At 40.1% G+C, this 419,108-nt stretch overlaps 2 protein-coding genes across 7 annotated transcripts; one reads left to right on the top strand and one right to left on the bottom strand.

Annotated features, from left to right (window-relative positions):
- Positions 1–8,026: 8,026 nt before the first annotated feature.
- Positions 8,027–308,983, bottom strand: LOC124594839 (probable ubiquitin carboxyl-terminal hydrolase FAF-X). The gene is made up of 45 exons (XM_047133291.1): positions 308,654–308,983; positions 307,687–307,852; positions 278,516–278,843; positions 276,823–277,048; positions 259,451–259,585; positions 257,260–257,416; positions 249,286–249,470; positions 242,152–242,290; positions 221,245–221,502; positions 221,025–221,123; positions 219,456–219,730; positions 208,895–208,995; positions 208,692–208,792; positions 202,046–202,260; positions 201,837–201,951; positions 201,300–201,706; positions 198,428–198,668; positions 191,113–191,250; positions 190,640–190,891; positions 158,963–159,117; positions 153,876–154,164; positions 152,221–152,434; positions 150,588–150,714; positions 144,728–144,983; positions 138,784–138,933; positions 131,480–131,687; positions 122,893–123,116; positions 122,623–122,792; positions 119,690–119,863; positions 102,101–102,242; positions 100,814–100,967; positions 96,701–96,839; positions 94,460–94,577; positions 94,258–94,390; positions 82,036–82,214; positions 81,729–81,925; positions 81,411–81,538; positions 78,508–78,674; positions 59,181–59,342; positions 44,756–44,856; positions 40,235–40,464; positions 37,774–37,976; positions 33,552–33,698; positions 20,194–20,351; positions 8,027–13,098 (listed from the first exon to the last, which is right to left on the bottom strand). Exons 2-45 carry the CDS (start codon positions 307,756–307,758, stop codon positions 12,912–12,914), a joined length of 7,956 nt encoding a protein of 2,651 aa, XP_046989247.1. The 5' UTR covers positions 307,759–307,852; positions 308,654–308,983; the 3' UTR covers positions 8,027–12,911.
- Positions 308,984–309,326: 343 nt separating this feature from the next.
- LOC124594331 lies at positions 309,327–395,609 on the top strand. Of its 6 annotated transcripts, none has more exons than XM_047132698.1 (9): positions 309,327–309,748; positions 346,223–346,371; positions 349,377–349,572; positions 378,835–379,009; positions 381,182–381,418; positions 381,506–381,723; positions 383,852–384,140; positions 390,328–390,522; positions 394,696–395,609. In XM_047132698.1, exons 3-9 carry the CDS (start codon positions 349,391–349,393, stop codon positions 395,035–395,037), a joined length of 1,638 nt encoding a protein of 545 aa, XP_046988654.1. In that variant the 5' UTR covers positions 309,327–309,748; positions 346,223–346,371; positions 349,377–349,390; the 3' UTR covers positions 395,038–395,609. The 6 variants fall into 6 exon arrangements, with proteins under 6 accessions (XP_046988654.1, XP_046988653.1, XP_046988649.1 ...); XM_047132697.1 differs by having other exon boundaries at positions 346,223–346,367; positions 349,368–349,572; XM_047132693.1 differs by having other exon boundaries at positions 309,330–309,748; positions 349,368–349,572.
- Positions 395,610–419,108: the final 23,499 nt, after the last annotated feature.

Below are 419,108 nucleotides of genomic sequence, written 5' to 3' on the forward strand. Positions count from 1 at the left end.
CGATTAGCTATTCTTGAAATCGTTGAGCCTTTCATATATTAGCTGGTTGTCTCCCATGTGCAGTTAGTCATACATACATACATGTCTTTTGCGTGACCAGTCGGGCTTCCATATGTGAGACTTAGAAAGTTTATAACAAGACCAAAGACATTGTTCAGTATGTTAAAACAGATGATTTAATTGTGATGGGGGCTGGAATTTGTAGCAGGAAAAGGAAGAGGAAGAAGAATAGTGAAACATGGACTGGAGGAAAGGAATTAAAGGAGAAGCTGTCTGCTGGAATTTGCACAAAACATAATCTGATCATTGCTAACACTTGAATTACAAATAATAAAAGGTTTTACACGTAGGACATACCTGAAGACAGGGTAATGTTTCAAACTGATTATATAACACAAAATTATAGATTTAGAAATTTGGGTTTACAATACAAAAGACTTCCACGACCAGATGTAGTCACTGACCACAATTTATTAGTTATTGAATGCTGACAAACAGAAGAAATTGGAAAAAATAGGATATGTGAAAACAACAAGAGGTGGTTGAGAATTTCAAAGGGAGCACTAGGCACTGATTATCTGAAATATGAAAACGGAATACAGTAGAAGATGAATGGATTGCTTTGAGAGAGGAAATAATCAAAGCAGCAGATGATGAAACAGGCAATAAGATAAGGCCCAATAGAAGTCCTAGGGGAAAGATAGATGCCATCTATAGGTAAATTAAAGAGACCTTTAGGAGAAAAGAGAAGCAGCTGTATGACTATAATATCAGATGGTAAGCCAATACTAAAGATGTCAGTGCTGAAAGGTAGAATGAATATGTAAGACAGAAATGATATGTAATCAGTTTGAAATATTCTAGTGTCTTCAGATCTCTTCTATGTGTACAACCTGATGCTTAAATCCTTTATTAGCAATGAAACAATGTTACAGAAAAAGAGGAGGAAGCAGATGAAGGTGAGATGAGAGACATGCTACTGTGAGAAGAATTTGGTAAAACACTGAAAGACCTAATTTCAAACAAAATACCTGAAGTAGACACTGTTCCCTCAGAATAGATGAAAACCTTGGGAGAGCCAGGCATGACAAAATTTCAGCTGGCATGCAATATGTGAGAGAGGTGAAATACCCTCAGACTTCAAGGACAACGTAATAATTCCAGTTTCAATGAATCTGTGATGACACGTGTGAATATTAGAGAACTGTCAGTTTGGTAAGTCAAGGTTGCAAATTAATAAACTATGTTATCTACAGAAGAAATGAATGACTAACAGAAGCTGACAAAAGGGGAGATCCATTTGAGTTCTGTAGAAATTTAGGAAGATGAAGCAATACTGAACCTGCAACTTATACCATAGATCGAATAAGAGCAAACATACATTTATAGTGATTACATATTTAGAGATGCGCTTTGACAACTGAAATCATGATGTTCCTAGGAATAAAATACACGGAGTAAAAATATATCTACAAATTGTACATTTACAAGACTGCAAGTATAAAACTCAAATGACACAAAATGAAGGCAGTAATTGAGGAGGACAGAGTTGTAGCCTATATCCCATCAATCAATAAAGAAATCTGAAGAGAAATTTGCAAGAAGCAATAAAAGTTCAGAGAGAAAAACACGAACTTAAAGATGCCGACACTTCAATATGCAGAGCACAGTTTTCTACTGTAGATAAATGTATACATTAATATAATAGAGGGAAACATTCCACGTGGGAAAAATTTATCAAAAAACAAAGATGATGTGACTTGCCAAACAAAAGCGCTGGCAGGTCCAAAGACACACAAACAAACACAAACATACACACAAAATTCAAGCTTTCGCAACAAACTGTTGCCTCATCAGGAAAGAGGAATGTCTGCTTGTGTGTGTGTGTGTGTCACTCCTTACCCTCTCCCTTAAAACCCACATCCTTTCGCCTTTCCCTCTCCTTCCCTCTTTTCTGATGAGGCAACAGTTTGTTGCGAAAGCTTGAATTTTGTGTGTATGTTTCTACATCTACATTTATACTCCGCAAGCCACCCAACGGTGTGTGACGGAGGGCACTTTACGTGCCACTGTCATTACCTCCCTTTCCTGTTCCAGTCGCGTATGGTTCGCGGGAAGAACGACTGTCTGAAAGCCTCCGTGCGCGCTCTAATCTCTCTAATTTTACATTCGTGATCTCCTCGGGAGGTATAAGTAGGGGGAAGCAATATATTCGATACCTCATCCAGAAACGCACCCTCTCGAAACCTGGTGAGCAAGCTACACCGCGATGCAGAGCGCCTCTCTTGCAGAGTCTGCCACTTGAGTTTATTAAACATCTCCGTAACGCTATCACGGTTACCAAATAACCCTGTGACAAAACGCGCCGCTCTTCTTTGGATCTTCTCTATCTCCTCCGTCAAACCGATCTGGTACGGATCCCACACTGATGAGCAATACTCAAGTATAGGTCGAACGAGTGTTTTGTGAGCCACCTCCTTTGTTGATGGACTACATTTTCTAAGCACTCTCCCAATGAATCTCAACCTGGTACCCGCCTTACCAACAATTAATTTTATATGATCATTCCACTTCAAATCGTTCCGCACGCATACTCCCAGATATTTTACAGAAGTAACTGCTACCAGTGTTTGTTCCGCTATCATATAATCATACAATAAAGGATCCTTCTTTCTATGTATTCGCAATACATTAAATTTGTCTATGTTAAGGGTCAGTTGCCACTCCCTGCACCAAGTGCCTATCCGCTGCAGATCTTCCTGCATTTCGCTACAATTTTCTAATGCTGCAACTTCTCTGTATACTACAGCATCATCCGCGAAAAGCCGCATGGAACTTACGACACTATCAACTAGGTCATTTATATATATTGTGAAAAGCAATGGTCCCATAACACTCCCCTGTGGCACGCCAGAGGTTACTTTAACGTCTGTAGACGTCTCTCCATAGATAACAACATGCTGTGTTCTGTTTGCTAAAAACTCTTCAATCCAGCCACACAGCTGGTCTGATATTCCGTAGGCTCTTACTTTGTTTATCAGGCGACAGTGCGGAACTGTATCGAACGCCTTCCGGAAGTCAAGAAAAATAGCATCTACCTGGGAGCCTGTATCTAATATTTTCTGGGTCTCATGAACAAATAAAGCGTGTCTCTTTCGACCTGCCAGCGCTTTCGTTTGGTAAGTCACATCATCTTTGTTTTTTGATAAATATATACATTTCTATTCATGGAGGTGATATATTTTATTTTGTACAGAACCACAGAATCATACGAGAATTTCTTAGAAGGCTGAAACTAGTTGCGAACAAACAAAATTCATACACCAAAAGTGGAAAATAAAAACTCTGAGGAGTGATGATGAGACTGTAATTCTCACAGAGATGAGAAAGATCTTGGAATTTCACCTGAAGAGAATAGATAGAGTTTTGAAAAAGAGGTAAAAGACATCAAATGCATACTGTCAATTTCAAGAAAAAAAGGGAAGTATGTTAACATTAAACAACTCATGTTCAGAAAAAACCGATCACCTTGAACAACTACAGACAGGATGTTCATACTCACAGGACATGTACATTAACAAGTCCCACAGAAATGATTAGCATTTGAACCACGTTGGCCAGCGAATTCAGGGTCAACATTGATATCGCAGTGCACCACCACCTACCGGTAAAATGTGCCTGTGGCTCTTGTCGCTATAAGCTATGCCCCACAGACGTATGAGCGAACTGTACCATCAAATCAGTCAGTTTGAAAGAGAGCACATTGTCGGCATGAGAGGATGTGATGCATCCATCCGGGAAATTGCTGCTCATGTGGGATGAAGTGTTTTAGGAATGCAACAGGTGTGTGCAGAATGGTTAATGGAAGGCTAGAGAACACGATGAGATGGGTAGGAATTATCAGTAATCACCTCAAGGGACCGGTCACCATTCCACAACACCTAACAGATGAGGCATGTCTGCACTTCCTGCAGGTGGCCCTGCCTCCCTGCTGGAAGACGTGCCTTTGATGGTATAAAGTGTTGTTACTACATTGAAAAATCCAGGATGGAATAATAATAATACGAAAATGACGAGACACAGACAAGGTGCTGTGTGCCAGATTGGCACAATGCAAAAGAACTGCTAAATATTATTCAGCTACTGCACTAAGTCCTTTATCACACACACAGAAGTCAAAATTCTCACACAAGCAAAACCCATTCACACATGGCCACTGTTGTTTCCGGACACTGAGGCCTGGAGACAACAGTGGTCATAGCTGAAAGATGTCTGGCAGTCTTTTTCACTGGCTTGTCTGCCACTCAAACCCTCCTCTAAGACGTCTGTTCTGTTAGGCATTGTGGAGGGGTAACCAGTCCCATGAGGTGATTGCGAATAATTCCCACCCATCTCATCATTATTTAAGGTGAAGTCACATACTACATTTCTACAGGACATATTACACCAACATGAAAATTAATGTTAACCTCTCCTAATAACATATCTCCTTATGCTGCAGATATGACAAATTACTGTTACTTGGAAATAACCTACATTTTAATACAGAGGAGGATACGATTAAGTAATTCTCAAAGTCAACCCACAACAATTTATGTATTTACACATGTTTGTGAGCCCACAAAACATGAAACCTCTGTTTAATTATTTTCAAGCTATATGTTTATAGGATATTATTTGCATTTACAGAACTGCAAAATGTTTTTCCAGCATTTCTGCACTTAATGTGGGACACCATGCATAAAGCTGCATCCATTCTCAAATGTCAAAGTTCTGGGTTCCTACATTTGTGAAGATTATACTTCAAAAAGGAGAGCAATATAAACCAACAAATTTAAAACAAAAGTTTAATTGAGATGTCTATTTTACATGCTCTGTATCACATAATTAGCACAAGTGTTTATATACATGCTGTTTCATTCAAAGTTCAGTAATTTTTTAAATCCTTACGAAGGATAAACATATACGATCAATATTTCCCTTTTACATATTCTCTCTCTGTTTTAGGAAACATCGTAAATACATGTAGCCACGTTTCTGCAGGTATAATAAAAAGTAGAAACATCTGAAGAAAACCAATATCAACAAATTCTTCACAAAATCTTGTAGTTTTGAAAATATGGCTCAAGGTGATCACGAAAGAGATTGTCTATATACAGCAAGATTTTCATTACAAACACTATACAATACGATCATATACCAAAGCTCTCTATAAGCACGAGGAAAAAAAAATGGAACTTCTCATATTTGCCAATATGACAATGAGAACTATTTTCTGCTCCTCACAGGTGATAATCATTGATTATTTAATATAAATACATTATTCAGAAATCACTTAGTAATTTCTCACTGTTAAAAACTTTTAAAAATTCTATAAAATACAATAAACTTACTGCATTTAGTAAAGCTACTGTGTTTCATAGCAATGGTAAAATTGATCAGCATCAATGTATCCATTTGATAAACACTTTTTTTTAATTCCAGCAGTAAAATATTCTTGCAAAAGAATGACTGCAACTAAAACGTTTTAAACTTTACTGCACTTTGCAACTTTGTCTTATGCACAGAAATAAATATGCAGGACAAGACAAAGCTGAATCACATAAAATTTAAGTAGAAAAATAATGAGGCATGCAAAATTGAAACACAGAAGTTGTTTCAGGTTCAGCAAGATCATTTGTCAAAAATCAAGGTTCTATAGCAAATTTCCATACATTCATGTTTTCAATCAACATAAAATTACCATACTCAAGAAATGGGTGCACTACATTTGCTGCTAGAAACTATTATTTTCTTAAACAAAAGGAATAAATTTGTGAGTTGATGAGACCCATGATGATGTGTAAATATTAATTAATTGATTACCATTAATTTGCCAAATACAGTAGCTATTTCTCTCGTCAAAAATCTGTAATGAAGACACAATTAGTAGGATTGTTATTTTTCTGCAAGAAGATTTAGTATCTACGTAAGGGACAAGTCAAAAAAGGAACTAATCAACACATACAGAGTGTGGATGGGACAACATGAAATGAATCTATTGTCAAGGAACCTCTACCAACATTACCAAGGAACCTCTACCAGCAATGCTGAGGACTCAGATAAAGGACTCAGCATTCTCATTCCTTTTTTTGGTATTATTCTCATTAGTATATAGCCTCCACCATAAGACCACAACTTCTTGTGACTGTAAAGGGAAGAATATGTTTGTGGGCTTTTAGAGGAACGTAAGTTATGAAAGAAAATTCAATTCTTGATAGAATATAAAACATGTCTTTCTCTTTCAGAAAGGCATTCCAATTCAGAAGATTCATCACATTGCAAAATAGTGCACTGTTTGTACATATTGTCAAACAGATGCTGCCAAAAAATGAGAGGAGCTGTACACACAGTAAACTAAAAAATAAACATATTTAAATAAGTGGAATTTACATTGAATTTGTTACAGATATTTGAAACACACATTGTTTTAGAAGTTCAGATGTCAGTAATATCACTTCGTAAAAGTATTACATTACAACTGAATCTTCATGTAGGGCTACGCTGGACATAAATTACATTTATTCTGGCATCATTTTCACCCAAATAACTTAAATTTTGTTCCAGTAATGGAAAATAGGCTGCCTTCATGTTCACAAACGACACTACAGGTCTCTGTCTAGTCACTGGTAAACTAAGCAGACAAAAAAGAGCATTTGTGTAGATGTAGTTTTGTAACATAATATTTACTATTCTTGATAGCCAATAAAGATAAAGAAACACACTTTTCACAGCTACCGGAGCTAGAATTTGAACCAAAAGGTGCAAAATTTTTGTGCAGGAAACAACTGATGCCCAAATGAAAATGTCAACAAAATTGATCATACAGCAAGAAGAAATAGAAAATAAATGAAATAATGCATCAATTTATGAGCAGGAATAATATTCACTTATTTATTTCAGTTGATCCAAACACCCAACTGAACAAGGTAAGGAGAGGCTTACTAAGATCTTGGATCTCAATTTTGTCTTACAAGGTTGCAAAATATATGCCATACATAATTAAGGAAAACAAACTGAAGAAAGATATATAGGTTGAAGACCAAGCAGGATTGTGGTCATTTCAGACAAAACTAGCTTCATTTGCAATTAGAGAGAGGGAGGGAAGGAGGGGGGTGCAAGGGGTGAGGTGGAGAGGGGTGGGGTTGGGGGAGGGGGGGGGGGAGAGGGGGAGAGAGAGAGAGAGAGAGAGAGAGAGAGAGAGAGAGAGAGAGAAGGGGTGTCCGGATATCTTTCACTGGCAACCACACCCAACATGCAGAAGACGGAAATTTGGTACATAAATGCAGCTAACTGTTTGGAAAAATCTTAGGCCTGTTCTCAATGAAATAGGAAACTTGGAAATTCAAATAAATAGCACATTTTTGGCTGTGTTACACAAAGTTTTACCAACTGTGGGACTCACAAAGCTGAACCAACAAGAGCTGGAGATAACCTGATGATACTTTATGCTAGCACCTCATTTTTCATTTTCATTACAACATTAAGCCAGTCTCATCACCTTCTTCCTCAGCAGTTTCACATCTTTGCAATGCAGCCTTTCCTCAAGTTATGCCTTGCTTCTTTATACCTAATCTATCCCTCTTATTTTTCACAAACAATTGTTTGTTATGGTGTTATGGCTGCAGACAACTACTTCTCTTGCTCATCTGTACATAGATGTTAAATGAACTGCTATTTCCAGAACATTTCTCGTACTTTTGGTTACCATTTTACAAGCTGCACATATTGGCTGGTTGCCAGCAGAGTATTCCAATTTTTAAGCCCTTTAGTTTATATAGCTAAATTGTGCCTCACACAACTTGCTTCCTGTCTATTCTAATACATGGCAAATGAATGAGGAGTTTATTGAGAATCCAAAATTACTCCAGGGCATTAAGAGTGCAATTTACTTTTCAAAACTTAATTTTTCTTTTTTGGTCTGGCATATGTCTGTGCTACTCTGCCTCACTTGGTCAGTCATCTAGTTTACAATATGATATTAATGAACTATTTGCGAATGCATTTTTGGGGAGAGGGGAGGGTGGGGTGTCAAGTGAAATACTTTTTTTTTTTTTTGAACTCAAACCATAACCAGCAGTAAGTCCAAGGCCGTAACACAGTCTCTTTACGACTGAAGTGGCATTGCAGCACAATTGCTTCTGAGAATAACAGATGATTATAGCTTTAATATTTTCATCCCTTATCACTGACAAAAATTTTTCGTTACTCTATTCTACTTGGTAAAGTTTCTTGAGTAATAGATTACAGCTTAAAAGCTTTATACTCTCTCAGAACTTAGGGTTACATTACCATGGATGCTACAATCAAACAAAATATTTGGAATTAATATACAAGAGCTGAGGAAGGCTTACACTATGTTTAAAGTATCAGAAACTGACCAATGAGGCAAAAATGAAAATAAATAAATAAATAAATATTAAATAAATATATAACAGAGTAAATAATCTTCATACTCTAGCATAGAAATATCATTCATACATCTGGTTCACATCACAGAATAAATTCTTTGTGGCTAAAGTTATGTGGAAAACATAATCATCATTCATCACTAGGAGCACAATAATTTAATGTGGAATTACTTTCAATAAACAAGTGCAATGCTCCCATTTCATTTTTGCCATTTTTATGACTACTTTTCATGCCTGTTACACTTATCTATACAAGGTACCTTATTACTTCTGAGTGTGTAACATCATGATACAGGTTTTCTGAATATCATTTTAGGGTACACAAACACATTGTTAAACCCCTACTATTTGGTACAGCTGTAGATAAACAATGAAGTAACAGTTTTAGTTTGACAGATCTTTTCCGATAAAAAGGTGCATCCATAACAACTGGCAGAAACAATGCTCCCAACTAAACAGATTACTACCTCCCTCCCAACCCAAAAAAATACGAAAAGCACAGTGGCATAAGGTGCAGGGTGGAGGATTGACAGGGGAAAGCCACATTTATCCATCCTACTGGTTGTTTCTTATAGCTGCTGAGGCTGGAGCAATGCCTCGGAATGTTCAGTATTTTCAGCTTGTTAACTAAATCGTAGTTTCAATTATTCAGTAAAAGATTACTTCCACAAGTTGTTGATGTTTTAGATGAAGAACTGAGAAAGATATACCCTCAGGCCAAAGGGTAACATTTACTGCTTTCCCTTCTTATATACTTTTGAGATCTATCATTATGGCAGGAAATCACAGAGTACACTACGTCAATGACTGTGGTGCTCACGCACATTATCTTTCAATGTCACAGCCTAACTGGGTTAGGTAAAACACTGCACAAGTTTACATAAAATCTTATTTGAGGAGGATTATTCAAAGGCTTTATCACCCAGTGATCAAAAATTTTCCAATTAATAAGGCCATTCTGTTTTAAATGTGAAACTGGTGTATATATATATATGTATATAAAAAGTACATGAACATATTAAGAAAAAACTTTGTACACAACCAATATACACATATACACAATTTTCTTTTTACAAACAAACAGTATAGAGGATATGCATATTTACTATCTTTGATGGATAATTGCTCTGCAGCGTGTACAAACATTATACATAATTTACATATGTACATGGAAGGTACAGCATAAATAACAAAGCTTTTATATATTCAAGTGCTTATTGTCACTTGCTTTCTTGACAGATACCCATAGTTGCCGAATTTGACTAAAACATTTACAGAAATAAAATAAATTCCTGCTGGGATTATCTACAGAGGGAAAAAAGTCCAAGATTATATGCAACTACAAAACATGTCACACAAGACAGACTTGTAAAGGTAAAACATTACGAATGATGCTGGCAAACAGTCTCCGTAATGAAGGGGCTTTCAGTGATATATTTGTTTCCACTCAAATGCCAAGTGTCAATAATTCAGCAATTTCCTTTGCATAAGAAATATTAGTTCACTAGTAATGAAACAAACTTTATACGATTATGAACACAAGCATTTTAATTCATAACTCAGTAAACAAACACACAGCGTATGTTTCTAGTAGAACTGCACTATACGACACTGTTCTCACAACAAATACATCACAGTCGACACTGTTATCAGAATTAGTGCTTTGTAAACTGTGGTTTCTGTATCTGCTAGACTTCATTGGAGGGCCAAAACTGAATTAAATTAGAAATCTTATACTGTGTGCAGCAAGATGCAGTGTCATGAGTAAAACTTTTCTTCAAGCAACTGTGATGCAGGAAATGAACCCCGACAGTCTCATTTCATCAGCCTTCAATAAATACAATATCACTAACTGCAGCAAAACACCAAGTTAGATATTAATATTATGTGTATTATCTTTTCATCCAAAGTCATGTATGTAGGCTGCAAAACTATTCTCCAATCACAATAATTTGCTTTCCGAGGTAACCGCAATGGCAGAGGATCAAAAAGTGAACTGAAGATAAACGTAAAAGAAAAATGTGGAAGATGCAAATGAGTGAGCCAGTTTTCCAATGCTGTAGTAATAACACAAATGAACCACTTGAATAACACAAATGGACAAAACTTTCAAATTTTAACAATTGTTGCAAATAATTCCAATATATATCATTAGACTGAGCAAGTACCAAGAATTTTTGTTTTTTGAAATATCACTATCAGATTTTTCTTATAGTTCTCAGGACAATAAAAATTAAAATAAAGCTAGTTTTAGGCAATTTCTATTTAATGTAAACAGAAATTGAGGATCAGTAACATCTCCAAAAAGAATGTTACACAAGCACACTTTCATGTAAAGAATGTTTGATGGGAGGCAAGGAAGGGACAGGGCACCAGAAATAGCCTACACAAGTACCACATGACCTACAATTTGCGTTTTCTTGTTACCAAGATAAAACACTATGCACACTGCAAACAACATATTACTTTCAAACACCCTAACAGTTCTCAAATAGATACAAAAATGTGCTTGTTACATGAACTAATGCGAACATACTTTCATGCGTATGTGATGTTACAGCATCTTTGTTTCAATAAAGCATGATAGCTGTAAGAGCATACCAGAGGAGGAATTAAAACAGGTTAACAGCAAAAAATTACTAAAAGCATAAAATGAAAATTTCTCTCTTAATCACACAAAGGGTTTGATAAAAAATAATTACTAACTTTAACAAAGTCATAACAAAAAATCATCTTTGGTTTCACAAGAATACAAACTACTGTACTTAAAAATGAGGAGGATTCAGGTACTTCTCTAACGTACAATATGGCAGCTAAAAAATGCTGATGCTGGACAGATGGAATCCCACAATACAAGTCATTTTCAATATGAGCAAAACTGAAATGGCTCCTCACACACTAGAGCTCCTTGAGTTAAAGGCACAAAAGTTATTATTTAACGATCACCAAGTGTGGCTATTAACTGTTCAACCCCATACATGCAAACGATTGGGCTACCAACTGAACACCAAGAATTAAATGTTAGTCAGATTCCATGACACATTCAATGTGGGTGTATATTGCATGATTAACAAACAAGTGTCCTTTTCTATCTAACCACTCCATAAAGAGAACTTCTGTTCTAAAAATTTTCTCGAAAAAGAACTCATTAACTGCTCAATGGAAATGATGTACCACTTTCCTAATTTCATCAGAAGGTCACTTTTCAATTATAAAAGTATTGCAACTTTGACAACATGAGACCAGATGTGCACTTCTCAATTGCTTAAGCACCAGTTACAAGTTGTACCATAACTTTTCCACTGTAGAGCAAATGATGGCTTCCACCAGGTAAAAAAAAATATTTTCCAGTCAGTCTACTAATCACACAAATTTGAAATACATTATATTAACATCACAACAGCAAAGCAAAACAAAGAAGGTATGCTGTGTTTAACAATATCGAATGGTTCAAAATAAGCAACACTGTGAGGAAAATTTCAAATAACCTAAAACATATTACAGATACTTATCAGATGTTTTGAACATGATTACTATGGGCTTTACCTGCATTCACATTACTTGAAGCATGAGTTTTTAAATGGCAGTCAAGCAGAGCACACATTCTTACAGTAAAACAGAACAAAAATTTGATCCAAACACATTGACTTCTAATCTGTGTGTACATAACTACAATTCACATTTTAGCCTTAGTCCTGCTCAAAGCTCAACAATTTTGACAGACTTCCAGAGCTAATAAACAAGGTAACAAATTTCCCATGAATCTATTTGCTTCTTTACACTTCTATTACAAATTGTTAATACCTGCAGTTTACTGGTGGAGTTTACAGCACTTTCTAAATCGCACACCATTTCAGAAGAAACCAACTAGCAACTGAAAATGATTCAACTCCCAAATATACACCAGTAAAACAAACAAATAAAAAATGTGCAATGTGTCTTTCATATAACAATCTCTTTACAAAATATGGCTTCTAGATCACATTTAGCTCTTACATCTGTCAACAATACCAGATTAGTCAAATGCAGTCAATAAAAATTAGTATGTAACAAGAAAACTTGTTTCATATATATTTAAACACTAGTCACAGCCTGTTCATAACTGTCCATAAGAACTGTATGAGCAGCTTAATTTCCACTAAAAATGTCTACACATTTCATTTGCCGTCTTCCAGCGACAGAAATGAGGGAGCTAAAAAAATTGTCTATTTAATCCCTCTTCACGATCAGTGCACATGATTAGGATAATTTAATTATCAAAGAATTACCGGTCCGTAATGCAAAACTTAACAAAACTGGTAAAACTTAAAAACTTACTTATATACATTTGCCAGTGATCCAAAATGACATTTAATGGCTAAAGCACAATTAATATTGGGTGCTGCAATTCCACTTGCTCTAACGTTTTTTTCTTTCTTTTTACAGACAGTCTTATATCCTAATATCCGTAGCGGGACTTCATTACGCGTCGGTTAAGGATGATGACTGATTATCTAAAACTGGTGGCTGTGTATATTCATCTGATACAGTAGTTGAATTTTCTGGTCCATCGTCATGTTCTGGCAAGAGGTTTGCGACAGTCTCCTCATTTGTCACTTGTTCCACTGGTGGCTGCATACTGCTGCTGCTAGGGTTTGTTGTTATCATTCTACAAAAGAAGAGAGAGCAAAGGGGTAACATAATGGAATTATTTACATATCATTAAAAATACAGAATTAGTGATATCTTCAGATGAAGTGCAAGGAAACTGAACACCTCGTTACTCCATTTTCATTTGAATATAAGAATTATTTATTTATTTGCTTGCTTGCAGTCCTGGAACACACTGAAATCCTTAGGCAATAAGACAGGCACAATGAAATAACTGTTATACATTAAGCTTTTGGCCAAAGCCTTCATGGGAGAAGGTCTGAGCAGCCAGAGATAGCCGTTGTGTGTGTGAGGTGTGTGCAGTTGTGTGAAAGAGTGAGTGGTATTCTTTTCTGATGAAGGCTTTGGCCAAAAGCTTAACATGTAACAGTCTTTTTGTTGTGCCTGTTTGCAACTCAATGTGTCCTCTTTACGACTTTTTTCGCAATTGTAGCTCAGGAGCTGCAGAATATATTAACAAAAAAAAGTCCGTCATCAGCTGCACATGACAAGCTTTACTTGGTTCACTTTACCGGTTTCAACAGTGTAAACTGTCATCTTCAGAAGTGAAATAGTCTCAAATAACTGTAAGCCAATGTCAAAATAAGAATCAAATGGTAGTGTGCTACAAAGGATTGGCAAAAAATACATAAGTAAAGCAAATCTGTTAGAACAAATGTACAAAGATTGAACAACAGAAGTAAAACAAGTGTTGTAAAGCAGCTGGAATACAGTTACGCTTAACAGTCACAACATACCTTTGCTACAGAGTGACATCTCTGAAAGTATACGATGTGCGCAATGACTGGCAAACAATTAAATATAAAATTTCATGTCATACACAGTATGTGCAAGGAAAGTCAGCCACCAAACTCATGACGTGTAGTGCATTGGACAGTGTACATACAATCTGTAATAAAGTCTAAGACAGTTTAAACGTATGTATGCATTAAACCTTATAAAACAATATAAAACTATTAACAAAAGACAACAAACCTTGCACTAAGTTTTAAGCAAATAGATATTTAAAATAATATCATTACTATGTAAAGCGGTACATGAAGGATGGTAATCTGTTTAAATTTTATCATCATTTTATGGTGGCATCATGGGCCACTGGTACAGCAGTGGTACATTTAATTGTTCAGTATCTTGGAGACAAAGCCGGTTGCTGGACACGCGTTCACAGCAAACACAAGTGAATGAGCTACACCTTGGTACGCATTTAAAAGTCAACAGTTACAGTTACACATCAAAAATAAATAGTAGTTTGTAGTTATATCAAGAAAACATCGTCAGAATGTAAAAAATCCATGCTACATAAACACAATTAGTACATATTGGATAAAAAAGATACAACAAAATTACTTTAAAATCTGTGAGCAAGCCAACTTTGACTGCATAATCAGATACAACCCCCCAGGCCATCTTGACGCAATACAGATATTTTGCATGTAGTTGACAAATGGTGCAAAATAATCTTTTGGAAGAATTTGAAATTTATAAATATTCTCGCCTTAACTCTATGAATATGCTGAATTATCAACTGACATGGAAAAAACGGATTGTTTTCTGAATTTACAGCTTCTTTGTTACATGATTTACAGGACCTACTTCATGCCCAACTCTTGTTGTATCTGATTACATAGTCGAAGCTGGCTTGCTCACAGATTTTAATCTAATTTTATTATATCTTTTGTATCCAATATGTACTAACGGTGTTTATGTAAAAGATTTTTTTTAATGTTCTGATGTCGTTTTCTCGGTATAACCAAGAACTACTACTAATTTTTAATGTGTAACTGTCACATGTCGCTTTTTGAATCCTAACAAGGTTTATTAGTTCTCACACACCAAAATTTACTTAGAATCTAGATATGTTACAGGCACATGTCCACACAGCAAGCCAACTTCTAAACACCCATCGGGGCCTGTCACATGATTCTGACTCTGTGGCGTCTACTTCTTGCTGTCGAAATCGGATTGCAGCTCACTCACTTCTGTTTCCTGCCAACATGCGTCCAGCAGCTGGCCTCATCTCCTGGATACTGAACAGTTTAATGTATCATCACTGTTCCAGTGACCCATGGCACCACTATAAAATGATGATAAACTCTTAACGGTTTACCTTCCTTTGTTAACCCCTTTACATAGTACTGGTGTTATTTTTATATGTCTATTTGTTTAATGCTTGGTACATCGTTTATTGTCTTTAGATAATCATTTTATATTGTTTTATAAGATTTCATGCATGCTTACACTTCACTTCAACTGTCACAGAATGTATTACAGTTAGTATGTATACTAGCACTCCCACTTTGTGTATAGGCATGTCCAATGCTCTACATGTCATAAGTTTGGTGGCCGACTTTCCTCGCACATATTATATATGATGTGAAATTTGGCATTTAATTGTTTGCCACTCATTGCACGTGACATATACTTTAGAGATTTAACACTACTTTATTGACTCCGTAGCAAAGGTATGTTGTGGCTCTTAAGCGTAACTGTTTTCCGTCTGTTTTACAAAACTTGTTTTACTTCTGTGGTTCAATCTTTGTACATTTGTTTTAACAGACTTGCTTTACATATGTACTTTTTGCCAATCCTTTGTAGGACACTACCACCTGATTTTTATTTTGACACTGGCTTACCATGATTTGAGCCTATGTCACTTCTCACGATGACGTTTATAAACTTTTGAAACCGATGAACCTATAGGTTTTCATGTGCAGCTGATGACTGACCTTTTATCTTTGTTGTGTCCTCTTTATGGTGAGTAGCAATCTATCCTTTCCATAGTTGGTGATTACAACCTGGACTTTCTCCCCCCCCCCCTTTCCCCCCCCCCTCAAACAAAAAATTAATTTGTGATCTGAGGCTTTCCAGGCGTATATGCTGTTTGGAGGGTTTCTCAGGTGTCTAGCCAACTATGATGATCAAATTCCCATGATATTTCGGCGAATAACCATTCTGCCATCATCAGGTGGTGCTGATGCAATAGTCTGTTCAAACTCTGCTGCTAATATGTATCCCCCTTGGATCCAGGTGCGATTCCATGCGTCGACGACGTCCGGTGTGTCCAGTGGTGGGGATAGTGGAGGCTGCAGTAGGTGGTGGGAGGGCTGCAGTATCTTTTCAGTGGCCATAGCAGAATGATTTTATGTCTGATTGCACCACAGCTCCTTGATAGAGCTTAGTATTGGTTCCCAGGCCTTTGATGAGGTTGTCTGTTATGCGAATTTCTGTGGCCTCTTTGAAGATGCAGCTCCAGTAGTTATTTGTGGAGACCAGTACTTTTGTGTGGTCTGTTGTCTGTCCAGTATTCATGCAATATTCCGCTAGGCAGATTTGCTTGGTTGGTCTGGGCGGGTGAAGCTTTGGTGAACTTTTCATCAGTCTTCCACCGTATGAATGTTTGGCTGATATAGGATTTGCCACAGCCACGCAGAATTTTGGATACATCCTCTTCCTCGAGTCCAACATCGCTTTTCACTGTTCCTATTAAGGTGGGAATCGTAAATGGTGGTCAGAAGGCCGTGTCAAGCTCATGTTGCCTCACTAGTCTCCACGTTTTGGACAACATGTTGCCTGAAAAAGGTAGAAACACCAGCCTTTTTTCTTTTTTTCTGTTTGTTCTTCATCTTGGTCCCTAATGTGCTTCTGTTGTTGGAAGGTCCTTTGGATTTGGCAACTGCCGTATCCATTCTTGCAGAACACAGCCTCCTCAGCTAAATGGCATGCTTACGACCTTGGTACACAGAGCAGTTATGATCTCTGACTAACAGAACCTATCAACGGAGTTCAAATGCCTGGAGACTGTGTTCCGTAAGAAAGAATACAGCAACCACCAAATCCAAAGGGCCTTCCAACAACAGAAGCGCAGTAGGAACCAAGATGGAGAACAGCTGGAATAAGACAAAAAAATTGAGGCAACACAAGAATGACAGTGTCTTCTGACCACCGGACTACACCTCCAAAGCAGCCATAGACATTCGCATAACAAACAATCTTGTTAACAGGAACACTGGTTACCAACTCAGTAAGGCCTGGGAACCAATACTAAGTTCTACCAAGGAGCAACGGTGCAAGCGGACACGAGATCATTCTGCCACGTCTACCAAAGAGATACTGCGGCCTCTCCCACCACCTAACACACCCTCCACATTCCCCACCACCAGACACGCTGTGCGCTGTCGATGCACAGAATTGCACCTGGACCTGAGAGGGATACATACTAGCAGCAGAGAGCAGGCAGATTATTGTATCAGCACCACCTGACGATCATGGAACATTTATCCACTGAAATATCGAGGGTATTTGACGACTGTATCTGGCTGGACACATGGAAACACTTCAAACAACAATAAATTAATTATGCTAATTTATTTTCAGGGGCAATAATTAAAATTTTGTACCATGATGTACCACATCCAGGTTTCCAAGACAGCAGGCAAAATACGGTATTGATAAGCATTTGCAGGACAGGAATGAGTATGTATATGTGTATGTACGTACGTATTTATGTACGTAACACAGCAAATTTATTAAGTAGCAACATCAATGTGATACGTAGAGCTTTGCAAGTCGCAAAATAACAGCAAATAGTACAACCTGTGCTTTCTCGGAGTGGGAGAACAGCATCACCGTTTGCAAGTTTCAGGTCTTGGTTAACGCAAAAATTATTCACAAAAGTGCCGTTTCACCTAATGCAGGCAGTCCGTTAAAAACTATTTGATACAGCAACTGTAAAGAGTTATCTTTAGAGTTAGTGAGCAACATGATCTGTGTAATGTTTTGACTCTAATGCATCATCCCATAGTTGTACCTCCAGTTTATGATCACTTGTATAACATCTTATAACAGTTTACAGGGAAACAAGGAGAAATTTAAGACAGTTTGTCACCTCTGCCATTAGAATATTTATCAGAAAGGGACCTACTGACAACTTTTGCTTATTGATAAGATTTTGGAGTAGCTGTTCTCTCTCAAACATTTAAAAAGATAGATCAAAAAATAGAAGTTGCCAGGGTCACTTCAAGAGAGACACCATGTGCCACTCTACTCAATATATAGGCATTTAAAGGGGTATTATGAAAGTAACGGTGATGGCTTCATTAAATACAAAAATTTCCTAACAAATAAGCAAGAATATACCTCAGCATGAACATATCAAATTAGGCCAATGTTGGTCAGATAGTGAAAAAGGGACTGGTAGAAGTGTGAGAGTGAATATGCAGATGGAGACATGCAACTTGACACAGACAGAAAGCAATGAAATGTGAGACAGTTACAGATGGTAGGCATATACAGTCACTAAGAATGAAGTGTGTGATGAGCAGTATGAGAGCTTGAAACATAGCATTTTCTTGAATTTTTGCTTGACTGGAGGGACATCAGCATGTACAGAATTAATACAAAACGAAATACAAGACCGCAAAAATAATTGTCGCATAAAACCTTTCTTTAAACCAGCAAAAAAGTGTCTTAGTGATGTGACGTGCCATTGGCAGCACATTCTTTTACAAACAAACATTATTTTATACTGTTAATGTCAGTTTCTGAGCTACTGTTATTTGAATGAAACATGGTACAGTGTTTCTGGAGATTTTTCCGATATCTGATTTATAGGTGCAATAAATTAACATGAAATGATAAGTGATAAGTGGCAAATATGTGAACTTTTCAGTCAACCTCAGGAAGAGGTTACAAATGGTACTTCCAATACAAAAGTGATTATTCATCAACTGAAGGTGGCCAGAAAGCTCTCTGACCTCAAGTGATGGTACCCACATTCAGAAAATCATGGATTTGCTGCATGTCTGCTATCATTTAAATGCAGGAAATTTTGAAGAGGCTAGTATCTTCACTGCTTCATATTGTGCACACTTGAAGCTGAAGTATGCCTTGTCTGATGGTAAGGAACATAAGTAGCAATGATTAAACACTTGCAAGCAACTCCTCTAACACACTAAAGCTGATAAAACATTTGCACAACATTTGGACTATACTACATACGTTGAGAGAAGAGCTCTTGACAGCTGGCAATGCAGTTGCCAGTATTCGACACGGACGGGCAGCGAGCCAGCAGCGGTCACGCAGCACTACAGCAACACTGGGGTGTTGCCACGATAATGTAAACAAAAGTTCACGATCCGATCGGCTGTCATAGATACACAAAGCACGTGCGCCAAGGCCGCGTCAACTGTCAGAGCTCTTCTCTTGCCGTACGCACTGTAGTGTTAAATTTATGGCCAGAGACACTAACACAAAATTTCAATCATCACAGCAGTTGGGAAAAAAAGACCTCCAAATGAGAACGTGCAACAGTTTCAGTCAAGTTTCAATGTCAACAGATTTGTACCTTCTTTTTAATTTGGATTTGGCATTGTTAGTGGGAGTGAGTGGCTGATCGCCCTCCTGATACGAAAGTTCACAAGTTGGTTGGTTGGTTGGTTGGTTTTTTGGGGGAAGGAGACCAGACAGTGAGGTCATCGGTCTCATCGGATTAGGGAAGGATGGGGAAGGAAGTCGGCCGTGCCCTTTGAAAGGAACCATCCTGGCATTTGCCTAGAGCGACGGAGGGAAATCACGGAAAACCTAAATCAGGATGGCCGGACGCGAGATTGAACCGTCGTCCTCCCGAATGCGAGTCCAATGTCTAACCACTGCGCCACCTCGCTCGGTAGTTCACAAGTCATTACGAAAACAACACATCTGCATATTCTCCAGCATCTTTCAAAAGATCTGTGCCAAAAAATCAGATGACTGTCCTCCCCCTAGAACCCTCCGCTCATCACACATTACTCCACATGACTTTCCTCATTTACGAATGAAAACTCTTAAGCCGAAAGAAGTTTCGAGACAACCAATGACATTCTTCATAATTCTGCAGAGCACTGAAGGGCACTCTAGAATGAGCTTAAACACTGAAGGGGCAGAGGTGAGGTCAAAGGTGTGTATACTATAAGGGAGGCAAGAAATATACATCTTTGAGTTAATAAAAAATCATTAAAAATTTTAACAACTTTTTTTCAACGGATTTCACAGTCAAGCATCATAGAAAATAAGCATTCTGAGAAATGCCGTTACCTATTACAGTTCAAACACATACCTTGTTCCCAGTGCCCTTCTATTTATGAATCGCTGACTTGTCAAAGGGCTACTTATGGAATATGCAGGTGCAAATGGTGCATTCTGAGGTGGTTGCTGATGCTGTTCTTCAGGCTGAGGGCTATCACCTTCTTCAGACATTTCCTCCATCTCCTGTTCCTGAAACACGGCACCCATTGAAGTCGTAAACTAATTACAAATTACCTTCAAATTATATATAATGCATGCAAACACCATCAACATAAATAATTAATATTCAGTTCTTTAAATTAAGCTTTACACAATCACTTGACAAGAGTAGCAAACTCCGACTACATTTTGGACTGTATGTATTTGGTACTGAACAGCCAATCACCATTGACAAATCACTTGTTATTTTCATTATTGATGGTCACTGAATACAATGTTTTTTTTTTTTTTGGGGGGGGGGGGGGGGGGGTTTAAGGGCGCTCAACTACTGAGGTCATTAGCACCCAGTCACAATTGTTAGAGCACATAGAATCTAGTAAAACTCAAGGGGGGGGGGGGGGGACACCAGAAAGTTCTTACAAAGATGCAGACAAAATAAGTGAAAGAGTTAGATGTCTTTGGATAAGCCAGTCAAAGTAATAAAACGAAGAACACGAGCAGCTGCTCGAGCGTCATCAGCTAAAATATCCTGCAAAGTAGATGGCAGAGACAGGACAACACGAGATTGACTAAAACGGGGACACGACAATAAAACATGGCGCACTGTTAATACATGACCACAAGGGCACTGCGGGGCCGGGTCACCAGAGAGCAGGTAGCGGTGGCTAAACCGGCAATGCCCAATCCGCAACCTGGCCAGAAGGACCTCTTCTCGCCGAGATGGTCGGGAGGAGGTTGTCCAAGCAGTTGGGAACGGTTTTACTTCCCGGAGCTTGTTTCCTTGAAGTGAGGACCAAGCAGCCCACCACAACAACACAAGCCTCTTACAAACAACCCCACTACCATCAGATGACGGGACACAACGGGAGGCGGGCCGAGGCAGGAGGACTGCAGCCTTGGCTGCAGCATCAGCAGCCTCATTCCCAGGCACTCCTACATGACCGAGAACCCACAGAAAGCTGACAGGAGAGCCACCATCAGCAAAAGAATGGAGGGAATGCTGGATCCGTTGTACCAAGGGATGGACCGGATAAGGAGCTCCAAGGCTCTGAAGAGCACTGAGTGAATCAGAGCAGAGTACATACGATGAATGGCGGTGGCGGCGGACATACTGAACGGCCCGATGGAGAGCAAAAAGCTCGGCCATAAAGCTGGAACATTGGTCGAGGAGCCGGTATTTAAAGGTGACGGCCCTGACGACAAAGGCACAGCCGACACCATTGACAGTTTTGGAGCCATCAGTGTAAATAAAGTTGTGACTGGCAAGTCGCGCACGAAGTTCGACAAACCGTGAGCAATACACTGCAGCCGGAGTATCCTCCTTCGGGAGCGAGCTGAGGTCGAGATAAATATGAACCGGAGCCTGGAGCCAAGGTGGAGTCGGGCTCTCACCCTCTCTGAAGGTGGTAGGGAGGGCAAAATCCAATTGTCGAAGCAGGCGACAGAAGCGGACTCCGGGGGGCAGCAGGGCGGACACATACAACCCATACTGACGGTCGAGAGAATCGGCGAAGAAGGACTGATAAGAGGGGTGGTCGGGCATGGACAACAGCCGGCAGGCATACCGACAAAGCAGTACGTCGCACCGGAATGTCAAGGTAATTCGGCAGCTTCAGCATAAAGACTCTCGACGGGACTAGTGTAGAAGGCTCCGGCCGCAAGACGTAACCCCCTATGGTGGATGGAGTTGAGACGGCGTAAGAGGGATGGCTGAGCAGACGAATAGACGAGGCTCCCATAATCCAACTTCGATCGGACTATGGATCGATACAAGTGAAGCAGGACAGTGTGATCCACTCCCCAAGATGAACCACTAAGAACTCTGAGGACATTAAGGGAACGTGTACAACGGGCAGCCAAATAAGAGACGTGCGGAGACCAACAAAGTTTCTTGTCCAGTGTGAGCCCTAGAAACTTAGTTGTTTCCACGAATGGGAGAACAACGGGATCGAGATGTAAGGATGGCGGAAGGAACTCTTTATATAGCCAAAAGTTGATGCAAACCGTCTTCTCTTCAGACAACCGGAAGCCATTTGCCACACTCCATGAGTATAGGCTGTCTAGACAACGCTGAAGGCAGCGCTCCAGGAGGCATGTTCTCTGGGCACTGCAGTAGATCGCGAAGTCATCGACAAAAAGAGAGCCTGAGACATTAGGTGGAATACAATCCATAATAGGATTGATCGCTATGGCAAAAAGGGCTACGCTCAAGACGGAGCCCTGAGGCACTCCGTTCACCTGGAGGAAGACGTCGGACAAGGCGGAACCCACACGTACCCTAAACTTTCGGTCTGTTAAAAAGGAATCAATAAAAAGGGGCAGGTGACCGCGTAGACTCCACCTGTCCATAGTGCGGAGGATACCTCCTCTCCAACAGGAATCATAAGCCTTCTCCAAATCGAAGAACACGGATACTGTTTGGCGCTTTCGCAAAAAGTTGTTCATGATGAATGTCAACAAGGTCACAAGGTGGTCAACAGCGGAGCGGCGGCAATGAAAGCTGCATCGAACATTGGTAAGTAGCTGTCGAGATTGAAGAATCCAAACTAACCGAGCGTTAACCATGCGCTCCATCACCTTACAGACACAGCTTGTAAGAGAAATGGGGCGGTAACTAGAAGGAAGGTGTCTATCCTTCCCGGGTTTGGGTATAGGAACAACGATGGCGTCACGCCAATGCATGGGGACTCGACCTTCGGTCCAGACGCGATTGTAGATACGAAGAAGGAAGCTTTTGCCTGCCGGAGAAAGGTGTGCCAGCATCTGAACGTGAATGGCATCTGGCCCGGGAGCAGAGGACCGGGACAGTGCAAGTGCACGTTCGAGTTCCCGCATAGTAAAGGGGGCATTATAATGTTCCAGATTCAGCGAGTGGAAGGAATGTCGCCGAGCCTCTTCTGCCTCTTTCCTGGGAAGGAAGGCAGGGTGGTAATGGGCGGAGCTTGAAACCTCCGCGAAAAAGCGGCCGAAGGCGTTGGAGACGTCCACAGGATCAACAAGGACCTCATTACCTGAGGTCAGGCCAGGTACCGAGGAGTGGGCCTTAATGCCCGACAGCCGGCGCAGGCCACCCCAGACGACAGAAGAGGGAGTAAAACTGTTAAAGGAGCTGGTGAAAGAGGCCCAACAAGCTTTTTTGCTGTCTTTGATGACTCTACGGCATTGCGCTCGGAGTCGTTTGTATCCAATACAATTCGCCAACGTAGGATGGCGGCGAAAGGTGCGTAAAGCACGTCGTCGAGCACGGATAGTGTCTCTACAAGCCTCATTCCACCAGGGGACGGAAACGCGACGTGAAGAAGAGGTAGTACGAGGAATGGAACGTTCGGCAGCATTGATGATAACAGCCGTGAGGTATTCGACCTGACTGTCACAACTGAGAAAATCGTGATCCGGACAGGTCGCCAGGGAGGAGTAAAGTCCCCAGTCAGCTTTCGGTATGTTCCAGCTCGAAGGACGTGGGGATGGGGTGTGGTGTAGGAGACGAACGACACAGGGGAAGTGGTCACTCGAATAGGTGTCAGAAAGGACATACCACTCGAACCGACGGGCAAGAGTGGTAGAACAGATCGAGAGGTCCAAGTGGGAGTAGGTATGAGTGGAGTCTGAGAGGAAAGTCGGGGCGCCAGTATTGAGGCAGACAAGATTGAGATGGTTGAAGACATCCGCCAAGAGAGAGGCTCTCTGACAGGATGCAGGAGAGCCCCAAAGGGGATGATGGGCATTGAAGTCGCCAAACAATAAAAACGGCGGAGGAAGCTAAACAATCAGGTGCATCATGTCAGCACGACTAACTGCGGATGACGATGGAGTGTAGACGGTACGAACAGAAAAAGTAAAGGCAGAAAGAGTAATACGGACAGCTATTGCTTGGAGTGGGGTGGTCAATGGTATGGGATGGTAATAGACATCGTCCCGAACGAGCAACATGACCCCACCATGAGCCGGAATACAGTCCGCAGGGGTGAGGTCAGACCGCTCCGAGATATAATGGGTAAAAGCAATACAGTCAGTTGGGCGCAACTTGGTTTCCTGGAGACCAAGGACGAGCGGACAGTGCAGGCGGAGGAGTAGTTGTAATTCCTCCCAATTAGATCGAATACCTCTGATGTCCCAATGTAACAAAGCCATCGCTAGTCAGAAAACAGGGGGGAATGAAACGGGTGAAGAGCTGGTCACCTCGACGGCTGGGGAGGGCCAGGTTTCGAGGGAACAACGCTACAACCGGCGGGAGGCGGATCCTGTTCCATCGAGTCGTTGCCAGCTGCGGCCGCTTTCCCGGGTTGCGTAGGAAGGGCAGCATCATTCGCCGACGAGAGGCCAGCTGAGTGCCTGGCAGCAGAGCGTCCCGGCGAAACTGAGGACGGCCGGGAGCAGCAACTCGCGGATGGAGAAGGGGATAAAGATTTCTTCTTGGAGGCCTTCTTGGAAGCCCGATGAGGCACGGGGATGGTAGGCTGGACCCGAAGAAGGTCCTCACGTGCGGGGTCCGTTTTGGAACGCCGGACCTGGGAAGCCGGGCTCCGGAAGCCGGGGTCCGGAACGTTTCCCTGATGTACGCCTGAGAAGAGGATCGCTTCTCAGGCGGCGGAGGGGGAGGAGGAGGAGGAAGGGTGGCCCCTGGGGCAGAGGGGGCAGGGGCCACGAGGGAGGAGGATTTGGAAGGGAGGGATTTGGGAGGCGGAGGCATAGACCCCGGATGGGGTGAGGGTGGAGGGGGACAGGATAGGGGTGAGGATACTGTGGAAGGAGTGGACACGACTGAGGCAAACAAAGTTGTCAACGTCACGGGATGGAGGCGGTCATACTTCTTCCTGGCCTCAGAATAAGAGAGACGATCCAAAGTTTTTAATTCTTGGATCTTCTTCTCCTTCTGATACGCGGAGCAGTCTAAAGATCTAGGCGAGGGGATGCCAGGACAATTGACGCACCGAGGTGGTGGGGTGCAGGCATGTTCCTCACGAAGAGGACGTCCACAACTGCCACAAAGGGGCTCAGCCTCACACTGTGACGACATGTGTCCAAAGCGCAAACACCGAAAGCAGCGCATAGGAGGCGGGACGTAAGGTCGCACGTCGCACCGGTAGCACATCACCTTTACCTTCTCCGGGAGAACGTCCCCCTCGAAGATGAAGATAAAGGCTCCGGTGTCGATGCGACGATCTTTGGGGCCGCGCTGAACTCGCCGGACGAAATGCACGCCTCGGCGCTCCAGGTTGGCCCTGAGCTCCTCATCAGATTGCAGCAGGAGGTCCCGACGAAAAATAACCCCCTGCGTCCTATTCAGTGCCAGATGCAGGACAATGGACACTGGGATGTCCCCTAGTCGGTCGCACGCCTGGAGCGCCGCCGACTATGTGGCGGAGGCGGTCTTTATAAGAACGGACCCCGAACGCATTTTACTGAGAGCCTCAATTTCCCCGAAGATGTCCTCGATGTGCTGGACAAAGAACATGGGCTTGGAGGTGGCGAACGTCGCCCCCATCGGTCCGAGAACAGACTAAATAGCGGGGGAAGTACTTCGCCCCAAGCCGGCGGGCCTGTCCTTCCTCCCAGGGAGTGGCCAAGGGGGAAAGGGCAGGAGAACCAGAACCAGAGACAGTACCTTTCTTTTTAAAAGACTCGGCTGCAGAACGACCTGATACATGTTGACGTTTCATCTGCGAAACGTCCGCCCCGATACCACCCACTCCGACCAGGGGCTCTCCCCACGGGCGCCACCCAGCCTCAGCAAGGGCCACCTGGCAGGATGACCGTTGCCGGGAGTCCTGATGCCCCAAGGAGACGGGCATCTACTCCTTGGCCGACGTGGGGAGGGTGCAGCTCAGGTATCGGCAGTACGATCCCTGTGTTGTCAGGGGGCTACAACCTAGAGGGTACATGACGACCCCACCACAACAGGCTGGCTACCGTGCTGGATTTCGGGTGCCATGGAAAGTCCATCATGATCGCAGGTGCAGATGGGGATGCACTATGGGCGGAACGTGTGCAACCCATCAGGCGTTTAGGCCCAATTGGAGGAATAGTGGGTGCGGTTACAACGCCGTTACAATGCTGAGTGCCAAGGTCTTAGTGCACTGAGGACCAGTGATACACCACGTAAGGCGTCCTTCCCCAAGTGGCTTGTACTTCTGTAGAATTTTGAAAAAATGAGGTCAAACCCCAAGAGGGACCATCACATGGAATGCCGAAACGGTTGAAACTCCTTTTAGTCGCCTCTTACGACAGGCAGGAATACCTCGGGCCTATTCTTACCCCGGACCCGCAGGGGGACTGAATACAATGTGTCTGTTATGTCCTTAGTAAAGAACAGTGACTATGCGAATACTGCAGGGAACACTTTATACCATAAACATTTGTACCAGGACAGCCATCACCATAGAAATCATACTGTTATGTCCATTATAATTATCCGGGCAGTTATGCTGTGGTCGGTTGATGAATTCTGAGGTGATTCCCAACGTTTCATCTCCGACTGCGGGAGACATCTTCAAGGGGGTCCGTAGCTTGATGGAAGGTCCAGTAGCGAGCCAGTGTGTGTGTTGGACCTTCCATCAAGCTACGGACCCCCTTGAAGATGTCTCCCGCAGTCGGAGACGAAACGTTGGGAATCACCTCAGAATTCATCAACCGACCACGGCATAACAGCCCGGATAATTATAATGGACATGATATTTCCGGCCGTGAAAGTTTACATTTTAGAATCATACTGTTGTTAGTCACTGTTACCAAAGTATTATTTACCAATAATCCTTCTAACTGAATGCTACGCAATTCTTCAAATGTGCAGTAAATAGACAACCTGCATTTATTTGCTTCCACTTTTGACAGTCGCAGCTGCTGCCATGAATGAATGTTGGAAGAGGCATCCTAAATCTCTACAGATGTTTACACAGGGTGTTTCACAATTCATGCTACATACTTCTAGAGGTTGCAGAGGGAAACAACAAAAAACGTCTAGTAAACATGGGCTCTAAAATGCATACCTTAACAGCTATGGGCACTTTTTCAATAGAAAAGATGCGTTTCACATTAGAGTAGATTAACAAGTGTTCAAAGCTGTGGAACACGAATAGTGAGAGGCCCTGTGTATGCCAAGTATATTATTTAATACAAACAGTTAAGTTAAAGCCTATGAGTGAATATACAATAACTATGAAGTCAATGAACTTATTAAAGAGAAGGGACTCGGTACTCATTCTCACCGAGTATCTGAAAGTAACAAATATTTTTCACTTGCAGGTGTCCTGTATGTCACTACATTACACTACTTGCATGATACAAAAAATAAATTACCTTCTCAAGTATTTATCAACAATTTCTGGATTCTGTCTTGTGCAAAGGTTACATGAATATTAACAGCATTTGTAGATTTTGAGAAAATTTTTGAAAATGTTGACTACAATATACTCTCTGGAACTCTGAAGGAAAGAGGAATAAAACACAGGTAGTGAAAGGTCAACTCAATATAGTGGGTGGTTATAATTAAAGTGCAGCTGCTCATAGAGGTCCAGTGTGTGGACTGTAATTATTGTACAGCAGTGAAACTTGGCAGATATTCTAATGCATTAACAATTTACTCTGGGGGAACAAAAAAGTTATAATTTTGACTAACAGGTGCAAATATGGTGCTGTGAATGCTAGGATGACACATAGAAATGTTTCTATATGTAATGGATTAGAAACTGGACATGAGCACAAAAAGTCAAATTGAGAAAGGCAATGTTGATTTCATTACTAACTGCAGCTTACACAGTTCGAGACATTGACGAGATGATGCGTTCCTAAAACAACACGCTCAACAGATGCTTGCAGCAGTTCCAGTGTAATCTGAGCAATATGTTTCTTTATACTGGCCTTCATGTCAGGTAGTGACCGAACATGGCCCTGGTAAATGTGTTCTTTTAGACATCGTCAGAGCCAAAAGTCACCTGGAATCGGATCAAGTGACCTTGCAAGCCATGCATCTGGAAAACTTGGGGAGATAACATGTTTGTTGAAGGTTGCATTTAGCAATCTTACACTGGGCGAGTGACGAAGTGCTGCCCTATCTCACATGAAAACCGTGGTTTCCGAACAGTTGTGCTCTTCCAAAGCAGGAATCACGTGATGTACAACGAGATCTCAATAACTTGCAGACATCACAGTAGGCCTGATAGGCCCTCTGGGTGAGTTCTCTTCAAAGAAGAACACAACACGACTAAAGGTGCTTGTGAATCCACACCACACAGTCACATACGGCGAGTGCAATGGCTCTTCGTGCACAATACACAGCTTAACAGTACTTGAAATTCAGCAGTTCTTAACAGTACTTGAAATTCAGCAGTTCTTAGTATTCACTGTACCCTGTAGTGTAAAATGTGTCTCATCACTTTACTGAATGTTGTCTGAACATATGTTATCAACTTCAATCCATGCCAGAAACCAAAGGACAAATTCAGAATGTTGTTGCAGATAATGAGGTATTATTTGCTGCACTGACTGGATCTTTTACACGTACCAGTGTAAAATAGACCGAAAAATTTCCGTACTCTTGACCACGGGATGGACAGTTCTCACGAGATTGCATAAGCACTAACACTACCGGGCCAAGTGCTGCATGGTCAATTACAGGAACAGCAACCTCATCAATGATATCCACTGGGATAGGACATCTTCCTCTTCCACGTGCCACATCACACTCAGCTATGTATTTGAATTTCGTCATGGGCGTAAGGACGCCCATCCCAGAACCTCTCCCCAGAGTCCATCTCTCTACTTACCCCTACCAGTCCCTGCACTCCTACCTTCTACATGCTTCCTAAAGTCCATAAACCCAACCACCTAGGGCGCCCCGTTGTGGCAGTTACTATTCCCCCACTGAGAGAATCTGCTCTCGTAGACCAACACCTTCAACCTATTACCTGGAACCTACTCTCCTATATGAAGTATACCAACCATTTTCTCCACCTATTCTCCACAGGTCCTGTCCCCTTACCATACAGTGTCCTGCTTATCACCATTGATCCAGCTCCCTATACACTAACATTCCTAATGCCCATGGCCTTACTGCTATTGAACACTACCTATCCAAATGCCCTATGGATTCCAAACCAACAACCTCCTTCCAATTCACCATGACCAACTATATCCTCACCCAGAATTACTTCTCCTTTGAATGCATTAACTATAAACAAATCCAGGGTATGGCTATAGCACCTGCATGGCACCATCCTATGCCAACCTATTCATGGGCCATTTAGAGGCATCCTTCCTAAAAACTCAGAATCCTAAACCCCTCACCTAGTTCAGATTCACTGATGACATCTTTGCTATCTGGATCAAAGGTGAGGACACACTATCCACATTCCTCCGGAACCTCAATAACTTACCCCCTTTTGCGTCACCTGGTCTTACTCAACCCAACAAGCCACATTCCTAGATGTTGACCTCCACCTCAGAGATGACTACATCAGTACCTCTGTTCATATCAAACCTACTAACCATCAGCAATACCTCCACTTCGACAGCTGCCACCCATTCCATACCAAGAAGTCCCTTCCTTACAGCCTAGCTACCCATGGTTGTTGCAACTTCAGTGACAAGCAGTCCCTCTTGGAATATACTGAGGGTCTCACTGAAGCCTTCACTGACTTATTATCCTCCCAACCTCATACAAAAACAAATCTCCCGTGCCTTATCATTCCAGTCTCCCACCACCTCCCGAAGTCCCACAGTCCGGTCACAGAAGAGCATTCCCCTTATACCTCCGTACCATCCAGGACTGGAGCAACTGAATTACATTCTCCGCCAGGGTTTCAATTACCTCTCGTCGTGCCCTGAAATGAGAAATGTCCTGGTCACTATCCTTCCCACACCTACAGTGGTATTCCACTGTCCACCAAACCTACACAATATACTCGTCCATCCTTACACAACCCCTGCTCCCAATCCCTCACCTCATGGCTCATACCCCCGTAACAGACCTATCCCATACATCCTCCTACCACCACCTACTCCAGTCCGGTCACTAACATCACCTATCGCATCAAAGGCAGGGCTATCTGTGAAACAAGTCATGATTTACAAGCTAAGCTGCAACCACTATGCTGCATTCTATGTAGGAATGACAATCAACAAGCTGTCTGTCCACATCAATGGCCACCGACAAACACTGGCCAAGTAACAAGTGGACCACCTTGTTGCTGAACACACTGCCAAACATGATACCCCACATTTCAATGACTGCTTCACAGTCTGTGCCTTATGGATCCTTCCCACCAACACCAGCTTTTCTGAATTGCGTAGGTGGGAACTTTCCCTGCTATACACCCTACATTCCCATAACCCTCCTGGCCTCAACCTTCGTTAGTCACTGTCCTCTCCCATCCAGCCCCCTCCCTGTTCCCATTCCAGCAATACACAGCCATCATTTCATCACTACAGCCAATTTTTTAATTTCCCCTACTCCTCCCTCCGCCTCCCCACCTTTTCTCCTGCACTCCACCTAAACTGCAACATTTCACTGTCTGGCACCCCCGCCATACTATCCCTCCCCCTCCCCGCCCCAGCCTCCTCCTTAACCCCACCACTCATCACTCCAATCACGCACTGGTGCTGCTGCTCGCAGTGTGGTTTCAGTTGCCCGAGACTGCAGACGTGTGTGTGAACTGCGTTTACTTGAGTGTGTGCACGTGCTTGTGTGACTGTTGTTGACAAAGACCTTAATGGCCAAAAGGTATAATTGTGTGAATCTTTTTGTTGTTCCTATCGTGACTCAGCATCTCTGCTATATGGTGAGTAGCAACTTTCCTTCTCTAATATTGTTACATTCCATCCTGGATTTTCCATTGTTCAATAGAATTTGATTTCAATGCTAGGTTAACGATACAGAATTTTGAGATTCCCGGAGATTTCCTCGATTTTTCCAGGTAAAAATTAATTTCCTGAGAATTCCAGGTTTCCCAAAAGAGTCGCCACTCTGTTCTTCTCAATGGCCGTACTGTTCACTCATGTTATGGCTTATCAAATGATGGTGTGGATGTCATACCTTCAGTCATGCATCAAAGTATTAGCGTATCTGCCAAGTTTCACTGCCATACGATAATTACAGCCCGCAACGTACCCCTGTGATCAGCTGCATTTTAATTAAAACTACCCATAGTAACTAGAATGCAGTTATAAAGGTTGAAGGACATGTAAGAGAAGCATTAGTTGAAAAGGGAATGAGAGAGGCTAAAGCCCATCTTCAATGTTACTCAGTCTATACATTGAATCAGCTAATGCTGAGGGATTTAGATGAATTTTGCTATTTGAGTAGCAAAATAACTGTTGATGGTCAAAGCTGAGAGGATGCAAAATACTAACTGGCAATAGAAAAGAATTTCTGAAAGACAGATATTTTAAAATCAAATATGAAATTTAAGTTTTGGGCTGGGCTGGAGTCTTGAGAGGTACGGTAATGAAATGGGGGTTTTTAACATCTCAGACAAGAAGAGAATAGAAGGTTTAGCTATGTGATGGTAAAGGAGAATACAGAAGATTCCACAGCAGATAGCATAACTAATGTGGAGGTACTGAATCAGAGTGGGGAGAAAAATTTATAGCACTACTCAACTAAAAGAAGGGATCAGTTGATAGAACACATCCCCAGACATCAAGGAATACTTAATTTGGTGTTGGAGGGATATGTGGAGGGTAAAAATTTAAGACAGAAACTAAGCACATTTAAGCAGATAGGCATGGGGCCCCGAAAGAAACACACACACTTTTTGCATCCTGCAACTAGAATACTGTCTTTTCCCCCCTTTTTCTGGTGTGACATCTTGAAAAGTAGCTGAAGGCTACCTTGAGCAAAGAAAGTTCATTCTGACGTGCTACTGGGAGAACGAGAACATGTATGAAGTGCAAGGACAGTTTAGAATGAAGTTCCAACAAGAGGCAACAATGCGTCTCCAACTTACTCATCTGCGAGATACGTTTGAGGAGGAAGGAGCTGTCCAAAATTCCCAGAAGAACCATTCCTGAAGACCATGGTCATCCGCACAAGAGATAGAGAAGTCACCAAACGGTTTCAGTAATCACCTAGAAAGTCTGTGCGGAATGTGACTCGTGAGACAGGAGTTCCAAAAATAAGTATGCACCCCATTTCGAAGCATGTCCAAAGTTCCTAGATTACTCCGTGCTCTGAATGAGGACGATCTGGAGTGGAGAACTGAATTTTGTGAGGGATATCGAGCAAGACGCGGACAGGAAAAATAATTCCCATACGAAGTTGTTTGGGGTGATGAGACCACTTAAGTTAAATGGTTCAATTAATCAACAGGATTGTACCCACTGTGCACCTGAGAATCCCCATGTGACACTGGAACACCATGTGAAGTTACCAGGAGTTACAGTGCGGTGTTGTTTACCAGCATTTGGTGTGACTGGACCTTTCTTTTTTGAGCATACAGAGAATGCTGAAAATTACATGGACTCGCTACAGGCTTATGCCATTGCACATGTGAAAGACATGTTTGGTGATGGAGAATGCTAATCCAGTAAGCTGGAGCATCTCCCCACTACCATCATGACATAAGGGCCTGCTTTGATGAAAACTTACCAGACTGACAAACAGGACAAATAGGTAGCACCAAGTACCCTCTGCACTCACCAGATATGATGCCTATGTAGTTTTGCAAGGGGGGCACATAAAAACAATTTTTATAGCATACGACCAGCTACAATCAATGAGCTGAAAGCAGCCACTGAAAATTGATGTGCCAAAATACCAATTGCGACGATTGGGAACATAAAGGATACTTTCAGTAAGTGTTATCAGCTGTGTCTGAACCACAATGGTGTTCACATTATTTCAAAATTTTTATGTACTTCAATAAATATTAGAGTTACAATCATAAAAAGAGTGTGTACATTTTTCTGGGACATCCTGTAGGTTGCAATAGTTTTGCAGAGAACAGGAGGACAGGAGGTTTGTGCAGGGTAGACTAGCAGGAAGAGCTGCATCAAACTAATGTTTGGTGCAGTAGCAGCAACCACCTCTCCTCCTACACACACACACACACACACACACACACACACACACACACAGTAGAACAATACTGAGATTACACTGTGGTGGTCTCGGCATGGAACTCTACCTACTCAACAACAATTATTACATCTACTATTATGTAGTTATTGTGATACATGACATTTCCATGGTCAAATTAATTGTGTCTACAAATGACTGAGCAAATGTCAAATTACCTCTTCAGGACAAAGCTCACAAGCTCTCTCCAACGTTTTCCTGGCACTGTTTGACCTCTCCAAATAGTAGCCATTGGTGGATTCATTTGACTGGGCAGGGGGTGACCAATTATTGTAACTATATTGTGCATTTGGTGGATAAGGCCGCTGAAACAAAGGATTACAAAGAGATTACCAACACTTTAATTAGTCTTACACTGATGAACTTTTACTTAAAAGAAATTAAATTTTGTCCTAACATTATGGTAACTGATTCAGTTAGTACTTTTACTTAGGGGGCACAGATGTCTATATGAAAGATTCACTTATGAATTATACATAAGACCACTATACTCAGATTTAAATTCAGTTAACAGCACAAGCTATGTAGTTTAGTTTCCCCAGAGCTCGTGATGTCACATGTGAACTGCTTGCTGTTTCCGATGTGACACAACAAAACATCAGTCTATCTGCAGAGTTTGAATAGAGCAGTGTCCACACACAGTCAGTTGTCAGACACTGCCATTTGCAGCAGGAAAGACGTGCTCTGCTCATGGTGGCAGCCTGCTCCCTTTTCTTGAAGCTTAACCAGATGACAGCAGATGTGGCAACCACGTAGTGCCACATCACAAATATCAATTAAAGAGTAGTTTTAATCAGAATATAGTATAATCGTGAAATATGAATTTCATAACAAACATTTATTTACATTCACTTTTAATATGGTGGTATCCAAGATATCCTTCAAGAGTGATACAGTGTAGGGTAGCAATACAGATATAGTCAATGTATGGGTTGGTAGCAAAAGACTCAATAAAGACCACTTACAAAACATTATGTAATTGAGCATCGAGTATTGCTCACTGTTCCTGGAGATTATGTGGAAAATATATGCATAATGAGCCACGGAGCTGTAAGTTGTTAAGAGTGTCAAAGAAATATTCAGATTAGATTCGGTTTTCATTTCATGGACCCAAGAAATGAGATGACTCTCATGAGTGAGGAAAATGTCAGAAAGTATACCATAAAAAACATAAAACATTTAAATATAATATTTACTACCCTGATCATTTGTCAGGAGATTGTCGAAATAGGTGAATACAATGCGGTAAACTGGAACAGCTAATATTTACAGAATTAATACTGACAGAATGAAACACTGTTGTGCACTATTAATAAATTTATCACACACAAAATACCTAATCTTGACTGTTGTGGCCAAGTGCTGTCAAAACTGAAATCTAACAGATATTTTTACTTAAGCTGGCTTAACAGTCTCTGTTAAGATATTCATCTATGGAGTAGAAGGAGTTGCCTATCAAGAAGTCTTTCAAACTCTGTTTAAAATGTGCTTTATCTGAAACTAAGTTTTTAATGGTTGCTGCCAATTTATTGAAAATGTGTGTTCCTGAATATTGGAACCCTTTTCGGACCAAGGTAAGTGATTTTAGGTCTTTATGTATGTTGTTCTTATTACTAGTACTGATACTATGTATTGAGCTATTGGTTGGAAATAGAGATGTATTACTTACAAAAAATTTTCATTAAGGAATAAATATACTGAGAAGGAGTGGTTAGAACAAAGTTCCTCAAATAGGTTTCTACATGATGTTCTTTAATTTACACCACAAATGATTCTTATAAGATGCTTTTGCGCCCTAAAAACTTTTGCTCGGTTTGTTGAGTTACCCCAGAATATGATGCCATATGACATAATAGAATGGAAGCAAGCAAAGTATGCAAGGTTTTTTATATTTATATCTCCTACATCTGACATCATTTTCACTGCAAAAACAGACTTGGGTGCTTAAGCAATTCTGTGGTATGTCCTACCCAACTGAATTTATTATCGAGTTGTAATCCCAGAAATTTAACACTTCAACCTCTTCAATCTGCTTGTCTTCATATGTTATACATATGCTGGAAGGAATTCTCTTACAGGTTCTGAACTGCATATAGTGGGTCTTCTCGAAGTTTAATGACAGTAAATTAGCTTTAAACCACTTATTAATGTCAGTGAAACTTTCATTAACAGCTATTTCTAAATCTGTACTTAGCTTGGCACTTATTGAAATGTTTGTATCATCTGCAAACAAAACCAACTTAGGATCTGGCAATGTAACAGATGAGAAATTGTTAATGTACACAAGAAAAAGCAATGGATCCAAGATGGAACCTTGAGGAACACCACATGTAATTAATTCCCAGTCAGATGAAGACTGACTGCTTACTGCACAGGTATTTTGCAATGATACCCTTTGTTTCCTGTTGGATAGATAAGACTCAAACCATCTCGCAGCATTGCTGGTGACATCATAATATTCTAATTTACTTAAGAGAATGCTGTAGTTCACAGAGTCATAATATTCTAATTTACTTAAGAGAATGCTGTAGTTCACAGAGTCAAAGGCTTTTGACAGGTCACAGAAAATGCCAGTAGCCTCTAATTTATTATCTAATGAATTAAGTACATTCTCACTGTAAGTATAAATAGCTTTCTCTAGATCAGAACCTTTAAGAAATCCAAACAGTGACTTAGACAATTTATTATTTGCAATCAGGTGCTTAAGGACACACTTGAACACAACATTTTCAAATATTTTTGAGAAAGCCAGCAAAAGTGAAACTGGTCGACAGTTTGATGGTATCTCTTTATCCCCCTTCTTGTAATGAGGATTAACTTCAGCATATTTTAGTTCCACTGATAAGAGACTGATTGCACAAATAACTTATGAGAGAACTCAACTCGGGTGAGCACTCTTTGATTAACTTCATTGATATGTTATTATACCCACTGGAATACTTAGATTTTAAGGATTTTATGATGGATGCTACTTCTTCGGGAGACACGAATGTCATTTCCATTTTACTGAAGTTATTTTTAAAGACTTGTCTCAGATACTCCATTGCACTGTTCACTGAACCAGATAACCCCAAGCTGTCAGTAACAGAAATGAAGTAATTGTTTAAGAGGTTTGCAACACTACATGTATGTGTTACCAAAGTCTCATTTATTTTTAGAGTATCTCCTCTTCCATTTTGGCCCCACCTGCCTCTGTCTTCACTATATCCCATACAGTTTTTATTTTGTTGCCTGATGTAATAATCATAATAAAGCTGCTTCAATATATGGAGTACTTGCTTCAACATTTTACTGTATTCTTTGTAATGCATTACAATTCTAACATCAGAGCTGTTCCTAGATAGTAGATACAGTCTCCTCTTTGTCCCACGTGATTTCTTTAATCCTTGTGTAATCCATGGTTTATTTTTTGACTTCTGAGTTACCTTTAGAGGAAAAAAGGAAAACAATGTTCAAAAGAGGAGGTAACTTTATTAATGAATGCTTTGTATTTTCCATTTGAGTCAGAAGTATTGTAAACGTCTGTCCACTTTACGTCTTTGAGGAATTTCCTGAATTTCTCAATTTCTGACTTATTTATTGTTCTCCTGCACTCAGATTTAATAGATTTTTTATCCTGACAAGTTTCAACATTTAACACAAGATGCTGCATGTCATGATCAGTCAGTCCATTTACCATTGGTTTTGTGATATGACTTTTTTCCCTAGATTTGTCTACAAAGATATTATCAATAGAAGTCTCAGAGCATTTACATATTCTAGTAGCCAAGTTCACAGAAGGAACTAAACTGAATGATAGTTTTACTTACTGCAATAATTGTTCAACACACACTATTGGAAAATGCACTAAAAGGCTTATCCCAAAATTCTAAAAGTATGCATTTCAAACTAAGTCAAGATGAGTATGTCCCCGCATGTGCAGCTAGTGTAATATCTACAATAGCAATGTTTGACAAATTCAAGTTTGTGTGGATGTTTACAAATCACTTGTCTTTCTTCTCAAGATCTGTGACTGAAATAGGAAAGGGTAGAAGTGATACCATACACAATGTACCCTCTACAAAGTACACCACAGGTGTATGTGTTTAATGGAAAGCCTCTTTTTAAACTTTTGGAGTGTTCATATCAAAGACTTGACAGTGTGCTATTTCCCTCCGCAGACACATCTGCGCCATTTTCACTCCCAACATATCAATGAAATGTCAGTTAAGCCCTAAAAATTCTTGTCCCTTTCAATCATTGAAGTCCTGCCATGAAGGAATCTGCAGTTCTGAAACATGGAGTTCATTTAGTCTCCTGTTCGTTCCCAGGTCCATTACTGCTGCCTGGAATGTAGAGTTTTTCCTACTCTTATTTCATACAGTTTCTAAAACATCTTACCCTTTCAAGTTCGTCCTGCAACCATTCAACAGCTAGTGCCCATTTCCTCTTCAATTCTCCATTTGTATGTAACATTTGCAAAGCTGCACGGCATTTGGAAAAGAGGGCAACCATGCACTTTATGCACTGGTATGCTCGTTTCTGATAATGGTTTTTACTACGTTGTATTGTATCAAATAAACCTTCCCGTTCTTCTGGAACACCTGTAAAATTTTTTAAAAAAGAAGTGTTTCTTCAAAATATATACAGGATTTCAAGTAACAATATCACTCAATGAAGGCGCTGGAATCCTTGAAAATATATTGCCATTCATAACTCTGAAGCATATAAAATTTTTCTGCTAAGAAAAATTAAAATTGAAAGCATATGAATGAAACTGAACATTAAAAATCATAGCAGACAATTAGCTCTCTTCCAATTCACTGTCTCTCTCAACTTCTGCAATAGTCACAAACATGTTCAATGGCTATGATCATTATAAAAATTAAAAAGAGGCTGATGATATTTCCATATTCCTTTTTTGTAGCAATTCATGGGTGTGCTAAGAAACCTAATTGGTTTAAATGATCAAAATAAAAAAAGATCAAAAAAATAGTTTGTACCTCTATTACTCAGGTTATGAAAAAGTAGTGGAATTAAGTTGGAATGGTAAACAGAAGAACTTTGGATCAATGGAAATACGTTTCCTGACATACATACACATTTTTCAGCCATTTTTAACATTTAGTTTACTGTTGACAGTCAAAAAGGTTACATGCTCGGCGAATGTTTACTTCCGAAAAAGATGGATTGAAGAATTTGCATTAAATTTTGCTTGAAATATGGAATAAAGTGCAGCATCACAGTTGAAATGTTGGCAACTCTACAATGATTAAGACAAGAGTTCAAAAGTGGTACAAACGTTTCTAAGAGTGTTGAAGATGACAACAACACTGGACGCAAAGCACATCTTTTACTGACAACAATGTAGAATGTGGAAAAACGAAAGGTAATGGCTCTGGGAAAGTGCTGAATCATCATCAAAGAGGTTGCTGGTGATGTGAGTGTACCCTTCGGCTCAAGCCCGGAGTGTACCCTTTGGCTCAAGCCAAGCTTTTTTTTTTATTTTTATTTTTATTTTTTTTTTTTTTTTGCGTGAAACATGTAGCAGCCAAGTTTGTTCCAAGACTTTTGAATTTTGAACAAAACTAATGTCATGTAGACACTGCTAAGGACTTTATGATGAATTTGACAATGACCTAGAACATCTCAAGAAGGTTATAACAGCTGACAAAATGTCGGTATGTACGTATGACGTCGAAACCAACGTCCCATTGTCCTAGCGGAAACTCTGGGAACCGCATGAAGAGCCCAGAATGGAAAAAAAAAAGTTCAATAACATGTGAAGGTGGTTCTCACTGTTTTTCTTTGATTATAATGAAACAGTGAATCATGAGTTCCTGCCTTATGGTTGTACAGTCAATAAGGAATACTACCTGGGTGTTTTGCATTGTTTATGTGAAGCAATCCGAAGAAAAGACCAGAATTGTGGTGAAACCACTGATGAGATTGCATCACAATAATGCTCCCACTCACACTTCAATGCTTGTTTGTGATTTTTCTGGCAAAAAACAAAACCGTTATGCTACCTTACCCACTGTACCTGCTGGACATGGTCCCCTGCTATTTCTTTTTATTCCCAAGGCTGATGAGAATCATGAAAAGATGTCGTTCTGCCACTATTGACGAGATGAAAACAGAGTCAGTGAAGAAGCTGAACACCATAACAAAACCTGAGTTCAAGGAGTGCTTCCAAGACTGGAAAAACTGGTGGCACAAGCATATTATGTTTGAAGGAGGTAAAATTGATGCTTACGAGTAAAAAAAGATTCTTTAAGAAAAACAAAAATTCCCATTACTCTTTGATCACTCTTCACGTGTCCCATACATATATGGAGGAGAGGGGGAGGAGAGCATAAGGAGGAATAGAGCAATGGGCCCTAGTACTTTGCTGAAACAACCAAGCACAATTTACGTCAACCGTACATTTAACATCTAATACTGACCAGATTTCATAAAGAAGATGAAAATTGTTTCTGTTTGCTACAAATGGACTGGAATAAAGTCATCAACATTGCATGCTTAAATGTTGTTGATATTTGGTTTGTGGGGTGCTCAACTGTGAAGTTATCAGCGCCCATACAAATTCCCAAACTTTGCTCAGCCTTGTCTCGCCACTTTTATGAATGATGATGAAATGACGAGGACAACACAAACACCTAGTCATCTTGAGGCAGGTGAAAACCCCTGACCCTGCTGCCGGGAACCGAACCCAGGGCCCCGTGTTCGGGAAACAAGAACACAACCGCGAGACCATGAGCTGTGGACGTGTTTAAATGTGTCAAGCACTTACTACACTTTTGCAATTGATGTTCTTCACATAAACAAAGAAGAAGAACTAACCAATATATTAAATGCATACCTTTCAGTGCATTATGAATCCGGTGTGTTTGCCAAGAATCTTCCATAAGCAGCATGCTCAATAGTAGGTCCATGTGATGCCTCAGTTCGTGGCAGTAGGCGTAGGCTATCTGCCACAGCAGCTCGCTCAGAACAATGCGTGAGAAGTGAGGATTCTCCCAGCAGCAAAACTGCAGTAGTTTTACTGTCTCTTCCGAGAGATTTGCATCTTCAATTACTTTCTTTATATAGCTGTGAAAATTATCAACGAGTAAATAAAAAAAATTTATCTCCATGAAACAAGGGAACATTTAACACTTAATACGATATTTGTAGCATGTTCGCAAACACCAACAACTGTGGACTTAATACGAAGCTTGCCAGCAAGTAAGAATTCAATTAAATTTGACTTCTGTGTAGTGGTTTATCCAGATACAGTGGCTGAAAGACCACCACTCCAAATTCAGATTTTGTGTGAATATAGGTGAATAATGTAAGTAATTAATGTAATTTGGAAAATGTCATATCACCTTGTTGATTTTAGAGCTGAGAACTGACCGTGAATGTATATCAATAGCATGGTAATACTCAACGGAAAGGGAGACCACAGTGTTACACATCCTTAATTGACCTTCAGCTATGCAGTTGTGCATGGACAAACAAAATTAATAAATTTAATCTACTTTTATATTCCACTTACAGATGTCAGTTCATCACTGTCTCTTCAAACAATGGAGTGTCCAAGTTGGAACAACAATTATGAAAGTACAGATTGTTACTCATTGTAAGGATGACATGCTGAGTTGCAGAGAGAGAGTACGAAAAGACTGTTTATACACTAAGCCTTCAGTCAAAGCCTTGCACCCGCGCCCGCCACACACACACACACACACACACACACACACACACACACACACACACACACAGAGAGAGAGAGAGAGAGAGAGAGAGAGAGAGAGAGAGAGAGAGAGAGAGGCAGGCCACACACACCTCATACACACAAGGCTGCTATCTCCGGCTGATCTGCGCCGACTGCCTGCTTGTAGGAATGTGTGTATGTTTCCCTTTCTTTTCTGGAGATGGCTTTGGCCAAAAGTTCAGTGGGTAATAGTATTTTTGTTGTGCCTGTCTGCAAGCCAACACATCATCCTTACAAGTAGCAATCTATCCTTTTCATAATAATTAATTGCTTCAGTTTAGAAACTAGCCGAAGTCACTTCTTGTACAATATGGATGTCCCAAAATGTTTCAAGTAAAAAGAGCCTTTGTGCCAAGTGCAGAAGGCAAATGACTATTGTCAAGTAGTAGACAAATTCCTCATGATGGCATTCCACATGTTTTGTCATGAATATCTCAAGTCATCAAAACGTCGTACAATATTGGAGACATATTGGAGAAGGCGATATTCAATAACAGAAAATTTAGATTCACAAATGAAACAGAATTTGGATTTTAATGACAGTTGATGTACTCTTATCATGCTAAGAATATTAAAGGATGTAGGCCTTTGATTGAAGGGTTGATTTGGGGGGGGAGGGGGGGGGGGAAGGGATCAAACAGTGAGGTCATCGGTTCCATTGGACTAGGGAAGGATAGGGAAGGAAGTTGGCCGTGCTCTTTCACAGGAACTATACCGGCATTTGCCTGAAGCGATTTTGGGAAATCACGAAAAATCTAAATCAGGATGACCTGATGCAAATTTGAACCATCGTCCTCCCGGATGCAAGGCATCATAATATCTCCTTACAGAGAGAAGCAATATTGTGGCTGCCAACTGTACTTTCAAGAAGACTGCAGTAGATTTGAGACGAAACATATGCGAACCAGAACCAATCCAACACAATGTGTTGGATAATAGGTGATGGACTTGGGGGTTTCAAGTTCCGGTAGGTACAGGTGGTTGCCTATTCTTGTACCTGCAGGGTCAGAGGACACAGCATTTATTCATCAGAGTAAGCTAATATTTAAAACTTAAAAACCCAAAGAGTCCTGAGGATTACCACAGTGAGATGATATAAATGTGTTGAAATAATGGTTTACAAAATATTGTTGCCATCCCTCCACCTAAGTTATTATTGTGATAGGCAATGTCAGTTTCTACTCACTCAATGCAACTAAAAAGTCCCTAATCCCATGTTACAAAAGCTGATTATATTGCTGAGTTATCAAGCAATAGCATCCTATGTAAAATACCACAAACAAGAGCAGAATTGCTGCTGCTTTCCAATGCCAATAAAGCTGCATACCTTACCAATAAAAAACATGAGATTGCTAAACAACATGGGTTACAAGTTAACAGATTGTCACTGTACAATTGCCATTGCAATCCCATTGTGGCAATATGGGTAAAGTTGAAATCTTACACCTCAGAGAAGAATAATATTTTTAAACTGCTGATGTTGAGTCGTGTGCACATAGTGATTTGCAGCATCACAATTTCTGCATGGGAAGATTGCCTACGGCAGGCAGAAAAATTACAGGCCCAGAATTGTCAACAGGAAATTAGTAGGGACTGCATTATGGAGTCCCTTCGTAACACTGGGGACCGTAAGATAGTTTGTAGATGTTGGGGGGTTAGACTTGGGGGTGTGGAACATTCTCAATATTTTGGAAGATTAATGGCACCTACTAAGTAGGTATACAAAACATGCCATTATGACTATGTTAAAAACCTGCATAACAACGACTTTTAAATCATTTTCTTGAAAGAGAAACACCTCACTACACTACACTTTTCTTTACCTTAGAGCTACAGGAGGGCCTCGTCCTCCTTGCCCCCAGGAATGGGCATGCATACTTCATAATAAACCTTCATGTGTCAGTTTCATCACAGTTGGACAGTGTAGATGATTGTACCAATTTACAGTCATGAACTTGGTTATTAGTAAACTAATTACTGCCTTCATGGGTGCACTGCACATTATTAGTACCAAGAATCAATTGTTGAAGTTGTGTATTTTATAATTTATTTGTGATTGAAAATAACTCATGTGAGTGTACAGGAAAATAGCTTTTCAAATTTCACAAAATCAGTTGTTTTTGTTCTTGTTATGATGAAACTGAGCAAGTACAAGACTAATCAAACAATGGAAATTCCAGGTAGGAATATCGGCAATATAGGAAAAGACAGATCACTACTTACAGTAAAGAAGACACGTTAAGTTGCTGCGTGTGAATTGCGCGTGTACGTGTCTCTCTCTTACTGACTAAGGCTGTGGCCGGAAGCTATTGCAAGTGTCTTAGTTGTGCCTGTCTGCAACTTGATGTTTACAGTTAAGTAGCAATATTTCTTTTTCTACACTGTTGATACAAATACATTATTTACATGAGTAGTTCATAAGGTTCAGTTGAATGTATAAAGCAGTAGTATACAATCAACATAGCAGATATTTAAAAATAATTGAAGTTAATGTCACTGTGCAGAGCAACACACCGTAAACTTTTTATGAATAAAATCTTCTCAGCTTTCACGCTGGGTCAGTTTGAATAAAATTCTCAAGCTTTCTTTGGTTAGCTCCACCATTGTCATCAGAAGTAAAACTAGCCCTCGATAGGTTGAGAATTTTATTCTGACACAGGTTGAAAACCAATAAGATTTTATTCAGTCCTGCCACAACAAAAGACTCCAAGGACACAGTAATTTTTTTATATTTTTATTTGGACATATTTCAATATTATTACACAATGATCAATCATGTTTTCTTGTTTAGTTCCACATTTATTCTTACTGTGAGTACCTGACATGGTTGGTACAGGTATACTTTGCTAGATTTTGTCACTTGTAATTTTTGTAGAGCCAAACTGCAACTAAAATTCATTCTCATTGCTGTCTTCTTCACTTGTGGAAAATATTTTGCTCATGCTCTCTAAATCATTCCGGATTACGCCCCCTTCACCGCCATCAGTGATGGCGCTAAAGTGGTGGTTGACAACTGTACTGTCCACAAAACCACTATTAAATCAGAAGTAAATTATTCACTTTTGTGGCCATTATATCATAGTTGCTTTATGTGTACTTTAATTCATGCAGCAATATGTTCATGGTCATACGAATGAAAAATTTTATGGTGATTTGTCAAATAGTTCAGACCCACGACCAATTCAAGAAAGCACTTCTTAACTCAGAAGCACTACCACTGGTGCAGTTTTGTCTCAATAAAATGGATTGTGGATAACAATGAAAAATGCTTTATTTCTGTATAGTTGCATAAACAGTATCAAGATCAGTTTGTAACCCACAAAAACAGTGGGACGCATTGCTCACAAAGTCTGGTAGAAATGTAAAATTAAAGTGTAAAATAGAATGTTCTATGCTAGGTGCACTGTCTACCCACTGGAATGGTGAAACTCTTAAAAACAACAATATTGCTAGGTGCATATGAGTGCCTGCACACCATTCAGGTGCCAGCGGAGAGCTGGACCGACAGTATGGATTGGCACACTGGTGACACTGCATAGTATTCTCTGTCTCTGCCTGCACAGCACATGCAGCATCAGTGTAATGTAGGGGGCTAGATAATGTACAATATAACTAGAAACCAACCTTGTCCTACCAAAAAGAATCTCTGCTGCTTGTGGCTGAATAGGCATGATGTAATCAGGACAAGCTGGATCACCATAAGGATTTGGCAATGGCAGCACACCCTGGAATAAAAAATTGTTGTTTTTATTATACAGATTAAATTTGTGTTTCTCCGATTATTCTGGGGCATACTGGTTGAATGCCTCCATAACAAAAGCAACATTAGACATCTGTGACCATATCAGAAAGGCAAAAGCTATAACCACATTAAATTCAAATTGATTTCTCTGTAGCCCACTTGTAATGTCACCAGCAAGTGATTTGTATGGAATGTTTTGGGGAAGTTTTGAGAGTTTGCTTAGTTCCTTGAAAACATTAAAAAATACAAAAGACAGTTTTCTTCTTTTCTGGCTAATAATTGGAAAACTATGTACGTTTCAAATCCCAATCAGATTAAGTTAAACAAGGCTAAGTTCTCTACAATTTTGATCCTCATGATATCCTTTGATCCCAGGATGACGGGGGGCCACCTGTTGAGAGGACAAATGAAGACTAATGACAGTATTATGAACAGGATAAGCTGCCACGCACAGTCTTTTCGTCGGCCTGTGTGCAATTCAACATCTCCTCTACATGGTAAGGGGCACTCTACCCTTTTCATAATATTATCATCATTCCATTCTGGATTTTTCACGTGAAGATTAAGATCTTTGTCTCCCCTTTTCCTCACAACATGAGTGTCCTTATTCTCTTGGGATCTTAGTGTCCTACTCTTCCTTTTTAATCGTGTTGATTCCATCCCTCTCTCATCCATGAGTTAGGAATTATTAGCTCCCAATGTTAGGCTGAGAGTGTACATACTTTTCAGTGCATTTATTAGTGATTTTAGAGATACTCAATTGAATTGACAAAAGAAGAAACTGTAAAAACACACAACACAAGGCAGGGGCGGAGGAGGAGAGGAGCACACGACAGTGTCTCGTGCAATTGTACAGTGCCTGCTGAAGGCTAACATCTAAAATTGTGTGACTCTTTTTGACAAACACTAAAAGGTCCGTCAGTAGTAAGTATGCAAGACAGAAGGAAAACAAATAGTATTTTAAACTTTACTTTTATTAAATCTGCACTATGTTGTACGTGCTTTGATCATAAACGTTCTGTGTCATGGAATAATTATTATAAGAATTAAATTACTTTGTAGCTTACACCATATTAAGAGACATATGGTATCATATGAAGTATTATGTACTTTATATCATATGATTTGAGCTGCTTCTCAAAAACACTACGGAAGCTGCTATAAAAATCCTTTTTTTACAAATAATAAGTAGAAGTTAATTTATCACAGATGTGAAAAAGTGTTTCAGTTGTAATGTACTACTGTGCACGTATATCAAGAATACTATCGCAAAAGAAAAAAATTAAGTTTGGTCCTTTTCATTAAGCAACCTAGAGAAGAAAAGTTCATTATTTCAAAATCTAGGTGACGTGGCCAAAAAAGAAGAGATACCACAGTGAAGCTATGAAAAAAGTCAAAAGAATTTTCCTCCTGCATGAAATAAAATCACTGCACATAAGCTTGATGAGAAAATAGAAGAAACTTTACAGACATTTAATGAAATATGTACATTCCAAAAACCACTCAAGAATCAATTTTAATGAATTTTGTATCTTGCATCTAACTTTCTAAGGTTAGTTACACCATTGTATAATCACCGTTCTCACCATATTTCATAAATTACAGTATAGTTCAAATGCACTACCATCTAATTTGCAGGAAATGTAGCATTGAATGATGTTGCTCAAACAATTAAATAATGAGGAAAAAAGAAAGAATCTGAATTTTTTAAACTGAACTTGTATTTCTGTGGAATATTCAAGATGGCGAAGTTTGAATTTGTTATCAGCTTATCAAAGAACACAATTATGCAAATTTTCAAAACTTTCCAGGTAAAAATCGCTGTATGCCTGGAGTACTAATTTTCCCAGTGTTTCAGAAAAATGTTTTCTATCAACCCCTTCTATTTTTTCTTTGGTACATTTTCTTTAGTGCCTTTGTCACCAGAAAAAGAAAGAATGAGAACTGAGGGAATTTCTAAATTTTCAAACAGAAAACAAATGTATTTTAAAATTCATTACTTACAAGTGTATTCTTTAATAATGGATCAACATTGTTGCTTCAATCGGAGACCAGAGGCCTGGTACCACTGACAGAGGCTTCTACTGATGCTGGTAGAAAGCAAAAAGGCCCATGAAGAACAGAAAATAGCCATAGATGTGGCAGTTTTGGCAAATTATGATAAAAGCTTCATACTGGACATCAGTACAGAAAGATGGCTAGAAGTTAGAAGTCCGATTTAAGAGTTTATTAACAACCTCAATAACAGTTCCTCACAACACTGCACAGCATATCATTTTACATTCTCAGTGCAGTGATTATGTTTAAAGCACATGTGATGAAAGATCTTTTTCTACTTACAAAGAATGTCTTATATGTTTTTCTAAACACAGGAGAAGATGATTCAATAATGTTAACTCATAGCAGTTTTATTAAACTTACAAAATTGCGATATTCTAAGAAAGATTCTCAAATAAATGAAACATAATGCTACTGTATAAGAAGTGAAACTCAGTTCAGAAGTTGTTACATTCACAAAAGACAAACCAGAAAGCTACAAGAGGTGACATTCCCAGTACAGCCACCTTTTCAGTGCTCTTAACCCTGTGAACAACAGATTCCTTCTCTCATAATGAAGGAAAAATTGGATGGAATGTGTTGGACCGGGTGAATGCAGGTCACAAAAATACAATAATTCAGAATGTCACTTGACTGAGTTGGTTGGTTGCTGGTTAAAGGACTAAACAGCAATCTCATCAGTTCCTCAATCAGAGAGCTCATCTAGAGTTAGTGTTCATCATCATCATCATCATCATCATCATCATCATTTAAGACTGATTATGCCTTTCAGTGTTCAGTCTGGAGCATAGTCCCCCTTATAAAATTCCTCCATGATCCCCTATTCAATGCTAACATTGGTGCCTCTTCTGATGTTAAGCCTGTTACTTCAAAATCATTCCTAACCGAATCCAGGTACCTTCTCCTTGGTCTGCCCGACTCCTCCTACCCTCTACTGCTGAACCCATGAGTCTCTTGGGTAACCTTGCTTCTCCCATGCATGTAACATGACCCCACCATCTAAGCCTGTTCGCCCTGTCTGCTACATCTATAGAGTTCATTCCCAGTTTTTCTTTGATTTCCTCATTGTGGACACCCTCCTGCCATTGTTCCCATCTACTAGTACCTGCAATCATCCTAGCTACTTTCATATCCGTAACCTCAACCTTATTGATAAGGTAACATGAATCCACCCAGCTTTCGCTCCCATACAACAAAGTTGGTCGAAAGATTGAACAGTGCACAGGTAACTTAGTCTTGGTACTGACTTCCTTCTTGCAGAAGAGAGTAGATTGCAGCTGAGCACTCACTGCATTAGCTTTGCTACACCTCGCTTCCAGTTCTTTCACTATGTTGCCATCCTGTGAGAATATGCATCCTAAGTACTTGAAACCTCCACCTGTTCTAACTTTGTTCCTCCTATTTGGCACTCAATCCGTTTATATCTCTTTCCCACTGACATTAATTTCGCTTTGGAGATGCTAATCTTCATACCATAGTCCTTACATTTCTGATCTAGCTCTGAAATATTACTTTGCAAACTTTCAATCGAATCTGCCATCGCAACTAAGACATCCGCATATGCAAGACTGCTTATTTTGTGTTCACATATCTTAATCTCACCCAGCCAGTCTATTGTTTTCAACATATGATCCATAAATAATATGAACAACCGTGGAGACAGGTTGCAGCCTTGTCTTACCCCTGAAACTACTCTGAACCATGAACTCAATTTATCGTCAACTCTAACTGCTGCCTGACTATCCAAGAAAAGACCTTTAATTGCTTGCAAAAGTTTGCCTCCTATTCCATAATCTCGTAGAACAGACAATAACTTCCTCCTAGGAACCCAGTCATATGCCTTTTCTAGATCTATAAAGCATAGATACAATTCCCTGTTCCACTCATAACACTTCTCCTTTATTTGCCGTAAGCTAAAGATCTGGTCCTGACAACCTCTAAGAGGCCTAAACCCACACTGATTTTCATCCAATTGGTCCTCAACTAATACTCGCACTTTCCTTTCAACAATACCTGAGAAGATTTTACCCACAACGCTGATTAAAGAGATACCTCTGTAGTTGTTACAATCTTTTCTGTTTCCATGTTTGAAGATTGGTGCGATTACTGCTTTTGTCCAGTCTGAAGGAACCTGTCCCGACTCCCAGGCCATTTCAATTATCCTGTGCAGCCATTTAAGACCTGACATTCCACTGTATTTGATGAGTTCCGACTTAATTTCATCCACCCCAGCTGCTTTATTGCACTGCAATCTACTGACCATTTTCTCCACTTCCTCAAATGTGATCCTATTTCCATCATCATTCCTATCCCATTGCACATCGAAATCTGACACATCACTGATTGTATTTTCACCTACATTGAGCAACTCTTCAAAATATTCCCTCCATCTGCCCAAGGAATCCACAGGATTCACCAGCAGTTTTCCTGACCTGTCCAAAATACTTGTCATTTCCTTATTACCTCCCTTTCGAAGACCGCTAATTACACTCCAGAATGGTTATCCAGCAGCTTGACCCAAAGTCTCCAACCTGTTTCCAAAGTCTTCCCAAGATTTCTTCTTGAATGCTGCAATTATCTGTTTGGCTTTTGTTTCTTTCTTCAACATAACTTTCTCTGTCTACCTGAGTTCTAGTATGTAGCCATTTTTGATACGCCTTCTTCTTCCTTTTACAGGCTGCCTTGACTGTGTCATTCCGCCAAGCTGTTTGCTACATCCTACCTTTACACACTACTGTTCCAAGACATTCTTTAGCCACTTCTACCACTGTGTCCCTGTACCTTGTCCATTCCTTTTCCAATGACTGTAATTGACTACATTCGACTACCTGGTACCTTTCTGAGATCACTGTTATGTACTTGTGCCTGATTTCCTTATCCTGAAGTTTCTCCACTCTTATCCTCCTACATATGGACCTGACCTGCACTTTCGGCCTCACAATACCAATTTCACAGCAGATTAAATAATGATCAGTGTCATCAAAGAAACCCCTGAATACACGTGTGTCCCTCACAGCCTTCCTGAATTCCTGATCTGTTATTATATAGTCGATGACAGATCTGGTTCCCCTGCCTTCCCAAGTATACCTGTGAATGTTCTGATGTTTAAAAAAGGAGTTTGCAATTACTAAGCCCATACTGGCACAGAAATCCAAGAGTTGTTTCCCGTTCCTGTTAGCCTCCATATCCTCTCCAAATTTACCCATAACCTTTTCATACCCTTCTGTTCGATTTCCAATCCTGGCATTAAAATCGCCCATGAGCAGAGCACTGTCCTTGTCCTTTACTCTAACAACTACATCACTGAGTGCATCATAAAAATTATCCATCTTGTCTTGATCTGTCCCTTCACAATGCGAATATACTGACACAATCCTAATTTTCTTGCTAGACACTGTCAAATCTATCCACATCAGTCGTTCATTTACATACCTCATTGCAACTACGCTGGGTTCCATTTCTTTCCTGATGTAAAGCCCTACACCCCATTGTGCTATTCCTGCTTTGACTCCTGACAGGTAGACCTTGTATTCTCCATTCCCTCTTCTTTCTCACCCCTTACTTGCAGCCTCTGCCAGCTCTACCTTCTTCCCAGAGTAGCCCCCATTGATATTAATAGCTCCCCATCTCATTTCCATTTGTTTGCCAAGTCGTATCTTAGGAGTCCCTGGTTTGTCAGTTAGAGGGGGGACTCCGTCACCTCCAAAGGTCCGAGGCATTTTGCTCCAATTGTTGCCAGCATCATATTTAAAGTACCAGGGAAGCAGGTTGCTAACCTTACTTGCCCCAAGTCCCATTGAGATTTACCCCTAACGGTTGAGGGACTAACCAGTGGATTTGGTAGTCTTTGCCGTATGAGCACAAAGGTGACCACGACTCAGAATATGTCTGAGATGCCCAGCCTTATTCCAAAGTAACTGGTATCCCGACTGTCGGGACCATTTACTTGGCCACTCATACGTTGCCTGTGGTTCATGAACTAGGACATGACTACAGGAACCCACACCATGAAAAGAGTTAGTGTTGTCTGCCAGAAATGTAATGGATGATAAAAGTATGGAGGAATGGGAAAATTGAGGTACTGAATGCAATACTGATGTTAGAGCCAAGAAATAATTTATAGAGAAGTATATGGATTGGGCTGGACATAGGTCACAGCAGAGAAGGTGTCTTCCTGGGATCTGTGGGGAGAGAAACCTCACCCACATCAGAAATCCCACCCCCTTCCCTTTCCAACCTGTGTAAGGATGAAGACAACTACAGAGTACAGAATGCCTTCAAGTTGAGAGATTCATAACATGAAAAGTGAGAATACTAAAAATGTGATATCAGATGGACTGTCAATAATAATAATACGATGTGAAAGAAATGATTAAGGCCGTGGTTGGGTGTCCCAAACCCAATCAATTGTAGTCAAAGTGTAAAAGAGGGAACAGCACTCACTAGTCACTAGAAATAGGTGCACAGGAAAAGAAACAAACCTCAACTAAAAGCATTTAAAACAGAGCAAAAGGTGGATAACAGAGGCCGATGCTGAAGGAGGCAGGGTTGAGGGACCTCAGCAAGTGACAGGAGATGCTCCAATCCCATCCAACTCCACCCTGAAGGTAGAGTAAAATGTTATATCTGAGAATAAACACCACTTTCATGGAGAAAACGGAGAACCAATTCAACTGTCTGCAATTGTCCACCACCATTAGAGGCAAAGTATTTGGGAGACCACTCTTCCCATGGAGAGCCAGAAGGAGAGGGCATTCCACCAGGATACGAGTTACTGTCTTCAATGCTCCACAACCACAACAAGTGGATGGCTCATTACATAAAATGAAATTATGGGTTAGGCACACAGTCTCCACACTGAGACTGCGTTGCATAATTTGGAAGCATTACAGCCCGCCACTCATCCCTAGTGAGGGCAGATCCTTGTGCCAGGTATGCTGTTAGGTGTATCAATAGCAGTACCCATGGCAAAAACAAGAAAAACCTGAAGAATCCCACGTGACATACCAGATTCTCCACTGCTTCTGCTGCTGTTAAACCCTGAGGTAGTAACCAGCAGATGGCTGATCTCAGCCAACACTGTCTTCAGCTATTCGAGAACTGTGGCCAGCTGCTCCTGTATCTGCATGCACCATGTACACAACCTATCCATTCCTACAACTAACATAAGAATTAAACTGTAAAAGCTAACTATAACATAATTTGATAGATAAAAAAATCTACTCACTGAGTGGCGGCAGTAGAAAACATACACAAAAGTTATGAAAATGTGCAAGCGTTCTGAGCCAGTGGCTTCTCGTTCAGGCAGAAGAGTTGAAGGGGAAGGAAGAGGGACGAAGGAAAAGGACTGGTGAGGTTTAGGAAATCAGCAGAGTTACGGAAAAGTGCTCAGAACTGCTTCAACCTTTCCACCAGAAGAAGGGTGCCACTGGCTCTGAAAGCTTTCACATTTCCTTAACTTTTGCATGCATTTTCTACTGCAACCACTTGTTGAGTAGGTTTTTTATCTACCCTATTATATTATAACTAGTGATGACAGTGTACGAGTAGGTTAAAAGCCACACAAGACAAGTATCTTGGATTCAAAGGAGGGGCTGCTCAAGGAAGTATGTGACATTCTTGTCTGGGAGATATTTACAAGGGATAAAATATTATCTTAGACGTATCAGCCTGTGGCAACTCCTTCCCTCTCCTCCATCTGTAGCAGCAAACAAACGGGCTGTGTAGACCGGCAACCAGCTCCACAACACCCTTGTTGGTCGCTTCCACCGGAGGGAGAACTTAAGACAGCAACGCTTTCCGTGCGCTAGGCACACCGAACCTTCACTTGACCAGTCTCTTGTTCCACTCAGATGAGGTAACATCCACAGCTGTGCTCTTGGCAGCTCGTCCGTGCAACACCACGTGGCCTGCGTCGTCACCCACTGCATTTCACCGGGGTATGCGTGAACATCAGAATTATTATCCAACTCTTGTCTTTATCATACTGTTGCAGTCCTTTTAATAAGAGGAGTGCTACCACACTTTTTCTATGCCACCTTCCCGAGCTGCGTCTCCTTGAGGCAATTCTACGAACTACAGGAGTACATAGCTTGATGCCCGATGCCCGGTTTGTCATCCCAGTATCAGCAACTGGAATACTGCGTGCAGTGTAGTACAAATTGTGCAGTGAAATGCATTGTGCACTAGGACTACCAGGCTGATTTATTACTATTCTATCACCGGCCATTTTGGCTCCCCTTTGTCGCCAAGCATGCCATTGAAGTGGCTTTCTCACATTGCCAGGTGACGTCAAACAAAGGTTGTAAGCCACCCATCGTCCACCCAATATAGACCCTCCTCGAGTAAGAGGTATCAGCTCATTTTGAATGTTACTGTAGTAGTCAGCTTTTGGGTTAATATTTTAGAACCAGCTTATGTAACACTTCCAGCACACGTATTGCCATTTTCTTAACTAGCACACCGCTTAGGCATGTGCGCCCCTTAGGTGCTGACTCTCATTACAGAAACAAGCTTGTTTTCCTTTCTATTACTCCGATTAGCACAACCCATGTGGTTGTGAAATCAGTTCCTGTTAGGTGAGCCAGATGTGTCCTGCTTGTACCCTCACCTGCCCCTTGCCCTCTCTACCCCCCCATGGACGCCACCCCTCTGCACGCATCACCAACCCCGTCCCGAACCCCTTCACGCATGCCCGCCCTTCGCGTGCACCACCATTCCCCTTCCACATCCCTCCCCGTGTGTCTTTGCCAACGGCTCTTACACCATGTGCACCACCATGCCACTTCCGCAGCTGACAGATGTGCATCCAGCCAAGCCACAGGGCAATGGTGTGGTGTACTGAACAACCCTTCCAATAACAAGGCACGGCGGAGATTGTATTGCACAGTCCACAGCGTGTGTGCCCCGCCTGCCGCCTTCTCCGCAACATTGCTAGCTAGCACCCTCCCGCATACCATGAAATGCAGCCTGCATGGTTAAGTCGCTATGTCTCAGCCATATGTCCCCACCCTTACGGCGGTCACATCCGACAGGCTCTCTAACCAGCACCTACAAGCACTTTGGAGGTGACAGAACTCCACCACACACAACTGTCAGCAGTACAAATCACTTGACTTACCTGACCAATGGGGCAGTGCGTCCAGCACAAGCTGACACTGCAGACCCCCCCCCCCCCCCCCCCCCCCTTTAGTTTGCTTCCATCGAGGTTGTGTTCAGAGGTTGCTCTATCATGAGTGATGCAACAAAATTTGGATTGTTGTCAGCCACTTCTATCCAACCACTGCTGTCCCCCTCAGGCAGCTGCAGTCAACTAAAAGAATGCATCATCTCCAGCTTCACGCCCTCAGTGCTGGATGGGCACATAATATGTTATCATCCAAACAGAGTAACGACATGTGCCCGTCCATATTACTGGATCACATCTGAGCACTCGCTGAACTGCACATCCTCCCCGAATGCCTGCTCCTAAACTCCCATTCACGGTGCCCTGGCCTCGCATGCCCACTTATTGTTAGGTGACGCTACATTCTTGACCGATAAACTGTTCAGAAGCCTCGACTCCTTCCCCACTGCAGCTGCAGCTTGGAATGCCAGCTACCACCTCATGGCTCCAGCCAATTATTCACCTACCCCTACCGTTCAACTCCAAGCCACGACATCACTCTTGCCACCTGCCACTATCGACCCTCCATTTGGCAAGCAAGCCCCCAGCCTCTACCAGATTCTGGTGCATCTAAGCTCCGAGATGGCAGCACTTACCACCAGTGTTGCCTGCCCTCACCTCAGGCACCTGCAGCCAGGTGATGACTGCCCTCACACAAGCGAGGCTGGCCCAGGTGAAAACATACGCCTCCGCAGGCACATTTCTAACTGTGCCCCCTGTAATGGATCTGGGAGATGTTATTTTTTTACCGTATTTGTCGATACTGAATTGAAAATGTTTTCTTATATTTTTGTCAGAATTTATTATAATTTGTCTTATTATATGTTAATTTACTTCTGTTTTTGAGAGTAAAAGCATATTGATTACTATTAGAAAATGTATCGAAGAATAGCAAAGAAACTGATTGTGTAAAATATCTTTGACGTTGGAGTAGTCTTTGACTATAGTCAGTCCGAGTCGGAAGCTAACTCTTGGTGTGTGTGTGTTGACGGAAAAACAATGTGAAGGTCGCAGTCATAAATAATTTTGAATTATGTTAACTATTATTTTTGTATTATCTGAAAAGAAGAAACTACATTGGAAGAAACTGTATTTGAAACACCAAAATGAGAGAAACACGTTGAACCACGTCATTTTCTGCAGCCGACAACGATGCATTGTGGAATCATACTTAGACAACTGAAGCCAAGACTTATATTTGCTTGCAAACGTCTAATGGAAAAGGTATTGTCGCGAAATATGGCAAATTTAACTTTATAAAAAATAGTGACCATACTTTCAACTTGTGTAATAGCCGGGAAGCCATATTCCCCCCCCCCCCCCCTTGACAACTAAAACAACCGCAAACGAGGCACAGCTTGCTGGTACCACCAGACGTTTGGTGAGAATGACCACCTTGTTCCTGATCCCCAAACCCCCCCTCCCCCCTCTCCTCTATACCACCGCCACCAACATCTCTGCTATCCCTGCTTAAGGGGTGCATGCATAACCACTCACTCGACATAGGCTTCCAGCGCAAACTCCTGGGGACCTTCACAGTCGCCAACATTACCGACCCCATTCTGGACACCGACTTCCTCTGTCACTACAGCCAACAGGCCGATATAGTGAAGCACTGTTTAGTTAATGGTACCTCTGGCAGGACCGTCCACTGCCTAGTCCTTCACCATGAAACAACTGGCAGTTCCAGGCCCATATGCTCAGCTGCTTGCAGAATTCCCCCCTACTCATCCAGCAACCCCCATAATGTTCAGCATGACACTGTGCACTACATCATCACTATCCCTGCTCTCTCAGTTTTCTGACATGCCTGCCCCCTACCCACTGGGTCTTCCGCCTATCTAGACGATATACTCATCTACTCCAGAGACCCTATTGAGCATCATGAACAACTATGCAAAATTTTTTCCTGCCAACAGAACGGTGGAGTGATCCTCAACTTGTCAAAATGTGTTTTCGGGGTCAGCAAGGTCAAATTCTTTGGACACTTAACTCTCTGCTAATGACCCCCGTCCCCTCCCTGAGACAGTATAGGCAGTAGTGGACTTCCAATGCCCTACTAGCTTCAAAGGCCTCCAGCTTTTCATTGGCATGGTCAACTTTTTTTCGTCATCATCTTAAGGAGGCTACTGCCACCCAAGAGCCCCTTACTACAGCACTCTGTGGCGATAAAAACAAAGGGAACAAGCTAGGCCCTTGGACCCCAGCCATGATTGAGAGCTTTGAAATAACAAAACAAGACCTACCCAATGCGGCCCTTCTGGCTCACCCCTAACCCATGCACCCCTTGCAATAGTAGCAGATGTGAGTCACATGGCTATCTGAGCCACCCGACAACAATATGTGGACAACATCTGGCAACCGCTCGCCTTCTTTTCATCCAAGCTCTCTGATAAACAACGGTGCTGTGGTGCATATGGCCATGAGCTGTTTGCAGTCCATGAAGTTGCCTGCTACTTCCAAACTTCAGTCAGGGGATGCATCTTTACAATCTTCACAGACCACTGCACCCTCACCTCTTGTTTTTGCAGGAAAGACATAGACCAGGTGTCACCTTGACAATTTGGTCTACATGAGTATATCGCACAATTCATCACTGATGTCCCTCATGTTGCTGGCATCGACAACACAGTGGCAGATTGCCTTAGCTGCTCTTGTGCCATCACCCAACCCTTAGATTACAATGCCCTGGCTGCATCTCAAGAGGGTGACCCAGACCTGGCCCACACACTTCGGAATGCCGACTCTGGCCTCAGATGCCAGCTAAGATACACACCTGGCTTCAACCATAAGATCTGTTGTGATGTCCTCGTGGATCCTTCAGAACCCGACAGCTCCAATAGACGTCCCCACACCTTCCTCCATCCACCTTCTGAAAACTGGCATTTGACCACATCCACGGCCTCGCACCCACAGACACCTGTGCTTCTATCACTCTCATGAAATAACACTTTGTCTGGCCTTGCACCCAACATTACAGCAACTGGGCCCAGTCCTGTGTTCCATCCCAACATGCCAGGATTGGACAATAGGTTCACTCCCTGCGGCCACCTTTAACCCCACACAACACCAGTTCAGGCATGTTCACCTCGACATTGTCAGCCCACTATCCTCCTCCAACGAGGCCACACACTTAAAGCCATCCTCACAAGTTATTCTTCTGAATGGCCTGGTGCCCTACAACTGGTACTTCTAGGCCTGCGGATCGCTCAAAAAATTGACTTGGGAACTTTGACTGCTGAGCTGGTATATGGACGGCCACTTGTGTTCCTGGCGATTTTTTGGAAGTGACCCCACTGCCACCTGACAGCACCATTCCAGGTTTTGAACAGCACCTCCAGGGCTACTTGGCCCAACTGTGACCCAACACCTCCACAATGGCACTGTGTTGATCCACTGCAACCTCACAGCATGCATGCACGTCATGCTTTGAGTGGATACATACTACCCGCCACTCCTCAGTATTCGGGTCCCGATGTGCCACTGGCCGACGCCATCCCCGACACACCACCAGCCAACGCTGCCTCTGGTCCACCACAACTAACTCCATGAGTGACACACCTCCCAGTACACGGGACCCTGATGCTGACACCGCACTAACCTTTTCACAGCCTCCAGATGACATAGACAGTGCTCTACCCCTAAAGGTGCCTGCCACACTCAACAGAATATTGTCATCACCACCGTTGGTAGCACCTGCACGCTTTCCGGATACTAGGTAGGCTGAACCATCATTAGTCTCTTGTTCCACTCTGACGAGGCAACATCCTCGGCTGTCCTCTCAGCAGCTCGCTGGTGCTTGGTCCGCATCATCGGCAGCTGCATTTCGCCGGGGTATGTGCGAACTGCAGAATTCTTACCCCACACTCATCATTGTCATCATCCTGTCACAGTCCGTTTAATAAGAGGAGTGCTACTCCATTTTTCCCGTGCTGCCTCCTCGAGCTGTGTCTGTTGAGGCCATTCAACTGACTACAGGGTACAAACCCTGATGCCAGACACCGGGTTCATCATCCCAGTATCAGCAATTGGAATACTGCGTGGCATGTAGTGCAAATAGTGCAGTGCAAGCCAAGACTACCAGGGTGATTTATTACTATCTCCAGCCATTTTGCCTTTCCTGCCAAGCATGCCACAGAAGCAGTTTTTTCACGCCACCATATGATGCCAGACAAAGGATGTAAGCCGCCTGTAGTCCACCTAGTCCAGACTCTCCTTGATTAAGAGGTATTAGCTCATTTAGAATGTTACTGAAGTCATCAGCTTTTGGGTTAATATGTTAGAACCAGACCGTGTGGCTCTTCCAGCACAGCCCGTCATGTATTGCCATTTTCTTAACTTGCACACCGCTTAGGGATGTGTGCCCCTCTAGTGTATAGAAGGGAGCACAAATCATTCCTTCGAGCTATTCTCTCTCTCCCTCCAGTGGACAATACGAGAACCTACTGTCTGATCTTGGTGCATCCATATGTTTGCCAACAGCACCATTCAATGTCTCTCTAGTAGGATCCAAGAGGAGCACTCCATGATCGAAAAGGATTGTTGCATGGCAACCACAGTGAAGATTAAATTGGGGATTGATGTGGAAGGAAATCTACTCTCTTCATTAATCTACTGTTTTCATCCTGACACTTCCCATGGGCAATTTTGGGAAACTGCAGAAAATCTAAATCTAGATGAACTGACCAGGAACTCAACGTCTGGTCCTCATGTCTCTTATCATAGCACTGTCTCGTTCGGTGTTCTGTGAAGGAGTTCCTCTGAAGAAACCAACTGAAGTGAATTTGATTTCAGTAACATCAAACCAATCTTTTCTCCATCAGAACAAGACAGTGACTAACAAATATAACGAAATAGTAATACTGTAGGAACATAATTGTAGCTGGATCCACAGATTCATTTCTGCACTGCAAGTACCACAACTTTACTCTGCAAATTATTTTCTTTCAAAAAATTAGCATTCTTTTTTGCTCCAATAAACAAATATCCTACACCAGGCATTTAAATTAAATTAAATTCACTCAGTCAACATGACACCTATGAGATGGCTACAGAGAAAAATAAAACGAGATATCCATTCATACCTGTTGTGACTGTGATGACTGGCACTTCTTACTAACATCACAGCAGCGAATAAGTTGGGATACAACCTGATGCAACTTTGTCAGCTCGGGATATTGGTATTTTATTGGTGGTCCAGGGCCTTCATCAAGTGCTACCAACATGAATGTTGCTGGTACATTCAACTGTAAATGGAACAGTAATTAAGAAATTGGGTCTCCTTACATATATTACAGATTTGAACAAAACAAAGTTTTACAAATGAAGACATTTATGTTATTTTGTCACATGATGATGATATTGGAGAGCCGGAGCTCTTACATATACTATTTAAATGGAAATATGTTTAAGATTTACTGACTTATTCCACATCCAAGAGGGCCATTTCACTTGGATGTGAGGAAGCAACACTAACATATCTCTCTTGCTTTGTAAATCTTTATTGTGTACTCTTGTTTTATGACTTGTTCTACACCCTTTAACATCTATCCACTATGGGTCCATAGAACAGAAAGTACAACTAATCTATAATGGGATGTTTATAACATGCAGCAGCAACGAGACACAATTTGCTTATGGTTAAACAAAGTATACCAAAACTAAATTGTGGCTCGTTGTTGCTGAATGTTATAAACATTCTGTGAAACAGTGATGTGTTTTGCACGAAACACAACATGTCTGAGAATTTTCAATTCAATTCTTTTATTCTGTAGGATCAACTTACATATTGGATCACTTATAATTCTAATTACAAAAAAACAAAGATGTGGGATCAAAATAAATTTTTCTTGCCTGTTGTATGTTCTTGGCAAACAATGAAATGTGCAATGGAATTCATTAGCAGCACAGGGACATCATGAAGTAGATTTTTCATAAATGAATGCATTAAGTAATCGCAGATGGTGAAATAGAGGACCACAGAATGTTCTACCAAATTTATTAACATTAGAGAACAAGACAGAGGAGAGCAGGCAGGATGAAACAGTGTAGATATCTACTTAATTCTTGGATGTATAGGATTGGTCTCATTTTAAAATAAAGTTCTTGTAATGACTGTATCACACTGATCAAAAGCTTATCAGTCACTGGTCTCACAACAGTAAGACAACGTACAGTAGCCAATTCCTAGTCAATCAGCATCTATTTCGATAAACAGCGTTAACATTATTCATTCACATATCTAATTTTAAGTGTGCTGCTCAGTCACACCCAAATAATAGCAATATAGTTGGTCAATATATAAAGTGCATACCAAGCATGTGGATACAATGCAAGACCAGTCACTAATGTACTTATAGGGAGCCATTTATGCATAAATGGCGTATTGTTAAAATACGATAAATCACCAAACTGTGACATGACTGCATGTTTGAAATGTGGCAGCGTCATACAAAAAGTGTGCACACACATAACCTCATTGCAAATCTCCTCATGGACTATCACCTTACTGCGCTGTGGTGGTCTGTGTGTCTCAATTATCCACAGAGCTATGCTCTATGCTGGTGGGAGTTGTGATCCTGTTAAGAGCTGCCTGTGCCAGATTGGTCAGTGACAGGCCAGACAAAGGAGTTGTTCCCATAGAAGGCTCCCTTGTTGGGACTATGTGAATACCTAAGTCTGACCTAACTTGTCTAAAACTACTCCCCCCCCCCCCCCCCAATCAGCCACTCAGGGCTTTTCAACTCTGATGGTATGGTTGCAAGGTCTGAGGGTGTCTCATTTTCAATCTTTAGTTTTATAGATAAAAGTGGGGTATCTTTGCATGTAGTTAAGCCATTTCTTCTAGGGGAGTAAATCCTAATATCAAATCCTGGTCCTTCAGGTTTGCATTGTGTCAATGGGTCAGCACCTCAATACCCATAAAAAAAACTTTCGAAAGCTTAAGAATCTAAAGTAAAGCCTCAGAACTGCTGATGGAAAAACATTATGACAGTTATTGGTAAGGAAAAGGGCACAGAATTGGCACATGGAACATTCTGAGCATGACAAATAAATGCACTGAAATAGGAAGTGAAACGAATTGACTGAATGTGGACATAACTGTTTTGTCTGGTGGTGGTGGTGGTGGTGGTGGTGGCGGCGGCGGTAAGGGGGGGGGGGGGGGGTTGTTGGGGGGGGCGATATAACAATAAGGATATGAGAAATTTGGAAATGTTATCTCTACTTTTTGTCTGGAGTTGATAGTCATAAGTGGGCAAAAGCATTCTGATACGGAGACTCTGAACATTTACATCATCAACAATACGCTTCCTTTCTATGAAAGAATTGTCACTGTCACCATCAAGTTAGGTGAAATTTAAATGGTTATAACAGGAGTTTAGGCACTAAATGATATGGCACAGCAAACCAAAGATTACTTCTACCAAAAATTGGTCACTATTTAAACAAGTTAAAAACCACCAAGAAGTAATAATAGAAAGAGGCTTTAACACAGGAGTGAGTTCACAACTAAATGGCGCAGTTGTATGAAGATATGGAGAAAATGCCATTAATAGTTCTGGCAAAAATCTTGTATAATACTCTAACTATTGTAACTTGAGAATTCTGAAAACACATTCTCACAAATATATTCACATGTGTGCATGAAAGACCATCATTACAGCAGAAATCTTTAACGGATTACATCATTACCAAGCAAAGACAATAAGCGGTAATTCAGACTGCAGATCTATCTGGGTATCCAAATGTGGATCTGATCACTATCGAGTTTTATCAAAAGTGATACATCTGTTCACGGGAAAACCATGAACAACTGGATGACTGGCTTGTCAAGAGCAATGAAGAGAAACTGGAGCAGTCACAGTAAAAGCTCTTTATCCTGAAGCAATTCAGCATAAAGGATTTATTTCAATGCAGATTAGAGTGTGGACTAAAAACGATGCCAGAAGGTAACAATGTTCAAAGGGAATTTGAGAATGTTGAACAACCAATTAGGAAAACTGCTCTACAGTTACTGGTGACACTAAGAGTGTAGACAAACAGGATCCCACACAGGTGATGGATGACCTTCAGAAGTTTGAAGCAATTCACTATTGTGGTGTTAAGTGAATGAGTTTGCTAAGATATGTATATTTTATATTTTTGTTATTTTATGCCTGATATGCTGACATTCCTTTGCTAACTTTTATTGTGAAATGACACATCATCACTATGTGACCTCCAAGTTTGTAAAGTCCACGAACTTCTGTTAATATGTTACAAGATCCAATTATGATAGCACAGATCTGTTGAAACTAGTAATCTATCAAAAGATTTACAAGCAATCTCGACGTATTTGATATTTCAGAATATAACAATACGACAGAAGGGAAGTTGCTCCTCACCCTATAGCGGAGATGCTGAGTCGCGATAGGCACAATAAAAAGATTCACACAATCATAGCTTTCGGCCATTAACACCTTTGTCAGCAGTACACACACACACACACACACACACACACACAAGTGCAACTTGCACACACACACACACACACACACACACACACACACACACACACATTATGGTCAGTATATTTTGCTGCTTCTGTGACACACACACACACACACACACACACACACACACACAGGATGATGTATTTACATTGGCTACAGAGATCTAGTAGCAGTTGCACTTTTGTACGTGACACATCTGTTGACTATTGTACCTGAGGTTATTGAAAAAATTGTCCCTGTAAAGTGCTCAGATATTGGTGTTTCTAGCAAGAAAAATTTGAATGGCATTTTACACTTCTCACGAACCACTTGATTGCTTAACAAATTATCAAGATCACAGATTTCCAGAGGCATCTTTTGTTATTACAGTTAAACATTTTCAAAAGCTGATAACCTAAGGTACACATTTATTTTCATGAGCAATAGTTTCCACACTATGCAGCACCCACTGGACATTGGCTGCTCTATGCTGATGTTATAATTTTTTTCCCAGCACTTCTCCTCTACCAATCTATTTCATCAAATATTAACACTGCTGCCATCTGTATCTCTTTTTACTTGACAACTTCGTATAACAACACCTTTAAAAAGATACAAAATAAATAAATAAAGGAAATTGCTTCTGTCTCATCATCATTCTTCTTAATGACAACAGATTAGCAATGTTTAAACTGTTTATATAGTCCCACATTATTTAAATTAGTCATTTCTTCAAATATACTGAATTTGTTTTCCTGAAAGTTAAAACAAGCCTACAACAACTGCCACTACTAATGAGGTGGTGTAGTAGAAGTCTCTTGTCTGCAAAAACTTTGTATTATGTTGCCACTATCTGTTATTACTGTGAACCAAGCCTTATTAATGAAATTCTGGCTACTAAGTCCTTGATCTTGTTTGGTGTTTGTTTATCAACACAGTAACTGAATGACTTGGGTGGAGCATAAGGGCAACCACTGAATATACGTAGGAACTTTGCTTTCAAAACTCGGAGAGCAAGAAGAAAGTAAGGCTGGTAGCGACAGCAAATGAAAATGAGAAGGTAAGAATATTATGGGGCTGTGCGAAATGTAGTATGATTTTAGTATCATTCCTATTTACAACATGTGTTAAATTCTCTCTCACTGTCCTTTTTTAATATCATTATTTAGAACACCTATTTGCAAAAATAATATATGTACATTTATGGAACATTCAAGAGGGAATACACACATCAAAAAAAGTTTTGCGTCACCTCGGTTCCGAAAATTGGAATAGAGATAAACATAAACATCATTTCCGTCCTTTTATTGCTCACGAAAACAGCACATTCCATGTTGTACCACCAAACAGCGAGACCTTCAGAAGTGGTGGTCCAGATTGCTGTACTAATACCCAGTAGCACGTCCTCTTGCATGGATGCATGCCTGTATTCATTGTGGCATACTATCCACAAGTTCATCAACGCACTGTTAGTCCAGATTGTTCCACTCCTCAAAGGTGATCCCTCAGAGTGGTTGGCGGGTCACATCGTCCATACACAGCCCTTTTCAATCTATCCCAGGCATGTTTGATAGGGTTTGTGTCTGGAGAACATGCTGGCCACCTTACTCAAGTGATGTTATTATCCTGAAGGAAGTCATTCACAAGATGTGTATGATGGGGGTGCGAATTGTCACCCATGAAGATGAATGCCTCGCCAATATGCTGCCGATATGGTTGCACTATTGGTTGGAGGATGGCATTCACGTATTGTACAGCTGTTACAGCGCCTTCCATGACCACCAGCGGTGTACGTTGGCCCCACATAATGCCACCCTAAGACAGCAGGGAACCTCCACCTTGCTGCACTTGCTGGACTGTGTGTCTAAGGTGTTCAGCCTGACTGGGTTGCCTCCAAACACTTCTCCGACGATTGCCTGGTTGAAGGCACATGCACACTGATCAGTGAAGAGAACGTGATGCCAATCATGAGCTGTGCATTCAGCATGTTATTGGGCCCATCTGTACTGCACTGCATGGTGTCATGGTTGCAAAGATGGACCTCAACATGGACGTCGGGAATGAAATTGCACATCATGCGGCCTATTTCACACAGTTTGAGTCGCAAAATGACGTCCTGTGGCTGCATGAAAAGCATTATTCAACATGGTGGCGTTGCAGTCAGGGTTCCTCTGAGCCATAATCTGTAGGCAGCAGTCATCCACTGCAGTAGTAGCAAGGCATGTAATTGACAGTTCCTGTCCCTCTGCATCTCCCCCATGTCCAAACAATATCGCTTTGGTTCACTCCGAGACCCTGGACACTTCCCTTGTTGAGAGCCCTTCCTGGCACAAAGTAACAATGGGGATGCGATCGAACTGTGGTACTGGCCATCTAGGCATGGTTTAACTACAGACAACACAAGCCGTGTACCTCCTTCCCGGTGGAATGACTGGAACTGATCGGCTGTTGGACCCCCTTCCATCTAATAGGCGTTGCACATGCATGGTTGTTAACATCTTTGGGCGGGTTTAGTGACATCTCTGAACAGTCAAAGGGACTGTGTCTGTGATACAATATCCACAGTCAACGTCTATCTTCAGGAGTTCTGGGAACTGGGGTGATGCAAAACTTTTGATGTATGTACTGTCCAACATAATTTTCCACCAGCTGCAGACACCAGTAGACACAGGCAGCACTTCATATAAAACATAGCACCGGGGTCCGCTATATTAAAATCCTTTGGATTCTGTTCCTTTAAGATACGATATACTGTGGAGAGATTTCTTAATTGCAGTTTATTTTGTCACTTTATAGACTGAAATGGTTAGGTGAATACTCAGTTAAAAAGTCTATTTATCAAACAATGTCAATTTTGAAAAAGAACTCACTGAGAGAATTTAGCTCATTACCAAAAGAGACAAACAAAAGAAAACTATATTATTTATTATTTAAAATATCTTAAAACACTATTTTCTGTGACTTTTACATTAACATTTATTGAGATATTTACAGAACGGCTCTCATAGAAGAAAACTTAACTTTATAAGCAATTATGCAGGCAATTTCAAGCCTATCGACCAAAATGAACAAAATAAACTGCACGATCTTGGTTCTCAACTCAATTCAACGTGTTGGGCATATTTTCAGCCTCTTCTGTTATTACACAACATCCTTTCCAACTTAATATTTTGTAGGAACGTATAGTAAAGTTGTATGTGCTTTTTAAATTTCCTTTTTTTTTGTTTCATGGCTTTATGTATGTGAACATGAAAACTGAAATACTGCATAAATTGGTAACATTATTCTTTCAATGTAATTGTATGAAACTTTATGTATCTGTGGACTCTCTGCCCAAGTAGAAAACAATTTATTTACATTAAATAAAAAATTGTTAGTGTGGAAGTAACAGCTGATGAACAGTTAGTCTATGGTGGGATTCAAGTGTGAAGGCAATTGTGGAAAAGGAATTACACGAGTGGCACAACTACGAACTGTAATAGCTGTGACGAGGTGGGTGCAGACAAAATGACCGAGGGAGGTCTCAACCAGGAGGGAACAATTGAAGAGCAGGAGAAGGAGAAGAGAAATATCAAAACCTGAATCAACAGGACAACTAAGAATCATGTATGTGATGGTCTCCACACATGTGAAATTGCCATCAGGGCCAACTATTTGGTGTAGGTGACATGAACAACCCACAACTCCTATGATTCTACAGGCAGAGGTGGATATGAAGACTGGATAGTGATGCAAAAAAATTATTTACAAACATTTGCAGCAACAGAACAATGGGTGGAGTAAGGAGAGTGATGACAGTGTATACAGACACAATGAAGTCAACTGTGGTGAGAAGGGGAGAGGACTGGCAGACAGAGAAGATGCCCCTTCCAATGAGACCAATGTCATGTGCCAGACACATGAAACTAGTAGTGGGGAAATGAAAGTTAATGCCAGCCAGTGTGTGTTACTTATGACAACTGAAGCAAAATATAGAGTGGGTGGAGGTGGACAGATACTGAAATAAACACTACACCATGTGGGAGGCAGAGCATTACAAATCAAAGCTTTAGAAGGCGAGAGAATATCATTGAAGTGAGATGTAAGGGATATTAAATGAAAGGAAGCAAGTTCTATACCCGAAATTCTGAAGACGAAAGGAATTAAGAAGGAGCAAACTGAATCATTAATTAAATATTAAGAAAGTATAGGCGCAGACGTTACTGTTGAAGAAAAAGAAAAAGGAATGAAGGAATGTGTCAGATGTCAGTTGGCACAAGAACCATGGGGGGAACATGAAAAGAGTTGGAAGTAAGAGGAAGAGAATCAGGAGGGGGGAGGGAGGGAAGGAGAGGGAGGGGGGGGGGGAGAGGGGGAGGGAGGGGGAGAGAGAGAGAGAGAGAGAGAGAGAGAGAGAGAGAGAGAGAGAGAGAGAGAGCAGGGGGCAATTCAGGAATTTCAATGAAGTGCACACATGAGGAAGGGTGTGTGTTAAAAGAACACAAGAAGAATGAGGAGGAGGAGGAGGAAGAGGAGGAGGAGGCAGGTGATACGTTTTCAGCCACTGACAGAAATTACAATAGATGGAATGTTGAAGACAGCTCTTACTGATTGTAGTAGTATAATCACAAGTATCTCCAATATACTGTTCCAACATATTATTAAGATGACAATACCTGAAGTCTGACTAGGAAGTGCCACTGGAACATCGACCAAACCGGTTGCTAAACCAATATATGTGACTGTCAATGTTGGACACTGAAATGGAGCAATATTTTTTAGTTATATCTTGATATGCAGGGAATGGACATGTTGAGCAGGTACAAAATGAAAATAGATTGTAGGCAGAGATATGTGGAATTTATAAGAAACGGTCAGAGTGAAAGTATATCTTTTCACAGGATTATTGCAAGAGAAGAGTCATGGATGTGTTGATTAAAACTCAAAGACTGCAAGCAAAATGATCTTGCAGAGACAGAAGTGGAATGCAACAATGAGACAGCTGCAAGCAACAAAGAACTGGAGAATCAGATGACAGAGGAAATAAACTGCCTTAATAATATCAGCACCAATCAATGCAAAGCATTGGAGAAACTGCTAATGAATTACTAGGTGTTCGTGAATTAGTTATACAAAAGGAACCTTTAATTGTGGAAAAGGTAAAGAGCTTACAGAAATGTTTGATACAGCACTGAATGCTGTATATCTCCAAGTTTTACTTACAAATGTTCAATGAGGCTACCTTTCATAATAAGATGAATGTCCCGTTTGTAATGAGGTTCCTACCAAATCCTATGAAGCAAGTCTTGATGTATGACGACGACTCCTTGTATTATCCACTACCACCGCTCGTCAACGTTACCCAGAAGTGGAGGAACAAACGCTATCTTTAATGTAGCCCCAATACACAGAAGTCCATTCAATGCTGTATCGAACAATTCTGTACATTATTTGACCCTTATAGGTGACGGTGGTGGCCAGAAAATTGTTCTGCCATGTCCAGTCCATAGAGTGTACAAAGGTGCATGAAAACATCACAATGATAACACTGTGGCATGCCTTCTTGCTGGAAAATAAATTCAGGGATCATATTCCGTTTTATCTGAGGCATTCGACAGTGGTCAAGCATGGCCAGTTATGGTATGCCAGTCTCAGTTGACTCAGCAAACAAGAAAGGACCATAAATCTTGTTACATCTTTGAGCTCTTTTAGCTGCTGCTTCAGAGACTGCAGGTAGTTCTCTATGGTACACTGACAGTTTCGGTGGAATGATTACACCAATAAGGGCTTGTCTTTGAGGTGGTGGCTTGTGATATTTAGTCCTGAACTGTCCCTAAACTGTAGTAGCGGATTTCGATTCACGAAAGCATAAACATCGTGCAAGTTCTGCAACGTTACACAACTCAATGATGACTGACTGACTAATTCATTCGTGCATGCTAATAATTAATTAGCGCATGCTACCTATTAGAAACATCAGGAACTAACCGTGTTAGGTAGGAATTAACTTAAGTTATTGGCCTTCAGCCATCTCAACAGTGGAATGTCATTTGTAACAATACAAACATAAAGGGAAGTGAAACTGAGATATACTACATTCAGCGCTGAATCAAACGTTTCTGTAAGTTATTTGTCATTTTCACAATTAAAGGTTACCTTTTTGTAACTAATTTATAAAGACCCTGTACAAACAAGACACTTCCAATCAACATAGAACAACACATAACTATGAATAGAAGCTTGAGACAAACTTGTCCGCTGTCTGTAGTAAAACCTTATCACATACCTTAGGCCAAAGCAAAAATTTAAAAAAAAAATGGTGTGGTGGAGAGTAATTGAAAGAACTAATTCAGCATTGAATAATTCATTAGTTGTGGTAAACAGCAGCATGGATCAGTGCAAGTAGTTTTAGATGCCGGAAGTATCAACAAAATTATTGAAATGGAAAGCATTAGGCCAGTAAACAGGTTCAAAATAATACAACAAAAATGTGAAGGAGTTCAATATATCACCAGCAGCAATTTGATACCCAAGTACTGGGAAGAACCACTGGTGAAAGAGTGTATGCAGGTGCAGCCGCAGTTAAAAACCTAGTGTTCTGCAAATAAAACACATATTTATTATTACTTATACTTTAAATATGTTAGACACGAGTTGAATACACAGTTACATGGTTTATATTTTGATACAAAGTAGTATATTCTGTGAAATAAGCAACTAATGACTAAGATTACATTTAGTATTACGAAGAAACTGTTGAGTATAGTATATATGCGAAAATGAGGGTAATTACTACAGTTATGCATAATATTTTTTTATTTAATATCAGAGGGACTTTGGAACTTCGTGGTTGTGGACACGACCAATTTGATCCACTGCATTGTGACTGGGAGAATGGCACGCATTCCCAATGACATGCATCTGTTTGCTGTACACACAGATAGTGACAAGAATCATTATACAGTGTGTATATGCGGAAAAATCCCCAATTTCTCACAGCTTTCCCAGTTAAAAATACACTTTTTCTGAAGTGAAAGTACACTTTTTCCACATTAAGTGGTGGTATATTTTTCCCTTGGAGCTTTAAAACTTATCAATCCTTTGAACAGTAAAGGTTTTATACACCAGTGTAGAACTTCCTGGCACTTTGGGAAATGGAACACAGAAAAAAAAAATTGTTTCCGAAAGACCTTTGATATGCACCAACATGTACACTGCTTATGTTGCTATTATGAAAGTATAAATACTAATCCCACATTAGTTTCCCAACCACTAAAACCGAGATTGTGATGACCTTTCGTCAGCTAATCATAGCTCGTGTAACATTATCTCGCCAGCCAATGACAACAGATATTCAGAGCATAGGACATGTGATGTAGTCAGCCAATAGCTACATCATTGTTAGGTAGTGCGACCACACAAACAGGAAACGTTAACGATTTAAAATAATATACGTATAGTATAGCTACAAGCTTTCACAAAGAATATTGTGTCTTTTTTGCATGTGTTAAGCTTGAAGATACATCAAACACAAATGTGCCAGTAAAATTTTAAATATAGACATAAATGCCTGGGGTTCTGGGCCCAAAATTTTTCTAAGTGTCTGGTCCTCTAAACGTTAAGTTTTAAATGAGAGTCAAACGCTCCATGGTGGTATATTTTGAGTAGATTTCCCCACCATGTTATAGTTCTGGGTGGAGATTTTAATTTGCCGGATACAGACTGGGAGACTCAAACGTTCACAACGGGTGGCAGGGACAAAGAATCCAGTGAAATTTTTTTAAGTGCTTTATCTGATAACTACCTTGAGCAGTTAAACAGAGAACCGACTCGTGGCGACAACATATTAGACCTTCTGGTGACAAACAGACCCGAACTATTTGAAACAGTTAACACAGAACAGGGAATCAGCGATCATAAAGTGGTTACTGCATCGATTTCAGCCGTAAATAGAAATATTAGAAAGGGTAGGAAGATTTTTCTGTTTAGCAAAAGTGACAAAAAGCAGATTTCAGAGTACCTGACGGCTCAAAACAAAAGTTTTGTCTCAAGTACAGATAGCGTTGAGGATCAGTAGACAAAGTTCAAAACCATCGTACAACAACCGAGTTAGAAAACTGCTGCGGAAGCAAAGGGAACTTCACAGCAAACATAAACATAGCCAAAGCCTTGCAGACAAACAAAAATTACGCGAAGCAAAATTTAGTGTGAGGAGGGCTATGCGAGAGGCGTTCAATGAATTCGAAAGTAAAGTTCTATATACTGACTTGGCAGAAAATCCTAAGAAATTTTGGTCTTAAGTCAAAGCGGTAGGTGGATCAAAACAAAATGTCCAGACACACTGTGACCAAAATGGTACTGAAACAGAGGATGACAGACTAAAGGCCGAAATACTAAATGTCTTTTTCCAAAGTTGTTTCACAGAGGAAGACTGCACTGTAGTTCCTTCTCTAGATTGTCGCACAGATGACAAAATGGTAGATATCGAAATAGACGACAGAGGGATAGAGAAACAATTAAAATCGCTCAAAAGAGGAAAGGCTGCTGGACCTGATGGGATACCAGTTCGATTTTACACAGAGTACGCGAAGGAACTTGCCCCCCTTCTTGCAGCGGTGTACCGTAGGTCTCTAGAAGAGCGTAGCGTTCCAAAGGATTGGAAAAGGGCACAGGTCATCCCCGTTTTCAAGAAGGGACGTCGAACAGATGTGCAGAACTATAGACCTATATCTCTAACGCCGATCAGTTGTAGAATTTTGGAACACGTATTATGTTCGAGTATAATGACTTTTCTGGAGACTAGAAATCTACTCTGTAGGAATCAGCATGGGTTTAGAAAAAGACGGTCATATGAAACCGCAAGGCGTTCAATACTGTTCCCCCCAGTCGTTTGATGAACAAAGTAAGAGCATATGGACTATCAGACCAATTGTGTGATTGGATTGAGGAGTTCCTAGATAACAAAATGCAGCATGTCATTCTCAATGGAGAGAAGTCTTCCGAAGTAAGAGTGATTTCAGGTGTGCCGCAGGGGAGTGTAATAGGACCATTGCTATTCACAATATACATAAATGACTTGGTGGATGACATCGGAAGTTCACTGAGCCTTTTTGCAGATGATGCTGTGGTGTATCGAGAGGTTGTAACAATGGAAAATTGTACTGAAATGCAGGAGGATCTGCAGCGAATTGACGCATGGTGCAGGGAATGACAATTGAATCTCAATGTAGACAAGTGTAATGTGCTGCGAATACACAGAAAGATAGATCCCTTATCATTTAGCTACAAAATAGCAGGTCAGCAACTGGAAGCAGTTAATTCCATAAATTATCTGGGAGTATGCATTAGGAGTGATTTAAAATGGAATGATCATATAAAGTTGATCGTTGGTAAAGCAGATGCCAGACTGAGATTCATTGGAAGAATCCTAAGGAAATGCAATCCGAAAACAAAGGAAGTAGGTTACAGTACGCTTGTTCGCCCACTGCTTGAATACTGCTCAGCAGTGTGAGATCCGTACCAGATAGGGTTGATAGAAGAGATAGAGAAGATCCAACGGAGAGTAGCGCGCTTCGTTACAGTATCATTTAGTAATCGCGAAAGCGTTACGGAGATGATAGATAAACTCCAATGGAAGACTCTGCAGGAGAGACGCTCAGTAGCTCGGTACGGGCTTTTGTTAAAGTTTCGAGAACATACCTTCACCGAAGAGTCAAGCAGTATATTGCTCCCTCCTACGTATATCTCGCGAAGAGACCATGAGGATAAAATCAGAGAGATTAGAGCCCACACAGAGGCATACCAACAATCCTCCTTTCCACAAACAATACTAGACTGGAATAGAAGGGAGAACCGATACAGGTACTCAGGGTACCCTCCGCCACACACCGTCAGGTGGCTTGCAGAGTATGGATGTAGATGTAGATTTAAGAAATCGTCACACGTTCTCACACCTAACATAATTCATCTTGCATGGAAGGAAATTTACTTTGAAAGTAACGCTTCTCAAACCATCCTTCACAATCCAGAATGAGATTTTCACTCTGCAGCAGAGTGTGCACTGATATGAAACTTCCTGGCAAATTAAAACTGTGTGCCGGACCGAGACTCGAACTCGGGACCTTCGCCTTTCATGGGCAAGTGGTAGAGCACTTGCCCGCAAAAGGCAAAGGTCCCAAGTTCAAGTCTCGGTCCGGCACACAGTTTTAATCTGCCAGGAAGTTTCATTCTTCACAATATTTCCCTGCGGCCTGTTAGAAATAGGTTAATTTGAGCAGTTGCAAGTGTGTATCAGAAAACAGGTGTTACTGTGCATGCACAGCTACAATGACTTACAAAGCCTGTGCTTGGTGTTTGCTTTGCTCATATGCCTCTCACTGCATTTCTGTTTGGAATTTCGTGGGTACTGGGGCATCACTTGACCATGTGCACCACGGCATTCACAGAGCACATATGGAGTTACTGTCCTTTGGGGAACCACTTTTCATATCCTATCCAGATACAAAAGTAGTTCTTGGAATAATATTCATTTCAAAACATGACTCTACACTTCAAAGTACCCTAATATTTTGGTGCTGGTGACTTTAGCACAGTTTTTTATTTTTATTCGTACTCTGCAATACTGTTATCTAGCATTTCCAATCAGGCTTACATCCATACAGCACTGCACGAAGCTAGTAAAAAGGAATAGAAATTTCTTGAAAAATAAAAAAAAAAACACAGTTGTTTGTGTATGCCAGAACAAATGACTAAGTTTTTCACAACTCTTTCACCAAACTCTCTTGTCATAATAAGTACCAGACTGTGATTTTAGATGTATATAGAAATATTATCGCATTAATCCTGTCAGGGCTACAGGCATACATGTATGCCGAGCACAGGTAGAACACCCCGACAGCTCAGGACGCACATGTACACATGGCCAGTAGAATGTCCAAGTGGCATGAAAGCAGGTAAACAAACACAAGAGAACAGTGGCTCCGGATATCAACATTCCTGCCAGTGCTATCATTATCCACTTTTCTTGGTAATGTTGGAAAGCGTTACAACTTTTACCAGCTCCTGGGTCCTTCCTGTTTACAATTCATGTACTAGGCCAGGCCTTTATCTGCGTTTGGTGAGACGATGTTTGCCTGTATCGCCTTTGAAATATTGGGACATATCTATCAGATAAGGAAATCATGGAAATCCCCATGAGTAGTAGTGACGAAGATGGTAGTGATACTTGGGACCTTTTTTCGGACAAAGATCCTGATGAGTCTGTATGTACTGCTGATTCAACATCACAAGGAACAAGGAATCAGATGAAGTAGCTAGTACAACTTCCTCATGAAAATGAACATATGACTGGTTGGATAATCACCCTGTGGCAAAATGCTATCATTTCGCAAACACATTTGGTGGTATAAGAATAATCTTCGATGATTCAGCAAGTCATTTAGACTGTCTTCATACTTGTGTCACGGGAATTTGTACATCCCATTTGTAAAGGGATAAATAATTATTACACATTTCTTACAGAAAAAATTATGACAGTAATCTGCAGGTTACCATCATGGAAGCATACAGAGTCTGGAGAATTTTATTGCTTCTTGGTATATTCCCTGCTTATGCCAAGAACTAAGAAATTATAAGTGAATGAATATTGGTCAAACAGATTCGCTGCTACAAATGCCAATATTTTCACACTTTATGTCCAGGGACCAATATAAATTGAATCTGTGTTTATTGCACTTTAGTGACAATTTGGCAGTATCTCAAGACATTCTTGTGAAAATACAGCTCAATGTACAGCAACAAAAGGGAAAAATTCCACGAAGCCATAACCCCTTTTGAAAATTTAGTAACTGATAGAAGTCTACAACTTTTCAAAGGAAGGCTGCAATTCAAGCAGTATAATCAAAGTAATGTAGACGTTTTGATATTAAAATCTTCATTCTTTGTGATGTACAAAGTAAATACATTCTAAATTATATTGTCTACACTTGTGCCCCCATGACGGAAATAAAATCCGGAAATGCTGACTGGGGGTGGTGAATCACATGATATTTTTGTAAGTTTGTTATTTCCATGCCTCAACAAAGGTAATTCAATTTATTTAGACAAATGGTATTCAAACCATGAATAATTCCTATGGCTCCATGAGAAATGTACCAAAGCCACTGCAACAGTAAGCAAAAACAGGAAATATTTGCCATTGTTGCCTGAAAAAAGGAGAAAGACCAAGTCCTGTGGAACACTGTTGGCTCTAAAATGGATGAACAATAAAGAAGTCTGGATGCTTTAAATCATAAATGGACCATATTTTGTTGAAAATGAGAAGAAACGAGCCACAATACACAAACTGACTAGTGTTGTAAGCTAAAATAAGCCAGTGGGTGCGGTTGGTACGACAAAACACGATGTTAAGGTCTGTATAGTGCATTTGGAAGACAATGAAGAGATACAACAAGGTATTTTTTCCATTTGACTGACTTGTATGTAGTGAATGTAATTTTTCAAATAAAAAGAAACAGAAAACACCATTGGTGAAATTCCATTAAGGACTAATCTGCCAGTTGCTAGATAAATTCCATGGACAAACTTGTAAAATTGATATCACCTGGACTACAAAGCAAGAAACTCCATTTTAACAGAAAAACAGAGGAGGACATTATCCAGGATACCTTGGAGCAACAGAGAAAAAGGAGATTCCCCCAGAGAGACTGTGTAGTATGTGCTGCTAATTCATAGTGAAAAATGACATGGATAAGATGCAAAAAGTGTGATGTTGAATGGCGCCATGTTTTGAAAAATATTACATACTAAGGAAATATTATGTGGTTTCAGTAAGTAAGTATGTTTCAAAGAAGAAAAGTAAAAAGGATAAAAATAAACAAGGGAAAATTTTTTAAGTTTTTAAACTCAGCCGGTGGCAGTCCAAAGCCTGCATCAAAACTAAGGATGGGAAACCAGAAACTAAACCACACTGAACATGACAAACGGAAAGAGAAAACTTATTGCAAATTGAATTATACCAAAATTTTCCTTGTTTAATTCTGCATCAAGTTATGAGACAATTTATTTTTAAAGTTCAATAATCAATAATTATTTATTTATCATTATTACAGTAAGAACTTTGAGTTTTGGGCATCTTCACTAGGAACTACTCACTTATAAAACTATATATCTTGAAATGTATTTGCCTGATGTTAATAAAATTACAATGGGTTACAGGCAAATATATTGGTAGTGTGAATTTCAAGTTACAGAATTTTTCAAGGACAAATACAAAAGTTTTTATCATTTTTCCAATGTACTCTATTCTCAGCTCAGGATAAATGTATAATAAAGCTTGTGATAGTTTTGGTGTTCTCTTTCGTGGTTATCAGAAACTGCTATGACATTGACCTTACAGTGTAATACTGATTTTATATAGCATATTAATGAAGAGTGGTTCTAAGCATGCTGGAGCCTATGATTAGCCGACAGTGCATTTTCCCTGCTGTACCCTGCAGCAGTTGTCAGCTGCGTCAGCTGGTGAGGTGCACAACATGTTTGCCCTGACAGCTGGCCAGGCAGGTAGGATGGTTGGCTCATGCAGCTGCACAAATGTTAACAGTACTGATTTGATTAACAGACCTGTTTTCATGGAAGCCTACATGGTTACTTGACTATGAAAAGAAGAAGAAGAAGAAGAAGGAGTAGTAGTAGTAATAATAGTAAATGGACAATTAATTAATGAAAAAGAAAGACAAATATGAATTATGTTCTATGTATATAACAAATCCACGAAAAAAAAAAAAAAAAAAAAAAAAAAAAAACTGAGTGTTATACTGGTTAATGTTTGAATTAGATCACTTAAGAAATACAAGGTGTACAACTTTGCTTCCACCATTTGCCGATAGGTGGCGAAAATGATAAGTAGCAGTCTAAAGAAACAGATAGCAGACGTCAGGCAGTTAGCTTGGACCTTGGTCAACATAACCTCATTCAAACAATAGGTGATTTGTGCCTGCGTCATAAAGTTGTTCTTGATTGAAAATGTCAGTTTTCAAGCCTAATTCTCGTCATTGGTGGGAGGTGTTACTGTTTTGTTTCAATATGCGGAAAACAGCGGCTGAGTCCCATCGAATGCTCTCAAGTACGTATGGTAAGGACGCTATTAGTCAAAGAATGTGTCGCGAGTGGTTTCAACACTTCAAGAACAGTAATTTTAACTTCATAGTGGTGGAAGAGAGAATGTTTTCGAACATTCAGAATGGGAGACATTGCTGAGTGAAGACTCATGTCAAACTGTGGGAGTGACACAACAAGCCATTTCAAAATGTCTCAAGGCTGTGGGCATGATTCAGAAAGAAGGAACTTGGGTCCCATGTGAGCCAAAACCAAAAGACGTTCAACGGCATTTGTGTGTTTCCAAATAGCTGATTCGGAGGCAAAAACAGAAGGGATTTCTGCATCGCATTGTGACCAGGGATGAAAAAATGTTCATTATGATAACCCTAAATGCAAAAAATCATGGGGATATCCCAGCCATGCTTCTACGTCGACAGCTGAGCCGAATATTCACGGCTCCAAGATCATGCTCTGCATTTGGTGGGACCAGCTCGGCGTTGTGTACTATGAGGTGTTAAAACCAAGTGAAACAATCAAAGGTGCTTGTTATTTAACACAATTAATGCATTTGAGCAGAGCATTAAAAGACAAACGGCCGCAACACAGCGAGAGGCACGATAAAGTGATTTTGCAGCAAGACAACGCTCGACACCATGTTGCAAAAGAGGTCAAATCGTACTTGGAAACGTTAAAATGGGAAGTCCTAGCCCGCCCGCCATATTCTCCAGACATTGCACACCTTCTGACTATCACCTGTTTACCTCAATGGCGCATGGCTGGCTGACCAACACTTCCGATCTAATGAAGAAGTAACAAATTGGGTTGATTCAAGGATCGCTTCAAAATGGCTCTGAGCACCATGGGACTTAACATCTGTGGTCATCAGTCCACCTAGAACTACTTAAACCTAACTAACCTAAGGACATCACACACATCCATGCCCGAGGCAGGATTCGAACCTGCGACCGTAGCGGTCACGCGGTTCCAGACTGAAGCGCCTAGAACTACACAGCCACACCGGCCGGCTCATCGCTTCAAAAGATGGGATTCGTACACTGCCCAAAAGATGCGGGAAAGTAGTGAAGTAGTGGCCAGCAATTTGTTTCATTAAAGCCTCAAATGTTGAAGGGGGGGGGGACAAAAAACAAAAACGGCGGAAGCAAAGTTGTACACCTTGTAGTAACATGCTTACTCATTTGTATGGGGTGGCATATGTGACTGTACAGAATTTTTGCTGAATTATATTTGGGATTTTTCCTTAAAAAGTCAGAGGTGTGACCTTTCTGTATTCTTGTCATCTGTAAATGAGGAAACATGTAGTTAATTTATATTACATTAGATGGTACGCATAATATGCACTTGGGTCTCATATTTTTGCATATATGATGTCAGTGGAAATATATATTAGTACTGTATTATTATTTGTTTGAGGTACTCTTTGGATGGTGTGCGGTCGTTCAAGTTCACCAGCAAATGTCTTTACATCGCAAATGTGTCATGGAGCTCCCAACAACGCAAGGATTACTGAGGGGCAGCCTCAAGAGTAGACAATGATAAGCTTCATCAATAAGACATTATACAACAACACAACTGTGTAGACTTTTGAAAAACATTGGCCAATTATTTTAGTGTTCGGTAAAGTTTCCAAATTGAATACAGATAAATGAACATGTTCATGTAATAAATCTTCATGGTTACACAATCCTGTGGAAACTTATTTAAAAAGTACAGACAAATAGTAAATTACTGACATATTTAACCTAAATCTACATCGACATTATTTTATGATTCTGCCACCCAGAACCCTCTCAACCTGAAAAATTAGTTATTTCAGTTACATAGATCTCTGTAAATCAATACCCACCTTCAAAAGTTGAGTCCTTTCTGGAATCCCTAAGGATGCATACATGTGGAATAACGAGAAGTAATGTGGTAGGTGGCGTCCATGATCAGACACCTCCTTATGCAGAAGTAAGAGAACAGCGTGCAAGAGATGGTCACTGAGTGTGGCATGTGGATCCAGAAGTATACCTGGCAGTGGAACACAAGCATTAGTGCAACAGTCAAAATACATAACAGCTGACTACCTTGCCACCTTGAAAAAATTATGCAAACAACAATTTCAGATGTTTGTGTTTCAGGGTTTCAGGGTTTCTCACTTCTGAGGGTGGTGTTGACATGGCCTTACATGTGACTGCAGTCAGGAATGCAATGGCACTGAGGAATTATGGATTATTTAATGACATGAACCTAGTTTCATTGCTGGTGCCCAAACTTATCTCTGGCACATATTTGCTTTTCTGCACTCATGTTGCTACTCTGTGAAATGTAAAACTTCCCATGTTCTTTAGCTCTGATGGATAAGACAGTTAAAAACCTCTCAGCAAATTGAGTACCAAATCTATAGTCTTGAGAAACTGAAACCTACAACCCCAACCAAAAGTATGACTTTCTGTCATTTTAGTTTGATAAATTCCTTAATTACAATGGCCCAAATACTTTGAGCCTGCACCAAGACACAGATCATCTTGTGCCTTATTTCATGATTATACATCTGGCATTGCACAGCAACAGTCTATTTTCTTGACTGCTTCAGTCAGATGTGTGTTTCTGTTCTAGGATTGATCTAATAGCCTGTTCGACAAATGAAATGTCATTTTGATACAGAATGTGGGTACTCATGCTGTCCTCAGTTTCAGAGACTACAAGGCATCTCTTGTAGGTTTGTTGGTGAGAATGAAATCCACTGGATGTCAATGTTCAATCTTCAGAATAATGTGCTCAAAATTGCAAACCCAAACCAACATCACCAATCAACCATGCTTTGGGGTGTGGGGGGAGGGGGGGTGTTCAAAGTTTGCAAGTAAGAAAATGAAAATGAGAATGCTAGGTATTAAGAACAAAGAAGGATAAGGAATTTTACTCTAAAGAATAACAGAAGCAGTAAATTCATTTGGTTTGTTAGACTGCTATTTTGATTTATGCAAATTATATCCATTATTTTCTTCTTGTGCATGCTCACATGTAGAGCAACACTGCTTGCAACATGTAAAGGAATGGTTGAAATCTTAGACCAACATACACAGCCACATTCTGGTACAGAGGGATTCTTTCATTCTGAATATTGTACTGGATTCTGCTTTCTGAATCTTGACTATTAGGGCTTAGGAAATTGGAAATATGCTGTGGAGTATGATCCAGGGAAAGGTCATAGGCTGTACCCTGACAGATTTGAGTGACTCCTCTTTCCCATATTTATTATTTACTTCTTCGTTTTTCTTCCTTTTCCTGCTGCAGGAGAGTAGGAACTCTGAATTCAACTTCTAGTGCTTTCAAATTACTCAAGAGTCCCGATTCTGATTAATGTAGTTGCCTTTATAATTTTATTTTTGTTTGATGTTATCTTAAGTTATTAAGCAGGATGGCTCAGTTGTTAACACTGGACTCCAATTGGGGAGCAGAAAGTCTAAACTTTCCATATGATTATCCTGAAACAACTTTTGTGTTCTCCCACCATATTTTACATATAACATTATCATCACTGGTAAGTTGTTGAAAATAGCTGTAGAAGAGCCCACAAGTATATCCTAAATCCCAGAGGTAAAGAGCAGATTCCACCACAACACAAAAATGGAAAGAAAGGCAATTTAGTTTCCTGTTAGCACACAGGTCATTACTGCGACAAGAAACTACCTCAGAATGAAGAAGGAATTTGCTATGGTTTTATTGGAGCAATTATCTGAACATTTACATTGAGTAATTTAGGGAAACAGGCAGCCTATTTCAGGATGATCAGATGGAAAATTTAAATTTTCTCCCGCTATGAGTCTGGTATTAACAATTAATAATCTTGTACAATACAATGACAAGTAAAACAAAATTATCAAGGCAAGCACATTCACAAAAAAGAGAAATCTTGAGTATTCCGAGAGCACAACAGTAATAAATATGGAGCTTCTGTCATTGCTATGCAGATGAGGGACGAACTAAATGAGATATATAGAAGGTGCAGAGTTACTCCAATCCAATAGTCATCTTACTTCTTGTTCCCTACATAGCCTACGACATTCATCTGCCTCTCGCTCCACTGCGTATAATTTCTGACAACATAATACTCAAGTTTCAGAAATCATAAGCCAGTATAATAATCACTGTGTGTGTGTGTGTGATCTATTTTTGACGAAGGCCTTACTGGCCAAAAGCTTTATATGTGACAGTCTTTTTGTTGCATTGTTGCGCCTATCTGTGACTCATCATCTCCGCTATATTGTGAGTGGGAACTTTCCTTTTCACAATATTGTTACATTCCATCACGGATTTTCCATTGTTTGATTTCAATCATTCTTTTACCTATCACCAGCAGTGTAGCAGCACCTAAAAGTGCAAAACCCACCTGAGCAACCTCATGGTTGGGGTCAAAGCTTCAACAGTTTTTAATGACCTTATTGAACTCAAATTTTCTTCATCTCTTTTTCAAAGCTTATTACCCTAATATGTCTCTTCTGCCCATTTATGAACACACAAAATACTTTGGTTTAAGGGATTTTACAACACAAAAATTTTTCGTCACGGTATAATTAATCCCTTTTCGAGCCACTTTCAGCTGTAATACAGATAAAGCTGAGCACTATAACTTCTTTAGAGTTGTGAAGTGAGAAATGAACACACATTTCTACTGCACTTACAAACTCATGAATTTCTCCTCTTACCATCATTATCACAGCACACTTTAACACAATTTTATTATCTATTTTTAGGCACACTTACTTGGAGCATCAAGCATTGGTGGGGCACATGGGCCATCTTGAAGCGAAAAGTGTGCCAAGAAAACTATTATTTTCATAAAGGCTGATCTTACTTCAGTGCTTGGACAACTAAGTAAATATTCACAAAACCTGAAACAATGTTACAGAGCTGTAATGTAATTTCACAAAATTAAAAGTAAATCAACAAATATATCTGCTGCAGTTACATAGCAATTAAGCCTAATGCACAAAAATAGTCAACATATGAGGGCAACACAAATTCAGTATATTGCGCATGTACTTAGAGGAAGCCTAATACTTTCAACTGATGCTGTCTTACCTATGAGGGTGCTGGAAAAGCACATTATGTGCAAACCACCAACGAACATGCTTCGATGCCTGAAGATGATGGCACAGAACTTCGTACCACTCTGACGCTGGGCCACGCAGAGTTTTTTTTGTGTGGAACCCCGTGTGAAAAAGAAACCTAGATGCCAACTGCACACTCAACATGGCTAATTCTTCACCTTCTGGGCTCTACAAAAATGCAAACTAACATTTACAAACATAACAGAGCCTTAAATGGTCTTTTTAAATTTTCGTTGTAAGCATGTCAATAAACTGTGACAAACAACTTCTGTACTTACCAGTTTATCTGTATTATGTTGTCGGTTCAGGGGGGTACTGTTACAAGACACTAATTTTCTAATAAACTGAAAATATTCTGCTGAAAACTGGTTACGATTATGCATGAACTTAATGTTTTGCTTCCTTACACTTCTTTCAATTGCTGGGGGCATTTTCAGGATACCATGTTTGGAATCTGCTGAAATGATAACAACATACAAATTACTGTGTGGCAAGTTCAGCAATACAAGGGAAGATTTAATTTTCCAATAATAGGAATCTCATTCATATTAAGTAAAGCAAGCACAAATAATTAGATTAATCTATTAATCCAAATAATAAAAGGGGCAAATGAAAAACTATGGAAACAGGAAAGGGGATGTTAGTAATTATGGGCAACAGCAACAACATACACATGGCCTCTCATTCACAAGAAGTGGAAGGAATGCTAGATTCTGAGCTTCCGAAATAAGTTCATTTGTCAGGGGAGGAGCACAGTGGAGAACAAAACAAGTGTTTAATTTTGTGAAGGAAATATGATTAATGAACACACACAATACATCAACTGAACATCTCTTGTATTTGTTTTATCCTTTTCTGCTTCACCCAATTATGCTAGTGCAAGATTGAACTGATCACTTTGTTTGTTTGTTTGTTTGTTTATGTTTTGTGTGGACTTAAGTAGGCCTGAAAATGAGACTTGCAGGAAGTACAACACACCAAAGCAGGAGAGGCTAGAGAAGAAATGCAAAGCTGTAGAAGTATGCATGGCTATGGATTGATAGGTGACATCTATCTGAAAATTAACATGACTTTTGGAGAAAAGAGAAGCATTTTTATGAATAGCAAGAGTTCAGATGACACGTCAGTACTAAGCAAAAAAGGGAAAGTTGAAAGATGGAAGGAATATTTAGAATGGCTATACAAGGCAAATCAACTTGAAGGCAATATTATTGAAAGTGAGGCAGAAGCAGATGAAGATGAGACGAGTGATGCGATACTGCAAGAAAAATTTTACAGACCTCTGAAAGACCTCTGTCGAAACAAGGCCCCTGGAGTTTCCCTTGGAATAAGTTATGTCCTTGGGAGAGCCAACCCTGACAAAGCTATACCACCTGGAGTGGAAGAGGTATGAGAGAAGTGAAATACCCTCATACTCTAAGAAGACAATAATTCCAATCCCAATGAAGCCAAGTTCTGACAGGTGTAAATATCACCTAACAATCAATTTAATAAGCCACAATTGCAAAATACTGACATGAATTATTTAGAGACAAATGGAAACACAGGTGGGGGGTGACCTCATAGAGGACCAGTTCGAGTTTTGGAGAAATGTAGGAACACGTGAGGCAACACTAATACTTCTACTCATCTCTGAAGATAAAATGAAGAGAGATAAACCTTGGAGATTTAGAGACACCTCTTAAGAATATTGACTGACATACACTCTCTGAAATTCTGAAGGTAGCATGGAAAAAATATAGGGAGCAAATAGTTATCTATAACTTGTACGGAGACCGGATTGCAGTTATAAGAGTCAAAGAACATGAATGTAAATCCATGGCTGCGAATGGAGTGAGACATGGTTGTAGCATTCACCGTTGTTTTACAATCTCTGTTTGTTGAGCAAGCTACGGAGGAAACCAAGGAGAAATTTGGAAGGAAATGAAGTTTCAAGAAGAAACAAAAATTTTGAGATCTGCTGATGACACACTAAGTCTATCAGAGGTGGAATATACTTGCGAGATCAGTGATGAGGTTACTAGATGCACAACAACACAAATAAATCCAGGGTAATGGTTTGTAATCTACATAAGTCAGGCGATACTGAGGCAATTATTTAAGGAAATGCGACACTAAATGTAGTACATGAGTTTTGCTATTTGAGCAGTAAAATAACTAATGATGGCCCATGTAAGGAGGATATAAAATGCATATGTGCATTTCTGAAAAAGAGAAATCTGTAACACTGGATATAAATCTTGCAGATAGAAAGTCTTTTTTGAAAGATCTGTCTGGAGTGTAGCATTGTATGGAAGTGAAATAGGGATAATAAACAGTCCACATAAGAAGAGAACACACTAAATAGTTTTACGAGTGCACGGAATATTAGATGGGTACATCAAATAACTAATGATGATGTACTGAACAGAACTGAGGAAAAAAACTGCACAACAAGACTAAAGGAAATCTCTAAAGGAAAGCTATTGACAAGACACATCATGAGACACCAAAGATTGTATATGTGGTAATGGAGGATGCCATGGAGATGATCTCCTTTTTAGTCTGTAAAAATTTATCAAAAGGTGTATCTTTCTAATGTTTCCTTAAGGCCATGTACACACTTAGGTAACAAGGTATGAGAAGTAGTAAAGAGAGAAAAATGAAGCAAGCAGTAATATTATGATGACCCGCTTCTTTTCACTGTGAGATTTCTTACCACCATGTCTGAACTTCTCATTCTCTGTAATGCTCAATGTAGATTACCACTACTGCTCTTTCAAAGCACCTCAACCTTCTCACTATTTTGAAATTGCCATTTTACATGCCCTAAAACTACATAATATCGAATTTACTGGGGCTGCTGTTCTCTTCATTTCTGGTAATTAAGTTAATTTATAAGCTAACATGCTTTAAATGCTGTAACCAATCTTCTAAAAAACTGCTCACTGGAGGGTCTAGGTCACGTCAAATGCGTTCGTCCTAATTTGGGTTTAACCACGCTGGATTTTTCAAAGACCTGCTTTTGATTATTAGTTGCCTCACATAGTAAAATTTCTTTATGATTCACAAGCTACTGACCACATAATGAACAGGATCTTAACCAGCTGTAGCATTTCACCACCTCTGTAACCTTCCAGGAATTCCTCACCTTCAAACTCACATCACCTTTCTTCCTAACAACTTTCTAACACCTCTGCTCACAAACCTTATCACTACAATCACATCTCTGAAATTCAAAATGACCTTTGACAAACCCAACTTCACTGATCGTTACATTACGCTGTTCCAATGCTGCTCCATGGGGCACTGGTGCCCAGGAGTGCCTGTCAGCTGACAGGCAGTGTAGGCTGTCCCCCAAGTAGTTCTATCGCATTGCATTCAGTGCATGTGCAACCCATTTGGCCAACCCTGCAAGGGGAGCTCTGCCACAGCAGTACAGTCCGGTAGGCTAGGATTGGTGGGTCACCTTTTTGCTCACCCCTGTCCTCCTCTTCCTGCGGGTGCCAGGCTGTCCGGAGGTGGGCACTCAGGTTGGAAGATTTGACTTACATCAGTCTCGAGCTTATATAATATAAAAGTAATTTATATTATTACACATTTAGAGCTATTTATAAGGAGTAGAAATTGACAAGCAGTTATGACATACCACAGAAAGATCCTCTGACTTAGTAGAGCAACATCTATAACTCTGTGCTGTCTGTACCTAAGCCATTAGATACTTTTGCCAACATCTTCCCAGAACTCCTGTCCTGCTACCACTAGACTCTTCACTTGTCAGTATTAATTCCATGTTCCTGTACACCACATAGCTCTGCTACCAAAGAACAACTTTACCAGCATCTCACTGCTGTTAATTTCAGGTTTTAACCAGATTTCTGTACATTATATTATGTGAGCTCCATGGCTTTTTATGAGTGCTTCAAACTGTGACACTTATTTAAAGGACGACTTAGAACATATAGTTCAGATGTAGCAATGGCTCAACAACTGTGGTTAAAGCTCAATAGTGATACACTTTGATCTGAACACACACATTCACGGTAAAGTTATAGAAGACTGCGAAGACACATCCAGGTTTAACTGTAATATTAATATAATGTTGCCGTCCCCCCCCCCCCCCCCCACCCAAAAAAGGAACCTACTGCATTTTCCCTACAAAAGTGATTGCTGGGTACTGACAGCAAAATTAATAACTTGCACATCAGTGAGAAGGACCATGAGTAAAACCTGTAACTTTCAGTCCAATGTTGGTGAAATATTATCAGAAAATCCTAGGAACTTCTTGCTTCATATAAAGTGAATGAACAGATCCAAGTTTTCCATTCACTCTCTTGAGAATCCAACTTGTGTCAATGCTGAAGATAACAAACATTAAAATAAATTTTCAATTCTGCACTTAAAAACATATTCGCACAGAACTATACCACCATACCAAAGTTTCACCATTTCACAGACCCACAAATGAGAGATATCGATATTAGCAGCCCTGGTATAGAAAAACACTTAAGACTACTTATAGCGAACACTGCAGCAAGCCCTGATGGAATACCAGTTATTTTGCACTGAATATGACACAGAATTAGCAACTTTTCTAGTTCTAATTTATCAAGAATCTCTGGACTGGAAAGAGAGCCCAGGCTACTCCTGTCTGCATATGATGTTCCTAGAATTTGTGCAATTAAGCTCCAAGGGTGGACAAGAGAAACTTTCATGTTTTTGTCAATAAACTGGGCATCAATTTTCCCAATGTCCCCCAATGGGTATACGTCACTAACATTAAGTGCAGAGCTGCTGCTCATTCTGCAGTCTTGGCGAATTATGGGCCGAATGTTGGAGAGCAACAAACACAGTGGAAAAAGGGTATGGCTGAAGTTTACACGTAATCAGCAGAGAATCCTTGTCAGAAATCAAACTCAACAACTGAACGTGTCTGCCAAAGGTAAAACATACATAATGATTTTGTAGAGCAATTTTCTACAAATCTAAGTTTCACAACTGCTTTTCTCCTGTTTTATGTATTTCAATGACCTCTCTATGCAGCCGTAGATAATAATTTGTCACTGTCGAAAAAATTTTGGTTTCAGAAAACTTCAGTTAGTAATGATGGTCCAACTGAAGGGCATGCCCAACTACAACTGATTTTTCTATTTTCCCTAGCTGCCAAAGACTTTTAAAGTTCCTTCACCCTTGTATTCACACTTCTATTGGTAGTTCAAATGTAGACCTTACCACACAAACACAGCATTTAATATACTCCCTCCTCTGCCACATACCGACAGAGAGTGGTGTTAACCCCTTACAGATCGGAGTGCTTGACATATTTTCTTTGTTGGTCTAAAAACTTGTTTATTGTTATGGTTTTAAAAGTCTTTACTGTTATTTGGTTGTAAAACTAATTACATCTTGCTTTGATTAGCAATTTTTCTTGAAAGCCTGCTTCATGCATTTAATTTGACATCCTGATGTTCCAGCATGCAAATTCTCTTGACATCGATGACAGGACTTTTAATGACACTTATGTTTTATTGTGGGTGATGATTGGATGTCCCATCTTTCCACTGTTAGGAATGGAAAAGTTTCATGGACCCTAACCATATCACCCTGAAGATTCACCAGCAGCTAAGACATCCAGCAGTCATGAAAGCCTTCATTGTATAGTATTGTATCAAAGAATCAACATAGGTATTTAAAAAAAAACCGCCAGCACCACCACCATTCAGGTAAAATACAGTTTGCTTTATTCAAAACTGTCATCTTGTAAACTATAGATGCAGAACAACAAGTAGGTACTGTCTTTCAAGATTTCTGAGAGGCTTTGGACACTGTACCACATCATCAACTACCAACTAAATATAACCACGCAGAATATCTTCCCAAATAAGTGGCTAGCTCGAAGAGTATTTGACTAATAGGACCCAGTACAATGTATTGGTTTGCGAATGTTCCACAGAAATGAGAGTAACAATATATATGCCCCAAGGGAAGACAATAGGACCTTAAATGTTCACAATGTGCATAAATTATCAAACAGGATCAACAGTGCTATAAGACTGTTTGTCAACAATGCTGTTGTGTACAAGAAAGTATTGTCATTGGAAGATCCTAAGAAACTGCAGAAAGACATGTACTAAAGTCCCATCTGAAGTAATGAGTGGTACCTCTAAAATTTAAGATAAATGTTTACGAGGACAAATAGTATCCGATTACAATACTAACTATTAACATTTTGAGTACAATTAAGTCACGTAAGTATTTTGGAGTAATACTAAGAAGCAAACTGAAGTGCTATGTTCATGAAAAATCAGGGTTGGGGAAGACGAATGGAAGACTTCAGTTTGTTAAGGTTCTGGATAGCACCCAGAGAAGCTTAACAGGGTGCACTGTACCTAGTTCTTGCAAAATCCTGTTTGGTACATTTAGAGAGCCTGTATTCAAAGAAGACAGCATGGCCATTAGGCTGCTCCCAATATTTATCCATCATAGGGACCATGAGAATTAAATAAGAGAATAAGATGCATACAGACGCAAGCAGACAGTCATTCTTCCCCTTGTTCAACACATGAATGTAATAGGAAAGAAAATTGATAATAGTGATACAAATGCTCTCCGCCATGCACTGTATAGTGTGTTCCAACATAAATACATATATGCAGAGAGAGCAAGCATAAGCTTGAAAGTTGGTCTTCTTCTTCTGGTTGCTATCCATTCTGGATGTTGGCAACAATCTTGGCAGTGCTTTTCCTGTCACTTGCAGCTCTAAATAGCTCTGTAGAGGTTTTAGAGGTCCACATTCTGATGTTCATAAGCCAGGATATTCTTCTCCGGCCAACACTTGTCTTCCCTGGTATTTTTCTTAGCAGGATGGTCTGGAGGAAATGGGATCTCTTATTGTTCCACATGATGTATTCCAGGTACTGGATCTTTCTTGCTTTCATGGTGGCCAGTACTTATTTCTTTCTTTCTCTTTCTTCGTAGAACCTCGACATTTGTGATATGCGCTGTCCACGGTGTTCTTAAAATTCTTCTGCACAGCCACGTCGTAAAAGCCTCAGAGTACATGTTTCAACACCATAGGAGAGGGTGGAAACTACGTAGCAGTGTAGAAGTACGATCTTTGTTGGCATCGCAAAACCGTGATTCTTGGAAAGGTTACTCATCTTAGCCCTGGATTTTCCAATTCAAGTTCTCACCTCATCAGAAAGATCCCACTGGTCATTTATTGTAGTGCCAAGGTATGTGCATTTACATACTTGCTCTATGTGATTTTGGCCTATCTTAATGTGGGATGCGGGGACTCTGTTTTTACTTATTATCATTGTTTTTGTTTCTTGAGGGTTGACATCTAGACCATATTCAGAGCTTTTCTGTGCAAGTCTATCGACAAGGTACTGCAAACGATGCTCACTATCAGAAAGTATTACTGTGTCGCCAGCATATCGGATGTTGTTGATATATTTTCCGTTCATGAGTACTCCCATCTATACTTCATCAGAGCTTCCATAAAGATGTGTTCTGAATAGATGTTGAAAATCAGTGTGGATAATATACAACCCTGCCTTACACCTTGTAGAATGTCTATTTATTCTGTATTCTCTCTGTCCAGCCTCACAGAAGCTAACTGTTTCCCATATAGGTTCAAAATTATACGTAGGTCTTTATCATCTAAACCATTGCTTCTTAAAATGTCAACTATCTTCTGGTGTTTTACTCTGTCGAAAGCCTTCTGATAATCAAACAGGCATAAATGTTGCAATTCACATCTCTGCACCTTTGACACAGTACCTGGATACTAAATAATGCTTCACACATGCCAAATGCATTTCTGAAACCAAACTGTGTAGAAGAAATTTGTTCTTCACAGATCTTGTTGATTCTTTGGTGAATGACCCTCAGAAATATCTTTAGCAGGTGACTCATGAGGCTGATGGTCCTATATTCATCACAAGCCTTAGCTCCGGGATTTTTGGGTAATGCAAAAAATTCAGATTTAAGCCATTCCCGTGGAATATTACCAGAGTTGTAGATGTCATTGAATATTGCAGTCAACCATTTTAAATTATCCTCACAGAGCAGCTTGAGAATTTCGGCATTCACATTGTCAGGACCAGGTGATTTACCATCTTTCATTCCATTTATTGCAGCTTGTACTTCTTCAGCAGAATTCTAGGTCCTGTTTTGCAATCTATTTGAGGAAGTTCTGGCTAGTTGTCATAAAAGAGTTGTTCTACGTATGTTTTCCATGGTTCTTTAAGCTCATCGTGTCCAACTATTATTTTTCCTTCATTATTCACCAACCTGTTTCCTGTCCCTTTTCTGTAATTTCCTGTCACTTCCCTGACTTATTTATGAATATTGAAACTATCATGCTTAAATTGTAATTTCTCTATTTCATTGCACTGGTCCTTTATTTCTCTTTCCTTAGCTTCTCGTATCAGTCCTGATCTCCTTGATATTCTTGTATTCATCAGGATTACTTTTCACTTTCCTTCTCCTGTCCATCATTTTAAGCATCTCTTCAGTCATCCATGACTTTTTTTTTGGTGACATTGGATTTCAGATGATGTTCTTTAACTGATTCCACTATAGAGTTTATCTTTTTACTTTTCTCTTCAGTGCACAAGTTACCTGACAAAGACTTTAGTTCATTATGAAGATAGACTCCTGCATTTTTCTCTTATGGAAGATTCTTTCAGTTTGTGGATATCATACACTTTGACTTTTTTCTTGTGAACTCTCTTCATTCTGATTTTAAAGACAACAACCAGGGGAACGTTGTCCGAGTTTATGTCGGCGCCTGGATAGGTTTTCATAGAGAGACAGCTGTTTCTATATCTTTGATTTATCAAGACATAGTCAACCTGATTCCAGGTAATATTTTCATCTGAATCTCTTGGGGGATTTCCAGGTGTAGAGACTTCAGGGTGGCAGTGTGAAGAATGTGTTAGTTATTACAAATCTCCACTCTCCTGCAAATGCACTGAGTAGTTCGCCTCTCTCATTCCTTTCACCAAGTCCATAGTGACCCATATGTCGCCTTCGAATCCCCTTCCTATTTTGGCATTAAAATCTCCCATAATAATTGTAAGATCTTTCTTTGGTAGTTGTTGCAAAACACCTGGGATTTGGGAATAAAGTTCTGCAACTTCTTCACCACTACGGTCTGTTGTTGGAGCATAGACCTGAATAATGTTCAGCTGTGCGGGTAGAGCACATGTTTGGAGTGGCATCACTCTCTCTGAAACAGGTACACAATTAGTGACACATTCTGCAATTGCTTTAGATACTATAAATCATACTCCAGATGTATACTGTCCATTAGACGTTCCCGAGTAGTAAATTCTGTGTTCATTGATGTTACAAGAACCTGAACCTGGACATTGCATTTCACTAATGCCCATGATCTTAATGCTCATTCTTTCCATTTCTTGGATTGCAGTGTTGATTTTTCCAGCCTGAGCCATCGTCTTCACATTCCATGTGCTTATCTTTACGCTATCTTTCAATGATAATCTCTTCTTTGTGACAGCGTTGCTCGAAACTGTTACTCCCGGAGATCCAATTGGGGGACTTGAAACTCCGGAAAATTTGGTTTTGAACACAGCCATGATGTGCAACTAGAGAAATCCATAGGTTCTTTAATGTGGTGGTTTCTCATTGCCTACCACATTCTGGTGCTGTTGACCAAACTGGTTCTTTCGCCTTCAGAGACGATTTCTCATCCCAAGGACAACAGAGTGCCCTACCCTCCAAGGAAGCCATTGGCACTTGATAGAAGGGGAGCACTTATACCGGTGGTCACTCGGTTTCTGACACAGTTTAACATCATGCCCAGGACCATGAAAGTTGGTAATAATATTTATTGGCTTTTTAAGTATGTCCATGGCTCTCCCATCTCTTGAGCTGCAGGTGAGTGATTTCCTACAAGGTGTGTGAAAACAGTAATGAGACATTTTTTTTATCTACAATTTTTTTTCCAAACAACAATATTTTTCCCTTCAAAGTAGTTTCCTTTGGTAGCTACACACCTGCGGAGTCATTGTTCCCAGACTTGCTAGCAGTGCTGATGGGCCTCAACTGGCAAGATCTTTAACAAGTTAGTCACAGTTTTCCAAAGTCCCAAAATGACATCCTTTTCAGATATTTTTCAATTGCAGGAAAAGAAAAAAGTGACATGACTCAGATCAGGTGAATAGGGGTGCTGCAGGACAACAGGAATGCCTTTTGAGTTCAAAAATTCCGTGATGGAAGTGGCTGTGTGACATGGGCACCGTCCTGATGCAGTATCTACTTGTTTGGAACATCTGGTCTCACTCGATTCACCATCTTCTGAGGCATTCAAGGACATTTTGTAAAACACTTGGTTGACAGTTTGTCCTGGAGAACAAATTATTTATGCATGATACTCCTACTGTCAAAAAACCAAATCAGCATTGTTTTGATCTTTCATTTTCTCATTTGAGCTTTTTTTAGTCAAGGAGACGTCTTAGTATGTCATGCCTCACTTTGCCGCCTTGTCTCAGGATCGTATTAAAAAATTCAGGATTCATCACTTGTGATTGTACAATTGAACCATTTGTGGTCATTGGCAATCCCTTCAAAAGGATGAACACATTTTTCTTCAATTTTCCCTTTGCTCAGTTGTGAGGTTTCTTGGCAGCATTCTGTCACAAACCTTTTGCCTGCGTAAATCTTCAATCAAAATTTGATGTTCAGTGAAAGTGTTTAACAGATTACCCATCATCTTCACTGTTATCTTCAACATGTTCCCAGACATCCAAAAATGAATTGTGGCAGTGAAAAACTTGTGCTCTTGATAATGAATGTTACCCACAGATGTATTACAACTTTTCAAAGGTCACACTCACGGACTTCCCATGTTTAACACAAAACCTGATTGCATAATACTGCTCTGAATTCCGCTGTTCCATTTTTGTAACACACAACACACTATCAAAACACATGTCATGGCCGTATGGAACTGAAAATTGGACTGAGCATCTGGAAGGGCTGAACACATTGATCTACACAAGTAGAAATACACTTTATGGTCCATTTCAACATCATGCAAATTACATTGCAACTTTTTTAAATTTATACATTGAATCATTATATAATATAAGAACAACAATAATTTAGATGTGAATTTTGCTGAAAATAGATGTTAATTTTGCCCAATGTAGATGCTAAATTTGTCAAAAATAGACACTACTTTTTCAGTCTCTATTCATTAGTACACTTTACAGAAGTTACCATCTGCAGTTGTTTCAAGAAAATCCAAATAATTCCAGATCAGAGCACTTCGAAAAATTGAGTTTAATTTGCTGAGTTACGAGAAGCTGCTTCAAACAACATAATCCAAATTACTCTCACAGTGGAGCAACATGTCACATAATGAACACTATTATACAGAGTTTTCAACAACACAGCTGTCCATTTAATTTAAAAACAATAGTGTGATAAATGCAACAAGGAAGGCAAAGCAAGTCATAGCTGACACACAGGAATGTAGCAATCTGTGGCACAGAACTGCAACATTCAAATAATAATGCAGTCATAGGTAAAGTTGTCATCAATATGAAGGATGGTTTGAACACCAGAGTGCTTTACTAGGCACAATCATATTGGAAGTGGTGGTATGCTCTTGCATTCCTTTGACCATTACAGGGAGGACCTAGAGTTTAATGTGGACTCTGAACCAGTTGCAACTCAGCACATTACATGTTACACTTCATTGTCAGGGATGAAGGAAGTGGTAAGTGATAGATAAAAAATGTAGAATCCCCTGAGAAATTGGCCCTGGATGTTGAATTTGCAGTCTGACATTTGACTGTTGAGCTAACGCAAGTTCATTGAATGACTTACTCTTTAGATCTAGTTCTGACAATTATACAAATTTCACACACAAAAAAATTTTACTCACTTGTTTGTGAAATGTGGAACAGAATTATAAGCAATGACAAAGAACACACAAGATCTGCTTTTCAATTTAAATGAAACTTCCAATGTACAGCAAAACTGTACTTACCATTATAAATGAAATAACAAACAAGGGAGAAAGATAACACCCCCCACCCCAGCACACACGGCACAAATATTAGCAAGTGGATGCCTAGGTAGATGGTTGTTGAGGAAGAATAAAAAGTATTGTGAGGAATGAGGAGCAGTGAAGACTTGTTGCTCCCATCTCCTCCTAGTCCCAGCACATATTCCTCTCCCAATTATCACATTCTGTAATTTACTCTTTCACAACTACCTGGCAGGTAACTGTTCACAAACAGAATGTGTGTTTTTTGGCAAGTGTATTTGCTGGTGCCATTGGTCAAGCTGATGCAAGTTAGTTGTTGCCTTTGTTCAAAACAGTACTTAAGTTTGTTTAATAGTGAGTCTGTACTAACTTCCCAACTTATTTTGTGTTTGACACAACTACTTCTATTTCACTTGGGTGAAGAATTAAAAGTTATCAAATTTCTTTCAAGTCCTGGTGTGCAAACACCAATAACTGAATATTTGAATCTTACATAATGATAGTTCATTGAAGCTCTTCACAAGAAGGTTCTCTTCCACGTCCAGACGTGTGTAGAACAACATATAGGCATTCCACCAGCGCTTCTGTCTCCTGTAGCTCATTCTCTTCAACATGTGGTCAAACACCTAAAACAGATTGTCTCAGTAAGAAACTGTGTCTCAGTAAAACATTATTACTAACAAAAAAATAATTACCTCTCCCATATAATCACCACCAAAGCACTGTGTCTTCATTTCTTCATCATCATCCATTTTACACTCGCTCACTTCACCATCATCAAATTTGTACCACTTCGAAGTACCATCATTTTGCCTGAAATTTATTTGATACACGATGATCATTAAAATACTGTAGTATGTGCATACATTTGCAAAGTTCCTCAAGATCAGCAGGAAACAAAGGGGAGGAGGAAGCAATCATCCTGAATTTACAACTACACATTAAATGACAATGTTCACAGTGTAAAGTGCTTTAAGACAGGATTGTTATCAAATATTGGCTTTATACCTAGGCTGGGCAACTGGCAGCCCATGAACCAGATCCAGGTGTCAATTAGGGGAGAGGGAGAGGAGGAGGCAGGGTGGATGGAGGGAGAGGGGACTGCAGAATTTTGCAACTGAGCTACTGTAAAATGTCTTACGGGGAGGGGGGGGGGGGGGGAATGTTGTTCCTGATCCGTAAATAATGTAAGCGTTTGAAGATTCAGTGAACATAAAATGGATGTACTCTCAAAATAATGCATTTTAAGGCATAATTTCTTGGTTGTAGTGTGTCAAGAAGGGGTGACATTTGTTGGTGCTTTACCCTACAAACATTAATGGCACGGATGATATAGTTTTGATTTCATGGGCTAGGAGTGCTGATGTCACATCATGTCATGTGACAAGGTGGCCCATGACCTTAAATAAGAATGAGTCAGGGGCATGGATCAAAGAAATTTGGCCACACCTGCTTTACAAAGAGTGGCTATTATAATAATCTCTACATACAGCGCCAAAGAAACTGGTATAGGCATGCATATTCAAATACACAGAGATGTGAACAGGCAGAATACAGCACTGCGGTCGGAAACACCAATTGTTAGATCAGTTACTGCTGCTAAAATAGCACGTTATCCAAGATTTAAGCGAGTTTGAACGCGGTGTTATAGTTGGCACACAAGCAATGGGACACAGTATCTCTGAGGTAGTGATGAAGTGGGGATTTTCCCATATGACCATTTCACGAGAGTACCATGAATATCAGTAATCCAGTAAAACACCAAATATCCGACATGGCTGCAGCCGGAAAAAGATCCTGCAACAAAGGGACCAATGACGACTGAAGAGAATCGTTCAACATGATAGAAGTGCAACCCTTTCACAAATAGCTGAAGATTTCAATGCTGGGCCATCAACAAGTGTCAGTGTGCAAACCATTCAATGAAACACCATTGATATTGGCTTTTGGAGCCGAAGGCCCACGCATGTGCTCTTGATGACCCCATGACACAAAGATTTATGGCTTGCCTGGGCCCGTCTTCTCCGACACTGGATTGTTGGTGACTGGAAGCACATTGCCTGGGCAGACAAGTCTCGTTTCAAATTGTATCAGGTGGATGGATGTGGGTGTTGAAAACCTCATGAATCCATGGACCCTGCATGTCAGCAGGGGACTGTTCAAGCTGGTGGGGGCTCTGTAATGGTGTGGGACATGTACAGTTGGAGTGATATGGGACTCCTGCCTCTGACTGGTGACACACATAAGCATCCTGTCTGATCACGCCCATCCATTCATGTCAATTGTGCATTCCGAAGGACTTGCGCAATTCCAGCAGGACAATACGACACCCCGATCATCCAGAATTACTACATGGTAGCTCCAGGAACACTCTTCTAAGTTTATACACTTCCGCTGGCCTTCAAACTCCCCAGACATGAACATTATTGAGTATATCTGGGATGCCTTGCAACGTGCTGTTGGGAAGAGATCTCCACCTCCTCGCACTCTTAATGTATTTATGGGCACCCCTGCAGGAATCACGGAGTCAGTTCCCTCCAGCACTACTTCAGACATTATTCAGGTCTATGCCACATCATGTTGCAGCACTTCTGCATGCTCGTGGGGGTCCTACACGATATTAGGCAGATGTACCAGTTTCTTTGGCTCTTCAGTATATATGTGGTATTGTGCTTTTCTCACAAAGCAACAGCTTTCTATTCTAATGGAACTGATTACTGCTACCAAGTATTTTAGATTTTCTTTCTGGATTGCCAGTATTACTATGATTTTCATGTCTACCCTAAACATCCTGCATTTGTGTAAACATCACCACTTATAAACATTTAAGTTATTTTTTCAGCACTAGCAACACAAAGTCATTAAACCTGTATTAGGATTTAAGCTTTTCATAAAATTAATCAACCCCTAACAGAGAAATTGCAAATTAAACCTACTTGTGCAAGATGTAGGAGTAGTAATGTCCGCCACTGGCTTGACCACTGTGAACAACAATTCCTGATAACTGATATTTTGTACACAAGTCCTTTGAAATTTCTTCATAGTCAATCATCTCACCTTCCAATTTTGCAAGGCCTGAAACTAAGAATATTTAAATAAATATAATGACTTCAAAACATTTAATTTTTAAATACTTTATAAAAATTCAATATACTGTATTACCCTCATAAGAAAAAGCAAAGCTGTTTTTGCAGGGCTTCCTTTAAGAGTGTGAGATATGCATGTGAGCAGTAATACTAATAGTAATAATAATATTTAAAAAATAATAATTTAACAGAGTATGACACGACCTTAAAACAGTGACTGATTACAAACACTTTGAAAAATCAGGCACTGAACAGAGAATGGTATAAAAATTAAAAACTGGAAAATCTATTATTCTGCATGCCAATCACCTGTTGGTAATGTACACATTTGGAAATAAATTCTGGACAAAGTTTCAGCCCTTCAAACTATGAAAATTATCTGGGGACAATTATAAACACAAAAATACACAGTTCACAAGTAACAGTAACCACCTTATTTACAAACACAAATGTCATAGATGGAATCAGCAGCACACTCTCTATCATAATCATCATTCACAGCTTTGGCATGTCAAAAATGATAAACAGTGCATCAAGAGTAACTAAGGATTCCATCAGTAGTCATCATGTAGGTGCAAAAATAGATAGGGAACACAAAGATTTTTGATACTTTAATCATTATGGCTAAATAATATAAGCTGGATTGAAGAAAACTCTTCAAAGTGCAGACCTCAAAAAATAACTTTTAAAATATAAAAATTTTTCAGTGTGAAAATTATAAAATCACAGGGAGCGATGTCTGTTCAGTACGTACTTCAATAGGCAAAATTAAAGTACTGCTGATACACACAAACAAAAGAAGAAACAACAAGTCTAGCTTTTGGTGCTGCTGTTATCTCTCTTGTTGTTGTTGTTGTTGTTGTTGTTGTCGTCGTCGTCGTCGTCGTCTTCAGTCCAGAGACTGGTTCCATGCAGCTCTCCACGATACTCTATCCTGTGCAAGCTTCTTCGTCTTCCAGTACCAACTGCAACCTACATCCTTCTGAATCTGCTTAGCGTATTCGCCTCTTGGTCTCCCTCTATGATTTTTGCCCTCCACACTGCCCTCCAATACTAAATTGGTGATCCCTTGATGCCTCAGAACATGTCCTACCAACCGATCCCTTCTTCTAGTCAAGTTGTGCCACAAATTTCTCTTCTCTCCAATTCTATTCAATAACCCCTCATTAGTTATGTGATTTACCCATCTAATCTTCAGCATTCTTCTGTAGCACCACATTTCGAAAGCTTCTATTCTCTTCTTGTCCAAACTAGTTATCGTCCATGTTTCACTTCCATACATGGCCACAATTCATACATCGAGCGGGGTGGCGCAGTGGTTAGCACACTGGACTCGCATTCGGGAGGACAGCGGTTCAATCCCGCGTCTGGCCATCCTGATTTAGGTTTTCGGTGATTTCCCTAAATCGCTCCAGGCAAATGCCAGGATGGTTCCTTTGAAAGGGCATGGCCAACTTCCTTCCCCTTCCTTCCCTAATCCGATGAGACCTCCCCCAAAACAACCCAACAAACAAACTTCATACAAATACTTTCAGAAACGACTTACTGACACTTAAATCTATACTCGATGTTAACAAATTTCTCTTCTTCAGAAACGTTTTCCTTGCCATTGCCAGTCTACATTTTATATCCTCTCTACTTCGACCATCGTGAGTTATTTTGCTCCCCAAATAGTAAAACTCCTTTACTACTTTAAGTGTCTCATTTCCTAATCTAATTCGCTCAACATCACCCGACTTAATTTGACTATATTTCATTATCCTTGTTTTGCTTTTGTTGATGTTCATGATATATCCTCCTTTCAAGATGCTGTTCATTCCGTTCAATTGCTCTTCCAGGTCCTTTGCTGCCTCTGACAGAATTACAATGTCATCGGCAAGCCTGAGTTTTTTCTCCCTTAGTGATCAATAAAGGGTAGGTCAGAGGAGGTTAGAAAGGAGAGGCAGGTCACAAACCCCAAATTGAGAGGGACCTGTCCATTGGCAGGACAAGGGCAGAGATCAAGTGTAACCATATACTACAGAAAGTAACTATTTTTTCCAATTGTGTTGTCAATGTTCCAAATGACAGTAAGTATGAGATATGCAGAGAGATGTGTCATGGAGAGGATCAGTTCAAATATAGCACACTAGTAAGCCATATGTGAACTACAGTTCAGAGATGACAGAATATGGGAAATAACAATGGATTAATGGGAAAAGAAATTTAAATATTTAGCACAGTTGAGAACTAGACTGAAGCAGAAATTTCCAACTCAGTGGTAAGATATTGTTCTACTTCTTGTTTTATTTGCTGCTGAATAGTACCAACTAACACGAATTCTTTACAGACAAATGGAAAAACTGGTAGAAGCTGACCCGAATGGAAAAACTGGTAGAAGCTGACCTCGGGGAAGATCAGTTTGGATTCCGTAGAAATATTGGAACACGTGAGGCAATACTGACCTTACGACTTATCTTAGAAGCCACATTAAGGAAAGGCAAACCTACGTTCCTAGCATTTGTAGACTTAGAGAAAGCTTTTGACGATGTTGACTGCAATACTATCTTTCAAATTCTGAAGGTGGCAGGGGTAAAATACAGGGAGCGAAAAGCTATTTACAATTTGTACAGAAACCAGATGGCAGTTATAAGAGTCGAGGGGCATGAAAGGGAAGCAGTGGTTGGGAAAGGTGTGAGACAGGGTTGTAGCCCCTCCCCGATGTTATTCAATCTCTATATTGAGTAAGCAGTGAAGGAAACAAAAGAAAAATTCGGAGTAGGTATTAAAATCCATGGAGAAGAAGTAAAAACTTTGAGGTTCGCCGATGACATTGTAATTCTGTCAGAGACAGCAAAGGACTTGGAAGAGCAGTTGAACGGAATGGATAGTGTCTTGAAAGGAGGTTATAAGATGAACATCAACAAAAGCAAAACGAGAATAATGGAATGTAGACGAATTAAGTCGGGTGATGCTGAGGGAATTAGATTAGGAAATGACACACTTAAAGTGGTAAAGGAGTTTTGCTATTTGGGGAGCAAAATAACTGATGATGGTCGAAGTAGAGAGGAAAAAAAAGTAGACTGGCAATGGTAAGGAAAGGGTTTCTGAAGAAGAGAAATTTGTTAACATCGAGTATAGATGTAAGTGTCAGGAAGTCGTTTCTGAAAGTATTTGTATGGAGTGTAGCCATGTATGGAAGTGAAACATGGATGATAAATAGTTTGGACAAGAAGAGAGTAGAAGCTTTCAAAATGTGGCGCTACAGAAGAATGCTGAATATTAGATGGGTAGATCACATAACAAATGAGGAAGTATTGAATAGGATTGGGGAGAAGAGACGTTTGCGGCACAACTTGACTAGAAGAAGGGATCAGTTGGTAGAACATGTTCTGAGGCATCAAGGGATAACCAGTTTAGTATTGGAGGGCAGCGTGGAGGGTAAAAATCGTAGAGGGAGACCAAGAGATGAATACACTAAGCAGATTCAGAAGGATGTAGGCTGCAGTAGGTACTGGGAGATGAAGAAGCTTGCACAGGATAGAGTAGCATGGAGAGCTGCATCAAACCAGTCTCAGGACTGAAGACCACAACAACAACAGTACCAAATGTGGATAAGTGAAACCACATTATAATTTTTCTCAAATCAACTGCGTTATTCACAAATCAAAAATTATTCCAAAATTATAAATTTTGTAAATGTATAAATAAAGTCAATTTTCAAATCCTACAAATTTCTTGTGAATTATTCTGCTTTTTATGGGCCAGATGCCTTATACTTTGTGACAGGGTAAACGCAAGTTAAAAATGCAGTGTTCCCAATCACTACTTAGAAGTGGAATAACCATACAGACAACCATCTATTATGACGACAGAATGTAGCTGTATTTATATGTGACAACTGAACATGGAAATAATTAAGTCACATTTTGAGATTACCATGCCACAGAAGTGTTAACTCACATGTACATTTGAATTGCTTACCTGTGTATGGTTCCATGTCTAAATCTCTTGGGAATTCAAAGTAGTCATTGAACTTAATTGCACAAACACGTTCAAAATCATATTCAAATCTCTTAAGCTGAATGGCTAAAATTGGTGGTAACTTCTTCACACATAACCGCTTAACTGTAACAACCTGCAAAGAAAAATTACAACTTTTAAAGATGTATACATTGAAGTATACGAAGTCTTACATTACTCCATCCTTATGTTTTCTTTGGTGATATCATATGTAAAGAAAAATATAACAGAAAATTGCAAATATTTATATATTGTGCTGCGCCAAATGTTTAAGGATTTTCTTTGAAAGCTTGCATTATAGAAAGAGAGAGCCTTGCTCAGTATGAATAATCTTGCGTAAAATACAGTATCATTTTCAGATTTTCAAATTTTCTCTCAGTAATGCTCTCAAAATGTAATTGTAATCATAATAAAAAATTCAAATATGGCAGCAATTCTTTACATCCACAAGATACTCACATGAGAAGATTAATTAATGAGATTTATTTTAATTTTCAATAGGAACTACTTCCCATGCATACATATTTACTTTTTTAAACAAATTCAAGAATGGAATGAAGTTTTACTGAGCCATGTCTGTGGCTATAAGGAACATCAATTCTTGTCACTGAAACTGTGAATTTCAGTAAGAATGCAGTCTTCTATAACATGTAAAGATGAAATGGCACAATTCTGAATATGGTGGAAATGTACGTACCCTTAATGTCATATTATATTGTGCCCACATCAATATTTACAAGAAAATCTGAAGTTTATTATGTTGTTCAACCGAGAATATCTCATCTTTTTTTAGGATGACAATTTGTAATCAGTTAGACACAGGCTTTATTCAGTTACTTTAAAATGTACCATAAATTTCAATTTGTAACTGCAGCAGGTTACCAGTTAAGTTATTTAATAGTAAATGAAGTGTAGCTGAAGCTATAACAAAAAAAGCAGCAAGTGATGTTTCAATGAAGAAACAATTATGCAGAAAGCAGCATTTGCATTTTGGTAATAAAATTTGGCCACACTAAAGTGATATGCCAGCATTCATAATAGAGGTTTCAGATGTTATATGTGTATGTACAGATATTTTGTTAATATTTACTTCTCAGAAACTAGACTTAGATTGAAAGATGAAAGTATTAGATTGAAAGATGAAAGTATTAGATTGAAAGATGAAAGTATTAGATTGAAAGATGAAAGTATTAGATTGAAAGATGAAAGTATTAGATTGAAAGATGAAAGTATTAGATTGAAACTCACTTTTTTGTTACACTTTTCACAGTGGTATGCATCAGCTCCCTCAAGAAGTTCACCTTTCACATACTGCTCCAATGAGTCAAGGAGATTACTGTGATTTCTGATGTCCACACTTATAACACTAAATGGCTCCTCTTTAGAATACCTGAAAGAAAGAAAGTGAGTATGTCAGTTTTGTCCAACACAGGGAAAGAATAAAGAAAATGCCTACATATCACACTAAAACATCAGCAGTTTAGCTGCAGCACAATTCAAAGTTGAAATAAATTCTTTGAATAACAAATGAGTACCTGGGTGCAACAAGAGCATTAAATGGGTAACGTTGTTATTGCATAAACATGTGCATTGCATTCTTCAAACATTTGGCTATCATCTTTAAAGAAATTAGTTCCATATGACGTCGCTAGATGGCAGGAGCTCTTTGGAAAGAAGATAGCGTCAATGCTTTTGTTGCACACATGACTTCAGTTTATTGTTCATACATGCAGCACACCCACATGGTGAAGATGGACGTTAGTGACGAATATGTTACTTCGGAAGAAGAAATTATCGTTGATGACAGTGACATCAACAGCGCAGAGTTAAAACGACAACGCAATTCGGAAAGATGGAAATGAAATGTTGCTAAGAAGCTTCGAAATTCTGGCAAAATGTACGAGTCTGTATGCACGGAGGAAAAAAGAAGAAGAAGAAGAAAAAAGAGAGAGAGAGAGAGAGAGACAGAGAGAGAGAGAGAGAGAGAGAGAGAGAGAGAGAGAGAGAGAGAAATCCAAGAAATTCAAGCCAGTTGAATCATGTTGCATGAAGAGGACTGCGTTTTATTCCTTCAAGTGGACAAAATTTAGTATTATACAGTACTGCTTATTTTTATATTGTAGTCTATATTTGTTGCAATCTATCCTAGGTGCTGTCAGAGTTTACAAATTTATCAACAGGAGCAACTGTTGTTGCATTTTGAGATAGTAGTGACAATGTACTTCAAGATGCGATCCTGGTGGGATACATACCAAAAAAAGAAAAACGAACTACATCTCTCAGTCCTGAAGCACAAAGAAAGAGCCATTATTGGACGTATACCATAAAATGTAATGGGGTCATAAAAATAGTTTGTCAGAAATTTTTACGATCTGTGCTGCAGATTTCTGAAATGAGGCTGAGATCAGTACATAACACAGTAAAGATAGGTATGTTATGTCAACACTAACTTATCCATGTAACAAATATTGTTTTAAAATCTGTAACATTTTCTTCAATAATCAGACTCAATAAAAATTATTTGGGGTGATTCTGTTATGTTCCAGGTGCTATTCCTAATGACAAAAGGGATAAACACCATAATCATTCCTATAAGACGGGGGGGGGGGGGGGGGGGGGGGTGTCATGGAGAGGAGCAGTTCAAATATAGCACACTAGTAAGCCATATGTGAACTACAGTTCAGAGATGACAGAATATAGGAAATAACAATGGATTAACGGGAAAAGAAATTTAAATATTTAGGACAGTTGAGAACTAGAGGGAAGCAGAAATTTCCAACTCAGTGGTAAGATATTGTTCTGCTTCTTGTTTTATTTGCTGCTGAATAGTACCAACTAACATGAATTCTTTACAGACGAATGGAAAAACTGGTAGAAGCTGACCTTGGGGAAGATCAGTTTGGATTCCGTAGAAATATTGGAACACGTGAGGCGATACTGACCTTACGACTTATCTTGGAAGAAAGATTCAGGAAAGGCAAACCTACGTTTCATGCATTTGTAGACTTAGAGAAAGCTTTTGACAATGTTGACTGGAATAATCTCTTTCAAATTCTGAAGGTGGCAGGGGTAAAATACAGGGAGCGAAAGGCTATTTACAATTTGTACAGAAACCAGATGGCTGTTATAAGAGTTGAGGGGTATGAAAGGGAAGCAGTGGTTGGGAAGGGAGTGAGACAGGGATGTAGCCTCTCTCCAATGTTATTCAATCTGTATATTGAGCAAGCAGTACAGGAAACAAAAGAAAAATTCGGAGTAGGTATTAAAATCCATGGAGAAGAAGTGAAAACTTTGAGGTTCGCCGATGACATTGTAATTCTGTCAGAGACAGCAAAGGACTTTGAAGAGCAGTTGAACGGAATGGACAGTGTCTTGAAAGGAGGATATAAGATGAACATCAACAAAAGCAAAACAAGGATAATGGAATGTAGTCAAATCAAATCGGGTGATGCTGAGGGGATTAGATTAGGAAATGAGACACTTAAAGTAGTAAAGGAGTTTTGCTATTTAGGGAGTAAAATAACTGATGACGGTCGAAGTAGAGAGGATATAAAATGTAGACTGGCAGTGGCAAGGAGAGCGTTTCTGAAGAAGAGAAATTTGTTAACATCGAGTATAGATTTAAGTGTCAGGAAGTCGTTTCTGAAAGTATTTGTATGGAGTGTAGCCATGTATGGAAGTGAAACATGGACGATAAATAGTTTGGACAAGAAGAGAACAGAAGCTTTCGAAATGTGATGCTACAGAAGAATGCTGAAGATTAGATGGGTAAATCACGTAACTAATGAGGAGGTATTGAATAGAATTGGGGAGAAGAGAAGTTTGTGGCACAAGTTGACAAGAAGATGGGACCGGCTGGTAGGACATGTTCTGAGGCATCAAGGGATCACAAGTTTAGCATTGGAGGGCAGCGTGGAGGGTAAAAATCATAGAGTGAGACCAAGAGATGAATACACTAAGCAGATTCAGAAGGATGTAGGTTGCAGTAATGCAGTAAGTACTGGGAGATGAAGCAGCCTGCACAGGATAGAGTAGCATGGAGAGCTGCATCAAACCAGTCTCAGGACTGAAGACCACAACAACAACAACAACAACAAGCACCACCTGGTACAAAGACTAATTTTTATAAAAAGGAAAATTCAATCCAGGGAATTGTTAAATTCAAAAATATCCAAATGGGCTGTTATGCCCAAGTTCGCCAACCAGATCTGCTTCCCCCCAACCTCCACTAGACGTGTGTGCATATGTGCGGACACTGTGTGTGTGTGTGTGTGTGTGTGTGTGTGTGTGTGTGTGTGTAATTATGACCTATGAAAAATATATCAAATTGTGCTGGATGTCCAGCATCCTGATGATTTGAAGTCTTACATCTGCATGGTGGCTGCCACACTTGGGGAGCACTGTTCGACAATTAGTTTCTAGGCTGTCAAGGGAGTGTCCTCTGTCGGACCAATGACTTGGTACAAATAAGACCTTCCTGTTCATAATGGAAGTATTATGGTGCAGCTGAGGCATAACATGTCAGTGTTAATGGTTGGTGTCCATGGAATCTGTGTTTTCCACATGATTTGTTTGAATTATACCGTCCGATATGAGAGTATTACAGCAGTGTACAGGGTCGTTGACACAAAATACAGATACCAGGTTGTTGAATGGAGACCGTTGATTTATGTAGAGTTGATTGATATCCTGCTGTGCCTTGGGTCTGCTGTCATTTTAATTTGGGACCACCACCATAATTTGTGGTAGTTTCCTCTAGACTCATTCTGATCAATGAAATTGTGAGTGGTGTGCAGTTTGGATACTGTTCAATGTTGCTGTTACTCTGAGCTCCGTGGCTTTGCTGTTTTTGGCAACTATTGGTTGCAGAAAATATAGTGAAACAAGTTGCTACTGTGTGTGGAGCAACCAGGACTGGAATCTCGTGGATGCTGCTAGACCACACACACTTCGAACTAAATATAGACTTTGTGTGGAGAGTTACGTGTATCATCAACAGGCACAAAATTAGGTCAATGTTGTCTGTGTCTGATCCCATGTGCCGGCACAGAAGTGGGCCCCACATAAGTTGTTGCATCGTTGTTGCAAGGTATCCCTGTAATTCTGTGTTTTTGGCTTGAGGTTAACAGCACGCCTCGGGTCATTAATTCTCTTTCTCTCTATGTTCACTGCTGTATGCTGCAGTTGATGTTTTTCACTCCAGTCATAGGATACAACTACAGAGTGATGCATATGTATCGATAGACGAAGATTACATTGGCGATTCTCGTTCAGTCTTGTTTTTATGGCACCATGTGCGAGAAAAAAAAAAGGGATGATTATTCTATTGGTGGGAGTGCCTCCACATCTTAATAACATATCCTTGTGAAATAGACGAGGAAGTATATTGGTAGCCGTTGACATTCAGTGTGAGCAAAGAACTGACGATTTGATAATTTGTAATAAGACTCACTCGGCATGGTTAATATTGGTTACCAGTATGTGTGTAATCTAAAGTACGAGTGTGCGAAATCTGTGTGTGTCCAATAAAGCTGCCACCTAATTATAAATTAGGTGTGGTGCGCCATGCTCCGTTAGTCTAGTTTACTGATGCTTATCTAGCATAAGTTGTAGCTAGGCAAACCTAGTGCTGTTAAGCTAGCCTATTTGAAAATATACCTATCTTAAGGCGCATTATGCTATTTAAGTTCTGCTACACGAAATAACAAGCTGGGCTGATGTTATTGCATGTAGAAAGCATAGCACGTAACACTGTACCATCGAGGTAGTGCATTGGGTTCTGTGCTCCATTATTCTGATTGGTAACTAGAGGTTCATTAGCTGTTAAAACTTTGTACAAATTATTATGGTCTGTTAAATGTGGTGTAATTTGTGGAGGTGACAGTTTTCATCTATGAGAACAAATTTAATGCAACTGGAATTTACTTGTTTTGAGTATTTTAAGGTAGAAGCCCTCCGAAATGAAGTCAAATGTTGAAATTGCTCATTTCAATTGAGTTTTTATTATCAAATGATTTAAGTTTGCCATTCAAGTAATGGTATAATTTGGAGCCAGTTTACATTCTCTGTTAAATGAGATGTTTCAATTTTAGAGAGTTCACTTTTAAAAGGCCATAAAAATTAGTTACTATTGCATTTATGGAACTTTAAAAGTAAAAATGTTTTCAAAATAACTTTGATACGAAGTGTCTACTCTTGTTGGGTTGTATGTCACATTTGAAGAGTGATAACATTTTAAGTGGGCGCTGGTTCCTATAATGTTCTGGGTTACAGGAAGGTTTCCATAGCTAATGACAGGTAGAGGAAAGGGGTGGGGGGATGGGGATGGGAGAAGATTGGTGGTACCTGATGTCGCTCCTAAGTTGGTGGTCTCTCAGCCACAGCAGAATCTCCACTGTCGCCTCCAACGCTACTGTTGCAAATGAATTCTTCAATAAATGATATTCATCTCAACCTCATTAGTTGCTAAAATCCCAGCCCTCAATTCCTAACCACTAAAACCTTTGTTCAAAATCACACAGCACTCAACATAGTACATACACTACATGATCAAAAGTATCCAAACACCCCCAAAAACATATATGTTTTTCATATTATCTGCATTGTTCTGCCACCTACTGCCACAGACTCCATATAAGTGACCTCAGTAGTTGTTAAACATCGTGAGAGATCAGAAAGTGACACTATACAGAACTCACGGACTTCGAATGTAGTCAGGTGATTAGGTGTCACTTGTGTCATACATCTGTACATGAGATCTCTGCACTCCTAGGTCCACTGTTTCCAATGTGATAGTAGTAAAAAACTGGAAACGTGAATGGACACGTACAGCACAAATGCGTACAGGCCAACCTCATCTGTTGACTGATAGAGTCTGCCGACAGTTGAAGAGGGTCGTAATGTGTAATAGGCTGACTTCTAGCCAGACAATCACACAGGAATTGCAAACGGCATCAGAATCCACTGCAAATGGTATGACAGTTAGATGGGAGGTGAGAAAACTTGGATTTCATGGTCGAATGGCTGCTCATAAGCCACACATCATGCCAGTAAATGCCAAACGACGCCTCGCTTGGCATAAGGAGCGTAAACATTGGACAATTGAACAGTGGAAAAACATTGTTTGGAGTGACTAATCACTGTAGACAATGTGGCGATCCAACAGCAGGGTGTGGGTATGGCAAATGCCCAGTGAACGTATCTGCCAGCGTGTGTAGTGCCAACAGTAAAATTCGGAGGCGATAGTGGTGTGGTGTGGTTGTGTTTTTCATGGAGGCGGCTTGCACCCCTTGTTGTTTTGTGTGGCACTATCACAGCACAGGCCTACATTGCTGTTTTAAGTGCCTTCTTGCTTGCCATTGTTGAATAGCAATTCAGGGATGGCGATTGCATCTTTCAACACAATGGAGCACCTGTTCATAGGGCACGGAATGTGGCGGAGTGGTTACATAACAATAACACCACTGTAATGGACTGGCCTGCACAGAGTCCTGACCTGAATCCTATAGAACACCTTTGGAATGTTTTGGAGCGCCGACTTCATGCCAGGCCTCACCGACCGACATCGATACCTCTCCTCAGTGCAACACTCCAAGAAGAATGGACTGCTGTTCCCCATGAAACCTTCCAGCACCTGATTGAACGTATGCCTGTGAGAGTGGAAGCTGTCATCAAGGCTAAGGGTGGGCCAACACCATATTGAATTCCAGCATTACCGATGGAGGGCACCACAAACTTTTAAGTCATTTTCAGCCAGGTGTCCGGATACTTTTGATCACACAGTGTAGTTTCCTCAGGTGGAGTACAGCATTCTGTTCAAGACCACATACGGTTTTAAGGTGATCGATTTCAAATGTGCTCGCAAACCTAGCAGCTGAAAGCAAGGGGATTTCAAAAAGATGTTGGAGCTATAGTGAGTCTTGGTTGCTAGAGGCAATTTATAGGACAAGGATATAGGTCCTAAAGGCTAAAAGTAATCTGTTTGGAGTTTTAAGAAGAAACTGGTGGAACAATTGGTTGCACTCAGAGATGAGAACTTTTACATGGAGGCTTTTCAGAACACTGCCAGAAGTCAAGGAGGACTGGAGACTTTAGCTTAGCAAAGCCAAGGGCAGGCTTGTGAAAGGATATTGTGGTATTTGAATCAGAAGCTTGATACTGTTAATAAAAATAAAATAGAAGCAGGTGTCAAGAAAAAGTCTCCATAAAAAAAAAATCGGCAAATGTGGAATGAAAAACAAAGCTAACAAGATACTCTGCCTGTTCCCCCTACCCACTACACTTGCCCGATTTCCTTGGCTATTAACTAATAAGCTATCTACTAAACTACAGTATAACAAAGATGAAGTGATTTACCAAACGAAAGCGCTGGCAGGTCGAAAGACACACAAACAAACACACAAAATTCAAGCTTTCGCAACAAACTGTTGCCTCATCAGGAAAGAGGGAAGGAGAGGGAAAGACGAAAGGATGTGGGTTTTAAGGGATAGGGTAAGGAGTCATTCCAATCCCGGGAGCCGAAAGACTTACCTTAGGGGGAAAAAAGGACAGGTACACACTCGCGCAAGCGCGCGCGCGCACACACACACACACACACACACACACACACACACACACACACACACACACACATATATATATATCCATCCACACATATACAGACACAAGCTGTCTGCTAGTTGCTTCAAACAGAGTTTAGGAGAGAACTATAGTAAATAGTAAATGTTATCTATTCTAATGCAATTTGGTTAATGCACAGGCATAGAGTAGTAAGCAATGAAGTTATTTGATGATTATCATTAGCAGACCCATTGATTTAAATTCAGAATCATTTCAAGCTTTCCCCTGTTCAGTACTGCTACTAGTTTCATGTGTGTTGGTAACTGGTTTTATGAACTATAACACCTATTTCATTTAAGGTATGTGTTGTTGACAGGCATATGTTACTGTTACTATCTCAGTGGCTATTTGTTTGTCAGTTGCACATTTATCTGCAAGGTTAGTTTACTGTGTCGTAGTATGAGCAGAGATAAAGAAAGAGTTTTGTGTGTGTGTGTGTGTGTGTGTGTGTGTGTGTGTGTGTGTGTGTGTGTGCGCGCGCGTGCGCGCACACGTAATGAAACTTGCTGTTGTGCTGGGAGAACATCTGTTCCTGACCCACATGTTTACCATTGTTCATACTCTGTTGAAGTGTTTCGGAACCGAATCCCAGTTAGATTGTTCTGTTTCAATTAGGTTATCTCACGGTCACGACTTTCAAAAATTCCTCGCAGAGATATAACATTAGCATTGATTGCCCTTTCAAGGTTGTCAGTGGTACCATTACAAACCAGCAGTAAGAATCACAGAAAACATGCCAATGTTTGCAACAGTATTTTAAGTAAACAAAAAAAAATCCTAGGTGGTACAACAGATTTTACATCAAAATCAGAAAAATCTGTGTTAAAAGTTAAGTTCAGGAATAAATGCTATACCCTTATAAATTGCAATGTATCTATAAATGAAGACAACAGGAAAAATCTGCAGAGTGTAAATAAATTTCAGAATCTTTTAGAATATGAAAACTCTAAAAATATTAAAATGCTTCTCAGGGTCTTCAATGCACAAGTTGGGAGGAAAAGAAATACAAGTGTAAACTAGATGAATATCCAACAATATGACAAAAAGGGTAGTTGCTACTCACCAAGTAGCAGAGATGTCTGAAAAGTAGTTTCTGGCTAACAAGGCCTTTGTCCCCCCCCTCCCACACACACACACACACACACACACACACACACACACACACACACACACGCACACGCACGCACGCAAGACCACAGTCTCTGGCAGCTGGAACCAGACTGTGAGCAGCAATGCATTACGGGAGAGGCAACCGGATGGAGGTAAGGAGGAAGCTGGAGAAGGGAGTGGGGGTGATGCAGGGTAGGGCTGGGGGCTGTAAAGTGGGAGTGGGAGTGTGCAGAGATGAGGTGGAGAGTAAGGCACCTAGGTGCAGTTGGGAGGTTATATGAATGGCAGGATTGGGGGGGGGGGGGGGGGGGGGGGGTTAGTAGAAAAGGAGAGAAGTAAAAAGACTAGGTGTGTTGGTGGAATGAGGGCTTGAGGGCTGTGTGGTGACGGGATGGGAACAGGGAAAGGGATACGCAGGTAAGAACAATGACTAATTACGTTTGAGGCCAGGAGGGTTATGGGAATGTAGGATGTATTGCTGGGAGAGTTCCCAAATGTGCAATTCAGAATACCTGATGGCGGTGCGAAGAATTCAAATGGTACCGGCTGTGAAGCAGTCATTAAAATGAAGGACATTGTGCTGGGCGGCGTGTTCAGCAACAGGGTGGTCCTGTTGTTTCTTGGCCACAGTTTGTCAGTGATCATTCATGTGGACAGACAGCTTATTGGTTGTCATGTCCACATACACTGTGGCACAGTGGTTGTAGCTTAGCTTGTACATCACACGACTGGTTTTACTGGAGTAGGTAGTGATGAGAGGATGTATGGGACAGGCCTTGCATCTAGGTCTATTACAGGAAGATCAGCCATGAGGCACAGGGTGTAGAGCAGGTGTTGTGTAGGGACAGATGAAGATATTATGTATGTCTGGTGGGTAGTGGAATACCACTAGTGGTGGGAAGGATAGAGGGTAGGATATTTCTTGTTTCAGGGCATGAAGAGAGGTAACCATAGCCCTGGCGGAGAATGTAATTCAGTTTCTCCAGTGCTGGGTGGGACTGAGTCACGAGGGGAATGCTCCTCTGTGGCTGGATGGTGGGAATTCGGGAGGTGTTGAGTGACTAGAGAGACAAGTCATGGGAGATCTGTTTTCGTACAAGGTTGGGAGGGTAATTACAATCTGTAAAGGCATCACTGAGACCCTTGATATATTTCAAGAAGGACTGCTCATCACTAAAGATGCGACTGCCATGGGTGGCTAGGCTGTATGGAACTGATTTCTTGGTATGGAATGGGTGGTAGCTGTCGAAGTGGAGGTATTGCTGGTGGTTGGTAGGTTTGATATGGACAGAGGTACTGATATAGCCATTTTTGAGGTGGAGGTCAACATCGAGGAAGATGGCTTGGTGGGTTGAACAGGACCAGGTGAAGAGAATGGGGGAGAGGGAGAAGGTGTTGAGTTTCTGGTGTTCTCACCCTTGATTCTGATCATGAAGATGTTGTCGAAGAGTCTGAACCAGGTGAGGGGTTTGGGATTCTGGGTATTTAGGGAGGATTCCTCTAGATGGCCCATGAATAGGTTGGCATAGGATGGTGCCATGTGGGTGCTATAGCCATACCTTGGATTTGTTTGTAGTTAATGCATTCAAAGGAGAAGTAATTGTGGGTGAGGATATAGCTGGTCATGGCGACTTGGAAGGAGGTGGTTGGTTTGGAATCTGTCGGGCGTTGGGAAAGGCAGTGTTCAATAGAAGTAAGGCCATGGGCATTAGAGATGTTAGTGGCAAGGGAGATGGCATCAAAAGTGATGAGCAGGGCACAGTGTAGTAAAGGAAGAGTAACAGTGGAGAGTCGGTGGAGGAAATGGTTGGTATCTTTTATATAGGAGGGTAGGTTGCAGGGAATAGAGTGAAGATGTTGGTCTACGAGAGCAGAGATTCTCTCAGTGGGGGCACAGTAACTGACCACAATGGGGCATCCTGTATGGTTGGGCTGATGGACTCTAGGAAGCATGTAGAAGGTAGGAGAGAGATGGACTCCAGGGAGAGGTTCTGGGATGGGTTTAAGGGTTTGAGGAGAGACTTTAGACCCTGCTGTATTTCTGGAGTAATGACTGGAAATCCTGCTAGATTACTGGAATGGGGTTACTGTTGCAGGGTTTGCAAATGGTTGAATCTGACAGCTGGTGGAGTCCTTCTGCCAGGTAATCCTTGCAGTTCAAAACAACAGTGCTGGAGCCTTTGTCACTAGGTGGAATTAAAAGGTCGGGATAAGTTTTTAGGTGGTGGATTGTGGATCTCTCTGCAGATGTAAGGTTAGTTTGCATGTTGAGGGATTTGGGGAATTATGGTGAGGCAAGGTTCGAGGTTAAGAAATTCTGGAAAGTTAACAGGGGGTGATTTGAGGAAAGTGGGGGTGGATCGTGGTTAGATGGAGGAGTGAACTGAGTCGGGCAGGGTTCAACATTGGTCTCTGGCCGAATCTGATTGGTAGGGTTGACAACAAAAAAGTGTTTCCACTGTAGGGACTAGGGGAAGAAGAGAAGGTCTTTAACAAGACCTGCATGACTGAATTTGGGAGTGGAGGCAAAAGACGAGGCCTATGGAAAGGACTGTTACTTCTGAGGAGCTAAGGCTTTTGGAGGAAAGGCTCATGACTGTGCTTCGGGTCTGTTCCAGTTCATGAGTCTGTGAGATAGTGGGATAGAGATTCAGAGGGTGGGGTAAATGTAGTAGGTCTGTGAGTCAGGGTTTGTCAGCTTTGAGGGGACATGGGGGAGGTTTGGATCATCTTGTAGAGGTGGTGGACAGTAGTAGTCGAAGGCAGATATAAGAAGTGAGCAGGTTGGAGAGTTTTTTGAGGTGGCATTGTGGATGTCGCTCTAGTTTCTGGAGGGCAAGAGTTTCAATGTGTGTTGTGGGATCCAGGAGATGTGTTACAGGTTGCACAGCAGGAGAATTATACGGATGGAGAGCGGGTACAGCAAGGAGGTTTGGGTCTGATTGATATGGTTTTGTAGGACAATCTTTGTGAGGGCTAAGGATTGGCGGAATCTGAATACATGGAGTTCATTGTGAAAGGAAGAGTGGCAGCCGGAGACGGGTAACTTGATGGTAAGGCCGTTTGGAGGGATTCCATGAGCTAGATGAATATCAAGCACACTTAAGAAACAAAATGGTGAAAGTATGATTAATATCCTCCCCCCATGAACCATGGACCTTGCCGTTGGTGGGGAGGCTTGCGTGCCTCAGCGATACAGATGGCCGTACCGTAGGTGCAACCACAATGGAGGGGTATCTGTTGAGAGGCCAGACAAACATGTGGTTCCTGAAGAGGGGCAGCAGCCTTTTCAGTAGTTGCAGGGGCAACAGTCTGGATGATTGACTGATCTGGCCTTGTAACATTAACCAAAACGGCCTTGCTGTGCTGGTACTGCGAACGGCTGAAAGCAAGGGGAAACTACAGCCGTAATTTTTCCCGAGGACATGCAGCTTTATTGTATGATTAAATGATGATGGCGTCCTCTTGGGTAAAATATTCCGGAGGTAAAATAGTCCCCCATTCGGATCTTCGGGCGGGGACTACTCAAGAGGGCGTCGTTATCAGGAGAAAGAAAACTGGCATTCTACGGATCGGAGCGTGGAATGTCAGATCCCTTAATCGGGCAGGTAGGTTAGAAAATTTAAAAAGGGAAATGGATAGGTTACAGTTAGATATAGTGGGAATTAGTGAAGTTCGGTGGCAGGAGGAACAAGACTTTTGGTCAGGTGATTACAGGGTTATAAATACAAAATCAAATAGGGGTAATGCAGGAGTAGGTTTAATAATGAATAAAAAAATAGGAGTGCGGGTTAGCTACTACAAACAGCATAATGAACGCATTATTGTGGCCAAGATAGACACAAAGCCCATGCCTACTACAGTAGTACAAGTTTATATGCCAACTAGCTCTGCAGATGATGAAGTGTATGACAAGATAAAAGAAATTATTCAGGTAGTGAAGGGAGACGAAAATTTAATAGTCATGGGTGACTGGAATTCGTCATTAGGAAAAGGGAGAGAAGGAAACATAGTAGGTGAATATGGATTGGGGGGAAGAAATGAAAGAGGAAGCCGCCTTGTAGAATTTTGCACAGAGCATAACTTAATCATAGCTAACACTTGGTTCAAGAATCATGAAAGAAGGTTGTACACCTGGAAGAATCCTGGAGATGCTAAAAGGTATCAGATAGATTACATAACGGTAAGGCAGAGATTTAGGAACCAGGTTTTAAATTGTAAGACATTTCCAGGGGTAGATGTGGATTCTGACCACAATATATTGGTTATGAACTGCAGATTGAAACTGAAGAAACTGCAAAAAGGCGGGAATTTAAGGAGATGGGACCTGGATAAACTGACTAAACCAGAGGTTGTACAGAGTTTCAGGGAAAGCATAAGGGAACAATTGACAGGAATGGGGGAAAGAAATACAGTAGAAGAAGAGGGATGAAGTAGTGAAGGCAGCAGAGGATCAAGTAGGTAAAAAGACGAGGGCTAATAGAAATCCTTGGGTAACAGAAGAAATATTGAATTTAATTGATGAAAGGAGAAAATATAAAAATGCAGTAAATGAAGCAGGCAAAAAGGAATACAAACGTCTCAAGAATGAGATCGACAGGAAGTGCAAAATGGCTAAGCAGGGATGGCTAGAGGACAAATGTAAGGATGTAGAGGCTTGTCTCACTAGGGGTAAGATAGATACTGCCTACAGGAAAATTAAAGAGACCTTTGGAGAGAAGAGAACCACTTGTATGAATATCAAGGGCTCAGATGGCAACCCAGTTCTAAGCAAAGAAGGGAAGGCAGAAAGGTGGAAGGAGTATATAGGGGGTTTATACAAGGGCGATGTACTTGAGGACAATATTATGGAAATGGAAGAGGATGTAGATGAAGATGAAATGGGAGATAAGATACTGCGTGAAGAGTTTGACAGAGCACTGAAAGACCTGAGTCGAAACAAGGCCCCGGGAGTAGACAACATTCCATTAGAACTACTGATGGCCTTGGGAGAGCCAGTCATGACAAAACTCTACCATCTGGTGAGCAAGATGTATGAGACAGGCAAAATACCCACAGACTTCAAGAAGAATATAATAATTCCAATCCCAAAGAAAGCAGGTGTTGACAGATGTGAAAATTACCGAACTATCAGTTTAATAAGCCACAGCTGCAACATACTAACGCGAATTCTTTACAGACGAATGGAAAAACTGGTAGAAGCGGACCTCGGGGAAGATCAGTTTGGATTCCGTAGAAATGTTGGAACACGTGAGGCAATACTAACCTTACGACTTATCTTAGAAGAAAGATTAAGAAAAGGCAAACCTACGTTTCTAGCATTTGTAGACTTAGAGAAAGCTTTTGACAACGTTAACTGGAATACTCTCTTTCAAATTCTGAAGGTGGCTGGGGTAAAATACAGGGAGCAAAAGGCTATTTACAATTTGTACAGAAACCAGATGGCTGTTATAAGAGTTGAGGGGCATGAAAGGGAAGCAGTGGTTGGGAAGGGAGTGAGACAGGGATGTAGCCTCTCTCCAATGTTATTCAATCTGTATATTGAGCAAGCAGTAAAGGAAACAAAAGAAAAATTCGGAGTAGGTATTAAAGTTCATGGAGAAGAAGTAAAAACTTTGAGGTTCGCCGATGACATTGTAATTCTGTCAGAGACAGCAAAGGACTTGGAAGAGCAGTTGAATGGAATGGACAGTGTCTTGGAAGGAGGATATAAGATGAACATCAACAAAAGCAAAACGAGGATAATGGAACGTAGTCGAATTAAGTCGGGTGATGCTGAGGGAATTAGATTAGGAAATGAGACACTTAAAGTAGTAAAGGAGTTTTGCTATTTAGGGAGTAAAATAACTGATGATGGTCGAAGTAGAGAGGATATAAAATGTAGACTGGCAGTGGCAAGGAAATCGTTTCTGAAGAAGAGAAATTTGTTAACATCGAGTATAGATTTAAGCGTTAGGAAGTTGTTTCTGAAAGTATTTGTATGGAGTGTAGCCATGTATGGAAGTGAAACATGGACGATAACTAGTTTGGACAGGAAGAGAATAGAAGCTTTCGAAATGTGGTGCTACAGAAGAATGCTGAAGATAAGGTGGGTAGATCACGTAACTAATGAGGAGGTATTGAATAGGATTGGGGAGAAGAGAAGTTTGTGGCACAACTTGACTAGAAGAAGGGATCGGTTGGTAGGACATGTTTTGAGGCATCAAGGGATCACAAATTTAGCATTGGAGGGCAGCGTGGAGGGTAAAAATCATAGAGTGAGACCAAGAGATGAATACACTAAGCAGATTCAGAAGGATGTAGGTTGCAGTAGGTACTGGGAGATGAAGAAGCTTGCACAGGATAGAGTAGCATGGAGAGCTGCATCAAACCAGTCTCAGGACTGAAGACCACAACAACAACAACAACAACATGATTAATATGTGTAAAATGTGTTGGTTAAAAGTGATTTCTATGCATTTTTGCAGACTACCAAGAAAAGACAGAAGCTGAGTATCTCCAAATCCAACTCTGAGAACTTCAACTGGACCACACAGCCATATCCAAAAGGAATAGCAAGCAAATTACAATTGTTGAAATGATCATAAATGGGGAATTTGATTCAGGTCATTATGTCTCTAAGGTTAAAATATGACCTCCCCCATCTAAAATAAAAAATAAAATGAAGGAAGTATTAAAATACAGCTTCAGTAGAGTCAATATTACAACAGAAAATGTAGAAAAATTTAGAGAAGAAATCAAGACAGCTAAAGAATGTGATTGGCATGAACTCAAAGCACAACTTACTAAAGCTGCAGTGAAAACATTAGAATTTGTTCAGAATAAAAGAAAACATTGTGGAATGAGGAGTGTGAAGAATCATTAGAAGAGCGAGCTCAAAAACTGAAGATGAAGACATTTAAAAAAAGAACACACAGAACAACTTGGATAGCAAGGAAAAGAAACATTAAAAATAATTGAGAAAATCAAAAGAACCTTTGAAAATCTTTACTTATAGAAATACAAGAAAAATTCACCAAAAATAATACTAGACATTTTTACCAATTTTCTAAACACATAAATTAATTGTGTGAAACACGTAAGTAGTTTTTTCGAAGATGAAAACTGCAAAACAGGATTAAATAGTTTTGACAGGACCTTAAACTACAGTAACAACAGTTAACATGTTCCTGTCACTGGCCATATGAACTATGGCAATATGTCTATTTTCCTAACTTTCAGTGCTCTAAAAATCTTTGAGTGGAGCTTTGCAGAGTGTTACTTCACAATGCCACACATTATTTCCAAACAGTGGCAGCTTGACATCATTCATTCGCCCTTGCAGTACTTCGGAGAGTCACTAGATGGATACACCTGCTTCCAAGAAGTGCAATACAACTTGAAACATGAATTACTGGTGTTATCGGTTCACGCACTTTTGTTGTTGTAGTGTGGGTCCATAGCTGCCTTAATCACAAAAGTTTGTCACAGAATGGAGGACAGCTTGGCTGAACAATAAATTATGAGGTTGCTCAAAGAATCTGGATCAGATAGTGATGATGGTCTTGAAATCCTGTATTTCCACAAAAATAACATCTATACCTATACCCAATACTCCGCAAGCCACCTTGCAGTGTGTGGCGGAGGGTACTTTGTGTACCATCATCACATTAACTCATTTGTAAAGTAATCTGAAGTTTGAACTGGTTATATACATGGTGGGTTGATTCTCTAAAGAATGGGGGTTTACTGGTATCAAACAATCAGAAACGACAAAAAGAAATCTTTTGAAGAGTAAAATGCTACATTTAGATGACTCTCAAGGGGGAACAAGTAAAAAATCGGGATCTACATGGGCAGAAGAAAGGAAAAGATAACATGGAGAAAGACCAAGGAATGAAAAAATAGCAAACAACAACAAAGAAAGAAGAGGAACTGAAGTTGTCACCGGATCCTAATTGGTCAATACAAAGATGATGATGATCTGGTTTAAAATAATCTGCATTAAACCAAGACATTTGCTGGCTTAGAAGAGAACTGCAATGGAAACCTGTGATTGATATCAGCCAGGATCACATTGATTTGCAAGCATCAAACAATTAATTGATGCACATAGATTTGCATGCAGAAACTCGGGATTTCCGACTTCGATACATGATCAGGTCACTCAAATTACGAAAAACTGGAAGCATATCCTGAATAAATATATTACAATTTAGGTAATTTGGGGATCAAAATATATCATGTAATACATATGGATGTAAGACCCCAAAAAATATGGAATATCTGAAGAGGCATGATGAGGTTGCTGAACTAATCCAACAGAAATTGGAACCACTTGGCCAGATGCGAGTAGGGATTACTCACTGAGTGTTCCTTATTAACTTAATTATGTACAAAGATAGTTCTGGACATGAGAATTTTGATGGTTTTGCCTGTTATCAATGCTGATACTAGTAAGATATCAGTCTAGGGATTGCAAGACTTTCACGAATGATTTAATTTCATGTTCAAAGTCAGATAACAAATGACAAATGACAAAAGGAAAATTTTTTCATGTGACTGTCAATTTTCTGATTATTATTATTTTTTTTTTTTTCGCTTTTATTTTACTGTCTAACCTTTCCTCTTGCCAAAGTTCATGATTCTATGTCAAGGCCAAGTACCCTAATATATGGAATATATGACATCTTGATTGCCCTGACTTGGAAGCTTCATTTATTTACTTATTTGTTTATTTATTTATTTTTTTACATTGTCAGGGGACTGTAGACCTTAATATGTGACAAATTTCAAGTTTATGCATTTATCTGTTAGTGGAGAGAAAAAAAAAGATAGGCTTGATATAACAGTTATCAATTAAGCTGAGGAAGTCACCTTCCTCACAGTCCTGTAGTAACAAAGTACTTCATCACTGTGATAGTATTCGAGTTCAGTATTTTCCCCCAACAGACTGCAAAGAATCTACAGGACCTACTTAACATCTGCCAATGGTTCATCAGATTCTTTGGGTATATACTTAATTTAGTGAAAATTTGTTATTTTAACCATTGTCATTATACCAATAACATGACGGAATGAGTGAAGTAATAACAATAATAATGTTGTTGTTGCTGTTTTACTGCTTACCTGTGTGGGCATCCTTTGCAAATTTTCTGATCAGAATATGAGCCACCAAGAATTTTTCCCATGATTTGTTCCTGATTAAGCGCCTTTAATGCTTCATCAATACTCTCAACCAAGCTCATGAAAAATTCTACAGCATCTTGTTGTTCACGTAAATTAACAGGTTCACCTTGCAACCTGAAATAAGATTTTTTAAAACAGAAGTCAGAAAACAAAGCAAATTTGCAACAAAAATTACAGTAGTAACATGGACGTGATGCTCATTAACTCTCTTATAGTCTGAGATTTAGTAACTGTTATTCTGGTCTCCTTATCCTTCACTCCTGTACTACATTTATTGAAAGTTATCATACATTACAGTATAACCTCGCTTTTATGTTCCGGGAATTAACGTTTTCCAGCCGTTTACGACATTTGTTATCGTTCCCGTCAAATTTCCTATGCCCACAACGTTAATTTGCACCTGATTTTGCATCAACATATTTATAATTTTCCCGTGATTTACGCATTACAAAAAAAATGTTGGTGGAAAAAATATGATGCTGGCATAATGTTGGCCGTCCAGTAGGGTTTACAAATATTAAGTGGTTAAGTTTCTTGACACCAGGAGACACTATTCAGCAGATATGAAGCGTAAATGAGTAAAAATTGTAACAATCTGTGCCATATCTCCCACCGCTGCCTAGCTCTACATGGTGTGGTGGCTGATGGGAGTAACTAGGTTCGTTCGCATGAAGATACCATGACCAATCACAACCATTTCCAAACTGTCTCTACTGCGCAAGTGCAGTTTCGTGATTGTTGTGATCATCATGACACTTTTGTCGAACCATATTTAGCACGTTTCAGTTTATGGTCACATGGATTGTTAGTTGACACCGTCATTCACTTCGTGTTGCTCAAATGTTTTTAGTGTAAACACAGCGCCGGTTATGTATTTTAGTCATGCTGAGCAAAACGTGTTTTGAGAATTTATTCTCGTTGTCAAGTGCAGTATTTACGGATGTACTTTTTGTGATGTTACACAAACCAACAATGTCAGTGATAGTTTGTGCGCGCGCGTGCGTGTGTGTGTGTGTGTGTGTGTGTGTGTGTGTGTGTGTGTGTGTGTGGTTTTCTACATAACTGATGAGGCACAGTACCTGATAACCTCGAAAAGACTATTACAGTGCAAGAGAGACAGAATAACACATTCAACACCATACAAAATACTTATTTACATATTTGCACTTGACAACGAGAAAAAATTCTCAAAATGTGTCTTGCTAAGCATGAAAACTAGTGCAATATTTCATTATTTAAATAATGAATGGCAGCTGCAGGCTTTCCAAAACCATCGATTATGATGTTTGAAATTAAGTAAAACGTTTCCACTTTCCAGATAGTTCTAAATTAAAGTTACATCAGCAGTTTTTATTATATAATAAACCTTTATTATATAATAAAAAAGGCCCTGACAAGTCTTTTGATGCTTGTTATGTACACACATCGTACATGAAGTGCAAGGGGGTATCCTATAGGTAACTTTTACAGCTTAAAACATTATTTCCCTCATTTCAGATTTTCCCGCGTTTTACACCATTTTTTTGAAGTCCCTTGAAAAGTGAAAAAGCATGGTTTCACTGTATATAATTATTACAACTCACCATATAGCGGAGATGCTGAGTCGCAGATAGGCACAACAAAAGACCATCAAATAAAGCTGTCATCAGTCTGGCCTTGGCAGGCAGCAAGATACTTTGTGTGTGTGTGTGTGTGTGTGTGTGTGTGTGTGTGTGTGTGTTTTGTCCATTGTCTATTCTGATGAAGGCTTGTTTGGATGACAGGTTTGTTTGACAGTCTTTTTGTTGTGCCTATCTGCGACTCGGCATCTCCGCTGTCTAGTGAGTAGCAACTATCATTTTCACAATATTGTCATTACTCCATCCTAGGTTTTCCATTGTTTGAAACAATTGTTACTGATATATAATACTAATACTAACATAATAATATATAGTTATTATGAAGTATAGTAACAGCCTTGATAAGTTTGATCCCTCCACTGGGGCTGGGGCAGTGACGCGAGGGTCCCAGTGCCATACGGTCAATGTTGGTACTGCGGTTTCAGCACTGTAGGTGCAGTCCTCCCAAGACGGCCAATTAGGTCAGGCGAGTCTTTACCTATAATGTTCCTGGGAGGCAGCTTGCTTTGTTACTGGCCTCAGCATTTCTTCTTCTTCTTCTGTTAGTGTTGCAGTAGAGTGCCATTCCTCTCTTCTGTCTGCCTTCCTTTTCATTTCCACGTATGTGTTGCATCCAATGTCATGATCTGTTGCTTGTATGATATCCTTGGTCACCCCCACTGATTCCTTCCCTCAATAGCTCCTTCGGCTATTGTACCAATGATGATTTTGTGTCGTAGGATGTGCCCTATAAGTTTGTCTCTTCTTGTTTGGATGTGCCTCCACAGAGATCTGGTTTCTTTTACTCTTCTAAGTACCTCTTTGTCTCTCCAGCTGATCTTCATCCTTCTATAGCACCACATCTCCAAGGCCTCAAGCCGTCTTCTCTCTTCTCTTCCCATTGTCCAAGTTCCACATCCGTATGGGGCCACACTCCTCAGCATGTGGCAGACTGATTGTGGAGATCCTATGTACCCTCTTCCAATAAACCACTTTAGTGTCAATTATGTCTCCTTCATATTACCCCTAAGTTCACAGCCTATTCTATTGCTCAAACTCCTAGCTTGGCCAATCTATACATCATGTGCTAGAAACTTTTTTATATGAAAATTCTTTTCCAAGATTACCATGGAAAAAAATTAGAACCTGAATATGGACACAGAAAATTAACAAAAGTATGTTAAATCTAATATAAATGATGCTTCCTAACATTTCATTACTTACAGTATCATAGGTAGAAACCAATATGCTACAAAAATTAAATTTAGGGCTTACTTGAAATGTTTCCACAGGCCGCGTGGCACATAATATTGCAGTTTACTATAAGCTAAGTGTCCAAAGATTGCTTGGACCTGTTTCAGAATGCCAATATTGTACTCCTTACGAGATTCTTCAATGCCACATTTTTCATCATTACAATCATTTTCAGCTGGCTCTAAGGTCCCCTGATGTGAAAGAAAAAATGCAAGATAACTAGTCTGTAACCATATGGTAAAGACCAATGAAAACAGAATTACTAAATAATCAGGTAAGCTGCTTTTCTACCTCGCCTTCCAGCCTCTCTTCTCCACTGAAGTCTTCATTCAGGTCAATGGCTGCACCTTCTGATGCCAAAATCCCTACACGGATACTCTGCACCATATAAAGCTGTTGTAATACAGAGTTCATGTAGCAGGTAGCACCAGCATTTTTTAGACCCACAAACCCCTTTGGTGGCCTTGGTCCAACGGGAGGAAGGTAATCCCATTCCACTAACGGTTCATCACGCTCTGGAAATAAACATGTTATAAAGTAGGTTTCATAATTTTGGAATACAATCATTCCAGTTTTTAACATGCAGACCCACTGGAAAAATATACCTGTCCCATAACAAAAATACAAATAAATAAGCAGCAGCAACAGCAACAACAACACAGATTGATGAAGATGAAGTTGATTACAGTAAACTGTAATGAATACATTACAAAATAAACAAACATGACAGAAGCAAAGGAAACATCATGTATTTTCATATCATCATATTTTCCAAATTTTTTTTTTCATTACATGGATGGCTCCATAGTTATTTGTTTTAACAGTGCTAAAGCCACTCATGCACTTCAGATAACCCTTACCTTTTTTCCCCTTCCAATGCCTTGGGTCCCTTTAGATGCCAGACATGCAGCAACATACAGCCCAAATGCAAAACTGCAGGGAATATACTGCCCAGACTTCACTGATACGTGATGTCTTCACCAACTAGTCTAGAAGACTATTTCCTATATCATGCCATTCTGTTAGCCACATACTTCCTGCACCACTGATAGTAAGCCACTATGATGAATTCCCGTAACACACAGCCCCATCCAGGGCTTTTTAATAGCACTATAATATTCTCTGCCTTGTCTTTGAACACTTACCATCATACAATGAAGTGAAAATCATTACCTGTCATTTACTTTTTTAAATTCCTTGTCCATCTTCATTACCACTATATTCCTAACCACAGTAATCAGTTTTGAAGGTACAAGGGGGGCTTCAAAACGTAAGTTTATTGTGGTAGGCCAAGTAACTTATTTACTGCTGCAGTGCACTTCAAGCTGACATAGCTACATGACACTATTTTTCAAGAAGGTAACCAACTCTCTGTAAACAACTGTCTGAACATTCTACCAACTGTTCAATTCTTTGAAGATAGAAATCTTCTCCTTGGTCATGAGGACATTTGAGAACTGCCATGTGAACAGGGCTCATCCCCTGAAAATCTGCCACTGCCATGGGTCCATTCCTTGATTTTCTGGACATTGCTGTGTGGTTGATGTCGATGGCCTTCCTTTCTGATCAGCATCACCAATGTCGTCGTGTGACCTTGGCCAAATTGTTGTCACCATTTCATTTCACTAAGACTGGACACAACATTGCATTTAGTCCATTCACCACCAGAATTTCACACAGAACCTGTTCGCAATTTGGACGTTTTGCTCAAAAGAATCATGTTCTCCTGCGTACATGAAATTTGGAGTACGTTTCCAGTTGCTGCACCATTTCAACTTTTAACAGCACCACAGGAGAATCATGCCTGTAGGGAATGCAGAAGATGTACTCTCCTCCCACTCGCAATGCACCGATCTTGTCGCGCAATGATCTTATAGTGGGACAACATGCATAATTGGCTTTTTGAAGTCCACTCGTATAGCATAAGGCCTACACCTATTGATTACTTTCTACACCAATCCTATGACTGATATATACTGGAGCCTGTGAGAACAACGGTATTACCTACAAATTCTGTTGAAGTTTCTGTGCAAAATAATACATGGGCATGACAGTCAACCAATTATTCACTTGAATGACTGGTTATCATTTTAGATTGTCAAAGGTAATGGGTAATGTTAACTATTCAACTGCAAAGTGTGGTGTTCATAACATCAATGTCAAATTTAACAAATGCTTCCATTATGCTACCGGGAAGTGGCAGGTGAAGGTGAGCGCACAGCAGATGTTCCACATTGTGGATATTTACTTTGCTCAACCCAGACTAAATAAAATTGTTTCCAAGTATAATACATCCCTGGAATATTCGCCTGAAAGACTTTATAACAATTCATATGGTTAAGAAACTATATGCATTAACATTAAAAAAGGTCATCCTCATGTAACTGGGGGAGGGGGCGAGTGAGAAAGATGGGGGAGAGGGAGGGGGAGGGGGGTGTTCTACGGTTATATGCATACCATGCAGGTAAAGTAAGAGATGACAATGTTACAGTAATTTTCATAAAATACCAATACCATCCTCATCATACCGATAACCAGTAGTATAACATAAAATTATAAGAACATAAGTAAACGTAATGGAAACTGACTTTTGAGGTGTTGCAAGAATGCACAAAAAACACACTACATTCCACAAAAGCAGAAGCTCTCTGGAGAATAACGGGAAAGATTAAAAGTTTGCAAATGGCTTACAATGGGGGAGGGGGGCTGATTGGAGTAGGAGAAATAATAAGAAGAACAGAAGGGTAACAAGCTATGTCCACTTGACATCATCAGCATGGGCACTGACTTGGTTGATCCATTGATCCAGATGGAGAAGACAATCAGTTACTAATATTTAGACTCAATTTTGTAAGAAACCATGAACATTATGTAAGAAAGGTATCCCAATTTCATATAATAATAATAATAATAATAATAAGAATAGGCCTCCGGTATGTACTGCCAGTCGTAAAAGGCGACGAAAAGAACAAACCACTAATAGGGCTAAGCCCCCTTTTAGTGTGATTAGTTGGTTCAGGACAGAACTAAAGAAGCCTCGGACAAGCGCCGTCATGGTCGGGGACGACGCTTGAACCCTATGCCCGCCCACAATGGTAACGACACTGCTAGCCAACTGGAAAATGATTTAAATCCAAATAGAGGTGTTTTGCAGGATATGCTTCCTGCAGCCACCCTAGAAGGAAAACAAAGACAGAGGATGAGATGGTCAGATGAAGTTAATCGACACCTCATGTTCTGTTATTACCAAGCAACAAACCTAGGAACCAACACAACTGGATACAGATCACAAGTATGTGCAATCAGAAGAAGAAGAAAATACAATAATGGACTCAAACATCCCAGAGCAAACAAACAAAGAACAACACGCACCAATTAAACAATCAGAGGAAAACGAAATCTTAAGACAGCCACCAGAACAAGCAGAAATAGAACACGAAGTGACACAGATGTTAGATATAGAAGAAAAATTTCAGCTAACATATATAGAATACAAAGACACAAATACAGACATTAGACCATTCTTGCATAGACCACCAAATAACCCACAAGTCGAAACAACAATAAAAACTATCAACACAATCATACACAACAAAATAAATGAAAACACAACTATGGAAGAGTTATAACTACTGGTTTATATAGGAGCACTCACGACACTAAATATACACACTAGGCAGAGATCAGAACCAACCAACCAACACACAGAAGAAACCCACAAAACCAGCATGGCAACACAGGCTACAGATCAAAATAGAAAAACTGAGAAAAGACATCGGACAGCTAACACAATTTATAAGAAATGAAATCTCGGAAAAAAAACGAAAAAGGTTAGGTAAAATCTCACAACAAGAAGCGACAGAGCAATTAGACGAAAAGAAGCAGAAATTACAAGCATTAGCCAAACGACTCAGAAGATACAAAAAAAGTGAAAATAAAAGGAAACAAAACCAAACATTCAACACAAACCAAAAGAAATTTTACCAGACAATAGATAACACACACATTAAAATGAACAATCCACCAAACATAACAGACATGGAACACTTCTGGAGCAACATATGGTCAAACCCGGTACAACATAACAGGCATGCACGATGGATACAAGCAGAAACAGACACATACAAGATGATACCACAAATGCCTGAAGTGATAATTTTGCAACATGAAGTCACCCAAGCAATTAATTCTACTCACAATTGGAAAGCCCCTGGAAATGATAAAATAGCAAATTTCTGGTTAAAGAAGTTCACCTCAACGCATTCACATCTAACTAAATTATTTAACAGTTACATTGCAGACCCATACACATTCCTTGATACACTTACACATGGAATAACTTATCTGAAACCTAAAGATCAAGCAGACACAGTGAACCCAGCTAAATATCGCCCCATAACATGCCTACCAACAATATACAAAATATTAACTTCAGTCATTAAACAGAAATTAATGACACATACAATACAGAACAAAATTATAAATGAAGAACAAAAAGGCTGTTGCAAAGGGGCACGAGGATGTAAAGAGCAACTGATAATAGATGCAGAGGTGACATATCAAGCTAAAACTAAACAAAGGTCGCTACACTACGCATACATTGATTACCAAAAAGCTTTTGATAGTGTACCCCACTCATGGTTACTACAAATATTGGAAATATACAAAGTAGATCCTAAATTGATACAGTTCCTAAACATAGTAATGAAAAATTGGAAAACCACATTTAATATCCAAACAAATTCAAATAATATCACATCACAGCCAATACAGATTAAGCGTGGAATATACCAAGGAGACTCATTAAGTCCTTTCTGGTTCTGCCTTGCTCTGAACCCACTATCCAACATGCTAAATAATACAAATTATGGATACAATATTACTGGAACATACCCACACAAAATCACACATTTGCTGTACATGGATGATCTAAAACTACTGGCAGCAACAAATCAACAACTCAACCAATTACTAAAGATAACAGAAGGATTCAGCAATGATATAAGTATGGCTTTTGGAACAGACAAATGTAAGAAAAATAGCATAGTCAAGGGAAAACACACTAAACAAGAAGATTACATATTGGATAACCACAGCGACTGCATAGAAGCGATGGAAAAAACGGATGCCTATAAATATCTAGGATACAGACAAAGAATAGGAATAGATAATACAAATATTAAAGAAGAACTAAAAGAAAAATATAGACAAAGACTAACAAAAATACTGAAAACAGAATTGACAGCAAGAAACAAGACAAAAGCTATAAATACTTATGCCATACCAATATTGACCTACTCATTTGGAGTAGTGAAATGGAGTAACACAGACCTAGAAGCACTCAATACACTTACACGATCACAATGCCACAAATATAGAATACATCACATACATTCAGCAACAGAAAGATTCACATTAAGCAGAAAGGAAGGAGGAAGGGGATTTATTGACATAAAAAACCTACATTATGGACAGGTAGACAATTTAAGAAAATTCTTTCTAGAACGAGCAGAAACTAGCAAAATACACAAGGCAATCACTCATATAAATACATCGGCTACACCACTGCAATTTCATAACCACTTCTACAGCCCTTTAGATCACATAACATCAACAGATACGAAGAAAGTAAATTGGAAAAAGAAAACACTTCATGGCAAGCACCTGTATCATCTAACACAGCCACACATCGATCAAGACGCATCCAACACATGGCTAAGAAAAGGCAATATATACAGTGAGACAGAAGGATTCACGATTGCAATACAGGATCAAACAATAAACACCAGGTATTACAGCAAGCATATTATTAAAGATCCCAATACCACAACGGATAAATGCAGACTTTGTAAACAACAAATAGAAACAGTAGATCACATCACAAGCGGATGTACAATACTAGCAAATACAGAATACCCCAGAAGACATGACAATGTCGCAAAAATAATACATTAACAGCTTGCCTTACAACATAAACTTATAAAACAACACGTTCCCACATACAAGTACGCACCACAAAGTGTACTGGAGAATGATGAATTCAAATTATACTGGAACAGAACCATTATAACAGATAAAACAACACCACATAACAAACCTGACATCATACTCACCAATAAAAAGAAGAAATTAACACAACTAATCGAAATATCCATACCCAATACAACAAACATACAAAAGAAAACAGGAGAAAAAATTGAAAAATACATCCAACTGGCTGAGGAAGTCAAGGACATGTGGCATCAGGATAAAGTTAACATTATACCAATTATACTATCAACTACAGGAGTCATACCACACAATATCCACCAGTACCTCAATGCAATACAGCTACATCCAAGCTTATATATACAACTACAGAAATCTGTAATTATTGATACATGTTCAATTACCCGAAAGTTCCTAAATGCAATATAACACATACCATACAGTTAAAAGGAAGTGACGCTTGATCAAGGTCCGCGTCACTTTCCATTTTTAACCAGACTTAACGTCTGAGAAAGTAAAGAAATAATAATAATAATAATAATAATAATAATAATAATAATAATAACAACAACAACAACAACAACACAAATTAAAAATTTCGTAAGCTTTCACTGCAGCTACTCAAGTGCAAGTTCAACTGACTAAGTAGGATGAGAGGACTGAATGAATCAGACTGAAAATAAGATGACTAAGTGACAATAAGCAACACCTAGTGGGCTAAGGACTATTTTGAGGATACAATGCAACTTCAGTAAAGCATTAGACAGTCCAAACGGCTAAATTACAAGGTTAATGAGAAGATGTTGTGGCTTGAAAGGGAAATAATGTTTTCAGGTAGCAATACTTTCTTTTTTTTATACAAAGGCCTTTTTTAGGTCACCAAACTTCAGTGTTTTTCACTGTGTAGCTTCCATGTCTAAAGGGTGAATTTGGAATGTCTATGAAACATTTGCCAAGAGCTGCTATAATATTTCCATTTATTCATCATTTTCTAGCACGAATTTTCCTAGATTGTGGAATATGATAAAGTCCACATGTGCAACATCTATTGAACAGGTTGGCTGTTCCAACAATTCATATTCTAAATCCTTCGGTTTTTAACTATTTGTGAACCATCTTTGTCCTGATGAGATGTGACTTCCCCCCCTCCCCACCTACAATCCACACATATTCCTACATTTTTCCCATCTTGTTTGACCAATAAACTTTTGTTACTGTTGTGCCATTTGCAAGGCAATCAGTAACACTCATTGCAGGAAACAATGGCCACAACCTTCCTAGTAAATGAAATCTACTTCACTTTTTCTTCACTGTACTTCAGTTTACTGCTCCAACTGCCATTGCTGTTGAATCATTTGATTAAGAACCATTTAGTAGGGTTGTAGACTCAGTTGAGCCTCTGCCCACATAACAAACCTTACCCGATAATTGTAGCATCTCATTTCCAAATCTAATTCCCTTAGCATCGTCCGATTTCGTTCACCTACATTCCATTATCTTCATTTTATTTTTGTTGATATTGGTCTTATAAGCTCTTTTCAAGACACTAGATATTCCATGCCCTGATCTTCAAAGTCTTCTTCTGTCTGCCAGAATTACAATGTCATCTGCAAACGTCAAAGACATATTTCTCCTTGGCTTCCTTAAATGCTTGCTCAAAGTATAGAAAAAATCCCATACCCGTCTCCAATACTCCCTCCCTTCCGTATCTGTTGACTCTTAGAACTGCAGCCTGGTTTCTGTACAACTCCACGTATTTTATTGTTGATAACTTCATAATTTCAAAGAGTTTATTCCTATCAGCATAATCAGAAACTTTTTCTACCTCTACAAATGTTTTAAATGTAAGTTACCCTTTTCACAACTTATCTTCTAAGATGAGTTGTAGAGACAGTATTGTTTAACATGTTCCAATACTTCTGAGGAATGAAACTGATTCTCCCCAAGTTAGTTACTACTAGTCCTTTAACTCTTCTCTGCTTACGGTGACTTATTCAACTCTTACTTACACCTCTCCAGTATACTGTTCCAAAATTCATTCTCAGCAATGATCAAAAGTCTGTGAAACACACTACAACAGGTATACAAACAGATGTCTTCAATTTACGAATAATCAGAGCCACCTTCGCTTTATGTGGAAATTTTTCTTACACTCTGAAGTATCATGTTGGATGAACTGCAGATATGATGCTACTTAATGAAGATAAAACTTCTCTCTCTGCTATTTGTATGATGGGGGTCAGTAATTCATACAACTCTTAAGTTAGCAATTAAAGTTCAGCTGCGTTTAAAAACATGCTGAAGTATGACTACACACACAATTGTTTCAACACTTGGAAGACTGAATTCAAAGACACTCTTCCAAGTAGTTACATAACTATAGCTATCAGCAAAACATGACATTTCCAGATAGAGAATAAAATCAAGGTAAACTCTCAATACTTTAAACTGATTGATGATGATGAAGTCCCATACTCCGTGACAGAGCGTAGGGGAACAATGCGGGAGACCCGCATCGCCGTACTACGCAAGGTCCTAGTGGAGGTGGTTTACCATTGCCTTCCTCCGATCGTAATGGGGATGAATGATGATGATGATGATGATGATGATGACGATGAAGACGACAACAATAACATCCAGTCATCTCGAGGCAGGGATAATCGCTGACCCCGCTGGGAATCGAACCCGGGACCCTGTGCTCGGGAAGCGAGAACGCTACCGCGAGACTACGAGCAGCAGAAACCGATTATATTTATGAAAACTCCTTAAAGCAAACACAAAATGCCTCTCTCTCTCTCTCTCTCTCTCTCTCTCTCTCTCTCTCTCTCTCTCTCTCTCTCTCTCTCTCTTTGGGCAAGATCAAATACAAAATAATACTGGCTTGACTTACCCGAGTAGAACATTTCTGTGAGCATCTCCACAAGTAACTTCATGTTTGGAACACAAGCTATGCAAAGAGCCACAAGCAAATCAAAGGCTGCATTTGTTGTCAGTGGTGTTGAACATACAGGTATTGCCTGGTCTGCACACAGCTCCCCTGTCTTCTGCAGGTGAAGCATTAAATGTGATGCTGGAAAAACAAAATCTTCAACCAGTTCCTGTAAGAAAGCAAACAGAGTACATACAGCTCAGTATCTGAATGAACATAACTCTTATTTTTGCAAATAAATGGGTGAAATCAGCTCGCAAAAGAGAGGATAGAAAAAGTGGTAAAGTGATCTGCTTTAAGTATTTTCTTTAAATTGGATGTAGAAAATGCTAATTTTAGTAAAATTTACAATATTTTTAGAACAGTTCCTCAGGATAGCATGTTAAGAGCAACATTATTCTTGATGGACAACAATAACCTCCTGGTCAGCATCAGAAAAGTGATTTTTTTTTGTTTTGATTGCCAAAGACTGATTTTTTTTTTTTTTTTTTTTTTTTTTTTTTTTTTTTTTTTTTTTTTTTTTTTTTTTTTTTTTGAAACAGTTACACAGAATGCTTCATGCTATAAAGACATTGTGTAGTAAAATTAGGACAATAATTGTGAGTAATGATTAATTTTCACATATACGTATTACAGTGAAGTTTTTAGAATTATGTAGCAGCTCTTACAGAGGAAGAGTCACATTTAACTAGACGTAATGTAATTCAAAGTACACTTCAAGATGGTAATTATTTCACAAAGCACTGCACAACAAGCACAATATGAATTAAAGGAAAAAAGCAAGCCTATTGACGTTAAAAAAATCCATGCACTTATTCAGTTCACTTCTTAAGTGTAAATTTCTGTACACACAACAGCATTCCATTACTATGACCAGTAAACAAAGAAAGCTTGCTGTGTCTAAAATTTTTGACGACAAACTCTCCAGCATAGCAAAGTAATATGGTTTGAAAAATGACAAGACCATTTTTTATGCCAAAGCTAAACGCTTTTCTGCATTTTGGGAGGGGCAGTGTCTATCTCTTCATTTGATGTCCTCAGTGTCGACATACCGCGCTGCTACACTGGCTGAAAAATGGGTTGTGAATTCCAACTGACTACTGTAAATAATGTAGCAGACAGATGCTCAGTTGCGTTTCACTGTCTTTTACTTTCACTTTTCACAACCTCCCATATACACATGTAATATGGCCAGTGCACAATTGTTTAACTTTCCATAAGCATCATTAATAGTTAGCAGGTGAACATCCACAAACTGCAACAAGAGTATACTGTTGAACATCTACGAGCAGTAAAAACCTAACCACAAAGTTCACAGTTCTTGAAGAACAGAAAGGTATGTATGGAAAAAGACAATGTCATTATTTTTACACTCGGCCTATTGGTGTAACACTTATTTCACTGTTAAGTTGATACATGGTTGCCACTCTAGCCAACACAGGTTCCTCCTCTGAAACTCAGCCATGTGAGACCAAAATTTGGGCCCTTATATTTCATATCAATAATAGGTACTGAAACTGCACATTATTTAAAGTCAAATTTACAGAAATTACAATTAAAACTTAACTCACTCAATTAACGGATACACCGAAAAACTGCATCTTTTTATCAGTTTCTTCTACTACAAGGGTCAAGCTGAATTATTTGTTTAAAGGATGAAATTAACATGTATGGTTATGTAAACAATACTTTTGACAAAACTGTTAATTACTTTGGAAATAATGAAGGGCTGGTTTTGCTAACATATTTCCGACTAGTGCCAAATAGATACTTAAAGAATACTACCATTTCGTCTTCCAAATGTTTACAATTATTACAGAATTTATATGCCAACAATAGAATTTTAAGAGACTGGAATTCAATAGTAGGAAAAAGGAAGATAAGGACAAATAGTAGGTGAATATGGACTGGTGGAAAGGAATGAAAGAGGAAACCATCTGGTAGAATTTTTACAGAGAGCATAATTTAATACTAGCTAACACTTGGTTTAAGAATCATGAGAGAAGACTGAATACGTGGAAGAGACTTGGGGACACTGGAAGATTTCAGATTGTTTATATAATTATCAGACAGAGATTTAGGAACCAGATTTTAAATTGTAAGACATTTCCAGGGGCAGATGTGGACTCTGACCACAATTTATTGGTCATGAATTGCAGATTAAAACTAAAGGAACTGCAAAACAGCAGGAAATTAAGGAGATCAGACCTGGATAAACTGAAAGAACCAGAGGTTGTAGAGGGTTCCAGGGGGAGCATTAGGGAACGACTGACAAGAACTGGGGAAAGGAATATAGAAGAAGAAGGGGTAGCTTTGAGAGATGAAATAGTGAAGGCAGGAGGGGATCATGTAGGTAAAAAGATGAGGGCTAGTAGAAATCCTTGGGTACTCAAAGAGATACTGAATTCAATTAATGAAATGAGAAAATATAAAATGCGATAAATGAAGCAAGCAAAAGAGAACACAAATGTCTAAAAAATGAGACTGAAAGGAAGTGCATGATGGCTACGCAGGAATGGTTAGAGGACAAATGCAAGGATGTAGAAGCATATACCAATAGGGGTAAGATAGATACTGCCCATAGGAACATTGAAGAGACCTTTGGAGAAAAGAGAACCACTTGTATGAATATCAAGAGCTCAGATGGAAAACCAGTCCTAGGCAAAGAAGGGCAAGCAGAAAGGTGGAAGGAGTATATAGAGGGTTTATACAAGGGAGATGACCTTGAGGGCAATATTATGGAAATGGAAGAGGGCATAAAGGAAAATGAGAAGGGAGATACAATACTGCATGAAGAATTTGACAAAGCACTGAAAGACCTAAGTCGAAACAAGGCCCCGGGAGTAGACAACATTCAGTTAGAGCAACTGATAGCCTTGGGGGAGCCAATCATGACGAAACTCTTCCATTGGTGAGAAACAGGTACAAGACAAGCAAAATACACTCAGACTTCAAGAAGAATATAATCATCCCTGCTCCAAAGAAAGCAGGTGCTGACAGGTGTGAAAATTACCGAACTATTAGTTTAATAAATCACGGCTGCATAATACTAACACGGATCATTTACAGAACAATGGAAAAACTCGTAGAAGTCAGGTTAAAGACATGCAAACCTACGTTTGTAGCATTTGTAGACTTACAGAAAGCTTTCGACAACTGTTACTGTAATACTCTCTTCCAAATTCTGAAGGTAGCAGTGGTAAAATACAGGGAGAAAATGGCTATTTACAATTTGTACAGAAACCAGAGGGCAGTCATAGGAGTCGAGGGGGCATCAAAGGGAAGCAGTGGTTGAGAAGGGAGTGAGACAGGGTTGTAGCCTATCCCCAATGTTATTCAATCTGTATATTGAACAAGCAGTAAAGGAAACAAAAGTAAAATTTGGAGCAGGAATTAAAATCGATGGAGAAGAAATAAAAACTTTGAGGTTTACCAAGGACATTGCAATTTTGGCAGAGACAGCAAAGGACTTGGAAGAGCAATTGAACGGAATGGACAGTGTCTTGAAAGGAAGATATAAGATGGACATCAACAAAAGCAAAATGAGGATAAAGGAATGTAGTCAAATTAAATCAGGTGATGCTGAGGGAATTAGATTAGGAAATGAGACACTTGAAGTAGTAAAGGAGTTTTGCTATTTGCGGAGCAAAATAACTGATGATGGTTGAAGTAGAGAGGATGTAGACTGGCTATGGCAAAGAAAGTGTTTCTGAAGGAGAGACGTTTGTTAACATCAAGTATAGATTTAAATGTTAGGAATTATTTTCTGAAAGTATTTGTACGGAGTGTAGCCATGTATGGAAGTGAAACATGGACGATAAATAGTTTAGACAAGAAGAGAACAGATGCTTTCAAAATGTGGTGCTACAGAAGAATGCCGAAAATTAAGATGGGTAGATCATGTAACTAATGAGGAGGTACTGAATAGAATTGGAGAGAAGGGAAATTTGTGGTAAACCTGACCAAAAGAAGGGATCGATTGGTAGACACATTCTGAGACATCATCACGGGATCACCAATGTAATACTGGCAGGAAGCGTGTGGGGTAAAAGTTGTAGAGGTGAATACAATAAGCAGATTCAGAGGGCTGTAGGTTGCAGTAGTTACTCTGAGATGATGAGGCTTGCACAGGATTGAGTAGCATGGAGAGCTGCAACAAAAGATTCTTTGGACTGAAGACCACAACAAGAACAACATACAAATGTACATGTGATCTACAACCCAGTGGCACTTATTTATGAAGTTTAGAAGAATAACTAACGTATAGAGATCAAAACTGTATCAAAAACTTTCACAAATTTGCCATCCAGAACCCCGACAAGTTGTCCTTAATTCTACAACGCATCCTGTTAATATTTTACTTTTGATATGGACATAATTAAATAAATCGGAATGAATGCAAATGAAATTATGCTCAGTTTCGATATGGTTTGTTTGTTCACAGAACTACCAACGAAAGATACATTTAAGTCATTTGCAGACCACTTCCCTTGCAAGGATATCAAATAGTTTTACCACACTTTGATAACCACCTACTTTTTCTATTCGGGTAGGTATAATGAAATAACTGGTGGAACAGACATGGGTTCTCCACTGTCCCCAGCAGTCGGAAATTACTTTATGGACCATTTTGAAAAACCATTAAATTCAGTTTCTCTTTATCCGTATTCCTTCTTTTGTTAAGGTTATGGCACGTTTATAATATGGCCACAATGGATTGAAGCTCTTCACCTGTTCATTCATCATATAATTAGTATGCATCCCAATATTGAGTTCACTGCTGAGGAGGAAAGTTACTTTTTTACATATTTTGTGTGATGGAGAATTGGCTGGGCACTCCTTTTACCAGAGTCCAACATATACTTAGCTAAATCTCACTGTGCACAGCTTTCATCATCCAGCCCAAAATAATGCAGTTTTAAATGCGCTGATACACTCAGAGCTTACACTGTTCCTGACAAGGACCACTTGGATCCTGAGATCGGGTTTCTAAAAAACGTGTTCTAGAAGAATGGCTATAGTGAATGAGCTATTACATTAGCCATCTCTAAGGGAAAGGGGAAGGGAAAAAAAACACAGAAATATTCTATCAGATTCTGATCAGCCTACTGCACTTCATCCTTTCTTCGGACCTACAAAAATTAAAATAGGCAAAGTGGCGGACATGATATTCAATCCATATTTGTATCATTGGAGAAAATTAAAGAGAAGCTGCACCCAGTAAGAGACAGGCTCGGTCTCAGCATTCCTGGAATTTGTAGAACTACCTGTGAATGTGGTGGCAGTTACACTGGGCAATCAATACAAAAACTGTCAGAAGACTGCACAGAGCATCAACATCACATTAAATATTGTGGTTTCAATAAATCTGCTATTGCTGAACAAAGCCCCATGAATAGAAATATGGTTATTTACTATTACTTGTATTTTCATCTTAATCACAAAAGAAACTGCCGAGGTTGAAACGTGCAATCAAAACTTTAAACCATGACAATAGCTATATGCTTAGTGGTGTATGTAAACACGACTTCCAATATAATTGACTAGAATTATGTGACCAGAGTCAGTTAATCTAGAACTTTTCTGAGTGTCGTATCGCATTACAACGCAAAAAAACTATACTGGAGAAACCAACGTTTCGGCCATGGTTTCAGCGGCCTCCTTCTGGGTCCCCAGATCAAAAAGGCAGCCACAGTAACTGTGACCAAGACATCGGTCTCTCCAGTATATGCAGTACGATAGTAAGAAAACTACTACACTCTGGTATCATATGGAACACAAACGATTTAGTGATGTCTCCATGACATAATTCTGCCAGTTAAATGAAATACCACATAGCTAACATATAACTCCTGACAATGATAGAGGAAGTCATTGAAAGGTTGAGATTGCTTACAAATCTGACCTAACAAGGAACCCATGGAGCATTTAACTATAAATATATGATAGCTGTGGTGCAAATGAGGTTAACTAAAAAGAGGATTCGCCTGCATCAAATTTCTGCAACTATGCTAGGGGCTATGGGATCGAGGCTATTTTTGTCAGTGAAGTCAATTCTAGCAGCAAACAACTAGAGGAGACTACAAGTATCAAGTAACCTTTTTCCTTAAAAGAAAAAGCACGGTATTTAAGAAGTCTTTCTTAGATTCCTCATTGTCATATTCAATCTGTGTCATTAGTTAATTAAAACTATATTCTATCTGGAGGAATTCTTTAAATCAAGAATTGTCAATTTTACATGCAACTTAAAAGTGAAAACCTGTTTAATTTCAGCTATGCCATATTATAGTTTTCACCTTGCTATTGCAAGTACTTGTACGACACAAACATGGTCCAGTAATTTTCTGGTCTTCACTCCAGTGTAACTCAGCCAAATTTGTATCTAATGAAAGCCTCCATTTACAGAAAAAAATGTTTAGGTCCCCAGACATTTGTTAAAAAGGGATTTTATTGTATTTATTCAACAATAAAAAAATAAAATGATTTGAACAGTATTTCTCACCACAAAATGAAAATGCAATAAATTTTCTAAGAAAGTTAACGAAAAGACTAAAATCAATCTATTTTAAAAATGGTTTAGCACATATCTCACATAACATTAATTATACAGACAATACGTAATAAGTGCTAGTAAAGACAGAATGTAAATGGTAATGAAAGATCTCAGTCATTCTTAATGTACCTCCAAAGTGTAACGCATCTTCGAAAATATCACGAAACCACCAAAGACTTGCAATATGGATAACATTCATAACTGACAATCTTAAATGAGCACAATCTAGCTATTCTATACACAAAGAAAATTACATGAAAGGCATTTTGATGGATGGATGGATTTATTTATTTATTTATTTATTTACAGTGGAAATACTATTACAAGAAATATTTAATTTCGCAATGGAGGGATGTGTGGGGAACAAAAATTGCAAAGGGACAGCCAAGGATCAGATAGATGCAGTTGTTATGCACTCACGACAAAGCTTACAGAAGAGAGACTGGTGTAGAGAGCTGCATCAAACCAGTCTTTATACTTGAAACAGCAACAGCAGCAGCGACAACGACAACAACACTCATAAGTCACAAATACATCTCTTGCATAGCAAGTTCCTCAAGTCAAATACTAATATGTAAGGCAATTACTTAAACTTAAGAACTATCATTACTTAAAAGTAAAATGGTTTTCTCATCTTCGTGAAAAATGGAAGTCTCTCTTATTTCAGGGGCAGCCGTGAGTAGAGTTGGAATAATGTTAATATTCAGCCTACCTTTATTAGGTTAATACTCTTCTTTTCTTCAGAGCCTATTTCATATTTCTTATCTGGTGGCATGAAAGATAACAATTCTTTTGCAATTCCAAGATGACCCTCCAAGACAGCTTCATCAACAAATGTCTCTCCAGTCTCCTTTACATTCTCCTGTTGAATTGAGTATGTTATTAGAAACAGATTTCAATAGCCATTTATCTTACACTATTCTCGACTATTACCAAAAGTAATACTTCTGTAATAATTATGATTTTTGTGTTCACTTCTTGAGATTCTTTGAGGATGCAACAGACCTGTGACAGTGAATCATCAGATCATGGATAAAACAGCTTTCGATTGAAGGACCCAAAACAATTGCCATCTAGCCAACGTTTTAGTAATACATTTCTGAGGATACGGACACACACATTCACTAATATCTCTTTAGCTGAGAGTCTAGATTTAAGTCATTTGTAATATGTAGATATGTATAAGATGAACATCAACAAAAGCAAAACGAGGACAATGGAATGTAGTCGAATTATATTGGGTGATGCTGCGGGAATTAGATTAGGAAATGAGACACTTAAAGTAGTAAAGGAGTTTTGCTATTTGGGAAGCAAAATAACTGATGATGGTCAAAGTAGAGGGGATATAAAATGTAGACTGGCAATGGAAAGGAAAGCATTTCTGAAGAAGAGAAATTTGTTAACATCGAGTATAGATTTAAGTGTCAGGAAGTTGTTTCTGAAAGTATTTGTATGGAGTGTAGCCATGTATGGAAGTGAAACATGGACGATAAATAGTTTGGACAAGAAGTGAATAGAAGCTTTCAAAATGTGGTGCTACAGAAGAATGCTGAAGATTAGATGGGTTGATCACATAACTAATGATGAAGTATTGAATAGAATTGGGGAGAAGAGGAGTTTGTGGCACAACTTGACAAAAAGAAGGAACGGTTGGTAGGAGATATTCTGAGGCATGAAGGAATCACAAATTTAGTACTGGAGGGCAGCGTGGAGGGTAAAAATCGTAGAGAGAGACCAAGAGATGAATACACTAAGCAGATTCAGAAGGATGTAGGTTGCAGTGAGTACTGGGAGATGAAGAAGCTTGCACAGGAAAGGGTAGCACGGAGAGCTGCATCAAACCAGTCTCAGGACTGATAACAACAACAACAACATGTAGACTGACTGATGGTGATTGAAGCTGTATCACAAAATGACAGGTTCACTACCTCATGTAGTTAGTTAAATTGCTAGATTTTTCATTTGCTACGGGAACAATACAAAAACAAAGACTGCAGTATGTGGAAAGCAACGTAATAGGATCACCAACTTTGAAACAGCTGTTAAATACAAAATGTCACAGGTAAATAAATGTAAATGTCGTGTAACTAGGGTCTCGCATCAGGTAGACCATTCGCCGGGTGCAAGTCTTTCGATTTTATGCCACGTCCATGACTTGGGCGTCGATGGGGATGAAACGATGGTGATTAGGACAACACAACACCCAGTCCCTGAGCGGAGAAAAACTCCGACCCAGCCGGGAATCGAACCCGGGCCATTCAGGATTGACATTCTGTTGTGCTGACCACTCAGCTATTGGGGGCGGACACGTCACAGGTATTAATCCTGGAGGCCCTATTAATTCCAGAAAGAACTAAGTTCTTACACAGCAAGCAGCAAGAAGACTCTTGTTGCAAGTTTCAGATTCAACTGAATATAAAATAGTTTGGCTGAAATGTTACACCAAAATTAAGAGACCAGTTCACGAATTCTGAAACAGAGAGGTAAAGGGATGGAAGTCCGATTTCCACAAGGGCACATGTCCACGTAACACAGCCTCAATCGGTAATCCCAGGATAAGGAACCCCACTCCACCAAGTTCCAATGACCCCTTTCAGCCAGATGAGCTGGTAGAGATCTAGGGCACCCTTTAACCCTCAAAAGGTGAAATCCCTCCTGAAGACAGGAGAACTCTTTGCGAGTCAATGGCAAAGGATGTGGCTGGCAAGGGGTTACCACGATGTTAAAGATCAGCAGAATATTCCACGAAACAGTAGTTTCGTTTCACTTGAGAAATGAATATGAAGCATACTTTTGTAAAGGATTCTGGTTTAGTCCCACATTCAGATCTCTAGGAGTGGACTGCAAAAGTCCCCACTTCCAATAAAATAAAGACTATGAAGAACACAAAGAAAAGACGAATAGCAACATGGAATGTTCAAACATTTCTGGGATGCGGCAAGCTAGAGAGCGTCAAGCTGGAAATGACAAGAACAGACATACTACGAGTGAGCAAGATGACATGGCCAGATGGTGCAGACTTCTTCAGTGGTGACTACAGAGTTACACACATGGGCTGTATAGGGAAGTGACTGGGAGGAAGGGGATGGGAGTGGTACTTTGCAAGAAGCTCGGACAGAGAGTAGACGGTTACCAACAAATAGATGGAAGATTACTATTTGTACAATTGGACACAAAACATAACACATCAGCGATAATACAACTGTACATGCTGACACCAACCGTAACATAAACGGTGTTGAAAAACATGGTCAAAGATCAAGACAACCTCATCATTCTGGAAGAATGGAAGCTTCAGTGAGCTTCGAGAAAGAAATGAACATGGAGATAGATTAGTAAAATGAGCATTACCTAGCAATATGTAACAAGTGGTTTCAACACCATCTACATAGAAGGTATACATGGAAAGTCCCTAGAAATAGGAAGTGATGTCGGACCGACTTCACTCCAGTTAGACAAAGGTTCTGGAATCAAAGCATCCAGGTCCAGACATTGATAGATAGCATAACATAGGGACATGAAAATGCAATCTGACATTCAAAAACCTTAAGAAAAGGTCTGGGATCTGAACAAATTAACAAATGATCTGGTTAGGTCAACATACTGGGAACAAATAAATGTTGCTACAGTTATGAACACCACCACAAATGTTTAAGAAAAATGAGAGTTCTTGAAAACAATATCCTGTGAGCAGCAAACTAAGTAATAGGGAAACAGAAGGCATAAACAGAAAGCATAATAACAAAAATAAATTTAAGGCATAACCTGAAACAAAACAACACTTAAGAAGGACAAAGGCAATGTACAGCTCTGAGGAATGAAATCATCTGTGAGTCAAAAAAGGCTGGACAACAATACTAGGAGGACCACTGCAAAGAACTGAATGAAATGATTAAGGTAGGAAAGCTGGAATCTGCCTATAAATCAATTAAACAGTTCTTTGGAAATAGACAAAGTGCAGTGGAGTACAAAATGAAGATGGAATAGTATTACATGAGCAGAAAGGCATAGTAGAAAAGTGGAAACAATACCCTGAAAACTGTGTGCAGGGAATAATAAAGATCTGGAACTGAGAACAATGAGGAAATCGGTCCAGAAGGAAAGGGAGACTATATCTTGCATGAAGAGTTTGACCTTGCGGCCAGGCAGCTAAAACCTGGGAAAGCCACTGGAATTGAGGATATACCAGCAGAATTCAGCAAGGCTACTGGAGAACAGCTATATAAAGAACTTGTTCCATTTCATACAAGTTATTTACAGAAATGGGGAGCTCCCACTGGACTTTTAAAAAATGTATCACTGTGCCAATACCAAATAAAGCATATTCAAACAGATCTGAACAATATACAACCCTCAGTGGTAAAAAACGCCTTGAAGATCATGACCCCTATATTTCTAAGGTGGATAGGAGGCATGATAGATGCTATGATCATGGAAGACGAGTTGGCTTTAGATGAGGTGGGGGCACAGAAGAAACAATATTCATGGCCAAGACACATATATTGCCTTCATAGATTTGGAAAAAGCAATTGGCAGGGTAGACTGGCAACAACTTTTTAAGATGCTGAGAGAGACTACCATGAAGTATAAGGATGGAAGAGTACTGCAATGACTACATACAGAAGTGGTAGCTGTAATGAAGGAGTGCAGATCATCAAGGAGGAGGTACTATTACGCAGGATCTATGAAAGGGCTGTTAATTCTCTCCTTTCTTTTTCAATGGATACAATCAGAGGGCAATAGCCAAAGCTAAGGAGAAACTAGGAGACATAGGACAAATTAAAATTCATGGTAAGAAAATACGCTCACTGAGATTTGCCAATGATATCGCAGTGTTAAGTGAAGATGCAGAACAATTAGAAGTGATGCTAGTCCATGTGAAAACCACTCTCACATCTTCCTATAAGACGAAAATTAATAAAGGTAAACCAAAAATCTTAGTGATGAGCAGACAAAAACACCATTGCCCAATGCTCACTTCACAATGAGCAGCTGGAGATCATCAAATCCTTTGCCTACCTAGGTAGCAAAATTACATCAGACAAAAGGTTAAGGAAGGATATTGCAAGCCAAATCCACCAGGCAAAAGCTCTATTTAACGAGAGACAACACATTTTCACATCCAGCAGCGTTGACAAACACTCAAGCAAAACCTCAAAGATGTTTGTTTGAAGTGTGCTGCTGTATGGAAGCGAAACATGGACACTCAGAGGAACAGAAAAATGTTTAATAATAGCCTTCGAGATGTGTTACCGCAGAATGCTCCAGATTTCCTAGGTAGACAAGATATCAACTGAAGAAATGCTGCACAGAGTGGAGGAAGAGAAGCCTTTTCTCCTGAGGTAATTGAATACCCAAGGATTACGTGGATCAGACATCTTTTAGACATGATGGTACCATTAAAAGTATCATTGAAAGGACAGTAGAAGGGAAAAATACAAGTGGCGGACAAAGATAAGAATATATCAACCAGCTGCACCATCTATACAGCTCTCAAAAGGTGCTACTAACCAACCTTGTGGTTATAAAGACCTAAGGTAAATAACTGTGGACTTTTGTCTTGCATGCCTTTACTTCTTAGGTGGAGTAGAGGTGCTGCATCAATTATGAACAACAATTACTTTTCTTTTTCATTTTCGAAAAAACTGAGATGAAAAATGATTTTCATCACGTGTTGACGGACTTTATCCCATTGACATTGAGGTCATTAGAGAGAGGGCCTAAGCTGGGATTGTTTCAAGGATGGGGAAGGAAATTGGCCATGACCTTTCAAAGAGAATGATTGAGAAAGCACAAGATGATCACCAAGCGATGCTTTGGCGGACTATGTGGTCATCTGACAATACTTTCAATTATTATGATGATGGCCAATAGCAGTTAACAACATAAAATAAATGGTGGGATTGTGTCGAAGGAAATAAGAGTACAAATAACAAAAATTTGGTTATCTGACATAACAATAAAAATACTGACATTTGAGAGATTAATTTCATCAGTTGTGGACTCAATAACAAACTTGAGACTAAGACTATCAAAGGCAACATGGGGAAACAAGCAAAAAGGACAATAACTAACAACTAAAAATAGCTAACTTTATCAAGAATTCCTTTTTGACTTCTTCAATACATAGGAATCACTGCAAAGTATATATACATTAGTGAGACCAGTTATTTTGAGAGAGATGGTACTTCTGCACACTATCTCAATGTTACAACTGCTGAACAGTAGAAATTGAAGTAATTTATTCAGTGACAATGAAATAACATTTTATAGTATGAGCAATACTATAGTGCTTGCTTTCTCTTGATTTCAAATTCACACTAGGACAACAGCAAAATATTTTCGTTACATAAATTGGCTTCTTGTCAGTGCCCAACCTCAGTATACTTTTACCTGCATTACGAATGCCATAAATAAATGGATGACGCAGCAGTGCAAAGTGTTAAAATATATTGCTTTTCATCAAATGAAACTTTATACAAACTTGGCCAAAATTTATTTTCTCAAATTTCTGTGTGGTGAACTGAAGCTATTTTTCCTTGTGATACACAAATTATAATTGGACATTTATGAACATAACTAATTTTGTAATTGTGACAATGTTCTACATTTTTGGTAAGCATGCATCTCATAATGTAAATAGAAATTAATCTTACCCTGATTTTTTTCAGCCAGGAAATCTCATTATTGAGCAAAGTTTCAGCATTAGGCACAGGACAACCAGATATGAAAGCACAGTTCACCAGTCGACATAACAGCTGAAAGTATTCATGTGAATTTCTAGCATTCTCAACTACAATATTGTTAAGTACACTAAAGAGGAGAGAGATGCAGAATTGTAGCGGTTGTTGCCCTCCACTGCACCACGTTGACATCATCAAGAACTGTTCAGCAGCAGACAATCTGACAGATCTGAAAGAATTCATAGCAAGTGAATCAGTGTTAATGGCACAATCTAATTTTTAATATTGCTGAAAATAGTATAGCTGAAAATGTGAGTAAAAAGTTATAAAAATAAAAATTCACACTAGCAAAATAGGAAAATCTGAGGCTATTATACACAGTTAAACATTTGTGTGTGTGTGTGTGTGTGTGTGTTCTGCTGCTGCCACTTGGTGACAATACAAAAAGACACTTTTGCTGACTTAGTAGTAAAGCACAATTCCATATGCTGAAAAATCAAAGAAGTCTTCCCAACTACGCAACTGTATATCGCGATCACATAACTTTTTCAGTTAAACAACACTCATTCAACAAAGCACAATCCATTTCATATTTATAAAGACTATTAAAAAAATATTAACACTGTTTCTCTTATTTGGCCATCATTACCTGCACTTGTACTATCTCCTGCACTTGTACGAGGTGGAAGGGGAGGGGAGAGGGGGTAGGGGGAGGGGGAGGGGGGAGTGTAGGGGCAGAGGGGGGAAGTGTAGCGGGGGAGGGGGGAGAGGGGAGAGTTGTAACTATCCTCAGACTAAAGGGGAAAAACTACAATCCTGGTATCATTTACATGCTCCAATTGGCTACCACTTGGTCTATCACAAATTAATGGAATCACAGGTTGAATACACAAATATATTTTAAAAAGGGAGCAAAAAATGAGCACTGTAATGGTGTAAGCCTAACACAAGGGAGCTCGTCGCTGCAGGCAGCCACTTGCCATAATATGCTGGAAAGATATTGGACAATGGTAACTGCTTAGACACCACAGCCTGACTGACGGTCAGATGGTTAATGAACCTAGGGACATTTCGGCATACAATGTGCATAACATTTGTGGTAGCCACTTGTCATAAATACTGGCCACCTGACCAGGCTGGTCATTGAATCAACATCCAAATACCCACTATAGTGTCAGCTTCTTCTGTGAGGCTGCTACCCAGTCCATCTCATCCAGGCAGGACCACCTGCCAGGGGGGTCCAGCCCAAACATTGATAGGCCAAGAGCCAAAGTGATGCCCTCTCCGCCACTCAGTGCTTGGCAGTGCCGGATTCCACCAGCCAGATATAGGTCTGAGGTTTCACTCTGATATCTCTACCACCTCCACAACTCGGCCAACACTGCTGGCAGCCAGAGTAGTTTCATTACTACTATGCTTCATGCAACGATGTCCAACAGCACAACCCCTGCTGCCCAGCAGCAGCCTGACATGGGCATAACTGTCCACTAAACATAGTAAAGGTTACTAATGCCAACAACTGCTTTTGACTCCTTCCAACCCACCAACAAACCTCTACCCACTATGACATCAATTGGAAAATAGCTGGAAGGTACTAAAAGGGAGAAATAGTTGGTACGCACACTACCTTCAGTTCATAATATCAATTTTAATTTATATATTGTATCATCCTGCATATTTACTCCATGTCTTTGGAAACAAACTTTGCAAAACTGCTTTGGTGGCACTATCATTGGTAGCATTACCATTGTGATCACTCAGTGAAGGTATTGATTATATCTTGCAATTAGTAAACTTTATCTCAAAATCTGGCAGGAAATCCAAAGAGAATATGTTTGTAGGTAGGGCGCCATTGTGGAAACTATTAAAGGCATCTTGCATTTAAATCTACCAAGTTCCAAGGCACTGTAAAACGTCATCAATTTTGAAGAATGTGTGTGCTTTTAAATCTGGAATGCTTTTTTTGTTGCTTCTGCAGCAATGAACTGCCCTATTTTGTGTCCATGGGGGGACACACACATCTTGTGTTTATTTTTGGTGGACTTGGATGACAGTTATTCAGTCTCACCCATTATTTTTTTTTTTAATAATAATATTCCTCTCCACTCCACACAGTCACCTCTACCCGTGTACCAATATTGTGTGTGTAATGGACTCTTGATCTATTAAGCAATTCCTGCACCTCTCCACATAATTGTGGAAGTCAAGGAATCTTGCAGCCTTCATGGTTGCAGAATTGATACACACACTCGGTCAGATCATCCACTCTGTTCTGCACAATTTGTCCCATTAATGATGCCACACACTGCTCAAGAGTATTGCTATTTCTTTTGGGCCTAGATGTGAGCTGTTGTCAATGTCTTCCACTGCTGAAATGTTGAGTGATTTGTAAGCAATCTCCTTTGTAGATTGACTGCACTTCCCCAGTATTCTACCAATAAATCAAGGTCTCCCACCTGCTTTACCCATGACTGCACCTATGTGATCATTCCATTTCATATCCCTACAAAGTCTTCCACCCAGGTATTTGTACGAGTTGGCCGATACCAATAGAGACTCACTGATATTATAGTCATTTTGAGAAGTGCAAAATTTTGTATTTCGGAACATTTAACGCAAGTTGCAAATCTCTGCAAAACTTTCAAATCCTATGAAGGACTGACACAATATTTATGCAGCTTCTCTCAGACAGTACTTCATTACAGATAACTGCAGCATCTGCAAAAAGCCAGATTTTACTATTAATATTGTCTTCATGTTCATTAATATGCAACATGAACAGCAAGGGTCCCAACACCCTTCCCTGGCGCACACCCTAAGTTACTTCTACATCTGGCGATGACTCTTCATCCGAGGTAACATGTTACATCCTCCCTACCAAAAAGTCCTTGATCCAGTCACAAATTTGACTTGACACCCCATATGTTCATACTTTTGACAATAAGTGTAATGTGGTACTGAGTCAAATGCTTTTTGGAAATCAAGGAATACTGCATCTAACCGATTGCCTTAAGCGAAAGCTTTCAGCATGTCATGTACAAAATGTGCTAGTTGGGTTTAGCATGAGTGATGTTTTCAAAATCACACTGGTTAACAGTGAGGAGGTCATTCTGTTTGAGATGCTCAATTATGTCTGAGCTCTGAATTTTTCTAAGATTGTACAACAAATCTAAGTCACGGGTACGGGACGGCAGTTCTGTGGATTACTTCTACTATCATTCTTGTAGACGGGTGTGGCCTGTGCCTTTTCCCAAGAACTGGGCACAGTTTTTTGTTCAAGGGACCTACAATAGATTATAGTGAGAGGAGGGAGCTAACTCGGCCACAAACTCAGTATACAATTGAAAGGGATTCCATTGGGCCCTAAAGCTTTGTTCAATTTTAACAATTTCAGCTCTTTTCTCAACATCACTGACGCTAATACTTATTTCATTCATCTTTTCAGTAGTGAGGATTAAACTGGGGTTCTCCCAGGTTTTCCTTTGGAAAGGAAGGTTTAAAAAGGAGTTAAGCATTTCAGCTTTTGTTTTGATACCCTCAATTTCAGTTCCTGTCTCATTAACTAGGGACTGGACAGTAACTTTGCTGCCACTAACAGTCTTTACATATGACCAGAATTTCTTTGGGTCTGTGAAAGATCACTTGACAACATTCTGCTACGGTAGTCATTGAAGGCATCAAGTATTGCTCTCTGGATAGCCAAACGCGTACTCGAGTTGCAGTTCCTCTATGTGCTCCTATGCTGTGCTGAAAGTTTCAAGTTCCTCATTGAGATATGACACTACTGATTTTTTATCTAGTTTGCTGAACATATACATCCCTCTGCTTGTATTAGAGAAGTCCTTTGTACTTTGAAAATCATTACTGCCACAACCATGTCGTTGTCACTAATACCAGTTTTGATGTGGAGATCCTCACATAGGTCAGGTCTATTTGTTGCCATTAGATCCAATCTATTTCCATCATGAGTGGGGTTCCTAAATATCTGTCCTGGGTAGTTTTTAGAGAAGGCATTTAGTAATATTTCACAGGATGCCCACCACTAACGAAGTTGTAATTTTCCCAATTAATGGTTGGATGATTAAAGTCTTCACCGATGATTACAGTATGATTGGGGAACTTACGTAGAAGTGAACTGAGGTTTTCTCCAAAGTTTTCAGTTAAGTTACGTTACGAGACGAGTTTGGTGAGCAATAAAAGAATCCAATTTTCATTTTATGCCAACCTCAGATACTGAGTGTTGCCCAAACAATCTCACGTGCAGCTTCAACTTCTACTTCAGTGGCTTTGGGTTTCTTGTCTACCGTGACAAATACACCACCTCCATTTCCCATTTGCCTATCCTTTCGATACACACTTAAAAAGTTATACTGTCAGGTCCCAACCTACCAATATCTATGAAACCTAGACATATCCTGAAAGAACCACCAAAAGAGTGTGACAATCACGATCTTGGAAAATGTTGCTGCTCAGTCATCTCACAGTAATTTAAATTTTACTTTTAACTTCAAAATTAAACACCATCAAAATCAGTACATATTACCAGGGGCAGTGGCAAAAGGGGGGGCGGGGCTATAGCCCTTTTTTAATCATTATGTAGCAATTAGGTTGCAATGTATTTCAAACACATTTTAACAAAAGAATAAGAGTAGCAAATAGCTTACTATCTAAACCAATAAATATCATTTAACTTAAAATGGGAGTCTTATTATTTATTAATACATATTTTTTACCCTGAACTCCAAAATGGTTACCAGAAACTACTTTAAGTAAAACCAAATTTTGTCAATTTGACGGTGAAGGACCCCAACTCGACTTTTGTGAAGCAATATTCCATTCCTCCAACCCCCCCCCCCCCCCCCCCCCAATAGCTCCCCCCCTAGACCGACTTCTAGGAGCACCCTTGCATATTACAGTGCTTAATGGTTCACTCTTAGAAAACAAAGCACTAGCAGCATGAATCGTTCCGAATTTTAATGACTTCTACCGATTCCAAACCAGTGAGCTCAAGGCTAAAAAATGTTAACCCAACAAGGTTTGTAAATATTACTTTAAGACCAACACAATGCCAGCATAATTCTATGACCATTACACTGATACTGAATGCTATTTCAACAAGGTTAAGCAACAAGTAATTTATAATTATATTAATGCAAAAGTGCGTGTAAATTAATATTAATGACAGGAATTTTAATGGAACAACAAAAAGTAATGTAAACAGTGGGGAAAATTTCAATTTTGGGAATGTAAAAGACAGGCTGTACTGCATTTTTGTCAAGATCGCAGAGTGCAATGGAACTTTAGGGTTTTACATTCTTTTCTGGCTGTATGAAATCTCTGTCTGTGCTTATGCTATCTTATAGCTATTGAAACACTTACTGTTGGCTCATATGGATTTACCACCCCTATATATTACCAAAGAATTGCTATTTTGACATTGTCTGCTTAAGAAAATTCAGCCATGGTCGATAAACATCAGGCCAAGACGGAGTTTAAGTGTCGTGGGAGTGGATGCCTGGCTGTCTGTGTGATTGCACATGTGAATGTGTATATATTTGTAACAGAAAGAGCAAGAACTTTATTGCTAGTGTGAATACTGCTTTTTGTTGCATGCCTCACTGCATCATACATCAGCACAGTACAGGTAAGTTGTAGCGTTTCCCCTATTTTACATATAATTAGTGTGTTTTGATCTTTTGAAATATAAACATTTGTTGCTGTAGCACTTGCATGTAATTGATTCCGTCACTGTAACATAAATAAAAGGCACTAAAAGTCAGTGCTAAAATAAAAAAGATCGAAGTGTCACAGCTTATATCAAGATGATGTGTACCTGTTTTTGCACAAAAGCACCAAGTCAATTATAAATGTATGCCACATCCTTTCCCTTGTAAAGTTCTCCAAAGCCTTTGGATTCAGCACAAGCGCTATCGTCAAAACCTCCAACGCTTCTTTACATACTGAAACAGATAAAAATGAATATCAGCAACTTTTCCAAGAAATGAAATGACTAATAAAATATATTTTGGGCATGTTTTAGGAGAAGAGGAGGAGGAATGAAGGACAGGTGGTGACAAGGTGGGCTGAATAAAGGTAATGGCAACCAGAGTAACTATGCACTGTTTCTTTCTTTGGTTATTGTGTTTCAAGTTACCTCCAGAAGTCTGTGAGCAATGGCTAGGGAGTTCAAAACAGTACAGAAATAGTGGTATCTCAACACATCAGAGGACACTACCACACACCACAAGGATAGGGATGACCACACCACATACCAAGACTATACAAAGGAACTATAATATATGTGTGTGCTTGTTTTTTGTACTGACACTGTAGCCTGATGATGAGATCAAACCATGGAACATGTTGCTCGTTAAATAATTTAAGTAGTCAACAAATTTTGTGAATAGTAACTGTACTTGTAAAACATTTTCAACATACTGATATTGTGACACAGTTGAATGACGGCTTTGCAACAGACAACCTTAATTATTGATGTTTAAACAACATAGCACCAGTGTACACATCTTTTTTGAAACAGTTGGGGTTGATTAACAGTCAATATTGCTTTAAATTGATCAGTATGTTGTGTTAAATAAATCACACATTTTTGACAGCTGTTGGATAATAATCTGACTTTTAAGCCATGGTCGTTACTTGGTTTTGGAATGCATAATGTACTATGCTGTTATCTTAATCAAAATGTGACTTTCTATAGCCTCACAGATATTCAATTTGTATGCAGTAAAAACCAAGAGTGGACTGATTACGTTTGTTATATTAGTGCTTACTGGTTTTACTTTCAGTATTATCTTTCTCACTTTAAACAATACTTTTGTGCATATGCTGTTGGGATTGATGGCTTTATAAAACATATCTGTGAGGCTTGTTCAACAACAGTAAATTAAGTGGACGTAACAGCCACAGTAAATTGAGTCATACTGTGCAACGGTACTAACTACCATTAAGTATATGCATGTTAGCACATGTCTGAGCTTACTGTTTGAACTTCTGCTGTTTCTGAAATAACATTCTCACTTCTTCCTCATACGTTTATTTCCAGATGAATGAAATAGCACAACACCAAAATTGCAACAGCAAACCATAAAATATAGACAGCCTTCTAGAGTCATTGAAACCATTTATACAGGCTATGGATCTCTTCCTCAAAAAATATCTGCCATCTTTGTAAAGGCCTAATGCAATTAGCAGCTGGAAAAGAGCTATGTTCCAACATAAATCACCGACCAGTTGTGATTGATAGGAACTGGCACTGACATAATTCAGAGGTCCTTTTCAAACTAGATCAGAAAGACAATAATTGGCAATGGGCATTGGGTCCATTACAATACATGAAAAGGGAGTTAACTTCAGATTTTCCGAGGAATATAACAACATCTGATATCATTTCTTTTCATTGTGTGGTATGAGCATGTGTTTGGACTCTAAAGAAAAGAAACTTTATCTACCTAGGACATCTTCTGTATCAGGTACTTTGGTTGACATTTTGTCATGCATCTGATGCAGTTCTTCTGGTGAAGCATTAAGTAGATGGAGGCTGCCACTGCTTGCAGCCCATGCCAACCGCACAACAGCTCGAATGGTGTTGATATCTGGTAGGTCCCATTGAAGTGCCTGAAGGAACATTAACCGAGATCTATCACTGTCATCAGATAGCACCATCTGAAACACACAACAGAATGGTACAGAATACACATTATGAAGTGTAGTGGAAAGTACCAAGGCTCAACTTTAAACAGCATATTTTAGAACACTATTTTAGTTGAGATAATATTATGCAAGGCTGGATTGCTACTCACCATATAATGGAGATGTTGAGACAGAAATTGGTACAACAAAAAGACTGCTAAATGGGTAAGCTTCTGGCCAAACGGAATTATTCTGAATAATACTCAACATCTCCATGATATGGTTTGTGACAGTCTGTCATTTTCATAATACTGTAATTATTCCAGCTTGGATTTTCCATTGTTTGTTTTAATTGAGAAGCACACACAGTTCAGCAATTTTCAAAAATCACAGGATTTTGAACACCTTTCATGTATAGCAGCTACATAAAATTAGACATATGTTAGTTCTGCATAAATGTATTTTATTGACTCAGAGCTATAATTGTTTTGGTTTCCACTTGTCCAATTCAATAAACTTACTTCTTTTAACATAATATAGCATATGTAACATGAATCAGCAGTCAATTTAAGAGATATTGATATTTTCTGAATTTCGAAGCTGGGTCCCCCACTCACTCAACAAGTATGTTTAAGTATCTGTTGTTGTTATCATTCTCAGCCTCTCCTTTCTTTGCCTCCATTTTTGTTCTCTCCTTATGTTAACTACCCCTCAATCATCTCGCTCCCAGTTAACATCTTTCTATAAACTATGAGCCTGTTCTGGCTTTTTATCACTTGATATGGCCAATTGAGTGCTTTAACATCACTAACCCTTTACAAAACCTTTTTCATTCCACCAGGAACTACTAGAATTAATGCAGACACTTTCCTTCTCAGTGCTTCAGATTTAGCTCCTAAAAACAGGAAGCCTCAGCTCTGAAATCTTAAGAGTTTCACATTGTTGAGTAATTTGCATTCCTACTGATGTTTCTACTTCCACTGTTTCAGAAACCATTTAACGTTACATAAAATAAATTGTAGAGTCTATCATGATCATTCACAAAACTGACAGTTAATCTCTCACATTTCAACTCATACATAAGCAGAAATTAAAAGAGAGACAAGAAATTAGAGTAGTGAGCATCTAAAATTCATACTTCCGCTTCCAAACAATTAGGGGAGTTGGTTTCGAATGTATAAGCTAGTGCACTTCTTGCCACACGACAGCAATCACCTGCCACGCAGCCACTAAAATCAGTAATGATTATGAGGATGAGCATGCCAAATTATGTACTCACCTTGTCCTATCTCTCACATTTCCATTTGTAAATAAACAACATTTCTTTCCTAGACAGAAGAGTGTAGGAAAATGTTCTATGCTTACACAGCAAGAGAAATAATCAGTGTACTTGATTTTACCAATTTTTCAGTTATATACTTACAGCTTAAATTTAAGACATTAAAAATTCAATTACTCCAGGAAGAAGACTTACCTCTTTTGCCAGACTCTGTGCAACTTTTGCTGCCACACTCCGCAGCATGTATTCTGTGTTTTGATTGGGGATGTTAAGTAGAGCCTGCCGCAGAACAGACATTGGATTGTGAGATATGGTGTTCGCATTGCTATGGTTGTTTAGATTTACTGTACTGCTGTTTGTTTCTGATACCACGTAGTCTGTCATTTCAGAAGTGGGTGGAGGATCATCCCTAACACGTACAATTACATGGCCAACTACTGATAAAAGCAGCTTGCTCATCTTCAGTACTGTTAGGTATGCTGACCTGTAAAAGATTATTCCACAGCATGAGACAATCACGCATATATAGAAGTCTCTGTACAACACATTCGTCAAAACCCATTATCAAAACCCGCACAGTAGAAAGGTACTTGTACTAGGAAACTTTTCCAAAACACTCAATAGCTCACTTCGACATGCAGAAACCCAGTCGTCAAGTCACTTCTCTTCTGAAGAGTTTTCTGGCAGTTGAAAATGTTCATCAAAACACTTTTGAGAGTGTGATCTGTAAGGGGAAGGAACCTGTTCTCAAGGAAACACAATAAAGTTTCATGGGGTGCTCAGGTACTTCAACACTTATTGCAGCTAAAAAGTTGATAAATTATTGAGCTGTGTGTTGGAACCATGTCTGATAGAAGAAATACCTGTCACATTTCTATCTGTAGTTGTTAAGCACTCTAGTACCATATGGCAGACAATCACGTACAATCTCTCGAAAGGTTGTGAATGGAGGATTGAGCATTGCTCATTTCAGTGCTCATCTCCTAAGGAAATGGGACTTGTTAACAACAACAGGTTAATCCCTGGCTATTGCAACTTTGCGGAAACATAACAAAAATGGACAAGTTCACATAACTTATAGCAGTGCTATTCACATGCACAGATGCACTATTTGCACAAAAGGGCACTATATGAAACTAGCTGATGTGTCAAAAAGGGCTGCATACCGAACTACATCATTTTAATGCAGCCTAAGAGAAATATGCTCATTTCAGATGCAGTCACACCCAAGGGTTCTTCTATTTACTGGTACGATATGCACTGATCATCCTACAATAATTTCCATACTGCAGTAACATTTTGTTAAGTGATGGAAGACGGCTAAACAGAACAGGGCACATGCTGAAAGTTTAAATTATCTTAAATTCTCCGTGGCACTGGAATACTACACAACATTGTGGAGCAAGCAGAAAAGAGATTTACTCAAAAGCACTGACCTGCTAAGAGATCTTGACAAAAGCTGCTGCTGCTACTGCTTCCCCCCCCCCCCCCCCCCCCAATCAAACTGCACTGGCAGACACCACTAAGCACTGAGGCATTATTCATCATCGGGAGGTTCACTCTTACAATTTCCTGAGTGTAAGAGGGCAGACAAAAAAATTTGCAGCCTGATAGTGAAAATAAAATTTATGCTTTCAAAAAAGGTTTATTTTTCAAACCTAATCTCCCCTAATATCAATACATTTCATCCAGCAGTGTTCCAGTGCCATTATCTCCTAGCTGTAGTGTTCCTCCAGAAGTTCTGCAAAGTACCTATCCTCAGCCGCAATGGCTTTTTGATTGGACAAAAGTGTTTACCAGAGAGAAATTTCTTCAGTTTTGAGAATAGATGGAAGTCCAAGGGAACGAAATGTGGTGAATAGCGTACATTTCCAGCACTTTGTAGTTCAAATCCCTCAATTTCCCATTGCCAAGGACTTTTGTGGGCAAGTGCATCGTCCTGATGGAAGATGATTTTTTCCTTCTTCTTTAAGCCGGGCTTGTTTTCATGAATGTTTGTGTCAAATTTCGTTAGAAGTTGAGAGTAGTATTCTCTAGTTATGGTTTCACCTTTTTCATGGCACTGGATCAGCAAAATTCCCTTTCGCATGCCTAACACTTGACGCCACGATCTTTCCCAGCAATGGCACTATCCATGTCTTCTTTGGAACTGAGGATCCAGTTTCTACACATTGCATAGACTGCTTTTTGGATTCAGGTGTGTAGTGGTGAACCCATGTTTCATCCACTGTCATGTATTGAGGCAAAAAGTAACTTCTGTTTTACTTAAAACAGCACCAAGCACTCTTGTGCAAATACGTTTGTGATGTGTACTTGCAGCACCCACCTTGCGCAAAACTTTCTCATGTTCAATGAAAGATGTGACCAACACTTTCCTTTGATATCACTACAGCATTAGCAATTCCACCCACCTTTATACACTGATCTTCAAAATCATATCACGCAGTTTGCTGACGATTTCTGTGGGCTTTCACTTTTTGGTCACCCTTCACGTGGATCATCTTTGATCGTTTCACAGCCATGTTCAAACTTGGTTGCCCATTTCTTCACTGTGTAAATTATAAGTGAAGCACTGCCACACTTATTTACAAGCCACAAATGAATTTCAGTCTATGTTACATCATCTTTTTACAAAGAATTTAATCACCAAACAACACAACTTTTTTCCATTTTCAACAACACGTGGCACAACCGCTTCAAACAAATGCCAACAGCCAACTGCTGCCTGGAATGACTTACAGTTTTACACAGCATACTAACATGTGTACCAACTTAAGGGGGAAAAATTCACTGAGTAGTGCTGCAATCTCTGTGCAGGCAGTAATCTACTCTGACAGCCCTCATGTAATCTGAGAGGAGTTGGACACAGAATAATTACCTTAACATTTGTCCCACAAAATCACCAGGATGGAAAAAATAAGAAAGTCTAGCTTATGTACACTTACCGACAATCATTCTTCCCACACACCATTAGCAAAAGGAAAAGGAAAGAGGGAAAATAATAGTGAGCGACAGACTTCAGCATTGCTGTTTATGGAACTGAAACACTTTAAATACTGCCAAGCCTTAACTTAAAAATTCAGTGGCAATGACATACCTCAGTACATAATGTTCACCTGGCTCTTACAAAATCTGTACTTGTCTAAAGCACACCACCACCACCACCACCACCACCACCACCACCACCAGTAGTAGCAATAGCAGCGGCGGCAGCAGCAGTACGAGTTAATATGATAACGGGTGAGATACTAACACTTTATAAAATGGTCTCTCAGGACAGTCAAACTTTCAGCAGTAGTAGTTGAAGGAAACAGGAATTTATTTTCAATTGCTTCTTTATTTTGTGAATTTCTACTGCTGAACAGTGGCTGAATTTTCTCATACCATTGTCTGTGTACCACATGATGAACCACACTATCTGATGCTTTTAAACTCTCATGGAATTTAACAGTAACATATTTTGTACACAAGAAGTTTTTGTTTATACTCCTTCAGTCACTTTTTTCAAGTTTTAATAAATTACATGATGCATTCTGGACGTTGTCGGTCCTCCTCCAGAAGATCTGAATACGGACCAACAGTGCCTGAAATACTGAATCCAAAAGATGGACCCTCAGAGTCCAAAATGCCTTGTGTAATTTAATCAAACAAAAAAAAAATGTGATAGAAAGCTTTTTATTCAAACTTCCTGTTTATTGAATACAGTCATGTTCACAGCTCCAAAATTTGGATAAATCATATTTTGTATCATTCCATTTTTGCTCATGAGTTGCACCTGTATAACTCAGTTGGTAAGATGTAAATGTAGATGTCAGGATACTATCTGAAAATGGCAGGGTTCTCAGTTTGAGTCCCAGCCCCACACACCATTTTATTCCACCAGAAAATTTCAAAATAACATACATTCCTCTGCAGAGTGAAAGATACAGCCTGAAATCTATTTGGACACCTTTGAATGAACTGTACTAGTTCTCTCTGAAATGGCACCCAGAAGTCAATGTTCATGGCCTCTACTGAAGGACTTGTGGTCCTTAAATGCTTCTAGTTTGCATGAATGAGGCCGAAGTTACGGAATTAACTTTATGACATTCCCATTTCATTATATTGTTCACTGTTTCTTGTGGAAATGGTAGTCCTCCCTCCTAGCACATTCTTTTCATTACTGTACAAAGTTAACACTAATTTTTCAGAACATTTCTCATGGAGAATGGAGGTTTTTTTCGTAGTCCTTTAAAGTAAACAAAGAGTCACGACTGAAAGAAACTTTAATTTTTGAGGTTACCAGTTTCGATCAGTTACTGACCATACTTCATACCTCATCCCACGAATGTGCAGTTTGTAACACCTGCTCTGTTCACTGGCACCACCTACTAACATTATAAGAGGTCTGAACTTGGTCAGTAAGTGACCGAAACAGTTAATCACAAAAATAAAGGTTTCTTGCCGTCAGACTGTTTATGTTCACTTTAACGTTAACACTTCTAATGAGTGAACACAGTCATAAATGGGATCACGGTATACTGAGTGTCATGACAAATAAGTTTGCAGAATGTTAAAGTATGACATTCACAGTTATCAAGATCAATAAAAACGATAAGGTTTGACTGGTCACAGGCAGGGTAGAAAAATGTCTGTGGTTATTATTTTAGTAATCACCCAAGCTGTTGCCTGAAGGGACTTATGGAAATCATTGAAATCTAAATCTTGATATATGAGTGGAGGTCTGAACCTCAGTCCTCCCAAATACGAGACCAGTATCTAAACAACCATGACGTCTCATCTAGTATTTGGAAGTTAGTGCCACACTACAAAAGTTAAGTGTAACCAGAAACATATGGGAACATTTTTCCTTAAATATGATACTTAGATAAAAATGGCATTATATTCACAACATTCCTCTTATAGCCATTATTTCATAAGAATAAAAAGACCACGACACAGTTGGAGAAAGCTGGACATCTTCAGCAACAAGTTTCATAAGACCATAAGAAATACAGATGGGTGGAAAATGGCACTATTATAATGTATGATTGTGAGAACTGACTTCATACTGAGAAATCATTTTTTTAATCTGAGGTCTTCAAAGTAATGTATAATTAGGTCTAAAGCTGATTTCCATTAGTAGTCCAAACACTGAAACAGCCTCAAGTAACACTGATTCAAATAAAGACGAGTGTTTGTTTGGATGGTTTTCATGTATACCTCCCTCCTGCAAGTAACCTTCCCACCTACACTCTACTTATACACACAGATTCTGTACATGAAGCAACTTGCAAACTCACCGTTTTGTCGCTACATCAGCATTTGCGAGAAAATTATTTTTTGTTAACATTTCAAGGATAACAGGAGCGTCCCCACTTCTCATGAAGTTATATTGGAATTCAAAAGCTTTCTCAGACATTGGATCCAGTGCTGGCATCAGTAATGCATACATCACCTAGAAAAGAAATCAATACATACTAATATCTCCGCTCTGGTTTAATAAAAGGCATTTATATGAAAGTGCTTTCCACTTTTCAATACCACTGAGAATCAACAAGTAAGTACACTACCTCAGAAAGCGCTACATCGAACATGAGGATGAGGAGGGTTATAGGACAAACTTGAGGCCCAGTTAGTTAGTTGGTCAGTTGCATGTTCCATAGAACTTAGTTATGACTATTACTAGGGGGTGGAAGGAGTTGTTTTTACAATTAATAAAATACCCCGGGGTATTTTTCTGTAGTCGAAGGAATTTCATTTGAAAACTCAACGTTTCGTCCCCATCTGCAAAGGACATTGTCAATGAGGATTGTAGCTTTGCTGAATGTCTGATTCACACCCTCACTCGCTACAGAGTCAGTGTCAGTAGCGAGCCAGAGTGCGAATCTGACATTCAAAAAGCTACGATCCTTCAACCACGGCATAATACCTGAGAATATTTTATTAATTTTACAGGATTCATTTCTGCGATAAATGCATATTTTTTTAGTGAAAAATTTGTAAATGTGCTGCCACTTGCACGATTTCTTAACCTATGTTTCTGTGACTGGACTATAATCTTTGAAATATTTACAAAGTAACTTGATTAAAATAAAGGAAGCACACAGTTATTTACAACTTGTAGAATACCAAGACTGCAGTAATACTGGTTGAAGAACATGAAAGGGAAGGCAGTACATAATGGTTTAGACAGTATTGTATCCTATCACCAATGTTATTTACTCCATTCACTGAGCAAGCAATAAAGGAAATTGAGGAGAAATTTGGAACTATTATTCAGGAAGAAGACATAAAAAATTTCTAGGTTTGCTGATGGCACTGTAATTTTGTAAGTGAAGGCAAAGGACTCTGGGGAGCAACTGAATGGAATGGATAGTGTCGTGAAAAGAGATAATAAGATAAATACCAAGAAACATAAAACAAGATTAATGGAATGTAGCTGAATTAAATCAGACGATGCCAAAAGACTTGAATTATGAAATGAGACACTAAAAGTAGTGTATTCGTTTTACTTTTTGGGCAGCAAAATATGTTATGATGACTGAACTAGAGAGAATATAAAATGCGAACAGGAAACAACAAGAAATGCATTTATGAAAAAGATGAATTTGTAATGTTCAATATAAATTTAAGTGATGTGATCGCTTAGGTATTCTCTCCACGACAGATTAATGATGTACTGTAGAGCTACCGTTTCCATTTTTGCACAAGATTTCAACGACCAACTGAATTGTCTTTTTCAGGTGGTGCAAACTGCACTGTTGTAAGTACTCATCACGTGGAATTCAACCAACTGCAAATTGTCATCGGTCTCACACTGATGTTTATAGCCGGTTGTGAGTTCAGTGGAAAACCAAATAAATGGGGAAAGGTATTTCAATTTAAAAATGGCTTGGGGGCCTGTTCCTCCACTTATTAAGATCTCACCAAATGTCACATCCAACAGAACTGGAAGAATCTGGGAGAAAGTGCCAGGAAGTCTTTTCTGAAGATGTTTGAAGGGTAGCCTTTTATGAAACTGGAATGTGGAGAACTAAGGAGTCAGGCAAGAAGAGAACAGTAGCTTTTGAAATGTGGTGCTACAGAAGAATGCTGAAGATTAGATAGGTAGCTCAGCTAACTAATGTGGATGTACCAATTTGAATTGGGGGAAGCATTTCGGGCACATCTGACTAAAAGAAGGGATCAGATGGCAGCACACATTCTGAGGCATCAACAAACACTCAATTTAATAACTGAGGTAATTGTGGTAGTAAATGTTGTAGAGGGGGACCCAGGCTTGAATACAGTATGAAGAAGACAATGTAGCTTGTTGCAGTAGTTATAAAGTGATGTTTATTGAAGACCCGAATCAAACAATTCTTCGTATTGAGGAATACAACAATGATTGAGAATATTCTGTTTCATTTTTTTGGTTTACCCTCTTGTATTATTTCTAATGGTATGATCAGGCCTTTTGCAGTAGTGAATAAAATTTCAAGAAAATGTTATTTACATTTTCTAGTGTTGCAGTTACTCTACTAGCCTCAATTATAGTACTTTTATTGTTAGCAAAGAGAATTATTTCTGCTTCACTTGTACGTAACAACAACAAGAGTGGACTCAATACTGGTTCCCATGGTACACCTGAAGTGATCATTTCCCGGTCTGAAGATGCTGTTACATTCTTTAAGTTAGACATGTTGAAAACCAGTTATTGGCAAGATTTATGATATCATAATGTCTGATCTGTACAAGAATACTGAAATATCAGACTGAAATATTTGGTCATTTAAATTCTTTATTAACGTATTTCATGAATTGAAAGAAAGTACATTCTGTGGAGAGACCTCTTTGAAATCCAAATTGAGACCGAAAATTTTATTTTGAGATGGGCAAGTTATGATTCTTGCAGCAAACATAACTGTTTTTCCTTTGTTTATTTCCCTGGTGATTCCTGAATCCATTATTGATGATATGGCTTCCTGCAGGAGCAACAGATAGGAGGCTGTAAAATATCTCTAAGATTCTTTGCTTAATAATGGTTCTAGAAGTTATGTAAGTAGACTTTCGCAGGATAATTTGCATTTATCTTCAAGAGCCACCAATTCAGGTTTTTCAACATTTCAGTGAGGTTCTCCCACGAGTCCAACAAACCTGTTATTATTTGTACACCCTTCTTTGTCTACATTCAATGTCCCCTCATAGTCCTATTTGGTATGGCCCCATACACTTTAGCAACATTTTAAGATAATATGCACATATGGTTTATAAGCATGTCCCTTTGTAGAATGACTGCATTTCCCAATATTCTGCCAATGAATCAAAGCCTGCAACAGACTTCTTACATCTCAGCATATGTGAACATTCCATTTCATATCCGCACAAATAGTTATACCCAGGTGTTTTGTGTGAGTTAACTGATTGCAACTGTCAATCACCGATACTGTAGTTACATGATATTACATTTTTTTCGTTTTGTGTACTGGGTAATTTTACATTTCTGTACACTTAAACCACATTATCAATCTCTGCACCACTTTAAAATCTTATCCAGATCTGACAGAATGCTTCTGCAGTTTTCTCCAGCCAGTTTTTCATTATATATATTCCGCAAGAAGTCTGATGTCGGTATTAATATTGTCTGCTAGGTCATTAACACGCAACATGTACAACAAAGATCCCAACGCAGTTCCCTGGGCCACACCTGAAGGTATTTCTAGGTCTGTCGATGACTCTCCAAACAACACAATATGCTGCATCCTCTTTTTCAAGAAATCCTCAACCCATTCACAAGTTTTGTTTGATACCCCTATTAAATGTACTTTCGTTAATAATCATAGGTGTGATAGTGACACAAATGATTTCTGGAAGCTAAGGACTACTGCTTGCTCCAGACAGCCATGATCCATAGTTTTCTGAATGGTATGTCAGAAAAGTGAAGTTGGATTTCACGTGATAATTGTTTCTGGAACCTGGATGGCATGGAGGAGGTCATTCTGTTTGTGATACCTCACTACTTTTTAGCTAAAAATATGTTCTAAGATTCATCAATAGATGGATGTCAAACATATACTGGATAGTAATTTTGTGGATCATTCTGCTACCCTTCTTGCGGACGGGTGCCACCTGTGCTTTCTGAACACAGTTTTTGTTCAAATTATCTGCAGTATATTATGGCTAAAATGGGAGTTAACTAAGCTGTAAATTATGTATAGAATCTGATACATATTCCAATCGGTCTTAGAGTGATTTTAGCCATTTCTCAATGCCGCTTACACTGATAGCTATTTCATTCACGTTTGTAGTGATGCACCAGAAGTAAACAGAAGCAGTACATCTGTATCTTTCTTAGAAAAGGAACATCTGAAAAAGGAGTTCAGGATTTGTCCAGGATTTCTTCTTTTGATCTGCAACCCTCAATTTCAAGTTACGTGACATTCAAGGGACACTCTACACTAACTTTGGTCCCCATGACAGCCTTTACGTACGAACAAAATGTCTTTGGGTTTTTTGCATTATCTTTTGGTAAGATTCAGCTATGGTAGTAATTGAGAACTCGTGCCTTGTCCTCTTAACAATGAAACACATTTAATTCAGTATCTATCTATCTATCTACAGCTCTAAGCTTTGTTTTCACATGTGGTACAAGAGTAATAATGGCTGTTTCTGTAGAAGCTGCTTTACAATGACTGTATGCCATGGAGGATCCTCTACCATAATAACCTGTTCTACTTGGTAAATACCTATCCAATGCATGGTGACATGCTAAAGCCTCAGATGTAAATGTTTTAAGTTCCTTTTTGAGACATGACACATCCGCATTTTTATCAATGTTACTCAACATGTAAATCTTCCTACCTGTTTTAGCTGTTCTTTGTACTTTTGTAAACATAGCTGCTACAAGTGCCTTAAGTTCAATTGCAACCAGTATCAACTGGACATCCTCAACGATGCCCCATGTATTTGCTGCCACTATATCTAACATATTTCCATCATGAGTGGGCTACCAAACTGTGAGTTCTGCATAGTTTTCCGCAAAGGCATTTAGTAATGATCAATGTGTTCCTGTTTGAGATCGATGCTGTAGAGCGTACATGCAATGTAGCTCGACTCCAATGCAGATATATAAGTACTGACATGCAGGCAAGGGATTAATGTGGCATTCATTTCTGACGAGTGTGGCAAATGCAGAAACATGAACTATGGTGACATTATTACCAAATGCATCCAAACAGGACGAAAGTGCTGTTATTCTTTTCTTGGTTGCTGAAGGACAAACACAGATTGATATCCATCGAAAGAATAAACAATGTGTATGGGGACACATGTCTGTCTAAAACCACTGTTGTGGAAGGTGCACCAAGCAGTGCTGTTGCTTCACAATAATGTGCATCCCCATACCACAAATGTCATAATGCAGAAGTTATGCCAACACAAGCGGGCCAACTCAAGCACCCGCCCACTGTCCTGATCTTTCTCCACGCAATTATCATGCCTCTGGCCCCTTAAAAAAGAAATTGAAGGATCAACGATTCCTGTCTGGTGAGGATGTGCAGCAGGCAGTTATGGACTTCTTCATGCAAGATAAGAGTCTTTTACCAGAACGGTATATTCAACCAGGTGTGTTTTGGAATGATTGCCTTAATCCTGTTCCAGGGATTATGTGTCTGTGGAAGACCCAGGTGCAAGACCTACCCAATCTACCCACCTAGTACTTCTCACTTCAGTCTTGTCACAGGCTTTAGCCAACATCACAAACTATGAAAGCAGCCATGTCATAACGCACCACTTCCCCAGCTCCAAACACTTGCCCATACACTTGTCACCCTTCCTCTAGCATTCCTTGTCAACAAAGTGGCTGTCTCCCTTTGAGATGCCAGATACTCGCTGCCAATCTCTCTTCATGCCTCCTGCCCCCCCCCCCCCCCTCCACTTTTCTCACCTTGACAGAACCCTCACCCGTCCTCACCCCAGTACAGTCCACCTACCGCAGCACAATCCCGGCATTGTGCATCAGGCTGACACTATGTAGGGGAGGGGTGTGTGCGTGTGTGTGTGTGTGTGTGTGTGTGTGTGTGTGTGCACGTGCTCGCGCACATGCATGCTCAAGAAAAGGTACAGACTGAAAGCTAGCAAATTTTCTTTCTTTTTTTGTGTCCCTGTCAATTACTCAGTACATTTATATTTTCCATATTATTTTTATTTCATCCTGTAGTATCCACTGTTTGAACAAAAAATAATTTACATTAAATTAGCCTTGCTGTAATATGGACGAAACAAAATACTGCAACATAGGATCAGTATTTCTATGAGCTAAGTTCACTCTACATTTTCAATTTTTCAATCTAGACCTGTTCGTTCTGAACTAGTGTTCAAAGGTTAATGAATTTAAAAACTACTTATGAACATGACACTGGAAAATCAATCTTTTGCAACAAAGATCAGCAGCAGATTCACAAGGTTCATAAATGTGATATTATTTGGTAAACACTAAACATTTGCTTGAAACAAAATATGTTAACACAAGCTGTACCCCACAGTCACAGTTGTGAACGCAAAAGCTGGTGGGTTTTTGCCATTCTTCCCTAATTCATATTGAATATGTCTGCTTGTGTCTGTATATGTATGGATGGATATGTGTGTGTTTGCGAGTGTATACCCGTTCTTTTTTCTCCTTAAGGTAAGTCTTTCCACTCCCGGGATTGGAATGACTCCTTACCCTCTCCCTTAAAACCCACATCCTTTCGTCTTTCCCTCTTTCCTGACGAAGCAACCATGGGTTGCAAAAGCTAGAATTTTGTGTGTCTATCGACGTGCCAGCGCTTTCGTTTGGTAAATCACATCATATATATATATATATATATAATTGTGTTTGCGCGAGTGTGTGTGAGCGCTTGTGTGTAAGTGTGCCTACTGCTGACAAAGGCCTTAATGGCCGAAAGCTATAATTGTGTCAATCTTTTTGATGTGCCTATCGTGACTCAGCAACTTCGCTATATGGTGAGTAGCAACTTTCCTTCTTTGGTATTGTGTTACATTCCATCCTGGATTTTCCATTGTTTGGTTTTTGCCTGGCGGCTTTTCTTCAGTCCTAACCCTGTGCTGTTTTCCTTTGTAACTACATTCTTTTGCATCCGCTATACTCAATGTCCATCCTTATTTCTTTTCTTTTCTTTTCTGTGTTTCTCTTGTTGCCTTACGAACCGCTCTGCACGTTCTACTTATGAACCACACTGTATCAACCGTCTCGGCCGTGCGCAACAGACAGCCTCAAGACTACGCTGATTGTTGGTGCAGCATCTTAGGTCCCACATTACTCCCACCAATATAATGAAGCCTATACCTTCAAACTGATCACGCTCCCAGTGTCAATTCCCATATTTTTGATTGTTATCTCCCGCACTTTTCCAGTGTAACACAATCTTACATCTCTAACTACAAACCTCTCTCCACCCCCCACACTTTCCCCGGTCTATCCCTGTTCGCACCCACTAAATCCACCTCATCCATTCACATCTGCAGTCCCCCTTACACTTATCCATCCTCAAACCTGCTACTTACAGTAATATACTTATATTTATTATTGATTAGTTATTCTCCACTTTAATCCTTGTGACGTCTTGCCAATTTTAGTGAGTTTTGTCTTCCACTATCGTCATCTTCCTCAGATTTCATCTCGTTTTTCTTCCCCTCGTGCATCCATTTCGTCCATTCCACATGTATTTGGGTGTCTTTTTGCGTAATTTTTCGGACTTAATTCAACTTTCTTATGTAATTTTTGCACCACCATGGATGCTTGCTCCTTCCATCTGCATCAATACATTAAAGTTTCCTAATCCCTAGCCAGATCCCAGTCCCACATACTGTTCCTGCGTTGTTGCTTGGCTCATGAAATCCCCCCTAATGGCCTTACCATCAAATTACCGATCTCTGGTTGCCACCCCTCCTTCCATAATGACCTCCACCTGTTCAGATTCCTCCAATCCTTAGCCCTCACCAATATAGTCCTGCAAAACCATATCAACTAAGCCCAATCCTCCTTGCAGTACCTTCTCTCCATGCACAAAATTCTCCTGCTATGTAATCTCAAATTCCTGGAACCCATAAAACACATTGAAACTCTTGCCGTGCAGGAACTTGAGCAACATGCACAACGCCACCTCAAAAAGCTCTCCATCCTAGTCACTTCCTACCTCTGCCTCAGAGTACCACTGTCCACCACTTCTACAACAACCTCCAAACCTCCCCCACGCCCCCTCATAGCTGACAAACCCTGTCTCACAGACCTACTACACTTACCCCACCCTCCTAACCTCCCTCCCACCACAACACAGAACTTAAACAGACTCACAACACATGTATGAACCTTTCCTCCAGAAGCCTTAGTGCCACAGAAATATCAGTCCTTTCCAGTGGCCTCATCTTTTGCCCCACTCCCAAATTCAATCATGCAGGACTTGTTAAAGACCTTCTCTCCTCCTCTCCCTCCCTACAGTGAAAACAGTTTTTCGCCACCAACCCAACCAATCAGACTCAACCAAAGACCAATATTGAACCTTGCCTAACTCAGTTCACTCCTCCATCCAACTGTGATCCACCCCCACTGCCTCCAAACCACCCCGTTAACTTTCCAGAATTTCTTAACCTCGAACCTTGCCTCACCATCATTCCCCAAATCCGTCAGCATGCTAAACTAACTTTACACCAGCAGAAAGAACTGCAGTCCACCATCTAAAAACTGATACCGACCTTATAATCCTACCTGCTGACAAAGGCTCCACCACCATTGATTTGAACCGCAAGGCTTACGTGGCAGAAGGACTCCATCAGCTTTCAGATACTTCCACCTACAAACCATGCCACAGTGATCCCATCCCAGTAATCCAGCAGGATCTCCAGTCACTACTCAAATCCTTAGGCCCATCCCAGAACCTCTCCCCAGAGTCCATCTCTCTACTTACCCCTACCACTCCCCACACTCCCACCTTCTACATGCTTCCTAAAGTACATAAACCCAACCACCCACGATGCCCCATTGTGGATGGTTACAGTGCCCCCACTGTGAGAATCTCTACTCTCATAGACCAACACCTTCAACCTATTACCTGGAACCTATGCTCCTACATAAAAGATACCAACCATTTCCTCGACCGACTCTCCTGCTCGTCACTATTGATGCCATCTCCCTGTACACTAACATTCCTAATTCCCATGGCCTTACTGCTATCTAACACTACCTTTCCAGACACCCTATGGATTCCAAACCAACAACCTCCTTCCTAGTCTCCATGACCAACTATATCCTCGAGCCACCTTCCTAGATGTTGACCTTCACCTCAGAGATGACTACATCAGTACCTCCATCCATATCAAACCTACTGACCAACAGGAATACCTCCACTTCGACAGCTGCCACCCATTCCATACCAAGAAGTCCCTTCCATACAGCCTAGCCACTCGTGGTCGTCATATCTGCAGTGACGAGCAATCCCTCTCAAAATATACCGAGGGTCTCACCGAAGCCTTCACTGACCGTAATTATCCTCCCATCCTTGCACAAAAACAAATCTCCTGTGCCTTATCTTTCCAGTCTCTCACCACCTCCCAAAGTCCCACAGTCCGGCAACAGAGGAGCATTCCCCTCGTAACTTATTACCACCCACGACAGGAGCAACGGAATTACATTCTCTGCCAGGGTTTCAATTACCTCTTGTCGTGCCCTGAAATGATAAATGTCCTGCACACTATCCTTCCCACCCCTCCTACTGTGGTAATCTGCCATCCACCGAACCTACACAATATACTCATCCATCCTTACACAACCGCTGCTCCCAATCCCTTACCTCATGGCTCATACCCCCGTAATAGACCTAGATACAAGACCTGCCCCATACATCCTCCTACCACCACCTACTCTAGTCCAGTCATTAACATCACCTATCCCATCAAAGGCAGGGCTACCTGTGAAACCAGTCATGTGATTTACAACCTAAGCTGCAACCACTATGTAGACATGACAACCAACAAGCTGTCACAACCAACAAGCTGTCTGTCTGCATGAATGGCCACCGACGAACTGTGGCCAAAAAACAAGTGGACCACCCTGTGGCTGAACACACTGCCAAACATGATATCCCTCATCTCAATGACTGCTTCACGGCCTGTGCCATTTGGATCCTTCCCACCAACACCAGCTTTTCTGAATTGCACAGGTGGGAGCTTTCCCTGCAATACATCCTATGTTCCCGTAACCCTCCTGGCCTCAACCTTCTTTAGTCACTGTCCTCACCCATCCAGCCCCCTCCCTGTTCCCATTCCAGCACTACACAGCTGTCATTTCACCGCCACATCGAGTCTTTTAATTTCTCTCCTTTCCACTACTTACCCCCTCCCCCCTCCGCATCTTCTCTCCTGCCCTCCATCTAAACTGCAACACTTCACTGTCTGCCACTCTCACCATACTATCCCTCTCCCTCCCCGCCCCAGCCTCTGCCTTTTAACTTATCAATCAACAGAATTTTTAACATCCTATTATAGCACCACATCTCAAATGCTTAAATTCTCATTTTTTCCATATTTCTCACAGTCCATCATTCATTAGCATACAATGCTGTACTTTCTTAGAAATTTCTTCCTCGAATTAAGTCCAATGTTTGATATTAGTAGATTTCTTTCAGCCTGATATTAGTAGATTTCTTTCAGCCAGGAATGCCATCTTTGCTTGTGCTAATCTGCCTTTTATGTCCTCTTTGCTTCATCCATGGTATGTTATTTTGCTTCCAAGGTAGCAGAATTCCTTAACTTCATCTACTTCGTGTCCCAAATTTCAATATTTAGTTTATTGGTCATCTCATTGCTGCTACTCCCCATTCCTTTAGTCTTTCTGTAGTTTACTCTCAATCTATGTGCTTAGCTCAAGACTTCATTATATTCACAAGTCCTGTAATTATTCTACATTTTCACTGATGATAGGAATGTCATCAATGAATCTTATCACTGATATCCTTCGCTCCTGAATTTTAATCCCACTCTTGAATATTTCTTTCATTTCCATCACTACTTCTTTAATGTGTAGACCAAAAGACTACAGGCCTGTCATACATCCTTTTTAATCCAAGTAGTTGGTTCTTGGTCTTACATTTCTGCTGTTCCCTCTTGATTATTGTGCATATTGTGAATTATTGCTCTTCACTTATAGCTTACTCCTATTTTCTCAGAATTTCTGGTATCTCATCCCATTTTATACTGTTGGATATTTTTTTGAAGTCATCATAGCCTATGAATGGGTCTTGATTTTTCCTAAGTCATGCTTCTGTTACCAATCACAATGTCAGAACTTCATCTCTTGTGCCCTCACCTTTCTGAAGACCAAACTGATCATCTAACAGATCCTCAATTTTTTTTCCATTCTTCAATGAATTATTCATGTCAGCAACTTGGGTGTGTGAGCTGTTAAGTTGATCACATATTAGTTCTCGCAGTTATCTGGTCTCACTATCTTTGAGATTAGGCAGATGACATTCTTCTGAAAGCCTGATGGTGCATCTCCAGATTAATACATTCTATTCTACACACACACACACACACACACACACACACACACACTCACTCACACACTCACTCACTCTCTCAAATATTCACTTGACTGCCACTTCCCCCTATGATTTCAGAAATTCTAAAGGAATGTTATGCATCTGCTCTGCCTCATTTGATCCTAAGTCCTGCAAAGTGCTATTAACTGACTGCAAAACTGGATCCTCATGTCTTTTATATCACCTAACATTTCTTCCTTAATCACATAATCAGATACATTCTCCTACTCATACAGGCCTTCTTGCACTCTTCTACTTATTACTTTCTCCTCTGTGCGTAACAGTGGAATTCTGACAGCACTCAATGTTGATGCCCTTGCTTCGAACACTGAACCTCTAGTGCAGTATTTATAGCCTCAGAAAACATCAAACACATCTTAACATTCCTCAGAACTTCAGTATTCGACTTCTTTGTTCACTGAGTCTTTCGGATGAGTCTCCTATACTTCAGTCTACTATTTATTTCAGTTTACTATTTATCATTAATAAACTGTGATCCGAGTCCACTGCTACTGGATATGCTTCATAATCCAACGTCCGATTTTTGAAAATCTGTCCAACTTGATGCAATACAACTGGTGTTGTTTTGTTTTAAGGCACAAAAACAACTAGAGTCATAAGTGCCCATGTCAGAACTGTAGAACATGAATACAAAGAGAGGAGTTAAAAACAACTACGTGTTAATCCCAAATGATGGAAGAGAAGAAAGCTAAAATCCGGGATGTGGAAAGTGTGTATAAAATACGCCACTGAGAAACGGAGGTCCTGAACTAAAAATTAAATGTCCTTCGCCATATTGCTACAATGGATAAAAGCACAGTACACAGTCCGTTTGCTAAAAAGGCCGATAATTAAGACGGCAAACACAAATGAGAATGTAATGGGGGTAAAAAAGGACATTCCGTTAGGAATGGCGGACCGTGAAAGCTTGAGTGCAATGGGCACAAAGTTGTGGGGGAACACCTGTTAACAAATGGTGATGGTCAAAAAGACAGTGCCCGATATGTGACCTAGCTAGAATGATATCCTCATGGTGGGAGAGCTGAGAGGAGGTCGTCCAAGTCATTTGGAGAGGCTTAATAACCTGGAGCTTGTTCCCAAGAAGGGAGGACCAGTGGTGATGCCAATGTGACATCACCTGCTGACAGATTGCAATAAAGAGTTCATCGGAGGGCATGTAAGAACTAGCAGGCTGAGGTATGAGGACTGCAGCCTATGCAGCAGCGTCAGCGGCCTTGTTTCCTTTCAGGCAGGAACCCATATAAACATCACAATGGGCTCCATAAAGAGTGAGCAAGTGACAACTTTCCTAGATCCGTTGCACTAAGGAATGGGCAGTGTGAAACATACAGAGACTTTGAAGAGTACTGAGAGAGTTGGAGCAGAAGACATAATTGAAAAGCCTGGGCCACCAGATGTACTGCGTGGCCTGATACAAGGCGAAGAGACCTGGTGTAAACACTGAGAGGTATCCCAGAAGCTAATACCGAAAAACATGGGTGCCAAAGACAAAGGCACACACGACACCACGGTCAGTCCGAGAGCCTTCAGTGTACGGAAAGGTAGTGTCACAAAGTTCCATGCAAAGGTACTGTTACGAAGTTCCATGCGAAGCTTGTGAAACTTATGGCGACAGAGCAAGGCTGGAGTAGTGTCCTTAGTTAGTGAATGAAGGCCAAGGTGAACAGGACTGCCACACAAAGCCAAGGTGGTGAAGGGTTCACACCCAACAGGTAAATGGCAGCTAGCATAAAGTGAAACTGCCAGAGCAAGAGCCAAAAGTGAACACCAGGAGGTAACAAACAGAGAAGAGGGACATGCCGCATACTGGTGGTCAAACAGCATGCATATCTGCTGAGGAGAAAGTCACGGCGGTAGGACAGCGGTAGTTTGGCAGCTTCTGTGTACAGACTCTCAACCGGGCTAATGTAAAAGGTGCCAGTGGCAAAATGATGCCACAATGGTGGATAGTATTGAGATGGCGTAAGGAGGATAGACGTGCAGATGCGTAAACAAAACACCATAGTTTAGTTTCGAATGGACGAGGGACTGGTACAAACGAGGAAGGGTGGTTGAATCTTCTTTCCAGGAAGTACCACTGAGGAAAAAAAGGACACTGAGGGACCGCGTACAGCGGGCTGCTAGGTACGACATGTGGAAGGACCAGTAAAGTCTCCTATCGAGCACAAGTCGCAGAAATGTTGTAGTTTCAACAAATGGAAGAGCAACAGGCCCAATATGTAAAGATGGTGGAAGAAACCAACTGCACCATCATAAATTCGTACAAACTGTTTGTCAGTGGAAAAACGAAAGCCACTGTCAATGCTCCGCGAGTAAAGATGATTGAGACATCGCTGAAGAATTCACTCAATGAGACAAGTCCATGGAGAGCTGTAATAGAATGCAAAATTGTTGACGAAAAGGGAGCCGGAGATGCCTGGCGGGAGAAAGGGCATTACAGGGTTAATGGTGATAGCAAAGAGGACGACACTCAGGGTGGAACTCTGAAGCACACAGTTTTCCTGGATAAAGGTGTGCGACAAGGTAGAACCCTCACGTACCTTGCAAACTTGGACTTTTAAAAATTCCTGAAGGAAACGGAGTGTGCAGCCATGGAAGCCCTGCATTTAGAGCATTTGTAGTAGGCTTTCTCCAAATCAAAAAACATGGCCACAGTCTGGAATTTCTGCAGAAAACCATTCATGACATGGGTGGAAAAAGTGACGAGATGGTAAACGGCATAATGGTGCGCTCGAAATCTGCACTGTGCAGTGGTTAGTAAACTGCGAGATTCGAGCCACCATACCAGCTGGGCATGAATCATATGTTCCATCACCTGGTGAGAGAAATGGGGCAGTAGCTAGAGGGAAGGTGTTTGTCCTTAGCAGGCTTGGGTATTAGTATGACAGTGGCTTCACACCAGCATCTGGGAAACACGACCTCTGCCAAGATGTGTTGTACGTATGAAGCAGAAAGTGCTTGCCCACAAGAGAAAGGTGCTGCAACATCTGAATGTGAACATCATCTGGCCATGGGGCAGAGGATCGGGATAAAATGAGAGCATGATCTAGCTCCCTCATAGTAAAGGCAGCATTGCAGCATTCAAGATTCTGAACAGAGAACAGTATCGCCCAAGCCTCCTTCACCTGTTTCTGATGCAGGAAGGCAGGGTGATAGGGTGGTAGTGGGAGGAGCTCGTAATCTCCACAAAATGGCAGCCCAAGTTGTTGGAGATAGTAATAGGGTCCACTATGACATCATCTGCTACTGTCAGGCCGGAAACTGGGGAATATGTTGTGGTCCGAGACAGCTGTGGAGTTTGGCCCACATAACAGAAGAGGGAGTAGAATTGTTAAAACAACCAGTAAACAAAATCCAGCTACCTTATTTGGCATACCAAAGAACATGACAACACTGTGCACACAACTGTTTATCATGAATGAATTTTGCCATCATGGGATGAAAGCAAATAATGCAAAGTCTCCACACGTGGATTGCATCATGGCATGTCTCAGTCCACCAAGGGACTGGGGCACGGTGTGGTAAAGAGGAAGGGCAAGGAATGAAATGAACTACAGTGGTAATGGTAACGTTTGTAAGGTATTCTACCTGGTCATCACCAGCTGCAGAAATGTTTTTTATCAAAGATGATGAGGGAGGGTAAAGCCTCCAGTTGGCCTTAGTAAGCTGTCCTTTGGGTGTTCATAGAAGTGGGGTACGAGTCAGCAAATGGAGAGCACATGGCACATGGGAACTGGTCGCTCGAGTGTCTGTGAGAACGGACCACTCGAGATGATGGGCAAGCTGGGTAGTGCAGAAGGATAGGTCCAAATGGGAATAGGTGTGCATGGAGCCCAAAAGGGATCATGGGTGCTACTGTGTTAAGGCAGAGGAGGCTGAGTTGATTGAGAAGGTCAGCCATGAGGGTGCCTCTCTGACAGATTCTGGGACAGCCCCATCGGAAATGGTGTGCATTAAAGTCACCATGCAGCAAAAAGGTGTGCGGTAGCTGCCCAATTAACTGGAGGAAGTCTGTCCTGGTGACATCGAATGACAGATGTAAATGGTACAAAGGGAAGAGGTCAAGTGAGAAACGAAAAGGTGAACTGCAACAGCTTGAAGGTGGGTATTCAGGGAGATGGGTTGACTATGAACTGGCCATATCCTTCACAGAGTGAGATGCAGAAAGAACAGTACTGTAAGTGCCAGATGGTAGAACGCAGGGTTTGCGACTAGACAATAACTTCCAAGAGACAGGGTTCACGACAAGACAATAACTTCCAAGAGACAGGGTTCACGACAAGACAATAACTTCCAAGAGACAGGGTTCACGACAAGACAATAACTTCCAAGAGACAGGGTTCACGACAAGACAATAACTTGTGAACGACTCTTTCCTTTACCAGGATCTCCTGGACACCTGCTCTTTGAGATACACGTGACAATCTCGAGAGGAGGTAGCATGGCCACTATTGCAGTTGATACAGAGGGGAGGAGGAGGTGGACAATCACTCTCATGAGTATCCCAACTACAGGTTACACATTTGGCTGGGGGTCGACAGGACATTTGAGTGTGGTTGAAACGATGACACTGGTGGCAGCACATCGGGTTCGGAATGTACAGTCAGATTGTGATAACTTCATAGCCTGCTTTGATCTTTGACAGAAGCACCACTCCATCAAAAGTAAGAAAAAAGTGCATTTGGGCACTAAGGATGCATCTACCTTTTTCATCACCCGGTGGACTGCAATGACACCCTGATCAGAGAGGTATGTTAAGATTGCTGCCTCTGTCAGGCCATCGAGCACCCTAATGTAAATAACACTGTGGGAAGAATTCAGAGTTCTATGGAACTTGACACAAACAGGCTAGCCATGGAGAAGAGAAGTGGTAAACAGTAGTTTTGCTTGAGAATCTGAAGTAGTCTCCAAAAGCAAAGTGCCATCATATAAATGAGAGCAGGATTTCACAGGGCTGGCAATTGCATCATACGTTTCTGAATAAGAAACATTTACTGTCACAAAGGACTGACCGTCTTCAGTCAGTGAAACTAAGAGGAACCGTGGTGTAGCTGGGAGGGTCCTAGTCGGGGGCTTCATTCTGTTTACACCTGGTAGACACTGACTGTGAATATATTGATTGGCTCAGTGCGAGAAAACCCCCATGATTGCCAGCGTCCCCGATGATGCACTCATTCCAACTGGGGGGCCCCCTCAGAGGGGGGCTCACCCCCTTATATGACTGTTCACACCTCAGGTCACACCTCTTGAACATCTGACAGGGGGATCAATCAGCAAATTTGGGAAAGTAGCAGCTCTGGCAATTGCCCCTCCCTGTGCCTGGCCTGTACCGGGGACATGTGCAAACCCTACCTGCCAAGCCAGGGCTGGGAATTATGCGTTACCCAGTCATCTGTTACGTGTCGGGCGTGCGGGCCGGCCTTCAGAAGTGCAAAGGGAAGAAGAAGACGAAGAAGAAGAACCTCAAACACCGAAGTGAAGTAAGGATAGAAGGTGAACGAAGAAAGAAAAAAGGAACGAAAAACAGTGGTGAGACTGTTCTGATGTCAGCCACTGAAAATACAGAACAAATTCTGAAACTCACCCCAGTCAGGTTCTCCAAGAGAGGGGAAAGCGAACAGCAAGAGGATAGACACGCAGCACAGGAGGGAAAAGATGGTGCAATAGCTGGGGACCCATTTTAGCCAAGCACAAACCCGCCAAAGAGGGGCAAGCCCCCTGGAGGTGCAATACAACTGGAATCGTCCTGTACGACCAGGCCTTCACCAAGTAAGGCACCTGCTGGGATTTTTGAACAATGTATTCGATAGTACTAGATGAAGTTTACTGTAGAAATCAGTCGTTTTCCTCTCTCATTCCTAATATACAGCCCATAACTCTTTCTTCTATTCTATCCTCAACTATAGCTGCCATCATGAAAGTAGATGGCTCAAGGTTGCCATCTCGTTCCACTCTGCCTCTGAAACTGCTGTGTTGCCATGTCAAGTACTGGCTGGACTGTCATCACAGTTTGCTACATCTATGTGTGTGGTTTCGTTTTGTTCTTTGAATTCATTATGAATGACATTGAAGAGAATGCTCTGTGCATGTGACAGTTGCTAGTTCATGTCGTCTTGGTGTATACTGGGAATAAATGGGCATTAGGTATTACTTACCTTGTTTGTTTTCTACTGTCATAAAATATTTCAAAAAATTTGTTCATAATGAGGAAACTATAAGGAACACTACTTTGCTCAAGCATAAAAATTGCTGGTAGAAGCATGTAGCATTACTGACAAAACTGTGCAATGTGTTAACGTCAACGTGGCTTCTTTTAGAGGCTGTAGGTGTAAGTGCCGTCTTCCACTCACCATATAAACGATATAAATGGGAAATTAGGTTTACTGAAGTGGACAATTTTAATAAAGAACTGTATTAGATTACAACAATAGAGGATAGTATCCATCGGCCACGTAAGTTCTTGCCTAGCTACAATACAAAATTGAGTATGAAGGATCCGAAACGTACATTGTTCTCCTCCTAAATGACACTGGTTTTAAGCCCAGAAAATGCGACAACAGATGCAAATTTCCAATGGAATGAAAGGATATTGCTATTTCGAGAGCTATATTTTTGCGACTACACATTTGTTGCATACACACGACAACAGGCCTGTGATTTATGTTGAGAATTATTGGATTTCACAAAACCATAAGAAAAAATATACCGGCAAAACTACAAGAGAAAAAGTGGTCCAAAATTATCTACAGATACTTTTGTATAGTGAATATCAGTGTTTTGGGTGATAAGTGTAGTGATGACGAGTCTCTATGGACTGCGAATATGATCCCTTCAGACAAGAGAATAGTTTTGGTCTTTTTAGACCGAGGCAGCAAGTTCTTGCATGCTGATGCTGCCACTTACAGTGTATCTTGCACGTATATCTCATTCAAAAGTGAAATGATACAGTAATGATGTCTCAGGTGTTATAAATTAATTTTACAATTTTCTTAACAATTCTCTCATGGGAAGTTTCTACAAGGTCCAACAGAACTCAACTTCATCAGTACTGACATTTTTTGTTAAACAGGTGAGAATTTCACATTTATTACGGTTAGTTTTCATCTTGGAAAATATGTATAACATACGTAAATGGGTCATTCTCAAAAATCTGGCATATTGGGTCCCAGGTCATAATGTGCTTTATTTAAATGCATTTAAGATTTTTTTCAAGTATCTTGAATTTAGTTTAAAACTATATTAAATCATTAAATTACTATTTGTCAATAAAATTATTCAATTTTGTTAAAAATTTGAGTAACAGTGTGTGAGATCTCACTTCTATTACTCATTCCCTACACCTATCTGGATTACATTAAGTTAAAATTGTACAACACATTATAAAGGGTTTCAATTTTTAATCAGTTTAACAATTAGAAAATTTATTAACAATAAGACATTACTGTATTTTTTTAGTTACCACCATTTTTAAAGTTCTTTAGAAATTGTTCAAAACCAGTCCCATGATACAGCCTCACCTCCGTAAATAAGAGTTATTAGTTCAATAAATGTCTCATACAGTGCTCTAGTAGCTTTCTTCTTTATGTAAGGGGAACTGCAAGCAACCGTCTTTATTCTTGGAGAGTTATCGTGTGGCTTTTGTGAGTGCAGAGTTTGAGTTAAATTATTACAGTGCCAAGAAGAAATATCACCATTAATGGTCATCAGCTCCATTACTATGTTTTGGGTAAGTTTTAATCATTTATAACTGCTATTTTTATCAACTGATTATATGTTAATTGTAAATTAACACTAAGGAGATAAGAAAGCCTAACCTCAAAAGAATCAGCTGAATATCTAATTTTGTGAATGTTTCTTAACTCTGTTACTCTCACCAACATGAAAATTTATCTTCGCAGAGGTGAGAATATAGTAACAGAATGGCGATTAATGATTAAATGATAATACAAACTCTCTTATTTAACAAATTAGGAAAGTTATGTCCTTATATAAGTGCAAAATTTATCTTTTAGCTAGGCAATGACTTTTTAAAGATGGCTTAGGCACTAACTTACGATTTTCAAAATATTAAAAGATTAGCCTCATGCATCAAAATGATCCTATTTTATTGACTTTTTAAATACCAAAATGATCATATTTTATTTACTTTTTAAAAAGTATTGATGGAATTATGTAGCCTATATATGCTCACTGAGGAGGTTTATATCAACATTTCATATAATAGCTTAATGTTTTTTAGTTTTTAAAGCTGTTAGCTGTGCTCACAACCTTGCTTTGGGCTAATGCCTGATATTTTTAGGACATGTTTGGTTTCCCTGAAAAAGAGTATGCCTCATGTAGAATGATGTGGAATCGTGATAGTTTTAAATCTGCCAAACATAAATAACTGAGGACAGTACTAATTTGATGATTTGAAAAATTATATTATTTTGGCTTGATTTACACTATTTGTATCTTGATTAATTCGCATTGTAGTAGTACAAACAATAAATAATGATTCACTTTATGTTTCAATGACAACTATAAATCTCCAACTCACCAAGTATTTTGATATTTTAGGCAGTTCTCACATCCATTACTACTAAGCTCACCTCCATAACTATGCTGAATATTATTTTTAGTTTTTTCAGAAAATACTGTCTTTTTTGGAATCACTATCGGAGTGTGCTAACACAAAAATACATAACAATTAATTATTTTCAGTTTTTTTAAATACTTTTTTTTTTCAAAATATGCCTGACTTTTGAGAATGATCTACATAAACTCTGAGAATGTTCATATATTTTTTTCAATCCAAATACACTATTTTCTTGTTGCATAATGGCACAATAATTTTTTTTTTTTTTGAAAGTACTTCATTGTATTTTAGACTATGAATAGAGATGTAGGACTCTTTCAGTAACTGGCAATGCCACAAGACGATGACTTCGATCCACCTATTTTCAAAACGACCTCTATACCACATTCCAAATCTTCATGCTTTAATTATCATCCCCTTTTACATACTGAATTACCCATTCAATATCCTTATATACATTCTCTCTCTTATCATAATCTGCTTTTGATGTTGGCATGTATAGCTGACTTATTGTTGCTGATACTGGTTTGCTGTCAATTGTGATGAAAGCAACATTAAAACTGAACTGTTCATGGTAAGTCACTCCCTACATTACTTTCTGATTTATAATGAATCCTACTGCTTTTATACAATTTTCTGCTGCTGCTGATATTATGCTATATTCATCTGACCAGAAATCTTTTTGCTGACCACCACTACAGCTAGAGTAAGCCTTTGCATTTTGTAGCTTACCTAACACATTCAAGCATTTGAAATTATATACCTCAATTTTTAGTGTGTTATATTTTTGTTGGTTATATAGCCATCCATAAAACCTCAAATACTTCTGACGAAAAAAATTTCTCCATCATAAATCTGCCCCTGAGGCTTGTTGGAACAACTATATCTACACCTTCTATGTGAGAGAAAAGAAGCTGTGTAACATATAAAATCTGTTATTCAGATAGCAGTTTAAACTACGCATGTGATTGTCCATGCTGGCACTGCTATCTATAAATCATTATAACGCACCATTTCATTTCATGAATTGCTATCGCGGCCTATGCTACTGGTATCTGGAAACAGCACTTTGCATTGGAGTGCTACAGGAAAATACTGTGACAAATAAAAAAGAACATATTCCTGAGGTTCACCTGCACCTTTGTACTAGACCTGTTGTGGCTTTACAAGCGATTCTTGGAATATGTCAGCTTGATATCATGGTAAATTGTAAAATAATAATAATAATAATAATAATAATAATAATAATAATGGTTTATTTGTCCATAATAACTTTTACAGTCGTGGATGACTTCATACTGTTTGGGGCGTGAGCTATGTGATAGGGGATAAAATATCACAAGAGCTCATATGAATGTAAAACAAATATATGCCAGACTTTCTTTTTTATAAGCTTATTTATGCTCCAGAATTTTTTTTACGCATGAATTTATTTTTCTGCATAGTCTCCTGAACAGGAAACATACTATTCCCAGTGGACAGCCAGTTTCTTGATTCCATTTTTGTAAATTGAACATGCTTGTGACAGCAGCCAGTTGTGCATTAACAGGTCTACCATTGTCAAATTTGTGTCCTTTGAGTGCTTCCTATAGTGGTCCAAACAAATGAAAACCGCAGGACAGTAAGTCCAGACTGTAGCGAGGATGTTCTAGTGTTGTCCAGAACAATTCTTGAATTTTTTGTTGAGCTCGGGCAGTGGTGTAGAGAGTGTTGTCATAAAGCATGATCAAATCCTGAACTGGAAATGCAAGCCTTCTGTGCACCTTTTTTTGGTCCAGAGGTTGGCAATAGTATGCAGCATTCACAGTACAACATTTGTGGAGAAAATCTATGAGAAGAATTCTTTAAAAAACAAAAAAGACTGTTGCAAGAACAATCTCTGCGAAGAGGGAGTTTCTGGCTCTGATGGGTGCACATTCGTCCTTTCTACATCATTCCATGCTACTTTTCCGTGCTTACAAGGTTTAATGGTACACCACGTTTCATCATAGGTCACAATCTGGTGCAAAAAAGTTCCCCTTCAACTTGGTTGTTTGTCAGTAGCTACTTGTGCCCAGCTGTAAGAAGAGGAGGCACTCGCCTTGCAGACATTTTCTGAAATCTAAGATCATCAGTAACGATTGTCTGAGCACTAATGTAGCTTATGCCAATCTCGGTAGCAATTTAAGAAACTTCATCATCATCTTCAGTAAGCTGGCTAAAAATGCAAATATTCTTCTCAGTCCTGCTAGTCCTTAGGCCACATTGGTGAGCTGCATTCTCAGTTGTTTCTCATTCTCATAAAAACCATTTGCACCATGAGTACACTCCAGTCTTTTGCAGTATTTTTTCCCAAACTGTGCCACAAGCATTTTTGAAATTTTTAAGTTTTATGCCTTCTGTTGTGATAATCTTGAGTATAATGCATTGCGCAACAAATGACAGTACCTCTTGCTCTGACACTGTGATTCTGACTAAAGGAGAGATACCACAATGTTCTAGTAGGGAAGGAGAATGCTAGACTCCGTTTTATTGGGTGAGTTTTGGGAAAGTGTAGCTTATCCATAAACAAGACTGCATATGGTGCGACCAATTCTTGAGTACTGCTCAAGTGTTTGGGCCTGCTACCAGTTCAAACTGGAGGGACACATCGAAGTAATTCAGAGGTGTGCTGCTAGATTTGTTACCGGTAGATCTGATCAACACAGAAGTATTACTGAGATGCTTCATGCACTCAAATGAGAATACCTGAAAAAAGAACATTCTTTTAATTAGGCACTAGAATATGCTATTTATCCGCCAATATCAGGCAGCAACTTCAATTAAAATGTCCTCCTCTGTACAGGAATTACATAATGTGTGTAGGAGTACAGGGTGTGATGCAGAAATGATGACATATGGAAGTTTTGGTCTGGCTCTGAGTTGTGCACAGGCTGCCAAAGCAGTACAGGCAACCACTCACATAAAGCACGAACGTGCGTTTGGGTTCCAGTCTGGCACAAATTTTCACTGTCATTCTCTTACACAGATAACCAGCATTTGAAGCTGACTGCAGATCAACTCTACTGCCACCAATATACATTTCATGTAAAGACCACAAAGATAAGAGAAATTAGGGCTCACAAGGAGACTTGTAGACAGTATTTTTCCCTCTCTCTGTTTGTGAGTGGAACAAAAAAGAAATTACTAGTATTGGTACACATTACCCTCCACCATGCACCATATGGTGGCTTACAGAGTATATATGAGGGCTGTTCAAAAAGTACCTAACTTTTATTTATAAAATCAATCTTCATTCAGACAAAACTGTTTTTCTTTCAAAGTAATCTCCTTCACCTTTTACACATCCCAGCCTAGCTGGAAGCAACGGTGGAAAGCTTCTCTTGGTATGGTGCACAGATGCTACATCAAATTCTGCATAATGACTTCCCTGTTCTCAAACCTGGTCCATTTCAGAGTCTTTCTCAGTTTTGGAAAAAGCCAGAAGTCATTCAGTACTAGATCACAGGAATAGAAAAACTGACAAAACATAGCTGTGTTGTCTTTGGCCAAAAAACTCTAAATTAATTTAAAACAACGAGCAGGTGTGTTATCGTGGTAAAGGTGCCAGTTGCCTGCTGTCCACAAGTACAGTTGTTCATGTCTCACTGTTTCACAAATGCGACACAGAAACTCTTGGTAGTACTCCTTATTGACATTAGTACTTTCTAAGCCACACTCTTAATGGATCCTTACCACTGCAGGCAAGGAAAAAAACTGTCAGCATGACTTTCACATTGCTCTAGCCCTACCTCCCTTTCTCGGGTCTTCTGGATTATAGATGCTTCTATTAAGATGACTGGAACTTTGTTTCTGGGTTGCACCCAGGACTCATCACCAGTGATCATTGCGTTAAGAAATTTGGGAATACTGTTCACGGTATCCAGCATGTCCTGAGTGATCTCTGAGCAAAGCTGCTTCTGTCCAGTTGTTAGCAACTTTTGTTGAGAGACTCCCGAGTTCCAAATGTTCCATTAAAAATTGATTGAATGGATGCAATACTAGTTTTAACCTCGCCTGTGAGTTCTCTGATCGTGATTTTTCCGTCCTGCATCACTCCGGTCCTTATGTGATAAATGAAAACCTCATTTGCATATGTTGAGGGCCTGCCCGAATGTGCTTCACCCTTCACCGATGAGCGTCTATCTCTGAAGCGATTGTACCATTTCTTCATCTGTACGGTACCTATTGTTTTGTCCGCCAAACACTTTTTGAATCTTGTGGACTGTTAACTTGAGAATCACCAAGCTTAACACAATATTATTTGGTGCAATATCATTGCTCCGCAGGTTGTGTGTGTGTGTGTGTGTGTGTGTGTGTGTGTGTGTGTGTGTGTGTGTGGGTGGGGGGGGGGGGGGGGGGGGTTACAAGCCATGTGCACTCACTATGTATTCCCACAAAGATAGTGTGCACACACTCCCTAATACCACTGTTGGTTTCAACAATAAAAAATAAGCTTGGATAGTTTTTTTAACAGCCCTCATATGTAGATGAAGATGACAGTAAGGATTAACTGTCCACCTATTGGTGCTTTATGGTGACCTAATTGGACAGCATTCCCTCAAGCTATTTCACTAAGACAGTTAGTTGTTTGCTTGTTCCACAGATCTTTCTCTGACATAGAATGAGTTAGTGTAGACTAATGCTCTTCGATAGCAAAAAGTATGACAACATACTGATCATTTACACAATAGTCTTTCACAGAAAATCTCCGATGCCTGCAATTCTTATTCACACACAGTTATTAACACTTAACTGCATTCAAATGCAACCACACTTACACCCAGAATTATGATAAAAAACACCACTGAACAAAGAGGAGTTGTGAAGCAAATGTAAGTATTTCCATTTGTGTTTGAAGTTAATTTTACTATCCATTAGATTTTTATTTTTAGCTTCAATGGGCCAAGTTTTCGGAGATTTTTGGGGCTGAATATCTCACATTTCTGTGCCACATTATGAATGATTAATGATTAGTGTAAAGAATTCATTCTCCTCTTACTGCACTGACGAGTGTTACTTCATACAGTAGCAAAAGTACTTATCATTACCACATACATCTGCACAAGGAACAGTTTATTTGTCTAAGAAGAGTTGTCAAAGAAATGATACCGTAACAAATCAGCAAATGAAAGCAGGGTAATTAAGTCAGCTGTTTGACACATTCAACACCAACGTCTGATATTACTATCCTCAATGGAAAAGTTGCAGAAGTTGGAAGCTTACGACCTACAATGTCTGAATTACAATTCAGGTTATCAGTATGTGATAGAGTATTACATTTTTACTTGTAATACAACCCAAATCGTAATAAAATGACAACTATTGTAACCTACTTTGATGGCATTGTCATTAGACAATCACCTTTTTCAGAAAAATTTTGTTTTACATCTTTACTAAGCTGTGTCACTTGTTCTCGCCTTCTGATGTGACGCAGACTATTGCTGTGAATCAGCTGATCTACCTGTTGTTATTCTCCTCATGCTATTCTAATACATTGTTACAGTGCGGGAGTGCTGTAACAAATGTGTCTGAAAAGGCCACACGCAGAACTGCAGTTTGGGGGAGGTGTTGGTGCTCAGTTCCTATTTGAGCTAAGAACAAGAGGTAAAAAGTTTTTGGTTTAGATCTGACCAGCAGCCATTTGTACAGAAATCTGAACATCTGTCTTACTGTAGCTGTGTTACATTATACTTCTAGGTTTGGACAATGAACCAGGGCTGTTACCCAGGCAAATTGTATGAATCTATCAACTCCTTTTGCAAAAGATTTTAAGGGGATAAAACTAATGCTCCACTAACAGCATCATCTGTATGTAAACTTCTTCGATTTTATATGCAAGAAACAAGTTTTTATGGGAGGTTTTTGAAGTGGGTTATCTGTTGTCAAGATACAATGGTTTAAAGTCAAGCTAAATGTAGCGAGTAAAATTCATTCTTAAATGAATTATAACAGTTTAAAGGGAATAGAACAAACAAAAATGCTTTCTAACAATAGAATTTAAAACTATCTCTCAAAAATCTGGCTTCATTCAGTTTTAAATATTAGTGCAAAAACACATTTTTTGAGGAGGAGGTTCTTTTTTTTTCTTCCTTCCTAGATGCCATTTATATGTTTCGAACTTGTGCACATTGGTTTAACTTTTGTAAGAAGGTAGACATGTAATTAATGGCCATTGTGTTGTTTTGTGAAAGCTTTAACCACTGCCATGACATAGCAACATGGTTCAAAAGACAATAAAAACCCTATACCCGATCAGTCATCACCAGAGTCAACAAAAATCTATATTGGTTGCCAAGCTATGATGCTCTAAAGTCAATATTAGTTAGAATAAAAATTAGGAACCGGAATGAAAAAAGGTCTATTATAGCATAAAAAAGAGAATAGATCCTGGGCAGAGCTGGGATTGTAAAAGAACAGAATTAGCTTTTCAACTTATCTGGCAGCTTCAAAGACATTTCTATCACAACATCTTGACATATTCGCACTTTACTGTACGAGTTACTCCTACTTTCCCAGCACATTGAATTCTCTTGGCTGAAAAATGTTGGCACACCTACATCTAGCAATTTATAGGCTGAAGTCCCTGCTCCTGGGTCCCAAATCCGGAAGATTTGGCATGAATAGTGAACAATACACTGTATGGCTGAAGAACATACATGTAACAGCTAAAAAAAAGGTTTTTCTGGAGGGATAAAATTTCTGGGGGTGGATTTGTTCCTGGGGGAATGGCATCACATATCATGTTATTTTACTTGACACAATACGTCTTACAATACAACAACGTCTTCCAGCTGTTTATGACATTTTTATCACTCCATTCAAATTTACTACATTCACAATTTTAATTTGCACCCAATTTTACGTTAACATATCTATAATTTTCTCACTTTTACAGTTTATGAAACAACGTTCATTGTTTCTTGACACAAGGGTGCTCTACTCAACAGATCTGAATCGGCAAAAGTTGGACCGATTCACGCTTTTTCTCCTGCCCCTGGCGAACTCTACTCTGTGTGATAGCTGTGGAAGTAATTAGGTTCGTTCATTCGAGTTATGACCAATCACAACACTGTCTGTCTCTAATGCACATGCATAACTTCGTGATCATCATGACACCAAGAACACACATGCGCACGTTTCAAGAATTTATTCTCCTCGTCAAGTGCAAATATTTATGTTAAGTATTTTTTTGTGATGTTTCACACACAAACAATGTGAGTGATGTAGAACAGCACATATGCAAACACCACACAAGACACTTATGTAAAGATTAGTGCTCGGCAATGAGAATAAAGTCTCGAAAAGTGTCGTGCTTCAAATGGCACTGAGCACTATGGGACTTAACATTTGAGGTCATCAGTCCCCTAGAACTTAGAACAACTTAAACCTAACTAATCTAAGGCCAGCACACACATCCATGCCCAAGGCAGGATTCGAACCTGCGACCGTAGCGGTCATGCGGTTCCAGACTGAAGAGGTTCAACCTGTGGTTGCGCGGTTCCTGACTGAAGCGCCTAGAACCGCTCGGCCACAGCGGCCGGCTTTGTGTTGTGCTAAGCATGAGAAAATATGTAACTGATGCAGTCTTTCATTATTTAAATAATGAATGAAATGATTTCCAAAATCTTCGATTATTATTTATGAAATGATTATACTTTCCACACAATTTCCAGCACTAGTTATGGTAGCAGCTAAACATAGTACAAAATTCAGACAACTTTTACTGGATAATCAAAAAGTCCCTAACACGTATTTTGATGCTTGTTATGTACATACATCACACACAAACTATGAAAATGCAAGGTGGGATACTATACATTACTTTTACCACCCAAAAAGTTATTTCCCACATTTTTACACCATTTTTTAAAGACCTAGAAAAGTGTAAAAGCAGGGTTTCACGGTATTACATGACATGGTTACTGTTACTAAGAAAGAAATAGGAAGTGCAAATATTTCAACATATTTTGATTCAAATGTCTTTGTAGTTGTCAGGTAAGTCAAGAAGCTAGTTGCCTTCTTTTACACCGGTCCTTTTTAGCAACTCTTCGACTGATTTCACCTCATCTTTCAAAACATAGAATTATTGTATGCCAGAGATATTTTTCTGTACCCAGGTAAATAACTGAAGAGGTGTTAGAATGTGACCTTCTGTAGGGTGCTGCAGACTAGCTCGTGATGCCATGAGCTTAATGGTAGCACCAATACCATCACATACAATTTTACCATGACTTGTTGCGAAAAAATTCCATTCTGCGTGAATCTGAAAATCATGGTAATGCGTGCATAAATTTTTGAGATTTTTACAGTTTTTGTACTGACTAGCTGCCCCATCACTGAAGTATTTCGCAAAAGGTATGTGAGGCAGCTTGTTTTTCACATATGCCATGACAGTGCGAATGTGGGCATGAACTGCAATGGCATCATGAATCAACCAATCACTAAAAACGCACAGGTTCACGACAGACACATCACCTGATTCACCTCTATAGTAAATCGCAAATGGCTGGAGAGTTGTTTGACTGTTGTCCCAATGATATCCTTGGATGGCATCTTGAACTATAAATGCACAATTTCATCTTGTTTCAAATTATCCTTAAAAAACTGGACATAAGCTGATTGTGCTGTTGCTGTGAAGCTGTGTGTGGTCAGTTTGTCCGTTTTTTGACAACACATTTCAACAAAATCTTCCACTGTACTTTGCTTTATTTCAAGACTTGTGTGACCCATTTGTGTCCATTGTTTATAAGAAACAAGTTCATCGTCATCCATAAGGAGTTCACCATACAGTTTGTTATTCATGTGTTCTGCAAGATTTGCCTTACCAGGACACTTTTCACACCTGTGTATCATGATGTCGCACACTAGCAGCTTCATTGCACCTTTGTAATCCAGACCAGAATCCTTTATAGCAGCAAACACCAGCTTATCATTTTGATGGGTCTCACATACACAAACATTGTGTGTGCCCCTTCCACTCACAGGCACAACCCATTTTAGATGAAGATTGAAAAATGATGATAAACTTACTTTCGTATTGGGATACTTTTCCTTGAATTCTTCTGATATGTTGCATAGCAACAGTCTTTTTTGCATCTGTACAAGTACATTTCCCATTTTCACCATTACATAGTCTTTTTTTCCAGGCATTATTCGGCTGTAGTCATTATTTCCATAAAACTCCGACACTAGCACCTTTATTTCTGAACTCAATTGCTTACCCTGAGCCTGCTGAAGTTGTGGAAGCACTCCTTGGGTTGCTTTTATTTTCCTACCTTTTTTTACCATATATGTAGAAACATTGAATTCCTTTGCAGTGTAGTCAATAGACCAGCTGAAAGGTGCAAGGGTAAGAATAGCTACTTTTTTCTGGCGTGTGGATATGGCACATTTTTCTTTCAAATCGTGCACAATTTTGTCCAAATCAGAGCATTTCTGGCATGATTTCTCATCCTTTGGAGCAGATTGTTCTTCCTCCTCCACCACTGGTGTGTCAGCTATTGTGTGTTTTAATTCCATTTGAGCTTCTTGTAGTTTTCTTCTACCAAAGCCGGGCCTGTCTTTTTTCCCAACTTTGTGTGTCTTCATAGGAGACAAACAAAGAGCAGTCACTGAAGTATTTAATTGCTCATCCGTTGTGGTTGTAGGTGGCTGATTCTCTTTGCCACTGTCATGTAAATTATCAGAATATTCTTCATTTTTTAGCAGTGTAACACACCTGGAACATAACTTTTGTCCTGGTTTCATGTTAAGTCCCATGCACTGTATCACTTTCAATACTGATTTTATACCAATTTCTCTGAGGCTACACTTCACTGTCTTCTTATGAATCTGAAATGGCTCAAAACAACTTCTTTGCAGGAAAGAATACTTATCCAGAAACACTTTCATATGATAAACACTAAAGTTTCCTGGAACTGAACTTATTGTGCCCACAGGGTGTATCCTGAATCTCCATAGCAACAAATCTTGGTCAGATTCATCCAGATCATACAGTACAAAGCAAATGCCACATTTTGTTCCATATGTTGTTTTATGACATTCAGATGCTTGTGCTCTAACAACACTGCAACTTGTTTGAACAAAAGTGCCACTAGTACACTCTTCTGCCCCCATACAGACTTTCCACAACAGTACTGACCAGTCTGAACTAGAACCTTAAAAACATAAGTAACCTGTAATTGTTGCTTGTTTTCTTTGTTGTTCCTGCCTAACAATGACTCATTCTGTCCCAGAAAACTACCGTTGTTTAACTTTCTGTTGCTTTATGGTTCCCAACAATTGCTGCAGCTTTATCTGAAACAAGCTGTCTGCATCATCACTATTACTTGCTAAATCGTGTTAAAAGAAACGTAACCAAATACATCTCTGTCAACTTTTATTGTACACAAATGCCTTGCAATAACAAGTTGAAATTTTGCCACATATTATATTATGGTCTACTTATGCAGTGTTTTAAAATTTGGCTTGGATATCACTTGTCCCTTTTGTGCTACCACACTTAAAAAATCCATGTTTTTCAGGTAATTTTTCAAATTTTTGTATTTTCGTGTGCATGTAACACTGTCTGTGTGGCTGATACGGGGAAGATGAGTTCTGTGTGTGTTTAGGCCACATTAAGCTTACCACAAATAAATTTATACCCTTTTTGAGTGAATTATATTTGGTATAGAGGGCACCTACAATATGTACCTATTAATGTATTACATTTTTTTAATCACATTTTGGAATTTTTTATTTTCCCTCGGAAATATGTTGTTGGTGTTTTGATTCACAGAGTGTGTTCTCTAAGTGGGTTGTAAAAATTTCACTGGACTGTGTGGAATAGTTCCAAAGTTATTAAGACCTGAAGTTGGGTCTGAAGATAGATTGCCAGATGCGGATTGCAATTTCCAGGTCACGCCACCTTCTTTCACAAGCCATAATTCTGGAACTAACTGGCAGGGGAACTTAGAATTTTTTACATGAGTGTTCCACACTTGGTAGCATTGGTGTGCTAAATTTCAGCCAAATCTGAGACTATCAGCTGGAACATTTTCTCAAATTGGTTGAATTGACATGGAATGACCCATCGATAACAGAAACAGAGCCCAGGACGCATTCACCTTTTTTTGTGCTACAATATGAGCATTTTTCATTCTGGTAATAAGGATGTCCCATAGCAAAACGAACTTGATTTTTGTACACAGCAACACAGTTGGGCAACATGAACTTTTTTGTTCGCTTACTGTCACCAGTCTTCTGTAAACTTCATCCCTTCCCCATATCATTCCCTATCATTGTGCAGAGCCACTTTCCAATATAGACTAGTACACACAACTAAAATATAATTGAGAGAATCTATACACAAATGCATTGGTCACCCACCCTTACACCCGCACGTGTATGTGTAGACACTGTAAGATTGCCAAGGCATGCGCATACTAGTGAGGGTAATGTAGAACACTGTAGTAACAATAGATCTACATGCAGGTACAGCAAACCTCTAGCACTTTGGAGGCAGCCAATAACAGCTGTAGTAACTTAAGAAGAAAGTAACTTAGGACTTTATTACAATAATTTTATTTTAAGTCTTTAATGAAATTATATTTTCAACAGTGTTTTGTTTCATCATTATATATTAACAATCATTGTTATTAACATAAAGCACATTATGTTATCATGATTATTTAATATGTATGAGCTGTTTAGTGCTGCCAATTAACAGATGCAAAATTTATAGAAATAAACTGGATTCAATACAGGATTGATATACACATATTAAATGATCAACATTCACTTACCTCTAGATTATACAAGACTTGTGATGGTGAAGATGCAAAGAACATGTTGTCAACAGTAGCTGATGGACATGAAGTTTCTCCATGAGCATGGCTCTGGAAAAGTGCTTGCAAGCATTCCTCTGTATATACATCAGGTGGTATTAATTTTAAGAGAGTTCTGGCTCCATCACGCAATGGCGGATACTGCAGACGGCAACCCAAATCAGCTAACTGGAAGAAGAACTGTGCGCAATGTGGCCGCTGCGACATAAGCTAAAAAGAAGACACAAATAAATAAATTACAAGCTACAAAATGGACAAATTTTCAATTACATAATTCCTAAATCTCAAAATCAAGGTAAAATAACCCCAATTTATTACATCTGTTTGAATACCATAAATGTTACAATAAATGAGTACACTTTGTTTCATGAGGAATCAAGATTGAGACACACACAAAAGAATAAAAAACTGGAGTAACTTTTTTTACTTACAACCCCTGGAAGAATGTTCTCTGCTTCCAGATTTGGCCCATCATATGGATGCTGTGGAGAGCTTGTTGAACTATCAGAGCTGCTGTCTGGTGAACTTGGCATATTGGAATTTACCTGACATAATTTTGCTGACAGAAGCTGAAACAGAAAGGGTAGAACACAGATTGTAGAAAAAATATTACTGACTTCTGTACAGTTCAATGCCAAGAGCACTTGGTACCACCTAGTAGATAAACAGCAGTGATCCACAATCATGGGACAAACAAATGCGAAGACACAAAAAGAGTTATTCAATGCATACACCAGTCTTTTTAAAAAATGAAGTTCACGGATTCTTGTATTTTGCATTTAAATTGCTGACTCCTTTTCTCTTAGCTTACAGGCATCTTAGTTGATTTTTCTATTATGAAAATGTATTACAGGATGTAATTGATGCTGCTCTACAAGCTAGTGCATCCTGTGCAAACCTCAATCTCTGGACAGCTACTGCATCCTACATCTACTTTAACTTGCTTTGTGTATTCAAGCCTTTATTTTCCTCTATAATTTTAACACCTACCCCTCCCTTTCCTCAATTACCAAAAGATCCCTTGATATCTCAGAATGTGTCCAATTCAAGCACCAACTAACCTTCAGAATGGGAAAGAATTTTCTTCAAAGACTTACTTTTAAAACTGATGAATGGTAAATGATATTTAGTGTTTGTAGATGTTTTATTAAGCCACGGACTATATAAGCAGCATGTTGATTGGCAGTGGTCATTTTAACAATCTTTAACTATAGCATAATGAAGCAACTTCCAGTGTATCACGAGTGCTACCTACAAACTCCTCTTAGAAAAGGAAGCTAACTACTCACATTGCAGGCACACAATTATTACAAAGTGTGCTTCCTCTGCACCACTGCTTATGTGATGTACGTATATGTGTCACAATTTTACTGTCACAGATGGATGGAATGAAAACTGAAATATGTCTGTAGTGTATGGAAGATGTTTTTCATACATTTGTTTCACAAGCTGTGACCACCAAATTGTGTCACACGTTAAATCTAGTATCTGAAATAAAAATGTAATTATTAGTAACTTATGTAATTGGTATTACTGTTTTACAAAATAGGGATATCAGCAATGATCTTTAAAAACAATTTAGCTTTGTGGCCATCATTTTTACCCTCCAGATAATTGTGAACCTCTGTATTAGATGTTAAATTATTTCTCTCTTCAGAAATGCTTTCCTTGCCATAACCAGTCTGCATTTCGTATCCATTATAAGATCTTCCAAGTCCTTTCTCCATCTTTGACAGAATTACAATGTCACTGAACATTAAAAAAACCCTTTTCTAAGCTACAACTGTCACCCTTTCTTCAAACTAGCTTCAAAGCATGTCATGGTGTGACAGGTTTCAGTTTACTCCCCCAATCAATCATGATCGACCCTGCAGCTCGCAAATTACCTCCTGTTGACTCTCCAAAACTTCTTAACCTCAAATTTCAGTGCACCATCATTCTGCAAATCCCTCAACATGAAACTAACCTCACAGTTTCGGAAAAAAAGAAAAACCTGCAATTCACCATCTAAAAATTGATCAGGACCTTGTGATCCTACCTGCTGATAAAGATTTCACTATTGTGGTTATGAATTGCAGGGATTACTTGGTGGAGGGAATACACCAGCTGCCAGATACACACACATATAACCCCTGCCACAGTGACTCCCATTTCAGAAATTCAGCAGGATCTCCAGCCCTTCACAAACCCCACACAGAGAATCTCTGCTCCTGTGAACTAACACTTTCAGCCTATTATCTGTAACATATCCTCGTATCAAAAAGACACCAATCATTTCTTCACTGAATTTCTCCACCATCCCTGTTCCTTTACCATATGGTTCCCTGCTCGTCACTGTCAATAAAACCGCACTCCACACTAATATCCCTAATGTCCATGGCGTTGCTGCTATTTAACACTACCTTTCCCAATGCCTGACAGCCTCAAGACCTATAACTTCCTTCCTGGTTACCATAACCAACTATATCCTCACACATTATCACTTCCCCTTTGAAGGCATCACCTACAAACAAATCCATGGTAAAGCAATGGGCACCCACAATGCACCATACTATGCTACTTATTCGCAAGCCATCTAGAGGAATCCTCCTTAACAACCCAGAATCTCTAACCTCTCACCTGGTTCATATTCAATGATGACATCTTCACGATCTGCACCCCAAGGATGAGAACACCGTATCCACAATTCCTCCAGAACCTTCTCTCCCTTTTACTTCATCTGCCCTTCTTCAGCCCAACAAGTCACCTTCTACGAGGTTGACCGCCACAAGGATTGTTACATCAGTACCTCTTTTCACATCAAACCTATCAACCACCAACAATACTTCTGCTTCATCAGCTGCCACCCATTCCACATCAAGAAGTTCCTTCCACACAGCCCTACCGCTTAGTCAGTGATTCTGTAGCGACTATCGTTACCTCTCGAACTGAGGCCCTCACAGTCTGAAATAACCCACCCAACCTTGTCCAGAAACAGATCTGCCATGCCATGCCATGCCATGCCATGCCATGCCATGCCATGCCATGCCATGCCTCTCCAGTGACCTACCATCCACCATTTACCCACAATCCGGTCAAAACGGGCACTCCTCTCATGACTCGGTACCATACAGGACTGTAGCAACTGAATCACATTCTCTGCCATGGTTTTGACTCTCTCTTCTTGCCCTGAAATGAGATATATCCTCTCCACCATGACAACAGTAGTATTTTGCAATACCCTTGTCCATCCCTACTCCACCACTGCTCCTTACCACTCACCTCATGGCTCACATCCTGGCAATAGATCCAGATGCAAAACCTGTTCTGTATATCCTCCCACTATCACCTACTCCAGTTCTGTCTGTAACTGGCATTCCCTACTCAATCAAAAGCAGGGTCATCTGTGAAAGCAGCCATACAATCTAAAAACTTAACTGCAACCACTGTGCTGCAGTCTACGTGGGCATGGCACATAAGTTCTCTGTCCCCATGAATGGCCACCACCAACTGCGGCCGACAGACAGTTGCATGACCCAGTTGCTGAACATGCCACTCAACTACGTGCTTTACTTTAATAACTGCTTCACAGCCTATGCCATCTGGATTCTTCCCATCAACACCAGCTTTTCTGAATTGTGCATCTGAACTCGCCCTATGACATAGCCTTTATTCCCATAACCTCCCTGGCCTCAAACTTCTCTAGCACCTGTTCTCCATTTGCCTATCCCCTTTGTTGCTCTCACGCAACTACACACATCACATATTCTGGCAACACGCCTCTTCTCTACTTGTCTCCTCCCAAATCACAGCATCCCAACTCTGCACCTCTTTCTTACCACCACTAACCAACCACACTAGAGTGCTGCTCATGTGAGATGCAGTCGGACTTCACTGCCTAAAGCAAGTGGCCATGCCTGTGTGAGGCATTATGTGAATGTGTGTTTTTTCTACTTCTGAAGTAGGACTTCGCCCTAATGCTGAAATATGTCTAGCCTTCGTTTTTACCATGCCTGTCTGCGACTCAATGACTGCTCTAGGAAGTCTTGATTGGACCATACACATTTTGCTTTATTTTAAAGCATTGTCAGCAGTCACTGAAATAAAATAAAATGAGTTTCTTTGCAAATTTGTTTGTCAAGACTGTAGACAGAACTCCTTTTTTAAATTACTACTGTTGAACAGTATTAAATTACTCTAAACAGAGATAAACACATTGCACATGATGCTCACTTCAGAGAAAGAACAAGCAGTACAAAAACTTCCTAGCTATATGTACCACAAAGAAAAATAAACAACAATCATTCTGTGTTTACAGAAAACCCATAAAAACCCAGAGAGAGAGAGAGAGAGAGAGAGAGAGAGAGAGAGAGAGAGAGAGAGAGAGAGAGGCTGTCAGTTACATGCTCCACAGATTAAGCATAGTACCACCAAACAAACGGAGCTAGACATAATACGTCCAGTAGTGAAAATAATGCTATGAAATTGAATAAAATCCAGAAGACATAAAAATAAAACAAGTCAAGCAAAACACCACCAACCAATAATGCTCACCAGAGACATGTACACTTACAAAAACACTACTACACAACAAGAACACAACACTAAAGCTCAGCAGACAAGCTTGTACATAAGCCCGGGGCAGCCTTTTCTTCTTTTGAGGCCAGAATTCTAAATGGAAGCATTTTATAATTTAGCCCTGTTTCATCACAGTTATGCAGTTGATCAGGAGTAAGATTTGCTTCTTGTACAATTTTTCTTAATTTCTCACAAAACTGTGTAACAGTTTGAGACCCCCATAGAATGTTTTTCACCACAAATTTCAAGCTGCCTTACACTGTATCGCTTCTCCCACCTAACCAACCATCCGTAACTTGCAGCAAAATTGTCCTCACCTTTGGTGAACACATTTCTAAAAAATACAGCTTTTTCTTGCAGAATAGGCCCTGAAATTATACTTCCTGTCTGTCTTTGATGAGTAAACCAAACGAACAAAGCTTCACTCCTTTTTTCATACTCAAATTTCTTCACCAACTTCCGTTCAAACGGAGAGTATGTGTTTGGTGAAAACTTGGCAATTTTGTTTCCATTTCTATGCCAATCTCCAACTGTCACTTCACCAACTCCATACTCAGCAGCAGTTTTTATGTTTCTACTTCGTCTAGTCTTTTAAAATCTCCAGTGTCACGTTCAGTGGCACAAATTTTGTATGAATGTATGAATAAAAACTTTAAGACACATTGCATTGTATTGCATTGTTACTTAGGCATACTGTATTCTAATGACCACTGTTGCTGAGTAGGCACAACAACAGGGGCAACAATAAGGATGGTATGCAATGTACAACTGATTGTAAGGCGGTCCCAATCACTGAAGGGTCCACAAAGAAAGGGCAAGTATACTTCTCAAAACCTAATGGCACCTGTCCATCTGTAACAGAAATGCATTAGCAGTCTGAGACCAAGGTTTTTTTCTGTGCATTATGAATAAAAACCTTAAGTGGGACAGTTTTCCCTGAATTGAAAATGGGTAGAAATTTCAAACTGTAGCACATTCGAAACAGCATAGAATGTACATGTGGACAATGAATAAAAACATATTTTTATTCTGATTTATCTAAAATTTTAATTTTCTTAAGACCAGCTCAAGTTACATGGAACCTTGAAATACTGGGGCCCGAATTACCAGGGTTCATTTTGGAACCTTGTGGTTACACAAGTCCACATCCGAAAGTAATGTCGTCAATAAAGTACAACACTTGGCAGTGAAAGCACATTTATTACTGACAACAATGTTTAGGCAGAACAGAACTGAACTCCTCGACAGTGAGTGCTATTATTTATAAGAGCTGATAGTATTCCAGAATATACAAACATTATAAACATGAGGACATTCAAATCCGTAAATACAACAACAAAAGTTGACTGGGGGTTGGATTTGAGCTGGTAACCCCCAACATACAAGCACTATTACACCACACTGCACGGAGCAGGGCTTCCATCACTGCAAACTTTCCTGGGGAAACAGTAAGCCACTGCATTAGAAGTTCTCATTGGACCCAACTACAGCACCCTGCATCAAGATACTTTCAATGGTCCAGTGTACGGCAGTGCTGGCAGGTCCTCTTCCCTATGTTCACTACGATAAGAGTCAAAAGTGTGTAACAAAGCAAAGTAATTGCTGTCGTACAAATGACTTCTTCAGCATACTAATCCGTACAATAACCGAGCCGTATGAAGATAGAACTTACAAAAGTTACTAAATTTTCCGAGTATAGCAACATTTAAGGTAATGAAATAAATTGCAAACTAGTCCAAAATGTGACTACTTAAAAATATATAACTTTCAGAGCATAGCAGCTATGTTTTATAGAAATAAAATTAAAAAATTTGCAGAGTTTGTGATTCAAGATCAATAACGAGGAAAAAGTCAATGTTGTGAAATAATATATTGCCAATTATCATTCTAAAAAGTTAATAATACTTTCCCAAATAACAAATATTTTAAAAAAGAAAATTCACACTGTGGTTTCAGTTCTCTGAGACTGCAGACGTGTGTGCAAGTTGCATTTGTGTGTGCGTGCGGCCCCCCGTGTATGTATGCGTGTGTACTGCTGACAAAGGCCTTAATGGCTGAAAGCTATAATTGTGTGAATCTTTTTGTTGTGCCTGTCGCGGCTCAGCATCTCCACTATATGGTGAGTAGCAACTTTCCTTCTCTGGTATTGTTACATTCCATCCTGTATTTTCCATTGTTTAAAAGTAAAAACTGGTCACGTGGAAATTACTTCCCCCCCCCCCCCTCCCCACTACACATGTGCGAATTTGGCAGCTTGGGCGCAGCAGAAAAATTATTCCAGGTAGCATCTGACTGCTTGTTGCTACTGCTGATACAGCAACAGCCACACTTCAAGTAGCAGAAGCAGGTACTGCTTATACACGACTCAACTGCACATGCCCATGAGCCAACTGGCAACTGTTAGAATAAACCTAATGTTAACAGCTGTGATGTCACAGTCATCAGAAGCAGTTTGTTATGAAGAATTTCATAGTCTTCGTCCTAGTGCTTTTGCTGTTGGCAGACGCCTGTGTGTGTGTATTGCATTTGTTGTAAGTGTCGCATTTCCTTCGCAAATGGAGTTTTATTTCACTTTTTTCTCTCTCTTTTAAGTGTTATTGTGATTTTTTGTCTTGTTTATGTTTTATGGCCACAGTATTGTTCTGCAACGGCTGGATACAGTAAAATTCTTCATCAGAGTATCAGTTCTTACCAGTCAAAACTACAAAAATTTAACTGAAAACTAAAACAATGAAAAATTCCTGGAATGCTAAAAAATTCCCAGCTTTTCCCAGATTTTCCCTGTTGTCCTAGGGTGTATACAGCCTGCAACATATATTCTGTGTCAATGACGTGCAATGTACTAAAATCGAACACCTGTGGGTCGAAGAACATTATGAATAACTTAGGCAAAAAAACATGATTAATAACAGAATTCAACACTGTTTAATGGTAGTAATTTAGAACACGAGAACTGTTTACAATCTTGGCAAACAAATTTGTGAGAAAAACCATAGTGTTACAGTGACCACTGAAGGAACAATGTACAGTCTACAGAAGACTGTAATTAAAGTCACAAAGGATGGTGTATATCCTACGATACTTGTATAAATGATTTAATATTGTTCACAGAAAATATTTTTTAACTTCACTACATCTGTTAATAAAGGAATAAAAACTTGACTATGATCCAATATTCCAGGCACTTACCATTTTATCGCGGAGTGGTATCTGTGACAAAAGTTTCCTGTCATCAGCAGGATCAAGCAGTTCTCCATTAATGAATAGGTCCAACTTGACATTAGTTCCACTTGCTTTTATCCGCCGCAAAATCTGCCTTCGTAAGGATGCTAAGGTATCATTACTATGTGTGAAAATGTCAATATCATCCACTGGCCGACCCGGATTTGAAAACCGTACAAGTAACGACAAGTGCTTTCCTCTGCATGCCCTGGAAAAATTTAAACCTGAAATAAGTGTGCATTTAAGGAGAATAATTAATAATTTGACCAACTTGTAAGTACCACTTCAACTACAACCACTTCTGATGCCATGAGGGAAAGCATCACTTCCAAATCACCAATGATGGTCTTTGACAGACAACACAGAATATACAGGTGTAATTTGCAAAGCAATGAATCCCTCAAATCAAATAGTTTTGTGGATAATTTTAGCTTCCAAACTCACCAATTCTTCCTTGAAACTGGAAGAAAATTAAGAAAGACTCACACGCTGTACAAAGAGCTGGAAAGTAAAATATGTAGGTAGCATGACAGTCTGAACTATGAACCCAAAAGTTAGAGAGACACTGAAATTCAGGTAATGTTTGCATGGAAAAATATAAACTGACAGCAAATTGCTTGGGAAGATCACTGAGTATTTTAAAGGAAGAAACAAGAGTATTATCAAACTAGCAGTAATGAAACTTATTAAACAATGTTTAAATGTTAAGAAACCAGCTTCACATACAATTCTTTAAAATAAATTAAATGACAGTAAATTCATTTAAACCCACAAAAATATAATCTGCACTTTTTAAAATACCATGTGTGTCTTCTTTTGGGCAGCTGATTAGGATAATCAATGCTGCTGAATAGCTTGATAGTGACACTGAACAGTGATTCCTTCAGTGTTGCATATTAGACTACTTTTAGGATTCCGTACATCAATCGGTAAAAATGGAATCCCTGCAGGATCCTCTGTCATTCTGTATGCCCGACTGTTAAAGACTCCCTTTTCTCAGTGATGAGTGTAGGAATCAGGTTGAAATTTAAGTCACATAAAAAGGTCTACAGTTCCTTGGCAGTGTGAAAAAGTTGCAGAGCACGCTCTACAACATGACAATCATGACCTCGGCATCTGTTTCACCACACATGCCGTCTGGATTCTTCCCCCAGCCATCAGTTCCTCAGAACTCTGCAGGTGGGAAATTGTGCTACAAGTAGTGCTAGAGTAGATGAGGTTCCCAAAGCTGAAATACATTTATTAACAATTTATGACATTAGTTATAAATTGTGAGATTAAAAATATGAGAGAGAAAATTCAAGATTTGGCAGTTATTTCCAGAAAAACACTAACCAACATCCAAGAAATCACAGTAAAAAGTAAAACACCAAATTGATTCCTACTTCGTTACCAGTGCTATGCCTTCAGATTTAGTTTCACTGGTTCAGTGCCTTAGAATAAACCGAGCACATCAAAGTGAGAGAATCTGTATACAAAATTAAATGAATAAAATCTAACTGAATACTATCACTAGATAGATAAAAAAAATCTACTCAGTGGCAGCAAGAGAACACACATAAAAAGATTAAAGAGAAGTGCAAGCTTCTGGAACCAGTGGCTCTTCCTCCTGGCAGAAGGGCTGAAGGGTTAGGAGGAAGGATGAAAGAATGGTGAGATTTAGGTAATGGGAAGAGATCAGGAAAGTAACCCAGTGTCAGGGAAGATGTACCAGATGGGATGAGAAGGAAAGACTGGTTGTTGGGGACTCCACCAAATGAGATACGAAAACCTGAGAGCTTTAAGTTGTAAGACAGGATAATAAGCAAGACAGAGATTACTGACAAGACATCATGCACAAGTTAATAAGATCAGAAAATGAAGTATATTCTATGTGGTAGAGGTGGGTGCAGAGAAAAAAAGAGACAGTTAAAAAAATAAAAGATACAGACAGCTAAAAGGGAATGAAGAAAGGAATAGTTACTGAGAAGAAGTGCTGAGACCGAGAAACTAAAGAAAATAATTAATGTAAATTAAAGTCAGGCGGGTGGCGAGAACCTAGGACATGTTGTTGTGCCAGTTCCCACCTGTGGAGTTCTGAGAAACTCATGTCTGGGGGAAGAATCTACGTGGCAGGTGTGGTAAAATGTCTTGACTGTCATTTTGTAGAGCATGTGCTGTAACAAGATGCTGTGTGTTGCCAGATACACCCTCTGCCTATGACCACTCATCCTAATTGATGACGTGGTGGTAGTCATGCTGATGTAAAATGCGGAATAGTTTTTACTTATAAGCTGGTAAATGACATGTCATTTCATTTGGGGCTCTCCCTTTTATAGCATGTTCTGCCAGTTACAAGGCTGGTATAGGTGGTTTACATCCTTTGAGCCAGTGTAAAACTAAGTGTAGCTACATAATGTGTTTGTTTGTGTACATAGCTTAATAATGCATGTTATACGAAGCAATCTCATGTGAATACCACAAGGCAGTGGACTCACCAGCACTGCATCTAGCTACACTTGGTCCACAATATAATGTTCCTATAACACCTTCATCTGAAGATGAGCCTGCAGTGGCTCAAAAACATGTTCATGGTTGAATAAATTGTAAAAAAGTGACTGGCTGTATATTTATTACCAGATAAACGCCAACACATTTCTCCCAGTCCACACCCGTACTTTGTAACAACTACATGGCAAAGGTAAGGTGGAAAGTTACGGAATTTTGGCATTTTCCCCTTGAAACACTCATTAATGGAATACACAATAAAGACGCTAACACCAGTACCACACACACCAAACAGTAAACTTTAGATACTTAAGCAGTATAAAACAGATGAAAAAGATTGAACGGTATTTACCTGTGAAGGGGAAGAATCTTCCTTTCCACAGAGAAGTCGCCATCACATTCTCCTATGTATTCCTGGAGCACCTTCATCACACGACACATTTTTACTGCTTCTCCCCTCAATCGCATGACCATCGCTTCATCTAGCATTTCGTCTTTTTTCACCTCATCTACACTAAATTCACTGAATCTGTTTCCCACGTTCTGTAGAACATTTTCATTATTACTACAGCCAACATCATCCCTTAATAAAATAGAAACTGTATCATAATGAGCTTTAAGCCGATCGAGGCACTCTGAAATATATGTTTCATGGAAATCTACAAGTGAACCTTGTAATCGTGGCCCCAAGTTCGTGTTCACTTCTTTCAGTAGTTCAATAGCTCTATTTGCTATCTCATCTGCACTATTCGTCACAACCTAGAAATTACAATCATTATGAAACACCAACAAATCAGTTCACTAATGAGTCATTAACTTTTTCTAAACTTTGAGAAATACATTTCATAAGCACATAGTGAAGTCAAACAATATTCTTGTTATTTCTTACCCGCCACAAATACTCAATTCCTATTAAGTCTACATCATCCATTAAGAAAGCTCTCCTCTTGGTTTTCAATTTCCCCTCTTTGGAGTTCACAGCCTTAAAAAATCGCTCAAAACATCTGAAAGTTAGTTAATGAATAATTATAGTTGCCTCAGATATCACAGATTTCCTTTGTCTGATATTATCTACAAATAAATATTAGAGTTACTTACTTCATGCCACTTTCTGTTAACAGTGATGGATCCAGCTGCAATATGTTATGTTCAAAGAACTCTTTATTGATTGCAGGATCAAGATCAGGCTCTTCTCCCATGAGTTTTGAAAACCACTTGAAACATGCTTCCCTGTCAGACGGAAAGACAGCTTCCTCCGCAAGGCACTTCCATATCTGTTTCGCCTGGTCTGCACACAGCCACAACTGGCCATCCTATAAATAAATTCCACAACACTATCTACGTAGGCACAGGCCACTAAAAATAATTGAAATTATCTTCAGTTCTCACCTTTTGTGGCAAGAAACACACACGGACTGCTTACTCAAGGTGTATACGGGATGGGACGGGGCGGGGCGATTCCAGATTTTTCTTAGATTTTCCAGTTGAAAATACACTTTTTCCCATGTGAAAATATGCATTTTCCATGTTAAGTGACAGTATACTTTGCCTTTGAACTATAAAACTTATCAATCCTTTTAATGGTAAAAGTTTTATACACCGGCGTAGAACTTCCCAGCACATTAGGAAACAAAACTCAGCAAATAAAACAATGCATTTGGAAAGATATTTAACGTGCACAAAAATGTACACTGCATAGCCACCAAACACAACATGTTAGTTTCCGAAGCATGGAAATTGAGATAGTAATCCACATTTGTCAAGCGATCAGACCTCACGTCACATGATCTCACCAACCAATGACAGCAGATATTCAGAACATAGGACATGTGATGTAATCAGCCAACAGCAACATCACTTAAGTAGTGCAATTGCACAAATAGGAAAAAATGTTTTTAAATTAATACACACAGAGTATAGCTGCAAGAGAAACTATATTTCATAAATAATATTGGTGTTTTTTGCTTGTGTTATCCTTTAAGATATATAAGAATCAAAAATGTGGCAGTAAAATTTTAAATAATGACACAAATGTCTGATCTTCTAGGCCTCAAATTTTTCTAAGTGGCTAGTCCTCAAACTGTTCAGTTTTTAATGAGCGTCAAATGCTTTGTGATTTAAGAAATGCATCACACATTCACACACGAAACTTAATTCATCATGTGTAAGAGGAAATTTACTTTTAAAGTAATACTTCTCACACCCACTCACAATATTTTCCCCTAAACTGTTAAAGATTCGCTTGAGCATTTGCCAAAGAGCACCAGAAAACTGACATTACTGCTCATGCACAACTACAATGACATGAGAAGCCTGTGCTTAATGTCTGCTCTGCTCATATGCCTTTCGTTGCATTTCTATTTTGACAATGTGCAGCACTGCAGTGTGTTGATCTGCGGGGACATTCAGAGTTATTGTACTTGCGGCAATTGTTTTTTCATGTCCTATCCAGATAAATAATGTAAAATAAGAAAGCAGTCCTTGGCATAATACTCATTTCAAAACTAGACCTCATAGTACCCTAATATTTTGTTATGAGGTGATTTTTAACACAGATTTTTCTTATTACTATTTCAAACTGTATAAAAATTAACAAGGTTATTTGTGAACCCAAGAAACTGTATAATTGGCAGCTTATGTTCTACTCAAGGAGAAAATATAAAACCTTGGTGGGGAGTTACAATGATAAAAACTGAGTGTGCTGCCAGTCTGTAATTTGCTGAAGAACGGCATTCTGTAAATTTAAGATGTAAAGAACAGAAATTAAGAAATAACTTCAAGCCTAGAGGCAGTACCAGACAAGTGTTGAAACCTGTCTTGCAATCAAAAAGTATCGAGTTTCATGGTAAGCAAACACACAACATTTTGCTAAAGCTGTCAATATATTTGAAGCAAAACATTTTATTCAATACTATTGACTAAATTTGCTTGCTTATTCATCTTGAAGTGAAGATTTACATACGTTCGTACATATATAGCATTAAGAGATCTTACATTATTTCATGAAAAAAAACAGGACATCAGAGAATACTCCAAAAGCATCATAATTTTGTAAACACACAATTCAGCTTGAACAGCACATTCGTATGTCCAAATTCACAATGAAGTAGGTCCCAGGTTTTCAGGATGACTATTTTCTTGGCGAACAAGTACTGTATTATCTCGTACCCGTTTCTTTATTATGGCAAAATCCCAAACATGTAAGAAGATGAAAACGTGCACTTGAAGTTCAGCGAGCAGTTGAAAACTAGCCAACAGTGAGGAATGCAACACTTCGTTTCAAACCAACTGACTACCTCTGCAGAAAAAATCAATGAAAGCCAAATTTCTTTAGCAAACTAACAAAAACAACTTTACTTTTCTACAAGGCGATTACTGCTTGACTGCTAATAATGTGGAAATAAAATAAAAGCAGAAAAATGAAACTTATAGCACATTTCAGTCTTCCATAATTATATAACTGTATCTTAATTCACTTGATAGCTCCCACCCACAGAAATCCGTTTTGTTTTCATTTGATTTGAAAATTGTAAACGTAAATAGCAAACTCACGAAACGTATGTGAAGACTACCAACCACCATTACAACTCAGATTGCTCTGTGCACGCGCATATCTGGCAGCTTGTGCGCGCAAGAAAAATTTTTCCCGTTGGCGTCTGGTTGCTTGCTGGTACTGCTTATACAGCTAATAGCCACACTTCAAGTACCCAAAAGCAGGAGAAGGTTCTGCTCATATGCGACTCAACTGCGCACGCACGTGAGCCTGCTGGCAACTGCTCACACAATCCTAATTTAATAGTTGTGACCTCATGTTCATCGAAAGCAGTTTCTTGTTACAAAGTATTGTATAGTCTTCGCGCTAAAGCTTTTGACAGATTTTGCTATTGGCAGACGTTTGTGTGTGCACTATGTTTTGTTGTTGTAAATGGTACAATTTCTTTGCATCTGAAGTTTTATTATGGTGTTTCTTCTCTTGTTTCTGTTTTATTGTTGCAGTATTCTTCTGCAATATTGGGCTAAAGTAAAGTTCCTTGTAAGAGTATTAGTTCTCATCAATCAAAATTGCAAAACAATTTTAATGATGACTATTTCCAATGGGTTGTATTCATTTTCGAATGTTCCCTGCATCTCTAATATTTGACTGGAACAAAATTCCATTGGCGTAGGAACAAATTTTTTCAATGTTCCACTGGAATTACATCACAGTCAAATATTAGTGATGCAGGCACTGGTTTGAAAATAAATGCTCATATTCAAAACTACACGTATCATTACTCTGCAATCCACAGATAAGTGTCTGGCAGAGGGTTTATCTAATCACTTGCAAGCTATTTTTCTATCGTACCACTCTCCAACAACGCATAGGAAAAATGAACACTTAAATCGTTCTGTGCAATCTGGTTTCTCTCATTTTGTTGTAATGGTCACTTATCACTACATAGGTGGATGCTAACAAAATATTTTCATATTCTCAGGTGAAAGTTGGTGATTGAAATTTTATGACAAGATGCTGCCACAATGAAAAACCCCTTCCTTTTAGTGATTGCCACCCCAATTCACATATCATACCCATTACACACACTCCCTAATTTCGTGATAATGCAAACAATCTGCCCTCCTTTACATTCCTCACTGCCCTCTACTAATCCTACCTGATATGGATCCCACACTGCATGGCAGTACTCCACAAAAGGGTTGACAAGCATAGTTTAAATAGTATCTCTGGTAGCCCTGTTGCATTTTCTACGTGTTCTGACAATAAATCACAGTCTTTAGTTTGCTTTCCCCCCACAACATTATCTGTGTGACTTATTTCTAGATTATACCATTATAATACAAACATACATGCCAACATCCAAAGAAGAAGATGCAGTCATTGACGAAATATACGAATAAATAAATAATGTGATGAGAAATGTTAAGGGAGATGAAAACCCGACTGCCATGGGGGACTGGAATGCGACTGTGGGTGAAGAACCGGAGGAAGGAATTGTTGGCAAATATGGACCCGGAAGAAGAAATTAAAGAGGAGATCGACTTATCGAGTTCTGTTCGAGGAACCAATTAGTTGTTTCAAACACACTTTTCCAACACCACAAAAGAAGAAGATACACATGGAAGGCCCCTGGAGACCTGAGGAGACAACAGATTGATTACATTCTAGTGAAAGCACATTTTAGGACCCAGATAAAAGATTGCAGGAGCTATCCATCTGCAGACATAGGCAGTGATCATAACCTGGTCCTGATGAAAAGTTCACCGAGATTCAAATGTTTGAAGAAGCCAGTAAAACTTAAATGGGAACTAGAAAAACTGAAAACTGAGGGACTGGCAAAGTGCTATGCTCACGAAACAGACAACCTAGTTAAGAATTTTCAACATGGTAGAGTAAATGAAGACTGGGATCAAATTAAATCTGGTATATACAAAGCAGCTAAAAAGATAGTTGGAAGAACTAAACCCAAAAACAAGAGGAAATGGATTACAGCAGATATTATTGAGCGTATAGAAAACAGAAGATTATACAAAAACGCAACTGATGAACAAGGAAAAGCTGAATACAGAAGACTAAGGAATTTAGTCAATAGAGAAGCTATGAAATCAAAAGAAAATTTTCTTGAGGAAATGTGCAGGGATGTGGAAGAAAATACGCAAAACAGAAGAACTGATTTAGCCTACAGAACAACAAATAAATTTTTTAACAAACGTAAAACAACACTCTCAGGCACAATAGAAAATACAGAGGGGAAAAAGCTGTTTGGTGAAGAGATTGAATGAATACATAGAGGAGTTGTTTGCCAGAACAACTCTTTCAGAGGAGATAATAGGACGAGAAGAGCAAGCAGACGAAGATGACAAGGGAGGTGACATTCTGTAAGAATAATTTGACAGAGCTCTAAAAGAACTACGGGACAACCAAACAACGGGTATTGATGACATCCCTGCAGAGCTAATAAAGAATGCTGGTGACAGCATGAAAATGATGCTGCTTAAACTTATTAGGTCAATCTATAACACAGGAGAGATACTGACAGACTTCCAGAAATGTATCATTGTTCCTATACCAAAGAAGGCAGCAGCCACAAAATGCTAACAGACCGAACTCTAAGCCTAATATCACATGCATCAAAAATTCTCATAAAAATAGTTCTGAAGAGAATTGAAGAGAAAGTAGAGTATATGCTGAGTGAAGATCAGTTTGGTTTCAGGAGGGTAATGGGAACAAGAGAAGCGATTGTGGCACTGAGACTCATTATCGAAAAGCAATTACAGAAAAAGAAACCTACTTATATTGCCTTTGTAGACATGGAAAAGACATTTGATAGCGTTATCTGGCAAGAGATGTTCAGAGTGCTGAGGAAAAGTGGAATGAAGTACAAAGACATCCATGTGATACTCAGTTTCTATAAGAACGAGGTGGCAGTGATTAGCAACTGTCACCATGAACAAGAAGCAAATATTAGAAAAGGGGTAAGGCAAGGCTATGCTCTCCTCTTATATTCAATGCTTACATCCAGGAAGCCATAGACCAAGTTCGAGAAACTACTGAGGTGGGGATCAAAATTAATGGGCATAAGATAGACATGCTACGTTATGCAGATGATATTGCTATAGTCACAGAGACAAAAGAAGATCGAGGAAATCCTCAGAACAATGGAAAAAATTCCACGCAATCAGTACGGAATGAGAATAAACAAGAAAGAGACTAAAGTGATGGTATGCAGTACAGGAGCAGAATATGAACCTCTGAGAATGAAAATTGGAAGAGAGGAGCTGGAAGTGGTAGAGGAATTTACTTACCTGGGAAGCAAAATCACAAGAGATGGTAAAAGCCGGAAAGAAATTGCGGCCAGAATACAGAAGGCCAAAATTGCATTTAATCGGAGAATGAACTTAACTCACCAGCAACAACATCAGTCTGAAAATAAGGAAACGTATCATGAAAGGTTTCGTTTGGAGTGTGGCCCTATATGGATGTGAAACTTGGACAATTGGAAGAGAAGAGAGAAGACGGCTAGAGGCCCTGGAGATGTGGTGCTATAGAAGGATGATGAAGATCAGCTGGAGAGACAAAGTAACAAATGAAGAGGTGCTTAGAAGAGTACAGGAAACCAGATCTCTGTGGAGGCACATCCAAACAAGAGGAGACAAACTTGTAGGGCACATCCTATGACACAAGATCACTGCAACAATAGCAGAAGGAGCTATTGAGGGAAGAAATCAGCAGGGGCGACCAAGGATATCATACACACAGCAGATCATGAATTACATTGGATGTAACACATACGTGGAAATGAAGAAGGCAGACAGAAGAGAGGAATGGCGCTCTGCTGCAAACCAACCCCAGGGTTGAACACTAAAAGAAGAAAAGAAGACCAGGTATACTTTTCATTCCAATTGATCCATAGTGGGGAGATATTCTGGGATTTGGAACATAGCAGAAAACAGGAACACACAGTAAACATTTACAAAAAATGAATTTATGCTAATGTACCTTCCACAGATCCCAAATAAAATTGCCCTTGCTGGTGTGGCATAGGTATTATTTTTAGATAAAAAATAATGTGTGCGCGTGCGCACACACACACACACACACACACACACACACACACACACACACACACACACACACACACACTGATTTGATATATAAAAGTACGCATACTGAAATGACAAATCTGGACTTTCATTTACTTTATTGATAGTTCACAATACAATACTACATAAAGATGTACACACGTACCTTTAACAAAAACCGAAGGAAATTTAATCGCTCTTGCACCTGCTGATTGTGGTTATACCTCCCGTCTGGATAATAATTATTTGGATCAATATCTGGGTTCTCTGTGGAAGTAGAAAATGACAAAAGGTAAAGAATTGAGAATGCTATCTAAAAAATCAAGTATAACTTCTGATTTAAGATTCATGTATCAATTGTCTTCTTACCCTTAACAGTATTCCTTATCTTCTCCATGTATGTCGTTAAGCTGTTTGTAACCAAAATTACCAGACTATGTTGACTTTGTAGTCTCTCTATAACTTCTTGCCTGTTGAAACAAAATATGTACATTCAGAAAGTAGGAGCCAGAAGAGAATGGACTTAACTAAAATCTTAAGTCAGTTGTACATAACAGACATGCTTGTTTACGGTGGGGGAAAGGTGGGTGTATGGGGGATGGGGGATGGGGGAGGGGGAGGGGGAGGGGGAGGGGGAGGGGGGAGGGGGGGGGAGGACGACGACGACAATTAGCAACTCATGCTTCAAGAAGAAGCAAGTAAACATTTAATACAGAAATAATTATTTTGCATGTGATACATTAGCTATACAATTCACCACCGCCAGATGCTTTATGAAAGGGAAGAGCTTAGCTGCACTTATGAATGAAGGTATACATTGGTGGTCTATAATGAAAGAAGGTAGCGCTCGCATGTTGGTAAAGTATGCCCACCCCCTACACTGCCAACAAAGTGCAGTTAAGAACAGTGGTGATACCCTTATGCAAGCGATGCGTACACTGAAAGAAAAGGAGACCCATGTGCACTGAAGCACCAAATAAATGGTATAGGCATGAGTATTCATATACAGAGATATGTAAACAGGCAGAATATGGTGCTGCAGTCACCAACACCTGTGTGTTCTAGTCGGCACATAAGCGATGGGACACAGCATCTTCGACATAGTGATGAAGTGGCGATTTTCCTGTATGACCATTTCAAAAGTGTACTGTGAGTATCAGGAACCTAGTAAAACATCAAATCTCCAACAACGCTGTTGCTGGAAAGATCCTGCAAGAATGGAACCAATGAAGACTGAAGAGAATCGCTCAAAATGACAGAAGTGCAAACCTTCCACAAATAAATGAAGATTTCAATGCTGGGCCATTAACAAGTGTCAGTGTGCAAACTATTCAAGGGATCATCATCAATATGGGCTTTTGAAGCTAAAGGCCCACTCATGTACCGATGATGACTGCACAACAAAACCTGTAGCCTGTGCCCACCACCACCACCACCACCACCACCACCACCACCGACAATGGGCTGTTGATGACTGGAAACATGTTGCTTGGTCAGATGAGCCCCATTTCAAATTGTATCAAGCAGATGAACATGTATGGGTATGGAGATAATCTCATGAATCTACGGACCCTGCATGTCAGCAGGGGACTGTACAAGCTGGTGGAGGCTACGTAATAGTGTGGGGCGTGTGCGGTTGGAGTGATATGGGACCCCTAATATGTCTAGATACGACTGACAGGTGACACGTACGAGCATCCTGTCTGATCACCTGCATCCGTTCACGTCCGTTGTGCATTCTGACGGATTTTGGCAATTCCAGCATGACAATGTGACACCCCAAACATCCAGTATTGCTACAGAGTGGCTCCAGGAACATCCTTCTGAGTTTAAACACTTCCGCTGGGCACCAAACTCCCCAAACATGAATATTATTGAGCACATCTGGGATGCCTCGCAACGTGCAGATCAGACGAGGTCTACACCCTTATGTACTGTTACAGATTTCTGGGCAGCCCTGCAAGATTCACGGTGTCAGTTCCCTCCAGCGCTACTTCAGACATTAGTTGAGTCCTTGCCATGTCGTGTTGTGGCACTTCTGCATGTTAGTGAGGGGCCCTACATGATATCATGCTGGGGTATCATGTTTCTTTGGCCCTTCAGTGTATATGTCCCACTGTTACGTGAATGAAAACTATACAGGGACTTGCTGGTCTATCACAGACAGCAATTTGTTCACCTTGATGTGTGGTCTTCAATTCGAAGACTGGTTCGAGGCAGTTCTTAATGCTAGTCCACCCTGTAAAAGCCTAATCAGCTCTTCATAACTATTGCAAGCCTCATCTACCTGAACTTGTTTGGTGTATCTGAGCCTTTGTCTCCCTCTATTACAACCCCCTCCCCATCCCCCACTTCCCTCCCTTATCAAACGGAAAATTCCCTGATGTTTCAGGAAGTGTCCTATCAACTGAGTTGTTCTTTTACTGAAGTGCCATGACTCTTTTCCCCTTATCCAACTGTTGTTGTTGTGGTCTTCAGTCCTGAGACTGGTTTGAAGCAGCTCTCCATGCTACTCTATCCTGTGCAAGCTTCTCCATCTCCCAGTACCTACTGCAACCTACATCCTTCTGAATCTGCTTAGTGTATTCATCTCTTGGTCTCCCTCTACGATTTTTACCCTCCACGCTGCCCTCCAATGCTAAATTTGTGATCCCTCGATGCCTCAAAACATGTCCTACCAACCGATCCCTTCTTCTAGTCAAGTTGTGCCACAAACTTCTCTTCTCCCCAATCCTATTCAATACCTCCTCATTAGTTACGTGATCTACCCACCTTATCTTCAGCACTCTTCTGTAGCACCACATTTCGAAAGCTTCTATTCTCTTCTTGTCCAAACTAGTTATCGTCCATGTTTCACTTCCATACATGGCTACACTCCATACAAATACTTTCAGAAACGACTTCCTGACACTTAAATCTATACTCGATGTTAACAAATTTCTCTTCTTGGGAAACGCTTTCCTTGCCATTGCCAGTCTACATTTTATATCCTCTCTACTTCGACCATCGTCAGTTATTTTGCTCCCCAAATAGCAAAACTCCTTTACTACTTTAAGTGTCTCATTTCCTAATCTAATTCCCTCAGCATCACCCGATTTAATTTGACTACATTCCATTATCCTCGTTTTGCTTTTGTTGATGTTCATCTTATATCCTCCCTTCAAGACACTGTCCATTCCGTTCAACTGCTCTTCGAAGTCCTTTGCTGTCTCTGACAGAATTACAATGTCATCGGCGAACCTCAAAGTTTTTACTTCTTCTCCATGGATTTTAATACCTACTCCGAATTTTTCTTTTGTTTCCTTTACTGCTTGCTCAATATACAGATTGAATAACATCGGGGAGAGGCTACAACCCTGTCTCACTCCTTTCCCAACCACTGCTTCCCTTTCATGCCCCTCGACTCTTATAACTGCCATCTGGTTTCTGTACAAATTGTAAATAGCCTTTCGCCCCCTGTATTTTACCCCTGCCACCTTCAGAATTTGAAAGAGAGCATTTCAGTTAACATTGTCAAAAGCTTTCTCTAAGTCTACAAATGCTAGAAACGTAGGTTTGCCTTTCCTTAATCTTTCTTCTAAGGTAAGTTGTAAGGTTAGTATTGCCTCACGTGTTCCAACATTTCTAGGGAATCCTAACTGATCTTCCCCGAGGTCCGCTTCTACCAGTTTTTCCATTCGCCTGTAAAGAATTCGCGTTAGTATTTTTTGCAGCTGTGACTTATTAAACTGATAGTTTGGTAATTTTCACATCTGCCAACACCTGCTTTCTTTGGGATTGGAATTATTATATTCTTCTTGAAGTCTAAGAGTAATTCGCCTGTCTCATGCATCGTGCTCACCAGATGGTAGAGTTTTGTAATGACTGGCTCTCCCGAGGTCATCAGTAGTTCTAATGGAATGTTGTCTACTCCCGGGGCCTTGTTTCGACTCAGGTCTTTCAGTGATCTGTCAAACTCTTCACGTAGTATCTTATCTTCCATTTCGTCTTCATCTACATCCTCTTCAATTTCCATAATATTGTCCTGAAGTACATCGCCCTTGTATAAACCCTCTATATACTCCTTCCACCTTTCTGCCTTCCCTTCTTTGCTTAGAACTGGGTTGCCATCTGAGCTCTTGATATTCATAAAAGTGGTTCTCTTCTCTCCAAAGGTGTCTTTAATTTTCCTGTAGGCAGTATCTATCTTACCCCTAGTCAGACAAGCCTCTACATCCTTACATTTGTCCTCTAGCCATGCCTGCTTAGCCATTTTGCACTTCCTGTCGATATCATTTTTGAGACGTTTGTATTCCTTTTTGCATACTTCATTTACTGCATTTTTATATTTTCTCCTTTCATCAATTAAATTCAGTATTTCTTCTGTTACCCAAGGATTTCTATTAGCCCTCATCTTTTTACCTACTTTATCATCTGCTGCCTTCACTACTTCATCCCTCAGAGCTACCCATTCTTCTTCTACTGTATTTCTTTCCCCCATTCCTGTCAATTGTTCCCTTATGCTCTCCCTGAAACTCTCTACAACCTCTGGTTCTTTCAGTTTATCCAGGTCCCATCTCCTTAAATTCCCACCTTTTTGCAGTTTCTTCCGTTTCAATCTGCAGTTCATAACCAATAGATTGTGGTCAGAATCCACATCTGCCCCAGGAAATGTCTTACAACTTAAAACCTGGTTCCTAAATCTCTGTATTACCATTATATAATCTATCTGATACCTTTTAGTATCTCCAGGATTCTTCCAGGTATACAACCTCCTTTTATGATTCTTGAACCAATCCAACTGATTATCTCCTAATTAGTTATTCAGCTTGCTCATCTAACCTTCTGTAACATTAAATTTCAAAAGCTTCATTTTGCTTCTAGTTTATCACTCTTGTTTCACTTCTAAATGAGGTTACACTCTAAACAAACAAATTCGGAGAAGTCTTCCTACTTCAATAGGAAACATAATGAAAATGAATGCTCCAAAACTAGCTGCAATAAGGTAACACATTTTTAATATTTTACATGACATGACTGCATCAGCCTACTGCAATTATCAAGCGACGTCTACCTGGAAGTGATGACCATACTGCATCTATAGTAAATTTTTTTTCTATCATCTTTTGGTAAGTACAATACTTTTTGTTGTTACGAAATGTAAAAATATACGTTTTTGTCAAATATTTGACAGTTCAAGTTTGAAAGTTCTTTACTACGTCCTATCCAAAGGCCTCACCTTCAGCCCCACTCCCAGATTCAACCAAACAGCCCTTGTCAAAGATTTACTGTCCTACACCCGTACTCTCTGCTGGAAATATCACTTTGCCATGAAGAAAAATGGGCTTGTGTCTGTGTATGTGCGGATGGATGTGTGTGTGTGCGCGTGAGTATATACCTGTCCTTTTTCCCCCTAAGGTAAGTCTTTCCGCTCCCGGGATTGGAATGACTCTTTACCCTCTCCCTTAAAACCCACATCCTTTCGTCTTTCCCTCTCCTTCCCTCTTTCTGATGAGGCAACAGTTAGTTGCGAAAGCTTGAATTTCATGTGTGTGTGTGTGTGTGTGTGTGTGTGTGTGTGTGTGTGTGTGTGTGTGTGTGTGTCTCTATCGACCTGCCAGCACTTTCGTTCGGTAAGTCACATCATCTGTGTTTTTAGATATATTTTTCCCACGTGGAATGTTTCCCTCTATTATATTCATATCCTTACTACGATATTATATGTTTCAGAGCCTCCTACAATAGCATCATAGTGAAGAACTGTCAAAATATCTGACAAATGTTTCAAAACAATAAACGGTATTATGCTTACCAAGAAATGACAGAAAACATTTATTATAGATGCAGTATGGTCATCATATCCAACTAGACATCACTTGATAACGGCAGTAAACTGAAATAGGCCTGTTGTGTAAAATATATGTAAAGTAAGAGTTCCTAAATTTAGATTTTTATTCAATGTTAACTACTGTCACTTTATCAAAAATGTTCTTCTCACTGTTGCCACTCTGCATTTTATATCCTCTCTACTTCGAATATCGTCAGTTATTTTGTTTCCGAGACGGAAAAATTCATCTGCTTCTTTTAGTGTCTCAATCCTAATGTAATTTCCTTAGCATCACCTGATTTAATTCAATTGCATTCCATTACCCTCATTGGTTAATGTTTATATTACAACCTCTTTTCAAGACGCTTTCTGTTTCATTCAACTGCTCTTCTACCAAGGAGTAGTCCTAAGTGCTGGGATTGACTTTCTGAAACCATCTATAAAGTGATTTAAGTTAAGATCCAAGATACCAAATCCTGCAGCCATTCACCATTGTTGGTCCTCATTTGTAAGTAACTGACAAAAAAATATTTCTGAATGTCATGTGATGCCTACATCTGTAAAAAAATAAAAACATTCATCAGTCTGGTTGTGTGGTGTAATGGTTAATGTATAGTTCTCACATGCAAAAGTCTGTGGGTTCAAAGCTCATCAGATGCTTTGAAATTTTTTAATTTTAAATCTTTATCAAAATGACATTGATCTATACTTTTATTCAGTTAATTGGTTTACATGCTTTCTTTTTTGTTTTTATTCCTTTGTCACATCATACTAATCATCATATCTGTTTCATTTACTCAATTTATTTTCCTATATTTTTTTCCACTTGGAATCTTTGTTCGCATAATTTTAATTACTATTATGTATTAACTTTGATTTACTTTCTTACATTTTGTCAACTTAAATTTTTGTGCATTTATTGCCTTCACTATTTCTGTTCTTCCTTTTGCTGGGATTTCATTTTTATTATAATCCCTTCCATCATTTATATCTTCACCTGAATGATTTTACCTGTAGCATAACACCGAGCTTTCTTAAATATTTATATGATGATTACCATCCACAAAAAATTATTTTAACGAAAAATACATTTTAAATACCGTTGCACAGATAATATTGAAAGATTATTTCGTAATCTTAAACATGGCTGTGAAACAGCAACTGTGTAGTCCAAAATAGATTGAAAAATCAGCCATCAGTTGCAAATAAAGGTTTATTATCCCTTGACCATGGTTTTGATGTTTGCAAAAGTATCTTCTTCAGAAGTACTGGCATTAAAAATGTACACAACAGCTACAAAATATTTTTTTTTAATAGAAAAATATTTGAGAAGTAAACGTAGTCACTTATTACAGCACACGATGCAATAGGTTTCACACGATTAAATATTTGTGTATGTTACACATATCTTATGTCAGTGACTAAGGCCAACTGCTACGAATATACGGACTGAGGCAACCAACAAAATTAGGCTACACAGGGTGCTAAATACACGAGTGTAAGAACTGTGCCTTGGTTGTGTTTATAATGAATTAAGTATGAAAATTCCTGTACAAGGCTATTAAAAATATAAAAAATTACAGGTGTACATTCCGTATAAAATTATTAATACATTTGCTGACAGAGTACTATTGTAAATAAATTCAGGGTGCAGGAGATAAGAGTTTTCTTTCCAAAAGATCACTGTTACAAATGCAATAGGGAAAGAAGTGCAAGCTAAAAGAGCCTCACTGTAGGAAAAAACTTCTGCTTAGCACTATGGAAGCTTAAGCGATAAGAAAAATGGGAAAGCAGTGGGTGCTATACACATGCGTGTGAGCACTGTGTCTTGCTGGTATTAAGTAGCATAATTTTACATTAAGGCAATATGGCAATTTCTCTTAGAAGGCCACTAACAAATGCTACAATTTTAGAAGTTTACATTAAATATAAAATCTGTAGTACATTTATGTGGCACAGTGATACTGCGCGTAGCTTTAGTGTGCAGAAGATGACAGATGACAAAGCTTACTTCTGTTACCAAAAAGGTGAAGGACATAATGAAGGGATCAAGTTGCATCACAACATAAAATGTTACATCACAGCAAAAAGTTACATCACAACATAAAAACAGAATCTTCTATTAAACTGTACCGATACCATTTTTTGTTATATAAACTGTATCAACATGTGTTGATAAGGCCACAAAAAATGAAAGCCAGTGATATGAAATGTCAGGAGCTCAATAGTAGAAAAATATATTTTGAGGAAAACAGCATGTTCCTTGATATTGTCAGATCGTATACATGTATTACGTGACCATGAACAGTGAGCTGCAACTGATAGTTTAAAATGTTACTGTCTCGCTTAGCAAGATGTTTATGAATTTCAAGTTCTTCTAATAAATTTAATTCCAGCCTTTTATTTCCTTAAGCAAAGCTATGGTTTCTTCTAATTCCCTCGGAGAAGGGCCTGAACTAAGTAAGTGTTCGTCAAATGAAGAATTATGCACATATCCCTCTTTCTTGTACAACGGATGCTCCTCATCTCTTGCTTTAATAGCTCTATCCATCTGCCCTTTATAATATCTAGGTCAATCTTTACAGACAATTTTATAGACACCTGAATTAGTGACAAGAATCTTATTCAATTTTTAATGTATGTACTAAATTTTTCTTCACACTACTGTTCATAGAGAAAGTAACTTTACAGCCATATTTTCTAGTCAGAAGACGGCTAATCCTGTAGGACACACTACCTAGAAATGTTATCGAAACAGACTTGCCATTTCCCTCATCCTTACTCTTCAGTTTGTCACCTAGTATTGAAATTTTTTTTATTTGCCCTTTTTTGCTAAGTATTTGGTCAACTACATCTTGTTTTTAACCATTATTGCTAGCAATAGTCTTAAATTACTTTCTTTCTGAAAATTGTATGGGAAAAGAGGTGTTGTTAAAGCACAATTTACTGCCGAGTGGAAAAATGCAACTTTACGAGCCTGAGGGTGGGAAGAACCTGATGGAATATTATCAGAGTATGTTGTCTTAGGATGAACATCGAAACTGACACTGTCATTCTGTATGTGTAATTTCAGATCAAGGAAATTTAGGTCACCATTCTCATTTTGAATTTCTTTTGTGAATAAATCTAATTCTTGGTCAGTTCCATCAAATGCAAAAATTAGGTCGTCTACATACCATGCATAAAACTGTATTTTACTCACTAATTCTGACTGTCTTGAAAAAGCCATCTTCAAAGGAGTTAATGAAAATGTCAGTGGTGATGCCAGATAAGAGACTAGCCATCGCAAGGCCAAAGGATTGAACATACAATTTACCGTTAAAAGCAAAATAATTGTACTTGAGCATTACCTTTAAAAAAACTTATCAGTTCTGTAATTTGCCTCTCAGATAAATTTTTATGCAGTAATAAGTTCTTTCCAATGATTTCAAGTGTCACGTCAATTGGGATGTTCATGTACAGGCTTGTATCATCAAAGGATAACAATCTAGTACTAGGAGTGTGTTTGACCACTTTCATTTTACTAATCAGATCTTGCCTACCCTTAAAGGAAAAATTACTGTCAAAAGTAAAAAAAAATCCTTGAGTTTACTTTGTAAATGTCTAGCTAACTTGTGGTGGGCGCTCCCTATGCTGTTTACGATCGGGCAGATCAGATGCTGGTTCTTGTGAAGCTTGAAATGGTTAGTGAACATGAATCCAAAACCTCCTGTTTTAAGAAGCCAAGTGTGGCCAATGCGAAGCTGACTGAAGGTAGCAGATTCCTTATGAGAAGCACGGTGGGAAGACTGCCACATTCTGTGGTCTCCTTTATGGTTTGCAGTTTATTCAGAGAAACTAGGGCACACCAAACCGCATTCCAAGACTCCAACAACTGTCGGTGTAGATTCGACTGAAGGTCCAATTCTGGAACCCCCAACTGCAAAGTCAGCATCCTGGTAGCTACCTTGGCCAACCAGTCAGCATGTTCATTCCCTGGGATCGCAAGATGACCGATCATCCAGCATGATGGAGGTCATTGAGGAGATCCTGAATAATCATAACCAATGGGTGCTGAGGGTAGCACTGGTCAACAGCCAACAGTCATTGCCAGTTAAGCCTCGGTGAAGGTATTAGACTGTGTCTTGCCATTTTCTTTACATATGACCAGAATCTCTCTCTATTTTCTGCCATATTTCGAGACAGTGTTTGTTGTGAAAACTATTGGAAGCATCTCAGACTGCAGTCCAAACTAAGTTTTGAGCATCTGTAAATGTCAGCAATCTTTGAGATTTGGTGTACTTGTCAATCTGGCATACCTTTTACATTGCTTCTGCAATAATGTCATGACCTGTTTTGTGTACCATGAGGGATCTGTTCAGTATCTCAATTTACTTGACAGAAAACTCTCGATAGTTATCAACACTGTTTCTTTGAATTTGAGCCACATCTGGCCAGCACGGAACTTACATAATTAGTGTAGAAGAAATAGTGTCTTTTTAGAAATGCATTAAGTGAAATTTAATCTTCTTTTTTAGAGAGAGATACTTTACGTTTACTTTTGGTGGATTTGGATGTTATGGTATTCATTTTCACTACAAGGACCTTGTGGTCACTTACTGCCGCATCTGTCATGACACTATTTGCACTATGTCCAGTATGTTAATAGCAACCATCTGAATTTCACACATGCTCCTGAACTAATTGCTCAAAATAATTTTCAATTAAAGCATTTAGTACAATTTTGGATTATGTTTTATGCCTACCATCATAAGATTATTTGCTTAGATAGGGAATAGATAGCAGAAAGGGGAGGGGAGGGGAGGGGAGAGGGGGAAGGACATTCTCGTGGGATACGCTGTAATCAATGAATGTGTTGTATCAAAGATTGCTCTCAAAATCCCAAAATACTACTTTCTCGGAGAAGTAAAACTTCGAAACATCATCATCATCTCCCACACGTATTTCAGATATTGCAAATTGTTTTAAATATTCAGAGGCAGATGGGAATAAATAATTTAAAAGTGACATTAATAAGCCCCAAAATTCACAAATCTAGAACCACAGACGGAAAGTTCAGAGACATGAGTCAGGAAACACAGCCAGTTCAATAGAAAGCTGTTGAACGACAAAGTAAGCACTTACCGATAGTACATGTGATGGCCACGCTGACTGTGATTCATATTTGGTGATGGTTCATACAGACAGCAAATTTCTCTTATCTGCTTCAATGCAGGCAATGCCCACTTGTCCCCTGTTTTCAGCTCTTCAACACATTTGTCCAGCCACACTGTTTTCTGTGCATCTCTCTCTTGCGAACAACTATAATCTAAAATTTTAACATGCGCTGTCAGTGCTTGGTCCATAATTTCTGTTGGCACATCGTCAGAATGTGCCAAATTCCAAAACAGTGTGAGCACCTGCAAAAAAAAAAAAAAAAAGAATAGCACACAATGATTAAAATACTGCTTCTGGTCATCATCATTTCACATGGTAAAGTCCTTGTAATAATATTTATCTATGCAAATATGAGAGTAATCACTTACAATAAGCATTTTCTTGGAAAGGTGCAAATGCAGGAGCAAATCATGTGGGCAGCATAACTAATGATTTAAAAAGTGTGGTGTTCTGCAGTGTCACTACAAAAGAAAAATGTAATGAAAAAATAAATAAATAAATGAAATGATCATGTGGCATTGTTGGCCGAGAGGTCGCATTTGGGTTTGGCCACCAAGTTCAAGTCTTAGTTCAGTCGGTGCCACTATGGGCGACTTGCGGCCGATGATGAGGACAACACAACACCCATTCCACAAGCGGAGAAAATCTACAACCTGGCCGGGAGTCGAACCTCGGCCCAGTGCTTGGGAGGCAAGCATGTTACCGCCCAGCTAGGCAGGCGGACACTATAAAGAAGCTTCCATAGGAGCTGAAAGGTGCTCCAATTCAAATTTTCCCAGTCCACATAGACTGAATACTGGTCGATTCCCAATGGTACAAGTGGTCAACACCATCCTCATTCCTTTTCTGCTTCCTTAGTTATATTTAATAACTATTTTTTTATTGCCAAATGTGTCATTTAGCAAAGACATAGCAGTATAGACGAATTGTGATTTAACAGTCTAGGATGTAAGAATTTTCAGAGCCTGCACTATGCGCAACGGGTATCTGTAACAGCATAGTTATGTGATGGATTCATTCAAGCATGTACAGCATAGTGTTAGTCCAAGCATCTACTACATATAAAACAGCTTACAGCAACTGAATAAGAATACTGGGCTGGCCGTCTAAACATCATGCAGAAAAATGGAACCATCAATGGCTCTGAACAGTCGAAAGTACACCATTAAAGCACAAATACCATAACACTTAACGTTGTTCTCTGGTGTAGCATTTTCTTTGGTTTAGCCTACATGAAATGCTGTGATGTTGTGGAAGATATGACATTTATGAATGTCTGCATGGTACAGTGAGTGGGAGTTGAAGCATGACAAACAAATGTAATGAGCCACACCAGATTCAAACAATTATAAGTTTTATTACAGCACTAGCAAGAATAAGAAATTTTACTAATTGAGTAGACTGACAGGAAGTTAGTTTCTCTCCAAAAAATATAGCTTATATGATGTTTATTTATTCAATACTTCACGACTAGTCATAATGACAAAAATGCTTTCTTTAAAATAACTTTAAATAGACACATAGCTAGCTAATTACCTTATGTGCCATGACACCATCCTTATCATCTTCAGCAAGACGCCGAATTAACTCCAGCAGTTTCTCTCGCTGCTTCTTGTTAGCATTTGTCCAGCTAGACTAGAAAATTTATGTAACGGTGAGTAATCTAACTATAATATACACTCAACCTAAAAAATGTAGTTCAGTATTATGAGTCTATATATTTCACATGAGGATAATTTGTCTCCACAGTACTTACCTGGAAACAGACAAAAAGGTGATCCAGTTGCTCCGGAGAAAAGTCCCATGCTAACTTCGCAAGGAGATCATGAACGTTTTTAACTATAGCCTCATGTTTCCCAGCTTGTGCAGCCCACACATTGTCCAGATCTTCTAAAGTCAATGCTCTCTCTTTGATAACAAACCTTAATATTTTTTCTAATTTCTCAACATACTGTGGTTGATGGAGCGAGTCCCTCAGGACAATTTGCAAAACTTTATTTTCTTTTATCCATTTCTGTAACAAACCAAACCAATTTGAAACCATTAAGAGCCTTTATGCAAAAAATAAATAATAATGCAAATAAAACATTTTCTTAATACATTTTCTTGAAGGTGAATGTGGGACTTTCACAAAAAAATTCACTTGCAAAATCTCTTCAGGGTATCAACCATGTAAGAGCTTCGTCTTAATGTTGTGTTCTGCCAAATTCATTATTCATCACAGACCGTCGACAATTTGGATCTCACTCTAAATTTAAAGTCATTAAAGTAGGAGAAGCACAGTTGAAAAAAAAATCAAGTTTCAGAAAAGGGATGAGAGAGAAATTACAGATTAATGAGAAACAGAGATACGAAAGACAGTGAACTGGGACCAGAAAGTGGTATGGTTATAGGAATAGATAAGTGAGAAACAATATACACAAGACAGTTGGTTTTTATCCAAGATGGATTTGAGTATCTACCCATTATTCATCGATCCACTGTTATATTTCCAACCACTGTTACACTTCTAGGATACTGGGTTACCCCCAACAGAGAACGTTGTTGGCTAAGGCCAATTCAGGCTTTACCAGAAAGGTCAATTTTATAATTATACAAATAATTAAACTTAAGCACATTCGGCAAGGGTATAGCAAGTAAGTGAATAAACTTACAGAATCAAACTATGTAACTGTTTAACAATGTACCCATGTGCCAACAGTAAAAACTGCCAAAAATTAATACATCTCACATGCAAATAGAGTCACATGTCCAAATTATGGTGTTTATACATTATAGAAGACTTATTTTATCTTTTCAGTTTCTGTGTCAATCACTTCAAAAACCATTGTGGACTTTGATTACAATACTAGTGCAATTTGTTTAGCCAGATACAGATTCCTTAGAAATTTCTTCTCAGTGTCTAACCTTCTTGGCAACACACTCCTTGTCTAATAGTGTAAGAGCTATATCAATAAAAATCCTCGGTAAAGATTTATTAATGGATGGCGATAGCTTGTGGTATGGATACATAGATTACAGCTATCCAGTAAACAAAAATGGCTGTAACTTGGAATGATATTTCATAGACACTTATCCAAATTTTCTGGTGAAACAAAATGTATTAGCTTGATAAGAAAACTTCATTACCCATGAATGAGTACATTGGTCTTCAATAACTTTCCTGTATGCCAGGGGCCGCCTACATTCTGCCATGATATTTTGGCCCTGATGTGTCTGGCCATCTTCACGTTAGTAGACAACTGTTGAAGAGTCCAGGTGCATTCAACGGTATTTATGCCGAATCTTGCGCATGTGAAAAGTGCAGATGTCTTTCGGCACATGTGTCGGGTGATTACATGTGCAGGTCAGTTGAGTTGTGTGTGCTGCCCTCAGTGGTGGAAGGGAGACATGATCTAATCATTAAGTATCAAATTACACTGTCAATTATGCTGTGACTGGATAATTTAATTTATAGGATTCCAATTTTTATCCAGTTGAAAGCCGTTGTCACGATTTATAAGATTATCAGCAAGACTGGTTTCCACTGATTATTTGATTACCAAATCTCGAAATCTGGAAACTGGAGCTAAAATTTTGTTCTATTTTATTCCATAGAATGTCCCATAGAAATACAGTGTTCCGTGATCTTAAATGGTTGCCAAAGACAGGTGTATCTCTTTTCTGTACAACACTCCTGAACAATTTGAGTCATCTGGCTATATATGCAGCACCACACTCGCATGGAATTTTGTAAATGCCCGCTCTTTATTTAAGTTGTCTTTAACAGATCCGACCAGAACCAACCTTTTTGCTGCTGGAAATAAGATAACCTTGATTTTATTTTTCCTAAGAACTCTGCCTATTTTAGAAGACACATTTACAGTTATCAATGTCCTCAGTGCATTGCTTCTCGTTAGGCCATGAACAACTATTAAAGCAAGAAGCAATGCAGTGAAGACACTGATCATAAATCAACTGTTTCCTTCCATCAAGGTCATCTCCTGTCCACCAGTGAAGAGCTTGGCTCTGGTTGGCTTCATTAAAGAAGACTTACAACTGAAGAAAGTGTGCATTTTCAAAATTCCCTGTGATTGCGTTGCTGCATATATTCGCCAGACAACACGAACTGTCCAGGAGCGTTGTACAGAACATGAAAGATAAACCCATCTTCGGCAACTGTTAAAAATCAGCAGTAGCAGAACACTGTATTTCCATGGGACATTCAACTCCAGTTTCCAATTTCTGCGATATAGTTATCAAAGAATCAGCGGAAATCAGTCCCACCGATAAATCCTATAAATCGTGACAACGGCTTTTCACTAGATAAAAACTGGAATCCTATAATTAAAATTAGCCAGTCACAGTGGAGTTGATGCGGTCATTTGACAATTAACGATCAGATCATCTCTCACTTCCACCACTGAGGGCAGCATGCACAACTCAGCTGTCCCATACGTCATCGCCGTCTGCCCCACACGTCATTGCTGTCTGCCCCACACGTCATCGCCGTCCGCATGTGCCAAGAGACGCCAGAACTTTTTCCATGTGTCAGATTTTCTATACATACTGTGAATGGAACTGGGCTCTGAAGATGGCCGGATGTCTCTTGGTCAAAATATCGTGCAGAATGTCGACAGGATATGGCTGCACACCCAGACATAATTACAACAAGAAATGTGGCAGGAGAATTCCAGGAGTTACATCAAGTAAATTGACTTTTGACAAATACATTATTTTGAAAAGTGGGCACTGATTTTTTACATTTTAAAATGTTGTCGACACACTTATCACCAAAAATATCATTTGTCTCTAAGTCACTAATAACAACACACAACTGTATAATAAGTAGCATTTCTGGCACGGCATATTATCAACCCCTGTAGCACAGACAAATTGTTATTTTGTCTCTTCTGCATTTTACAACTTATGCTGTTGTTTCCTATTGTAATCAATGGTAAGAATTCATCAGAGCACGTAAGAAAATTTATTGCAGCACTGCAGTATCAGTACATACTGTTTTTTGTTTTGCAATATTGTTTCTATGCTCTACACTTAAATAATTTCTTGTATCACTATTGAACAATATGGGATACATTTCAAATGTTAATAAAGAATATTTAATGGTATTGTAATTTTCAATATTATCAGTGTACTTAAAGGTGTAACAGACATTTAACATAAAACATTGCAAGTCAGGGTGAAGTATGAGCTGGCAAAGTTTTTGACCATGATAATTAAAAATTAATGAAAACTCTAGAACAACAGTATTTGTTACAATTCCTATGAGCCTTGGGAACAAGGTACACAGGTAACTGGAACAAAGGAAAGAAAGCAGGTATCATTCTCCGATGCCAATGTCACTTGCATGTTGCATCACCTGAGTTTGACAAATTATCTAATAGTTTAAAAACTATGAACTCAAGGTAGGAGTATGGGGAGTGGTACGGGTGAGTAGAGATGGACGACTCCGGGGAGAGGTTCAGAGATGGGCCTAAGGATTTGAGTAGTGACTGAAGATCCTGCAGGATTACTGGAATGGAGTCACCATGGCAAGGTTTGTAGGTGGAAGTATCTGACAGCTGGCTGAGTTCTTCCATCACCAACCCTACCAATCAGACTCAACCAAAGACCAATATTGAACTTTGCCTACACCAGTTCACTCCTCCATCCAACCGTGATCCATCCCCACTGCCCCAAAACCACCTTCTGTTAACTTTCCAGAATTTCGTAACCTTGAACCTTGCCTCACCATCATTCCCCAAATCCCTCAACATGCAAACCACCCTTACATCAGCAGAAAGAACTGCAGTCACCATCTAAAAACTGATACCGGCCTAACAATCTCACCTGCGGACAAAGCCTCCACCACTATTGTTTTCAACGACAAGCATTACCTGGCGGAAGGACTCTGCCAGCTGTCAGATACTTTCACCTACAATCCTTGCCACAGTGGCTCCATTCCAGTAATCCAGCACGATCTCCAGTCACTACTCAAATCCTTAGGCCCATCCCAGAACCTCTTCCCGGAGTCCATCTCTACTTACCCCTGCCAATCCCCACACCCCTACCTTCTACATGCTTCCTAAAGCCCATATACATAACCACCCAGGATGCCCCATTGTGGCCAGTTACTGTGCCCCCAGTGAGAGAATCTTGGCTCTCACAGACCAACACCTTCAACATATTCCCTGGAACATACCCTCCTATATAAAAGATACCAACCGTTTCCTCCACCAACTCTTCACAGTTCCTGTCCCTTTACCACAGGTGCCCTGCTTGTCACTATCGATGCCACTTCCCTGTACACTAAAATTCTTAATACCCATGACCTTACTGCAATTTACCACCACCTTTCTCAACACCCTATCGATTCCAAACCAGCAACCTCCTTCCTAGTCGCCATGACCGATTATATCCTCACCCACAATTACTTCTTTTTTGAAGGCATTACCTACAAACAAATACGGAGTATGGCTGTGGGCATCTGCATAGCACCATCCAATGCCAACCTATTCAAGGGCCATCCAGAAGAATTCTTCCTAAAAACCCAGAATACTAAACCCCTCAACCTGGTTCAGAGTTACTGATGACATCTTTGCTATATGGATAGAAGGTGAGGACACACTGCCCAAATTCCTCCATTTGCTTCACCTGGTCCTATTCAGCCCAACAAGCCAGCTTCCTAGAAGTTGACCTTCACCTCAAAGATGGCTACATCAGTACCTCCGTCCATGTCAAACCTACTAACCACCAGCAATAACTCCACTTCAACAGCTGCCACCGATTCCATACCAAGAATTCCCTTCGATACAGCCAAGCCACCCATGGTCATCGTATCTGCAGTGACAAGCAATCCCCCTTGGAATATACCAAGGGTCTCACTGAAGCCTTCATTGACCGTAATTATCCTCCCAACCTTGTACAAAAACAAATCTCCTGTGCCTTATCATTCCAATCTCCCAAAACCTCAAAACGTCCCACAGTCCGGCCACAAAGGAGCATTCCCCTCATAACTTATTACCACCCACGAAAGGAGCAACTGTATTACATTCTCTGCCAGGGTTCCGATTACCTCTTGTTGTGCCCTGAAATGATAAATGTCCTGTCCACTATCCTTCCCACACCTCCTACACTGGTATTCCGCTGTCCACCAAACCTACACAATATACTGATCCATCCTTACACAATCCTTGCTCCCAACCCCTTACCCCATGGCTCATACACCTGTAATAGACCTAGATGTAAGACCTGTCCCATACATCCTCCCACCACCACCTACTCCAGTCCGACCACAAACATCACCTATACCATCAAAGGCAGGGCTACCTGTGAAACCAGTCATGTGATTAACAAGCTAAGCTGCAACCACTATGCTGCATTCTATGTAGGCACGACAAATAACAAGCTGTCTGTCCACATGAATGACACCGACAAACTGTGGCCAAGAAACAAGTGGACCACCCTGTTGCTGAACATGGTGACACACATGATATCCTTCATTTCGATGACTGCTTCACAGCCTGTGCCATTTGGACCCTTCCCACCAACACCAGCTTTTATGAACTGCGCAGGTGGCAACTTTCCCTGCAATACATCCTATGTTCCCATAACCCTCCTGGCCTCAACCTTCGTTAGTCACTGTCCTTACCCATCCAGCCCTCCTCTCTGTTCCCATTCCAGCTCTACACAGCCGTCATTACACCAGCACACCCTGTCTTCTCCCATCATGCACTGGTGCTGCTGCTCACAATGTGGTTTCAGTTGCCTGAGACTGCAGTCGTGTGTGTGTGTGTGTGTGTGTGTGTGTGTGTGTGTGTGCTTTTTTGACAAAGGCCTTAATGGCTGAAAGCTCTAATTATGAGAGTCTTTTCCTTATGCCTGTATGAGACTCAGCATCTCCACTATATGCTGAGTAGCAACTTTCCTTCTCTAATAATGTTATATATGTAAACTGATATTTATGTTCAACTTTTAAAAACTGAGGTAGACGTACCACCTGTAACATCCACAAGTTTACTTGAGAAAGACACTATAGCCAAAACTAACTTGTAAGGAAGAAGGATTACCAATTAAACTATTTGCAGCTTGCTAGGAATAATTCATTATAAAATGTCATTACAATTCATTTTACACAGGGGGCCCGGCTGATAAGAAAATACTGATTTTTCTACATAATATGAGCTTTTTTAATGGAATCTTTGCTTTTACAAAAACCTCTATCAGTTTTTTTCAAAATGATCTTTGTCTTCTTCTTTTGGTTCCACTTAAGCTTTCAACAAATGACTGTTTCTGTTGAGAAGTATCTTGAATGAGTCAAGATGTTTCTCAGCATTATCTTACTTTTCTGATACAGTTCGATGATGACATAAATAGCACAATACCAATTTCAGATCTGCAGCATATAAACAGTTTTGTAAGCATTCACAGTCATGTGACCTATACCTGACAAAACTACAAGTAGAACGAACAAGGCATTTAAGAATAGAAGTAAAAAATTTTAAATAACTTTTTGCACTTTACAGGAAGAGATAAAGATAGCTTTTTAAAGCTCAAAATGAAAAGCGTTACAAATTTTTGAAGATCACTATTAATAAAACTCAAGTAAACTCGTGCAACAGACCAACCCAAATATCCTGCAATCTGAAGATTTTTTTTTTTTTTTTTTAGTTTATGTGTCACTGTGAAGTCACACCATGTATTTCACAATGATTTTCTGTGAACAGATATCTTTGATGGGCTGTGCGGAGCACAGTGGAAGTTTCTATTTCGTATCACTGGCGAGCACTTGCCAGTCAACTGACAAACTTTCATTATGTTCTGTGGGGTGCAATGTAGACTACCCTCCCCGTGGTGCATCCTGGGCAACGTGATTTTTTATCACGGCTAAATAGTCTACAAATCTGGCTGCTAGACCTGTGAGGATGTCCCAGCTTTACAGAATCAGCACAGACATGAACGCGAATACCCGAAACAACGGTTCCTCTCAGAACCCGTTGACCAAGGACATTGGAGATGTCCTTAAAATCCTACAACTCAACATAGAAGGAATGAGTAGAGCTAAATCTGACTACCTAATTAAAGTCCTGGACAACCATTCAGTGGATGCTGTCTTGCTCCAGGAAACACATTGCGCCGATGAAAAGCAGTTGAAAAATAGATGCAAACTTCCAGGCTATTCCCTTGCTGCAGCAACTTACCACGCTAACTATGGCACTGCCACCTACTTTAAAAACAACACTGACCAGGTCCACGATATAAAAACACACACTGACCCAAGCGCCTACGTCATAAGAACAAAAATTGCTGATATTTAAGTCATCAACCTCTACAAACCCCCAACTCAGTCATGGAATGACTCTGCTATTTCCAACATACAACATCCTACAGTGATAATGGGCGATTTCAACAGCCACAGTACCCAATGGGGATATAACAACACCAATGAGGATGGGGAGGGAGTAATGAAATGGGCGGACATAGAAGACGTCTTCTTGATCCATGATCTAAAGGATAAAGGGCCTTTCCACTCGGCTAGATGAAAAACAGACTACAACCCCGATCTGTGCTTTGTTTCCAGAGACGCCAAAAAGCTACCATTACGCTGCAATAAACAGATCTTGCCCGATTTTCCTCGTAGCCAGCACAGGCCCGTCCTGCTACATGTCGGTATACAGATTCCAATAGTGAGATCTACACCTAAACCCCGGTGGAATTTTGGCAAAGCCAACTGGGAAGCCTTTACCGCCGAAATGGACCACAACATCCAATGGATCCCACCCGCATCGAAGAACTACAACCGCTTTGTGGGATTACTCCTAGCCATTGCCAAAAACACATTCCCAGAGGCTACAGGAAAACTTATATTCCCGGCTGGAGCCAAGAATGCATAGACCTATATAATGCATATTCGCAAAACAACGATCCTGAAATGGGGGACGAGCTTCTCCAATGCCTGGACTCAGCAAGACAAGAAAAGTGGCACACTCTCATGAAAAATATGGACTTCAAGCACTCCAGCAAGAAAGCCTGGTGCCTTCTTAAAAACCTAGGTGAAAGCTCCATTAAAACCTGTATGGGTGGCAACATACACCCCAAAGAGGTAGCAAGCAGAATAGTCAACCTTACAAGAAAAACACCACGCAGCAACAAGGATAAGACTAAGAAAGTAAAGAAAGAACTGAGAACCAAGCTCCGACAATCCACACCCGACAACAATTTCTCAAAAACCTTTACCATCCTAGAGATCACAGAAGCACTGAAAGAAATGAAAATGGGTAGAGCGGCTGGTTTAGATGAGGTCTACCCCGAGTTCTTACGGCACCTAGGACCTCGAGCTCTACTGTGGCTAACTCAGTTTTACAATGACATCCAACGATCGGAAACACTACCACCACTATTTAAACAAACCAAGATCGTCGCCATTCTTAAGCCTGGCAAAGATGGAAAGCTCCCAGAGGACTATAGACCTATAGCTCTTCTAAGTGTATGCTACAAACTATTGGAGAGACTTATTCTCAACAGAATAAAACCCATTACTGAGAATTTCGTTCCTATTGAACAAGCCGGATTTAGACCTGGTCGGAGCTGCTGTGATCAAGTATTATCTCTTACCACACATATTGAGAGTGGATTTCAAAGGAAGAAAAAGACAGTCGCCGTGTTCATAGATCTATCGTCAGCATATGACACAGCGTTGAGGGAGGCAATGATTCTTAAACTCCAACGCATTATTCCTTGCAAGAAAACGGCTACCCTAATCAACAATATGCTTTGAAATAGATTTTTTGAAGTACACCTAGATGGAGAGATAAGCAAGAAATATAGGTTAAATGATGGCCTGCCCCAAGGATCCGTGCTAGCTCCATTACTTTTTAATATATATACATCAGACCTACCAGAGACATCTTCTAAGAAGTTCATCTATGCAGGCGATATTGCTCTCACATATCAACATCAAGACTTCCACAATTCCGAAAGAATCATCGAGGAAGACCTTATCAAAATTGATGAATATTTCGAAACATGGAGGCTCAGACCTAATACTTCTAAAACCCAAGTCTCCTGTTTCCACCTCAACAACAGACAGGCAAACTATGCACCCCACGTAGAGTTCAGAGGCCAGCTGCTTAACTACAATCCCCTCCCAAAGTATCTGGGAATTACATTGGACCGATCTCTGACGTACAAGGAGCACTTATACAAATGCGCAGCAAAAATCAAAACCAGAAATAATGTCCTACACAAACTCACTGGAAGTAGCTGGGGAGCAAGCGCCACAGTTCTCAGAACATCTGCTCTTGCACTAGTATATTTGGTGGCTGAATACTGCACTCTGGTCTGGCTAAACAGCACCCATACAGCAACGGTGGACACCCAGCTAAACGACACCATGAGGCTCATCTCAGGCACTATTAAACCGATGCCCCACCAATGGCTCCCGGTACTGGCTAACATAGCCCCACCTCATCTAAGGCGAAGATCTGCACTGAAAAGGGAATGGCAAAAGTGTGCTAACAACCGTGACCTACCCTTACACGGAGACTGCAAGAATCCCAGCCACAGGCCCAAGTCCCGTAAGCCATCATGGAGATTAGGGCAACAGCTGATCGAGAACAATTATGATATCGACGAAGCCTGGCGTCTGGAATGGGATATGTCTAACCCTGATCACCCTAACTTAGTCTCGGACCCAACCGTATGGCCCGAGGGCTTCGGTCTTCCCAGAAAATCTTGGACAACTTTAAATCGTATCCGAACAGGCTATGGTAGATGTAATTACTGGAAGCACAAATGGGGACAGACTGACTCACCCAACTGCGACTGTGAGAATCCACAAACTCTACATCATATCGCAACGGACTGCCCTACGAGGAGATTCCCTGGCACAATGCAGGAGCTGCACCTGCTGGAGGGAGATGCTTCTGGCTGGCTGAGGGAGTTGGACATACAACCATGAGTCTGGTCTACTCTTCTCCTTCTGAAAAACCTATTACTAGATGCTATTACTATAATTTCTATGTAATTTTGTGTATTTTGTGTTTTACTTCCTTTTTTAGATCTAATAATTGTTTGTTGCCTGTAACATTGACCATTCATTGTTTTTATACGTTGTTTGTGTTACTACTTACTTACTGCTGTATTCTATTAGCCATACGAAATATATATATTATATTCTGTCTCTAATAAAGTAACATCACATTCTTCTTTTCTTTACTAGGTGCTAAATTCGATGCCTAACTCCAGTTCACTATAGCCATCAATTTTTAAAAGCACTGCCTAAACAAGTGTGCATTTTGTTGTCGATTATCCAAAGCTGCATACAGTAAAGATGATGTCTAGTGGAAACAACCTCAACCAAATACGACAGGCAGGTTACAAGTGTCGGACTGGATGCTCTTTGGCACCCAAACACTTATCTATCAGTGCTGAAACGGATATAAGCAAGTTTTTATTATTTCAGAGGTTTGTTCTTAAATTGCCCAAGTATACTTGGAATTTTAAGTTTCTGTCAAAAGAATAGAAATAACTCAGGACATTATATGCAAAAGATTGTGGGTTCCAATCAAATCAAGAGATTTAAATTTTTTATTTTTAAACCTTTATTGAACTGATTTTGATCGTTACTATTATTCAATTAATTGGTTTAAATTTAACTTTTTATTTCCTACTCCTTTGCCACATCATTTTAATCTTTATATTAACTTTTTCATATGTTCTCATTCTGTCTTATCATTCTTATGTCATTTGCAATTTTTTTCATGTTATTTTAATTATCTTTATGTATTAACTTCTACTTTATTCCTTCCATTCTTTCATTTTATATTTTTGTCCTTGTTACTGTATTCATTATCTCTAGTATTAATTTTACGTGAATTTTGTTTTGTTTGTAATTTCTCCTTTTGCTTAAGTCTTCATCTGCATTATTTTGTCCACGGAGCAACAAGAATTTATGTATTAAATGACGGTTATGATAAAAAATTTGCCACTTCTGAGTATATGCTTTTAAGTAGGCACTTCTCGGTACTAACCTCTTGGTTTGATTTCTTAATTTGTTTAACAAATTTGCATATTGAAGTGAAATATATATTAAAGCATACAGTAAAATTGCAAAATCAAATACATAGGATTATGAGATGAAATGTTCCATTAACTTTGAAAAATAATTGTCAAAATGCAAGTGGGTGAAATGTTTTGCAAACAAGTTGTGATGAAAATAATGGAGTTATTTAGGGCTAATAATATGGGAAGCGACAACAATCTATTTGGGGGCCATGTAAATATGAGCTGCTGGGAAAGGTCATAGCAGTTAGGTCAGTGTATATCCAGATCAGTGAAGACGTCATCGCACCGCACCTTTGTGGCATGGTGTAGTGTCAGCAACACTCTTACAATAGATCACAGTTCGAATCCTACATGGGAGTGAGTATTTTTTTTTAATATGTGAGGGGCACATCCTTTGTATGGATTAGAATGATTGCATCTGTCATCAGATTTCTAGTGGATGTTTTTCTTATGCGAGTATTAGTTCTAATAGAAATAATGCATAACACGTGATATATAATTCTGCAATAATGTTGTAAACATGTCAGGATTGGCCAGGAGGGGAAAGCCGTAGGCACCCGTTGAGGTGAAAAATCAAACGTATTTTCAGTGCATGGATGTTTAATGCCATAAAAAGCAAAGGCAGGCCTGAGAAGCTGCCGAAAATGAATTGGCTGCCGCCCAAGAGAGCAGGAGAGGAGAACGTCTGGTCAGGTCAGAAGCTGCCAGCAGAAGAGACCGGACGGCATGTCCGCTCCCAACGGCTGGCCGTGGTTCCACCCCCACTTGATCGCTTCAAAACCTCCCTACTGGTCGGCCAAATCGAAGACGCACAGTTCAGTAGCATTACCACGTCAGCAATACGTGAGTGTAGCTGCTGATTGCTCAACAGGTAAATTTCAAAGTGGTTCTGTCCGGTTTCTTGCAACGTGACTGATCTGCTACAATCTTGTACACAAACAAATCTCCCACACCTTATCATTCCAATCTCCCACCACATCAAAAATCCCCACTGTCCGGCCACAGAACAGTGTTCCCCTTGCAACTCAGTACCACCCAGGACTGGAGCAACTGAATTACATTCTCCGCCAGGGCTGACTACCTCTCGTGGTGCCCTGAAATGAGGAATATCCTGGCCACTATCCTTCCCACTCCTCTCACAGTGGTATTCCGCCATCCACTGAACCTACACAATATACTCGTCCATCCATACACAATCCTTGCTCCCAACCCTTTACCCCATGGCTCATACACCCGTAATAGACCTAGATGCAAGACCTGTACCATACATCCTCCCACCACCACCTACTCCAGTCTGACCACAAACATCACCTATACCATCAAAGACAGGGCTACCAGTGAAACCAGTCATGTGATCTACAAGCTAAGCTGCAGCCACTGCACTGCATTCTATGTGGGCATGACAACCAACAAGCTGTCTGTCCGCATGAATGGCCACTGACAAACTGTGGCCAAGAAACAAGTGGACCACTCTGTTGCTGAGCACGCCGCCAAATATGACATCCTTCATTTTAATTACTGCTTCACAGCCTGTGCCATATGGACCCTTCCCAACAACACCAGCTTTTCTGAATTGCGCAGGTGGGAACTTTTCCTGCAATATAGCCTATGTTCCAATAACCCTCCTGGCCTCAACCTCTTTTAGCCATTGACCTCTCCCATCCAGCCCCCTCCCTGTTCCCATTCCAGCACTATACAGCCCTCATGCCTCCATTGCAACAGCCGTTATACGTTATATTTCTCTCCTCTTCAGGTATCCCCCCCCCCCCCCCCCCCCCCTCCGCACTCCCTCTAACCTTCTGACTACACATAGCTGCCCTACCCTTTTTCCAACTCGTCCCTCTGCGCTTTCCAACAGCACGTCACTGCCCGCCATGCCTACCCTACCATCCCTCCCCCTTCCCACCTCAGCCTCCTTTTTACCTCCAACCAGTCGCCACTCCCATCATGCGCCGCTGCTGCTGCTTGCACTGTAGTCCAGTTGCCTGAGACAGTAGTCGTGTGTGTGAGCTGCATTTGCGTAAGTGTGTACGCAGTTTATTCTGACAATGGCCTTACTGGCTGAAAGCTATATTTGTGACAGTCTTTTTGTTGTGCCTACCAGCGACACGCATCTGAGCTGTATGGTGAGTAGCAACAGTCCTTTTCATAATATTGTCTACATTTTGGTAATACACGGAGAAGTAAAATAAACAGAAGGAAATTCTTTATATTTATTTTTATTTTCATCAGCCTTTTGGCTTATATAACCTGTTGAACGTGGTACCTCTCACAATTTTTAATCATCATCCTACCAGGACAGCTATGAAACTTACATCTTCATTGTCGCAAATATTCGGATGGCATTTATTTGGTAATAAATACGCAACCAGTCGCATTTTTATGGTTTATTCAACCATGAACATGTTTTTGAACCACCGCACGCTCATCTTCAGATGGAGGTGTTATCGAAACATGATCTTGTGGATCAAGTGTAGCTAGATGCAGTGCTGGTGTATCTGGCAGAAATTATGGAAATCTGGTAATCGGCAATGAAACATTTACGAATCCGAAAGTTTCTTTATGTTTTAGGTACTTACAGTGCACTGCCTTGTGATATTCACATCAGACTGCTTCTTATAACATGTATTATTACACTATGTACACAAATAAACACAATATGTAGCTACACTTGGTGTTCATGGTTGAATAAATCATAAAAAGGGACTGATTGCATATTTATTACCAAATAAATGCCAGTTTAAATCACAGTCGCAGTTGGTTGTCCACAATGGATATACTGAAAATATTTGGCTGTTTCTTCTGAATATATTGAGATTTCTGAGGTTGTGAATACACTGGGACCTGAGATCACAGCTGCTTTCTTTTCTTTTTTTCCTTCTTTTCCTGAATACATTGCGGATTTCGTTTCTATACTGACATGAGAATGCTGCAATGTCTCTTTCTTCCATACGTATCATCTGCTTGCTGCTCTTGCACTGGCTGTGTAGAACCGTAAGCTGACACATCCTTTATTTTTCTCATCCTATCTAGCAGTGAGCATCGACAACATTAATGCACGAAATGCTTAAGTACACCACTGGCCCCAATCTAGACTTTTAGCATCTTCTGCAGGAAATGAGTATTTGACCAGTTCTAAAGACAGTTCGACTGTACTGCAGATGGATTCACGCAAATTGCAGTCTAAACAAGGTAGAAATCCATAAAGAGCCAAAGTATGAAGTATAGATTCTCATGGTTGACAGCACAACAAAATCAACACTCCCCTGGTGTCACTGTTCTCCTCCAACATCTGCAGTGCTGTGCTTGAGCAACATAGGAAACAAACAGTAATATCTTCTAGGGTGCATGTCATATATAACAACAATAACTAGTACATAAATAAAAGATCGCAATGTTGATTCAGTTCAATTCTCGAACTTTCACTTGTTCCTCAATCTAGTGACATCGACTGGTATTATCTTCACAATGGGTCTTTCCACTGTAATTTATTCTTGTGATTACAACTGCTTTCAGTTTAATGTGATTTATTTCGTATGTTAGACATTTAATTCTAGATTAATTTTCTTTCTCCTTTCATCTGAATGTCACTATCTTGGTCTAAAGCTGATTAAAAGCCGGAAATGTTTTTCCTTGGAATTCTAATATGAGAACAGTGACCAAATTTTTCATTAGGAACACACTCAGGAAATCATTAGGGTCTCATAACCAAATGAAATACTGACTTGGGTTCTGAATGATGAAAAACAAAATTTCAGCCTTTGAATGTTACCTTTACTTAAAATAGGCTTAAATGTATGTATACCACACCCGAACATGTATGGAAACTTTTACTGAAAACCAGTTCAAATTCAACGAAAGTTTGCTCACGTTAATAGAATTTAATACTATTTCATCCTGTGTTTCACAAAATTGTCTGTTTTTAAGCAGAGCTTTATACTGTTGAAGAGGCTAGTTCATAGTTTCTCACTTATCCATCTCTTGCACTAGTACCACATGTCAAACATCAAGTGATTGTGCAAGGTCGATATTATATCGAGTGCTTTGGCATATTGAGAATCCTCGGGCCTATTCACATGCAAGTATTGTTTGATAGGCTCTACCCTTTGGAATTCTTCAAAATAAATTTGTAAAACCTCAATAGCCAAAGATGCTTCTTGGAACGTAAGATGACACTATATTAATCTCTTAAACAATGTCAAAATGTTGATCTCGGCAGCAGTAGTTTAATCTTCAAATATAAGACAACTCTGTATTTTTCAAATTACAAATTTGGGAGGAAACCTCATCTTATAATTGGGTCAGTACGGTACTTGGGGCAAGTGGCAAGGGTGGCAGTACGACAAAGCTGACAGTCATTATAAACTATCAATATTAGCATCAAATCCACAATTTTCAGGGTCATTTTCCCATATAACCATTTCATGAGTATACCATGCATATTGGGAATCGAGTAAAACATTAAATCTCCGACATCGCTGCGGCCGCAAAAAGATCCTGCAAGGACGGGACCATTGACGACTCAAGAGAATTGTTCAATGTGACGGAAGTGCAATTCTTCCACAAATTGCAGCTGATTTCAAAGCTGGGCCAGCAACAAGTGTCAGCGTGCAAACCATTCAACGGAACACCATCAATATGGGTTTTTGGAGCTGAAGGCCCGCTCGTGTACCCTTGACGACTGCACGACACACTGCTGTACCCCTCGCTTGGGCCCGTCAACACCGACATTGGACTGTTGTTGATTGAAAATATGTTCCATGGCTGGACGAGTCTCGTTTCAAATTGTATCGTGCAGATGGATGTGTATGGGTATGGAGACAACCTCATGAGTCCACGGACCCTACATGTCAGCAGGGAACTGTTCAAGCTGGTGGAGACACTGTAATGGTGTGAGTTGTGTGAGCTGAAGTGATATGGGACCCCTGATACGTCTAGATACGACTCTGACAGGTGACATGTATGTAAGCATCCTTTCTGGCCATCTGCATCCATTCATGTCCATCATGCATTCTGACTGACTTGGGAAATTCCAGCAGGACAATGTGACACTCCACACCTCTAGAATTGCTACAGAGTGGCTCCAGGAATACTCTTCTGAATTTAAGCACTTCTGCTGGCCACCAAACTCCCCAGGACATGAACATAATTGAGCATATCTGGGATGTCTTGCCTCCAACCCCTTGTATTCTTATGGATTTATGGACAGCTCTGCAGGATACATGGTGTCAATTCCCTCCAGCGCTACTTTCAACATTAGTCGAAGCCATGCCACATCGTGTTGCAGCACTTCTGCATGCTCGCGAGGGCCCTATACAATATTAGGCAGCTGTACCAGTTTCTTTGGCTCTTCAATGTACTTTGAAAGAAACAGAATTCTTTCAGAATTTCTATAAGGAACTGAAATGGAAGAAACTTTTTTACCTAATTATTTATTGATGCAGTTCACAATTTTGATGGTGAAATTGGCACAATTGCAGTGCAAACACTTACTAACAAGCATCAAATATGCACTGCCTTCAACTGTAATTTGTGTGTCTTTTTTTTTTAACTTCAACTGCATATAAGAGCACGAGTACAAGAGAAGACCGCTAAAAAAAGTTCCCTGTATTCTGCACTATGATGAGTTCTCAGATATATATTGGTTCCTTTCGGTTCTCTTCACACATTTCAAAGCAAGAATTAATGTAAAAAAGAGACCGCTGCCTGAAAAGCAGAAGCATCAAGTCATCGATAGACACACACACACACACACACACACACACACACACACACACACACACACACCCTTTCACAGTGAAAGCTGGGCGCACAATGCCAGGGTTGCAATTGTGAGTGGGCTAGGGTGGGATTGGGGTTAGTTTGGGGATGGGGAGGGAGGGGGGGGGGTAGGCAGGAAGAGGGTTTGGTGGGAGTGAGTAGCCCTAGCAGCTTACAGGGAGGCAGCCAGTTTGCTGCATGGGAACACAGGAAAAGGGGTGGGGGGTGGCAGGTGCATGGGATATGCATGTGAGCACATGTGAGAGAGCCAGGTGAAGTGGCACATGATTAAAATGATGTGAATTGGAAGGGGATGATAGGACAGAAGAAGGGGCAACTGTTGGGTGGAAGGTATGGAGAAGTGGGTTAATGGAGACCGAGTCCGGAAAAGTTAAGGGAGCAGAGGATGTTTTGCAAGAATTACTCCTATCTGTGTAGTTCGAGAAACTTAGTGATGGGGGGAAGGATCCAGATGGTCCAGGTTGTGAAGCAGCCATTGATATCTAGCTTGTTGTGCACAGCAGCATGTCGTGCCATCAGGTGGTCAACTTTGTTCTTGGCCATTAATTCTGATGGACAGCTGGATGGTTATGATACTAACGTAACAAGCTGTGCGGTGGTTGTATCACAGTTTGTATATGCATTGGCTGCTTTAATATATGGCCCTGCCTCTCATGGGGTAGGATAAGCCTGTGACAGGACTGTAGTAGAAAGTGCTGTGTCGGTGGGTTGGGCAGGTCTTGCACCTGAGTCTTCCAGAGGAATATTGTCTCTGTCCGAAGGGTTGGGAGTGGGAATGGCATAAGGATGGACTACGATGTTATGTAGGTAGGCAATGGAATTCCACCTAAAAATGGGAGAGGCGGGAAGTTTTTAGAGAAAGATGTCCCTCACTTTAGGGCATGATGGTGGGTGATGAAAGATATGCTTCGATTGCTCCAGTCCAGATGATACTGAGTGACAAGGGATGCACTCCTTTGTAGCTGTTTTTTGGGTGTGGTAGGAGGATTAGGTGTGTGTGTGAGAGAGAGAGAGAGAGAGAGAGAGAGAGAGAGAGAGAGAGAGAGAGGAATCGTCTCAATAGCGAAACAATGGCAAGAGACTGCTATTTGTTGTTACTTACACTGCTGCTTTCTTTGATAATAATCAACAAGAACTGGGTGTGATAGAAGATGTTCTGAAGGAGAGTTTAACAAAAATTTTTCTTCATTTGAAAATCTTTCCAGTCGCCTCTTTAGTACATTACATTCCGCACAGAAATTAGTGTCATCTTAGATTTAAAAATCTAGTCAGTTGTCGTGCTTCATTTCTGACTGTATCACTATTCAGCATAAGAATCACTATTCGGCGTAACAATAATACGAATATAAACATGGCATGATATGCATATTCTTCCGTGTTTGCTGTTGTCTCACTATAGTTTCGTAGTTTATTAGGCAGACAGAATTTAAATGAGATAGCAGCAAACACAAAAGAATACATGGCAAAATGTTTATATTCGTATTATTCTGATAGTGAAGAGAATACTGCATGTGATTCACAATTCATAAAAGTTCCTATTAGTAACCATCTCTTGTCATAAGTAGGAAAAAATTCAGAACGTTGAGTTGGCCGTATTGACAAACATCCCAAACAGTCTTGCCAGTCGGATTTTTGTAGTACATTGAAAGGCTGCTACATTCGAAGATGAACAATACGGAATTTGTATTTGCTTCATTAGATAATGTATGAAAATGCAGTGGTCCAAACTCGGGGCGGAGAAAAAAATCTTGTCTTTCACCTTAATTTATTTACTGACGCAGAGGTTTTGGCGCCAGTATTTATCTTTGTGCCTGCAAAGCATGCCTCTGCAGCGCTACATATATGCAACGGCAGAAGTTAATTGTGGCGGCACCTACCAACATTTTACAGAACTTCCGGTTACTTTGCACTCAATTCTAAACCGCAGGCGGTTTTCTGGATTACAAAAACTGGAAAAAAAGTGCGGCTTAGATTCGAGTAAATATGGTAGGTTTGCGGGGGAGGAGGGGGGGGGGGTAGTAGTACCAGTCAGTGAAGGTGCTCTTGAGATCTTCAGCATATCAGGGCAAGGGGGTTCTCATCACAGCAGATGAGTGGCCAGGCTGTATGGAAGGGATTTTTTGGTGTGGAAAGTACGACAGCTGTCGAAACACAGGTACTGCAGGTGGCTGGTGAGTTTGATACGGACAGAGGTGTGGCTGGAGCCATACATCCAGGAAGGTTGAGGAGGACCAGCTGAAGTGACTGGAAGAGAATGCTTTTATGTTGTGAAGGAACGAGTTTAGGGTAACTTGGCCCCGTGTCCAGACCATGATGGTATCATCAATGAACCTGAACCAGATGAGGTATTTTGAGAGGCTACAATGGTTTCCTTTAGATGGCCCATAAAAACTTTGGTATAGAAGGGTGCCATGCAGGTCACCCTGCTGATTTGTTTATATACCTTTTATTTGTTTATATACCTTTTCCTGAACAGAGAAATAGTTGTGCATCAGGATATACTTGGTAAGAAATATGAGGAATGAAGAAGTAGATTTGGAGGCTGAAGGATGTTGGGAGATGCAGTATTCAATAGCAACAAGGTCATGGGCATCAGGGATTTGGCACCAACAGTGATCAGATGGAATCCAGGAGGTAAAGGGTTGAGATGTTGAACAGTTAGTGAAGGAAGGGGTTAGCGCAGTGTGTGTGCATGTGCCCTGTTGGAGACAGCATGTACTCCAAAAGTTAGCAAGTTTTATTCTTTTTGTATCCTTGTCAATGACTCAAGATTTCTGCTTTTTAGCGAGTGGTCTCCATTACTCCTGAGGTATTTACATTTTATCAGAACTTTCCTACCACAATTAAAGTAAGAAATGAATCAATAAGCTATGCACAAAGTCAAACACAACAGAATGTGCAATGCATTTGGTAATAGCTACTGCACAACTGGTTGCTGAGGTTGGAAATGTTTGAGGTATTTAAATACTTTAAAATACAATTTAATTTATAATTTGAATATAATTAAAAAATTATGGCTTAAAGTCAATGTGGTACCAGACTGCAAGTGAATAGCAACTGTGTTCATATACAGGTGTGCTGTTAGTTTTGCCAATGTATGTTTACATATATTCTTTTCCCAAACTGAGCTTTGCTAGATTACAATATTATTAACTGAAAATTATTTCTTATATTTATTTGCAGAAAATAAAGCTATTCTAAATGATCTCCGACAAAAATAGTACCTCAGGGTACAATTCACAGCGAAATAATATTTATTACCTAAATTACCATTTTAGCATTTTGAGGCAGAATTCACAACAACATTCACAAATGTGAATTTTTCAGGTCCCTATTAATGGGAGTAAGAAGGGAAAGACAGGTCCTTATTAAAACTGCGCGGCGCTACGGTTGCAGGTTTGAACCCTGCCTCGGGCATGGATATGTGTGATGTCCTTAGGTTAGTTAGGTTTAAGTAGTTCTAAGTTCTAGGGGACTGATGACCTCAGAAGTGGGTAAGTCCCACAGTGCTCAGAGCCATTTCAACCATTTTTTTTTGTAAATATGTTCAATGGAAGATAAGAAGTAATAAAGCTCTGTGTTCTGCTGTATGTTATATGCAACTCATAAATAAAGTAAAAAATTAAATTTGAAATAATACTGTGTGAACAGTGCTGGAAGGGTGGAGAGTGGGGAGGGGGGGGGGGGGGGGGGGATGGAGGGATGGGGAGGGGAGTGGGGGGTGGAGTGCAACTCCATACAAAAGGGCCTTAAAGTCAGAATGACTACTCAGGAGCAACACAGAACCACATATTACTTAACAACACTAGAGAAGCAATTAAAAATATGTAGATCTTACTGCCATTCTCTCTGCTGTCAACCACTCTTCCTCTTCTAAGCCAGTGTGACGATGAGGATAGTAAGTTACACTAGCTATTACTTTGTTAACCTCATTAAGAGCATTCATCTTTCCATTGAATGAGGAGATCTGAAGCAACCTGGAGAAAAGAAATGTAATATCATCATCATCATCATCATCATCATCATCATCATCATCATCATCTACTTTTGCACTTTTATCTTTTCTTCAGACAAAAAACACATTACCTGAAAAGTATTAAAAATGATCACCACAATTTTTTTGACATTCTAAGCTTTCGCTTTCACGTTATTGGGTTTTAGGGCAAAAGTTACCTGTTCAGACTTCTTCAGGCTTGATTAATTTTAGTTAGAAACACTTTATACAAATTCAATTTTTATTGTTTCAGTGTTTTTCCTCAGCTTCAGTGCACTAAAAATACATAAATTGCTTCATCAGGATGCATTTTTCTTTTATTACAAAACATGCTCATGCTCAGTGATTAAGCTATACTGTGTACATTATTTGCAAAACGTTTCATTCTTAATTAAAGTGCTATCTGAATACATCACTCTTGAGCAAAACTGTATTAAGTCTATAATGACCTAAAAATAAAAAAATTAAAAAAAAAATATTATGTATATTTATTGTTTAGAGCATTACCACAGTACGCTTTACAAATAGAACTAAATGTTTCTGATGAATGATCTGTCAATTTACAAAGTGATCCAGCAGATAGGAATACTAAAGTAATAGCAGTAGTTAAAAAAGGAAGATGGCCACATACACAATCTCCAAGCAGTGGATGGTTTGGGTTGAAACTGCAGAATTACTCATAAATCAACAGTGTCAGTATAAACCATCTCACCAAACCATCCGCTGTTTTAATTACAGTCACAGATTCAATGTCCATAATGCATAAGATTGGGACGGGGGAGACACAAATTGGTCAATACCATAATGTAGCCTTTAAGGACAAATGCCCTAAACAAGCATACTGTGGAGCAAAGTCATGACTGTCATGCCTTTAATGCAAGCTATTGGATGATGAGGCATTTTAAAGTGTGTGTTTTACTTCCTCCCAAATTGTTTTCAGCTCTGCAGAAATAAGGCCAGTGCTAAAAGTAATGAGAAATCAAAGTCTCCAAACTCTTTAGAGGGAGAAATAGCAAGATAATGGAGACGACAATAATCACCTGTCACAATTTAATACTCCTCAATGTCAGTGACTTTGTTGAAAGCAGTAGCAGTATATGCAACTGCCTCTTCTTTATATGGTAGTGGAATTTGGTACTGTCTGTAACATGTGCCACTCCACCTGGTCACAAGAAAGCCAAGTGCTCAAAGCTGCACAAAGCTGCACTACCTCACATTGAGATCCTAGGAAATTATACTCTCCCTACTCAGCTTCATTTGGGAAACAGATTTATCTCATACTTCAATGAATGTAGTTCTCACACAATTTCTGAAGATTGGTAGAAGCAGTGCTTCCCTGAGTAATTACTCTATGATGTCTTCACTTGTTGCATGCTCTGTACAACACTAGTTGACATCTCCTTGAAAACTAGAAAATTCGTTCCACCACCAATAACCAAATCCTGTTGTAGTCAACAGGCTTCAGTATTCAAGTTTCAGACACATGATATCCTCCCACAACTTCACAAATGTTACTTCCAGGGACATTTATTCGCCTTCACATGATCCATCCTGTCACATTATTATAAGGTATCAAACCAGAGAAGTTCTGTGTGACCAGTTTGTACAGGATTTTGGTCAACTTCAAGTTAATACTTCTCAGATCACATTGTTATTGACGTAATGACTAGACTATTTCCACATTTAGAAGTCAAGTGCATTGTTCAATACACAGGGATGAATTAGAAATACACCGTTCCGCCTCCAAACCTACACACATATATATATCAGCTGTATCTCACGAAGAAAGGGACTAAAGAACAGATGCAATGACTTCTGACAGATTAATGTGTGTGTATTAATTTCAATAAACATTAAAATATTTCTAAACAACCTGTTTTCTAGCTTTTTGGGTACTCTTCTATGTGAACGCTTTTTTCATGTTTCTGAGGAATTCCTCTGCAGCTGTTTTTTGGGGGTGGAGGGAGGATTAGGAGTGTGTGTGTGTGTGTGTGTGTGTGTGTGTGTGTGAGGACATGCAATACGTGCACAGCCCGTGCGGATTGTTGCTGCTGCATCTCATGCCCCAAATTATTCCCATCGATAATTATATTTATTCCTACTTATCCTATTTTGTACTTCACCCTCTCATATTTTGCCCTCTATTTTCCATGATGAGCTGTGCCACATGCATTTGGGATCTACCAATCCTCTTTCCCCCTCTCTTCCCTCGTCCCAACACATGCAAACTTGCATACGTCATCCATTCCTTTTCTAGCACGTTTCTGTTCGTTTTTAACATATTTGTGTGTATTTTTACACAGTTTTACACATTTTTTGCAGATTTGTGCATGTTTTTGCATGTCTTTATGTATTGGTAAGCCCCTTTTCTGTTACCACACTCCTCTCACAATTGTGACACCTTTGTTTGCCTATTTCATCATACCCAATTCCCCTATGCCACTCTTACCATGATGGGCCCCTGCTCCATCTTTCTGCAATAGTTTGCAAAAGTATGCCTTTCCCTATCCAGAATCCGAGCCCACATCCTGCGGAATCCCCCTCAACGGCCTAAACATACTATGTCCTTTCTCTGGATCCCACCCTCCTCCTACTTTCACAATGAGCTTCAACTGTTCAGTATCAGACATTCCCTGGCCCACACAAACCTGGCACTTGTGCATAGCCTGGTTTTGTTTTGTTTGGTTTTAGGGCGCAAAAACGACTGGGGTCATACGCACCCAGGTCAAACTATAGAACACGCTTAGCTGCTATTGTGTGCATAGCCCAGATGTGAGCAACTACATCTCCAATATGTTTTCATAATGACATCTATGTAGGCCTGATCCCATTTTGCATTCATTACAATACATCACATGTCTCAACGAGGATACCGTAAATATTTGATGAGGGCAGTTATTTGCTGGGATGTTCTGTATGCTTGGTATCTCACATACCTACCATCACCTAATATTCTGCCAATATGAAGATGCCCGAATTAGGCGAAAACACAGCATTGGTAAATAAATAATAAATACATCCCTGCAACCAAGACTGTTTGTTTCTTCATATCAAGAAAGAGACCAGAATCCTGGGCCAATGGCTTCCTTCTTCATCATGACAACATTCCGTGTCCCACATCACTTTTGATTCGCGAGTTTTTGGCTGGAAAAAGTGTTCCTGTGCCCACATTTGCCTTATCAGATTTTGTACCATGCAACTTCTTGTTCTTCCCAAACATTAAAAACATGCTTAAAGGAAAACGTTTTGACACCATTCCTGACATTAAGGGGCCACGACAGAGCAGCTGAATGTCGCTGGTGAAGTGGACCTGGCAATATAAAAAGATGTGGCGAGTATCGTGTAGTTAGCAGTGAAGCAGGAACAGCTTAATGTGTGTGTGTGTGTGTGTGTGTGTGTGTGTGTGTGTGTGTGGGCGCGCGCGTGCGTTGGACAATGACTTTTGCCTGTCTGCTGCTCAGTACCATCTCCTCGTAAGTACTGTTACGTTATATAAATAATTATGTATATTCTGCTCTAGCTGTCACAAGGAATTAAAAACACTTGATCAATGAAGACTAAGATGAATTACGGATTACAAATCCTAACAGATTGTAGAGCACCATATGTACACTGTTAAAAGAGAAAGTATAGGAAACTAAAAATTGGTTTTCTAAGGCATGTGCTGAAAAAGCTAGGAAAGCTTAGTATAATAAATGAAATACTGAAACAAAAAACCGAATCATCTGGAATGAAACCTTTACTCTGCAATGGAGAATGCACTGTTTTTACACTTCCTGACATCTACACCTCCATCTACATTCACATCTACAACATTACTCTGCAATTCACACTTGTGTCTCCACCAATCCATTCTTCAGGAGCATGTGGGAAAAATGAACACTTAAATCTTTCCTTGCGAGTTCCAATTTCTCCTATTGTAGTGTGATGATAATTTCTCCACATTTTCACATTCGGGGAGAAAGGTGGCAATTGAAATTTTGTGGAAAGATCTCACCAAAACCCAAAAAGTGTGCATGTTTTAATGACTAACACCCCAGCTTTGCATATTCTATGCATGAACATACTCCTCTCTCTCTCTCTCTCTCTCTCTCTCTCTCTCTCTCTCTCTCTCTCTCTCTCTCGATTATACAAAATGAGCGGCCATTGTTGGAACTTCTTGATGTCTTATGTCAATGCTATCTGGTATGGATCTCCTACCATGTAGTAGTACTCCAGAAAAGGATGATCAAGCATAGTGTCAGCAGTCCTTTAGTAGATTTGTTGTACCCTCTATGTGATCTCCCAACAAAATGCGGCCTGTGATTCACCTTACCCACAAATTTTCTATGTGATGGTTCCAATTTAAATTGTTCATCAATTCTAATCCCTAGATATTTAGACAAATCTAAACACTTAAACATCCCCATGCACGTGGTCTGTCTGTTGCTGAACATTTCCTTAGTCAGCACTCACCTGATTCCAAACCCATGACATCCTTCCCACTCACCTTCATCAACTTTATGCTTAACAACAACTGCTTTACTTTTGAGGGTCCGACATGCAAGCAGATCAGGAGCACGGCCTTGAAACCAGGATGGCTCCTTCCTATGCTAACCTTTTAACAGTTCACTTGGAGGTGGACTTTCACAGGAACTGTATGCCTTCAGCCCCTGGTTTGGTTTAGATACATTGACGATATCTTTGGCGTAAGGACTCATGGTGAAGCTGCCCTGTTCAAATTCTTGTAATCTCTAAATACATTCTCCAACCTAAATTTCACATGGTCCTACTCCAAATCCCATACCAGTTCCCTTGATTTGACCTCATTCTCACTGAGGGTCAGCTACATCATTTTGTTCACACTGAAGCTACTAACAAACAATAGTACTTACATGCCGACAGCTGCCATCCTCTCCAAATCAAATGTTCCCTCTCATACAGCCATGGCGTTCATGGCAAACATATTTGTTCAGATGCAGACCCTCTACAGCAATACTCTACCATTCTCACCTCAGCCTAGATCAAAAGCAGATTTTTCCTGAAATCTCCCTACCCTATGGCTATCCCCACTCTAAGACTTGCCCTATGCACCCTCCTACCATGACCTATAGCAGCCCTGTAACTGGCGCAACATATGCTATCAAAGGGACAGCCACCAGTGAAACAATACGTCGTATACCAGCTGTTAAGCAAACATTGTTTGCCCTTTTATATTAGCGTGACAACCACCAAATTATCAGTCAGAATGAATGGGCATAGGCAGAGGGTGTATACTGGCAAAACACAATATCCTGTTGCAGAGCATGCTCTACAACATGACAGTCATGACCCCTGTGACTGTTTCATCACTTGTACACTTGAATTCTTCCCTGAGACACCAATTTCTCAAAACTCCATAGGTGAGAAATGGCATTACATGTCCTTGGTTCTTGCTACCCACGTGGCCTTAATTTATGGTAATTTCTTCAATCTCTGAATTTCTTCATGGTTACTATTCTTCTCTGTGTTCCCTCCAGTCTATCTTATTTTCTGACCTTCAATTCCCCCTCCACCTCTACCACATGCAATACACTTTATCTTTTTGTTCTTAGTAACTTAAACTGATCTCTGTCTTGCATATTACCCATCAACCACCTTTAAACTCTCAATCCTGGTGCAGTCCTCAATAACCAGTCTCCTTATCATCCCAACTGGTACATCTCCCCTGACATGGGGTTCTCGGACACTTCTCTGAACTCTCTCTCCATGTCCTAAACCTCAACAGTACTCTTCCTTTTCCTTCAACCCCTCTGCCTGAAGAGGTCACTGGCTCCAAAAGCTTGCAAATGTCAAATCATTTTATATATGTGCTCTCCTGCTGTTGCTTGGTGATTAGATTGTTTTATTTATCCAATTGCATGTTTTCACAAAGTGGTTATTTTCATTGACACAAATTTATATCATGTAACATGCAGATGATATTTAATGGATTTCTTTTATTACTCATGGGGTGGGCCTCATGAGTTTTATTACTCAGGGCCCATTACCACTTTTCGAACCACGAAGATATCCCGGGTAATTATTTGATACTGCGTTTTGATCTTCTGACAAGTCTACCAGATGGCTAACGACAACATCATCTGCAAACAAGCTAAGACGGCTGCTCAGTTCATCTACTAAATGATTTATATTGATTAAGAACAGAAGAGACCCTTAACACTTCCTTGGAGAATGCCAGGTATCACTTCTGTTTCACTTAATGACTTTCTATCAATTACTATGAACTGTGTCCTAGCTGACAAGAAATCCCAAATCCAATGGTATAACTCAAGACTGTACTCCATGGGCACACAATTTTATTAGAAGCTGCTTGTGAGGAATGGAGTCTAAAGTCTTGAAAATCCAGGCATATGGAATTCAAAAGTCGATAGCACTCATTACGTTGTGTGAATAAATGGCCAGTGGTGTTTCACAAGAACAATATTTTCTGAACGCTTGCCATCTGTGTTAATAAATCTTTTTCTTTGAGGTAATTCAGAACGTAGTCCCAGGTTTGAGTCTCAGCCCCCCCCCCCCCCTCCCAGACACACACACACACACACACACACACACACACACACACACACACACACTTAATCTGCTAGGAAGCTTCATAAAACATAATGAGAGTGAAAGCTCAAAATTACTGGAAAATGAGACACTTTACTAAAAAAAGATCTTGCTTAGCGCAAAAAAAGAAAATCTGGCAACACTTTTTTCCAAAAGAAACTTATTCCATGTTGCAAGATTTTCCACAAGCATTGTCTTCGTGCTTATCCCACTGCTCGCTGTTTCCTCTAAGCAGCTGGGGCTGTTAAAAATATGGAAGGAAGGAAGGAAGGAAGGAAGGAAGGAAGGAAGGAAGAACATCTAAAGTTGCTGCTTGGAAAACTCAAAAATCCCAACAAACCACCAACCAACACATACTCACTTTGAAAATGTACACTACTACTTACAAGATGGCCATGAATATCTCACCTGAGTATCATCTTCAGTCTGAATATTTCGAGGTTCTTTATCATCTCTTCCTGGTTAGGAACACGAGATACCAAACATTTTGCTGCCTTTATGATAGCAGATATTGCATCATTTTTTGATTCATTCTTTGCTTCTTTCTTCAGTTCATCATCTGTCAGATTATCCAGAATCCCAGGAATCATTTCCTAAAGGAATGTAAAGTAATTAGCTTTCATTAGAACATGCAATTTTTCTGTTACCCATATTTTTGGTGAAGGGCTTACTGAATGATGATCTAATTTTGGAACACAAAATTAAGGCTAACATTGCCTTTTTAATTCCATGTTACTACACAGCATATGTTCTGACACATAATTCTCCAACTTAAAACCTCACTACCCCCCCCCCCCCCCCCCCAATTGCCACAACAATAATTCATGGCATTTGGTTAAAGTTCCAGAATCAGAAGATAATTCCGCAAGGAACAAGATGATAGTAAGAATCTGTGACAAAACTAAACAAAGTAAGTAGTCATACACAAAAGACATAAATAGTAGTGTGCTGATAACAGAACTTGTCAAGCACTTTACAAAATTTAGAACAACCTACCAATCACGGTGGTGACGATAGAAATCAAATTATTACATAGTTTTTCATTAATCAGGTATTAAATTGATCAATTTTATTTCAACTTACATGTTAATCAGCTTTTTTTGGCACTATCTAAAACACTTCTATTTACATTTACGCATTACAAACTATCTGAGCAAACACAATGGAAGTGAGGTATTACTAATATTGCTCATTTCCTCCTCCTTTTCTTTCCTGATATTGTGCTCAAGAAACAACTGTCCAAATGCTTCTTTGTGTGCCATAATTTGACAATCATCACTGTGGTCCTTGCATGACATACACGAAGATGGAGAAGAGGTGTGGGAGGGATAACAAGTTCTTAGAATTCTTTGTACGGCCTGGCTTACTGAATTTTACAAGTACCTCTTTGCTCTGATCTTACTTGTACTGTCTTCCACTCGAGTTTCATCACGGTTATTGTAATGCTCTCCAACAGGTCAATCAAACCCATTATAAATCATGTTGCTTGTTCCCAACTGAACATTTCTTAGTCATTCATACTTCGTAGCAATGCAAAAATCGTGTTATAATCTTATGATTTTACAAGTAAATATTTTTCTAAGGAATTCCAGTCTGTTATAACAACTATCAAGAAGGCAGGAGGGAAGAGAACGTAAGGCAATCAGCCCCCCTTCTGTCAGCAACATCTTTACTTTTTGCTGCTTCAGTCAATTACGTAACTTTATTGGATTATCTGTGTGGCCAACCATGTCAATTATCAAAACATTTTTGATTAAAAAAGATTAAAAGGCCCATTTCTGCTCTGTTTCTAAATGGACAAGAAAACAACATTGGAACACACCTTTTCAGAGATTTGAGGGATAAAATTATTTTGGTGAGTTAAATAGCTGATACAACCTACATGACTAATATGCAATTCACAGTTATGCGCTTGTTGGAGGATTCATCAAACTACCTTCAGATTACCTCTCTACCGACCTAAAAGTGAGCAGGGAAAAAATGTACATTTAAACATTTCTGTGTTTCTACAGTGATCATTCTCCTTAGGTAGGCTGGTGCCAACAAAATATTTTTGCATTCAGAGGAGAAGGTTGGTGATTAAGATTTGATGGAAAAATCTCATCGCAATGAAAAAAATGCCCTCATTTTAGCGATTACCACCCCAATTTGCATATGATATCCACGATACTCTCTCCCCTATTTCACTGTAACACAAAATGACCTGTCCTCTTCTGGTCTTTTTCAGTGTTCTCCATAAACCCTATCTGGTAAGGATCACACACAACTCCAGAAGAGGACAGACACACACTGTAGGCAGTCTCTTTAGCAGACCTGTTGCACCTTCTACGCATTCTGTGAGTTTGTGAACACTTGACTTTGGTTAGAAAACTGACTTTCAGGCAATAAAAGAAATTAAAATATCATTTAACCTGTTCATCCTGAGTAATAAGGAGCAATCTGTAAATATTCAACTTCAAGGAAGATAATTTCTCAGCCAATATCACATCTGTAAAATCTTTAGAATGACCATTCTTAGTAAAGCAGAAAGCTTTAATTACGACAGTCTTTTCGTTGTGCCTATCTGCGACTCAGAATCTCTGCTATATGGTGAATAGCAACTTCCCTTTCCATAATATTTTTACATTCCATCCTGAATATTCCATTGTTGAATTATAGATATAAATGTACTCCATTTCTTAAGTAGCTGGACATTTGATGTAAGATGCATTGGCATGTCAATCTACCTGGCTAAAGAAGATATAGAGTACACTATTAGCTCTAATTGGACATTTGTTTTAACCCTTACCAAGGGATGTAAACTGTGGAAGTGTATTGTCAATAAATGTTACTGTGTAGTTACTACATCTTGTATGTGAAGTACAGAGATAGAATTTTGAAATATGACTCAAGCTGCAGTTCTTCTGATACGTTGTCTTTTTTGACTTATTGTTTTACCTCTTTATGGTAACATATGATATTTCTGTAGCTAGAAAATATTTTCACTTTTACCTGCTATAAAAAGAAAATTTTATAACTGTGTACGAGTTAAAACACTTTTATGAAGACTGCATATTTATATCTGCAACTGACAATGACACGAATACACAAGCAACGTCTAGTGGCACTCAGTGTCAACATGTTTTCTAGTAACTTTAGTTGCCCTTCAGTTTAGTGGTGCTCCTGTATCAGTGATGCACTCTGTGACTTGTAATATGAGGTGGATGCACTTGGCAAACCATACAGTAAAAACTGGTTTTAACTTCCACATGCCAATGCATCTAATGTTAATTATCTGGCTAATTAAGATATGGAGTACAATTGTAGCTCTAACTGGGCACTCGTATTAAACTTTACTGAAATGTGTTTAACAACAACTCACTTTTATATGTTGTATTTGTATGCTATCTATCAGAAGTTAATGTGCACTATTCACAGACCAGATGGTGGTAATTCTGCTTTACGAAAACCAATCACTATAAATAAAGGTTTTACATATGAGATCTTGGCTGAGAAAATGTCTCCCTTCAAGTTAAAACAATTATCTGTGCCAGAATTTTTATTTTCTTCCACACCATGTTTGAAGGACCTGTAAACTCTTATTCAGGTGGATCAGTTAATTGCATCATATTTCTGTTTGCTGGATGTAGCCATAATTGTACTTCATTTCACTACAAATAAGGTCTACTTTTGCCATTTGCTATTTTAACTGGGCACTGAAATTATAAATTACAAAAACTGTCAATAGACCAACTCAAACTATTATGTCAGCATATTTATTAATTTTTTTGGTTTGGTGATTTTGGAGCCACTTTATGATTAAAATCACTCAAAAATAGATAGCAGCAAAAGTTACGGTGCATCACCTAGTATGCTTGAGAAGCTTCAAGTTCATTGCCACTGTCTCAGGTTTGTCACTGAGTGTGTTCCACCCATGTTTTCTGTCAGAAACAAAAATTTCAAGTTCTTCATAGCAGTACAGTTTATGAACTGTGGTTAGTTAGTGAAGAACTATTAGATTAGAATCTATGTTGTCAATCTCAAACAATGGAAACTCCTGGTTGGAAAATCAACAATTATGAAATGACAGATTGCTACTCACTGTAAAGACGACACATTGAACTGCCGTTAAGATACAACAAAAAGACTGCACACACTATGCTTTTGGCCAAAGCCTTCTTCAGAAAAGAAAGGAAACACAAAATTTCACACGAACAGGTACACCTCATGCACACACAGCCACTACCTCCAGCTGCTCTGGTCAGACAGCAACTACTATGTTGAACAAAAGCAGCAATCAGGAATGGGACAGAGAAGGGGGAGGGATATAAGAGTAAGAGTGGGCGGAAAGACGAGCACTGTCTGTGGAGCAAGCAGGGACTAGAAGGCAGCAACAAAAGGCTGTTAGGAGCAGCACTGGGAGGCTGTGAGTTGGGGGACTGGGGAGCTTGGTGGAGGGGGGAGCTTGGTGGAGGGGGGAGCTTGGTGGAGGGGGGAGCTTGGTGGAGGGGGGAGCTTGGTGGAGGGGGGAGCTTGGTGGAGGGGGGAGGGGGCGGGGGAGGGAAGTGGAAAAGGAGAGGAACACAGAGGGGAAAAGACCAGTGAGTGTGTTGGCAGGTAGCAGTGCACAATCAGGGTCAGAGCAGAAAAGCTGGTGGTGGTGGTGGTGGTGGTGGTGGTGGTAGAGAGCAAGATCCAGATGGTCCACATTGTAAACCACCCTTTAAAGCCATGCATGTTATGTTTAACTACATGTTGTGCAACAGGGTGGTCCACTTTGCTCCTGGCTGCAGTTTGGCGGTGGCCATTCATTCTGGTAGACAGCTGCTTGGTAGTAATACCAATCTAAAAAGCTGTGCAATGATCGCAGCAAAGCTGATACATGACTTGGCTACATTTGTGGATGGCCTGATCTCTGATGGTGTGGGGTAAACCTGTGACATGACTGGAACAGTAACTGCTGCATGAGTGGATTGGGCACACCTTGCACCTGGGTCTTCCACATATATGATCCTTGTGGCTAGGGGATGGGACTGGGAGTGGCACAGGGAATGACTAGGATGTTGTGGTGGTCGACTGCGGTGCCTGTCTGTGTAGGCCTTCAGCATAATAGGCAAAGTAGCTGTAGTCATTGCAGATACACTGTTTCTAGATGGCCACACTTTCCACGGATCCCATCCCTCCTTTCAATATGATCTACACCGTTTCAGAGTCCACCACTCGCTGACCCTTACAAACCCAGTACTGCAAAAACAAATCTCCATGGCACGGCCATTGATGCATCAACTCTGCGAAATACGGCCACTGTGCAACTCCTGCTACATATGTCACGTTTCTGCAATCAAAACGCTTGCTCTCAATCATCTGGAAGAGCATTCCACACACCACCTCCATAAATTATCTAACCTGTTGACACCCTACTGCTACCTTGTGGTACCACTGTCCAACCTCGATCCCAACCCACAGTGTTCTTCCTCGTCAACCCCTCATAACACCAGAGCCTACCTAACTGACCTTTTCAACTTGTCACATCTCCAAAAACTCCCTTCCAACACGCCAACAAATCCAGAGCCGAAACATTTCTGTAACACTAGTGTTAAACAGTCCACCAAAAATCTCAGCCCCACAGAAGTTTGTCCTATTCAAATCTCTAACCTTTACCACTGCACCCAAATTTAACAATGTTGCACTTGTCAAAGCCCCAGCTGCCTCCTCCCGTTCCCTGTCGTGGAAACACTTCTTTACCACCAATCCCTCCAACAAATCTAATTTGAACACTGAAACCTGCCTCTACCAATTCATACTACCATCCAACTATTATCTCCCCCCCCCCCCCTTCCCCATCCCACTTGACCACACCCTGGTCACTTTCAAGAACACCAACCTTTCAGCACAAAAAAGGACAGCCATACACAGCCTCAAAACAGATCCAGCCCTAATAATCCTACCTGCAGACACAGGTTTCACCAATTCTGCTACAAATCGCAGATACCACCAGGTGGAAGGCTTCTGCCAATTGTCTTACTAATCTCTCCATAAACTATGCCAGAGTGATCCCATCCCAGAAGTTCAATATAACATCCAATTACTGCTTAAAGTCTTAGGTCCTTCTCAGAACCTCTTCCCTGAAACCATTTCCCTCTTCACCCCTACGACACTTTGTACCCCAACCTTCTACGTACTCCACAGACCAAACAAACATGGACACCCCATTGCAGCTGGTTATTGTGCCCCCAATGAAAGTATTTCGGTACTTATTCACCAACATCTCCAATCAACTGTCCCAAATCTAGCCTCCCATATCACAGGTACCACCCACTTCCTGCACCAACTCTCCACCATCACCATCCAATTACCTCCTCAATGCCTACCCATTGATGACGCCACTTCCCTATACAACAACTTCCCAATATTGAACATTACCTTTCCCAATATCCTTCAGACCCTAAACCCACTACCTCACTCCTCATACACCTTACTAATTTTATCCTAACACGAAACTAAATCTCCTTTGAAACGAATGTACACAAAAAAAAAATCTGTGACACAGCCTTGAGCACCCGCATGGCACTATCCTATGCCAACCAGTCTGTGGGCCATTAGAGGAGACCTTCCTAGCCTCCTGAAACACCAAACTCTTACTCTGTTTTTGGTTCACTGAAGATACCTTCATGATATCAAGGCCAATACTCATTCCTTCATAATCTCAACACCTTCTCTGCCCTCCACTTTAGCTGACTGTCCTCAATCCAATGTGCCATCTATCTGATGGCTCAATCCACACCTCTGTCCACATTAAATCCACCAATAACTAACAGTAACTTCATTTCAACAGCAATCATCTGTTCCGTGCTACAAAGTCCCTCGCTTACAGACCGAGCACCCAAGAATGGCATATCTGCAGTAACTAGAACCCCATTGCCCAGTACACTGAAGAATCACAAAGACCTATACAAACAGGTACTATCCCCGAGACCTAGTCTACAGATTTCCCATGCCATATCCGCCACACAAATCCCAAATCCTCCATCCACCCCCAAGAACCAGCCACAAATGAGCACCCCTTCATCACCCAATAACACCCCAAAGTATACAAACAGAGCCACATCCTGTCCCACCCCTCCTAAAGCAGCGTTCCATCTCACACCCAACCAGCAGAACACTTTAGTCCATTCCTAAGTCACTCCACCCCTAAACATTTGCAACAGGGACCATATCCCTGTGGAAAATCCAGGTAAAAGAAATGCCAAATCAACACACCCAGCACTTCGCATTCCATTCCTTTCACAGGACTATTCTAACCCATCTGAGGCTGGACCACCAATGAAAGCAGCCATGCCATATACCAGATCTGGTCCAATCATTGCACAGCTTTTTTACATTTCTACGACTACCAACCAACTGTCCACCATGATTAATGGCCACCACCAAACTGTGGCAAGAACAAAGTGGACCACCCTGTTGCACGAAATGCAGATGAATGGAACTTGCTCAATTTTAATGGCTGCTTCGCAACCAGGGCCATTTGGATTGTGCTCTCCACCACCAGCTTTTCTGAACTACAAAGATAGGAGTTATCCTTACAAAACATTCTCTATTCCAGAAATTATTGTGGCCTTAACCTAAGGGAACCTACTGTCCTTACGTACTCCACCCAACAGTTTCCACCCCCTCTGTCCTATCACCTCTTCCCAATTCATCTCCCCTCACTCTCATTGTATACCACTCTCTGCCAATGCACTCACCGGTCTTTTCCCCTCTCTGCTCCTCCCCTTTTCCACCTCCGTACCCTGACCTCCCCCCCTCCCCACAGCCTCCAGATGCTGTCCCTGGAAGCCTTTTCTTGCCTAGTCCCTGCTTGGTCCACCAGACAGTGATCTTCTCTCCTCTCACCCATATTCTGCTATCCCTCCCCATTCCTGCTAGTATTGAAAATAAACTCAAAACAGAAAACTGGCTACCTCCAGCAAACAAAAATGTAATTTAATCCACTAAACCACCTGAAGACAGTGTAAGCCCTCAAAATGCATTCTGGGAGAAAGTAAAAGAGGACTGACACAGAACTGTTTTAATTTACCTTTTATAGCTACAGCATATTTCTTATTTAGATCCCATTAAATTACTACCTGAATTTAAGGCAATGTTCTTTCGTTGCTGCCGACTTCTTCCTCTTGCTAGATTAGGACATTTTCTCCTAAACTGTGGAGTGCAAACTGCTCCCAAACACTATGTAAGGCTAAGTTTGGTTAATTGTAACTAAATCGCTAACCTGTTAACTTTACAAATTTTAAGAAAATGCAATAGAACACAAAAATATTGGCATAAACATGCTTTACAGTTTTTTTTATATAATCAATAATTTAATACTATCTTAGCAGTTCAATATTAAAACCTCATACTTACTACTATGGGCATAAGATATTTTGTGATTGTATGGACAGTCAGAAATTCATAACAGAGCCCAAATGGTCGAATTAATGCATATATAACAGTTACAGTTAGGTTCTTTCCACTCTGGAACCTCTCCAAAAGGATCTGGAAACCACCTAAGTTGCCAAACCTGAAATTGAGAAGTATGTAAAGAGCTGATCATGTTTAAAAAATTCACACAATGTTCACAATTGTATGGAAATACACATAAGGAAGTGGTGGTTGGGGATCAGAAATAAGAAACATCACAGAAGCTAGCCTATTTTTGTTGTATAACAGTTGCAAATTGAAGAGGTATTCCCGATGACAACCTCATACACTAACTATTCTGTAAACTGAATAAGGGAATACACAGAAAGATAAGATTGCTACTTACCATAAAGAAGACACATTAAGTTGTAGACAGGCACGATTAAAAGGCACTTACACATTAGCTTTCGGCCAAGGCCATCATCAGAAAAAGTGAAACACACACACACACACACACACACACACACACACACACACACACACGACCATCACCTCTGGCAGCTCGCACCACAAAAAGTCAGGTCGAGCTGTCAGATACCGCGCGCGCGTGTGTGTGTGTGTGTGTGTGTGTGTGTGTGTGTAGAGTCATAGAAGTAATACAAATGACTCTGTAAAGAATCATATGATTAAAATCAGGTTCAAATAGACTTGGTAACTGTCAAAGCAGTCCACAACAAAATGCCTGTATCACATACAATTGGGGGCTGTCCCCTCAATAGGCACACGGGCCACATCTTAGCTGTGAAACAGTCTGTCGTAGCTAAAATCACTATGTTCACATAGTATGAGTGTTCTTTCATACATTTTGGCTGCTGAGTGGAAACAAATAGCAATTATCATTGTTTTTGGGAGGACACTGTTTTATATAGTCTCTCGGCCTTCTGCTTCCCATTCACATAACTAGAATGAATTATATAAATGCTTTGATTCCTTAAATGCTTTATGAAATGTTAGCAGCTAAAAATATACAGCAGCTTCTACGTTTCTCTTGTCGTTGTCCTGCATGCACTACCACCTTGCATAATAGTCTTCAGTTATATGCATTCATGATGCTCCTGCATATTTTCTGACGTTATGGTCCACCTTCCATTAGGTCATTCTCTTCATCTTTCTTTATCACTTAGAATGTACTAATGTACTTCCCTGACAGTCATCATCCATTTGTCTGGTTATAGGTCCTGGCCATACCCATTTATCATCATAGACAAATTTAAAATCTATGCTTTCTGGTTCCGTTCCCCTTTCCTCCCTCCCAATTCATATCTGATAATCTAAATATATCTCATTTTATATTACTTAATTTTTTTTTTCAAATTCACAAACCTATTTTCACACACTATTGGCCATGTACACATTAGGAATAACCTTTAATTTGACTCTGGGCTGTTAGTCCATTGATACTTATTCATTCATTGTGTCTCTTGTCTCTCATGATTAATGGCTCTGACTGCCTTTTCTTTTCCTACAGAATGTGGGCCTTACCCTTTTCATTCGTTTTTATCCCAATGAAGGCATTTCTGAAAATTCTGGAAACTCTCTATTTGATCACCTCCACAGCAACTACCAACCCTCATTATTTTAGCTTATTCCCGTGACTGCACTTCACAGTAAGTTCAGTAAGATTCCACCCCAGCCCTTGTCACAAAGTTTGTTGAGAAGGTTCAAAGAATGACTGCATGCTTTATCTATTTCACTAAATCATACTGGTGGGGATCCCAGATCGATGAACAACAACCCAGAATATATTCAACACGTGTTCAGTAAGTGAACTTGTTTGAGGATGAACTACACTTTCTTAGGATTCTACAATGAATCTCAGTCTGAAATTTACTTAAATGGACCAATGCCATGATTCCAACTTAAATCATCCCACACATATACATGGAGGTTCTTAATAGTTATGGCTAATTGTGGTAACTGAGTGTCAGTCATCTAATAAAACACTTTCAGCTCATCCCACCTATTTACATGTCGCATTACTTCATTTATAATGACTGTTAGGTTAGTCACTGCACCATGGAGGATAAATGTTGCATAGCATGAAACAATCTCATGTTAATTGTATCCATATGTTTAAATTCATTATAAAATAAATGCATGAACATGATATATTTTTGAAAGCCGCTAGCTATACCTGTTAATAAGATCAACAAGCCATCCTCGACATGCCCGAGAATCCGGAGGTGGACGGGCAAATAATTCCTCCTCTGGAATGTTAGAGCCTGGAGGCACAGTTTCTGACTGTCGAGAACTGTTAAAGGCGTGAAACCTGTAAACAAGTTGAGGAGATACAATATCAATGACATGGAAACTCCAGTATTGGACACACAAATTACAAATATTCATTGAATGTGATTAGATAGATAAAAAACTATACTCACCTACCAGGTGAACACAAATATAAGGGTATTTAAGTCTGCAAGCTTTCGGAGCCAGTGGCTCTTTCTTCTGGCAGAAGGGTTAAAGGAGAAGGAAGAGGGTGAAGGACGAGCGGGAAGGGAAAGGACGAGGTTTACGAAAAGGGTAGTTCGGAAAAGCTGCCCAGAGCCCCGAGTCAGGCAAGACTCGCTGAACGGGATGAGAAGGAAAGACTTATTGTTGGCTACTGCACTGGATGAGATCTGAAAATCAGAGAGCTTGAGGTTGGAAGATAGGGTAATATGCAAGACATATTAATAACAAAACATTGTGCACACATTAATAAGAGTGGAAATCTAAGTGTAATGTATGTGATAGAGAGAAGGGTGGACGGGCAATACGCATGGCAGAAATTGAAAGTTTTAGAAAGCTAAAAGGGAGTGAAGAACTGCTGCAACCAAAGAAATTAGATTAAATTAAATTAAGGCTAGATGGCTGGTGAGAACCAAGGACATGTTGTAGCACCAGTTCTCACCTGCAAAGTTAAGAGAAACTGATGTCTGGAGGAAGAATCCAGATGGCACATGTGATGAAACAAGCACAGATGTTGTGACCGTCATGTTTTAGAGTACGCTCTGCAACAGGATAGTGTGTGTTGGCGTTATACACTCTTATGTCTACTCTTATTCATCCTAACTGATAACTGTAAAAGGCCGAACAGTATTTACATAATAGCTGGTATACGACGTGACATTTCACAGGTGGCTCTCCCTTTAATTGTATGCTTTACCAGTTACAGGGGTAATACAGGTGGTCGTAGGAGGCTGCATAGAGCAAGTATTACAGCGGGGACAGCCACACGGGTAGGAGCCATAGGGTAGGGAGACAGGTTAGAAGGAGCATAGGGTCTGACAAGGATAGTGTGGATAGCGGAAGGGGGTAATGAAAAACTATTCTGGGTGTGGTGGGAAAAATCTCAGACAGAATTAGCCTCATTTCATTGCATGATTTTCGGAAGTCATATCCTCATCAAAGCAGCCGATTAATACATTCATTCAAGACCAGGATAATACTGGATGGCCCAGGAAATCTGCTTTTGGACTAGGCTGGTGGGTAATTACAGCCAGTGAAGGCTGAGGTGAGAATGGTGGTGATTAATTGTAGAGAGTCTGCATCTGAACGAATACGTTTGCTGTGAATGCCAAGGCTATGGGAGAGAACATCTGACATGGAAAAGATGACAACTGTTGAAATTTGATTACTGTTGTTTGTTAGTAGGTTTAATGTAAACAGAAGTGTATAGATGCCCCTTGGTAAGGAGGAGATCATTTCCAAGGAAAGTGGCATAGGATTCTTAAGACGACCATGTGAAAGTCAATTGGGAAAATGGGTTTAGAGATTCGAAGAATTTTAACAGGTCAGCCTCACCACGAGTCCATATGGCAAAGATGTCATCAATGTATCTAAACCAAACCAGAGTCTGAAGGCTTATGGACCCCAGGAAAGCCCCCTTCAAGCAACCCATGAAAAAGTTGGCGTACGAAGGAGCCATTTGGCATTCCACGGCTGTGCCCCTGATCTCTTTGTATGTCAACCCCTCTAAGGTAAAGCAGTTGTTGGTAACTATAATGTTGACTGAGGTGAGCAATCCTGTAACCACTCCAATTACAAATCCGACACTGAACCCTGGCTTGAACAGTTCCAACCACGATCTCAACTTTATCACCACCACTACATCAAAATCATCACTTACAAGTCTTCTGAAAATTCCTCATCTCCAGCACTGCTTCACAATCCTTATACACATCTCTACAACAAAACTGTAATCTGTCCTTCGCAGAATTCCAAGCACTTTGTTCCCAAAAAAATGACGATTCCATCATTATCTTCCCAGTCCACAAAAAAATCTACTACTGTGGTACCTGACTGACAGGAGTATGAAAGTGAAGGTATACACCAGCTCTCTGACACCTCTACGTACTGCATATGGCATAAAGGTCCCATCCCTGATTCAAATTGACCTGCAGTCTCTCTCTAAAACCTCAGGCCCCTCACAAGGACTAATACCTCACTCCACAAAATTTTTTACCCCAACCAATCCACACACCCATACCTTTTACTTTCTTCCTAAGAACCACACACCCCAGCCCATCCCATAGTTGCTGGCTTCAAACCACCCATCGAACATATGTCTGCCTTGGTTGATCATCAGCTATAAAATGTAGTACAAAGACTTCTCTTTTATATTAAACACCCCCACGTACATGATCCATCCGCTGCTAAACCTTTCCTCAGTCAGCACCCACCTGATTCCAAGCTTAACATATCCATCCTCCTCACTTTAATCAATTTTGTAGTTACAAACAAATACTTTACCTTTGACAGGCAGACATACAAACAGATAGGGGGGACAGCCATGGGAACCCAGATGGCTCCTTCCTACATCAAACTTTTCGTGAGTCACTTGGAGCCGGCTTCCCTGGGATCCATAAACCTTCAGTCTCTGGTTTGGTTTAGATACATTACCGACATCTTTGCCATATGGACTCATGGTGACTATGACCTGTTAAAATTCTGAAATCTCTAAATACATCCTCTCAGCTAAATTTCACACTGTCCTATTCCAAATCTCAAGCCACTTTTCCTTGATGTTGCTTTCATACTCACCGGAGATCAGCTTGACACTTCTGTTCAAATTAAACCTATTAACAAGCAATTTTTCTTATCTTTCAACAGTTGTCATTGTTTCCATGTCAAATGTTCCCTCCCATACTGCCTTGCCAGTCATGTATTATCCTGGTTTTGAATGTATTAATCATTTACTTCAACAAGACTATGACTTGCTAAAATCATGCCCTGAAATGAGATCCATTCTGGCTGACATTTTGCCCACCCACACCCAGAATAGCTTTTCATTGTCCTGACAATCTCTGCAATATCCTTGTCAGACCCTATGCTGCTTCTGCATCCATCTCCCTCCCCTATGGCTCCTACACCTGTGATCATCCCGACTAAAATACTTGTCGTATGCACCCTCCTACCACCATCTGTATTAGCCCTGTAACTGGCAAAACATATAATATCAAAGGGAGAGCCACCAGAGAATTGACATGTCATATACCAGCAGTTACATAAAAACTGTTCCACCTTTTACATCAGCATGACTACCACCAGCCATTAATTAGGATGAATGGGCATAGGCAGGAGGTGTATAATGGCAACACACAATATCTTGGTGCAGAGCATGCTCTAAAACATGGCCGTCACGACCTCTGTGCCTGTTTCATCACTTGTGCCATCTGAATTCTTCCTCCAGACACCAGTTTCCCAGAACTTTGCAGTTGGGAACTGACACTACAACACGTCCTTGGTTTTCACCACCCACCTTAATTTACTTTAATTTCTTCAATCTCAGCATTTCTTCACAGCAACTATTCCTTTCTTCACTCCCTTTCAATTTTCTATATCTTTCATTTTCTGGCCTGTCTACCCCCCTCCCCCCTTCTCCACCACTATCATGTACAATGCACTTGGCTTCCCTCTCTTATTAACTTGTGCATGATGTTGTGTTAGTAACATCTGTCTTACATATTACCCCATCTTCCAACTTTAAGCTCTCAGTTTTTCAAATCTCATCCAGTGCAGCCCCCAATAGTCAGCCTTTCCTTCTCATACCATCTGGAGGTGAGACTCCCCTGATTCATGTTCTGGGTGAATTTTTTCAAACTATATCTATTTTCCTAAACCTCATCAGTCTTCCTTCACTCCTCTTGCCTTCCCTTCACGCCTCTGCCAGGAAGAGCCACTGGCCCCGAAAGCTTGCGAACTTAAAATACCTTATCTGTGTGTTTTCCTGCTGCTGCTGCTGCTGGGCGAGTAGATTTTTTATCTATGCAATTACATTTTATTTGCAAGAACGGATTATTTTTGTTGATGAATATTCATTGAAGACATCTCTCTAAAATTATTACAAAAATGCATAATATTCTTCTCTAAGAGACATTCAATAAAATACTAAGGGTCATAATGTTCAAATAAAGCCCAGCTAATTTACAACATTGGCAATTTTTTGCCACACACACAAGGGCAGCTGAAGTAAACAAATTCCTTACAAAGACTACCATTTTTTTCTCTGTTGTTCTGTTTCTGCTTTTAAATGTGGTGTTCTGCACACCACCGAAAATACTGTGGGGTATGTTGGTGAAATTGATAATTTCTGCTTTATCCATGACGCCTTACACTTTATGATAGGGCATCTTTGGGTGCCAATATGATTTTAATGTTTTGTTGTTCCACTCAGAAATAGTGTGCAAAAAGGCTGTCAATGCTCAAGAATTTACCAAAAAAGCCATTGGAAGTTACCTCCCTCACAAATGAATCACACTTTCTCAGGATTCTTTTGGTCAATATCTGTCAGGCATCAATATCTCCAACTACTAGTTTCCTGTGAACATTTAGGGGCCTGAGTAACTGTTGTCACTGTTTCATGTGACCTATTACCAATTGTTTACTCAAATAATAATGGGTCACAAATAACACACACTCCATTAAATATGAAAGAAGTACTCCAAGTGAGCTTTGCAGCAGATTAGTCTCATGTCTGACTGTGATGTTATGTTAGACGAACAGCATAGCAAACAAGCAGCAAATGGCAGAATGCTGTGCACTGTGATACTATGCAAAACTATGCTGAGATTACTTTTGACATGTCATAGTGCCAAGTTTAAAATATTTCATGAACAAATTTTTATTGCACTGATAAAGGAGGTGTGTAACATTGAATAAACACACCTGCATGAAACTGGGCTTAGAGTAAAACTCCCGCAACCCAATAATAGTGAGACACACTACTCACATGAAAAGCTGCACATCTTATCATGAGGCACATAAATGATCTGTTCAAAGTCTACGGTAGAACCTTTTATAACAGGAACTGACCTGATAATGTTACACAGCTCTCCAGCCTTTATGAAGTGCATGTGTGGGACTTCAATGAAGCAGTCAAAGCAAAGTGGAACATAACAAGACGTGCAGCTGACTGAATGCATTTTTTCCACTTCCATCATTTCTGTATTCAAGTTGTTCGATATCAAATGCAACTCTAATTACATTTCCTAACAATGTTATTTGTATGTCAGTCAGTGTCATAATCTTCCTTTGTGAAGCACATTGAGCCATTGGTATGTACTGGGTTTACCCAATAATATGACAAGGTTTTTTCCGAAATTTGTCATTCGAAAAATACATGGTCATCTTATATTCACAGAGTAAGCTATTGCTACTGAAATTAATATTTTTATATTTTTTATACAGTACATAGAGGCCATTTTACATTTACAGATTTTGCTTTGGCTACTGAGGTCACATGCAGGTTTATTTTGAAGAATTCGGAAGGGCAGAACTGGGCAAACGATACTTGCATTCAAACAGCCTCAAGATTTCCCAATACGTCATAGCGCTCCACACAGTTCTCAACGTTGGTCAAATAATCAAGCAACATTTAACTCGCACAGCACTAGTGCAAGGTATACGCAGAAAACTATGAACTAGAAACTACAACAATCTACTGCTCTGCTTAAAACTTGACAATTTTCTGAAAAACATGAGAAAGTAGCACTAAATTCTATCAGTTTACATACTCTTGTCATATTTGACCAGGTCTGAAATAAAAGTTATCATACATGTATGGATACCGTGTACAAACATTAATGCTGCCTTTTAAGAATGTACAAACATTAATGCTGCTTTTTAAGTAAAGGTAACATTCAAAAACGGAAATGTGTCCTCCATAAAACTTACTCAGTTCTGAACCCAGATCAATATTTTACTTGATTGTGAGAGGCTGCAATGATTTATTAAATAGGCTGCAAGTGATAAATTCGACCATTGCCCCGTATTAGAACACCAGCTAAAAACATTACTAGTTTTTAATCAACTTTAGAAAATGGCAGCGACACTCAGATCACACAAGAAGGAAAATTAATTCAGAATGAAATGTGCAACAAATGAAATAAATCATTAATATAATAGAAGGAAACATTCCACGTGGGAAAAATTATATATAAAAACAAAGATGAGGTGACTTACCGAACGAAAGCGCTGGCAAGTCGATAGACACACAAACATACACACAAAATTCAAGCTTTCGCAACAAACTGTTGCCTCATCAGGAAAGAGGGAAGGAGAGGGAAAGACGAAAGGAAGTGGGTTTTAAGGGAGAGGGTAAGGAGTCATTCCAATCCCGGGAGCGGAAAGACTTACCTTAGGGGGAAAAAAGTACAGGTATACACTCGCACACACGCACATATCCAACCACACATACAGACACAAGCAGACATATTTAAAGACAAAGAGTTTGGGCAGAGATGGCACCGAGGCAGAACCAGTTTTCGTCGGAAAACACAACAGACCTGCAGCCTGCCCTTCAATGAACTCTCACTTGACACCACCAAAGTCACAAATGGCCTTGGTTTGGGGTTAGTGGAATACACACTACAGGGCACATGGCTCAGAGCTGTCCCTGAAGTAACTGATTTGTGACAGTTCGTTATATCACTGTGGTGCTAACTGCCGCTCAAATTGCTGCTGCAGATGCAGTATGACAAGTCAAGCCATACGCCGAACATTATCGTCTTTCCTCTCGGTAGTGTCACGTCACCATCCAGAACCCACTCTTCTTGCGACCATTCATTCTCGAGACCGCTGCTGCCAGCAGTCCTGTACTGTGGCTACATTCCTACCAAGTCTTTCTGCAATACTGTAGAAGAAAAATCCAGTTTCTTGTAGCTCTATTGCAAGACCCTGATCAATCTCGCACCTCTGTCGTCTTATAGGAATTCTTGAGTAACATCAACTCACCACATCCACTCCCAAAGGTAACTAATGCTCACAACCATTACAGCATGTATCTAAAGCAAACCTGATTCACATCCTCATAGTAGTGCCACTCTTACGCGACTGTCATGAAATGTGAATAAACGCATTCTTTCACATATAGAAACACACCTACCAACTTTATTATGTATCGCACTACTTCTTCATGGTGTTACATTTTTTTTTCTTCAGTGTATGTCCTAATCTGGGGTTCCCACAAGAAATGCAATAGGACACAAATTTCAATTCTTCATTATCGCTTTGCCTACTTTGAAGTTATGTAACTATAAATTATATGAACCATACAGAATATGAGTCAAAAGACTGCTTTGTTTTCTTTTTTAGTTTTTATTGTTTTAAATACTTTTTAAATTTTTTATGCAGAATAAAATTATGAAACTTCTGAATATACAGGTTTTGTTTAATACTATGTGGTAAAAATATGAACCGTTTTTTTTCTGAACTATAAAGTTTTTGAAAGGGCAACATACAAGAGACCATGTGAAAAACACTTATTGTAAATCAACTGTAATACGTTTGAATGTCTCACCTCGTGCCTGGTTTACTGTTATTGTAAACGAAACCTTGCATGGGAACTGAAGTCATTTAAAATCAATGGGTGAATTGGTTGGGATTATTGGTATACAGGGAATGAGAATGACCACTCCAGCTGCTGAACCTGTGAGGATAGTAGTTTCAATGACATTATTTTGTGTAGTTTTAATTTGGGAACAGGTAGCATTACAAAGTTTGTTTTAGACAATTCAGACTGAAGAGCAGTATTCTAATTATAAGCCAACAAGCCATAAACACAACTTCTCTAATACTTAGATTTTCTGTTGCAACCGACTACGAGGAAGAAAATGAAGCCACACATTTTTACACCACAGAAAAGCATTTTTTTTCTCACAGCCAGTTTTAACAAAAAACCTGTACAACGTTGTTTAAAAGATGTATACCCTATGCCTGACAATGTTTATTAGAGTCTTGGCCAAGAACTTTGAGATGTTTCCTAATAACATTTCCCCTTTTTATGTGAGTATAGATAAGTCTCTCTCTCTCTCTCTCTCTCTCTCTCTCCCCCCAACACCCACATATACCAGACTGTACTTGCTTTGAACTTCCCACCATATACAGTTGGAACATTCCTCCATCGCCAGCACGTACATTCAGATAACTTTAATCGCAATGCCTTCATTGTGTTAATCTTGTGTTATGTATGAATGACCTGCTTCTCCAATTAAATCTTTTTCTGCTTTGGTTCCCTGAAAGTTAGGCGAGTAGAACAGGCATTCTTTCATTTATTCTTTGTCTAGTGTCACTTATGAACATTTGCTTCTGTGACATCAAAGTTTCTTCCTGCTGAACAATGTGGTTCATGAATCACCATTAACATAAAATTAGTATTGTATGTGTGTGTGAACCACTTACAGAGTGTGAACTTTTCCATACGTATTTCTCAAGAGATCACAGCTGGTATTTGCACCCGTTACTGATCACTAGAATTTACTGTTCTTACAGCACTGACAATGAAACTGAATAAGAACAAATATTATCTTCTTGGCTCCCTAGTGCTGACGCAGCAGGAAAACCAAACAATTCAGATTAACTTGGTTCACGAGTTGTCGCCAGCTTTTAACGTCAACAGTGCTGTGGACCAAAAGCAATCTTAGCACTGTAGCTGAATTTCTTGTCTAATGTGTTGTTTTGCTTTTCGAGTGTTCTGTGGGAACGTATTTATGGTATGAGGAGCAGTCAAATGAAAACCAAACATCTGCCGCAATGGGAGCATGGAATGGTGCCATTCAAAAATTAATCACCAAACGTGTTAAGACATTTATCCCTCTGGGAGATGTGATGATCAATTCCTGTTATGCAGAACGTGGCTGGTGCTGATGGATCTGCAATATCATCCACTATTGCACTTCCTCGCCTGACAAACTGATGTCCACACACCATTCTTCAGGTTGTTAAAGATGTGAAATCATATACTGGAAGACCTGGGCTGTACGGTGAATTTTGCAATGTTTCCCAATCAAATCACTGAAGCACAGCGTTTGTCCAATTGGTAGTGTGGAGGCAGGTATAATTATACAACAAGATGATTCCATCTGACAGCATTCCTGCCGATTTTACTTTATGGCAAGTTAGCAATTTCTGCAAAGTGTCTTCATAGCACTATGCACTGATTGTGGTTCCATGCTCCAAGAACTCAACAAGCAGCGGAAGCATGCTGTTCACGATAATGTCCACACGTCACACTGCCAACAGTTCGATGATCATGCTTCAATGATCATGTTGGAAAACTCTGACTCCTCCGTAAGTCCGGATGTTTCACTGTGCGATTTTCTTGTCTTTGGTGACCTAAAGAAAGATGTACATGGACATCAGTTTCAGTCTAACGAGGGAGTGCAAGAGTGAGTGCATGTGTGGATCCATCAGTGGCCGACTGTGTTCTATCCAACAGGACTCTACAGTCTTATCTACGAGTGGAATAAATGTCTTAACAAGCTTGGTGATTAGTTTTGCATGGAACCATTCCACTATTCCATTGTGGTGGATGTCCAGTTTTCACCTGACTGCCTCTTATAAAATTAATTTCTTTAGTGTAGAAATTTATACTATTCTTTAGTACCTGTCCATTTGTAGTGCCCGTTCAATTCTTATTATATTTTGTTTTGGGAAAAAATAATTTTAAGCAAAGTAGATGCAAGGGACAAAGGATGCATTCCCATAGCTGGTAGCATGACAATAAATTGCTTTCCAATCCCTGTCCAAACACCTCTTCTCGTTCATGCTAGTGCGTGGCCAAATTGCTACCAAGCCCCCTACTGTTCTTCTGGAATTGTCAAAATAAACTGTGGCATAATCTCACCTACCCCATGTTCATCTGTAATGTAAGATGACCCCTTAATTAAGCTATTACACAACTCAGAAACATTTGGCTTAACAATCAAGGTTTAATCTGCTAATATAAGGTAAAAAAAGCCCTTGTCATAGTAGGGGAAATAGGGTTCATCTATGATGCATATAGGTAATTCAAGGCTAAGACAAATACTGAAAACTGAGCAAATTGTAGGTTTCTCCACCTTCAACACTGTACAGTCACTAGATTTTACAGTTCTCACTGTCATGAGAGCTTCCCAACTACTTACATTTGAAGAAAAATTGCACCCACTAGAGTGAACTGCTGTGGATAAGTTGGTGACACAACTCTCAATCAACTGTCATAGGTTGCCACAGAGGATAGACCAGCTACAGTGAATGTAATGATTTCGCAACTCTACATCAACAGCTATACATTACCGCCCACATTTACCAAAACAATTTACTTTGGTTCCTTGACTTAATTTAAGTGTAGAATATCAACTGTAGCAGGATAAGACACTGTCCCTTGTCGTATCCACTCATCCAGTAATTGTATTCTGGAAAGGAAAAAAATTGTTTCTTTGCACAAAAATATTAAAAGGAAAAACTTGACACTGAATGTCTGTGTTGTTGCTGGGGGACGTGCTCAACTTAATGTCTGCAAGAAGCAATATCTAAGTTCAAGTCTGGCACAAATCAATTTCTCCAGAAATAATCATTGTGTCTTTTACGGGGCTGAAAAGTACAATACCCCTCCCAACTCCCTGCCCCATTTATATAAACGAGCTACTGGAAACTGTTCAGTGGTAGTAGGTGCCTCAGCACTGGACAGCACAAGCACAAGGCACACTTTGTTCTTGTCATGTCAGGTTTGCTTTCCTATAGTGATGCCTAGAAGAGACAGTTCACGTGTAAAATTACATAGTTAGCTTTCCCTGCGAATGTTTGCAGTCAATTCTTCAGTTAATAATATTAGGATGAATAAAACGTGTGCCTGCCGTTTGCAGAAGCAGGAGGAGCTGGTCACAGTTGGTGAGTGGCTGAAGATGCTTTTGGCTGCGGTCAGCCATTTTCAGGCTGTTGCCTCAGGGTGTAGTGGTGGCAGAGAATTTGGCACTTAACATTGGCACCTTGGGTGTCACCTGTTTTGTCCATGGGATGTGCCACAGAGGCATCTTGCACTGTATCTGACATGGGGAGTATCCATTCTCACCACCGAAGGTTTGTAATTCACTCGCGTCGTTCAAGGTGGGGGGGGGGGGGGGGGGTCATGGAGGCTCACCATCTGGCCTCAACCATGGACTGGTGGCTGCTCTTTCATTAGAGAGTAGAGTACCACCAGGCACACAGATATAGGGGTTCACTAGTTATCAGAAGCTCCAACATTGGTGCATTTGGAGCCCCTTATGGAAATGAAGTGTCCACAACCGGAAAGAAATGCAACTTATCTCAGCTCGAGGGGTCTCATCCAACGTGAGCAGCAGGCCCTGCCTGCAGTTGTCTGCAAATTGTGGCTCACATCAACCAATGACGAATGTCACTTGGGTCCTGAGGTCATCCTCAGTTTGGATGGGTGACAGGGGTAAGTGGCGAAAACTGTTATCCCTGCTCATGGGGCCCAAGCAGAGTTCAGAATCTGCAGCACCATTCCCACAGTTGATTGAGGTCACTTGATTTGGAGCTGAGTGAAGGGTCTCAACCAAACACTCCATCAGTTCTGTGACAGTCTTGGCTACAGATTTCTGGACCTGTGTTATGGGGTGGAGAATTGTAGGATTCATCTTGATAGGTCAGGGGTGCACTACACAATGGAGGATGTCCTCTGATGAATGCTTGCCAATGAACAGGGGGCAAAGTCAGACCGCACAGAAAGTAAAGACATTTCAACTGTAAAAATTTTAACAGTAAGTTGTCAAAGTGCTCATAAGTAAGTTCATGAATTTACTGCCCTCCAGGAATGTTGTTGCACTCAAATTATCACCAGAACAGATAACAGGTTCAAACCTAAAGTAGAAAGGTCCGAAATATTTAGTGAGTCAAAGAATGTATATTGAAAAGACAGATTAGATGCTATAGGAGGTAGTGTGTTCATTGCTGTCGAAAAAAATATTGGTATATTGAGGTCAAAATTGAGTCTGACTGTGAAGTTATCTGGACACGAGTAGCAGGTCTCTGTGAATTCAAGTTAATTATTGAACTTTTTACACTTCCCCATCCCCAACTCCACCATAACATTTATAGAATCATTGAAAGAAAGTCTATGCTAAGTAATGTGGAAGTATCCAGATCGTGCAGTATTACTTGAAGGCGATTTTAACCTGCCGAATATAGACTGGGACATTTATGGATTCACTGCAGCTGGTACTGACACACACTACTTTTGAACATATTTTCTGAAGGCTGCCTTGAACTACTAGTTACACAACCTGCACACAGTGGCAATATTTTAGACCTTTTAGATGCCTGAACAGGCCTGACCTTATCGACAGTGTCTGTATAGAGACAGGGATTAGTGATCATGCTAATATAGTGACAAATGTTCCTGAAGTCAATAAAACCAATAAGAATGCTAGGAGAGTAGTTTTGATAGAAACAGTGGATAAGGAGTTAGCACCCCACTTTGGCAATGAAAAAGACATCATTTAGTTCCAATACGACAGTCAGAGGAATTATGAGCAATGTTTCAACTGACTGTAAATCACACTCTGCTGAAGTATGAGCCAAGTAAGTGGATTAAGGGTGAAAAAGGACCACTGTGGTTTAATAACAAAATTTAGAAAATTCTGAGAAAGCAGAAACTGTTGCACTCTCAGTTCAAAAAAAGAATGCACCAAAGGAAACGGGCAAATACTGGTAGAAATTTACACATCTGTAAAAAGACCGATGCACAAAGCATACAAATACTTCCACCATCGTGCCTTAACAAAAGATCTTGGCGAAATCTGACAAAATTCTGGTCCTACGTAAATTCACTATGCAATTATAAGGTTTCTATCTAGTCACTCACTGATCAGGCTGGTGAGACAATAGAAGACAGCAAACGGAAAGCAGAAGTTTTAAATATCAGGTTTAAAAAAATCTTTCACGAAAGAGGATAGCACAAGCATGCCATCATTTGACCATTGCACAGATTCCTGTGTGGATGACATATAGGCTCCCCTGGCATAGAGAACCAACTGCAAGAGTTGAAAACAATTAACCCTAGGATGCCTAAAGGAGGAGGGGGGGGGAGGGGGGGGGCGTTCGTTGAACCCACAATTTTTTTATGTCCCCTGCTTTTGCCCAAGTAACTTTCATACTACATATTCCCTTTGAGTTATTGTTTGTTGGCTATTTTATGAAACGTTAGTGTCAATATATTTTATAGAAAATTTCTGCTTTGAAAGGAAAAAAAAAAAATAAAAAACTTATTATGGGTACAACAAACACCCCCCCCCCCCCCCCCCCCCCCTTTAGGCTTCCATGCTATAGAAAATTTCCCTTAGTAGAATTTCGTATTTCTCACCTCTACAACAATGCAAGTTAGTTTCTCGCTGGCTGGTATTCTTGATATTCACAACAATCGGTTTACTTTCAGAGGAAGTGATTGTTGATGCCAGTCAGCTGTTATTTATCTTGTAAACTTGCTGTGAGTTAGTGCAGTTCCCTACTGTTCACACCAAGACTTAGAAATGACTAAAAGAATACGTGACTCGTCTTTAGAAAGAGTTCTAAATGAAATTTTAGATGAAGATTCTGACTCACGGAGTGAAAGTAAATATGAGGATGGTGTTATGGAGTATGATTCAGATTGGGAAAGTGATGTGGATGTTAGAGAAGATGAAGATAGCGCAGTTCCAGGCAGTGACCATTAGGATGTTATTGTGGCCAAGTCTGGAAGAAGGTACCTAACCACAGAGCCTAGAATTCCTCGGAGGTCTGCTGCTAATATAGTAAGAGAGCAGGCAGGAGTAACTCCAGCTGGTGTTTGCCATTCACCTGGAGGAGCCTTGAAGTTACTTCTTACACCTGACATCATGGATGTTATAATAAAACATTCAAATGAAGAGGCAGTTAAGCGAAATGTTACTTTGACTCATGAGAAAGTAATTGTATGCCTTTATAGGAATCCTGATACTTATGGGATCAAATAAGGACAATTCTGTCAGTGTACACGATCTTTGGTCAGACCTAATGGGTCGGCCAGTTTACAAGGGTATTATGGCAAGAGAACGTTTCAGGGAACTTATTGCAATCATAAGGTTTGATGACAAAAGTACCCGCCAGCTAAGAAGGGAAGCAGACAAGTTCACAGAAATCCATGATGTTTTCAACAAAGTGAATGATAGGTTTCCACTACTGTATAAACCAGGGGTCCACCTCACCACTGACGAGATGCTTAGCTTGTTTAGAGGGCTCTGCCCCTTCAAAGTATTTTTGAAGGATAAACCGGGCAAGAATGGCATCCTTATATGCATGATGTCCGATGCAGTTGACAGATATGTCTTGAATATGGAACCCTATGCAAGTAATGTTCAGAATTTGTCGAAAGAAGAATGGGATTCAGCAGCTGTCGTCAAACGTCTGGTAGCACCTGTGAAAAATACTGGTCGAAATATTACTACAGACCGATACTAAACATCGGTGGATTTGGCAGAAGAGTTATACCAAGAGTACAAAGTTACTACAGTAGGAACTCTCCAATCAAACAGGAAGCATATTCCAGACATAATGAAGAACACGTCAAATCGAGAGCTATATTCAACAATGTTCTTGTTCACAGACCCATCCACAGGTAGGACTCCAGTAACTCTGGTGTCCTAGATAGCAAAAACGAAACCAAGTAAAAACTTACTGATGTTGTCAACAATGCACCAAGATAAAGGCACTACTGGAGGAGAGAAGAATAAAACCAAGATAAATGCATATTATAATTCCACTAAAGGTGGAATTGATACAATTGATCAAAAGGCATGTACGTACACCTGCAAGAGGGGAACAAAGAGATGGCCTCTATCTGTATTTTACTCTCTCACTGACATTTGTGCTATCAATGCAACCACCATATTCATCCAGCAACATCCAAGAGGGAATGAAAAGAAACACAACAAACGGAAACTTTATCTTCTGCAAGCTGGGATGGAACTAGTGAAATTGCAGGTAGAAGAAAGAAGTGCTAATGCAATAGGGTTATCTAACCAAATTGTTCAATGAATGGAGACTATTCTACAAAAGAAAATCAAAGAAGTCACAACAGAAGCACGTCCGCCTCCTGCAGGGAAAGGTTGGTGCCATATTTGTGTAAGAGAAGCTAAAACCAAGAAGCAGAAGTACAACAATCTAAGTAAACCAAAACAGTATTGTGGACAGTGTCATAAACATGTGTGTAACACACATTCAGAAAAAATTGTGAAGTGTGTCTCTTGCCTTGAAGTTGAGGACTCAGAGCAGTCTATTGTATATGAACACATCTGTATTTTGTATTTTAATTCACTCAATCCAATATTTATAACAATTAACAACATTTATAAACCGATGCCTTAGTTAAAATACATAAACCATTTTGAAAGTTGTAATTTTTCGTCAGTAAACTTATTTAATACCTGTGGGCTCGCCGAACCTCCCCCCCCCCCCCTCCCCCGCCCCCCCTTAGGCATCCAAGTTAAAAAAAAAAAAAAAAAAAAGGGCTTGGGCGTCCTAGGGTTAAGATGCCAGGAAAAGATAAATTCCCAATTTGGTTTTACTGGGAGCACTCTACGGCATTGGGCCCTTCCTTAGCTCACATTTATCGTGAATCTCTGTCAGTGCGAAGTCCGAAGCAACTGGACTGATACCCCTAAAATCTATTTGCTGCAGAATTCTAGAACATATTCTGAAACAGAAAAGCTTCTGTCCACATATCAGCACAAATTAAAAAGCATCACTTGTGTAACACTCAGCTTATCCTTTTGTCACATATCATCTTACAACCCTGAGGCAAATTCCATATTGCCTGATTTCTGGAAAGCGTTTGACATGGTAACCCATAACAGGTTGTTGACGAAGGTTCAAGTGTAACGATTGTGTTCCCAGATATTAGAGTGGCCTAATGACACTAAGTAATAGAAGCCAATAAGTTATCCTCTATCGCGATTGTTCGTACGAGACAAGGATATTGTCAAGAATACCCAAGGGAAGTGTGATAGGACTGCTCTTATTTTCTACATACACGAACGATCTGATGGACAGGGTGAGCAGCCATCTGAGGCTGTTTGCTCATGGTTCTGTGGTGTATGGGAATGTGTCAATCAGATGAGTGGGAAAAACAAACTTGTACTGTTCAAATACTGCATCGGTAGTGTGCTGGTTGACACAGCTACGCCAATTAAATATCTAAACACAAAATTGCAAATCAATACAAAATGGAACAAGCATGGAAGCACAGTAGTAGGAAGGTAAATGATTGGTAGAGTTTAGTCTGATTTATGAGACTGCATAACAGAATGCTAGTGTAATTAATTTATTCATTCTCAAGTACTGGGCAAGTGTTTGGGAGCTCCATAAGGTTGGATTAAAAAGATATCTAAGGAGTTCAGAGGTGAGCATAGATTTTTCACCAGTAGATCTGATAAAAATGTAAGTATTATGCAGATGCTTCATGGACTCAAATGGGAATCCCTGGAAAAAAGACTACATTCTTTTTGCGAAACAATACACCTGCTTAGCTAAGTGGTAATGTATGTGCCTACCATGCAGTGGGCCCAAGTTTGATACCCAGCTGGGTTGGAGGCTGTATCATCACAATCACCACCACCACCACCACCACCACCAGGCAAGTCACCCAGTATGCAATATGGCATCACCTGAAATTGAAGTTGCAACATGGTTGCCAAACTTCCCCAGATGGGGTCTCCAGGTGATCAATTCCACACAATCTTTGAGGCAGAGGCAGAGGGATGAACAACTTGCTAATCAGGATTCTCAAATGATGTATATTTGAACTGCACTCCTCCAAAATATGAAAAGAGGGGGCTGGGAGGGGGAGGGGGGGGAGGGGGGGGGGGGTGTTGGCTGGGTCTGACAGTCTGACTACTGATGGCACATTGGACAACAGAATGTGAGAACCAGGTTATTGTGCTGAAAACGGGGACAGGAAATACTCTAGTTTCAGCAACCCTGAGGGGGTCAGTGGGAAATGGATAAGAATATTATGCTGAACTTGTGAGGTGGGAAGAAAGTTGCCACGAAGGAAACAGGGGTGAATACGGAGGAGCTGGGGAAGTGGAGACACACGTATCTTTTAATGACAACTTAAACCGCAAAGCTTTTCCAACACAGAAATACTTCTGACCTTTTCCTTCTCATCAGCTGTATGAAAAACTCCTATGGCTAACACAAATAGATTATTTAATGACAGGTGATAAACCAAAGATTGTCATTTATACTTACTTATTGTTTGGGTTAAATACCATCGCCAGAAGATCCAGTAATGGAAACCAGTCCTGTGAGAGTTTTACAACACACAATTCCACCAAACGTTCACAGTTCTGATAAATACAATGATGAATATTGAACTTCCAACTATTTACTGCCTCATCTGTCAATATCTTTGTGAAAGAGACAGTTAAACCTTCACGGAAAAACCGCTGGCATGCTTCACTATGTACATCTAAACCTGCAGAAGAAAAATAGTATCAAAATTTTTGTTGATACTGTAATACACACAGACAAAACCAGTTGTACATCCCTTATAGCATTACAAGCAAGAATTATTACATATCAGAGGTATCATTTAATCAGAATCAAGCTTCAGTTTGTACGAATTTCACTTTATTCTCTTCCAATAAGGATTCAGTGACCTTCAAATGTCAATCTGCGACTAATCTTATTCACCTTTTTTTATCAGTATTTTTAAGAGGTATTATATTTTATTGGCAAACTGCAAATCACAGTGTATGAACGAGAAATCAACCTGTGACATGCATTCTTTTCAGAAAAATCATTTACTCATCAATGACACTAAGGTTTCTGTTGAATAGAGACGTCAATAAAGAAGGCACCTTATTAAATGGTATGTTTCACACATGGCTGAAAGTAGATGAAGGTGAGTGATACCCAAACCACTACATACAGAAAACAAAGTCATATTTCTGTTCATATCTGTATTTTCAAGAATAAAATATTGCAGTGGGATGCTTCTGCAGACATACACAATTGTTAGTGACACAGTCCCGCACTGCTTGAACACGTACCAATGATGTTGCATCCTACACAAGTGTGATCAAGATTAGAAGTGACCAAAGCCTTTGTAGCAACAGAGAAGGTGTTTGATTGACTGAAACTAACATTACAGAAAGAAACGCAAAAGAAGAATACTAACAATCAGCATAGCAATTGCCAGTTCTTCCTCGTACATTTCACAATGGAAACCTGGGTCACTCCTTAAACGGTGGTATTTACAGTTTTTATTTATTACCATTAGGTCCAGTGAGCAGCGAGACCCACAGCTACATAGCTGAGCAATACTGCTCAATGATGCTTACCTTTAACAGAAATGATATAAAATTATATGTGGATGTGCAACAAATCCTGCATGCAAATTGTTACATCTCAGGTGAGTCAACTTCTCTGTGAAAGACCAACATTGAGATTACAACCAAGGCAACAGTCTCCATAACAATGTTCTACTATTCTGTAGTTTCACTACAGGTGATAAATGGTATGTGTGCACTTATGTTTGGAAATACTAGGTTCCTGAATCAACATGTTGTAATGAGTGCCTGTAAGCACTACTAAACATGTCTGGTTATATTACTGTTAAAATTCCTTTTCAAAGACATGATTAACCCCATTAAAAATTAATTATAGGCTTCCAGTTCACACAACATGTTTACAGATTCATACTACAAGCTGTAAACTCTTACGCCTCAAATTGTTTAAATCCTGTAATTGGTCTATCCCACCTTCCTTGTATGTATGCAGCAGTTATCACCAAATTTACTGAAACAAGACCACCATTTTCTTCTGGCTCACAATTCCCCACAAATGTCACAGCAAAAAGGCAGCAGCAAAACAACTATATTCATTCATTTTATAGCTGTACTTTAAATGTGAAGCTTTGCTTTTAAGTCTAGTAACTCACCTTTTCTGCACAGATCTATTGATGCATTCAATAGCACCTCTAATTCTTGTTCAGGCAACACAGGAACTACCCAACGTGGGCTGGATATCTTTTCTTCAAGCATTGCCAGCTTGGCGTGAGGAAAATCAGGCTCTGGTATGCTTCCATCTTCAGAAGCTATTAGTTCCGCAGGGAGCTGTATTTGATGCTGCGGTAAGATTTGCTGAGGTGATGGAAGTGGTGGAGGCTGTTGCTGCTCTAATGGCAAAGAGTCATTGCTTCCCACCACACCAGTTTCAGGAGACAACTGCATAGTACCCATGCTGACAGGAGGAACAATCTGTGGCTGCTGCAACAATTTAAATTCATTAAGATCTTTACACACACACACACACACACACACACACACACACACACACAGGGAGGGAAAGATTTACTCTTAATAATTTCATCATCATTCTGTCTATGATTAATGAAGGAGGTTACTCCAAGACATTATATTGAGAAAAACACACAGTAGCAACTTTATCCAAATTAACTGTCAAACTCCATTATATAAGCACACAAATAGTAATATCAATTACCAAACCACATTTCGTACAAGTGACATTGTTCAAATCATAACTACACACAACCAACTCCTGTACTGTCCAGACTGAGCCATTAGGTCTCCTCAGTGATTACTCCTTTCATCAATTATTTGGTTCACCAAGCCTCCAGTGGCTGGTGACATACTTCCTTTCCAAGCAGAAGTAGAACGAGGAAGTTAAGAAAGGCCGTAACATTTTTAACATAAAGACAACTGCTTCAGGAAAATTAGGCTCTGCTATGCTATCTCACATCTAAGTCTCTTAGAAATGATGAAAAATCTTCACTGCAGACATTACATATAACGGCACCCTTAGAAAATTCCAATAGTCATTATTCCGCACAAAATTTTAAAATATTCTGCAACCCCTAAATGTCTTTTCTTAGAAAATGTCTACATGAAAGAGAGACAATTCACACAGATGTGCACATGTACCCCTCTCCCACAAACTCAGTGTGTGTATGGAGAGATACCTCAAAACACACCATATAGTGCCCGAGATTCTTATCTTATGGCCAGTCATACGTGGACCACCACCAGCCACAAGACATCCACTGCTGCCTCGAGATCTACTCCAGCCTCTATGGTCTTCACCTGTATACACCCAAGTTTCCTAATGTCATAGCTGTACCAAGGCAGACCACCTTTGATTCCAAGAGACATGACCATGTCCACTCCAGTCTATTCCCTGCACATTTGTTTTCTCTGTCTCTGCTTGTCATTTTCCATTTCAACAAGCTTCACTCCGCTGATCACTGAGTGGCTCTCAGTTTTCTGAGACAAATACTTTCTCAAAATCTGAATACCACACAAAGTGGTAATTCATACGCATTGCCGTGTTCTATAATTTCATCACGACTTGCTAACAGTCTACTGTACCATATCCATTTCTGAAGCCAATGTGGCCCTTTGTCTGACAAAATCAATGCTCCCTTCATCATCTTCAGATATGTCTTTGCTACTGATCGGGGGTCCGTTTGAAGTGGGACTCATTATTAAAAACAATTCTACTCCAGTCAATAAAATTCCAGAAAAAAGACATGTCTGGAGGTGCCCAGGATGGCAGTGAGATATCAAACTGACTGTGGCCCACCATACTGCCCAAAAACAAGGAATGTTGATCTGGGGAGCCATTTCTTTCACAGCAGGACCCCTTTGGTTGTCATCCGCAGCACCCTTACAGCACAGCGGTACATCGATGATACTGGGCTTACATTTCAGTAAGATAATGAATGCCCTCACAGAAGGCAAGAGTTCCTACTTTTTGTCTTCGTGCTCACTAAACTTTACCTCGGTCAGCAAAGTAACCGCATCTCTCCCGATTTGAGAAAGTTTGGAGCATTACGGTTACGGTCCTCCAACAGTTTAGGGATTTTGACGATTAATGCACCAACTGGACAAAATTTGGCACAATACCCCTCTGGAGGATGTTCAACAACTATCAATCAATGCCAATCAACTGCTTGCCAGAGGTAGACCAACACACTGCTGACTTGCTCAATTTCCAAGCTCTTTCTCTTGAATAATTAATCCAGCTATTCTGATTTGTTTGTCTATGCACATATATCACTCTACCTATTTCTGTCCCATTTGGATAATTACTTAGTAGAGCATCTTTTTTTGTCTCAGTGTATTATATTTGTTTTATACTATATATTTTTTATATAAATTTAACATTTTATATAAGAATGTAAAATGGCTATGTAAACCATTAGATGATGATGCTTTGGCATTTGATGCGGTTGATAGGGAAATGCTAGATAAAGTGATCTGACAAGCATTTGGCATTAAATCTAAACTAGTAAACATTTTCGTGAAACGCTCACAGACACCATATCAAAAGAATGGTTTCGAGGTGGAATATCTGAGACATTCAAAATAAAAACAGTTGTAAGGCACGGTGGGTGACTGTTTCCACTCGTCTTCAACTGTGTCCTAGAGAAAATGGTAAGAGAATGGAAAGAAAAAGAACATAAGCTATCACCAATAAGACGGGGGACTCACAACAAATGTACTGAAATTCACTGTCTAGCATTTGTGGATGATTTCGCCATTCTTTCAGAAAGCCTAACAAATACAGGAATACAAATCAATCTCTTGGAAGAAATAGCCAACAAACATAAAAATAAGCAACAGAAATCCTAGTAACAGGTACTGGACAGATGAACAGTGCTAATAAATTTAAATATTTGGGAGAAATGAAACAAGAAAATGGCCTCGAAAAATTTGCTGTAGAGGGAAGAGTCTATAAAATGTATAGAGCATTTACAACAAAAGGTCTCTCTCTAAAAATTTGAAAATACAACACTACAACACTGTAGTATACCAGAATGTCTTTATGCAAGTGAATGTTTAGTGCTGAATTACAAACTACACAAACTTTAAACTTCTAGAAAAAAAAAAATCATATGAAAAATACTATGTCTGCTAAAAAATACAGAAGTATGGAAATTAAAAAGTAATGAAGAAATATATCGCAACACAGAAAACATAACTGAAATGCAACAGAAGAGGCAACTGCTACTTTTGTTTTGTTTTTGGACATGTAAACAGAATGAACAACAAGAGGTTAACCAAACAGCTTTTTAAATATCTTTGGATCAAGAAGTCAACAGTAAAATGAATTCAAGAAGTTAGGAAAGATTTGGAAAAAAAAAACAAAAAGAGAGTTTGAAGAAGAAAGTGTTAAATATAGAAGGATTCCAAGGCAGAAGGGAGAAGACAGAGCCAAAATGCCCCGAAGAGAGAGAAAGGATACACAGAAGATGAAAGAATACTGGAAGGAGAAGAAAGGAAGAAGCATTGAAGTTGGTGTATGGTTCTTAGACCCAAAGAAGAATAATTCTTTGGGATGCTGAACTTAGGTTTAATTTAGTCTGGGATACCTAAAGGCAGAAGCACTGCATCTTTGACAGATACACACACAAAAGATACAGAGCTTTACTTTGCTAGCTTTTGGAATGGAATTCCTTTTTCAAGCTATAGGAGGAACATGTGCCCCCCCCCCTTACACACACACACACACACACACACACACACACACACACACACACACACACACACGCCTGTCTCTTTACATTAGGCTCATTCAACTGCAAGCTATTTCTTGGCCGACAATGAGTGTACTGGGTGAGGTGTGGATGCAGAGTGGGGTGGGGTGTGGGATGGAGAGAAGTGGTGGGCGGGAGGGAGAGAGGGGGTTGGGGGGAGCATCTAGCAGCTCATGGAAAATTGGGGAGCCATCTGTGGGCTAGGTAGTGGTGCAGGTAAAGGGGGCTGGTAGCAGATTGCTGAGCACTTGATTTCACAGACTAGGGCATGAGATGGCAGCACACAACTAGCTGACATATTTACCTTAGGTTTAGGCCAGGGAGATACGGAAGCGAAGGATGTGCTGTAAGGATAGCTTCCACCTGCACAGCTAAAAAAGGTGCTGCTGCTGGCGGGTAGGATCCAGATGACACAGGTTGTGAAGCAGCCATTTAAATCTTGTTTGTTGCGCTCTGCTGCGTGTTGTGCCAATGGGTGGTTCGCCTTGTTTTTGGCAACAGTTTGACGGTGGCCACTCTTTCTGGTTGACAGCTCGTTGGTTGTCATAACAATGTAAAACACTGTGCAATGGTTGCAGCAGAGCTGGTATATAGCATGGCTGCTTTCACAGGTGGCCCAGCCTCTGATGGGAGAGGATAAGCCTGTGATGTGACTGGAGCAGATGGTGCTAGGTGGGTGGATGTGGCAGGTCTCTGCAAGGGTATGAACCCTGTTGCAGGGGATTGGCGGTGGGAGTGGCTTAGGGATGGACTAGCATGTTGTGTAGGTTGGGTGGACAGTTAACCACCACTTTGGGATGGGATGGAAGTATCTTGGGTATGATGTCCCACATTTCAGGGCATGATGATAGGTAATCAATGCCCTGATGAAAGATGTGGTTCAGTCATTCGAGTCCTGGGTGACAAGGGGGGCACTTCTTTGTGGTCGGTTCTTGGGATGAATGTGAGCGTCAGATGTGTGTGTGTGTGTGTGTGTGTGTGTGTGTGTGTGGAGGGGGGGGGGGGGTATTGCCTGTCTGCGAAGGCCTTTTTTGGCCTTCAGCATACTGGATACTGGGTGGGGGTTAGGATGTAGTTGGCTGGGTGTACGAGGAATGAAGTGGTAGGTTTGGAACAACAGGGCGTTGGGAGAGGTCATGGTTCAATCACAGCAAGGCCATGGGTATGAGGGATGTTGGTGTATAAGGAGGTTACGTCTACAGTTACGAGTAGGGACTCGAGAGGTACAGGTGTGGAGATTTTGGAGAGCCTGTGCAGGAAGTGGTTGGGTTCTTTTTCTTTTTTTTCTATTTTTAGATTATGGTTTTAGGGCACAAAACAGCTATGGTCATAAGCGCCCATTCTGTGGCTTAGGGAAGGGTAAAAACATAAATTAGAAATTTAAATCAGCAGCAATGGAGTGAAACTCAAGGAGGAGGGAAACTAAAAACAGAAGAGAGCTTCAACTGGCTGATGTCATCTCACTAACACTTATAAACTCAAAGACACGATTGGCTGAGAGCATCATCTGCTAAATGGGAAGATGTATCAGGCGACAGCTGCAAACAGGCATGTAACAGGTTAAAATAGGGGCACTGAAGTGAAAGGTGTCTTACTGTCCACAATTGAGAGCAGTGGGGACGAAGTGCGGGAGGATTGCCATTTATAAGATGTCGATGGCTAAAAAGACAATTCCCAATCCGGGGTCTAGTTAAAATTACCTCCTCCCGGCGACGAGGCTGGGAGGAAGAGGTCCAACCACAGGGAAAAGTTTTTATGTCCCATAATTTATTATCCTGAAGGGCAGACCACTGTTTGTGCCATAAAAGAACAACACGACAGCGTAAAACACTCTGTAGATCTGAATAGGGAACCATGCGAACAGCATGCTGAAGAAGAGAGACAGCAGCCTTTGTCCACTATATTGGCTGCCTCATTTCCGCGTATACCAGAATGCCCTGAGATCCAGAGGAATGCCACAGAGACGCCCAAAGTGGAGATTGTAAATCCAGTCCTGAATCTGGTGGACCAGAAGGTAGATGGGATGAAGAGCTAGGAGGTTGAGAAGAGAGCTGGGCAAACCCAAGCATATAATATACTGTATCTGCTGATGGCAACGGATGTATGGGACAGCCTGGAGAACAGCATAAAGCTCCACAGTAAATACAGAACACTGGTTGGGAAGCCGAAATCGAATAGGGGTGTCGTCAATAATATAGGCACTCCCGACACCAAAGGAGCCGTCAGCGTAAATAAATGTGGCATCCTCCATCTGTGCGCATAGAGCAGCAAATGCCCGACGATTAACGGGGAGGGGGGGGGGGGGGTAGTATCCTTGGGAAAGGTCCGGGGGCGAAGCAAAGGTGGCATCATACCCCCATTTGTCAAGAAAGTTTTAGGGAACTGGAAGGAAAGTGACTGTAGCAGTTAATGGAAGCAGAATCCCGATGGTAGTAGAGAGGAAGGGCTGCCTGCATACCCTAAATCCAAGGAGGCATTGAAGAAGAAAAAAGACATGATCAGATGAGCAGGCATAGAAGACAAGTGACTAGCATAATGACTCAGAAGGGCAGCTGCTGCCCAGGAGGTACCACTTAGAATACTGAGGACGGTTGGATTAAAAGAGGGGTAAGGACCAAACTACGAGGTCATCAGTCCCTTGTTCCGAATAAAACAATGACACAAGTGTGAGAATAAAAGAAACGAGACTGATAACACAAAATGAAATGAAAGGAAAAATCACAAGAACGATGAAAGGCAACAAACGTGTAAATGGACAAAATGGGGACAAGAAAACCAGAAATGCAAAAAATGGGATGAAGAGAGTAAAACAACAAAGCAGATGACAACAAAAAGAAGAAGCCAGCCACTCTGCAACACACTAGGGTGGACACAGAAGGACAAAGGACATGCTCTAAAACTTAGATCAAATGATAAAACCCACCCTCATGAATAAAACGTAAAACTAAATCAGCCAATGAGGCGTTGTCAGATAAAATTAGCAGCAACGAGTCTGGTAACCCACAATTCCATCGCTGGGCAGTCAAGTGGGACTGTGCACCAGAAGATGGGCCACTGTCAATCTCCACCTCATCCTCAGAAGCAAAGCTTGTAGATAGCGGTGGTGTGACTGCCACTGCAAGTCCCTTGGTCTTGGGGGTCTTCTTTTTGGATTTCTCTTGCTGAGACGAATTAAATGATTCAGTCTCTGGGACTGAGGATGATCGCGAAGCCCTACGACCAGCTACTTTTTGGCACTTCAGCCACTGGCGGGAGTCATCTTTCCCACTAGCAGAAACCTGGGAAGGGAGTGACCCAAGGTTCAAAATGTTTCACATGGCTCTAAGCACTATGGTACTTAACATCTGAGGTCATCAGTCCCCTAGACTTACAACTAATTAAGCCTAACTAACCTAAGGACATCACACACACCCATGTCCGAGGCAGGATTCGAACCTGTGACCGTAACAGCAACGTGGTTCTGGCCTGAAGTGCCTATAACTGCTCGGCCACAGCGGCCAGCAAAGTGACCCAAGGGAGCCCTTCCTAGCGAGTGGTTCCGAAGAAGAAAGAAGACTTACGCTTTTCTGGCTGAGAAGTGGGGACTGGTGTCCCTGATGATTGGGGGGGACGGGGTTGGGTGCTCCCAAGGTAGGTGGTGTGGGAGCAACAGGGAGGGAAGTGCCCCCCCCCCCCCCCCCCCATTACGGGGGCAGGTGTAGTCTTCCAGCTCAGAGAGCCAACCGGAATTTGCTGAACGGATGGGGCTACAACTGTTCTCATAGCCACATGATGTAGATGCCCAAATTTCCTTTTAGCCTCAGTGTAGGTCGGTCAGTCCAGCGTCTTGTATTCCATGATTTTCCTTTCGCGCTGTAAAATCCTGCAGGCTGGTGAGCAAGGGGAATGATGCTCTCCACAGTTTAGATGGGAGGCATGGCACAGAGTATTGGGATGTGAAGGGCGTCCACAATCTCGATAAGTGACACAGGAAGTACAGCGGGAAAACATACGGCCGAACTTCCAGCACTTAAAGCACCGCATAGGCGGAGGGATATATGGCTTCACATCACAGCAGTAGGCCATCACCTTGACCTTCTCAGGTAATGTGTCACCCTTGAAGGCCAAGTGAAGGCACTGGTGGCAACTTTATTATCCCTCTGAACCCGATAGACGTGCCGGACAAAATGAACGCCTCATTGCTCTAAGTTGGCGCGCAGCTCGTTGTCAGACTGCAATAGAAGGTGCCTGTGGAATGTAATACCCTGCACCATATTTAAGCTCTTAAGGGGCGTGATGATAGCAGAAACATCCACCAAACTTGCCCTCTAAATGGTCTACAAAAAACTGTGGCTTCATCGAAACAAAGGAGTCCCCATTAGTTCTCATACATATGAGGTACCGGGGTGAATAAGGTTAACTGCCATCCTTAGCCTGGCATTCCTCCCATGGTGTGGCCAGGAAGGGGAATGATCCGAGTTTTACTTCCTTGCATTGTACCGAGACTTTGAACGGTTACGAGACTGCTGGTGCTTGATCACCAGCAAGTAATGATGTGGTATGCCTCATTGCATGTCATCTGCCCTGATGCCACCCACTCCGACCAGGGGCGCTCCTCACAGGCGCCACCCAGCCGCAGCAAAAGCCACCTGCAATTGCTGGGAGTACCAATGCTGCAGGGTTACGGGTGTCTACTCCTTGGGATACATGGGGAGTTAACAGTGCAGGCATCAACAGAGTGATCCCTGTGTTGTCAGGGGGCTATAACAAACAGGGTACATGGCGGCCCCACCACAACGGACTGGCTACTGTGCTGGATATCAGGTGCAAAAAAATTCCATGGTCATTGTCAGCGCAGAAAGTGACACTGCATAGTGCATGGTGGAAAACGTGACCAGGAAGGTGTTCTCGTACAAGACATGGAGAATGAGCGGGACTGCAATGCGGCGCCGAGAAAGCACGCTACAAATCAAGGCACGATGGACACGATGCACTATATAAGGCACCCTTCCACAATTGGCTCGCGCTTCGGAAAAATTTTGAAGAATGGAGGTAAAACCCTACAGGGGACCATCACGTAAAGGCCGAAACGTGTGAGACTCCTTTTAGTTGCCGCTTATGACAGGCAGGAATACATCAGGCCTATTATTACTCCCAGACCCCCAGGGGGGGGGAGAACACAGAGGGTGTTGAGGGATCGCAGACAGCGAGCCGAAAGATATGAAACGTGGGAAGACCAGCACAGTTTTCTGTCAAACATAAGTCCCAAGAATTTGGCAATGTCCAAGAATGGAAGGTCAACAGGGCCTAGATGTAGGGAAGGCGGATAAAACTATGTCTAATGCCAAAAGTTAACACAGATCGTCTTACTGGGAGAAAATCTGAAGCTGGTTTTGATGCTCCATGAGTGGAGGCCATCGAGACATCCTTGAAGATGTCGTTCAAGAAGGCTAGTCCGTTGCTGTAGTAGGCTGCAAAATCGGCTACAAAGAGGGAGCCCAAGGCATCGGGAAGGAGACAATCCATAATTGGATATACAGCAATGGCAAACAGCCCTGGGGAACCCCAATTTCTTGGGAGAAAGTACGGGATAGGTTAGCGTTTACCCACACCTTAAATGTGTGCTCTGTCATAAATTTGCGGATGAAATGGGGTAACGGACCTCGAAAGCCCCAAGAGAACAGGGTGTGGAGGATGCCTGTCCTCAAACAGGTAACATATGCCCTCTCCAGATCAAAAAATATGGCCAACGTTTGGCGTTTTCTGAGAAAATTGCCATGATATGAGTGGAGAGAGTAACAAGATGGTCAAATGCGGAACAGTGCCTTCGGAAACTGCATTGGGCAGTTGTAGAATGTTTTGCGACTCCAGCCACCAGCTTAAACAACGATTTACCATACACTCCAAAACCTTACAAACACTACTTGTGCGAGAGATTGGGCGATAGCTGGAGGGGAGATGTTTGTCCTCCCCAGGTTTCGGAACAGGAATGACAATAGCTTCCCGCCATCTTCTGGGAACGGTACTGTCAACTCAAAGTTGATTATAAAGGTGAAGGAGGTAGCACAGACTAGGGTATGATGGATGCAGCAACATTTGGAAGTGAATACCATCCAGTCCCGGAGCAGAAGAGCAAGAGGAGAAGAGTGCATGTCTGAGCTCCCACAAGAAAAATCAGCATTATAGTTTTCGCGATTTGAGAGGAAAAAGCAAGAGGTTGCTCCTCCCCTACTGGTTTCTTTGGGAGAAAGGCTGGTGGGTAAATAGAAGAGCTCGAAATCTCAGCAAAGTGTCAATCCAATGAGTTCGAGATTGTGACTGGGTCCATTAAGGTGTCCTGCACGACAGTTAGCCTGGAAGCCTAGGAAAAACTGGACGTGCCAGATATCCGTCAGATTCAACTGCAAACAACTGATGAGGGAGTGAAGATATTAAATAAGCTGGTAAAGAAATCCCAACTTGCCTTCTTGCTATGGCGTATGATGCAACTGCATGCGCACATAACTGCTTATAGTGGATACAGTTGGCCAACATATGATGGCGGTAAACGCGAAGAGCACATCTCCGCTCGCGTATTGTGTCCTGGCATGCCTTGTTCCACCAAGGAACTACGGGGTGCCAGGGCAAAGGAGAGGTACGAGGTTGGCTGGTTGGTTTGGGGTACAAAGAGACCAAACTACAGTCCCTTTTTCCTGACGCAAGCATGGCTCAAGGTACAAAAACACCCAACACCACACTTAAAAAGAAAAAGAATGGAATGAACAAAAAACGGGGAAAACATACACCACAAGGAAAAGTAGAAGACGGTATTAAAACCATAGAGGAGATGGTCTGGTCTGGCTGATCACAATAATAAAAGATGAGCCAGGCACTCTGCCACACATTAAAATGTCCACCACAAAAAGACAAGGCGAGATGAACACATGTAGGGAAGAGACGACCACCAAGACAGACAAATGCAGAGAAAGTGCGACAGAGTTAAAATCGAGGGTGCGTGGTGGTCTTTGAGAGAAGGTGAAATGTCCACCCTTAGATGGTATGACAGAACCCACCCTCATAAATAAAACGTACATCTAAATCTGCTATTGAGGCACTGTCACCCAACACTGAAGGTAGGTTGCTGGGAAGATTAAAAGTCTGCCGCAGAGGGGCTAAAAGTAGGCAGCCTAGCAAGATATGGACGACAGTCATATGTGAGCCATAGTGACACCTAGGTGGGTCCTCGCGACAGAGGAGGTAGCCATGTGGTAGCCACATATGGCCAATGTGGAGCCGGCAGAGAATCACAGAGTCCCTGTGAGAGGTCCACATGGAGGACTTCCACACAGTCGTAGTGTCCTTACTGGCATGCAGTTTGTTGTGTGTACTGAGATAATGCCACTCCTCCTCCCAAAGGTGATAAAACCTTGTGGCGTAATAATGATCGCAGGTCAGTTACGGATATGCCCATCTCCAGAAGCGGTTTCCGTGTAGTCTGTTTGAACAGCCTGTCGGCAAGTTCATTTCCTGGGATTTCGACATGCCCTGGGGTCCAAACAGACACCACGAAACGACTGGACCATTCCAGGGCACAGATGGACTTGGGGATGGTCGCTACCAAAGGATGGCGGGGGTAGCACTGGTCGATAGCTTGAAGGCTGCTCAAGGAGTCAGTACACAGGAGAAACGACTTGCCAGGGCATGTGCAGATGCACTCAAGAGCACTGCAACCATCTGGCAACAAGTGCTGTTAAATATGTCCTCCATGAGCACACGCGAAGCCAATGTGACCATCAGCCATCGAGCCGTTGATGTAAACCACTACATGGTCCCGGTACATGTCAAGAATCGAGAGGAAGTGATAGCGGAGAGTCACAGAGTTAACGGAGACCTCAGGGTCCAGAAGAATCTGCGGCCTAGATGTACACCATGCAGGTGTACGTGAATTGACCTCTAGGAGAGATGGTAATGGGAAGGATTCCTGTTCAGACAGAAGGGACCATACGTGAAGTGAAATGTCCACCCTTAGATGGTATGATAGAAACCTCCCTCACCTGCCCTGCCCTGACCTGGGATGCCGATGCGGGAGATAACCGCCGTGGGTGGAAAAAGAAAGTGATAATTCGGATGCTCAGGAGAATTACGAATGTGTGCAATGTAACTGGCGAGCAGTTGTACATGCCTAACCTTCAATGGAGGGACTCCGGCCTCCACCAAGAGGCTGGTCACAGTACTCATCCGAAAACCTCCTGTTGCCAGTCGAACGCAACAGTAAATGCAATGCAGAGGGTACCACTGAACCGCAAAACAGACTCCCATAGTCAAGACAGGATTGAACAAGGGCTCTGTAGAACTGCAGCAGCGTAGAGCGATCTGCACCCCAGTTGGTGTTGCTCAGGAAGTGGAGGGCATTGAGGTGCTGTCAACAATCCCGCTTCAGCTGATGAAGATGAGGAAGCCATGTCAACTGGGTGTTGAAAACCAGTCCTAAGAATTGATAGGTCTCCACTACAGTGAGTGGATTGTCATTAAGGTAAAGTTCTGTTTCCAGATGAACGGTATGACACTGACAGAAGTGCACGACACACGACCTTGCGGCTGAAAACTGGAAGCTGTGGGCAAGAGCTCATGACTGCGCCTTGTAGGTGGCTCCCTGTAGGTGCTGCTCAGCAACACCAGTACTGGAGGAGCAGCACGAAATGCAGATGTCTGCACACAGAAAAGGTGAGACGGACAGCCAGACAGTTGCTACTACACCCTTAATGGCCACTAAAGTAAAGATAAACTCAATACAGAACCCTGCGGAACTTAATTCTCCTGGATAAGGGGGGGAACTATGGGAGGCACCAACTTGAACACGGAAAGTACAAAGCGATAGGAAATTTGGTTAAACATCTGGAGTAGGCCCCGGAGACCCCACTCATATAATGTGGCAAGGATATGATGTCGCCACGTCATGTCTTAAGCTTTTTGTAAATCAAAAATGACGGCAACCAGGTGTTGGCGTCTGGAAAAGGCTGTTCGGATGGCAGACTTGAGGGAAACTAGATTATCAGCGGTAGAGCGACTCTGGCAGAAACTGCCCTGGGATGAAGCCAGTAGGCCATGACTCCAGGACCCAACACAACTGTCGACTTGCCATACATTCTAACAGCTTACAAAGAACGTTGGTGAGGCTGATGGGAAGATAGCTATCCACATCAAGCAGGTATTTGCCGGAGTTGAGCTCTGGAATGATGGTGCTCTCTCGCCATTGTGATGGGAGGACGCCATCACACCAGATCCGTTTGAAGATGACTAGACAATGTCGCTTGTGACCGGACGAGAGATGTTTGATCATATGTCTGTGGATCCGACCTAGCCCAGAAGCTGTGTCAGAGCAATGTGCAAGGACACTGAGGAGCTCCCACTCTGTAAATGGAGCATTATAGGGTTCACTGACATTCAGTGAACGAGAGGGCTTTCCTTTCCATCTGCCGTTAAAGGGTACGAAATGCTGGGGGTTACTTCTAAGATGTGGAGACTCGAGCATAGTACTCGGCAAAGTGTTCAGCAACTGCATTTGCGTCAGTAGATAACACGCCATTGATGTGAACGCCAGTGACACCTGTCGAGGTCTGGTACTCGCAAGCACGTCTGATCTCCGTCCAGACTTGGGAAGGTCAAGACATACCCCTCCCATTCCTGTTTCCACATTTTTATAAGCTAGCTAACGTGGACGCGGAGCTGTTTAAAAGCTATTAGGTGCTCTAGAGAAGAGTGCCGCTTGTGTTGCTGTAGAGCTCGCTGCCGCTCTTTAATGGCCTCAGCGATTTCCTGCGACCACCAAGGTACCAACTTTCACCGACCCTAAAGAACATGGGATCGTGTTTTCCGCTGCAGAACTATTGTTCTAGTGACCCGCTCAACTACCATATCCATTGTACCATGTGGGGGAGATTCAACGGTGACAGCAGAGATGAAAGCTTCCCAGTGTGCCTTGTTTAAAGCTCATCTTGGTAGACATTCAGGAGAACAGTGCTGGGGGAGGACAGGAAGATGGGAAAGTGGTCACTACCACACCAAGTCATTGTGGGCTCTCCAGTCGACAGATGGGAGACGTCCTGGGCTATAGTGGGATAAATCCATGGCTGAGAGAGTGCCATGAGCCACACTGAAATGTGTGGGGAACCCAGTATTTAAGAAAAAGAGATCGAGTTTAAACAGGAAAGTCTCGACATCTCTATCTCGGTCAGCAAGCACGATGACACCCCACAAGGGGTTATGGGCATTAAAATCTCCCAAAAGTAGGAAAGGTTTAGGGAGTTAATGAATCAGTGCAGCCAACGTGTTCAGGGGTACTGCACCATCTGGAGGAAGATATATGTTGCACACAGTTATTTCCTGTGTTGTCCTTATCTTGATAGCCACAGCTTCAAGAGGGGTTTGAAGGGGCGCAGCATTTCCACTGGAGGATGACATTATCCTGAGGTTGGGAAGGCATGAAGCATGCAAGGAAGCAGGTTACGCCTCAGGGCCACCTGGTGCCACCAATTGAGTATTTGTATCCATCCCTATTGTGGATGAGGCATTAGTGAGATCCAAGTCCTCAGGGGACGCCGACATCTCCACCTCATCTGCAGGTGCAAAATTGGTAGGGAGTGGTGATGTTAGGACCACCAGAGGGTCCTTTTTCTTAGCAGACTTCTTTGTTTGCTTGCCTTCTCGCTTCTCTTTAGGGGCTCGTTGGGAGGACTTCTCCGAAGTAGCTTCAGGCACAGAGGAAGATCGTAAAGCTCTCCGTCCACCAGCTTTTGGCTCCTTTAGCCACTGGTGAGTGTCTGCTGTGGCATTAGTGGAGATCTTGGGAGAGAGGGTCCCAAGGGACCCCTTCCACATGAGAGGAACCTGAGGAGGCTGCTGCTTCTCCAGTTGAGGGGATGAGGGGAAGGGACCAATGGACCAATGCCCCCTGTGTTTGGGGGGGGAGGGGGGGGGGGGGGCAGCAAGCCGAAGTAGGTACTTTGGGAGCAACAGACAGAGATTTTCCTACCACCAAGGAGGCCGATGTATTCTGGAGGCCCGGAGGGCCCACTGTTCTTGGTACGACTGGTACTTAAGATAGCGATGGTAATGTAGCTGCAGCATTTGTGGACATCCAGTGGATGTCCACCGAACGGGGTGTAACCACTTAAAATTTACATTTGGCATCTTGGCGAGTCAACCAGTCCAGTGTCTTGTACTCCATGATTTTCCACTTCTTTTGGACTACTGTGCAGTCTGGGGAGCAGGTTGAGTGCTGCTCTCCACAGTTGATACAAGTGGGTGGAAGTGCACATAGAGTATCCGCATGCAGTGGATGTCCACAGTCTCGACATGTGGCACTGGAAGTGTAGCGGGAAGACATGTGCCCAAATTTCCAGCACTTGAAGCACCACATACAGGGAGGGACATATGGTTTAACATCACAGTGATAAACCATCACCCTGACCTTTTCAGGCAATGAATCACCCTCAAAGGCCAAAATGAAGGCACAGGTAGCAACCCTGTTGTCTTTGGGTCCCCTATAAACATGCCAGATGAAATGAACAACCTTCCATTCTAGATTGGCATGGAGATCATCGGCCAACTGCAAGAGGAGGTCACGATGGAAAATAATCCCCTGGATCATGTTGAGGCTTTTATGGGGAGCGAAAGAAATAGGAATATCACCCAGCTGGTCACAAGCGAGTAAAACCCGGGATTGGGACGGGGATGCTGTCTGAATCAAGACTGCACTGCTTGTCATGTTGGACAGTGCTGTCACTTCCCCAAACTTATCCTCAAGATGTTCAACAAAAAACTGAGGGTTCATAGGTAGAAAGGAGTCCCCATCCATTCTGCTACATACTAAATAGCGAGGCCAATATGGCTCTCTTCTTCCTGTAGCCTTATGTTCCTCCTGTGGGAAGGGAAACAATTTAGGGTCATACCTGTCAGCATTGTATTTGATCTTGCCCTTTTAGAGACTGCTGGTGTCGTACGGTCACCGCAAGACATGACTTAGTCCGCTTCATTGCAGGTCATCCACCCTGATGCCACCCACTCCTATCAAGGGCTCTCCCCATGGGCACTACCCAGCCACAGCAAAGACCAACTAACAGCAGTGCAATACCTGTGTTGTCAGGGGGCTACCACCAAATGGGTACGTGACGACTCCACCACAATGGACTGGCTACGATGCTGGATATTGGGTGCAGAGAAATCCAATATTGTAACAGGGGCGAAAGAGGACAGGAGGCACAGGAAGAAAGTGACGTACCCTGGAAAGTGTCCTCACCCAAATAGATGAATTGCAGGTGGAGATGCAAAGCCATGTCAAGATGTTCAGGAGACCAAATCTAAGGGCACTATGGTTAACTCATGCACCACGCAAGGTGTCCTTTCCCATATGGCCCACACTTCTGTAGAATTTGGAAAGTGGCAGGCCAAACCATAAAATGGGACCTGAACTTACAGTGCCAAAAGAGAGACTCCTTTTAGTCACCTCTTACAACAGGCAGGGATACCTCGGACCTATTCTAACCCCCGGACCTGCAGGGGGGAGGAACAATGTATTAAACGTTCCGCGGCTGTAAGAGTAACTTTCATAACATGAGTGACCTGATCATTGATGCAAGGAAATTGACAGTCATGTCATCAAATGTTGCCAGAGAGGAGAAAAGTGTCGAATTGGCTTGGGAAAACTTCCAGTGCCTTGGACACATAGATGGCAGTTGTGGCTGTAATCGAAGGACACATGGAAAATGGTCACTCGAGTGAGTATCAGTAAGAGCAAAATACTCAAAGCTCTGAACTAGCTGAACAGTACCAACCAAAAGGTCCAAATCAGAGTAGGTTGACATGGATGCAGACAAAAATTTTGATTCTTGAGGCAAACAAGATCTGCTTGGTGGATGAGGTCAATCAATAGGGAGCCTCATGGACAAGGACGCAGGGATCCCAAAATGGGTGGTGGACACTGAAGTCCCCAACCAGCGAATAAAGGGGTGGGAGCTGACCAACGAGATGAATGAGATAGGCTCTCACCAGTGGTGTGGACAATGGAATGTATATGGTACAAAGAGAGAAGGCGAATCCAGTAAGGGAAAGGCGTATAGTGTCAGCTTGGAAGGAACAGTGTAAATGGATTGGGTGATAATGGATAGTATCATGGAGAAGAATCATATGTCCCTCGTGCACTGGAATGGCAAGAGCAGGGAGATCAAACGGGACTGATTGGAAATGTGGGAAGACAAAGCAATCATGGGGATGTAGCTTTGTTTCCTGAAGACAGAAGATGACCGGGGAGTATGATAGTAAGAGGATCAACAGTTCACATCCTGATTGGAGTGTATTTCGCAGATATTCCAACTGATAACTGACACAGGACAGATGAATAAAGGAAAAATCTCACCATGGTTGGTGTCAACTCGGCGACCACTGAAAGCCAGTGGCCGATGGCGTGGAATGGCATTTAGCCAGAGGCAGAAGATCCTGATCCATAGGTTGTTCGGGGGCAGCACCTGCCGCCAGTGATTGGCTGGGTGATGAGACGCCAGTAATGCATCTTGGCGACATGGAAGACGGCCGAGTGTGGCGCTGTAGAAGGAGACACGCCGTGGTGGAGAAGGAGAGGAACTGTTTTTCTTATGAGCCTTCTCGGAAGCAGGACATCGACACAAAGGAGGTTGAGGGTTGTGAAGTCTGGGTATGGGAACTCTACATGAGTAGGCTCTTTTTTGGAAGTCTGGGCATCCGATTTTGGGGACCGTGATTTAGCAGGAGCCAATGAAGGTTGAGCCTTAGAGTGAGCAGATGACAGTGGGGAGGTTGAACAGGCGATCTCTGGGCTGGCTGATCTGATGACCGTGGCGCTAAAGGTGATATTGCAAGTCTGCATGGCTAGTTAGTAGGTCAAGGAGAGGCAAGGACAATGCTATATGGGCAGCAATGGTGGACACCTTTTCCTTCACTCAGATTTCCTGACTAATTTGTTCATCTCTAAAAATAGGGCAATCTCTACAGGAAGCAGCATGGTTGCCCATACAGTTGATGCAACGAGGGGATGGGGGTGACCAATCACCCTCATGGGCATCCCTGCCACAGGTAACTCATTTGGCCATATTTGAACACGACTGGCTGGTACGATTAAATCTCTGACACTGACAGCAACACGTACGTTTTGGGAGGTAAGGGCGAACTGAAATTATCTCATATCCCCCACAACTTGTGATGGGTTTAAAGTACGGTGTGCTTCCACCCAGACAGGGAAGGTGTGTAGCAGTGTAGTTCGAAGCAATTTTTGTGCCTGGAGGGCACTGTCTGTTTCTAATAGCACGATGCCATTTCGTAACCAGGAACAAGACTACAGGACCTGCAATTGCCTCGACACCTTTCTGAATAATGAAAGGGTTTACTGTTGAGAAGTCTTGACCTTCGTCAGACCAAGAAACAACTAGGAACTTTGGCACTGATGGAAGAATTTTCTGTGGCTGACACTCACTCATTTAGCCCCCTCTTGTGGGCAGAAGTTGTAGAAGTAGAAGAAACCATTGTGAAAGTATCCCCACGATTACCAGCGTCTCCGATGGCGTGCTGCTTGATAGCAGGGGCCCTCTCTAAGGGCTCTCCCGCCTTAGATGATTGTCCACACTTCAGGTCACACCTCCCAAGAAACAGACGGAGGAGCCAATCGGAATGTTTGGAAGGTACCAGCTCGGATAATCACCCCTTCCGGGGCCTGGCCTTTACCAGCGGTACATACAGGTCCTACTTATCTCCCCAGGGCAGGGAATTATGCATTACCCCATCACCAGCTACGCGTGGGTCAGCCTTCAGACACGCAGCAGAGAAGAAGGTAAAGAGAAGAATCAAGGAAAGAGAAGGACAAAGTAAGGACAGATACTTTACATTGTAGAGATAAAAGAAGAGAAGACATTTCATTTGTTCGCAAGCGTCCGTCTCCAGATGTAGGCACAAACGTACTCCCAAAGAGAGGGAGAAGGGAAAGGGGAAGGGGAGGTGGGATTGGGGACAGGGAGGGATGTGGAAAGGGATGGCATGCAGTCTGGAAAGGAATGAGAGCTGCACGAGCTCGAGGTCCCATGGTTGCCACGCAAGTATCCACAAAAGAGTTGTGGACCCCATAGGGGGGTGAGGGGTGGGGGTGGAGGGTGGCGGGGGGGAGGGAGAGATGGTTGGTAACTAATGTGGGAGGCTACGTTTTGGGCAACTGGCTGTAGTAGTTGGTCAACAATGGCCGAGATTCTTTCGGTGGGGACACTGTAACAAGCCACAATGGGGCAATCAGGATTGTTAGATTTGTGGATTTTAGAGAGCAAGTAGAAGGTGGGTATGCGGACTGTTGTTGGAGTGAGTGGGGAGATGGATTGAGGGGAGAGGTTCTGGGTAGAGCCAAAGGATTTCCGCAGGGACTACAGGTTATTTTGGATGCAGTACTTCTGCCTTTAGGTAAGTAGTCTCCTTTATTCCTAAATAATTCATTACTCTCAACCAGAACTTTCTGTGCATTATTAGTCTGGTACAGGTATCTACGATTAAACAAATTTTCATATGACATTCTACTTGGTGAGTGCTATTTGCTGAGGTGAGCAATTGAGATGGAGTGATCTCAAAGAAATATGATCCACAACCATAACTCTGAAGGAGATATAGATGAAGGGAGTGGTCTCTGCCCCCCTTTTGTCCCTCAGTCATGATCTGGAGGGAGAAGTGGCCATACACCACATTACTGATTTTCCGTATTTTTACATGTGACTCCTGCTCTCCATGTGATGTCACTGTCAAAATAATGTGTACTTCCAAGTGATATCAAGTGACCGATGACAAGCTTGAACGCCACTATAACAGAAGCAAATTTTGATCCCACAAGACAGTGATCTCCTTAAGAAGAAGATTGGACTAATAATTGAAAGCTCAAGTTTTAACTCTGATTTGATGTAGTCTGAACATTGTGAAGATTTTATGCAATGTGTGTTTATACTCTGCAGCTCGTTAGTCCACGATCATTTGGGATTCAAAAGTGATTTAGGACTCTCACACTCTATGAAAATACTTTATTATTTTGTAAAAAGCTGTAAATTTTATTTAGTTCCATTTGGTGCTTTATCGAGTCCACTTTCCATCGTCATTCTCCTAAATATATAGTCTTAAATGTGCTATTCACACATACTTTGCAGGGTTGAAATTGAGCAAGAAGTTTAGCATGGAGCCACCTAGACAGGTACAGTTGATTCTAATATAAAATCAGAATCTTAAAATATATGAGAGTTTTAACAAATGAAAAATCCAATGCAGAAAAATATTAAATTATGAGGCAGAACTGCAGGCCTTTACTTTCTTTTAAGAGAAAAAACAAATAGTGCTGCCAACACTCTCACAAAACCAAAAGAACATGCCATTACACTAGATTTTACAACTGTTAGTTCCTTGGTGAGGAGGAGGATAGGCTGGGAAGGTAAGAAGTAACGGTAAGAGTCACTGAAGATGAGAGAAGTGCAGCTGGAGTGAGAAAGTGGGTACACAAATGTGGAAGGGACATACTGTGGAGGAGGAGCAGATGACCACGGCAATCCAGCTTATTCAACCTAAAGTAACAAATGTGGGGTTGTTGAAGGCAATAAAACCATTTCTGAGAAATCACTATAAAATGGTTTTCAACAAGTGAAAACAGAAAGCTATTGAACTTGGTCCAAGTAACAGATTATCATCTCCAAACACAATGTAGGACGTTTGAGACTGGTTCTGCTGACTGCACTAATTTAAAATCTGTATACAGTGTTTTTTATTCAACAAATTACATTAATAACAATCCTAAAAGCTTATATGAATTCCTCTGCAATTCCTTCTTCTTTCGATTTTTCTCACCTTCACATCCACTTCAAATTTTTACTACTCTCCTCCTGTTTCCTGTTCCTTCTCTTGGGTCTCATAATGTTCAAAGTTTTCAATTTTTATTTCATTTTCCTTTTTTCAGTTGTGTTAAGTAGTCAATTGTATTTTGTTCTTCAAAGGAACTTTCACCTCAATCCTTCAGCTAACCACAATTTTTTCCCATGATATCAGCCAGGACCATTTAGCATGTATGTGCATGTATCTCACTTCCACAGTTCTGAACAAGGATTTGTCCAAAAGCTACCATCATTATTCATCTTGTTTATGAGCCCATCAATGAATCACCTTTATGGTGAGTTGTTACCTTTGCTGCTGGGATTATTTAATTCTCACCTCGGACTTTAGACTGCGATTTTTCCTTCCCTGTGTGTTGATTTGATGGTCATCTAAATTTAGCCAGTCGTATGAAGCATTTTAAAAAGCATGCTCTCTGATAAACTGAGTCTCAACTCTCCAACAGGACTATACTCCTTGGTCCTTTGTACTGACTACCACTTTCAAGTGTTTAATTTCAAGTGTTCAAGCCACTGAGTTCCTTTCCCATTCTTATTGCAAAACACAAAACTCCAGTGCACACTGTAGTCAAACTCACAAACAAGGCACACATCAGAATTACACTAAAGAACACCAAGACTCTCTAACATTCTGACCATAGATGTTATGAATTCAGTATCCCTAATGTTTCATGTGTACATCCTACATTAAAAAGTGTAATTTCTAGGCGAAATTAAATTTCTTGAGTTGTTCCAAGTTATAAGTTATCTTTAATGTATTACTTTAGACTAAAATTTATGATTACTGACTGACCATTAGCAATGTTATGAATATTTCCAAACAAACAATTTAACGATGAAAACAGCCACCACCAAATAAAGTGCACACAGGACGGGACTGTATTTAGCTAAGTAAATATCTTGGGTTCTAAGAATTAAGGATTCATTCCTAAGCACCATAAACAATTATCTTCTGTGCTATATATACCATCGTACTCTTTTTTCACTATAATTACAGAACTGGAAGAGTTGCTCAGTAAACACAATAACTGTATTGATTAAAAATTTTATGATCTGCTTTTGTGGCTGCACACTATAAATTTTGGCAGCTTTAGTGATGAGTTATGAAGGTCTCTTCTTCCAAAAATTCTGCTGGTGATATGATGCACCTTTTTAAATTTCGCACAATAAATAATTTCCTGCGACTCTAATTTCTCCCATCATACTTCATGAGTAAGCAGTTTATGGGTGAGTGGCTGGATGTCATTGTCCAATGAGCACGATATTTTGGCAAACAACCATGCTGTCAACATCAGACATGGTGATGAACAGATAGCCTAGGAGTTGGTGCAGATTTTTATCTCTTCTCACACTGGCACAGTTGCACATGCATCACCTCCTCCACCCTCCTCCCACTGACACCACTCTACCCACAGTCCACCCCAGCAACATTTTGTGCTGGTAATGTCTCGGTTGTCGTCTCGCCTTCCCTCAAAGTTAGCCTGTTGTGAGATATCTCTTTTCTCTTTTTAATCAGACTAAGTGCTTCTTCCGAGGATTTACTATGCGTGTAACCACTTTCACAACTGAACAGTTCCCTTTCTCGAATCTCTGAAGTTTCTTTAATGCACACTCCCAGAAGTTGGACATCTGTGTCAGCACTTTGGTACAGTCATGTTTTGAGAACCCCAACTTTGAGAGCCAGCAGAGGAACAGCCAAGACATTGCCAGCATGTGCCCTTGGGCGCAATACATCATATTACATGAGAAGTGAATGAAAATAAATTTGTAATTGCGATTGAAACATGGTCAAAAGAAAAAACTTTCTACACTATGAATTAATGAAAAGGCCCAATGAGAAATCCTATCTTTCGGTATAATTAGGACTGAAAAAACCAACTGAGTCAATCCATAATCCATCCACTGGGGAATTCTCCCATGTTTGGTAGACTCAAAAATATTTTTAAATTTATTTTTACTGGTTTTCATTTAGAAACAGTGACCATTTTAGTTTCAGGTCCCAACCATTCTTTTGCACTTACAAGCATCTGCGGGCTTTCTTTTCTTTTTTTTCTTTTTTTTTTTTTTAATTATTCAGTAATGGGACCTTTCAAATAAGAAGCATTTAGTTCAGCTCACACTGGACCAGAAATTAAAACCATGATCAGCGAGCTGAATGTATTCCTTAATATATTTCTAACAGCTCAAAGTTATTGGTCACAAATGTAAAAAAACTCAAATTTTGAACAGTATTTTTCCAAAGGAGTAATTTCACCCCCCTTAATATTTTTTGTGCTATTACACTACACAGTGTAGTTACTTTTCTTACAGTACCAATGGTGCGAAGCTTACACTTAAAAAAAGACGCTATTTTAAAAAACAAACTTAAATTTTTTTCCTTGTTTAGCCTGCAATATCTTTTTTAGGGGACAAGATAAAAATCTGACAATTGCACACTCAACAGACCTTCATGATATCAAACTTCAGTACAAATTTCAACTTTAACATTCAATGGAAAGTTATGGGAAAAAATTTCAAATATGAGTCAAAAATACATTTCTTAATACCTGCAATATCTGGACTAATAGATAAAGTGTATCAGTCACAAGACAAACTTATCTATGATCACTTTTTTTTTTTAATGAGCCAACTAATTACATTATCTTGTTCTCATGCGATTTGTTTTTACTATGTTGTTCATTCAACAACAGAGAAATTTCATCGGTCAGTTTGGGTATTAAGTTAAAAGTTCACTCAGTCACAGCTGTAAATTCCAGGACAGACAGCTTCAACACATTTTTAAACTTTTTTAAACAAAGTCCTTGGTCCTAGTGGGTGTGTAACAACACAGCTTTGTTTTGACAATCAATATTATCAGTGTCAACAATCCACCACTGTTCACCATTAACAGAAGCCACTGTGTCATTTTGAAGAGTCAGTGGTATAAGTTTTCCAAACTGATGAAGTTCACTATCAGGGGACGTGAACTTATACTTGAGTAAGTTGTGTGACAAAGGCATAAAACAATGAAAAGGCGGGGTGCCTTTAATCTTCAGACAAGTGGTGAATCTTTCTTCCAAGACTTTGGTGTAGAGTTCTTTTATTTTCTCGCATTTTACAAAAACATAGATAATCCCTTTTACCTATTGTTTATAGAATTTATAAACATTTCTTGAAGTGGGTCTGCTGCAGAATAGCTTTTGTGACAGCTTGCTTATATTATCTTGCAGAACCACCAGAGAAGTAGATCAGTTTGTTTATGGAAGGGTGGTGCTGTTTTATATAGTTTGTTAATTGCAGTTGAAAAGTGTGCACCACTGTACCGTTGTGTTCAAGGTAGTCACTTACCACACACAATCTGGAACACACTAGTATACACTGATTTTTATAATAGAATACAAATGGATTAACTGTGGTCTGTTTGTTTACCCAATGGTGCCCTTTTACTTCATCTTTAACAACAAAGGAGTAATTTTCAGAAAATTCGGTAAGTACTGTGCATTCATGAATCGCCAAGGTTTGCTTTTTGTCTTTCAGAAATTTACCCTGTGCTTTGGCAATAAAATGATGCATTTTCAAGTTTTCAAGGTTAGCTACCAACACTTCAAAAAACCCTTCTTATGACTTTGTAATTGCCACCAGTTCCTATCTGCCTTGTGTCACCCATTGTTTGTATTCTATATTGTCAGGCATCAAATCATCATCTTCGCGGTCTTCAAACATGTCAAGTAAAACTTGTTTGCCTGGACAGTCTTAACATTTTCCCGTGATAATACAACTGTAACTGTCCATATTGCAAACCAGAACTTCCAAAAGGTCTTTATAGTCAACTAAGATTGGCCGCGCCTATCATCAACTGGTGTCCTGAAGATACAAAACAAACACAAACAAACAAACACAAACAAACAAACACAAACAAACAAACACAAACAAACATTATGGGTGCCAAATGCCTCTGCAACAACACACAATTTCAGTCTCAACTCACTACATTTCGACCATCCAATTTTAATGTCAGGATTTTCTTTTTCAAATTCAGTCAATAGTTCATTCAAACTACACAACATTAACCTTTTTTGTCTATGAACCTTAGTACTATTTACTTTCAGACAAACGATCTTTTTTGCCAGGCATCAAACGGCTGTTATTGTCATCTTCATAAAACCTAATAACCTTCTCGATCACGTTTTCATCTATGAAATTAGATGCATTTTTCTTCTTTATTGCTTATTTACTAACTGCCTTGTTAATTTAACCAAACGTGCTGACACATTACATTCATCGCCATTTTTGGCTCGACTCTTAAGAATTTGGCAGTAAACTGATAATCTTAACTTTATCCTCTTTGTCTGAAATTCCACACTTAATCTTTAGCTTTTCTATCAAATCATCACACTCAATTGGAGAATTTTTACAACTTCCTTATGGTTTAGCACAACTTTTGTTTTGAAATGAAACTTCCAAATTCTTTTTGACAGTAGCTGCCACTTATTCCACATTTGCATTCAATGCAAAAGGTATTTTTTTCTTCGGTTAGTTTTTTTTACTTTTACTAGCAGGCCATACACCTAAGATTTCACAAGCTAAATCCACTTTTCTAAAGTTTCTGATGAGTCACAAAATGCTTTACGTTAACTGTCATGGTCCCAATCTTTGTTAATGACAAATATCTTAGAATAACATGTTGGACAGAATGACTTCCCTGGTATTATATTGATAAAAGAACTTTCATTTTTAAAATAATGATCAAACCTTATTTCTCTCACCCCTTTTGTTACAGGCTTCTTATGTTTCTTAAAAGGGTTCAAGCAAGACTGACCAAAAAGGTGATGAAATTTCTTAAGTATTTAATGTCATGAGACATGCACATTTAGTTAGCCCCTGAGCCAACTCTTAAGTAAAACAAGACTTTTTCTCCTTCACGGTAATCTTCAATTACAATAATGTCTTCAGGAAACACTCCACACACTCTTACGGCAAGCTTTGTTAATAGAACACTGATAGACCACTGAGACCCCACACTTCAAGTGCTCATTGTTAACTGAGTGTGACTGAAAATATGTTGGTGGAAGTGGGAAGACAACACAGAGTTGTACAGGCTTGTTTATGATCCTGTACAGTCTTTCACATGCTATCTGCCAGCTTGCAGAAACTTTCTGCAGAGGACTGTTTCAACAATCAACCATTCATTCATTCATTACTTTAATTTCATGCGTTTAAATTATATAACTGATATACTTCAATCCTTAGGCGAGATAAATGTATTTTTGACTCATATTTGTAATTTTTCTGTAACTTCCCATTGAATGGCAAAGTTGAAATTTGTACTAAATTTGATAACATAAAGGTCTATTAAGCTTGCAATTTTCAGATTTTTACCTGGTCCCCTAACACAGATATTGCAGGGCTGAAGAATAACAAATTCAAAAATCTGTTTTTTAAAATAGTGTTTTTTTTTGTTAAGTTTAAGCTTATCGCCATTAATACTCTAGAAAAAGTGACTACACTGCGTAGTGTAACATCACAAAAAATACTAAGACGGAGAAATTACTCCTTCTTTGGAAAAATACAGTTTAAAAATTAATGTTTTTTCTATCAATACCTTTGAGCTATTAAAAATATATCAAGAAATACATTCAGCAAGGTGATCGTGGTTTTAATTTATGGTCCAGTGTCTGCTGAAATAAATGCTTCTTATTTGAAAGATCTGGGGCAACCCATTACTGAATAATTTAAAAAACCACTGATGCTTGTTAAAAAAATCTCTTGCAGCCTGAAACAAAAATGACCACTGTTTCTAAATCGTAAACAATAAAAAAAATTTTGAAAATGTTTTTGGGTCTACTAAATATCAGGGATTTCGCCCAGCACATTTTTCCTGTAATAGTTGGTATGGAATGACCCAACTGTAAGTCGGAACAACCTAATATGTATTATGCAATCTGCATAATGAAACTAATTATATGCCAAGTACAATACAGGCAATATCAAAGTAATAATATTTATAACATTAACCACCTGTATATTTATGTATGTACTGACAATATCTCTTACAATGGCACAATTGCTTACAAGCACATAAATCAGTTTCAATTCACTTACTCCTGCTTTTACTGTCTGTGTTATTGTATTTCTTATTGAGAATTGAGTTCTGAACTGCCACTTTTCTCTTCCACTACACTTTTCCTGCTGCCAGTTTTAACAATATCAACTGTGTATATGCATCCACTGTTGCTTCTTGCTTAAGATTCTTTTTTATCCTATCATTCTCATTAATGAGCCTCTCATGACAAGCAGATGAGGAAAACACCACATTACATCACATCCCCAAGTCCAATAAACTAATCAATTATGCACAATACAAAAAATAAAGTTATACAAGTGAATGACTGGATGACCTCTTCCGCCAAACAACACAATTATGCTACCTTGCTTTATATAACACATTTACTTTTTTTTCTTTTTAACACAATTTACAAACCAAATTCAAGAAATTGGTTTCTCCTTATCAGATATAATTTCCTTACCCATGACAATTAGCTTTATACATAACTTACGATTTTTCCATATGTTAAGCTGACAAAGCCAGTACTGTCATCAACAAAAAGATTCCCCCGATACTAACTTCAGATCATTCGGAAACATTTATGCAGAACTAGAACCTCCCTTTCTGTTGCCAATTTTTATGCTTAAGATCTGCTTCACAAATTGAGGCTGTTGTATCCTACCTCCATGTGAATATATTCACTGCAGAATTCCAGAGACTAATAATATCTTTCAAGCTAAGTATATTGTAAGTATTGGTGTTTCAGCCCCATTTCAGAGGTGTACAATCTGACGTGCTACTTATATTATGTAATAGCCCCTTTCATCACTATTACTACATGCGCTTAGTCACATATTTCAGTTATTGTGTGCCCACTGTATACAATCGCACGAAAGAACATCCTAGTGAATAAAAATGTTGAGCACAATACTTCCATTGTTTTGTTAGCTGTGATCCCTGTTAAAACGGCCAACTACCTGTCCTCTCCTCATCAACTGCATAGGTGTCTGCACACTGTATCATGTAAATAAACTGCTAGACTCCAGATGTAACAATGTTTTTATTTCCTAAATTTTTATTAGATTATTTATCTTAATCACTATTTCCAATGCTCCCAATGGCTAGACTACAATACTGCACCCCCCCCCCCCCCCTTGAAAATTGAAAACTTGGCTGTGGTGACAAATGTCTAGTGTTGGTTGGTTGGTTGGTTTGGGGAAGGAGACCAGACAGCGTGGTCATCGGTCTCAGCGGAATAGGGAAGGATGGGGAAGGAAGTCGGCCGTGCCCTTTCAGAGGAACCATCCCGGCATTTGCCTGGAGTGATTTAGGGAAATCACGGAAAACCTAAATCAGGATGGCCGGACGCGGGATTGAACCGTCGTCTTTCCGAATGCGAGTCCATGTCTAGTGTAGGCCAAGGACTACCTTAGGTTGAAATGTGACAATTTGAGTGTTGTTGAAGACGATAGTGAAGGACCAATACAGGTTGTGGTTTCGGTCAAGCCATTTGTAAATGCATTTTGCCATTTTTAACATATTTTCTGTATAATAACTAAAACTGGAAGATATTAGACAATGGACAAATTATCGAAATATATTCCGATGTATTTCGTGTACATGTAATGTACTTAAACTAAGAAAATTGCATGGATGGGGGTCTACTACACAATATATATTGCACCAAATTGCCATATAGCCTAGAATGCAGTACAGAGTTGTTGCCATAAACAACAAAGATGAACAAAGATTTTGCATGTTGGCGGCTGTGATTTCATAAAATTATACACTATCACTGACATTGCAACAATATAACATTGTGGTCTTTCATATAAAATGTAAGGTCAACTTCTTAAGGTATTAAAATGCTGAGATTGGTGGGGCTGTGCTAATCTTCATGCACAACATAGTGGACAGTGACAGAATCACAGACAGCATCTTCAATGCAAAAAAGACCGTAAGTCCTAATCTATGAAAATCGAATCTGTGCCCCGACATGGGAGTTTTGTCCGCTTTAAGATGTTTATCACATCTGTAACAAATTGCAACGTTCGAAGGTAAGTTTAAGGCCAAGCAGTCTGTATCTGAATACCTTCCTTTCCAATCAGTCAATCTTAGAATCTGTTGTGTTTTGGGGAGAAAAGGAAGACAGTCCTAAATACGCTGAGTGTGGAAGATGCTAACATGATTGGCTGAAGCAGTAAATGAAATGGAATTTGTTTTGCTGATTTGCATATTACTGAGTCAAATACATAAATATATTTATATTCGAAAAAAAAAAAAAAAACACTTCAGTGTATCGAAGTTTTAACAAAATTACGTATGATTCCACTAGAATAAAATTTCCACTTTAAATATAGCATTAGGCCTGCAAAGGAGGAAAAGATGTTGCACAATGGCACCTTTCATAATTGATTTGACAGCTGTTGGCAGTTTTCTTATGTTTCACTCTAAACTCACCTGGTATCCAAAACCGCTGAAACTGAATATTTTTAGTGCTACATTAAAAGACTACACAAGTGTCATAACGCATCGAAATTGTGTAATTTCATTTAGATTAACGAAAGCCAATATGCAACTATCGATGCGAATGTAATTTTCTCAAGGGAAAAAAGTAAACAATAAGCGTAATCAGTACTTACTGAGCCATGAGTGGTGAGTTGACCATCTGGTGGATCTACTGCAACACCCTGTCCTCTAGTGGCTATAGTCATTTTGGCTATTGTTTTTCAGTCCTTAGGGTTGACGGCATGAATTTATAAAAACTAACGTATGTACATAAGTCTTGATATTTCCTATCTACATTACCTGAAATACAAACAAAATTAACTGTCTGTGTACTAATGCCTTAAGTGTCAAAATACAAAATGAGCAAATTTTGTTTTAGCTTTTTTATTTACGATTGACGTGTATGTTGAGAGGCGATTAGTCGTAATAAATGCCATAATATTCTGACGTCAACAACATTGGAAAATATCCAACATAAAGGCACAAAATGCACTGACATCTAATCATGACCCCCACTTCGATGTCTCATTCCTCAATGTTTTGATGTCTTTGGCTTTTTCACAGAACTGAAAACACTACATGAATGTCAATACAGGGCATGACGATATCACACAGATCACTGCACACATGTTATTCTCGACGAAATATCTTGAGAATACCAACAAAGTCCAACGCCTTAAGAGCGCTCTCTATATCCGACATGTAATGGCAGGATTAGTTTACTCATTTATTGTGAAGTGGTTATTCTGATGCATAGATCCGAAACAAGGGCTTGAATATTGCTCCTGGAAACAGTTTTCAGTCTGCTGAGACCCTGCTGTCTTTCAATAGACTTCAAATATGGCAAATACGAAGCACGGACGTCCGATGTTCTTTTGGCAGGAAACAGGAACAGTCACACGCTCGGCGCACAAAATATTTTAGGTCTACGAGTTTCCTGTATTTCACGTCTATGCAAACACTCCAACCGTCATAATTCTTCCTAAATACTCTATTTCTTGTGCCCGGCTACGTACAAAATGGCGACTTAGCAATGATCAGTCCAAAGAGTTAGTACGTAAAATAAGAACGATTAAGCGCTGACACAAATTTTTAACTTACTCGCACGACAATATTCTGCCAGCCATCCCCCAGAACTACAGATTTATGCACTAATCTTCTACACGAATGTTCTGGGAAAAACCATTTCACTTTGACGTAAGTTTCGCAGCACTGTGTAAACACGACTGCGCGAGTCACCGGTAATACAGAGCTTTAATTCAAGTGCTTGAGTTGCCATACGATTTTCCAGACTGTTTGTTTGTACGAGTATTCTTAATAATTTTGCTTAGAACTTGATAAAACACCTTCCAGGTTCTGATAGGAGAAGTCAATTACTACTTGAATGTACTACTTCATTCTATCAGCTGTGTCACTTGATATATCACCGCTTCTTGTTTAACGAGAAAGTAACTCCTCGCACTCAGTTTCAGCCATCGATTTCTGTGATGCTGTTTCTTTAAAGTACGGCAGGTTTACAGAATACAACACTAACTTTGCTCACCTTTTCTAAACCGTGGTTCCCTACAGTCGTGTTCTTTGATGCCTCAAAGCTATCATAGATGCAGACTGTCAACATTCGATTTATAAAAAACATCTGAAACCCTGCAAATATTCTACTGAAACTCAACAGACGTATGAACGGATTTTTGTATGTTCAGTCGAGTCCTAGCGTTCGTAAATGGCACTGATCTTCTGATGCTAGTAGAAAATTTATTTTTCGCTCTTTTAATAAAACGCCCCCAGTACCAACGACACAACGAAAACACTCAACATAAAATTTTCTTTCCTGAAGTTAAAGAAATTTGGCATTGTCGGGAAGAAGTCAGTCGTGCAAATATGAACTCTTCAGATAAAATTATAAAGAAATCTGTGTAATTTTTTCCATCCGATCGCAACTGCGCAAAAGTGTACTGCGTTTGTGCCGCCTAGTAGATTTAAAGGTACGCGACGACTGACGACTCAATCACGGCCTGTGTCCGCTATGGAATCAAGGCATGCGGTCGAGATACGTAATTTACGGAAGTAAACATTGCTGAATAAAGCTTGACGAGTGTGTAAACAATATAGGTGACTTATTCGATCTTGATTAGATATTAAGAAAAGAATTCTGTTTGCAAGCTCGAAACCGTTCTGAGACCAACAATATATAATATCGTAAGTACGCGGCGCTTTGTAAATAAGTGTTGAAAGCTTTGATTGATAGCAGAAATTGCCTCCTCCAGATATTCGTAGCGTGTGTCGCTTACGTAGCTTTACTTGTTGCGAATCACGAATAAAAATAGTAGTTACTGTAATTCCATTTTAGATAATTAGACATCGTATAGTATTTCAAGCCTGTTATTCCCGTTTCATTCATTTCTATATTTAAAGTAAATTTCTTGGACTGATACAACTTTGGATACTAAACAGCAAGGTCAACAGCGCCCAAAAAAGTTTTGGAAATAACGCTTGATAAAGTCTTAATATCACAGAAGCGAACAAATGTCAGTGACTCCGTTTAATAATAGTGTTTGTGTAGTTTTTTTTCCCTGTGTCTTAATGTTACGACATAAAGCTGCAACCCACCAAGTATTCGAATGAAGAACATAACAATGTTAATTTTTTTTATCTGAAACAGAATTTGTGTGTTGCAAGTAGAAATTACGTTTGTTAATCTTTTTCAAAAACATCGACAGTGCAATGCTGTGCCGTGAGTCATGATGAATGTCTAACAGAAGCATCACATTATATGTGTTTCCCTTGTGGTTGCATTATGCTCAACAACCTCAGTCAAAACAGTAAACAATAAATTACCACTTTAATAAATGTGATGCGTTTTCATAGTGCAGTATTGATGATTGCCATTAGAAACCTTCCTTGGTTTCAAAATATTGTTAAATGAGGTTTCTGAAGACACACAGTGAATTTGAAAGGGCAGTTAGATATTACATAGTTCACAGTGGAGCAACATTTGAAATAATATTTATGCAAACTATAAGTGTAGTGGGTTGTGGCACAAGCATGTAATAAATCATCTTTGTTTCAGGCATTAATCTGTGGCCTGACCCGTGCCCACAAAGAAAATCATTCCTATTTTATTCCCTAGGTCTTCCAATCTCTCTCTTCTCATATGGCTTGTGATTCAGATTCTTTTGGGGAGATATGTGACCTGACATTCTCATGAGGTGTTGTCTGCAATCTTCAGGATACTTTGCAGTTTTTCATTCCTGTTGAAAATATTTAATTCTGTTCTGATATCTTGTAATTGTGTTTCTTTTCCTGCAGACTTGCCTTAAGTACATCATCTGTGCTGTTGGAAATTTTTTGTGTTAACACAGCTTTTGCTTCCATAGGAAAACACGGGAACAGCCATCACTTCATAGAATTTCATGATGGGCTCCGTTTATGGCCCATTGTTCTGTTAATGGTGTCACAGACAACTTGGCATTTGTAAATATTATTTTCAATATCAAATCAAAATTGGATCTTACAGCACAGGTTGAATAAGATTTGAGAGACTTGTTCTAAAACTGAATGAGGCCTATCCAAAGAGTTTTTGATCTGACTGGACAATTTCTTCTGAATGCCATTACATAATAAATATTTTTGAATAATAAAGGAAATGTTAATGTTTTGTACGTAACCATAAAAATAAAAATGAGAATTCTAGGTAATAAATGGAGGCAGTAATTAAGTTAGTTTAAAAAATATATAGATTTACATTTTCTTGATTTGTCTGTCACAAGAAACAGTACAGGACATGATTTGAAGTTATGTACACAGAGTTAGAAGTAATTGTAGAGTAGCTAATAACCATATAATTAGAGAATAATTAAAATGATGAATTCGTACAGAAACAATTCTTCATGTTAACACAGATAAAGTTGTAAATGAGATGTAGCATGATGGGTAGCATTTTTGCTGTTACATTCATATTCTGCAAGACACTACATGCGTATATGCTCTTGTACACACTCCTTCAAATCTGTCAGCACTGAGATCTCTGTAAGATATACCCATAAGTAGGAATATTAGTAATATTTTCTCTGATTTGATACCATGATACCCACAACAGACTGGTACTTGACTCAGTAAGAATTCTCAGTTTTTTTAAACAATTCTTTAGTCGTTCCAACGACTACTTGTTGTTATTATTCTTACTGCCCTTTTCTGCAGTTTAAAAATGGTATTGAAGTTTTGTGTTTTCAATTCCCAGGAAAGAATCCCATGACAAAGAATTGGGTATACATGAGAGTAAGTGTGTCACCACAAGACATTCGCTGTCATAAACAAATGAGGACCCTAAGAGTAAATCATGCGGATGACATTCTTTTTGCCAATGTCTTTTTGTGTACATTCCGTGTTACTTGGCAGTCAATATTCACCCCTAAAAATCTTGTGCTTGTTACATCATCTATAGTTTGACGTATATGCTTAACCAAAGCAATACCAATACATTTTCTGTAACATGCAATACCAAGGGCTTTGGGGGGGAGGGAGGGAGGGGCCCGCCACAAATATTTTTAAAAAATCAAATTTTGTTAATGATTGTTAACTTTTAACAACTACTTACTCTTTAAATAAGAACTGATGGAAAACCTGAAAATACTTTTTAGCACAATCTTAGCATACCAATATATGTTCCATAATGTGTAAGGGAGGGGTACATCTTAATCAGCACAAAAAGTACAAATTTCATTCATTGTCATTGATTTTTATTCACAATACAGTTTTTTAAGATATCTAGATTTATAAGAAGGACTCTTAACCTAAAAATATGAATATGACAAATGTTTGCAAAAAGTCACATGTGCCGCTAAGACTTAAATTTTACTGAAAAATTATGTTTCTTCAAAATTTTAAAATATGAAGCACATGACAAAAGTACAGAATTTTCAGTAGATCTCACCCCCCACATTGTTACTGCAAAGGTTAAAGGGCCATAATTGTTTTCCATCTTTGTGCGGAGTGCATACTATTCATTTTATTTATGTTCAATGGCAGTTTCTTACATACAGTGTATCTCCTATAAGCTGATGATTTTTACTGGTGCTGCCAGAAGCAGAAAATACTGGCATTGGTTGAAAGGTATCTATCGGTGTCAGAGTGCAGCCAATATGAAACTACCACTAGATGTGAAGTATTGGTGTAAACTTAGTTGAGGATAATGGTGCCAACACTGTGGGAAGCAGCCAATGCTGCCTTCTCCTCACAGCTGCCCCCCCCCCCCCCCCCCCCCATCCAACAGTCCTACACAGGGGCAAAGCATGTGTTCTGGCATTCCTGGCCACTGTGTGAATCGTCAACTTATTCTGAACAAGGTGTACTGACTAATTGTAAATGTCCTTGAGGGTTCAATTTCCATTCTGAAATGGGTGTGTTTCATCAGCTGTTATGATGTTGCTGTGGTCACCGAAGAGAACTTTCTGTCCTTGTGTTATACTGCTAGGGAATTCAAGGGTTGGATAACAACAATATTATGAAATGGATAGATTGTTTCTCACAGCTTAGAAGAGGTGAGGAGTCAGACACGATGAAAAGCCTGCTAATCATTTAACCTTTTGTGGAAAAAAATTATTTTCAGAAAAAAACACACACACACACACACACACACACACACACACACACACATCAGTAGGTGCAGAGCAGTGTCTCCAGCCACAGTACAGCAACAATGTGTGTGCAACGTTTGAAATAATATTTTGCAAACTAAAAGTGTTGTAGGTTGCAGCACAAGAATGTAATAAATACTTTGACAATAACGAAGAATTCGTTTTGTACTTAATAATAAGGATAAAAATGATGGTACTACCCAATAAATGGAGGCAATCATTAAGCTAGTTTAAAAATTGTGTAGAGGTACATTTTCTTGGTCTTTCTGCCACAAGAAACAAGGCAGACCCTGAAACTGTGTACACAAAGTTACTCTTGTGCCCATCTGTGACTCTATGCCTCTGCTATGTGGCGAGTAGCAATCTAATCCCTTCATAATACTACTGTCTGGAAAGTCATTGATGTATGCTAAGAACAGAATTGTACTCAATACATTACCCTGAAGAACAAATGTGTGTATATGTTGGTTGTCTAACAATTGTTTTACTGAAAATTTATCATCAACAGATGTGTGAACTATCAACTTTCAGCACATTGTAAGACTGAAACCATTCATTCCTCTTGCACCCAGTGCTCCTAGATTGTTTAGTAGTGTTGTATGGTCAGCAATGTCAAAAGTCTTGGACATCTAAATCTACATCTGTGCTCTGCAAACCACTATGAAATTCATGGCAAATGGTACATTCCAGTGCATCAGTTATTAGCCCTTTTTCCCATTCCATTCATGTATGTAGTGCAGTAAGAATGATTGTTTTAAATGTCTCTGTGCCTGCTGTAATTAATTCTGTCCTCATGATCTCTATACGAGTGATACATAGGGATCAGCATCACTGTGACGCTCTCACATGTGTCAAACAAAACTGTGACATTCATGCTGCACTTCTCTTTATACATTCAATATCTTGTATTTGTCCTTTTTGGTAAGGGTGCCACATACTTCAGCAGTATTCTAGAATGGGTTGCTTGAGTGATTTTAAGCAATCTCCTCCAGAAAGGGATTGCATTTCCCCAGAATTCTACCGATAAATTGAAGTCTGCCGCCTGCTTTACTCACATCTGAGCCTGTATGATTGTTCCATTTCATATCCCTACAGGATATTGCACACAGGTATTTGTACGAGTTGGTCTATACCAGCTGTGACTCATGGAGATTATAATCATAAAATATATTTTTTCTCATTTTGTGAACTGCACAATTTTACATTTCTGAACATTTAAAGCAAGTTGCCAATATTTCCACCACTTTGAAACCTTATCATGACCTGACTGAATATTTATGCAGCTTCTTTTGTACAGTACTTCATTATAGATAACTGTATCATCTGGAAAAAGTCTGAGGTTACTATTAATATTGTCCACAAGGTCATTAATATACAACACGAACAGTAAGGCTCCCAACGCAATTGCCTGGGGCATACCTGAAGTTGCTTCTACATCTGACGATGACTTTCTATCCAAGATAACCTGCCACATCCTCCCTACACAAAAAAGTCCTCCATACAGTCAAATTTCGCTGGATACACCATGTTTTTGTACTTTTGAGAATAAGTATAGATGTGGTATTGAGCCAAATACTTTTTGCAAATGATGAAATACTGCATCTACTAGACTGCTCCGATTCAAAGCTTTCAGTATGTCATTTGAGAAAAGTGTGAGTTGGACTTCGCAAGATTGATGTTTCTATGTTTCTGGAATCTATGCTGGTCGGCCTGAAGGAGGTCACTCTGTTAGAGATACTTCATTATCAACAAAGGGGAAAAAAAATCAATCATCAGCTGTGTTGATATGTTCTGCAGCTGCTGGAAAACAGCTATGAACAAAATTATAAACACATTACGTTTCAGTTCAGAATACGTTCCAAGATTCTAGAACAAATCGATGTCAGGGGTACTGGACTGTAGTTTTCTGGATCACTGATTTTACTATTCTTGTTAATGGGTGTGGGCGGTGCTTTCTTCAAACTAATGGGTATGCTTTTTTGTTTGAGGGACCTACAGTAGATTATCAGCCACAAATTCAATGTATAATCTGACAGGGATTCTATCAGACCCTGGTGCTTTGTTCAGTTTCAATGATTTCAGCTGTTTCTCAACACTAATGACACTAACACTTATTTTATTCACCTTTTCAGGGGTATGAAGATTAAATTTGGACAATTCTCTTGGTTTTTCTTTGTACAGGGACATTTGAAAACGGAGTTAAGCAGTTCACCTTTTGTTTTGCTACCCTCAAATTCAGCTCCAGTCTCATTCCTGAGTGACTGGACACTAATTTTAGTGCCACTAACAGCCTTTACATACAGCCAGACTTTATTTTGATTTTGTGAAAGATCATTTGACAAAATTCTGCTTTTGTAGTCATTGAAGCCTTCAGGCATTGCTCTTTTGATTGCCAAACACACTTCATTCAGCATCTCTCCATTTATAGCACTATGCTTTGTTTTACACCTATTATGCAGTAGTCTCCCTTTCTTTAGAAGTTCTTTACAGTGACTGTATACTACAGAGAATCCCTCCCATTATGAACTGTTCTGCTGGGTACGCATCTATCCAATGCGTGGTCAACTGTTCTACCTGATCCTCCCCCTCGTTTAAAGTATCAAGCTCCTCATTCAGATATGTCACTACTAATTTTTTTTGTCTACTTTACTGAATGTGTATACCTTTCTACTTGTTTTGGTTGTCCTCTGCACTTTGGTAATCAGTGTTGCCATGACCATATTGTTGTCACCGAAAGGCGTTAGGTTTATTTGTTGCCATTAGATCATATATATTTTCATTATAAGTGGGGTTCTGGACTATCTGTTGTAGGTAATTTTCAGAGAAGGCATTTAGTAAAGCTTCACAGGATGTGTTGTCATGCCCACCACCAACAAAGCTGTAATTTTCCCAGTTAATTGTTGGATGATTAACGTTTCCACTGATGATTACAATATGGATACAAGTGAACTGAGGATTTATATGATGTTTTTGGTTACATCAGGAGATGAATCTGCTGGGCGCCAGGATCCAATTACCATTTTACGCCCGCTCCTGATACTGAGACTTGCCCAAACAGTGTCACATGCAGCTTCAGTGTCTGTCTCGGTGGATTTGAGTTTCTTGCCTACTGTGACAGATGTACTACCTCTGTTTCCCATTAGCCTATCATTTAGATATACAATCAAATTTTTCCAAAAATCTTGCTGCTATTTCAGCTTTCTGTACATAGAATTGTGTTCAATCTTAAAGAGAGAGAGTGTGTGTGTGTGTGTGTGTGTGTTTGTGTGTGTGTGTGTGTGTGTTTGTGTGTGTGTGTGTGTGTGTGTGTGTGTGTGTGTGTGTGAGAGAGAGAGAGAGAGAGAGAGAGAGAGAGAGAGAGAGAGAGAGAGAGAGAGAGACCGACCCTGGTTCAGTCCTTCTACTTGATTTGGAATCAGGCGATTGTGGGCATTGTTGAAACTCAATGCGCAAGGCTGGTCCTCTCAACCTTCTTTGCCAGTCACTGAAATGACCCAAGTACGACCACGGAGACAAGGCAACAGGCACCCTGTGTTCCAGTGTGTGCCACAATCTGTAATTTGTTGCACCCTGTTCCCTCAGTGGCTTCCAAAATACCCTCTTCAAAATGTTGAAAGAGGCCCCCAGGCATACACATTGTGAGCACCTGGTGTTCCTTCCCTTCCCTTGTCACAATTTCACTAAGGGGTACCATTATTCAATGTACTTGTGAATTTGCTATGAGTAGTAGACCCTACCCTTTTGTGTTTGCCTGCTCTTGATGCAGGACAAAACAAATATCCCCAAAATATGTTACATGAGTCGTACTGGCTAAGTTTCAGTTTCAGTGAAAGGCAGCACCTCGAACGTGTTGGTTAGAGTGATTGGTATGACACCCTATGTCCTCCCTGGTCCCCATCTACCCTGTACAGTACACCTAGGTCTACCATTGACACACCACACGCAGTCGAGTGGACAAGTAAAGACAGATCCTATACTTCCTGCAGAGGAGACAGCATCCACAGAAGAGGATGGTACTTGAGATACCTTTGGTACTGGAATCACAGGTACACAATTCTCGGTAGCTTTTTCAACATATCAGTTTGTAGCAGTTACCCGAATTAAAGTGCTCATTTGTTATATGCTCTCTTTGCACACCTTCAGAACAGGAATTAAGATCTCACCTACACCTGTTTGCGGCTCATGGTCTAGTGGCTACCATTGCTGCCTCTCAATCAGGGGGTCCTAGGTTCGATTCCCAGCCCGGTTGAGGATTTTCTCCACCTGGGGACTGGGTGTTTGTGTTGTCCTTATAATTTCATTGTCATTCGGGAAAGGGGCGAGAGTGGACAGCGCAAAGATTGGGAACTTGTACGGGTGCTGATAGCCACCCAGTTGAGTTCCCCACAAACCAAGTACCATCATCATCTCACCTGCACCTCCTGACTTCTTGCTTTTTAATTTCTGTTTTGTCTTCCTGACTTAGAACTATATTGTTTGGAATATCATTTTACATGCTGTGTAAGCCACTACAGGTTCTACATATATTTTAGGAAAATTCTGTTGCAACTTCTCCGTGATGTTGTTGTTGTGGTCTTCAGTCCTGAGACTGGTTTGATGCAGCTCTCCATGCTACTCTATCCTGTGCTAGGTTCTTCATCTCCCAGTGCCTACTGCAGCCTACATCCTTCTGAATCTGCTTAGTGTATTCATCTCTTGGTCTCCCTCTACGATTTTTACCCTCCACGCTGCCCTCCAATACTAAATTGATGATCCCTTGATGCCTCAGAATATGCCCTAGCAACCGGTCCCTTCTTCTAGTCAAGTTGTGCCACAAATTTCTCTTCTCTCCAATTTATTCAATACATCCTCATTAACTATGTGATCTATCCATCTAATCTTCAGCATTCTTCTGTAGCACCACATTTCGAAAGCTTCTATTCTCTTCTTGTCTAAACTATTTAGCGTCCACGTTTCAGTTCCACATATGGCTACACTCCATACAAATACTTTCAGAAACGACTTCCTGACACTCAAATCTATACTCGATGTTAACAAATTTCTCCTCCTCAGAAATGCCTTCCTTGCCATTGCCAGTCTCCATTTTATATTCATATTTATTTTATATCCTCTCTACTTGAACCACCATCAGTTATTTTGCTCCTCAAATAGCAAAACTCTTTTACTACTTTAAGCGTCTCATTTCCTAATCTAATTCCTGCAGCATCACCCGATTTAATTTGACTACATTCCATTATCCTCATTTTGCTTTTGTTGATGTTCATCTTATACCTTCCTTTAAAATATTCATTTACAAAATTTGCCAATTCCTGAGGATTTTCTTGTTTTCTACCCCCATCTTTGATCTGTGTGTTATATTTGTGTACTTTTCCCAGTTTGTTGTTTTATGACATCCCACACTACATTGCTTTTGTTTCTTTGTCAGTGTAGTGGTTTTGAAAATAACTGAGAAATTTTTAGCGTGTGGGAGAACTTCCTAGGATGTACCCACAGTTAACCATTTGGTTTCATTAGCTGCTGCTGTGGAAGTGGCTTCTTTTGGAAATGTCTCCTCAAAACTTAATTTAAACAATATGTAGGATTTAGCGATCTTGGCATACACACTGTTTTCCAAATACACTTCATCCCAGATTTGATTTACCAGTGCCCTAGAAAAATTATGTATTTTTAATTTCAAAAAGATCCTTACGTAGGTCTGCTCTTTTGAGGGTTTTACAAAGCTGATCTCCATCTTTGTTATCTGACAGTAATGATCAGAAAGGCCAAGATCTTTTATCAGTACTTTACAATTTCTCTTGCCAATGTCTGCAAATATGTACTTGGTAAGACTCGTGCCGAACCTTTGGATGATGTAGTAGCTGTGTTTATCATTTGTGTCACACCAAGAGTGATCAGAATGTTAGAAATGTCAATGCAAACACCTGTGTTAATGTTTGCACATAATATTTACACAAAATATTATGTTAGTTTTTGGGGCTGAGACTCTTTGCAGGATTTCAGTTAATTTGACAAAGAAAGTTAAAAAGTTAAACATTATCACTGTGTGTGGGACACATAGATAGACAGAGAGAGAGAGAGAGAGAGAGAGAGAGAGAGAGAGAGAGAGAGAGAGAGAGAGAGATCTTCTCTAGCTTTAAGGTGCAGCAGTAACAGCAGATTTGTGTGGTGGTAGCATCATATGCTGTATTTCATTATCTCTACATTAGTGCTCTGTAATGTATACCACCATTCTGTTTGAGACTGTAATTCTATGAAAGCTGTTGTACTTTACTTTTAACGGACTGTATATTTTGTATAAAAAAACAAGTAATTCTGAACAAATTCCTGTGAGGTATGTGTACTCTGGTGTATATGGTGAAGAAATCTCAAAACTGGTTTGAGATACTTTTAAGGGAGTAGAGCCTGTTGTCACAATTTGTCATAAAAAAGACCTAGTCCTCCTACCCATGACAACTGGCACTTGACCATGTGTGGTCCCATACTCGCCTACTATATAGTCACTAATTAACTCCACCGATCTCCCTTTGCCAATACTGTTGAGGTGCAGATCATGTCTAGTTCAGCACCATCTTGCAATAGTATCTGTCAGCACCACGGCAACAGTTGTCAGCACCATCTCCAGTTCTGTATTGGCTTGCTTGTACAATACTGCCAAGATGAGATCGATCATGTTGTCGAAACAGCTCAGCTTTGCTCACATTGGTACCACCAGTTCAGAAAGCTGTCTTATTCATGTCATGACCTGTGGGTTTTTAAAGTATTTTCTGAGCCCTTTTTTCATAGACTTGATCAACCTCTATAGATTGCTCCCCCTTGGCAAGAGTAATGTAATTTTGGGCAAGACCCTTAATCGTCCTAATGGTCATTGCCTGGTAATCAACGTTGAACTTGTAGTACAGAGTAACACTAACATCTGTGTAATATGTATTGTTTGTACGAAGAGGATGAAAATTAGTGATTGTGTCCTTTCTTCATTTGGACTACCTAAGCCCGTTTGTTGTCTTTTTTTTTTTTTTTTTTTTTTTTTTTTTTTTTTTTTTTTATAATAGACAACTTCTCTTATGTTACCCCTATTATTATATGGTTATTTCGCAGCGGTCTTAGAAGTTACAGTCATGGGCCATATCTACCACACATAAATACTAAGTCTTACCCATTGGTCACCTAACTCAGAATTCAGGTGGGAAAATGTTGGCCATATGTAATACACATGACTTCATGTACTGTATAGAACAAATTAGTCTTGCAATCCGCCACAGGAACGAGATGGAAATACTGCATATATTTCATCCCTATAGACGGTGGAGTCTTGTGTGTATAATTTCTGTTGGTGTGTGGGTGGCATAATATTGTTTATCCTTCTTGTGGTGTGTGTGTGTGTGTGTGTGTGTGTGTGTGTGTGTGTGTGTGTGTGTGTGTGTGTTTTAAAATGATTATCCTCAAATAATTTTTGTCGGCTCTGTCAAAAGATTACAATTTTGTAAATCTATATCAAGGGAACAGTTAGGATTTGTAGCTTCCAAAATAATGGGCAACAAGATTCTTTTTGTTGTGCAGCACACATGTATCTGATAATTTTCTTCTGCTGTTTCAGTATTCAAGATACACTACTTAAACTTCCCAACAATTACACCATACCTAATGATAGCTTCAAAATAACTATAATATATGCTATTTTTCCTGTCCTCATATCAGAGGAATTTGCCTACTTACTATATGTGATAGGATATCAATATGTGTATTCCACCTTAAGTGCTTATCCACATTTACTCCAAGGAATTTGAATGTCTCAACTTCTTCCATAAGTTGATTGTTGTGTTGTATTTTACATTCCGCACATTTTGAATGTTTGGTTTTGAAATTTCAACCCATTTAACTGGAACCAGTTGTCCTCGGTATCTGATGTTCTCATGATAGAGCATAGAATTTTTTCTGTATCATCTGAAAAGAGAACTGAAGGAAAATTTAAACTTACAGATAAGTCATTTACATAGAATAGGAACATAATTGCCCCTAAAAAGGAGCATTGAAACACACCTTGTGATATTGTATTCCATTTAGAATAATAATTCACTACACTTGAAGTAATAGCTGCCCTTTGTAAAACAGAAACCATTTCAGAGCATTGCCCTTAATCCAATATTTAATGAATTTTTAGAGAAGCAAGGCATGGTTTACTACATCAGAGGCTTTTGTAAGACCACAGGAGATACCTACAACTTTACGTCTGACCAAATGTTTTGCATATCTTTTCACTAAAGCTATTCGCTTCATCAAGACTGGATACTCGTTATAATTTTGTACAATAAAATTTTGGATCTGGTTTGCAGCTACATACTCTGACACCTTCAACAGCTTCCCATGTCTTCCCTTGACCCTTTTTTGAACAGAGGTCTGTTTTTGATGCACTTCAAAATGTAGTGGAGATGCTATTATGTGATGCTATTTAGTGAGTAGCACATCACACCCAACAGTGTTTTTTTATGAGAATATAACATTTTCCACATCCATTATTGAGACTTAAAAAAAAAAAAAAAAAAAAACTGTGAAATAATCAGCTTCTTGGTGGAGTCTGGAGGGTTGTACTTTACTCTGATACTCAGATATTTGAGCTGGGTTTACAGTTATGTTATCATTTACTTTAATCCTAGATACGACTACCAACTCTTAAACCTAACTCTGGTTTGACTGTGCGCCACACTGACTTGTCTTACTTTTTTTGTTGTAAAATGAACTTATTGTTTATCATTTGTCAGATGCATTGACAACTTTTTTTAAATGTAGGTGTATAATGTCTAACATACACAGTAAAATGCCTGTTTTTAGTGTACCTCAATTCATTGTAGAGTTGCCTCTTCATGACACTGGAAACTTTTATGCTATGGTTATCCATTTACATGTACTAGTAATTTTGTTGCATATGGTTATAAGTGGAGAAGTTTCGTAAAACATTTCAAGAACACTATTTAAAAATTTATCAAAGTTACTGCTACATGAATTACAGTTGTTGAAAGGCCATTCAGTCTCTCTTAACTTATTACTAAATATAGTTGAATCTTTTTAATACAAGTTCATTTTTGTGTGACTTTTTTTAGATGTAATTTCCCTGTTAAGTTTTGGCAGTACAGTGAATAATGCAGAGTGGTTAGAATGTAACAATATTAATGTGAAAGAATGTTACTACTCACAATACTAAAACCAAACAAAATGTATAAACACCTACAAACACATTATTTGTTAATGTATTATCAATACTGATTGCCAACTGCGTATTTACTGTAGTGGGGCTTGCATGAAGTTTTCTTTGGAGCCAAAGTTTTTCATTATGTCAATGAATTTTGAGACGTCACTGCTTTCAACTATGAGATAAATATTGATGTCAGCAGCTATTACACACTTTTCTTTTCTTTTTTCATTGAGGTTTTCAAGCCTCCTCATTCCTTACCTCATCAGTCCAGCTAATTTTCAACATTTGTCTGTAACACCACATCTCAAATGCTTCAATTCTTTTCTGTTTTGGTTTTCCCAAAGGCCATGATTCACTACCACACAAAGCACAAAGCTGTGCTCCAAACGCACATTCTGAGAAATTTCCTCCTCAAATTAAGATCTATGTTGGACACTAGCAGGCTTCTCTTGGCCAGAAAATCGTTGTGATAGTCTGCTTTTGATGTCCTCCTTGCTCCCCCCGTCATTGGTTATTTTGCTGCCTAGGTTAGAATTCATTTACTTCATCTACTTCTTGACCATCAATCCTCATTTCTGCTACTTCCCATTACTTTCATCTTTCTTTGATTTACTCTCAATGCATATTCTGTACTCAGACTTTTCATTCAATTTATCAGATCATGTAATTCTTCTTCACTTTCACTCAGGATAGCAATGTTATCAGCAAATCATACCATTGATACCTTTTCACCCTGAATTTTAATTCCACTCCTGAATCTTTCTTTTATTTCCATGACTGCTTCTTTGATGTACAGATTGAACAGTAGGGGCAAAAGACTACACATCCCTGTCTTACACCCTTTTCAATCTGAGCACCACATTCTTGATCATCCACTCTTATTATTCCCTCTTGGCTCTTGTACATATTGTATATTACCCATCTCTCTATATCTTACCCCTCTTTTTCTCAGAATTTCAAACATCTTGCACCATTTTACATTGTTGAACGCCTTTTCCAGGTTGACAAATCCTATGACTGTGCATTGCCTTTTCTTTAGCCATGCTTCCAGTATCAACTGCAACACCAGAATTGCATCTCTGGTGCCTTTACCTTTCCCAAAGCCAAACTGATTGTCATATAACACGTCCACAATTTTTTTTTTTCCATTCTTCTGTATATTATTCTTGTCAGCAACTTCGTTGCATGAGCTGTTAAGCTGATTGTGCAGCTCTTGCAGTCTTCAGAATTGCGTGGATGATATTTTTCCAAAAGTCAGATAGTATGTCACCACTCATACATTTGATACATCAACGTGAATAATCAGTTTTTTGCAACTTGCCCCAATGATGTTTGAAATTCTGATGGAATGGTGTCTGTCCCTTCTGCATTACTTGATTTTAAGCCCTCCGAAGCTCTCTTAAATTCTGAGTCTAATACTGAATCCCCCAATTCTTCTAAAGTGACTTCTGTTTCTTCTTCTGTCACATCAGACAAATCTTCCCCTTCGTAGAGGCTTTAAGTGTACTCTGTCCACCTATACACTCTCCCCTCTGCATTTAACAGGGGAATTCCTGTTGCACCGAGTGAGGTGGCGCAGTGGTTAGACACTGGACTCGCATTCGGGAGGACGACGGTTCAATCCCGCGTCCGGCCATCCTGATTTAGGTTTTCCGTGATTTCCCTAAATCACTCCAGGCAAATGCCGGGATGGTTCCTCTGAAAGGGCACGGCCGACTTCCTTCCCCATCCTTCCCTAATTCGATGAGACCGATGACCACGCTGTCTGGTCTCCTTCCCCAAACAACCAACCAACCAACCAATTCCTGTTGCACCCTTAATGTTACCATCCTTGCTTTTAATTTCACCGAAGGTTGTTTTGACTTACATATATGCTGAGTCAGTCCTTCCGACAATCATTTCTTTTTCGATTTCTTCATATTTTTCCTGCAGCCATTTCGTCTTAGCTTCCCTGCACTTCTTATATATTTCATTCCTCAGTGACTTGTATTTCTGTATTCCTGAATTTCCCTGAACATTTTTGTACTTCCTTCTTCCGTGAATCAACTGAAGTGTTTCTTCTTTACCCACGATTTCTTCAGAGTTACCTTCGTTGTACCTTTTTTTTTAAAACTTCTGTGACTGCTCTTTTTTTAGAGATATCCAGTCCTCTTCAACTTTACTGCCTACTGAACTATTCCTTATTGTTGTATCTATAGCCTTAGCGAATTTCAACCATATCTCATCATTCCTTAGTACGTCTGTATCCCACTTCTTTGCATATGGATTCTTGCTGGCTAATCTCGTAAACATCAGCCGATTCTTCATCACTACTACATTGTGATCCGAGTCTATATGTGCTTATGGGTAAGCCTTACAATCCAGTGTCTGATTTATAAGTTTCTGGCTGACCATGATATAATCTAACTAAAATCTCCCCACTTCACCTGGCCTTTTCCAAGTATACCTCCTCCTCTTGTGATTCTTGAACAGAGTATTCATTATTATTAGTTGAAATTTATTACAGAACTCAGTCTTTCTCCTTTCTCATTTCTTGTCCCAAGCCAATATTCTCCTGTAACCTTTTCTTCTACTCCTTCCCCTACAACTACATTCCAATCCCCCATGACTATTAGATTTTCATCTCCGTTTACATACTGTATTATCCTTTCAATATCCTCATATACTTTCTCTCTCCCCTCATCTTCAGCTTGCGACATCAGCATACATACCTGAACTGTTGTTGTCGGTGTTGGTTTGCTGTCAATGCTGATAAGAACAACCCTATCATTGAGCTCTTCACTTTAATACACTCTCTGCTCTCCTGTTAGTCATAACAAATCCTAGTCACGTTATACCATTTTCTGCTGCTATTGATATTACCTTATATTCATCTGATCAGAAATCCTTGTCTTGTTTCCAATTCACTTCACTGACCCATCTACATCTAGCTTGAGCCATTGCATTTCCCTTTTCAGATTTTCTAGCTTCCATACCACGTTCAAGCTTCTGACATTCCACACCCCAACTCATAAAATGTCATCCTTTTGTTGGTTATTGAACCTTTTTCTCGTGGTCACCTCCCTCTTGGCAGGCGACGTCCAGCATACCACTGTCCACAACCAGCACCTGTACGTGCCAAAGCAAAGTGAATAAAGACTTATCAGTCAGGCAGCTGTGGCAGACGGAGCCAGCAACATCTTCGCAGTGAGCATCAAGGAAGGCACACGGAAAGCAGAGTGCCTCTTAGGGCCCTCTTCCCCATCACACTTGAAGTTACAGGGAAAGGGTCACAACATTCAGGTCAAGAACTATCCTGGGCGCCATCAAACCTCTTCTGACACGTCTGAAATGAGGAGGACACCATGGAGTAAGAAGCCTCGTCATCGGACCCAAGCAGCCCTTCCACTCCCCCTTAAGCTCTCTAAGTGCCTCACCACTGTGGTGCAAAGATGGTAGTAAAGTAAAACCACACGACTTAAATGGCTCCCATACAACAGTGGACATCAATGCATTCAGGACTTGTGGAGGAACTGATCTTCTAGCACAGGCATGCTCCCTATGCTAGAGGGCTATACCATCCACTACAAGGATGACTTGACTGGGGAAAAAGCCATGGGAGGGGTTGCTTTGTTTGTCAGTAACAAGCAACATGCCTCTGCTCTCCTCCTGGCTATTTACTTGCAAGGAGTTGTAGTTGAAATTCATATGTGTTGGAAGATCACTATTTGCACGCTGTATTTACCTGTGCAAGATGCAGTAGTCTCTGAGGTTCTCACAGATCTTATGGAACAGCTCTCTTGACAGTTTCTCCTACTGGAAGGCTTTAATGCCCATCACGTATCGTGGGGCTTGGCCTCTACCTACCCTCGGGTCGTGTTCTGGAGAGCCTCACGACATCTCAGGAGCTGTGCATCCTCAACACAGGTACTCCCACTCCCTTCTGTGGTGCTAGTGGGTCATTATCAGCCATCATCCTCTCTGTCTGCTCTCCAGCTCATGTGGACTCTGTTCAGTGAGAAGTCATTGACAACCTTCATTCCATTGACTACTTCCCACTGGAGGTTAACCTACTGGATGGAGCATTATCTGGACAGAAGCCACCAAAATGAATGGTCAGCAGGGCTAACTGGATGCTGTTCAGTGAGCTGGCTGTATTTGAACACCACGACAGTGTCCAGGCATGGCTGGACCACGTAACACAAGTGATCCATCATGCAACTTACTTCTCCAAAGTCTTCATGACGTCATAGGATGCAGTCTGTACCTTGGTGGACTGGTGAGTTTCCCCTCAGCAGTCTGGGACAGGTGTGCAGCTCTTTGGCAGTGTAAGCAGCACTCAACAGCAGAGAATCTCATAGCCCTTCCAGTCAAGAGAACTGAGGCCAATGCACAGGTAAGAAGAGCAAGAAATGGCCATGGCAAGTGTTCCCAGACTCAGTCAGCCATTCCACATGTTCCACAAAAGTATGGGAAACCATCAGTAGGATTTCAAGTAAATCCTGTCATTTATCAATAGCAGCAATTCTGAGACAGGGTGTCTCCAAACAACGCTCAGAGTCATCGCTCAGATGGTGGCAGAGCATTTTGCAAAGACTACTACCAGTGCCACCCAGAATCCGACATTTCGCCTTTACCGTGCAACTATTAGAAGGGCAAGTGGGACTTCAGATCCAACAATTCTGAGTCTTACAACTACCCATTCTCCGTGTGGGAGTTGGAATTGGCACTGTCTGAGACTTGTGATACTGCTCCCAGACACAACCAAATCTGGTACTGCATGCTTAGACATTAGCCTATAGCGTCGAAGGAAATCCTCCTCAAACGTTTTAATTTGATATGGCAGGCAGGTCACTTTCCCAACTCTTAGAGAGAGGCAATTTTGATCCCTATCCTCAAACCCAGGAAAGGACTGCACATGCCCCTGTAGTTAATGGAGTCTTACCTTAAGAAGCCATGTTGGAAAAACCCTGGAGTGAATTGTGAACTGTCATCTGGTCTGGTTGCTACAGACCAAGCAACTCCTTAGGCACTCTTAGTGCGGATTCCAAAGATATTGATCCACTTCCAACAACATGACCCTGCTAGATGTGGCTGTTCAGCAGGTTGTTCTATGTAAACACTACACAATCATGGTATCTTCTTTGACATCAGTAAGGCATATGACCCTACTTGCAGACACAATATTGGAGAGCAACTTCATCAATGGGTTTTTAATGGCCACTTGCTTGTCTTCACACTGTCTTTCCTGTCTGAGTTTTGTAGGTCCCACATTGGCGATGGTCTGCAGGATAGGTTTGACCAGGAGAACAGTGTCCCTCGTACCTCAGGGCAGTGTTTTAAGTGTTACCCTGTTTGCCATAGCCACAAACAGTATCACATCTACAGTGAGGAGTCCTCTACAATGTTCTTCATTTGTGGACAATTTTACCGTTTTCTATTCCTCCTTCAGTGTTGCAACAGTGACTCACCAGTTGCAACTTACAGTGCAGAGGCTTGAGGAGTGGGCTGCAAAGATGGGTTTTCAGTTTTCTTCAGGTAAGTGTGTGTGTGTGTGTGTGTGTGTGTGTGTGTGTGTGTGTGTGTGTGTGTGTGTGTGTTTTCATCATGATTTTAATTTACGTAACTTGCATATGAGGGACACCATTTTACATTTTAAAGACTTGGCAATCTTCTGCCTCACTTTTTACTCCAAATTGTCATGTTTGCCACACCTGAGATACTGGAAAGCCAGAACCCAGAAGGCACTAAAAATCATAAAGTGCCTTGGCCACAGGTTGTGGGGGAGTGGACAGGGTGTGTCTGCTTCAATTTTGTAGGATTTTTGTGCATTCATGGCTAGACTATGGGTGCACAGTGTGTGGATAGGTGAGGCCACGTTATCTGAAAATCTGTGACAATGTTCACCATGATGGGATTAGGTTGGCCACTGGTGCTTATAGGACCAATCCCATACCCAGTCTCTGTGCTGAGGCTTGGGAACTGCCACTTACCATCTGGCAGCAGCTGTTCATGGTGCATTCAAGCATGTAAGTTTCTCACAGCTCCAACTTCACCCGCATATCACACTGTTGCTCACCTGCCTCTGGAATGCCTTTTCTCCAACTGTTCATGAGCCACAATGCCTTTTGGGATCCATGTGTGGCGTGTGCTTGAGTCACTTGGTATGGGGCAGGTACAACTCTAAATCTAGAGTTTTAAGTGCCTGCCACCCTCATTAGTGAAGACGCCCAGCTAATTTTAGATTTAGTGTGGTACAGGAGAGGTTGAACTTCCCCATATGTTTTAATACACATTTAAGGACTTTTAACTGATCACCGCAGTGCTGTATCTGCCTTTACAGATGGGTCAGAACAGGACTTCATTGGTAGCTCTTTTATTTTACCTGATTGTGTCCTCAAGGTCTGACTGCCTTGAGACTTTCCTGTCTTCGACATGGAATTTGTGCTATCTTGCGGGCCCTGGAGCAGATGAGATGCAATTTGAGTACTACTTTCCTTATCTATTGAGTCTCTGAGTGCCTTTCATTCTCTACAACACTTGTATCAAGCAGAAAAAGTGGTCCAGAGTATTCAGGATGCCTCCTCCAACTACAAAGGCTGAGGAAGGAGGTATTGCTGGGGCACATGGTTATTGCAGGGAGGAAGAGGGCAGATGTAGCAGCCAAGAAGGTGTGTCGCACTCAACAGTTAGTTCGGTGTGCTATCCTCCTGCACGCTATCTCCCCATTGTTTAGATATCGAGTCTTGCATCGATGGGAGGATGAGTGGGTGGAAGTGACAGACATATTGTCACATATTGTCTGTCACTTCCACCCACTCATCCTCCAATCGATGCAAGATCAAGTGTGTGTTAAGTGGGCAGCAGGTGCCGCTCCTTCATCTAGTAAAGCCGACAGTGTGGCCGTGGCATACCTCTTTCTAATCATGTTGATGAGATGAGCCTCCCTACTCGTCCTTGTATAGACCACTGCCATGTGATGCATGGCTTCATATTCTGTCAAGACGACCCTCCAATGTGTGATGCTTTTGGCAGATTGTTGTGCTCAACATTTTATTAAACTGTGTTTTATTTTCAGCCCAGAGGATATCGACAGATTTGCTAATAGACCTGCCTTCTATTGTGATGGACTTTCCAGTGAATGTGATCATAGTTTTAAGATTTTGGTGAATTGTTCAAAATTTTCCCAAGACTTTAAGGAGATGGTCTTAATGTGTTAACATGGTTATGGGCTGACCCTTTTTTAAATAAGTGGTTAGTCGGTAACATTTGCCTATGCCATTGTTTTAGCTCCTCTGATATTTTACTTGTATTTTAATCCCTAGTACAGCACCCTTTCATCATTTCTCTGTTGTCTTAATGCAAGTGAGATAGAGTGATTGTGTGTGTCATTGTGAGTGAGGTGAGAGTTAGTGTATGTGTGGTATTTGGTAGTTTTCATCCTCACTGTGTGCAGTTTTAGTGATTTTGTCCACATTTATTTCTTTGAGCATGTGTCAGGGCTCTGATAATCTCGCTGTTGAGCACCTGTAAATAGTTTCTCTTATTATTTAGAATTTTACATGTATCAGTAAAAATTTTACTCAGAATTTTGGAAATTAACATATTTAAATGAAGACTGTCTGTACCCAAGCATTTATTGCTTAAGAACTTTCCATTAATCGGAAGGAGCGGCCACTGCTGCCCACTTAACACACACTTTATCAGTCTCTCCATACTGGCAAAGTCAAGATCTGCTTAATACAAAAATTAGTCATGTGGAATTTATATCCCTGATTCCAAATATTGTAATACATTGGATAACAAGTGTCTAATGGAGTATTCATGTACCTTTTTTTTTTTTTTTTTTTTTTTAAATATCTGGGGATTTTCAATTCCCTGCCAGGAACGTCTAACACAGGGTGAATCCAAACTCAACTGACAAAATTTTGAAAGTTGTTCAGGGATTTTTCTGAATATTTTGATATAAGGGACCCATGGTTTCCGATGACTCATTTCAGAGCAATTGCATTTTTCTTCATCCCTTATCCCCATTTATCTTTGTAACTGTATAGCACTAAAAAATACCTGCACAAAACTTCTAATATCAGAGGTATATGCCATGTGTCTCGTTTAGAAACAGACTTGTTTCATCATTCGCTCATGGTACTTGCTGTTAACAGTAAAGCCCACTTTACTCTTCGCCCTCAGGCTTGCATTCAGTACTGCTTGTTATGTCTTGGGTTTGTTTTTCTGGCAGTTTTAACTGTAGATTAACAGTGATATGCAGCAGTAGGGATAGGTTTAGTACTGAAGAGTTTGCAGAGTAGACTTCGCATACGAGCACGTCAAATACAACAGAACAGTGGCACAATGACATTATCCTGAATTGTTCCTGCAGCAACAGTGATGACATCTCAGTACTTTTGCATCTGTACATAGGCACCCATGAGAAATCAGATTCTTCATTGTTTTTTTGTTGTAAATTTTAGTGATTGCATATTAAAGGCTTGTGAAGGCATTTCCACAAAACCTAATATAATTTGGTAACTGAAGAAATCGTAGTTACGTTATTATGCTGTAATGAGCCACCAGACACGACAAGTACGTTATGCAAAAATAGAAAACAACCTATGAAACTTTGTTTGTGGTATTCAGATTAAGTCCATAGACTGTGCACCAGAATGAAGAACTCTGTCCTGAATTCGAGGCATAGAAATTATTTTTACTTCTAGTATTGTTGTGAGTTGCACAGTTCATCCTAAATTCACTTGTCTTATCAGTTTCCCTCCATCATTAACCTTTTGATAACTTTGGCAGCTCTTCATCTGGATCTCTTACAGACTTGACTTCTTGTTTTCCAAATGTACCAATAGAAAATTCAAGCTCGAATGTAATTAAAGGAAGTGAGAAAGCTTACGTCTGCATCGTATTCCACAAGCCACCTAATGGTGTGTGGCGGAGGTACTTTTGGTACCACTATCTGATCCCTCCAACCCTGTTCCACTCGCGAATAGTGTGTGGGAAGAATGACTGTCGGTAAGCCTCTGTATTGGCTCTAATTTCTCGGGTGGTCAATACACAAGATGTATGTGGGGGGAAGTAATATGTTGTCTGACTCCTCCTGAGAAGCGCAGTCCCAAAATTTCAATAGTAAATATCTCCGTGATGCACACTGTCTCTCTTGTAACGTCTGCCAGTGTAGTTTGTTTAACATCTCTGTAACGCTCACCCACCAGCTAAACAATCCCGTGATGAAACGTGACAATCTTCTTGGGATCTTCTGTATTTTCTCCATCAGTCCTGCCTGATAGGGATCCCAGATAGATGAACAGTATTCAAGAATCGGGTGAACAAGTGCCTTATAAGCCACTTCTTTCATGGAGGAGTCACATATGCTTAAGATCCTTCCGATGAATCTGAGTCTTGTGTCTGCATTTCCCAATATCTGTTTTATATGGTCATTCCACTTAAGGTTACTCTGGATAATTACACATAGATATTTTACGGCAGACGCTGTCTCCAGCTGTTTGTCATCAATAGTGTAGCTGTAAAGTAGTGGATTTTTTTTTCCTACGTATGCGTAATATGTTACATTTATTATGTTCAGGATCAACTGCCAGAGTCTGCACCATTCATCAATTCTCTGCAGGTTGTTCTGCAAATTCTTACTAACTTCTGGCGTTGCTACTTTAGCACAAACAACTGCATCAACTCGTTGAACAGTTGAGGCTATGAGTCTTTGATCAGCACATAAACACACATGACTACATTGTCATGGCTGACTACATTGTGCCCACATTGTAGCTTCAGCTGTGATGAATAGGGGTCGGTCCAGGTTGTTACAGGGATAGGGAGGGTTGAAAGATAGTGAAGGAAGTGGTGAGTATTTTCAGTATGGGAAGCCAGGAGTGGGTTTAAGTTGTCAGTCAACAAGAATCAACATTCTTTCTGTGGGAGCACAGTAACCAGCTACAATGGAGCATCCAGGATGGTTAATTTTGTGGATTTTGAGAAATGTGGAAAGTTGGTGTCAGAAATTGGGGGGGGGGGGGGGATAGGTTTGGGGGAGAGACTCTGGGATGGACCCAAAGAATGATTTCACTATGGGACGTCTTGCAGGTGGAAGACCCTGACAGTTGGTGATGCCTTCTGTGAGGAAATCACTGTGGACTGTTATTCAGCTGTTGCACACCTCACCTTTCTTTAGCATTCTGTCTTAAACCAGAGATATCATTGCTCTTCAGCATTGGTTTTACAACATTCACTGTGACGTTGTAACATTTGGAAAAGAGAAGTACTTAGATTGTCAAACACGTGAGATCTCATTTTTTTTCATGTAACTCCCTTGCTTATCCATTAGTGTTGCAAGGTGTAATAGTGTCTCTACTGTTTATCTTGGTGTCTTTCATATTTGATTTGATGTGATTGTATTTGCTATTCCTGATAAAACTCCGTGTTTGTTTCTTGATCTGGCTTCCTTATTTGTGTTTTATATTTTTAAATTTACGACTACATCTGTGCTTTGCAAGCCATCGTAGAATGTGTTCCCCCTTCTCTGTTCCATGCACAAATGGCGCCTTGGAAGAATGATTGTTGACAGTCCCTTGTGAGCTCTAATTTCTTTGATTTTTTTTTTTGGTGTTTGTAAGTCATATCTTCCATGGATGAATTAGTTTCTGAAGCTCCGCCCCCCCCCCCCCTCCCCCACCCCTACCCCGAATGAATCACAGCCTGGCATCTGCGTTTATTACTACTAATTTCGTGTGGTCATTCCATATGGTCAGTACTGGACATTTTCCAGTAATTTTGTTTCCAGTGATTTGTTTACAGTACAGTAATCAAACAGTTATGGATATCTCCACCTGTTCATTCACAGTTTGTTACATTTATGTTTAGCTTCATCAACCAGGCCCTGCACAGACCATCGATCCTCTGCAGGTCTTTCTGCATTTCACCTCAGTGTTGTGGCTTTGCAACCTGGCTGTAGACAACAGCATCATCCACAAGTAGGCCCATGGAGCCCTCCAATGTCATACACTAGATCATTAAAATAAGTCATGTACTGTCACAATTCCTTGGAGGTACTCCTGAAATTATGATCACACCTGTCAATTTTGTTACATTAAGAACAACATATTGAGTAACTAGCAGTGGAGCAACCTCTTTCACATAGTCTCCATGGAATTTCACAGGTATCTCATATGGTCTAGATGCCTTTCCACTATTATGCAGTTTTAGTTGTGTTCCTATCCCATGATCACTTAGCTCAGTATCTGCAATTTTGGTATTCATGCACTTATTGTAAGGAGGAACTATTTTACATTACTCTTCTCTGAAAGACAGAACTCAGTATTTCAGCCTTCTCCCTGTCATCTTCAGTTTTAGTATGAATGTGGTTGATAAGCAAATGAATAGATTATTTTGATGTGCTTACTGATTTTATGAGAGACCACAATTTCTTAGGATTTCTGGTCAGATGGTTAGCAAGATATTACTTTCAAATTAATTGAATGCTTCTCGTTATGTTCATTTTGGCTTCATTTACATTTTTGCAGACAACTAGGCCTTGATGTCACTTAAATCGGAAAAGAAACTGTCTTTGTTTTCGTAGCAACTTCTAACTTCACCACCTTGTTGAGCACTGACTTGCCGAAGTCCTTTTGTACAATGCTTTTGAGTTTTATCTCTTTGTGCTCCATACCTTCATCCTCGGAACTGAATATTTGATGTTGACTCCATATGGAAACTGCAATTTGTATGTACTTGTTTTAAAAATCCTTGTCTCTGATATATGTGTCAGTTGCACAAATCTCCCATCATATAGCTGACGTACAAAATTCTTCCCCTAATACAATAACATGATCAGGAAGCCTACTCACAATATTCTCCAAGTTGTCTTCAAAGCACCAGCATCTGCAGCTTCTGATGCTGGTGGTTGATGAACACTTCAGATTACTATGTTTGACTCTCCCACTGCTCTTTCCCTTTGATCCTTAAGTTCACCCAGATTAATTTGCATTCAGAATCCATAATAACCCCACTCAATATTATCAAGATCCTTACGGTAGTAAATGCCCTATCACCATTGGCATAGAACCTCTCCACCTGATATATATTCTAATCTGGATTTAGGATATTGCTGCTGTTCACTTCCATTTTAGCCAGAGCTTTGTTCCTAACACCTTGTGGACATTGTTACTTCTCATAAGATATACTAATTCTGGGACTTGATCAGAAATGCTCCTGCAATTTACTACACTGCCAGCAAAAAAGTTAGTACAGCTGGAAAGATGATATTGATTTTGAGCAGGTGGTGGCATTTGCCACCTGGGAGACAGTATATGTACTGATAATGGCTTCAACGTTGTCCACCAACAGATAGCGTAGTGGCAGAACTGCCAGAGCACCATCTCTGTCTACTCCTTAATAGGGAATGTTCACAGCCAGAAGACTCATCGTGGTGCAAACATTTGAAGCATGCAGGCCACCATGCCATAGAGATGCACGTGTGCTTCCTACAGCCAACTGATGCAATTTGAGTGGGGTCAGATTGTGGCCTTCTGAGCGGCAGGATGGTCCTTTCTGTGCTGGTTGTGCAATTATGCTGTATCAGTGGTCATGTGAACATTTTCGCAGCTGTGGACGAGGTTCTGGGCATCTGTGCAGCTCAGTGCCTGCAAGGATCAATGTATTGTAAAGGCAGCAGTGGCAGATCGTACTGCTACCACAGCACAGATAAGAGGGCTTGTGAGCTCAGTTGTGTTAACAGGAACTGTTGTGAACTTGCTATTAGCTCTGGGACTAAGGGCACTTATACTTATGGATCCCCAGGGGACTCACCGTTCTTTGGCAAGTTCGTGCTCAGCTACTATGGGGCCCCAGCCTTTGCAGCACCTCTTCCCTTTCTGTGCTGCATGTCTACCCTTCTGCTATTCTTTTTCCTCTCCCTTGGGGAGCACGTCTGAGATATTTTTGGGAATGTTTTCTGAGATTTTAATACTCTGAATCTGAACAGCCCTTCATCTGTTTTTTCTTTTTTTTTTTTCGTTTCCTACCCTTACTCCACTTCAGTGTAGGAAGTTCCTCTATGTTTCTCCTTCCTCTCTTTGTGCTCCTGAAGGCCGGCACACTAGTTTGACGCATAACAGGTGACTGGGTAACACACAATTCCCTGTCCTGGGTTGACAGTAGGGTTCGCGCATACCCCCTGGTATAAGCCAGCACAATTCCCTGTCCTGGGTTGACAGTAGGGTTCGCGCATACCCCCTGGTATAGGCCAGTCTCAGGGAGAGGTGATTGCTGGAGCTGTTACACTCCGAAATTGCTAGTTGGTCCCTCCATCAGAAATTTGAGAGGTGTGACCTGAGGTTTGAACAGTATCACTTAAGGTGATACTGTGGAAGGTGTATCATTGGTGATGCTGGCAATCATTGGGATTTTCTCGCAAGGAGCCAGTTACCATCTCAGTCTATGTCTACAAAATGTTAACGGAATGAGGCTAAATATTCAAAGAATCTCCCAGTTGCACCTCAGTTCCTCATGGTATCACATGCTAAAGGATGTCAGTCCTTTGCTACAGTTAATCCATTTATTATTCAGAAAGGTCTTCGTGCAATTGCAGGCCCTGTGAAATCCTGCTCTTGTGTACATAATCGAACTTTGCTTGTGGGGACCAATTGTACTTTTCGAGCCCAACAACTACAGCTTCACTCCTCCATGGCCTTATCCTGTTAGTGGTAAGGCTCATTGAACACTGAACTCTTCACGTGATGTTAATAACACTCGACTGCTCAATGGTCTGACTAAAGGAGAAATCTAAACTTACCTCTGCGATCAGGGCATCACTGCAGTCAGTCAGATGATGAAAAAGGTTGAGGCAACCCTCGTGTCTATAAGCACTTATTTTCTTACATCCAATAGAATAGTGCTTCCATCAAAGATAAAATCAGGCTGTGAACTTATCACGGACTGACTGTACATTCTAAACCTGATGTGTTGCTACCAGTGTCAATGTTACAACCACACTTGCACATCACATAAAAAAAAAACAGCCAAATGTGTTACTTGTGGTAGGGATGCCCACAAGAGTGATTGCCCACCTCCTCCTCCCCACTGTATCAATTGCAGTGGTGTCATGCAGCCTCATCCCGAGAATTTCCCACGTATCTGGATCAGCGGGCTGTCCAGAAAATCCAGGTGAAGGAAAAAGTACCTTACCTTGTTTGCATGCAAATTGTTGGCTAGTTGAAAGCCCTGTGTTTTACCATCCAGCACTTACACTACTGTTCTTGCTATATCTTGCTCCACAAAGGACATTGCCATGCAGACTTGCGACCTCCTCCTCCTCCTCCTCCTCCTCCTCCTCCTCCTCCAGCTGCGCAATAAGCCACCAAATCTTCGGCCCTGGCAGTGAAATCCTGTGCCTCAAAACCACCAAGCTGGAAAGGACAAAAGGAACACTCCCACAAAGACGGCAAATAAACATCTGAGTTTTCATCTGCCAACTGCAAAGGCTCTAACAAATCAAACAAAGAGAAATGGTCTTCTCCTTCCCTGAATTGGATATCCTCTTCAAAAGTGTTGCCACGTGATACCTTCACTCGGCCAACTTTCATTGTTGGTGTGCTCCACCTACAGTTTTTTTGCCCTGGAATCTGCTGGCTGACCCAGAGAGAATACCAATAGAACATTCATGGCATTAGATACAACAAGGAGGACTTACTGCTGCCTTTGGAATCGCAGCACTGGATGACTCTCGTAGCCAAACCATCTCATTGAGCACATGGCTACAAGCTGTTGCAGTCTGCGTTATCCTTCCTCGCCTCACCTATTCCCTCCGTCATTTGGTGTCACCAGGGCAGACTTCCTCCAGCTTATTGGTCAACTCCTTCATCTCTTTTTGCTGCTCGGTGACTTTAATGAACACCATTTCGTGTGGGGCTCTTCCAGAACCTGTCCGAGAGGTACCCTAATGGCCGACCGTCTCAATCGACTCAACCTCATTTGTCTTAACACTGCCACACCTACATTCCTTTCAGACTCAGTGCACACCTGTTCCCATTTGGACCTCTCATTCTACACTGCCCAGCTTGTGGTCGTCGAAAGTGGTCCGATCTCTCGGACACGTACTCTAGTGATAATTTCCAGTGTGCTATCCGTTTGCTGTCTCCTACCCCATGTATGTGTAAACCCAGTTGGTTGCTTTCTAAGGCCAACTGGATACTTTATTCCTTCCTGGTGCCCTGTTGTGGTGACTGGGTAGAATACCTTACAAACATTATTCTTGCCGCCATAGAACATTCCATACCACGCATTTCATCTGTACTACGCCATGTCCAGGTCCCTTGGTGGACAGGTTGGTTGGTTTATGGGGGTTGAAGGGACCAGATTACAGAGTCCATTGGTCCCGTTGGTATACTGAAGTGTGCCGTGATGTGATTCATGCACGGAGATGTGCACCGTGCATTTTTAACAGTCATCCTACGATGGTGAACTGTATTCATTATTAACAGTTGTGTGCACAGTGTCGTCGCATTCTTCAGGATAGCAAAACAGCTAGCAGTATTTCATTTATTAGCAGTTGATGCCATTGTGGACCCTGTTGCTATCTCCAACAGCTCAGGCTGCTATTTTGTGGAGATTTCGAGCTCCATCCTCTATCACCATGCCTTCCTCCTTTGGAACTGAGTGAAGGCAGCTGGGGCGATACCCTTTTCTCCTCAGAAACATGAATGCTACTGTGCCACCTTTACTATGAGGGAGATAGATTGTGCTTTTACCTCACCTCCCTCTTCTATCCCAGGGCCAGATAATGTTCACATTCAGATGTTGCAGCATCTTCTCCTACTGGCAAGCACTTCCTCCGTCATATGTTGAATCGCATTTGGGCAGATAGCACATTTCCCAGACGCTGGCATGAAGCCAGTCATACCCATGTCTAAGCCCAGTAAGGACAAACAACTTGCTTCTAGTTACTGCCTCATTACTCTCACCAGCTGAATGTGCAAAATGATGGAATATATGATCCACGACTGGTTGTTATGGTGACTCGAATCTCACAATCTACTAACCACTGCACAATGTGAATTTATAGCGTGCCGTTCTGCAGTTGGCCATCTCGTCACTTTGTAAACCTATGTATGAACAGTTTTCTGCAGAAGTATCAGACAGTGGCCATGTTTTTTTATTTGGAGAAAGCCTACGGTACAGATGGACTGGTGTCCTTTGTACTGTATACGAGTGGGGCTTCGAAGGCCACTTGTCCCGTTTCCTCCAGGACTTTCTAAAAGACAGTATTTTCAAGGTATGTATGTGTTTGGCTTTGTTGGACACCTTTATCCAGGAAACCGCGGTGCCTCAGGGCTCTCTCCTGAGCATCGTCCTCTTTGCTGTCGCCATTAACCCCTGGCCAAACTATGGGAAGAACGCCGGGCTAAGAATGGCAGCGAAGCTTATTCATCCCGGTACCTTGTATGTTTGAGAGTTGATGGGGAAATCTTTCTTGTCAATGAAACCTCAGTTTTTGTGGAGCATTTAGAGGAAAAGTTTGGGGAGGTGGAGGGCTTGTCCAAAATGTGGTCAGGGTTGGTCTTGATCAAAACAGCATCCTCTGCCCAGTCACGGGCACTACTCGCCTGTGACAAGCTGGAGGATATATCTGTTTCCATTGTGCCCCATAAGAGCTTAAATATGGTCCAGGGTATCTTATTTCACAGGGATCTTCTTTAGAGCAGTTGTCTGTTTCGTCTGGCACGTCCAATGGGGTCCGAAGGATAATCAGGTTGCCACCATTACCTTCATCTTGGCCTTCAAGGGTGACACATTACCTGAGAAGGTCAAGGTGATGGTCTACTGCTGTGTTGTAGAGCCATATATCCCTCCCCCTATGTGGTGCTGGAAGTTTGGCCCTATGTCTTCCTGCTGTACTTCCAGCATCACCTGTCGGGATTGTGGACGTCCTTCACATCCCAATACTCCCTGTGCCCTGCCTCCCATCTGTGTCAACTGCATAGAGCACCATTCACCTTGCTCACCAGACAGCAGGATTCTTCAGAAAGAAAGAAAAATAATGGAATACAAGACCCTTGACTGATTGACCTACACTGAGGTTAAGAGAAAATATGAGAGGCTACATCCTGTGCATATGACATCAACCTATGCCACCACTGTGACAACGGTTCTACCATCTTCCATTCAGCTGGGTACAGTTGGCTCTGAGCCATGAATCCACCTGCCCCCTTGATAGGAGGGGGGGGGGGGGCACTTCCCTCCCTATTGCTCCTGCACAACCTACTTCAGGAGCAATCCCCCCCCCCCCCCAAAACCATCAGGAACGTCAGTCCCCACTTCTCAGTCAGAGAAGCGTAAATTTTCTTTGCTCCTCTCGCCAGGAAGAGATCCCTTGGGTCACTCCCTTCCCAGGTTCCTACCAGTGGCAAAGCTGACACCTGCCAGGAGCTGAAGCAACCCCAGGTAACTGGTCATAGGGCTCCACGGTCCTCCTCAGTCCCGGAGACTGAATCAGTGAAGCCCTCCCAGCTGGACAAACCCAAGGAGCAGTGAGAGAAACCTAAAAAGAAAAAGACCCCCAAGAACCAAGGCACTGTGGTGGCACACATGCCACCACTATCCACAAACTCTGTGTCTGAGGAGGAGGTGGAGATTGTGGCACCTAGATCTTGCTGGACCCTCACACACAGTGGATGTTGATTGCACAGGTACTCATCTGCTGGAAGCAGGTGACCCTGAGGCATTGACTGCCTCATTAAGTGTTTCATGCATTCCCAGTCTCACTATCACGTAATCCTCTTGTGGAATTGCGGTGGTTTTTTCCACCACCTGGCTGAGCTACGGCAGTTGTTAAGCTTTACACCTGCTTTCTGCATCGCCCTCCAGGAAACCTGGTACCTGGCAGTGTGGACCCCTGCCCTCTGCGGCTGTAAGGGATATTACAGGAACCGTAGCGACTGTAATGGAGTGTCAGGTGGAGTTTGCTTCTATGTCCTGAACTCAGTTTGTAATGATCCAGTGCTCCTTCAAACCCCTCTTGAAACTGTGGCTGTCAGGATAAGGATGACGGAGGAAATAACTGTCTGCAACGTATATCTTTCTCCAGATGGTTCAGTACCCCTGAACGTATTGGCTGCACTGATTGATCAACTCCCTAAAACTTTCCTGCTTTTGAGAGATTTTAACGCACATAACCCCTTGTGGGTTGGCGCCAAGCCTACTGGCCGAGGTAGTGAGGTCAAAAATTTACTGTCACAACTCGATCTCTGCCTCTTAGATACAGGTGTCCCCAACATAAAAGTGTGGCACATGGCACACATTCTGCCATTGATATCTTGGTTTGAAATCCTGGCCATCTCTCATCTATCCACTGGAGAGCAAGTGATGACCTGTGTGGTATGGACCACTTCCCCATCTTCCTGTCACTTCCCTGGCATCATTCCCACAGACCCCTACCCAGATGGGCTTTAAACAAGGCAGACTGGGGAGCTTTCACTTCTGCTGTCACCGCTGACTCTCCCCCACATGGTGCCATCAATGTTGTTGTTGGGCAGGTCATTACAACAATCATTTCTACGGCAGAAAACGCGATCCCTCGTTCTTTGGGGTGCCCCCTGTGAAAGACAGTCTCTTGACGGTTGCTGGAAGTCGCTGAGGCAATTGAAGAGCGTCGGCGGGCTCTACAGTGACATAAGCAGGACCCTTCCTTGGAGCACCTCATAGCCTGTAAGTGGCTCTGTGCCCGCATTTGTCAGCTTATTAAACAATGGAAACAGGAGTGTTGGGAGAGGTATGTGTCGACCATTGGGTGCCATAAGTCTCCTTCCCAAGTCTGGACAAAGATCAGACGTCTTTTTGAGTACCAGACCCCAACAGGTGTCTGTGGTGTTAACATTAATGGTGTGTTATCTACCGATGCAAACGCGATTGCCTAGCACTTTGCTGAGCACTATGCTTGTGCCTCTGTGTCGGAGAACTACCCCCCAGCCTTTTGCACCCTCAAACAGCAGATGGAAAGGAAAGTCTTCTCGTTCACTACACACCACAGTGAACCTTGTAATGCCCCATTCACATAGTGGGAGCTCCTTAGCGCCCTTGCACAGTGGCCCAACACAGCTCCTGGGCAGGCTCGGATCCACAGTCAGATGATTAAACATCTCTCGTAGACGTCTGACTAAAAGTGACATAAGCTGCTGGAACATATGGTGTTTCAGCAGTTGGGTTGGGTCCTGGAGTCATGTGGCCTGCTGCCTCCGTGTAAGGGTGGCTTCCGTGGCGGTCGCTGTACCACTGATAATCTTGTGTCCCTCGAGTCTGCCATCCAAACAGCCTTTTCCAGACGCCAACATCTGGTTGCCTTCTTTTTCGACTTCTGTAAAGCATATGACACAACCTGGTGACATCATATCCTTTCCACATAGTGTGAGTGGGGTCTCCAGGGTCCGCACCCAATTTTTACCTAAGACTTCCTGTCGCTCCGTACTCTGCAAGTCCAAGTCGGTGCCTCCCACAGCTCACCCTTACCCCCCCCCCCCCCCTTATTCAGGAGAATGGCGTTCCGCAAGGCTCCGTATAGTGTGTGTCTATTTTTAGTGGCTATTAACAGTCTAGCAGCAGCTGTAGGCCCGACGGTCTCACCTTCCCTGTATGCGGATGATTTCTGCATTTCGTACTGCTCCTCCAGTACTAGTGTTGCTGAGTGGCGCCTAGAGGGAGCCATTCACAAGGTGCAGTCATGGGTTCTAGCCCACGGCTTCCAGTTTTCAGCCTCAAAGTCATGTGTCATGCATTTCTGTCGGCGTCGTACCATTCATCTGGAACCAGAACTTTACCTTAATGATACCCACTCACTGTAGTGGAGGACTGGTTTTTGACACCCAATTGACTTGGCTACCTCACCTTCATCATCTTAAGCAGAAGTGCTGGCTGAACCTCAATGCCCTTTGCTGCCTGAGCAACACCAACTGGGGTGCAGATCGCTCTACGCTGCTGCAGCTCTGCAGAGCCTTGTTCAATCTCACCTTGACTATGGGAGTCTGGTTTGAGGTTCGGCGGCGCCCTCAGTGTTGCGTTACTCGACCCAATGCACCACTGTGGTGTTTGCCTAGCGTCAGAAGCTTTTAGAACGAGTCCGGTGACCAGTGTCCTGGTGGAGGCTCGAGTCCCTCCATTGAAGGTTAGGCATGCACATGCACAACTGCTCACCAGTTACGTTGCACGTGTTCATAGTTCTCCTGCACATCTGAATTACCATCCCCTTTTCCCAACCACGGCAGTTCATCTCCCGCATCGGTGGCCCAGGTCAGGGCTTATGATTGTGGTTCACGTCTGGTCCTTCCTGTCTGAACAGGAGTCCTTCCTCTCCTCGAGGTCCATTCACGTACACCTGCATGGTGTACACCTAGGCCGCAGTTTCTTCTGGACCTTTCGCATGGCCCTAACGTCTCCTTTAACCCTGTGACTCTCCACTATCACTTCCTCTCAGTTCTCGACAGGTACTGGGGCCATGAAGTGGTTTACACCAACAGCTCGATGGCTGATGGTCATGTAGGCTTTGCGTATGTTCATGGAGGACATATTGAACATCACTCCTTGCCAGATGGCTGCAGTGTTTTCACTGCAGATCTAGCGGCCATACCTCATGCTCTTGAGCACATCACTCGTGTCCTGACGAGTCATTTCTCCTGTGTACTGACTCCTTGAGCAGCCTACAAGCTACTGACCAGTACTACTCTTGCCATCGTTTGGTAGCATCCATTCAGGAGTCCATCTATGCTCTGGTACGATCCCGTCATTCAGTGGTGTTTGTGTGGACCCCAGGCCACGTCGGAATCCCAGGCAATGAACTTGCTGACAGGCTGGCCAAACAAGCTATGCGGAAACTGCTTCTGGAGATGGGCATCTCTGAAACTGACCTGCGTTCTGTCTTACACTGCAGGGTTTTTTGGCTTTGGGAGACAGAATGGCATAACAGCACACACAACAAACTGCGCGTCATTAAGGAGGCTATGAATGTGTGAAAGTCTTCCATGCGGTCCACTCACAGGGATTCAGTTGTCCTCTGCCGGCTCCACATTGGCCATACATGGCTAACGCATGGTTACCTCCTCAGTCACAAGGACCCACCTCAGTGTCACTGTGGCTCACAATTTACGTTCGTCCACCTCTTGCTGGACTACCTATTTTAGACGCTCTGCGGCAGAGTTTTCAGCTTCCCAACACCCTACCTTCGGTGTTGGGTGACAATGCCTCAACAGCAGCTTTAGTTTTACATTTTATTGGTGAGGGAGGGTTTTATCATTTGATCTAAGTTTTAGCGCATGTCCTTTGACCCTGTGTGTCTTCCACCCTACCACTTTTAAGGTTGAGGTTTTAATGTGTTGCAGAGTGGCTGGCTTCTCCTTTTTATTCTCTTGGTCAGCCAGCCATGGTAATCTGCTCTCTTCTACATGTTTCTTGCGTCTCGCTGTGATTTTCTTGTCCGATTTTGTCCATTTTAGTATTTCTTGCCCTTCTGTCATTCTTGTGGTTTTCTCCTTTCTTCCAGCTGTGTTTTGTGTGTCTGTTATTTTACTCCCACCCTTGTGGAAATATTTTAATTGGAACAAGGGTCTGATGACCTAGCTGTTTGTTCTCCCCCCCCCCCCCCCCTCTTTTAAACTATCCAACCATCTCGATGGACTTGACTCCTTGAGTGGTGTCTGCAGTGATGGCTCAATCATCTTTACTCATGAAGCATCAACAGTGGCTTTTGCTTTTCCACTGACAAAACCATTTGCCTGAATTTCTGGTGGCACAATGGCTTTTTTCCACTGTCTTTAAATCTTGGACCTCTTCCATTTGCTGAAGCTACAAAATTCCTGGAGCTCATGCTTGATAGAAAACATTTTGGTCCTCCCACATGACTTACCTGGCCATCCACTATATATTGGTCCCTCAGTGTACTACATGTCCTAAACGGCACTTTCTGGGGTGCGGATCAGACCACTCTTGTCCATTTTTACCAATCCCTTGTACATTCGAAACTAGATTATGTGTGTTTCATTTATGCAGCTGCACTTCTGTCCATCTTACACCATCTTAATACAATCCACCATCGCGGAATGCATTTGGCCACTGGTGCCTTTTACACTAGCCTTGTTAAGTGTCTCTCTACAGAAGCTCCCGAATTACTGCTGTCATACCATCATGATGTTCTCCTCAGCAGATACATGTGCCTTTGTCTGCCATGCCCAGCCACCCATCCTATGCCGCCTCCTTTGACGACTCCCTTGACCGCCAGTATGAGGTGCGTCCTTATTCTCTGTTACCTCTTGGAGTTTGCTTTCGGCTATAGCTCCGGCAGCTTAACTTCATGCTACCTGCTACATTCCCGATGTGTATGAAGCCTTCACCACCTTGGCTTCCTGTGGAGGCCTGCATTTGTTGTGGACTTCATTCGCTTCTTAAGGAAACTACCCCAGATTCGATCTATCAGTGTAAGTTTCTCGCCCTTCGCACACAACTTGGCAATAGTACCTTCGTGTACACAGGTCTAAGACTGACTGTGGTGTTGGGTGTGCCTTGATCATTAGCACTGACCACATTCAGTATCGGCTACCAGAACACTGCTCAGTATTTGCAGCAGAGCTTTTCGTTCTCTATCAGCCCATGCATTACATCTGGCAACACAGGTTTTTTAATTGTGTCATATGCTCCGATTCTCTGGGTGCCCCTCCGAACTTTTGTGTGCTGTACACAGTCCACCCCTTAGTGCAGTGGCTCCAAAAAGCTTCCACTTGCTAGTACTTGATGTTTATGTGGGTTCCTGGTCACATTAGTCTGACGGGAAACGAGGCTGCTGACGATGCTGCCAAGGCTGCAGTCCTCCTGCTTCGACCCACTAACTCTTCCCTTCCTTCCAGTGATCTTCATGTTGCCGTCTGTCAGCAGGCAGTGTCATTTTATCACCACCACTGGCCTTCTCTTCATGGGAACAAGCTCTGGGGAATTGAACCTCTCTCAGCAACTTGGCCGACCCCCTCTCGCCACGATATTATTTTAGCTAGATTGCATATTGGGCAGTGACATTTTAGCCATTGTCATTTGTTAGGTGGTGGCCCCCCTACCACTACGTACACATTGTCGTCAACCTTTGACGGTTCGCTATTTCCTTACTGAATGCCCTTTTTTCTAACCACTTTCATTCTAACGTCTCTGCTGTCTGAGTAATCAGCCTTCTTAGCAAATGATGAGCAGGCTGTTGACCAAGTTTGAGGTTGCTCTTCCCAGTCTTCTATGTTTCCCAGTCTCTAATCTGTCTGCAGAACAAGCCAAGATTTTTAAAACTGTGTTAGTCTCTAACATTGATATGTGTTTTTCCTGTTAATCACCTCCTACTCTACAAAGAAATAATGCGTCAGGTGGTGCAGTGGTTAAGGTACTGGACCCTTATGTGAGAGGAATAGCAGGGTTCAAACTCTTGTCTAACCATAAAGGTTGTTGTATCCTTAAATTACTCTAGATGTGCAGAAGATTATGAATGAGTACAAGCATAGCTTTTTATTTAACAATTAGGATTTAAGAAATTATTGGAGGAAAGAAAAGGTAATTAGGAAAGTGAATACAGGTTAATAAAGAGCTACCCTGGTTGGGGTCATTGGTGAAAATCCTGATGTGGCTTTTTTAGCAAGCTTTCTTCTCTTCTATGATATGAGGAAACCTCTTATTCAGAGATCCAGAAATTTTGTGACACATATAATCCCACCTTGCTGCTCCTTGATAAACATAAAAATAAATATATCCAAACTTAATTGTAATTTGATTTTTCTTGTAGATAGTGTTACGTTTCTGGAGCTTATGCATGTATCATTGTTTTGCATTTCACCTAAATGTTTACAGGTTATAGTTAAAACCAAACCTTACACAGCAAATGACAAATAAAGAATGGTCACCTGTAGATGCAGAAGTAAATATTGGATCAGTGTACTTAGTGAATGGCTCTTTCCTCAGTAGTTGAAGTGAAATTGAAAAACAAAAGGAAAAAGTAGGTAAGTGTTGAAATAGTTTTACAATAAGAGATGTATAAATTATTTTTGTGGATTGTTTCTTTTTTTCAATGTGATACCGAAAAATTGTGTTGGGAGTACAGAAATTGCTATAAGCAGCTAGGTCCAACTCTCGTACAATAATAATATTTATCACCATTGTTTTTAAAATTTATTTTTTCTACCATTTTAGGTTTTGTAGCGAAGTGTTCTTGCTTTATTGCTGATATTTGTTTTACGTGCGTAAGGCCATAGTCAGTGCATTATTATCTGCCTAATGTTTCATCTACCAATGCTGGAGAAATCATTAGAGGCTTAAATGACTCAGAAAGTAGTTGTAGTCATAAAAAAAACTTAGCTAGCAGATCTTCACTTCATGATGTCATCATCGAGAGCAAGTTCTAATCATTACTCTGCTAGGATGTACAGAAAGGTCATAAAAATTCAAAAGCACAAAAACAACTTCAACAGAAAAGAAAAAGTACTGAGATTAGACAAGTTGTGGCTTTAGTGCTGAATAAAACAATCAGCACCAACTCTTCCCCATTACAGGCTCCATAACATATGTCAGGCGCAACTCTGCGATCTTATGCAGCAGTCGGGTGACATCGTGATCCAACCGTGGCATGGCTTGCTGAGTTTGTTTGAGACTGTAACTACTTTGTGAGTTGTTAAATCCTATGCTGACATCTCTGTCTTTGGGCGATGAAACATCAGACAGAGAATTATGCCTTGGACCATGACCTTATGCACATAAAATGAATATCAACAATGACAGAAACAATGAGAACCTGCATTTTATGAGTTAAGTGTACTGGTTGTTGTTCCTTAGATTGCTGAAGCAGTTATTACAAACTCCACAAGTAATTAATCATCATTAAACTGTTATATCTGTGCCTATGTAAGTTAATTTCTGCATAGTAAAATTAGCAGAAAAACAGCTACTTTTAAAATTGCTGTTGGTTCCTGAGTTATGCTAAATATTCACCATGCTACCTGATCATATTGATATCTATCGTAGAGAAACAGTTGTATATGTGCCATAAGAATACAAGCTTGTTTTTAGTGATCATTGCCATTTGTCATGCATGGCATCAAGATCTACAACCACGAAATCTAGGTAATTGGGTAATTCATACTTTATCAAATATACCATTCTCAACACTTAAGAGTTTCCACAGTAAACAGATCTGTTTGGATTATATCGAAAATCCTCAGTGACATAATGAATTTTGAGTCTGCAGCAGAATGTGCACTGATATGAAACTTCCTGGCAGATTACAACTATGTGCCAGACACAGACTCTAACTCGGGACCTTTGCCTTTCGTGGGAAAGTGCTCTACCATCTGAGCTACCTAAGCATGACTCGTGAACCTTCCTCACTGCTTTAACTCTGCCAGTACCTTGTCTCCTAGCTTCCAGACTTCACAGAAGCTCTCTTGCAGACCTTGCCGAACTTGCACTCCTGGAAGAAAGGAGATTGTGGAGACATGGCGTAGCTGCTGCCAGGATGTTTCCAGAATGAATTTTCACTCTGTAGCATAGTGTGCATTGATATAAAACTTCCTGGCAGATTAAAACTGTGCGCCAGACCGCGACTCAAACTCGGGACCTTTCACCTTTTGCGGGTAACTGCTCTACCATCTGAGCTACCCAAGCATGACTCACGACACATCTTCACAGCTTTAATTCCGTCAGGCTGTGACTAAGCCATGTCTAGGCAAAATATCCTTTCTTCCAGGAGTGCTAGTTCTGCAAGGTCTTTAGGAGAGCTTATGTGAAGTTTGGAAGGTATGAGACAAGGTATTGTTGGAATTAAAGCTATGAGGACGGTTCATGAGTTGTCCTTGGGTAGTTCAGATGGTAGACCACTTGCCTGCGAAAGGCGAAGGTCCCATGTTAGAGTCTCTTAACAGCACACAGTTTTGATCTGTCACTGAGTTTCATACTCGGTGACAGTTCTAGTGAGGATTTGCTGATCCTGCAACTACATGCTACACATTGTTGTCACACAAGGGATTAGTGAGAAGATTGTGTTAAACAATCTTCTTGTAGATGCTGCTGCCTAAATGTTTTGTTATCCCCTTGGTCTATTTCGCTGTGGCAGCGGTTGTTGGGAATGGCATTATTTCTCTTGGCAGATGCAGCTTACTGCACGACACTTGAGGAGTAACTTGACTAGAAAACAAAATCTGCAGAACATTCTGATAATTGGAATGCAAAATAATTTTATTGTACACATAAGATGGAAAAACATTTGCTGTCAGCCCATTGGATGCTTACTTTGCTTATGAACTTACAAATGTTTCTTCATTTGTGTAAGGTCCAGGTTCAGAAATATTCACACATTTAATGCTCACAGAAAAATTCGAAGCTTGTTCTGTCAAAATTGTGTTAAATATCCACACAGTCTCTACCTCTGACATAACAATTGGGTCAAACTGACAAAGTCAATTGATTGTATTGTACTTGTCACAATTTCTCATTAAGATTAGTGTTAGCAGATGTGAACCAAGGGAATATAACATAAGAGGCATAATTTAATGTCAAATTTGATAAAATAAGATTAATTAGTTTGGTTGTGAAAGAAGCAACACTAATTGACCTGACACAAATTAAGTGGTTACCATCAGTTCATGTACGTGAATATGGCAGTCTAAAGCAGAAAAACACTGAAATTGAACAGTAATAACTTTGTAAGTAACTATCCCAGTAATGTCTTAGCATGTTAAGACTGTTCAGAAAGCATCGTTTTCATTTCAGAATCAGTTAAGAAAATTAAAAAACACACACATTTAATAATAAGCTAATTTTAGGTATGAAATAATTATTTTGACGATACTCATGATTGTAAACAGTTACCTGAGGAGTAATGTTTCTGTATTGTAACATGGGAAGCCTGCATGTAAAATTAGGTTCATTTCAATTAACAACAAAAAGCAATTAAATTGAGGAGTAAAACTTGTAATTTCCTCATACATGTTCATGTCTGTGCCAGTTTTTGTAGATTGAACATCCATCATGCCACCATTTCGGCCAGTGCAGTCTCTGTACTCACTGACCCTTGGAGCATTTTTTGATGTAGTATTGGATGCAGTACACAGATCATCAGACTGTGTTGATGTGCTCAGAAAGCTTGTGCTTTCAAGTTTACACACAGGGATAAGGGAGCACCTTGTCCAGCTTGCAACCATGCATTGCAGGTGAGTTTAACACATGGATGTCAGTGTCTTTGCTACTTGTAAATTTAACACTTAATGCACCACAATTGTTGGATGTAAACAGAGAATATGCCATGTGTTATTGGTGAGTGATTACTGTGTAGGATACTCTTGTGATTATAGGTATGAAAATAAATTATACCAGTGTTTGCTCTTTCTGTTTGTATAATCAGGAGTATATCAGTAACCAGCTTAAAGCACCGTACACAGTCACAAATTGTTGATATAGAAACAACGGTTCAGTAGTGGAAGATCAGATGTAAAATTTTATACATTTGATGATTCCTGAAGAGAGAAACCCTAAAGATAGTTAAATTCCAAACCTCACTGCCAGAGTTTCCATATGTTGAAGTGGAGGGGGGGGAGAGACAAGAAAACTGGTTCAATTGAAGGCAACAAAAGGGTGTTTTCAGGCCTCTTCTTGCTATGTCAAAAGTCCTTTTTTTTTTATTATGTCAAAGTGAAGTTTTAATTTACCAGTGACAGACATAATAACAGCTGGAAAATCATTGACAGATGCACAGAAAAGAAAATAGACTCTGAGTTTCATTCCCAGAACTTCAAAATAGTTCATTTGTCAAGGAAAAAGGGATCAATAGGAAATAGGAAACAAAAAGGGCAGGATTTAGAGATGTGGCACATCTTTCATACCCCTGTTGAAGACCCAGGTGAGAGACATGTCCAGTACACCACCCAACACATCCTACTCCAGTCCTGTTGCAGGCAGGTCCACCTGGGAAAGCTTTCAGGCCATACACAAGCCTGCTATAATTTCTGCACAGCAATTTGTATGAGAATGACCACCAAATCTGTGTACTGCTTATCTTCTCTCCACTTATCTAACATTATAGCTTCTCAAGTAGCAGCAGCTGCTCTACAGTCTGGACTTTATCAAACTTGTCCATATGTTCTTTTTATCTGACACTTGCTACAACATACAGTAATACAACACATTGGTTCTACAAATCAGTTCTTTGTCTCACGAGCTTTCAGCTCAATATCACACTTGTGTGCTTCTTGTTCGAAAGTCAATCAAGTGAGGTATCAAAGAGAATTTGTGACTGGCTGAAGGTTTCTTGGTGATTAGGACACAGCTTATTATCTTGGATGGAGAGTCATTGACAGAAGTAGGAGTAACTTCAGGCATGTGCCACAGTGAAGTATGTTGAAACTATTGCTATTTTCGTTGTTTATTAATGGCTGTGCAGACAATATTAATATAAGGGCCAGTCAAATGAAAACAAGACAGACAGAGAAAATGCATGTACGGCATAGTCCATATCAATTCAGGCAGCCTAGGAAAAAATCTTACCTTAACAGTCTGAGATGTTATTGAATTTAGCATATGTTAAAATGAAGGACTAAGTAAGGAACACATATTTTTTTTTTGTTTTCTACAAAAAAAAATTCTTCTCAGAGATACAGTCCTCCAAAGATGGCACTGCACTTACCATTTTGAAGATGTGAATTTTGAAAAAAAAATTGTGAAATGCTGTATCTTTGGAACAGTTCTAGATATTTTGTTGGTTTTTTTATTTGAAAGATATTGCTTTATGATGGCAAAGAAATCCTCCATTTTGACTTATCTGTCAAAGTTCTTTTACTATAACATTCTGAACTTTTTTACACTGTATGGAATTTTTCTTTCTTTATTTCTTTTTTTTTTTCCTTCAAAAATGACAATGCATTTTTTTTTTTTTTTCTGTTGATTAGTACTATATAGATCTACATTCCATGAAAAAGAGAGCTTCCACTTTTAGGTTGAACAGTTTTTATAAAAAATTGAAATTTTTGCCATATGTAAAACCTATTTTATCACATAACAGGCTCATAAAAATCAAATCCTGGCCTTATTTAACGTAATTTTAGTTTCGAAAGATGAGTAAGAGACTCATTTTTCAAGCATTTTAAATGGTTCCAAAATGTATGTGAAAGGTCCAAAGACTTAAAGGTCTCAATTTAATCACCACCATAGGTGCTCGAGCAGCGGAGGCGTGCGTGTCACTAGTGCAGTACTGCGCTAGAAGAAGAGCTGTGAAGCCGTGCTCTGACTGTGGCATGACGCTAAGCAAATTGTCGTGCGTCATTATTATGACACAGCAAATGTTCTAGCACCACAGAATGGGCAGAAACAAGCAGAAGAAGAAGAAGAAGAAGGAGGAGAAGAAGAAGAAGAAGAAGAAGAAGAAGAAGGCAGCTTTCGACACCACAACCCACCGGGAATGTGGAACTGAAACACGACAAACGTCGTGCACCTGTCCCCCTCTGTACATGCAGTGCAGTAGAGGGTCATGGGCAGAAATGTATGATACCATAGCCAACTTCTGCAGGGAAGAAGTAGGCGTAGAGTCCCTTGACTCAGACTCCATTGTCCAGCTGCAGGCAGCGAGCGTGGCTGACCACCGCACACTGAAGAGTGCTGTGGTCGCCCACATTGTTGATCCACCTACTGTGGAGAAGAAGGCTGCACTGAAACCGCACGAGAAGTAATCAGAGGCTCTGATCAGGGGACTGACTTGGATCTGCCATGAGAAGACAGTCCAAGAGGGGCTGTTACATGCCAGATTCCGGGGTGCAACCACTAAGCTGCACAACTGGACGAATAAGAAGAGGCCACTGTACATCATTGTAGTGGGAACTGCGACATATGGCAGTGACATCTTTGGGATAAGGAAGCTCCTAGGCTTTCCTGTAACCGCCGAAGCTCTCCCCGTAGGCATGAACCCTAAGCCTCAGTGCTTCAGGTGCCAAGCTGAAGGGTGTGTTGCTAAATACTGCCGTAACTCGCTGTGGAGCGTAAAGTGCGCCGGTGCACACGTCACGCGCGCCTGTCACAGACGACAAGAAGAGGCACCAACTTGGGCTCGCTGCGGTGGGTCACATGTGGCAAACTGGCATTGCTGCCCAGCATTTGCCAGTGACGGCTGCGCTGGAAACAAAGTGCAAACCGAGAAAACATGATGACAACACCGCAAGCACCGCCGAATGAAAACTCAGCCGAAAGGCGAGAAGACAGCTCCCACTGCCCACAAGCGGCCGGAATACCACGCCAGTGTCACGGCGGAGGAGGTGATTGTGGCCTCCACCTCTAAAAAAAAAAAGTTCACCCATCACTTTGAGACCAAAAATGTGTCTTCTGAATTCCTTTCACAGGAGTAGTTTGTTTGGACCATTCTTCTTTTTTCTGCCCATAGAATTCTTAGATTTCCTCTTTGGACAAAAGAATGAGGGCTGTGGATGTATAAGGTTTCATGACTCTCATAAAATACTCAGCACTTTGAATCGCAGCTTTATTTGGTCTGTAAAGGTTGTGTTTTGTACCATGGTGCTTCAGCAGGCCTCCTATACCATCATAGCCCCTTCCCATGACCAGTAGCACTGTATACCCAGTCAGTTGGCACAAGCAACTTACTCGATTCAAATAGCTGGTAACGAATTTTGAAATGATTAGGAGCACCATCAGAAATAATGATTTTCTCTACCCCTGTTCGCAGTTGAAGCATTTTGCACATTGCTAGCAAAGCACGTGCCGGGTCGTGTCCTGTGTCATCACTTATAACTGCAACACTTGTGGTCTTGTTTTCAAAATATGTCACTCTGTAAAAATTGAAACCTGGTCACTTCTTGTGGGAGAATTACAGACCAGTTGTCAGCAAAATCACAGTGAAGCACTAAACATAGTTCTTAAGTCTGTACACACACTTTCACATCGCAATATGTTGTTGTTGTTGTTGTTGTTGTTGTTGTAGTTTCTTCAGATGCTGGTGTGTTACTGCTTTCACTCACTGTTGATAAAGTTCAGCAATGAAACTGTCAAAGGCAACAGTTTTCTTAATTAGTTTATTTTCATCCCATGTTGCATATGTAATTTCTGCGGAGTTATCTGCTACATCTTCCAGGCCATGTGTCTGTAAAGACAGTCCGCCGTTTCCAGGGCAGTCACCACATTCTTGAAACAATAAAGTCTCTCACTTTATGTCGCAGACTACTAATGACTTCACACATCCAACCACGGTGTCGTATGTCACGTGCTTCAGTAAGTTCTTCAAATTTACCACACAAAACGGGTCAACAGAAACCTTCGATCTTACTCGTCGGCTTTGACCCGTGACGTAAGCGTGTTGTGGTGTGTGACGTCATTACGGCGCGGAGTTTGTTTTGCGATTGTGGCGTCTTTGTAGATGTCTTGTTTTTGTTTGTGGTGCTCTCTGGTGGTGTGTTCATGGTTTTCGTTTGTTTTAATTTAATGCTCATTGCTGTACGTCGGGTGAGTTTGTTATTGAGTGTATTTGGTTGTGGTTTTTTGTTCAGGAATGGATGTGAAAGACACCGTTAGAAGTTATCAAGTTCTTACAACTATTCGGTTTAATCGCCGAAGTTGTTGATCGGACGCTTCTGTATTTCCCGCGTGCGTGCGTGCGTGTGTGCATTTGTGTGTGATTGTGGTGGCCAATCTAGTTTGTGGGGCTGGAACTTTTTTGAGGTAAGTTCCTATTTTTTTTTGTTTTTGATGTATGTTTTGTGTCAACAGAAACATCCGATCTCACGCGTCGGCTTTGACCCGTGACGTTAGGGACCTACACATTGATCTGTAGCGTAGCCCTGAATACGAGGTTAGGTTGGGAGGTTTTTTTTGGCGGGGGGGGGGGGGGGGGGGGGGGTCAGGGGGGGGGGCGCAGTCCCCCCCTGCCTGGCCTCGAGTACCACTTGTTTATTATTATCTTTGTTCGATCGTAATTTATGTGATTGGGAGCTGTTGTAGATGTATGTAGGTGTAAGGGAAGTGTTGGTTTTTTAGGTTGGTGTTGGAGGATGTCATCGGTAGGTTCTGTTGAGCTATATAGGTCAACGGAAGTGTTCGATCGTAATTTATGTGATTGGGAGCTGTTGTAGATGTATGTAGGTGTAAGGGAAGTGTTCGTTTTTTTTTTTTAAGGATGTGATCGGTAGGTTCTGTTGAGCGATATAGGTCAAGGGAAGTGTCCGATTCTGGATAGAAATGTGTTTTTTGGTATTTGGTCAGTTTTGTGATGTTGATTTATTTCGTTGTTTTGCGTGGTTTTGTATGGCGGTCGGTGGCTACATTTGTGTATATTTAGTTTGTCCCCACCCAAAAACCCCCAATTTCCCACGCTTGTCCCGTTAGAGTCATTAGGCTTTTTGTGAAACTTGTGTATTTCAGTGTTTATAATACGTCTGCGATGTTTTTATATCCGCCATATTGGATAATACGTATGAGATGTTTTTATATCCGCCATATTGGAATTGTCGTTTATAGTCGTTTCCGCTACATTTGTGACGTCATGGGTCAAAGCCGACGGGTAAGATCGGACGCTTCTGTATTTCCCACAAAGTTCAAAATTCGTACAGTACACACACAAACAGACATCTCTAGGTGGGTGTGGAAATACCCACTTATGTCATAGTGCATAAAATTTTGATCTTTCAGCATGTGAAGTTGTATAGTTGCTCTTGTAAATTGCAAAACTTTCTTTAATATTGAGAGTCGTGTTCCTCTTCACTTTCAGAACTTTTTATTCTTCAACTGTTACAGTTGTAGCATCTTGTTTTGTTGGCAATCTGGTCCCATTTATCTTCCAGATAAAATGACTGCACTATTTGAACTTGAGCTGCTTCTACAGGATGACCTTAGTAGGTATCTGGTCTTCCAGAGACTCTTTTACAGACCTCACATTTCTTGATTTGTCTGCAATGTACTTTGATACTGATGGAATGTTGTTCAACATTGTTTTCTTAGAAAATGTCTCTGGAATAATAGTTAAAACTTGCACCTTTTCATTGTAGGATGCACAGTATTTAACAGCTGAATTGATATTTGTGAAAAATTCCTGACAAGAGGTGCAAGAGTGCTTTGGTTCATTTTCTTCTGAAGTTGGAATTTCTGCTTTGAAGAGTGTGGTCAGTTTTGCTGCAGTGTATTGATCCATAGCTTTAGTAATTTCTGTGCACTTTCTTGATGCATAGAGCTTATAGCTTGACTTCACTATCTGTACCATGGGAGGCTTCACCTTCTTCAGATACTTTCGTTGTTGTTATTCTGTCAAAACATTTAGAACACAAAATGTCGTCAATGGAAACATCGTCACTTTGAAACAGACTCTTCAAATTAGAACACTTATTCCCAACCTGAACAAAGTCTGTTTTCTTTTTTTTCTTGTATAACACACTCTTATGGATATGCAAACAGTCAGCGCACACTTCACTCTCCTGTGGCCCCGGTCAGAAGACATTTCAAACAGTCCTTTTCACAAAATACCTGGCAACTGTGTCAACTGGCAAATTCCTCACAAAAACCCAGAACTCACTGGATGGTCTCAGATCTCTTGGAATCCTCTTCAGTAAACAAATTAGCACTGAACAACTTCAATACAGAAACCTACAATGAACAACCATGATAAATGAACTAACAAGAAACTGCAACAAAGACAATAGAAATAAACATTGTTACAAAGAAATTAGTAAGAAACAACTTCAGTGAAGACATACATTATCCTAGAAAGATAAAAAAATTAATTAGAACATGTTCAACTTAAAAGTGGAAGCTCCCCTTTACAGAGAATATAGTGCTACATGGTACTAATCAACAGAAAAAAATCTAACTTTTCTAGATTAGCATTTTTGAAAAAAAAAAAAAAATTTTTTTTCTGTAAATTATAAAAAAAAAATCAAAAGGCTACAGCAAAAGAACTTTGACAGATATGTCCAAACGGAGGATGCCATTGTAATCATAAAGCAATTATCTTTCAAAAAAAAACGTAACAAAATATGTAGAACTGGTACAGAAATACAACATTTTTAAAAAAATTTCCAAGATTTGGATCTTCAAAATGGGGTTCGCAGTGTCATCTTTCGAGGCCTGTATCTTGGGGGAGGAATTTTTTTGGAGGGGGGGAAAAAAATACATGTTTCTTACTTACTCCTGAATTTTAACATATGCTAAATTAAATAACATCAGAGACTATAGAGGTAACCCCACTGCCTGAAGTGACATGGATTATGCCGTAAACTGTTTATTATTTCATTATTTCAAACGGAATTGCCTCCTTGGAAAAATGTTTGTAGTTGTCTGTGGAACCACGATTGCACCCAGGTGTTTGGCTCTTTGTACGAAACAAATTGATAGTCATGACTGTCTTTCTTCAGGGCTCCAGATATATGGAAATCACTTAGGGAGCGATTGGGACTGTTATAGAGGATGTGTAAGGACTTCCCATTGAAATCCCTACAGAATAGTTAAAACAATCTTGGCAACGTGTGGTCTGTGAATTGCTTCAGATGAAGAGGTGCACATCTGTGCACACTACAGTTCTGCAGGCAGATGCAAACGTTTTTCCATGAAGGCATTGACTGTCTTGCCTCACAGTTGGATAAATGTATTAACAGTGGTGGTGATTACTTTTGAATTATAAACAGTTTACTTACTTTTTTCTATCTGTCTCATTTTCATTTGACTGCACCTTATAGTAGATGATGCAGTTACCTATGGTGAAGTACAGCCTGTAAAAGCTGCACAAATATTCATTCAGATATTAACAAGATTTCAAAATGGTGCAAAGATTGGAAACTTATTTTAAATGTTCAGAAAGAGAAAATTGTGTACTGGATGAAATGGAAAAAAAAGTATTATCCTGTGACTGCAATATCAGTGAGTCAGAGCTGGAATCAGTCAACTCCTACTGATACCTGGATGTAACAATTGGTAACTGCAGAGATATGAAATGGAACAAATACATAGGCCCAACCTTAGGTAAAATATGTGTCAGACTTGGATTCATTGATTGCATGTTGGGAATTGTACCAAACATGCCTATGAGGGATACTGAACATATACAAGAAAGGGCAGCACAAGTGGTCACAGATTTATTTGACCTGTGTGAGAGTGTCACAGAGGTGTTGAAATAAAAATGAACTGGCAGACTCTTGAAGACAGGTATAAACTATTCGGAGAAAACCAACGTAATACGTTGGAAGAACCAGTTTTAAGTGAGGAATTTAGGAAGATACCACAACCTCGTGTGTATCACTCCTGTAGTGATTATGAAGTCAGTCAGACTAAGTACAGTGCCCACAGACCCATTCCAGCAATTGTTGTTCTCACACTCAAAATGTGAATGAATCAGGAAAAACCCTGATAACTGGTACAATGGGACGTACACTATGTCAAGCACTTCATGGTGGGTTGCAGAGTTGACTAGCGGCAGATGTAGACAACTGAATTCTGTATGTATGGAACTGTCGTTCTTCAATCCTCTCTAAAATTCTTATGCACCATTAGCACTACATATGCCTGTGGCACCTGCTTGTCATCGACTACCTTATGCGTGAGTATATGGAAATATATTGTTGTTTCAACATTCTGTCTCTTCTTTTTGCCACTGTCAGTATCAAAATAGCCAGTCGTGACTCTCAAATTCTATTACTTGGTTCATATCTCTTCCTGATATTAGCCATATATTCAAACTCCCAATGCTAACTATCCATATGCCCTCCCAGAGCATGTGATACTTCTTTTCGTGTTTGATATTTTGGGTGTGTGGGCTGTAGGCTCTCTAGTACACTAGAGCAGAATGGGGCCTGCCCCTTAAACGTCTGCGCCTGCCAGATCTGTAATCGGACTAAAATATATTACAACAACATCTAAATAAAGAAATGTTATAAACATTAAATTACACTCAGACCATTCACAATAAATATAAATAATAGTTTGTCCATAAATAAAGCAGCCAGTATTCTTCCACACATGCATTCACGGTAAATGACAACAGATTGTCATTACATACGGTTTCAACAGTTATTTAGGCCTGCTTGTTAGAAGCATCATTTGTCACTCTTTTGTAAAAGCGTTATCAGCTAACACTTCTTAAACTACCATGATTTTGTATTGTCAATTGTAATTGATATTTAAATAAAGTTACTGGCAAAATAGTCAACTGTTCATTAAATAAATACAGAAGTATGATAAAATAAGAGATATTCACACTGTGTTCATTTGCTGTGTCACTGTGGAGAATACAATTTTCTGACAAACATTTGTGTAATAAGAAAGATATAATAATAGTCACAAGATACAAGATATATACAGATAGTGGCTTTTAGGAATGATCACTATCGTGAAATGCTATCATCTGAGACATTGCTGAAATCGCGTAAGCATTTAAACGTTGTTAAATCAGAGGTTCATTGTGAAAATGTTTATTTCCTGTGAAATATTAACTTCTGTGGTTTTAAAGATATCTCAATATTACTGTGTCATTGGATGTGCAATATTTTTCCGAGATCGCAGATGTATTCAGATTTGCTTTAATACATGACTGTTAATTATTATAGAGTCTTGAAGAACTGTAACAAGCCAAATTTCAGCTTGTCTGACACTCCGCCATTTTTTGGAACACTGTCTACACAAAAGCCACGCAAGCAACAGCCGTCCAAATTCCCAGCTTCGGGATGTACTCATTTCTGGTGATACTGCTCGTTTTTGTAACTGGACTTGCCCATACCCGTCACCTAGCCGGACCTGCTGTGGTGTGCCTGGAGCCCTGTGCTTGTTAGCGTTCAGCCTTACAATATCAACGCCTCCCCTCTTACCACATCCAGATGGCCAAATCGCTCTGCTACATGTGTGTAACATTACACCTCAACTATTATAATTGGTGTCTGGTTTCTGTACAAGTTGTAAATAGCCTTTCACTCCCTGCATTTTACCCCTGCTATCTTTAGAATTTCAAAGAGTATACTCCAGTCAGCATTGTCAAAATCCTTCTCCAAGTCTACAAATGCTATAAATGTAGGTTTGCCTTTCCTTAACCTATCTTCTAAGATAAGTGGTATGGTAAGTACTGCCTCAGGTGTTCTAACAGTTTTCCGGAATCCAAACTGATCTTCTCTGGATGTTGGCTTCTACCAGTTTTTTCATTCTTCTTCTGTAAAGAATATGTGTTATTATTTTGCAGCCATAACATATTAAATTGATAGTTCAGTAATGTTCTCTCTTGTCAGTACCTGCTTCCTTTGGAATTAGAGTTATTACATTCTTTTTGAAGTCTGAGGATATTCTGCCTGCCTCGTCCATCTTGCACATCAGGTGGTTTGTAATGGCGAGCTCTCCCAAGGCTGTCAGCAGTCCCGACAGGATGGCATCTACTCCTGGGTCCTTGTTTCAACCTAGGTCTTTCACTGCTGTATCAAATTCTTCATGCAGTATCATGTTTCCCATCTCTTCTTCATCTATGTCCTCTTTCAGTTCTATTATATTGCCTTAAAGTTCATTTCCCTTCTGTAGATCCTCTACATACTCCTTCCGCCTTTCAGCTTTCCCTTCGTTGCTTAGGATTGATTTTCCATCTTAGCTCTTGGTATTCATACAGCTGCTCCTCTTTTTTCCAAAAATCTCTTTAATTTTTCAGTAGCAGTATCTATATTTACCTTAGTGATACATGCTTCTACATCATTATATCTTCCTTTAACCATTCCTGCTTAGCCATTTTGCACTTACTATCAATCTCATTTTTAGACATCTGTGTTCCCTTTAGCTTGCTGCATTTTTATGTTTTCTCCTTTCATCAATTTAATTCAATATTTCTTGTGTCATCAAAGGATTTCTATGAGGCCTTGGCTTTTTACATATTTGGTCCACTGCTGTCTTTACTATTTCATGTCTCAGAGCTGTCCATTTGTCTTTTACTGTGTTTCTTTCCCCTGTCATACTTAATCATTATGTAATGCCCTCAAATTCTGAACAACCTCAAGTTCTTTCAATTTATCCAGGTCCCATCTCCTTGATTATCTGCCTTTCTACAATTTCTTCAGTTTTAATCTACATTTCATAACCAATAAATTGTGGTCAGAGTGTACGCCTGCCCCTGGAAGTGTCTTACAATTTAAAATCTGGTTCTGAAATCTGTCTCCTCACCCTCTTTCATTCCTTTCCCTCAGTCAATATTATTCTGCTATTTTTCCTTTTCATCCCTTTCCTGTTATCAAATTCCAGTCCTCTATCACTATCAAATTTTCATCTCCCTTAAGTATCTGAATAATTTCTTTTATCTCATAATACATATCTTTTATCTCATTATACATTTCTTTAATCTCTTCATCATCTGTGGAGCTAGTTGGCATAGAAACTAGTACTACTGTGGTGGGTGTGGGCTTTGTGTATGCCTTGGCTAAGATAATGTGTTTGCTATGCTGTTCATAGTAGCTTACCCATAGTCCTATTTTCCTATTAATTATTAAATCTACTCCTTGATTACAACTATTTGATTTTGTCTTTATAACCCTGTGTGCACCTGACCAGAAGTCCTGTTCCTCCTGGCACAGAACTTCACTAACTCTCACTATATCTGACTTAACACTACCCATTACTCTTCGTAAAGTTTCTAATCTATCTATTAAGGCATCTAACATTCCATGCTCTGATCCCTAGAATGCCGGTTTTGTTTCTCCCGATGATGGCATCCTCCGGAGTAGGCACTGCCCAGAGATTCAAATGGGGGGGACTATTTTACCTCCGGAATATTTCCTCCAAGAGGATACCATCATCATTTAACCATACAGTAGAGCTTCATGCCCTTGGTGGCCGAGTGGTTCTAGGCACTACAGTCTGGAACCACACGACCGCTACGGTCACAGGTTCGAATCCTGCCTCTGGCATGGATGTGTGTGATATCCTTAGGTTAGTTAGGTTTAAGTAGTTCTAAGTTCTAGGTGACTGATGACCTTAGAAGTTAAGTCCCATAGTGCTCAGAGGCATTTTAACCATTACATGCCCTTGGTGAAAAATTATGGCTGTAGTTTCCCCCTTGCTTTCAGCTGTTCAAAGTATCAACATAACAAGGCCGTTTTGGTTGATGTTACAAGGTCAGATCATTCGGTCATCCAGACTGTTGCCCCTGCAACTTATGTTAAGGGCTGCTGCCCCTCTTCAGGAACCACACGTTTGTCTGGCCTGTCAACAGATACCCCTCTTTTGTTGTTGCACCTATGGTACGGCTATCTGTATCACTTGAGGCACACAAGCCTCCACAACAATCCAACAATGGCATGGCAAAGTCTGTCAATGGTTCATGGGGCTGGAGGGAGGGGGGGCTGGAGATAATTTAGGATTATAATTAGCTTATCTGCTTTACTAGAGTGAAACAGAGCCGGCTGGAAATTGATATGTAGACTTTATTGTTAACAAGAAAATTAGAAACAGTATTACAAATGTGGTTTGTTTTAGAAGTAAAAAAGTACAAGGTGAGTCAAAAAGAGGTTTATTGCTTTGAAATGATACAGACATTTATTGAGATAACTTACAGAATTAGTAGATGGGTTATTTTGTAGCAAACAACCTCAAGTCAGGTGTCAAGTGTTGATGTGACTACTGCTTGTAATGTGACACACTTCCCAGCAGTAATCAGTTTCTTCCCACACTCTTGAAGCAAATCGAGTTTAATTTGTGCAACAGCAGTGTAGACTCAATTATTCAGGTCGGTTACCCTTTTCGGTTGGGGAGAAACTTACATACAGTCTTTAATGAAGCCCCATAGAAAGAAATCCAGTGGCATCAAGTCTGAGGAGTGAGGTGGCCATGCGATTGGCCCTTCACAACCAGTCAACTGATTTGGGAAGTGGGGAGGAAACCTCAAACTTTTGTCAGGAAATGAGGTGGTGCACCATCCTGCTGATAGTAAACCATCCATCTCGGTCATCTTCATTGGTCTGTGGAATTAAAAAGTTTTCAAATTCTCATGATACACATACCAGTGAGAAGAAGAAAGGGCTGTACACTTTCAGTTTGTTAAAGGCACAAAATACATTAACTTTGAGCCTGTCATGTATGTTCCAGAGTTGCATGTGGATTTTCACTGCCCCACATTCTGCAGTTGTGGGTGTTCACCATAGCACTGATATGAAATGTTGGCTTATTGGTGAAGATTATTGTGTTCGGGAATGTCTCGTTGTTCTCTATCCAATGCGACATTTCCACACAGAATTCCTCTTGAACAACTTTATCTGCATCACTGATGTGCTGCACCATTGTAAATTTGTACAGTTTCAAGTGTAAACATGTACACAGCAAATGCCAAACAGTCTTTTGTGGAATGCCAGTCTCGCAAGACGTACATCACATTGATTTTTGTGAAGTGCGGGCAAAGCTTTCCCTAACGTATTAGACATAATCAACAACATTTGGGTGACCTGGTGATTTATTATGTCACAGTGAACAACTCATCTCAGTACGCCGAATAATTATTGCAGATTTCATTTCGTGAAACCAAAACACATAGCGGGCACGCTCTGCACAAGTGAAAGTAGCCATTTTAACTGTGCTCAGTAGTGGCACTACTAGTGGTGGAATGGGGAAGGACTACAGAAGCACTATATGAATCAAACTTGAGGCTTTTTGCTACAAAATGGCACATCTCACGATTCTGTACATTATCTCAATAAATTCCTATATCATTCCAAAGTTGTAAAGTCATTTTTGATTTGCCCTGTATGGTCAGTGGAATCCTGGGATAAGGAGACCCCTTCTGCCAAGTGCCAACAGCCATATATGTTGAACTGATTTGGTGACAGTGAGCATCCTTGCCATACATCCCTTCCAATGCTCATCTCTTCCATCTCCTCATTCCCTACTCTGGCTCTTTTTGCTTTGTGCACATCTCTTTTAATAACCCGTCTTTCTGGTCTATGCTGAGACCTTCTAAAATTCTCAACAGTACACTAGGCCTATTCAGAAAGCAGCAGGCGTTTAGGTCTGTGGGTGGTGGGTGGGGCTAAAGCTGCCCTCTTGGTACTGCAACGTTCCTACACACAGTACACATCCAGTGGTGGTAGCATGTGGTGTGTGTGTCTGCTGCTTTGCTTTCTGTAATGTGCTAGTATGCATTACAATAGAAAATCCAGCCACTTGTAAGGTGTGTTGTGTGATTAGGTTTTTGTTGGTGGAAAAACTGCAAACAATGTGCAATTTATCATGAACTTTGAGATTGGTACAGAAAAGGGATAAAGAGTGGAAGCTGAGTGAGGCAGTAGTGCATTGACCTTAAAAGTGGCCGTACCAATGTTTACAATGAGGGCCGCAGTGGTAGGCCTATCCTTGTGACTGGCAAACTGATGATGAAGACCTACATCTACATGGATATCTGCAAATCACATTTAAGTGCCTGGCAGATCGATGACTAAGTCACAAAAGCTCTTGATTTCTTGATTATGGAATTTTTGCAACATTTTCCACAATTTTCATGGAGTTTGGTGCTTAAAAATTTGGTGGAAAAGCCTGGTTACCACATGTTTTGTGCTAGATAGGTTCCCAAAATCACAATGGAAGACCACAATAAACAGAGACTGGCTGAAGCACTGGCCTTCCTTGAAGATAATGAGAAAAATCCTACGAGAACAAAGTTATCGATCGTATCGTAACTGGGATGAGACTTGGTTGAAGCATGTCAATTGTGGAACAGAAAGGCAGTTTGTGAAACAGGGACACACACATTCTCCAAAGAAACCAAGGAAGTGTTTGCAGATGCTGTCAGCAAAAATCATAGCTACTGTGTTTTTGACTCTAAGGGTGTGATTCTTGTTGATTTCCTTAAATGCGACACAGCAGTTAACTTGGAAAGGTACTGTCAAACACTTGCAAAGGTAATGTAAATGGATAGATAAAGAGCCACTGACTTCGGAAGCTTTTAAAAGTTAAACCCTTTTGTATGTCTCGCGTGGTGAGTAGATTTTTGTGTCTATCCATTTACATCATATTTTCAATAATTGATTACTTGTAAAGTTAAGGCGGATGACACAAAACAACCATTGAGGTCAACTTAGTGTAAAAGGTTTTTCCATGACACCACACACACACACACACACACACACACACACACACACACACACACACACATACATGAGCGACTGCCACCTCTTCCTGTCAGCGAAGGCATGGCTTGCCAGATAACGCTCTGATACTGATGCCGAATTGAAGGCCCATATAAACCAGTGGCCAAGATCACAGGCAGCAGATTTCTACACGGATGGTATTGAATAAAATTTGGCCATCCATATTGTTAATTTTTATTTCAAAACATTTTACTTTCTGGATAGCCCTCATACTCTAGTTGTCTCTATCAAATTGTTTCTTCCAGTCAATTAAGCAAATGTGCACTTCCTTGTTCATTTTTATCATTCTTCCTTAAATCATCCTCAGGCAACCTATAGCATAGAGGATGCCAGAGGAATTGTGGTGGAAGAAACGGAATAAAGACTAAAAAAAAAATACACAGATGATCAAGTAGTGCTGGCAGAATCAGAAGAGCTACAGCAGATGTTGAATAATGTGGCAAGGAGAGAAGATAAATATAGAAAGGATAAAAGTGATGAAAATAAGCAAGAAGCTAGCACCAGTTAAATGTATTCTTAGGTGGAAAAGAGGTAGAACAAGTAAAATCCTTTCTGTTCTTGGGACATTTGGTGTCATGAAACAGAAGCCATACAGAAGAAATGAGGAGTAGGATATCTGTGGGAAAGAGAGAATTTGAAGCACTGGAAAAGTTACTAACATCTAGAAGAACTCCAGTCGAACTGACAAAAATATTTGCTAAATGCTATGTCTGAAGTGCAGTGTTATACAGCAGTGATCCATGGTCAGTTAAGTTTTGAAATGCGGCTAGGGAGAAGAATGCTTAAGGTGAAGTGGACTGACAAACTTTAGAATGAAGAAATTAGGGGGGGGGGGGGGGGGGGGGGAGGGGGGAAAGTTACTGGAAGCAATCAGAAAGAGGAAAAATATTTAGCCGGGACATATATTCAATTCAGTTTATTTAGCATCTTTGTATCTCAAGCAGCTGCTTGTGTCTGTATATGTGTGGATGGATATGTGTGTGTGTGCGCGAGTGTATACCCGTCCTTTTTTCCCCCTAAGGTAAGTCTTTCTGCTCCCGGGATTGGAATGACTCCTTACCCTCTCCAAAAACCCACTTCCTTTCGTCTTTCCCCTCTCCTTCCCTCTTTCCTGATGAGGCAACAGTCTGTTGCGAAAGCTTGAATTTTGTGTGTATGTATGTGTCTGTCTGTGTTTCTATCGACCTGCCAGCGCTTTCGTATGGTAAGTCACATCATCTTTGTTTTTAAATATATTTTTCCCACGTGGAATGTTTCCCTCTATTATATTCATATCAAAATATTTTATGTGTAACACGAAACCACACATACAACAGCCATCAGAATATGCTAATTACATTAATAAAATAATTTTTATTATATCTTTGAGCATACAGTTTTTCTTTCTTTTTCAAAGGTATTCTGTGACACTATAAAATCTCTTGCTAGTTAGCATTTTTTTAGTTCTTCTTTTATATTTTGTGTGTATGTTTCTAATATTCTTGTCATGTTCTTTGATAGTTCAGTAAACAGGATTTTTGACAGATTAAAGCACTTTTTTGGCACATGGCTTTTGTGTGTATTTTTCTATGAAAATCATCTCTCTCTCTCTCTCTCTCTCTCTCTCTCTCTCTCTTTTTCCTAGTGTGCCTTCAGAAAATGCATACTTTCATAAACATGGATACATGTTAGGGTCTTTGATCTTTAGTTCCTTGAAAAAGTTCTTACATCATTCTATAACAACGAAAACAATCAATTTTTGACAATGTAATGTAATTGGATAGATTAAAAAAATCTACTCACCAAGTGGCGGCAGAACATACACCTAAAAGAAGGTTATAATTAGGCAATCTTTTGGAGCCACTGACTCCTTCAGGCAGAAGGGTTGAAGGGGAACGAATAGGGGTGAAGGAAAAAGACTCAATGCCCTTGCACATTGCCCCTACACAGCTCTTGGGCCAGATCGGATCCACAGTCAGTTGCTTACACATCACTCATCTGACTACAAGCGACATCATCTCGTCATCTTCATCTGGATCTGGTGTGATGGCATCTTTCCATCGCAATGACGGGAGAGCACCATCATACCAGTGCTCAAACGTGGCAAAAACCCACTTGATGTGGATAGGTATTGGCCCATCACCCTCACTTACAGTCTTTGTAAGCTGCTCTACCAATGATAATCTTGTGTCTCGAGTCTGCCATCTGAACAGCCTTGCTGCCATCTTTTTTGATTTACGAAAAGCGTATGACACCACCTGGCGACATCACATCCTTGCCACATTATACGAGTGGGGTCTCCGAGGCCCACTCCCGATTTTTATCCAAAATTTCCTGTTGCTTCGTACTTTCCATGTCCAAGGTGATGCCTCCATAGTCCTCCCCGTCCCTGCCCCCCAATATCCAGGAGAATGGGGTCCCGCAGGGCTCTGTATTGAGTGTATCTCTATTTTTAGTGGCCATTAATGGTCTGTATGGTCATCCGTCACACCTTCTTCATATGCAGACAACTTCTGCATTTCGTACTGCTCCATCAGTACTAGTGTTGCTGAGCGGCACCTACAGGGAGCCATCCACAAGGTGCAGTCATGGGCTCTAGCCGGCGGTTTCCAGTTTTGGGCTGCAAAGTTGTGTGTTATGCACTTCTGTCAGTGTCATATCATTCATCCGGAACCAGAACTTTACCTTAATGGTGATCCACTCACTGTAGTGGAGACGTATCCATTCTTAGGACTGGTTTTCAATGCCCGATTGACTTGGCTTACACACCTTCGTTAGCGTAAGTGCTGACAGCACCACAATGCCCTCTGCTGCCTGAGCAACACCAACTGGGGTGCAGATCGCTCTACGCTGCTGCAGCTCTACAGAGCCCTTGTTGAGTCCCACCTTGACTATGGGAGTGTGGTTAATGTTTTGATGGTGCCTTCAGCGTTGCGTTTACTTGACCCAGTGCACCACTGTGACATTCAACTAGCGACGGGAACTTTTAGGACGAGTCTAGTGACCAGGGTCCTGGTGGATGCTGGGGTCCCTCCATTGAAGGTTAGGCACGCACAACTGCTCTCCAGTTACGTTGCACATGTTTATAGTTCTCCTGCGCATCTGAATTTCCATCTACTTTTCCCAAACACAGCGGTACATCTTCCGCATTGGTGTCCCAGGTCAGGGCTTATGACTGCGGTTCGCGTCCGGTCCCTTCTGTCTGAACAGGAGTCCTTCCCATTACCACCTATCCTTGAGGTCCATTCACGTACACCTGCATGGTGTACACCTAGGCCGGAGATTCTTCTGAACCTTTCGCATGGCCCTAAGGACTGAGCTAACCCGCAGCTCTCCGGTGCCACTTCCTGTCGATTCTTGACACGTACAGAGGCCATGTAGTTGTTTACACTGACAGCGCAATGGCTGATGGTCACATTGGCTTCACATGTGTCCATGGAGGACACATTGAACAGTATTCCTTGCTCGATGGCTGCAGTGTATTCTTTGCAGAGCTGGTGGCTATATCTCGTGCTCTTGAGCACATCCTTTCATGCCCTGGGTAGTCGTTTCTTCTGTCTACTGACTCCTTGGGTAGACTACAAGCTACTGACCAGTGCTCCCCTCGTCATCGTTTTGTAGTGACCATCCAGGAGTCCGTCTATGCCCTGGAACGGTCCAGTCATTTGGTGGTGTTTGTCTGGACCCCAGTTCACGTCAGAATCCCAGGCAATGAACTTGCCGACAGGCTGGCCAAATAGGCTACGCAGAAACCACTGAAACCGCTTATGGAGATTGACTTCTCTGAAACTGACCTGCATTCTGTCTTATGCCGCAGGGTTTTTCGGCTTTGGGGGACAGAATGGCATAACAGTAAACACAACAAAATGTGAGTCATTAAGGGGACTACGAATGTGTGGAAGTCTTCCATGCTGGCCCCTCGCAGGGAATCAGTTGTCCTGTGCCGGCTCCACATTTGCAATACGTGGCTAACACTGGTTACCTCCTCCGTCGCGAGGACCCACATCAGTGTCGCTGTGGCTCACAAATGACGGTTGTCCACCTCTTCCTGGACTGCTTACTTTTAGACGCTCTGCGATAGAGTTTTAAGCTTCCCAGTACCCTACCTTCGGTGTCGGGTGACATTTTATTCGTGAGGATGGGTTTTATCATTTGATCTAAGTTTTATCACATGTCCTTTGACCCTGCATGTCTTCCACCCTACTGTTTTTAGGCTTGAGGTTTTAATGTGTTGTAGAGTGGCTGGCTTCTCCTTTTTATTCTCGTGGTCAGCCAGCCACTGTTATCTGCTTTCTTGTTTTACTCTCTTCCGTTTCTTGCATCTCTGTTGTTTTCTTGTCCTCTTTTGTTCCTTTTAGTGTTTGTTACCTTTCCTTGATTCTTGTGGTCTTTCCTTTCTTTCCGCTTTGTGTTATACATCCCGTTTTTTATTCTCCCCCTTGTGGCATTGTTTTTTTCAGAACAAGGAACCAATGACCAAGCAGTTTGGTCCCTTATCCCCTCTTTTAAGGGGACCACACCCGGCCTATCTAACCCATGTTAATTTAGGCAAGTATTTGACACATTTCTGAAAAACTGTTTGATGGAGGACCTCAATATTTTTACTGTATGTTACATGATGCTAATAGTCAACTGTACTAAAATTTACTTTATCCATTTTATAGTTTTTAAGAAATACTTTTTTAAATTTATTAACAAAAAGTATTAAGTTTTTTCTGCAGAAAATATTTTTTGTGAACTTCCTAATGGGGGAATATTAATGAATGTAGTACCAGAGGTGGCTTTTTATGTTATGCAGAGTCTGTGAAAATTTCGTTCATTTATCTACGATAGTTTCTGATATAATGGTGCATATGTACTGAAAATTTTAGTTTGCAGGAAATTGACTTTAAAGAAAAAAATTTTGAAATTTGTTATTTACAGTTAATTAAACAGGGTGTCTACAACCCGGGAGATCCGGGAAAAACCCGGGAATTTTTTTGAATTCTGGGAATTTTTTTGAATTCTGGGAATTTTTTTGAATTCTGGGAATTTTTTTGAATTCTGGGAATTTTTTTGAATTCTGGGAATTTTTTTGAATTCTGGGAATTTTTTTGAATTCTGGGAATTTTTTTGAATTCTGGGAATTTTTTTGAATTCTGGGAATTTTTTTGAATTCTGGGAATTTTTTTGAATTCTGGGAATTTTATTTTAATTCTGGGAATTTTTTTTTTTGAATTCTGGGATTTTTTTTTTTTGAATTCTGGGATTTTTTTTTTTAATTCTGGGGATTTTTTTTTAATTCTGGGAATTTTTTTTTTTGAATTCTGGGAATTTTTTTTTTTTTTGAATTCTGGGAATTTTTTTTTTTTTTGAATTCTGGGAAATTTTTTTTTTTTTTTTTTGATTCTGGGAATTTTTTTTTAATTCAGGGAATTTTTTTTTTTTTTTTGTTTGAATTCTGGGAATTTTTTTTTTTTTGAATTCTGGAAATTTTTTGAATTCTGGGAATTTTTTTGAATTCTGGGAATTTTATTTTAATTCTGGGAATTTTTTTTTTTTGAATTCTGGGAATTTTTTTTTTTTGAATTCTGGGAATTTTTTTTTTTTTTGAATTCTGGGAATTTTTTTTTTTTTTTGAATTCTGGGAATTTTTTTTTTTTTTTTTTTGAATTCTGGGAATTTTTTTTTAATTCAGGGAATTTTTTTTTTTTTTTTTTTGAATTCTGGGAATTTTTTTTTTTTTTGAATTCTGGGAATTTTTCTTTGTTTTCAGTTAAATTTTTGTAATTTTGACTGCTAAGAACCAATACTCTAACAAAGGATATTACTGTATCCTGCTACTCCAGAATAATACTGCAGCCATAACTGTGAAAAGAGAGAAAAAACTTAAATTGCAAAGGAAATGCGCCATATACAGCAACAAAACACAGTGCTCATACAAGCGTCTGCCAACAGCAAAATGTGTCAAAGGCTTTAGGAAGACTATGCAATGCTTCGTAACAACAAATTGTGTCCCATGAGCATGACTTCACAACTGTTAACATTAGATTTGTTTTAGCAGTTATGAGTGGGATCATGCTCATATGCACATGCGCAGTTGAGTAGTATCTTCTTCCGCTTCTGGCTACAGAAACGTGGCTGTTGGCTGTGTAAGCAGTCAGAGAGAGGGAAAAAAAAATGCGCGCTCAAGCTGCCAGATTGGGCAGCAGTCCTGGATCTAGGAGTGCGGGGGGTGGGGGGAAAATTCATAGAAATTTCTCAAAGCGCCTAGCATCCAGCGCACGTTGGTCTGTCGATTATTCGTATGACTATGAAACGTGTCCCTGTCGGTTTTTGAACATTGTTGAACACATTCTAAGTTGATTTCTGAATGAATCATAAGTTGATTTGTGAATGCGTGCATAGTGTACGTGATGCCTGTGTCAGTGGAATCCTCATCACATCTAGAAATAAACTTTGCTGCAGAAAAAAGGGGGCTATACGAGCTGAGCAGAGTATAGCCGAACGAAAGAAAGCCAACCACTGTCTGATTATGTGGTTGATAGGGTTTGCGAATGACGAGCGTTGTTACGATTACTGGCAAAATCCATAGATTCAGACTACCAGTGTGCGAATAAACGACTAACAGGAATAACAGGTAAGAAAGATTACGTATTATCTTCTCAGTGTATCCAAGAAAATTAAATTTTGACAGAAAATTTTTGGCCAGATCACTATACTCGCAAGGGTCAGTTGTGCAGTCTCTGGCTAGCAGCCGCTTTAAGGTCTATTCTGGAAGTAGCGTGGAAAACGCATTGAACGAACACGTAACAATGCCTAAACGGAGAATAATCGCGGGATAACTAAACTGGTGATTCTGGCAGTGTTAGTGAAGTTAACCGGCGAATAACCTTTGACATTGGCAGGAATAGATACAGAATTAGTGATGACAACATTGTTTGTTAGAACGAGGAAGGAGAAGAAACGGGGACATCACACAAATTATGGAAGAATAAGACATTCCAAATTTCTATAAAAATTTCGCACTACTCCTTTTCGATCTCATGCTTGAGAAACCGGAGCGTATGAATGAAGTGTGAAACTATTTCCTAACGTAAAGCTTTTTGCTTGTAGTAGGCCTAATAGGCATTTGATATCGGTACTTCATGAATTATATTCTGCCGTGTTATAAAAATGACCATTTCTGCCAAAATAGTCTCGTTTATTTGGTGTGTGTTACAATTGCTGCAATAGTATAAAGGCCTGTTTTGTTTTATCCCGCAGAAAGTGACAAAATATAGGTAATCAGGTTGAGAAACCCCACCAGTCTTGGGCCTATTTGTAATTACAGCTTTTTCAGTATTAGACAACGACATTTCGATTTTTCAAGTAGCAAAACCTTTGACGAACTTTGCTGAGGTAACAGGTCCTTTCGCACAAAGGAAAGCACGTCGTGTAAAGCTGTAGCAAGATTAGAGAGAGAAAAATTATAGGAGCTAAGGATTGAAGAAATGTGTACTGTCTTGCTTGTCTCTTCTCTTTACTGGCTTTATGAATCCTATACTTAATTTTATGTCACACAAAAAAAGCAAGTTGTTAGCTAATAGGGAATAAAGAGTGCAAATTTTCTGAAGGTGGTTTTTTTTTATTATTTTTTTTCTTTTTTTAAAGAAAAAAAGAGGGGCAGGATGTCAAACCGGCCGACTGGAAGCAAGAGGGGCACCATAGGACATTTTACTTTCTGCTGTCCTGAATATAGTTTGATGGCATCAAGTACAAACTATACACATTTCAATTCCACAGACCGAAATACAGTGACGTGCGATAGAAGAATGCTGAGTGAAGAGGCACACTTAAGATCAGATAACATGTTCTACAATTCCTTGGGCATGTGTGTTTTATGTATAAAAGTCTTCAGAAAGATGTGCGTTACAAAATGAACGTATTTTTGAAAATCCGATTTTTTATTTTTTTTACGTCCTATCTCAAACGCTCGAGGAACGCCACTATCTACTCTTGCCCCGGTTCGGAAATATCGTAGGTACAGATCTGATGTGTAGAGCAGTAGTCTGAGTTATAATAGGGAAGCCGGTACTCTCCATGTGACCCGTGTTTACATTTAGTGATTTTGCTGTTTCCTCTTTGTCTACTGTACTCACGTCAAATAATGAAAGCAAAATTGGTTTCTTTGGCCGGGAGCTATCATGTGAATTAAAATACATTCACATAATTACGGAAGGCTAAAATACATTATTAGGTTCAGATTTTATATTATTTCCACCTTTCTGACAGTCAAGCATTGATTTCCATGCAGAACAATGGAGTTATTTTTATCAGTTTGCTGAAGAAATTTTCTTTTATTAATCTTTTCCGCTGAGGCAGTCAATATATTTGAAACAAAGGGTTTAATTTCAAACTATTGGCTAGTTTCAACTGTTCGGTGCATTTAAAGTGTACGTTTTCATCTTCTAGCACGTATGGCATTATGCCATAACAAAGAGCTAGACATGAGATAACAAAGTACTGGTACCCAAGGAAATTTACATCCTGAAACCACATTGAAAAGCTTAATATCAGATGGATGCCTACTTCACTGGGAATCTGGGACTCACTTAAAAATCAGCTCTTTGATGACGAGCCACTTAGAAGAATTTATAGCCCAGAAGATCACACTTTTATGTCGTTATTAAAAAAATTTACTGGCACATTTGCGTGATATATCTTAAAATGTAATACGTGCATAAAAGACCAACATTATATGTGAAAGCTTAGCTCCTCTTGCAGCGTATTGGCCTTAAAGACCATTATTATATGTGAAAGCTTTGTTTTTCTTGTAGTAACAGTATATATATTAATTTAAACCATTAACTTTTCCTGTTCATGTGTTCACGCTACTTAACAGTGATGTTGTTATTGGCTGACTACACCACGTGTCCGAAGCTCTGAATATCCGCTGTCATTGGCTGGCGAGATCACGTGACCTGAGCTATGACTGGCTTACAAATAAGCATCGCAATATAGATTTCAATGCTTCGGAAATTAACATGTGGCGTTTGGTGGAATTCGAATTTATACTTTTGTAATACAAAAATATGCAGCGTACATGTTACTGCACATCAAACATTTTTCCAAAAGGTGTTTCGTTTTCTAAAGCGCCGGGAAATTCTATGTCCATATATTAAACCATAACCATTCAAAGGATTGATAAGTTGTACAGTTCCAAGAGAAAATATACTGTCAATCAACAGGGAAAAACTGTGTTTCCACCCAGGAGAAAGTGTATTTTTAACCGGGAAATCCGGGAGAAATCCGGGAATTTTTTTCCTTGTCCACGTATACACCCTGTTAAAATTGTCCTGCTGCATATGATGGCCCTTCTTTGGCCTCTAACGGCTCTTCCAGCTTCTTTTTCACCTTCCTGTATGTTTGTCTTGCTTTCTTGGCCATAGTAGATGTAGATCTGTCTGCATCGGCTATCCTCATTTTATCCCAATGTTGCACCCCAGTGATCATATTTTCACCAGGATTAATTCCCAGCTTTTTCAGTTCCCAACACTTTCCAATATTACCACAATTGAAGGTAATAACAGCATCATGAACTCCTAGTTTCATTGTATGCATGCCTACATATACAATTTGAGGAAGGCAGTTTGTAGCTAACACTGTATTTTATCCTTTATAACTTCAGGATTCCTAAAAGTGTGTTCCAATCAACATTGTAAAAGCTTTGTAATTGTGCAAATACTGTAAATGTAGGTCTGCCATTCTTGAATCTACTTGTAAGATAAGTTGGGGTCATTCCTTGTCAAGTCATCCAGGCCATGCCACCCATTATGTAGTTGTGAACTGAGATTTTGTGTACTGATTTTGTATCTAATATCGTGAACTTTTGCCAATTTTTATTGCTTAATATACAATTGCTGAAAGTTTGATGCAATGCGTTACTTCAAAGCAAACTGTAAAAATTTGAAAATTGGCTGCAGTTTTTAAACAAGAAATGGTGTGCTGACAGTTTTTTCCCAGAATATCCTTTTGGACATGTAGTTTCTGAAAAAACATGTTAGAATTGCCCAATTAAATTTTATTTAATTTTATTGTTAAATTGGAAAAAATATTTTGGACAATTGGCCCCCCTCTGGAAAACACTGAAAAAATTAGAAAGTGATCTACAAATAATAAAGTTACATCACACAAAAAAATCAGTTTTGAGAAATGAATGGCACTGGAGAGAAATACTATTACTACCCAAGAGACATTAACGACGTAAGTACACATAACAATATCCAAATTGAACAAAAATTGCAATATATGAAACAAAATTACAAATTGTAAAGTATAGGGCAACTTGTACTTTGCATGACTTATGAACATTTCTTACTTCTGCCATAACCAAATTAACTCAATGTAAAAATACATAGCGTTTTGTTTATAATATTTAAGCATTTTGTCAAAAGCCAATATTGTCAGCACTGCATAAAATGCTGGTGCTCCAATCTGCATTCAAGTTGATTCGGAACTACACACGTGACGAGACACTTTAATGCTTAGATAATATTTTTTTTGTATAAGAACCACTTTTCTTCCACCAACTCTGAGGACTCTTTGCTCAGAGAATAAGTATAGCCTGTTGCTGTGGTGATATCAACTTCACACATAATGAGAGAAAGAAACATCATTCTCAGTCCAACAGAAGGTCGGGGATGACCTGTGAGGATGCATGAACCTCACTGTAACATCTTCACAATTCACCTTATCAACAATTCCCAATTACCAAGGAGAGTCATATGCACATGCAACATAGCAGTTGGGCTGCACAGGGCTTTCTGGCATTATTGGCAGAAGTGCATCTGAGAAATCATGCACGGTACTAAAATCCCTATCACAGCTCAGCCTTTTTGCTCCAATCTTGATTGGTGATATTGGTACAGTGCGATGCGTAGATTGTGTTCCAGGAATTGTTTTTGCACTTGTTAAGCACTGAGAAATATAATGTCTGAATTGTACCATTTCATCTTCTGATACAGAGAGAACTGAAATGTCCTGCAGGTTCTCGCTACAGAATTCAAATACCTGTGAAGCTGTAAGTAAACTCTTTGCAAACCGGTTCTGTGACAAGTCTTTTAACCTGGCCACCAATAGCATCACGGGGAGATTTGCCATGGCTGGTAGCAAAAAAAAGAACCAGCTGCACTTTATGTTGAAGTCGTGTTCGTGGTAGCAGAGATATCTGAAATTCTTACTATTTGTATATTGTGCTGCACAACCAGCAGTGAAATATTAAACATAAGCAAGATGAATTTCCGGAAATTCACACTTTAAAAAATTCAATACAGTCTTCTGAGTCTGGTAACCAAGGCAACATCATCTTCTAGATCATCAGAAACAATACAAATACTTCTTACACACAACTGTTTGTCCTTTTTGTAATATATATGGGTGCAGCTGCCATTGTTCCAATGGTACCCCTGTACTTCATCTTGAACAGCTAAATTGAGATTTTCACTGAAATCCATTAAAATTAACACTGATCCTTCGTCAAGTGTTTCCTTCTTCATTTTCAGATAATCAGATTGTGATCGAGAAATGAGTGTGGAGTAAGTTTTTCAATTTTCTTAATTAGGGTGTCACAGAATTCTGATAGAGAAGTGATTTGAATACTGAAAGTCATTCTATCAGTTGATACCCATTGACTTTACTGAACCATCTCATCAGGATCATATCTTCTATTTCATTTTCTAAGTGGGTTTGAAGCAATGAACTGGTGGGGCATTTTTGACACAGACGAAGCATACAGGCTAGGTTATTTATATCACAAGTTATTATTTTAATTAGATCTTGGTATGTTTCTTTAATAGAAATGGAATTTAGAAGCAGTTTAACGTTTTGGTGGTAAATGCTCACACATACGGTATGTGTTCCTGATGATCCTGCAAGTATACACTCTTTTGGTCGAAGAGAAGCAAATTTTGAGAATTCTACTTTGTCTTCAGGATACTTTTTTTTTTATATAGAGAATACAGTTCAGTTAAATTGCTTTAAACAAGATGCTTTGTTCATAGGTATTTTTGCTCGTGCTCACTTTGTCTTTTTTCCCAGTCATTAGTCTTGTGTTTTCGTCATCTAAATAAAAACTCTTGACTTTTTGCTCTGTATCAAGTGGCAATGTCTTTTCTCTTTTTTGCTCAGCCACTGATAAAATACCGTTCTCCGTTTAAGGAGCTCTTGCTCATCATACCAAATATTTAGAAACCTTAAATTTGGAACTGACTTTCTGTCGAGACCAAGTTGGCGGCACAAGAGTAAGTAACTGAATTTTTTCGTGATTATTTGCATATTCAATTTTCTGTTTGATTTTGTCCATGAGTTCATCATGACGTTTTGCCTTTTCTTCCAGTTTTGTTAAATCACTATCAGGGATAGTGCTTGCATCAGCAGCCAGCTTAATTTGATATGTATATGAAATTTTAGTTTTCAGAGCCCCAGCTGCTGATTCAATTTTCGTTTGGGCGCTGCATACCGACTATGTCAAGCAACTGAATGCTGCTTTGTAGGAGATACTCCTAAGCTAGTTAAGCTGGTATTAAGCACAGATTTTTCAGGAGTCTGCACCTTCACATTACTGTCATTTATATAGTCTGGTGATGAGTTGTCACTTGCGTGTTTTTCATTAGTAAGTTTGATACAAGTTGGGCACATTTTCTCCGCAGGAATAACACTAAAGCCTCTCATTTTGAAGGTCTTTGCCTTTTCTAAACTAATTTCATGCAGTCCAGATGAAACATCATTTATGGTGCCTGAAGGGATCTCAGCAAATTTTCTTATGCAGAGAGAATCTGCACAGGTACCTGTCTTTGTGTTTAACACACACACATGAAACACTTAAATCACAGTATGGATGACTATTGCTTCGCCATAATAAAAGTTCTTGCTCTTCACTGGTCAGTTCATTCACACAAGTCAGGGCATTATCACATAAATCTTGCAGATACTTTCCAAGAAAACACTGCCTACTTTTGCTTTCCATACTGCTTCCGTCTTAAAACCAATATTTGTTGTAAATAATTCGAAAGATGATTGGTGTAACCTAAAAAGTAATTAAATAATGAAAAATCATTCTCATCCCATTGTTTCATTACAAAAGTATTTCACGTTATTAGTGTAACATTAGGGGATTTAATTTTGTTTTGGAATGAATAGTTAAAAACTGCAACAATTGAATTTTTAACCAATAATTGACTCGGGGTACAACTTAGTACAAGAGCTCAGAACTGCATGCTCATTGAATACATGACTCAAAACAAAGCAACTGGATGATGCAATACACGTAGTGGCAGTAAAAGAGTGATCTCAGATATGATTTGTTCCTAGGGAAATCCAGTGTAGCCAACTTCAGCAATTTAATGGGGACATGGTAGTCATGAATTAGCAACTTCAGTAGTTCTTTTACAGTAACATTGTTGTTCACACTTCCCATTATTAGTACAAACTTACTCTTTTTGTGTGACATAATGGAATATTTCTAATAATATTGTCAATTTTTCAAAGGTATCTATGAGGGGGCAAAACCTTTAAAAAAATTGTAATATCCACGCATGGATTTTGTTTAAAAGAAATTGTTTACAATTTTTCCTGAAATGTAGATGGTGGATATTCACTACAAGAAGCATGACTATAAAAATATAAACCTCTCTCTTTAACTTAAAAAAAATCAAGCTTCCACTGCAAAAACTGTAGGAACTATTGCAGTTTTAAATTGTACAGGAGCTCGTGTATGAAAGCCTGAATCTATACACCTTCTTTTTATCATAAGTGAAAAAGTAATTGACTTGCCACATTTACATTTTGGAAATTTGAATACATCTAGGTAAGCTTCCACTACCCAAAATTTCAAGGTTTTGCTTGATGATGGGTGTCATTTGCTAAAATTTATGGATGATTTGACATGGAATGACCCATCGTAGAGTTCATGGCTCATGTGTTCCCATATTTCTCCAAAATCCAAACTGATCCTCTCCAGTGTATTAAACTGATGGATTGAAGTGTAAATTATGAGACATTATTTAAGAATATATAAAAAATTAAACACAAAGTTCAGCATCTCAGAAAATGACGATTATATTGAGATAGGCCAAAAGAGAGAATACTGAAAAAAGGCATTTGAGCAAACAGTAAAAAGATTTGCATGAAGGCACAAAAAAAGAAAACACAAAGAAGTCTCACGTGTAACAAATCAACAGTTAGAGAGAATCTTGTAATAATTCATTGTTCATGTTTGAAGTGTGAAAAGCCAGAGGAAGCAAATGCAGAAGAGTTTGCAACCATAAATTCTTAAAATGAGTTAAGGTCCATTCAACATAAATTATGCATTTTATGCTAAGATTTTTCTTTGTTTCTTTTTTGATGCAGAAATGATGCTTACACTCTTATGGACTTACTGAGTGTATTTTTGGATCATACTACGAGACGACTCGATCATTCGAGAGGTGATGATCATGCTTGGTTAAGGGCAGAGCAGTGTGCTGGTCTTTTTACTCGCTTAGATCAATGTGGGGCAACAGGCCTACATGAGTTGACAGTAAAGGTTAGTCAATATACCATTGTGTTTTTCTTCACAAGGGTGATGTAGAATTGCAGTTAGTACTTTCTGTTCTCAATTTTTTTAAATGTGTTAGCATATATTTGTTATACAAACAGACAATATTCTTAAGTTTTCTGTGTAGCACTATTCTGCAGCTTCTACCTGTACCACAAACACCACATTAAGGAAGAATAAGGCAAGTGAAATTTAAATAAGCTCAGTCGTGGGCCACCACCAGACAAATGTAGGTGAAGTGCTGGGAATTCAGCCATTAGTGTCTGGTAACGTTTGTAGATTTCTCAAAGGCTTATGAATATATACACAGATTAAATATGTACATCATCCAGAGGGCGCTTGGCGTACCAAGGAAGTTAATTAACTTGGTGAAGGTATGTACAGGGGAGACAAAAGCCGTGGTGAAACACTAGAGGAGCTGTCCAAGGAATTCAGCATCAGAACAGGTGTAAGACAAGGTGACATCATTTCACCATTGATTTTTAATATTGTCTTAGAGAAACTACTTGGGGAGATGAAAATAGAATGCAAAGGGATGATATCAAATGGAAGAACAATGTTATTGAGGTATACAGACAACTTTCTAGCCACATCAGCATCAAAGAAAGAAATATCAGAAACTGTTGGGAACTTAGGAAAGAATGACAGTAAAATAAGACTGTGGACTAATGCGGAGAAGACTGAAATGATAGAAGTATCCAGAGAAGCTCCAAATAATTCTGATAGTACCCGTCCAATCGGAAGACCAAGAAAACAATGGGAAGGTGAACTGCAGAAGGTCCTTCAGCAGTTGGGTGTTCATGAGAACTGGATCCAAAGTGTGCAAAACTGCCATCTATGGAGGAACATTGTAAGCTCAGTGCATGATTTTCTGGGTCTGTGATCATCAATATGTATGTTTGTGTTACTATAAAAGAAATAAAATAAAAACACCATAGCTGTGGAATTTCTATGGTCCCACAAATAAAATTTTCCTTTGAAAATAATGGCCACAGCCTTTGAGAGATGGAAAAAATTAAAGGACTAAATGGAGAGTGACCAGTAAAGCTGATACAAAAATATTATATTCAGCATTTTATGACAGGGTGATATAAATAGCAGAGAAATTATTAGAAAACTGTCTTAAGCATGGCTCAAGAGCGCAAAATATGCCATAGGAATTGCATCGCTGTGCAAATCGGAATTAAGATTATTGTATCAGAACATTGTCAAAGAGGACCTGACATGTTTCCTTATACTTATTAATATTTAAAATGATGGCTCTTCTTAAAGTTCCTGTTTAAAAGTGGAAATAGTTCAATAACTGTATAGCATTTCTTCTATTTCCTTGAGTCTGCTCACATTCATACTGCAGAGCTCTTCTTATTTAATTTTGATTTAAAATGTAAATCTTTATTGACACAAGGTATTGCAATTTGTCATCACATACCTAGTACTGATGCTCATCACTGAAATAAAAATATGGTCATGGAAAGTCGTGGTAGACTGTAAATAATTTAGGAGCAAAAGTAAGTATTCACCAAATAGTAGACACATAGTATTTGACAAAAAAAAGAGAGAGACTGAAAACTTGCTAGCCTTCAATCACTTCCTTTTCAAGCTAAAGGTCACCCCCCACCCCATTTTTCCTTTTTACACTCACGGTTACATTGTGCCAGTTCAATAATTGAATACCCAGTGTCAGGAATGCATTTATCCAGCTTCACTGGCTTGAGGGTTTGTGTCAGGTGGCATGGGAAGAGGAGTAGGGAGGCGGGGAGTGAGATGGAGGGTTGAATTAAAGTGGCTGATAGCTCTGAGGGAGAAAGCAGGTGCATGATACAGGAATGCGGAAGAGAGAGGTAGCAGGTGGTGGGATTGGAACGTGACATACAGGCCCCAACGTTGATGAGTTTATGCAATGCATAGAAGAGTGGATTTGAGTGGGTGAATGCACATTTGAATGCTGGAAAGTTTTCAGTCCTGTTTGTGTACTTGTTGACAACTCAGCACCTCTACTATTTTGTGTATTGTTAGCTGTATTTCTAAATTATTTACATCATTGAAGAAAAATTTTAGTGTTTCAGGTTATAATCATGAATAATACTAAAGACATAACACAGAAAACTGTCCCTGTCATGTCTTGCACAGAATGTAGAAAATGAGACTTCTATATTCCAGGTACGCCTGGACCCTCGGCAGGGGGGTGACTTGGAAACAGTTTCTGCTGCAAATAAGTCATTCCATCGAGTACTTCGCAATGGTTTGGCTCAGAATTTGCATACGCTCATACTTAGATCAGTGTGTGACAATGAGATTCTCAGATTGCTGGGCCGTAACTGCCCAACTCTCAATTATCTAGATGCTACGTCCTCCTGGCTCGTCGATGATGGTGGCATAAGGCAGCTGTGTTTTAAGGTATATGAAATGAACAGAAATGTTTTTTATGCTCACATTCTCATTTCTGTAGGTAGTAACGTAACACCAGTATGTGATGGTTTCCAGGAACCAGAACTATATAGTGACATATCTGATGGCTACGCTGATGGGAATGAAACGTATGTGGATGTTTTCTTCCGTATCCAGCCATCGGAGCTAAATACGTGTTGCAGAACTTTGCATGAAGTTCGCATACAGGATACAAATACTTCAGAAGTTGGGGTTATCATGCTTGTCTTGTTCATTCCAAACCTCAAATCATTGGGTGGTTTTATTTATTACAGGTAAATGTGTATCCAGTATCAACAGTCTTGCTCAGATATCTAATTCTTGGTATATCAAAAATAGTAAGTGATGACAAATTAACTTTTTAGATACTTCCTGTTATTGACTATGTTTAAATGCTGCCAAGAGTGGCAGTATGATGGTTAGGATGCTGGATATGTTGTTTTTAATTTTTTTTTTTATCTATGTGAGTCTTAATTAACTATAATACTACCAAGTCCCGTAGCTATTGAGCAGATCGAATATATTCAAATTGTAAATAGTCAGTTGCATTCGTGTAGTTGCTAAACAAATTGAGCACTACAGTAAATTCCTCATTATCCTGGTACAGATTATCTGGTTTCCGAATTATTTGTTCATAGTTCAGCCGATTTTGAAAACAAAAGTGTGAAGTATTCTTTTAATAATTAGAATGAATATTTTCATTGAAAATACAAATTTTTGGTTCTGAAAACATGATGATGAAAATATCCGTGAATGGTTTAACAGCAGTGACCCTGAACCAGGATTTGAGCAGTTAACTGATTTGATTGTAGGGAACAAGTGTGTTTGGTAAATATATAGTGAAGGTGATATGACCGTGGTCCCTTTTACCACTGGAAGAGAGACACTAAAATGTGTATATCTGATACCAGAGTATGCAGGACAAAATTTGTGTGACTGTACCAACACTTTGACGTCCCAGAAAATGACAACTGACATTAAGAAAAAGATTAATAAAAATGTGGGAAACAAATTGAACCTTTATTTCCAAAAAGAAAGTTTATAACAAATGGTACAAAATACAGTATATTTTAAGCGTAATTTTGTATAAACGTGCACAGGTATGCTCTCACTTCTGGTACTACTGTGTCCATTGCTTATAGTCAGATATGTTTCAGCATGTTGTTGGTGCCTGGAAGTACGAATTTTTAGGCAAAGTAAGCCGAACATAAATGATCTATATTTGTGATCTGTTCTTTTGTAGATAGCATTCAAGAATGGCCCGTGGGGCCAAAATTGGCCAGTCATTCAAAATGCAATAAATACTTGGTAATGGGACAACAGCTGAGGTGAAACCATAACACTGTCTTTAAAAAAAATTCATGGCTGAGGTACTCTGCACGAAGAAAGTGACAGAGAAGGATGGTGATCAGAATGACAATGATAACTGTATTTTTCTGTGATAAAGTGAATGTGTTGAATGTTGCTGATAGCTGCAGTTACTATATGCATGTTCCAAGTTTTAGATAGTGTGTTGGGATGAAAGTCATAGGCAACACGAAAATCATCAGCAGGTGGACTTAAAGAGGCATTAAGGTATCCTAGGTGTTTCAAGAATTATTTTATTACAATTTCTTGCAAAGGTTTCGTATGTCAGTTGTTGTACCCTGCAGAATAAATCATTTGTTTAATTACAGATGAAGTAACTATTGATAACATATATATTGAATACAGGCATTTATTTCTTCAAATTTAAGGTTCCAAATGGACAGTTCAGATTGAGCTTGATTTGAAACTCTTGGGTAGCCATTGTTATAAGTAACTGATTCTGGCAATTTAGTAGGAGGGAAAAAATGGAGATTTGGTAAGTTGGTTCTTTCGGTTGTTGTAATAGGAGAAGAGTACTATAATAGAGAGGAACAGAAAGGAAAGTGGTAGGTGAAAGTGTATTAGAAGGATGACTGGGAAGTGTGTGAAGCAGCTGTGGGCAAACCAGTAAACTAATACCCACATAAATTCACAAATGATAAAGTGAAGTGTAAGGGAAAGAAAAGAGCAACAAAAAAGTAGAGAGACAATGAGAGGAGACTACTGAAGATGGTGAGAGAAGTTGGTTGTTCATGTGGGCATTGCATACGGATGACGTAGTCCATATAAAATCCAGAGATGCAACAGTTTTATGTATTTCTATAGTAGTAACTAATGTCAGTAATATTACCCTATGAGTTCTGCAAAGAATTTCTTCTGTAATTGAAGAATCAACATACACATCAGCAAAATGTTCTGTTTAGATAATAACATCTTGAAGAAAAATTCACTTGAGAAAGCTGTAAAATTACGAGACAGAATTGTTTTCCAGTTAATGTGTCAAAGTTATTTTTTATGTAGCTATGTAGTTCACTTAATTGGTTGGTTACGTTTCAGGAATGTGGGTGACGCAATAGTGAACCTAGCATTGGAGCGAACCCTCGTCTTGTCCCTGACAGACCTGTGGGACACCAGCATGCCCCCAGAGAAGGCCGCCTTGCTCTGCCGCTCAGTGCCTCAGCTCAGCAGCCTGTATACGAGGGGATCCTGGCTGTGCAGCCTGACAGCGTTCAAAAATCTGACATCACTCACAGTCGATTTTGACTTTGTGGACTTTTCTTATTCTTTGGAAGAATATCTTGTGCAGGCAGGCAGCACACTTAAAAAACTGGTGCTAGTAGATCAGGTATATTTTTTTCATGTTCTGTATAAGGAGTTAATTTGGTTGCTTACGCGTAATATTTTATTTCTCAGAGGTAGTAAATATTTTCTTCAGGTCATATTCCTTATGTGTGTTTATCATATTTTGGTTATATTATTGATTAACAATTTATATAAAAGCTATAAAAAAGTTTTGAAGATGAATATAATACATATTTTGACATGTTGTTGGAGCAACAGCAACCAACATAACACTGATTATATTAGTTACAATGTAAATTAGGACAGACCTGTTAAGTCTAATTAGATTAGGTTAGGGGTATGTAAGCATAATGTAAAATGATAGAATAAATATAGTAATAGCCACCATGAAACTGACACAGTGTGAGCCGTCCACCCTGAGTGCTTGCTGCAAAATAAGGGCCATTTCACCGAGCAAGGTGGCGCAGTGGTTAGCACACTGGACTCGCATTCGGGAGGACGACGGTTCAATCCCGTCTCCGGCCATCCTGATTTAGGTTTTCCGTGATTTCCCTAAATCGTTTCAGGCGAATGCCGAGATGGTTCCTTTGAAAGGGCACGGCCGATTTCCTTCCCAATCCTTCCCTAACCCGAGCTTGCGCTCCGTCTCTAATGACCTCGATGTCGACGGGACGTTAAACACTAACCACCACCAAGGGCCATTTCTTCCCTTCCACCCTGTTCCACTTTTCCTGAACTCCTGAGATTAGAACACATTTTCTAATGTATCATTTCTCCCCAGTATCATTGCAGACCCAACCTTTGTTGACTCGTCCTTCTTCCATAGGTGTTTGTTTAGTTACTGTAATGAACAGTTGTGTCGTGAAAGTGTGTTAGCGTTCTATAATCTGCTGAGGAGTGATGAAACAAAGTGCACTGCTGAGAGAGAATATCCTCACAACTTGATAACTGCTCTTGAGAAGCAGGGAAGAGAGTTCGGCACGGTCCTACAAGACAAGGAGCTCGTAGGCAGCCACTGGTATCCGTGACAAAGCAGTGCCTTGTGAGTGGCTGTTGGAAGTCCAGCAAAGATGGCACAGTGAGGTGGCAGGAGTGGCAGCAGTCACGGCAGGCAGGATCCGCTGCGGAGACTTGCAGTGGTTCTTGATTCGTCGGAGTCTGGGATGTGTCTGGCCTCCTCTGGGTGTAGACCCACATAGCCAGCTGTGGAAGGGTACGGCGCGGTATCACACGGACATAAAATAGTGCACACCGATTGCAGCACTGTGTGCTGTGACTCACACGCCATTTAGTGGCATACACACAGTCTTGCCTCGTCTATTTACAAACAATCTTAAAGGTGAGGCAGGGGCCGTTCCTATCCATTAAAAGTAGGTGGAAGTGTGGTGGGGCAGCCCTGGATACACCGCATCCCTCTCCCTTTAAAAAGATATTGTGTAACCACTCAAAGAAGCACTGCACACTAGGGAGTGCTGACTGTCAGAACGACTGTAACAAAACACTACAGTCAGCCAGTGTTGAAAAGTGCCAGAGAAATGACCAATATGTGGCTAATGATTTTAACACAACCTTGCTGTCCACAAGCATTGAACAGAACCAAAACATTATAAAGAAAAAGAACTCCAGACATGACATGAACATGTGAACAAGAATTAAAGATACAGTTAACAAGACTGCTGAACATAAGATGTAGGACTTGTGACAAGAACAGAAAAAGACAAACATTGCATAATAGCTTAGCAACAAGCCCATGAATATACGGAAACAAGCCACAAAGCGACCCAAAATTTGATCCCAACAAAACAAGCATGCCGTGGCCTCTGTCACAGGCAGTGATGGAGAAGGGCCAGGCAATGGCAGGGTTTGGAGTAAAACTTCTGACAAGGCCCAACTGAGGGCCCAGAGGAGCGCACACCAGGATTGGTGGCACCAGCCACGAAAGTGAAATCTGTGGCGGGGCCGGTAACAGCAACTGGAGCAGATGTGCAGGCAGTTGCAGCAGTGCCACTGGGAATGACTGGACCAGGTCCAGGGATGGCTACAGCTGCATTAGGGAGGGTGAGAGGATAAGCTGCAGCAGGGCCAGCAATGAACATACTGACAAGGCCAGCAGCAGTCAGACTGAAGACTGGATTGACATCATCGCAGACAGGCGTGGTGACCACAGGAGGGCGGGACAGGACAGGGCTGGCAACACTGTGACTGACAAAAGCGCCAATGTAGTCGAAGGAAGGTGGGGCAAAGATACTGGGGCCATTGCTAACAGGGCCAGCACCAACAGGGCTGGCCCCAACAGAAGAGATGCCAATAGGAGGGTCGGCTTTGACGGGCCTGACTCTGACAGGGCTGGTGCCAAAAGGACCGATGCCGACAAGGAGAGAGGGCTAGAGTGAATTAAAGATGTGCGACTGACATCACAGGAATACTCATCTAACTGTTCCATTAACAAATCATAGTCTTTGTCCTCCAACAAGAACCTGGGAAAAAGTGACAACACAAACGAGTTTTCTGCACCCACAGTGGCAAGAAAATGAGCACTGTGTTTTGTACCTTTCATGCCGCAGGCCAGAAAGTGCAACTCCAACTGTTGACGGTACATGTTCCAGTTTTCCATTTGACCAGCAAACACGTGAAAAGTTGACATAGATGTGGGAGTCACATGCTGAGACACAGCTGCAGTAACAAAAATGTGAGTGAGCTGAGTGACACACAGCAGCAGTTTCTGAATTTGTTGCTGCCATAACCGAATGACTCGAGACAAAGACAGCTCAGACGATGGGGACAGACACGATAAGACAAAAATGACACTCAAACTTTTAAAATACGCTGTTAGTGATCTGAAACTTGAACCTTGAAGTGCTGAAAACCACTCAGGCCAACAGCATCAGTTAAGAGAATTTTCACTCGTACAACACATGAAAGGACTGCGTGAAAACTATCCAGAAAAGACGATGTCGACTAAGAAACTTGATTCACGAATGTGCCTAGGCTGAAAAAATTGTCCTTTTGTAATAACAGCAGAAAACAATGAGTACCACTGTCTACAGACTATAACCGTACAAGAAGCAGGAGATGTTGCCCTAACAGAACAAACTAGTGCACAAGCAAAAATCACTGGGTTCAAAACCACTTAGACTTGAGAAGTGAAATGCCTGTTCCAGTAAACTGAACTAATACACAACAAGATACACTAAAATGTACTGGAAGAACAAACCACTAAGCCTTTTACCTCATCACCAATATTCTGTGGCAGATGAGGAGAGTAGAAAACATCCACAGTCCTGTAGATGTGAAAGCACAAAAACATGGGTGAGAAACACTCATCACCAATATTCTACAATCTCTTGTGGAGTATGAAACACACTTTTACAACACAACTGTTTATTACAGTAACTAAACAAAGTACACTTCTGGGAGAGAATATTTTCACAACTTGACAACTGAAAACTGTCTATCCTGGAGAAGATCTTAAGGAACAGGGAAGTGAGTTTGGCATGGTCCTAGCAGCTGAACGGCCTGCGGGCAGCCTCTGGTAACCATGGTGAAGCAGTTCCTCGTGAGCGGTTGCACAAGTCACAGCAGCGGATGTGGCTTATTGCAAAGACGACAAAACAATGTGGTGGGAGTGGCAGCAGGCATGGCCTCTTGTGGGACTTGAAGCAGTTCTTGATCTGTCGGAGTCTGGGATGTGTCTGGTCTCCTCTGGGCAGTGTGCGGACCTATGTAGCTACCTGCAGAAAGATACATTATGGTACCACCTGAGCATGTCACCGCACAGACATAAAATAGTGTCCACCAATCGTGGCACTGTGTGCTGAGACTCGCACGCCACGTAGTGGTGAAGCTGGTGCCCTGGACGCTGTGGCAGCTGCTGGTGGCTTGAGTTTATACCATGTCTTCCCTCGTCTATTTACTAACAACCTCATAGATGAGACAGGGGCCATACCTAGCACGCTAAGCATGACTGAAGTTTAGTGGTTAAACTGTGCAGGGGGTAGCCCTGCATACATCACTGTCAGAGTTTTCATTTACCTTTCTCTCCTAGATTTCCTTTTACTCTATATTCCTGACATCAGCCATCTGACACCCACTTCTGTATAAGGGCCTCCTATAGACTTTTCCCACATGGTGTATCTTAACCTCTACATCTGTGTTCCTCTTGCATGTCTTCTAATGTCATTGGTCCACCTTGTGTCTGGAATCCAGCAAAGAACTTACATTTGCCTACTTACCCTGTTGGTTATACCCCCACCCTTGCTGTTTTCTTTTCCTCTGTACCCCTCTCTACTCCTTGCTCTGTCAATCCCTCCTTTCAAATCTCTCCTATCAACCCATCTTTCAACTGTGAATTGAATCTGACACAGTAGTGTCTCTGAAGCCTCCTCCACTTTTGCCACATTTTCTCCTCACTTAAAGTGGGTTCCTCATTGCTTGCATTCTGAATGACCTCCATTTCTCTAGGTATTTCTGTTCCCTTTTTTTTTTCCCTGAAGGAACTTGCATTTCCTAAAGATAAGTATTGTTTTTCATAAATGTTTGTTGTTGTCTATAGGAGTTGACCACCTGATGTTAAATACTGACCAGTCCAGTTGTCTCCCTGCTAATTTCTTCCATTAAATTCACAACTGCTTATTTAACATATTGTTTATTTAGACTACCACCACATTTTAGTAATGAAGGTTATTATCAGATGACATAAATTTGTGAAACTAGTAGTTAAGTGCCTGCATTCACCTAAAGTAACAAAGTATTTTAGTTCACATACAGAGGGGTAAAGGTGGAGGACCAGGACCCCCCGCCCCCGCTCTAGGGAAAGAAGAAATATATAGTGTAGGCAGGCGTTTCTTTTTTTAAAAAATTAAAAGTCGTTATTATACAGGTTTTTAACAGGGTTGGAACTGGAACTTCTTTATGGCTACTTACATGTCACCATTCTTCTTCTAAAACATTAAGAATATTCCATACTGCCACATCAAGCCTCCCCTCTCCAAACTGTTGTATGGCCGCCCTGGGTTCACATGTAGAAGTCTGTTATCACCTTGAAAAGAACAAGCTGCCAGTGTAAATCCTTCTCTATATATTCATCCATTAATGCAAGACATTTGTCCAAATGGTGGATTTATGTGATGATACCTCGGAAGTAGAAATGTGCATTTTGGTTGTTCAGGAAGTGTTACACCTCAAAAATCACCTCGTCCTCATTCTGGAAATGCTTACCACTCAATGGTTTCTTCATCCGAGAAAAGAGGACGAAGTCACTACCTGCCACATTTGCAAAACACAAGTGGATGAGATATAATTTTATAGCCCAAAGAAATTGCAGCTGTGACTGTGTCATGTGTAGAAGATGCTGAAGCGGTATGTGGAGAAAAAATATTCCCTTAGACAGATTCCCACATTTCGTCTTGGCAGCCTCTCATAATGTTTGTTGTTGTCTATAGGAGTTGACCACCTGATGTTAAATACTGACCAGTCCAGTTGTCTCCCTGCTAATTTCTTCCATTAAATTCACAACCGCTTATTTAACATATTGTTTATTTAGACTACCATCACATTTTAGTAATGAAGCTCTAGTATGGTTTCATGACATATTACCCCTTTTGAGCATAATCTGCCAGCACCATGTCCCAAAAAATCATTAGCATCACCTTGCCCCAAAGCAGTTGGATTTTCTCATTTTTAAGCAGTGGTAGAGCCACATGATTCCATTGCCTGCTCTGCTCCATTGTCTCATGATCATAGCAATAGACCCAGCACTGGTCAGTGGTGATCAGACGTCTAAAAGTCACCTGGAGGTGCCAGACACAACTGCTACATGTGGAGCTCTTTGAATGGATGTGAGCTGTCACAGAACCCAGCAAGTAGTGACCTTCCTCGTGTTTAAAATGCTGAGCAAGGTTTTAATTTTATTATCCATTTAATTCTTCATTCACTGGGTGAATGATCAAAGTTTTTTGTTCCTGAAGACCTCACTCTTTTCTGCACCACACTAAATGAATGAGTATGATCAGGTATTGTTTACAGGTCCCACTGTTTTTCTAGATCTGGCATAAATTTCTGGTGTTGCGGCAATTTAAATTTATGAAGGCATGGCAGTTATGTTTAAGTCTTTAAGTTTTTATTTCATGTATCTTCCGTGTAAAAGAAATAAAATAATACACTTCAGTATACTGTTTGATTAGTTTTCAAGATATGCAATTTATAGCGCATATGTCTATTTTCTTTTCCAGAATCATCCAATTAGTCTTGTTATGCTTGCTGAAAATTGTCCAGCTTTGGAAGAATTAGGAGCAAAGTTAGAAGGTGACTGGTTTGGGCGCTTTGGCAGTATGCTTCCCGAATTGAAAACGTGCCGCGTTCGCATTGGATCAACAGCTACACTGAGATCATTGCTTGTTCACGCCAAAAATTTGACGGCACTTGAGGTAATATATATTAATAAATATTTGTAATTGGATAGATAAAAAACTCTGCTCACCCAGTGGTAGCAGGAGAAAATATGTTTGAAAATTATGGAAATGGGCAAGCTCCTAGAGCTAGTGCCTTCTTCTGGCAGAAAGTTTGAAGGTGAAGTAGGAGGGATGAAAGGATAAGACTGATGAGATTTAGGAAATGTGGAGAGTTACGGAAGACTTGCTCAGCGCTACAGATCAGAGGAGACTTTCTGCAAAGGATGAGAAGGAAAGACTGATTGTTTGGAACTGCACAGTTTTCAAATAAATTGTTCTCTGAAAGGTGGAAGATAGGATAATATACTAGATGAGATTACTGACAAAACATCATATGAGCAGAAAGCTAAGGGCATTATATATGGTAGATAGGTGATGAGGGGGGCGGGGGGGGGGGGGGGGGGGGAGAGAGAGAGAGAGAGAGAGAGAGAGAGAGAGAGAGAGAGAGAGAGAGGTCAGAAAATAACTACTCTTGCAGTTACAAGAAAAACCTTGCACTTTTCATTGTTTAACTAATAACTGACACCAGTTATATGGCATTTACCAATTTATATATCTCTCATCATATATCATGTGAGATTAAAGTAGTGTCATACTTATCATTAAAGCCCCTATTACATGATGCGCCTAAACCATACACCTATGCACCAGCACCTCAAGCGGGCATATCTGTGACATATTGGAATGTCATTCGTTCAAAATATTTATGTGAGCGCAAGGTTCCTATTTAATAACAAATTGTTTGTATCATTATTTATTATGTTCTGATATTGTGAAATAATATGCTGGAAACTGATTTGGTAAAGGATAGTGCCAAAGAATGTAGACCACACAATAGCTTAATTTAAAAGTGGCTCCTCCCGCTTCATTTGCACTATAGTGCTGTTGGTGACGTGTTCCAGTTTTACAGATTGTTTATGCAGGTAAAGTGTCACATATCTCTTCCTCTGTAATCTTATCTGGACAAGAACTAATTCAACTGTTACTCAGTCACAATATTTATTAAGTTTCACTTGTAGCATAATATACAGTGACTGAAATATGCAATTAACAGTGTGCACTATATAATAGCTGTACAGTCACAGAAGTTAATGACACTGTCCAATAAATAATAGCGCTCGAACAATAACTCTTTGAGGTTACAGGTATGATACCTAGATATTACACATATGATGTCAGAGCACAGATTTTCGCATGAAATCTTGTGTGTTTAGGAACCACAGGACTTTAACTATAACAGACATACTTATGTTATCCGAATGCCAACCAGTCACAGACTAGACTGACACATAGATGTTGCTTGTTCTAACATGATCTGACATAGGGACGTTGCCCAGTTGCTTGCAGGTCACAGACTGACTACTTTGGAGGAGGGACGGCTATTTCTAAAGATAGGTGTGAGAATGTTATGTGATTTCTGAAATTACTACATGTTTTGAAAATCAGCTAGGCTAGATTTTTGGTATTTTGTATGGGCTATAAGACTTTACTATTACCTGGTTTATGAAAAATGTTTAAGGTTGGTAGATCATACAGTAGGAGTGTATGTATGGAACATTGTTATGCTTCGATAGTCTGAAATCCCCAACTTCAAGAGTACAGCATCCTTCTTGAAATCAATCTTTTATGATTCTAAGAAGTCAAAATTATGAGTGTCTGAACTTTCAGTTTCAGTTCCAATTATTGAGAAGCTAATTAGTTTCAAACAATTTAAAATACATTCTTGTAAAGAGAATGTCTGCTTCCGACTGAATGAAGTGAATATTTCTCATCCTGCTCATTAGTTCAAAATGTTTTCCTATTAGATGACATTGTTGTAACTGTAGTTAGAATAACGTTTCATTGAACAGGCGTCTAGTAAAACTAGTTGCATTGCAATGATCAGCAAAATAAATATAGATAATTGAACTATAAATTTAAATTACATTTTGCTTAAATAACAATTTGAAATTTTCTTATAGGTATTACATTTTACTATGCATCTGAATTAGATATAAAATGAAAAAAACCTTGGTTACTCATGCGAGTAGAAAACATGAGAGATTGAGTAGCTTCCAACTTGCTATGTTTCACTGTTTGTTGCACACTGTAAGGCAGTTTGCAGATGGAGCATCGTTACGTAAAACACATTTATAATGTCTACATTTTGTCTTCATGTGTAGTGTATCTGACAGTCATATTTGTTTGAAAAATGCCGTTCTCTGATAATTAGTGTCTGAATGTTCATTTACATTACATTTTCTGCCTCACTTTCACAAGGAATTTTAATTTCATTCATTTGGATAAGCTTTCTTTGATTTTAGAGTATCTGTGAAATTATTGGTGAATATTTATGCTAAAAGTGCCTGCTCTTTTGTTCATGGACATACACTGATGTAGATTTTAATGCAACTGTGTTATACTATGGTAATTTCTGGTTTCTTTGCATTACTATAATTTTTAGGAGCTGGCTATGTTCAGTTATATGTTAAGATTTGTTACATGGAAACTTGAGGACATAAGCTCTTGTGACTTTCTGTACAGGGCGAGTCAAAAAGGACGTTACAAATTTGGAATGATATAGGAATTTATTGAGATAACTTACAGAATTGGTAGATGTGCTATTTTGCAGCAAACTGTCTCAAGTTTCACATAAAAGCACCAAGCGTCATTTTGGTTCAATGTGACTACCATTTGTGATGCAACAAACATTCCACCAATAATAAATTTCTTCCCACACTCTTTGCAGCAAATCGGGCATAACTCGTGCAAAGGCAACATAGTTTCAATTTTTTCAGGTTGACTAAATTGTTGGTAGGGGAGGAACATACACACAGTCTTTAATGGCACCCCAGAGAAATAAATCCAGTGATGTCACATCCGGGGAGCGACATGGCCATGTGATTGGCCCTTCATGGCCAATCCACGAACTGGGAAGTGGTTGTAGAAGAAACTTCGAATTTCTATGAGGAAATGAGGTGGTGCACCATCTTGCTGGTAATAAACCATCCCATCTCAGTCCTCTTCATCGATCTGTAAAATTAAAAAGTTTTCAAGCGTATCCAATACAAAACACACAGTGAGGACACTCTGCACCAGTAAAAGTACCATTTTAACTATGCTCTATGCTGGCACTCTTGGTGGTGGAATTGGGTACTGATGCATTACATGAATCGAACTTGGGGTTGTCTGCTACAAAATGATGCATCTACTGATTCTGTAAGTTATCTCAATAAATTTCGTTATCCTTCCAAATTTGTAAAGTCCTTTTTGACTCATACTGTATTTATTTCTAAAGCATATAGTTTCCTCTTATTTGCTTACTTTGGAAATTGTCGTGCATTATCTTCTTCCCCACTCATTCTTAAATATTTTACTCATTTCCATCAAAAATAAGCAAGTTGGAAAACAGTAGCATACAGCAGTTACCATTTCTGAATGCCTGCTGTAAGTTGAGAATGTTGCATCTCGCTCTTAAAAGGATCCTAAAAATTGTCAAAACTGAGACAGATGCCTACAGTCAGGGGTCTTTCCGTAGTTTCAGCAGAACATTAACTTCCTTCATTGTTTGAAAGATTGCGGGTCACGAGGATTTAAGGAGTATTCTTAAGGCCAATTGTTTAGTAACAGCTCAAATTTCTTAATGGTGGCTTCAATTTACATCTCTGCCTTCAGACATTAAAAGCACTTTTTTTTAAAACATGCTTTTATTTTGCAGTTTCATATGACCTTACTTTTAATTTGCTCATCATTCTTACTGTTTTCTAGACCTGTTAAATGGTATGTCTCTTATCAAAATCTGGTGCACTGGCATCTGTCAGATATGCCTGTATCCTGTGGTTTTTGAGAATTATCATTTGCTGAGTTCACCACACATACACACTTGTACTTTGTAATTTAACAAAAAGGACAATTTAGTCTCAAAAGTTTGGCATAATTTTTTTCACATAGAATGTCTATATCAACATTCAGTTTAGTCCTCACACCATCTTCTTTATTCTTCAAGGTATTTGCATTTCACTTGCTTAATTATGTAATTCAGAACATATTACATAGAAGTTGTTTTAATGTAGTTTTTTGATATTGAGTAAATACTTCCTCCTTTTATTAAAACTAAGTTATTGATTGTGTAAATAATATGATACTTTTATGTTTTATTATTCATCAAAGCTGACATTAGAAGAAGATGCTGTTGGGGATACACCAGATGTGTTTGACGACATGGTAATTGCACAGGCATTAGCAGATAATTCTGTCCCAGAAAAATTGCGTGTGTTTCTCATGAATTCAGAGTGTAGCTTCACTGTCAATGCTGTTCAGTTGATGATAAACTCCTGCCCAGAACTCAGGTTCCTAGGTGAACTCCAGATGTGGACTGGACTAAATGAGAGAGATATTGAAGATTTGTTCCACGAAATCCGAGAAAGAAATTTGGACCTGATGCTTAGATACCGTGGTCACTGGTATCCTTACAGGAAAGGCTGTCATGCAATTACTTCCAGAGACCATTAAAGCTTCTTTGAGCACTGATGTAAATCAGAGCAACAACTGTAAAAACTGTTTGTTCATAATTTAAATTTATCTCGTTTTTGTCTTTACATTTTGTACAGGTAGCTGTAAGATTTTGAATTGGATTTTTTACAGTTAAGAGCTGTCATTTAATCCAGTGTGCTTGGTTTAGCATGTGGCCATTGAGTGACATCTAAGTGAAAAAGATATGTAATATGTTTTACTATTCGCAGACAGTATGAAATTTTACCCATCTCCATTGATATTAAAAAAATCAAAAGTTTGTGTGTTCATTTCTTTTGGAGAGATATCGAGGAAGTGCTGCTGCCTTTGGATATTATGTCTTTGTCATTAGATAAATGAAAAACTGTGATTCTTTTCTGTATATATTTGGATACATCTACTCACAGTGGAATGTGTAAACATGAAACTTTATCAGTGACCCATTATTTCCAAGGTTTGAGTCAATGTAAGAAGCATCAAGATGGTGTATACTAAAGTGTGCATTGTACAGTAAGCTGTAGTGCCATTTGTGCTGTAATGCAAATAAACAGATGAAATGTGTACTACATGAATATTTAAACAATAATAATTTATTCCCATTTTTTTCCCTGTGTCTGTTTCTTATAGTTATCACTAGGCAAACCTGTCTGTCCAAAACCGAAATGAGTTTCTAGAATTATTTTGTTGTAAATATATGCCTTGAGTTTGCCACTGGATAATATTGTACAGTTTCCATAATATATTGTAAATACAACTTTTAAATATCTTCAGGTGGTGGTAGTCAGTCTTGTTACTGCTGCAGAATGGGACGGATGATGGCGGTGTCAAAATTTATCAATGCAGAAGCAAGAAATATGCATGCGCATGGAGGCACTCACAGTTGGATGAAAGCAGTACTCTTAGTGCCCCTGCCGGGTGCCAGAGAGAGGACTTGCACACATGTGTAGTGGGCAGTGACTGTGTTGCTGCATGATCCGGTGGTTAAAAGCTGAATTTATTTTCTACAGTGTGCTGTGTCCAGTCATGAATTGGACATTCTTGTTTCTCTGTTTCACTTTGGTGCCAGGTGATGCTTAATTGAAGACTGCATCCCTGTTGATAAGATTATTCACTATACAGATATGTATATCCTCCTTGAAACACAGACCCAGAGTAATGACGCTGAGGATAAAACTTCAGTCTTTTCGTAAAATGTGCAATGCTGTGTGTTCAGGCAGTACTCTGCTAGTACTGATTTATCAGGTTGGCCCAGGTGTATATGACAGCAGTGTTCGACACAACGTTCTTGGACGTTCAACATGTCTGCCCTTTATAAGGTTTCCTGGATTGGCATCTTACATATGATTTCATGTCTCTTGAGGATTCTTTCTATTGTTGAAGACATGCTGCCAAAATACAGCAAGGAGGTCATTGCAGTGGGAAGTGAGCTTCCAGTTCATGACGTGACACAGCACATTTCAGAGATTTAGTTCAGCTTTTAACCACAGGAGCGTCTGACAGCACAGTCATTGCCCACTGCGCATTCATGGCAGATGTAACTTCAGCTCCCTGCATGAGACTAAGAGTGCCATTTTCATCCAACTGTGAATATTTCCTGCTCCTGTCCTGTTATCAGTCATGTCGTGCAGCAGTAACAACACCAATTACCACCAATTGAAGACGTTGAACAGCTGTAGCAATGAAATATTGGAGGAAATCCATGCTGTTATCCAGTGGCCAACCTGAGTAGTATACCTGCAACAAATCTGTCGGAAAACCCTGAAAGGTCACAATTATTCTGTGGTTTACCTTTGCATAATGTTTTGAATATATCAGTATGTGATAATGCTGTGTGAAGGTTGGCTACCTGCAATTTCTAGTTTGCTGTAGGTGTATCATTGGTGGAAGATCATCGTATTGCTGAAAGCTGGTTTTATGGTGTATCCTTCTATAACATACCCCTCACAGCTTTAAATAGATTTGAATGTTTTTTATGTTTATTGCCACTAATATAAACATGATGACTAGTCTCACATCTCACATAAACGTTTATCACAGATAGACCCCACTAAGCAGTAAGATAGTGACAAGGTAATTACAGTGCACTTCACATATGAAGTCTGACAAAAGAATATCACCACAATAGTTGTAGCTTACACAGCCCGTTAACTCTTTAAGTTTCCAGATACATGACAACAATGCACAAATGTCCATGTTATTGATACAAAGATGCAAGTGGAATGAAAATTACTACAATTCTGAAGATATTGCTCATATCAATGATGGCTGCAGACTAATTACATAGTTGTTCCTTGTGTGAGGGCTTGTTCCGGGACTGTAGAATTTTGGGGGGAGATGTCTTATATAAAGATTTGCGTATGAATATTGTTGGCTTTTGGAAACAACATATTTGTTAGTAAAGCTGGTAGGTTAGAATTTACTAATCCTGGGTGAGTTATGTTTCAGCAGTGATGTGGTTTACATAATATACGAGGTGTGACAATAAAGTAATGAGATTGATTTTCTTTGCAAGATGTAGCAACCCTTCAGGCTTGCGTCGGCACAATCTTTGACCTTTGTCTATAAGCTGCTTCTAGTTCAAGCAGCACATCAATGCAACTGCTCAGTTGTGAGTTGTGCTGTAATGAGTTAACATGTATTTGTGTCTCTAGTCACGGAAATGGAACCGCATAATATTGCGCAACGGTATGCGATAACTTTTTGTGTTAAATTGGGTGAAAACACGGCCGACGACAACTTACGGTAAGCTTCAGAAGGCTTTTGGAGAGGTGGTTATGTCAAGAACTCAAGTTTTTCTTTGGCATAAAATGTTTAGTGAAGGCAGAATGAATGTTGAAGATGAAGTCCACAGTCGACGCCCATCAACCTCGCGGACGGATGTCATCTTGGCCGGGGTGCGTGAGCTCGTACAATCTGATAGAAGATTATCCGTGAAAATGATGTTCAGTTCTTCTGCAATCAGTCGAGAAATGGTTCATCTAATAATAACTGAAGTGAACTGCATGCCTGTGTGCGTCTTTGATTACAAGGGAATTGTTCATAAAGAGTGAGTGCCTCCTGCACAAACTGTTAACCAATATTAATGCAAAGAAATTTTAGGACGACTTTGTAAAAGAGTTCTTCGTGTCCATGCCAACATTGCTGATAATTGGATTCTGCATTACGATAATCCGCCATCCAATACTGCCCTGTCAGTACAGCAATTTTTAACCTCAAAACAAATTTCAGTACTACCACAGCCACCTTATTCACCAGATATCATTCTGTGTGACTTTTTTCTAGTTCCAAGAGTCAAAACGGTGGTCAAGGGACACCATTTTCAAACAATACAAGATGTCCAAAAAGCTGTGACAGGGGTCTTGGAGGATATTACAGAAGGTGAGTTCCAGAAATGTTACCATCAATGGTAGAAGCGCTGGAAAAAGTGTGCAATCAGAAGGGAACTACTTTGAAGGAGACAACACTAAACTTGACTAAAACGGTAAGCAACTTTTTTTTTTCCCCGCATCAGTCTCATTCCTTTATTGTCGCACCTCGTATAGTGAGTTAGTAAACTACAAAAGATCACAGGGCTGTTTTGTATTTCTGTGCCTTAGATTACCTATTTTTGAGTACAGAACCTATATGAAAATTATTATAATTTTGCAGATCCTTAATTAATGGGTTAATTAATTATGGGTGCAATTTGATCCAAAAGTACAGTGTCAAACTTAGGAATCCAACAGGCATAAGTAATTTGGAGTATATTCAAAATTTAATTGCAATGGTCTTTTAAGTCAGTCATTTTTAAGAAAACAAACATATTACAGTAAAGTCGTGAGTCTTATCTTTCTGGTGATATGTGTCAGTACATCCAAAATCTCTGAGTAGCTTAATCGAAATTTATTGTTACATGCTATAATAAGATTTTAAATTATTCATTGCTTTTGATTAACATGATTTTCAGAAAGACTAGATATACCCATTGTAATCAATGAATGTTAAATCATCATAGAAATAATGAATTCGTCCAAAATGTGACATGAAAAATGTTTTGGCAGGTTTGGGTACAAAATGCTCGAATGTGATGTGTATAACTGATTCTAAATGAAAGGTAAGGAAAAATTCTTGTAATTTAAGAGGTGAAGAATAATAGCAGATAGGGGGCGGCCACCTTGCTATGTTTCATCACCCTGCTGAATTTCTGTTCTTATATATATATTTCATTCACATTGCAACCTAATGTGCTCAATGAAATAAAACAAGTCTTATGTGGGTGGTGTAACTTAGTAGTGACTAATACTTAGCCTGAGATCTGTTCGTTGTTCTGGAGATCTTGCCGAGAACAGGATTCGCATTTTAAGTTTACATGTGTAATGTGAAACAGGCTCAGGATAAACCAAGAAACTTTTTATTTGATAGTGCAACACAGATCTTATATTGTGGAAGTCGCAACAACAGTGAGCCCCTCCTCTCATAACTCAATTGCTTATATACGCTTCATGACAATTGGATAGAATTGATTTTACAAGTCACATCTTGTTAATTTAACATACAACTGGAAATGTCACAACTGCTATCATTCAGTCACTACACATAATTCAGTCTGAAAAAGAAGTTATCATAGGAATTTGTATCAAATACGCAACACAAACAATGCTTGTTATAGTTTTGTTAATTATACAACAAATAAATTAGATACAGTATTCCTATCTCATTTTAAGCACCTGTTTGAACAGACCCTTTTTATCGGTATTACCAGAAGTTCTGACATTGAAACAGAAAGCAGGCTTCCATCATTTACTTATAGTTTCTGATTGGCAATAACTCAGTTTCATAATTATTCCCAAAGTAGTTAAAACTGTAACATATGTTGATCATACAAATAAACAGCAGCAGTACACAAGATGAGTAAACTTTGTGAAAGTGAGCAATTCCTAAAAACACAATTTCATGATCTGTTGATTAAAATTGAATGTGCCAGATGTTCCTACCAATTAAAGAGTTCTTTAGACTGTTTCAAGATCATATACATTACATAACATTCACAAGGTAGGGATTACTGGTACTGACATTTCATTTATGCTATAATTATATATGTAAATTGGAATCTGGGGGATTACATGTTCTAACTGAACTAAGAGTCGTGGTATCGAACCATTTAATTCGCTGTCTAAGCTAATCCATTACAATTTTGGTAAACATTTTTGGAAAGCAGTGATCAATAAATTGTTATATTTTGACTAAAGTTCAGTCTTGATCACGTCATGTATGTTTTAATGATACAGGTGACCAGTTTCGGTTCTTTTTACAAAACCATCATCAGACCTGTGGATAAATTTTAAGAAATACTAGATACCAATCTTTAAATAAGATGAAAGTGTCTAATGATGTCAAACTTTAACAAGATAAAATAAAATTAAATATACCCTGGCTCCTTTAGGATGGTAGGCGGAGCTCTCCTCGCTGCTACACAGTCAACTGATGGTTATGAGTGCTGAGCACGAGCTTAAATATGCAGAGGCTCCGCCTACTTCCTGTCACACTACTTCACAACTGCCAATCAGCGTTCATAATATGACGCCATCGTCAAAGTATAAAAGTAGGAAATACACTAATAACATAAAATTGATTTATTTAAATATCTGATTAACAGATAGTTAGTATGTCTACAGCTTATTTATATTTTGGATAAAAACAGGGAACAACGATGTGTAACAGTTGTGCCCTCTATGGGCAACCTTAATACTACTACAGTGCCAGTTACATCAAAGATGTGAAAGTCCTTGGCGTTGTGGTATATATCGATTATACCGAGTCGCCTACATCACAATTGCATCTTTGTTGGATGCTGCAGAATCGTCTTATTTTAGCTGTAGTTTTTATAGCAATATTCTTTATAGCAGTAGGGTAGCAGCCAAGAGTAAGTTCCACATTATGTATATCTGAACTACTAATTAATTTTTTTTTTTTTTTTCAAAAAATCATAGATCTAATAGTTTTTATAATAATCCATGTCAATTTCATATTTTTTTTTTTTTTTTTTAATATATTGTGCAGCATATTTACATACGTTTCTTTTGCCATGGGTATAACTAGTCGTATATTTTTTAAAAACAAAAGAGTAGATGCTTTTATTACAAAAAGGTCGTAATAATATTTTTTGCGAAAATCTAATTGTTCATTGAGCAGCATTGATGATTTGGTTTTCAAATGAGCATATATCTCGATTTCTTCTAGGATATTCATAAGTAAGCCTTTATTTGCATAATGAGGAACTCGTAAATTCTGTTGTACTGTCCCCTCAGCGTGATTATTGAATGCTATATGATTACCAAATACGGACTTTGTTCGTGAGGTACCCGACGTATGTTCTTTGTACCTTACTGCAAAATTTCGACCTGTTTGGCCGATATATATTTTCTCACAGTCTCCACATTGGATCTTGTACACTCCTGATCTGGTAGATTTTCCATTATCTTTACTTACAGTATGTCTTAATTTTTGTTGTAAAGTATTGTTAGTTGTAAAGTATTGTTAGTTGTAAATGCTATTGTTATTCCAGAATTTTTGAATAAATTAGTAATTCTATCTGATATGTTTCCCATATATGTCATCTTCATATATTTTGGATTACCTATTAGTGGAGCACTTTGTGATTGTTGTACTTTATTAAAAATGATATCTACCTGTCGTGTGTCAAAAGAGTTGGTTTTTGCAATTTGTTTTAAGATGGTCATTTCCTTTTTGATCTCATTAGCTTCTAGCGGTAACTTTAGTATTCGGTGTATCATAGACTTAAAAAATGCTTTTTTATACTTGTCAGGATGACATGATGTGGCATTAATAATAACATCAGTGGTTGTAGGTTTCCTGTATATGGTGAATAAATGTTTCCAATTGTTATTAGTTATAGTGAGATCTAGGTAGTTAATAGAATTTCGATTTTCATGCTCAACTGTAAATTGTAACTTTGGATGCATAGAGTTTAATTTTATAGCAAGTTTCTCAATTTCATCTTTTGAACCATTATAAAGCAATAATTTATCGTCTACATACCGCTTGTAATATATGATTTTATTTGCGATATCAGGGTTATTTTTCAGGAATTGCATCTCAATGTGGTTCACGAAAATGTCTGCAACTGTCCCAGCTAAAGAATTTCCCATTGCTAAGCCATCTTTCTGACAACAGATTTTAGTATTAAAAGAGAAATAATTGTAATCTAAAGTGCATTCAAGCAGTTCTATAAATTCGATTATTTCTTCTTTAGTCGTATTTTTGTATTGTATTAAGTTATCCCTAATTATGTTAATCGTCTCATTAATGGGTATATTTGTATATAAATTTTTAATATCTAATGAGGCGAAACTTGCACTAGTTGGAATGTCTATATTGTGGATTTGTTGTGCTAGTTCATAACTGTTTTTGATACTGAAATTGATGTCATATGTATAGAATGCTTTCAAAATTTTATTAAGTTTCATATTTAGTTTATATGAAGGACTACTTTTGTAGTTGACAATAGGTCGTATAGATTTCTCTTTTTTATGCAGTTTAATCTGTGATCTTAATTTAGGTATTTGGGGATTCATATTTTTCATCATATTCTTTTCCTCAGGGGTCAAGAGGTGACTATTTTCATTGACCAATTTCTTGATCTTTAACTGGAACTTTGGAGTGGGGTCTTTAGTTACTTCAACGATCCCATTCAAAAATCTGGAATAACAATAGCATTTACAACTAACAATACTTTACAACAAAAATTAAGACATACTGTAAGTAAAGATAATGGAAAATCTACCAGATCAGGAGTGTACAAGATCCAATGTGGAGACTGTGAGAAAATATATATCGGCCAAACAGGTCGAAATTTTGCAGTAAGGTACAAAGAACATACGTCGGGTACCTCACGAACAAAGTCCGTATTTGGTCATCATATAGCATTCAATAATCATGCTGAGGGGACAGTACAACAGAATTTACGAGTTCTTCATTATGCAAATAAAGGCTTACTTATGAATATCCTAGAAGAAATCGAGATATATGCTCATTTGAAAACCAAATCATCAATGCTGCTCAATGAACAATTAGATTTTCGCGAAAAATATTATTACGACCTTTTTGACGAAATTTTGTAATAAAAGCATCTACTCTTTTGTTTTTAAAAAATATAAGACTAGTTATACCCATGGCAAAAAAAACGTATGTAAATATGTTGCACAAAATAAAAAAAAAAAAAAAAATGAAATTGACATGGATTATTATAAAAACTATTAGATCGATGATTTTTTTAAAAAAAAAAAAAAAAAACAAAATTAATCGGTAGTTCAGATATACACTCCTGGAAATGGAAAAATGAACACATTGACACCGGTGTGTCACACCCACCATACTTGCTCCGGACACTACGAGAGGGCTGTACAGGCAATGATCACACGCACGGCACAGCGGACACACCAGGAACCGCGGTGTTGGCCGTCGAATGGCGCTAGCTGCGCAGCATTTGTGCACCGCCGCTGTCAGTGTCAGCCAGTTTGCCGTGGCATACGGAGCTCCATTGCAGTCTTTAACACTGGTAGCATGCCGCGACAGCGTGGACGTGAACCGTATGTGCAGTTGACGGACTTTGAGCGAGGGCGTATAGTAGGCATGCGGGAGGCCGGGTGGACGTACCGCCGAATTGCTCAACATATGGGGCGTGAGGTCTCCACAGTACATCGATGTTGTCGCCAGTAGGTGCACGTGCCCGTCGACCTGGGACCGGACCGCAGCGACGCACGGATGCACGCCAAGACCGTAGGATCCTACGCAGTGCCGTACGCACCGCCACTTCCCAGCAAATTAGGGACACTGTTGCTCCTGGGGTATCGGCGAGGACCATTCGCAACCGTCTCCATGAAGCTGGGCTACGGTCCCGCACACCGTTAGGCCGTCTTCCGCTCATGCCCCAACATCGTGCAGCTCGCCTCCGGTGGTGTCGCGACAGGTGTGAATGGAGGGACGAATGAAGACGTGTCGTCTTCAGCGATGAGAGTCGCTTCTGCCTTGGTGCCAATGATGGTCGTATGCGTGTTTGGCGCCGTGCAGGTGAGCGCCACAATCAGGACTGCATACGACCGAGGCACACGGGGCCAACACCCGGCATCACGGTGTGGGGAGCGATCTCCTACACTGGCCGTACACCACTGGTGATCGTCGAGGGGACACTGAATAGTGCACGGTACATCCAAACCGTCATTGAACCCATCGTTCTACCATTCCTAGACCGGCAAGGGAACTTGCTGTTCCAACAGGACAATGCACGTCCGCATGTATCCCGTGCCACCCAACGTGCTCTAGAAGGTGTAAGTCAACTACCCTGGCCAGCAAGATCTCCGGATCTGTCCCCCATTGAGCATGTTTGGGACTGGATGAAGCGTTGTCTCACGCGGTCTGCACGTCCAGCACGAACGCTGGTCCAACTGAGGTGCCAGGTGGAAATGGCATGGCAAGCCGTTCCACAGGACTACATCCAGCATCTCTACGATCGTCTCCATGGGAGAATAGCAGCCTGCATTGCTGCGAAAGGTGGATATACACTGAACTAGTGCCGACATTGTGCATGCTCTGTTGGTGTCTATGTGCCTGTGGTTCTGTCAGTGTGATCATGTGATGTATCTGACCCCAGGAATGTGTCAATAAAGTTTCCCCTTCCTGGGACAATGAATTCACGGTGTTCTTATTAGTGTACATAATGTGGAACTTACTCTTGGCTGCTACCCTACTGCTATAAAGAATATTGCTATAAAAACTACAGCTAAAATAAGACGATTCTGCAGCATCCAACAAAGATGCAATTGTGATGTAGGCGACTCGGTATAATCGATATATACCACAACGCCAAGGACTTTCACATCTTTGATGTAACTGGCACTGTAGTAGTATTAAGGTTGCCCATAGAGGGCACAACTGTTACACATCGTTGTTCCCTGTTTTTATCCAAAATATAAATAAGCTGTAGACATACTAACTATCTGTTAATCAGATATTTAAATGAATCAATTTTATGTTATTAGTGTATTTCCTACTTTTATACTTTGACGATGGCATCATATTATGAACGCTGATTGGCAGTTGTGAAGTAGTGTGACAGGAAGTAGGCGGAGCCTCTGCATATTTAAGCTCGTGCTCAGCCCTCATAACCATCAGTTGACTGCGTAGCAGCGAGGAGAGCTCCGCCTACCATCCTAAAGGAGCCAGGGTATAATTAATTTTATTTTATCTTGTTAAAGTTTGACATCATTAGACACTTTCATCTTATTTAAAGATTGGTATCTAGTATTTCTTAAAATTTATCCACAGGTCTGATGATGGTTTTGTAAAAAGAACCGAAACCGGTCACCTGTATCATTAAAACATACATGACGTGATCAAGACTGAACTTTAGTCAAAATATACTAATCCATTACGTTTTACTACTCCCCCTAAGGGTACTGTACACCCACAGGATGGAAAAAAACTCTTCCAGGCAATCCACGAGACAGACAGACAGACAAAAGGTGGTAAGTACAAACTTCAATGCAGGTAGTAGAACTTTGAACATAAGCATATACAAATGAAGTGATATATGAAGTATTATACAATTGTTCTACAATGAATATTTTAGTATTATGAGGAATATACAAAATAAATGAGACATAAGGCTTTATTCTTTAAAAACCATTCTGCTTATTTGCACATACTCTCTTCTCTCACCACAGGAGGTAACTGTCCTCTCCAACATACTGGGTGATAATTATTGGACTATATAGGGAGGGAGGGGAAGTAAATTAGTTAAAAACTACGGCTTGCACACACTTTATTCAACATGTAAATGTCACTGCAGATATACGGATTTAGGTTATGACATGTTCAATATGCCTGTCGTCATTGGCGATGATGTGGTGCAGACGAATAGCGAAATTCTGCAAAACCCGCCGAAGTATCGGAACATAAATGCTGTCGATGACCTATGGAATGGCTGTTTTCAGTGCAGCAATGGTTTTGGGGTTATTGCAGTACACCTTGGCTTCAATATAGCCCCACAAAAAGTAGTCGATGTGTTCAGATCTGGAGAATATGGCGACTAATCGAGGGCCATGCCAGTGGCATCTGGGTACCCCAGAGCGAGAATGCGGTCCCCAAAGTGCTCCTCCACAACATCAAACACTCTCCTGATTTGATGGGGTCGAGCTTAGTCCTGCATTAACTACATCTTGTTGAAATCAGGGTCACTTTTGGATAGTTCGGTAGTCACCGTGCCATCAAGGAATATTGCACCGATTATTCTGTGACAGGACATTGCACACATTGCAACCCAGACGGAATTTCAGCAGGACTGACTGGGGAAGTTTTGCTGACCACTAGATAAATACAACTGCTTTATTCCGCCAGAACTTAGGAACTACCCTCAATTCGTCGGGGCTGTTCTTACTGTGGGTACAGAAAGGCATATGTACCAGGCTGGAATGCACATCATGAACAACTTTATGAACAGTACAGTGAAACTGGTGGCAGCAATATTGCAGATGACCACCTCCAAAGTCTTGATGCTGCTAGAAGAGTACGTTGGTGAGAGATGGTAGAAAATATAAACTTTAGACATTGAAGTAGAAAGGAATGGAGTCTTTTTCTGAAAGCTTGGTGGGGCCTCCAATAGACGTGGGCAAACCTGACTTTTCGGGTAACCAAATCGCTAACCATACATTTGAAATATCTAGATCATCCTGTGATAAACAACATACTTCCAAAATAAAACAAGAACTCACCTCTTCAAAAGCTCAGTACCCAAAGGAATCCAATTTCTCTTCACCATTTACACTGACTGAATTGGATGATGCCTTGAAACAAATTAAACATGGTAGAGCACCTGGTATGGATAATATACACCCGTAATTTCTGATAAACATGGGTAATCGTAGGAAAAAATGGCTGGTCTGCTTCATCCTAGACAGTGGATCACTACCTAATGAGCACTTTTGAAACCAGGTAAACCAGCTGACAACCCTCGAAGTTTCAGACCAATTTCTCTTTTGAGCTGTACTTATAATTTCCTGGAGAGGCTCATCTGTAACACAATTAGTGGCTTCATTCTGGAGCATATCCCAACTGAGCAAGCGGGTTTCAGGCCACAGAGAAGTTTCTGCGACGACGTACTGGCCCTAACAACTTTCATAGAGGCTGGTTCCCAAGAAAACATGAAGACATCTGTCGCGTTTGTAGGCCTAACTGTGGCATATGACACCGACTGGAGAGAAGGGATGATATACAATTACTAAAAACAATCCGATCCCGAAAAAGTGTAACTTCTCATGGAGACCACGATAAACAATAGGTATTTCCACATTTACTTGGGAGAAAATGTGAGCAAGGAGAGCAATTTAAGTAATGGTCTATCGCAGGGCTCTAGGGCTCTGTCTTAGCCAGCCCCCCCCCCCCCCCTGTTATTCAACCTATATATCTCCAATCAAAATTTTGCTATGCGGACAATATTGGTCTTGCTTGTAGAACCAAGGATGTTGGACGAGCAGAGACAATTCTCACAAAAGATCTAGCCATTATGCACACCTGTTTTAGAAAGTGGTGACGTAAACCCAGCACAAGTAAAACTGAAGAATGTACATTTCATATGACAAGCAATCATGGAGCTCATGAAACTTAACGGAAACACACTTCGCCATAACAAGTAACCTACGTTCTTTGGTGTCACCCTTGACCACACCCTTTCATATAGAAAATATTTTGAAAATGCTGCTGCCAAGTTAAGAACTTGTAACAATATTATTCAAAAATTGTGTGGAATAACATGGGGAGCTTCAGCATATACCTTGTGCACATCATCCACAGCGCTGATCTTCTCGCAGCCGAGTATTGTGCCCCGGTGTAGCTAAACAGCTGCCACACCAACTTGACTGACGTCCATTTGAACCACACTATGTGGTTAATAGCTGTGGTAATCTGACCAATACCAACTTATTAGCTTCCTCTGCCGAGCAATGTCCATCCACCTGCAATCTGCAGAAGTGAGGCCTTGATTAGGAAATAATGCAAGCTGCGGGAGAACCTGGAATTACCTCGACAGGAAGACGTACCAAGTTTATGATGAAATAGACTCCATTCAAGAAACCCACTATTACAGCAAGCAGAATAGCTAGATGTCAGTAATACCAGGCTGAGAAACCTGTAGGACCAGAGCTGTCAACTTACTGAAAATCCTGATGAGCGTGTTGTTTAGAATGTATAACTGTGATACTGCTGGCACAGAACTCGACAGGAAACTGTGGGTAAAACTGAACAGAGCTCGCACTGGGCATGGACAGTGCGCAGATTCTCTTTACAAATAGAGTGCTACAGAGTCTCCAGTTTGTGATTGTGGGTCTCCAAACCAGACAATCAAGCACATTAGAATCAATGTCCCTTGCGTTCCTATCAGGGGTAATGGAGCGACCTCATGAAAGCTGATGATGTGGCTCTTATATGGATTAAGATCCTAGATATTAACATTTAGTTATATATAAAAAACAAAGATGCTTTAACTTACCAAACGAGAAAGCGGCGCTGGTATGTTGATCGACACAATAAAATAAAAAACACACAAACACATACACAAATATTCAAGCTTTCGCAACCCATGGTTGCTTCATCAGGAAAAAGGGAAGGAGAGGGAAAGATGGAAGGATGTGGGTTTTAAGGGAGAGGGTAAGGAGTCACTCCAATTCCGGGAGCAGAAAGACTTACCTTAGGGGGAAAAAAGGACAGGTATACACTCGCGCACACACACACACACATCCATCCGCACATTTGCGAAAGCTTGAATATTTGTGTGTTTTTTATTTTATTGTGTCTATCAACATACCAGCGCTTTCTCGTTTGGTAAGTTAAAGCATCTTAATTTTTTATATATATTTTTCCCACATGGAATGTTTCCCTCTATTATATTAACATTTAGCTAGTTTTATATGTAGTTTTGTATTTTCATATTCTTGTTATATATAGTATTACTAATGTTATATACCTGTAATTTTAAATTGCACGTGAGCCATAGGTATAAATAAAATAAAATCTTTTACTGAATAGTAACATTTCTGCATTAGTTTCTCTCGTAGGTTTTTTTTCAGTGTTTCTAAAATTATGCTGAGCAATCTGTTCCTTTCACTTTGTTAAAATTTTCATACCCGTATACAGTGGAGTTGGAGCATAAAGTTTTAAATGGTGGATGGGCAGCATAAAATTATTTTCATTTCTGGTTTTGTAATCATGTTGAAAATGACTTGCTACAAATAAATTAGGTTTAATGTGTACAAAGATAATCATCTCATAGATGTATAGTGAGGGAACACTTGGTACACTTAAAATTTTTTTAGGAGTGGGCAACATGATTTTCTATGCCCTACATTGTGCATATTTCTGAAGTTTCAATATTTGACACATGTGGTTTGAGTTACCCCAAAATCTTATTACTGACTCAAAGTTGCTGTGGTATACTTCTTTTCTTACGTCCATGCTGGTACATTGTACAATATCCTCATTCTAAATGCTAAGGTATTTAATTTATTTGCAAGGTACTGTATATTTGAGCCCCATGATAGGTTTTTATCCAATTGAATTCCTAGGAATTTCACATAACTAGCTCCCTGTAAATCCTGGTTTCTGTGACTGATTGAACATCATTTAATTTTGCTTCTTTTGTTTTAAACTGCATTAAATGAGTTTTTTCCATATTTAATTTTAACCTGTTTAAATCAAATCAGGTATCTAATTTTTCTAAAGTATTTCATACAGTTTGGGGAATTTGGTCAGTACTGTTACTTTCAATGATTACAGATGTGTCATTTGTAAATAAAACTTGGCGACACTCAGTATTAAGTGATAGATCATTTATGTAAAAAAGATACAGAATGGGACCTAAGACAAAACCTTGGGGTACTCCTTGTGAAATGGTTTTCCACTTTGAACAGTAAGTTCTTCTCTTTGGTGATATAACCACTCTTTGTCTTCAGTTGGTTAGGTAGGATTTTAACCATTCTAATACAGTGCCCTTAATTCCATACTCTTCCAGTTTACAGGGTAGCAAGAAGTGGTTCACACTATCAAAGACCTTTTTAGGTGACAAAAAATTCCTGTGGCATGCAGTGAATTGTATAGATTGGAGCTAATTTTATCTACAAAATGATTTATAGCAAATACTGTGGTTTTGACTTTTTGAAAATCTTACTGATTTTTTGTGGTTATTTTAATTTTTTCTACAAAATCTTGAATTTGTATGGTGACTATCTTTTCAAATTTTTTTGATAGTGATGGAAGAAGAGGGATTGGATGACAGTTTCTCATATGTTCTTTTGTGCCTTTCTTGAATAGTGGCTTAACTACTGTGTACTTAAGTGTGTCTGGAAAATAATCTTTTTGAAGGAACTGGTTAATCACTGTAGACAGTGGCTGCGCAGTTACTTTAGAGACTGTTTTTCACACTTTTGTTGGTATCCCATTCCATCCTGCTGATGTTTTAGTGATACTATCACATTTTCTATATCTTTTACAGTAATTTTGGTAAATGTACTGAAAAGTTCACCTTCAAATTGCTCACTGTTAAAGAAATTTGCCTTATCTGGGTAATTTCCTACATTGATCTTTGATTTGTTTGTTTATTTTTATACAGAATTCAATAAATAATTCAGAAATTTGAGCAGGAGTTACAATAGTTTTGTCCTCTATCTTGATTTCAGGAATAATCATGGCCTCTAGCTGTGGCACCTGTTTTAGCTTTGACCACTGACCATAATGCCTTCAAATTGTTTTCACTATCCAAAATAAAACTATTATTTGCCATTTCTATTGCTGCCTTCACAACTTTTTAAAAATATTTTTGTAATTTGTTTTACATAGGTAGTAAAATCAAGACTTGTTATGTTTTAGTTCACTATGTGGCTGCCTTTTCTTGCACTAGAGATTTTTATTTCTTCAGTAATCCACTTGACTTTATTTCCTACTTTTTTATGGTGTATAGCAAGGGGCGAAAGTTTCATTAAAATGTGTAGGAAGTTTTCCAAGAAAGCAGCAAAATTTTCAGAACCTGAAGTACTATGATCTATAGCCTACTTCACCTTATTAAATCTGTGATGGAATAAGTTCTTATTTTCTTTGCTGACCTGGCTTTTGGTGTAGATTTTCTTCCAGCAAGGTTCTACTGTTTTTGGTAACTCCATAAACGGAGCACAATGACTGGAAAGTCCTAATCTACATAAAACTTATTTACCTTATTATAATTAGTTAAAATATTATCTATACATGTTGCTGACATTTTGTTTACTCAAGTAAAATCAGTGAAATTAGCACTGAAACACAATATTTGAATCATGTCAATGAATTTTTTTGAACTGTTGGCTTCACTGGCTAAATCTATGTTGAAATCAACAGTTATTATGACTCTTTTCTTGATTTCTTTTTGAAGTTTTTGCAGTAAGCATTGGAACTTCGACAAAAAGATATTTACATAGCTGTCACTGTTTTCCAACAACAAATATCCTTTCATTCTTCATACAATAGACCTGCCACCAAACCATGCATTGGAAATGTGAACGCCAGTGAATTACCATTACATGAGAATATTTTGGGTGTGTAACGTGGATCACAACGGTTATATGTTATGGACATTCACATACCGTGTCCTTACCTAATTAATTTATATGGGTATGGTGTCTGTTCTTTCAGACCTGTCCGAAAGAACAGACACCATATCCATATAAGTATATAGTTCTGGCAACACCGGCCATGACCACCTTCTTCTGTGCAGATGCTCACATATTCCCCGAACTCTTACCAGAGTTGGTAAGAATGTCTGCAATGAGTAATGGGTGTGTTGGGGTGGAACAGTACAAATGTAGTGTGTGGAGATACAAGGTGAGAATGTGGGTTTCGCGGGAGACATGTGCGAAACAGTCCCTGCAGTCGCACTATCCTGTGTGCCCTCGGTGGCTCAGATTGACAGTGTGTCTACCATGTAAGCAGGAGATCCCGGGTTCGAGTCCCGATCGGGGCACACAGTTTCACCTGTTCCCATTGATATATATATATATATCAATGCCCATCGGAAGCTGAAGGTATTAATATAATTGTAATTACCTAATTAAATTCAGGTCCAAAGTTATCATGTTAACAGTCATACAGTAGCTAATAGCTTCCCAAACTGTAACTAAGGAGAATAGACAGAAGTGTTTGATCTGCATTTCAAACCATCTGTAAAGTCGGTTTTTGTACCATCAGAAGTAACTTCACCTATTTTGGGTGCTGACTTTCTGCATCAATATGGTGTCGAAATACATTTGTGTTAGTTACAAATTTGAACTGGGTATGAAAGTGCTGGAAGATTTCTAGTCAGGGCTGCTAAAACTTGTGCCTTGAAGTGGGAGATGTCAGTTCAGCATAAATGAACCTTCTGATGCACATTCTACCTATCATGTGTAAGACAACTGAGATGGCCTCACTTGATGCATTTTCTCCAACCTCTGAATATACATTTGATTATCTTGCATAGATGTTGTGACACTATAGAGAAATTAACATGCATATGAGGGAAAAATACAAAAAGTTTTGCAGAAAATGAAGTGCTGTTATTTAAACTGTATTTGGCCACAAATGACTTAGATGCTGCTCAATCAGGACTTCAAAAACCGCAAAAGGAGTGTCGACCTCAGATTAGATTGATGGCCTGCGCAACACCTGCTGCACCTCTTAATGGACAGCTGTCATCTACTAATGTTGTCATGCACAACACATGTTACAATATTAAAATTACACCTGGCACTCCCATCACTTATAAGGCTCGCTAACTGCCAAGTGACAGACAGGCTGCAGCTAAGAAGAAGATAAATGTATTGTAAAATGTGGGAATTATCAGCAGTTTAAGCTTGTAGCACAAACCACAGATACTCAACTACGGGATCTCACAAAAGCTGAGAAAATAGTTTTGAAACTAAAGAAAACTTCCCTTCCAAGATCCTAAAACAACTCTCTTGTGGTGTGACATCTCCAGAAAATCACCTTGTCAGTATGTGCCTGCTAGTTTTCAAAGAGAGGTGTGAGATTCAATACATGGTCTCGCACATCGTGGAGCAACCTGCACAATTAGAATGATTGCCAACTGATATCTGTGAGAAAAGACTGCTGTTTGGGCATTAGAACAAACTTGGTCTGTCAGAAAAGGTTGACCAACAAATGCGCAAAGCAGTTGGAATCAACTGTGTACCACAAATCTGTCAAGTTGTTCAATTTCCAGCATCCCTATACTACTGCCTACCACCCTGCAAGTAATGGGATGGTACAGCAGTGGAATAGAACTCTTGAAGCAGTGTTATTGCACCATAATACTTCCTGTATATTGGAACTGCCATTTGTACCACTCAGACTCTGGACATTGACAGCTTTTTGTCAGAATTTGTTAACGGTGATCTATTCCACTGGAGATTACGATGCAACATCAAGAGCTTTCTCAACAGGAACAGTCATTCCTTCTTCAACAAGTGAAATAATGGTCCTTCTTCAACAAGTGAAATAATGGATTTATAAGTATTGTTCAGTTATGGCATATCAACACACTGACACCATTTTTGTTCACAAAGACTTGCATACATGTTCCCATGTGATGTTACAAACAGATGCACTTAGAGTGCCAGTACAACCACTGCACTCTGGACGTTATCCAGTTCTGGCAACGTGTTGAGCATACTACAAAAATTCTCCTAAATGGGGAACCTACTACATTAGAGCAAGTAAAGCTCGTCTATCTGCTGCCTCAGGACAATCCTCCACAGAGAAACTGCTAACCGCTGCCTACAGTAGCTGACATGGACAAGTGATATCTTTGACTTTCTTAATCTTTGTTCTCCTTGCTCTTGTACGTCCATGTTATTTCGACATGACCATGATCTGTCTGTTTCATGTATTCTGGCCTAGTATTATATTAATTTAATTTGTTCTTTTGCATCTGTATATGTGCTACCTTTATTGTTGTTAAAATTCCTACAATCCTAACTCACCGAGTGTAAATTTCTTTTGAAGGGATTGCAACAAAATTTTGACCAGTTTCAGCCTCAGCTTGCAAACTTCTCAAGAAGTCACTGAATGATAAACCACGAGCTCAAAAAAGTTGAGAATTATATAAGATATAAAAATGTGAAATGTGTTAGATTAATTACATAACATATTAATTATGGAGAGTAATAAAAAAGCAATAATTTTTCAACATACCATTTTACAAACTTAGTAACGCAGTAGAGAGATGTTTCAGGCTGGTGTCCTCAGACTGTAACGAAACTGATTGCATTCTGTGTCACTACTACTGTTTTAAACAGGTTGCAACATGCATACTTGACTTGCGCATCATGTATTGCAGGCAACAACCTGCCCCTCTTCCCAAATCCAGTGCTTTGCTAATTTTATTCATCTCTACTGAAATGCATTATTGTGTCAACAGAAGTGAATATTTTTCAATTATAATACATTGGTAATATACACTGAAGAGCCAAAGAAACTGGTACACCTGCCCAATATCATTTAGGGCCCCAGCGAGCACACAGAAGTGCTGCAATTGACGTGGCATGGACTTAACTAATGTCTGAAGTAGTGCTGGAGGGAATTGACACCAGGAATCCTGCAGGGCTGCCATAAATATGAAAGAGTACACAGGGGTGGAGATATCTTCTGAAAAGCACGTTGCAAGGCATCCCAGATATGCCCAATGATGTTCATGTCTGGAGAGTTTGGTGGCCAGCGGAAGTGTTTAAACTCAGAAGAGTATTCCTGGAGCCAGCTTGTAGCAATTCTGGACGTGTGGGGTGTCTCATTGTCCTACTGGAATTGCCCAAGTCCGTCGGAATGCACTGTCCGTCCACCAGCTTGAAGAGCCCCTGCTGACATGCAGGGCCCATGGATTCATGATGTTGTCTCCATACCCATATGCATCCGTCCACCTGTTACAATTTGAATCGAGACTCATCTGACCAGGCAATATGTTTCTAGTCATCAACAGTCCAATGTCACTGTTGATGGGCCCGATTCACAGTATAGTTGTGAAATGGTCATGCAGGAAAATCCGCACTTCATCGCTATCTCAGAGATGCTGTGTTCCATCACTCGTGCGTCAACTATACACCACATTCAAACTCACTTAAATCTTGATAGCCTGCCACTGTAGCAGCAGTAACCGATCTAACAACTGTGCCATATACTTCTTGTCTTATATAGGTGTTGCTGACCACAGTGCCACATTCTGCCTGTTTACATATCTCTGTATTTGGATACACGTGCCTATACCAGTTTCTTTGCCACTACCGTGTATGTTGCTGTTGTGTTCTAAAAGTAAATTAAAGGTTATATACAATGCAGAAGATAATATCCCTTACATCCCAAGGGTCTCACTGAGGCCTTCATCATAGACTGAAATTACCTCCAAAACATATAGGAACAGATCTCTCATGGCTTGTCTCTCCGACATACCGACTGTTTGGCTACAAAGGAGCACTCCCTTCATCACTTGATACCACCCAGTACTCAAGCAACTGAATCACACTCTTGGCTGGGGTTTTGAGTACCTTTCATCATGCCATGAAATGAGCATAGCCTACCCACCTTCCCCACAGTGGTATTCTGCCATCCCTACTCAAATCCTGTCCCAACCCCTTGCCTCATATCACTGCAGCAGGCCAAGAGGCAAGCCTGTTTCAGACCTCCTCCCATCACCACCTACTCTAGTCTGGTCACAGGCATCTCCTATCCCATCAAGGCAGGGCCATTTGTGAAAACAGTCAAGTGATCAATGAACTAAGCCGTGACTGCAGTGCTGCTTTTTACATGGACATGACAAGCAACAAGCTATCTGTTCACATGAATTGCCACCGACAAACTGTGGCTGAGAAACAGCTGGACCATTCAGATGCTGAGTACGCAGTCCAACACAACGTCCTATCTGAATGAATGTCCACCGACAAACTGGCCAAGAGACAGCTGGACCACCCAGTTGCTGAACATGCTGCTCAACACAATGCGTTTCACTTCAATGACTGCTTCATAGCCTGCACCATCTGAATGCAATGCACTTGCTCCAGCATTTCTGCCAGTCTTCAAATACATGCTGGAAACCATTTTTGAGAGGTTTTTCAAAATTGCCTCTGCAGCCTTCACCACTGCTTCTGATGATTGATAATGCCGCCCACGAAGGCATTTCTTCATGTTAGGGAATAGAAATACACTCCTGGAAATTGAAATAAGAACACCGTGAATTCATTGTCCCAGGAAGGGGAAACTTTATTGACACATTCCTGGGGTCAGATACATCACATGATCATACTGACAGAACCACAGGCACATAGACACAGGCAACAGAGCATGCACAATGTCGGCACTAGTACAGTGTATATCCACCTTTCGCAGCAATGCAGGCTGCTATTCTCCCATGGAGACGATCGTAGAGATGCTGGATGTAGTCCTGTGGAACGGCTTGCCATGCCATTTCCACCTGGCGCCTCAGTTGGACCAGCGTTCGTGCTGGACGTGCAGACAGCGTGAGACGATGCTTCATCCAGTCCCAAACATGCTCAATGGGGGACAGATCCGGAGATCTTGCTGGCCAGGGTAGTTGACTTACACCTTCTAGAGCACGTTGGGTGGCACGGGATACATGCGGACGTGCATTGTCCTGTTGGAACAGCAAGTTCCCTTGCCGGTCTAGGAATGGTAGAACGATGGGTTCGATGACGGTCTGGATGTACCTTGCACTATTCAGTGTCCCCTCGACGATCACCAGTGGTGTACGGCCAGTGTAGGAGATCGCTCCCCACACCGTGATGCCGGGTGTTGGCCCTGTGTGCCTCGGTCGTATGCAGTCCTGATTGTGGCGCTCACCTGCACGGCGCCAAACACGCATACGACCATCATTGGCACCAAGGCAGAAGCGACTCTCATCGCTGAAGACGACACGTCTCCATTCGTCCCTCCATTCACGCCTGTCGCGACACCACTGGAGGCGGGCTGCACGATGTTGGGGCGTGAGCGGGAGACGGCCTAACGGTGTGCGGGACCGTAGCCCAGCTTCATGGAGACGGTTGCGAATGGTCCTCGCCGATACCCCAGGAGCAACAGTGTCCCTAATTTGCTGGGAAGTGGCGGTGCGTACGGCACTGCGTAGGATCCTACGGTCTTGGCGTGCATCCGTGCGTCGCTGCGGTCTGGTCCCAGGTCGACGGGCACGTGCACCTTCCGCCGACCACTGGCGACAACATCGATGTACTGTGGAGACCTCACGCCCCACGTGTTGAGCAATTCGGCGGTACGTCCACCCAGCCTCCCGCATGCCCACTATACGCCCTCGCTCAAAGTCCGTCAACTGCACATACGGTTCACGTCCACGCTGTCGCGGCATGCTACCAGTGTTAAAGACTGCGATGGAGCTCCGTATGCCACGGCAAACTGGCTGACACTGACGGCGGTGGTGCACAAATGCTGCGCAGCTAGCGCCATTCGACGGCCAACACCGCGGTTCCTGGTGTGTCCGCTGTGCCGTGCAAGTGATCATTGCTTGTACAGCCCTCTTGCAGTGTCCGGAGCAAGTATGGTGGGTCTGACACACCGGTGTCAATGTGTTCTTTTTTCCATTTCCAGGAGTGTAAGTCACATGGGGCTAAATCTGGACTACAGGGAGGGTGAGGGATGCACTTAATGTTGATTTTTGCAAGATATTCAGCAAAAACATTGCCAATAAGTGGCTGCGCATTATCGTGGTACAGCACCCAGCCTGCTTCATGGAAATATGGTCTTTTGCACCTGATATGGACTTGCAATGTTTTCAGGACATCCCTGTAGTATTGTGCAGTTACTGATGTGTGTGCAGGTACAACATGCTGATAAACCATCCATGAATACCAAAGACTGAGATGACCATAACTTTCCCAGCAGAAGCAACCACTTTTGCTTTTTTGGGGATTGGTGATGAAGGAAATTTCCACACTGAGCTTTGCTTTTGCTCTCAGGATCAAAATGATGTAGCTAAATTTCATCAGCAGTGATTAAATTTGAAAGAAACTCTGGATCTTCCTCTAACATCAACTTTAACTGTATGCAGACCTGCACGCGAATGTCCTTTTGTTCGGGAATCAACAGTCTTGGAACCCATCATGCATAAACACATGTTGTGTAATTTTTCTGTCACCAACATGTGGGTGCCACCCAATGAAATGTTCAGTATTTCAGAAAGTGATCTTAGGTAATTTGTCGATCCTCTCTCGCGATAACAGCAGCAGTGTTGACTTTTTTTTCCGTAAGAGCAGTAACTACAGCACCGGGTCCATCTTCCTTTGAAATTGATTGTCTTCCCTCTTTAAACATTTCAAACCATCTTCGAGCTGTGCTGTAGGGAAGAACAGACTCTCCATAGGCCTCCTGTAATGTTGTATAGGCCTCAGCTGAAGATCTGTTGAGATGAAAGTAGAATTTCAAGGCCACATATTGAATCTTGTGTGTTACCTCCATTGCAGCGGTAGGCAATACTGAACATGTCTGACCTTTCCTGCCTCTCACAGGTGGGAACCAGGAGTCCCAACACTGAAACTACAACGGTGTGTTTGTTGCACATTAAGCAAACAGAATATCGTAAGATTAAATTTTAGTGCAAGAAATTATGACCACGAAAAAATTATGATCATTCTTTATTGGACAGCCCTCATATATTGTATGTCCCTATAACCCCACCCACCCTTAACCTTCAGCAGGCCTTGGCACCAACTAACTATCCCCTTTCTTGCTCCACCTACACAGCCTTCTATTCCACCAACGCACCCACTAGTATTTTCCAGCTTCTCTACACCTCTCCTTCCCACCTCCCCCAAGCTCACTACTGCACCTAGCAGCCCTACCTTGTTCCCACCATGTCTCTGCATGCCACACAAGCAGCACTACACCTTCCCTCACCCCTAACCTGCTATCCTTACTTTCCCACTCTATGCTGCCTCCTTACCCCACTGCCGATGCCAGATTGCTTCTCCCATCAGGTGCAGTTACAGTCTGCAGTCACAGTGTGTGTGTGT

This window comes from Schistocerca americana, chromosome 2 (genome assembly GCF_021461395.2).
Source record: "Schistocerca americana isolate TAMUIC-IGC-003095 chromosome 2, iqSchAmer2.1, whole genome shotgun sequence".
NCBI classification, from domain to species: domain Eukaryota; kingdom Metazoa; phylum Arthropoda; class Insecta; order Orthoptera; family Acrididae; genus Schistocerca; species Schistocerca americana.

What these genes read in the sequence shown, in the direction of transcription:
- LOC124594331 (XM_047132698.1), top strand. Translation starts at nt 349,391, where the DNA reads ATGCCACCATTTCGGCCAGTGCAGTCTCTGTACTCACTGACCCTTGGA. An exon ending in CTTGCAACCATGCATTGCAG is followed by an intron (nt 349,573 to 378,834) that starts GTGAGTTTAACA and finishes TTTTTGATGCAG; the next exon opens with AAATGATGCTTACACTCTTA. An exon ending in TAAGGCAGCTGTGTTTTAAG is followed by an intron (nt 381,419 to 381,505) that starts GTATATGAAATG and finishes GATGGTTTCCAG; the next exon opens with GAACCAGAACTATATAGTGA.
- LOC124594839 (XM_047133291.1), bottom strand. Translation starts at nt 307,758, where the DNA reads ATGACTATAGCCACTAGAGGACAGGGTGTTGCAGTAGATCCACCAGAT. An exon ending in ACCTTTTTGTCTGTTTCCAG is followed by an intron (nt 221,124 to 221,244) that starts GTAAGTACTGTG and finishes TAAATTTTCTAG; the next exon opens with TCTAGCTGGACAAATGCTAA. An exon ending in CACAGAAATGTTCTACTCGG is followed by an intron (nt 123,117 to 131,479) that starts GTAAGTCAAGCC and finishes GTTTATTTCCAG; the next exon opens with AGCGTGATGAACCGTTAGTG.